This window comes from Gigantopelta aegis, chromosome 2 (genome assembly GCF_016097555.1).
Source record: "Gigantopelta aegis isolate Gae_Host chromosome 2, Gae_host_genome, whole genome shotgun sequence".
In the NCBI taxonomy this organism is placed as follows: Eukaryota; Metazoa; Mollusca; class Gastropoda; order Neomphalida; family Peltospiridae; genus Gigantopelta; species Gigantopelta aegis.
In genome coordinates, this window is record NC_054700.1 from 25,814,411 (window position 1) to 26,266,910 (window position 452,500).

Below are 452,500 nucleotides of genomic sequence, written 5' to 3' on the forward strand. Positions count from 1 at the left end.
AACAATTCTGAATCTTCACCCGATTCCATTATTGAAAAAAACATAGATTATATTACAGGTGCATACCATGTGCACTCCTTTATACTTGTATTGCATACAGATATAACAATAAATATTATATTAATATTATTTAAAAGACTAAACAAACCTAAAATATTTAATTTAAGACATTTAATTTATGTGTGCATTATTTGTATGTGTACAATATTTTCTGTTATTTGGAGTGCGATGTATTGATGAATTTTTGTTTAAGTGACTTCTTCATGTTCTATACATTAAGAAAATATTCAGGTACCTTTCAGAATTATAAATATCTCTGGATTTTCATATGCGCAGGTTATTAACTACAGCTTTATTAAATACCATTAAATGTTGAACTATCTGACGACATCAGTGAAATAATGGTGTTATCTTCGGTAAATTATTTTGAGTCGGACACGATCGTGAATCGAAAACAAATTGAAGCTGTATTTCTGATATGGATTAAAGAATACGTAAATTCTATATAATTAGCTATAGAACTACGATTTGGCATTGATTCCAAAGCAACTGCAGGAGGAGTTTTGAAAAAGAGAAAATATATATTTTTAAAGTTTTGTGTCTCTTATTTCGGTGGGGACGGGGCGTATCTCAGTGGTACAGTGCTCGCCTGATGCACGATCGATCTAGGATCGATTCCTGCCAGTGGGTCCATTGGGCTATTTCTCGTTCCATCCAGTGCTCCATAATTGGTGTAACAAAGATCGTGGTATGTACTATCCTGTCTGTGGGATGGTGCATATAAAAGATCTCTTGCTGCTAATCGAACAGAATAGCCCATGAAGTGGCGACAGCAGGTTTCCTCTCCCAATATCTGTGTGGTCTTTAACCATATGTCCGACGTCATATAATCGTAAATAAAATGAGTGCGTCATTAAATAAAACATTTCCTTCCTTATTTCGGCGATACTTAGGGAATGAGTTGAATGTTTTAAAAGCAACACGAGTAACACCACTAAATACATACACTAAATAATTCACTCAAGGATCTCATCTCATGAAATATGTAAATTGTATTTTGCGCTCGTCGCGCATGCGTGATATGATTACAGATTCTACTTGGTGAGATGAAAATATATACAATGAGGATCATTGGGATGTAAAAATAAATGTTCTAAAATATATATTTTATACTTTTAAAAAACAACAGAATTTCATTTCCAGTCATTTGCTTTATGGATATTATTATTACACTACACAATATGACAAACGGCGCATATCTTTAGTGAGCTTTGAACTCTTCCCTTGTGAATATAACATGATTAAAATCTAATGTAGCAAAAAGAAAATATATATACATTGCATATAATTTCTGATTGTATAAATTTTTTATGTATGTACCTGTAGATGCAAATAAAGTCTTCGATCTTTATGTGTAAATGTTAATGTAATAAACATAATGGTTCGTTTTGGCGGGGGGGGGGGGGGGGGGGGGGAGAAGTTAAAGAATATTGTTATCTTCATTCTTCCAATAACGATGATTAATAGATGTTTCCATATTGGCCTTGTTACAGGTTCATGAACATTTCTGTAATGGCGCCCTCATATATCGGCCTTGGTGTTGCCTGATGCCTAACAAGCTGCCTTCTGTCAGTACACCGTGTAGCCAGCTTTAGGTTTAGGTTTTTAACGACACCACTAGAGCACATTTATTTATTGATCATCGGCTATTGGATGTCAAACATTTGGTAATTTTGACGTATGATCTTAGAAAGGAAACCCGCTAAATGTTTCCATTAGTAGCAAGAGATCTTTCATATGCATCATAGTACAGATAGGATACCACATACAACGGCCTTTGATATACCAGTCGTGGTGCACTGTTTGGGACGAGAAATAGCACAATGGGCCCACTGACGGAGATCGATCGAAGACCAACCGCGCACCAGGCGAGCACTTTACTACTGGGCTACGCCCCGCCCCGTGTGTAGCCAGCGAGCCATACTTACAAATAATTTATTATATTCTAGAATGCTATTCGAAATTTGTCACTCGTTTTGGATTTGCATTATTTTGGCCCCGTTGGTGGGCCCAATGGGCTATTTCTCGTTCCAGCATATGCACCACGACTGGTATATCAAAGGCCATGGTATATACTATCCTGTCTATGGGATGCTACATATAAAAGATCCCTTGCTACTAATGAAAAAAAATATGGCGGGTTTCCTCGCTAAGACTAAATGTCAATATAATCAAATGTTTGGCATCCAATAGCCAATGATTAGTAAATCAAAGTGCTCTAGTGGTGTCGTTAAATAAACAAACTTTTTTTTGCATTATTTTGGTCGCAATTAGTTCGTGGAATAAAACATTTCACAAACTCGTTTATAAACTGCGTACACCACAAACTCGTTTATAAACTGCGTACATCACAAACTCGTTTATAAACTGCGTACACCACAAACTCGTTTATAAACTGCGTACACCACAAACTCGTTTATAAACTGCGTACACCACAAACTCGTTTATAAACTGCGTACACCACAAACTCGTTTATAAACTGCGTACATCACAAACTCGTTTATAAACTGCGTACACCACAAACTGGTTTATAAACTGCGTACACCACAAACTCGTTTATAAACTGCGTACATCACAAACTCGTTTATAAACTGCGTACACCACAAACTCGTTTATAAACTGCGTACACCACAAACTCGTTTATAAACTGCGTACACCACAAACTCGTTTATAAACTGCGTACACCACAAACTCGTTTATAAACTGCGTACATCACAAACTCGTTTATAAACTGCGTACACCACAAACTCGTTTATAAACTGCGTACACCACAAACTCGTTTATAAACTGCGTACAGCATTCACACTCATGTAATAATCTGCTATAGTATTAATTTCGCTACGTGAAGAGAATGCGTGCGGATTTCAAGCGTTTATGAATGAAAAAGACACCAAAGCAGACGGCGATCGTTCGCTCGCGCAGCCTCGCGGGCGCAGACGAGAGGTACAGAACATCGCGCGGCGCCAGAATCCTGTAGCGAAACAGAGCACACCGCCCCCATCTCTTGACGTGTTTGTAGCCTCACTTCTCAGACATCAGTCCATCTACAGTTTATTAGTTTAAATATATCAATAGAAAGAATATAATAACAAATAATTCACTACATCAAAGTGTTTGATGGTATTTTTTTTCTTTCGTCGCATGCATTTGTGTGTCGTTAAAAAAAAAAAAATTAACTCTTTTTTTTGTGTGAATAATATTTAAAGACGTTAAATGTTAATACTAGTTATTATTGAAAAACACAAAATGTACAAAACAAAATATGTGTATCTGAGTGAAAAACAGTTTTTTATTTGTCTTTCAGAAAATGAATGAATTATCAGCACGAAAGTATATTGGCTTAGGTAAATGGATAAAAAATGGATGATACGAATTCTAATATTATCAATAAAACAGTAAATGTTTATGTGAAGAGTTACACTGCGAAGACTGAAATAACGCATACCAACTTAAAATCATTTAAAAAAATCTATTTTACGAAAATAATAATGAAATTTTTTTTATGGTCGGACCATCAAAACACTATAAAACAATTATGGTAAATACAGTAAATAAATATAAAACACTACAAAAATACAAAAACCACATAACATCGAACTATCAATACAGTTTATAATAGACGAAATATTTTAAGAACAAAAAACACAATATACTTCAAAACATTATCACAGATATTATTTGTAGAAATGGCATTTTGTCACGCAACAACTTTTAAGTATTAGCTGTTTTGTAATATCATATCGTCATTCTGTTCCATTAGTAAAGATAGATCTGTTTTGTTGGGGGGGGGGGGGGGGGATCTTTTCTTTTTTTTGAGGGGGGGGGGGTGTCACGAAAAGCTTCCATTTAATAAAAAAAAGAAAAAAGAAGAATAACTGTGAAAGTATGGATCATAGAACACTGAAGAGTTGCCTAACACTAGCTTATTATGTTTTTTGTTTTATTATTAATGTTAATAGATGTATAATGTCAGATAGATAGTTTCGTTTTAATGCATACATGATACACATGTATTGTGAAAATATGCCATACCATTGAGAAGCTACTCAAATAAAGAATTAAAACAATGCTCGATTGGCCCACCTTCTTCTTGTTAGATTTTTTTCCATGATAAATTGCATTTCTTGGAGAGTTACTTTTTCCGCCAAATATTTCAAGATTTCTTCTTTTTTTAAAGTTTTATAACAAACTTGTTTGCACGATCGCTGGAGAGAGAGAGAGAGAGAGAGAGAGAGAGAGAGAGAGAGAGAGAGAGAGAGAGAGAGAGAGAGAGAGAGAGAGAGAGAGAGAGAGAGAGAGAGAGAGAGAGAGAGAGAGAGAGAGAGAGAGGTAGAGAGAGAAAACAGGGTTGCAATTTGGGGAAGGGGTAGAAAAGAAATCTTGAAATGTTTGGCAAAAGAATAACTCGAAGAAATGAGTAAATAAATATACTTCATCCTGAAATCAGACTATGTGTTGTGGTAGAAGATGTTTGCGGGCCAATCGACCATACTTTATAGTACAGTGGATACTGAATAGTTTTTCAATGGTATACCATCTGTTCACAATAAATGTTGGATCATACACAGTTTTAAAAGTTAACACTGTTTTAAATGACAACTTTGACCATTAATACGCAATGTGAGAACTGGTTGTAAAGTCTCAAAGTTCTGTATTGCATACTTTGCTATTCAGTTTCAAAATGTTTTTGTTTTGTTTTTTTTGTTTTTTGTTTTTTAGGAATCGGCCGATATATGATCTTACTGGTCTACCACTGAGCTTCATCCTCACATTGTGCATGCAATACAACGTCGGTGGTAACGGTGTTGTTTGTGGTTAATCAATGAATAATACAACATGTTATAGATTTTTTAGAATTTTACAATAAAAAGATCAAAAAGACTACTAACTATAATTTGGATTGTCTATATGTTTAGTTTATTAAACCACTTCAGACCGTCATCACATTTCAGCTGTTTCAACTTATGTTAAAATAATTACTAGACTGTCCATCAAGTATTGATACCACTCATAAACTTGCCAGCTCTGTGACCAAATCTTGACGACACGTTTTTGGATTAATATTTTTCAGACAGATGCAATGCCTGCTTCTTGACTTGAAAAAGTAATTACTATTTTCTCAATTCCGTCAGTGGAATATAACGTCTTTTACTTTTCTCTTGAGTACCTTTTTAAAAGGCGAATGTCATTCACCGCAATTGAATCTTCAAAGATTTAATCAAGTGAATGGACTCGTTTGCTAAAGGAATTGAAAACAACTCTGACATTTCGTCGAGTTCAAGGGGTTGTTTGTGGTTTATCTTTTCAAACAAAGACCCATTCTTCTACCTCAATCAATTTATCTTTTCTACTTTTTTCATTCCTCTTCAATTTGTATCCTTTCAGGGTGCGAACTTTGACCTGGTCACATTGTGACGTTTGACCATGCGTCGCACCGCCACGCGCTGCGCGTGTCTCCATAGAAATGGTTCTGTGCTGCAGACGCCGTGCATGTGCAGACTCGGACAGGTTGACTCGCTCGTGGAGACTTGCCACATCTGGACTTCCTGCATCGAGGAGTCGCGGCTGATAAGGATTTTAAAAATACCATCAAAATTTTATTTTCTCCTGGTTATGAAGCGCGACTGGAGACTTCCCGTGTTGCTATCTTTGACATGTAGATGTGTCTTAACGACAGTTTAATCATTACGTATACACGAAAACCTCGCTCACGCTGAAGGGGCAAGGAAGGATTGCAAACAGATCTCAAAGAAAATCAGTTCTTAATTTTGAATGTTTTAGATATGCTACAGATTTATACTTTAATTATTTTCTTTGACGGAGATGAGAGTTACGTTAATTTTAAAACTAATAAAATAATAAAATGTATTTTATTTAAAAATACGTTAAAAATAAAACAAGTGCTTGAGGTAGGGGTGGTGCAGAGATATTTGTGAGTGATACAGTTCTTAATTGTTAATGTCTTGATAACGCTTTAGTTATACCGACTTATATCTCGTGAGGGACATGCTTTACGTAAATAATTTTAAAGATTCTTTGCACTTGTTGAGCCAGATCTGTCTTGAAAAGAACTGCAAACGAAAGAGGATTTTTAAAACTTTTTTTTGTAATTTTGAAAGCACATTTCACAAAAATCTAAACTTTGTTTTAATTTTTTCTTTTCATTTTTTAATATAATTTTATCCATAACGTGGATATTTTTAACCCACTCAAATGCCTCAACAAAATCTCATGACCAAAGTCAAATTCAGTACAAACAACACATGTAAAACTACCTTCGTAGTGGTCATCTCGTTTGCATGCTTTTGTAAAGTTAAGTAGCCATGCCTCATTGAAAGACGTAGATCATAAGAAAACAACGTCAACGACGACGGTGTTTGATGGACACCAGCATATGTCAGAGCGACCACAACGTGATGATGATGGACACCAACAGCTATCTGGCGGATGGACAGTGTCGTGTTTCGTCTGGAGGGTTGTTTTCTCGCTAAATACGGGGTGTTTTCCAACCAAACACAGCCTTCAGGCCAAAAATGCTTTTAGTAGATCGCCAAAAAGAAGTTTTACTACAGTTTCATCCATTTGGAAGCACCGTCGAGATTTCTGCAAACGAAATCACTCTCGGCAGCTATCGGTATTGACAGATACTTCCATTATTTAACCTTACACGAACCATAATGCATCGTGCATGGCCCGGGGCCATCACGCGACGCGATGCGCTCACGGTAATACAACTGTATATCAATTTTATTGATACAGACAAAATAGATTCATATTCCATCTTTGAAAATTCATAACGAACTCCGCCACCGAGCGCTAGTGTAACTAATTTGATTAAAAGAGTTTCGATTCGGGGACGGTTAGAAATGCATTTTTGCATTTTAGCCATCGGTGGGTTCTCACGTGCCATAATAAGGCTTCTCAAAATTGTTTTATCGCTCAAGGAAGATGGACCGTGCATCGGAAGGCCATTAGCGTGACGTCACTGTGACAACCTCCTCCGCGGGAAGGCGCAGCGCGCGTGGCTGGTCTTCAAATAAGGCTTTCAGTCCATTTAGGTTCCGTCACATGTATCGATCCCGCTTTTCCCACAGATCACCGACCATTGATTGTGACGGCTATTTCGTCTTAGCGGACCGAGATTTCAAAGTTGAAATCTGCGTTTTTTCCCTCTCTCCGTAAAAGCCCAGCTTTGTGTGTCCCCGAGGGCGGTCCGCGTCCTGCCATTGAGGGGTTTAGTGCGGGGAGAGTGGAGGATGCTGCGCAAATACTCGACGAGGCGGGTCAATAAATCAAGACCTGCTAGAGAAATGTGAGCACATTTAGTTGTCACAGACGATCAATCAAGTTTTCTTTCCAGTTTTCACTCTGTGTTTGAAACAAGATTTCGTGTATTTGTCCGAGCACTCGTCGTCACAGCGGTAAGAGACAAGAAAACAGAGCACATCTTCAGCTTTCACTCGCTGTGGGAGACGGGAGTCGCGCTCCATCACAGACGTTTAGCATCTCTGACAATGAAATTCCCATTATCATCATCATTATTGTATCTCTTTATCTCTCTATTGTTACAATTCTTAACACTGTGGCTAAAACACTGGGTGGGAGGAAAATAACGTTTTGTTCTACTGGTTACCAATGTATTAACACATGCTTTCCTCAAATTTATTCTGGGACATCTTGATGATCATCACATGCCTTCGGTCTCCACCTGGGGGGGGGGGGGGAGGTGCGTTGAGCATGGGGAAGTTTTTTTTTTTTAGGGTTGTTTGTTTTGTTTTTATATTTCTGTTTTTTGTTTTGTTTTCAAATTCATTCAACATTAACATGAAATCAGGTAATGGGAAAGAAAAAAAGTAATTAATCTCGAACACGTACTAACACGTGCGCCAATCCATCAACGTGCAAAACGTGTTTGATTTACACAAGACAAAAACTTTAATAGGAAAACCGCACACTGAAATCACAGCAGTATGTTATGAGGATGGCCGTATGTATGTAAGTCACTCTATAAATCAAACGTTGAACAAACATGATTGTAGACTTTTAGTCTCCATCTACTGGCATGCTGTTCGTCTTTCAGTCGGAACGTCTCGGGTGAGTTCGTCGGTCCACGCCAATAATCGGGCAATTGGAAATGTATTAAAACTTGACGCAATCTCGAAAAATAATATCAAAGAATAACGAAATAAAAAAAATAAAAGTATTATATCTTTAAAAAATGTATTAGGGAAAGTAAATTCAAGTAATAGGAAAGGAAATTGCAATTTTGTTCGTGACATTTAAACCACACAGGGCGGTGGTGACTTTACGTAGTATCTAAATATAGTATTTAAATATAATATCTAAATTGCAGTGAGTGTAATCGGATTTTCCTGACTAGGTGAGTTGTTCGTGATACCCAGATCACAGCGACCGGAGGTGAACTATTCGAGATATCTAGACCACAGTTAGTAGATGTGAGTGTTTCGTGATTATACCCATATCACAGTGACTGGAGGTGAATCGTTCGATATATCCAGACCACAGTGAGTTGAGGTAAGTTTTTTGTGACACCCAGATCACAATGCTTGGATGTGAATTGTTCGTGATATCCAGGCCACAGTGAGTGGATTTGACTTTTACGTGCTATAGTCGACGCTGAGTTCTTCGTGATATCCAGATATTCCGATAAGCGACGAGCACAGACAGTTTTGTTCGACACAATCGGACATCGCGTCTGCTGTCGACTGGTATTTACACGTCCGCGGCTGAAGGCGCAACATGATCCCAGAGCCAGCTGGAGTCATCTGATGAGCAACTTTATTCGTCGAATTAAAAGAAAAATCTTTTTTTTTTTTTTTTTACTACATCTTGTTTGTGTGTGTGTGTGAGGGGAGAGAGAGAGAGAGAGAGAGAGAGAGAGAGAGAGAGAGAGAGAGAGAGAGAGAGAGAGAGAGAGAGAGAGAGAGGAGGAGGAGGAAAGGAAGGAAGGAAGGAAGGAAGGAATGTTTTATTTAACTTCGCGATCAACCCATTTTAATTACAGTTATATGTGTAACGGAAATGACATTGCCAATTGCGCAAATGACATTTTAATAAAGAGGGGTCTGCTAAGTTTGTTTTCTTTAGTTGTGAATAAAAAATTAACACAAAGATGAACTGGAAATTAATTTAATTATAACAGACTCCAGAAAATTACAGCAGAAAAAGATTTCAAGAATACATTCAACTGGAATCACACACACACGCACCCACACACGCACGCGCACTGAATGTATAAGAATTTTATCACATCGCAATGACTCAAATTTACAGATATTTCTTGCGACACTAAATGACAACCATGTTACGTATGCATTACCATAATTGTAGTTTTACGGTACATATTTTCACTTTTGTTTGTGATATTCTATACGCAATCAACCTAACACGAGAACCTCAATAACCCTTTGTGAAAATAGAAAGTACATGTAAAGAAACAAATCTCTTACATATTCATCAAAATGGTAACCAGTCCAATGACAAACAAAACACAATGTGGTGAGTGTTTGGAAATGATGTTATAAGAGGTTCATAACACTGGCGTGTTGCAAGTTTCTGGTGAAAATAAAGTGTTAGTGTCATTTCCGTAACGCAAATGCTATTACGGAAATGATTATTTCGGAAATGACAATTACACAAATATCATTTCATTTTATTTTATTTCAACTTATATCCAATTCAGGTTCAAACACGCTGTCGTGGGCACACACTCAGCTATCTGGGTTGTCTGTCCAGGACAGTGGTTAGTTGTTAGTGAGAGAGAAGAGGGTGTAGTAGCCTTACGCCTAAACATTGAACCCTTAAGAACTCGATCTGGGTTGGAGCCGGTACCGGGTTACGAAAACTGTACCTACCAGCCTGTAGTCTGATGGTTTAACCACTGCGCCACCGAGGCCAGTAAACGAATATTAATCATTAGCAATCTTAACAAGGGAGACTATTGTTCTGTAGGTCTGTTTTATAACACAATTACGGAAATGACACGATTTTGGATCTATTATTTAATTGTTTTTGGCAAACATAGGAACTAGATTTTTGTTTTCCTAAATATTTAACACAATATTAATGTAATATATTTTTCATCAATATTACATAGTTGTTTCATTAGTTAAAGATACGATTCATATTAATAACATTTATCGTTGATGCATTCATGCTTTACTATATAAGCAAAGCTATGTCAAATGTATTCAAATCAAATGGTCTATTAACTGAAACTGAAACTGAAATTACGAAGGAAGTAAAGCTATTTTATAAAAATCTTTATAAATCCAGACCTATTAAAGGGACATTCCTGAGTTTGCTGCAGTGTTTAAGATGTTATCGACTAAAAGAGACTTTTTAACGATTGTAATTAAATATCAAATATATTTTTCTGCATAAAATATTGGTGGCTGTATATTAAACATGTTTCTGATCGTTCTAATATTTATACTGGGTTAAATTTCGTTTTATTTCCTAAAATATATTTTTTCGTGGGCTTCTTACAAATATTAAGACGACCAGAAACACATTAAATATATAGACACTGACATTCTAAACAAGAAAATATATTTAATATGTAAGTTTAATCGTAGAAATATTTTATTAGTCGGAAACATCTTACAATGCAGCAAACTCAGGAATGTCCCTTTAATGATGTTAATTTAGAAAAAATATTGAACTTTCTACATATACCAAAACTTGCTTAAAGAAGATGAAATACTTGGACAGATATAGGCAGGTATCGTACTAAAGCAACAAATTATAGTTACCATCAACAAATAACTCTCATCAACCCAAAAAGAAGGCATTATAACATGTATTCCCCAAAAGGACAAAAATAAACAATATTTAAAAAGTTGGAGACCTATATCTCAGCTAAGTGTCTCATATAAAATTGCCACAGGTTGCATAACCAATAGAATTAAAACTTGATTTTTCTACTAATCAGACATATATGGTAACTGTTAATTACAATAAGAAAAATAAGAGAAATAAAACAAAATCTTATTGATACAGTGGTCTAAAAGACTATTAACTCCATTTGATAGAATAGTAGTTGTAAAAAACATTAGCAATGGCCAAAGTTGACCATTTAATTTTAACATTACCTAACCCGACAGACCAAACTATCAACGAATTAAACAATTTAATTTTAAAATTTATTTGGAGTGGTTCTATTGATAGAATAAAGCGTAACATAATAACTAAACAATATGAAGAAGGACTCAAGATGTTTAAAATACATTATATATGCATTAAAAGTGTCATGGTTTCAGAGATATATACATAAAGAATCAAAATGGACATATCTTCTAAAACTGACATATCCAAATTTGCATAACTTCGTTAATTTTGGAACGGAATTTGTAAAACAAAAATTAAGTATATTAGACAATAAATTTTGGCATGACACATTTCAGGCATGGGCTGTCTTTTTAAATAAAATACAAATAACGTCATGGATAGATATTTTACATCAACGTATATGGTATAACGAAGGTGTGAAGGTCAGAGGCAAACACATATTCTATAAATAAAAAAATGGTTTGTTAAAGGAATTGTCTTCATATATGATCTAACTGATAATGAAGGTAAGATGCAAAGGGCAGACTGCATACACAATATACTTCAGGACACAAATGTTATAGAAATACGAGAACTTTTAAATTATGTTGCAAGACAAGAAAGGTTGTCAGAGAATGTATAACATTATTAAAAAAAACACCTGCAAACCAATCTCACAAAAGAAATGGATTAATGAACTTTTTCTTACAAATTCGTTTAATTGGAAAAAATCGTATAGTCTTTACCATAAAATAACTAAGGACACGAATTTGAAGTGATTACAGTATAGACTAGAACACCGAATACTGTCTACAAACACATTTCTCTGTAAAATAAAAATTCAACAAGATGACAATGTTCATTCTGTAAATCTCTTCCAGAAACTCTTATTCATTTATTTTGGTTCTGTCCATTAATACAAACATTTTGGTAAAACCTACAGGGATTGCTAAAAAAAAGAATGTACTCATATTACACATCTCCATTTACTGTTACAGATCTAATATTTTAAATACATGATAATCATAGGGCAGATGATATATAAATTTCACTGTAATACTTGCACAGAATGTACCAAATGTATAATCGTTTTAATTTTTTTTTTTTTTTTTACAATACTAAAAGGTTTCTTGCATTTTGCAATTGTGAGTTGACCAAATTTGATTAACGGTGGTCGATCTACAAACATTCCATTAAATAGTTGTTGTTGGGGGTTAAAAAGACGAGACTGGGTTTATATTTTTTAATATATCAAACAAGAATCAACTTGCATTAATACAGAGAAAATGCTTTCATTATTTACAAATCTCTCTCTCTCTCTCTCTCTCTCTCTCTCTCTCTCTCTCTCTCTCTCTCTCTCTCTCTCTCTCTCTCTCTCTCTCTCTCTCTCTCTCTCTCCTTTCGTCAAATTCTTATACAAGTATATATTTATATACTATTTATTTTATTTTATTTTATCTATATTTTATTTATTTATTTTGTTGAAAATATTTTTGTCTTTTCTCTTCTTCTTCATTTTGTTGTTGTTTTTGTTTTTCTGGAATTCCAATGGTATATTATAAATCCAACTGTATTACTTGCTCCCAATATACATCTCACAATATATTTACAAAAATTAAGCTTAACATCTAATGACGTAATTGTACATGTTTTTATAGTAACAAATATTGTTTTCAACTTGTTGTACAGAATATTGTCTTTCTTATCTTTCTTAGTTAAAGTATTAGTATAGCTTTTGATCACTTATTTTGTAAGGTGGTGAATTAGGAGTCCCCAATCCTGACATTACCAATATATTTTGGGGCAATAATAATAATTTAAAAAAATATATAATAATTAAAAAAATTATCGCTGAAAAGGTTGCATTATCAAAATATGAACAAAATATATTATTTTAATTTTCAGTTTTATCTTTATTTGCGTCTATTTTATATCAAGGTCATGAAGGGACATATTATTATTCAGAATTTGTAGAATGGCCCAACTATGCTTATATATATATAAAAATAATACATGATTGGCCGTTAAATATTTATCCTAGAAAAAGCTGTGTTAACACGTAAGTAACGAGCGAAAGCAGCTTGAGAACGTTTTTAAACGACTTATACGACAAATACTATATCCAACAGACACGAGTGTAGTATTCTACTTCTTTTGAACCAGGTTTAAAAGACATTTAAAAGTCTTATGCAGCTAAAACTAATACATCATATATTAATACATTTACGTTACCGACATGATGACTTATCGGTATCCGTAACCGGAAATGTGTGGTTACGAAACCTCGCCGTAATGTACTACCCAGGACATGTAGGACCTAACCATGACGGCGAAGGGCAAAAGTAAAAGAAAACCCCTCAACCCCCCACCCCACCCCAACCCAGACCAAATCAAAAGCCATGAAAATAACAGATTAAGTACGTGTGTTTTAAATGGATTGTTGCTGAAGTAAAACCACAACTTGCAGTTGTAAAACCACAAAAGTAAAAGGAACCCCACCACCGCCACCACGTGTGTGTCTGAGGTGGACTTATGGTGAGGTCTTTATGGTAAGCTGTTGTAAAACCACAAAAGTAAAAGGGACTCCCCACCCCACCCCACTACACACACACACACCAAAAAAAGAAGAAGAAAGAAGCAACGCGTGTGTGTAACGAGGACTCGGTGAGGTGTTTATGGTAAGCTGTTGTAAAACCACAGTGGTGTTTGCAGTCAGTGTTTGAGTTTCTCGACAGGCGACATGCGTGCATGCGCTTCACAATACGGTGGCAAAACCTAAATTCTTGATTACCGACTACTGGTCGAGGACAGCAGTATTAATCTGACTTCTGTTAAGAGGTAGTGTCAACCTACAGTGTACAGGCGACATGTCTAGAGGGTGGAGGTGGGGGGGAGTATATGTACTACGTGCCAAAATTATGAAAATATGGTGACAATATTGTTAGTACAGGTGAAATCGCTCGTCTTCCCAGCAAGTGATAGAAAACTACCCCAGCTAATTGCTTAAGTACCGCTATATATTCTACAGAGTATTCTCCGAAAATACAACTAAGAAACGAGAATGTCACCGGCGTTCGCCATTTCCTTGGTAAATTGGTGCGTGGCTGTTTCAAACAATGATAATGTTGTGTACCCACCTGTATGACTTTCTTGTCCTATGAGGGGCGGTATTTAGCTCAGTCGGTTGAGCGCTCGACTGAGGTGCTTGCGTCGAAGGATCGAACCACCTCAGTGAATCCGTTTAACTGATTGGTTTTTTTCTCGTTCCAACCAGTGCACCACAACTGTGGGAAAGTGCATATAAAAGATCCCTTTCTGCATTAGGAAAATGTAGCGGCTTTCCTCTGTTGACTACGAGTCAGAATTATCAAATGTTTGACATTCAATAGCCAATGATTAATTAATCAATGTGCTCTAGTGGTGTCGTTAACCAAACCAAACTTCTTCTTGTCCTATGACGCTAATAAGGCGAGTCTGGCCCAAGACACTACCACACATCGTGTTAAGATGGTAAGGAAGCATAGTAGTAAGAAATTGTAAATACTTGAACAAGTACGATGAGAGAGAGAGAGAGAGAGAGAGAGAGAGAGAGAGAGAGAGAGAGAGAGAGAGAGAGAGAGAGAGAGAGAGAGAGACAGACAGAGACAGACAAAGACAGACAGACACAGACACAGACACAGACAGACAGACAGACAGACAGACAGACAGACAGACGAAGAAGTGTCATTTTTAGTTGGAGCCTACGACAGAAGCCAACGCGGAACGACAGCTGTATGGCCAGTACCTGTCGCGGTTGAGGTGTGGTTCTCAAGACACGAACTCGTATCCACTTCTCAGACGGTTTTCTACTGGTTCCAAACTGACAACAAAATAATCGTGCACCCTCCACTGGGTTTGGAAATATGATACTCACTTTAAAGGGACATGTTATCACTAACAGAGACTTTTTGACGACTGTAATTACATATCAAACATATTTTTTCTGCATAAAATATTAGGGGCTTTATATTAAACGTGTTTCTGATCGTTTTAATATTTGTACTAGGTTTAATTTCATTTTATTTCCAAAAAATATTTTAAATTATTTGAAGACAAAGTTTTGTTTGGTCTTCTTACAAATATTAAGACGACCAGAAACACACTGACTATACAGACAATGATATTCTAAACAAGAAAATATATTGAATATGTAAGTTTAATCGTAGAAATATTTTATTAGTCGGAAACATCTTACAATGCAGCAAACTCGGGAATGTCCCTTTAATATAAAAGTTGAAGCGCTCATTTTAGACTGAAACGTGTATTATAAATAGTATAAAGTACTTATTTGAGTTCAAATCCGGTCCGTTTGCAAACATATTTTATAAAAAAGAAATGAAAAGAAAAGGATGAAATCAGCTAAAAACCTGAATAAATCATAACACTGGATAAAAGAAAATTCCCACTTTGTATCCTTGTTACATCCAGTATAGAAATCTTCACTGACCTGCACAATACAAAAATGAAGAGAAAAGAATGGATTGCAAGAATGGCCAGTGCCATTTATAAACATGCCTGAATGGGAAAGAATAGGCATTTTGAAAACCTGGCAGAGCATGGGCGGATCCAGGAAATATTTTTAGGGGGGGGGACCAAAAAAGAAGGGCACATTGACTCGTCAAAAGGGCACCTTACTACAAGTTTTGATATTTACAATTAATATGAATTCCTACAGTTCTACGTCATAATATACTAGCAATAATGAAGTAAATTGGCGTCACTCGCGTTAGAACCTCAATGGGGCCCCATTGAGACTCAATAACACAGACACATATCTGCAAGCTTGCGCATGTACACGAAAATCTTGATTTCATTTATCTACAATATAATTATTGTTTACTTAAAAAAAAAAAAAATCTACAAACAAAAAGGGCACTTGAACATTTTGAGGGCACTTGAACAATTTTTGGGGGGGACGCGTCCCCCTGGTCCCCCCCCCCCCCTTGGATCCGCCCATGCAGAGGATGTATCTAATTGTCATGTACTATCAGTAGCCGCGGGTGTGACGCGGCACCTGTCTAAACCGTCCTCATCAATGTCTGGCAATATGCACATTCTGTATATCCCGTTCACGTCATAAAGCGAGCACGAGAGAGTCATCACAGAAATTACTTCCGACCATCATAACAATGTTTCGGTTATCTCTTTAATCCAGTGCGGTCGCGGAAATAGTTCTTTTTCAAAGAATACCATCGAATGAGATAGCGTTATTTTCACTTGGTTTGTTTTCCAACGACAGAAATAGAGGATGCCACGTTTCTCTCGTGATGACAAACATCTAAAATCCCCATGTTCGTCATACAATATAATTATACTAAGCTAGTCATATTCCCATGATCGAGTATTAAATATATTTTATTGTTTGAGCTTCACCGATGTGATAATCGATTATAAAAGTCAATAATCGACTGTGTTCAAATATTATAAAAGTCAATAATCGACTGTGTTCAAATATTATAAAAGTCAATAATCGACTGTGTTCAAATATTATAAAAGTCAATAATCGACTGTGTTCAAATATTATAAAAGTCAATAATCGACTGTGTTCAAATATTATAAAAGTCAATAATCGACTGTGTTCAAATATTATGTGTAATTGTTCCTCCAATTTAGATGATGGAATTGAAATAAATATCTTGGGGCTGGTGTTAGTTTTTGTCTATGGGAACCAAAACAAGAAAAATATGAAATAGCTGTTAAAGGTAAATTAGCGATTTATAGGGTCTTTCTCGGTGAACACGACTATAAGTGTATGGTGCTTATAATTCTCTTCTTCGTTCAAATTTGTGAAAATTGTCTCATACAGATATTCCGATCTAAGTGATGAATTGGGCAGTTGTTCGCAGGTCCTCCCTGGATTCACAGAGCTTCTGCTGTAGGTCTGTTCCATGCGGCCAGAAGTGGCTTCTCTCCGAGTTGTGTAGTGGACATTGTTGTAGGATAGCTTATAATTAAAATTCTTCTGTGTTATGTTCTTATAATTCTAACCGATTGTATAATCGAAAGAAGATCGGTTAGTGCAAACCGATTATAACTGATGATGAAATTCTAACCGATTCTTACCACTATAGTACTTATAACAGTAATTATTCTAAACACTTATTTAGAGTATTCTTGGTTATGTCTCACGTTCCACTGAAAGAAAGAAATGTTTTATTTAACGACGCACTCAACACATTTTATTTACGGTTATATGTCGTCAGACATATGGTTAAGGACCACACAGATTTTGACAGGAAACCCGCTGTCGCCACTACATGGGCTACTCTTTCCGATTAGCAGCAAGAGATCTTTTATTTGCGCTTCCCACAGGCAGGATAGCACAAACCATGGCCTTTGTTGAACCAGTTATGGATCACTGGTCGGTGCAAGTGGTTTACCCTACCCACTGAGCCTTGCGGAGCACTCACTCAGGGTTTGGAGTCGGTATCTGGATTATAAAATCCCATGCCTCGACTGGGATCCGAACCCAGTACCTACCAGCCTGTAGACCGATGGCCTAACCACGACGACACCGAGGCCAGTCACGTTCCACTGAATACAAAATGCTGGATTTGCCCTTCCTTACCTGTGGAACAGGATAGAAATTCCTATTCCCTTCAAGTTTGTATGTGCATGTACTCCAAACGGTCTGGGCGGGGTGTAGCCCAGTGGTAAAAGGCTCGCTTGATGCGCGGCTGGTTTGGATCGATCCCCGTCGGTGCTCTCATTGGGCTATTTCTTGTTCCAGACAGACTGGTATGTGCTATCCTGTCTGTGGGATGGTGTATATAAAACATCCCTTGCTATGGAAAAATATTGCGGGTTTCCTCTCTGAGACTAATGTCAGAATTACCAAATGTTTGACATCCAATAGCCTATGATGAATAAATAAATCAACGTGCTCTAATGGAAAGAAAGGCATGTTTTATTTAACAACGCACTCAACACATTTTATTTACAGTTATATGGCGTCAGACATATGGTTAAGAACCACACAGATACTGAGACAAAAAAACCGCTATAGCCACTTCATGGGCTACTGTTTCCGATTAGCAGCAAGGAATCTACCAGTTGTGGTGCACTGGCTGGAACCGACGTGTGCTCTAATTGTGTCATTAAACAAAACAAACTTTTTAAACGGACCGGACACTTGGCTTGCGAATAGTAATTCCCTTGGCTTTGTAAATGAATGTTTTTTTATTTGTGCCATAAAGGATGGCCTAATGATGTAGATGTTTTGCTGTACGCTGGAACTCATTTACAGACGTGGCGGCATCATTAGCTTGACGTGTCTGGGTATCAAAGTGTTGTTCGGAATGACGCAGATTAGGTCAAACTCTCACACCTGTTGGAAGTAGATAAAAAAAAAGGGGTGTTTTGTTTAACGACACCACTAGAGTATATTGATTTATTAAACATCGGCTATTAGATGTCAAACAAATTGTCATTTTGACAGTCATAGAGAGGAAACCCGCAACATTTTTAAAATTAGTAGCAAGGGATCTTTTATATGCACCATCCCACATACAGGATAGCACATACCTTTGATATACCAGTTGTGATGCACTAGCTGGAACTAGAAATAGCCAAATTGGCCCACAAACGAGGATCGATCTTAGACCGACCGCGTACGGAGCAAGCGCTTTACCACTGGGCTACGTCCCGCCCCTGGAAGTAGATAGTCTCAAACATAGTGGAATTTAGTGACAAACTTGCAGCATAATATATATAAATTTAGAGAAACTATTCTTAGATGAAGTTTCATTTAACAATTAAAAAAAAAAAAAAAAAGGTAAAATATTTGTCTTTAGAAATCTAGTGAGTAGAATGCGTCTATCCGCAAGTGTTCAAGACGTGGGGCGTGTGTGGAGGAGGACAACTGCTCCCCAACACTAGAGCAAATATTCGAATTCGGGCAAAAAGAGCTGGCCTGAAACCTTTTCACCATGTATATTAGTTGTAAACCATGTAGAAGTGTACAGTGATTGTTTGCAACTCTACATGGCTGTTTGGTAGTAATGCCAATATGAATAAACATTATTCAGATTCTGGCATTTTCTTTTAATTTGGGCAAAAAGCAGCCTAACCCTCCACCCGTTACAAAAATAGGGAGTCTGTACGCCTATTGTTCTATCCGTCATTAACTTAGTTTAGTCACAAGCTTTTTATTTGGCTGTTATGCAAATGTCCTGGACGCCGAATGGTTAACACCATTTCTGTTGAAGGCAATACACAGCTGTGCAATAACACCATTTCTGTTAAAGGCAATACACAGCTGTGCAATAACACCATTTCTGATAAAGGCAATACACAGCTGTGCAATAACACCATTTCTGATAAAGGCAATACACAGCTGTGCAATAACACCATTTCTGTTAAAGGCAATACACAGCTGTGCAATAACACCATTTCTGTTAAAGGCAATACACAGCTGTGCAATAACACCATTTCTGTTAAAGGCAATACACAGCTGTGCAATAACACCATTTCTGTTAAAGGCAATACACAGCTGTGCAATAGAATTAGTGTACTCCTTGGTTTTTATTGGTTCATAGTGAAAACCACAACAAAACACCCCAACCCAACAACCAACCAAGCACTGGAATTTGAAAAGCAAGATGTTTAACAGTTTACTGTTTATGATGACCATGTAAATTTACATACACATATATTATTAATCTGGTTATTCGCGTAATTTCGTCAAAACTATTAAAGAAATTCTCATACGAACATAGCCAATAGCCAATAGATATTTAATCGGACACAGATTTAATCTACAGTTATCTTCAAGTGCAACATTTTACTTCTAGGGTACAATTTTGTTCAGTTCAAACATAACATAACATTCAAATTTGTTCTTAACATTTTATTGACTTGATAAACACGTGGTACAATAATCACAACACACATAAACCAAAAACAAAACAAAACAGCAACCGCAATGATACACTAACATGAGAATGCAAGTAGAAAATCGTGGGACTAACGATAAGACATGAACTGTTCAGAATGACAAACAACTAAAAGAAATATGTATAAAGATGTTTTCATCACATATGATTAACATAAACTTGTCATCCATAGCTGATTTTCAGGGTAAGACGTTTCTTCCTACAGCCATAGATATGAGAACAGTAATAGTTTTATAAGACATGAACATAAACTAGACCCATCTCTTTATTCTCTTTGGTCATGAATTTTACATGAATCCATATTATATGCAGTGAAGTCAAAATTGTCATCATGATAACAGTTTAAAAAGTATCTACAATACACTAAAAAGTATACATGCATATACAAATACAATGACCAGTTTGAGAAATAATAATTTAAAACACCTTACAGTCCTATGGAAATGACGGCACTGTAAGAAGCATTTGGTGACTTGTTGCATATTACAGAGCATGCTTTAATACAATAGCATATCACAGATTTGAAAATATTGGATTATATATGGAGTACACGTGCATACGGTTATCATGTAGAAAAACGTGTATGCTTCTGGGATACACAGTGTCATAGACCGACAGTTCTAGTTCCAGCCTCTACATACTAAGCAATAAGTCTGTGTTGCTTCATAAAAGCTTTTATTACACAAGTACCAGTTGTTTTTCGGGTTTTTTGCTTTGATTAATCTATATACTGGAATAATTCAGTAACACATCCTGTCAAAAACATACAGGTAGATGCTACAAATGCTTAATAATGAAGACATGTAACAGTATTGTGTGACCCGTAAGTCATGTTGTACATAATCATAGTCATTGTGTTCTTTTTGCATCCTACTTATCTCATAAATCAACACTGTCGTCTTGAATATACCTCTGTTTTGTTGTGGTTAGGCCATTAGATATAAGGCTGGTAAGTACAGGGTTCGCAGCCCTGTACCGACTCCCACCCAGAGTGAGTTTTAATGACTCAATGACCACTACACTCTCTTCTCTCTCACTATCACTAACCAGCTAACAACTAACCCACTGTCCTCTGGACAGACATCCCAGATGGCTGAGGTGTGTGTCTAGGACAGTGTGCTTCAACCTTAATTGAATATAAGCACGAAAATAAGTTAAAATGAATGGATATACTTTTTGTTTCATACATTGTACACAAACTATTTTCTTTTTGACAGAATCAATTAATTTAACACATGCTTTGTTAATAATACCTCTTTATAGGTAATTGTTTTAAAAGCATTCTAATAAAAAAATAAAATTAATGAATCCTAATATCAAGTTATACATCTGTCACCAAGTCACTGGAAAAAACAACTCATCCCCTACCCCAAATCTTAGTTTTGTCCCATAGGAACAAATTTGTCTTATTATTCTGGTCAGTGTGTCAATCTGTTATGATTTAACAGATTTCTGATACAGAACAATTAAATTAGTAAGAAACATGCACATACAAATTGACAGAGATTTTTTCTCCAATCATATAAGTTGAAACAACAAATGAAATTCAATCGACAATTACACTCAAAAAACAGAATCCAAAGGATTGGGGACATTTTTCTGGAAATATATATACTCTTCAAAAACAGTAGGGGAACCTGAAATATTAATGTTAATACATGTATCAACTATTAGACCAAACATACGTTTTGACCACAGACATCCTAGTAAAGAACACTCAGGTCTGTTTATCCACACACCAAAACACATTCCACAGTTTGCACGTGCATCATGCAGTTGTCCCGTACATGTGCGTGGGGTGTCATTCTCGATTTTGACAATTTCCAGGAAGGTTGATTAATCACTGTGGAACATTATTTCTGTCAATCTTTTTCATTCTGTTGATCTGTTATTGAAAAAACCATCAACTTTCAAATTTCACTTAATAATTCTGACCCCAATCAAGATCGTTGGTGGTCATAAAACCTACTGTAATACTGAACTACCGGTTGTAATGTTTGCCCAATTAATTCCCTATTATCATATAACCATTCCCCACAGCTAATATACCTTACAATTTTGGCAATTGTAAATTCTTATTAGAGTTCTCCTACTTTTTTTGAAGAGTATATATAAATTGACAGACATTTTTTCTCCAATCATACAACTTGAAACAACAAATAAAAAGTACAAAATTCAATCCACAATTACACTCAAAAGACAGAATCCAAAGTATTGGGGACTTTTTTCATAACTATATTATCACAGACAAATACATGACATTTCTCTCTATTGGTGACAAAGCAAGACATGCATAATGATTATATTAAAATTACAGAAAAAGTCTGCAACTAAAAAAGAGAAGACTTTTGCAGTAGATTTTATTCATTTATTAAGACAACAATGTCTAGAATGATTAGTAAAACATGTAAAATTGATGAAAATATATTCCAGCTACCGTATAATTATAATTAGTATTTTTAATTTGCTTTTTCATTTTTAACACATTTTTAAAATATCTTCTTTTTCTTTTTTTACTTTTTAAAGATACTAGTAATTACTTTTTCTAAAGATGCTTTGCACCATGGTAACATTAATGGATATTAAAGTAAATATTAGCACTATTTACTTAAAATGAAGGAACCATTTGGAATAAAGGAATTAAAGGTACTTTGTGAGATTAATATAGGTGTATTTCTGACAACTAATGACAGCAAAAAGAAAAGAAAAAAGAAAAAAAGAAAAAAAAAAGAGAAGAAAGGTTAATAATCTCCTGTACTACACTGAAGTGATATGTTAAGTGCACCTCTGTACATAACCAAAAGTAACAGCATGTTAAGAACATTTTTGACATTTCCGTTCTACACATCAGTGTAGGTATATTCTAACCTACATGAAATGCTCACCATATTTTAAAGGCAACTTTCAAGGGCCATAACTCTGTTAAAAATGGGTAAATTGCCATGAAAGTCAAACTTGATCTATAACAGACATGATAAACTATACACAAATCCTGTCCTGGATGGAGGAGCTGGCCGAGGCCGGCACCTATGCCCAGGACAGGAGTGAGCTACAACAGCTTGTTCTGAATGTACACGTTAAACACTCTGACCTGACCTGACCTGACCTGACCTATACACAACAATTTCAACTCAATATCTTGAGACATACTGGAAAAAAAACAAGAAAAAAACAACCACAAACAACTAATTTCCGTATCTCCAGAATTTATGGGCAATAATTCAGTCAAAACTGATCTGTAACAATACATGATAAAACTACGGTTTCAACATTTCAGCTCATTATCTTGAGGCATTCCTAAAAAAAAAAAACTGTCCAGAAAACTCATTTTTGTATCTCCTAAATTCAAGGGCAATAAGCGCCGATAACTCTGTCAAAAATGTGTAAATCACCATGAAAGAAAAATTTCTTTGACAGTACATGATAGAGCTATACCCAAAATTCTGCTCAATATCTCGAGGCATTGTAAAAGTAAAGTCTGGAAACTATAAGTGGGACAGACAGAATGAAGCAGATGGAATCTATCGTCGCCTCCAGTCTGCTCTGTCTGGACCTGTACAGGACTGAAAACATAACTAGTGTTTGTAGACAATTGATAACTTCCATAACGACAAAAATAGGCTTTTGAACATCTACTATTACACATCAAATACATTTTGTTGTCCAGAATATCAGTCTGTACATTCAATGTGTTTTTGGTTGTTGTAATGTTTGTAGTAGGTAGGTCAAACAGATGTATATAGAGGACACAAAACAAAGTTGGAGTTACTACAAACACTAGGGTAGTCGGAAATACTGAATATTCAGACATTAGCACAGGTTCTGCCAGAGGGTACGAAGGGTAAAATTACAAACCTTAAAATCTTGTAAACCAATGAATAATTTTTTTTAATTTTTAGAAAGGCTGTTGTAAGAAAACTGCTGTTTATTAGTTGTCACAATACATGAAATGCAGTGTTCATTTTCAAAAGATTTCAAACCTATAACCAACTAATAGGGGCACTTATAATTTGTTTTGTTTTTATTAGGTATCCTCTGATTATTTTCTGGCAGAAAGTCTTACTAGCATTCTTTAATGACAAAAAAATTAATATACAATATTTTGTCATTAAAGCTCTGTTTGTCAGAATCACCTTAAAACTTGTATCAAACTGTACTGAGCGAAATATACTGAAATGGAGAGTTAAACTTGGTTAACGACTGAATGTAGTCCTAACCTGTATTCCAATGACTAGTCTTCAGATTTCTTGATCATAAAGTATGTCCACAGTTATCTTGGAACATTTTCAAGCTTGTGGAGACTTCAGCTCGACAGTTCTTTTCACATACATGGATTAAACATTCGGTGTAGGTTTAACAACATTTAGTTAACTAATCAAGTTTTTACTTTTACCATCATGGAAACTTCAGACATTATTATAGTCCGTCCCATCCTTCTACAAAAGTGTTTTTTATTAATAATTTCAGTTTGGTATCACATAAGAAGAAAAGTAAAAGTGTTTTGGAAATAACAAATACTATTTTTGTGTGCAATTTACAAATCAATCAGCTCAGAAATAAAGAACTTGTAGTAAATTCCATAGTTTGAAAAAAAAGGTATTCCTTGTGGGACGGACTATAGTTACATTCAATGTAGTTTAGTCATGTCTGTGATCTGTATAGTTCCCATTGTCTGATAAAAATAATTTAAATGTGTACATTAAACAATATATAATAATTATTCAAAGATGACAAATTATTTACTGGTGATATTTACTGATCATTGAGCAGGTATGACTAAGAGGCAACAGGTGCCACAAAAACTGTGAACACAATCGGTGTTGGAGGGGAAATGTGGTTTGTTAAGTGGGTGCGGTATTTCGAACTCTCAAAGTGGACTGATGGGTGTGCAGGGTACGGTTGCTCTACTTGAAAACGAAAGTCTAATGTTATGTGAAAAAACTTGCTATCACAGTGATTGTTGGGAAAGTGTTCTGCGATACACACACGTGTTGTGACTGTGTAGATGTAGAACGTCTCTGGTGTTGGGATACTGTTAAGACTTGCTATCACAGTGAGTCATTGAAAGGTGCTCTGTGATACGCACACACACACACATGCTGTGATTGTGTAGATGTAGAACGTCTCTGGTGTTGGGGTACTGCTATGACTTGCTATCACAGTGAGTCATTGAAAGGTGTTCTGTGATACACACACACATACACACATGCTGTGATTGTGTAGATGTAGAACGTCTCTGGTGTTGGGATACTGCTATGACTTGCTAGATGAATAGTCATCGTTCTGTGATACGGACACACACACGTTGTGATTGTGTAGATGTAGAACGTCTCTGGTGTTGGGATACTGTTAAGACTTGCTATCACAGTGAGTGTTGGAAAGATGTTCTGTAACACACACACACACGTTACAATTGTGTAGATGTAGAACGTCTCTGGTGTTGGGATACTGTTAAGACTTGCTATCACATTGAGTGTTGGAAAGGTGCTCTGTGATACGCACGCACACACACACGTATTGTGACTGTGTAGATGTAGAATGTCTCTGGTGTTGGGATATTGTTAAGACTTGCTATCACAGTGAGTCATTGAAAGGTGTTCTGTGATACACACACACACACACACACACACACACGTGTTGTGATTGTGTAGATGTCGAATGTCTCTGGTGTTGGGATACTGCTATGACTTGCTAGATGAATAGTCATCGTTCTGTGATACTGACACACACACGTGATTGTGTAGATGTAGAACGTCTCTGGTGTTGGGATACTGCTATGACTTGCTATCACAGTGAGTATTGGAAAGGTGTTCTGTGATACACACACACACACACACGCTGTGATTGTGTAGATGTAGAACGTCTCTGGTGTTGGGATACTGCTATGACTTGCTATCACAGTGAGTCATTGAAAGGTGTTCTGTGATACACACACACATACACACGTGTTATGATTGTGTAGATGTAGAACGTCTCTGGTGTTGGGATACTGCTATGACTTGCTATCACAGTGAGTGTTGGAAAGGTGTTCTGTGATACACACACGTGCTGTGATTATGTAGATGTCGAATGTCTCTGGTGCTGGGATACTGCTATGACTTGCTAGATGAACAGTCGTCGTCTTCCTTGAAATACTCCTGGGCCGCGGGCCACTGGTCTAGCGGGAATCGTGACACCAGGCTCATTCGGCTCTCAGTCTCACGGAATTCTTTTTCTGAAATACAAAACAACCACATCATTGTGTGTAAAATGAACACATTCGTACCAACATATTTAAAATATGATACACAGTCTATACCGGACTCTGGACAAACCGGAATCTTGTCAAAACTGAACCTGGATAAGTATTAGGTCCCTGGCATGATCTAGTTCAGACAGGTTTCACTGTACGTGGAAACAACATCGAAATTAGTCTAGACACAGTTTGAAGAATTCAAACATGATCTAGTTCAGACAGGTTTCACTGTACGTGGAAACAACATCGAAATTAGTCTAGACACAGTTTGAAGAATTCAAACATGATCTAGTTCAGACAGGTTTCACTGTACGTGGAAACAACATCGAAATTAGTCTAGACACAGTTTGAACAATTCAAACATGATCTAGTTCAGACAGCTTTCACTGTACGTGGAAACAACATCGAAATTAGTCTAGACACAGTTTGAACAATTCAAACATGATCTAGTTCAGACAGGTTTCACTGTACGTGGAAACAACATCGAAATTAGTCTAGACACAGTTTGAAGAATTCAAACATGATCTAGTTCAGACAGGTTTCACTGTACGTGGAAACAACATCGAAATTAGTCTAGACACAGTTTGAACAATTCAAACATGGTAAACACATTTTGGGGTCAGATATAGAACTGCTTATTCCAAAAAAAAAAAAGAGAGAGAAAAAAGTAGAGTATTTTTTTTTTATAACTCTTGATATGCCAGTCCAAGTTTTATGATGATTTTGGATGACAGATAGTTACTTTAGTGTCCTCTTAATTTATGACAGTCATCTGCACTATTAAAATGTGCATGCATTTATCTTTTCCAAAATGCTACATTGAGACAAACTAATGTTATTGCCACAAATACCTTAAGTTTAAGACCAACCAAGGTCTATCGATACTTTTTTATGTAATTTATTTACACACATACACAGAGGGCTTGAATTTAACAGCAGCCATGCAGTAATGCGGTAAATTGCCCCAGTGTGCTTCTATGCCCATAAAATTAAACTGGCCAGGCCTTGTTTTGCCTTAATTTGTCATCACATTTAAATACAACTCCTAGAAGTATTTTATTACAAAAGCAAGAAACCATTCACTTCTTTATGCTGTTGTGTTAAGACTACACGTGTTGCTCTGCCTTCTGGCAGTAATACCCTAAACAAATCTCCATAGGTCTAGGACAAATGTCCTTGCACTGTAATTTTTCAAATACATAAAAAATTTGTATTATGTAAGTAAAATTTAATGTATTTCAGCTCTCTCTCCTTGATGTGCAATGTTAACATTAACTCATCCAAATGGAGAGGAGAGAGAGAAATCCTGAAATGTGAGGAATTTTATGAAGTCGTCACTTTGTTTCTTTTAGAAAATTATATAAATAAGTAACTCTGGATGGCTTGCTGTGTAATGCCTCTCACTAGTTCACCCCACAGTGCTAATACCAATTAAACTTATCATGTCATAATAAACTGTGAACAAAAATAAACAACTGTATTGGCATATTTCTCTTGTTCACCTCGCATTCAGTGCTGTAAAATGTTCTAGGGCAGACAGTTTTACAGATTTTTGCAGTGCTCATAAATAGATAAACAGAACAACAAATGAAAAACATGTTTGCTTATTTTTGCCCATTAAGACGAGAAGGATTTGCCACATGTGATGAAATGGATCCCATCGAGGAATCACAGGCAGGCAAGAACACGTGTTCATCATTCAATATTCACACCAAATTAAAGAATTTTCACTCTTTTACCCTTCAAGAGGCCATCAGAGAAGATTTTTACTCAAAAAAACAACCAAATATGTTTGCTTTTATGAATATTGTACTCCTTAATTCAATCAATCAGTATAAAAAATATCTTACTGTATATAAAATTGCTAAGACTGGAATTCAATACCTGTTGATTAACTGTTTGGGCAGTTGGTTAAATGTGACAAGAAAAATCCTGCTACAATGCCTTAATCAGCCACTAAAATATATATATATATATATTTTTTTTTTTTTATCAAGCACACTGCTAAGGGTACACACCTCAACTATATTTGGGCATATCAAGCCATATTATCAAGTGAACACTTTACCACTGGGCTATCTCCAGCCCTCTCCTTTTGAAAAAGAAGAATGGTGCCTGAAAATCAAACTACAGCCAAATAAGGAAGAAACATGCCAGGAAGTGAAATTAAATATTCATTTTGACCAATGATACTCATAATTTATACATTATGCAATGCAATGAAATTCATCTTCGGTGATATGACACTCATCACATAACTGTGGAGTTTTAGACAAGCGGAGAACATTTTGTAAACTTTGTGTAAAGAAATGTTTGTTATGTCAGTTGAGTAACAGACTGTGTGCTGGGTTTAACTAATGACATGGAATTAAAAGAGAGGATCAGATCTGGGTGTTCTGCAGTGGTACAGGGCAGCAGGCAGTCCACGCAGAACTGACTTAATTCTATTAGTATTTACAAACAACTGCACTCGCCCCAATCGAACAGAGTGGGGTCTCCTAACAAGACATGTTGGGCTGGCCAGTAAACACGGCCTGGTGCATTAAGCATTACCCAACTGACACTAACAAGGTTACCTGGGCTAGCAACACTCAGTAGGTAGCGCAAAGTGAAAATACACACACTGCACTTAACCTGCTGGAGGTATATGCACAGCCACAGAGAGGTTACACAACACCAATAAACAGCCTTGTTTATTCCAATATATCTTAAGCTTCTGTCAGTGATCTGTAAAGTAATTTCATAAACACTGTCAAACCAATAATGAGGGGTGTTCTATAGAAATGTGTCAGAACTATGAAATTATAACTGATCATACAAACTAATTTGAAAAAAAGAGCTTCTTTTATTCTTTTATTTTATTTATTTTTCTTTTATCCATTATTTTTTTTTGCTGTGGACGTTTTCTTAATTGCAAAAAAAGCTTTTTTATTATTATTTTTTTTTTTTTTTTTTTGCGAGGAGTTGGTTATCTATGGCTTGCTTTGTTGCCATTGTTCAAACTTAAATTTATTTTGTTTAATGACACCACTAGAGCACATTGATTTATTAATCATCGGCAACTGGATGTCAAACATTTGGTAATTTTTACATAGTCTTATAGAAGAAACTGACTACAGAGCAAGAAATAGCCTACTTGGCCCACCGACAGGAATTGATCCTAGACTGACCACGTATCAAGTGAGCGTTTTACCACTGGGCTGCGAGCTGCTCTATGGCAATGCTTAAAAAGAGGTCACATTTACAAATGCAGAAATGTATTTTTACATTGTCTGTGCAAGTTTAGTGGTGTATCAGCTAAATGACATAGCTTCAACTACTGAAGTGATACTAATTTCATTTTTTTCCATAATATATTATGATTTAACTAGCTAATATACTGTTAAATTACAGTTTCATTATAACCACTGAAACATTATGTCTATATAGTAAAAAAATGAAGAAGTAGAAATGAGATTCATTATCGACTTATTCCTATAGATTTGTCTAATTACATCCTTTGCATGTTTTATCACATGCTTTTGTGCTGTTTCAATATGCAGCCATATTGCAACACTTCATGTTGTACAATTACACCCAAATACAAAAAATAAATAAAAATAAATAAATATATATATATATAATCTTGTTGAGTTGAACTTAGAAGGGTTGAATTACACCACAATGCTGGAACCAAAAACAAAGTCGTGAGTTACACTTACACAATGTTGACCGAATGGTTAGGCCAAACTACCCGATGGGTGAGCACTTTCTCAAGCACTGACGGGGTTTAAGCCAACGGGATTCAACTGTATATGTATATATAAAAAAAATCTAAGATATAAGTTTACTAATTGAAAACTACATGTACTGCATGTGTGGCTCATTGCTTGTAGTTGATATACGCACCTTGAGGCCTTGTTTTCTTCGCTGATGATGGAGTAGACTTGGCCTGCTGGGCTTCCAGTTGCTTCTCCTAGAACAACACAAACAGATTACAGATTACAGCATGTTCAAACATCAAGTACCAGTACCAAGGTAAGGTGCGTTGATTGTTCTGTTATTTTGTGTGTGTGTGTGTGGTTTTCTAGAGTTAATTTTCTTAAGCAGTCCATCTCAACTTGTCCAGTAGTGATGCTGAAGCGATGTTTTTAGTGTTTGCTTGTAAAGTCTCTGCCACCATCATTTCTCACAACAGTTTCCCTGGGACGAGGATCAGCAATTCATTAAATCATAAAGACAATTAATTGAAAATGATGAGAAATCAATAGTGAGAGGCAGGAAACTTGGTCTCTGGTGTCGCCTGCCTGGATCACTGGGGGCCAGAAAGCCCTCTAGTCTTACCCAGGACTGTCACTTCCAATTGGTTTCAAATACAAACAGTCCCTAATTGTATTAGCTGCTGCATAAACCAGAGCCAATTCAATTAAACTTGTGGTCCCAACCAAGAGGTGGTGCTGACTTCTAGTATTAAAGTTACCATGATGAAGTCAACTTAATGAAGTCTCTCAGTTCTGCTTGGGACACAAGACATCCAAGTCACATATATTGCAACAGACTGGATTAATGAGCTTGAACATTGGCATATTAGAGAAATACGGTCCCAAGAAAGATGGATGGATGGATGGATGAATGAATAAACAAAAATATGGATGAATCTCACAAACAAAAACCTTGCATTGGAAGGATGGACAGATAAAAGGACTGATGGATGAATAAATAATAATAAAATATTTTCAGAATACAATATCATAATTATGTATTTTGGAATTTCAGGCTATACTTGAATATAACAGCAAAGAGAATATAACAGCAAAGAAAATAACCATAACTAATCAGAATAAAAATGCAACAAACCGTTTTTCATTATTGACAAGTACATGTACATGTACCTCAAAAGTCAATTCAGTTTTAAAGGCGCTCAATCACGGATTCTGTGGGCCTTATTTCTCTAAATATGGATTATAAATGGAAATTACATTCATTTGGAATACCAAGCCTAATTATTGTATGATCCAAAACATTTTACTTTAACTACGATCGAGGGAATTCCATGACACGCTTCATTTTTAAAATTTGGAAGTCTTCTTATGAAAAGTCATGAAAAATATGGCAAAACGAACTCGTAGTGATGAGGCTATATATACGACAACCGTATAATGTATTTTAGAATTTTATATAAACGACCGCCATGTATAGAGACTTGGCAAATGAGGGCCGGCTATATACATGGCAAATAATAAAAAATATATTATTTCATGACGAAAATAACTGAATGCGCTGAAATAAAATAATAAACAGTCAAGTCAGAACATGAACTCACCATTTATTATTATTATTATTATTATTATTATTATCAGGCGTGTGTGCATGGAATTTAGCAGGGATAGAGTCTCGACGGTTACAACGCTATAGTGCTTGGTTCAAAAATGGATAACATGGAAACCATTCACAAAAGGGTCCGCTAGATTCATATACTGCCCCCTTCCCCTGTTCAGAAAACGTACTGTTCATACAGTACTTAGTATATATTCCTCCTGTTCCAGATGGTTTGGTAATATGGATCAGTCGAGTACTTATTTACCGCCTATATACATTTTTGTTGTGAATATAGCCAGCCCTCGTTCACGGTGGCTATATACACAGCCATCATATATATAGTCACATCATATATAAACACTGTCATGTTCAGAGTATTCTTTAAAAATGTACCAATTCCTATTCCAAGTCAGCTGTTATGGAATATTTTGCATATTAATGAATTTAATAAGGTGGAAAAATGAAGGTGTTTGTGATCTAGATGTTTAGATTTTTTTTGCGTACGACTAACGATAAATTTACCTGTAGATGCAAAGGTCTAACTAGTCTAACTAGTCGGGATTGTCGACGTTTAACATGCTTCTGTTAATAAAATAAATTAATATATAAGCTTATTATCATTCAGTACATGTTTTTATTGATTTTTAATAACATGTTTCATTGTTGTTTTCTATTTACCCTACGTCGCAGAGGATGGTCAAGCATTCTCGTTACACAAGCTTGGTAAGTGGTTTTGACACTGCGGTTATTCGGGGGTTGCCCATAACGTGACTACAAAAATAATACGTCACACCTCTTCGCTCCAAATAGCAGTTATTTTTTCCTGAATTATGGACCGTTGACCTAATTCAATTATTTTTACAAAATATCAGTAATAAGTGGGTTATGTTATTTATGTAGATGGTTAAATAAAGTACTTTTAGCGACAAATCAAATGTATATATTTTAAAATAATATTTTGTTAGGTCATTAATTAGGTTAACCATCCATGACAGGGCACCTTTAATAAGTGTTTTGTTTTTCTTATACAATTAAAACAATTAAAATCCAATAAAGATCAGATCAAATATGTGGATTATGTTTACTTTTAATACATATAGGGAAGGAAATATATATAAGAAAATAAAACAAGGAAATAAACTGATGACTAGTAGAAATTGTTGGAGATAAATAGAATTTAAATGACAGTTTCCCAGGCAAGTAAATAATATGTTCCAATGTTGATTTTATTTCTTCTAAATATTTCAAGGTTGGCATGTCTATAATCTCTGTAATAAAAAGGCCTGCACTGTAAGTTTTTTTTAAAGATAGTCAACAAAATGTATATACAGTGAAACCTCTCAAAACCAGACCCTCTGTAAACCGGAATTCCATCAAAACCGGAAGTTTCGCAGTCCCTTTTTAAATATATGTACAGAAGAGAACCTCTGTAAACCGGATACCTCTTAAAACTGGACTTTTCACTTGGTCTCAAAGGTGTCCGGTTTAGAGGAGTTCCACTGTATCTGTCAGGCTCATGGTTGTTACCAATAATGGAAGGACTAATAGATGTCGATGGGGTCTAGTGTCCATGGGGTCTAGTGTTTTTATAGGCTACTATAGTCCCCCAATCCAATGGAAATATTTCTGAATTCTACTTTGAAAAATCAGACAGCAGCAATAAACAGCAGATAGCAGAATGGGCCCTTTGCTCATTAGTTGTTGACAGTTATTAGGAAGGGTTTAGGATATTATCAGAGAGGCATGGTTGAGTCGGTCCTAACCTAGTGAAAGAGTTCTATGAAAACAAACAACTCCCAGCACCCTGTGTGGCGAGCGGGATACTGGCAGGGAAGGCAGGAACTGCCTGGCAGTGTGGCTCAACCGATATTAGAGTCTGTGCAACTTAATGCGCTAAGTAACAACTTAATCCTCAAAGTAACAAACAGGAGTATGTGCAGTATTTGAGAGATGCCGAGAGCAGGGTGGCCACCACTGAAGCCAGGCTGCCTGGCAGGTTCCGAGCTCAGCCACTGACATACTGACAAGTGATATGTTATGACAAGTGATATCGCATGGATTATCAGCTGACCAAAATAATGTACATCTACAAATGCTGTTTTTCCCCTCATTTGGTTTTTGTTTCTCTTTAACGATAAAAAAAAGTTGAACTTTCTTAAAAAAAAATATTTTTGTCATTCAAAAGTAAATAAAATAAAAATTACTTTGTAGTTCGCAATTTCTTGGAACCAACAATATACAATTCAACAGTTTAGTAGTCTCATGGAATATATTTCTTGCACATAATAACTACGGTACACAAAATAAATATTTAAATGAAAAAAAAAAAAAAAAAACCCCCACAAAATCTTCTGTTATTTAGTACATTTTCAATAAAATATTTCAATAACTTTCTTTTAGTTAAAATATTGAATGTTTAAAGCTATGTCCTTTGTGGGTAGATTAATACTTAATTTTTTTTTTTAAATTAATGTTAGATATTTGCAGATGTTTAAAAAAATAATTCATTTTACATTAACTTTTTGAATAAATCTTCCTTGGGGATGTTTCATAATAATTTTGTGCCTGCTAAATCTAGTTTTGGAGTGGGGGTTTTTTTTAATAGAAATATGCACGGTTTAAATAAAAAAAATATTTGTGGGTCATGGACATGTACCCCTGTATGTGTTTCCTGCATGTGATCAACGAACAATCCATAGAAGGTTTTTCGCTATTACAATGTCTTGAATGTCAAAAAAATATTACTTCTATGTCTGTGAAACTTATTTCTTAAGAAAAAGCAAGTGGAATAAAACAACTCTCTAATTATAATAAGAATGTAGATGACTGAAAAATAATAATAATAATAATAATAATAATCCTGCTGCTGCTGCTGCTGCTGCTGCTACTGCTACTGCTACTGCTACTGCTACTGCTACTGCTACTGCTACTGCTACTATTGCTGCTACTACTACTAATAATAATAAATAAATAAATAAAATGAAAATATTTTTCAGGTCATTAACTTTTTAGATTAGTTTTTAAATTTTACTTTTAAAACATAAAACTATAATCATTACATTTGTTTCAAGTATGTTGCCATCCTATAAAGTAAAAAAAAAACGAAGCAAAAAGAAAAGAAAATACATTTAGTGTCAGCCTTTATTTTGTGGCCAGCTAGGAACAATAAATTTAGTGTGACTGTTTCCCCTCTGATAATAACCTATCATCTTTGTGCTCGTCAGTGTGCACCCTGGTCAGGCGACTGTCAGTGTCAATTTACAACGTTATACATCATAATCTGACACCATCGACCCGCTCCTTCATTAACACACTACTCGATTCACACACTACTAGCATCATACTGTAAAAAGTACAGAATCTCACATTTTGCTTGAGATAATGTTGAACTGCTTTTTCTTCGGCTTCTTTTCTGGGACATTTTTAATGAAAAAAAAAAGAGGGGGGAAAAAACCAGAAAAAGAAATCCAACAGTTAAACAAGGACAAAAGAAAATTAAAAATTGTGAAGTGAATATTAAAGTACATTGTTCCACTACTATGTAATGTTGCCATGATGGCAATGCCATTTAATCTGAACAAAATTAATCTCATAAAAGTTTACCTATCTGAACATAGAAATAAGTAACAATTATATTTTTAATAATGCTCTATAATGTCTTTGAGAAACTTCTCACTGAACTTATTAAAGCTATACAATACCATTCATAGCTTCAAGAAAACAACACAACACACACACAAAATACTACTACTACTAAAGAACACACAATAATAATTTTAAAAATGAAAAAACCCAGTCTATTTGTATTCATTTGACAAACCATTTATACACTAAAGGTTACATGGGTACAGCCATACACACACACACAAGCTAAAACAAAAAATCACTTGTTATTGTTAGGATAAATAATGGTATAAATAGTTCCATGTAATAACAATTTTATTAAATACACTTCATTAAATACTGTTATTAGTTCATCCTTTCAAATGTTCCGTGTTATTTAATGTTTATGACCGATCTATAAACTTTCTCTGGACCAAATCAATTCCCAGTGCCAATAAGTTAAACATGTATACTGTGGTGAACGCCAAAACAATTTTCTTTTCTTTTTTGCATTATTAAAAAAATCAAGACACTGCTGGGACTTTTCTTAGGTAACTGTTTGTTAGAACCACATGCATTATTTATGATCTTAAATGGCAATAACACATGTGTGCTAGACATTTAAAGACATACAAGTGGGTTCTCCTGTAATGACCTGGGCTCATATTTTCAAAGCTATCTTAGCATTATGATATCATAAAAACCATTGTAGGCTATGATGTCACTACGGCGTGTGTTGTAGTGATGTCATAGCCTACAATGGATTTATGATATCGTAAGGCTAAGATAGTTTCTATTATCTGTAGCCTAGAAGGGCAGGATTTAGCTCAGTCAGTTGAGTGCTTACTTAAGTTGCTAAGGATCGAACCACTTGGGTGGATCCATTCAGCTGGGGTTTTTTTTTTTCTTGTTCCAAATACTGCACCACAACTGAACAAAGGCCGTGGTATGTGTTTTCCTGTCTGTGGGAAAGTGCATACAAAAGATCCCTTACTGCATTAAGAAAAATGAAGTGGGTTTCCTCTGATGACATCCAACAGACGATGATTCATTAATCAATGTGCTCCAGTGGTGTCGTTAAATTAATCATACTTTAACTGTAACCTGGTCACCACAGCTATCCCATCCAATGAAATAAGAACAATCCCATCCAATGAAATAAGAACAATAAATACTGATTGCTCTGTGAAGTATACATTGGCATGTGAAAGCATAAGTTAACTGCAAGTGTTGTAAATAAGTTTTTAATATTTTCAAAACATGTTTTAAACTTGTTTTAAACCTGGGTTTTGAGGATATGTAACAAAAGAATACAACATTCACGTCTGCTGGATACCATTTAACTGACAACTCTGTTTAAAAATGCTATATTATGTAAAATAAAACTGCACAATCGATGTAATTTGTGGAGGTCAGTATATTTATATTTATTTATTGGAAAGAACAGATGATATTTGCACGAAGAAGCACTTCATACATTATTATCAATCAGAGCTGCAGCTCAACTGCTGTTTTACTCTGTATATAATAATATGATGCATCTCAAACTTTCAAACGTAAGCCCCTAATTTGGTACAGTTCATCTTTTAACCAGTGTTTAACTGTCATTTGCAATATCACCAAAAGCAATTTTATTTCATTTGGTGAATACATTTCATTACTTATTTACCAAAAAGCTCATTAGAAAATTGCACGTTTTCTGTAGAACTACAGCTACTTTTGCTGTTTGACCAATTGAAACTTGAATCTGGCTATAAATTTACTGACCAAATTTGCCAAACTGATAAATGGTTGGATCCAGCTTAAAGCCTTTGTAATTGACTGTGGAGAAAAAGGGACAAAATTGAGCCTATCGCTGTGCACAGTGGAACTATGTTTCATATCGGTTTTCATTTTCTGTGTGCAAGACGAAGGCTGAAATTTCATGGTGATGTGCACATGACAAACGGCAACATTGATACAATAGATACTGATCTGCTGACGGGACAAAACGAAACTCAATCTTTTAAAACCTGACACACTTAATTATCAAGTTATCAATTATTCACACTTTAATAACATAATGGGTCCAGCCATGTTGGCGTTTGACAAAAAACAATGCACACATCAAGAATGACAGTCATAATCAATTAAGATTTCTCGATGACCTGGTGCTGGGTTTTCTCGCAGAATTAAGACAAAGAGCACATAACCACATGCAGTTAGCTACTAACAAAGAGAGACAATTAACCAATCCAGATTTAAAATGTTATTAGCTTTTACATTCTCCTCACAACATATTTATCTCAGAAATTTTCATAAAGACAAATAAGAAATATTAAAATAATTACTATTAAGATGGATACCGAGTAGATAATTAGGTAGAATTGGTTTAATGTGCTTACATCCAGTTAACATTTAAACAAAGTCACAATGGTAAAGGGTGTGCCAAATATTAAGTATGGCCATAAATGTGCCCAGAAAAACTAAACATATTAACTACTAAACAATTTCAACTAAAAAAACTACTGAAATATTAAGCCTAAATTAACTGCAAATAACTAAAAATGCATTTCTCAAAACCTATGTTTCCATATCATACCCTCAATTAATTAGATTAATGCTCATAACAATAAAAAAATTGTATGTTAGTGAGATCTAAAGCCTTAGTACCCAAAACGAGAAGGGGTTTTCACGCTAAAATATTACCCACACCCTACCCCACCCCCCCAAAAAAAAGACTACTCGGCCGAATATTTATATAATTTAGAGTATTTATGAAGAACAATTCAAGAGAAAGATGAAAGGATCAGACTATTTAACATACATGTAGTAGGGGAAAAAAAAGAATTTGACTTAACATTTTTAACGAAGGCAGAAAGGTCTGAAGTACATGTGTGCGTGCGCGTGCGTGTCTGTGCGTGTGTGCGTGTGTGTGTGTCTGTGTGTGTGTGTGTCTGTCTGTGTGTCTGTCTGTGCGTGTGTCTGTGTGTGTGTCTGTGTGTGTCTGTGTGTGTGTGTGTGTGTGTGTGTGTGTGTGTGTGTGTGTGTGTGTGGATCCGGACCCCTTGGAATCCCTACTAAATCTACACTTATAATGTCCTATGTCTGCATGAAGTAATAAACAGTAAATAAAATATGAAAAATACATTAAGTAAAAAGTGCTGAAGAGGCAAAAGAAATTTTTAAAAAAAAAGAAAAAGAAAAAAAGAAGAAAGAAATCCTCTTCTAGAAATGATAGTGGTTTGTGTTTATTACTGGATGCTATAATTTTTGTAAAACATTATTTCCGTAACAAAAGTTATCATGTCTGCTCACAACCAATTGTTTAAAAAGAAGTCGCCAGTACCTGATGCACTCATAAACTACGAGCAACATTTACAAGGCGGTAAGCCTCGTAGATAAATACACATGTCAGCTAGCGGGTATACTTGGCAGGCTAACAAATTTGTTCACACGTCTCCGTCTATTGTCACTAACAAATATCCCTCAACCATATATGGCTTATGAGTAAAACAATGTAAAATGTGTCCCTTGTTTGTGCTAGAATGATGCAGTTATAATCAGAGAAATAATATGAAAATGCACATGCATAATGATAAAAAGGGTATAACCAGTTAGCATAGCCCCTTTCCCCCCAACCACTCCCCGTTTTTTAATAGTTATTTGTAGGTGCTCTAAACCAATTGTCAAGCATTTGTATATCTTACTTTGTAACCCCTCTCTTAAAGCTTGCATCAGGCAGAGTAAAATATAGCTGATAAAGCAAATTGCATTCAGCAATGGTAACTCAAAATTTAAAAATTAATAAATTGTAACTAGATTTATGTTGTTTTATTCTTATAACATGAGCTATTTGCACATATTTTTAACGCATTTCTGTGGTCTTTGTTGAATGATATTTTCACCATTTCGAAAAATAAACAAACAAATACATGTAAATAGTTTTTAAATGTTTATTTCATGTGAAAAATGGGTTTGTAGCTCCACTATTAATATAGCCATTTTATTTGCTCCACCACCACTGCCGGGTCAGTCAGGTCGGGTACGTTTTGAACATGCTCATATACCACTAGAGCTTCGAGTATGTCTGTCCCGAGGCCGAGCTCTGGATAGCCATCACTGCCAGCATAATTGAATGATATTTGTAACATTCTGGCAAGTATTTCTATTTTATTTCTGTTTTATTTCTATTTTCACTAATGTTTTTATAAACTGCACATAAAAATGTTAAAAAGTTGTTATTTCCAAATTAAGTTTTTGTTTTTAGTAATTTTTTGTTTGTTTTGTTTAATGACACCTCTGGAGCACACTGATTTATTAATCGTCGGCTATTGGATGTCAGACATTTGGTAATTCTGACTCGTAGTCATTAGAGGAAACCCACTACATTTTTTCTAATGCAGCAAGGGATCTTTTATATGCACTTTGCCACAGACAGGAAAGCACATACCACGGCCTTTGTCCAGTTGTGGTGCTCTAGTTGGAATGAGAAAACCTCCAATACTGCGACGCAAGCACTTCAAGTAAGTACTCAGCTGACTGAGCTAAATCCTGCCCCTCGTTTTTACTGAAGCCAAACACTTAAAATGGAGGCCAATAAAGAGCATAACTGACCAAGTGAGGGTCTAATACTCAACTACCCGGGCCTTGTTCCACGCAGCGATCTCAGAACTAAAACCACCTTGGTATCATCATAAGGTGATCTTAGTGCTAAGATGGCTTCATGGACCGAGGCCCAGGACAGCCGATGACACAACAGCAATAAAGGGACAACACGGGGCAGAAGACATAGATCTAGCTTTGTCCCTCTGTCTGTCAACCCTGAATGGGCCATCATGGCCAGATTAAAATCACATTACCACAAGACATGCTGGCAACCCCGTCATGTACATGACAGAGACAGAGGTGAAGGTCATTTATTATATACCAATAACACTGTATAACACAAGCATCTTGCTGGAATGTAGGATGTGGAATACATGGTATATGTTTTAGTAAAATTTGATAGTAATAAGCCTGACATAAAAAGGTTAAATCAATAATCTATATATACCCCCCCCCCCCCACACACACACACACACACACACACACACACACACACACACACACACACACACACACCTTATTTCCTTTAAAGACACCAATTTTTAAACACTACAGTTTTTTCCCCAATGTTAAAGACATTTTTGATAATTGAAGATAAAAGTTATATTTTTGTACATCCAGAATGTTTCTGGTCAACTTGGTGTTTGTAATACCATAAAATATATTTTATTTTAATTCTAAAAACACATATACGTCTGAGAAGTAACTGTTAACAGATTTAAGTTTTAGTTTTTGGTAGGGGAGCATTTGTAGACCCTCCCTGGCCAACAGGTGACACTGCTGTCTTGGGTCTATATCTGAAAATGTTTGTAATGGTTAAAGTATATATGTTTCAAGGTTCATGCTTTAACAAAAAGTTACCAATTATTTTGTTAGCCACCCCACTAAAAGGGGGTGGGGGACATTTGTAGATCCTCCCTGGTCACAAGGGGGTGCTGTTAACTTGGGTCCATATCTAAAAATGTTTGTAATGGGTCAAGATATGTATGCATCTGTATGCAAGATATGATCCGGACAAGGATTTACTGTTATGTGTAGTAGACATTGAAAAGTAGGTCACAGTGACCTAGTAATAGTACATGACACACCGCCATCCCAAGTTGTTCCTACATGTAAGGTTTGATGGTCCTGTATGCAAGATATGGTCCAGACAAGAAAGGCTGTGGTATGTACTGTCCTGTTTATGGGGGACATTAATGCATAAGATCTATTGCAGCTCTATCAGTAGGACTAGCCTATGTGACAATAGCAAGTTTCCTCTCTCTTGAACATGTGTCAAAATAACCATAATATTTATGTTAGATACTAAATAGTCAGTTTAAAAATGTGCTAATGTATCATTAAACAAATATTCCTTTTCTTGCTAAATATAAAAATACAAAACACTGTTCACAGATTTTGTTTATGTGTCCCTGTTCATAAATAGTTTGTTTATGTGTGATACCCTGTTCAGAGAGTTTGTTTATGTGTGATACCCTGTTGATAGTTTATGTGTGATACCCAGTTCATAGAGAGTTTGTTAATGTGTGATACCCAGTTCATAGAGAGTTTATGTGTTATACCCTGTTCATAGAGTTAGCTTATGTGTGATACCCTGTTCATAGTTTATGTGTGATACCCTGTTCATAAAGAGTTTATGTGTGATACCCTGTTCATAGATATTTTGTTTATGTGTGATACCTTGTTCAGTGTTTATTTGTGTGATACCCTGTTCACAGAGTTTGTTTATGTGTGATACCCTGTTAACAGAGTTTGTTTATGTGTGATACCCTGTTCATAGTTTGTTTATGTGTGATACCTTGTTCATAGATAATAACTGTTATTACCTAGTTGTTCTGTTTCCAATCCACCGCATGATAGATGGAACATTGCTGTCGCTGTGTCAGCAAGATATTCGAGGGTTTGTCTGATAAGATATCAGTAATTAATGGCTGAAGAAAACAACCCTTACTGCAGCAAGAAGACTACATCAGACCACAGGGAAATTAATCTTCAGTCTAGTTAGTACAACAAGAAAATACCAAACTTACAAAACTATTTCTTTCTTTTTTTAACCCTAAATCTTGACACAAAACATGCTTTAAGAACTGCCAAAAATGCAATGTGTTGGTATGTTGTTGAAAATTTTCATAAAGTGTATAATATATATATATATGTAATTTTAAAAAAGAAGAAAAAGTAATAAAATAAAGCTAAATCATTCAAAGGTAGAAGAGAAAAGAAGTTTAACGACACCCCTGCATGAAAAATACATCGGCTATTGGGTGTCAAACTATGGTAAATGCAAACAAAAAAAGTGACACGCAAAATCAATATAAAAATTCAAGAGTCAAATAAAAACACAGTGTAAAGAACTGTGCAAAAATTACAAATATCACAGACCACCACCACCACAGGTAAGAACTTGCAAGTCCAATCTAACTGATCTCTTAGTCATATTGTACCCTAAAACAACTGACATATTTCTTAATTTCAACCCGTCAATGGAGGTAACATTTACAGAGTACAAAATATATATATATATATAATTAACTGTAAATTGTAAATAATTTTTATAAAAAAAAAATAATTAATGCGTAAATTGTCACTTTAAAACCTTCCACACCACTCCCAACAACTGATTAAAAATTTACTTTTCGTTAATATCCTTATTCACAAAATTATGAACAATTAAGACAATATTGTGGCTTAATAATAATGAGAGATATCAGTCTGCTAACAATAAGATTAAATGGATGGATACTTTGGTAGATGGATCATGGACAGACAATGAATGAATGAATATTTAATGACAACCCAGCACAAAAATACACATTGGCTATTGGGTAAATGCTAAATAACTGATTGGAAAATTATTGAACTGACTGCAATGCAAACTAAAATGGTCTGAAACACAAAAGAAAGGTATTTATCATCTGAACAACAAAACCATCAACATTTTAAAAACCATATCTCTGAACAAGGAAGAGTCAAAAGGATGTTTTGATGATACCATGACTGTTTCCACACTGTTAGATGTTTTGATGATACCATGACTGCTTCCACACTGTTAGATGTTTTGCCATTAGAACTGCCATTTTGTATTACATACTTTCTTCCTACTTCGTCTGTAGGAAGACTGCCACTTGCAATGACTAGTCAGACAAATCTATTCTACACAAGAAAGCTCACTGAAAACTGAAAACAGTGGTGTTGACATATACTCATGAATCACTGTATAAAGTAGGTTAACTTGTTTCACAATGGACACTGACTGAGGAATGCAAGATGATGTATTAACTTCTACAGAAAGTGTTCATCATTCTTCAAAATAGTGTTGAAAAATATGAAACAGCAGAAACTACCACTGTTCAACACAATCCTCCAATTCAAGCTAGATTTGTCAAAGAACCTACAATTTTTTTTTACTATCCAAGACAAATAAACTACTGACACAAAAATATTACTGAATGATCCATTGAAATGAGCATTCCCACACAAAATTCTAAATAACAAATCCAGCTTCTTGACACATACATGAAGTGAACAGCACACAAGCGGTTTGAGAAAATATCCAGCTCCTAGAATTATCAAACAGGGTGGCTAGAACAAATAGGTTTCCTCCACTAGACACAGGTGTGGGTGTAATTGGAACCCAGCGGCAGACCTGCTCCGTGAGCCCTGCACTCAAAACACAGTAAGACAATCTGTAGTGTATACAGGCTAGCTGATACAAAATGTTAGATCTGTGAAGAAAAAACACCGTTTGAGCCAAATGTTCCAAAAGACTTGGTGCCATTTGGTAGAACTAACCAGATACAATCGTGTTGTTGTTTGTCTGGTAACCCAATGTCGAGACTGTATCAGGGGACAAAAAACACCTTGTTACGTAGAGAATAACCAACTCGCTATGAGGAATTACAGATTATCTGTCTCAAGTGAATTAAGGCCATAATAAAATAAATGCTAGATCTTCATCCAATTTCTTTTTTTCAAATTGGGGGTGGGTGGTGTAAAATTTTATTTTTAATTTTTAGGACTATGAAGAGTTTGTTTTGTTTAACAACACCATTAGAGCAACTAATTATTACTCATCGACGATTGGATGTCATACATTTGGTAATTTGACATATAGTCTTAAAGAAGAAACCCGCTACATTTTTCCATTAGTAGCAAGGGATCTTTTATATGCACCATCCTACAGACAAGATAGCACATACCACGACCTTTGATACACCCCAGTTGTGGTGCACTGACTAAAGTGAGAAAGAGCCCAATGGGCCCACCGACAGAGGACAATGAAAATACCACACGTTGAGCATCATATATGTTTATAGGATAATTTTTTTTAATTTGGTGCCAAAAAAGAACAATGGGGGCTGATCTTTGGGGAATGATAATCTAGGATTTACTATATTAAAGACTCAGGTTTACAACATCAGTGTGACATATCCCTATATGCTGTATATACTTTACATAATACAAGTGATATAGTCAGCTAAGACAATTGGTGATGTCATGGTTCAACAGTGTTCTTTCTGCAACCTAACTTTTACAATGCAAAATTACATGACTGTAAATGCATTAAGAAGTAGGTGTTGTGTCAATATATAGTAACTGGGTGCTTTTAAGTCATCGTAGATCAAATTACCCCTTTTTGTGCGACACATCCACAACAGAAGGTTTCTTCTCAAATTATTAATTAACGCATGTAAAGTAATAGCCCGTTTGAAGAACTCTCAAAAACCACTTTCTACTCATTATAATAATTCATATTTTAATTTTAAAACTGCAATTGTTAATAATTATTAAAAAAATATATATAATATGAAAAAATTCTATCATTCAGTCTGTTTCAAAGAATATCTTCACAATATTGTTGCTTTTCCACATATCTTGGCTCTGACAGAAATAAAATAAAATAATTTAAAAACCAGTATTGGTGGCTTATACAATATTCTGAAGATAGAGCAACTACCTCATGTTTTGACAGGCAACTCATTATATTATCTTTAAAATGTGAAAGCACAATAAACATGAGATGCTTGGCCTAGATATACTGACTGACCCAACTGAGTGTTTACACCTGACACCACACACACCAAAACTGTACGTGACTGATAGCATCTTACATAAACTTTGATTTCATCCCTCCACACTCTCTTAACACAAACCTTCATAAGACTGACTTAAAAACTCCAGTGTTGACAGTGAAATGATAATTAGGTAAACACTTACATGAAGAAAATCATGTAAAACTAATCTGTTGGTTTTATGCCACACACGCACGTGCATGTGCACACACAAAGAGCGAGAGAGAAAGATATGTAGATTGAAAAAGTAAGAGAGAGAGAGAGAGAGAGAGAGAGAGAGAGAGAGAGAGAAAGAGAGACAGAGACAGTTTATTTTGTTTAACGACACCACTAGAGCACATTGATTAATTAATCATCACCTATTGGATGTCAAACATTTGGTAATTCTGACTCTTAGTCAACAGAGGAAACACACTACATTTTCCAAATGCAGCACGGAAAGGGGGGGGGGGGAGAGAAGAGAGAGAGGGAGAGATGGAGAGAGGGATGGAGGTAGGATGAGGTTTTGGAAGGAGATAAGGGTGTATATAAAAAGAGACACAGACAAACAGACACACACCAGTGACATATCACAGTACTATCAATAATAATTAATTCACCGAACTTCAAAGTTCAAGAGGCAGGACATAGCCCAGTGGTAAAGCGTTCGCTTGATGTGAGGTCGGTCTAGGATCTATCCCCGTCGGTGGACCCATTGGGATATTTCTTGTTCCAGCCAGTGCTCCACAACTGGTGTAACAAAAGCCATGGTATGTACTATCCTGTCTGTGGGATAGTGCATATAAACGATCCCTTGCTGCTAATCGAAAAGAGTAGCCCATGAAATGGCGACAGCGGATTTCCTCTTTCAATATCTGTGTGGTCCTTAACCATATGTCTGACGCCATATAACCGTCGTTAAATAAAGCATTTCCTTCCTTCAAAGTTCAATTTTCTGTGACTTTAAAAAAATTATTAATATAAATGTTGTGTGCCATTTTATTAGTTTTTTCTGCCCTAATTTAATTAAATAAAGTTGCTTCAATATCCAAAATGTTAATATAAAGGAGCAATTGACTTTCCATGAAGTATACCAAAAAGAAGGGGAAAAAAAGAAGACTACTGACCAGAAAAAAATTCAGCGCCTGAGCAATAACACAAGCTAGCCAAAAATAAAATAAATTTACTTTCCAAATAGAAGTTTGTTGTTTTAACGTAAAACCTACCAATTCTCTCAGTTTAAACAAATTAATGTTGTCCTCTGGAAATTTCAACTTTGAGTTCTAGTTTCTTTTTAAACAACATCTTGGTCTTATGTTACCAGACTGGGCAGTGTTAGGGAGGTGCCCTCCAGTGCCAGTAGCAGGGCTGATTGAGATGTCAAGATAGACAGGCAGACCTCACAGGCTGGGAGAAATCAGATCAGGTGGTCACCACTTTTTTAAGGATAATTCTTGCAGCCAGTTTGGGTCGGCCTGTAATATGACTTTTGTCACAGGCATCAACTGATATGTGGCAACATAGAGGAAAGTATATTACTGAAGTAAAAAGAGTGTTACCATCAAACCTGTGTTAAACACACACACACACACACACACACACACACCACATACACCACACACCACACACACGTACACCCACACGAATGCACATGCACACACGCACTCAGGCTAGCACTCAACTGACAGAGAGTGGGATGTAGCCCAGTGGTAAAGCGCTCGCTCGATGCACGGTCAGTCTGGGATTGATCCGTCAGTGAACCCTTTGCACTATTTCTCTTTCCAGCCAGTGCACCACAACTGGCATACCAAAGGTCGTGGTATGTACTACCCTGTCTGTGGGATTGTGCATATAAAAGATCCATTGCTGCTAATCAAAAAGAGTAGCCCACGAAGTGGTGACAGCAGGTTTCCTTTCTAAATAAAATGTGTTGTGTGTGTCATTAAATAAAACATTTCGTTCCTTCCTTCAAATGAATGAACTAAATCCCAGCCAAGTGAAAGAGAGAGGCAGACAAATAGGAGTGGGGAGGCAGCAGGCAAGGAGAATAAGGTTGGAGAGGGAGAGACAAAGAGGAGCAGAGAGGGAGCCAGGTAAGGAGAATAAGGGAGGGGAGGGAGAAACAAAGAGGAGAAGTGGGAAGGAAGCAGGCAAGGAGAAAGATGAAGGTGAGGGAGAGACAAAGAGGAGGAATGGGGAGACAGCAGGCAAGGAGAAACAGGAAGAGAGGGAGAGACAAAGAGGAGTGGGGAGGAAGCAGGCAAGGAGAAAGAGGGAGGGGAGGGTGAGACAAAGAGGAGAAGTGGGGAGGCAGTAGTCAAGGAGAAAGAGGGAGCAGAGGGAGAGACAGACATATTATAGTGGACTCTGTCCAAACTGGCACCTGTGTAATCTGCATTTCTGTGTAAACCAGCATAATAACAGAGTCCTAAAATGGATTTAATCCAGTATTCTGTGTATACCGATGCATTTTGTTTGTCCTCATTGAATTCAGGGCGGGTTGTAGCCCAGTGGTAAAGCATTCGCTTGATGTGCGGTCGGTCTGTGATGGATCCCAGTCGGTGGGCCCACTGGGCTATTTCTCACTCCAGCCAGTGCACCACAACTGGTATATCAAAGGCAGTGGTATGTGTTATCCTGTCTGTGGGATGGTGCATATAAAAGATCCCTTGCTGCTAATCGAAAAGAGTAAGTCCATGAAGTGGCGACAGTGTGTTTCCTCTCTCAATATCTGTGTGGTCCTTCACAATATGTCCGATGCCATATAACCGTAAATAAAATGTGTTGAGTGCATCGTTAAATAAAACATTTCCTTCCTTCCTTCCTTACATTGAATTCAGTTTAGACATTGTCCACTGTGCCACAATCAGATCTCCAATAATAATTAAAAGTATCAAAAAGTGCCTTCTTAGACAGTTATCCCCTCAATACATATAATATTAGATCAGTGTTCAAACTAAACACGTGTCCATTTGCCCCGACAAGTGAAAATCTGATCAGACAAGTACACTGTACCTCAATGGTTGCACAGTGGAGAAGTAAAAATGTTGAATGCAGTTTCATTTCGAACAATCAAAAACATCATCCTTGTACTTTAATATTAAAACAAACCATTTATTTGGACAAATGGAAATATTATTGGGGGTCATGTAGTTTTCTAGATGTACTTGTTTGGTGAACTAGTGAAATATTATGCTTATTTCTATTGCTATAGATGATTCAAATATGGTAAGTTAGCTAAGACAGTGCCACAAGAGAGGGTTTAACTATACTGTCAAAAATATTTATGGTCAAATTGTAATTTCTCCATCTGACTGCCAACAGCATTCACTGTGCCATCTTGTAACCTTTTACTGATAAATAATTTGCTATTTATTGATGACGAAGAGAACTGATCACATGGGCACATCAGGGTTCAAATTTACCACAGCACAGATGTCGTCCTTACTGGTCAACAGCAAGATAAATGCTGTGGTGCCAGACCAGGACGCATATTCACGAAAAGGTGTAAAGTTACGTCTACGACTAACATTTACGTCTGCTGTAGATTTACGTTTACATGCAAGAAGCACCTTATTCTCAAAGACAGTCGTACAAGTAAACGTAACTTAGTTGGATGTAAATCTACGATTTAACTCTCTCACCGGAGAAAAAAAAAAAAACCCCACATTAGAAACGATGGCTACTGGGTAAATAACAAATGTGCAAAATGCAATTTCATTTGTTGTCTGCTAACAATAACACGGCGAACCATGGCAATTTGGTATTGGTGAGGATCCGCGTTTTAGTACGAACTTTAAGACATTCTTAAAAGGGAAAAGATAACTCAGGAGAAATGTGGCCGAGCCAAATAGATCCGTTCGATCACACAAAAAAAGAGTACAATTCATGGGTGTTCACCATCACAAACTGCTTCAGTTATCGGAAATGCTGCCATTTTCCACAAATAATAGTACATAACGGCAATCGTGCTTGATTTATTATATGTACTCAGCTTACGTGCAGCGTTTGTTGTAACCGGAGGCACTCTTATATTTACATCCAACTTTACACATAACTTACATTACATTGTTTCGGGAATAGCACTTGAGTCATAGATTAATGTTTATGTATCAAACTAGGCTTATGATGTTTTGTGAATATGGGTCTTGGTTTCCCATTGTGCCTTTCCCATAAATCCCATCTTTATACATATCTTTAACTGACAAACATAATTAAAATTTGTGAACAAATTGGTGGTTTGGCAAAACAAGTTGAAATTTGTTTTGTTTAATGACTTCATTACAGCAAACAGTTTGTTTGGGTATGAGGTACATTAGCCATCTTTTATTAACATAAATTTTTTAATAAAATAAAAACTAAAATTTAATAAAATACATTTTAGTCACGGTCTTCAAAATCTGTAATGGTAATCACCAGTTCATGCTGAAAATAGCAGTTGCAAAACTGATTTGCAAGAATATTTCTATCATTAACGGTCTTATACTTTGTTATCATTTATGTCGAATTTCTGTCTCAAGATGATCCGTATTTCAAGGTCTTTGTCTCCATTAAATTACTCACCTCTATAAAATTGGCCAACAAAGCACAGCTAAGTTCTTGTTCGAGGATCTCCCGATTTAGGTGATTGTTGTAGCAGCATGAGACGAGCGTGGGGAACAGGACGTTGGTGAGACGTGGGTCGCTGAAGTACTGGAACGGCAGGGCACACAACTGTTGTAAGACGGTCGGGGGCTGTCCGGACTGAATTATCATCTGAAACAAAAACAACATTCTAATAAATGAATTTTGTTTTCATATACACTTTAACCTTCTGACTACTGCATGCGAGATATCTCGCCTGACGTCATGCCAGTGGACATACTGTACTCACCAAAAATGATATTAAAACACCAGAAATAGATTAAATGAGAGTATGTTTTTTGTTTTTAAATGGAAAATACCTGTTTTCGGCAAGTATTTTTGCTAGACAACACTGTCACGGTCAGTTCGAGGAATCAATAGCTGATTGTGATAGCTAATTTGATAATAAATTTGATCGTCTTACCAACAATGAAAATGATCAAAAATTGAGATATGAATCATAGTTCCGTTTACAAAAAACACAGTTATTGGGAATAATGGACAAAAATAATGGACATAAATGTATGGCCACAACTGGCCATAAGTAAGCGCAACTTTTTCTATTTTTTGCCTAATTTTAATCAACATTAACTGATCTGAAAAGTCATAAAAATTGGAAAACCCCACAAAAATAATACAGATTCAATACAAACTTTATTTTATGTATATATATATACTACTCCAAAGAATTTAAGGGTCAGACGATATTTTCGACATTATTTTCTGAATGTCAATTATATTAGCTAGACCATAATGTCACGCATGGTATTGTTCCATTTTGACGAAAGTGGGTCTAAGCAACCCATAAATGAATTAAAATCCACTGTCATTGACACTGTCGACTAGTTCTAATGGCCAAAACATGCTTACATTTGCACGTAAATTAGGGCGAAAGCGAAAGGTCTGCTAAGTGCCCATAACTTGCTTTTTCACAAAGCGCTTCATTTGCACGCTTTGCACGTGTATTCCATGTTCCCAATGCTGAATTTCCGTATAATTGGAGCTTGCGTTCGTGTACGGTGCACACTCCAAATTCGACAATGGTACAACTTCAACTGACTATCGAAGATCGAGGAAGGGCTATTGCTTGGCTTCAGAATGGCAATATGCAAAGAAATGTTGCTCTGAGACTTGATGTCAGTCAGAGTGTCGTTGGCCGACTGTGGCAACGGTACCAAGCAACGAATTGGCTCTACGTTAACGCACAACCACGGGAAGCCCAAGCACTACAAATGCAGGACCGCTACACACCAATGACTCTACGTCAACGCGGCACGCCGATGTGACTCTGCGACTGCGACTGGAACTCAAGTGTCTGATCAAACCATACGCAATCGTATGAGAGCCAATAATCTATGCTGCCGTCGCCAGGCTGTTCGACCACCACTCCTACCACGTCACAGAATGGCCAGACATCACTGGTGCACGCTTCATCTGCGGTGGCAACGTGTTCAGTGGGGTCGAGTGATGTTTACTGATGAGTCCAGGTTTAGTCTCCAGTTCAACGACGGTCGGGTTCGTGTCTACAGACGTCCTGGGGAGCGCTTCGCTGACGTTAACGTTAGACAACGTCACCGGTTCGGTGGTGGCAGCGTCATGGTGTGGGGCGGCATCTCTATCCACAACAGGACCCCCCTCTATGTGGTGGATGGCAATCTGAATGGAATCCGCTATTTGAATGAGATTATCCGGCCGTTGGTTCTCCCAGGCCTTCAGCAGATTGGCGGCGGGGCAGTTCTGCAGGATGACAATGCCCACCGCGCCAGGGTGGTAACGAACTTTCTCAGACAACAAGGTATCGCCAGGATGGATTGGCCAGCATATTCGCCTGACTTGGCCCCAATAGAGCATGCCTGGGACGAATTAGGCAGGAGAGTTCGGGATAACCATGCCCCTCCGGCCAACCTTCATGATCTGGGTCAACTTCTTATGGCAGAGTGGCAGGCCATTCCCCAAGAGTTCTTCAGACGTCTGATCAACAGCACGAGGCAACAATGTGTCGAGTGTATTCGCGCCAGGGGTGGATTCACACACTATTAAACGAATGTTCTAATGTGTAAAATCCATGTTTGACAACCTTCAACTTTGACAGCATGTCATGTGACTTTCTTGTATACAGTGACGTTTATTTGTGGTTTTTTGTAAATATGGAACAATAAATAAAAAAATTGGTGTAGTTTACATCATCAATCTAATACATTCTGAAAATTATTTGGTTATAAATTTTTGACCCTTAAATTCTTTTGAGTAGTATATATAAAACAATTAGTGAACATATGTGAGTAAAAGTTATAAACTTGTACCCACTGAACATGTTTTTTGTTAAAAATTAATTCAGTAGTCAGAAGGTTAAGACAACCTGTGCTTACTTGTGTTCATAAAATGATGGTTTAATTTACAGTTATTTTAAGGATGAAATCATTATTAAGGAATTAATACGGTAGTAAATCAACACCAGTCATGGCAATGAAATTTAAATAAATTATGAATTATAATACCAATTATCATATATAATTCCATATATTATTTCCGATACAAGGTAATCTAACACTGATCATAAAACAATGTAAAGTGACCTATAAACTAAAAGGAAATGTGTTCAATAATCCAACTAACAATTTATAACTATGTTTGTGATTTAACCATGACCCACTTAAAAAGCCATATGATAATTACTTGTAAAGGGTATTGGCAAAATATATGTATTGTGATATATTGCGATATAGGAACCTGAATTGTGATACATACTACGATATATTGCGAAGACCAATTCTCAATTATTAGAATTTATAAATGATTAATTCCTGTACATTTTATATAACTCGATTAATAAAATGATACACCAGTTAATCAAGATTTGTTCCTAACAAGTGAAGTCATTGTTTCCTTTCTTAAACTGGCAGTTTTTATTTTAAAATATAATACATGTGACTAAGACAGGCACAAAATACATAAGTGCAACATACTGGTATGCTAGAAAAATATTACCATATGTATTGTTCAAAATTCATCTTGCGGTATACTGGTTATACCGCATATCTAAGAATTACTGTTATATTTGATAATGTGCAAACAAATTTGCTGACTGTCAAAGTTGCAACGTCAGTGCATTATATGAGCAAATCTATTTCTCTTTATAATTATTCGTCTCTGTCAAAGCACTGTTTCGGTCTTTGACATATCTATTAATTTTCTTAGTTATTTTAAACTGAAATAACCAGGAACATCCTTAAACACTGTCAACACATATTTATTGTTGTGGTCTATTTTGAGACTGAATATCCATTCGTAGGAATCCCATCTTGCGACACCACAGTAATATTCATAAGGAAGTGTACCAGTGTTTGTAAACTGCCGCAACACGCTCCCCAGCGATATACATGCACACATTCAAGACTGGAGCTGCAGGAATGAATCATTGATGCGTCTCGGTAATGGAATCCCACATGAATTGAAATTTGTTAAAAGGTCAGTTGGAACAAGATCGGAGATCCTGCGGGACCAAGGCATTTGACACCTCTCTGTTTGTCCCATCAATAGGTGATGAGGGGCATTCATTGCAAATTGCTGTGTAATCAGATATTTTGATTAGCTGAAGAGAGACATTAAAATGATTGAGGCTACAATAGTACCTGCCGCCAACCTCTAGTGGTGTAGTGGTTAAGTCATTAGGCTGGTGGGCACAGTTCGTATACCGATATTAAGTCTGTTTTGTTTAACACCACCACTGGAGCACACTGATTAATTATTGGCTATTGGATGTCAAATATTTCATAATTCTGACACATGATCAACAGAGAAAACCTTCTACATTTTCTTAATGCAGCAAGGGATCTTTTACATGCACTTTCTCACAGATAGAAAAGCACATACCACAGCCTTTGACCAGTTGTGGTGCACTGGTTGGAACGAGAAACCCACCCACAATCATTTGAATGGATCCATTGAGGTGATTCAATCCTGTGACCAAGTACCTCAAGCGAGCACTCAACCGACTGAGCTAATTCCCACCCCTGTATCCTGGTATTGGCTGCCACCCAGTCTGAGTTTTTAACTGCTCAATAGGGTGCTTTAAGGCCACTACACTGACTTCTCTCTCACTAAACATCAACAACTAAACATTAACCTGCTGTCCTACACTGTTAGCCTCCAACTATACAATCAATTAAAATTATACTTAAAGGGACAGACCCTAGTTTTTAAACACTACAGCATATGTTTCACTATTAGAGCCATTTATGATCACTGAAATCAAACATTACTTATATTTTATTCTTTAGATTATCCATTTCCGTAGAACCAAAGTGTTTCTGGTCATCATGGTGTTTGTAGTACTATTTTTAAAAATGTACGTGCGTCTGAAAAGTAGCTGTTTATTGATTCAAGTTCTGGTCTATTGTTAAGGATATTTCATTTTAACATCACAGACTCTTCTTTCCCTCTATTGTAACTTTATCCAAATGAGTTACAGGTTTGTAAATTAACTAAACTTAGTGTCCATTTTTTACGGGTTAAAATTAGGGTTTGCGCCTTTAACAAGGATGGATAGGAACACTATTAGAAATTATAGCTGCAAGACTGGGAACAATAAGTGACAGATATACATGTACATGTAAAAAGCAAAAAAGCAGACTTCAAAATCCTTCCCTATCTTCAAACTCCAGTTTGTTTTTGCAATGGATTTGTGTGCATTTTGTATACCCACAAGGTATTAATGTATTTAAAAAGGACAGCAATACAGGGCTAAGTACTTGATATTTTAATATGAATATAATGGAAAAGAAAGGAAAAAATGCAAGGATTTTTTTTTATAAACGACACAGCATTAAATTTTACACATTGACACTAGGCACATGCACAGGCTGTGCAGCACACCCTTATGAAAAAGTAGGACTGAACAGTACGTAGCAACATTAACCATGCTCATACTGGGAAAACTAATGTGTTTAAATTCAAAAAGTGGTATTACTGAGAAAACACTTTAAAAAATGTTTATGTTGTGCTCAGTTGGTACCTATATTTTCAATTATATCAAAAATAACATGAATCTTATGTAACAGTCAGATTACAGTTATTTAAAATAGGACAAAGACCAAAAAGAAGGAAAAAGTAGGATTACTGGACAGCCTGTGTACAACATGCAATGGCCTTCAGACACCAGTAATGCAGTACTGGTTGCAACAGGTAGAAAAAACACCTGGTGATTGATCCTACAATCCATCGTACTCCACAGAATGCTTCAGCACGAAGCTACACCCACCTCTCATTGACACGGGTGTCAGCTACTACACCCACCTCTCATCGACACTGGTGTCAGCTACTACACCCACCTCTCATCAACACTGGTGTCAGCTACTACACCCACCTCTCATCGACACTGGTGTCACCTACTACATCCACCTCTCATTGACACTGGTGTCACCTACTACACCCACCTCTCATCGACACTGGTGTCACCTACTACACCCACCTCTCATCGACACTGGTGTCACCTACTACACCCACCTCTCATAGACACTGGTGTCAGCTACTACACCCACCTCTCATCGACACTGGTGTCAGCTACTACACCCACCTCTCATTAACACTGGTGTCACCTACTACATTCACCTCTCATTGACACTGGTGTCAGCTAACACTGGAAAGGGCAATAAATATTACAGCCACATGTATTTGGTGTATTTTGACAAGATAAGAGAGAAAACCAGGTGCTGCTACCACATTGGCTATTTCTACCAATAAAACACCAAAGAATCTTTTGCATGCACTTTTCCATAGGTAGGACAGTATATACCATGACCTTTATGTATCAAGTCTTGAAGCACTGGTTGGGAATGGAAAAAAAAACCCCGAATCCACTGATGGCAATTGATCTTGCGAACTACTGCACCTCAGGCGAGCAGTCTACCACAGAAAGCAGTGGAAGTGATAGTATACACGCACAGGGGGGTAAGATAAACAAGCCTGCTCATAAAGACATGTCCCGGCCTGAGCCTGTCAACGAGAACTACAAATCAGATGTTTTTAATTTCAGCAATTCTTTTTATTTCCTGTGTCTGTAAAAAGGTTATTTGGTCTTACACATCCAACATAGCAGAGGCATAACTCATTGCACCTTCACGTTGAGACGAGGTATTGAAATAATTATGTCCTGTTCCACCGCGGTGTTATGATTACTAGAAACGACTTGGAGCTTGGGATAAATCAGCCCTCTCATATACCACTGCCATAACTGTGGAATGAAACATGCGGCCTGATTCAATAATATGACAGTTTGGCAGACTCGAGTGCCAGACTAACTTGAAGGAAACAAAGTAATTTATGTTCATAGGAACCAAGTCAGACTTCCTCATAGACCCACATTTTTTAAAAGTTTGTGATCACTGAAAATTAGAAACTGATGCTACAATTAAACCAAAACATTTGAAATTATCACCATTGCATGTGACTGGTATTTCACAAACTGTATATGGACAGACTAATTATAAAACAAGTATGGCAGACAGCAACAATCAAATAATAAAGAATGAGTAACTTAGATTTTTAAATATATTTCTTTTAATAATGCTTTTTATTGAAAACAGAAATATTTTTTTACAATATGTATATGGTTTGTGCATGTTTGTGTGCATGTGTGTGTGCATGTGTGTGTGTGTGCGCGTATTCATGTGTATGTACAAGTGGGTGTGCAGAATATTAATTTTAAGCACCTTTTTGAAAATAGAGAACTGCCTAGATGTGTAACTATGGTATATAGACCACTTCAAATGACAACAAACATAAGCATTTAGCCCACTCTGGTCTGTAGAATGCTCCAGTCACCTCAAAATACTGTCTCAAGTGAGGTTCTCTGCCATCCAGTAGCAAAACCTAGTAGTTAATATTTTGGTCAGAACATAATAACTCTAAGTTTTGGTTAAAACCCAGTACCAGGTAGTTAATGATTTGATCAAAACCCAGTAGCTAAAGTTTTGGTTTATATCTAGTAACTTACATTTTGGTCAAAACATAGTAACTCATATTTTGGTTAAAACACAGTAGCTAATTGTTTTAGTCAAAACCTAGTAACTCACATTTTTGCTAAAACCTAGTAGTTAACATTTTGGTCAAACTTTATAAACTCACATTTTGGTCAAACTTTATAAAGTCATATTTTGGTCAAAACCTAGTAACTCATGTTTTGGTCAAAATCTAGTAGCTCACATTTTGGTCCAAACTAAGGAAATATAGTGTACGGAAATCCCAAAATGGGACAGCATGTTCAACACATATCTGATATTTTAACAGCTATTATTATTATTTATTATTATTATTATTATGTACTAAAAACATACAGCTTATGGGCATAAGATAGGCATGCACATACTTTATACAAACTATATAACAATCTTCACAGATGGGAAATGGTATATAAACAATACATAGGATAATGCATTGTACGTCAATAGCACTTACATAATTATGCTTCTACACACACACACTTTGTTTTCACAAGCGATTTGTTCTGAATCAGGTAGAATTAATCAGAAATGTACATAGTTTGTGGTGTTATCAATGTACTAAGCTGCAATCCTCTGGAGAACATGATCCTACTAAATCTATGTTATATCCATATTTCTAATTAAGGATAGTTGTTTAATATAAATATATTTATCTTTGCTGTCTATGCTGCTGCAATCAAATTCATTACTGGTGTGTAGCATGTCATGTGTTCAAAATCAGCTTAAATGTATTTTAGAAATATATGAACGCAGTTTAACACATAGATTTATGATTTAAGAGATATTTCTATTCTATATTAGAAATATGAATATAAAGATTATTGGTGGTTTATATATATTTATATTTGTGTGTGTGTGTGTGTGTGTGTGTGTGTGTGTGTGTGTGTGAGAGTGTGTGTGTGTGTGTATCTGTGTGTGTGTGTATCTGTGTGTGTATCTGTGTGTGTATCTGTGTGTGTGTGTGTGTGTGTGCGTGTGCATGTGCGAGTGCGTGAGTGTGAGTGTATGAGTGTGTGTGTGTGTGTGTGTGTGTGTGTGTGTGTGTGCGCGCGCGTGCGTGTGAGTGTGTGTGAGTGTGTGTGTGTATGTGTGTGTGTGTGTGTGGGTGTGTGTGTGCGTGTGTGTGTGTGAGTGTGTGTGTGTGTGAGAGTGTGTGTGAGTGTGCGTGTGTGTGAGTGTGAGAGTGTGTGTGTGTGTGTGCGTGTGTGTGTGAGATGTATGCGTGTGCGTGTGCGTGTGCGTGGGTCCGTCCCCACTTTTTGGCACCTTCCTACACCACTGATATAATATTTAACAGAATTATTTCAAACTGAACTGGTTTTATCAGTGGAATCTCGTTTCATAATAAACCTAGGTCAAGCACCTAGGGTGACAAAAAATTGTCAATTTTTCACTCAACAAAAAAGAAAGAAATTGCTTTTAATAAGTTACAAATGTCATTAGCACTTAAGCAATAATCTTGTTATGACAATTAGCTAGTTGTTAATCAACCAGGCACAATGTGACTATTTCTCATAGTAAAACATTTTACCACTTGGATAGCAGTTATAAATGTGTATATAAATATTAGAGTAATTATGAACTCTCCAGATGATCAATACAATCTGCACTAGGACCATGAACCTTTAACACGAGTGGCCGATCATTTCACCAGATTTGTCCAAACTACACAAATGCAAAAACAAAAACAACCAACACACTGTGGAATTTCTTGACCAAACAAATGCAGCAGGTAAGTGTGTAACCGATAATTGTATCAAAACTATAAAATGTGAAAACTCCAGTAAGTAAATACAGCAAACTGGTGTGAATGTTCTGGATCAAGTGCAGTTAGGAGAAAACAATCTGTGTCCCCAGTGACCACGGGTCAGTTCCCAGACACACGACACTGTTCCGATGTCCCCAAATCACCACCTGCTGGACCACAATAGCCCACAGCAGCTACTCATTTGTAGCCAAAATGAAATTATTCCTCTAAATGTAAAGATATTTCACCAATGTCCACCATTCCAGATGTCTGTACCGACTGGCTTGCTGTGAGACAATACATGGGAAGCAGAGAAACGCAAACAACTCTGATGAACACAGGCAGCAGGGTTAGTTCAGACTGTCATCAGATTACTAAAAACAAGATACCAGTCAAACACAAGTTTAACACAGACCAACACAAGTCTAACATGGTCCAACACAAGTCTAACATGGTCTAACAAACATCTAACATGGTCCAACACAAATCTAACATGGTCCAACACACGTCTAACATGATCTAACAAACATCTAACATGGTCCAACACACGTCTAACATGGTCCAACACAAGTCTAACATGGTCCAACACAAGCCAAACATGATCCAACACAAGGTCCAACACAAGTCTAACATGGTCTAACAAACATCTAACATGGTCCAACACACGTCTAACATGGTCTAACAAACATCTAACATGGTCCAACACATGTCTAACATGGTCTAACAAACATCTAACATGGTCCAACACACGTCTAACATGGTCTAACAAACATCTAACATGGTCCAACACATGTCTAACATGGTCTAACACAAGCCAAACATGGTCCAACACAAGGTCCAACACAAGCCAAACATGGTCCAACACAAGCCAAACATGGTCTAACAAACATCTAACATGGTCCAACACAAGGTCCAACACAAGTCTAACATGGTCTAACAAACATCTAACATGGTCCAACACATGTCTAACATGGTCTAACACAAGGTCCAACACAAGTCTAACATGGTCTAACAAACATCTAACATGGTCCAACACATGTCTAACATGGTCCAACACAAGGTCCAACACAAGTCTAACATGGTCCAACACAAGTCTAACATGGTCTAACAAACATCTAACATGGTCCAACACATGTCTAACATGGTCTAACACAAGCCAAACATGGTCCAACACAAGGTCCAACACAAGCCAAACATGGTCCAACACAAGCCAAACATGGTCTAACAAACATCTAACATGGTCCAACACAAGGTCCAACACAAGTCTAACATGGTCTAACACATGGTCCAACACATGTCTAACATGGTCCAACACAAGTCTAACATGGTCTAACACAAGGTCCAACACAAGTCTAACATGGTCTAACAAACATCTAACATGGTCCAACACATGTCTAACATGGTCCAACACAAGGTCCAACACAAGTCTAACATGGTCTAACAAACATCTAACATGGTCCAACACATGTCTAACATGGTCTAACACAAGCCAAACATGGTCCAACACAAGGTCCAACACAAGCCAAACATGGTCCAACACAAGCCAAACATGGTCTAACAAACATCTAACATGGTCCAACACAAGGTCCAACACAAGTCTAACATGGTCCAACACAAGTCTAACATGGTCTAACAAACATCTAACATGGTCCAACACAAGGTCCAACACAAGTCTAACATGGTCCAACACAAGTCTAACATGGTCTAACAAACATCTAACATGGTCCAATACAAGTCTAACATGGTCTAACACAAGTCTAACATGGTCCAACACAAGTCTAACATGGTCTAACACAAGCCAAACATGGTCCAATACAAGTCTAACATGGTCCAACACAAGTCTAACATGGTCCAATACAAGTCTAACATGGTCTAACACAAGCCAAACATGGTCCAACACAAGGTCCAACACAAGCCAAACATGGTCCAACACAAGCCAAACATGGTCCAACACAAGCCAAACATGGTCTAACAAACATCTAACATGGTCCAACACAAGGTCCAACACAAGTCTAACATGGTCCAACACAAGTCTAACATGGTCTAACAAACATCTAACATGGTCCAATACAAGTCTAACATGGTCTAACACAAGTCTAACATGGTCCAACACAAGTCTAACATGGTCCAATACAAGTCTAACATGGTCCAACACAAGTCTAACATGGTCTAACACAAGTCTAACATGGTCCAACACAAGTCTAACATGGTCCAATACAAGTCTAACATGGTCTAACACAAGCCAAACATGGTCCAACACAAGGTCCAACACAAGCCAAACATGGTCCAACACAAGCCAAACATGGTCCAACACAAGCCAAACATGGTCTAACAAACATCTAACATGGTCCAATACAAGTCTAACATGGTCTAACACAAGTCTAACATGGTCCAACACAAGTCTAACATGGTCCAATACAAGTCTAACATGGTCCAACACAAGTCTAACATGGTCTAACACAAGTCTAACATGGTCCAACACAAGTCTAACATGGTCCAATACAAGTCTAACATGGTCTAACACAAGCCAAACATGGTCCAACACAAGGTCCAACACAAGCCAAACATGGTCCAACACAAGCCAAACATGGTCCAACACAAGCCAAACATGGTCTAACAAACATCTAACATGGTCCAACACAAGGTCCAACACAAGTCTAACATGGTCCAACACAAGTCTAACATGGTCTAACAAACATCTAACATGGTCCAATACAAGTCTAACATGGTCTAACACAAGTCTAACATGGTCCAACACAAGTCTAACATGGTCTAACACAAGCCAAACATGGTCCAATACAAGTCTAACATGGTCCAACACAAGTCTAACATGGTCCAATACAAGTCTAACATGGTCTAACACAAGCCAAACATGGTCCAACACAAGGTCCAACACAAGCCAAACATGGTCCAACACAAGCCAAACATGGTCCAACACAAGCCAAACATGGTCTAACAAACATCTAACATGGTCCAACACAAGGTCCAACACAAGTCTAACATGGTCCAACACAAGTCTAACATGGTCCAACACAAGGTCCAACACAAATCTAACATGGTCCAACACACGTCTAACATGGTCCAACAAACATCTAACATGGTCCAACACACGTCTAACATGGTCCAACACAAGGTCCAACACAAGTCTAACATGGTCTAACAAACATCTAACATGGTCCAACACACGTCTAACATGGTCCAACACAAGTCTAACATGGTCCAACACAAGGTCCAACACAAGCCAAACATGGTCCAACAAACATCTAACATGGTCCAACACAAGTCTAACATGGTCCAACACAAGTCTAACATGGTCTAACAAACATCTAACATGGTCCAACACACGTCTAACATGGTCCAACACAAGGTCCAACACAAGCCAAACATGGTCCAACACAAGGTCCAACACAAGCCAAACATGGTCCAACACAAGTCTAACATGGTCTAACAAACATCTAACATGGTCTAACATGGTCCAACACAAGTCTAACATGGTCTAACAAACATCTAACATGGTCCAATACAAGTCTAACATGGTCTAACACAAGCCAAACATGATCCAACACAAGGTCCAACACAAGCCAAACATGATCCAACACAAGTCTAACATGGTCTAACAAACATCTAACATGGTCCAACACAAATCTAACATGGTCCAACACAAGTCTAACATGGTCCAACACAAGTCTAACATGGTCCAACACAAGTCTAACATGGTCCAACACAAGGTCCAACACAAGCCAAACATGGTCCAACACACGTCTAACATGGTCCAACACAAGCCAAACATGATCCAACACAAGGTCCAACACAAGCCAAACATGATCCAACACAAGTCTAACATGGTCTAACAAACATCTAACATGGTCCAACACACGTCTAACATGGTCCAACACAAGCCAAACATGATCCAACACAAGTCTAACATGGTCTAACAAACATCTAACATGGTCCAACACACGTCTAACATGGTCCAACACAAGTCTAACATGGTCCAACACAAGGTCCAACACAAGCCAAACATGGTCCAACACAAGCCAAACATGGTCCAACACAAGTCTAACATGGTCTAACAAACATCTAACATGGTCCAACACATGTCTAACATGGTCCAACACAAGTAACACAAATTAAAAACAATCAGGTCTCTAAAAAATTTAAGAAATAAGAACAAATTTCACTTGCCCAGCGCTTGTGGAAATCTAGTTTTGAAAAGCCCTTTTTTTTTTTAATAATTAAATTTAGGATGTTATAACCGTGTTTGTAACATGTTAAATCAAATGAAAAGAGTTACCTTTAACTGGTTTTGGGGTAACCCATAAATGGTTTATGCACATTTATATTCTAAGAGGCCTGACAATAATCATTCATATTCTGGTACCCAGTATAAAATTTTGTGCTTGGGAATATAGAGTTCTGTTTTAATTAATGCAAAATCCATGTGTGTATATCTTTATTAAAAAGAAAAAAAACGAAGAAAAAAAAGAATCAAACCACATGGTCTTTTCTGATGCCATTTAAAAAAAAAAAAATTTTGCTAGTAATTTGTTTTGGGAATAACAAATTCATATGTTTTGGTTCTGTCCAAGGAGATTAATTTTTCCCATTAGTTTGACATCTATTCAGGAAATATTTTAAATGGAATGGAACATAAATTACTGCCTAATTAATTGTGTATTGAACTGTCAAAGTGTCTGGGAATTAAAAAGGCACCATTTTCAAAGGACTCTATAAAAGGACTCATAAATTAATGGGCAGACAAAGGCTTTGGTAGTACAGTGAAACCTGTCAAAACCGGACACATTTTATGATCCCAAATGTTCTAAATTCTAAAACACGACCCTCCAAACTAGGGTCTCCATGAGTACTCAAGTACTCGGGCACGGGTCGAGTCCAGCAAGACTCGAGTCCGTTCACAGGACTCAAGTACCCGTATAAGGTAGAATACAATGAGCAACTATAATACAAAGGACAATGTAGGACAATAATTTCAGCAGTAGATAATCAACGATATAAGTGACACAAAATTATATGATCTGATCATGCACGTGTTTCTTTTTTTAAACTGACCGTCCGTCCGTCACAACACTTCTAAATGCAATATAATGGCATGATTTGGCATCCATGTTCAGCGCTGGAATTAAGATGCATAATGCTAGTATTTTACTTTATTCCTTATTCTCATCATCATCTAGTGTCGGGTACTTGAGTCCGGGTCGAGTTTGACCTTCGAGTACTCGAGTCCAATATTTGGGACTTATGGAGGCCCCACTGCAAACACCTGATCCCGTCTAAATTGGATAAATATTAGGTCCCCGGCATGATCTGGTTTAGACAGGTTTCACTGTGTAGTGTTTAAGACATCAGAATTCTTGGCTGGTGGGTACAGGCTCCCACCCAGAGCCAGTTTTAACAACCACATGGAGAGGTGTACCAACTTCTCTCTTAGGAACAACTGACTATAACTGAGATGTGTGCCTAGGACATCATGCTTGGGCCATAATTGGATATAAGCAAGAAAGAAATTAAAATTAAGTTAAATGGACAAAAATAACATAGCCATGTCACACTTTCAAATGAACAGTTCATTTGCATCAAACAAACAAAAAAATCATAATAAAAAAATATAACAAAGTTTAAATCACAGGTTAAAAAACAAACAAATCAGCATCTATAAGCTACTTTATCAAAAAAAAGAAAAAGAAAAAAAAAGTTAAATAATAATACTTCAGTTCTGGATGATTTTTTGTTGTCCTTTCTAGTATAGAGATAAATATATCTACATACACTTTTTTAATATGTTAAGCTATATTTCTGTCAACAAGACATCCTAGACAGCTATCTGATTCCAGAGTTTTTAATTAAATCTGAAGTTTTACAAAACCAAACTGCTTTCTTTAAGCCTTCCCAATAAGCTTATTGCTATTTCCATGCCGATTCATATTACTGGATTGTCGAGTTTCCTGTAACAATACAGTGCCTGCAGATGATGGATTCTGACAGGCAATCCACTGAAACGTACTGCACATTTAGCTTCGAATTCCTCCACTCCCATTCTTCACAGACTAATCCAAAGAAAACTCTATCAGTCTAACTACACTAACCCCAGAGTAATTTTCCAAACAGAAAAATCTGCAATTTTCTTTCGCAGGTATAGAAATACTAGTTGGCATATGAATTGATCGGCTAAGACATTTGATTGGGGTTGCCCTGAAATAACCTGATTGAACCAGTTTCAGAAGCCTAAGATAAATCCCCTCTTTAACCTTTCAGCTTGCCTTAACAGACATCAGAGGCCAGGCCTGGCTTAATACATCAGTATTTAATACATTGTCATTTAATACATCTAGCAGTTAATATGTTCGGAGGAAATGATAGAAGACTATTTTATACACAAGGCCACTAATTAAATGTGTTTTCAATGCACAAAAACTAATGATCCGAATGGAAAATCCTAATCCAGATTTTTTTCTTCCAGATTTTTCTTAAACCCATCAGAGCTGATATTAATAAATCTTTTAACCCACATGACCTATGGTAATTTAGGTTATTTACTTTTGCTTTCTTTTGTCGAGGATGAAATATTTTATTATTACCACCTGTGAGAAGAGTGGATAAAAATCTATACTTCATGACATTACATCAAAACGTTTTTCTGCATTTTATTTAGGAGGTAAAACCAAAATTTAAATTATGAAACAGAAATACATCAGAATACTAGTAGTTTGTATAAAATATTGTAGAGGCAAAAAAACTATAAAAAATTGTCATTTATTTTTGTACTTAAATTCCTCATACTTTAACAAATGAAAAAGCTAAATTCAGTTTTAGTTCATCACAAGAAATCTTTATATTGTGATCATTGCAATAGCTTTCGATTAGCATTGGTAAAGGCAAAATGGCCAAAACTAATTTGAAATTGAGCATAAGCTGTTATTTTATTGCATTATATTTGACTAATTAATTAATTAGGCATATTTATTTTCAAATAAATTGTGAAAACTGGTAACAGATAATTTTGCTCAGTTAAATAAGTGTAAGAAATAATGCTACGCTTTATTGCTTGTCAGATGAGATGTTTTTAAAGTTGTTTGTTTGTTTTGGGGTGGGTTTTGGGGTTGTTTTTTTAACCCATGTTCAATATTTTCAAAAATGATCAAAATATTTTTTTAAATAACTTTTGTATTGATTAAAACAGAGGTAACAGCTAACAACTTTAGGCTACAACCAGGAAAGACACATCTCAGTTTTACATACAAGTTTGTTTTGTATTGCTTAAAACAGAGGTAACAGCTAACAACTTTAGGCTACAACCAGGAAAGACACATCTCAGTTTTACATACAAGTTTGTTTTGTATTGATTAAAACAGAGGTAACAACTAACAACTTTAGGCTACAACCAGGAAAGACACATCTCAGTTTTACATACAAGTTTGTTTTGTATTGATTAAAACAGAGGTAACAACTAACAACTTTAGGCTACAACCAGGAAAGACACATCTCAGTTTTACATACAAGTTTGTTTTGTATTGCTTAAAACAGAGGTAACAGCTAACAACTTTAGGCTACAACCAGGAAAGACACATCTCAATTTTGCATACAAGTTTGTTTTGTATTGCTTAAAACAGAGGTAACAGCTAACAACTTTAGGCTACAACCAGGAAAGACACATCTCAGTTTTACATACAAGTTTGTTTTGTATTGATTAAAACAGAGGTAACAGCTAACAACTTTAGGCTACAACCAGGAAAGACACATCTCAGTTTTACATACAAGTTTGTTTTGTATTGATTAAAACAGAGGTAACAACTAACAACTTTAGGCTACAACCAGGAAAGACACATCTCAGTTTTACATACAAGTTTGTTTTGTATTGATTAAAACAGAGGTAACAACTAACAACTTTAGGCTACAACCAGGAAAGACACATCTCAGTTTTACATACAAGTTTGTTTTGTATTGATTAAAACAGAGGTAACAACTAACAACTTTAGGCTACAACCAGGAAAGACACATCTCAGTTTTACATACAAGTTTGTTTTGTTTGATTAAAACAGAGGTAACAACTAACACTTTAGGGCTTTTTTACATACAAGTTTGTTTTGTTTAACTACACCACAGGGCTTTAGATTGCATCAATGTCACAATGGTAAAGAGTGTGCCCAAACTAAGTATGCCACAAAAATGTGTCCAAAATAACTCAAACTTATCAACTACTAAACAAGAATTTTAGAAATAATTGGGGAATTTGTTTTTAATTTGGCGAAATAATTTTAAGTAATCATTGATATTTTGTTACAAAATAACTGGATATCTATTAGTAAGGGATATTTTATATGCAACATCCCAGACAGGGTAGCAAACATCATGGCCTTTGAAATACCAGTCATGGTGCACTAGCTGGAATGAGAAATAGCCCAATGGGCCCATTGACGAGGACCGATCCCAGACAGACTGTGCATCAGGCAAGCACTCTACCACTGGGATATGCCTGGCCCCTCTTTTGCATACACAGGCACGGTTTTAAGATCATGAACGTGTGCTATGTGCTTTATCCATCTAAGGTACAGGCACAACCATCATGGGCACAGACTTTGACTTGATTAGAAATACTGTCGAGGACAGATGGAAGATTTTCCTAGTTAAACCTATTACACTGTCTGTAACGAGACAATGTTGGGGGCTAATGTCTGAGCTGGGCTTGGTACAGGACTCTTGTGTGTCATGGTGAATTCTCCAAGGACCGCAGAACCTGGCTGAATGCGGTCCTTGAAAACAAGTGTAATCTTCCACACAAAGACAAACTAATCCAGCAATACCATTCCATTCAATCAGTGACACATAATTCTACACTGTAATGTTTAATACCATCCCCCTGGTCTTTATGATACTGATTACAAAGATACCTCTTGTTTGTGATTCAAAGAGTTTAACTTCATTAAACGTTGACTGTTTTGAACATCAATAATAATCCTAGAAATACAATGCCAGGCTTTACAAAAATTTATAGATTTTAGTGAAAAATAAATTACTTGTTTTGAAATTTACGTTATAGTCTAACACTGAGTCCCATCTGTAACAGGAGACCCGATGTAGAGGAGGATTTAATCAAAGGACACCTTATTGGTGAGGTGAGTTAGGTTACTATTTAACAAAACATGCATGACTGTCTGCATGTAGTTGGGTAGGAAAATTTAACTAGAATTCTGTTTATGTAGTTTTTTATTGTGTTTTCTGGCAAATTACTTCACAATTATAAAGCAATATTTTATTATTACTCATCTGTAGAATGATAACAAGAAATGCAGTATTTTACTTATAAAAACTGTTTTTAAGAACTTGATTGTACAGTCAAGTATTTGACTTCTCACACTCACCTGGTTGTCAGGATTGACTATGGTGAAGTGTATGACTTCACACACTCACCTGGTTGTCAGGATTGACTATGGTGAAGTGTATGACTTCACACACTCACCTGGTTGTCAGGATTGACTATGGTGAAATACATGACTTCACACTATCACCTGGTTGTCAGGGTTTAGTATGGTGAAGTGTATGACTTCACACACTCACCTGGTTGTCAGGGTTTAGTATGGTAAAGTACGTGACTTCACATACTCACCTGGTTGTCAGGATTGACTATGGTGAAATACAAGACTTCACTCTCACCTGGTTGTCAGGGTTTAGTATGGTGAAGTGGATGACTTACACACTCACCTGGTTGTCAGGGTTTAGTATGGTAAAGTTCGTGACTTCGCACACTCACCTGGTTGTCTGGGTTTAGTATGGTGAAGTGGATGACTTACACACTCACCTGGTTGTCAGGGTTTAGTATGGTAAAGTTCGTGACTTCACACACTCACCTGGTTGTCAGGGTTTAGTATGGTGAAGTTCGTGACTTCACACACTCACCTGGTTGTCAGGGTTTAGTATGGTGAAGTTCGTGACTTCACACACTCACCTGGTTGTCAGGGTTTAGTATGGTGAAGTGGATGACTTCACACACTCACCTGGTTGTCAGGGTTTAGTATGGTGAAGTTCGTGACTTCACACACTCACCTGGTTGTCAGGGTTTAGTATGGTGAAGTGCGTGACTTCACACACTCACCTGGTTGTCAGGGTTTAATATGGTGAAGAACGTGACTTCACACACTCACCTGGTTGTCAAGGTTTAGTATGGTGAAGTACATGACTTCACACTCAGTGACTCACCTGGTTGTCAGGGTTTAGTATGGTGAAGTGTATGACTTCACACACTCACCTGGTTGTCAGGGTTTAGTATGGTGAAGAACATGACTTGACACACTCACCTGGTTGTCAGGGTTTAGTATGGTGAAGTAGCCAACACAGAGGATGACTTCGTGTAGGAGTTCTTCCATGGCCATGTGATGGGAACAGTACCAGATGAGGTAGCTGGCGATGTGTCGGAACTCCAGGGACAGACCCTCCTCTCCCAGACTTCTCTGTAAGTTAACAAACAAAAATATCAGTGATTAGTACCCGGTATTTTAACATGCAGCCGTTCTTCTACAAAACCTCTGTAAATTAACAAAACAAAAATATCACAAGTGATTTGTGCCTAATATTTTAACATGCAGCTCTTCTTGTGCAAGACCTCTGTAAATTAACAAAAATATAACAAGTGATTTGTGCCTAATATTTTAACACACTCCACAGTCAGCCCTTCTTCTTCAAGACCTCTGTTAATTAATTAACAAAAATAGCATAGTGAATTTTGTCTGACATTTTAACAGACAGCCCTTCTTCTCCAATCCCTCTGTAAATTAACAAACAAAAATATTACAGTGATTTTGACTGGTATTTTAAACAAAAAATCCCAAATAAGACTGTTATTCAAGACTTCTTTGTAAATTAAATCTGCTGACTAAATTTGGAGATACATACTTTTTAAACTTTTTCACAAAATTAATTTTGAAGCTGGGGGGGGGGGGGTGGGCAAGGGGGCCATGTGCCCCCCACTTTTCAGATATTTTGCTTTATAATTGCTTTATAATAGTGTAAAAGTGTCTAAATATAAAAGTGTGCCCCCCACCCCCACACACTTTTTGGCACCTTCCTACCCCACGGATATTATTACTATAAACACAGGGATGATCACAAACACATTGCCTTTGTCAAAATTGATAGTTTAGCAAAGTGTAAGTAATATATAATTAATAGTAAAACACTGTAGCTGAAAATATTTTCCATACACAATAACTAAGGTCAGCTGAATTAACAAAACAAATATCAGGATCATTTGGCCTGACATTTATAATATTCATTAGTTGCAGTGTTGTAGTCATAAGTAAAAGCAGCAGCATACAGTACTAATGTCAGTAGAAATAGATAGATAGGAACAGACAATGAGGTTTAAACAGATACTAGAGACAGGTCATTTCCATTATATCTTTAGGAGGGAAAAAAGACAAACTTATCATGATAGACACTGCACTGATGACCCAGACTAAATAACCCAATAATACTAGTTTTTATTATAAATCAAGATGAGACTAAAAGTAAAAGTCAAATTTCCATATCTTCTTAAATCTGTTGTCTACAGACTCAAGGTAATCATTTTTTCTTGTTCTTTTGTTTCTCTCTCTCTATTTTTTTTTTTGTTGACTACGGTCTATCAGTATTTTGTTAATATTCAAGGCAATCACTTTCTTTTTCTTTTCTTCTTTTTTGTGGGATAAATCCAGAGAGACAGTCTAGCAATATGTATATGTACACCTAGAGAAAGAAATTTTAAACATTCTTGGAAAGGTGTTTTTACATCCATTACAAGGAAGTAAGCACTAATCTAGCTGCCGAAAGGGCATGTTTTTTCACTGAAAGTTAGCTCATCACCAAGTTGTTAACAGTAGAGAAGTTGGAAGTCTCTGTAATATTTTGGACCTCATCCAATTTCAAAAACTAAATCACACAACAGACATCAAGGCACTGGCTTGTTTAGTGTCACAGCTCATTTAGCACATTGTGGGCATCTTGTTTTACATTGGAGACAAGACTGGACTATGCAGTTGATCAGTCAAGTGTTTCTCAGTTCTAATTAGCCAGATTCATTTTAGTAATGCCAGAAAATACTAATTATTACTTTTATTTAATATAACAACACAATAATCATTAGTTACTTAATGGAAATATTAACTATTTTGCTTAATTTTATTACCAAAAGAAATATGTATGGTAGTATTTAATAACAAACTGAGCATATAATTTGGAAACTTTCTGAATGAATGAGCACTACAAAATGTACCAATAAATCTAAAATGTTCACTTCACCCATCTTTATTTAACTTTCCTCTTTCTTCAAATGGAAGTCAGTTCTACTTGTTCCATCCTCAATTAGTGCCTGCAGTAAAGGTCAATTGTTTCGTTTTTAAAAAACAACAACAAAACCCTTTTAATTCTGTTGGTTTGCACATCTTCACTACGGAACTGCCAATTGTACATGCTTGAAGGATTTGAAGTCTGTTTTGTATAACAACACCGCACACTGATTAATGAATCATCGGCTACTGGATGTCAAATATTGGATCATTTCTGACACACATTATTCAGAGGAAACCAATATACTGAAAAAAGCAAGGTGTCTTTATATGTATTCCCAACAAACAGGACAGCACATACAATGAACTATGATAATACAGTCATAGGGATTGAAGGATTTCACCAACATTGCATACTTCTGTAAATCTTACCCACTTTCTCAAATATATATTTATTGCACTACCCTTCTAAGAACTTTGTCTGCAATGACATCAATATAGGGCCAATATGACCGTACTCATACCTTGCAAATGTTTATATGTATAAGCTAATAATTACACTGAATGCCCTATTGAATGTGAGTGTTTAGAGGAGAGTTTGACTGGAGACCAGTGTGACAATTGCCAGATCCAGCCACTTAATCCGTGTAGTTCTGATCTCTCAATGATTGCAGCCAATCTCTCAGAGAATTCCCATAAACCAGTAAACAACAATTCCAAATTACATCACCTCGGCCCCAATAAATGTAACCAGACACCCACAGCAATTAAGTGTGGAGTCAAGCAGAAAATTGCTATTGAAAAACTTAAATATTTACCAAATTGACTCCTGCTCAATGAAATCTTGCAAGACAAACAGGGGCAAATGTAAACAGAGATGAACCAAGTTAGATGAAATCAGCTCAAGACGGGGCCCAATACAAACTACTGTGTATGGCTGTATATTCTATATTAAAGACAGCTACATATCTGAAAACTCACTGTAAACTGTTTGTCATGTTAAAACTCACTGTAAACTGTTTGTCATGTTAAAACTCACTGTAAACTGTTTGTCATGTTAAAACTCACTGTAAACTGTTTGTCATGTTAAAACTCACTGTAAACTGTTTGTCATGTTAAAACTCACTGTAAACTGTTTGTCATGTTAAAGGGGCTATATCCCAAGTTAGCTGCTATTCATGGTAAAATGGTTCAGGCGAACAGAGCCTTTTTATTAGCTAACCGGCCTCGGTGGTGTTGTGGTTAACCCATCAGACATAAGGCTGGTAGGTACAGGGTTCGCAGCCTGGTATCGGTTCCCACCCAGAGCAAGTTTTAACAACTCAGTGGGTAGGTGTAAGACCACTACACCCTCTTCTCTCTCTAACAACTAACTCACTGTCCTGGACAGACAGCCTAGATAGCTGAAGTGTGTACCCAGAACACCGTGCTTGAACCTTAATTGTATTAATAATCTTCAAACTTTATCTTACTTCCCAATAATTATATTTTTTTAATAAAAAAAAATTGTACCTATAGAACATACACATACATGTATATTAAAGGATATGAAACATGAATGTTTGAACTGCTATGTTCCGGTAAATGTTTCTTATGTTTAAAAAAAACCCAAACATATTCAATATAGCATTATTTCACAAACAGGAATTACAAAAAAATACAACAAATGAATACCAATTATTTCTCATGTAGTGACAAGTTATTAAAATAAATATGTCTTGGGGAAATTTGTAGCAGGTTTTCCCAAACGTGAAATGTTTTTTAAATGGGGAATGAAAGAGAAAGATAAACATAGGACCACAGCTACCAGTTGTGTGTCACTCAAAAGCTGGTCCTTATTAACAAGACTTAAGTTCTTCCTCGACAGAAATAGCACAAATAAATGCCACATGTAAACTGCGATATGTCAACAGAGCATGCACTTCCGAAATGGGTCACAAGCAGGACAATCGATTCCAAGCTATGTATACAGGAATGTAGTCAACAGACACCTACAACCAGAACCAAGGCCACTGCCAGTACTGGTAGATGTCACTGAGAGAACTAAATAAGTGTGCCAGTACCAGCCCATACAGTGGTGTAATGAACACACTGAGAGAACTAAGTAAGTGTGCCAGTACCAGCCCATACAGTGGTGTAATGAACACACTGAGAGAACTAAGTAAGTGTGCCAGTACCAGCCCATACAGTGGTGTAATGAACACACTGAGAGAACTAAGTAAGTGTGCCAGTACCAGCCCATACAGTGGTGTAATGAACACACTGAGAGAACTAAGTAAGTGTGCCAGTACCAGCCCATACAGTGGTGTAATGAGCACACTGAGAGAACTAAGTAAGTGTGCCAGTACCAGCCCATACAGTGGTGTAATGAGCACAGTGAGAGAACTAAGTAAGTGTGCCAGTACCAGCAGATACATCAGTGTAATGAGCACAGTGAGATAACTAAATAAGTGTGCCAGTACCAGCAGATACTCAGTGTAATGAGCACAGTGAGAGAACTAAATAAGTGTGCCAGTACCAGCAGATACATCAGTGTAATGAGCACAGTGAGAGAACCAAATAAGTGTGCCAGTACCAGCAGATACATCAGTGTAATGAGCACACCACCATTAATTACTCCACACAAATCTTCGATGTCAGAATGTATTCAATACCAAGTTTCATAACTATCCAGTTTAAACTCTATAACAAGACAGACATTTTCTTAATTTAAAATAACTAACAACCTGACTTTAAAAATCCTAGTGCATCAGACTTGAAGTTAAAATATATTCTGATATTTGTTGACACTGTACAAGTGGCATGGTCTGAACATGAGCCCTTTCCCAAAAGAAAGTGGTGCTGAAAATTATCTATTTAATTATGTCTGTTCTAATGAATTAATTTAACAGTGGTGTACTGCATCATTCAGTGGCCTGAAAAATATCCAAAGTATGATTTACTCGTGCTAGTTTTCCCAATCCCATCAGACAAGGGACCATAGCAAAAAATCCTTGATAAATCCCTGGTATTTTAGTGACACTTGGTTCACAGTGCTGGAGAAAAGTCCCAACTGCAGCCACATAGGCTAATCTATCTGATTACGAGGTTATTACTCTTGGCTACAGTTTTCTCTTTATGTAAGGCTTCTACTCTATTAAAGGAAAAGAATGTTTAATGACACCTCAGCACATTTTAAACTATGGCTATTTAATGTCTAACATATGGTTATTTCAACAACAAGACGAGAGAGGAAAGAAACCAGATGTCTGTACACAGGCTACTACAACAACAAAACCCCAGCAAGTGATCTTTTATATGCACCTTCCCACAGACAAGGCAGTACATAGCATAGTCAATGGTGGTCCAGTCATGAAGCACTGATTGGGGCATGACGTAACCCAGTGGTAACGTGCTCGCTGATGCAGTTGGTTTGGAATTGATCCCCGTCGGTGTGCCCATTGGGCTATTTCTCATTCCAGCCAGTGCACCATGACGGGTGTATCAAAGGCTGTGGTATGTATTATCCTGTTTGTGGGATGTGCATATAAAAGATCCCTTGCTACTAATGGAAAAATATAGCAGGTTTCCTCTAAGACTATTATGTCAAAATGACCACGTTTGACATCCAATAGCTGATGATTAATAAATCAATGTGCTCTAGTGATGTCAATAAACAAACTTCAATTTTTACAAGCAAAAATGACAAATGTTCAGGGCATTTGATTCTGTACTGGTAGATCTGTTGGCATACTATGAATGGGACAGAAACCACCTGTTGGGCCTCACCGTGGAGAAAATCAAAAACTTTGATTGGAGCAGAAAAAAAACCCCCTCAAGAACATCATTCAAGGGTGATTGATCCTCTGACCCATCATACCTCAAACAAGTGCTCTACAACTGATCAACATCCATGTCCCTCTATCAATAGAGTTAATGCAAATAGCAATGAAAAACACACTGAACAATGTATGTCAAAGTACATTCAAAGTAAAGTCAATGATCATTTTCGTATCAGCAAATTCTATACTCTAGATTCATCAGTTTTACAAGCTATGGGGCAGGATTTAGCTCAGTCGGTTGAGTGCTCGCTTGAGGTGCTAGTGTCGCAGGATCGAACCACCTCGGTGGATCCATTCAACTGATTGTTTTTTTTCTCATTCCAACCAGTACACCACTACTGGTCGAAGGCTGTGGTATGTGCTTTCCTGTGGGAAAATGCATATAACAGATTCACTGCTGCATTTGGAAAAATGTAGCAGGTTTCCTCTGATGACTATGTGTCATAATTACCAAATGTTTGACATCCAATAGCCGATGATTAATTAATCAATGTGCTCTAGTGGTGTCATTAAACAAACATCAACTTTTACAAGCACAAATGACAAATATCCAGGGTATATGTGAATGATGCATGTGTGATTCTGTAGATGTAGATCTGTTGGCATACTATGAATGGGACAGAAACCACCTGTTGGGCCTCACCGTGGAGAAAATCACCCCCACGTGTGGAGGCTCACGTTAGCTGCACTTCCTAGTGGTGTATGTCACGGGAGCAGCGGGTACAGTTCAGCCCCCAGTGCAATCACAGTGTGCCGGGCAACACTGGCAAAACAATAGCCTAACTTGTTTCTTTCCAATCCAGCAGCTGGGAGCAATATCTGGGATAAACAGTGAAAAATCATTACCAGCATGGGCTGAAGCAGTGTTACTGCTTACTACCCTTTGTTGTGGGTCTCAAGAGGGTGACCTTCAGGTCAACTAACGGGAGACCTGCTTCGAGGGTGGAGGTTTCGTGGCAGTATGTTTTCTTCTCAAACAAAACACCTTCAGTTGCCTTACCTGCTACTGCTGCAAGCCAACACATACCTTGGAGCTAGTTATCAGCAGTTGAAATCTGCAGAACTTTAGAATAACCTTTACAAGCACACTGTTCCCTCAAATAACAACCAACTGGGAACAAAGTTAGCTGTTGCTGTTCAATACTTAATGCAAGATATTGTTTCATAATATTTAAGAAAATAAAAGCCTTTCTCAAAAGTGACTATTATCATGCCTTAACAACACACTAGTTTTACATATCTTTGGAAATTAAAATTGCAGTCTCAGGTATATTTTTTTTACTTATCCATTTAGAATCAACAATAAAAATTAATTTTCTTAAAATCCAATTAATTCTTCAATATTGGTTGGCTCTATTCACTAACTACATTGCACAAACAAATGATTTATGCAAAAACTTACCAATACGTCACAACGACAATACTGAACAAAACTGTGTCTTGCCTATCTTAACATTGGTGGAACATTACTCTCCATTTTAAAACGGAGAGGCAGGCTGCAATGTCACTTGTAAGTATTACAAATTATTAAATCAGATCATGGAAACCAATTTGTATTTTGCATGAATGCACAATCGTCAATGAGTTTATTAATACTGTAGGTGTGTTTGGTTTTTGTATAAGTAAATAATGTTATAATGCAGGTTTTAGGCTGAATCCCATAAAATAGCAATTTGTCAAATTTGCTAAGCAAATCAGCTGCCAAATTAAAGTTTCATTTAGCCAAAGAGCAAAACATGGCAGTACTTCAATAGACAGACAATTTTTGAATTGGTGTTTTTGCGAATTAGTAATGAAACATATTTGTCAAATTCAACTTTAATTTGCATTTGGCGAGTGACAGGTTAAACCCTGATCATGTAGCAAAGGAAGCTGGTAACTTTGAAATCCTGATCATGTGGCGAGGGAAGCTGGTCACTTTGAAACCCTGATCATGTAGCAAGGGAAGCTGGTAACTTTGAAATCCTGATCATGTGGCGAGGGGAGCTGGTCACTTTGAAACCTTGATCATGTGGCAAGGGAAGCTGGTAACTTTGAAATCCTGATCATGTGGCGAGGGGAGCTGGTCACTTTGAAACCCTGATCATGTGGCAAGGGAAGCTGGTAACTTTGAAATCCTGATCATGTGGCGAGGGGAGCTGGTCACTTTGAAACCCTGATCATGTGGCAAGGGAAGCTGGTAACTTTGAAACCCTGATCATGTGGTGAGGGGAGCTGGTAATTTTGAAGACATACCTTATTTTCTACTCCAAATTAAAAACAAAGTTGATATAACTCTGGCACTAGGATATTTGTTTTCTGGTGTCAATACATTTTATTTTTAAAAACATTTTTAAAAAAGAATTGGGTGCCACAACCCGGATGCTATCGGTTTAATCTGCTATTGAAGTACGACGAAGCATGTACCTGAAGCATGCCGAGGTCCAACATGGCCATGTTGTTGAGCATGCGCAGTCCGGCCAGTGTCACCGACAAACTGTGCTGGGACAGCTCGGGTGGCACGACGTCCCCACGACTCGGAGCCCCGGAATGCAGCAACATCCCATACAGCAAGGACACGATTCCCACCAACTCGGTCACCTCAAACGTCTGGATGAGCTGAGTCGAGTCGTGATCCTTCTTGTTGTCAAACATGTTTGCATTTCTGAAAAAAAACAATAATATTCATATAATTCACTAATTACAGGGAATGTTTTGTTTACAAAATTTAATTAGCAACTACTACACTGTGTTGAGCATTTTAGAATCTGTCACATAAATAATGAACTGCAACTTCATACTGAATTTTAGATGATTTGTTTCTAATTTTCATTATTATTCATACTTAGCTATACTGCTAGCACAGTAAGTTGAGTAAGACTGTAATGTATATACAAAATATGTTATTTACGGAGAGGAATATGTGTTGTGACATCAGTTTCAGGAGAACATATGACGTCAACCTGGGGATGATGTCACTAACTTTTGGGGTTGACAGTTTGGAAAGTAAATAGAAAACAGCTGTTCATACTGGCGGGGTCGTGAATCAATTCATATGAAAGTAAAGTTTGTTTTATTAACGACGCCACTAGAGCACACTGATGTTTTATCTTATCATCGGCTATTGGACGTCAAACATATGGTCATTCTGACACTGTTTTTAAGATGAAATCCGATGTTGCCACATAGGCTACTCTTTTACGACAGGCAGCAATGGATCTTTTATTTCCGCTTCCCACAGGCAGGATAGCACAAACCATGGCCTTTGTAGAACCAGTTATGGATCACTGGTCGGTGCAAGTGGTTTACACCTACCCATTGAGCCTTGCGGAGCACTCATTCAGGGTTTGGAGTCGGTATCTGGATTAAAAATCTCATGCCTCGACTGGGATCCAAACCCAGTACCTACCAGCCTGTAGACCGATGGCCTAACCACAATGCCACCAAGGCCGGTCAATTCATATGAATGTATGCATTGATTTTATTAAAAAAACAATACAATGTCCAGGCAAAACCTGAGGAACTTAATTATTATCTCATTTACAATTTAGGCCTACAGTGGTTTATTTTTATTTCTCCACAGACTACATTTTTATACTAGTCTACGAGTTGCTTTATAATTCTACTGTAGAGATATTAATCATTATAACCAATAAATGTAATTTAATTATAAACAGCGAGTATGTTATTCTATCCACTCAGAATTATTGATAAACTGTGCTGGTGAGTGCTTTGACTGGGAGAGAAACCCACAACACTACCTGTAGATATTTATAACCTCCCTCATACACCTAAACTGTCATAAAAACTAATACACTAAAACCGCTGTAATTAATTATTTTCAGGGCCTGTATACTATACATTTAATTAACTTTATCCTGCAATTACTATATATATTGTTAAGATATGATGACCAGATACATTTCTTTATTTTCAGTCACTGACCAAAAATATAGCTTTTGGGACAGAACTACTTGTACACTAGTCATGATTAGCAAAGAAATGCTATATTATTCAAAGTTACTTATTCTTTTAAGTTTTAGATTCAGTTGATTATTTTGATTTTCAAAACTGTTTTGCAGACAATTTTTAATTTAAAAATAAGAAATAAATTGTTGTTATTTAAGAACTATTTTATTTTGGTGTATGGCTATTATAGGCGATAAGACATTCAACATGTGTGGACATACTACTCTGGAAAATGGTGAAGGTTTGTTTCATGTGGATATCAAGATAAATAAAATACACGTAACTGGTTACTGCCTTAAGATATTGGCTTTATCCAATATCATTGCAGCTTTCATCATTCTAATCTTCGCAGGATAAAGCCGATTTATTAAGACAGTAACCAGTTATTCTCTATTTTCATTTCATATTTTCAAATACATTTTTCTTCTCTGCAATTCTATGTAAATGTATGAGACTGAATGAATGAAGTAAGAATATACCAACCATTAAGTATCATCCAAAGGTAAGTATATCACAATGTGTAACTGTTTTTAACTTTCAAGTTACAGACATAATTAAAAAAAATTTAATTAATATTTCATCATATACAAACATGGCCAAGATGAACATCCAAGCTGAATTAACAGTAACCTGTCTTCTTGACAAGTCTAAACACTGATTCCTCACCAATCGTCTGAATTCTGCCATCTTTAAGGGTGGGATATAGCTCAGTGGAAAAATGTTCACCCAAGGTGCTCAGGTTGTAGGATCAAAACCATTTTTGGATACTTTAATTCCTTCCTCCATCTTAACCAAAGCCAAATGATTGGTATATCAAAAGCCATGGTACGTTCTATCTTGTCTGTGTTTAAACATGTATCTAGTGTGAGACACATTTATTCCCTAAATAGTTACTGCAAAGATCTTGCCAAAATCTTGCCAAATGTTTTATACTATCTTCATACTTGAAATGAAATACCTGAATTTTATATTCACTTATCAATGTTAAATATAGTACAGATCAAACACGATAAACATGCTTCTTTAGAAAACCAAAAATCTCCTAAGTAATACAGTTCTTAAATTAATCTCATCCATTAGAGGAAGCAAAGATCAAAATGTTTCAATATTCGAGAGTGTAGGCAAATTAATATATTAATCTCAAAGGTGAGGAATTTTTTTTTTTCTTAAGAGTTACTTCGTCAAAAAAAAATCATCTGTCATCATCAATAATGCTGTAATTTCCACCTCTTGTACTAATCAAGCTTTGAGCTGGTCGATCTTTGCGATGTTTGTTAAATGAAAAATCAATGCAGTACAGATGCTCCATAGTAAATGATGGGTATGTTGTCCTCATGCGAGACGACAAAAGCATCAAAGACACGAGCCATGTGGATTAGACGAGAACCTCTCAGGTAACTAACTGACAAAATCTCTGACAACGTTCAAGTCTCATTGATCTCACTCGCAACACGGCACGGCGCTTCACTTCATCAAAAGGAAAATCATCAAAGGACAGCACGTATGGACATTAGCAACAACTTTTAATCCACTGTTAATGCTAAAATTTAACATGTCACCTTCATAAACAATTTCACAACAAAATTAACAAACAAACAAACAAACAGTGGCTTCATGGAATGACTTTCAATTCTCATGCTGGAACTCTATTAGTCTACAAGTATACTGGTGACCGAAGGACAGCGTGTGTACATTAGTGACAACTTTTACTGCTTATTAGCACTTGACATGCTACTTTCATAGTCTTCATTAGTAAGCTACTTCTGCCGTCATCGTCATCTACTTTCCATGCTTATAATTATACACCTTATTTGACAGATATAGCTGTCTACTTTTCTCAAACAGCCTCCTACTTCTCTAAAACATTTTCCTACATGTCCTTCCAAAGATCATGGACATAAACAACTGGTAAACTAAATCTGGATTAGCAATTATACTTTTTTTTTTTTAATTTTAAAGGTTCTACAATTGCTCATTGTCCAGACCATTCTCCCATAGAAAATGCATGATCAATGGAACAATTTAACTTTATCTCTTACCACATCCTGATCAAATTACTTCAGATGTGGAACATTTTGCAAAAAATTACACAATATATTTATTGCCTGTTTGTAGGGTGGGGGTTTTCATCACAAAGAATATTTCAAATAAATTACTAAATTATATTCACTTGCAAGCACAACACAATTTACATACTTTAAACAATAATCAACCGGGCCTTGTTTTATAAAACAATTGTAGCTACAGTTAAACAAAGTGACTTAAGATCGATTTAGGCTACCAAAGTTAAAATTTACAACCATTTGACAAAGCAATTTTAATACAATTCTAAACCCAAAATACTAACATAAAGATCTCAGTTAAGATTAAAATAGTTTGTGATTTTAAATATTATTTTTATTTAGTAACAACATTCAGTTATTTCCCTTTGTAGGCTATGATTCTATTTAAAAGACCTTGGCATACCGTACTTTGTAAGTATTAACCTATGTTATTTTCCTTTGTTAGTTTGTTTAGCATACATATTTTTTATTATTATGTGGATCCTTAAACAATCTCAGAAGAGTAGGGACCTACAGGTAACTGGGAACAAAAACTTGGTATCACTAATGAGGTCAATGAACACCATCAAATTTTATTCACTTTAATCAACAGCAATATTACCAACAAAGAAAGAAAGAAAGAAATGTTTTATTTAACGATGCACTCAATACATTTTATTTATGGATATATGGTGTCAGACATATGGTTAAGGACCACACAGATATTGAGAGAGGAAACCTGCTGTCGCCACTTCATGGGCTACTCTTTTCGATTAGAAGCAAGGGATAAAAATATGCACCATCCCACAGACAGGGTAGTACATACCACTGCCTTTGATAAACCAGTCATGGTGCACTGGCTGGAATGAGAAATAGCCCAATGGGCCCACAGAGGGGGATCGATCCCATACCAACTACGCATCAAGCGAACACTGTACCACTGGGCTATGTCCCGCCCCATATTAAATTACCAACAAAGCAAACAATAAAATATATTGAAATTAACCATGTTGGTTTCTTTACATTAAAATAAAAACTTCTAGTCAAATAAGCTGTCCATCGAAGGTAAAATGTTATGGTTGCCACCATAGGCACTTCAGGTAATTTTAGCTCTCTAAGATAGCTTCATAAAGACATTTTTTGTTTTGTGGTGTGAACAACAGGAAGTGTCAGCCAGGAGAAAATGGACAGTGATTGTAGCTCAACTCAAAAGGTTTGGTTCTGTGTTACATTGGAATCACATACCAGGTACCCTAGGACACAATACTACAGAGAAAATGCAAGCATATACATACTTTATTTTAAATGAATGAATACTTAATAACATTAATTAACACTGAAAGCTAAGAAGGCATGAACATTTTTTAACAGATAAAAAACAAGGTCTTTGTTAATGATAATAAAAAAAGGATATACAGGCAGAGACGGATTTTCTAAATTGACAATGGTCTCGAGTGGGCTGCACCTACAGTTTGAAATGTTATTAAGTAGAGAAAAGTGAATCCAACATATGACAATGACCTTAGAAAAGAGCCACTCCAACGGAGATTGAGAAAAGACAAGCAGTGCCTGAGAAATCAATGTGCACACGTAGAACGGACAGAGTGTGGGAACCGGCCACCAACACACGCTCCATCAGTGCTTAGCATACGCCCAAACTCAACACTCGCAACCAATCAATGTACACCTCAAACAGCAGTTCACAAAGCTTTCAAACTATCTATAAGTCTGTCTGTTTGTCTGCCTGCGTGTGTGCATGTGTGTGCGTGAACTCAAGATTCATTAAAATTAGGTTTGCAAGTGTATGTGTAACTGTTAGTATTATTGTAGTTATTTTAAGTCCCTTGCAAAAGAAAAACTTCTGAATTTTGTAGGGTGGTTTTTGTTGTTGTTGGTGTTGTGGTCGATTTTGGGTTTTTTTAAAAACAATTTATTGATTACATTTTTATTAATTAATTTATTATTATTATTATTATTTTGTTGGTTTTTCTGAAGGGGAACAGTTGTTATGTGTTGTTGGTGTTTTTGTTTTGTTTTTTGGGAGGTTTATGGGTGGATAATACTGACTGATGCTCAATTGCTTTATAGATCTCAAGAAGTTTCTATAGGGTTGGGTTGGGTGTGTGTGTGTGTGTGTGTGTGCGTGTGTGCGCGTGTCTGTGTGTGTGTCTGTGAGTGTGTGTTGTGTGGGGTGTGTGTCTGTGTGTGTGTGTTGTGTGGGGGAGGTGTCTGTCTGTCTGTGTGTCTGTCAGTGGCAAATAGAGTACACATTTTCGTGCATGTTGTTAAAAATACTGAAGTAAGTGGGTATGGGTTATTGCTTTTATCTTGTACTGTTATGTTGATGTCTTTCACAGCTGCTGACACTGTGTTTTATTGATAATTGTAGAATTCTTGTACTGATGTAGAGCATCATATACTACTGTTTTACACCCAGTAACAACTGTAATTTTGTGCTGGGGTGTCATTAAATATTCATTCATTCATTCATTCATTCATTCATTCATTCATTCATTCATCCATCCATTTTCATTCTGCAACTGAAATGAAATGAAACCAATGTAAAAATAAGAGAGTATTTCTTGAAAGTTATATTTGAATTAAATGCATTTTTGGTTTATTATAAATTTACTGCTTAAAAATTGTTTTAATTCAAGAAATAACTACATTTTTCTTTTATTATATATTGTATTTACACATTTATGTTGAAATGGAAACATATTTTAACAAATGTAACAGTACGTGTATAACGACGACGTCAAAACTTATTTTGGTAGTTTATTACAAATGAACTTGCAGCACACAAATCGTTTCTTTTGTCTTACTCCTCGATGATGGGATAAATAGAAAAGAAAATTCGAACAGAGTGAAGACAAAAGCATTGCCAGATAATGACCAATTAAAAGGGACATGCTTGCATTCACTGTGACAATGTGGACCGGCAGAGACATACGGAATAAAAATACTGCCATCAATGTGGCTGAAACAGTGATGAAATGTGCTGCCTTTCATCTGTTGCCAATCCTTTCATGCTGACCTATGAGGTGGAAAAACATGACAATACAACACAATTATCTCTGGCCAACATAATGAAATCTCTCGCTGAGCATTAACTCACGAGCTTTCATGATTAGAGACAAAGGAAGTAGCACGAACAAAAATCTCATTCGTGAAGCGCAGAGTCGTTCTGCCCACCTGCACAACCATTGAGAGAAAGTAAAATAAAAACATCGAATAGCTAAACAAAATATCACTGATTTTCAAAAGGAAATTGAACGAAATCAAGTCCACAGCGGGACGAGATAAAATCTGACAAACTGATTACTTCTAAATATTTAGCTATAAAATAGTGTTGTCAAGACAGTGACGCCCAGTGCTACAAGCTGCATTGTTTAAACTTTACCTGTGCATGCATTGCTTGCAAATCAATTACATTCAATACCTGGCAAACACACCTCGGGGTGTTTGGGTAAACAAATCAATGGCCGGTTGACAAGGTTACCATTATGGTGGTGAAAATGTGCTCAAATCAGGCATAACTAGAAGCCTGTATTTAAGAAATGGTCTTTTACTACATCTACCTATCTTTAGGCATGGCTTTCTAAATTATCATCTTTTACCTCATCTTTCATCCCAGAGAAAAGTCAAAACTGTCGTTCAACTTAATTTAAAAATTAGATTGGCAAATTATCTCAAACACATATACAATTAATAAATTCAGGGTTTGAACTTAAATATTACCAAAGGCATTTTTTAAATTTTACAGCAGACAATTTCGAACCTGCTTGCAGCAATTTTAAATCAGTAACTCTTTCAATAAATAAACAAATAATTAAACCCCCAAAATTATCCCTTTAACCTATGGCAATAATGTTTACCCAACAGTAAAAATCTGCCATTGTAAAGCCACTAATCAAAAGCAATTCATATTGGAGCTCTGGCAACTGCCAATAGTGTCACCTTTAAGTTTGAGCCCTGTAAATTAACTAATGAGACCATAACAGTTTAACATAATCTACCCCTCTCTTTCCTTGAAAGGTAGCCCATTCACCTAAATTGAGTTTCTTGGACATTTGTTGGATATAAGCATGTAACTTATGTTGCATTATATCTACCTGTGAAAACTACTGTAAGTCTAATCCAAGGCAACAAAATTCAATGAGACACTATTAATGTAATTATTTTATTTTATTTTTTCATTTTTAAAAATGATTCATCATCAGGACAAAAAGTAAACTGTTAATCAAAGAACAAATACAATTAAGCCGCATGTTGTTTGAAAAGACCTGTTTGAATTTAATATATTATTTACTACTAATTAGTCCTGACAAGTGAAAGACAAAATGTACCTTGGTGGTTGTCTAGGGGACAAGTAAAAATGTCCAATAAAATTTTATTTTGAGCAATGAAAAACACCATCGTTTTACTTGAATAAAACAAACTATTTATTTGGACAAGTAAAAATACTGTCAGACAAGTCCATTTCTAGATGTGTTTGTCCGGTCACATGAAAGTTGTCAATAATTATTCTTTGATGGAAACAAAATGGTAATCATTAACTGCAGAAAATGTATACTGCCTTCTAAACAAAAACTAACATGTTGAGGTTCAGTAGTTAATAGGATCGATCCTCCTCAGTGGATCCACAACTAGTGTTGGGAATCGGCTTGAATTTTATCATCAATTGTCGATCAACTTTCGATTATACAATTTATTAAAATTATGTGAACATAAAAAGGATTTGAATTATAAGGACCATGATCCTTTTGCCTTGTTCATTAGGATAAACCCAACAAATCGGTAATTGTACATTTAATAACTATTTAATATCTTTCTCCTTATGTAGACATGAAAACAAACACCAATCCCAACATATTTAAATCAATTCCATCATCTAAGCTGGAGGAACAATCATACTTAACATTTTCCCATACAATTGATAATGGATTTTATAAAAAATCTTCACATCAATCAATTTCCCATTTTAATCGATCATTGAAACATCACTATCCACAACAATATTAAATTTAACTTTCTTTTTTTAATTTAATAAATTGTTTATTTGTTTAAACATGCATTGAGGTGAACATTAATACATGCCAGTATAAACCACATTTCATGGAAATTATAGTTTATGAGAAATGGACCTAACGTGAAAAAAACGTAAATAACATAAGTTGATACCTTTATCTCACCTTTTGAATTTGTCATGGCAAGACAAAAAGAACAAACTGTCATTAAATAAGCATTATTTACAAATGTGTAACAAACAAGGAATGAAATGAGACACACATGTAAACACAGAAAGGTACAATGTATGAGCCCAGAACAGTTTTATAAACATAAATATTGATTATAAATTCCAACTTTATTACCACTTTTTAATAGTTTAAGTGTTTAACATTTGAACCACCTGGGCCACTGTCAACTTTATTAATTTGTATTTTCATAAATACGAAACAAATTAAATATCAATTTTATTAACAAATCTGAATACCCATAAAAAAATATTTGAATATTTTTGCCATTAAATTCCCAACGACTGATGATGCATAATTATTATAGAATAAGATAATAAAGAGCGAGAAATTTTATATTCATTTACGATTAATGTTCTTCATGTATTGATGTGATGGAGGCCAGACCCGTGGTAGTCAGCCCTGCATTGACAGACATGAACTAACTCCACATAGTTATTCACCAGTCACATTCAATTCTCCTTAAGCTCATTGACAATTGTGTACGAATCATCTGATAGCAAATTACAGAAACGCATTCACTCGCCCATTTACTTTGGAAATAATTGCAGCAATGTCCGACAGGAAGTCAGTACAGCGATGCCATAATAATGAGGATATCAACTGAAACAACCATTATTATGAAACCTTTCTGCAGAGAAAATAAACCATTTACAATTTAAAATAGAAATCCTTCATATTTATTGCACCAATGCTTTTTCAATTTGTCGCCATAAATTTCCCATAAAAACATACTTTGCATAATCCTTCCAGAAATAGCTAATGATTTTGTTTTATTTTAATTTTTATGCACCATTAAATAGTGAAATCAGTTCATAAACAGAAAGGGTAAAAATAAAGAATTTAGTTGCTGTAAACATAATCTAGAATAATAAAAAGAAGTTAAAATCATGAACGCAAATTGAAACAGAACAAAAAGATTTATCATTTGTAAATTCATTTAATCGATCTTAAAATATTCAGACATACACTTGATCAAACATTTCATCATTCCATGATTTGATTTTATCTTTAGACTTCCTTCATCAAAAGTATACATACATATATTTTTTTAATTTGTTCTTGTAGACCTTGGCCATAGTAAGAAGCTTATATTTATTAGTTCTTACAGCAAGACAGGAAAGGAATGCTCAATGACACCTCATCACGTTTTAAACTATGACTATTTGGTGTCTAAACATGTAGTTACTTCAACATCTGGTTAATTAGAAAGAGAAGAAACTCATCACCACCATATAGACAGCAGGTGACTCCTAATGATAAAGCAGCATAGATATAAAAATACTAACTATGGACTTGGGTGTACCAGGCACGAGTCAATGAAAGAATGAATTAATGAATGTTTAACGACACCCCAGCACGAAAAATACATCAGCTATTGGGTGTCAAACTATGGTAATGCATATAAATAAAGTGATGATCAACATCAATATAAAAATTCAAGACGTAAACAAAAACAGTGTAAAGAACTGTGCAAAAACACAAATATCACAGAATTTTACGAATACTGAATTTTACTCAAAACTTCAATTTTGTGCTGTATTGGCCATTCTCAAAGAGAATGTTACACCCCTGCACCACGGTGAGGTTACAGCACACACAGGGGCAGGCATGAGTCAATGGATGGAATGTGAAAAACCCCAAGTCAACTGATGTCCGACATCCATCGCACCTATGACAAGTGTTCTATGATTAAGCTACATGTAGCTATGGTGATGTGACACATACTCTTACATGTATGTAGGTATTCCACATGACCTAATTCTCATTGCAAAATACCACACCAACTGACTCAGATTTATTCCCATCTATTCGTTTTACTGAAACAAGGTATTCTAGTTTAAAAAAGTAATATTAATTATTAGCTAATCACTAAATAGAACGAAGACACTGCCTGCACCTTAATAACGAAGAGGCGAGACATAGGCCAGTAGTAAAGCACTTGCTTGATGCACATTCAGTCTGTGATCGATCCACGTTGGTGGGTCCACTGGGCTATTTCTCGCTCCAGCCAGTGCACCACGACTGGCATATCAAAACCAAGGTATGTGCTATTCTGTCTATGGGATGGTACATATAAAAGATTCCTTGCTACTATGTAACAGGTTTCCTTTCTTAGACTATATGTATGACATCCAATAGCCCATGATTAACAAATTAATGTGCTCTAGTGGTGTTGTTAAACAAAACAAACTTTTAAACTTAATTAGGAATTTAGAATTACTCAAAACTATTTTGCATGCTGATTTTTACGGACATCATTATTGAACAGTTTTGGATGTAAAATACTTTCTATTCGTAGAATTTCATTTTTGTAATGATTTTGAAATAAGCTCTATTCTGAAAATACAATCAACAATACATTATTCAAACTGACAATACACAAACATATGAAGCAGAAAACAGGTGCTTATTGAATACGAGTTGTTATGGTAAAAACAAGGAATGAATTGATGTATTATTCAGGAGGCACTCAACACATTTTATGGTGAAAACAATGAATGACTTTAACGATTAATCATTAATTTAATAAGCTAGATAATCCAAGAATCTGCTCTTATCTGTTGGTCAATGTCAAGTTTGTATTGCAAAAGACACGCCGCCGTTCGCGACAATAATTTATTTATAATATATTACTGAGAGAACAATAGCAACTTCAAAGACAATTCGCCAGCTCATGATCAATCCTCATGGAAAAACCCAGGTTCAACATTCCCCCTTCACGGTCTGCAAGACCCATGGGCATCTAGCGGCTTGTGCAAATGGCTTTATAGTTTCCCAACCTATCATGCAGCAAAATCCGGCTAAACTACCAAAAAGCCCTACTTAATAATTGACTAAGCACCACCGCAGCTATTTCTACACAGCGTCCTTCTATTTAGCCAACGTTCCCTGGAGGCTACAAAATATTTTTCATACAATTATGTCAGAGCACAATGCATTACGGTCTGTTATGTTTCACGCCATGAAAGGGGCCCTGAACCGACTGGTGCACCAACAGTCTAGTGTAAGCAGCCAAGCGACATGTAACGACAGTTGTCCAGGGAATTGCCATCCAGTCACACTAGTTTCAGGTGACATAAAACAATCAGGTCCCGACTTAGGGGAGCCGAGGTGCCAGCTAAACGGTCCCCGCGGGCAGCACAAACATCCCACAATTAAAAAGGTGGCAATCCGTCTCTGCAAACCCACACAGACACAAACAATTAACACGTTGGCAAATGTCTCCTAGTACAAATGTGTTCATGCAAAACTGTAAAGGTGCAATAGTTTCATTTATTAGTCTGCTGGCCCAGCAACGAAGATGAATCATATCGTGTAATGAAATATGAACTGTTGTCTTTCCCGCCACACAAGCAACACTGCACATGATGTGACCGATCCACCTCAGTAACCCACACACAATTGAATTCAATTATTCTATCAGCAGTCTACAATTTCAAGCATATGATTTAGAAAAAGAACTGTATCCACGCGTAATAAAATTGCAATTACTCTAATCACAAGGCCCAGCATAAATCAAACAATGAGTGAAGGACCCCGTCTGCTATGCTATTGAGTTGTCTGTCGGACGCACCGACAACAATGGTAATCACTGTGTTTAATTACATTCAAGCAAAAAGGAATGAAATTACAACTTAACATATCAAAATACATTTCACTTGTACAGTTTTATTTGAGCAAGTTAATGAGATTTGATTATCTCAAATGAGTGTTGTATGGTTTGTCTTCACTACTGGACTGCACTGAACAAGTCAACTGCTCAATGAGATCAGGAGTACCCGAGAATGTGACTAGGTTCCTTTATTTGTCTACATATGCTACAGTTAATGTATGTCATGCCTAATACTGATTGTTAACAAAGAGTTGGTATGTAATTAAAAATTGCATCAATTATTTACTATAATAACAATTAAAATACATGTATTGTACTGTAATAAACTGAAGAAAAAAATACTGTTCAATAAAAAACTAAACAAAACCCCCAAATATAGAGAATATGTAAAAATTAAAGAAAAATAAACAAACATTCATTTAATTTATGACAAATCCTTTTGTACATACTAGAATGTAAAATACATTTAAAAATAAAGGCTGTGGTATGTACTATAAAATAAAATACATTTAAAAAACAAAAAAAAAAAACAACAACAACATATTTAAAACCTTATTATTACTTATATGGTGTCGGACTTATGGTTGACTGCAAACATATTTTATTGTACAAAGAACAAAAGAATTGGGCACAAGTTTAACAACTTACAAAGCCCTCTTCTATATTCATACAATATACGTGGTAAGCTATATTACAAGCTGTAAATATAAACTACATGTATACATTCAAGGATAACCAGTGGAAGAAAATGAATTGTATACAAAAGAATGTGAAGGGAAAAAAAAATGATGCAAAAGATTATACAAATAGTACATCACGTGCAGTTACTCGCTATCACATTTACAAATAATCCTTATGGTAATTTAAATAATACTTTATTAATCAAAATGATGAGGGTTTTTTAATATATATTTGAACATAAGTAAATATTTCTTTATCATTAGCATTGTTTAATGTGCTTCGACCATATAACAGTAATTGTAAATCTATTGGTTGAAAATGCTTTAAGAAATTACATAGAATCTGTGTCCATTGTTGATATTTTTTATATTGAAAGAAAAAATTGATATTGTTTTTATATGGTGTCTGACTTATGGTTAAGGACCACAGAGAATTAAATGAGGAAAGCCTCGAACACAACTCAATTGGCTACTCTTTTCGATTAGTCGCAACATGGGATCTTTTATATGTATCATCCCAGACAGGATAGTACATACCACAGCCTTTGTTACATCAGTAGTGGAGCCCTGGCTGAAATGGGAAATAGCCCAATAGGCTTACAAAGATCAATCCTAGGCTAACTGCACATCAGCCAAGGACTTTACCACTGAGCTACGTCCCACCATTATTTTACAATTATGTCATTTAACAGTCAATGCACGATAAAATAAACAAACTTGGTGTCACAAAATTTTTAAACAAAAATTTACTTATTTTATTATTTTACTGTGAAAATTAATTGATATTTTTAAAGATTTTAAATCTGTTCACTCATAAGAAGGATTAACAGAATATGAAAATATATATATATAAAATTTAATTTACCGGTATGAATATTATTCACAATAGATAAACCTTTCTGAATGAAATCACTCTGCCCATAGTGGAAATCCACAAAATTATGAACAAAGAGAGATAACCCATGCAGAGTGACCAAGATAAGAGGATGTCTGCGTGGAATGCATGCAGCGTGTATTTAACTGTTAATAGATTGATGGCTGTGTGAGTTTTACATGTGTTGTCACCCGATAACCTAACATGGTCTTCCTGGGTCTGCAGCCAACCTGAATGTCTCTTCAACAAATGTCAGACAGATAAAACAAGCAAATATCTACTTTATTTGATACTTGGTATTTCAGTGCAAACACAAATTAGCTCATTAACAGAGTAAATAAAACCCAGCTCATTATCACTTCAAAGCTCTTGTCATTTTATACCAAGGACTTATATACACTACCTAATGAACTATTCTGAATTACAAATGTGCTAATGAATTTTAACCAAAAATATTTTTGACACTTAAATAACTAAAAAAAGCCAGTCTTTAATTTTTGAGAGCCATGAGTGCAACAGAACCTTTAAATTGTCAATTCAATAGTATATGTGCTAAACCCTGCACTTCTCAATAAAAGAAACCACACTCCTATTGGTCAATTATGTTTTTAAACTTTTTAATGATTTACCAATTCTAATCCAGGATACAGTGTATACATCACAGGTAAGTTATAGCTTTTGTTTTTATTTGTTCAAATTTCTTTACATTACATTACACATTTAATCATGTTTAGGGGTGCAATTGTTTTCTATTCCACACTAATACCAATTATTTTGATGAATGTGATTTTCCCCTCCTCAACACTATCAGTGCAATTAAAAAAAGAATGAAGATGAAAAGAATGTACAGATGAAATATGCTGATGTCACATGCACACACAGTTGAGTGCATCAACACCACACAAACATACATCCAACACCACACACATCTTGTATATATTTTATTTTGTGTATCCATACCACACAAACATGCATCCAACACCACACACATCTTGTATATTTTTTTTTTTATGTATCCACACCACACAAACATACATCCAACACCACACAAACATACATCCAACACCACACACATCTTGTATATATTTTATTTTATGTATCCACACCAAACAAACATACATCCAACACCACACACATCTTGTATATATTTTATTTTGTGTATCCATACTGCACAAACATACATCCAACACCACACACATCTTGTATATATTTTATTTTGTGTATCCATACCACACAAACATACATCCAACACCACACATACATACATCCAACACCACACACATCTTGTATATATTTTATTTTATGTATCCACACCACACAAAAATACATCCAACACCACACAAACATACATCCAACACCACACACATCTTGTATATGTTTTATTTTATGTATCCACACCACACAAACATACATCCAATACCACACACATCTTGTATATATTTTATTTTATGTATCCATACTGCACAAACATACATCCAACAGGACACATCTTGTATATATTTTATTTTGTGTATCCATACTGCACAAACATACATCCAACACCACACACATCTTGTATACATTTCATTTTGTGTATCCATACCACACAAACATACATCCAACACCACACATCTTGTATATATTTTATTTTATGTATCCATACTGCACAAACATACATCCAACACCACACACATCTTGTATATATTTTATTTTGTGTATCCATACCACACAAACATACATCCAACACCACACAAACATACATCCAACACCACACACATCTTGTATATATTTTATTTTATGTATCCACACCACACAAACATATGTATCCACACCACACAAACATACATCCAACACCACACACATCTTGTATATATTTTATTTTATGTATCCACACCACACAAACATACATCCAACACCACACACATCTTGTATATATTTTATTTTATGTATCCACACCACACAAACATACATCCAACACCACACACATCTTGTATATATTTTATTTTATGTATCCACACCACACAAATATACATCCAACACCACACAAACATACATCCAACACCACACACATCTTGTATATATTTTATTTTATGTATCCACACCACACAAACATACATCCAACACCACACATCTTGTATATATTTTATTTTATGTATCCACACCACACAAACATACATCCAACACCACACACATCTTGTATATATTTTATTTTATGTATCCACACCACACAAACATACATCCAACACCACACACATCTTGTATATATTTTATTTTATGTATCCACACCACACAAACATACATCCAACACCACACAAACATACATCCAACACCACACACATCTTGTATATATTTTATTTTATGTATCCACACCACACAAACATACATCCAACACCACACACATCTTGTATATATTTTATTTTATGTATCCACACCACACAAACATACATCAACACCACACAAATCTTGTATATATTTTATTTTATGTATCCATACCACACACACATACATCCAACACCACACATACATACATCCAACACCACACACATCTTGTATATATTTTATTTTATGTATCCACACCACACAAACATACATCCAACACCACACACATCTTGTATATATTTTATTTTATGTATCCACACCACACAAACATACATCCAACACCACACACATCTTGTATATATTTTATTTTGTGTATCCACACCACACAAACATACATCCAACACAACACAAACATACATCCAACACCACACACATCTTGTATATATTTTATTTTATGTATCCACACCACACAAACATATATCCAACACCACACACATCTTGTATATATTTTATTTTGTGTATCCACACCACACAAACATACATCCAACACCACACACACATACATCCAACACCACACAAACATACATCCAACACCACACACATGTTGTATATATTTTATTTTGTGTATCCACACCACACAAACATACATCCAACACCACACACATCTTGTATATATTTTATTTTATGTATCTACACCACACAAACATCCATCCAACACCACACACATCTTGTATATATTTTATTTTATGTATCCACACCACACAAACATACATCCAACACCACACACATCTTGTATATATTTTATTTTATGTATCCACACCACACAAACATACATCCAACACCACACATCTTGTATATATTTTATTTTGTATATCCACACAACACAAACATACATCCAACACCACACAAACATACATCCAACACCACACACCACACACATCTTGTATATATTTTATTTTGTGTATCCATACTGCACAAACATACATCCAACACCACACACATCTTGTATATATTTTATTTTGTGTATCCATACCACACAAACATACATCCAACACCACACACATCTTGTATATATTTTATTTTATGTATCCATACTGCACAAACATACATCCAACACCACACACATCTTGTATATATTTTATTTGTGTATCCATACCACACAAACATACATCCAACACCACACAAACATACATCCAACACCACACACATCTTGTATATATTTTATTTTATGTATCCACACCACACAAACATACATCCAACACCACACACATCTTGTATATATTTTATTTTATGTATCCATACCACACAAACATACATCCAACACCACACATACATACATCCAACACCACACACATCTTGTATATATTTTATTTTATGTATCCACACCACACAAAAATACATCCAACACCACACAAACATACATCCAACACCACACACATCTTGTATATATTTTATTTTATGTATCCACACCACACAAACATACATCCAATACCACACACATCTTGTATATATTTTATTTTATGTATCCACACCACACAAACATACATCCAACACCACACACATCTTGTATATATTTTATTTTATGTATCCACACCACACAAACATACATCCAACACCACACAAACATACATCCAACACCACACACATCTTGTATATATTTTATTTTATGTATCCACACCACACAAACATACATCCAACACCACACACATCTTGTATATATTTTATTTTATGTATCCACACCACACAAACATACATCAACACCACACAAATCTTGTATATATTTTATTTTATGTATCCATACCACACACACATACATCCAACACCACACATACATACATCCAACACCACACACATCTTGTATATATTTTATTTTATGTATCCACACCACACAAACATACATCCAACACCACACACATCTTGTATATATTTTATTTTATGTATCCACACCACACAAACATACATCCAACACCACACACATCTTGTATATATTTTATTTTGTGTATCCACACCACACAAACATACATCCAACACAACACAAACATACATCCAACACCACACACATCTTGTATATATTTTATTTTATGTATCCACACCACACAAACATATATCCAACACCACACACATCTTGTATATATTTTATTTTGTGTATCCACACCACACAAACATACATCCAACACCACACACACATACATCCAACACCACACAAACATACATCCAACACCACACACATGTTGTATATATTTTATTTTGTGTATCCACACCACACAAACATACATCCAACACCACACACATCTTGTATATATTTTATTTTATGTATCTACACCACACAAACATCCATCCAACACCACACACATCTTGTATATATTTTATTTTATGTATCCACACCACACAAACATACATCCAACACCACACACATCTTGTATATATTTTATTTTATGTATCCACACCACACAAACATACATCCAACACCACACATCTTGTATATATTTTATTTTGTATATCCACACAACACAAACATACATCCAACACCACACAAACATACATCCAACACCACACACCACACACATCTTGTATATATTTTATTTTGTGTATCCATACTGCACAAACATACATCCAACACCACACACATCTTGTATATATTTTATTTTGTGTATCCATACCACACAAACATACATCCAACACCACACACATCTTGTATATATTTTATTTTATGTATCCATACTGCACAAACATACATCCAACACCACACACATCTTGTATATATTTTATTTGTGTATCCATACCACACAAACATACATCCAACACCACACAAACATACATCCAACACCACACACATCTTGTATATATTTTATTTTATGTATCCACACCACACAAACATACATCCAACACCACACACATCTTGTATATATTTTATTTTATGTATCCATACCACACAAACATACATCCAACACCACACATACATACATCCAACACCACACACATCTTGTATATATTTTATTTTATGTATCCACACCACACAAAAATACATCCAACACCACACAAACATACATCCAACACCACACACATCTTGTATATATTTTATTTTATGTATCCACACCACACAAACATACATCCAATACCACACACATCTTGTATATATTTTATTTTATGTATCCATACTGCACAAACATACATCCAACAGCACACATCTTGTATATATTTTATTTTATGTATCCATACTGCACAAACATACATCCAACACCACACACATCTTGTATATATTTTATTTTGTGTATCCATACTGCACAAACATACATCCAACACCACACACATCTTGTATATATTTTATTTTGTGTATCCATACCACACAAACATACATCCAACACCACACATCTTGTATATATTTTATTTTATGTATTCATACTGCACAAACATACATCCAACACCACACACATCTTGTATATATTTTATTTTGTGTATCCATACCACACATACATACATCCAACACCACATAAACATACATCCAACACCACACACATCTTGTATATATTTTATTTTATGTATCCACACCACAAACATATGTATCCACACCACACAAACATACATCCAACACAACACAAACATACATCCAACACCACACACATCTTGTATATATTTTATTTTATGTATCCACACCACACAAACATACATCCAACACCACACACATCTTGTATTTTATTTTATGTATCCACACCACACAAACATACATCCAACACCACACACATCTTGTATATATTTTATTTTATGTATCCACACCACACAAATATACATCCAACACCACACAAACATACATCCAACACCACACACATCTTGTATATATTTTATTTTATGTATCCACACCACACAAACATACATCCAACACCACACATCTTGTATATATTTTATTTTATGTATCCACACCACACAAACATACATCCAACACCACACACATCTTGTATATATTTTATTTTATGTATCCACACCACACAAACATACATCCAACACCACACAAACATACATCCAACACCACACACATCTTGTATATATTTTATTTTATGTATCCACACCACACAAACATACATCCAATACCGCACACATCTTGTATATATACTAGCCGTCATTAATAACACAATTTCCTTTTGTCAAAATAATATACGTTCCGGTTGGACTTCGTTGACGCTATTCGTCAATGTACATGGTACAGTGGTACACATAATTTCAGCAGCATGTAAAGGTCGACTTCCGGCCTGTTCCCAACATAAGGGGAACAACGCTAAAAACGCATTATCCGGTAATTCGCGCACACGCAACCACTTGGCGAAATAACACTTTGCACGTGCATTTCCTGATACCCGGGCACACTCAGAACACGCGGGTGGCAATGAGTATCTCACTCCTACGCGATGCCTCGGTTGAACAACGCCGATCGGAATCAAGCCATTGGCTTGTTGAATGCCGGAAACTCGCAATTGCGGGTAGCACAACGGTTCCACGTGCACCCGTCAACCATTAATCGGCTCCTCAACCGATATCAGACGACAGGGACCGTCAATGACCGCCGTCGTTCGGGCACACCACGCGTAACGACCAATAGACAGGACCGGAACATACGGTTGCGGCACCTGCGCAATCGGTTTTTGACAGCCGCAAACACTGCCAGGACTGAAGTGGGAACCAGGGGACGACTCATCAGCGCCCAAACTGTCCAGAGACGTCTTGCCGCAGCACGACTGCATTGCCACCGACCCTACCGTGGCCTTATCCTCCTGCACAGACATCGTCAAGCAAGACTCTTATGGGCCAGGAATGGTGGGCATTTGCGACCCAGGAGATGGCGAGATGTCATCTTCTCGGATGAATCGAGATTTAACTTGAGTGTCACGGACAGACGTCGTTGCATTTACCGCCGTCGTGGAGAACGTGTCGCGCAGGCCTGTGTTCTGGAGAGGGACCGCTACGGGGGCGGCGGAGTCATGGTTTGGGGTGCCATCAATGCTGACTTCCGGTCCGAACTCGTGGTGGTACAGGGAAACCTTAATGCGCAACACTACGTCGACAACATCCTGCGGCCGGTCCTCCTCCCATTGATGAGACGGCATGGCGGAAACAGGCTCGTCTTCCAGCAAGACAACGCTCGGCCGCACACTGCCAGGCATACACAGGCGTTTCTTCGTGCCCACCATGTCACTGTGTTGGACTGGCCAGCAGTTTCCCCGGACATGAACCCAATAGAGCACATGTGGGACGAGCTGGGACGTCGTGTTCAAAACCAACCGAATCCACCACAGAACTTCGCTGAGCTGCAGCAGGCATTGCAGCATCACTGGGCAGCCATCCCACGACGTGTGGTGAGGCGCCTGTGCATGTCCATGCCTAGGAGGCTGCAGGCGTGCATCGCAGCACATGGAGGTCACATAAAATACTGACCCCCATGACGTTGACATCGCCAGAGACGTTATGCGCGATTCACTGTTGGCGGCTGACAGTGCCAGTCAGATGGGCCAGTGGTTGGTCTCACTGGTGGTATCGGTTTCATTTTTGTGGGATCTCGCATAATAAAATAAACCATGATCATTTCCGAGATTGCGTTTTTATTGCCACCTAGTATATTTTATTTTATGTATTCATACTGCACAAACATACATCCAACAGCACACACGTTTTTTATATATTTTATTTTATGTCCACTGAAGGTTCAGGCATCTGAAAATTGCGACAACAATAGTTTCATTTGTGCATTGCTAGCGCATTGCTCTCACAAGACTAGTTTCACATAACACAATTTTCATTCACATGTTAAAATTTTAGACATCATTCACATGGTCTTAGTCAACTAAGCAAAAACAAAATGGATTACATCAGCTTGTTTTTGCAAAATCCATAAACAGTTCCCGCAAATGTTCAATTCTCAGAGGTCTACAGTTTAAGCATGATGACATTACAAACTCTTGACATCATTGCACACTTCTGTACTTGCGGAGTGGGACGTAGCCCAGTGGTAAAGCGCTTGTTTGATGCGTGGTCAGTCTGGGATCGATTCCAGTCAGTGGGCCCATTGGGCTATTTCTCCCTCCAGTTAGTGCACCATGGCTGGTATATCAAAGGCTGTGGTATGTGCTATCCTGTCTATGGGATAGTGTATATAAAAGATCCTTTGCTAGTAATGGAAAAATATAGTGGGTTTCCTCTCTAAGACTATATGTCAACATTACCACATGTCTGACATCCAATAGCCCATGATTAATAAATAAATGTTCTCTACTGGTATCTTTAAAAAAAATAAACTTCTTCTTCTGTCTTGGAGGATTGGAATCGACCACATACAATCCATACACACACATGGAGTAAACAAAGGTCTAGGAACTGATGGCTTCATAAAGAAACAGATCACTGGTTATCAGAATGATTGGTCAGCTCACAACCCAATGGCAATATTGGATGGATAATATTACCATATTAAGTAAAAACGTTTGCACTAATGATTTAAAGAAAGGCACTATAAAACACTTTGCATATCCTTAACTCACCTCAGTGTTGTGGTGGTTAAGCCATCAAATGTAAGACTGGTAGGTACTGGGTTCGAATCCCAATACTGGCTCCCAACAAAAATGTGTTTTAATGGATAAATGGGGGAGGTGTAATTAAGGCTATTGCACAACTTCTCTCTCACTAACCACAAACTATTATCCCACTGTATTGGACTAACAGCCCAGATAGTTAAGTGTATGGACATAATCACATAAATGTTTTAAAATAACTTTCCAGATGGAAACTGGCCTCGGTGGTGTTGTGGTTAAGTAATTGGATATAAGGCTGGTGGGTACTGGGTTCGCAGCCTGGTATCGGCTCCCACCCAGAGCGAGATTTAATGACCCAATGGGTAGTTGTACAACCACTACACCCTCTTCTCTCTCACTCAAAAACTAACAACTAACCCACTGTCCTGGACAGACAACTCAGTTAGCTCAGGTGTGTGCTCAGAACAGTGCTTGAACCTTAATTGAATATAAGCATGAAAATAAGTTGAAATGAAAGAATGAATCAAGATGTGAACAATGAAGATGCTAAGCAGGAGGTGACCTGCATGCTGTGTTGGGCCAAGCTTGGGATATGGAGATACTGGAAGCAATCTGATGGACAAATTATCACCACACAGCATCATTAGTGAAACAGATGTCAATTATTAGCAGCCAATGTTAATTGGTTTGGTGGCATTCACGATGACAGACTTCTTCCAGGTGCTTCAACAATAACATCAGGTACTTAAAAACATGCTGCAAGGTGCATTTTGCTCAGATTAACAAGATTTATCATGACTGGGGGGTTTTTTTTTACTGACCTTTAAAGAAACTGCTAATGAAAGGCTAAATGAATGATGAGCAAACTGTTCTCTTTATGCAGTCCTTTCAAAATTAAAGTTTATTTTGTTTAACAACACCACTAGAGCATTAATTAATCCTTGGCTATTGGATGTCAAACATTTAATAATTATGACATAAAGTATTCAGAGATCTTTTATACATATTTTCCTAGATAGAACAGCACATACCACAGCCTTTGGTATACCTGTCCTGGGACACTGACTGAGACAAGAAAAAAATTCCTCAATGGGTCCTACAAGGGGATTTGATCTTATGACCCCAGCACCTCAACTAGATCCTGCTTTGTGGTCTTTTAATGACTATCGATTACACTTGTAATATATTTTGTAGTTTGGGTACCATATCATTTCATGACAATAACAAATATCACTTATCTCACCTTTTCGACATGAACTTTGTCATGGAAACCAACAGACCAAGACTGTGTTGCAGGAACTCTGCTACATTTTTGTCAGTGTCGATGGGACCACGGACGTTGTTGAAGTAGTGCTGCAGTTTATCAATTATACCAATACAGATGATGTAGCTGAAATCAACAACAACAAACAAATAGTCAAACACAGCAAACAATTTTTAAGAAAGCCTAGGAGGCCAGTACTGAAAACAATTAAACTGGATTCTCTGATTTCCATAGCATTTATTGTCTAAAATATGCTTCATGGTAAAATACACTTGACAAACCAATATAATAGTGAATAAATAGAAAAACAAGTGCTGTGATAGAAATAAGCAGAATTGTTCACTTGTCCGCCACACATTTATCTAATGATGTACTAGTCTGCTGATTGTAGGATGATGAAAGTAGCTAAGCTTTTCCTTTCTCTCTTTATTAAAAATAAAAATCATTAGTTGCCATTAATTTCAGACTGCATATAATTTGTCAAAGTTGAAATTTTTGTGGGTCACGATGATTGCAACAAATTGTAGAGAGAAATCAAGACTGTTTTATTGAAGTATGAAGCAATTGCTCCAAACTATTATACTGCTCTGTAAAGTTATCCTTGTTCACCAGATAATCACTGAGGTACATTACGCTTGTCGGAGTACTGTCAATTTGCTTTTTTTTCGTAGGTTTAAAAAAAGTGATTTCACAATAGGTTTTCACTTGTCAGGACTAACAGACAAGTGCTTATTGAAGCAGACTTAGTTTCACGTTTCTGTCCTGCCCAAATAGTCTCTAATATTTCTTACAGAATGCTACAAAATGTTTATTCTGAACACTTGGCTAATTAAGAGTTAAAATGACCTTTTAGTGATAATTTGAGTCCACATTCAGCAAAATGTAATGGAAATACGTAATGATTACATTAAATCAGTTATGACAATAAAATAACAGGGTTTCTGCCAGAGGGTAAAATGGGTATGGCGCCATACCCAAATTTTATATTTTTTTAAGTTAACCATTTGACAAAATTAATGACTGTTATCATTACTGTATGATTTTCTTAACACTAACCCTAAATGTAACCCATTTTCTTTTTGGGGGAGGCCCCGCATACATTTCGGATTACCATTTGATAAGCAGCATTAAGTGTCAAAAGTATGTAGCTATGACACCCATGTTGGGTTCAGAAAAGAAATTACTGTCTGCAAAACATGCTTCTGTTTTCAGTTAGCAGTGCTTCAGGTTTATTTCAAATACATTTTCCCTCAAACAATATACCACACAATGAAATCAGATACATAACTAAGGTAAATTTAAAGAATATGATAATAAAACAAGGTCAGGGTGAAAAACAGAATACTGAACTATATTCAATAATTAAGTGTTAATGTTTGTTTTGTTTAATACCACCACTAAAAGTCACTTATTTAATTAATCATCAGCTAACAGATGTAAAACATTGGATCATTCTCAGTCTTCAGATGAAACCTGCTACGTTTTCTATCAGCAGCAAGGAATCTTTTATATTTCAATTAACAGTGCTCCAGGTTTATTTCATAAACAGAACCGCAAACCAACCTTCAGATAAATCAAACATTTAATTCATAGCCATTATTTTTTTTTATTTTTTTTCTCATTCTTTCGGGCAATAACAAAGTTTGTCAATTTTGTGAAAGCATAAGTTAATTTTTTTTTTTAAATAATTTTGTTCCCATGAATGATATTGTATGATAGGAAAACTCAAGATTCTGACCCAGTTTTCATGACGACAAAGTCAACACACTCTCATTGAGGTATCTAATGACGTGAGAATTTCTCCTGTGGAAGAGGAAACACTCAATTAAAAGGAAAAAATTACAGCAGCTCTGCTAGGAAATTAAGCAATTCTTTTCAAATTTGTTCTTTATTTGCGATGAGAACTGAGCTGGGGAGAGAAAGCGGGAGCAGAAGCGTGCCACTAGTCAAGTGTAAGACATTAATGATCTTCTGTCACAGCGGGACGGGCAGCCATGCCTTATTTCCCATAGATTCACTGTGTCACATCCTGCATGTGACGGCTTCTAAAGACCACAGCAGTGATCAATGCCATGTTACGCACTGCACTTCCTTCTTCGGGCTTGTCCCTTATATATTTCTCTCCATCACGGAATTCAAATGGACACAATGTGGCGAAATCCCTATTCAACAAATTTCTAGACTAGTGAATGAATGCAATCGACCACACGCTGGTGAAGACGTCTTAATTTGTGACCTTTTGAAGTGTGGGGAGAAGCAAACAGCCACCATCGTTTGGCTGACAGGAAATTAACTGGTCCGAGTATTGCAGGATGAATGTCGATGCATACAACAGCGGGTCTCTGCAGCGCTCCTATGCAGTCCCTAATTAAGTGCAGATCATCAACACTGTTTAAATGGCAGGCTTCGTAACTTCAGCTTTACATTCTTAACAAAACAGAGTCAAGTGTTCAAATGAGCCTGGAGCTTATAAGTTGTGCTCAGCACAATCATGGTCATCAAATTGTTAAGTCATTAAGTCACAGCATGAAAATGTAGGACCTTTTATTGTTAATTAAATTAATCAAGAGTATATGATATAGCAATCATCACGGAATTTATTCTTTAACATTTTATACTTTCGGTATACAGTTTCCCAGCTAAGACAACAAAGTTATTATGATGTATTGTTATATATGAACATGAAATTATAACCAGAAATAAAATTTCAATTCATTTCAAACACTAAATGGATACTGCACATACTGGTGGATGTACAGGATTTACAGTGCTGATACAACAAAGTACGTGAAACACATTTGTAAACATATATTCTATTTCTTGAAAATGCCAGGGAAAAAAACAAAACAAACCTCTCAAAGATCTATTTTTAAAAAATGGGGGAAAAAATAGACAAGAAAAAAACAATTTGTTATTTCACAATTTATATGTCTACAATTTTTTTTAATTCAAAATCATTTTTACAATGAGATTTTCAATAAAGAAATAAGTAAGACGTCAACAAAGCTGAGAAACACGGACAGAAATGTGTCAATAAATGAAATAGTTTGGCAAGATGTGTGGTGAAAGGCAACAAAAAGCTGAGCTCAGTGAGCCTTCATCATCTAATGCATGGATTAATCTTGTTTGTGTGGAGGTGAAGAGCCATGAATTATCTGGCCGGCCATACAGTTAGGAAGGCTGTCACTGCCGCTGGTTACCTGAAATGCGATATGGCAGAACGGCAGGGCCCCCTGGGTCCAGGAAACTAACTGCCATAAAACAGAGCCATCAAGCTTGCTGCATCAACAAGACTTTTAATTTTACATTTATTCCGGAAACGGCAAAACACAAATTTTCGTTGCTGCTGGCAAACTCTGAAGAACGGCCATGATATGCGGACTGGCATGCAATTTATCATCTGTAATTCACTGCAGACATTTGTGCCGAGAGGAGTAACTTGTCACCGGGTGTAAACAATAGATGACGGTGAAATCCAGCCTAATAATCCAAATCACGGCCTAGGCACAAGTCTGTCCACAGACACAATGCAGAGCTAGCTTTCCCCCGTGCTTTTGTTTCCATTTAAAATCGTGGTGAAAAATAATCAAAGCCACTGAAATGCGATACCTTCCTTCCGTTCTTAATAAGCTGGTAATATAAAATATGACCTGACCGTAAAATTAGCTACTCAAGGTGGCTATTAGTATATGTAAAGAGAAAAGGGTAATATTTCAGAGAAAAACTTCTAAGAAAACAATGTTTTGTTAATGAATAACAGGAAGCTACCTGGAGGGTGAATTATTAAGCTAAAAACTGTAGAAAAACAAAGAATTGAAATTTTTGTTTTTAAATTAGCAGATGTATCAAAGTGAAATTATCCCCAATAACACAAGTGACCATGTAAAAGTAGTTTAAAACTAATGTTATTAAGTAACAGACTCCTTAAAAGTAAATCAGCTTTGAAACCGTTATTATTTAATGACAGGTTTAGAGATGAAATGTACCTCAGTGGTCGAGTGCTCACCTGATGTACAAAGAATAATACGATCAATCCCTAATGGGTTCAACCCCTCCCTCCCCCCATCCCAATCTGTCAAAGTAAAAGAAAATATTATCATGATGCATAGAAAACAGATGTCTTCTAGACCAAATTGTGGTACATCATTAAAATGTACACAATAACTGCCTAGGCAAAATCAAAGAGCAAAGCTGAAGAAAATCCCCAACTATGAACTAACAGAAAGATATTACATGATCCATTCTCCATTGATATTGTTGACTGTGTGATTAAATAACTTGTTACTTACACTGAGACTGATGGACGGTTACCTGTGTTGGCACACATTTTATACAGTCTTTCAACAATGGAAATCTCATGTATCATAATAAACAAATTTCCTCTTTAAACAAAGAATACAACATAAAAGCCTTCTAGGACTAGTATGAAACTATTGGGACTGTTTTTACATCAAATACCTTTTATGAAGACCTACATTGTCCAGGCAGGGCTGTTGGTAAAAATAATAATAATAAAAGAGAATTTAAAAGAAAAGGGGAAAAAAGCCACAGTGAAATTCTGGTTTTGGTTTTCCAAAACTTTTATTCTACATAATGATTAAATGAAAATTTACTGAAGTAGCTTTTGTTTTCTGAAGTCTGTTGCATTTGTTCTTAACACTGAGACCATGATAGATATAGATCACAGAATCATTAACCGTGCCACTCATTTTATTGCGGATTTAATTTTATACCAATCGGTTACCAACTCTCTCTACCTCTAACAGATTGAGGCCAATTTGTTACTAATTTAATAATATATAGCTACTGTTCACGCACAATATATCAAGTTTTCTTTGTCTAGATGTTATTTCAAGTAAACTTAAAACTTGTCTTAAAGCTATTATAACTTTTCTGTTTTAAAACAATAAGTTTGTTTTGTTTAACAACACCATTGGAACACACTGATTAATTAATCATCGGCTATTGGATGTCAAACTTCTCTGTTTAAGAATTTGCTGTGGTTATAAAAGAAAAATCTATATTGTTTCATCTATTTTCTGAAAATAACTAACTACAGATAGCCACTGGAAAGTGAGACAGTTTGTAGATTCCATTTACATGGCATACCCCAGTGAAACACAGGTCTCCAAGAACACGCAGACTGGGAGATCGTGTAAAATAGTTGTGTGATGAATTCAGTAACTTGTCCCGACAGAAATCATTCCGTTACTGCACAGTTCATACAGCTTATAGAGCATAAAAACGTATCACAGCGGAGAAGAAGCTAATTGCCAGTGACAGCCCAGTAGCAAGGTGAGAGTTTGTCTGTCAGAGCCAGTAGCATGGAGGTAGTGTGAAGTCCACGCTGTCACATTACCAGACTGCCAGAGGTGGCAGGCGCAGTGATTGTGGCACACGCCATACATGATAACATTGGCTCTAACAACATCACCCGCTTGTTGTGACTACAGATGATGTGTGCAACATGGACCAGAAAAACAAAACAAATGCACACAACACACAACGGGCTATCGGGTTTCAAATAGCAAAGAGAAATGACGTTATCAGGTTACTCAGAAAGGTGGTAGACATCATATATGTTTACTACAGAGGAATGGGAATGTTAAATAAGAATTGTTTTTCGTAAGGAAGGAATCTATTGATGGGTAACAGACACAAATTGAATAAAATTGGGTTACATAGCAAAGCATTTTAACATCACAGTTATGATTGGTATGCATCAGTAAATTAAGAAAAAGATAACAAATTAGTAAAAAAACAACCAATACCTATTTAAAAAAAATATCACAAAAAAACCCCACATTTACAAGTCAGTTTCTTTCCTCCTTATTATCATCTATTTGTCATTTTCTGTGTGTGGGTTTTTTTAAAATTATTACTGAATGTTAACATTTTTAATGATATCCCCCTTAAATGAGTGAAATGTATGACAGTAGAAAGTTTGTAATTATATTTTGATGGATGACACTAGTTTTGAATTTCATCAAGGAACGTTAACAGTTAAGATATCAAAAGAACATGTTGCAATACACATGTCGCCAGTGATAGAATTATTCACTAGCCAGGCAGTATACCACAACTGGTATATCAAAGGCTGTGGTATGTGCTATCCTGTCTGTGGGATGGTGCATATTATAAAAGATCCTTTGCTGCTAATGGAAAAATGTAGTGGGTTTCCTCTCTAAGACTATGTGTCAAAATAACCAAATCTTTGACATCTAATAGCGGATGATTAATAAATCAATGTTCTCTAGTGGTGTCATTAAACAACAACAAAAACTTACATTTATTAACTAATCCACTGGACAGGCACATAAAAAGATTTACATACATGTATCTATCAGTATTTTTATTTATCCAAAAACATTTATCATTCCTTAAAATTAAACAATTTACCACTTTGCCATTGGGTTACATCCTCCCCCGACAAATGGACAAGTGCTTGTTTCGAACACAGGTTGCAGGGAACAGTTGTCATCTGTGTAATTGTCAAGGAATATAACAGTAGAAACATGAATTCCACAGAATTACATGTCTTGCTTACCATAACATATTTGATTATTTGATGTCACTGACAGTTGCATCCATAGATGCAGTCATGGATCTCAGTGCTTGTTAAAAATTAATAATAAAAATACTTTTAAAAATAATAATTTAATAACAATAATAATAATTTTCCATGTGCGTTGTGATGAACTTCCATGGGTGGAACTATAAACCAAGTTTCATTAATCTAGGATTATAGTTTGTGAAAAATACAGCTAAACATGAAACTTTAACATTAACCTACATGTATAGTCCATCCCAACCTACAAAAATTTTGTTGTAAATAATTTCAGCTTTGTCTGATGTAAGAAGAAAAGTAATTGTGTTTTGGAAATTAAAAAAAAAATTGTGTCCAATTTAAAAAACAATCTGCTCAGAAATAAATAACTTTTAGTAAATTCCATAGCATGAAAAAAGGTGTTCCTGTGGGAACGACTATAAATGCAAAAGATGATGTTGCTGCCACAATCTGAAAAGTAGTACCTCTATCTTGCTTTTTCACTTCGTAAAAAAACGACACAACAGGACATGTCAGATTGTTACTTGGTCCATAATCATCAATGTGTCTGACAGTTTCTAATAGTAAAAACATTCCAGTTTCAAATGTATGTCCATCAAGGGACCTAATAATAAAACAAACAGGAACTTTGAACTTGATATACGAGTTACTAGGTCCATCTAGGTCCAGGAATCTAATGATAAAATAACAGGAATTCTAAACCCGATAGGTGTAACTAGGTCCATTGTCAGTGTGTCTGTCAAAGGATCTAATCATAAAATAACAGGAATTTTAAACCCGATAGGTTTAACTAGGCCCATTGTCAGTGTGTCTGTCCAGGGATCTATTCATGATAAAATACAGGAATTCTAAACATCATAGGTGTAACTAGGTCCACTGTCAGTGTGTCTGTCCAGGGATCTAATGATAAAATACAGGAATTCTAAACCTGATAGGTGTAACTAGGTCCATTGTCAGTGTGTCTGTCAAGGGATCCAAGAATAAAAAAAACCTGATAGTTGGCTGCCAAAGGATCTAATAATAAAAATAACAGGAATGCTATCTTGATCGGTGAGTTCTTACGTCAGTCATCAGTTTATCAAGGGATCTACAACTAGTAAAAGTAAAAATAACAGGAATTCTAAACCTAATTGGTGTATGTTAAAAGATCTAATAATAAAAATAACATGAAAAGACATGATTCAAATATAATTAAAATGTTTTGTAAAAGGTGATGCTATATAATAATGAGAGCGCTGTATACTTTCTGAAATAGAAACGGGCGATGTATATAAATCTATCAAATTAAAGATAAGGTTTTAGGTGCAAAGTTAATGTGAAACACAGTAACTCAGTCTTTCATGGATTTTATATCTGTCACATTCTCATCTAATAAATGCTCAACTGATAATCTTTTAGCTATTACAACTGTTCTAGAAATGATTGTGGTAAGGGAGAGACATATTTTTGTTCACTCCAAGAATAAATACAAAATTCTAATACATCATATTCCAACAGAAGTCATGATACATCAAACATTAAACAGAAGATTTTGAGCATCACCAAGCGAAATTCAGCTGGAATAGGTCAGGTGTACCACTCGAGTGGACAAGCTTATTTTGGACACATGCGCAATGTGGCTGGTGATAATGGTAAAATTATGGAGAATGATATTCCAGGAGCCAAATTAATTCAGGAATCTGTAGAAAAGCACACGTTTTGAACTAAAGAAATAACTGAAGAGTCTTGGGTTGAACTCTACGGCAAACGGACCACATCCCCACCCCTTGTGCCCTGGACTTGGTCACTGGTGATGTCAGAGGCTGTGCCCAGGGTGGACGTGTCTGAACCGTAAATGGATGTGGACATGTAAATACAGTTTGGAGTTGGAGTTAATCAGTTTCTCTAACATTTATTTTTTTCGAAAAAAGATGGTATTATGTACAACCTGCCTGTATTGCCTGTATAAAAACCTGAAACTTACAGTAAGTGGTGGGTGGGTGCATGGAGGGTATACATTTTCATTATTATTTTATTTTCATATAGGGTCATATTCCATGTCAGATCACCCAATGGGTTAAACCCTACCCTCTCCAATTTCAATGAAATTTGGTATATAAGGTTATTTTGGCCCAAAAAACTGAAATTCCAAGTTTCAGTTTCCGAGTTGTGGCCTTTTCTTTTTTTTAAATTTTCTAAAAAAACGGCGTGGCCGCCCTTTTTTAAATTGCCATAACTCAGCAACCAATGGTCCAATTTTGAAAAATGAGGTATCATTGGAAAGGGGGAATTACAAGGAATACTTTTGGGCTGATGACCTTTTGACCTATATTTTGACCTTGAAATTGACCTTGTGGGACACGTGACCTTGAGATGACCTTTGATTAAAATTATAGCCCAACATGTTATCTACAACATATAAAAAAATTGGAGGTGGAAAATGTTTTATTAGTCAGCAATTTCAAATTGAAATATGTTTACCTGCTGTTGTTCTATGCTCTCTGTGTATAGACTGCATATGTATTTAAGCATTATTAAATGTACATGCATCAACACTGTAAATGTCAGGAATGTTCTAACAATATAGTCCAGCATCCAACAGATTTAAGATTAGTTTTTTGAAATACTGCCTAATTATCAAAAACATCTTGTGCCAACATCTCATATTGTTTTGAACAGGCTAAACTTTATTACCATGGGGACTACATTGAAAGGAAGTTATGGCCCCTTGAATGGACTTTGGACTCCATGTGGAGAAAAATGCAGCCCCCTAACCCCAATTCAGAGCATGCTGCATGAATATCTAAAATCGAAGAAATTTATGTTTATCCATTAGATCTCGGACTTCCCTCCATTTCCAAGATCCATTAAGATGTAAGTATCAGAAAATCTCCAGTAAGTAACTGACAAACAAAAGAACTAATTGATCCTTATTACTTATATATGTAATTAGTATTAATAATTATTTTTAATATTAATTACTATCTGGTCTGTAGGCCTACTGGCACACTTATGTGTTTACACTTACATCCTTATTGATGAAGTGAAGAATGTTTGTACTTTAAAATTTCGAGTCTATGTCATGTCATTGAGCAAGTCATTATGGTAAGATTGCTAAATAATAATTTGTTTATTCACCATAGGTACTGCATCACAATTTGACACTTATTTTCTAAGGTTTCAAGCATAGGCCTGTACCATAAGCAGCAGAGAATCCAACTGAAAAAAGTGACTTATAGCACTTAGTGATAGGCCTACAATGTAGTACAGGGTGTATACTACCAAATCAAATCCCATAGACGACAATAGTAACATATGTGGCTAAAACTCCTACCTGCAACGTATCAGCCGACATAAACGCCACGGATATAAATACTACCACCCCTTACACTTAAAGTGAATCAGAAAAAAATGGGGGTCAAGCTGCTCGTTTCTGAGATAACGGGTAGCGTCTATGACTACCCTAGTTTCGCACAAAATTCGAGTACTTTTTTTTACAGATACCCCATACATGTTTTAAGCACAAGGCTAATTGACACATTGGTACTAGATGAAATAAAATTGCAATTTTTTTACCAATCACAGGACTTGTGGTGTTCACTTCTCTATCAAAAGTTGGGTGCATCTCGAACTTTGACCCAGCCGGAAGTTATTTGGTTTAGTACTACCTATATGTATAAATAATGAATGGTAAAACAATTTTTTTTAATGGATAAAGAATTTAAAAAATGGAATTGTCACAATTCAGCAATAAATGGCAGAAAAATAGTCATATATATGGAACTTTTTTAAAATGCCAAACAAATGCTATTTCATTGTACATAGTTAAATAGATGGCAGGGGCGGTACGTAGCCCTGTGGTAAAGCACTCGCTTGGTGTGCTGACAGTCTGGGAATGATCCCTGTCAGTGGGCCCATTGGGCTATTTCTTGCTCCATCCAGTGCACCACAACTGGTATATCAAAGGCCATGGTATGTGCTATCCTGTCTCTGGGATGGTGCATATAAAAGATCCATTGCTACTAATTGAAAAATGTAACGCGTTTCTTCTGTAAGACTATATGTCAAAATTACAAAATGTTTGACGTCCAATTTCCATTTCTTTCACATGACACAAGAACAGGTTGCTGTCTATCGCAAAGAACTACAAACAAGATTTCATTTAGCAAAGACAGTTAAAGGAACCCTGTAGTACCATTGTTTTGTCCCATTATCCCATTGTCCCATTGTCTACAATGCAGATTTTCAAACTGAGTTCACAATCCAATCTCAAGATACTCACAAATTCAAGATACTAGCAATTTCGATGATAGTAATGAGTTCACAATCCAATCTACCCTAATTGGTACAAATTCAAGATACTAGCAATTTCGATGATAGTAATGACGATTCACAAATTCCACTAGAAATAAAGGTGCAGAACTTTGTCTGCAGCCTCTATGATGGTCTTCCTTGGATTGGTTTGGTGGATGAAGTTTCAGAGGAATTTGGAGACTATAACGTCAAGTTCATGCACCCTCATGGACCTTCAAGGCAGTTCCACTGGCCGTCAAAAGCAGACAGGTGTTGGATTCCAGAAAGGGATATACTTTGTGTTATAAACACCCCATCCTTGATATAATCTTCATCCAGGAATTACAGTATCTGCCAAAATGATCTCATCAGAATTTCCAAAGTCTGTTCAACATGGATAGTTAAAGACTAGAAAGCTTGTGACTTCAATCAAGTAGTCAGACTCCTCAAATAAACAGAAATACAATAATATATAAAATCAACAAAAGATGAAGGAAACTACCAGTAGCGATTTATATATTCTATTTTCCGTAATCAATTGGTTGCCTGGTTGCCGGTAGTACTAAACCAAATAACTTCCGGCTGGGTCAAAGTTCGAGGTGCACCCAACTTTTGATAGAGAAGTGAACACCACAAGTCCTGTGATTGGTTATAAATGTGAGTGTGTTGGTTGTAAAAAATAATAGTTTCATCTGGGTAAAAAAAAATATGCAATTTTATTTTATCTAGTACCAATGTGTCAAGTAGCCGTGTGCTTGAAACATGTATGGGGTACCTGTAAAAAAAAGTACTCGAATTTTGTGCGAAACTAGGGTAGTCATAGACGCTACCCGTTATCTCAGAAACAAGCAGCTTGACCCCCATTTCTTTCTGATTCACTTTAAGTGTAAGGGGTGGTAGTATTTATATCCGTGGCATTTATGTCGGTTGATACGTTGCAGGTAGGAGTTTTAGCCACATATGTTACTATTGTCGTCTATGGGATTTGATTTGGTAGTATACACCCTGCCACACTATACTGTATCATTAACATTCATGACATTTACAGTGTTGACGCATATACATTTAATAGTGAAATGAATGCAGTCTATACACAGAGAGCATAGAACAACAGCAGGTAAACATATTTCAATTTGAAACTGCTGACTAATGAAACATTTACCAACTCCAATTTTTTTATATGTTGTAGATAACATATTGGGCTATAATTTTAATCAAAGGTCATCTCAAGGTCACGTGTCCCACAAGGTCAATTTCAAGGTCAAAATATAGGTCAAAAGGTCATCAGCCCAAAAGTAACCCAAATGTCAGGATTCCTTGTAATTCCTCCTTTCCAATGATACCTCATTTGTCAAAATTGGACCATTGGTTGCTGAGTTATGGCAATTTAAAATTGGCAATTTAAAAAAGGGCGGCCACGCCCTTTTTTGAGAAAATTTAAAAAAAAGAAGGCCAAATTAACCTTATATACCAAATTTCATTGAAATTGGAGAGGGTAGGGTTTGACCCATTGGGTGATCTGACATGGAATGACCCTATATATCTAGGATTCGTCATGAGTGTTTTTTAATATGAAAAATATCAACCAAGTCTACGTTATCGGTATTTGGTTAGGTTGATATTTTACATATTAAAAAACACAAGTAGTGAATTCTATTTATCCTAAAATACTTCTAAAATAACATTTTCATTTAATATTTAGTAAATCACAGTACTAAAGTCACCTCCATCAATAATATGACGTCATCACAATTAGCACAAATTAGTTTGACATCCCACATTTTACCTTAATCTTATGAAAACATTACGCTCAGGTATATAGGCTTGTTGGCTTGTAAACAAATGACCCAATGACAGCAACACATCATTACCTAGAGACCTAATTTCCATATACAGTCAAACCTGTCTTAAGGGAGTAGATAAAAGTGGCCGCTTAAGACAGGTGGCCGCCGAGTATAGGCTGCCACATATATAGTCTTTAAAACATTTGTTGTTGTTTCTTGTTTTACCGTCTGAACTGCTAATCAACAGATGTGTGCTTCACAGTTGACTATAAATCAACTTTTGACATGCCGTCTCCTTCAGAAATAATGTAAATGGAATGTATTAAATTAACCGTTCTCAACAAGTTTATTTTCTTTTTCCATTTAATTATTTAATTCCTACTTCATGCGGTGTATTGTCATAGTAAGTGAATCTACAAATGTCAAGCATAGCCTGCCCAGAGGCAATTATATGCAGTCCAGAGTCATACTTTCTTAACTGATACACAGTCGAGATGTCGGGACTGAATAGATATTAATATTCCTGAAGGTGTGAAGATTGGTTATTTGCTGCACCTTCTCGCTGTTGTTAAAATATACCTTTTATATAACAGTAAAACTTTACTGTGGCCACTTAATACAGGTATTTTAGCGATTTAGGATCTGATTTAGGTGGCCGCTGGCCACGTTAAACAGGTGACTGCTTATTACAGGTGCATTTACATTATAAATCGTTTGGGAGGGAAAATGTTGGCCGCTTAAGGCAGGTGACTGCTGAGTACAGGTGGCCGCTAGGACAGGTTTGATTGTACCTTTAAATATGCATACCATTATTACATGGGTTAATACACTAAATTATCACATGGGTTTATGACATGAATATCATGGGTAATTTATAGGATAAATATATTTATTATATGTCAGTTTTTAATCCAGTCAACAATAAACAAAATTATTAAAATATATATTTTGTTAAATTATGCTGATAACATTAATTACAAGAATAAACAGTATTTTTCCGATTTAAAAATATGAACAAAAAGAAACACGCACAATTTTTACATGAAGATCTATGAGGAGTTGTACTGTGCGACACAGTTGATCACCTGATCAGAGGTCATGACCTCTGAAGTCATATTCCACAATGTGAAGAGAAAATAAAAATCACATGGGTATCTCTTCCACCGCAGTGTAATAATGAAAAAAACCCATCTGCCACAGTGATAAGAAAAAAAAAAAAAGGAAATGTTTTATTTAATAACACACTCAACCCATTTTATTTACGGTTATATGGCGTCGGACATATGGTTAAGGACCACACAGATATTGAGAGAGGAAACCTGCTGTCGCCACTTAAATGAGCTACTCTTTTCGATTGGCAGCAAAGGATCTTTTTATATGCACCATTTTACAGACACCACGGTCTTTGTTACACCAGTTGTGGAGCACTGGTTGGAACGAGAAATGGGCCCCACTGACAGGAATCAATCCTCAATCGATCGCGCATCAAGCGAGTGCTGTACCACTGAGCTACATCCCGCTCCCATGATAAGGGATCACCCAGCTATTTCAGCCAATCAGCGACGTGTAGCGGACAAATTTAGTTCTATGAAAAAGAGTACCACTTTTCTTTATTTTATTGTGTTGGTGTCTGAACAGACATGACAGTATGGTTATTGGTAGTACAATACCAAATAACTTCCGGCTGTGTCAAAGTTCGAGGTGCACCAAACTTTTGATAGAGAAGTGAACACCACAAGTCCTGTGATTGGTTATAAATGTGAGTGTGTTGGTTGTAAAAAATAATAGTTTCATCTTGGTAAAATAAATGTGCAATTTTATTTCATCTAGTACCAATGTGTCAAGTAGCCTTGTGCTTGAAACATGTATGGGGTACCTGTAAAAAAAAGTACTCAAATTTTGTGCGAAACTAGGGTAGTCATAGACGCTACCCGTTATCTCAGAAACGAGCAGCTTGACCCCCATTTTTTTCTGATTCACTTTAAGTGTAAGGGGTGGTAGTATTTATATCCGTGGCATTTATGTCGGTTGATACGTTGCAGGTAGGAGTTTTAGCCGTATATGTTACTATTGTCGTCTATGGGATTTGATTTGGTAGTGTACACCCTATAGCACATATTCAGTGCATAATAAAAAAATATTATGATTTTGTCATTTTATTTAATTAAACTATACTGGTTGATTAATTAGCCATCACTCGATCATGCAAGTTCACAATGACCTTGACCTTGACAATAATCTCTGTACATGGCTCTGAATGGAGTTTGAATCAAAGTTAGCACTGAAGAAAAGTTGGTTTTGGCCTATAATTCATACTGTAAAGATTTCAATAATTTCTTTTTACATGGTATTTGACTTGCCATATACAACTGCTCTTAAATATGGTATTATATATAGGCAACCTGAACTAAGATTTTAATAGCAATTTATTTTTATATTAAAAATAGCATGTGCCAATAGTGGGTTAATGTCTTTAGTTTCCATTAACATTGTTAATTTTTTATGTATGAAATTCTGAAAACTCAAATTTGTAAAGAAGTTGATTTTTATTGTCATTTTGACATATTTATAGGGTGCTAAGTTATATTTTAGACAAATTTGTAGTTTTATGCAAAATTTAAAGTAAATTTGAAGAAAAACTTTACCAAAAACATAATTAAATTTGTTGTCACTATTGTGCCTTCTGTTCTTATTTGTACATAACAATAAGGTTGTTAAACATATACTTAGATCTCCAGATCATTTTTGTTTCTTAATAATCACTTAGTTAGCTCTCATGAAAAGCATTTTGAGTTTATACTAGATTCAGAACCAATTTTTTCAGATTTGATTATCTGCCTTGGATTAAGTTGATAATTTATTTTATTGTTAAAGCTGTATTACCTAATGTTACTAGCTAAATAAAATGCTGGATTACAGATTGTAGGAATACATCTAATGTACATATTGTATTCATCCGGATTAGAAAATAATGCAAGCAAATAGATGTTGGGTAATTTTGTCATTTAAAAATAGTTTTTTTCAGTAATTAATCAAAAATAAATGTGTTAAAGCTGCATGATTATTCCAGATATCACAACTATTAAAACCTCCAACTACAGTAGGCTATAAATAAAATATAGTCAGGAATATTGGTGGCTGTCATTGGTTTTGATGGTTCATTATGAAAATCAGCATGGCCGATGGATTTGAAATTCCCACACCTGGTAACTTGAAGACACCCACACCCAGCATACAGGATTTCCTCCCAACACTAATGTTCAGGTCATTAAGTCATTACTTCATACAGGTACAGTCATGTTTGTGTTTCCTTCCTCAGACAGTGTATTTTTTTAATACTGATATTTCTTTGATGTGCCTGTTAAGGTCTTCATAATCTAGGGGTCAATCAAGTGCATGTGTTTTAATGGAATTCTTTAAAGGGGCAGAGGTACTCTGACTATCTTTGTTGTCTCTACATATATACCTGAGTACACACACCCAACTGAAAGTAAATATCTTCAGGAGTTTTATTTTAAAACATTTTGTTGTTTAATATGACATATTGCATTTGTACAAAACTATATGCAATATATATGCTTTTTGAGGGGTACATTATATTAGGTTGCACTGTAGAAACAACAGTTTCAGTGAGGTTGTCAGTTTATGTCAGAATACACCAGATCCTGGTTGTCATAAAGACACATAGCTGGACACTTTTTGAAAAATGTATGTTATCAGTATAGGTAGTACAATACCAAATAACTTCCGGCTGGGTCAAAGTTCGAGGTGCACCAAACTTTTGATAGAGAAGTGAACACCACAAGTCCTGTGATTGGTTATAAATGTGAGTGTGTTGGTTGTAAAAAATAATAGTTTCATCTGGGTAAAATAAATGTGCAATTTTATTTCATCTAGTACCAATGTGTCAAGTAGCCTAGTGCTTGAAACATGTATGGGGTACCTGTAAAAAAAAGTACTCAAATTTTGTGCGAAACTAGGGTAGTCATAGACGCTACCCGTTATCTCAGAAACGAGCAGCTTGACCCCCATTTTTTTCTGATTCACTTTAAGTGTAAGGGGTGGTAGTATTTATATCCGTGGCGTTTATGTCGGTTGATACGTTGCAGGTAGGAGTTTTAGCCGTATATGTTACTATTGTCGTCTATGGGATTTGATTTGGTAGTGTACACCCTATAGGAAGGGTATCATTGCCACTCGATTTTGGCATATCAAACTGACAGATGCATATCTGCTTAGCTACAGGCAAGACCATTGTTTACACTGCCTGTGTTACATATTTTTAACGAGAGTTGCTTCCCCTCAGTTACTCCATCTGTCAAGGAGGCTGGATAATTAAAGAAACATTTTATTTAACAACGCACTCAACACATTTTGTTTACGGTTATATGGCGTCAGACATATGGTTAAGGACCACACAGATTTTGAGAGGAAACCCGCTGTCGCCACATAGGCTACTCTTTTATGACAGGCAGCAAGGGATCTTTTATTTGCGCTTCCCACAGGCAGGATAGCACAAACCATGGCTTTTGTTGAACCAGTTATGGATCACTGGTCGGTGCATGTGGTTTACACCTACCCATTGAGCCTTGCGGAGAACTCACTCAGGGTTTGGAGTTGGTATCTGGATTAAAAAACCCATACCTCGACTGGGATCCGAACCCAGTACCTACCAGCCTGTAGACCGATGGCCTGCCACGATGACACCAAGGCCGGTATTGGATAATTAAAGTTGCAGGTGGCGAAGTATCAATTTTATTTGCTTAAATCCTGTCACAGAGGCTGTTCTCTTCGGGTCTGGTAGTATATAGCACCTACTGTTAATAATTTACCCAGTACTTGGCTTTCTGTTTGTATTGTCACTAATGTAAATAATCAATAGTGGTGAGATACCATAAGGCTGCCAGTCTCACCTGATGAAGTCGTTAGCACGACTAGCGAACGCGTCCCCACTGCTGCTCATGCGCTCCATGGAGGCCTCGCTTGAGTGTAGGGTGGGGTTGTTCTTGGCAAGGCACGTCAACACACACGTGATCACCTGCATCAGGCTGGCGGCTAGTGGGTCGTGTGACATCTTCATCTCGCGGTCCTTCGGGGTCACCTCGGGGATCAGCAACTACAGCACAAACAAAGAAAGGAATGTTTATTTAATAACACCTCAGTACAGGGACGAATTTAGCTCAGTCAGTTGAGTATTTGCCCGAGATTTAACCACCTCGGTGGATCCATTCAGCTAACTGGGTTTTATCTCGTTCCAACCAGTGCACCACAACTGGTCTAAGGCTGTGGTATGAGCTTTCCGGTGTGTGGGAACATATAAAAGATCCCATGCTACTATTGGAAAAATGTTGCGTGTTTCCTCTGACGACTACGTGTCAGAATTACTGTATGCTTCACATCCAATACCCAATGATTAATTAATCAATGTGTTCTAGTTGTGTCGTTAAACAAAACAAACATTACTTTACATACAGGATGTAAGATACTCTTATATACTACTCTTATGTCATGTGTTTTTGTAACACAAGTAGACTAGCCTATAAATGTATATACTATGACCGACAAAATTGTTTAGTACTAGTATACAATTCAAATGTCTTCAGTCATGTTGTACCCATGTATTGCGTGTCAGAAACAGTGTACTCGTAGGCAGCAGTGTTTGGAATGCCCTGTGTGTTTGCTATGGCAGCACCATAGATGCAACACAACTGTAACACAGGTTCCGATTTTGTCAAAACATTGAGGTGCAATTATAGCCAAATTGGTTCCGATTTCGCTTGATCCCTCTAAACTGACGGACACGTTTTCGCTTGATCCCCCTAGACTGACCGACATGGTTTTGCTTGATCCCCCTAGACTGACCGACATGTTTTCGCTTGATCCCCCTAGACTGACCGACACGTTTTCGCTTGATCCCCCTAGACTGACCGACACGTTTTTGTTAGTATCGTATTTCCGTACACGCCAATATTTTGTTGTATTTTCTTAGACATTTTTGTCGACTCCGTGTAGTAGCCAATCCCTCTTGTCTTAGAAGCTTAAAAAGTCAGCTAATACCCAGCTATATACGGTAAATAAATTTAGTCAGTCAGAAAAAAATGGATTGCTCATCGGATTCGTAGTTGCATTTTTTAACTCGTCCTTCAAATTTTTTACTCGCATTTAGTGAGCAGGCGAGTACTTTCTGCATCCCTGTTTAACACCCCCAGCACATTTTAAACTATAGCTATTTTGTGTCTAACATCTGGTACTTTTCAACTCTTCGTCTCACTGGCCTTTGAGGTCTGTTCCAGGGATCAACAACTTCAACAGATGTAATTTGTTTGGTGGAAGACATGTAGTGGAAAGTTGTAAATTCAACTCTGAATTAATTTTGGAGTTTTCTTAAGATACTTTTTAAGTCACATTGTTAAGATACTTAATTTAATTTTTTGGACAGAACTTTACAGGTTTTGGGGGAGGGGGGTGTTTGTTTGTTTGGGGATGGGGGGTTGGTGGGGGTCTACATAATTTTTATTTTAACATAAATAATTATTTTCATATTACTTACCTTTGACACCAAATGTTCCTTTTTGTTTTCATTCATTCCTATAGAGCACATTGCTTGTAATCATTGCTTATTGGATGTCAAACATTTGCTAATTCAGAGAAAATCCACTACATCGGGTTTTTTTTTAGGTATTTTCCCATAGACAGGACTGTGAATACCATGGCCTATGTTGTACCAATCAAGGGGCACTGGCTAGAATGGCAACCCTGTCACCTCCATCGCGTCTACTGAAAGCAACTAATCCATCCTCAGGGAATGATCTACCAGAGCTACATATCGCTCAACTTCGTTCTAGCCAGTGCACCACGACTAGTATATCAAAGGCCACGGTATGTGCTATCCCGTCTGTTGGGTGGTGTATGTAACAGATCCCTTGCTACTAATGGAAAAACTGTAGTGGTTGTCCTCTCTAAAACTATGTGTCAAAATTACCAAATGTTTGACATCCAATAGCCGATGATTAATAAATCAATGTGCTCTAGTGGTGTCATTAAACACAACAAATTTTAAGAAATTACAATTATTTTTTGGTTCCTGCAAGTATAGATGACAAAATAATGTGTACACCTTGAGCCGAATTTACAAAGCCTGTTTTTCTTAAACACAGGTGTTTAAGCATTGCAGATATATGTAGTTACACGTGTGCAAGTCATAAACAGGCTTTGTAAATTCGGCTGCATACGTTTCACAGCTTGCAAGTTGTACGTACCACCAGCTGATGTATAAGGTGATCTGCCACTTGTCCTAGTTTGTTGCTGAACAGCATGTAGTGACAGTTCTCAAAGTTTATCTTACATGCCAAGCGGTAAACATCACACACATGGCACAGGGATCTGAAAACACAATAAGATCTCTTACAATAACATCATGGATAAAAAGAGTATCAACCATCATTATTAAGTACTGTTATAACTACAATCACATACGGTTATAAGATTGATATAAATTATGAACGACTCACTAATAATATTCAGCATTTCAAATAACCTCTTTATGCTGTTATCCTTGTTTGGCTGGGTAACCATCTTGTTATAATGGCAGAACTGAAAATTTTACATTGGTTTTGCTGGTTTCTCAATGAAAATTTCAGCTAATTCATTTCATTTTGCATACCTGTTATACTTATGTATGTAGTACAATGTTCTAAAGTTAATATGAAAACCAAAAATGGGTTATGTAAAACAAGAATTGCGTGTGAGCGCCGGACAAATGAAGCTACCACTCTCAAAATTTTCAGATGCCTGAAATGGTAGCTCTATTCTATTTTTGGTATAGTTATACCCCTGGCTAAATATCCTACATATGACTGTAAGAACAAATAAACTCACTTCACAGGTATCACAGGAGGCAGAGTGCAAGTGGAGTCATCAATCACTTGAAGAATCCGGCTTAAACTGGTCAAACCACCAAGAATTCGGAAACTTACTTGATCGCTAGCAACCTGTAATAAAAACACAAACACAGTGTAAAGCCAGTCTATTAAAGTTTGTTCTGTTCAACGACACCACTAGAGCACATTGATTTATTAATCATCGGCTATTGTATGTAAAACATTTGGTAATTTTTACATAGTCATAGAGGAAACCTGCTACATTTTCCATTAGGAGCAAGGGATCTTTCATGTGCACCATACTATAGACAGGATAGCACATACCACAGCATTTGATATACTAGTCATGGTGCATTGGCTGGAATGAGAAATAGCTCACTGTGCCCACGGACGCGGATCAGGCAAATGCTTTACCACAGGGTTACGTCCCGCCCCCAATCTGGGTTCCCATACTGTCAAGACATAGGATTGGAGTCGATTATTTTGTTTACATATTTATTTCCATTCACTTGGATCAGGTAAGAGACAAAAGCTTACACTTAAGACTCACCTCTGCCACTCAGCAAATTCACCAATTGCTAATTTTTTTAGAAAGTGTTATAATTGATATTTTGTTGGAAAATAGCTATAGGTTTTATATTTTTGAGATAGTTTGATGAAATTTTTAACCCTGATTAGTTTAACCCATCAGTTTTATGTCAAGTTAACAAAATCAAGTTTTAATTAAGATGCCAGCAAGCAAACACAAGACTGTCTATTATATTATGTGGTGTTTTCCCTAGCTTGTTTTAGCATGGTGCAGCACCATGCCTCAATAGTCTAGCACCATCTTGCCTTAATCAGCACCATGCTGCCCTGAGATTAAACAAGCCTTTTTCACTAATTAATTCTAAAATTGCCTTTATAAAACACCCAAAAAGGTATTATTAATTAATAAAATATGCTTTTTATATCTTTTGTCATTCATTTATTAAAGCAAGCACATAAATTACATTAATGTTTATTTCAATTAATTTTTGTGTATTTTTAATGAAAAAAGTGCCCCGAAAATGGTGAAAATGCCACAAAAGTGTTTGGTCTACCATGCCTTGCCAAATTTCTAGGGAAATCACTATTATGTGAAAGTTTATCACTGTTTAAACACCATTATCCATATGACACTGTAAAGATAGTATTTGTTGCTTTTTATCAAATTCAAAACAAATAAGCTGGTACAAAAGCTTATTACATAAATTACAGGTAAATAGAATACCGTATTTGACAGGAAATAAGCCCATGTCTTTGAATAAGCCCAACTCCGTTTTGATAGCATTTAAGAAATTAGGCCCTCATTCGTAAATAAGCCCACCCCAACTTCGTCACCTTATAAATAACATGAAATTGCAAGTTTGCTCAAAGTTCATTTAAAAAGTCATACCTCCTGCAGATAATTAAACACAAATGTAACACAATATTTTACCACCAGTGAGATTTAGCAGTCTAACAATAACAGTGTGTAACATTGTTTTCACTTTCATGCCTGCAGCATTTCTCTGAAGTATCCAAGCCCAAGTATGAACTAAAAACCAATGTCTATTTTTACCACCACACTGGGTCCGCAGTTAATGCTAATTAAGCAAATACCTTATTCTGATTGGCTAAGAACAATGATCTTAGATTGACAATTCTTTGTAGTGTAAGCTGGCTGCCTGTGTCTGAAATGTGTGTATACGCTATTGAGTTTGTTGTTAATTGCTGTTGTTTTAAGTCTTCTCAGCATTAAATTTTGGATGTAAATAAACAGCACTGGTAAGTAATTGTAACATAGAAGGTGTGTTTCTGATAATTAGATACTAGTAAAAAAACCACAATTTAATTAATAAACAATTATTATTTATTAATAACAAATGGAACACTAATTAATAGATGTGCTACTGAACGTTTTTTGTTTTCTTCCTAGTTCATTTAAGTATTGTTATTTATTTTAATTATTATTATGAATTTTTTTTTCAACAAAACTGGCCCCTTGTCTGGGAATAAGCCCACCCCATGCTAAGCTCACAATGAGTTGTCTTGGCCCCCTGGGCTTATTTCCGGTCAAATACGGTAAGTGAAAAACTTATCCTATGGTTTAAGAGTTACTTAGAAAATCGTAAGCAATTAGCTATGATCAATTGGTGTACATCTAGTAATAAATCTGTATTGGCAGGAGTACCACAGGGATCAGTATTTGGTTCCAGTCCTGTTCTTGGTTTATATTAATGATATTGTTGACAATGTTAGTTGTAATATTAGATTATTTGCCGACGATACTTCTCTTTACATTACTTTAGATGATTATGCTTTGGGATATCGGACAAAAACTTAGATCTATGTTTGATATGACAATGGGCAGATAAATGGACAAATGGCAGGTTAAGTTCTTACTTGGTAAAACAAAATCTATTACCTTTTCAAGGAAAAATCATACTCAACCCAACCAGATTTGAATTTAGGTGATTCAAAAATAAACTAGGTTAAAAATCATAAACATCTTGGTCTAACATTTCAAAATGATGGACACTTCATTTATTTGAATTAAAAAAAAAAAAAAGTGTTTTATTTAACGACGCACTCAACACATTTTATTTACGGTTATATGGCGTCAGACATATGGTTAAGGACCACACAGATTTTTTTAGAGGAAACCCGCTGTCGCCATATAGGCTATTCTTTTACGACAGGCAGCAAGGGATCTTTTATTTGCGCTTCCCACAGGCAGGATAGCACAAACCATGGCCTTTGTTGAACCAGTTATGGATCACTGGTCGGTGCAAGTGGTTTACACCTACCCACTGAGCCTTGCGGAGCACTCACTCAGGGTTTGGAGTCGGTATCTGGATTAAAAATCCCATGCCTCACCTGGGATCCGAACCCAGCACCTACCAGCCTGTAGGCCGATGGCCTAAATACAACGCCACTGAGGCCGGTCTTATTTTAATAAATATTGTTTTTTAAAAAAAACTAAATGACACAGTGATTTCTTACTTGTCTTTTTAATCTTTAGACTACTGAATTAATTTTTGACAAAATCCACGTTGAGTGGGTACAAGTTTATAATTTTTGAATCGGTAAGTATTATTTTCGTGGGTTTTTCTAATTTTTATATTTTAGATCAGTTAAGTGTTGATTAAAATTAGGAAAAAAATAGAAAACATTGTGTTTACTTACGGGCATTTGTGGCCAGCTGTCCAGTATTTATGTCCATTATTACCAAAACCAGTAGTTTTCTGACCAGAATTTTTTTTTATATCAAAATATTTTGTGATTTTTGTTGTTAGTAAAACAATCAAATTAGCTGTCACAATCAGCTATTGATCACTGAAAAACAAAAAACTAAAGATACAGGAAAGTTGTGTGCAAAAAGGTGGGAAATATGAATTGGGGAATGCACTGTATACAGTCTACAGCATGACGTCGGGCGAGATATCTTGCCTTCAGCAGTCAGAAGGTTATACTATTTATTAATGATGGTTTAAAATAGTTAAACCATTATTAAAGTTACTGTGTGAAGAATTAGTAACTACTCTAAATGCAACTGCTTGAACATAAGGATAAACATTTACCTTTTTCTCCAAAATTCTGGAGAGTTCAACAACCGCTCGATCAAGGGCCGACACTCTGTTTTGCGGCCAAGGTCCTGTGTCCTGACTCTGTAAGTATTTACTCAAGTCTTTCACAATTTTTTGCAGCCTGAAGAGAAAAGCCAAAATTACTGGCCACATCAAAACTAATAATTTAAACCTACCAGTGCCATACATTGGTTATACAAATGGGTCTTACTGAATGAATCAAAACTGAAAATATACGAGTAAATTTTGTAATCATTAACATAGCATAACATTTTCTTCAAAAAAAGAGCATTTGCCATTCAACTTGAGCAGGATAAACCCAATTATTTTAACACATTAACTAGTTTTTAAACACTAATTCATTAAAATATATATATCTTAACTATATATATTTTAGCTTGACACAAAACTTTATTTGTAGATATTGTATTTAAATTGAAATTAACAACATAAAAAAATGCAATTGAAAATCTAGCCTGAAGTAAACCAGCTATGTCACGTGATCTCTATTTTAGTCATTGACCAAAAATATAAAAATATATTTAGTCATCGTATACTGCTAATATATAGTGAAACCATTTAAAACTGGAGACCCACAAGACCAAGTGAAAAGTTTGTACTGACATTTATAAAGGAATTATAAAAAACATCTGGGTTTGGCTTCTTTTTTCTTTTTTTAGAAATTGTGGTATATTTAGTCCAGTTTTGAGAGATTTTACCGTATGTAGTGATTGTATGATAAATGTAAAAAATAGTTTGACTTACTTGGCTTTGTGGTCTGATTCCGTTGTCTGTTGTTTATTAGCCAGTGATCCTTCATACTCCAAACCCCTGAAACAAACAAAGGAACAAAAATGGTGATGGTAAACTAATGTAAAAAGCTGTATTGAAATTGTAGTTGTCATGTTAGTCTGAGTTAATTTAATGGCATCAATGTCGATGTATTACCTTTGTAAACACAAGTGATTTTTAACAGCACAAATAATTGCTATTACGACACAAGTGTTATGTGCCCGAAACTGGCATTGGATTTTTTACAGCATTATCTGTCTGTTCTGTTCAACATATAGCAGCACTATAAATATACTCATACTGGTCAAATAGGGCACACCCACCACTATGAGATTATGTACTCATTGTGAAAATGACAAACCCAGAAATAACTGTTTTATGAAAATCGGTAAAATTTCCACCCACACTAATGACTTGTTTTACAGAAAGTTAACAAACCTTGATGTCATTCTCTGTCTGAGTTTCTTCCATCGTTTCTTGAGAGCCTTCTGTCGTTCTTTAACTGTCACTATTTTAGGATGATTGCTGTTATCAGGGGCATTCACAATGTGACTCAGGTTGAACATTTCCTAGTACAATATAGTTACATTGATACAATGTGTTAACAAACAAATAAATTCCATATACTCTATTACAGAGGATTCTGCTTTACACTAAATCTATTTAACCCATTTTGACAGAGTGCAAATGATAAAAGCTAGATAAGATGTAAAGTTAAATAAAGTTTGTTTTGTTTAACTACACCACTGGAGCACACTGATTAATTAATCATTGGCTATTGGATGTCAAACATTTCGTAATTCTGACTCGTAGTCATCAGAGGAATCCCGGTACATTTTTCCTAATGAAGCAAGGGATCTTTTATATGCACTTTCCCACAGACAGGAAAGCACATACCACGGCCTTTGTCCAGTTGTGGTGCACTGGTTGGAACAAGAAAAAATCCAATCAGCTGAATGGATCCACCGAGGTGGTTCAATCCTGCAACGCAAGCACCTCAAGCGAGCACTCAACTGACTGAGCTAAATCCCACCTCTAGATGTACAGTAAAAGACAATGTACAAACTAAAAGTGAAAACAGACTGCAATAATTCATACGATATATAAACATTAAAAAATATATGTGTGAGTAAGACATAACAAGAATCTGATTCAGAATCATGAAAATAGTAATGTCTGAACTCATCTATGGTATTCCATTTATTGTGCATTGTGAGAACTTGTGTAAATCATTAACAATTTTAAATCTATATGCAGCTTCGTTAATATGTTCTAATTTGATAAAGAATTCCATTTATTCTTAAAATGTGTACATAACATTGAATAATATTAAAGCAAAATGCAATTACAACCTAATTTGATGCACAGTAGCCTTCATTGTTAGAACATGTATAAATCATAGAACAATTAATTAAAAAATTAGGGAATCGAGTTTTCAATCATCCCAAGTTGCTTTATTTTAAGGCCTGCATCTTAGTCCTGAGAACAACATTTTGAATAGACATAGCTTACTGACTGTCTTCCTCTCTTAAGTGGTACTCTATGCAATATGCAGTTTTGTATTCAGATTAACTGTCAACATGTTACATTCTTGTTCAAGGCGTAGAGAAGTGACCAGTAGACTTACTATTTCCTGATTGGACATGGTTTTTCCTGAATTGTTATCTTTCAAGCCTTGCTGATGTTTCTTGCCTCTCAGATGACTGAGCAAATACACTTCCGAGGGAATCTAAAATGTAGTGAACAACAACAACATGTCACTAATGGTAAAACAGAGTTAAAAACTGTATGACATACACAAAGGAGAAGGAAGGAACCTGCTACATACAAAATTGGAAAACAAAACAAACAATATTAACAATTATTATAAAACTTAGTTTGTTACCAGACAGGATGATCTGTAAAAACCAATCTCCATGAAAGTCAACCTTGATCTGTAACTCTATATGATAATGATAAACACAAAATCTCAGCTCTATTATCTTGAGGTCTTGCAAAATAAAAGTCTGGAAACTATGGACATACAGACAAATAGACATAGAAACTATAGTCTCCTCAAGCTGGACTGGTTGGGGACTAATAAATACTACTTTAATCTCATTTTGTGTTTACAAAAAACATTTTTGTAGGAGGATGGATGGACTATAAGCTAAAATGATTGTTTGGTAACACATTACAAATTATTTAATTTCAGTTTTGTAAATAATTTCAGTATTTTTTTGTTTTGGAAAAAAACTAAAAAATACTATTTTTGTGTCCAGTTTAAAAAACAATTGGCTAAGAAATAAATAACTTATAGTAAATTCCATGGAATGAAAAAAGGCATTCCCTGTGGGACAGACTATAAGTAGTTAGCAAACAAGATGTACACCTATAAAAAGAAATTCTTAACAGGCCAAACAGATTAACATGTTTGACATTGAGAGAAAAGTGCTGAAAACCCACCAAATAGTTGCAGACTGTGCACAACTTCTGAACATCATACGGAGTGAGCTGGGGTGCGTCATTGTGATCTTCAGTAGAATGACGTAAAATGGTCATTTCAAACGCCTTCTCGCGGATCTGCTGAAGAATTTCCTCATGGCGCTGGGAGCTTTCATCTTGCTATAATGACAGACAGCATAAGAACTGAACAGTAGTTACAAAAATAACTTTGAAAGTCTAATGAAAATGATGGCAAGTTTATGAAGACACTGATCCAAATTTATTAGGCCTGTTTTCCAAAACACTCAGGTGTTTAAGCACTAAATATATGTAGTTACTGAAGTGCAAGACAAAATATTTAGCTCATCATGTTTAATCAATAACAAACAAGATTAAACAATTTTGATGATCATTTAAATAATTTTTAACATAGAGTTTACAGTGTTCTAAATATAAGTGCAAAGTTCAAATCATACTAAGGCCAAAAATATATATATAATACTCCTCTGGTCAGACCAAAGTTCCAGAATTGACATGGTGATGCATTGTTTTTTGTTTGTTTTGGGGGTTTTTTGGTGGGATGTATTGGGATTTTCTGTCCTCATCTACCTTTGTCCCTCCTCATTGGTGAAGGTGGCACCTCATTTGTCTTAGTACCCTAAATGCTTTCCTTCAGAGGTTCCATCAGTTTTCATATAGACAAGACAATTTTTTACAACTCGACTTTGTCTCCAAATGTTTTAAAAACAAGCCCTGCTACGCATTTAGAACAGATCCTGTTTTTAGAGAGACGATGAGTTACAGTATTATTATTTGAGAGTGTTTTGCATTATTTCTGGTATAGATGGCATTGTTATAGCTAGTGGGAAATTTGAAAACATATGTTGACACACAGGGTCAAAATCAATGCACAAGCTGACCAGAGACCAGTAATATATATATATATATATATATATATATATATATATATATATATATATATATATATATATATATTTCTTTGCTTAATATGTCACAATATATAATAAAATGCCAGTGTAAAGAGGTGTATGTTAAGACTTCACAGTACAAACCTTTTGCTGTATTTTCTTCTGCAGCTCCTGTATGTGAGTCTGCTGTTGAGCATTCAGTGTGGCCAGTCTCTCCTGCCTCTCTCTGACAACAACAAAAACAGAGGACCAGTCACAACACACACTATCATCTAATTTAAACAAAAACACTCACTCAAAACTGGGACTGAATGAATTTAACGTTATTATATCCCAGCACAAACAAAAAAATTAGGTGTCAAATACCCATGTTCACATAATAATTACAATAGTTATTCAATAACACAAAATACTTGAAATGATGCATCGTCTTGGATGCAAGGGATCTCAACAATTTTTTTTTTTTAATTCAAACTTTTGATCAGCAATAGTAAAAAAAATGTGTTTTGTTGAACACCACTGAAGTAAATTGATTACTATTGGATGTCAAACACTTTTAAAAATAATTTTTTCATATAGTCTCAGAGAGGAAACCCGCTACATTTTTCCATTAGTAGCTAGGGATCTTTTAAATGCACCATCCCACAGACAGGACAGCACATGCCATGGCCTTTGATAGACCAGTTGTGGTATACTGGCTGGAACGAGAAATAGCCCAATGGGCCCACCAATGGAAATAGTGTTAATAAATCTGAAAATTGATTAGCAACTACTATTTAACATTTCAGCAACCTCTGAAACTTGAACAGTAAATCACGATACTACACTGAACAACATGTTCCTTGCCAAATGTATTGTTACAAAATGTGATAAAACTGACGTCTATAATGCACACAGTATTCTACTTGTTAACGTATATAATCTCCAGAATACTGAAGATTAACTAACTTCTCTTTTGTCTTCAAGATTTCCGTTCTCTCCTTCTCTTTCTCTAGCTGCTGCTGCTCAATGCGAGCGTGTCGCTGTTTTCTCTTCTCCTGCATCTCCTCGAGGCGGGCTTTGCGTTCTGCTTCCAGAGCTTTCCGACGTTCTTCCACCGCGGCTTCTTTAGCTTGTTTTTCCTCCGTCCTTTTCTGTCTCTCCTCCTAATAACACAGCGATAATCCAGTGTTCATATACAAAACACAACCTTTCTTACAACTGTAGAAATGTTTTAAGAATCAGAAACACTGGTCTTGACATTTAATACAAATACTGTAAAATAAAATTACCTCCAATCACAAATGTAGGAGTTTTAGTAGGAGGGTCTAGACTCTGGCAAGCAAAATTATGAAGGGCATCGAGTCATGCTCTCCAGGAAAATATATTGAAAACAAATTGACTGAGATGGCAGGTTCAACTACAGAAACCATTAAGGGAACATTTTGTTTTCAAAATCTTGATTAGTGATATTTCTAGTCAATTGAAAATTGATTAGCAATTACTGTTTATTGTTTTAAAATTGTGTAGCGATCTCTGAAACTTGCATAGCAAATCACGATGCAATACTGAACAAAATATTCTCTGCCATCCCCGTGCACAGGCGCCTAATATAACATACAAGGTTTTTTTATTATAAAAGTGTATTCCATATCTACCATCAGATCCTGAAGTCTGGCTTCAGATTCCTTCTGTTTGGACAAAATATCATGTCTTTTGTTCTGTGCCTCCAGTGTGTTGATGAATGCAATTTCATTAGCCTGTAATAATAAAAAAAATAAAAATAATAATAACAAGTTTTAAAGAAAACAAGCATTCTGAGAATACTGCTAAAGAAATACATGTCCCCTAACATGCCCAACAAATTATCGTATCTCCTAAATTCAAGAACCATTACTCTGTGAAAAATTGGGTAAATTGCCATGAAAGACAAACTTGATCTGTAACAGAACATGATAAAGCTATACACAAAAGTTCAGCTCAATATCTCAAATTATTGTAAAAAAAAAAAAAAAACCATCCAGAAAATTAAATTTCTTATCGACTAAGTTCAAGGGCCATAACTCTGTCAAAAATGGGTAAATCGCCAAGAAAGTCAAACTTGATCTCTAACAGTACATGATAAAGCAAACCACAAATTTCAGCTCAATATCTCAAGGCATTATGGAAAAAAACATCCGAAAAACTCTATGTGGTAAGGACGGATGGGCAGGTGGACAGATGGAGATGAAACCTATAGTCCCCTCCGGTTGGACGGTAGGGCAGGCCATAGGCTTTCACATTTCATTAGAAACACTTTTTTGGTTTCCCTGATTTGTGATCACAGGATGGGAATGCACAAGAAAAGTAAGAAATATTTCAAATTCAAACCTTTGCCTCTTCTTCATGAGCTTTCTTTGACTTAATCTTCAGCTGACTTTGACGTTTCTCCTCAGCGCGATGCAGTTTGCGTTCAATCGTCGCCCATCGCTGACGCATCAGCTCTTCCTTCCACTGCTGTACCTCCTCAACCTGTCACAAAAAAAAAGTAAAAGGTTTTTTGTTTGTTTGAGCACATTGATTTGTTACTCACTGGCTATTAGACATGTAACATTTGATAATTCTGACAAAAACCGCTATATTTTCCATTAGTAGCAAGGAATCATTCATATGCACTTATTCAGACAGCACAACACATACCATGGCCTTTGATATACCAGTCATGGGACAGAAAAAAAAATCATCAAAGAATGGGTCCTTCAAAGGCGTTCAATCCTTTGACCAAACAAGCACCACAGGGGAGCACTGTACTATGGTTAAATACCATACAATATCACATACTGTGTTTTCTGCATCTCACCATCGGTGGTAAACAAATATAAATCATTCTTTGCTTTGTCCTAAAACAAATCTCTCTCTTTACAGGGCATGAAGGCAAAGGAATGAGTGTTTAACAACACTTCATCACATATATTGCAGCAAGGAAGGAAGGAAATGGTTTATTTAACGACACACTCAACACATTTTATTTACGGTTATATGGCATCAGACATATGGTTAAGGACCACATATATACTGAGGGAGGAAACCCGCTGTCGCCACTTCATGGGCTACTCTTTTCGATCAGCAGCAAGGGATCTTTTATATGTACCATCCCATAGACAAGATAGCATATACCACGGCCTTTGATGTACCAGTCGTGGTGCACTGGCTGGAGCAAGAAATAGCCTAATGGGCCCCCTAACGGTGAATTGATCCCAAAACGACCACACATCAAGCGAACGCTTTACCACTGGGCTACGTCTCGCCCCATATATTGCAGCAAGAACAGAAATGACTGCATGTTTAATAAAATCACAAAAAATGTTTCATCAGCTATTGGGCATAACAATGGCAATACTTGGTTTGTAGATGAAGTTTAAAAGTTTATTTTTGTTTAACACCACCACTAGAGCACATTGATTAATTAATCATTGGCTATTGGACGTCAAACATTTGGTCATTCTGACATTTTTCCTAATGCAGCAAGGGATCTTTTATATGCACATTACCACAGACAGGAAAGCACATACCATAATGACCTTTGACCAGTTGTGGTGTAGTGGTTGGAACAAGAAAAAACCCAATCAGTTAAATGGATCCACTGAGGTGGTTCAATCCTGTAACACAAGCACCTCAAGCGACTGAGCTAAATCCCGCACCTGGTTTGATCAGAGATAGACAGACTATTATTAATTAACAGCAGCACAGTCTGTTATAATTATGCCCCTTATTACATGATGACACAAGTTTGAATAGGGTATAACCATCAAGGCGGTTCAACCCAATGATCCACTTTACACCACTGAGCTACAAGCTACTCTCCTAACTGATAAAGATACGCAAGATAATACTTGATGGTAGACATTGTCACGGAAAAAGAAAGAAAGAAACGTTTTATTTAATGATGCACTCAACACATTTTATTTACAGTTATATGGGGTCAGACATATAGTTAAGGACCACACAGATTTTGAGAGGAAACCCAGTGTCGCCACTACATGGGCTACTCTTTCCGATTAGCAGCAAGGGATCTTTTATTTGCGTTTCCCACAGGCAGGATAGCACAAACCATGGCTTTTGTTGAACCAGTTATGGATCAATGGTCAGTGCAAGTCGGTATCTGGATTAAAAATCCCATGCCTCGACTGGGATCCGAACCCAGTACCTACCAGCCTGTAGATCGATGGCCTAACCATGACGCCACCAAGGCTGGTCACATTGTCACGGATGCTATTTCTAAACTAAAAACCGTATAACCTTTTTAGAAAGTTCTTTTAGACGGTCTGCCTTGTCCTGTAAGAACTTCTTTCTCAATTCCTGAGCCTTGGCCTGCTTCTCTTCATGTCGTCTCCGTGATTCTGTTGGTGATCTTTAAAACACAAAACAAAGCAATGCAAGAAAAAGCCACACTGGTGAAATAATTATTTTATTTTATTTTAGTGTGGAAATTATACACTTAAAATTCTGTAATTAAATATGTGTTCTTAATAGAAACAATTATTTTTCTTAATAATTTGAGGCAACTATTTACAATGTATTGATATTTAATTACAAACATCCCGCCGGTATACGATTTACTTTATTCTGAATGGACGAATTCAGTAAAATCTTAATGTTATCCTTCGATAAACCAATGAAAATTACATCATTATGTCATTATGTTAAACATGTCATGGAAAGGACGTTAGACTTAATATATGTATTTTAACTAAATAAGTTGTAAATTACTTGACATTTTTTGTGAACTTATCAATGTATAACAGTCACAAATTTTATATAAAATTATTTCACTATACTAAGTGATTTTACACAATTTGTGACTGTTGTACATTGTTAAATTCACAAATTACAAATAATTCTTATATATAAAGAATAATTAGTTAATGATGTAGGATATCTGCTTTATCCTGTGAAGGTAAGAATGGGAAATTTTCCCCTTTCGGCCTGAACAGGATAAAGCTGATATCCTAAGTCATTAATTAGTTATTATCTTTATCCTGCGGACCATAAAATTATGTGGAAAAGCTATCATTTCTGTTATTTTAGCCATGTTGTACAACGACCTAGAGGTCAAATGGGCGATTTTGTAATGTATCTATGCGTGTGACATCACAAGTCATATCCTGCTACTATGGATATGACTTTGCTTTATCCGTCATAATATTCTGTAAATGGAAATGGTCGTAAAACCCGATCTTCAAAAAATATGTTTATAACGTCATATATTACAAATGCACAGCACTTACTTTGTTTACTAGTATTGTTATGGCAGATGTTTGTAACTTACAACTACAGGTCAGCAAAGCTGTAGTTTATTTGGAGGCCATACATAATATCAACATTTCCATGTGTATAATGGCAGGAGAGCTTATTGCCAGGGTATGTTTTTAAAATGAAAACAAATGCTGACATAACTCTTACAAAATCAATATTTTTTATGGACACTTTTGGTAGTGGGTGTTACCAAAAAGAAAAAGTAAAGTACCAATAGTGAATGGTCCCTTGATTAAATCCTAGTTAATGTTAATCACCTCTTTCTCGATGGAGACGAGAGTTTCTCATGCATGTGAAAGCCATGGCCAGGAGTACGTGCCTCTGCTTCTTCCACTTGTTCTCCCCAAGACTTTTTAGCACTGTCCTTCTCTGAAAATAGTTATCAATATCAATCATCATTCAAAAGAACCACCAGGGTAAAACTGCAAAAGCTTTGGCATTACATAGATGAACATCTTTATATTGTTTTTCTTTTTTCCTTATCTTACAAATCAGAATGCTATGCATATTTTTAAGTCACACATTACATACTCCTTGATATCTCTGACATTATTTTGAATATAATGACTGCATTCATTCCCAATATTTGGTAACCATTAAGATAATAAAACAATCAATAAATGTTTTTATAAGTAAGTCAATGATTCATTAAATAATGTAGATTTGATTTTCCCTAGTTTCAAAACAGTCATGTTAAAAAATAGTCAAACATTTTCATCTTTTAAGATGAAAATGAAAACTATTTTAAGTAGTACAGACAGCAAAAGCATTGCTTTATAAAGACTGATATATAATATAGAGAGAACAGCACAAGTGAAACTAAAAATATAACATACCATCATACTGAGCCACCAGAGTATCCCAATCAAGAACCTGATTATCAGACGTCTCCAACGAGCTGGTAGTATTCTGCAAATAAACATGACACAACTTTCATTCACAGATGCTTGATGAATCAGCATACAAGTTGGCAAAGCCTATCATATGACATTTTCTGAAGTAGAAGTGGCGGCATACTATATATCAGACTCTGAAAATTGAGAGAATTGTTTACCTTGAATTCAAGATTTACATAACCCATTAAATTGAGGGCATCATATACATCATTGTAACAGGTTGCACAAAGTGAAGTGGGTTACCTGTAAATGTTTTTAATATAACCCATACATGGTGTATACCAACATGCAGTTATCGGAGGCCTGTATAGACGGTTTTAGATAAAGTTTATGTGCTATGCAAAATGTATGAATGAAATTGTGAAATGCTATATAATAGAGTAGTCAACATATTTTATCAATTTGTTTATAACAAAGCAATTATGATCATTCATTTATTATTAGAATTCAAATGTGACAAAAACTAACAAAAGAGCTGCCCACGTTCTTTTTTAATGTGTTATATACAATATTTCAAGGGCTGTCAATCCGAACTGGTTACATTCACTCTGTTAAAAGGATTAGAGCTTCTTTTATTGGGGGGGGGGGGGGGGGGGGGGAGGGGAGAGTCATGTATGTAATTGATAATGTAATCTGAGTGATACAAAGCTATGTAATTTTGTTTTTCTTCTTAAATGTCTTTCTTTTTTTATAATTTTTTCAGAATTTCTTGAATACTGAAACTTGTTTTTCTGAAGACTATGTGTAGTTATAGAAATTTAATGTGTACAATTGCAATTTTTTGTGTACAAAACAAATTTTATATGTATGCATACATATAGTATTAACCATCATACAATTATGCATATCCACAAATGTCGCAATTGTGGGGTGCTATCATTTTGTTGATACAGTTGTAAATGCATCTAAAAATACAATTTAATATTATAAAAGCATGGGGCTCTATAGGAGACAAAGTAAGTTGTTTTTGTTTGTTTGTTTTAACGTACTTTGAACTGTTCTGTGTTTGTGCTGCCTCCAAAATTGTCATACGTGATAAATGTATAACTGGGGGTTAATTTGCTGAGGTTTGGCACACAAGAATTAAATTTCCCCGAGTGACAAATGGAAATGTCAGTACGACAATACTTGCAATGCACCTATTCATCCCCAAGAGACGATCGCACAATGCCGACTGGTATGTTGCTTGCTTTGCACCATCAACGACTATACGCAATTGTAATTTGGAACCGCATACCAGTCTACACCATCGGAAGTATAGGCAATGCAAATACAAGAATATGTACACGGACCAAATTAAAAAGACCCAATTAATTTTGTGTATATATATTTAATTTAGCGTATTTCTATTCATCCATGTGTACAAAATACGCACAAATAGTACACATAAGCAGGTCTGGTTTGCACATCACCAGTTCTGTTGTGAGCCCTTGGAAGGTTTGACAGTATCATTTAATATGAAGTGCACGCTACTTACTGCCAGTTCACTGTCATCACCGTCAGCCCCTGGAAGGTTTGACAGTATCATTTAATATGAAGTGCACGCTACTTACTGCCAGTTCACCGTCATCACCGTCAGCCCCTGGAAGGTTTGACAGTATCATTTAATATGAAGCACACGCTACTTACTGCCAGTTCACTGTCATCACCGTCAGCCCCTGGAAGGTTTGACAGTATCATTTAATATGAAGCACACGCTACTTACTGCCAGTTCACCGTCATCACCGTCAGCCCTTGGAAGGTTTGACAGTATCATTTAATATGAAGAGCACGCTACTTACTGCCAGTTCACTGTCATCACCGTCAGCTCTTGGAAGGTTTGACAGTATCATTTAATATGAAGAGCATGCTACTTACTGCCAGTTCACTGTCATCACTTGGAAGGTTTGACAGTATCATTTAATATGAAGCGCACGCTACTTACTGCCAGTTCACCGTCATCACCGTCATCCCTTGGAAGGTTTGACAGTATCATTTAATATGAAGAGTACGCTACTTACTGCCAGTTCACCGTCATCCCTTGGAAGGTTTGACAGTATCATTTAATATGAAGAGCATGCTACTTACTGCCAGTTCACTGTCATCACCGTCAGCTCTTGGAAGGTTTGACAGTATCATTTAATATGAAGAGCACGCTACTTACTGCCAGTTCACCGTCATCCCTTGGAAGGTTTGACAGTATCATTTAATATGAAGAGCACGCTACTTACTGCCAGTTCACTGTCATCACCGTCAGCTCTTGGAAGGTTTGACAGTATCATTTAATATGAAGAGCATGCTACTTACTGCCAGTTCACTGTCATCACTTGGAAGGTTTGACAGTATCATTTAATATGAAGTGCACGCTACTTACTGCCAGTTCACTGTCATCATCGTCAGCCCTTGGAAGGTTTGACAGCATCATTTAATATGAAGCGCATGCTACTTACTGCCAGTTCACCGTCATCCCTTGGAAAGTCTGAAAGCACCATTTAATATGAAGCACACGCTACTTACTGCCAGTTCACGGTCATTTAATATGAAGCACACACTACTTACTGCCAGTTCACCGTCATTTAATATGAAGCACACACTACTTACTGCCAGTTCATGGTTATTTAATATGAAGCACACACTACTTACTGCCAGTTCACTGTCATTTAATATGAAGCACACGCTACTTACTGCCAGTTCACTGTCATTTAATATTAAGCACACACTACTTACTGCCAGTTCACTGTCATCACCGTCAGGTTCTATGTCAATCTCCAGGCTTTCTTCCTTAGCCATCTCTTTGAGGTAAGACTCTTCCACTTTAATAGCCGACTGAATGGCTCGTTCCTGTTCTTGTTCAAGTTGATATGACAAACTATCTTCTTCATCCAACATTGATGCCAGTTCCTGCAAGTTTATAATTTAATGTTACACATTTCCACCATATGAAATCTCAACTACAACTAATATGTGTTTACATGTGTGTGTTTTAATTTTAAACAGACATTGCTATGAGCATTGATTCAAGTCTTATCACTATTTTTTGACAAAGACAACTAAGTCACCACTAATCTATCTTGGTATGGCAACGACCTAATTTGAATATGATCTATAATCCATGTAACTGCAACCATGTACAAAACAAAGACACATCACAAGAAGGATACAAAAGTTGATGATGTATTTTTAATACTTAAAATATCAAAAATATATTCAGGATTGAGGCGTAAAATTAAATGGTAGGATTCTTGATAGGATCATGGTCCTCACTAACAAAGGTAACTCTAAAAGAATAATGTAATGATGTATGTGGTAACATGAATATTTTTCGTAAAGAGGGGCTGAACAGGCAACAAAAAACAAATACGTATAGGGTGCAAAATAAATCTATAGTTATATTTCTATTGCAGATAGTGTCGACACAATGACAGATAAAAAAGATGAACCAAGGGTTAGATGCTTAGATCTGCCTCATTAAAAAAACAATTGTTCATAAAAACATTAGTAAAAAAATATATCTTTAAATTAATAATCAGCATGTGGAATTCCTGCCAGTCATGGTTTTTTGGCATGTTATTTCGAACACTGAATTAAACTGTAGACCATAAGTCACTTCAACATTTTGAGCATCCTGATCCATCAGGCTTATGCAGAGAGAACAGTAAAATCTATTAAAGGAAATTACAAGCTATCCTAGTTGCTGACAGAAGAAAAATTAAAAAGCACCATTCTAAAAATATAATATTAAACTGGGAATTTTGTATTATTGTCATATACAATTGTAGGGTTGTTTTTTCTGTGGGTGTTTTCACTAGCCATCTGGCTTGACTGAAGTAATTAATTGATGGCCAGTCTTAAATATGCTGGTCTTGGGTCACTTCCGATTTAAGAAAGGCACAATATAGCCTTCATAAAAAGGTTGGTGGTAAGGAAAACTATATCCATAATATGAGCCAACAAAAACAGGCTTTACATACAGTTTATGTCACAGTGAAAATAACATCTTTAAACTAATGGTAGACAAAACATTTGAGTTTTGAGTGTGAAATATCATGGCAGCAAATGCAGTGAAGACAATGCTACTGCTTAACTAGTTACAAAAACCGTACAAAGAAAACCATAAACAAATTACAGCTGGGTCTGGGGATGTTATGAATGTTAATAAACTAAATAAATAAATAAAATTACATTGTCAACAAGAGCACTATCCTCATGCCCCTCATCGGAACTAAACGACTTTTCTACACACTTGTCCGTAATGGTCTCTGCCACTAGTTTATTCTTCTCTGGCTTACTGCTTGCTAGTTTATCCTTGTCCGGCTTACTGCTTGCTAGTTTATCTTTGTCTGGCTTACTGCTTGCTAGTTTATCCTTGTCCAGCTTACTGCATGCTAGTTTATCCTTGTCCGGCTTACTGCATGCTAGTTTATCTGTGTCCGGCTTACAAGGAGAATGGTTTACAAGATGTCCGTCACCAATCTTACTGCCGTTCTCAGAAATGTTTTTTTTCTCACTCTCCTTACTTCCTGTCCACTCCTTCAGACTATCAGTCATGTTTATGAACTTCTCTGACACAGACTTAGTTGCAGTGTTTTGCACAGACATCGCACTGTCATCTGTGGCATCGGGGACAGATTTCGATCTCTGGAGATTCTTCTTCTGACCCTCGTTACATTTAGAAAGGTTTTCCAGAGACTTCTGTGACGAGGGGTTCCGTGATCGCATGCGCCCACCTCGGTGCACGGTCTCCCACCCATCATCATCTTCACCTGAAACAAAATAACATTCTTTGGTCATAAATGAACACTTTATGAAAATTAACACTTATATGAATTTCTTATCTCCTTTCACGTGTTAAAAGCACATTCAGAACATCGTGTAAACTTAAACACCCAATATTATTATTATCTCGCCCCTTTTCCACTGCATCCTCAGGTTGGGGGGGGGGGGGGGGGGGGGGGGGAGAGAGAGGGGCAGGATTTAGCATAGTCAGTTGAGCACTCACCTGAGGTGCTTGTGTCGCAGGATCAAACCACCTCAGTGAATCCATTCCAACTGACTGGGGTTTTTCTCATTCCAACTAATGCACCACAACTGGTCAAAGGCCGTGGTATGTGCTTTCCTGTCTGTGGAAAAGTGCATATAAAAGATCCCTTTCTGCATTAGGAAAATGTAGCAGGTTTCCTCTGTTGACCATGAGCCAGAATTACCAAATGTTTGACATCCAATAGCCGATGAACAAAATAAACATCTTCTTCCTAAGGTTGACTAGTCACTTTTTGCATCCTTGTTATGGCTTCGGTAAGAGATGTTATATTTATTGTGAATGAAGCCAAAACAAGGGTGCAAAGAACGACTGTCATCAACCTTAATAAATATGTCAATCGACTTAAGTGTATGAAATACATTTCTCTAAGAATAGTAATTTTGCTAATTTAGTTTAAGCCAACTGAAACTAACATTTTGCTAAGAATTTTTTTTTTCTACCAAATTCATGACATATTACTGAACAGTTAAAAAACAAGCAAGTTTGTTATTAAAGTATTAGTTACCTTCATCAGACAGTGTCTGAAGATGTTGAACTGGCTGTGGGGGTGGCCGGAGGGTAGGAACGCCACGCACCTTGTCTGCCCAGCTGCCTACTTGAGGTGATCTGCAGGTATACAAGATACAGATAATTTACTTCATAAAATCATGTACATACATTCAAAGTTTAAACTTTTGTTAAAACATTGAAGTATGAGGGATAGAATTCAGCCCAGTTGGTAGAGGACTGGCTTGAGGTGTATGGGTTGTAAGATGAAACACCTCGGGAGACTCATGAAGTTGTCACAATGCCCCACAACTGATACTGTAAAACGGGTATTATTCGCGAATGTGTCATTTTCGCGTTTTTTAGCGTTTTTTAATTTAGGCGCGAAAATTACTTACGCAAATAATAAAAATCATTAGAACAAAAAAAAAACAGTTTAGCAATTTTGGCATGCTGTTCTGCATCATAGTCTATATTCACCATGTTTTTGTTTACAATTTGTAGAAGTGTTTAACTTATCAATGGCACCATTGGCGGCCTGTGTCGACTGAACTTCTTCGATCGTTAAACACACTGAAGGGTCAGGTAACCCAACAGTTTCAGGTTTGTCCGTGCTTTTTTTAACCACTGCAAAATTGAACCTGCCATAACACTGTTTTTGTGAAGAATGATAAATGTAGTTGATTTTTGGAACAGATATTTTTACTGGTATTGTTAAGCTGTGAATAAACATTTAGAAATTAGTATAATGAGCCATTTTTAATTGGCCAATCAAAATAAGAGACACAAATGGAACGTCATCGACAAGTGACAAAAACAAGAGGTAAGAACGTTTTTAACAACCGGTGTTTAAACATTAAAACAAGATTACTAGTACAAGTGTTTGTCTTTATTTCATACTTTCTGGAGAGTTGATTGAACCACATCCTGGATTAATTTCATTAATTGTACACACAGTGTGGTCGCCGCTGGACATGTGCTGCAGCACTTAGAGGAGTCGCTCAGAAAGGGATAATATTACGTATACCTCTGTTGACCACTCTAGTGTCGATTTAATGTTACGTACCAAAGTATAGTTTTGTATGTGTTAGTAATTTAAAAAACAAACAAAAAACTAAAACTATGACACCGCAAAAATTAAAAACTGCGAACTGGCTGCATTTCTGATATCGTGAAACTTTACTGCTGCGAATAATACCCGTTTTACAGTATATCAAAGGCTCCATATTCTGTCTGTGGGAAAATGCATATATAAAGTTTCTTGCTGCTGAGATTCTTCTGAAGGCTATGTGTTTGAATTATCAAGCTAAAAGTTAAAAGTTTGTTTTGTTTAATGACACCACTAGAGCACAATGATTTATTAATCATCTCCTGTTGAATATTAAACATTTGGTAATTTTGACAGTCTTAGTGAGGAACCTCACTATAATATTTTTCCATTAGTAGCATGGGATCTTTTATATGCACCAGCCCAAAGACAGGATAGCACATACCACAGCCTTGGTCGTGGTGCACTGTCTGAATCGAGAAATAGCTACATTATCAAGAGTTTGACATCCTATAGCCGATGATAAAATCATCAAATGAATGTTCTCTAGTAGTATCGTTCAATGAAACATATTTTAAAACAGACTTGACTGTGCATTTGCAGAATATTTTTTATCTCACATGTGTAGACACAAGTGAAAGGTTTGTAACAGCTTACTTGGCAGAACTCTGTGTCATTGTGTTGAAGGAAAGAGCTCGCTGGGCTGGACTTGGGGAGCACCGGCCATGTCCAGAACCAGGGGTTGAGGCGTTCTTTCCAGGAGACATCTTCCTCACTTCCCAGGCTATCGATACAGGTCTGCCAAAAACAAACAAATAATCTATTTTATATCACTGTCCACGATTCTTTTTCTTCTTTTATCCTTTCAAGGGGGTGGGGTTTCAATGATTGTCAATAATAATATTCCTACAGTTAACTTAACCTTCTGACTACTGGATTAATTTTTGACAAAAAACGTTTACTCATATATTTTTTTGATAAATAAATAAAATAAAGTATATATTCGAATAGGTAAGTATTGTTTTTGTGGTTTTTTAAACATTTTATTATATTATAGATCAGTTAATGTTGATTAAAATAAAATCGAAAAAGTTGTGTTTACCTACAGGCATTCATATTTTTAAACATATGGGTAATAAATATTTTAATGATTTTTTAAATCATATTTTACCTCTCACCATCCTTTGCTGCATCTTCATAAGCCTTGAGTAAATTAAGGCGTTCAATCAGGGACCGGAAATCCTTCGTACTCTGCTCCAACATCATTATCACCTCCTAAATAACAAATGTTGCACTCAGTTATTTCATTTTAACTAGCAAATATAAAGGAATATTTGTTTGATGATACCTCAGTCTATTTTAACCCTTTGAACCCTAATTTTTGTTTTTAATTTTCTCTTGGAAATAGTGGAAGTTAAACACTGCTCAATGATGTATAACTGTCAATAAAACCTGTAGTGTCCCTAGTCCACTGATATTGCTGATTATTTTCACTAATACCACTTCCCCTGCCTTGCCCTTGCCCACCACCATGCCAACGAACATGCACACTACCAAAATCACCTGTGCCAGAATCTTTAGTTACTGCTTTGGATTCAAGGTCATTTTCGTAATTGTTAACAGCCGACATTCACATCATCAATTTTATTATCACTTTAAGTTTCAAAGTCGCTTTCAGTGTCGTATGTGTCATTATCGAGCTCACCTTCATTGTCTGACATTATTAACTTTAGCACTTCTTCGGTGCTGACACACCCACGGTTCATATTTGTGGAAAAATACACTTAAAAATGCAAAAAAAACTTTACATTCACATAGGCAGACAACTTCTACTAATACCTATGCTGTAAAATGAATTCTGATTGGTCGAAAATAACACTGAACTTCTCGGGTTCATGGGGTTAAAACTACAGTCATGTCTATTTCAACACTTGGTTAACAGAGAAAAACCTGCTGTTGTTACAGCAAAAACAAACAAGGATACCAGTGAGGTACATGATACGCCCATCAGGAGTTTGATGGAAAACCATAGATATTAATGAATATGTTACAGGTATGATTCAATTCTAATTATGTAGTCTGGTCCCATTTCTCAGAAAGATGCTTATTTATCGATGTGCGAGCATTTTTTTAGGATTATATATATCCCACATACTTTTCTAACCTAATTTGGGTATGCTGAATCCGAAAAATTATGTTGGCCATCTCAAAAATGATGCTTTGAGGGTCAAAATGACCAAAACAAATTGACTATCTACGGAAATAGGATTGTATCAAAAATACATTGTAGCCAAGTATAATAATACACCAAAACACGTACCACAGCGTAACAAACACCAGTGTAGTTGCTAAAACTTCAATTAAATTATTAACATAATGTATTCTGAGAAAGGGCATTTGTCTTTTCTATTATAATAATGTACGTGAGACTTTTAGTACCAAAGATTAGAGCAACGAAAACGGCCAGTCTGCTCCGAAATTTCAAAGATGGAGGACACCTGCGAAATTTGAGAAATAAAATAAAAATAATTGTATAGAAATAGTTGGTATTGAGTTAATATTATTAATATAAACCGTATCTTTATTATATTAGAACATATTTTAAGCGAAGAATGCAGATAACTCGTCTCCGTTTGAGAAAAATTCTGTGTTTTCGTAGGGTGTGTTGAACAAGTGCTTGGGCCGTTCAGTGCGGCTGTTTTGGCTTTTGCGTTGTAAACTGTTCAACAGGTAAATGTTAAAGTAGCAAGATAATTCTGTTTTAAATTCATCAAACAATAATCTTATAGTAGAGCTTTATTAAAATATATTTGTTGTTTTTCTTGGTGTGTAACCTTTTAGGATGTGAGGGTGAAGAATAGGTGGGGTTAAGTTAGTTGCTACAGTCCTTTTTTTTTCTTTTTTTTTTAATTATCCACTATTGACATTGTGTACACTTTTCTTTCGATTAATATTATTTTTAATCTGAGTATGGAGTCCAGCAACAGTCTGAAACGACGTCACCAGGACAGCTCAGATATGTGTATTATTTGTCAAGAGACTAAAGCTGATGTCCTTGAAAGAAAAAAAGTTCAAAGTATTGATACTCTCAAAGAGCATGCTCGAATCAGAAAGAGTTTCAGAGATGTATCAAATTATGATGCAATAGATCGAATTGAGAAGCTCGAACCAGGAGTTAGTATTATGTGCCACAGAAAATGCTACTCTCTATTCACACACCCGAAATATATACGAACACTAGAATAAAAGTTTAAAACAGAAACCGAGCATTTGAGAAGCAATGTTCCTGTTTCAACATCACCTGCATCATCACTTCCATCAGCGCCAGAATGCACTGTAGGGCCATCACCATACTCTTCGAGGAAATCGACGAAGCTTGTCAACTGGGATTTATGTATGTTTTGCTAACAGAGTACCATGGGTAAACTATTTAACGTCGCAACATTTCAAGTTAGTGATAGGATTTTACATGATGCTAAATTTGACAACAAAATGCGTGTGCGACTATCAAGTGTAAATGATCTGATTGCAATTGAAGAAAAATACCATAAAAAATGTATAAACACATTTCAGTATGGAGCACAAAAATGCAAATCAGAAAGAAAAAGTACTGATCTTGCGATATTTCTGACCCGAGAACTGCAGTATGCAGCAACACAATTACAAATCCTGCAACTATCTGATGTATGACATCGGTACACTATACTCGTGGAAGAAACATCTTCTGTAATACCATCTTCATACTTGTCTAGAAAATCGTCATTCAAAGAAACCTTACAGAATAAACTTCATTATCACTTTCAGTTTGTCAGTCCTCTACACAGAGAAAATCCTGAAAGGGAGGTGCTTCTTGTTCCACATGCTTGTGTTCATAACATAATTGGTGATGTTCATCATGAAAGGAAATATGATCAAGACGAAGAGCTAACGATGCCAAAATATGAACCAATGGACAGTAATTTCATTTCCTTGGTACATGTAGCTCTCAAAATGCGAAAAGATTTGCTTTCAAAGAAAGGACATGCAGGCCTCAATATCAGCGAAGATGATGCGATACACTGTGCACCAGAGTCTTTATATGTTTCTGAACTTGCTGTATGGAAGTCAGTAACTACTAAATGTAGATGCTGAATGTGATTATGTTGAACCTGTGTGTGATAAACAATCCAAAATACTAAGCATTGCTCAGGACATTGTTTACGGTGTGAGTGATGGTAAAAATTGGACACCGAAACACATTGGGCTTGCTTGTACTTTGCACCAAGTAACCAGATCAAAACAGTTAGTAAATCTGTTTCACAGTGCTGGACACACATTGAGTTACAAGGACACATTGAAACTTGACACAGCACTGGTAGAAAAAAAACACTAGAATCGATGGATCCAATGATTGGATACTTTGCGCCAGCTAATCTATCCAAAAATACTTTTACACACTTCACAGCAGATAACATTGACATCAGTGATTCTATTCTAGATGGGTTGAACACGTTCCATGCCACACAAGTAGCTGCATGGCAGCGAGGACAAGATCACTGTTTGAAATTGGATGAAATCTCCGTTTACTGGGAGAGAAACTTTTAAAGTTCCAGACTTAATGGATAAAATAGTACCTGCTGGTATCATCGAAGGCAAAACAACACCCATTTTTCCAAACATTGTAGACGAAAATGTGTTTCTGTCTACTGAATCTGAAACAGATTCCGCAAGACATGCTAGAGCCACTGATCTGGCTTTTCACTTCAGTCGATGTGACAAAGATTGCCCGCCATCTTGGTCAGCTTTCAATCAGTCAATCAGTACAGCTGATCCCGAATTAACTAACGTCGGGTATATGCCCATTATTCAAGCTCCAGCTCATGATATTGATACATTGAACACTGTTGTGCAGAGGTGTATGCATATGTCTGAGAAGTTACAACAAAAATATACAGTCATTACTGTTGATCAGGCACTATACTTCAAACTTATGGATTTGAAATGGGCAGTACCTGAATACAAAGAGAACCTAATACCAGGAACGGGAGGGTTACACATCGCAATGAACTATTTGAAAGTTATTGGTGATCACATGAAAGGGTTGGGTTTACATGAAATATGGGTAGAATCTGATCTGCTTGGTCCTATAGCCGCTGATCAAGTATTGACAGGGAAAAACTACAGTAGAGGAATGAGAGCTCATAAATTAACATCTCAAGCTCTCAGGAGTTTTATCTTTCCGCAGTTAATGCATTTCATACAAGAGAAATACATTAAGCTTTACCAAACATTGATGGAAATAAAACATGATGACAATCATATGAATGCCCTTATTTCCACATTGCAGAATGATGCTTTCAGGGGTTACTTCAACGAGTTTGAGGTTAACCAGAATGCAAATTTCACATTTTGGTTGACATATCTTGATATGGTTTCAATACTTCTCATGTTTACAAGAGCAGAAAGGGATCTGTATCTGTATGCATTTCGGTGCATGTTGCCATGGTTTCATAGATACGATCACATCAACTACACCAGATGGGGTACTGTCTATCTTGCCGATGCTCATCAATTACCGCAGGAGATCCTTGAAGAATTCAAACGGGGTAATTTTGTTGTCAAAAGGTCCAAAGCAAAATTCAATCAAGTCGACCCAGACCAAAGCCAAAAATGGCTGAATGCAACAGGGAAGAAAGGTGGAGGCATCATTGGCATAACAAGAACTAACACTGCCCTGTGTAGATGGTCGTTATCTTACAACTTGCGATCGCACATTAGCCTTCTGACCAGGATTATGTACAATGTTAACCCAGATGATATTTTGACACACAAAGAAGTTACAAAAAGTCGACAGTGCATGGATTACAAATCGGAAACATCAATTGTCAAAGTTATGAAAAGGTATGAAGTGATGGGTCCAAACTCTCGGACAGATGTCTTGGTCAATCCTGTCACAAAGGATATAACAACTTGGACAGGATCAGTTGCAGCAATTTGTCAAAGACAGGCTACAAACAATTAATGAGAAAGTTCCAAAAGTTCCACTGCGTGAAAGTTTGAAGAAAAACAATCCTCCTACATTTGCTTCCCTGTAGTGCATCGAAAAACCAACAAAGTCTATAGTTGAAAAGAGCAAAATACTTCAGGCTGACAGAAACATACTAGTTTGATTGGTTACAGCCTACAAAGCGGGGCGGGAAGTGAACATTTCTTCCTGTACCAATGGCCATTTTCGAAACAAATGGGAGCATTAAAGCAGGAAACAAAGCAGTTTTGACTGATGAAGTGATAAAAGGCATGGACGTGGGTGTGCCTGTGAAATTACTTGGCAAGTCTGCTTTAATTGTAGATGGTCAGGCATTGGTGCAAAGTCTGAAAACTAAGGATATCAAAACATTTGGGGAATATGCCAACATGTTTGTTTCTGTTATTTTGCAAAAAGCACTCCGTTATGAAAGGGTAGATGTTGTTTTTGATCGTTACAGACCTCTGTCCATCAAATCAACTACAAGAACTAAACGCACGAAGACGCATCGTCCTGTAAGGAGAAGAATTGAAAACAGAGAAGTACCATTGCTACAGAACTTTTTTTAGCTTTAACAGAAAACAAATCTGATTTAGCAAACTTCCTCTCAGAAGAGTTGATCAGACTTTCACCCAAGGACAAAACAGTTGTAGTTGGCGGTGGTTTCACCGATGAAGATAAAGTGGTGACAAATAACAACGATTTGGATGTAGACCAATTAAAGGCTCAACATGAGGAAGCCGATACCCGAATAGTGCTTCACGCAATACACTGTTCGAAGACATCCAACTGCAATACTATTGTGATATCGGCAAGAGACACAGATGTCCTGTCGCTTCTGCTTTTTTCATTTGCCAAACATCAAAGCTATAATCTGGATGATTGCTGGAACAGGACAAAAGCCAAAGAATATTCTGGTAAACACAGTATTGCAAACAAACCTCACATCACCAGAATGTCGTCACAATTTGCTTGCTTTTCATGCTCTGACAGGAAGTGATACCACTTCATATTTCTATGGGATTTCAAAGAAATCTGCATTCAAAGTGTTTAAAGAGAATGCTGAGAGATTACTGAAGACACACAGAAAAATGCTGAGCAATTCATTTGTGAACTGTATGATCAGACTGTTGACACCGTTGACAAAGCACGAACAGTTCTGTTTGGGAAATTGAAAGGCCCTGAACATATGCCACCCACAAGTGATGCCTGTGTGTTTCATTTAACTACCAGGCAATTGTATGGATGCAAGCTCACAAGCCCATTCCAGATCTCCCAACACCTTTATCAATGGGATGGACTCTTGTGGATGACCAACTTAAGCCTGTTCTAATGAAAAATTATCCAATTCCTCAAGCTTGTCTTGAGATGATTTCCTGTCAATGTCACACAGGATGCAGAACATTGAAATGTAAGAAAGCACGATTGCCGTGTACAGAACTCTGCAGATGTGACAAAAGTATCATTTCAAGTTGCACGAATGCTCGCCAATAAAAATAAAATGCCGATAGATTTGCCCTTTACTTAGCATTCCAAAGCTGTCTGATTTTTCTTCCTGTTTCAGTTTTTCTTTGCATGTATTATTTGGTCACTGGTGATATATATAGAATGATTCCTCTCATCGTGTTTGCTATAATAAATTCAATGTAAAGTTGTTTTATTCATACCCATACAGACAATGTTTTGACAAATTAAATGTCTTTGATATTAACACTTATAAATCGGCGGCCATCTTGGTTTATCATCTCGCATACACAACTATTTTGTTCAGTTTATTTGAGTAGTATATGTTAACACTGGCTGGTGTTTATAACACTAAATAATGCCGTTAATAACACGTTGATGCCAAATTTTATAATTTTTAGAGACTATTTGGCGGCCATTTTGTTTTTGGCCATTTTGACCCATTAAACGTAATTTGTCAGAAGGCCAACATACTTTTTTGGATTCAGCACCCCCAAAGTATGCTAAAAATCTATGCTGGCCCAAATCCTAAATAAATGCTCGCACCTTCCGCATTTTGGGGAAATGGGACCTGACTAATGTGAAATTTTTGCAATGGGATGGATGAACAGTTTGTTTTGGACCAACCACATCCCAAGTTGTTCCTACATGTGAGGTTTGATGGTCCTATATGCATCTGTATGTAAAATATGATCTGGACAAGGCTTTACTGTTATGTGCAGTAGACACCATGAAAAGTAGGTCACAGTGACCTAGTAATAGTATGCGACACACCACCATCTCAAGTTATTTCTACATGTGAGGTTTGATAGATCTGTATGTAAAATAGGGTACAGACAATGATTTACTGTTATGTGCAGTAGACTGATAAGTAGATCACAGTGACCTAGTAATAGTATGCGACACACCGCCATCTCAAGTTATTCCTACATGTCAGGTTTGATGGATCTGTATGCAAGATAGGGTCCAGACAATGATTTACTGTTATGTGCAGTAGACTGATAAGTAGATCACAGTGACCAAGTAATAGTATGCGACACACCGCCATCTCAAGTTATTCCTACATGTGAGGTTTGATGGATCTGTATGCAAGATAGGGTCTAGACAATGATTTACTGTCATGTGCAGTAGACTGATAAGTAGATCACAGTGACCTAGTAATAGTACGCGACATACCACCATCCCAAGTTGTTCCTACATGTGAGGTTTGATGGTCCATGTGCATCTGTCTGCAAGATATGGTCCTAACAAGAAAACATTAACAGACGAACGGACAGACAACGCCATACCATAAAACAGCCCATCATAGACGGCGTATAAAAATACATTAATACTCTCTGATGTCAGTGTACTGAACGAACCCAACTGCTACTTTAGGGAAAGATAAAATAAAACCAAAACTGAACACCATTCTTTGAAAGAAATGACTGTTGTATGAATTCATGTAAGTATTAACCGGCTTCGGTGGCGTCGTGGTTAGGCCATCGGTCTACAGGCTGGTAGGTTATGAGTTCGGATCCCAGTCGAGGTATGGGATTTTTAATCCATATACCGACTCCAAACCCTGAGTGAGTGCTCCGCAAGGCTCAATGGGTAGTTGTAAAACTGGTTCAACAAAGGCCATGGTTTGTGCTATCCTGCCTGTGGGAAGCACAAATAAAAGATCCCTTGCTGCCTGTCATAAAAAGATTAGCCTATATGGCGACAGCGGGTTTCCTCTAAAAAAAACCAGTGTCAGAATGACCATATGTTTGACGTCCAATAGCCGATGATAAGATAAAAAATCAATGTGCTCTAGTAGCGTCGTTAAATAAAACAAACTTTACTTTTTTTTCATGTAAGTATTACAACAAATCACTAGTAAATAAAATGTCAAATAAAACATAACTTGCTGAATTGAAGAGAAGAACATAATAAGAGATTGCTATACAATTGTAAAACAGTAGATGTGACTAAGTTTTCAAATGATCACCAACTGTAGTTTATCCAAAAAACCTACAAAAAAAACTAAAACAATTCCATGGGTACACACAAAAAAATCTTACCTTGCATTCCACTTCACTCTCATCATTTTCACATGTTTCATAAATGGCGTCAACTGCTCTCTGTAAGTTGTCAAACAGAAACTTCCAGTACCGAGCTCTCGAGTCAGGCTTTTTCACATCGGACTTCGGGGATTTCGGAGCTAATTTGGCGTCAATGGGCGACCGCTTTCCTTGGGCATAACTATCTGATGAAATAGAGTTTGGTCGACTCTTGCGGGCACGCCTTGTTGCTGGTCGTCCTTTATCATAAATAAAGAATATGGTGAGAATTATTCATGTTAAATATAGACTAATAAGTAATCAACCACTGCAACTAAGAAAGAAAATGTCCACAGCAAAACAAAACATGCCATTGAAAAAAAAACTGAATATAGTCCAAAGCAAAAAAGTGCTTTAGAGAAATAAAAATTACTCAGCATTGCCGATTGTCGCAGACAATCGCAGGGGTTCAGTAATGGACATACACGTACAATGCTGGCAATTACTCAGCATTGCCGACTGTCGCAGACAATCGCAGGGGTTCAGTAATGGACATACACGTACAATGCTGGCAATTACTCAACATTGCCGACTGTCGCAGACAATCGCAGGGGTTCAGTAATGGACATACACGTACAATGCTGGCAATTACTCAGCATTGCCGACTGTCGCAGACAATCGCAGGGGTTCAGTAATGGACATACACGTACAATGCTGGCAATTACTCAGCATTGCCGACTGTCGCAGACAATCGCAGGGGTTCAGTAATGGACATACACGTACAATGCTGGCAATTACTCAGCATTGCCGACTGTCGCAGACAATCGCAGGGGTTCAGTAATGGACATACACGTACAATGCTGGCAATTACTCAGCATTGCCGACTGTCGCAGACAATCGCAGGGGTTCAGTAATGGACATACACGTACAGTGCTGGCAATTACTCAGCATTGCCGACTGTCGCAGACAATCGCAGGGGTTCAGTAATGGACATACACGTACAATGCTGGCAATTACTCAGCATTGCCGACTGTCGCAGGGGTTCAGTAATGGACATACACGTACAATGCTGGCAATTACTCAGCATTGCCAACTGTCGCAGACAATCGCAGGGGTTCAGTAATGGACATACACGTACAATGCTGGCAATTACACAGCATTGCCGATTGTCGCAGACAATCACAGGGGTTCAGTAATGGACATACACGTACAATGCTGGCAATTACTCAGCATTGCCGACTGTCGCAGGGGTTCAGTAATGGACATACACGTACAATGCTGGCAATTACTCAGCATTGCCGACTGTCGCAGGGGTTCAGTAATGGACATACACGTACAATGCTGGCAATTACTCAGCATTGCCGACTGTCGCAGGGGTTCAGTAATGGACATACACGTACAATGCTGGCAATTACTCAGCATTGCCAACTGTCGCAGACAATCGCAGGGGTTCAGTAATGGACATACACGTACAATGCTGGCAATTACTCAGCATTGCCGATTGTCGCAGACAATCGCAGGGGTTCAGTAATGGACATACAGGTACAATGCTGGCAATTAAGAAAATGTGCAAAAGAGGAGTTTAATTTGTTAGTATTAAAATAAATAATTAACTAAGAAAAGTGACAGAATTACAATGGCAAATGTTTTAAAGCAAAATTTTATTGAATAATTAAATCTATTTGCAGCATTAAAATGTGTTGGAATGCATTTAGTTTTACGTGCAAGTTGAAAATGTTTGATGGAATGCCAAAGTATTTTCAAACACTTGAATCCAATATTCTGACAAAGTTAAAACAGAAGCTGATTGGGTTACACTCACACACCTATAAGTTTAAGCCAGTGTTCCATGACTGGTATATCAGGCTATATATTTGTGGGATGTGCACATAAAATATTCCTTGCTACAACTGGAAAAATTTAGCGAGTTTCTTCCCTAAGAAGTACCAAATGTTTGACATGCAATAGCTGATGATCATTAAATCAATGTGCTCTGGTGATGCTGTTAAACAAAACAAACTTAATTTTAAACTATGGCTCTTTGATGTCAACAATGTAACATATGGTTAGAGAGAAAGGAAACAAGCCACACAGGCTACTCTTAATTACCAACAAGGTCAAGGATCTTTTCTCTGCACTGTTCCATAGGCAGAATAGTACATAACATGATCATGACCATTAATGTGGCAGTCATAAGAAACTAGTTGGAATGGCAAAAAAACACCGAGGGTGATCAATCCTGGGACTAATTGCACTTCAAACAAACAATTTACTAATATTAAGCTACATCCTGCCTCCACTCATATCAACAATGGAAGCAGATTTTAGTGTTTGAAAGTAACAACAGATTTTCAAAACATGCATGAATTTCTGGTACAGGAATGAAATAAGGTAAAAAAAAATTATCTGCACATCATTTTAGACAAATTTGATGTAAAAATGTAATCACCTGTTCTTTCTTGTCGAGTTTCAAGTGGAACGCTGTACTTTACAAGATTTCTTGCTGTTCGCCCTTCTTCTTGTACTATTTTCCTGACACTGTCAACTATGTTCATTTTCTGATTATAAGTCTGTGGGGGGAAAATACAACTAATTAAATAGAAAGAAGATGGGTATAGTTTTTACAATTACTAAGTGAAAGGCTGTCAGACACAAATTGTGAATTCATTTATTTATTTCAATTTATGTTGTCTATTATATCCAGTTGCAGTTGAAACTTTAACCTCACGCTAACTGTGAATTGGGTAAATAGTGCACTTATATTCTAGTAGGAGTGGGTAATATTACCAGTTTACCCAGTTACTGCAATAGACAAGTCCTAATACAATATATCAGGTATACTTTTTGAGAACCAATTCACACAATATTCTGGGGAGTTTCCGTCAGTCTGATCAGAAATGTTTCTGAATCAATTTCAATGCATAATTTTTTTGTTTTTATTTGTGACCAGTAAAACATGCTCAAATATTTGTATGTATTCCTGCAATATGTGTTCCAGCTGTAAAAGTTATTTCCATGGTTGGAGACATATTATTTCAGAGGGTTAGCCTAAAGTCCAAAAATGTTGACACATTCAACAATTAGTTTCAATTGTCTTATTTTATTGTTTATACAACACAGAGTTTTATTTCTTAAATTTGACTTGATGCCCATGGCTTTGACTTTGGGAATTTTAGCGTTGTTTTATAAAATATTGGGAAGGTTCAGTTTCATTTCAAAAACATCTCATTAAGCTAACTTAAAATGTAAAACAGTAATACTATACATGTACTTGTATTTATTCTATTTAATATATTTTTAATTTGCATTATGAAACATTATAGTGGAGGGTAGTTGTGTTTTTCAAGTGCATCGCTTTCAAAATCAATCTTTATATAACAATAAAAAAGGGAATTACATGTATTTACATTCAGATTGGGAATGTTTTACTCCAAAATTGGGAATAAGAAAAACTGACACAGCCTTTGGAGAATGGTGGGGTATGCTGTCAATTGTCAGGAGTCTGGAAACAGCTGAGAAAATCCTGCTACAACATTATTTTGTTGTACTTCAATAAAACTAATGAAATAAACGATACCTCATCACATAATACAATACAAATATCGGAGTAAACAAAACATAGTGTTGATCAAATAAGAAACCCAGCTCGTAATTATTCAGAATAAAAGGTTGTTCACAGTCCCAAATGCCCCACTCAGAATGCCTTGGCAGACATAAATAATATACTTGATTGGCAAATCATATTCGATATTCTGCACCATTTGCATTTAGAGCAACAACAAAAAAAAGGTTCCTTATATTGTTATTTGCTTTTAAAACAAAATGGTTGCCAGTTTTACCACAAACGTGAAAGCTAGTTTACCTTTGATTTTGGCAAGTAATGATTATGGTAATGTAATACAACGAAAACCTGTTGGACGATTAATCTAACTTTAAAACTTAATATTTTAAACAGGTGCATTTGCAAGAATTTTAGCAGGGTGGGGTCTAGACTATGGAAAGTGAAGTTTATAGGAATGGTCGACTTATGCTCTACTGGAAAATATATTGGAAAAGAATATATATACATATTGAAAAAAGAAAATAGGGTCCCATGGCTGATGAAATTAGGAAAATTATTGTGATGTTAGTTATAATTGACATTTTATTCAGGCCACTGAAGTTAAGAACCTGTAGTATTATTTGAAGAATATAAATAATTAGATTCCTGTAGTGTTAATACATTGTTATTAATTAAATAATAAAACAAAACAAAATGCACCTGTTTTTATTGTTTTTTATTTAATATAATGAAGACACCCGTTCTTAAATTTCTTTGATTCAACTCCCATGGTTCACCATGTGACTGCCAAATTAGCCTATTATTATACAAAGTGGCTACAAATTAACCACATTTTAATTGTGGAAATACTTTATACATGTGAAAATTGGCTAAACTAAAATTAGTTCCATTGTGAGTCCTGAATTGCACATCACTGTTTAAAAAAGTTATGCTTATTGAAATTTTCAGTTTGTACATATATTTGTTCACACATACTAGTTTAAAGTTTTAACTTATTAAATGGTTGTTAATAACATTTTACAATACCATAATGGCAATTACAGGTACTTGTGTTTCAGTGTTCAATGACATGTCAAACCCCCATATACATGTACATTAAAAAGAAAATGATCCAGACAAAAAATGTACATTAATGTTTGTTTTGTTTAACAACACCACTAGAGAACATTGATTTATTAATCATCAGCTACTGGATGTCAAACATTTGGTAATTTTTGGCACATAACATGGCCTTTGATATATACCAGTCGTGGTGCATTGGCTACAGTGAGAAATGGCCTACCAACGGGAATCAATCCTAGTCCAACTGTGCATCAAGCGAGCACTTACCACTGGGCTACGTCAATGTGGTTAGTTTAAAGGAAATTTTATTAGCCAAAGGGGCAACACATAGCCCAATGGTAAAGCGCCCACTTGATCCGTGGTCGGTCTGGGACTGATCCCCTTGACGGACCTATTGGGCTATTTCTGATTTCAGCCAGTGCACCATGACTGGTATATCAAACTTCAAAGGTATATCCTGTCTCAGAGATACAAATAAGTGATTTGTTTTACTCACGGGCAAGAACAATGTTTTTGATTGCTCAAAATGAAACTGTCTTGAACATTTTCACTTGTCCACTGGACCACCTGACGTATATTTTGCTTGTCCGAGCAGATTTTCACATGTCGGGACAAACGGACAAGTGCTTATTTCGAACCCTGTGTCTATGGGATAGTGCATATATAAAAGATTGCTTGCTACTAATAGAAAAATGTTACGGGTTTTCTTTCTAAGACTATATATGTCAAGATTTCCAAACGTGTGACATCCAATAGCTGATGATAATAAATCAATGTGCTCTAGTGGTGTTATTAAACAAAACAAAATTTAACTTTATTAGTCAGACTAAATGTAGCCACTTTGTATTTATACATTAGCAACACTGTCTAATCTGGCAATGTACAGAGTGCCACTGTAGATGTCCAGCGGCCTAAATCACAAAGGTCTCTTAGGTTCTGTTAGACAATAAAGCATCCTCTTTGCAAGTCTTTTAGCATTGCACTGCGAGATTGCAATATTGCGAGAGTTTAGTGAATTAGGCCCCCGTTATTTTAATAACATATCTGAAGTACATCTCTGTTATATTTTACGTTGTTAGCAACAATTATACTGTTTACTAATTACAGAAAATTTGTAGAGGTATTCAGAGACAATATGGTTTTATTACTTATTAATGTTAATGGAGATGTCCAAATCAAATTTTTATTCATACTTTACCTGTAGGTACTGTAGTTTTGCACTTTTGCACACACACTAACAAATTATCACTATTGCTGAATTAGTTATTATGGACTAGACATGCCTGTACAAGCAAAGAAACATGAAAGCTTAAACTAAAATAACCACCGCCGCCGGGCATTAGCATACAAACTAACCTCTTTAACAGGTGTCACAATTGCCATGTAAAACTAAAATAAGGCAGACGAAATTGGGTTTATACTTTGTTATTTAATATAAGACGAACTCCAACTTACACTGGAATGGCTACCTTTCGCACGATTCGCACCATTCAATGGAATTCGGTAAAAGTTTTCCGCGTTATCAGACCGAGTTTTGGGACCTGGACCATGCCTTTTCCTTCTACTATCACTCATGGTAGTGTGTACCGTAAATGCTTGCCAGATAATGCTCTCTAGAGTATGGTCGTTACTCAGACAAACCACAAATAAATATGATATCACTCAACGAGGTCAACATTTTCTTTTTTTATCGTTGCAGATGCAGACAACATCAAATGTCTGCGAACCTGTAAAATGTAGTTTCGCAGCAAATGCAGTATTTACAGGTAACAAAAACAATTCACAGTAAAATTAATAATCTAAATAAATCATATATAAAATATTGATTCTTATCTATAATTTTATTTTATGTTAAATAATTACTTGGAGACTTCTTTTTTATTTTTTTTTATTTTTTTTAAAGCTGCAATATCGCCTCAATCTATCATCACGTAACCTCATTAATGCAAAAGAAAGTCCTTCCCACAGAGAAAGCCTGTTTTCATACTTTGGAATTACTAAAAGTTATTTATTTCTGAGCCTATTGTTTTTGTTGTTGTTGTTTTTTGTGGGGTTTTTTTTTTTGGGGGGGGGGGGGGTTACTGTTTTTCTTATGTCAAAACCAAACTGAAATTATTTCCAAAAAAATCTTTATAGGAGGATAGGACGGACTATATGGGTTTTTTTTCCTTCATATTATGAAATTTACTACAAGTTATTTATTGCTGAGCCGACCGGCCTCGGTGGCGTCGTGGTTAGGCCATCGGTCTACAGGCTGGTAGGTTATGGGTTCGGATCCCATTCGAGGCATGGAATTTTTAATCCAGATACCGATTCCAAACCCTGAGTGAGTGCTCCGCAAAGCTCAATGGGTAGGTGTAAACCACTTGCACCGACCAGTGATCCATAACTGTTTCAACAAAGGCCATGGTTTGTGCTATCCTGCCTGTGGGTAGCGCAAATAAAAGATCCCTTGCTGCTAATCGGAAAGAGTAGCCCATGTAGTGGCGACAGCGGGTTTCCTCTCAAAATCTGTGTGGTCCTTAACCATATGTCTAACGCCATATAACCGTAAATAAAATGTGTTCAGTGCGTCGTTAAATAAAAACATTTCTTTCTTTCTTTATTGCTGAGCGACCGGCCTCGTTGGCGTCGTGGCAGGCCATCGGTCTACAGGCTGGTAGGTTATGAGTTCGGATCCCATTCGATGCATGGAATTTTTAATCCAGATACCGATTCCAAACCCTGAGTGAGTGTTCCGCAAGGCTCAATGGGTAGGTGTAAACCACTTGCACCGACCAGTGATCCATAACTGGTTCAACAAAGGCCATGGTTTGTGCTATCCTGCCTGTGGGAAGCGCAAATAAAAGATCCCTTGCTGCTAATCGGAAAGAGTAGCCCATGTAGTGGCGACAGCGGGTTTCCTCTCAAAATCTGTGTGGTCCTTGTAAATAAAATGTGTTGAGTGCGTCGTTAAATAAAAACATTTCTTTCTTTCTTTATTGCTGAGCCGATTGTTCTCTAAAGTGCACACAGAAATGATTTTGCTGGTTTTTGTTTGTTTTGTTTTATGTTTATTTATTTCCAAAGCACTTTTATTTTTCTTCTTTCGTATTACCAAATTGAAATTATTTACAGAAAATGTTTTTGTAGGAGGATGGGACGTAGGACCTACTATAGTAGGCTATAGTTTTACTTGTGTTATCGTCGGCGGCCCTCCTATATCGGAGCCGGGGCGAAGGTGGCTGGGACTCCAGCCCTCCACTTTTTTAAAGTACCCCCCCCCCCCCCCCCCCCATCGTATATACTATCAAATTCAAGCATAGACTACTTAACCTATAATGTCCACGAAGACACTAGGAACGAAATCAAACCTATTTAGAGCATAATCTTTAATTGTATTATCACTGTGTAGATTCCGATCTTTTTCACCACAACAGTGCCCCACGACTGATATATCAAAGTGCATATGATACAATTATCTTTGAGGCTTCTAACCATAATGTCCGATGTCAATATAACCATAATAAATTGTGTTGAGTGGTGCGTCATCAAACAAACAATTTCTTTTTCTTGGCCTAACCGTCGCAGGGGTGGGTCCAGAAAATCCATACATGGGGCCCCAATGGCATATATGGCAGAAGGTCACAATCGTTCCTGAAGGGATATTCCTCGGATTCTTCAACGTAAAAAAAAATGACCTTTTTTTTTTTAGATATATATGTCGCAAAAACAATTTGGGAAGCGGGTCCCTGGGACCCCCACTTAGATCCGCCACTGCGTCATTAGAACAATCGCGTAAAATATAGAACCGCAATGCTTAACGAACAAATGACACTCAGAATCTCATGCTCCTGGTGCAATATAGGCCTAGTCATGGGCGTCGATCGGTGGGGCAGGGGAGACGCATCACCCTCACTTTTCAAAGGCGGAGAACAATCTATATAAATGCCCCCCCCCCCCCCTCAACACTTTTTCGTTTAGCAAAAGCAACACCACCACCACCACCAACATCAACAACAAAACAATGTACACACACACACACACACTAACACTAACACGCCCCCCCCCCCCCCACACACACACTTTTAAAGCCGGATTGACGCCCATGGGCCTAGTGATCAAGTATACTGTCCCTGTTGAAAAATGTTGATGACAGGAGGTGTTTGATAACGGCATTTGATAGTACACAATAATATATAAGTACTTCAATGAGGGGAAGCTGAAGTTGGTTCGATATTCAACGTTCAACATTCAATATTCAATATTTTTCTCAATTATGTAACAATCTTTAAAATTTACGATACATTTAAGTGTATGTCCTATGATCGATACTATGGTGAATCTAGGGTGGCTTTGTGATATAAGATAGTGTATTGTGTGGTTCGGCAATAAAGCACAGAGCTAAGCATCGTCGAAATCTACAAAACACAATGATTATATAGCAAAATAATCAACATAGACACACATCTGAAACTAAACATAGAATGATTATGATATTCATGATAAACAGGTGTTCACTAGTGCACATTCCACCGATATATAACAAATACAGGGCGGCTCAGGGGAAACTTACACGGTAACGCCCCGTCAAAATATACGGTACACAGTATAACTATACCACCCTCGTTTACAGGCACAGAATTCTGAAACTAAACATAGAAAGTTTATGAAATTCTACAGATCCACCATCTGGTGCATGTTGTATGGAAATGCGAAGAATCTAGGTTAGTTCAAGGCTCTATCTGAATGTGACACCCCGTTAAAGGTCGACATTCGAATTTCAGCTCAGTATTCACATTAGACCTTCAATTCTGAAAATAAACACAGAATGTTTATCGTATGACAGAAATGTGTTCAGTAGTGCACATTCAACCTATAAATAACAAACACGTAGTGGCTTAGGGCAAAAGTCCAAGGTAACGCCCCGTCAAAGTATATGGTACACAGTATAACTACACCAGTCGTTTACAGGCACACAGTTCTGGAAGTAAACATAGAATTTTATGAAATTCTACAGATCCATCCTCTAGTGCTTGATCTATGGAAATGAGAAGAACCTAGACGAGCTCTATCTGAACGTGACGCCTCGTTAAAAGTCGAAATTCGGATTTCACGCTCAATATTCAAATTGGACCCACAGTTCTGAAACAAAAGATATAATGTTTATCATATGATAGAGATGTATTCATTAGCGCACATTCAACTCATAAATAACAAACACATGCTGGCTCAGGGGCAACTTCCAACGTTACGCAACATCCATGTATATAGTCTAAATTCGGATTTCAGCTCAATATTGAGATTCGACCCATAATTTTGAAACTAAACAGAATGTTTATTATTTGATAAACAAGTGTTCAGTGGTGCACATTCAACCTAGAAATAACAAACACAGGGTGGCTCGGGAGCAACTTCCCACGTAACGCCCCATCCATGTATAAGGTACACAGTGTAAAATGAATATACCCACAATTCTGAAACTAAACATAAATATTTATCATATGATAGACAGGTGTTCAGCAGTGTACACCCAACTCATAACTAACAAACGCAGGGTGGCTCAAAGGCAACTTCCATTGTAACGTCCCGTTAAACTATATTGGTACAGGCACACAATTCTGTAACTAAACATAGAAAGTTTATAAAATTCTACAGATTCATCATCTAGTGCTTATTCTATGGAAATGAACAGAACCTAGGGTGGCTAAAGGCTTTATCTTAGAACGTGACATCCCGTTAAAGTTCGAAATTCGGATTTCAGCTCAATATTCAGATTAGACCCACAATTCTGAAACTAAACATAGAATGTTTATCATATGATAGAGATATATTCAGAAGTGCATATTCAATCCATAAATAAGAAACACAGGGTGGCTCAGGGGTAACTTCCAACGTTACGCCCCATCCATGTATATAGTGTTCAGTGTAAAATCAATGTAGGCCTACCCACAATTCTGAAAGTAAACTAAATCTGTCGCGTCGCACGCGTGCGGTTAGAATGCGGCAATTGAAATCAATGAGTTCTAAAATAATCGCTCGCATCCGGTTAGGATACAGCTTTAATAGAGATTATTACATGAGTTAGTAGGCCTGTCGGAGAATTTTGTTTTAAATGGGGTGGGCTAATAATCAGGGTCGTTGTTAAGCATGGCACGATGTGCCTTACTAGAGAGTGCACAGCGCCTGAGATGTGTAGGGGGTCTGGGGGCATGTCCCACAGGGGAAATTTTTTAATTGGATGGCTTTAAACGCCTTTTCTTGGCATCTGAATCGCAAAATTAGCCATTTTTAAACAATAATTTTAAAACTATTTTAAGCATTATTTTGCATAGTATAATAATGTTCGTTTTTTCTTGGCATCTTGATAGCAAATTTACCTATTTTCAGACAGTGATCAGTTTCTCTTTTGGAGATTTATAACTCAAAAATTATTATTTAGAAAAGTTCACGTCAAAATGACCAGGGGCGGGAGAAGGGGAGAGGAGGACCGGAGGAAAAGGCATCTTTGCGTCGTATCATATATTTCATTGTAATTTGATATCACTTTTTTTAAAGCTGCAGTCCCTGGACATTTTTTTTATTATTTAAGCATTTAGAATAGATGATCCAGTTCTGTTTGGTACATAAAAGGTCCACCACATCCCTATAGTTTCGCAGTGCTCGCTTATCTACAGTATCTAGGTCAACTACAAACGCAATGGCCAGTAGAACTGGGACTTTTCGTGATTTGCGCAGGCGCTGAGCTTCTCACGTGATTTTGAACAAATTTAACTGTCTTGATTGAGGGGTCGTGTCATATCTCCAAAACATATTTATATCTATAGAGGTATGGTACAACACCTTTGCAGGGGTCAATTGTGGATTTGCCTTGAAATTTTGACAGTAACGGTTGGCATACGCGTTATATGTAACGGGATGTTAATAATTACGTAACGCTCTAGGGGTAGAGGAAGAGGGTGTTGTGTTCCATTTACGTAACATGTATCAAGACTATATGTTATTTCTATTCATTACTTAGATCTAAAAAGCTGTATTTTTAAAAATGCGCGGTCTGTCTAGGATCGATCCCCATCATCGGGCTCGTTTCAGCCAGTGCGCCATGACTGGTATATAAAAGGCCATGGTATGTGATATCCTGTCTGTGCGATGGTACATATAAACGATCCCTTGCTAAAAAAAAAAAAAATGGTGCGGGTTTCCAAGGCGCGTGTGTAGGGATTTCAGCTGGGTTGGCGGTTATAGACTGTGTTGAGTGAAGTTTATATGAGGCCATGCTCCCCCAAAAAATATATTTCAATTTGTTTTAGCTTGGGCAGGTAAGGGTTTTGACTTTCAATACACCCCCCCCCCCCCCCGCAGATACACCCGTTTCCTCTTAAATCAATATGCTCTAACATTGATGTTGTTAAACGAAAGAACATTTATTTGAATTTGTCGATTTTAACACACGTAAAAGTGAAAATGTTCATTGTCTACTTTAGTATATTTTATTAAAAAATATTATACATAATCAATGTGTTACTAGTATACAAACTAAACTTTGAAAGTTCTACTAACACTTCATAAAATATTAATTCCGAAATAGGAAGGTACTATTGTCGATAATACGTTGTCAAGAATAAACCGGTTTTAATGAAACTCTAGTACCGTATCCTCAACCGAACGTTCTTCGTACAGCGCAAGATTTCTCATTTCATTTTTTGAGACGAATCCTACAATTTCAAATCCGCAAACGCACGTGTCAACTGAAACTGACAACAGACTGTCGTTTGTGTTTTGCCGAGCAATGGCGGCACAGGCGACGAATCGAGCGTATGCTTTTGACGATCTCCGTTCATAGCGAACACACACGAGTTTTTTAAAAGTGCATTTGAGCTTGTATTTCATATTTGTACATGATGTTATAATATGGTAACCAGAGACTGTAACTTTAAAGGGCAGTATTCTAGGGACGGCTCTGTCTGGGTAGGACAGATATACATGAAAACGATACAAAGAGGCACTTGTAAACACTTGTAAATTAAAACTTTAAAGGGTACTATTCTAGGGACGGTTCGGTCTAGGTAGGACAGTTATACATAAAAAACGATACAAAGGGGCACTTGGAAATTATAGCTTTATAGGGCACTATTCTAGGGACGGCTCGGTCCAGGTAGGGCAGATATATATAAAAATTAGCCTAATGTTCATAAGTAATTTTGATGATCTATACAGTTTCAAAGCAAACTATTAGGCTATCATTATGTAACTTTGATCACGCAAAAGTAAGGCGCTCATTACTCGCGTTAAACAATGTGGTGAACACGTACTGAACTCCATTGGGAATCAGTAACACAGACACACATTTGCAAGCTTGCGCATGCAGGCACAACTTAACTTCATACAGCTAAAAATGCTTACGTGTAAAACAATTTTTATACTAACAAAAAGGGCACGTGAAAATTTTGAGGGTATTTGAAAACAACTGGGGGGGGGGGGACGCGTCCCTCTGGTCCCCTCTGGATCCGCCTCTGAGCATACACTACATACACTAATTATACACTATAAATATACAAAATACACATACGTATATACCACGTACAAGTATACATTAAGTATATGAAGTAAACATGTATAGAGTATGCTCTACGTACATCAAGTAAATACTACGTAAACACGGGACACACTACGTGTATAAAATATATATGAAATACACATAGTACACATTACGCACGTCTAAATGTACTACGTATTCACTAAGTAGGTCAAGTGTGCATAACTTAAATGAAAGATACCTTATGTACACAGCATGTACTGTACTTATCTCAAGTATACACGGTGTACATCAAGTATTCACTACGTACACCAAGTATATACACTACGTACGCAATATATATAAACGAAGGAAATGTTTTATTTAACGACGCACTCAACACATTTTATTTACGGTTATATGGTCTCGGACATATGGTTAAGGACCACACAAATATTGAGGGAGGAAACCCGCTATCGCCACTCCATGGGCTACTCTTTTCGATTAGCAGTAAGGGATCTGTTATATGCACCATCCCACAGAGTGGATAACACATACCACGGCCTTTGATATACCAGTCATGGTGCAATGGCTGGAGCGAGAAATCTCTCTATCTCTCTATCTATCTCTCTATATATACACACATGCACCCCCCCCCCCCCCCCCTCTCTCTCTCTCTCTCTCTCTCTCTCTCTCTCTCTCTCTCTCTCTCTCTCTCTCTCTCTCTCTCTCGCGGGACATAGCCCAGTGGTGAAAGCACTTGCGTAATATGCAGTCGGACTAAAATTGATTATCGGGCTATTACTCGTTCGAGCCAGTCTTCATCATATAGTGTAACAAATTCCGTGGTATATATTAACCTGTCTGTGGGACGATGCATATAATAGATCCCGTGTTACTAATCGAAGAGTAGCCCATAACATGGCGGCATCGAGTTTCCTCTCTGTGGTCTTTATCCATTTGTCCGACGCAGTATAATCGTAATTAACATGACTTTACTAAATAACTGGCAATGTAAAATGGCGTATGTCACAACTACTATTTTATCCTTTTTAATGGACTTTTTCGTAGACAATACCATTGAAAACGTGCTGACCACGAATGGCATCATTGTAATATACTGTTTATTACAATATATTGGACGGTGCATAGCTATAGCTTCCAATGTATGAAAGCAGACATTTCCGTGTCAAAGTTCGAGGCGCTCTTATTAGTAGTAATATATGTCAATAGTCATTTATGCAAATACTATTATCCATTCCAAATAAATAAATAAACACTTATTTAATATACTCTTGTTATCCAGTATATACTACATAATAAAACCAATAGAGGGTATCCCGTATTCTATATCTTCCTCTTTATCATATGATAAATATACTATGTTTAGTTTCAGAATTGTGGGTAGCTTGATTTTACACTGTGTACCATATATATTACTTAGGGATTGCCCCAGAGCCACCCTGTGTTTGTTATTTGTGGGTTGGATGTGCACTACTGAAAAATTGTTTATCATATGATAAACATTCTATGTTTAGTTTCAGAATTGTGGGTCTAATCTGAATATTGAGCTGATCTCCGAATTTCTACCATTAACGGTGCGTCATGTTCAGAAGTAACCTAGACACTTCACATTTCCATAGAACATGATGGAACTCCTAAAGCACAAACAAAATATGCACAAAAAGGATTTATTATTGACACGAGTGATTGGAAAAGGTACTATATATTACATTTTCAGTGCATGAACGATTCAACTTTATTATGGCTTCAATATAAAATAGTCCATAGAATTTTAACCACTTACACATGATTCGCTATGTTGATTAAAGTATGTGTAGCGTTTGTACCAATTACCCAGAAACCACACATCTATTCTTTGAGTGTAATAAGGTTAAACATTTATGGGAATCAGTACAAACCTGGACCCTGACTAAGTCTGGAGTTAGAATCAGTTTTAATTTTAAAAAATATGATTATGACTGGTATGATTAATGATGAAAATTATGTATTTTTAAACTGGCTAATTATTAACATAAGATACTACGTGCATGTTACAAAATTTCAGAATAAAGCTTTAGAAATCAAGAAAAAATATGAAATACAAAGATTTATCTAAATAAAAGTTATAATTTCGAAACATTATGGGCTCTGTGGTTTAATCTTTTCGATAATAATTAAAAGGCTTGCACACAATATACTTTAGCATAAATGTTCACATAATTATTATTTTAATGAATTACCCGTTTTGAGACAAGGAAAAAAAAAGGCACTCATGGACAACAATCATTAACAATAACGGTGATTTTTCTTCTCTTCTGCAGCATTATTATGTTGCTCTATCTTTTTCTCCTGCTTCCTCTTTTCTTTCACTCTTTTTCATTTAAAATCTCAGATCAGATAAATACCATGTCCGCATGTATATAAACTGTTGCTTTAATGTGTCATGTTATTTTGTAAGATGTATATGTACAGCAGTGAATCAGGGCCCTTACCCTGACACTGATATTGCGATAATAAATATTAAAAAAATTAATTAATTAAAACAAATATATATATATTTTTTAATCTGACATCACCATTAACGGCGTTGTGGACTACACCTTCGTATTAGACAGGCGAGCGCATATTATCCCTCAGAAAAATTAACTAAAAAAACCTACAACAGCTATCGAGGGCTGCATACAAAGATGTACAATAGTTTCTGCTTTTAAGCAGATTGCATTTCGAAATTCCATGGATGCTAGTCATTGTTTTTATTGTATAAACATACAAATTGCACCCTCCCTTTTTCCAAAGCGACATGGTCATTACCTAGTTCCATATGCGTACTATCATGTTCGTAGGAGAGCAGGTTATGCCAAAATTAAACGAACATGGCCGCATCTGGACAAGGCTTATTAGTCTATAGTTTTCATCTCCGTCCTGTCCGCCACATATATATACTACTCAAAAGAATTTAAGGGTCAAAAATTTATAACCAAATCAGTTTCAGAGTGTATTAGATTGATGATGTAAACTACACCAAATTTTTTATTTATTGTTCCATATTTACAAAAAACCACAAATAAACGTCACTGTATACAAGAAAGTCACAAGACATGCTGTCAAAGTTGAAGGTTGTCAAACATGGATTTTACACATTAGAACATTCGTTTAATAGTGTGTGAATCCACCCCTGGCGCGAATACACTCGACACATCGTTGCCTCGTGCTGTTGATCAGACGTCTGAAGAACTCTTGGTGAATGGCCTGCCACTCTGCCATAAGAAGTTGACCCAGATCATGAAGGTTGGCCGGAGGGGCATGGTTATCCTGAACTCTCCTGCCTAATTCGTCCCAGGCGTCCTCTATTGGGGCCAAGTCAGGCGAATATGCTGGCCAATCCATCCTGGCGATACCTTGTTGTCTGAGAAAGTCCGTTACCACCCTGGCGCGGTGGGCATTGTCATCCTGCAGAACTGCCCCGCCGCCAATCTGCTGAAGGCCTGGGAGAACCAACGGCCGGATAATCTCATTCAGATAGCGGATTCCATTCAGATTGCCATCCACCACATAGAGGGGGGTCGTGTGGTGGATAGAGATGCCGCCCCACACCATGACGCTGCCAGCACCGAACCGGTGACGTTGTCTAACGTTAACGTCAGCGAAGCGCTCCCCAGGACGTCTGTAGACACGAACCCGACCGTCGTTGAACTGGATACTAAACCTGAACTCATCAGTGAACATCACTCGACCCCACTGAACACGTTGCCACCGCAGATGAAGCGTGCACCAGTGACGTCTGGACGTTATGTGACGTGGTAGGAGTGGTGGTCGAACAGCCTGGCGACGGCAGCGTAGATTGTTGGCTCTCAGACGACTGCGTATGGCTTGATCAGACACTCGAGTTCCAGTCGCAGTCCGCAGATTGTCACGTAATCGGCGTGCAGTGGTTGTGCGTTGACGTAGTGCCATATTGGTGATGTAGCAGTCCTCTCTATTTGTAGTGCTTCGGGGTCTTCCCGAACGTGGACGATTTCGAACAGAATTCGTTGCTTGGTACCGTTGTCACAGTCGGCCAACGACACTATGACTGACACCAAGTCTCAGAGCAACGTTTCCAGCGTATTGCCATCCTGAAGCCAAGCAATAGCCCTTCCTCGATCTTCGATAGTCAGTTGAAGTCGTACCATTGTCGAATTTGGAGTGTGCACTGTACACGAACGCAAGCTCCAATTATACGGAAATTCAGCATTGGGAACATGGAATACACGTGCAAAGCGTGCAAATGAAGCGCTTTGTGAAAAAGCAAGTTATGGGCACTTAGCAGACCTTTCGCTTTCGCCCTAATTTACGTGCAAATGTAAGCATGTTTTGGCCATTAGAACTAGTCGACAGTGTCAATGACAGTGGATTTTAATTCATTTATGGGTTGCTTAGACCCACTTTCGTCAAAATCGAACAATACCATGCGTGACATTATGGTCTAGCTAATATAATTGACATTCAGAAAATAATGTCGAAAATATCGTCTGACCCTTAAATTCTTTTGAGTAGTATATATAGTTTTCCGAATGTTTTTTTTTTTTTTTTACTCAAGGACTCGAGTTATTGACCTGAAATTTTGTGTATAGCTTTATTCTATACTGTTACAGATCAAGTTGAACTTTCACGGCGATTTACCCATTGTTACAGTTATGGCCCTTGCACTTGGGAGATATGGAAATTTGTTTCTAAGACAAACGATTTACCAATTTTTCAGTTATGGCGCTTGACTTTAGAATATCCAGGCCCGTAGGAACGACTTTGGGAGTGTGGGGGGAGGGGCACTGACGGATCGGGTACAAACTCTTGTATCAGATTTTGCTTACAATGGCAAACATTAATGTGATAAATAAATAAAAGGCTTGAAAGGCCCTCCGCTCCCACCCCCACCCACCCCGGTTCCTACGGGCCTGATGTCTTCATGAGTTTGCCCGATTTCGATGATTCCGACCCCACATTTCGTACGTTTATTTCTAGTTCAAGATTCCTCTATCATACCTTGTTTATGTAGGGATAGTATAGAGCTTAGTGCTTTTAAAACTTAAGTTCCCACGACCCATTTTTTTTTTTTACGGTTTCTAAAAACTGTTCCATAAATCATAAACTGACCCTTTTTGAGTTCCCCATCGATGTCCCTACTTCTCGTTCCAGCCAATGCTCCACAACTGGTGTAACAGAGGCTATGGTATAGATTATCCTGTCTAAGCCGATTCCGTATGCCCGGCGCAGACGAGCGTTTTTTTAACGCATGCGTCTTGCGTTAAAAAACGCATCCGTACGAACGCAGTAAAAATGCACCGTGTGCGACCCCCCTCTGCGTTGCGTTTTTTTAGCGCTGCGTCGATTTTTCAAATATCAAACATTTTTGATTTTAGACGCACAAACGCATCCGTCTCATTAAGTGTGAATTCAGGGCATAATGCACAATAACCCAATTATTTGTACAACATCCATACAAATCCGCCCACTTATTTAGGAATTTTCCCACAATTTATGACCCGACGTTTCTTTTTCCTTTCAGTATATTTTTGTCCATCGATATTGGAATGAAATAATTCTTCCCATTTTGATTCAGCCGTTATGCTATTTTTATTTCTTAATATACAATAGTATTGTTTAAGAGTCCTTTTTAATTGAAAAGAGTTTCCTCATAACATTAGTGTCATCAAAGAAAGAGGTGTCTGGTTGTACAATTTTTAAACTTGAAAAATATTTTCTAATTGCTTGAACAACACCATAATAAGTCACAAACGATATTTCAGTGTCTTAAAATACCATTAAAGTACAAATGTTACCCTTTCTATTATAAAAGTCTGTAATTTGTGAGATAACTTTTTGATACCATTACCAGTTGGAGTTCATGTCCACCAATTAAAACCTTACTTGCAGAATCATGCCAGTGATTTAAAAATAATTTGAAAACATTCCGAATTATCCTGAGGGTATACATGTTTTATTTTATAAAATAAATAATTTGGAATGTAAAACTGAAGACTGATTTAGTCTTTTTTTATTATAAATAAATAAATAATTTTTAATGTAAAATTGAAGACTGATAACCCATTCCGTACGTATTGGTATGGTTCGCTGTACTGCGGCCACTAAAATAGACTCGCCCGATATTTTTAGAATTTGTATGCTCCCAAATAACGTTATAAAAGGCGAAGTGTGATTGGTTAATATTTAAATTATTTAGACGAAATGTTACCTGGACATTGGAGACTACGCAGTGTTGTTAGCAATCCGATTAAAATTAGTTCTACTGGTCTAAATAAGGCATTCGTAATTCACATGAAACATCGTATACCTCAGGATAATTCGGAATATTTTCAAATTTCAAATCACTGGCATGATTCTGCAAGTAAGGTTTTGATTGGTGGACATGAGCTCCAACTGGCTGCTGTTAGATCCACATGTAATAGTGGAGCTAATTTTAATTTTGTTTTTTACCCAGATGAAACTAGTATTTTTTTTTAACAACCAACACACTCACATTTATAACCAATCACAGGACTTGTGGTGTTCACTTCTCTATCAAAAGTTGCACCCCAACCGAAGTTATTTGATTTAGTACTACCTTTACATATGAATATATATCAACCATACCAAGTCCTCCGTCACGAACAGGACGGCAAGCTACTGTTCTTTTGATTCTATCAGGTTTATTATTTCAGACAAATTTAAATAGCATAGTTTAGTTCTTGAAGAAAATGGCCGTGTGTGTGTTTGGAAGAGTAAAAAAAAAGATAATTGAGTTTAGAAATAAGCAATGATTTAATTAGGCCTATAGCATTCTACATAGGGGGGGGTAATAAAACGTTTCATCTATTAATAATGTGTTTAATTTCAAATAATTTATTTTCAAAATTAATGTTGGTAATTTCTTTAATATTTGTTGTGAACTTTATTCCAAGAATCTTAAATATTTTTGGATTCCATTCAAGTTTTAGTTTTGGTAAATAGACATCTTTACAATTTGTTTTGGAACCTATCCATATAACTTGGGATTTATCATAGTTAATATTCAGGCCAGACATATTTGCAAAGTCATCGAGTACCATAACTATTGTTTCGAAAGATTTTTTACTCCCATCCAGGATGAATTCGGTGTCATCTGGGGAAAAAAAGAATACTCGTTTGTAATATACGATCCCAGTGTGGTCATTTTGACAAAAAGGTCCCACAGCTGACACTTGTGTAATCCCAAGAGATTTCGTTAAATTTAAAGTTTGTTTTGTTTAACGACACCACATCGACTTATTAATCATCGGCTATTGGTTGCCAAACATTCGGTAAATTTGACAGTCTTAGAGAGGAAACGCTCTACATTTTCCCATTAATAGCAAGAGATAATTTATCCCACAGGATAGTACATACCACGGCCTTTAAATATCAGTCGTGTCCAAGAGATTTAGTCCTCATCATGGGAATTCATTGGGAAAGTATTGCATTTGCTAATAAAATCTGCATAATTTACTTAATTAACTCTTAAAGCGGCAGTATCCGGAATATTTTTATTATTTAAGCATATAGAACAGAAAATCCAGTTACGTTTGGTGCATATATGACGCCGTACTCCGCATTGGTTTCACCACGCTGGCTTATCCAGGTCAAAAACAAAGCCAGTATTTCGAAAGTGGGACACTTTTGACGGGCTCCTACCGGTTCTCGGTTTTCACTGGCTTATCACAAGTGTGGAATTCCCCAACAAGAGATCACGTGAGATTTAGCAATTTTTGAACAAATTTAACTGTCATGAGTGAGGGGTCGTCTCATATCTCCAAAACATATTTATATCCATAGAGGTATGGTACGCCTTTCCAGGGGTCGGTGGGTGGGGGATTTGCATTGAAATTTTGAGTGGCCAGCTGTTGGTATACGCGTTACATGTAAGGGGGTGTTACTAATTACGTAACGCTCTAGGGGTAGAGGAAGAGGGTACTGTGTTCGATTTACGCAACATTTTTCAAGACTATATGTTATTTTTATTCATTACTTAGCCCTAAAAAGGTGGGGTTTTTTGGAAATGCGCGGTCAGTCTAGGATCGATTCCCATCGGCGGGTATATAAAAGACCATGGTATGTGATATCCTGTCTGTGGGATTGTACATATAAACGATCCCTTGCTAAAAGAAAATGTAGCGGGTTTCCAAGGCGCGTGTGCAGGGATTTCAGCGGGGTTGGGGTTATAGACTGTGTTGAGCGAAGTTTATAAATATGGGGCCATGCTCCCCTAGAAACATACATTTCAAAAAAAAATTAAGCTTCGGCAAGTAAGGGTTTCGACCTCCAATACCCTCCCCCTGCACATGCACCCGATTCCTCTCTAAGATTATATGTCAAAATTACCAAATGTTAAGACATCCAACAGCAGATGGACGGAAAAATAGGATGTTTTATTTAACGACACACTCAACACATTTTATTTACGGTTGTATGGCGTCGGATGATTATTAAATTAATATGCTCTAACTTTGATGTCGTTAAACAACCTCCCCCCCCCCCCCCCCCCCCCCTTTACCCTTTCCAAACGAAAGAATATTTATTTGAATTTGTCGATTTTAACACGTAAAATTAAGAAGTGAAAACGTTCATGGTCTACTTTAGTATATTTTATTTTTAAAATATATACATGATTAATGTGTTACTAGTAGTGATTTCCCTAGAAATTTGGCAAGGCATGGTAGACCAAACACCTTTGGGGCATTTTCACCATTTTGGGGGCACATGTATTTCATTAAAAATACACACAAAATTTAATTCAAATAAACATTAATGTAATTTTATGTGCTTGCCTTAATAAATGAATGGCAAAAGATATAAAAGGCATATTTTATTAATTAATAATACCCTTTTGGGTGTTTTATAAAGACAATTTTAGAATTAATTACTGAAAAAGACTCGTTTAATCTCAGGGCAGCATGGCGCCGATTAAGGCAAGATGGTGCTAGACTATTGAGGCATGGTGCCGTACCATGCTAAAACAAGCTAGGAAAAACACTATACTAGTATACAAACTAAACTTTGAAAGTTCTACCAACACTTTATAAAATATTAATTCTGAAATAGGAAGGTACGATTGTCGATAATACGTTGTCAAGATCAAACCGGTTTTAACGAAAGACTAGTACCGTATCTTCAACAGAACGTTCTTCGTACAGCGCAAGATTTCTCTTTTAATTTTTTGAGACGAACCCTACAATTTGAAATCGGCAAAGGCACGTGTTAACTGAAACTGACAATAGGCTGTCGTTTGTGCTTTGCGGAGCTATGGCGGCACAGGCGACGAATCAAGCGTATACTTTTGACGATCTCCGTTCATAGCGAACACACACACGAGTTTTTTTAGAAGTGCATTTGAGCTTGTATTTCATATTTGTACATGTTATAATACGGTAACCAGAGACTGTAACTTTAATCACTTTAAAGTTTTAGTTACAGCTGTTCTATTTCATAGAATTCGGGGAGAAAACAAAATCTGCTTGAATAATAAAAAAACACCTTTAATGTAGTTGTAAAATATGTTTAATATGATGTTGCTGCAATGGTATTAAATTTAAAAATAATGAGGTTATAAATTAAATCAAGTGTTCAATTTTGAACTTTTATGAAGCAGCATGTGAATGCGCTTGAAGGTCAAAGTTGGCAATACTTTCGTACAAATATCGCACCGAAGATTTAAGCTGCCTTCACCATTCACCCTCATGTCTTTCAGGCCCGCCTCATTGCAGATATCATCACCAGAACTGAGCTTGTTCGGAATATCCTCTGGTGCTATTTTTCTTATGCTACCCACCCTTCCATTTTCATTCTTTGACGTATTTACTATATCACTGACCCAATAACTATTATCGACATGTCCCTTGGTAGGACTGAGTTGCTCATCATTTTCTCTTAAAGAATTGTCATCCTTGATAATGTCAGAGGCTTCAGTATTGTAACTGTCATCAACTGGTAAGCCACTTCGAGTGTATACGTCTTCCTCGGACGGCTGGTCAGGTTCTTCTTTCATGGCCATCTCACATTCAATCCGTGTTAGAATGTCAACATTTTCAAAACGATCAGAAGATAAACTGAATGAATTGAAGATAATGAGCTCGGTTTCTACTCCAGGAACACCTATTTCTGGTTCATTACCATCTGTCATTTTACAAAGTTGTTTTTCATTATGACCCAGTTCAAAGTAATCAGCATCTTTTGAAGTGCAGTCTTCCTTGATAGGTAGTTGAACTGTACTCAATTCTGTCTGATTATCATCTACAACCAAATACTCTTCTTCAATAGCAGAAATTTCTGAACTGTTGACATCAGTTTCGTACTGTTGTTTCGTAGTACCTGTAATTTGTTTCTTTACAACCCCAGTTACAGTGTTTGTATCAGCTGCCATATAATCCATTTTATCTCCAATTTGGTGAACATATTTACGTTTGCACAGGGACACATTTTGACGTCTCATCTTAGTAGATTTGCTTCTTCCTTTTTTAAAACCATGACGTGCCATGTGTTGATTGTAGCCTGAATACGTTATGAACGTTTTTGAACAAATCAAACAAATTCTGCATTTGCTGTTTTTTACATCTCTGTTACATTTATTTGTTTTTGTGCATTTGCTCTCAGTGTGTTCCATATTTTGTCTGAGACTTTTGTGTTTTTGCAAGTCATATACCAAATTATCAGCAGTTGTCAACCAAAAATCAGATTCAGTGTAAAAAAGTTTGCCATGTGTTTGGACATGACAGCCATATTCTTTAGCTGAGGAACATCCTTTATCACATTTTGGACACAAATATTTAAAGATTTTCTTTCTGGCTGGGCCCAGTCCTTTTTGACACTGGGATCTATTCTTTGTTGTTTCTGGCAGAAGTTCATGAACTTTATTATGATGCAACAGTTGAACATAATTTGAAAATGATTTGTGACAAATTTTACATATGAATTCATTCATACTGGTTTCCAAACTACACACATTTTGATTGTGGTCATTTGGTGTCAAGTATATATCATCTAAAGGCTGATCTAATTCTATTTCAAATCCTCCCACTGTAACACTCACTCTGGAGTTCTCAGCGTCTGAAGCATCCACTACTTTTTCCATAACATTTTCTGTACTCAAGAGCTTGGAATGTGATGCACTATTTGGTTCTATCCTGACTACTCCAGCAGGCTCAGAAGCTGGAGTATTACTTATTCCTCCTTCAGCACCATTATATACTTTGGATTGCTCAAAACCTGTAACACGACAGTCCGTCTCTTCTTCATGTCTGTAATCACTGAAGACACTTTCCACTTCTTCTATTTCTAACAATTTACCTTTTGCTTTAGTCTGCGCTGTATCTGAAATCAATAAGTCTGTTCTGGACTTGAACCAATCACTTTCACCATTAAGTAATAAACCATTACTTGGTGCAACAGTAAGCTCATTCACACTAAGTGCTTTATCAACGAGCAAATTACTCAAATTCTTCCAGCCTTTAGATTGGGTGTTTTTAATTGCTTTTGATTGCCTCTGATGTTTATTATAGTGTTTCAAAAATGGGCCATGTTCTGAAAAAGGTTCATCACAAATACGACAGACATAGAATATTTTGTCAGAAGCAGATGGCAAATTGTATCCTTTGTTTTCATGGGTTCTACATAAGTCATATTTTGTTCTTGCTACTTCAGCAGACTCCTTGATGATATAGTCTGAACACGTTTCAAAATCTATATCAAGAAGATGCTCTATCCCGAGATGTCTTTTTAAACTGCTTATACTTGTGAATTCCTCTTTTGACTTGCACAGTGCACACCTAATACACACCACATTGGACAGATCATTCAGTGTGGATGTCACGTGATGAAATCTCATATGTTGCCTATAGGTTTCCACATTTTCAAATGGTTTAAGGTCAGGACAAATGGTACAATGAATATTAGTACTAGTTTCTGGAGGCCTTTGTCCATTTTTTATTATTTCTGAACACTGTTCACGATTATGCTCTTGCAACATATGCAATGTTGCAAAGCCTGTTTGGCATATGTGACACTTATAGGCAAATATGGTAACACAATATCTGTTATCACGTATACTCTGACTGTCAGGAAAATGGTTCCGATTATCAGCAACACAGAGCCTGATCTGCTCTGTTGAATTATCTTCAAGACATTCTTCATGTTTAACTTCAGGCCAGTAACCATCACTTGTTGGCGATTCCATTTTAACTTGGACATGTTCATCTTCGATCATTCTAGAACTTTCTTTACAAGAATGGTTTACACTTAGTTGCTTTGTGGAAAAACTTACATCAGTTTGCTCATCATCACAAACCTGTTTGTCTGTAGATGAACATACTTGAACTTCCTCCATGTAGGAAGACATTGGTACCACCGTTTCACCAATTTCATTAAATACTACAGCCTCGTCAGCTGGGTTACATTGTACAACATTCTGAATTTTATGAGAATGTTCCGATTTTATCTTAGCACATGAGAGAGACAAATATTCTGCATTGTTGGACTGTATGGCCATTACATCTTTTACAATTTTAGGCAGTTGTACTTTTTTCTTTGTCTTATATGCCAGATTTTTAACTCGATTGCACTGTGTAGTTAACCCATTTTTAACTTTTGTTGAGTGTACTGGTTTCTTCCTTCTTTTATCACATGAGACTAAAAGATCTTCATCAGACTTGCTATCGACAGGATCATCAAATGTACTGTTTAAAGCAGATAACTTCAGTTTTTTAGTTTTCTTTAACAAAGAATTCTTTGTTTTGCATGTTTTTCCTTGAAAAGAATCCTCATTAAAAGAATCCTCAAAATTCAACATCTTTTCTAAAAATAATAATTTAGATTTTCTTTCATACTGAGGACGTGCCGGAATATTGCCCACATGGCTTACATTATGTTGTTGGTGTTCATTTGCCATTACGGATGTATCTAAAACATTGTTATCCATATGAACCACATAGCAAAATGTTTGCAGTTCAACCACCACTGAAGAAAAAAAGGAAAGAGTGTCTACTCTTTTGAATCTGTAGTATTTGCCACATTGTATCTCAGATTAAGTAATATTTATCCACAAAGCCTTACATGTGACCTTCATTTTCTGCATCTGTAAACAGAAAATAATTTCATTATTACAATAGAATTATTATTATAAATGTAACAAGTAATACTTTTTCAGAAAGCAAACAGATATACAATAACACATCAAATAATACTTCAAAACTCATAAAAAAATTGAGAGGTGGAATGGTCAATGATAGATTGAAGTTTATACTTATTTTCTCTTTGAAATGAAGTTTTTAATAGAGATTATAATAACAGAGTTTTATTAATGGCCACATCTGGTCATCATCAGTCCATCTCAGGTTCATTTTCCAGTGTACATAATGATATATCATTCAGTATCAGGTAGTAGTTAGAATTTAAATACATAAAGTATGAAATCAGACTTTTCATACCGTAATCTATATATAAAGCTTCAAATCAATACTGTTTGCCAAACTACACTGTATGGCAAAGAGGATGGCTCAAGCTTGGCAATACTTCAGTTTTCCTTTATTTCACGCTATATTCCTTCTGCTCACGAATACTTTCAAAACATTTTGTAGTAGACATTTACAACCGATTTTAAAATTGTTATTTATCGACAATAAAACTCACTAAACCAGTTTTATAGTTAACCTAGCTTTGACAGCTGGTTTGGTTTTGGATTTTTTAATAGTTTTATAGTTAACCTAGCATGACAACTGTGCCATTTGAGAGCTATAAATAGTATAATTGCCCACTAAATTTAATAAACATAATATAGGAAGAAACCTGTCAGCACTAATGTATTTAACCAAAACATTGTTGAATCAATGGGATGCTGGCATGTTTCTTCCTGTAGTGTGTATTTTAGTTTATAATATGTAAATTATTTGTTATCAGGAAACTCGAAAATGATCAAAGTAAACATGTAATTTAACAAACCTTTTTCAATAATTATCTCTAAAATTGGCTTTAAAAGTCATGCAGAAAATGTATTATTAATTAATGAAATATTATGCATCTTATATATTTTTCCATTCATTTATTGAAGCAAGCACATTAATTACATATATTTTTATTTTAATTAAAGGTAGGGTCAACTCAAACAAGAGCCTTATGTGTTGGAAAGATGCATACCTGGACCACCAACACATACTGACACTTCAGCAAATGAAAAACGCGTGTAATTTTAGAGTTAATAAAAAACCATGATTATTCCTGCTAACTGGGGGCAGCTATTTTGTTTCGTTTTTGTGACGTCCAGTGGGATAGCTTGGGGCGAAGTGACGTCAGCTCCTGACCATCTCCTGTATGTACAATGTAAACAAAAGCAGTAATTTTCGACAAGGCGCTTCTCTTTGATCAACCTGACTTGTAAAACAGCATAAATGACGTAATAATATAATAAACTATTTAACTAAATATATTTCAAGTTGCATTAACGGAACAAAATGGGGTTATAGTATTTTTCTCTGTTAAATAATCCAAAGGAAAAAGGTACACTATTAGGCCTATTGATATGCTACTTTGGAGCAAAAACAACAATCCACGATACCCAAGTGATAATTTTCTTTTCTTTGGGACTATGTAATTGGTCAGTTCTGGGGGGTTTTTAGATGAAAAAGTCTACTTAATCAATAGTTTTACAGACTATTTACAGTAATAAACCATGTCCATTACCATTTTAGGGGCGACAGGTAATATTCCACAATACCGGTATGTATTTTTGTGTCTAGACAGCGTCAATTAATTGGCTCGTCTGGTTACCAATCAAATACACACCTGCCAATCAGGAATCAAAGGTAGAAGCAACTAACAGCATAGACCAATTAACTAAGAAAACACTCCGTGTATCATTTCAGTACGTAGGTTAATGCATGGGCAAAACATTGTTAATTGTTTCGACTTGTTGTGTAGCCACTTTGACAATGGTATTTTATTTTGTATTGAAAAATAATATATATAGTGCTGGATATACTTACTGTTGGCTTACTGGGATGTGTATTATTACAGAACATTGCAATGTATGACTATTTATCATCCCGCAAAAACCAGGTAGATTGTGTTTCTCTAGTTCTAAGGCTCATTCCTGACGTGACGCGTTAAGTATTACGTAACCACCAGCTCGCCAGAGGGCGTACTCACTGAGATGGTACAAAATGGCTGCGCCCATTAGATATAATAGTCGTCACATTTAACCGTTTTATTAATTAACTATACGATTATACGTGTTGATATTAAGCAATAATGTGCATTATATATCGTTGAATATGCATACCAGGCCAAATGCCTTAATTGTCCCTTTCTTTAATTGTTTTGTTATGTCTTTAATGAAAACAAAGTGCCCATATTTTGAAAATGGTGAAAACGCCCCAAAAAGGTTTAGTCTGCCATGCCGTGCCAAATTTGTAGGGAAAACACTAAAATGTATGTGCTAAAAATAATTAATTCATTTATAACTTAAACAGATTCTAGTGATGTGAAGAATAAAGACATATTTATGGTACGTCTTATGGTACAGTACTTAGCTCATAGTTAGCACATTTCAAAACTAAAATCCACAACCGTCACTCTTCACTCTTGTTTTGGCTTCATACACAATAAATATAACATATCTTACATTAATTTCACTTAAAATCCATGTTTTGTAAAAGGTACAATTTTTAATTCATGACATTTTCTTCAGACACATTCAGGTGTATTTTTAATGTTCAACAACAAAAGAATTCAATAACAATTTTGAATTGGATTTTGTCCAACGTTCTTAAAATGGAAACATCATGTATTTAGTTTAAGGTTATTGTAAGGAGATGCAAAGTGACGTCATTGGAATATTGACATCATTCAAATTCAAAATTAGCTCTATTACAAATTCAATGCTTCGCCACATTAAAATAAAAACTTGTCTACTAACCTTGACCCCTGTCAAAATTCCATAACAAGAAATCAACGTTGCTTACAAAGTTACATGGTATGTTTTTATTTTTCATAACTCCAGACAAAATATTAAGAATAGGTTTTAAAAGATGAAAGAAAAAAGTTCCTTTTTTCATATATATCACATTATGTACGAAACCAAAACAAGTTACAAGGGTGCGAAAAGTGCAATCTAATTAAAATTAGCTCCACTATTACACGTGGATCTAACAGCAGCCCATTGGAGCTCATGTCCAGTTGACCTTTTATTCAACCAATCAAAACCTTACTTGCAAAATCATGCCAGTGATTTGGAAAAAAAAAAAAAACATTCAGGATTATGCTGAGGGTATACGAAATGATTCGGGTGAATTATGAAGTATGCCGGAAACTAATTGCAATATAAAATGTTATATAAAATTTGTTTCAAGACAACAAAAAAAAACGTGATGGTATACCCAATGCCCATAAAATCTGTTTATACTAGTATACAATCCATAGTTTATTGATGCACTTCCCCCCCCCCCCCCCCCCCCCTGTTTTTTCAATGTTGGAACAGACCAACAAGTTCGCCTATTGCATAAATAGTCTCGCCCGATATTTTTAGAATTTATATGCTCCCGAATAACGCTATAAAAGGCGAAGTGTATTTGGTCGATATTTAAATTGTTATTTATAAATGAAATGTCACCTGGACATGGGAGTCCATGCAATGCTGTTAGATCTACTGGTAGACCCAGTAGAGCTAACTGTAATCAGATTGCGAAAAGTGACTCTCGAAATGGTTGCTAGTCACTTCGTACCATGGTCATTTCATACCAGTCATTTCGTACCTAATTTGGTCATTTCGTACCCGGGTCATTTCGTACCATTGCAAAAAGTCATTTCGTACCCTAGTCATTTCGTACCTTGGTTATTTCGTACCATAACTGAAAGTCATATCGTACCATGGTATAACAATTTATAACAATCACCCCGGTAAAGTCTTTTACAAAATAACATTAAATTACAAATTTGTGGTTAATTTAAGGTATATTTTATCAGCAAAAGACTAAAAATTATTGCCACTTTGTATAAACATTAGCAATTGGCTAATTAGGCAATCAGTAAGGTAGTTAATGTTTTAATGGCTGTTATTGTTTATTTCTTAAACAAATAAGATGCAAATAAGCAAGTTTGAAAAGAAGACCTAATAAATAAATAATATTTTGTTGGTCCATTATATTGTTTTGTTGTTTTTGACTAATTATCTGGAGCCATTTCACACCAAATCGAAGTTGGCAGTTAGTAGTAAATACCATATACGGCTCTTGTCAGGTAAAATGGAAATAACAGTTGACAGGTATTACTAGTATGGGTAACAATAACGTGTTCTGGTTTTCAAACTGTCAAAATAAAGTTTTAAAACAAAACCCACTGCTTTTATGCTATAGTCAATTCGTTTTCTATATACTGGTATGAAATGACTAGGGTACGAAATTACTGGGGTACGAAATGACTTTTCACAATGGTACGAAATGACTAGGGTACGAAATGACTTGGGTACAAAATGACTTTTTGCAATGGTACGAAATGACCAAGGTACGAAATGACTAGGGTTCGAAATGACCAGGCAGCATGGTACGAAATGGATGGTACGATATGACTTGGGTACGAAGTGACTATGATTCCTCGAAATACAAGCTTAAACCAAATTAGCTTGTATGCAATAAATGCACCCTAAAAATTGCTCATAATGATTGTTGTTCTGTATATCTGGAGAAAGTACATAATATCAGCGAATTGAATTACTAAAAAACGTTTTTGTTTTACACGAATTTAACGCGGAGCCAAAAAATGACCCAATTCTAGTGACAAGTAGTACGCCCACTTTTACCTAATTAATACTATATAAAATTGAATCAATATGTGATCACGTGAGTTATTAACAATATTTACAGTGAAATAAAGCAATGTGCACTCATGGATGCAGATAAGAGCGTTTATAACTCGTAATATTTACCTTTTCCCAACTTCAACTGTAAGCGCCATTTTAATTTCTTTCTATTTTATGTTTCCTCCAACAACAACGTTCACGGTGTTCCGAGACCTTATTACAAAGAGGGGCGGGATCTTCCTTAGTCGGTAGAGCGCTCGATTAAGGTGCTTGCGTCATAGGATCGAACCACAGCAGTTGACCTATTCTCCAATTTGTATTTTTTCCCATTCTAAGCATTACAGAACGACTGATTTGTATCCCGGTACCGGCTCATAATCTGGAGAAGTTTACGTACACACCACTATTCCGACTTTTCTCTCTAGGACAGCGAGCTTGTCTTTATTTCGCACGAAAACTTATGAAGTAAACATGGCATATGTAAGTCAGCGAGACGCTGACCTCAGTTATCTATCACAGGAGGGTGTTGAGAGTTACATTGTACATTTAATCGCTAATTTAAGTCGCACAAATTGAATGTATTGTTCTGATCTTTAACATTCAGAATTGAGACCCTTTCCCAGTTTTAAGTTACAGTGCTTGTTTGTTTAAATGTATAGTTATTTTCGTGCTTATATCCAATTAAGGTTCAAGCACGCTGTCCTTTGGCACACACCTCTGCTATGCCCAGGGCAGAGAGTTAATGGTTAGTGGTTAGTGAGAGAGAAGTCGGTGTAGTGAATTTACACCTACCCATTGCGCTGGGTGGGAGCCGGTACCAGGATGCGAACCCAGTCCGATCGCTTAACAACAACACAACCGAGGCCGGTAGTTACAGTCCATATAAAATATAGCGACAGACGTATACAGACCTATTCAAGAGTAATTACTGTGGACACACTTCACAAAGGAGGCACGGAGAAAAGGAAATAAAACGAAAATGGCGGGTGCTGAAGATGGACTTGTTATTTTCAATAGAAACCAGCAGGTTATTAACCATGTAAATGTGTTTGTGTCGTCCATTTAATATAGGCACATACATTAGTATTTAATCATTAATATTAACTGGGCAGAACCTAAAAGCGAGTGTAATCCCCACTAGAATAGCCCAAACTTTCAGCATAAAACATCGTACGACACACGTATTTTAATTTTTCTAGTCCGGAGGGACGTAGTTAGTGTGTGTTCTTACTACGTCCGGAACTTGTTACATACCCTATATATGGCTGGTATTCAAAATTTGTGGCACAGTGTTTAAACCGTTTCTCAACCGAAATAGCGCAACAAATGGACACGCAAACCAAAAATGTATAACCTACAATACTAACTAAGGCGTAGTAAAAAAAATTGTTTGGTTCCGGTTACCCGACCGTCCCTAAATTTTTGGTGCCGACCCTAAATTTTTTTTTAACCTTTTCCCCACCCTTTTTTTTCCCACCTGTTTTATTTAATAATCCATTAATATCAATCCAAATTTTCGTCGACTCTAAAAACAACAACTGCAGAGAGATGCCACGAGATCTGTCAGTCCAAGATCTCGTTACCAGAAGACCCGGAACACTTCGCGCAATTTTACTTCCGAAGAGTTCCAAATGAAAAGCTTCCGACAGCCATTCGGAACTCCTCGTACATTTCCACGAAATATAAGCGTAGCGGAATGTGACGAGGTGTTCCGATTCCTTGAATGTCGTTTCATTTGAAATTGATTTAAATACATGTGTAATATTATTTGATTTGAATGAGCACATTTTTGACATTCTACTCTGTAAATGGAAGACGCCATTGACACCACATGCTCTCGGACGTGTTCTCGTACTCATTCAGAACTACTCGGAACTTGTGAATCCAATCTTCAAAATGTTACGCTAGTTTACTGTTAAAAAGCAGAATGATACAAATTTCCAGTCTATTTTGGTAGGGGAATTACCTAAAACGTAATCGAACTTCTAGAAATACCGAGTTATGATTCAATGTTAAACATAAAGAGTAAACATGAAAATAGCCGATTATGCTGAAAAGATTACTTAAATTAAATATTTAGACATCAACTCTATCAATATTTTGCATTTGTTTGACAAATAACCCCTGTATTTATTATTAAATATGATGATATCCATGGCATTTGAAATGAACTGGTAGTACCCAAAACCTTAAGAAATTACAACTCTTTTCACATTTAATAGCGTCTGCAGTGCTGTAGTTGTGAGGAGATGTAACCATGTTGTGGATCAGACCTTTAAAAGCAAAAATACAAACCTGTTTTACCTCTTTGTCAACAGTGCAAAGATACTGTGCAGTGTCCTTATGGACGACCAAAAGGGAAACTGTTTTCCTGAAAATAGTTGTTTTCATTTGATATCTCTGCTATGAGGATAGTTAGTATGGAGATCTTTTTGTTAACTTATTTTGTTAATTTTTATTGACATCTTTGTTGTGTTCATGATGTACATTTTGTTACTGCAATACTGGCAATGAAATAGGCCGGGAAGATCAGTGTTGTTGCTGTAGTTGTGAGGGGGTGTAACCATGTTGTGGATCAGACCTTTGATATTAAAACTTTTTTCCAATGAACAAATTATAGTGTTATTTTAGTGTTATCGTAGTTTATAACCGTACCGTGTAGTATTATACTTGGGTGGTGTTTACATTTTAAATATACAGGCTGGTAGGTACTGGGTTCGGATCCCAGTCGAGGCATGGGATTTTTAATCGAGATACCGACTCCAAACCCTGAGTGAGTGCTCCGCAAGGCTCAGTGGGTAGGTGTAAACCACTTGCACCGACCAGTGATCCATAACTGGTTCAACAAAGGCCATGGTTTGTGCTATCCTGCCTGTGGGAAGCGCAAATAAAAGATCCCTTGCTGCCTGTCGTAAAAAGAGTAGCCTATGTGGCAACAGCGGGTTTCCTCTAAAAAAAAAAACAGTGTCAGAATGGCCATATGTTTGACATCCAATAGCCAATGATAAGATAAAAAATCAATGTGCTCTAGCGGCGTCGTTAAATAAGACAAACTTTACTTTACATTTTAAATAGTTTTTAGCTGAAACAAAGTTAAAACAAATACAAAAGAAAACAAATAAAAAAAAGAAAAGAAAATGTCTTTAATGCTTGCTAAAGTTAACAATATTATAAAAGAACTGAATATTAGCCCCAGTAATGAAACAAAATACAGGGGCGTAGCCAGAAATTTTCTTAGAATTACGCACGCCAAAGGCATGCCCGAGCGGGGGGGATTCGGGAGGCCTCCCTCTGTGAAAATTTTGAAACTCAGGACGCCTGTAGATGCATTTTTAAAAATCTTTTTTCGAATCAATTTTAAGAGGATATTTTATAGAACAATTACAGACAGCCTCGACCTATTCCCGGATTTAGTTTTTGCATTACATACTGTGCATAATGAGTGCTACGCCTTTGAAAAAAGATAAATACTCATTTGTAGGGATTCCTTTTTGCGATTTGCAGTGGCTATGCTACTTTCACTTCATCGATGGGACTTATATACTACAGTGACATTCCAAATGTGGGTTTTTTAAAGCTCATTATGCGAGGTTAGTATTGTTCAATTTTTGTGACACTTTTGGATTCCTGTTTACGTTAAAACTGTTTTTAACATATGTAAAATTATAGCCAATCCAATAGTATGTCTACAAGCGGTCCGAGCACATTTCTTAAAAAAAAAAATTAAAACTAGACTGGTCGCAAGTTACAACTGTTGCAATATAACGTTGTTTACTGGTTTGCTGCGCATCAAGTATCTAAAAATCAGTCTAAAACATTTGTCGGAATACCAGTAGTATGTCTGCATGAATAAACTTCCTGTAATCGTGAAGTTTGCAAGTTTTAATTTCTGAACGTTTACAGATCATGACGTAACCGATTTGCGGTTCGCGTAAATTTTATTTTGCGTAACCGACACGCGTTCACGTGAAATATTGTGCCCTGCCCTATGCAAGTAACAAACTTACTCAAAACAGTAAAAGCATTCTTGATTTAATATTTGTCTCTTGTCCATTATATGTTGAAACTGTTGAAGTTCTAACCCCATTCTATAGCGACCATTCCCCAGTTGCACTTTATATTGGTCCCAAATTACAAAAAAAGAAGAAGAAAGAAAGGCATTCCAGAGGACTTTATGGGATTACCCATCTGCCGATATTTGTGGTCTAAAAACATTTATTTTGGACTGAGTGGGATAATATTTTTGATTCGGAATTGATCGATACAATAATTTCAAATGTAACGAACATTCTACTGAATGCAACTAAAACGTTACAGTACGACCAAATGACAAACCCTTTATGAATGGAACCATTCGAAGATTAATCAGGCAAAGCCAAAAGCTATACCACAAAGCTAAAACTCTCAACACACCAGTAGCTTAGAAAAAGTAAGAAATCTTGTAATTAAGGAAGTACGTAGATTTAAATCCGATTATTTTAACACACTTGATAATAAAATTAATAACTTTTCTTCTTCTTCTTCTTTGCGTTCGCTGACTACACTTCTAAATTTGATCGTACAATGAAGAGCATCGTCCTCTCTAGGTCCTCCTTGTTGCCATAGAGCTTGGTAGCAAGAGATTCTTGATGAGGCTAGATTTTCTTCCTGGTTTTCTGCTGCTGCGGACATCTCTGGAGGATGTGCAATGTTGTCCGGTCTTCTTGACCGCATGTGCATATAGGCGAAGAGGCAAGGCGGAACTTCCTGTGCATGTGTGAGTTCAGCCTGTTATTAGTGTTATGTCCAGTGCGGAGACGAAAGAGTGTGACCTGCTGCTGTCTAGTTACGAGATCGTAGCTGTCTTTGTTTTTGGTGATCTCATGATTGCTTTTATGATGTTAATTTTCTCTTGGAATTCGATGTTGTTGCACTGCTGTTCTTTGCTTGCTCCTTTTTTTGCCAGTGTGTCCGCTTTCTCATTTCTTAGGATACCATAATGGGCTGTTATCCATTGAAGGATCACCTGTCTTTTTTTGGTGACTTGTTGGAGCTTTGTGGACAGCTTTGTGTCATTTTCGATGGCTTCCAAGACAGATAGTGCGTCAGTGAGGAATACAACTTGCTGGCAGTCATCTGAGTAATGCTGAATGATGGAGGCAGCTTGGATGAGCGCTTCAGTCTCTGCTCGATAGTTGGTGCAGTGCAATCCAGTGGCTACACTTGTGTCAAGGTTATCGCCGCATGGAAATTCCATGTGGATTTCATCACCTCCATTGGACATTGCATTGGTTGCTGATCCATCTGTGTACACATGTATCCATGCTTCTGATGGGTATTTCTCAGCTATTGTTGCAAGGGCAAGATATCTCTTTACAAGGTTGTCCTGCTCATCACCTGAGGTGAGACTTGGGATAGTTTTTTTGACCTGGATGTCTGGTGTCGCTATGGCCCATGGTTTAGCTGTGTCCTTCGTGTTAAAGGAGAGTGTTCCACTGGATAAGGTGGTTCTGTGTTGTCTGAGAAGCCTTCGGGTTAAAGGAGAGTGTTCCACTGGGTAAGGCGGTTCGGTGTTGTCTGAGAAGCTTTCTGTATTCATGCACAAAACTGCTGCGCTTGAGCTGGTTTGTTGTGTTGTTGTTTAGTCTTTATCTCATTGCATGGTCTGTCACACTAGTGAACTTTTCAGCTTGAATCATGATCTTCGCTTCTCGCCTTTTGTTGAGAGGCTGTATGAGTAAGCTTTTCCATGTCTTTGATTGGTGTCGACTTCGTTGCTCCTGTTATGATATGGAGAGCTTGGTTCTGGACTTTGTCAAGTGCCTGCTGGTTTGTTTTAGCTGTTGTTGACCATGCTGTGGAACTATTCGAGGTGAGGTCTTATTCCTCGGTATACTGTTTTTAGTATTTTTTTGTTGGCTCCCCATGTGGTTCCAGCAAGTTTTCTGAGAATAAGTTAATAACTGATGATACTGGATCAAAACACTGGTGGAAGCTTGTTAATACGTATTTAAAAAAAAAAAAAAATTGTGGATCTAGTAATTCTTTGATACCCTTGTTTGTTGATGGCACTGTCATTGAAGACCCCAAAGAATTAGCTAATGCATTCAATGAGGTTTTTTTTATAAAACAATCCACCGCAGATTCTCCACCAGTAGAACTTCCAATGCTAGTTAGTATGGTTAATGATTCACTTACGGATATTGTGCTAGAGCAAACTGAAGTGGAGGACATCCTAAATTCACTTGACGTATCCAAATCATTGGGTCCTGACCTTATTAGTAATAAATTACTGAAATTATTAGCTAAAGAACTCTCCTTTTTTCCATCTGTACGGAAACTTGCAAATGTAAATCTTATTCATAAGACCGGCCTCGGTGGCGTCGTGGTATGCCATCGGTCTACAGGCTGGTAGGTACTGGGTTCGGATCCCAGTCGAGGCATGGGATTTTTAATCCAGATACCAACTCCAAACCCTGAGTGAGTGCTTCGCAAGGCTCAATGGGTAGGTGTAAACCACTTGCACCAACCAGTGATCCATAACTGGTTCAACAAAGGCCATGGTTTGTGCTATCCTGCCTGTGGGAAGTCGAAATAAAAGATCCCTTGCTGCTAATCGGAAAGAGTAGCCCATGTAGTGGCGACAGCGGGTTTCCTCTCAAAATCTGTGTGGTCCTTAACCATATGTCTGACACCATATAACCGTAAATAAAATGTGTTGAGTGCGTCGTTAAATAAAACATTTCTTTCTTTCTTTCTTATTCATAAAAAAAGTAGTATTCACAAACTTTCAAATTATAGACCAATCTCATTAAGTAATATTTCTAAACTTTTTGAAAAATGCATTTTTAAACACATTTTTAACTTCTTTAGAACTAACAACATTATATCAAAATTTCAATCTGGATTTATTCCAGGTGATTCAACCGTAAACCAGCTTCTGGATTTGTATCACTTTATTTGTCAATCTATGGATGAAAGAAAGGAAGTTAGAGCAGTATTTTGTGATATAAGTAAAGCATTTGATAGAGTTTGGTACAAGGGTTTAATTCACAAATTGGAAAATGTTGGTGTAAAAAGAAAATTATTAACATGATTAACATCATGTAGTATTGCATAACCAGTTTTCTCATATCAAGACTGTCCCTGCAGGTGTCTCTCAAGGTTCCGTCCTTGGTCCTATTCTGTTTTTGATGTATATAAATAATATTGTAAGTGATATCACCTCAAATATACAACTGTTTGCTGATGATACTTCGCTGTATATAACTGTTGAAAATCTTAATGCATGTTGTAAAATCTTAAACACAGATTTAGAGAGTATTAATAGATGGGCAAAAAAATGGTTAGTAAAATTTAGTCCTAATAAAACTGAAACAATGACTTTCAGTCATAAAAATAAAAACACTAATAATCCTAGGTTATTCTTAGACAATGTTCAGATATCTGAGGTTGAGATTCATAAACATTTGGGTCTTAACGTTTCAAAAATCTGGAGAATGGGACTATCATATAAAAGATATTGTGGATAAGGCCAGTAAAATGATAAATTTTCTTCGTTCATCTAGATGGGCATAAGAAAAAAATATACAGATAATTTATTCTTCTCATATTTGACTATGCAGACATCATCTGGAACAACTGTACCCTCTATCAGGCAAATACCCTTGAAAATCTCCAATTAGATTCTCTCCATACAATTTGTGGTGCTAACAGAAATTATGCCGTCATTAAATAAAATTATTTAATTTATTTGATGTAATATAATTAAAATATAAAAATTAAACTGACATGTCACTGCAGACTGACTACGCTATATATGATAAATTGTCGTCCCCTTGCAACCCCATTGTTCTTGATCGTGCATGTGACATTCGCATGTTAACTGTTGTGTCACGTTTAGGCAATGGATACCGCCACTGGCATAAATAAATTATACGGCATATTGATAAACAAAACCAATAACAAACTCATCATTATTTGCCGTGGCAATTTTCTTAATTGCAGAGGTTGCTAAAGTGCACTAATATTTTTCTTACAATGTTAGTTTGTTACATTTATTTTTTTAACGTCCAAAGGGACGTAGAAAGTGGTTCTTTCTACACCCGAATATTTTTACATACCCTGTATATAGCTGGTATTCAAAACTTGTGGCACCATGTTTCTCAACTGAAATACATATAGTGCAACAAATGGACACACAAACCAAAAATGTATAATCTACCATACTCACTAATCTCGATTGAAGTACTTGCATCATTATTAACAAAATAAATCTTCCAATGACAACATAAAACATTTGCCCGCCATTTTAAATTTACTAAATAGAGGGAAGCAACTTGCCCTGCACATTAAGAAAAGTATTGACTTAATGTGCACCGTGGACTAGATGTAAAGGTATTTGATGTCAAACATAGGATTGTTGGGGTGTTAGAGCATAAATCTTTGACTACTCTTTGGTGGACAGCAATTGCGAAAACATTACATAGCTTGCTCGTATATATATATATATATGGTCTCTGACTGTAATGAGAGCCAAATGTCCGTCTAACGGACATAGCTCTCTTACAGTCAGAGTCCTCGGGCGATTTGAAAACGGGGTCAACCTATTTACAGTCCAGAGCCCGAAAGTATCCCAGAGACAAAAACAGAACCCGTATGTTAATGTCAAAGTGTATATTGTTCATATTTGGCACAAAGATACACCTCCGTATGATGTATTTAAATAATGTAAAACAAATAAATGTATTTAAATAAAATTCACCAATTGCTTTGAGTGCCAGAGCTAGCCCTGCATTTGATTATATATATATATATATATATATACATACAGTCAAACCTGTCTATGGTGGCCATCTGTGGGACATGACAAAAGTGGCCGTCATAGAGAGGTGGCCGCCGTATGCAGGTCATATATAAGTCCGAATTTTTAAAAACAATTACACGTATGTTGCAATATAACTATTAAGGAGGCATATACATGTGCAAAAACATAATTAAAAACAAGACAAAAAATTATCATCTATATGCGTGGTTTCTTGCACTTTCCTATGACTAGAGGAACACAGTTTTCTCCGGTCATACTTGCACATAGTGCCACGGTCAGTCTCTTCTTAGAGCGCTTACCTTTCACCTTTCACTTTAAGGGTTGCCTTTGTTGTATCCCTGTAAAACAGACCGGTCTCGTCCATATTGAAAATGTCCTTAGGAGCATACCCGTCACACACCACTGGCAACTTTGACTTCCAGTCCTCAACTGCAGTGTCACTTACGTCACCTCGCTCCCCACTTAGTGTACCTGTGACGATGTTGTGCCTATGCCTGAATGAATCCAGCCACCCATTTGACGCTTTGAAACTCGCTATTCCCAAATCTTCGGCAAATTTTAATGCCTTCTCCTTAATCAGTGGACCACTGACATTTATTCTACGAGCAGTGGCATTTTGGAACCATTTCCAAACCAACATGTTAATATCCTCATTGCCTGTAAGTTTTCTCTGCCTTTTTCTGTCAGAGGGCTGGTTGTTATCATAATCTGCCAACACCTCCGCTTTTCTCTTTAAAATGCCATCAATCTGAGTTCTACCCACCCCGAAATGTTCAGCAATTTTTCTAGCACTCAATTTGTCTTTCTCTGATTTTTTAATGACCTCTACTCTCTGTTCCAATGTTAACGCGATCGGCTTACTGGGTTTAGGTGGCATTTTGAAAATAAATATCAGAAATAAACTGCAGCAGTATTTAATTCCTTCTAGAGTTGACACGTTTAACTTCAGTTGTTTTAGGGTAGATACCCTCTTATCAACTGTGTTTAATGACCACCGCCGATGACTAGTACATCGCACCGTTAATCCAGATTAAAAACACTTGTTAATTAACGAACACAGCTAAGCGACCGACGACCTTTAAAGGACTGCTGTTTATCAAGCCAATTGGTTATATCAACAAAAACATCTTATGTTTTTTTTTACGATTGCCGACATTTTTTTATAACTTGCACTAAAAAGCAATTGTGGCCGCAATAGTAGGTTCATTTTCACTTTTTTATGACAAAAGTGTGGCCGCTGGCCCGTTGAGTACGTGGTTGCCATATAGAGGTAAAATAAATAGTAAAATTCATTGGGGGGACCTCAGGGTGGCCGCCATATGGAGATGGCCGCGAAGGCAGGTATATATATATATCAGTGGTGGGGAAAAGCCCCTTTTTCCCGTTCTGGGACCGATTCTCGATCTCTGAGACCGAAATTATTTTTTAAAAACGTGCGTTTGCCGGTCCCACTTTTGTCATTCTTGTCGGTCCGAAGCACCTGTCCATTTCTATTATTGAAACAAATTCCTATCCGTCAAATGGACCAGCTGGCCTCAGACCACAATTAATTTCACTATGTATTCTCATGTAGCCCCAGTGGCTGTAGCACTTTTATTAATTTCACCAGGCCATTAGCATTTCACGGGAAACATTACCTGCCTGGGCCCATTGAACACTCGAAAGGACGACATCTGTTGTCCAGCTCTTTTCCGCGTTATATCAATGTAAACAAACACACGTGGGCTAAGGGACCGAATCACACCCATTTCTCTGCATTTTACACAAATTTTGCATGACTTCAATGTGCTCTGGGGGACATTATGCAGTATCCAGTGTAAACCAAGTGCACATATTCACTAACTGCATCCTCTCACCTGTCAAACCCAGTGTAACAATCCAGTATACTAAGCAGCTCCCCAGCCATTAATCACATCACAAGAAAACTATATTTTCTCGCATTAACTTCCGTATTTTGGACAACCAAATGGGTGGATAACTCTAGTCTGAGGCCAGCTTGCCCAGACATCGGTATCTTGTGCATGATTTAAAATAATAAAAAAATAGTGGTCAATATGGCTGGTGTTTCAGACGTGATTGAATACTCATACTTTTTATACATATATGGGAATTAAAATTCATAACTTTTATTCATTTTTTATATTATTTATTCCATTATGTAAAATATATACAATTTGTGGGGGGTTTTCACTGATAAAAAAAAAAAAGTTTCATATTTTCATATTTATCGTTTCGCGTTAATGATTCAAGATAAAACTATACAAATGTCACTGATTTAAAAAAACTACTATTTGGCAAATATCGTCTTTTAAATGTTCTTCTCTTCTTTTTTTTAATTCCTTTCTTTTTCCCCCTCCACCTCCCCCCGATAGTGACGACATCAAGTGGGACCGATTGACAATTTAATTTTTCCCCACCCCTGATATATATATATATAATCCAATATCTTATATTATATACTGAGAGGCATAAATGATGGGTATTTTGCTGATATTTTCTTATACTGGTAACAACTATAACTGAAAGAAGATATTGTTCAAATCAGGATTTTAAGCAATAAAATGTGGTTTTAAACAAAAAACACAACTAGGTTTTTTGGCAATAAAACAGCAATTTTTTAACATTACTTACCATGGCATATTAAAAAAAGACAGAAAACATAAAAAAATGGGGAGACGAGCAGGCAATGCACATGCGAAAAGATTTTCATATGCAATGCTGTATTGTTGTAATAAACACCAGTTATGCTTTTTGCTAAAAACTTTTTTCTGATTTGAAAAAAAATCCTCTTTCACTTACAATTATTACCAATATGTTATTTGTCCACATACTTAACATATGTAATTTGACATTTCTATAATAGATTATTAAGTGAAATACCCATTGCGATATAGTGATTTCCCTAGAAATTTGGCAAGGCATGGTAGATCGAACACTTTTGGGGCATTTTCACCATTTTAGGGGCACTTGTTTTTCATTAAAAATACACAAAAATTGATTGAAATAAACATTAATGTAATTTATGTGCTTACTTTAATAAATGAATGGCAAAACATATAAAAGGCATATTTTATTAATTAAATAGTGAAAAAGGCTTGTTTAATCTCAGAGCAAGATGGTGCTGCACTATGCTAAAACAAGCTGGGGAAAACACTATGATATTTATGCCTCCGTATATAATTATATAATATAAAATATTAAATTTTCCGGAACTGAAGTCTCTTTGGGTGCTTCAGCTTGGTTGAACAACCTGGATAAAAAAAAATAATTAAGGGTGGGAAAAAACACCTATTTGGAACAAAACAAAATGACATTGTTTTGATGTATTCACCAGATCGGGAGGAAAAAAACTACGTGTACCTGCAAAGATTGCAAATATCAAATAACAACCTGCATTTTGGAATTTATATGTGCATTTTTGCATGTAAGCACACTGTATTTCAAACACTTTGCCTGCTTGAGGGCAACAAACTCTAAAAAACACAACCCATGTTTTCCAGCTCTTTCTCCCAGGATATTGGTTTAAACAAACACACCCACTAAATCTGGCCGGAGTACACCCATAGTTTGAAAAAAGGCATTCCCTGTGGGAAGGAGTATAAACATTTGTCACAATTTTGTGTTGTATTTTAAAGGCAAATCCACAATATAATGGAACAATAAACATGTTACTTCTGAGAGTTAAGAATTAAATTACTTTTTCAGACTCGAGCAATAAAATGCAAATATTAATGGCTACCACAACTCCCCCTATTTACTGGCCTGCATGACGGCACATAAGTCTGTACAGCAACCATTAAAACAATCGCTTCTCTCACTACTGTTCATATAAACATAAACAACTAATGGACATGACTTTTCATAAGTTTTAGGTAGACGACACATCCTATTATAGTTTGTTTCAGGTTAATATACATGCAAATAAGATAAATATAGATCATTTTTTAAAATGGTGTTCCATGTTACTTAGTTTTGGATAACACAAATTGATAAAATAACAAAGCCAATGTCACATGTCAAAATATATTATTATTATTATTTTATACATGTACAACAAAATCTGTTGGTTATTAACTATAAATGAGCACAAATAATGTTTTCATTTACCACATGGGAGAATGAAAATTGAGAAACAGACTATAGCTGAAATTAAGTCATGTGATCAGCTTTATATTATGGGGAGCCATTTTTGTTGTGTTCAGTGTTAATCTGGGTGAATTTCAAAGTGTGCTTGGTGTTTACATTTATTAATACATAACATAAAATATTTCATTTATGTATTCATAAATTACAAATCGGTCTTTATTGCAGCTTTTATACATATTAGTACAACTTTATGGAAGTTGATATTCCAGATTATTCATGACAGCAGTGACACAAAAATGTGTTCATAGGTGCTATGCTAAGAAAATACATTGAACAGTGCTGGCAGAAATGTGCCTAAAGTGCATTAATTCAGTTTTATTGAATCAAATTTTTATCTAGCAGGTTAATACATATTTTCACAATCAAGATGTGATGTTTTGACAATTGTTCTATTAATTAAATTAACATTGTTTGTTTGTTTGTTTACAAAACCCCATCACTTGTTTCCACTCTTTTTGACCATAATCTCTTCATGTGAAACTCATAAATGAGAAAATGTCAAGAAACTCCCATAACATTAATTTGACATAAAGAAGGAATCTTACCCTAACCCTAGCTGTTTAAAGGAGAGGACAATTAAGGCATTTGGCCTGGTATGCATATTCAACGATATATAATGCACATTATTGCTTAATATCAACACGTATAATCGTATAGTTAATTAATAAAACGGTTAAATGTGACGGCTATTATATATAAAGGGCGCAGCCATTTTGTACCATCTCAGTGAGTACGCCCTCTGTCGAGCTGGTGGTTACGTAATACTTAACGCGTAACGTCAGGAATGAGCCTTAGAACTAGAGAAACACAATCTGCCTGGTTTTTGCGGGATGATAAATAGTCATACATTGCAATGTTCTGTAATAATACACATCCCAGTAAGCCAGCAATAAGTATATCCAGCACTATATATATATTATTTTTCAATACAAAATAAAATACCATTGTCAAAGTGGCTACACAACAAGTCGAAACAATTAACAATGTTTTGCCCATGCATTAACCTATTTACTGAAATGATACACAGAGTGTTTTCTTAGTTAATTGGTCTATGCTGTTAGTTGCTTCTACCTGTGGTTCCTGATTGGCAGGTGTGTATTTGATTGATAACCAGATGAGCCAATTAATTGACGCTGTCTAGACACAAAAATACATACCGGTATTGTGGAATATTACCTGTCGCCCCTAAAATTGTAATGGACATGGTTTATTACTGTAAATAGTTCTGTAAAACTATTGATTAAGTAGACTATTCCATCTAAAACCACAGAACTGACCAATTACATAGTCCCAAAGAAAAGAAAATTATTACTTGGGTATCGTGGGTTGTCGTTTTTGCTCCAATTTAGCATATCAATAGGCCTAATAGTGTACATTTTTCCTTTGGATTATTTAACAGAGAAAAATACTATAACCCCATTTTGTTCCGTTAATGCAACTTGAAATATATTTAGTTAAATAGTTTATTATATTATTATGTCATTTATGCTGTTTTACAAGTGAGGTTGATCAAAGAGAAGCGCCGTGTCGAAACTTACTGCTTTTGTTTACACTGTACATACAGGAGATGGTCAGGAACTGACGTCACTTCGCCCCAAGCTATCCCACCGGACGTCACAAAAACGAAACAAAATAGCTGCCCCCAGTTAGCAGGAATAATCATGGTTTTTTATTAACTCTAAAATTACGCGTTTTTCATTTGCTAAAGTGTCGGTATGTGTTGGTGGTCCGGGTATGCATCTTTCCAACACATAAGGCTCTTGTTTGAGTTGACCCTACCTTTAAGCAAAAAAAATTTCAAACTATTTTAACTGGTTCCTGAAGTGGTAATTGTGTTTACTAAGTAGTGTAAAAAACAGTTTGTGACAAATAGCAGGCTGAACTTGCATGTACCCCTGGTAAAGTGCAACTTAATCACTTCATCTGTATACTTCATTATTTTCGACATGTTCCGAATTATACCAGAATCATAATTTGTGACTTGTCAAATATTTGTAACCTGTGGTTGAAACAAAAATAAAACTGAGACTCCTCGTACCAATACTAGAAACCAGTAAAATATAATAAGCATTCCATACTATAAAGCACACAGTCATTCACAATTCTGCACGCTATGTATAATACAAACTCGCAATTATCACTGACTTATCACATCTGCATACAGTACTCAATATAAGATACAATTAAAAATAGATATAAATGTGTAACCAGACATCTAAGTCTGTTTGCGTAGGCAAAAGTAATGCAGAAGTGTACATACTTCAAATATTTTCATAACACTTATTCTTCGCAGAATATTTAGTTATACCAAGAAAATAATTATGTCTGCTTTTGAGAAAGTAATCTGACTAAATTAGAAAATCTGGTTATAAAGGGTGTTGCATGCAGTCTTATTGTCGAGTTACGTGAAACTAGAACTACCTGAATTAAGAAATTAATATTTAATTGAAATCTTGGTGAATTAATAATTAACACCTTATTTCATACAGAAAGTGAACTTTAACAATTCATTTATTTTATTTAAAACAACAATCTTAATTTATTATGTTTACATTGAACTAAAATAAGATATTTCAAGAATAAAGTGACACTTGACTGGTGTAAACGGTGCAGTATGTGTTGATGTCTTGTTTCATACACAGCAAACGCGAATTCTGCAAAAGTTGCAATCATGGATGTGAAAGATTTCCAAATAAAAAATAGTCTGTCTTTTGATGGTTAGTATGTGCTGTTATTTTGGCAGTCCTAATTCAGTGACATAGAAGTAATTTGATATTAAAGTGACATACCCTGGTTTTTAATCACTGCTGCATATTTTTCATTATTGAAGCCATATTTGATAATTGATATCGGGCATTACTTACACCCAAAGTGTTTCTGGTTATTCTGTTATTTGTAATGCCACAAAATTAATGTTTGTGGAAACATACTTTAATCTTTTTTTTCTTTCTTTTGTTTTTTAGAGAATTTCCCTGTTTCAACTTCACAGACTTGTTTCACTTGTTGAATCTTTGTTCAGATTTGTTACAGGTTTGCAGATTAACCAAACTTACTGTTGTGTTTCCATGGTTTCAAACTAGGATCTGTGACTTTAAGTTGGTAATACTTTGCGATAAGAAAATGAGCTGGGTAAAGGGAGATGGCATTTGATTATTGAAACAATACCCCATTCCAGCCTGAACTAAAAGTGTTGGTTTTTTGTTGACATTTTGTCATTAATCTTGTTGGCTTGTTTATTATAGTCCAGTAAAATTTGTTGTATTTCTCTTTGTAGAGTGAGGAGGACAATGACATGTGGGATGATTCAGCTCTCATCTCGGCCTATGACAAGGCAGTTTCTGCCATGAAGGTACACACACGTATGCAGGATGCATGTGCACACACACACACACACACACACAATGCGCGCACACACACCACATATATAAAGTTAAAGTTTGTTTTGTTTAATGACACCACTAGAGCACATTGATTTATTAATCATCAGCTATTGGATGTCAATTGTTAATTTGTCATGTAGTCTGGTGTTAAGAAAATTAATCTTTGGACCTCGCTAAACTCGCTCCAAGGATGATTTTGTTGACTCTTGTCAGAAAAAACATCTACAACAGAACTTGTGCCAGAAACTATTATTTAGAAGCAACATGGTTTGTTTATGGTATTGATAAACTGTCAAAATTTTCTTAGTGTGCCACAATTTTTGCACTTACAATTTTTAACTATGCATAATAATAAAACCTATTGTAAAGCCACAAGATGTTTCTGATTTTCCTGATGTTTGTAATAGATCCCCGTCAGTGGACCCATTGGGCTATTCCTCATCTCAGACAGTGTACCACGACTGGTATATCAAAGGCCGTCACATATGCTATCCTGTATGTGGGTTGGTGCATATAAAAGATCCTTTGCTATTAATGGAAAAATATATTGGGTTTCCTCTCTAAGACTATACATGTATGTCAAAATTACAAATGTTTGACATCCAACAGCAGATGATTAATAAATTAATAATAGTGGTGTCGTTAAAGAAAACATTTGGTCATTTTGACATATACTGTCAGAGAAGAAACCCACTGCATTTTTCCATTAATAGTAATGGATCTTTTATATGCAACATACCAGACTGGATAGCACATACCACAGCCTTTGATATACCAGTTGTGGTGCACTGGCCAGAACTAGAAATAACTCAATAGACCCACCGATAGGGATCGATCCCAAACCGACCGCACATCAAGTGAGCGCTATGTCCCGCTCCTATTTTTGTAGGAGGATGGGATGGACTATAGTTTTACTCCTGCAATTTAGTTTCATGACAAACATTTGTTAACATTGTTTTGATGGCTAGTGCTATTTGAAGTCACTTTGTGGCGTCATAAAGATATGAAATTCATGACTACATGAAATTCACGACTAATACATTTTGGTCCACTAACTATTTCTGTTTTGGATGTTAATGATTCTGTTGGATGAGTATTGTTGTTTCAACCACAAAAATATTTTATTCGTAGGCAAAGTTGGCTGAAAGAAATGGAGATGAAATTGAAATCCCAGAAGCTCAGACTTTGACAGAGACAGAAAAGATGATGAAGAAGAAGAAGAAAAAGAAGAACAGACCAAAGAAAAAAAAGCAAAAGGTTCATGCACACATATATGATTTGCTGCTTTGTGTCTTAAATCAGTTCCATCCTAGTCTATAGTGCGGGAAGAAGCAAAGGTTAATTCACACATATATGATTTGCTGCTTTGTGTCTTAAATCAGTTCCATCCTAGTCTTTAGTGCGGGAAGAAGTAAAGGTTCATTCACACATATATGATTGGCTGCTTTGTGTCTTAAATCAGTTCCATTCTAGTCTATAGTGCGGGAAGAAGTAAAGGTTCATTCACACATATATGATTTGCTGCTTTGTGTCTTAAATCAGTTCCATTCTAGTCTATAGTGCGGGATGAAGTAAAGGTTCATTCACACATATATGATTTGCTGCTTTGTGTCTTAAATCAGTTCCATCCTAGTCTTTAGTGCTGGAAGAAGCAAAGGTTCATTCACACATATATGATTTGCTGCTTTGTGTCTTAAATCAGTTCCATCCTAGTCTATAGTGTGGGATATAGCTGTTTGTGGCATGCTCATCTGAGATCTTTGGGTCATAGGACTGAATCCTCTCGGCGGTCTCTTTGGGTTACTGTAAATCATAAAATATTAGCGATCTTAATATTTTGCAAAATACAAATAAGTGATATCAGAAACAAAAACAAAAGACTAAAGCTTAAGTTGTAGGATCAGTTTTGACATGCACCTTACAGATGCTTAAATGTAGTAGAAAATGTAACATAACAGCAATTGTGTGTTCTGTCAATCACCAACAAAACAGTCTGTTGTACATCATGTTAAATATAGCATCATGAAATATTAGCGTTTTTTATGCTAGTTAACATTTCCTGATTTACAGTATTTCCCACTCCAACCGATGGCCTATTACTGGTATGTCAAAGGCTGTCAAGTGTGGTACGTGTTCTGTTTGTGGAAAAGTGCATATTAAGTATTTGTTTGCTGCTAATGAAAAATGTAGCAGGTTTCCTGTGAAGACTGCTCTGAAGATATTGTATGTGTACTCGATATGTTCTAGGTTTTACCTCAGTGGTACCATAAAATGTTAGGACTATGCACATTTTCATTTGGGATATCAGAATTCTAGAGATTGAGACAAGAAAACTGCTACAAGGAACATGTTTACTACTCCTTCCAATAAGCTCATTCAAAACACCTCTGAAAACATTACATGTAGTTTTAGTTTAAATCCAATTGGTTAAACTTTTCGTCACACACAACTATTTTAAAACTGGTTTCAGTTTTTACTGATTTTAAAAAATAACCTAACCACCTTCAATGACAGTTTGATTGTATGTTATGATCAGCATGACAGAATTAAAATCTCTGATAAAAGTTTTCATTAACGTTAGAAGTCTTTTCCACTTTGACAGCCCTTGCAGCTGTTGCAGTATGAAATCCAAAATTTCTAAAAGGGAATGGTCCCAACCATAAATATGTTTAACAGAAATATATGGATTATAAGTGTATATTGTTAGGTTTGTGCATTTTTTATTTTATTGAGTTGTTAATTAGGAATAAACTATGTATAATTATGATTAATTTGTAGGGTTTTTTATATTATTTTGATCACAATTAAATGTAAAGATAGGAAAATAAATGTATGACACATACAAATAGGATAGATCTTTAATTCTAGTGTACATGTATTTTTAAAACCTGTCATAAATTTTCCTCTGTTTTAGCAGTAAATGTTATATAAAAATTGTAACCCAGGGGAGATTCCTATTAATAAATATCCGAAGTTAAGCCCACGTTATGTGGGTTTAAATATAGGAAATCCTGATACACGTCGTTTTAAATATAGGAAATCCTGATACATGTCGTTTTAAATATAGGAAATCCTGATACATGTCGTTTTAAATATAGGAAATCCTGATACATGTCATTTTAAATATAGGAAATCCTGATACATGTAGTTTTAAATATAGGAAATCCTGATACACGTCGTTTTAAATATAGGAAATCCTGATACATGTCGTTTTAAATATAGGAAATCCTGATACATGTCATTTTAAATATAGGAAATCCTGATACATGTAGTTTTAAATATAGGAAATCCTGATACACGTCGTTTTAAATATAGGAAATCCTGATACATGTCGTTTTAAATATAGGAAATCTTGATACATGTCATTTTAAAACCTATTTACAAAACCCAAACCAGTTTGTGTGATAAATTCCCCAGTAGTTAATGATTGATGTTTGATCTTTCAGTGGAATGTTGGTGATTTCTGTCGTGCAGTATTCAGTGAGGACGGGTTGATCTACACCGGTCAGATCACTGACATTGACTACGACAAGGGCACTTGTGTAGTGAAGTACAAAAACTACGGAAATGAAGAGGAGCACAAATTATCCGACATTTTGCTACCAAGTGTGAAGATCAAGAGAACTGGTATTGGGCATTCGTCAGCAAGTGAAGTACGTTGATATAATTCATTTGTGTATGTTTTTCAGGTAATGGAGGTACTGGAAAGTCATGGAATTTTGACGTGTGTCACAGAAACCGGGAACATTTTGTTCACTATTGTGTTGCGATTTGATACACAATTTTAAAACACTAAACAGTAGTTGCTGATCAATTTTATATTGACTGGAAATATCACTAATCAAGATTTTGAAAACAAAATGTTCTATGGGAAAGTCACGAAAAATGAAAATATTTCGTAATTTTCCCCCCCAATTAAGTCACCACAAAAAGAGTCAAATTGTAATTCACATCAAACCTAATAATATTAAATCGGAAAAATCTTGAAGAAAATCCGAATGATTATGGAAAATATCGTTTAAAAGTTATTGAGACTCTTTGAATTGAGTTGATAACAAAGTGTAAAGAAGCCTGTTATCACATGCTTTGTTCCTCTAGCAAAGTTTTTCTGTGACACATAACACTCAACTTTTTATTCTTATTAAGGCACAGTTGCATGGCAGTTAACTTACTACATGGTCCAATAAAATATTGCCTGAAAAATATATATTGGTACCTTTATTTTGTCCTAAAACGTATATATAGTAGCTATGTTCATATCCAACTTGTTATCGATAATTTTATTACATGATGCAACCATAAATCAGAAAAAACAATTTGATTAAGTTTTATACGCCCGTCTATGATGGGTCGTATTATGGTATGGCTTTGTCCGTCTGTCCATCTTTTAACTTTTGCTTGTCATGGACCATATCTTGCATACAGGACCATCAAACCTCACATGTAGGAACAACTTGGGATGGCGGTGTGTCGCGTACTATTACTAGGTCACTGTAACCTACTTTTCACGGTCTACTGCATATAACAGTAAATCCTTGTCCGGACCATATCTTGCATACAGGACCATCAAAGTGTTAACCTCACATGTAGGAACCTACTTTCCACGGTCTACTGCACATACCCGTAACATATTCATTAATATCTATGGTTTTCCATCAAACTCCTGATGGACGTATCATGTACATGTATGTATGCTTGGAACAACAGGGATCAAATTTCAAAATAAATACAGTTAAATAATTTCCTGTAAAATAAATATATTTGATTTTTTTTTCTTCTCCTTTTGAAAGTAATTTGCAAATTAATTTTCCAGTCCGATGTTCTTGGCCAATCAACTTCACAACCAGGCTCTGGTGCAGCCAATCACAACCCAGCTTGGCAAGGAACAGGCTTCTTGCCTCCACAACAACCATTTCAACAAATGCCACAGGTGATTTTTAAAAACATTTCTCAGGATACTCAAGTAAAAATAATCATTCAGCTTGTTTTGTCTATCAATCGGAAGATGTTAATTTTCTGGCAGTGGTGGCTGTTGTTGATCACATGAACTTGATGAGGCAACATTATTATTTTATGCCTGGTTCGTATTCTGCTGTTTTGTTCTGTGTGGATACATAGTTTAAATAACATATTATGTTGTGGGTAGTGAGTATATAACACATTTGCCTCCTGCTTTTCCTATGTAACCAAGTTTGAAGAAGATGAGGCATCATTATTCATGCCTAGTTCATATGCTGCTGTTTTGCAGTGTTCAACAAATGTTTGAGAAAGTCACTAGCCCTCCCAGAAACTTTGTCTAGTGCCCTATCTAATATAGTAACACAGTTGATAATTTCCACTAGCCCAGACCAAATATTCACGAGCCGGGGCCGGGGTCTAGTGGATTTTTTTAACCCTGCATTTTGTTCTCTATGGATAGGTAGTTTAAATAACATAATATGTTGTGGGTGGTGAGTATATAAAACGTTTGTCTCTGGTATGTGATCAAGTTTGAAGTAGATGAGGCAACATTATTGTTTTATGCCTGGTTTGTATTCTGCTGTTTTGTTCTCTGTGGATACATAGTTTAAATAACTTCTCATGTTGTGGGTAGTGAGTATTGCCTCCTGCCTCTCCTACATGTATGTGATGAAGTTTGAAGCAGACCATAGCCAGTGTGTTCATTTTGGCAGCAATTGCTGCTGCTGCTGCTATGTCTGCCTATTTTTCATGCTTACAGTTATAAACATCTTTAAATTCAGTAACTGTAGCCGCCTATTTTTCTCAAACTGCCGCCTATTTTTAAAGATAATGAACACCCCTAAAGCTTATGTTACATGTTTATGTATCTTCTCCTTTTTTTAAAGTGTATCGGAGCAGTTTTTGTAATCAAATAGGACTATTCAACGAAAATAATATATATATAATTATTTTTTAAAAACAGTTTCCGATGGGTTTCCACGATCACAAGGCACAAAACATGAAATTTAAAATCTCATGGCCTGCTACAGTTCTTATTTTATGTTCCCACTACACACAGTTTATTCCATTTTGCCTCCAATAGCTAACATACTTTAAATTTTTATTTACTTTTAGCCTCCATACAATATGCCACAAGCAACACCATTTCCAGGTTTTGGAGCATCTGTAAGTATATTCTTGTTTTAAACTGGGTCTATTTCAGGTGCAGTTAGAGAATAATAAAAAGTGCTCAATATTTACATACAGATTTTGGGAATTACTCAGTTTGAGAGTGAAATAATGGAAGTTCTGTTTTGGTCACATCCTGTTTTCGGTTTGTTAGAATTATTAAATCAAACTAACTGTTAGCAGTGGTAGAAATTAGGAACTATTTTCACTGGCCAGGGGGACTAGTAGCTGAGGAAAGTTATTAGTTCCCAGGAAAAATCACTAGCCCCCCACCCTAACTTTATTATTGAAGCAGTTTGAGAAGACAAAACCTATATGGGATCTAGCAAGTTGTTCAAGGATTGAACACACATTACTGTGTTGCTTGTATTTAATCTTCAATTGTGAAAATATAATGGACATGCATAATAAAATGAATAGAAGTGAAGTTTCAAATGTGTTGTCATTTGTGGTTAGTTTTCATATTTCTTTAATGGAGATTCCTTATATAGAAGCCATTGTCACAAGTTTCTGGCTAACAATACTTTTTAAAAGATCATAATTACACATGATAAACATTACAGTAAAGTACACCAACTTGGTCGTCATTCAGTAAAAGTTTTTTGTTTTTTTTAAATTATCCCCCCCACAAATGTGGCAGCAAAGGGTGGGGTGTTTACCACAAAAAATAGCAATTATAATATTAACTAAAGTCATACAACTCCGGAATTATCTTTACTGTTACTGAATTATTTTATTCTGTCCTAATACACTTGGATGTCCATTGGTAAACTGAAGACGTTTGAAAGCAGCTAGTTGAAATCGATCGATGTCAACATGATCTATTACAATGCGTTTATTTATTACTGACAAAACGAACACAAAGCACCAACACACACACGCACACACACACAAACACACACACATAAAAAATACATTTTCCCTTAGGAACATGCCTCATCTATAATCAAAATATTACGGCAATTTTCGGAATTCGGAAACAAAAACCAAAAAGTTCCGATTGTGTTTGCAGTACATATCCGGATTTATAAAAACCGCACAAAACTGCAATACCTTTTGACTTTATCAGTCTGTCATGGCAATTTATTTTGATGAAATACATTTACAGTTTGTATGTTTAACAGGTTCCATTGGCAAAATAGTTTGACTGTCCACATCATGAATCTGGGTCACAACTGCCCAGTATTACTTGCCCGGGGGACTAGCACCATTTAAATTGTACTCGCCCCCAGGGATTTCTACTCGCCTGGGGTGAGGGGGCGAGCCTTAGCTTCTACCCCTGGTTAGTCCATTTGATTGAATAACTACTGAAATGACAAAGGTTCAAATGCCGTGTTGATTACTTGAGACCTAGAAAACTACAAAAACAATTGCTTGGTTAATGCCTAACTTGCCCATTTGTCATTGAATTAAAGACACGATTTACATTTGGGGTGGACGTAGCCCAGTGGTAAAGCGTTTGCCTGATGCACAGTCTGTGTAGGATCGATTCCTGTCAGTGGGCCCATTGTTATTTCTTGTTCCAGCCAATACACCATAACTGGTATATATACAGCTGTGGTATGTGCTATCCTGTCTGTGTGATGGTGCATATAAAAGATCCCTTGCTACTAATAAAAAATATAGCAGGTTTTCTCTCCAAGACAAATGTTTGATATCCAATATAGCCAATGATTGTACTCATCTGAATTTGGTTTTGCATAACCCATCAATGGCGTATTGCAGTGTTTAACTCACAGAGGCCTGTTCTCGGGCAGCTCATTAGTAACACTACAGCGGAGGAAGTGGTAAAGAAGTAGTTTTGTGAATATGGGTCCTGTTCTCGGGCAGCTCATTAGTAACACTACAGCGGAGGAAGTGGTAAAGAAGTAGTTTTGTGCCAAGTAACAATACATTGAATACAATGTACCCCAAATAAAGGACGGGATGTGGCCCAGTGGTAAAATGGCTCGCTTGATGCGCGGTCGATCTGGGATTGATCCCCGTCAGTGGGCCTATTGGGCTATTTCTCGCTCCATCCAGTGCACCACGACTGGTATATCAAAGGCTGTGGTATGTGCTATCCTGTCTGTGGGATGGTGCATATAAAAGATCCCTTGCTGCTAATCGAAAAAGAGTAGCCCATGAAGTGGCAACAGTGGGTTTCCTCTCTCAATATCTGTGTGGTCCTTAACCATATGTCTGTTGCCATATAACCGTAAATAAAATGTGTTGAGTGCGTCGTTAAATAAACCATTTGCAATAAGACAACTTGCCCATATAAAATGACGTCATCAGATATGACGTTCCCTGGTGACGCAATGTTTACGTTCAGCGGAAAATGAACAAACTCCAGTTGCTACAGCTGGACCAATGGGATGACGTTACGTTGTACTGAATGTAACGGAAATTTAATTATAGATGCATGAAACTAATGTCATACTTTAATAAAATGTCACTGCACTGTCTGATACTGGCAAAGTTAGTTCTCACATTGTTTCCATCTTAAATCTGAAGCATACCTTTATGACCTGTTAAAAGATGGGCTGGGAACTTGCTTGGTTGTGTTTAATACCGGTACCCCTAATGCTTCCATCAGACTTCTTTTTAAACCATTAATCTTAACTAATAACATCAAATAGAAATGACATCATAATACGTATATATCATTACTATGTTAATTATTTCTCCAGCACCAGCTAGACTAGCAGAATCAACAAGTTAATAAACTTTGTCATAGACTTGTGTATTATGACCTCTTGACACAATGTAATATTATATTATACAGTTTTGCAGATTTGATTTTATATTTTATACTCTTATTATTATTATTATTATTTTTATTTTTTTGCTGTTAGTTTCAGCAGCGGATGCCAATGATGCCCCCGCCACCCCCACCACCTCAGATGATGGAGGATGTGTGTGATGATGAAAGTGAGGCTCTCAGTGGCATGTTGATAGCCTGGTACATGAGTGGCTATCACACTGGGTATTACCAGGTACGTTAACACACACAGTTTTCAAAAAAAAATTTCCATAAACTCGTGTAAAATTAACAAAATTCATTGTAAATAAAAAGTAGTTGCTTAGCAAATTACCATCAAATTGTATAGATTAAAACTTATTTTTAATACATTGATATAGGCAAATGCTGAAACAATCAATAGTCCTCTACCGGTCAAACCAGAGCTAACTGTAGCTTTGATCTTCTGCCATGTATCACACATATAGGTTTCCAGACAGGTTTTTTTGCAATGCCTCGAGATATTGAACTGAAATTTTGTGTATACAGGCATCAAAATAAGCATTGTGTCTGGTAACCCATTTACAGGTTACCACAAAATATAGCCTGGTAACCTATAGGTTACCACAACTATATGAAAGTTTGAATTGAATTCATGTTGCTACTACTTTTAACGTGGATGTTCTGAAATTGTATCGGTGCGCGCGAACAACGGTACGAGAAACGAAATCCGGAAGTGAATTTATCTGGTGGGCGCTGCTTAAATGCGGAATGACTATAATTGCTTGCAAATGCACAAGTGCGTGCGAACATCGATGCAATTCCTTACGAGAAAATGAAATGTGGAAGTCTGGAATGCATTTGTATTTGAATTTTTATCTAGAACAAACCACTGTTCTCGACTTTTCATACATGTGGTAACCTCCTGGTAACCTGAAAGACTGTTCTCGACTTTTCTTACATGTGGTAACCTCCCGGTAACCTGAACCACCGTTCTCGACTTTTCTTACATGTGGTAACCTCCCGGTAACCTGAACCACTGTTCTCGACTTTTCTTACATGTGGTAACCTCCCGGTAACCTGAACCACCGTTCTCGACTTTTTTGATGCCTGTGTATAGCATTATGATATAGTTACAGATCAAGAATGAGTTTTATGACGGTTTACCCATTTTTGAAAGAGTTATGGCCCTTCAAGGAGGTAGAATTGTTTAGGGTTTGTTTGGGGGGGGGGGGGGGGGGTCAGTAGAATAACACATTTGACCGAGGTGCAGTGGAGGGGGCGGGACGTAGCCCAGTGGTAAAACGTTTGCTTGATGTGCGGTCGGTCTGGGATCGATCCACATCAGTGGCCCCATTGGGCTATTTCTAGCTCCAGCCAGTGCACCACAACTGGTATATCAAAGGCAGTGGTATGTGTTATCCTGTCTGTGGGATGGTGTATATAAAAGATCCTTGCTGTTAATTGAAAAGAGTAGCCCTTGAAGTGGCGACAGCAAGTTTCCTCTCTCGATATCTGTGGTCATAACCATATGTCTGACGTCATATAACGTTAAATAAAACATTTCCTTCCTTCCATATGACCGTAAATAAAGTGTGTTGAGTGCGTTGTTAAATAAAACATTTCCTTCCTTCCAAGGTGCAGTGGGTTGCAGGATCGATTGCCATCTATGAATTCAGGTGTGTGGGAAATCCCTTGCTGTTTTATCAGTAGGAATAGCCTTTGTATTGGCCGTGGGTTTCCCCGTCTCTCAACCAAATGCTGAAATAACCAAACTTGGACACCAAATAGCTTCTCATCCTGTTACTACTGCATTAAAAAACTCTAATATCAAATATTCATATTTCTTTTGTTATTTGGTTCATATAAAACATACTCCTATAACTTTACACAAATTAAATTTATTGACTAGTATTGTCATGAAACAGTTTGTTCAGTATCACATCATGATTTAAAATGGAAGTTAAAATTAACAACTGTCACTGATCAACATTTTGAAAACATGTTCCATAATTATCCACAATTTTATAGTATTTATAACCAGTTTTAAAAATAACTGACTGGTATGTACACATAATACAAAATATTTAAAGTAAGCTGTGAAGGTATGTTCTGATGTTTATACAGTACAACAATCAAAATTTTCATAAAAATGTTATCTATGCCCATTGAACAAAATTTTTAAACTGCTACATATATATAAAGAATGCTAAGTGAGTTCCTGTCTGAAACTGTTTATATTGCAACTCGTGTATTTTAAAAGCGTGTGATGTACAATTAAAAACACACGAGTTGTAATATATTGTAATATAAATGGTCTCACACGTGAACGAGTATAGTATTTTATTTATTACACCACACACCAATTAACAAATTGCACAGAATGACTTCCAGAATGACTACACAAGACATGAAAATGCACAGATTAAAGACTGAGAAAATGTTGCATACCAAATGACGTCATCTTGTGGCTACTTCTTTTAGCTATTTATCAATGAAATTTTGCATTCCTATGCCACACATCTATCAATGAAGTTTACACAAACAATATTATAAACATATTCACGGCTAAACTAAATTATTAAAAAAACATATTTTGTTAAATTATGTTACTAACATTAATTATAAGAATTGACAGCAAGTATTTTCTTATTAAAAATATGAATCAAAAGAACCATGTGCACACTTTTTACATAACATCTATGCAGAGTTGTACTGTGACTGTTGCTCACATGATTGAAGGTCATGACCTCTAAAAAGACAATAAATAATAAATGCTACTTTGTATTGCAGCAAAATCATGTTTTTCTAAAAATGACAAATGGATATACATGTATGGCTTTTTTTTAAGTGACGTTTTCTCTCGCACACAATACACACACAATTACAATATTAATTATAGGTATTTATACACAATAAAACAATTACCTACTGATGTTTATATACAGTTAAAGTATTACCTACTGGTGTTTATACACAATTTATAAAGAAAAGAATGATATATACAATTAATTAGAAAATGTTTACATGATTAAAATTACAGATATGTATGTATACACAATTTTAAAAATTACTGTCTGGTATTTTTCGACACCCAAATAAAAATATAGAAGTATATTATATACAATTTCAAAATAAAGGGCTGTTAATAATTATTAATATTTTCATAAGCATATGAACCATGCATTATCAGGGAAACAAGCAGTATTGATAAATATATTCTAACCAAATAAATATTTTTGAAATACACTTTTAAGAGGTGGGGAAAAGTAGAGTTTGTACACTGGAGAAATGTTGATAATTCTTGACATCCCCAGACCAGTATTTATACTCGCACTGCCAACAAGTGGTATACATAAACAATTTAAAGAGTATTACTGGTATTCATTCAGTTAAACAATTACTGGTATTAATAGTGTTCACTTCCAGCATCTTCCATTCTTTTTTTTTCTTTCTTTTTTTTCTTAATTATTGATCGATAGGAACATATTTGAAATCTGTACTGTATCAGTTGGTTTAAACTGCACATTAAATCGGAATGTTGTATTTGTTTTTACAGGGTTTGCGGCAAGGAAGGTCTCAAAGTGGAGCTGCAGTGCCAGGTGTACCAAGATAGCAGTGTCCAGAGCAATAACAACGTGCTTTATATGAAACCTGCCTTGAGAAAATATCATTATCACCTACATCCATTGTACAAATGGTGAACAACACTTCCAACATAACATTGTACAAACTGACAATTTATCGTTTATATGGATTTGTGCAAGGGCATTTCTGATTCCATCAGACTTTATTTAAGCAGGTTGGAGTCACACTTGGAAGATGTGGAATCACAGTGAGCTGTAACGTTACCAGAACAGCTGGTTTTGTGCGACAGTGCTCAGAACTTTACATTATGTTCAGGGAGAATAATAAATGTTGAAATATTTTAAAAGCCTGTACAGTCCAATCAAATTATTTGTAATTATATTGAATTTTTTTCGGATTGTAATATACTCAAAAATTATAATTAAAAATAGAGCTTCTTCCATTGTGAAGTGTTACAGTTGTGACATATTATTAAAGTTAATGATTGAAAGAATTTAATGTGGACAAAATGACAAGTACTGTTATAAACCAATGTGTTATGAATCTTAGATGTACAAGCATTTCAGTACTTTTAATATGTGAACGATGTTTGTGTGTATTAGGAGTCCGATTTTACTGAAACAATATTTAGATGTCAGAGATCATAACTTTTAAAATAATATGACACTCACAAAGATTTATCAAAAGGTGTACTGGCACTTAATAATTTTGTTGAGTACATCTGATAGAGCCTGTGAAGATAACAACCCATTAGCCGAGCATTTGCATGAATACAGAGAGTTCCACATTATCAAACTAGTCATTTTTTGTAGTCATTATGTAGTAATTCTGGTGAGGAATTTCACAATCATGGGTTAATTGTTTATAAACTGGATGAAAGTATGTTATTAAATCATTTTCAAACTGTGGGTTTTACTTTCAGAAATAATGTCAACAGCCTCATATTTACATCAATATAAGTGACCATACATTTCTATAGACATTACCTGTCCTCAAACAAGTGCACCTCCCCCCCACGCAAGTGGTCTGGTCCGAACATCCCAACAGCCAATGGGATGGCCTAAATTCTTCTACTGCATACTGCTCTCTAGTTCCGGTCACATGACTAACTTCCTTCTTTTTCTCTTCGCTAAAGGGTCTGGACGTCCTTTTGCTTGGCTCTGTTTGGAGTCAACTTTTATAAGACCTTTGGTTTTGTATTAGTGTTTGGGTGAAATGTTTTTCACCTTCGTTTTCATTAGCTTTCGTATGTTCTTTTCGCGTATTTCACTTGACTTCCAAGCGTTTAATTACATGAAATGTTGTTTATATTGCCGGTTGTCGTGTCGGACGCCATTTGCAAAATGGCGTCTGTGTTGACTGGCTTTGTGTTTGGGTGAAATGTTTTTCACCTTAATTTTCGTTAGCTTTCGTTAGCTTTCATATGTCTTTCGCGTATTTCGCTTGACTTGCCAAGTGTTAATTACATGAAATGTTGTTATATCGCCGGTTGTCGTGTCGGACGCCATTTGCAAAATGGCGTCTTTATTTACCGGCTTTGTATTTGTGTTATGGTTGGTTTTTTCTTTCTTTTCACAGATTGAAAAATTACTATTATCATATCTGATAATGTTCAGGCGACTAGTTCGAGCGTGTTACGCTGGAAGAAGTTAGCCGGCGGCGACCCAGGTTGTCGTGTTCGTGTGGCCTCACTTCTAGATGCGACCTTTGTGCGGGCTTGTCTGATGTCGAGTTCGCGGCTTACCTGAAGGTGGTGTCAGCGAGGACCAAGAAGGTGGAATCTTCGAGGACCAAGAAGGTGGAATCTTCGCCTTCGATTGCTGACTCCGTGGCGGAAGAGTTACGTTCAATTCTACCGACCATGCTGGAAGAAACAATGGCGTCAATGGCGACCTTACCTAAATCGGCGAGTTCGGGGTCAGGTCCGGTTCCAGTCCCCTCTTCAGGGGGTGCGGCTTCTTCTTCAGCTCCACCGTTACTTAAGACTTCGGATGACAGGCCTGCGGTCTCTACGCAGCCCTCTAAGAAGCCGGCTCATTCAGATAGACGCTCCACGGATTCCAAGGCTCACCGATCTTCGGCGGGGAAGTCCCCTTCGGCGCATCGGAGCCGGGACCGTAGCCGTTCCACATGACCTGTATGGCTCCCTACGGGTTCCATAGATCGTCAGCGCCAACCTTCAGTTGATGTGGCTTCCAAGGCCTCCGAGGGCTAGACGGGACCATCCACGGTCCGGTTTAACCAGCGGCTTCCATTACGGTACATCGATTGGCCTGTGCTCGAGTTCTACGAGACTTTGGTGATGAAGCGCCTGCGGCATCTGTCATTGAAGAGCCCGACTCTACGGACCATATGACTATGAGGGATTGCTTGGCGGCTGTCTACGACATGTTGCCGTCCTTGCCACATCCAACGACGATGTGGTCATCCGTTCCTTGGTATCCACACGGGACCGCCCACGGTCCGGTTCTCCGGTATCTCCATCGGGCCATGACCAGAGCGACTGGCCTGTTCACGGGTGCTACGTGACTTTCTGATGATGTATCGGTTCATGCGGTGCTGGAAGATCTGGATGCGGCGGACCACTTGTCACTGAGGGATTGTCTGGCTGTCATATCTGATATGCTACCGCCGCTGGCCCATCCACCGGTTTCAGCCAAGAAGGGTCCGGGTTCGATGATCGCCACGGAGGTTCCACCGGCAGATATCGGCATTCGATCGTTGGCTGCCACAGGCCCCCGTCGGTTTACACGGCTACCAGTAACTGGCCCGTGCGTATCGTTGTTCCAGCAAGCAGACGGAGCCCTGTAACGAATTGGAAAATTGCGTCATCGGCTCACCGTTCGGTACCGTCGTCCCGTGATCGATCGAAGTGGTGCAGTGTCCAGGGTTCCACCGGCTCCTGCCGGTCCGTGTACATCGTACCGTCCACACCAGTCGGCAGCTGATTCGGCGTTCAGGGTTACACCGGCTCCTGACGGGACCGTCCACGGTCCGTGTTTCCGATGCAGCCAGTACATTGGATCGAAGTGCCTGTGCCAGGTTACTGACCGATTTTTCCAGATGATGCGTCGGCACCTTCCGTTATAGAAGATCCGGACGCAGTGACCCACATGGCTGTGACTGTTTGTCTCGCTGCGGTGTATATGCTTTCGTCACTTCACAGTCCACTCGCACCATTCTAGAAGGTTTCCGTTTGAGGACTGATCCGATGTCGGTTTACTTGAGTAGACTTCGTTTGTGCCGTTCCCCATTCGTCACAACGAACGTATCCCGTCTTCAACCTATCCTTCAACGGTGTGACGCCGGCCTTGGATGACGCTGTTTCCGGCGGGACCAGACGTCTTCCTAGAACTTACAGATTGGCACGTCCTGTCGATGGCTTCAGTTCAGCGTACATGTTGTACATGGCGACCATAACTCCTCATGTGCAGGATGCCAGAGGATATGCCTTGTTCTAGCCGTCGACTTTGATGTTGGTCTACCTTATATCTTCCGTGACGTCGATGTGCACTACGATTGCACACTATCGTCAACCGACTTGCCTGAAGCGATCCATTCTTGACTTTCAGCACAAGCCGGTAATCTTGGCAGACCTGTGGTCTACATACGGCTCTTTGCCGTGAAGGGGTCGACGTTACAAGCGTTCCGGGTTGGTGACGAAGAAAGTCTACTGGTCCGGTCACTTGTGTTGAGATCCCGTGCACCGATATTCTCTTGTTCGAGGAAGGTTCAGCGACATTCGGCAGATCGTTCTCTATATCCGGTGGCGATGCAAGACAGTCGCTACTTCCGCTGGTTCCGGAAGTTATCCAGTTGCCATCACGTGGTACGGGGGTTTTACCGTCACCGTTTTCCTATGGTTCATTGCGGCTTATCAACTCACTGACGTTTACTGTTGTTACCGCCAGAGTTCGTGACCGATGCTGTCTAGATGGTCTCTGCTGCTGTTTCGCACCGGGTGGTGTGACGGCCGTGGATTTTAGCCGGTTGCTGTTTTGCGTTGCTTCACTTCCAGGTATATCGGGCATGTAGCGTAGCGAGTTGCTACGCTGTCTTGGCTCTTGCCTGTATCACGGGGTCGCTGTTTCCGATGTCTTGATTCCTGAATCACTCTATTACTGTTTCATGAAGTATCATTGCAAGAGTAATTTTGACGTCGGCGCAACATTTTATGCTTAGAGGTCGCGGTATCCAGTTTGTTTCTGAATCCATGCATTCAGTACAATAACGCAGATTTGCTGATCCGGTTACCAGTCGCCTTGCAGTCCAGTCCCTGTTGGTGGCTGTGGTTTCCAGATGAAGCCGATCTACACATCAACCTGTTGGAGATGTTGTCAGTTACGTCATCTTTCATTGGCGAGAGATGCTGTCAGGCGCCTCTCTCATGGTAGCCACAGACAGTACTACCGCGGTGGCTTATATCAACCGTCAGGGCGGAACCCACTCCAGCAGTCTGCTGCAGTTGACTTATCGTCTCTACAAGCTGGTTGACGAGATTCCGTTGCAACTTCGGGCTCGCCATATTCCAGGGGTTTCCAATGTACTAGTCGACACACTGTCTCGGCCGTCGTCTCCACAGCCGACGGAATGGATGCTCCATCCCGAAGCGTTTCGATGGGTGTGCGACAGACTTTGGACACCAAACATCGATCTCTTCGCCACACGATTCAACCATCAGCTGAGGGTTTACGTGTCTCCGGTGCTGGATCCCGAAGCTCTGGATCTCGACGCCTTGGCCATCAGCTGGGAACAGATGGACGCGTACGCTTTTCCTCCACGAATCCTCCTTCCAAGGGTGCTTCAGAGGTTTCAGCTGTACCATTGTCGCCTGTTACTCATTGCTCCAATGTGGCCATCCAGGATGTGGTATCCAGATCTAATACGTCTTGCCGATCCACATCCTTTACCGCTGCCAGACTGGGATCATCTGTTGCTGCATCCCACGTCAAGACTATACCATCCACGTCCGCAGTTGTTCCAACTGCACGCGTGGACTTTATCGCCAAGAGTTTGAGAAAGAAAGGTTTTTCTTCACAGTCTACGGCGGCCATTTTGAAAGCGCACAGATCATCTACTACTAACGTCAGATGGCTTTGCTTTCACCGAGGGTGTTTCCGGCAAAACCTCAAACCTCAGACGATCCAGATACTTCGTCTTGCTGGGTTTTTTGGCTGTATCTGCGGACCACTTTACGATTAAAGGGGTCTACCATCGCTGGGTACGTTTCGGTCATCGCTACTGTTCGTGATGTCGCTACTGGAACGAAGTTATCGGGTATTCCTGAGATCCATAAGATGATCAAAGGGTTTCGCCTTGATGATCAAGTACACCGGTTTCGGCCACCAAGATGGGACCTGAATCTGGTGTTACGAGCGTTATCGACCGCACCTTATGAGCCGATCGAATCCTCTTCCCTGCAAGACTTGATGCGGAAGACGGTGTTTTTTTACTCGGTTTTGCCACGGCTGCCCGTGTCTCAGAACTCCATGCTCTTGATGTAGACTTGGTACGTTTTCACCAAGATCGGCGTGCAGTCAACTTGGGGTTACTCATGAACTTTGTTGCAAAGAATCAGTTACCAGACCAAGCGCCTCGTTCGTATGTTGTGCAGGCCCTCTCCTCTATCGTTGGTCCGGCGGACGTTGAGGACTTGGCGTTGTGCCCTGTCAGAGCCCTGCACCAGTACATCGAGAGGACCAGATCTTTTCGACAACATCGCAAAAGACTTTTCCTTTCCTGTAACCAGAGTCGGTTGAGGGACCTTACCAAGAACACGGTGGCCACCTGGATCCGGTCTTCTATCCTGACCGCCTATCAGAAGGAGGGTTTACCTGCTCCGTCTGCTTCTAATCCGCATGAACTCCGTGCCTTGGCTGCCACGATGTCCCTGCACTGCAACACACCCATTCAGCACATTATCACTGGTTGGTTCTGGGCTACGGACTCCATCTTCGCCAACTATTATCTGAGGGATGTCACCACAGAAGACGTTGAGGGGTTCCATCATCTGGGTCCGGTTGTTGCTGCACAGACTCTGTTGAATACAAGCCGTCCTCGTCGCCGTTGATGTCTGTCTGATTCTGGGCTGCATACCGAGATGTCCATCGAATAGACAGATGAGGATTGCTTAGACTTTTGTTCTTTTGCACAGTTCACGTACTGGTGCCGGAACTTTTGTCTCGATAACCTTTACCCTGCACTGCATGTGGTTATTGGTTGTCGTTATTGAACTAACAGATCTTTGGTGTACTAGACAGAAAACACTCGGGGGTCTTGTTTTGTTCAATGTTCTGACGGATGCACCTCATTAGGTTGTCGCTTGTTATTGAAAAACTATAACACTTCAATACGTGAGGGTTACCTAACACCTGCATCCCTGGTGGCTACGTCTTCCCACCCTGTCAGAACCAGCATGAGATGTGGCTTCCGCCTCCTGGTCCATGTGTTCTAGGAGCCGTACCTGCCACTGCTGACGGATGCCACCATTCTGGTTGTTGTTACTAACATCACCTGCATTGGTCTGTGACGGGCATCCCTAGGATGAGGGCTTACCAAGGTTGGCCTTATTCTTCCACTAGTCAGCCTCTTTCCGGTTGGGGAGTTATCACAAGCATCTACGGATCTCGGCACCCACCACCATCTGTTGAATGCTGCACTTGTTTGAGGACAGGTAATGTCTATAGAAATGGAGAAAACTTGAGTGTTTTCTCTTTTATAGATACATTACCTGTCCTCAAGATTCATCCCGCCCGGGCCTCCCCGCTTCCTGTTCTCCGTGCGATGCGCTCAGGGAAAAAGAAGGAAGTTAGTCATGTGACCGGAACTAGAAGGGATTTGGATAAAACTCATTTCTGGGAACAGTAACAACAGTTTTTATCCACTTTGACACTTGTCTGTTGTGAAATATTTCTATACAGTTATCTTTTCATGACACCTAATTGCCAATGTGTATTTTTGTGCTGAGGTGTCGTTAAACATTCTTTCATTCTTGTCTCTTGTGTTCTATGAAACTGATGTCTCTTGTCTGTGCATATTAAAATTAAAAATTAATTTGAATGAAACATTTTACTACAAATTTGAATAAAATTAAGTCATCACTGGTGCAGCTAATAATGAAAAATTGTTTTCTTCATACTAATGGTTTAGATACCTCATCACAAACAGTGTGGGCTGAATTTACAAAACCTGTTTATATCTTACACACCTGTAACTACATATATTTACAGTTCTTAAATACCTGCATTTAAGAAAAACAGACTTTGTAAATTCAGCCCTATGTCTTTGCAGTTGGCGTTTAAACTTGTGCATTTATTTAGCATATATTTCGCACAGTAAATGAGATTATATTGGAAGATCAGTCAAGGAAAGGAATATTGTTTTGTCTACATGGACCGTTTTAACCTAGAATAAACCTATGTTGCGTCTACACTGTATTAAAGTTGTCTGTCCTATGAAAAATGGAAGTAACCAAGCAATTACTGTGACCTATATAGCAAAGTCTAGACACTTTGATTTAACCGAGTCATCCATCTAGATGAGGTGTTTCTGCCAGAATGTCAACAGGGGTTATGGGGGGGCCTCCCCAGAAAGAAAAATGGGTTATGTTTAGGATTAGGGTAAGAAAATCATACAGTAATGATAAGAGTAATTAATTTAAAGAAGAAAAGTTGCCACAAAATTTGGAGATGCTGTCAGAAACCCTGAGATGGGAATGTAGAACTGGAGCTAAAGTTAAAGTGAAGTTCAAACAACCTGGCTTAAACTTTAACACTGCAATTTAGCTCAGTGTGTATACCTTTAATTCGGATTTAACAAAATGCTTGTTGATAGGTCTTATGTATATTTCAAACTGTTTACTAGCATGACTAGGCTTACAATATTTTATGAAACTGGTCCACGATTATATTAGATAAGCACAGATCAGCACATACAAAAAAGGTCTCACTTGTACCAGCCAAAGAACTTATTTGTTTGATATGGTATAAAAACTTCAATTGCTCTACTAGAAAAGTCCAGAGTGGTACATCTAGTATGGACAAATAGTGAATTACAGCTATCTACATTCTAACTTAATTCATAATGCATATGGCGGAAAAAACAACTAAAATGGCAAACAAAAATTGCTTCTATTTGAAATGTGTAATTGGTAGATTTTTAATATTAGACTATGGCCATCTTACTGCTGGTTAAACAATGTGTTGAGGTGTCATCACACGGTTGGTTGTTTCCTTTCTACATGTACAAGTCAATATTTTTTGTTTTGTACGCCAGTCTTGGACGACTCTTATTACAGTATAGCATTGTCTGTCTATTCAATTTTTGTTTCCAGAGCATATTTTTATCAATTCATATAGGATCATACGACCTAGCATGCAAGTACAACTTGTGATGTGGTGTGTTACGTACCATAACTAGGTCACTGCGACCTACTTTTTATGTATTACTGCATGTTAAAGGAATTCCTTGTCCGGGCCATATTTTTCTGTGTCAATTAATATAGGATCATCACACCTTGGGATGGGTGTGTGTTGCATTCCATAGCTTTTAATGGGATGGGATGTACCTAACCGGTACTCTTGCTTATTTACAGTTTTCACTACTATCCTTTCAGTCAGAAAGGTGGTGGGGGTTTCTAATCGGCTTGCTCTTCATCTGAAACGACTATTAAATCTTGATCACCAACAGTTGCGGATACTTTTTTAAAGTTCTATTTTCGCTTTGCTTTTTTAAATACAGAGGCTATTGTTGGTTGGCTGTCATCTACCTTCAACTTTCGTTTCTTTCCTGGAATGATAAAAAGAAACTATATATAATATATAGAGGATTCGTCACGAGTATTTTTTAATATGGAAACTATCAACCAAGTCTATGTTAATCGGTATTTGTCGAGGCTCTGCTGAGACCAATACTGATTAACTAGACGAGGTTGATATTTTACATATTAAAAAAACACGAGTAGCGAATTCTATTTATCCTATAACACTCTAATATAACATTTTAATTAATTGTTTATGATATCGATATCATGGGTAAGTTATAGGATAAATATATATACATATATTTATCCTATATGTGTGTGTGTGTGTGTCTATATAGATAGATAGATAGATATACAGATCTATGATATATGATAGAGATATAGATCTATGATATAGATATAGATATATATCTATATATCTCGAGATGGACAGAGAGAGATTGGGATTATGTTACTTGTATGTTTCCAGTGTTGTTAAAACATATTGCAACACTGTAAGAAACTATTTTAAACAAGTTTGTTCAGCATGAACACCTTTCATTTCTCAGAAACATGAAATAAACTAAAACTTTTTTGAGACTAATTTTTAAAAAACTTGAGAGAGTAAAAATCATACTCTACTAAATGCTGAGGAGGATAAGATCACTCTCTTCAAAATAACAGGTGTTGGAGGAAAGGTATGGTGTGCTCAAACAAGGGGATTGTTGTTTCAATCCCATCAAATTGAATTTATGGGCCTGCTAGAACACAATCACGTTTTCACTCCTCAAAAATAAAAGTCTGTTGTTTGAATTCCTAATTATTATTATCAGACCCATACTGGTCCAATTGAAGTTTTGTATATAGCTTTAACATGTACTATTACAGGTAATGTTTGACTTTAATGGTGATTTACCCATTTTTCACACAGTTATGGCCCTGGAACTTAGGAGATAAGAAAATGTGTTGGTCCTGGTAGGCAATACATATTGCTTTAGCAGTAAACTCTGCATGCTTGTTATTATTATTAAAACAGCAAAGTACAGCAAACCTGAACTGGAAGGGGTCCTCTGTGCGTGTAATGTTTCCAAATACTCTTGAGTCATTCTGCAATATTTGGTAGTAAACAGCTCTTCCTCCACCACAACTTCGAAACTATTTTCTTCACCATTTTTAGTTTCTGATAAAAAAGAATTAATTTTACCAGTTATTTGTCCACAGCATTTCACAGCAAAATGTTCACATATATTGTAGGTATTGAGGAATGAAAATCTGTTTAATAGCACCCTAGCACATTATAAATGACTATTATGTGGAATGTTGCATGTACTTGGTAACTGTGAAGGATGAGTTGGGCCACTCTTAGCAATTAGCAAGCATGGGGCCAAATTTACAGCGCTAGTTTTTCTTAAACACAGAGGTTTCATGAGTGCATGTCATAAACAGGCTTTGTAAATTTTGCCCATATGGTCTTTTATATGCACTTTCCAGCCTTTAATATACCACTAACTTTTGTAAAGCAACGCTTGAAAAAGGAGAAACCCCAATTGGGCCACAGAAGAGTGTTAACCCTATGACCCATCACTCTGAACTGCCTTATACCTCTATCTAAAGAGGAATACTTTTTTTACAGACACTCATGAATTTGCTGCTCAAGGAACCAGCTTTCATTTAATTTAATGACCAATGATTGTGTATGTATGAAAACATACAGTATTAGGATGTGACATGAAATTTGAGCTACTAAAACAATGGAGTTATCGGAAACACATACAACACCCAGTTACTAAACAAGAAAATTTAGTATGTAATTTTAATTGTTTAAAAAAAGGGGGAAAAAGAATGGGGGAAAAAAAAAGAAGACTTCATTAGTGAAAAACACCTTACAATTAAGAAAAACTCGGGGACAGTCTCCTTAACAAGAAAGATATGAGAGTCGTGGCCAGATCAACCATAGAAGTACCATATACGCAAATATGTTCGCTAATAAAATATACCACGAACACGTTGACAGCACTGCAAATTTAATTACGCATGAACTTGTTATTTGGTAAAATGTTCAGACTGACCATGGATGTGTGTATACATGTATATGTTAATGTTTGAAATATTTACACTATTTACCTTATAATATATAGTCTTATCTCTACAGGTACAACTCATATCAAAATCAAGCAGTCGGAGGTAGGCCTACCTGTTAAATTTATACCGAGTTTCGTATGCACTTTGTCTTTACTGCCAAATTATCTGCAAGGTCACGTGGTTCTGTAAACCTGCATGGTCACGTGGATTTTATCGAAGTGACACAGTTGGGTGTAAGTCTGTTGTTACGTAATCTCAGTTTTGTTTGTTTTATATGTAGGCCCTAACCTTGAATGGAAGTTTGTGAGTACCACCAATAATTAAAAGTTATTTCTTCTGATATTTGCATTTTCAATTTTCTGTATCACGTGCATATTCCATCAAAAACATGTCTTTATCAGATATACATACAACACTAATGTCTTGCTGACAGCATGGTAAACATGTCCAAGTGTGCGTGAAATCGTCATTGAAAGAGTTTGGCAAATGAAATGTGGGTAAAAAAAAATTATTATCGGGGGACATCATCGTGAAAATAATGTTTTGCGAAATGTAAAATGAAAGCCTGATGGCAAATTATTTTAGCCACGAAAATATTTGCATATACTGTAATACCATGTAAAGTAAGTTTCTACAAAAGCCATTCAATATTAAAAGAAACCTTTGTCTCAGTTAATGAAATCATGGTGGTGATATTGATTTCTGATGGACAACAGAAGTACATGCAGCAACATTTCATTGTGATCATTTAGTTATTTAATTATTAAATTCATGCAATAACTGTTCAAGGGGCCAGTTATATTAATTTGCCTTTCAACTAAAGGAGATGCACGTAATCTTCAGTGTTTGGGGGGGGGGGGGGGGGGGGGGGGGGGGGGGGGGGGGGGGGGGGGGGGGGGGAGGCAGAGCTTCTCATGTCTAAACAAGCAGCTATGTAGTGGTGTCATAAACACATTTATTCTACTGAAAGGTGACAACTCATACAAACCATTTGCTTTCCACCAGGTTTTATAACAGGGCTTGAAATGTTTCTTGCATGATTTTTCTATTCTGTGGAGAAAGATCATGGATTTGATTAATACTAGTCCTGTATGACTGAACATAGTTCATACTTCACTCAGCATTAAGTATGAAAAACAAACTATATAATAATCACACTGGAACATAATATCTATCTAACTGGCCTGGGCAACTGACGCCATTTAAACTGTACTTGTCACCAGCAAATATGACATGCCTGTTAGTTGTACCCATACAATTTACTTTCACAATTACCTGCTATGGGCTTTCAAACAAGTATCATGCAGCCTATGTTAAATAAAAGAAAGATATACAAAATCGTACATACCAGGTCATTTAAGTGTCCGAGTTGAACAAAACATTGGTGTCGGAAGAAAGGAAATATTTTATTTAATGATGCACTGAGCACATTTTATTTACTGTTAAATGGCATCAGACATATGGTTAAGGTCTACACAGATATTGAGAGAGGAAATCTTCTGTGACCACTTCATGGGCTACTCTTTTCAATTAGCAGCAAGGAATCTTTTATATGCACCATCCCATAGACAGGATAGCACATACCACGGCCTTTGATGTACCAGTCGTGGTGCACTGGCTGGAGCGAGAAATAGCCCAATGGGCCCACCGACGGGGATCGATCCCAAACCGACCGCATATCAAGTGAGCACTTTACCACTGGGCTACGTCTCGCCCCCTTAGTGTCGGAGGATTCCAGCAACTGTAGAGACCAGTTATATTAATTTGCTTATCAACTAAGGGGATGCATAGTCTTGAGAGAGGGGGGATGACAGCAGTGTTTCCGATGTGAAAACAAGTGGCCATATTGCATTTTTTATCGTTTATTATGAATGATCGGTCTCAAAAAAAAAAAATATATATTGATGAAGATAAATAGGAAAGCATCTTAAAACTCTTACACTAAACCTATCTTTAAAGCAGAAATATTTGGTTTTTGTTTCTAAATTGACTAATGGAGAGAACTGACCTGATTGGTTCAAATCTTAGTTTTCCCACAATTCCATGTAGCTGCATATGAACGAGTACTGGAAGTAGTTTTCTGTTAACTTCTGCAGGGTCCCACTTAAGGAATGTTTTAAGAATTGATTTAATATGTGTTAAACTTTGTGGCATTGTCCAATCAAGTTTCACTTTGGGCACTATATCATCTAAAAATTCATCAACTACCTGAAAACAAAATTTACAATGATCAGTTTTAATATGTTACTAAACAGTATGTGATATGAATATAGTATTCATGTACAGTATCTTGGTTTCTTCAACATAAGCTAAATTGTAAACCATCTCTATTCCTTCAATAGAACAAAAAAGCAGCATTGTTGAACAGCTAAAATATGTAACCTTAACATTGATTTACTAAAAACAGTCATAATTCTGATCTGAATGTCAACATTTTGATCTCATTATGACTTGACATTTCTCGAGTCCTAGAAGAAGGCTATATTAAGCCTAAATTTTGGAATACACTGTTTAGCTGCTGATTGAGTAGATTTGCTTACTTCTAATGATATCTATCACATTTTAAACTATGGCTATATGGTGTCTAACATGGTTATCTCAACATTTGGTCAAGAGGAAGAAAATGTTTTATTTAACAATGCACGCAGCATGTTATTTACGGTTATGTGGCATCAGACATATGGTTAAGGAGCACACAGATATTGAAAGAGGAAACCCGCTGTTGCCACTTCATGGGCTACTATTTTCAATTAGCAGCAAGGGATCTTTTATATGCATTATGCCATGGACAGGATAGCACATACCATAGCCTTTGATGTAACAGTTGTGGTGCACTGGCTGGAACGAGAAACAGCCCAATGGGCCCACTGAAGGGAATCCCAAACCGACTGCGCATTAAGTGAACGTTTTACCACTGGGCTACGTCTTGCCCCTTTGGTCAAGAGAGTAATAAAACAAAATGTACATAGGTTCTTCCTAAAGTAAAGGATGTCTTATATGCACCTTCCCATATGCAATACAGTCCATACCATGGTCTTTGATGTACCAGTCATGGGCCATCAGCTGTGTTCGGGGAAAAACCTCTGAATCCATTGAGGATAGTTGATCCCGTGACTCATCACACTCCAGGCAAGTACTCTACCATTTAGTTACATACCCCCCACCCCAATCAGAAAAACATGGTGGGTTGAGTAATAACCTCTTTTGGTGGGAAGTCTTTCATTTTTAACGCCTTCTCTCGGACACTAAGCTCCAGTAGATGTGGTTGGACTGTGGTTCGAACCTCGTGCCAGCTGCAGGGACAGGCAACAGATGATGATGACGTACAGTTTTTGTTTTTACCACAGACTCTACATCCTTTAGCTTTGTGCTGAGATAGAGACCCTGCAGAAAAACGTACCAACACATTTATAAATAATGAGAGATAAAAGTTTTACAGATTTATCAAGATTTATTCAGACCCAGAATTTATAGTGATAAACAAGGTTTAAATGAAACCGGCACAATAGCGAGAGACGTACCCAGATGAATGCACTGTGAACAGTGAGTTGGTTTTGATGTTTTCTGTAGTAACTCCAATTGTTTCGCAATCTGTTGCAATTCTGTATTCTCTTTCCATGAAAGAATCCTACAAAAGGTGATTATTAGACAATGAAACAGCTTCTAACCATTACTGTGACACTCATTTAGGTCTAAACAAACCACACTTTTAACTTTTATAGAAAGTCGACGATGATTAAAATTCGAAATTAGACATACATGTAATATAACATAGGGGAGATTCAGAAATTATATAATGTAAAAATGTATGTTCTTTTAACCCCTTCCCCCACACTATGTTCTGTAATGCTAAGACCACTCCCCATATCATAGTGTAACATCCACCCACTTTCTCTGTCATGTATATGTAATAACTACTTCTGAGCAAATCACTTATTCACAAGACAAACAGCAATGACTGACTGCATTTGACACTATAAATAAAAATCAATTGTTTTGAAAACATTACGTAACTCTTAATAAATACCCCTTCCCCCCACAATGTTTCTTAATGCATCTTGTGATACCCACTCCCCTACTAGAGCAAATACATAATTGTTGAATGCCCCCATACATTAAATCGTAATGTTATATTTGTGATACCTGACCATGTATGATTTTTTCATCCTCAACATTTTGAGGAGTGATATTGGTCACTTTTATGGGTTTTTTGTTTTAAAAAGAAAATTTGCTAGAAACATTCATATTTGAAATATTATAGCCAATGATTACTTAATGTGCTCCAGTGGTGTTAAACAAAAACAAATTTAATTTAATTTTTTCAAATGGTTCTGGAAAATATTTTGCAATCTCTCTCCTCGCCAGAAGTTAACCTTTTTATATTAGTTTATTATTACCCATGCACACACTGACAAAGGTGTCATCACATTGAATGGACTCAATCATTTCCTGTGTCTTGTTCACCTGACACCGTGAACTCCATCACCATATAACTCTTGTATATTATCAAACACACACTGACAAACCATTGTAAAACGTCATCACATTGGATGGACTCAATCAGTTCCTGTATTGTCTTCAACCAACACCATTATGCCTATCACCATATAACACTTGTATATTACCAAGCACACACTGACAAACCTTTGTAAAACATCATCACATTGAATGAACTCAATCAGTTCCTGTATCGTCTTCAACCAACACCATTACGCCTATCACCATATAACACTTGTATATTACCAAGCACACACTGACAAACCTTTGTAAAACGTCATCACATTGGATGGACTCAATCAGTACCTGTGTCTTCTTCAACCAACACCATTAAACCTATCACCATATAACTCTTGTATATTACCAAGCACACACTGACAAACCTTTGTAAAACGTCATCACATTGGATGGACTCAATCAGTTCCTGTATCGTCTTCAACCAACACCATTAAACCTATCACCATATAACTCTTGTATATTACTAAACACACACTGACAAACCTTTGTAAAACGTCATCACATTGGATGGACTCAATCAGTTCCTGTGTCTTCTTCACCCCGACACCTCGAAGTCCATCACCATAGTCTGAACCACTGAGAAGAGCAAACACAACCAGACTTCGTCGATCAAGTTTAAGTTTCTGCTTGATATCAGCCATCTTGTACCTTGTAACAGTGGTGTCCTAAATTAAACATACTCAAACAGTCATAATATTACATCAAGAGCTGACAACCAGAACTGTTTCTTTTTAATAACCATCCTGTTTCTCGTAATAGTTGTCATGGGACCTAATTCACTAAATTCTCACAACTTTGTGATAATGCAACAAGGCTCGAAAGGACAATTCGATGTTGCAACAAGACTGACAAGGACAATGCGATGTTGTAACAAGACTCACAAGGACAATTCAATGTTGCAACAAGACTCACAAGGACAATGCAATGTTGCAACAAGACTGACAAGGACAATGCAATGTTGTAACAAGACTGACAAGGACAATGCAATGTTGTAACAAGACTGACAAGGACAATGCGATGTTGTAACAAGACTCACAAGGACAATGCGATGTTGTAACAAGACTCACAAGGACAATGCGATGTTGTAACAAGACTTACAAGGACAATGAAATGTTGCAATAAGACTGACAAGGACAACGCGATGTTGTAACAAGACTCACAAGGACAATTTGATGTTGCAACAAGACTGACAAGGACAATGCGATGTTGTAACAAGACTGACAAGGACAATTCGATGTTGTAACAAGACTCACAAGGACAATGCGATGTTGTAACAAGACTCACAAAAACAATGCGATGTTGTAACAAGACTCACAAGGACAATGCGATGTTGTAACAAGACTGACAAGGACAATGAAATGTTGCAACAAGACTGACAAGGACAATGCGATGTTGTAACAAGACTCACAAGGACAATTTGATGTTGCAACAAGACTGACAAGTACAATGCGATGTTGTAACAAGACTCACAAGGACAATGCCATGTTGCAACAAGACTGACAAGGACAATGCGATGTTGTAACAAGACTCACAAGGACAATCCAATGTTGCAACAAGACTGACAAGGACAATGCAATGTTGTAACAAGACTCACAAGGACAATGATATGTTGCAACAAGACTGACAAGGACAATGATATGTTGCAACAAGACACACAAGGACAATATGTTGTAACAAGACTTGCAAGGACAATGATATGTTGCAACAAGACTCGCAAGGACAATGCGATGTTGCAACAAGACTGACAAGGACAATGATATGTTGCAACAAGACTGACAAGGACAATGATATGTTGCAACAAGACTCACAAGGACAATGATATGTTGCTTAAGCGTGCATTCACATATCAGCTCCTGATTAAATCAAATATGTTTAAACAGTCACGGTTTGTGAAATTGACATCATATGTATGAAAGTGTGTATCAAAGTTCTGACTTACATTTTGTTTAAAGTTGAAGTTTCTGTAAACTGTCTGAGCACCATAAAGAAAAATATCACTGTCGTCACAAAGACAGGCATCGACCAGCTGTGAAAAAATAGCAACACAACAAAGTTGAACATGTGTACATACATATTAAAATAATACCACAAAGTTGTACATTTTTATACACTTTAAAATAACAATACAACAAAGTTGGACATGTTTAAATACAGATATTATTAAAATAATAACAATGTTGTACACATTTGTTGTTATTTTAATAATATTTGTATTTAAACATGTCTAACTTTGTTGTATTGTTATTTTAAAGTGTATAAAAATGACAACCTGATTACTGTTGATATGCTTTAGAACCAAATGCTTATGCTCACCGAAACTGGTTCACCCATATATTAAATACTTTCCAAAGATGAAAATGACAACCTGATTACTGTTGACATGCTTTAGAACCAAATGCTTATGCTCACCAAAACTGGTTCACCCATGATATTAAATACTTTCCAAAGATGAAAATGACAACCTGATTACTGTTGACATGCTTTAGAACCAAATGCTTATGCTCACCGAAACTGGTTCACCCATGATATTAAATACTTTCCAAAGATGAAAATGACAACCTGATTACTGTTGACATGCTTTAGAACCAAATGCTTATGCTCACCGAAACTGGTTCACCCATGATATTAAATATTTTCCAAAGATGAAAATGACAACCTGATTACTGTTGAGACAGGCACACAGCTTCTCGGCCTCTCCGGGACTCTCTATGTAGGGAAGACCAAGGGCACGGAACAGTTCGCTACACTGTAAGAAAACATTAACTTTACTCAAAGGTCAACATTTATCAAAAATGCAATTCACTATTGTTTGGTATCTACGTATACCTTTTACAATATATATGAAGTATCAATAAAATAAATTTAAAAAAATGTACCCATTGTTAATATATTCGCAATAAAAAGTCGCGTTTTTCCCATTGCTTGCCAAAACGCCTGTCGACTCAAAGAGCCAAGTCACTTGACCCCGTGATGTGCTAACCAGCATGACATCAAAGCGTGATTCGCAGCCTTTCAAACATTTTACTGGGAAGGTGGAACACGTGTATTTTTAAAACGCGCAAATTTTATTACCGGTATACTGAATTGAGATAGTTTTCAAATGTAAAATGTGGTGAACCATTGTTTAGTGTTTGGATGTATCAAAGCAGCAGTTTTTCTGAACTGTAAACAAACTGACAATCACAGGATTTGCATGGAAGTGGTTCTTAAACAGAACCCATGCGTAATGGAAAGGACCATCACGATGGGATAGGATCTGCAGTGACCACTGGGATTACGACAATATTTAAGGTGGTCGATAAATATGACACCTATCTGTTATTATTATTGTTTTTTTTAAACATATTTGTTCCAAGCCTGTATCCCCACTGGCACATTTTCTACGATTGTGCATGATACAAACAAGAAACCACAACGATCACGAGCTAAACTAGAGTTCAACAGGGCGGGGGGGGGGGGGGGGGGGGGGGGGGGGGGGGGGGAGACGGGGCGGGTACCAGGGCAGGGGCGGCAGTGTAAAATATAGTGGTATGACTCTTCTTTCAAATTCAGATACAACAAATATAACCCACAAAAGTGAAGTGCTAGGCCATGCACCGTCCCTGCCATCCCATTAAACTTTTTTTTTAAATTATTAAATTTTATAAAATCATATATACACATGTATATACATAGTGTGGGTTGTTCCCCCCCTCCCCCCCCCCCCCCCCCCAAATTCCAATATAAAATCCTGCCTACGCCAGTGGAGGGTACCAAGCCTAGAACAATAAAAAAAATATGGGGCTTGTATTTCACAATTAAATACAAACATTTTGTGCGTGCGTGCGTGTGTTGTGTATATATATATATATATATATATATATATATATATATATATATATATATATATATATATATATATATATACACACACACACACACATATATATATATATATATATATATACATACATATATATATATATGCACACACACACAAAGTTCGTATACACATACACACACGCACACGCACACACACACAGAGTGGACTCTGTCAAAACCGGTATCTATCTAAACCGGCATTATATGTAAACAGGCACAGTTTTAAAGTCCCGTTCAGCTACCGTTAATTTATTAGGAAACAAAAAATCTGTTGACACTGGATGCCTTCTATTCCGGACTTTGGATGCAAATTCAAGAACAAAGGAACCTTTCACGTAGTAATTAGCTCTGTCTACACCGGCGCATTCTGATCTGAACACATATTTTTATTACAGTCAAATGTTAATATCCCACTTTCAAAAGTCCAGACTGAAATTGTGTCCTGCTTTTACAGGTAGGTAGGTAACTAGGTTAACATGCTTATATACCACTTCCTCACCAATCGAGGTACCATTAGAGTAAATGTACAAAATGTTCAAACTAGCGTCTGTTAAGAATCAGCTGTTTTTCAAACAATCATTCTGAGCAGAGAACGATTGGCATGTTGACCTATTAACAGAACGCCTGATGCTACGTCACAGGTCTGATGCGGGTCAAATCGACTGAGCATTTGGTTTTTTCCCCAAGCGTTTTACAAAAAGTAACTTTATTAATAACTGGGATGGTATTTTTGTTTTTTATTTTTAATACTGTAATTTTTATATATTTGTTTTATATACTGTGTATTAATAATGTGCCATGATTGTGGACCTTTAAGAAAATATATTATGTAAAAAACAAAAAGCGCAAAAAGTTTGTTTATCTTACTGACATGACTACAGCACACTGATTAATTAATCATCCGCTATTGGATGTCAAACTTTTGGTAATTGTGACACGTAGTCTTCAGAGGGAACCTGCTACATTTTTACAGGGATCTTTTATTTAGATATAACACATACCATAGTTTTTGAAATACCAGTTATGGTCAACTGTTTGGGTTCAGAGGAAACCTGCTACATTTTCCCATTAGCAGCAAGGGATCTTTTACCATGGTCTTTGATATAGCAGTCGTGGTGAACTGTTTGGGTTCAGAGGAAACCTGCTACATTTTTCCATTAGCAGCAAGAGATTGTTTACCATGGTCTTTGATATAGCAGTCGTGGTGAACTGTTTGGGTTCAGAGGAAACCTGCTACATTTTTCCATTAGCAGCAAGAGATTGTTTACCATGGTCTTTGATATAGCAGTCGTGGTGAACTGTTTGGGTTCAGAGGAAACCTGCTACATTTTTCCATTAGCAGCAAGAGATTGTTTACCATGGTCTTTGATATAGCAGTCGTGGTGAACTGTTTGGGTTCAGAGGAAACCTGCTACATTTTTCCATTAGCAGCAAGAGATTGTTTACCATGGTCTTTGATATAGCAGTCGTGGTAAACTGTTTGGGTTCAGAGGAAACCTGCTACATTTCCCCATTAACAGCAAGAGATTGTTTACCATGGTCTTTGATATAGCAGTCGTGGTGAACTGTTTGGGTTCAGAGAAAACCTGCTACATTTTCCCATTAACAGCAAGAGATTGTTTACCATGGTCTTTGATATAGCAGTCGTGGTGAACTGTTTGGGTTTTGAAAATAAAAACTAGTCAGAGAATGTGTCCAACAAAGAAGTTCAATCCTCTGACCCAAACACTTCAAACAAACACTCTACCCACTGAGCTACATATATATCTCAGGGCTCAAACTTAATGATGGCACAGACGGCAATTCCTGCCGTTGATATATAAATTGCTGTGGGTTGCGAGCATCACCAATGGCACAAAAGTACTGTTGATAAAACTCCTCAATGATAGCAAAATGTTTACGCCTGGTGTACATTATATTCCATTAATACCATTAGTACATTTAAAATATGTCTACATACAGCAATACAATATTTTAGTTGTGTTTATTTGATGTAAAATTAATTTTTGGACAGGCTTTAAATTGCCGTCCATGAGCCATTTCACCCACATGAATTTTGGTTTTAAATTGCTGTGGGAGACAAATACTTAAGTTTGAGTCCTGTATCCAATCCTTTGTAAAGTGAAAACTATGATGACCACCATTTTAGCAGTAATTCTTTAATGTACCTTGTTGGCCACTTCTCTGTATCGGTTCCTGTTTCTGTCACTGGAACTCGCACTGCCTCCAGCCGCTGTTTTTCTCCGCCCCAGAGTAACATTCTTCACCGCAGGAGCTTGTCCATCAAGAACAAACACTGGCTTTAGTCCTAGTCTCAATAAATGTATTGTGCGGAAAAACACAGCTCTAAAAGAAAGAGTACAGTGTCAAGATGCTGTTAATACAATAAAATCAACTGTTTTTCAATACCTGATTACCTGTAAATAAAATTACTTTTAAAAATCAAAATAATTTATTTGCCAAGTTTTATTGAACAAATGTTATTTATTTTTAAATAAAACAGATGTGGATCCAGGTGGGGGGGGGGAGGGGGGGTAGGAAGGTGAGGACATAAAGATGGAAAAAACACAAATCCACTTATTTTCAAGTGCATTCATCGCTTGTACACAACTACCACATTAAGCTGTCTTAAAATCCTGGATGGATGTTAGTACAATGAACAAAAGCTGATTAGAAAAGGCTGGTGTGCAGCACAAATGACATCACAAACAAGCACATGTCACGGTTTTGAGAAAAGAACTGGAATGTTGAGATGGAAAGCCCACGAAGTTGGAGAAGCTATCTGCCAAACTGGGAAGTAATGAGACAGAATTCAAATCATATAAACAGGGTTAAAAATTAACATGAAAACCATGGTCGCCAACAGGGCCAGTTGAAGAAAAATCTTACTGGTCCTTCTCATATTCAACTAGCCCTTTAAATATCACATTGGAATTTAACTGCACAGCCAAATTCAAAACTTGAATGTTCTTTGTTAATAATCATGTGCTGACCATATAATTGTTTGCGTCAAAAGGAAACCGATAATAAATAAATGAATACAGTTAAAATTCATATAAAAACATGTTATTAAGTTTTAAACCCATACCAACTAAAATAACATTTTTAAAAATAGAAATCCATTATAAATAAATTATATACATATTAAATTTAATTTTTCATACAAGGGGTGAAGACAAAATGCTAGAACAGCCAATATATGCAGCTTGATTTGCATCGTCTCGTAAGTAAAATATAATGCAGTACAAAGATACTAAAGGTGCTTTAGTACACTAATCTGGGAGTGGCAATCCTCTTTGTGGCAATGCAAGAGAGATGGAATTTCAAGTAAAGGATTTCCTCGGGAGTAGCCGACTTATAAACGAGACACTACAAATTAATCCACTATTTTACCAAATGCTCATTTGGCAAGATTTGCTTCAGTAGCATGCTACTAATAAAATAAATATCAAAAGCATAATAAATCTAAGAAAAACAAATCAAAAACAAACATTTTACTAAAATATACGATGTACTTTTTTTTATCATACGTGTATTACAAAGCATAAAAATGTACTTATTGTTTATACAGTAATCTTTGTATGGTTAAGTCATCGTGTAAGTCTGTGTCAAGACTTTAGATCTGATCTGTTCTTATTTCATGTTCTATGTTGTTTACTGCCAGATCTGTAGTTTGCACCAGCACAGACGCAGAGGTTTTGTCACATTCGATTCAGTTTCAGTGTGTTTCGTTTTTAATTAGCTGGCACCATACTCACCAGACCCTAAAATCAATGATCACCCAACGGACTAGCTTTATAAAATTCTTAGTCGCCCTCAGCCAATAAAGGTCGCCACGGGTGACTGCTAATTTTCAACTCTGTATAAAGGAATAGGGTAGTGGGATAATAAAAAATGTAATATATTAATATAAATAGTAAATGTAATCAAAATACATGTATGCTTAAACAGCGAATCTCATCTGTGATAATGTTACAGTGTTCAGTGATGTTTTACAGGTGTACCTGATAGTCATGTAGATCTCGTTGGCAAAATTGGTTTGTCTGGCTACTTTCATTCCTGGCACGATCCATGAGCCAAGATCAACAGCCACTCTGATTCCTGCATCATTAGAGAGAGAATGACTCTCTCCCACTGACTCTAACACAGTCCAAAGTGATGTCACACCCATTGCACATAAATTACTAGTCACAAGGTTGTTAATCTTGATTTCCAAATATGTTGTAGAGGTCAAAATACTGTCATTCTGTTAGGTGATTGTGACATACACATCATTTACAACAAAAAGTTTGTCAATGTCATATTAAGAACTGATGTCACTTCCATCACATATAAATATTAGTATGATGAGAAGGCTGTTAACGTTTATTCCTATGTCACATCATTACTGGTCAAAATGCTGTCATATTCCATCAGGCAGAGACATTAAACCCATCATGACCATATGATAAAATGCTGTCAGTGTTGTATTGAAGAAGTGATGTCACACTCATTGTCTATTTGTTTTTATATCAATGTTGTCAATCTCATATTTAGAATTATGTTACTCCCATCACGTCTGTATATATTCACAATGATGTCAGTCTATTTCAAAGAGATGTCATACCCATGACAAAAGACTTCTTTAGACATCTGCCCAGTGGTTATGTTATTCCATTGTTGTCAAACTGCATCTGAAAAACAAGATTTAGTTAACTCATTATTAGGCGTAAAAAAAAAAAATCATCTTCACAGTAGTAGTGACTGAAAGACTATTATTTCATAAACAAATTTTATTAAAATGCAAAATTACTAATAGACAACTATACTGCTAATTAAAAAAACAAATAGGGACAATACAGTCAAACCTGTTCCAGATGGCAGCCATCTGTGTTAGGAGACCACATTTTTATTCTCGCAAATCACCTGAGACCAGGTCAACCTGTATTTAGAAGCCACCTGTGACCTGTCTTAAAAGGACACTATTGACAAAAGTTTGATTGTAACCTTTAATATGTTCATGCATAGCTAAGTTTGCAATGTTTGTTTAGTGATTTCTTCTTAAATGAAATCACCAGTTATAACTAAGACATAAACAATGGAATATCTAGTTAAAGTTTAGTTTGTTTTGTTTAATGACACCACTAGAGCACATTGATTTATAAATCATCGGCTATTGGATGTCAAACATTTAGATCTGATATATAGGTAGTCTTTGACAGGAAACCCGGTATATATATATATATATATATATACATGTATATATATATATATATATATATATATATATATATATATATATATATTTCCATTAGTAGCAAGGGATCTTTTTTACACACCATCCCATAGACAGGATAGCACATACCAAGGCTTTTGATATATCACAGTGCACTAGCTTGAACGAGTACTAGCCCAGTGGAGCCACTGATGGGGATCGACCCTAGACCGACCACGCATTAGGCGAGTATTTACAGATTATCTAGTTAAGATTAATAAATTATAAAGTTTCAAGATGGCCACACAAACTTTAGTTTAGGGGAATCTCCCCAAACCGTTTGGTCTCCTTTTAATCAAACTTTAGACTATAGTTACAATAGTATGAGGTTAATAATAATAACAGTAATAAATGAGGCAGTTACATCAACGATCACGCTAATTTCGTTTCTGTTAATTATCGAAAGAAGTCTTCCCTTTTCACCTAGTTCACCAAGGTAAACATCTACGGTCCGTTTTTTAACATTTTGACATTTATTGGACCCGGCACAGCAATAAACATCACAATAATAAATATCGTGCCGGAGACGTTTATCTTGATGAACTACTTTTCACCAAGAATGACTATTATTAATCCAACTTCCAAGGCGGACCCAATAAATTGGGTAAATAAATAACACATTGCTACGTTGATTCGGACTAGATCAGAACTTGACCACTGATTGACCAAACAGTTTGCCAACAGAACATTTTATACAACACCACTACGACAATTATATTAAACATACCTGGAATTCCTATCAGTTTATGAATTAAAAATGTATTTCACTTTCATTATGCCTGTGCTGGTCCGATACGCCTGGGTAGGCCTACTAGCAGGTAACATTTTGATTATTGGTCCGATTTTAAGTTCAAGTCCTTCTTTAGCAGAAATCGCGCTCTTCAAAAGAAGATACATTTGGTACAGAAATGCCTGTTGGTTGCATTTGATATGTATGTATCCTGTTAGTTCATCAGAATAACGTTTATGTCTATTTAATTATTACGTTGACATTTATTGTGTGCCTAGCATTTATCAGGTGAACCGAATTTACAATACCTATGTACACTTTTGTTTTGATAAAACCAAGTACTTTCCATGTGGCATGGGATTTAAAAAAAAAAAGCCTCAACGATTGCTATTTCATAATTTTGTAATCATTAATGTGACCACCATCAAAAACCTTTTCATGAGGCAGACAAGAGAGTGTAGCTCTAACAGAAATGTGTCATCTGTAAAAAAAATTGTCAATAAATTACCTAGCAAAAAAAAAATAGAAAAAAAAATAGCGCAATGGGCCGAACCACTAGTTCATAATAATTCGACTCTGTATGTCTCGGGGCCCATGGCATAGTAGCCCTAGACTGTTCGTCCCATGGCCAGTCATCCTCTACAAAATATTATATTAATCGTTGTAGTTCCACCTATTTTTCTTGTATTATTTTTGTTTTCTACAAGTAATGACAATATGTATATAATGTAAAGACACGTATTTTATAAACTGAAACTACGATTTTAAGTGTTCGTCCACTTGTCTCTAACGTTGTATTTGTAGGCCTACGTGTAATTAGCCATTCGTACAAATACCAGCCGCAGTCATTCACAAATATGGCTAATATAAATCAAATGTAGTTTTTTAAAATTCCATTTTCGTTTAATTCGGGCAAAAATTAGTGTGCCCTGCCCCCTACAAAAATAGGAGCCCATATGACCTGTTACATCGCCAGTCTAGAATCGCTAAAATCGCTGCACACGTGTCTTGTATTTGCCCCATAAGACTATTTAGTAATGTTGCCCGCCCCCCTCAGTGTGAGAGCCGTCCACCCCATTGCTTGATTGATTGATTGAAAAAAAAGAAAAGTTTACTGTACAAACAAAAGAATCGGCACAAGTTTGACATGAGGACCTTTATAAAACCATGCCACCGCCAGTGGTCTGTTTCGCATGTGCCATTGCACGTGCTTTTCGCATACTCGACTGCTCGACTTTGGGGTCCTCTATTTGGTTTTGTCAACGAAGTGAAAATCTCTTATTCGGCTTAATTATAATTCGCATTTAAACAGTCTGTACCACTATAGGGTGGATTATTTTTTTCAGTGGAATTTTTGTTTTACACAATCGCATTCTGATGCAGGAGAGTCAGTCGGCCACTGATCTGTGTATTCACATGGTCAATCTGAGCTAGCCCTAGCCTTTAGACCGTCGTTGAAAATAATTCTGTTTTCAGGAGCAGATCCAGGAAGTATTTTGCGGGGGGGGGGGGGGGGGGGACTAACCAGAAAAGTGCAAATGGAACAACACGTCAAAAATAATAATTAATAATTCACTTTTGTGACTGTTTAGTGTGTGTCACTATATTAAAATGTATCATTATTAACAAGGGGTCTAACCGTCCTGCTTCAAAATTTATTTGTTTAATTTTAATATTTAAACAGGGGCGGATTAGCCTATATCCTGCTAAAAAAAACAAAAACACCCCCACCACGTAGATAACCTGTACAAATTATAATTTCAAATTATAAACATTTACATATTGTTTCGGACCCCTACCTAAAGCATAAGTCGCCCCTGTATTATGATAAATACTAAACAGTCCCAAAGTTGATATTTTGCTGATATGTCATTTCTTTCTATTTTCAAGCCTTTGTTCCTTGCAGTTTTAAAAGTCATCAATATAATAATAATAATAATAATTATTATTATTATTATTATTATTGATATATATGATAATAAATGAAAACAATTATTTATTATTAGTAATAATAATATTAATTATTATTAATATTATATACTAGAATGCCAGAAATCAAATATAATTCAACTTGTTGAAACAATGAAAGTACACAACGAAAATAATAAGGATCGCACACCTTTACTTTTGACACGCGCCCCGTATATCTGACGTCATGGGACGCCATTGTTGATTTTCAATCGATTTTAGAAATTGCTAATTAGGGGCGTAATCAGGCGGGTGGGAACCCTGTAGAGTTGCAAATGATCATAAAATATGTCCGGCAGGATCCACGAACGTGCTGAAAGTGCTAACATGTTGGAAATAGTGTTTTTGAAGGCGTAAGCCTCTAATTTTCGAAAGTGATCCGAAACTGGACAAAGTGATCGGCAACTGGCGTAAGTACGCCAGCTCGAACAACACTGTTTTTGGTGCCAAATGTTTACCTAAATTTACATTTTATATCACTGTTTATTTATATGGTTGATTAACTTTATTACCAAGAATTTCTTTTAAAGTCATACGCGCGCATTTTGACAGAATTCACAATTTTGTTTGAAGTGATCCGGAACTGGCGCATCACCTGTATTTGATCGCATAAAAAAGAATGGATTATTATAATTATGATTATAACATGTTTGTTGCCACTAGTTAATATTATAGTTCTTCTTACATACTTAATTACTGACGCTGTTAAACCTAAAATAGATCCAAGTTCTGTTTATGCATTATACCAGAATCAGGGGTGGGACGTAGCCCAGTGGTAAAGCGCTCGCTTGATGCATGGTAACTGTGATGGTTGTTTTGGCATCAATCTGGCATCAGTGGGCCATTGGGCTGTTTCCCGTTCCAGCCATTGCACCACAACTGGTATATAAAAGGCCTTGGTATGCGCTATCCTGTCTTTTGGATAGTGCATGTGAAAGATTCCTTGGCAGTTGCTACTAGTAATGAAAAAATGTAGCGGGTTTCCTTTTTAAGACTATATGTCAAAATTACCAAATGTTTGACATCCAATAGCCGATGATTAATAAATCAATGTGCTCTAGTGGTGTCATTAAACAAACAAAAAACAAACCCTGATCAGAGTATATTTGAATGACGCAATGAACAGTAAGAAGTTTTCAACCAGATAACCCAATATTTGACCATTTTGTAATTAACTAATAAAATTCAACTTTGAAGTGTATTTTATAGTGAATGCAACATATATCAAAAACTAAACTCAAAAAATGTTTTTAACAATTGTAAGACACACATGCACATGCTTGTATGTAGACATCCACCATGTACACATACTTTCTAATGAACTATCTTGTTAGTCCTCTCTCAAGTGACATTAAAATGAAACTAAAGTAAATTTAATTGGGTAAGTCCTGCAAAGAGCAACAAAAGTAGTACATTTCTGATTCTTTGGAGTTTCTTTTGGGAAGGTATCCTCATCATTATTTGACTACTTGGTTTGTTCAGACTGATGGTTGATCATATAATTTCATTCGATTCCCAACATGTTAAAATGTGTATTGTTTAATATTATAATACTTTGAATTACAGGTATAGGTTTGTTTTGTCTTGAATGAGGTCTGATGGTTGAGGATTGGTAGAGCGATTGAAACCATTTAAACATGGATTCCCTGGCAGCAGCATTCTCCAGTGGCTTTCAAGTGAGCCATGACCCAAACACCACCGCAGCCCAGCACCCCCGCTACTCGCAGTACAAGACAAAAGGAGACAACTTCATGCAGAAGAACAGAAGGCGGCGCCTCTTGGATATTCAAAAACAGTTAGTGTTACTTTTTTTTTACTTATTTAAAAAAAAAAAAATTCAGTTTGGTTGACGTAAAAAGAAAGTAAACTTTTTTTGGAAAGAACAAAAAAATACTGTTTCTGTGTGCAATTTAGAAAACAATCAGCTTAGAAATAAATAGCAGAGGCGGATCTAGGGGGGGGGATCAGGGACCCGCCCCCCCCCCCCCTAAATGTTGCGATAGTTATAATTTTATTATATATTAATTTTAATTTTTTTACGATCCCCCTCCATACTTCTCCCAAAGTTCCCGTGGCAGCATTCCACCTCATGTCACTGCCTGCCTGCCCCCCCCCCCCCACCCACCCACCCTAATGGATTTTCTGGATCCGCCACTGAATAGCTTGTAGTAAATTCCATAGTATGAAAAAAGGTGTTCTCTGTGGGATGGACTACATGCATGTTTTTTGTCTTTTTAGTAAGATATTCCAAAACAGTTAAATGGGTTTGAAATGTTTTGAAATTCAACACTGCACTTCATATACTTTGACAGACTTTAAACAGCAGTTCTCTTACTACCGATATAGTATGTCTAAAAATTATAAGAATGTATATACATTAATTTCCAAGATTGTAGGGTACGTAATTTTACCGTCTGAACCCTGTGGCAGGAATCCTGCTATATTTATTACCTTTAAGTCCTAAAGAACCGTTTTATACACAATAACTTGAATCATATGTCATATACTTTCACCTTCAGTGGTTACATCTTTAACCACTAAATGGAGGACTTTTCCATATTTGTTGTTTCATTTCTTTCTTACTGGAGATTATTTGAGAATAATGTATTTACTTCTGTCTAGGCACAGGTTTGATGCGGTGGCTCATTCGAGACGACTGGCCGATGATTACTGGAAAGGGATGGAGAAGGAAGAGGAGGAGGTGGAAGTAGAAGATATGGAAGTCCAAGTATCGGTCAGGAAACCTGGCAGATACTACAGAAATCAGGTGACTAGTCATACTTATTTAGTCCGGGGGAGGGGGGGGGGGGGGGGGGGGGGGACATATCCCAGTGGAGATAGAAGATATGGATGTCCAAGTATCGGTCAGGAAACCTGGCTGATACTACAGAAATCAGGTGACTAGTCATACTTATTTAGGGGGGGGGGGGGGGGGGGGGGGGGGGGGGGGGGGGGGGGGGGGGGGGGGGGGACATATCCCAGTGGAGATAGAAGATATGGATGTCCAAGTATCGGTCAGGAAACCTGGCAGATGCTACAGAAATCAGGTGACTAGTCATACTTATTTAGTCCGGGGGAGGGGGGGGGGGGGGGGGGGGGTGGTGCCAGGGGGGGGGGGGGGGGCGAGGGGACATATCCCAGTGGAGATAGAAGATATGGATGTCCAAGTATCGGTCAGGAAACCTGGCTGATACTACAGAAATCAGGTGACTAGTCATACTTATTTAGTCCAGGGGAGGGGGGGGGGGGGGGGGAGGGGACATATCCCAGTGGAGATAGAAGATATGGATGTCCAAGTATCGGTCAGGAAACCTGGCAGATGCTACAGAAATCAGGTGACTTTAGTCTGGTAACCTAATGTTGCTATGACACGACACGACACGACACAACACAACAACACAATATGTTCCCAATTCAGTACAGGGGCTTATACTTAAGAATTTGTTACCTATGGCAATTACGAAAAAAAAATTAAATTGGCAAAATGGTGACCTACAACAATTTTGAACGACTTTAAACCCGTAACCTTTTCAACAAGTAAACACAAAATTAGAAACCAAAACTTATTCCTTAAAAAGACGGTAACAGTTTCTGTCCAGCAGCAATTCATGTCACAGGCTAAGGCAATCATTAGGTTTGAGCAATGATTTCTAAAAAATATATGTTATAAGTGACACCAATGTGTTTTTTGATGTTACTTCAAATTTAATGGATTCAATTGAAATACTGTTAATTACACTGACTTTCCTCTGATGGGACTCACATAATTGTATAAAAGAAGGTTAGTATTCGATTTAAGTGTTGTCCAACCATTAAGACTTTTCTTAAACAAAAATGTAATTTCTTGCTCTTGATACGAGCTTAGTAGTATGTTCATTCATTCCATGTATTTATAGATACATGTATGTAAACTGATGAGCACTTGGTTGAGGTGCATGGGTCGTAGGATCAAGCCCTATAATTTATGGACCCATTCTCAGATTGGGTTTTCCCTCATCTCAACCTGTGAACGATGACTGGTAGATCAAAATCTGTGGGATGTGGCCTCCTGTTTGTGGGGAAAATACATAAAAGATCCCTTGCTGCTAATGGAAAAAAAAGTAGCAGGTTTCTTAAAGATCATATGTCAAAATCTATAGTGGTTACATTATAACTGACTGACATTTCTTTTAGCTGATGATGTCTGAATGGCTTGTGGAAGTTCCTGAAGAATTTGAAGAAGAATGGCTTATGGTTCTGTGTCCTGTTGCTAAGCGAACTCTTGTTGTTGCATCACATGTAAGTCAATTTTTTTTTTAAACTGCTTATTATTGATAATTGATGGCTGCAGAGTTATCCAAAAGACTATTTTTAATCTTTACAAATTTCATATGAGATCATAATAGTTTAACAACCAGGGGTCGAAATTTGCTGAAATTCCTGCCAGATATTTGGTCCAGCAAGCTACAAATTCTGTCAACCCAAAAGAAAACTTTCTGGACGAAACATGGTTGAGTCAATCTAATGTGTGAATATTAAGGTGAAATAATTGCCAGTCTGATGGGATGACAGGCCAGAAAATCTCCTTGCTCAAAGTGATGTTGACCGGCAAAAACTGGTTGGGGAGCAGTATTTCGACCCCTATAGCCATATTGTTAAATACAGTTCAGTCTCTTGAAAACTTTTATAGATCTCTAAAACTGATTCACTGGATCATGCTGAATTATTATTAAGTTATTAGTAATAAACTTCAAGAATCCCTAATCTAATATTTTGATTCAGTAATACTGTATACTGTATACAAATGAACTTGAAAAAGAAAAAAGTTTGTTTATTCTGTTGTACAGGGTAAAACAGTGGCATATAGCAAGGCAGGCTATCGAAACAACACGTTCCATTCATACCTGCCTGGAGGCAGTCGCCATCAATCAGGAAAATATAACGGTAATTTTGACGATGATCATAAAGAAAATCACCTAACAGTCTTGCTTAGCCCTTGAAACAAATTGCAAATGATTGTTCATGTTTCACTGCAGGCATTAATTCCTTTTCAAGGGTCAATTTTAAGGATTTTTGGAAATTGTCTAAAGTGCAGCCACAAGCTGATATTGAAATTGCATGTCAAAGAATTAAGTTGCCCAAAACAAAAACAAAAAAAGGGATAGCAATAAATTATATATCATGGTTCTTACACGTCCTGGAATTGAATGTCCCAGAATTTTGTGATTGTAAAATCCAGGCCTGGAATGTCCTGACATTTTTTTTATTTATTATTGTGTCAGACAACAATTTAAAATTTATAAAAACATTAATTGATTAAAATTTTATGTTTTGGAAAATGTTTTAAATGTCCTGGAAATGTCCTTGAATTTTATGTTTTTTTAAGTGTAAGAAGCCTGATTATTTATATGCAATAAATTCAGTGTGACATCTGTTTTGTTATTACTGATTATAATATTTATGATGTAGCTAAACCCACCGTGGACTCCCATATATACCGTATATTGCCGTGTATTAGCCGACTCCTTGTATACGCCGACCTCTTAGTTTGACCACCGGCCTCGGTGGCGTCGTGGCAGGCCATCGGTCTACAGGCTGGTAGGTACTGGGTTCGGATCCCAGTCGAGGCATGGAATTTTTAACTCAGATACCGACTCCAAACCCTGAGTGAGTGCTCCGCAAGGCTCAATGGGTAGGTGTAAACCACTTGCACCGACCAGTGATCCATAACTGGTTCAACAAAGGCCATGGTTTGTGCTATCCTGCCTGTGGGAAGCGCAAATAAAAGATCCCTTGCTGCTAATTGGAAGAGTAGCCCATGTAGTGGCAACAGCGGGTTTCCTCTTAGAATCTGTGTGGTCCTTAACCATATGTCTGACGCCATATAACCGTAAATAAAATGTGTTGAGTACGTCGTTAAATAAAACATAAGAGCTTACAAAATGATATAGACAGAGGTGTCAAACAAAGATGGTAGAACACGTTTTTTCACCATTGAAATGACAATAAAACAAGTAATTATTATTATTATTCATCAAACTATTAATGCATTCAAGAACAAAAAACTACATAATACTGCATGATGGGGTGTTTTATTTATACTGTGCACAAATTATTGTTACATAAGCTGTGAAAGGCTGTAAGGGTCTGATCAAAATCTGTAAGTCATATTCGGGAATGTTTTCGATCGGAATTTTATGAACATATTTGTTGATTCCGTGTATAAGCCGACTCTTTTCTTTTGAAAAGTATTTCTTGACTTCAAAAGTCGGCTAATACATGGCAATATACGGTACTAAAGAAACTATATGTCCCTGTGTAAAAGTTTTTTTCTGACAAACTTCTGTGATTTATCAGTTGTTTGTCAGGTGATAAAATATTAACTAAAGTGATTACATACAACTGGATGACCATTAAAACTGACCACTGTTTTTTACCTCAAAGCTAGAGAGTTTGGTTTGCACTAGATGTAATGGATTACTAAATAGGAAGTAGTTTTAGGTTCTCATGGATGAAGCTTCACAATATTTCATATCTCACATAGTACATTTCATTGCAGTACACATGTACTTTACAAATAATGATGCAATTTTGTATATGTGTAGGGCCTGTGATTTAGCAAGTTCCAATCCTCTTGGTGTACCCATTTTTAAAACAAGATTTTTATGTGAACAGTGCCTCATAACAGGTATATTACAGGACATGGTGTGTGCTAATGAGACTACATGTCAGAATTATCAAATGTTTAACTGATTATGTTCTAGTGGTATTTTAAAACAAATCACAATTTTCTTTATTGTAGGTGTGATTTGATGTTTTGTTGTCTTGCAGATTACACCATCATGGATTGCCTCTTCCACGAAGTGACGGGAACATACTGGATTCTAGACCTCATGTGCTGGAAGTCTATGCCCATCTATGAAACCGAGGTCTGTCTATCTACAGGAAATCCGTATTCTTAAAACCACCAACTCCTAGTAATTAAGCAGTATAAAATATTATCTTGTGGTTTTAAACAGAGACATTACTTTTATTACAATATTATCTTGTGGTTTTAAACAGAGACATTACTTTTATTACAGTATTATCTTGTGGTTTTAAACAGAGACATTACTTTTATTACAGTATTATCTTGTGGTTTTAAACAGAGACATTACTTTTATTACAGTATTATCTTAAACTATTACAGCTCTTTTTCCATTCACTTGAACATTATTTAAAACATTTTGCTTAAACTTTAATGATAAGTTTTTTGGTAAATCCAATCTTGATGGTTCTCGTTGTCATCGTCATCCTACTCCTAGTGTTTGTAGTAGCTCAAAATTAATTAATTATAACAAAACAGGTACATACCTCGGAAACTAGTCCATCCTCCTACAAAAGTGTTTTTGCAAATATTTTCAGTTTGGTTTGACATAAGAAGAAAAGTAAAAGTGTTTTGAAATAACAAAAACTTACTATTTTTGTGTGCAATTTAGAAAACAATTTCCATAGTATGAAAAAAGATGTTCCCTGTGGGAAGGACTATAGGTTCAACTGCTTTAAAGTTGTTAGTGTTGGTGCTGTTTAAACAACAACAAAAAACAGTCCAAAATGGCTTTTATTGTTAATTAGAGGTGTTAACTTAAACGTGCTCTGTCACGGATGGTTTACCTAATTATTGACCCAACAAAGTATTATATGACAATATATACATTTGATTTGTACCTAAAAGTACTTTATTGAATCATCTACGTAACCACCATATTACACTTATTATTGAAATTTTATAAAAATAATTGAATTATGGGTAGTCCATAATTCTGAGAGAAAAAACAGCTATTTGGAAAGCAGAGGTGTGACGTATTATTTTGAGTCACGTGACGGGCATTCCCCGAATAACCGCAGTGCCAAAACGATTTGCCAAGCTCGTGTAACGAGAACGCTTGACCGTCCTCTGCAACGTAGGGTAAATAGAAGAAAAAAAAACCCAATGAAAATAAGTTATTAAAAATTAATAAAAACATGTACTGAATGATATTAAGCGTATACATTAATTTATTTTAGTAACAGAAGCATGTTAAACATCGACAACCCCGACAAGTTATGCCTTTGCATCTATAGGTAAATTTATTGTTAGTCATACGCGAAAAACTCTAAACATCTGAATCACAAACACCGTCATTTTCCACCGTGTCAAATTCATTATTATACAAAATATGCCATAACAGCTGACTTGGGATAGGAATTGTTACATTTTTAAAGAATACTCTGAACTAGACGGTGTTTATATACGATGTGACTATATATATGAAGGCCGTGTCTATAGCCTCCACTAATGAGGGCTGGCTATATTTGAGTAAAAGTCAGTATCTATCTGTGATATTTGTATTTTTGCACAGTTCTTTACACTGTTTTTATTTAAATCTTGACTTTTTATATTGATGTTGATCATCACCTTATTTGTTTGCATTACCATAGTTTGACACCCAATAGCCAATGTATTTTTCGTGCTGGGGTGTCGTTAAACATTCATTCATTGATCCATATTACTGAACCATCTGGAACAGGAGGAATACATACTAAGTACTGTACGAACGGTGCATTTTCTGAACAGGGATGGAATGGGGAAGTATATGAATTTAGCGGACCCTTTTGTGTACGTTTTCCATAGATATATGAATAGTGTCATATTGTCCCTACAGTACTAACAAAAAATTAATTCTAATAAATAAATAAATAAATAAATAAAAATAACACTTACAAATTATCAGCGGCTGAGGTAGATTAACTGAAAGAGAAACTAACTACGGACAGTACACAAACTAACAACAGGGCTTGAACTTAATAATTTTTCACTGATTGCTGTTTTGAGGCTGCTTACATAAATTTTGTAAAAACAAGTTAATTTTACTGTAAATAAATATGACTAAAAGGTATTTAGTCACATTTCAAATGCTCAAAATTGCATGGGCCATTAAAACTCAAAATACATTTTTTTATAGGCTACTAGTAAAGCTTAGACCACTCCCGGGTCCCCCTCTAAATTTATGTAACGTTTCTGTAACAACCGCCCCCACCCACCCCACCCCACCGCGATGTGATTTTACCAACATTATAATACATGTAATAATAATAATAATACACAATTATTACTACTACTACTACTACTACTACTACTAATATTACTACTACTACTAATACTATTACTATTACTATTATTACTATTATTATTATTGTTAGCCTACTACTACCTTTTTGGAGTGAAGGGGCAGTGTTTTATCTGGAGGAGTTTTGGCTATAAAAATGCAAGATTAACCTGCATGCACACATGCAATGCAAGATTAACCTGCGTGCACACACGCACAAACGGAAGGCTGAACTTGTCCCTGCATGTAGAACTGGATTCAACTGGGTTAAGTAATAATTAGCCAACCTTTGGATGACAAAACATGCAACAGTACACTGTTTTTTATGCTATACATTAAAACCGAAATACCACTTTGTGAACCAGTCAAAATAATTTGCACACACGCATAATAATAATAATAATAATAATAATAATAATAAATGGTGAGTTCATGTTCCGACTGTTTATTATTTCATTTCAGCGTATTCGCGGTTATTTTCGTCATGAAATAATATATTTTTTATTATTTGCCATGTATATAGCCGGCCCTCATTTGCCAAGTCTCTATACATGGCGATTGTATATATAAAATCCACAAATACATTATACGGTTGTCGTATATATAGCCTCATCACTACGAGTCTGTTTTCCCGTATTTTTATGACTTTTTACAAGAAGACTTCCAAATTTTAAAAATGAAGCATGTCGTGGAATTCCCTCGATCATAGTTCAGTTAAAATGTTTTGGATCATACAGTAACTAGGTTTGGTATTCCAAATGAATGTAATTTTCATTTATAATGCATATTTAGAGGAACAAGGCCCACTAAAACTGTGATTGAGCTCCTTTAAGCTTCATTGTATTCAAGCTGACATTAAATATATTGATATCTTTTCAAGATATATTTTGAGGAATTAATTTAAACTTCACCATTTTCATACTAACATTGAATATAACATGATCATCATTTCATGAAGTATTTGTTTCTGGAGTGTATATATATTTAATTGAATGCTGAATCAATTGAAAGCAAACCCATGATCATATTTGAGAAGTGTGTGGGTGTACAGTAGAATCCCTCTTGCTTTAATTTTAAACTTGTTATAATTGGGATATGACTAGGACAATTTTTATCATCCAAGTTTAAAGTGTAAGCCTTCACTCACCAAATGCAAATTAAAGTTGGGATTTGGCAAACATATTTCATTGTAATTCGCCAAACAGCTAATTAAAAAATCGTCTGCCGTTTATAGATGTATCACCATTTTTGCTGTTTGGCTGAATGAACTTGAATTTGACAAGACATTTTTAAAATAAATTTGCCAAATTACTAATATTTTATGGGCTTCAGCATAAACTCTGCAAAATGTAAAACTTTCAGATGCTGTGTAATTATAGCCTAGCAATACCTAAAGTAAATGTATCTTTGTATTTTGTAGACTGAATTTCGATTTTACTGGCTCCACCAGAATCTCCAAGAGTTCCCGCAGCTTGGTGTCAAAAGCAGACAAAACCCGGTAAGTGTTGTATGGATTGTGTTATGTGATCTAGGATCAATCCCCAATGAGTATATCTTCCATACCAACCATGGCCCCATTCCACGAAAGAATCGTAGCCATGGTTAATTGTAGTGACTTTCGATACGGCTGTAACACATAAGCTTTATAGCCATTCCACAAAACAACCTTACGCCACAGTAGTCATAAGTGCCCATTTAATGATTACAATCTTTGCAAAGAAGTGTGAATTGGTTAAATAATACATTGGTAACAGACTATTTGGAACATCTGGGATGTATTGATGGGCATCGGACATCCATGTAGTAACTTTGTCAGTGTATTTGCTGAATGATAATTGCCAAATGCATAAGTCATGATAGTTATATCCCATATTTTCATGTGAAGGTAATATGGCCTAGAATGTTTTTCATTGAATGCAAGGTATTATGTGTATATTAGATCCATGTTTGCATCATTAGAAAATCATCATATCATCATCTAAGTGGCATTTGACATCATCATCTAGTGGAATTTGACATCATCATCTAAGTGGAATTTGACATCATCTAAGTGGAATTTGACATCATCATCTAGTGGAATTTGACACCATTAGAAAATCATCATATCATAATCTAAGTGGCATTTGACATCTACGTTAGTGGCTTACAACTACCTCGTACCAATTGGAATGGGCTGGTGATCATAGGAAAAAGTTATGATCGCGATCGAAGTTGTATATATGACAAAAGTAATGCTAAGATCGTTTCATGGAACTAAGCCCTGTTGTCCCAAGTTGGTATATTACCAGCTGTGGGATGTTTCAGTCCTGTTTATAGGCTAGATCATTTTCTGCTGTTAAGTTTATGTAAAATATATGGAAGGTATGTTTGGTCTTTGTTACAATTATTTCTTTGCTAGATAATTGTGTAAAAAGTTACATGAATTGTTGACATACTAACACAACATTGAAATAGCTGTGGTTTTTCTCTTACAGTTCAGCTTCCAGGCCTTGCCTCGTTTCCCCTGTACTCCACAGGCAATAGAGGAAGCTCTTGTAAATTCCACTTTTGAGGTAATCCACTTGTAGATACTCTTCAGTTACTTATATCACTAGTGACAATTGTTTATTTTGTAATATTCATCCAGACATTAGTGTCTTTGCTTTTGTTTGAGCTACATGCCTACACTGTTTTCCAGAGGTAGATAAATAAGTTAGCCTGACACACAAACCTAATGCTTTTTCAAGTCAGGACAGTAACAAATGGTCAGGATAGACCAAAACTTGAGGCAGATAAAAACATGTCTTCACTATTGAATAGTTAGACGTACAGCAATAATGTTAAACTTTCCTTTCCTTTTATTTGCAGATTGATGGGATCTTGTTCTTCCACAAACGAACCCACTACATGTTTGGCTCGACACCACTTGTGGTATGGCTCAAGCCGTACATGCTGCAGGACGTTCTCAATATTCCAGTGCCACAGCGGTACCTCCGACAAATGCCGTCCACGTACATAGACTACGCACACCACATCGCCGAGGTGAAGGCTGACAAATACGGCAACGTACACAGGCGACCACGCAACAAGAGCAAACCGTCAACGCCCGACAGCAAACACTCCGACAGTAACAAGTCCACTCCGGGTAAGACGGACGACAAAGCGGAAAGTATTGAGGAGAAGGTTCCACAAGAGAAGAAAGTTCTGGGGATGGATGTGAATCATGTGGGACAGGGAGATGGTGGCGCACTTACAGCTGGTACCAGTATGGAGACCACTGCTAGTGCCGAGGAAGTCAGTCAGAGTGAAGCACAGATCAAACTTTTAATTCAACCAACTAAGTTTAAGTTAGGAAACATGAAGATGTGTGATAGGGTACTTCCTCCTTCAACGGAGGGAACTTCTGCAAATGAACAATGTAAAGCCGATATACTGAGCCAGGCCGGGGGTGATGTTCTAACGTCATCCGACACAAGTCACATGGAAGAGGTGGTGGTTTCACCCAACGATTCAATGACTGGAGAGCAAAGTCAGTCTGGAGAAACTGGGAAGGAAGGCAAAACCAAACAATGAAATCATATTCATGGTTTAAAAACATTACTCTGATAGCCGACAACGACTATTCAAATTTTGGAGAAAAAGTCAATTGTTTTGGCTTTTTATACAATTTTAACTGTTATTTCTTCTAAGGTTTTTGGCATACATCTGTTTCACAAAGACTGGAATTGATCTCAAATGCTGACAAATTGATGTCTATGTGGCATAAAGATATTGGCTTTTATTTTTATTTGGGTATCACATCCCTGTTTAAAAACAGATTAAACTATGAAGGGTAAATTAAAACTGCAAACCATAGCTTCAAGGTATCTGTGAAGTATCTGTGGCGTATTCGTGTGTGTGCGAGTGAAACAAAAACGGAATTTGTTTAATACTGAAACGGAAAAAAACGGAATTTGTAATATTATAAAACGGAAAAGGGAAAAATCTGAAACGGAAAATCAGTGCCTCTACATCACACACATACAATTTGTATGGTGTTGTTATGACATTAGTGTCTCAGACTCTATTAGAGTCTCGACTCTTAAAAGTTTTATAAGCACCAAGCCTGGTGAAATTGTGTTTTTTATTCAGTACTTTAATTTTTTTATGGATTTTCTTAGGAACTCGTGAAGATTTCCTCAATCTCCAACAGGACGTTCTCTGTAGTTGGCATGGAATTTTCTTTTATTTCATTTCCCCCCCATTTTCCTCATTTTCTGGAAGCAGTCGGTGCAAGAACATGCACATAAATGTATTAAAGTGTTGAGTAAACCAGTCAGTGCAAGAACATGCACATACATGTATTATAGTATTGAGTAAACCAGTCAGTGCAAGAACATGCACATACATGTATTATAGTGTTGAGTAAACCAGTCAGTGCAAGAACATGCACATACATGTATTATAGTATTGAGTAAACCGTGAGTATGTGAGCTTTGTTGATATACACAATGAATAGTTTCTGTGCTGATTGAATGAAGATGACTGATGAAAATGTTATTAATTTGGTGCACTGTTGGGGGTGGGGATTATGTAGATTAGTGATAGTGCCCTTACTTGAGGTGTGATGGGTCAGAGAAGGTCCTTAATAGATTGGCTCTCCCCCCCCCCCCCCCCCATCACAATCAGTGCCCCACAACTAACTGGTATGTACTCTCCTACAGAAAGTGCTGTTGAAAAAATCTCTTGCAGTTGTTATATTAGGAATATGTAGCTTCATCAGATTTCCTCACCATTCTGTCAATGAAGTATTAAAATGATCATGTTAACATCAAATAGTATGGTTTAAATTGTGCTGTGGTGTCATTTAAATATCCTTTCTATTCGTTGTGTAGGGAAGTACTACAGGTGTCCATTATGTTAAACAAATCTAGATCATCTCAAGTAACAGACTGGCAGGCTATATCTAATCATTGGTGACATTGCACTTTTCACTTATCTAGATCCTGATGTATTCAATTTGAATCTGTGATGTCCACCTATAATTTCAAATCTGACTATAGCACAGGAGTGTAGAAATGAAAAATATTTCACTAGCCTGCCGGACCAGAACCAACTAAAATTTACTAGCACACCAGGATTTTGACTAGTGTCAAATTACTAGCCTATAGAACAATATATTAATGTTTAACAATATTATAATATACAGTCTTGACATCACTTTGTAAGTGATCAGCATCAAGTGGCAAAGGAAATAAAGCCCCAAATTCACAAATATTTTGAAATATTCTAATAAAGACAAAGTTTTTCAGTTCTTTCGTATAGATTTATAAAATTAAAAATATCTCTCCTCTCCCTCTCCCCCCCCCCCCCCAAATTGACAAATTGCCCATTCAGACCAGTAGTTGCATTTTTCAAAATGTTTACTTTCATTAGGCAAGTACTTTTTTCTGAAGTTTTAAACTGTTAAAACATGTTTTGTAAAAACCATGACATTGGACATCTTGGTTCTGGTTGTCAGTCGTTGATAGGATCATGTTCAGCATACATGCGAGTATTGTTTTGTTTATGTCACTTGGAATAATTCTTAATTGGAATGTTGATTTTCAAGTTTATGTTTTTTAATATGTAATCAAAAATAAAATGTAAAGACTACTTGATTAGTTACAACTTGTTTATAACACACATTGTATAAATGTCATAGTATTACAATAATATCAACATTATTCATACAATGTTGACCGTTTCCATTTTGTATCAGGTTTATATCACGAGTCTATGCTGATGTGATACGGACCCCAGAAATTTGTGACATCACCACGTTAATTACAGATCTGCAAAAATACTGAATTAAAACAATTTAAGAAAAACACTCAAATGACATCTCATAATTAGTTTTTTAGACTGATATCTGAATATCTTCATCCCTGGAACATATTCAACCTCAGAGTACTAGTTTTCAGTTATTACTTGTTTTCATGAAGTGGTACAACTTCAAGAAATCAGTTCACTCGGTCTGTGTCATGTCTACATGTTCATACAGAGTCGGCCATGAAAACAAACCAGGCAGATCATTCAGTGAGCCATGGCTTGGCCGATCAGGTGTGTCTTGTATCACAAACATGTACATGTAGCTGGGGCCGTGGCCATATTCAGGGAGTAGATGCCAAGTTATGCTGGTCGGCCTATAACATCTACACAATATATTGTTACTCTCCCGTAAAAATCTGTACTGCTGTTAAATACAATCTTCACGCACTCAATAGGGCTGGCGTCTTCTGGCATTCTGAAAATGTTACAAGTGTTAAGGAATGTCAACCTTTATTTTACATGCACAAAAAATTAAGAATAAAGTACTATTTTCAAAGTCAATTATAATTTTTATATACAACTTTGCTCTACAACTGGGCAGTAGCTGGGATTTTTATTTATTATTATTATTATTTTTTTTTTTTTTTCGAAGATGGGGAAGAGAAATACTTGTCATCCATTAAAGGCTTTTGTAGGAAATATCACTAGCATTATAATTTGCGATATTCTCCTAGGAGATATCACTTCTTTTGTTATGTCACTGTATGTTTCATCGCTAAACTTATCATTAGTGACATCACACCACTTTCATTCTGCTAGTTAACAAGTCTAACTTTAAAAAAAACAGTCATTATTTTCTATCACAGGTCCAGTTGAAATATTATTTTTAAACATCAGTAAGGGGGAAATGCACAGTCAGAATAGACTTTTTGATCTAGGTTGAGAGTAGTGTGAAAGGAAAGGAAATGTTTTATTTAACGACGCACTCAACACATTTTATTTATGGTTATATGGCATCAGACATGGTTAAGGAACACAGATATTGAGGGAGGAAACCCGCTGTCACTTCATGGGCTACTCTTTTTGATCAGCAGCAAGGGATCTTTTATATGCATCATCCCATAGACAGGATAGCACATACTGCAGCCTTTGATGTACCAGTCGTGGTGCACTGGCTGGAGCAAGAAATAATCGAATGGGCCCACCAACGGGGATCAATCCCAAACCGCTGGAGCAAGAAATAGTCCAATAGGCCCACCAACGGGGATCGATCCCAAACCGACCACGCATCAAGCGAGCGCTTTACCACTGGGCTAGGTCCCGCCCCTGAGAGTACATGTAGTGTGAAATCGCATAGATAACCAACAAGTCTATAGCTAGTACAGTGAAACCCCTCTAAAACAGACACCCTAAGGACCAATACAAATGTCCATTATTAAGAGGGATCCGGTTTAGAGAGGTTAAGTTCTGTACTGGTTTTTAAAAAGGGACTGTAAAATGTCCAGTTTTGGGGGAATTCCGGTTTACAGAGGGTCCGGTCTTGAGAGGTTTGACTGTACACTGCAACCTTTCAGTCAGCACATAACTACAAATATAAATGCTACAACACCTTGTCTTTAAGTTGCTAGTTTGGGCTATGTTTCATAAGTGTCGAGAACAAAACTGTCATACTGATTTTACTGGTACCTTGGACATTTCAACAACACCTACATAACAATAATAATTCAAATGACATTATAGGGCTGAATAAAAAATTAAAAAATCTTGCCACACATCTCATCAATGGCCGTGTTCAGTGTTCTATTAAATGTGTTGGGTTTTTGTTAACTGTTGGCGACACCTCAATCTGACCCAGTGATGAGATGTTATATGGTATAGTGCTATATCTTTTATCAACATTCCAGCCATTTTTGTCAAATTTTAGTTACAGGACCTGAAATTACAGACTCATTCCAGAAAAAAAAAAAAAAAAAAGTGATTTGTGATTGATTCTGTTGAACATTTTAACATTTTTAAAAAGAATTTCACCAAGATAATATTGGAATGGAGACTGATTTAATGATTTAGCACATGATAGCATTTTTAGTGTTGGTGAGCGAACACCCAAAATTAATTTGTAATGCATCTATGAGATGTTTTATTCTCCCATCAAATTACACACATTTTCTACAATGGATGACTGATGACCAGTGTTAGTTGAGCCCCTGTGACCGTTGAATATTTATAACCATTTCTGAAAAGGATATCTGCTTTGAGTTGATATCTTCTGGATATATGCTGGTTATTTTCTTGAAATTTGAATCTGAAGTGCTGCCCTCTACCCAACATTCCTTGCCAGCAAAGCCACCTTGGAACTGAATGTGTATCTCGGTGATGTGAAGTGTTTTTCCTAAGTCGAGAATAATCCACTGTGGAGAACCCTGTAAGAAAAACAGATATCTCAACTGCAGGGCTTGAAACTAGCACTTGCCCTGTCCCAGGTGAGTAGAACTTGTTTGGTGATGAGAACAATATAAATAAAACCAGTTCGAGATCAGCGCTAGCTCTGGCATTCACCAAATGCAAATTTGTAAAACAACTGGCAATTTTTATTTCAATTTGGCCAAATATTTTCATGCAATAATTGATATATTGATACAAAATAAATGTTTCTGCAATTTTTTAAGTTGAAGAGAATTTGGCAAAAGTTTCTTCTCGCCCAGAGCTAGCCCTTCTCCAATGTTCCAATGTGATTATTATGCAGTCATACTCAGTATAGTTTTAACCATCTACCTCTGCAGAGATAAATACTATTAATTTAGTTTAAATTAATAAAGACGTAAACACTTTATACACTCTTGTCAGTAGTTTGATAAAAATACAGCTGTATGGGAATAACACAGAGTTAATAACTAATCACAAAAAACCCACTAATAACAGGATCGTACACAGGGCTTGATGGGTGCATACGCACTTACCAAATTACCAAAGGTCCACATCTTTTCTATCAAATCTGAATGTTTTTTTATTTATTTTTATTTGCCATTGTTGATCCCATTACAAGGAATTTGCACCTCCCATTAAAACTGCGTATGGGTCTGAATCATTTTCAAGATATCAAATACAAGAACAGCCAATAACAAACGGAGTGAAACATACATCAACAGCTTAGTTTTTATGGAACTGAATGAATAAGCACTCACTGTAGTTTAGTTACTGAATAACCAACTGCCTGCCATTGTCCAGCAAGTCGCCAAATACCTGCACAGTTTGGCAACAGGTCAGGTCAGGTCAAAGGTTTTAACGTGCACATTCAGAGCAAGCTGTTGTAGCAGACACCTCTCATGGGTGCAGGTGTTGACTTATGCCGGCTCCTCCGTCCGACAGGAAAGGGTTGGGGTGGGTGGGAGAAGGGACCGTCCATGTTTGGCAAGTGCAAGAGAGAACATGTCGCAGCCCAACCAGGGTCAGTAGTGGGCAGGGGGTGATTTGGCAACACTAAAACACATGCCTATGTAGACAGAGCCAATTACTATAAAAAAACACATCATAAATTAATTGTCAGTAGGTGGGACTTTGAGAGGTTCCAGTTTACACAGATGCCAGTTTACACAAATACCAGTTTGGACAGAGTTCGATGTACTTAAAGCCTGCTGTATCAAGGTTGATACACCCACCTCGGTGGTGTAGTGGTTAAGTTATCGGACATTACAGAAGGTGTAAGGCCACTGCACAAGACTTCTCTATCTAACAACTAACAACCAATACACTGTCCTTCGACAGATGCCCTGATAGCTGAGGTGTGTGCCCTGGATAATGTGCTTGAACCTTGCTTGGATATAAGGGCAAAAGTAGGTTTAAATGAAACAAAGGTTGATATTAATTGTCTATCTTAATGTTTCAGCTAGTATTCTGAAAATGTAGATCTACATGTGCATGTCAGTAAATATTTTCTACAAAAATACCTGATCGGAGTTCCAACATGTGTCCTCAATGTGATCTAGTAGATGTTTTTTTCCAAACTGTTTAGTGTCACGGTTTAACACTGAGCTTACTCTGCAAAAAAAAAACCAGTCATGTTTTTAAGCACTGGGTAGTACTAGTATTAAAGCATGTTTCTTCATTGAAGATTCAAGAATTGAAATTGGGTCATTTTCCTAACTGACATAATGTAACTTAAAATTTGAATTTTTATATTAATGTTGATCATTAATTAATTCATATATTTACTTTAGTTTGACACCCAATAGCCGATGTATTTTTTATGCCCGGATGTCATTAAACATTCATTCATTTACAGGGCAGGATTTAGCTCAGTCAGTTGAGCGTTTGCCTGAGGTTCTTGCATCGCAGGATCATTGACAGGGCTCAACCTGTACATGGCCAAATTAGCCAATTGCTAATTTTTTAATTAAAAGTGGCTACAACATTTGGTATTTGGCTAATTAAATATTCCTTAACTTAACCACATTTTAATAATTTTCAAGGAAATACTCAAAATACATGTACATATCTAAAAATTGGCTAAACAAAAGTTTGTTCCAGTGTGAGCCCTGGATCAAACCACCTCTGTGGATCCGTTCAACTGATTGTGTTTTTTTCTTGTTCCAACCAGTGCATCACAACTGGTTAAAGGCTGTGGTATGTGCTTTCCTGTCTATGTGCATATAAAAGATCCCTTGCTGCATTAGGAAAAATGTAGCAGGTTTCCTTTGATATCTAATGGCCAATGATTAATTAATCAATGTGCTCCAATGGTGTCATTAAACAAAACAAACAAACTTTTCATTTACATAAATTTTTAAGTTAAAGTTTGTGTTGGTTAAAGAACACTGACTTTGGCAAGTCAACATTTGAAAATTTACACATACATACATGTATGTATTTTTCATTAGCAGCAAGGGATCTTTTCTATGTACATTCTCACAGACAGGGCAGCACATACCTTCGATAAACCAACTGTGGAGCACTGGTTGGGTTTGAGGGGCATTGATCCTATGAACCATGCACCTCCTGTAAACACTCCAACCCATCTGAGAAAAATGTGAACAGTACAACAATTTAAACATGAGTGTGTTTTTATTAAACACACATGTAATTAGGCCTTAGTAATTGTAACAGTTAAAAGAAACTTTTACAGAACCCCAATATGCCACCACCTTTTTACTAAACATTTTAGTAGCAGCAGGACAATTCAAATGGAATTATAATTAACGGAATAAACCATATTTGAATAACTATATGTACAAATTAAATATATGACTCACAAATTGATTGGACCTGTCACTAGGAGTAAACAGTGGCTTCCACAAAAAATTGAGGTACAAGAAAAAGTTTACCAAAAAATTCTATATATGCAGACCTGTGAAAACTTTGAAATCACATAATTAACTTGTCAGCCTCTCTGCAAACATTATCCTGACATTATTTACTGGTATTTTTTAATGGGCATCTTAAGTGTAACTTCAGTGTAAAACAAAAATTAATTAATGATTTTGGTCAATGTGAAATTTTTATACAGCCCTAGTATAAGAAATTGTTCTACAAACAGCTTTACATTTTTATAGTTAGACTGTGAGTACACCCATTTCACGTTTTTATTTTAACATTTCAGTGTTTAATCATTATAATTCATGTTATCATGAATGTAAATTTATCATAACTATAGACTAATTCATCAATTTTGACCAGTTATTTATTATTGTGATGCATGTCTGTCTCTCTCTCTCTCTCTCTCTCTCTCTCTCTCTCTCTCATCTCTATATCACATTCACACACCATATTTTATATTTATCTTTGGCCACATAACACATCTCATAGACAGTGTTTGCCTCCCATGCAAAATCCTGGCTACGCCAATGTATATTACATAGGCTAAGTAATACAGAAAAGTTTGGTAAATTGTCCGCCTCCAGCCGTCTGAATCATCAATGATCAAATAGTAACTAGTACACTACGCCTACGGTTATGTTCGAATAGACCAACTACATGTAGTTCATGCCCGAGTATTCATTATGATTAACGGACCGCTGGATTAACTTTCGTAGACTTCTACGGTGACCAGGTACTTGACGATTTACATTCAAGTAAGAAATTCAGATATACATTATGATTTTGCATGTGTACCTTACCGTATTTTCGTGTGTTCTGAAATGATGGAGGCTGCCATGACATATTGTCGTAAAATTATAAAATACTAGCAAATTCTAATTTGTTACATTATTGGTTGTACTGAATTTGTTTAGGAAGAGCTTTCCTTGTTTGACAATGCCAACGAAATATCCTCCTTTGTTTTTACCTTTAAAATGTTATTTTGGATGGGAAATATTTTACGACATAAGGTGAGAAACTTTGCTTGTCGGCCCTTGTTTACAGGTCTAAAAGTAAAACTAAAAGTAAAAGTTGAGTGTAAACATCACCACAGAGGTGTCTGCTTGTGTCCGATCTGTTGTTGAAATACTTACACTTACAAATAAAATAATTGTGTATGTGAACTTATTTTTGTAGAAGTTGTGGGTTTCAGGTACACTAAATGACTTTCCTTTGTCACTGTCAGTAACCCACGTTACTCAGTAACTGATAATCATAATCATGATAATGTTCATTATACGTGACAGTGCCAAAGGAAAGTCCTACCCCACTATGTATGTATGGTTTTATAAAATTTGATACATGGGTCGAATTTCAATTTTTGGGAGGCATGGCAAGTGTTGCCTTCGGTTTGCTAACAAAAATTAGGGCACCAAGGCAAGATGGAGGAGTATGATGGCAAAGGAATGCCAGACAACTCGGACCCGTGGACAACTCGGCCCATACAACTCGGCCCACGTCGAGACAGCTCGGCCCATAGTTCTGAGACAACTCGGCCCACCTCAAGACAACTCGGCCCGGAGTCCAGAGACGACTCGGCACATGCACAATATTGTATATTGTTGAAAAATATTGTTGAACAAGTGTTGTTTTTTAAATGAAAGTATTCTCACAGAAATAAAATGCCGACATATCCGTGTTCCTTTTGTTCCAATGAAGTTCGACCCAGACAACATGCATTACGCTGCGACGTTTGTTCACGATGGCAACACCGCACCTGTAATTCTGTCGTAATTTTACTGCTTTGGCATATGAATACTGTATTGATTGAGAAATACTAGGATAAACTGTTCAATTCTGCTACTTGAAAATCTGATTTCGACATATAGCCGCTTTCCACAAGTATCAATGAACCCGTATCAATAACTCGGGGCCGAGTTGTCTCGGACAGCTCGGCCCCGAGGCCAAGTTGTCCATGGGTCCGAGTTGTCTGGTCCCCATGGCAAAGTATGTATACTCTTCAAAAAAAGAAACACAAATGGGTTATAACTCCGATTTTATGTTTCCTACCGGTTTATGCTTTGTGAATATAAGGTCATTGCATGTCCCAAACACATTCCCACGGTTACATTCGATAAAACGCAGCTACTGTACAATAAAGTTCCAAAATGTGAATATTCGCAAAAACGCAGCCACGTGCAAACCATGTCACCACTGCACGTGCGTTGTCTGCACGTGCAACATGAACACCGACAGTATAAAAGTGCAGGGTGTTCGCTTGCCTGGCCTCTGTATCTGGCCGACAGTTGACAATCCAGGACATGCCACGTCTCAGTGAACCGCAGAGAAACAATGCCATCGGCCGACTAGACGCAGGCGAATCCAGAACGACCGTTGCCAGGGCATTCCATGTGTCCCCAAGCACCATCTCCAGACTGTGGGACCGTTACCAGCAACATGGATCAACACGTGACCTCCCTAGATCCGGTCGACCACAGGTCACTACCCCCGGGCAGGACCGCTACATCTGGGTACGCCACCTTCGGGAACGATTGACTACTGCCACCTCCACAGCCGCAGCAATACCAGGTTTGCGCAGGATATCCGACCAGACCGTACGGAACCGCCTACGTGAGGTAGGAATTCGTGCCAGACGTCCAGTTCGAGGTGTCATCTTAACACCACAACACCGTCGACTCCGACTGCAGTGGTGCCAGATTCATTGACAATGGCCTCAACTGCGATGGAGACAGGTGTGGTTCAGTGACGAGTCCCGATTTCTGCTCCGACGTCATGATGGAAGATGTCGCGTGTATAGGCGTCGTGGTGAACGTTATGCGGCAAACTGCGTGCAGGAAGTGGACAGATTCGGCGGGGGTAGTGTCATGGTGTGGGCAGCCATCTCACACACTGGCAGAACTAACCTGGTCCACGTGCAGGGCAACCTGAATGCACAGGGCTACATTGACCAGATCCTACGGCCACACATCGTTCCAGTTATGGCCAATGCCAACGCAGTGTTCCAACATGACAACGCCAGGCCTCCCACAGCACGTCTCACAACGGCTTTCCTACAGAACAACAACATTAATGTCCTTCCTTGGCCATCGATATCACCGGATTTGAACCCAATTGAGCATCTATGGGACGAGTTGGACCGACGCCTCCGACAGCGACAACCACAGCCCCAGACCCTGCCCGAGCTGGCAGCAGCCTTGCAGGCCGAGTGGGCCACCATCCCCCGGGACGTCATCCGTACTCTGGTTGCTTCAATGGGCAGGCGGTGCCAGGCAGTTGTCAACACACGCGGAGGCCACACCCGGTATTGACTCCAGATGACCTTGACCTTGGTGGTGTGTCCTATCACTTACTCACAATGGACTAGAGTGAATTGTGAACAATCCTGCAACATTTGGTAATTATCGGACTCACCATTCAATAATTAAATCAATTCTCCAAATGTTACGACAATGTGGTTTTGCGTTTCTTCTTTTGAAGAGTATATGTTACTATGTATGGTTTTATCAAATTTAATACAGGGGTCGAATTTAAATTTCTGGGAGGCAAGTGTTGTCTTTGGTTTAATAACAAAAATTAGAGCACCAATACAAGTTGGAGGGGCATGGAAATGTTCAATGTACACTTAAGACATGTAAGTTGAATGGATGTGATAATTTTTGAGTACTTTGGCACTAGAGGGTTAAAATAGATGAATGTCAGCACAAATACATGGGCCCGGCACAAGACTACTTCATCCTTCCTGCATCACCTGTAGGAGGACTGCCACTCAGGACTAGCTTGCCAGAATGAAGTTTGTTCATGACCGCAACGTCCCAATCATCATGCCAAGTCGAAAAGATATATTAGTTAATATATTTAAAATCACTAATGTGTAAGTCACAAAGAATATATTTGGAGTATTGGGCCGAAAAAAGAAAGAAATTTGTCTCGGGTCAGACCAAAGTTCCAGAATTTATGTTGTGATGTGGCTTTTTTTCTTGCTTTTTTTAAGCATGGATTGCACAGAAAAGGAAGGCATATTAAGTTTTTTATGTCTTTCTCATCTGCTGCTCAATGGCCATTATGGCCCATCCTTTGCCTAAACAGTAGCATGGGGGGTTCTGTACAACCCATAGGTTACTCCTACAAAAGTCAACATCATACCGGGATTGGGGGGGGGGGGGGGGGGGGGGGGGGAATTGAGGCATACGGTCAAAATCGATGCACATGCCGACCAGAGACCAGAAGTTTATTTTGTTCGGCCGTATAAACTTATTGTGTTTGATACTGTGGAAATATATATTTGTTCACAAATTGTGCATTTAAAATGTAACCTGTGACAGTATTGCTGACTACTAGTTTTGAGTACTAGTGTTTTTGTTTTAATGAATGGGAATTTTAACAGCAGCATATAATATGCATGTATATGTTTTTATCTCCAGATGACTTGATAATGCTCACTGATGGTTACACGAGTAATTTCGAGATTCCAGCAGGCAACACAATGTTCTTACTTCCTGCCCAGTAGCAGAACTTTACACAACATGCCTAAACCCAAAAAGCAAAATGCTTCTGAAAAGGTACTTAACTGTGTAAGACATGTGGCTTAAAGTTTTTTTTATTGGATGGTACTAAAGTCCTTCCACTAAGCCACGTTTTAAAATATAGATAAACACAAAGTAGAACTCTTTATTTCAAATCCTGGGAATCCTAGGCTATTCATCTGTGCATGTACTTAAAAACAAGCTACATGTATTCAGCATTTATCAATAAAATGTTCTGTATCATTTAGTATGTGAATACCACAGGCTTTATGTGTAATGCATTAGAGATTTGATTTGATATCAATTTGTGTCTCTAAACAAGTAATTAATGGCACTGAATTTGGTCAGAGGGCGAGATTTAGCTTGGGTGTTGGAGCTCTTGCCTGAGGTGTTGGGAGTCATAGTATGCACTGGGTTTTACCCATCCAACCAGTACCCCTCGATGTGTATTAAAGGCTGTGGTATGCAGGCACTAGGTTTTACCCATCCAACCAGTACCCCACAATGTGTATTAAAGGCTGTGGTACTCAGGCACTGGGTTTTCCCATTCCAACCAGTATCCCACAATGTGTATTAAAGAAAGAAATGTTTTAACGATGCACTGAACACATTTTATTTACGGTTGTATGGCGTCAGACATGGTTAAGGACCACACAGATTTTGAGAGGAAACCCGCTGTCGCCACTACATGGGCTACTCTTCCGATTAGCAGCAAGGGATCTTTTATTTGCACTTCCCACAGGCAGGATAGCACAAACCATGGCCTTTGTTGAACCAGTTATGGATCACTGGTCGGTGCAAGTGGTTTACACCTACCCATTGAGCCTTGCGGAGCACTCACTCGGGGTTTGGAGTCGGTATCTGGATTAAAAATCCCATGCCTCGATGTGGATCCTAACCCAGTACTTACCAGCCTATAGACCGATGGCCTACCACGACGCCACCGAGGCCGGTCACGATGTGTATTAAAGGCTGTGCTACGCAGGCACTGGATTTTCCCCCATTCCAACCAGTACCCCACAATGTGTATTAAAGGCTGTGGTACGCAGGCACTGGATTTTCCCATCCCAACCATTACCTCATGATGTGTATTAAAGGCTGTGGTACGCATGCACTGGGTTTTTCCCATTCCAACGAGTACCCCACGATGTGTATTAAATAAAGACTGGTATGCAGGCACTGGGTTTTCCCATTCCAACCAGTACCCCACGATGTGTATTAAAGGCTATGGTACACAGGCACTGGGCTTTCCCATTCTAACCAGTACCCCCACGATGTGTATTAAAGGCTGTGGTACGTAGGGCTCACACTGTAACACTTTGTTTTAGCCAGTTATCATTCCTTGAAAATTATACAAAAGTGGTTATTACTCAAGATTGAATTATATATGTTGTAGCCATTTTGTATAAAAATAGCAACAGATAGGGTGAGCCCTGGGTATGTGGGATGATGGGATGATGTTTTTGATTGCTCAAAATCAAACTGCACTGAACATTTTTACTTGTCCACTGGACAACCACCAAGACACATTTTGCTTGTCTGAATAGATTTTTACTTGTCGGGACAAACAAACAAGTGCTTATTTTGAACACTGATGACTGAATAATCATTAGTGGGGTTGTTAAACATAACATACTTTAAAATTTGAATTTGATCATTGCAGTTTCTATAAAATTTTGTCTCCCATTTTTAATAATCATTAACAGAGTGGAAAACTGTATTACAATTAGCTGTTCTTAGGGCATCTTGTTAATATTTTTGAGATGAAAATTGCTGTGACCCACTGTGATATGAATATGGTTGTAAGGTAAAAGTGTTGTGACCTCCAGTGATCTGAATATGAGTGCAAGATTACACAGCCAGAAACAATGATGGTGAAGATAGTTCTGTCTACACTATTACATGCTGTTATTTTGTAGAGGACACCAGTCTTATGTTTTCAGAGATATTTATATTGTTTCTTTTTTGTCTTTTTTTTTTACATAGAAAATCGTCCACAGCAGATGATTCCTCCAAGGCTGCTGTGTTTTCGGATGCTAAGAAGAATGTGGTAACCATTAAGGTGTTGGCCAAACCAGGTTCAAAATGTAATGGAATCACTGGTTAGTAGTCAATGAGTTAAGTTAGTTTTGGTTGTGAGAGTATTTAGAAGGCAGGGATAGAAATTAATTAAGACAAAAATTCATTGGCCTTGAAGGACTAGTAGCCTAGAAAAGTTACTAGTCTTTTTGAAACATAACATGTCATCCCATTTTTTGTTGGAACATTTGACAAATATCCAACATTTGTAGACAATTTGAATTTGAAAAAAAAAGTAATAAAACACCTCTTTCTGACTACTTTGATAATCACATTAGAATATATATTATGGTCTGGGTCATTTAAATTCTACTCATTCCCTGGGCCGTTTTCATAAAAAATTGGGGTTTTAGTCAGAAAATGGTGGGATGTAGCTCAGTGGTAGAGTACTTGCTTCAGGTGCGGTTGGTCATAGGATCAATCTCTGTTGACGGACTCAAGTTTTTTCTCTCTTACCCACGACTGATATATCATAGACCTCGTCTTTTGGAAAATGCATATAAAAGATCCCTTGCTGTATTTGTGGGTTTTTTTATCAAGTGTCGAAATAACAATATTAAAATGTGCTGATTTGTGTGTCGTTAAACAATATTCCTTTCTTTCAGACTCCAATATATTTGTGTGTTTTTCAGATATTGGCCCTGATGGTGTAGGTGTTCAGATTGCTGCACCACCTGTTGATGGTGAAGCTAACACAGAACTCATCAAATACCTTTCAAAAATCCTTGGACTGCGCAAATCAGATTTGAGCTTGGACAGGGTTAGTAAAATTAATTTTAGAATCATTTGTAATTATAACTGTAAAATATTCATAACCAAATATACTAAAACGCAAAAGAAACGCAGGTCCTGAAAATGCGAAAGAATTGCACTTTGTAAAGCAGTATCTTTGGTGGAATTGAACCTCAACTGTTTTAAAGGACATGGCACACACCCACACCGCAGTCCCACCTGCGTGTCAATTTCATTACCTGTGTGACGTCACGAATTCTCAAAACACGTTGTTTGCACGTGCTGGATCATCCGTATCATGAATCCAGTGCAAACACACTCATTGAAATGGTTATAAAGCCTACACACCTGGATTTAATCGCATAAATTCAATTTGAGTAGTGACAGACAACAGAATCACATTTTAAAAATGCCGCGACTGACGCAACTCCAGCGAGGGATGGCCATCGGGATGTTGCAAGCCGGACAGACCCGTACTGCTGTAGCCAGACAATTGGGATGTCATGTTTCGACAATCGCACGCCTTTCTCAACGTCACCAAATCACTGGATCTGTGAACGATCGACCACGCACCGGCCGCCCGAGGGTGACAACCGCAGCCCTAGACCGGTACATCCGGGTGACCCACCTTAGGAATCGGATGCTGCCAGCAGCTAACACCGCTCACCAGGTGTGTGGTCCACGTGGTCCAGTGTCCGCCGATACCGTCCGACGCCGTCTGAGGGCAGCAGGACTCCGTAACCGCCGTCCTTATGTGGGACCAATATTGACCCCTCGGCACCGCCAACAACGTCAACAGTGGGCGCAACAACATCAAAGATGGCAACGTGGCCAGTGGCAACAAGTTCTGTTTACTGATGAGAGCCGTTACAATCTTTCCAACGCTGATGGCCGAATCCGAGTATGGCGACGTCGACATGAACGTTACTCCGACTGCTGCGTTCTGCAGGCCGACCGATGGGGCGGGGGTAGTGTGATGGTGTGGGGTGGGTTCTCATTCAACCACAGAACACAACTTCATGTGTTCAGACAACGCGTTAATGCCGCCGTGTACCAAAATGACGTCATCAACAATCACATCGTTCCCTTCTTTGCCGCTCACCCACGTGTGCGCTTGCTACAGCAAGACAATGCCAGGCCGCACACTGCCAGGGCAACACAGGCGTTGCTGGCTCAGCACAACATCCCAACGTTGCCGTGGCCAGCCTTATCACCGGACATGGCGCCTATCGAACACGTCTGGGATGAAATCGGACGTCGCCTTCAGGCTCGCGGACAACCTCAGAATATGCAGGCGCTGGAGGCAGCATTGGTCCATGAATGGAACTCACTCCCTCAGGCATTCTTTCAACGGCTTGTCAACTCAATGAGGAGACGTTGCACTGCCTGTTTGAATGCCCAGGGTGGTCACACGCGATACTGACTTTGACAATGCTACAGGTCGTCTCTTTCACATTTTTAACATGGACCCCCACCCTACTTTATGACATGAAACAATAGCCAAAAAGGAATTCAATCAAAAATTTCCAACACCAATGTGTGCCGAATTGGTGTAGCTCCAAAATAAATGTTGAAATCTTCATTTCGTTTTGTTTTTTTAATATTTTATATCCAATTTAATGAGAACCTGCGTTTCTTTTGCGTTTTAGTATATAAACCTTGTCACTTTAAAAAAAAAAAAAAACTTTGGCGAGCATAATACATTATTTTTATTTATTATATATGATATTGACGATACCAAAACACATGAGGGCATAATAACCTCTTTATCATATAATCTCAAGCTTAATACAATATGTTTTTGTAAACTGTATATGCAACTTTAATTCCAGTCAGCCATTACTTGATATTCAAATTACGAAAGAATATGTGACACAGTGTCTTTTTGAAAAGAAATGACGTCAAACTTGAATGATGTCATTTTGGATATCCTTACATAAAAATAAACTAGATTTTAACGTACAGCTTTCAGTATAAAGTTGCTATTGAAATGTTTTTCTTTGATGACTATGAATGTATACATCAATTATGGAGTGTCACTGTGGTATGTTTGTAAACATGGTACGTCAATAAACGTAGTGCCGTGACCTTGATTAATTTAAATCTAATTTGCAAAGTTATCAAATTCAGAAAATATGTGATCTGAAAAATATTACATGCTTTGATTACACTGGATATGCTAGCTATTATATCATAAAATGATGTATTTGCACTCTGGGTATGGGACATAAATTTAAAAACAATATCATGAACCTTGATAACTTAATGAAGAATCAGAAGTACAAATATATGTTCATATTATTCTAGCAACAAATACCTTAAAGGGACATTCCTGAGTTTGCTACAATTTTTAAGATGTTATCGACTAACAGAGACTTTTTAACAATTGTAATTACATATCAAATTAATTTTTCTGCATAAAATATTAGTGGCTGTATATTAAACGTGTTTCTGATCGTTCTAATTTTGTACTAGATTAAATTTCATTTTATTTCCTAAAATATAATTTTTTCTTATGTACGAAATTATTTGAAGACAAAATCCAGTTTGGGCTTCTTAAAATATTAAAACGACCGGAAACACATTGAATATACAGACATTGATATTCTAAACAAGAAAATATATTTAATATGCAAGTTTAATCGTAGAAATATTTTATTAGTCGGAAACATCTTACAATGCAGAAAACTCTGGAATGTCCCTTTAAACTGTCAGTTTATGTTCAGTTTTAATGGTCATATTTCTTATTTGTTTCAGTTTGTGTTTGAAAGTGTGGCTCAATTATATATATGGTGGCAATTTAAAAATTTACCTTTGTTTGACACCCAATAGCCACTGTGTTTTTCTGCTGAGGTGTCATTCATTCATTCATTCCATTTGAAAATGATGTCTTAATTCCATATGAAACACAAAATACTAATTGTATGCATGTGGTACCATTTGAGTTATTGCCTTTCTTACATAACCTCAGTAATTCTATATTAGAAAAAAGTGACAGCAAAAGCTTTTAGTGTTACAATTTACATGCTTCATAATGTTATTAGTCAAATTAGACAATTAAAAACATTTTGCTACAGAGAATATTCCCATTTTTTATGTACCCATCTTTGACGGGTCGTATTACGGTATATGTGTATTCCATCTGTACGTCCGTCTCCTAAATGTTTCATATCCGAAAGCATATCTTTCTTATCTATTCATGTAGGGGGCGGGACATAGCCCATTGGTAAAGCATTCACTTGATGCACTGTCGGTCTGGGATCGATCCCCGTTGGTGGACCCATTGGGCTATTTCTCGTTCCAGCCAGTGCTCCACAACTGGTGTAACAAAGGCCATGCTATGTACTACCCTGTCTGTGGGATAGTGCATATAAAAGATCCTTTGCTGCTAATCGAAGAGTAGCCCATGAAGTGGCAACAGTGGGTTTTCTCTCTCAATATCTGTGTGGTCCTTAACCATATGTCTGACGCCATATAACCGTAAATAAAATGTGTTAAGTGCGTCGTTAAATAAAACATTTCCTTCTTATTGCTATAGTCATCAAACCTTACATGCATGTACAACTTGGGATGTCAATGTGTTGTGTACCATAACTAGGTCACCATAACTTACTTTTGACTGATGTTTCAGGTACCTTACTGATACTCTTGTTTAAATTTGATAAAAGCAGAATCATTTCCAGTGTGAATTGTGCATGCAGTGAATATTGTCCATAATTTAATATATTTATATGGTTTCAATAGCACTGGGATTCTTGGCCTTATAGTTTTTAATGAGTTTTGTCTTTTTCTTTCAGGGATCCAAATCGAAAAATAAAACTGTGGTTGTGCATGCTTCAGTCGCAGTTGAAGATATTCTCTCTAAGCTGCAGTCTGAAATAGACAATGGTTGACTGGACTAATACCTGAGGAGAACATGGACATGATGTTAAGCTAGGATTCCATGTGTACCACAAACTAATGCATTTTGCTGGTTAGGGAAAATAGATAAAATAGATATGTATGATTTCATATCTATAAAGGGCGGGACATAGCCCAGTGGTAAAGCACCCACTTGATACGTGGTCGGTTTGGGATCGATCCCCATTGGTGGGCCCATTGGACTATTTTTCGTTCCAACCAGTGCACTACGACTGGTATATCAAAGGCCGTGGTATGTGCTTTCCGGTCTATGGGATGGTGCATATAAAAGATCCCTTGCTACTAATGGAAAAATGTGGTGGGTTTCGACTAAGACTATGTCGAAATATTTGACATCCAGTAGCCGATGATTAATAAATCAATGTGCTCCAGTGGTGTTGTTAAAGAAAACAGTTTTTTTTTCATATCTATAAAATGCTTATGCTTTTTTAATGCCACAAGCCCAATCACACCCTAGAGATATTTCTGCTGGATATTGGTAAGCAATGAATGACTTTGTAACCTCATCAAGTGATGTTATATAGGAAAGGAAAAAGAACTTAGTAAGAAATGCATTGCTTACGTATATATGGAATCCTAGAGATGGAAATTGTAGAAATAATTCATGGCAATATAAAAGAGTCCAGTATTTGGAACAATCTTTCCACAGATTAATAAGGCTTCATAAATCTTGTAATACTGAGACAAGTTTTGGATAAAGCATCAGCAAAATATCTTACTTTGGCAAGTAATCGAGTCTCGGTAGTACATACATGTATGTGTAGGTAAAAACTAACATTGGACATGATGTCTAGACTTGTTCGTGGAAAAAACATATTTTGCTCTTAATTGAAACAAGCAATAGGTGCAAATGACTGAAAAGTGAAAGATGTGTGGAATACTGTTAAACTTTACCACTTAGTTCCTGTAGTAATTACACATGTCATTATGGTATAAAATAATTGTTTTTAAATGTTTTAATACAGAGTATATAAAATATATAATATATTGAGTGTTTTGTTATTATTTTGCATTATATCAAATGGAAATTGATACACCACATGTCATACAAAACAATTATGAGGTGAGTTGTACAATTATGAGGTGAGTTCTAGTTGACAAAAGATAGTCACTGGCAATTAGAGTTAGCATTGTTTCAACATTGCTCATGAAACGTATACCCACCACACAAATATATATATTTGTTTTAAACCAAGAATGCGTAGTAGAATATTGTAGCAGACTCACTGGGTGTAAAACCAATATGGTACCTCCCATGTGATCATTCACCAGATGCGCAGTTGGTCTACGATAGAAACCCATCAGTGGGTCCATCAGGCTATTTATCATTCCTGCCAGTCCTCCACAACTGACCTAACAAAGGCCATGGTATATACCATGCGGGATGCTGCATATAATTGGAATGGGAAATGATTAAGCAGCAGGTTTCCTTTCTCATCTGTGCAGTCCTTCACAATATTTCTGATGCCATGTAACCGTAATTAAAATGTGTTGATGGTGTCGTTAAATAAACATTCCTTCATTCATTCTTTCCAGGTGATCAATTCTGGGACAACCTTAATTTGATACCTGGAAGTCATGGAAAAAAAGTATCAACAATATCTACAATTTGGGACATTGAACCATAAATTTATAATATGTGTTCTGAACACAGTTCTTATCCCAGCCATCTGCTGTTGCCCTATTCAGTGGTGAAATCAGATTTTGTGTGCGTGTTGGGGCCTGGGGGTGAAGGTGCAAAGTTTAAAAAGGCATCAAAATTATTCAGGAAGCATGCAATACTTGAACATGACACCTCAGTGCACAATATTCAAAAGAATGCAGACATGCATTACACATACAGTAATCTCCAGAAACATTAAGCCAGCCAAGGCATTGCATCTCCCTTTAAAAACAAATAAATTCATTGTATTATTTTACATTTTACTTAGAAATTCTGAAACGAAAACTCCCAGTACTATCCACCTGAACCTCGCTCGAGTACCTAGTAACTGTTCTTTTTTTTAAACACCTACCAGTATACAAGTTATGATAAACAAAATTTCAAGTCCTGATTACATCTACAGACAGGCGCGTCTGCAAGAATTTTAGCGTCGGAGGATGATCTAGACAGACTGGCGAACGATGCTATCCCGGAAAATATATTTGAGAGACGGAGAGACAGAGACAGAAACACATCACACACACACAGTGAGAGAGACAGTATTTTAGCAGGGTAGATGGTTTGACCAGTTACAGAAACGCAATTTAGGGCCAATCCGTACTAAGAACAAACGTTTTTATATCTCCAGATCTCGCATCCGATTAATCTACAGACTAAATCAAGCGCGTGTACAGGAAAGGGTTTAGCCCCCCCCCCCCCCCCCCCCCATTTAAAGACCTTTTCTTTTTTCACCCAATATTTTTTTCCGGAGGACCATATGATTCCCCTACAAATAAGGATCCCTGTTATATATACAATAATTATATGGTCCGATTCGGCACACATAAACATATATACATACGCTTTCTTAAGAGAATCCGACCACGCCCTGCGTGCACGGACTTTTAGCCGAACCACGTTGCACGTGCTGAGATCTAGTTGAGCGGAAGCTGTCATCCAGCGATAGGTGATCATTATGACTGACTGACTGACTGACATATAACATAGGTTTGTATGGATTATTATACGGCATTTATCCATGATGATTTTATTTACTGTAGTAATACTTGGATGGAAACCATTTATTTGGTGGTTATCTAGCTAAGCATAACCTCTTCGATGTAAATAATCTACGTCCCTAAACTGTAACTGATTTACATGTCTTTAAGTTGATTAAGTTGACCTCCATTACTTGAAAGGTAAATTAATATGTACTCCCGTTGTTGGTATCTTTTGATGGCTATGTTGCCTGACGACTATTGATGTCCTTCTCCCACTTGGTTGAAAGGAAAAGTAATGTATAGTCCCCCCGCCCCCAATTTAGTTTTTATTGTCATAAAAATACAAAACCTGTAGATTTCTTTGATATATAGGCCCCTAGCTATATTAAAAGTGTACCTTGGTAGCAAGGATGTGCATTCTTCCAATATTCAATGGGTAGGTGTAAACCACTTGCACCGACCAGTGATCCATAACTGGTTCAACAAAGGCCATGGTTTGTGCTATCCTGCCTGTGGGAAGCGCAAATAAAAGATCCCTTGCTGCCTGTCGTAAAAGAGTAGCCTATGTGGCAACAGCGGGTTTCCTCTAAAAACAGTGTCAGAATGACCATATGTTTGACATTCAATAGCCGATAAGATAAAAAATCAATGTGCTCTAGTGGCGTCGTTAAATAAAACAAACTTTACTCTTTTTTTCCCCCCCCCCCCTATATTCCTCCAAAGCAGCATTTGAAATAAGCACTGTCCGCTTGTCCTGACAAGTAGAAAAGTAATAATGTATAATGCAGTTTCATTTTGAGCAACCAAAAACATTGTCCTTGCACTTAAATAAAACTAACAACTCATTTGGACAGGTGAAACTATTGGTAGACAAGTAGATTTCTATATGTACTTGTTCAGTGGACTAGTGACAAATTCTACTTAATTCTATCACTGAAAAGTGCCCCCATAATTTAGTGTAATTGTACATAATCAATAAAAACTATTTTAGTCGAGTCATTAATAGCTTAGTTAACTAAATGTTTTTCATGAAGATTTTCATATAAGGGCCATTCGGTGTCAAATCAATCAGTTTTAGGACACACCGTTTTAGATTTTAATGAAATTTGGTACACTTATAGTAGTCAATGAGAAAACGTCTGAACAAAATTTTTAGACTTCTAACTCAATAGACCTCTTTCACATTCCACTGCACATGTGCCCATTGTGGGGTAACAGTAACTCGAGGACACAAACCGCGAGATCTCGCAAAAATAGACCTGTGGAAAAGTTGGGAGCATAGACAATGGGAGGCCACACAATAGGAATGTGAATATCTCCATGATTAATTATTCTATCAGTAGGGAACCCGAAAATTCTGTCGACATCCCACAAGACTTATTGGAGACATATGTGAATTATTGCTTATCACGAAATAAAAAATATTTTGTTGTTAACGCCCGACAAACCATCGGTTCGAATTTGTACGCAGTAAATATCAGATATGGGCTTAAATAATATTAATGTGTGCGCGCGTGTATGTATACAGATATTTATTGTATTTAACATAATTTAAATATTTATTTTAAGAAATACTTTTTAAAGTCAATAGAGTATACAATCATATATAATAATTGTCAATTATTTTAACAATGATCTGTTTTTAAAAAGGATGTTTAAAATGTCTGTGTTAAAATTATGTTGAGGAAGATGACAATTTGTTTAATATTTTATGTATCTAAAACAATGCAATATATAATAAAATACATTAGAAACCTACACAACATATATGTGCTATACATGAACTGCATGATTTTTCATTCATTCATTCATTTATATTTATTTTTGTGCTTATATTCAATTAAAGTTCAAGCACACTGTCCTGGGCACACATCTCATCTATGTGGGTTGTCTGTAGTGGTTAGTTGTTTGTTAATGAAAGAGAAGTGTGTGGGTAGAAGCCGATACTGGGATGTGAATCGAGTATCTACTAGCCTCAAGTACACGATTAGCATCTTGTGCTGTCTTTATATACACAAGGGCCAGATGTTACCATGTAGCTCAGTCGTAGAGCACTTGCAGGATCGATCAAATCAGGGTTTTTCCCTTCCAAGCAAGTTCCCCCTGACTGAAATTCAAGCTGTGGTATGTACTGTCCTGTTTGTGGGAAAGGGCATTTAAATTTTGGTTTAGATGTTTTTTCATTGACTACTTATACATTAAAATCTGAGACTGTGCATCTTAAAAGTGATTAATTTGACATGGAATGCCCCATAATTATTATTGTATTAAAATGCTTGTTAGTTTATGGTGAAATACTGCACTTGTTATTTATCAAGCTGCACTTGCTATATAGAAAAATCCTGCACACTGTACTGATCACATGGGTAGGAGTTTCCTATGGCACTGTCACATTTAAGTAGCATATGTAAAAGCATGTGTATGTAAATCATCGGGTTATTTTTTAATGAAAGTTAAATAATGTTTGTTTGTTCCATTAGTTATAATATAGGCTGCTGCCATTGACATAGCCAGGATTTCATATTGGGGACCAACCATATTGTGCATATGCAATCCTTGCAATGCACACAGCAAAAAAATGTGCCTTGAACATTTTATCTAATATAGTCCAAGCAAAAAAAAGTGCTGTGGAGAATGAAAAACTCCATGGCAATCTCCACTGCATTGCCAATTGTCATGGGAAATTGCAGGGGATGATATGAGTCTGTTTATTTCCATGTTTACATGTGGTATGGGACAGTAAGCAAATTTTATATAAAAGTTGATTTGTGGAAAATTGAGGTGTGATTGGGTGTTAGGCTGCTGCATGTTCAGAAATAGCTTCAAATATTATTTTACTCTAATTCTATTTCTTAAACTAATTTTTAATATTCCCCAAATATGATGAGGTTATTGTTTAACAATCGAAAACGTGATCAGATGAATCTAGTTTCTAGTTGCAGATGTTTGAGTTCTGATCCTGGATCAAGTTCATTGCTTTACATTTAAGCAGAATGGGCAACTGTGTCTTGTAAACCAATACTAGATTACGTCACCATGGTTGGAAACGTGAAAGCTTTTGTTTCTGGCATGGCCTGCCGCTTTCCCAAGTCTGCAAACGTGAATGTAAGTAACAATTTGATGCTATGAATATAATTAGGGATACTAAAATTATTTTTCCATTGAATATGTTGTAACTTTGTTTTACTAGATGGGGTGAGAAAGAAGAATCTAATGTGATTTTCTTCAGTCATGGAAAATTGTGCAATGCCAGAATTTTGTTATTATTTGGATTAACAAAAATACATGAATGTGCTACTTCTTGCTTTTAAATATAAAAAAATAGATAGATTTGGAAATAAATTAAGCACTGTCATCTAGTTTTGACCATATGACTTGTACTTCGCAAGTAATTGTGACCATTTCCTGGATACAAAACACTGAACTTAATGTTGAAAAATATTGATAGCCAGTAAGAGCATCATTAAATCAATATTTAATGTATTTTAGGGAAAAATACAAAAAACTGTAAATATGTATGCACTTGTGTAGAAAATGAGGGTGGGGGGGGAGGGGTAAGGGGGCATGTGGCCCCCACCTTTTTTGATCCAGTAGCAGCAGCGATGGTTTATATATATTTATATATCTATGCCCCCACTCCCCCAAGTTTTGGCACCTTCCTTCTCCACTGGTATATTAATTAACTAAGGGACTGGAATCAAATTAAAGTGCTTCTCACTAAGTAATTTAGTAGATATAGAATATGTAAGAACTCAGAATATCTGGCTTAAACCTCATTGGCATGGACAACAACTTCTAGAAGCCTTTTTGACTGTCATACAATTCAGGTGGTGTTCAGTTAATTTCCATATACATGTATATGTATATATATATATATATATATATATATATATATATATATATATATATATATATATATATATATATATATATATATACACATGTATATAATTAATATTTATAATTCTGAACTTAAGACATTTTGATACTGCAATTGTTCATTCCTGTATGTCATATTTCAGTTGCCAAAGATACATTAAATACATCAGATTTTGAAAGTATGCATGGTCTTTGTTAATTATCTTGGAGACGGGAAATAGCTCAGTCATAAAGCGCTCGCTTGACGCGTGGTCAGTTTGGGATCGATCCCCATTGGTGGACTCACTGGGCTATTTCTCGTTCCAGCCATGTGCACCACGACTGGTATATCAAAGGCTGTGGTATGTGCTGTCCTGTCTGAGATAGTGCATATAAAAGAACCCTACCTGCTGTTTGAAAAAAGTAGCGTGTTTTCTCCGATGACTGAGGTGTCAGAATAACTACATATTTGACATCCAACAGCCAATGATTAATAAATCAATGTGCTCTAGTGGTGTTGTTAAACAAAACAAACGTTTAACTGTTGATTTTCTTTGAGGAATTCTGGGAGAACCTGCTAAATGGTGTGGACATGCTGGACAGTAATGTTTGGCCTGATGGTCTGTATGGTCTGCCACCAAGAACTGGACACATCCCCGACACTGATAAATTTGATGCCAAGTTCTTCAACATCCCTGAAAGTGAGGTAAACATTTGTCTGTTATTACCAGCAACATGGCAGAATCCTTTTGATGCAAAGCACTCATTTGTATTAACCTAAAATCCTTCTTGTAACCCTCGCTACAATTCGGCAAACTAAATCAAAATGACTCTAATAGTTCCAAATTATGTGCCAAATTATTTATATTTTGGACTTTATCCTGTGGGACATTAAAGCCGCACACCCTAGTTCCATCCAGCGAAAATAAATTATAATTTGGTTAATCGACAAACCTGTAATACACTTAGATCACGTTTTTATAAAATGGAGTGAAAAAGCAGGTTTTATATCGATAAATACCATGGGAATCCCCATGTCCCAATTGCTTAAAATAATTTTGAAAGTTAGTATTTTGATGTCACCGGTAGATGTCGCTCGAAGCACAACAATGCCTACGTCACGACAAATTTCACAGACTTGGGGTGCGTTCTTTTCACCTCTCCTGGACATGTTCCAACTGTTCTGTCCTGGTTGTATCCCCTCTCCAGATATCGTAAGACTTAGCAAAATTATTGGTTTTAAGGGTTTGTAACGGTTAGTACTGAGACACTTACTTGTCTGAACTTTATTGTTACTGAAAATGTTCACGAACTGTGAAGAAAAATCTCACAAATGAACAACAACAAATCGGATGTTGATTGCGCGAACCGTGCACGAGAAAACAAACCGAACCAAAATGATAACGGTCACGTGATATACCAACGTCTGTGACATTAAAAATAGATTGGACATCGCTTGCTTAACGGTTTTTTCTCGACAGAACGTCTTGTGAAAAAATGCAAAAAATGCATTTCGTGGTTTTACAAACATCAGGATTACCAAAAAGCACTTCAGGTGAATGGAAATGTGTATTCTAAATAATAAAATGTAAGTAAAGTGCAATTTTATTTGTGAAAAATGGGTTTAATAGCGAAAAACAACGCCGTAATGGTTAACAAATAAACGTAACTAGGGTGTGTCCCTTTAAAAATTCAATAGCACCACAAATGCCCCCACCTGCTACTGACCCTGGGGCTCCTGGTTCTCTCTTTCACTTTTCAGTGTGGGCGGTCCCTCCTCCCACTCCAGACCATTTATTGTCCTGGATAGAGGAGCCAGCATGGTTTGACACTAGCATCCATGACATGCGTGCAGTACAACAGGTTGCTCTGGATGTGCACATTAAGCCGTTTGACCTGACATGACCTGTGACTATCATAGGCATATAGACTCACATTTGTTTAGGGGGACAGCCCCAAATTAAACGAAAATGCCTAAATCTGGATAACAGCATGCATTCATTATCTAGCTTTACAACCAATCAGCTATATATAGGGTTGCAAATGAATTGCTAAGCATTTTTATATGGATTACAACTAATATTATGAGTAGAGTGATGGAAATAAATGGTGAAAAGGCTTCAGGCTGGCTCATTTTGCCAGAATATTTGTATCGTTTTGAGGATTTGATCCAGCACTAATGAGTGCGGGGGTGCAGTTGGCAAAGTGGGTAGAAATAGCCAGTGTGGTAAAAGTAGGTTTCTTCTCTGTATCTCTCACCCAAGTGTCAAAGTAGCTATATTAGAAACCAAATAGCCATAGTTTAAAATGTGTTTAGATGTCATGTTCTTTGACATTGCATACATATATTGTTGTGATTCAATAAAAACGTTTGCTAATCTTGATATAGATATCTACAGATGTGTTGTGTGTGTTAATTAGTCACCTGGGTGATATCTTGATATAGATATCTACAGATGTGTTATGTCTGTTAATTAGGCTCAACACCTGAGTGTAGTCTGCCGTCTGCTTCTAGAGGTCATTCATGAGTGCATTGTGGACTCGGGCTTGACCTTCAGTGATATTGAGGCAGCGAAGACTGGATTCTACCTAGCTTGTACATTCTCTGATGTCGATGAAGTCACAACTTCTCTGATGGCCGATTCCTGCTGGTGTAAGTGGAGCTGGTTTACTCACCAGATTCAGGTTTCTTTACTGGCAGTTAATCTTGGTTCCTAGTGTTACAACTTGAACATGTTTAGTTCTCCTTTGTCCCCTATGTACATAAAAACCAAGTTAATAGGCATACTGTGTGGTGAACATATCACAAGCAGTTTATTCCATGAAAAACATCACATTTCAAAACTCAAAGAAAAAATGTCCATACACCTTGCAATGTAAACCTCAAATGAATTATAATGAACCATCACCTCTCCATAAGCTTTCACCTCAAACAGCATGCATATTCTCATGGCTTGCCAACCTATAAAATACAAAACAACTAATATTACATAAACATTTAAAAACCAAATGTCCGAACTGTACGCTACAACCGGAATTATAATACAATGTATACAACACATTGTCACTACCTTACGTAGTGCTCTAACTGAACAATGTGGCAAATAGAGTAACTTATTTACTTTGACTAAAGAAAAAGTTTCTTTCTAATTTATCCCTCAAATAGAAGAAACACTACAGGGTAGCACCTACCTCTGTGAAAAATTGAAAAATGTACTGGGTATCCTCTGAAGACCGTATGAATGATCAAATGTTGACATCCAGTAGCCTATAATTCATTACTTCATTTGAAGGAAATGGACCATCACAAGGACAAAAAACTTGATTTATGTGTATTTTGAGTGAGGAGTTGTTTAATGTTTGTAAAATAAGAATGTTTTTTTGTTCACAAATTTTGCATAAAATCGTTTTATCCTGTCTGTGGAATGGTGCATATAAAAGATCCCTTGCTATTAATGGAAAAATATAGTGGGTTTCCTCACTAAAACTGTTAAAATTACCAAATGTTTGACATCCAATGGCCATTTATCAATAAATCAATGTGATATAGTGGTGTTATTAAATAAAAACACTTTTAAAATCCTTTTACTTCGTTACATAATTGTATACATTGATAAATTTATAAAAAAAATGTTTTACAATTGTGTTGCAGTGAATGTCAAGAAATGTTTTACAATTGTGTTGCAGTGAATGTCAAGAAATGTTTTACATTTGTGTTGCAGTGAATGTCAAGAAATGTTTTACAATTGTGTTGCAGTGAATGTCAAGAAATGTTTTACAATTGTGTTGCAGTGAATGTCAAGAAATGTTTTACAATTGTGTTGCAGTGAATGTCAAGTCTGAGATTGTAAGTCAGCTGAGTCAGATGTTTGGTTTTGACGGGCCGGTGATCAGTGTGGATACAGCATGTAGTTCAGCATTCGCTGCCATTGACGTAGCCATCGGTGATCTCATCACAGGAAGATGTAAATATGCCATCGTTGCAGGTAAGAGTGCTTAAAATGTGAGAGTGAATTTAAAATACAATTTGCAAAATTAACATATATCTGTATGATGAAGGTAGTACTAAACCAAATAACTTCTGGCTGGGTCAAACTTTTGATAGAGAAGTGAACACCACAAGTCCTGTGATTGGTTATAAATGTGAGTGTGTTGGTTGTAAAAAATAATAGTTTCATCTGGGTAAAAAAAAATATGCAGTTTTATTTCATCTAGTACCAATGTGTCAAGTAGCCTTGTGCTTGAAACATGTATGGGGTACCTGTAAAAAAAAGTACTCGAATTTTGTGCGGAACTAGGATAATCATAGACGCTACCCATTATCTCAGAAACAAGCAGCTTGACCCCCAATTTTTTCTAATTCACTTTAAGGGTGAGGTGTGGTAGTATTTATATCCGTGGTGTTTATGTCGATTGATACGCTGCAGGTAGGAGTTTTAACCACATATGTTACTATTGTCGTCTATGGGATTTGATTTGGTAGTATACACCCTGAAAGAACTATGTAGTATAAATACTACTTGTTTTCTCTCTTTCTTTCTGTTTTGTTTAAAATCTAAAATTTCTTAAATTACAACCAGGATATACTTTAAAATAATTTCTTATATAGCTGAACAGATGTTATGATGCCAGACTTAAATGTTTAGTATCACTGTTATGTCATTGTTATATAATAAATAACTAGAGATTAATTCATTCATCAAATTATTTTGTTATAATTAACTTTTGAATATCAAAATTACAGTGTGTTGTCACTTGGCATAATTTATAGCTTTTCCAAGATCTTTCTAAAAGCTAAAAATAGAAGGGAGATGTACATAGAAAATCTACACCATGTATCCGTCAAAAGATGCAATTCAAATTCAAACTGATGCATGTAACTGAAGTCATATAATCTTTAATCTCAAATAAAAAATTAATAAATAGTTTTGGTCATGATGCAGCTTAATAGGTTTACAACCAAGTAAAAGAGAAGAATAAATGTGCAGATTGTTGATCAGTATTGTTCTTTAACAAATGTTTATAGAATCCATGCATAATTAAGTGGTGCTCGACATTAAAGAAAAACTAAAAGTTCACTTCCATACCTAAAAGGATATTTTTAGAGCAATGCTTGTCTGACCAAGGTAATGTAGCCATCATGAATTTCACATAAACTGTTATGACTTCAAGAAACATCTTCAAAATAGCTTTTCTTGGTTTACACATGGCTGTTAGTAAAAAGAAACTATTATCATGGTTATCATTGAATTTTCTCACTGCAATTTAACTTTGTTTAGGAATCAACCTTGTTATTAGTCCTAATGTTTCACTGAGATTTCACCGTCTGGGCATGCTCAGTCCAACTGGAGACAGCCACGTTTATGATCAAAGTGCCGATGGCTATGTGAGGTCAGATGGAGTAGCAGTCATTTTCCTTTCACAGTAAGAATTTTCTCTTGATTCAGCATCTAATATTAATTTATCATTTAAACGGATGCAGGGTTCCTCTAGGTTGGGGACTGCAACATTTAAAAATGATGCTTACAGTACTAGGAGAGGGGGTGCAAGGTTTTAAAATGACACCTACAATATTCAGTTGTACACTAGCATGCATTGTATGTACAGCAATCATCCTCTGTAACACTTAGCTGACCTTTGTTTATATTATATATATGTCCCCCACTAAAAACAAATGAATGCATTGTATTTCTCTGCTAAACTCTGCATTTTTTTAGGCACTAAAAAGTTCAATGCACACCCTCCTGCTATAAGTTGGTTAAAACTATTAAAATGAATGTTTCATTTACACCATCACAGCACACTTTAAACTAAAGTCAGTTCGTATATAACGTGTGGTTATTTCAACCTGCTGCACCACACAGGCTATTCCTACTAATAAAGCAGCACGGGATCTTTTATATGCACTTTCCCATAGACATAGAAAATACTATTGCCATGGCTTGGGACAGGAAAACATTGAGTCCATAGTAGGCAGTCGGTCCTGTGGCCCACACACTGATTATTATTTCAAGCCTGATTGTTTTGTCTATCTATGATTACCGGTACCAATAAAATAAAATATTTTGTGATGTGGATGTTATACAAAAAAATTGCCTGCTGCCTCTCGCATGTAATCAGTTCTGGTGACTAGTTAAAACATAACGGACCTCTTGGGATTTAAAAAGAAAAATCCCACCAAAACTAAATTTGACATATATTACCACAAATTTTAAATTGTTAATTGTTATTTCTTAAGTATAAAATTGATTTTGCATTGATTGTAAAAATGTCTATGAAACGGATTCTGTGTGGCAAAAAATAACAGAAATCTCTTGTTTTATGTAGCCTATGTTGATAACAAATAGTATTCTGTCACTTTGTGTCCTGTTGTACTAAGTACTCTATTTTTATTACTATTATAGTAATTGTTCTAAAACTTTCAGGGCTGAGTCTGCCTGCAAAAGAATCTATGCATCATTGATTGACATTGCTATCAGCTGTGATGGTTACAAAGAAGAAGGTAATTTCTAGATAAATATATTTATTCATATGTTCACTCAAATGGAGTACATTTTAAAACTGAATTGGTGGCAGTTAGTAGCAATTCCAATAGTTATAAAAACATTTAAAAAGAGTATTGAAAAGAAATATATGGCTGTTAAGTATTGCAGTGTTTCCCCAAAAATGTGCTTTAGACTGGTATTTAATAATATACTCTTCAAAAGAAGGAACGCAAAACCACATTGTCGTAACATTTGGAGAATTGATTTAATTATTGAATGGTGAGTCCGATAATTACCAAATGTTGCAGGATTGTTCACAATTCACTCTAGTCCATTGTGAGTAAGTGATAGGACACACCACCAAGGTCAAGGTCATCTGGAGTCAATACCGGGTGTGGCCTCCGCGTGTGTTGAGAACTGCCTGGCACCGCCTGCCCATTGAAGCAACCAGAGTACGGATGACGTCCCGGGGGATGGTGGCCCACTCGGCCTGCAAGGCTGCTGCCAGCTCGGGCAGGGTCTGGGGCTGTGGTTGTCGCTGTCGGAGGCGTCGGTCCAACTCGTCCCATAGATGCTCAATTGGGTTCAAATCCGGTGATATCGATGGCCCAGGAAGGACATTAATGTTGTTGTTCTGTAGGAAAGCCGTTGTGAGACGTGCTGTGTGAGGCCTGGCGTTGTCATGTTGGAACACTGCGTTGGCGTTGGCCATAACTGGAACGATGTGTGGCCGGAGGATCTGGTCAATGTAGCCCTGTGCATTCAGGTTGCCCTGCACGTGGACCAGGTCAGTTCTGCCAGTGTGTGAGATGGCTGCCCACACCATGACACTACCCCCGCCGAATCTGTCCACTTCCTGCACGCAGTTTGCCGCATAACGTTCACCACGACGCCTATACACGTGACATCTTCCATCATGACGTCGGAGCAGAAATCGGGACTCGTCACTGAACCACACCTGTCTCCATCGCAGTTGAGGCCATTGTCGATGAATCTGGCACCACTGCAGTCGGAGTCGACGGTGTTGTGGTGTTAAGATGACACCTCGAACTGGACGTCTGGCACGAATTCCTACCTCACGTAGGCAGTTCCGTACGGTCTGGTCGGATATCCTGCGCAAACCTGGTATTGCTGCGGCTGTGGAGGTGGCAGTAGTCAATCGTTCCCGAAGGTGGCGTACCCGGATGTAGCGGTCTTGCCCGGGAGTAGTGACCCGTGGTCGACCGGATCTAGGGAGGTCACGTGTTGATCCATGTTGCTGGTAACGGTCCCACAGTCTGGAGATGGTGTTTGGGGACACATGGAATGCCCTGGCAACGGCCGTTCTGGATTCGCCTGCGTCTAGTCGGCCGATGGCATTGTTTCTCTGCGGTTCACTGAGACGTGGCATGTCCTGGATTGTCAACTGTTGGCCAGATACAGAGGCCAGGCAAGCGAACACCCTGCACTTTTATACTGTCGGTGTTCATGTTGCACATGCAGACAACGCACGTGCAGTGGTGATATGGTTTGCACGTGGCTGCGGTTTTGCGAATATTCACATTTTGGAACTTTATTGTACAGTAGCTGCGTTTTATCGAATGTAACCGTGGGAATGTGTTTGGGACATGCAATGACCTTATATTCACAAAGCATGAACCGGTAGGAAACATAAAATCGGAGTTATAACCCATTTGTACCCTTTTGCATTTCTTTTTTTGAAGAGTATAGTATGCTTCATTGTCTTTTGGGGGGCGAGACGTAGCCCAGTGGCAAAGCGCTTGCTTGATGCGCAGTTGGTTTGGGATCGATCCCTGTCAGTGGGCCCATTAGGCTATTTCTCACTCCAGCCAGTGCACCATGACTGGTACATCAAAGGCCGTGGTATGTCTATGGGATGGTGTGCATAATAATAAAAGATTCCTTGCTGCTAATCGAAAAGAGTAGCCCATGAAGTGGTGATAGCGAGTTTCCTCCCTCAATATCTGTGTGGTCTTTAACCTTATGTCTGATGCCATATAACTGTAAATAAAATGTGTTGAGTGCATCATTAAATAAAACATTTCCTTCCTTCCTTCATTGTGTCTTTTAGAAATGTGATTCTTTCACTGATGACTATACTATTTTTGTTAGTAATTTTAGTTTTACATTGATGTTGATTATCACATAACTTAGCTTCACACGTCCAATAGCTAATGTGTGTCATTCTTTTATTCAAAAAATGTGAAAATAATAATAAAGAAAACAAAGCAGTGTGGTGTTTTTTCAAGTTATGTATAACTTTGCATCACTTCTATTACATATGTACACCCCAAAAACAAAGAAAAAACTATTGCAAAGTTTTAAAATATGAACGATTTATAGGATATTAAACGAACTTCTGTTTCGTATCATGTTTATGTCCCAAGTGAAATAATTCTCAATTGTCACAAACTTTAATGAATGACAATGAAAATTATTTCCCAAGGGACATAAACATGATACGAAATGGTAGCGAGTTTAATATCCTATTTATTACCCATAATTGATCTTAATTTATATCACAAAACTTGTTTGGTTGACGTTCCTGTAAGGTTGTAGTGTGCCAATCGATAACGTCATCGTGTGACATCAAAGTCGAAATGTTACGTCCCACTTGGCGTTCTAGTGGGACGTATCACTTGGCGTTCTAGTGGGACATATCACTTTGATATGTAGCAAGATATTTTAAACCATATACATGTAGGTAATAATAGGCTATTCTCATTTTTGTAAAAAATTAACGTAATCAATTGTGGTTATCAGCCCTTGTCATATCATCTGCCATGAACGTTGTTTTATTTGTAGGTGTTTTGTATCCCAGTCATTTTGCACAAAGCTCTCTGCTGAAATTAATTTATTCAAGAAACGGGGTCAAGAACAAGGACATTTCCTACATTGAGATGCATGGCACTGGAACACAGGTTATAGAATCTTCTGTAACATGTGCATGTACACACACACACACACACACACACATGCACCCCCCCCCCCCCCCACACACACACACATGCACACACATGCACACACACCACTGGCATAGGAAGCGGGGGCAAACGGGCATGTGCCCCCCACTTTTCAGATATTTTGCTTTATATTTGCTTTATAATAGTGTAAAAGTGTGTAAATATAAAAGTGTGCCCCCCACCTTTTGGCACCTTCCTACGCCAGTGCACACACATGCACACACTCCCACACCCACAACACACACACACACTCACAGGCATACACACACACTCACAGGCATACACACACACACACACGTGTTTTACTTGTTCTACAGTAAAACAAACCGACAATTTGATTCTAAAGGGATCACACCACTATTAAAGTCTGACATTCATTTCTAATACACATGGTATTTTGTTTCTAATTGGGAATTGATAAAATTTGACTATACATGAGTTACAAACTGGTCTGCCTTCTTCAGTTTGCACTAAAAGGTGTGAGAATGTTTTTTACAGGCTGGAGATCTGATTGAAACATCTGCTTTGGCTGATGTCTTATGTCAGGAACGTGATGAGCCGCTGTTTGTGGGATCTGTGAAGAGCAACATGGGTCACTGTGAGGCTACTTCAGGTGAGGTCATGAACTAAGAGGCTACTTCAGGTGATGTCATGAACTAAGAGGCTACTTCAGGTGATGTCATGAACTGAGCAGCTGCTTCAGGTGAGGTCAGGAATTAAGAAGCTACTTCAGGTGAGGTCAGGAATTAAGAGGCTACTTCAGGTGAGGTCAGGAATTAAGAATCTACTTCAGGTGAGGTCAGGAATTAAGAGGCTACTTCAGGTGAGGTCAGGAATTGAGAGGATACTTCAGGTGAGGTCAGGAATTAAGAGGCTACTTCAGGTGAGGTCAGGAATTGAGAGGCTACTTCAGGTGAGGTCAGGAATTGAGAGGCTACTTCAGGTGAGGTCAGGAATTAAGAAGCTACTTCAGGTGAGGTCAGGAATTAAGAAACTACTTCAGGTGAGGTCAGGAATTAAGAGGCTACTTCAGTTGAGGTCATGAATTAAGAGGCTACTTCAGGTGAGGTCAGGAATTAAGAGGCTACTTCAGGTGAGGTAAGGAATTGAGAGGATACTTCAGGTGAGGTCAGGAATTAAGAAGCTACTTCAGGTGAGGTCAGGAATTAAGAGGCTACTTCAGGTGAGGAGGTCATTAAGAATCTACTTCAGGTGAGGTCAGGAATTAAGAATCTACTTCAGGTGAGGTCAGGAATTAAGAGGCTACTTCAGGTGAGGTCAGGAATTGAGAGGATACTTCAGGTGAGGTCAGGAATTGAGAGGATACTTCAGGTGAGGTCAGGAATTAAGAGGCTACTTCAGGTGAGGTCAGGAATTGAGAGGCTACTTCAGGTGAGGTCAGGAATTAAGAAGCTACTTCAGGTGAGGTCAGGAATTAAGAAGCTACTTCAGGTGAGGTCAGGAATTAAGAGGCTACTTCAGTTGAGGTCATGAATTAAGAGGCTACTTCAGGTGAGGTCAGGAATTAAGAGGCTACTTCAGGTGAGGTCAGGAATTGAGAGGATACTTCAGGTGAGGTCAGGAATTAAGAAGCTACTTCAGGTGAGGTCAGGAATTAAGAGGCTACTTCAGGTGAGGTCAGGAATTAAGAGGCTACTTCAGGTGAGGTCAGGAATTAAGAGGATACTTCAGGTGAGGAGGTCATTAAGAATCTACTTCAGGTGAGGTCAGGAATTAAGAATCTACTTCAGGTGAGGTCAGGAATTAAGAGGCTACTTCAGGTGAGGTCAGGAATTGAGAGGATACTTCAGGTGAGGTCAGGAATTAAGAGGCTACTTCAGGTGAGGTCAGGAATTAAGAGGCTACTTCAGGTGAGGTCAGGAATTAAGAGGCTACTTCAGGTGAGGTCAGGAATTGAGAGGCTACTTCAGGTGAGGTCAGGAATTGAGAGGATACTTCAGGTGAGGTCAGGAATTGAGAGGCTACTTCAGGTGAGGTCAGGAATTAAGAGGCTACTTCAGGTGAGGTCAGGAATTAAGAGGCTACTTCAGGTGAGGTCAGGAATTGAGAGGATACTTCAGGTGAGGTCAGGAATTAAGAATCTACTTCAGGTGATGTCAGGAATTAAGAATCTACTTCAGGTGAGGTCAGGAATTAAGAGGCTACTTCAGGTGAGGTCAGGAATTGAGAGGATACTTCAGGTGAGGAGGTCATTAAGAGGCTACTTCAGGTGAGGTCATTAAGAGGCTACTTCAGGTGAGGTCATGAATTGAGAGGCGACTTCAGGTGAGGTCATGATTTAGAGGCTACTAAAGATGAGATCCTGTCTTTTATATGAAGCTACTTAAGGTGAGGTCATGTCTCTTATAAGAGGCTACCTCAGGAGATGTTATGTCTTCTACTAGAGGCTACTTCAGGTGAAGTCATGTCTCTCATACTACATATTGATTTAATCTTATTGCTGTAATAAGACCATTCTTACCCATTCAATAAAAGAAATCAGATAAAAAGCATGAATTCTTTTTGTTTGGCTTGCTTAAACATAAGTAATTATTTTTATTTGTTTTCTTCATATTTTAAAATGTTATGCAGTCTTATTAAATAAAAAATAGGAAGCAAAAAACCCCAGCGTATGTAAAGTTTTGTATATTTTACTTTTCCATCATCTGCCCTACAACAGACATCGAAGTCTATAGTATGTGCTTCCCAATCTGTGGTGAAAAACACGTCTTGCAGTTGATGGAAATTAGTCAGTGACATTTGACCAGTAACATATAAATGGGGGGGGGTGGGGGGGTGGGGGGGGAGATCTAGTTCAGTTGGTAGAGTGCTCATCTAATGTGGTTTGGTAGTAGGGTTGAACCGTCTTTAACTTATAAATGGAGGGGGGGGGGGGAGGAGATCTAGTTCATGTTGGTAGAGTGCTCATCTAATGTGGTTTGGTAGTAGGGTTGAACCGTCTTTAACTTATAAATGGAGGGGGGGGGGGAGGAGATCTAGTTCATGTTGGTAGAGTGCTCATCTGATGTGGTTTGGTAGTAGGGTTGAACCGTCTTTAACTTATAAATGGAGGTGGGGGGAGGAGATCTAGTTCAGTTGGTAGAGTGCTCATCTGATGTGGTTTGGTAGTAGGGTTGAACCGTCTTTAACTTATAAATGGAGGGGGGGGGGGAGGAGATCTAGTTCAGTTGGTAGAGTGCTCATCTGATGTGGTTTGGTAGTAGGGTTGAACCGTCTTTAACTTATAAATGGAGGTGGGGGGGGAGGAGATCTAGTTCAGTTGGTAGAGTGCTCATCTGATGTGGTTTGGTAGTAGGGTTGAACCGTCTTTAACTTATAAATGGAGGGGGTGGGGGGAGGAGATCTAGTTCATTTGGTAGAGTGCTCATCTGATGTGGTTTGGTAGTAGGGTTGAACGCTTTAACATATAAATGGAGGGGGGGGGGAGATCTAGTTCAGTTGGTAGAGTGCTCATCTGATGTGGTTTGGTAGTAGGGTTGAACCGTCTTTAACTTATAAATGGAGGGGGTGGGGGGAGGAGATCTAGTTCAGTTGGTAGAGTGCTCATCTGATGTGGTTTGGTAGTAGGGTTGAACCGTCTTTAACTTATAAATGGAGGGGGTGGGGGGAGGAGATCTAGTTCATTTGGTAGAGTGCTCATCTGATGTGGTTTGGTAGTAGGGTTGAACCGTCTTTAACTTATAAATGGAGGGGGGGGGGGAGGAGATCTAGTTCAGTTGGTAGAGTGCTCATCTGATGTGGTTTGGTAGTAGGGTTGAACCGTCTTTAACTTATAAATGGAGGGGGTGGGGGGAGGAGATCTAGTTCATTTGGTAGAGTGCTCATCTGATGTGGTTTGGTAGTAGGGTTGAACCGTCTTTAACTTATAAATGGAGGGGGTGGGGGGAGGAGATCTAGTTCAGTTGGTAGAGTGCTCATCTGATGTGGTTTGGTAGTAGGGTTGAACCGTCTTTAACTTATAAATGGAGGGGGTGGGGGGAGGAGATCTAGTTCATTTGGTAGAGTGCTCATCTGATGTGGTTTGGTAGTAGGGTTGAACCGTCTTTAACTTATAAATGGAGGGGGGGGGGAGGAGATCTAGTTCATTTGGTAGAGTGCTCATCTGATGTGGTTTGGTAGTAGGGTTGAACCGTCTTTAACTTATAAATGGAGGGGGTGGGTGGAGGAGATCTAGTTCATTTGGTAGAGTGCTCATCTGATGTGGTTTGGTAGTAGGGTTGAACCGTCTTTAACTTATAAATGGAGGGGGGGGGGGAGATCTAGTTCATTTGGTAGAGTGCTCATCTGATGTGGTTTGGTAGTAGGGTTGAACCGTCTTTAACTTATAAATGGAGGGGGTGGGTGGAGGAGATCTAGTTCATTTGGTAGAGTGCTCATCTGATGTGGTTTGGTAGTAGGGTTGAACGCTTTAACTTTCAGGGCGGGAAGTAGCCCAGTGGTACAGTGCTCGCTCGATGTGCAGTCGGTGTGGGATCGTTCTCGTTCCAACCAGTGCACCACGACTGGTATATTAAAGGCCGTGATATGTACTACCCTGTCTGTGGGTGCATATAAAAGATCCCTTGCTGCTGATCGAAAAGAGTAGCCCATGAAGTGGCAACAGTGGGTTTCCTCTCTCAATATCTGTGTGGTCCTTAACCATATGTCTAACATCATATAACCATAAATAAAATGTTTTGAGTACATCATTAAATAAAACATTTCTTTCTTTTTTCTTTCTTTAACTTTCTTATTGATAATATAAAAGTGCTCTTTTTCCAATTTTTCTGATTAGGCAGCTGTCAGTTAGTCCTAAGTTTGTATCATTTCAGGTCTCGCTGGGTTAATCAAATGTATTCTGTCCATGCACCATGGGGTAGTGCCTGCCTGTCTTCACTACAAGACTGCCAACCCAAACATTGAAGCCATCTGCAGTGGACAAGTGTGTGTGGTCACTGAACCCCTCAGTCTCACAGGTGGTAAAGTTGTAATACACTCATTGACAATTAACATTCTGTGTGGTCACAGGTCAAGTGTGCTATATACTCATAGACAATTAACAATTATGTGTGGTCACAGGTCAAGTGTGCTATATACTCATAGACAATTAACAATTATGTGTGATCACTGATCCAGTTTGTCATATACTTATAGACAATTAACATTTCTGTGTGGCCACTGAATCCCTTAGTCTCACTAGTGATCAAGTTTGCAATACACTCGTAGACAATTAACATTTCTGTGTGGTCACTGAATCCCTCAGTCTCTTCATCCCAACAGATGCCTAATGAACTGGTACCACCCCCGCCTGCTACCGACCTTGGTCGGGCTGCTGGTGCTCCCTTGCACCTGCCAGTGCAGGCGGTCCCTCCTCTCCCCCCCTCCCCCTTTCCTGTCCTGGACTGGACGCTACAACAGCTTGTTCTGAATGTGCATGTATGACCTGACCTGACATGAACTGGTATGGTGTTTAAGCATTTAAAGTCTGGGGTATGAGATGTCTTGTCTGTAAGAAAGTGTATATTATCTATTACTGCTAATGAAACATATAGCAAGATTCCAGTGAAAATTATATGTCCGATTTATCAAATATTTGACATCAAATATGTTGTGATTAATCAATGTGCTCTAATGATGTCATTAAATATGTAACCTTCAGGGGCGGCGCCATGGCCGTACCACTCACTGTTCAAAGAGGTGTGTGTGTGTGTATGTATGTGTGTGTGTGTGTGTGTGTGTGTGTGTGTGTGTGTGTGTGTGTGTGTGTGTGTGTGTGTGTGTGTGTGTGTGTGTGTGTGTGTGTGTGTGTGTGTGTGTGTGTTTTTTTGAAAGGATAGTCTGACAACATTGAGCGTACCACTGTATTTTAAACTGAGCTGCCCCTGACTTTTCACTTGTATTTTATTTCATTAAGAAAAACTAATTTTTACCTCTCGAATAAAAATGCCAAATTTATTGCCAATATTTTTTATGAAGCTTCAACATTACAATGCATTTGTACTGTACCTCAGTGGAAAGTAGCATCTTTTTATGTATGTGGAACCAAGGTCCTAATGTTGTCACCTTCAACCTTTATCTTTGAGACTCATAATCAGTGGTGGATCTAAGGGGGCCCCAAGGGCCCAACCCCCCTAAATTTTATGCCAGTTATATTTTTATTTAATTTGTTAATTTTTACATCAGAGAATCCGAGGGACAACTAATAAAAATGTCTGGCTTTATACCATACATGTCACTGGGGCACCCCGAAATAGATTTTCTGGATCCGCCACTGATAATCCCATTTTTAAGTGCACTCCTAGCAGATGCATTTATTAAAAGTTTATTTTACATGTAGTATTCCAGATGCATTTTTCCAGCATGGATGTACCATATAAACCCTGTTGCTAAATAGTAGTAAAATACACAGGATATTTTATGTTGTTTCGTCAAATATGATTTCTATCTTTGTTTTCATATTTGTTATTGTCATTCCAGGTGGATTGATTGGGGTGAGTTGCTTTGGTTTTGGTGGAGTCAATGGCCATGCATTGTTACAGCCGTACAGACACAATGTGCCTGGTAAACAGTCATTTTGACAATTGTTCAATAATTGAGAGAGTACACGTATTGCTTTGTTTTCAAAATATTTTGTGTGCATTACAGTTAACATTAATGTCTTTGAATACTTTAATGTCTTTGAATACTGTTTTGTGCTCTCAAACCCTTTCACTTTTGACCAAATGCCAAATGCCAAAATAACCACTGTAACCTGTTAATAGCTCTACATCTAAGCATCATTTGTAAATGTGCAATATTACACATTTTGATGATAATGTGCACAATGGTTTAATTATTTAAAAAAGGTCATTATTAATACACTATTACAACATACAATTAGAGATAATATATGTTACAAAATGAAAAATTGTTTAAAACCACCCCCAAAACAATGTGTGGCATTGTATAACAAACTTTATTTTGTTGAATTATTATCATTTTAATTATTACTTTTATGTATCGGTTAGAAGGCATTAAGAAGTTTCTTCAGAAATAAGAACGGGCTCTACTTCAGTATGCCCCTTCTTATTTCTGACGAAATCTCTTGAGTCTTCTAACCGATTTAGACAGTATTTCATAGGTTCATTACTTGATATGGGTGGGGCAGGCGTCATTGCATGTTCGCGCCAGTTGTTTTGACGTCATTCATATAGCTCTTGGCGATGATGTCTGGCCAATTGTGTCAAAGTAATTTTGGTCATGTGACTTGTTATTAAGATGGCTTTTTGGTGTGTTTTCACGATTAAGTTGATTGGAATGCTGATATCCGACTGGTTGAATTGGAGAGAAACCAAGGAAATGCCATCTAAGAGTAGAATTGAAATTATTGTGTATTTGTTTATATTTATTAAATTAATGTGATATATTTTTTATTTTACAAACTTTTTATCGTCAGATCCCCTGTTTACAAGATCTCACACTCCCAGGGAAGTGTTAGATGGTGTACAAAATAGAAACCCTGATAAGTTGATCAGGACATTAATATGTATTAAAGTTTGATGAAAATAAAGAGCTTGAAAGGTAGACCTTAAATATTAGCAGAAAAGCAAAAAAAAGTTTAAAAAGGAATACAGCAAAATTAATGTTTTTAATACTTCATTTTCTCAGACAACAAAGTCATTGATCAACTGTTGATTCCTGTGACTGCAAGAAATGAGATAAATTTCAACTCAAGTAAGTGTATCATTGTTGTGGTGTACCCAGACACACACAACTCAAGTAAGTGTATCATTGTCGTGGTGTACCCAGACACACACAAGTCAGTGTATCATTGTGTGGTGTATCTCAAGTAAGTGTATCATTGTCGTGGTGTACCCAGACACACACAACTCAAGTAAGTGTATCTCAAGTGTAAGTGTATCATTGTCGTGGTGTACCCAGACACACACAACTCAAGTAAGTGTATCATTGTTGTGGTGTACCCAGACACACACAACTCAAGTAAGTGTATCATTGTTGTGGTGTATCCAGACACACACATCTCAAGTAAGTGGATCATTGTTGTGGTGTACCCAGACACACATCTCAAGTAAGTATCTTGTTGTGGTGTACAAGTAAGTGTGTATCATTGTTGTGGTGTACCCAGACACACACATCTCAAGTAAGTGTATCATTGTTGTGGTGTATCCAGACACACACAACTCAAGTAAGTGTATCATTGTTGTGGTGTATCCAGACACACACATCTCAAGTAAGTGTATCATTGTTGTGGTGTATCCAGACACGCACAACTCAAGTAAGTGTATCAAGTAAGTGTATCATTGTTGTGGTGTATCCAGACACACATTGTTGTGGTGTATCCAGACTCAAGTAAGTGTATCATTGTTGTGGTGTATCCAGACACACACAACTCAAGTAAGTGTATCATTGTTGTGGTGTATCCAGACACGCACAACTCAAGTAAGTGTATCATTGTTGTGGTGTATCCAGACACGCACAGACACTCTCAAGTAAGTGTATCATTGTTGTGGTGTATCCAGACACGCACAACTCAAGTAAGTGTATCATTGTTGTGGTGTATCCAGACACGCACAACTCAAGTAAGTGTATCATTGTTGTGGTGTACCCAGACACGCACATCTCAAGTAAGTGTATCATTGTTGTGGTGTACCCAGACACACACATCTCAAGTAAGTGTATCATTGTTGTGGTGTATCCAGACATGCACAACTCAAGTAAGTGTATCATTGTTGTGGTGTATCCAGACACGCACATCTCAAGTAAGTGTATCATTGTTGTGGTGTACCCAGACACGCACATCTCAAGTAAGTGTATCATTGTTGTGGTGTACCCAGACACGCACAACTCAAGTAAGTGTATCATTGTTGTGGTGTACCCAGACACGCACAACTCAAGTAAGTGTATCATTGTTGTGGTGTATCCCAGACACGCACACACTCAAGTAAGTGTATCATTGTTGTGGTGTACCCAGACACGCACAACTCAAGTAAGTGTATCATTGTTGTGGTGTACCCAGACACGCACAACTCAAGTAAGTGTATCATTGTTGTGGTGTACCCAGACACGCACATCTCAAGTAAGTGTATCATTGTTGTGGTGTACCCAGACACGCACATCTCAAGTAAGTGTATCATTGTTGTGGTGTACCCAGACACACACAACTCAAGTAAGTGTATCATTGTTGTGGTGTACCCAGACACGCACAACTCAAGTAAGTGTATCATTGTTGTGGTGTACCCAGACACGCACATCTCAAGTAAGTGTATCTCAAGTAAGTGTATCATTGTTGTGGTGTACCCAGACACGCACATCTCAAGTAAGTGGATCATTGTTGTGGTGTACCCAGACACGCACATCTCAAGTAAGTGTATCATTGTTGTGGTGTACCCAGACACGCACATCTCAAGTAAGTGTATCATTGTTGTGGTGTACCCAGACACGCACATCTCAAGTAAGTGTATCATTGTTGTGGTGTATCCAGACACGCACATCTCAAGTAAGTGTATCATTGTTGTGGTGTACCCAGACACGCACATCTCAAGTAAGTGTATCATTGTTGTGGTGTACCCAGACACACACATCTCAAGTAAGTGTATCATTGTTGTGGTGTATCCAGACACACACAACTCAAGTAAGTGTATCATTGTTGTGGTGTATCCAGACACACACAACTCAAGTAAGTGTATCATTGTTGTGGTGTATCCAGACACACAACTCAAGTAAGTGTATCATTGTTGTGGTGTATCCAGACACGCACAACTCAAGTAAGTGTATCATTGTTGTGGTGTATCCCAGACACGCACATCTCAAGTAAGTGTATCATTGTTGTGGTGTACCCAGACACGCACATCTCAAGTAAGTGTATCATTGTTGTGGTGTACCCAGACACGCACATCTCAAGTAAGTGTATCATTGTTGTGGTGTATCCAGACACGCACAACTCAAGTAAGTGTATCATTGTTGTGGTGTACCCAGACACGCACAACTCAAGTAAGTGTATCATTGTTGTGGTGTATCCAGACACGCACAACTCAAGTAAGTGTATCATTGTTGTGGTGTATCCAGACACGCACATCTCAAGTAAGTGTATCATTGTTGTGGTGTACCCAGACACACACAACTCAAGTAAGTGTATCATTGTTGTGGTGTACCCAGACACACACAACTCAAGTAAGTGTATCATTGTTGTGGTGTATCCAGACACACACAACTCAAGTAAGTGTATCATTGTTGTGGTGTATCCAGACACACACAACTCAAGTAAGTGTATCATTGTTGTGGTGTATCCAGACACACACAATTCAAGTAAGTGGGGCATTTCATACTTGTCTACACGATGACAAAAACATTTGAGAAATTTGGTAAATGTGCTTAAATCTAAGAAAACTTGTGACTAATTTCAAAGTGAAACCAGATACTGGATTTAACTGACGTTTCACGTGTCTGTATCGTCATAAGTAACACATGATTTTATATACAAAATGAAATGTGCAACTGCTACATCATTGAATGTAGTTTATTTTTAAAGTACAATGTACAGTGGTCAAATGGTACCAATTTGTTAAACTTTTTTTTATCTTAACCAGGGCTTACAAAATGCACTAGCCATGGGATCAGTGATTTTAAAAATGTTATGGCCATGATTAAACATTCACTAGCCCTAGCTACTTTACTTAATACAATTTTACTAATAGTAATAATCGGATATGTTACCGAAAGACATTAAAAACACCAAGATTGGGGGGGGGGGGCAGTGTGTGTGTGGGGCAGCATATTCATATTTACAAAATACTTAAATGTAGCATTTGACAACTTTTTTCACTAGCCTTTGGGCATGGCAATAGTAGTTATTTACTAGCCCATCATTGAATATCACTAGTCATGGGATTGGGGCTACCATAATCTAGAAGCCTTAACCCTTATGTAATACGATGGCACGCAGCGCACTGCTAATTAAATAAATAACATCATGGACATGTTGACGTGCCGCTATTACTATGCCTATTATAGCTGCCACAGTCTGTTGAATAAACACCCCCACAAGTATAATGTGGGGGTGACATAATTAGTTTATGTATGACTTATTTATACATATACTTCTGTTATAAGTAATTTACCGCAAAAAATAGCAATGGGGTCCTTTACATGTAGACAGTTTCAATGACCAAGGTGTCAGTACTGTGTCTAAAATACACACAGTATCCTAACTCTGATGCCATATACCTTTACATGTAGACCGTTTCAACGACCAAGGTGTCCGTACTGTGTCTAAAATACACACAGTATCCTAACTCTGATGCCATATACCTTTTACGTGTAGACCGTTTCAATGACCAAGGTGTCAGTACTGTGTCTAAAATACACACAGTATCCTAACTCTGATGCCATATACCTTTACGTGTAGACCGTTTCAATGACCAAGGTGTCAGTACTGTGTCTAAAATACACACAGTATCCTAACTCTGATGCCATATACCTTTACGTGTAGACCGTTTCAATGACCAAGGTGTCCGTACTGTGTCTAAAATACACACAGTATCCTAACTCTGATGCCATATACCTTTACGTGTAGACCGTTTCAATGACCAAGGTGTCAGTACTGTGTCTAAAATACACACAGTATCCTAACTCTGATGCCATATACCTTTGCGTGTAGACCGTTTCAATGACCAAGGTGTCAGTACTGTGTCTAAAATACACACAGTATCCTAACTCTGATGCCATATACCTTTACGTGTAGACCGTTTCAATGACCAAGGTGTCCGTACTGTGTCTAAAATACACACAGTATCCTAACTCTGATGCCATATACCTTTACGTGTAGACCGTTTCAATGACCAAGGTGTCCGTACTGTGTCTAAAATACACACAGTATCCTAACTCTGATGCCATATACCTTTACGTGTAGACCGTTTCAATGACCAAGGTGTCAGTACTGTGTCTAAAATACACACAGTATCCTAACTCTGATGCCATATACCTTAAGTGGCCCACAATTTAGAGCACTTAGGATATTAAACTTACATGATGTTGACTAGTACAGATGCTACAAGAAGAAACCTGATCCCCCTTGTAATGTTGGTTCCCACTTCCAGTGACTGTTTAACTTGCTATATAATGTAGATTACCTAAATATCTTTTTTAATTTTTTTCACATTTCAGCAACATCTAAATTCTGCCTTGTAAGTGAAGCACCTCAGAAACTGTGGGTGATCTTGAACGATGTAGCTTGGTCGTCTGGACATATCAACAAAGATGTGCTTTCTCTGTCTGTTTTTGCTCAATCGCTGGCCAAATCCGACAAGGTGCATTTCTTTATTGTTTCACCATAACAAAATAAAATGACAAGATATAGGTATTGCTTTTCTGATTACAGCAGTGATGGCATCAACTTATTCATTTAGCTTTATTCAGTTCTCACTTTTAACTTCGAAAAGTTTTCTGGTAAAACAAGAAGGTTGTTTTCATGTAAGCTATATAAACAAAATCTTGTTGGGGTGGGGGCAATAAATAGAGGATTTGTCACAAGTATTTTTTAATATGGGAAAATATCAACCGAGTCTATGTTAATTGGTATTTGTCCAGGCTCTACAGATTAACTTGACGAGATTGATATTTTACATATTAAAAAAACATGAGTAGTGAATTCTATTTATTCTATAACACTTCTAAAATAACATTTTAATTAAATTTTTAGTAAATCACAGTACTAAAGTCGCCGCCATCGGTAATATGACGTAATCGCAATTAGCACAAATTAGTTTGACGTCACACATTTTAACTCAATCTTTGAAAATGTTGCACTCAGGTACACAGGTCTTGTTGGCTTGTAAGCAAATGACCCATCTACAGCAAAACATTACCTAGAAACCTTTTAAATTGCATACCATTATTAACCAGGTTAATACACTAAAATTATCACATGGGTTTATGACATGGATATCATGGGTAAGTTACAGGATAAATGCATGTAAGATCTTTTTTGACAACATGTACATGAATGCAAAATCTCATTTATATGCTGGTTATCATTTTTCTTGTAATAAGTGAATCAAATCTTGTTTATTAGCAGGTGAAAAACTTTTCTTATAATAATTATATGGATAGAAGCTCTTCTTTACTTGCAGGTTATAAAAGAGTTTTCTGGTGGTTTGTCTGTTTTGGAGAACTTGGATGTTGAGAAAACACCGCTGTCTAAACTTAGTTTACTGACACACACTGTGTGTCTCATCGGTTAGTTAACTTGTTAACAGTTAAGACATATATGTTAGTTAACCTATTGGTAAGATTTAGTTTAATAGTTAGCTTATTGGTGACAACTATGGGAGGTTGTAGTTACCTTATTTTTTTTACAATTGATTTTCCTGCTTATATCCAATTAAGATTCAAGCATGCTATCCTGGATATAGATTAATGGATAGTAAGAAAACAAGAAAATCTCAGTATGAGCTCCATTTCATGTCGACTATAAAAGTGTAAAATCTTCATTTTTATGCAGGTTGTCATTTTTAAAGTCTTGTTTTCGTGCAAGATATAAAAGTTTTGTTGACAAGACAATGCATGAATGTAAAATCTTGTTTTTATGTAGATTGTAAAAGTTTTTGACAATACAGGAATGTAAACTCATGTTACAGGGATGATGGATGTCTATCTGGTGTCTGATGTCTCACAGGAATGTAAAATCTTGTTTTCAGGAATGACGGATGTCTGATGTCTCACAGGAATGTAAAATCTTGTTTTCAGGAATGACGGATGTCTGATGTCTCACAGGAATGTAAAATCTTGTTTCAGGGATGATGGATGTCTGTCTGATGTCTCACAGGAATGTAAAATCTTGTTTCAGGGATGATGGATGTCTGTCTGATGTCTCACAGGAATGTAAAATCTTGTTTCAGGGATGATGGATGTCTGTCTGATGTCTCACAGGAATGTAAAATCTTGTTTCAGGGATGATGGATGTCTGTCTGATGTCTCACAGGAATGTAAAATCTTGTTTCAGGGATGATGGATGTCTGTCTGATGTCTCACAGGAATGTAAAATCTTGTTTTCAGGAATGATGGATGTCTGATGTCTCACAGGAATGTAAAATCTTGTTTTCAGGAATGACGGATGTCTGATGTCTCACAGGAATGTAAAATCTTGTTTTCAGGAATGACGGATGTCTGATGTCTCACAGGAATGTAAAATCTTGTTTCAGGGATGATGGATGTCTGTCTGATGTCTCACAGGAATGTAAAATCTTGTTTCAGGGATGATGGATGTCTGTCTGATGTCTCACAGGAATGTAAAATCTTGTTTTCAGGAATGACGGATGTCTGATGTCTCACAGGAATGTAAAATCTTGTTTCAGGGATGATGGATGTCTGTCTGATGTCTCACAGGAATGTAAAATCTTGTTTTCAGGAATGACGGATGTCTGATGTCTCACAGGAATGTAAAATCTTGTTTTCAGGAATGACGGATGTCTGATGTCTCACAGGAATGTAAAATCTTGTTTTCAGGAATGACGGATGTCTGATGTCTCACAGGAATGTAAAATCTTGTTTCAGGGATGATGGATGTCTGTCTGTCTGATGTCTCACAGGAATGTAAAATCTTGTTTCAGGAATGATGGATGTCTGTCTGATGTCTCACAGGAATGTAAAATCTTGTTTTCAGGAATGACGGATGTCTGATGTCTCACAGGAATGTAAAATCTTGTTTCAGGGATGATGGATGTCTGTCTGATGTCTCACAGGAATGTAAAATCTTGTTTTCAGGAATGACGGATGTCTGATGTCTCACAGGAATGTAAAATCTTGTTTTCAGGAATGACGGATGTCTGATGTCTCACAGGAATGTAAAATCTTGTTTCAGGGATGATGGATGTCTGTCTGATGTCTCACAGGAATGTAAAATCTTGTTTTCAGGAATGACGGATGTCTGATGTCTCACAGGAATGTAAAATCTTGTTTCAGGGATGATGGATGTCTATCTGGTGTCTGATGTCTCACAGGAATGTAAAATCTTGTTTTCAGGAATGACGGATGTCTGATGTCTCACAGGAATGTAAAATCTTGTTTCAGGGATGATGGATGTCTATCTGGCGTCCGATGTTCAGATACTTGGCATCACTGGCTGCGGTTTGTCTGAGATTGCCTCAGCCTACATGACGGGATGTCTGACACTCGCTCAGTGTCTGCAGGTCGCTGCAGCTATAGGAGAATACCTCGAGACGTTTGCCACGGAGTGCAAGAAAACCTCAGGTGAAGGTCATACTGAATATTATGGATTTTTGAAGACATCATTTGACATACAGTGATATTGATCATTAATATATTGAGTTCATACTGAAAAGGTCATTTGACATACAGTGATTGTGATCATTAATATATTACGGTTATACTGAAGACATCATATGACATTCATTGATATTGATCATTAATATATTGAGGTCATACTGAAGAGGTCATTTGACATAGTGATTGTGGTCATTAATATTTGACATACAGTGATAAGACATATGACTGGCTGCTCCTAGGTTATGACCAGGTTGCCAATGCCATTCCACTCAATAAAAAGACCAAAAACATGATCTGAATCAACCACTCTGTAACATATAAGTTAACCAGAAATTGATTTGTCTATGATCCCTATGTTAACTACAAGTGCTAGGGCTGTAAATAGGTTTTAGTTGGAAAAGATGTTTAAATTTACATTAAAACTTTTTTTTCAGGATATGTAAGAAATATTATACTATATTCGTGTCCATTAGATATCGTTTATCTTTCGCTCATTAGATACAGTTTAAAACAACTTGTAAGATAAGTGATATTAACAGCCACTGGTCTGTATCTATTATACAATTTATATATTTTGTTTTTCAGAAGATTGTTTAGTAAACACATACTTGGTGAACATGTCTGCTAATCAAGCCTATACACTAAGCCCTCAGGTCAAGGTCACTGCTATCCTGCAGTCATCGGTGGTGTTGGCTTTTCAGATGAAATACAGTACACGCATCTTGACAATCCTTAGGAAAAAAGGTAATGTCATTGTCAGCTGTTAAATATATTCAAATATATTCACAATTTGGTCTTAAAACAATTTTGTGCTAAGTGCTTGGTTGATTGCTTTTCAATATCGCGCATGCTATCAGTGGTAAATTAGTGTCGCTCAAATGAATTAGAAAACGCTATGACAGATTTGGAATCGGTCTTGTTCATGTCACATAAAAGTTGCCATTCAGAAGTTTGTTCTGTTTAATGACACCACTAAAACACATTGATTTATTAATCGGCTATTGGATGTCAAACATTTAGTCATTTTGGCATTTAGATGGGCGTCGATCGGTGGGGGATGGGGGATAAGTCCCCCTCACTTTTCAACGGCGGGGGACAATCTATATGTGTCCCCCTCCCCCCCCACGTTTTTGTTTAGCAAAAGCAACAACAAGAACACCACCAACAAACACAATTAAAAACAAACAAAATTTAAAAGTTTAACCACTAATGTGTAGCTTTATGATTTTCATTGACATTCCTTTATCACACACACACACACACACACACACACACACACGTCCCCCCCCACTTTTAAAGCCGGATTGATGCCCATGACACACACACACGTCCCTCCACTTTTAAAGCCGGATTGACACCCATGACACACACACACACACGTCCCCCCGCCCCTACTTTTAAAGCCAGATTGACGCCCATGCATGGGAGACCAGCCTATATTTGTGTTGAATGTGTTTTTTACCTTCTATAGACCGTCGTTTTAATAATTAATCAATGTGCTGTTACATTGTCTGCTGGTTTTGATGTCTGATTAATTACAGGTTTCTCGGTGACCGATCTCAACTGTGTGGTTCCTCTATACAGTACACTGATGGGAAACCTCGACAGCTTGAAACACACACTGAAGAACATTATAAAGTCTCCAAGAAAAATGTAATAACAACTACATATTATTTTCACTGATAACATATCACAATTATTAGTTTATGATTTATAATGCACCAAAGGTATGATTGTTATGAAACTTCAGATGGTGACTTGATTATCGAATGTAGTTGGTGATAACAGAGTAGCTTGAGTGGTCAGTGTATCTTGGGTTCATTGATCCCCTACCGGGCCAATTTGAGGGGACTACAGGTTTCATATTTGTCCTGTCCTGTCTCTCTGTTTGTCTGTCGCTGTCTGTCTCTGTCTGTCTGTCTGTCTGTCTGTCTTTCCCATGTAGTATTCTGGACTTTATGTTGTATCTTTATCATGTATTGTAATAGATCAAGTGTAACTTCTATGGCGATTTACCCAGTTTCTTTACAGAGTTATGGCCAAGAATTTAGGAAGGAAGGAAATGTTTTATTTAACGACGCACTCAACACATTTTATTTATGGTTATATGGCATCGGACATATTGTTAAGGACCACACATATATTGAGGGAGGAAACCCGCTGTCGCCACTTCATGAGTTATCTTTTTGATTAGCAGCAAGGGATCTTTTATATGCACCACCACACAGACAGGATAGCACATACCACGGCCTTTGATGTATCAGTCGTGGTGCACTGGCTGGAGCGAGAAATGGCCCAATGGGTCCACTGACGGGGATCGATCTCAAACCAACTGCGCATCAAGCGAGTGCTTTACCACTGGGCTACATGTCGCCCCTAGAATTTAGGGTTTTGGCTATTTCTCATTCTAGCCAGTGCACCACAACTGGTATTTCAAAGGCTGTGGTTTGTACTATTCTGTCTGTGTGATAGTGCATTGCTACTAATGGAAAAATGTAGTGGATTTCCTAAGACTTATAGGATATTAAACAAGCTTTCATCTATGGTAGTAGTATCTCCGAAGATCAATATGCACTTTTCATTCCATTGTTCCTACTAGTCCTGCCATTGGTGATAAATGTGAGAGTGTTTGTTGTCTTAAAATGGTGGTTCATCTGGCTAGTAAATTCCTGTATTTTAATTTGCACTAGTTTAGGTGTACCAGCTACTATTATGCATGAAATGTGCTGGGTGCTACTAAAATAGGATGACAGTTTTTGTGCGGAGTTAGGGGAGTCATAGATGCTTTTCATTATCTCTGAAATGAGTAGCTTAACCTCAGCTTTTCATTATCTCTGAAATGAGTAGCTTAACCTCTTCTTTTCATTATCTCTGAAATGAGTAGCTTAACCTTGCTTTTCATTATTTCTGAAATGAGTAGCTTAACCTCTGCTTTTCATTATCTCTGAAATGAGTAGCTTAACCTCTGCTTTTCATTATGTCTGAAATGAGTAGCTTAACCTCTGCTTTTCATTATGTCTGAAATGAGTAGCTTAACCTCTGCTTTTCATTATTTCTGAAATGAGTAGCTTAACCTCTGCTTTTCATTATGTCTGAAATGAGTAGCTTAACCTCTGCTTTTCATTATGTCTGAAATGAGTAGCTTAACCTCTGCTTTTCATTGTCTGAAATGAGTAGCTTAACCTCTGCTTTTCATTATGTCTGAAATGAGTAGCTAAACCTCTGCTTTTCATTATCTCTGAAATGAGTAGCTTAACCTCTGCTTTTCATTATGTCTGAAATGAGTAGCTTAACCTCTGCTTTTCATTATGTCTGAAATGAGTAGCTTAACCTCAGCTTTTTTTCCTGATTTTGGGGGTGGGACATAGCCCAGTGATAAAGTGTGTAGTCGGTCTAGGGTTCAATTCCCATTGGTGGACTATTTCTCATTCCAGCCAGTGCACCATGTCTGGCATATCAAAAGGCTGTAGTATGTGCTATCCTGGTTGTCGGATGGTGCATATAAAAGATCCATTGCTATGAATGAAATTTTTTTGCGGGTTTCCTCTCTAAAACTGTATGTCAGAATTACGAAATGTTTAACATGCAATAGGTGATGATTAATAAATCAGTGTGCTCTAGTGGTGTCTTAAACAAAACAAACTTTAATTTTTAACTTTTCCTGATTTGCTGTAAGGGTGAGGGATGGTATTATTTATATCCATGCTGTAAGGGTGAGGGATGGTATTATTTATATCCATGGTGTAAGGGTGAGGGATGGTATTATTTATATCCATGCTGTAAGGGTGAGGGATGGTATTATTTATATCCATGCTGTAAGGGTGAGGGATGGTATTATTTATATCCATGCTGTAAGGGTGAGGGATGGTATTATTTATATCCATGCTGTAAGGGTGAGGGATGGTATTATTTATATCCATGCTGTAAGGGTGAGGGATGGTATTATTTATATCCATGGTGTAAGGGTGAGGGATGGTATTATTTATATCCATGCTGTAAGGGTGAGGAATGGTATTATTTATATCCATGGTGTAAGGGTGAGGGATGGTATTATTTATATCCATGGTGTAAGGGTGAGGGATGGTATTATTTATATCCATGGTGTAAGGGTGAGGGATGGTATTATTTATATCCATGGTGTAAGGGTGAGGGATGGTATTATTTATATCCATGCTGTAAGGGTGAGGGATGGTATTATTTATATCCATGCTGTAAGGGTGAGGGATGGTATTATTTATATCCATGGTGTATATGTCGTCTACATGTATATGATTTGATTTGGTGGTATACACCCTTAACAAACGGGCAGATCCAGGAAATGTTTTGCTGGGGGCAGGGAACTAATGAGGAAAGGACACATGGTATACACCCTGGGGGCAGGGAACTAATGAGGAAAGGACACATGGTATACACCCTGGGGGCAGGGAACTAATGAGGAAAGGACACATAGTATACACCCTGGGGGCAAGGAACTAGTGAGGAAAGGACACATGGTATACACCCTGGGGGCAAGGAACTAATGATGAAAGGACACATGGTATACACCCTGGGGGCAGGGAACTAATGAGGAAAGGACACATGGTATACACCCTGGGGGCATGGAACTAATGAGGAAAGGACACATGGTATACACCCTGGGGGCAGGGAACTAATGAGGAAAGGACACATGGTATACACCCTGGTGGCAGGGAACTAGTGAGAAAAGGACACATGGTATACACCCTGGGGGCAAGGAACTAATGAGGAAAGGACACATGGTATACACCCTGGGGGCAGGGAACTAGTGAGGAAAGGACACATGGTATACACCCTGGGGGCAAGGAACTAATGAGGAAAGGACACATGGTATACACCCTGGGGGCAGGGAACTAGTGAGGAAAGGACACATGGTATACACCCTGGGGGCAGGAACTAATGAGGAAAGGACACATGGGGGAATAAATTAAGAGAGGAAAGGGCCACTTGAATATTTCTAAGGAAGATGGGGGTGCCAGGTTCCCATTCAGTCTGCACCTGTCAAAGATAGTAGCTTTTGCTGTCGTTACTTTGAACAAGTTCATATTAAAGGCTACTACGGTCGACACCAGTCACTTTTTGGACCCTTGTTTTGGCTTCGTACACAATAAATAAAACATATCTAACGGTAACAAATTTTTTATATGATATATTTGACAAAAGGTACTGTTTATTTATTTCATCTTTTAAAACTTAAAATTAATATTTTGTCTAGAATTGTGAAAAACAAAAAAATACCGACCTGTAAAGAGCATTGTCTGCTTGTCTTAGAAATTTGACAGGGTTAGTAGACCAGTTGTTATTTTAATGTGGCGAAGCATTGTAATAATGTAACTAATTTTGAATTGAATGATGTCAGTATTCCAATGATGTCACTTTGCATCTCCTTACAATAACCATAGACTGGATACATGACGTTTCTGTTTTAGGAATGCTGGAAAAATTCCAATGCAAAATTGCTATTGAAATTTTTTAGTTTGAACATTACTAAGACACCTGATTGTGTTTGAAGAAAATCTTGTGATTAAAAAATTGTGCCTTTTACGAAATATAGATTTCAAGGGAAACTATGGTAGGATATGATATATTTATTGTGTATGAAGCCAAAACAAGGATCCGAAGAGTGGCTGTCATAGACCTTAGTATTACTGCTGCTAATTATTGACAAAGTTATTTATTTTATTGACAAAGTGACTGACAAAATTAGTTATTTTGTTGACTGTTATTTATTTTATGTTCAGATCACCACAGTTTATGAGTGCCTCTTCGTACATCGTGCAGCCGAGGGTTTCTGTTCGAGATGATCAGTCTGACGCCGAGTACTTCTGTCGTCTTCTCCAACACAGCTACAACTGGAAGAAACACGCTTCCTGTCTGCCCAACAACTTGGTGCTGCTCACACTGAACATGGACGAATCATGGATGTCTGGTAAAGTGAAGTACCATCCTCAAACAGCCACTTCTCAGTCTTCTGGTGACCAGTTCAGCCAAGCCTCCTCGTCATCAGCCTCACTGGAGAAGCAGTGTCACGGGAGACAGAGCAGGCTGATGTCTGATGAACTGGCTGACAGGAGGGGAAGCAAGGTGTTGAAGCTGAATGACCGGCGAGGGAGCCAGGTGTTGAAGCAGAATGACCGGCGAGGCAGCCAGGTTGGGAGTCTGCTGGGGGAGTCACGACACAGACGGCCCAGTCAGGTATGGCCCATAGACCGGCTGTCCGAGAGGAGGCTGGACCAGCTGCTGTATGAGACTGGCTATGTTGCCGATGTCGGGCACGAAGCCATCCTTCACTCCAGTCCTGACAGACGCTCAGTGCTGGGAGTGCTCGCTCAGCTACATCTTCGAGGTAAGGCCAGGCTAGGCACTTTCAAACATATCTTAGCTTACGATGATTTTGAGACTTCCTAGAGCTAAGATGGCTTCTAGAATGTGGGTCCATGTGTAGAAAATTCCACTACATCTGTATGGTTCAGTGCTGGAAGTGTTCCGGGTTAAGGCCAGGCTAGGCACTTTCAAACATATCTTAGCTTACGATGATTTTGAGACTTCCTAGAGCTAAGATGGTTTCTAGAATGTGGGTCCATGTGTAGAAAATTCCACTACATCTGTATGGTTCAGTGCTGGAAGTGTTCCGGGTTAAGGCCAGGCTAGGCACTTTCAAAGATATCTTAGCTTATGATGCTTTTAAGATTTTGTAGAGCTAAGACTGCTTTTAGAGTATGGTTTAGAAAACACCACTACATCTACTAGGTTCAGTGCTTGAAGTGCTTGCTTGGCTACATGTGCTTTTGAATTTTAATATTGATGTTGATCATCACTTCATTTATTCATTTACCTTAGGCTACATAAAACAAATACTTGTTTAATGTCCACCCATTTAATTTTTTCCAGGTAGGGAGGGAGGTTTTTATTTTTATTTATTTTGTATGTAGAATTGCGGAGTGCATGAAGAAGATATCTAACTCTGGTATTCATGGTCAGAAGGCATGATAGTGTAACAGAATAAATCAGCCTCCGCTTGTCAACAACTGCTGTAAATGTGTCTTCACTTCATCGAACATTGTTAGTGGAATGCGACTATGGCATTGTTTGAATGGGATCTCATCGATCAATTCTATCTTATGTTTCACAAAATCAACAAGATCAATATCCTCATCATTCTTTGAGAAAATATCTTGATACTTGTTGATAAGTTCAACACCTTTTCCCAACTGTTCTGGATCCAAATTAGTAGAGGACAAATCAATACTGCTAAGTATGAAATCTGCTCCCTATACAGTTTCATGGTTGTAGGAAGGCATAGTTCGACCAGCAGATGCAGAAGATGTCCTGGAGTTTGGCATGAAAGGTTGATGATTATCCTTGAACGATGTTTGATGCTGTGCAGTGAAACAAGACTGTTCCTGCTTCCTCCTCAGATCTGATACTTCAGAAGAAAGTGATCTGATCATATCTTTGATTTGTTGCAGTTCAGATGTCTGTATTTACTGAAGCTTGTTTTTGCAGGATGTGGTGTTTTTGGTGTTTGCTTTCCAGATTGTTGCATTTGATCATTTTCCATAACCCTCAAGGCAACTCTCAATTCATCAAAATCACCCATGCTATCATACTTGTGACCAGAAATATCACAAAGTTCTTTTCGTAGTCCCCTCCAGAAAACGGATCGAAGCATCTCATTAGTATCTGAATGATGAACATCTCCTTGCCTTACAACTTTTGTAAGAAGATCCTCAATTCTATACCCTCAAGAAGAAACATCTTCATTTTCTTCTTGTCTGACACCGTAAAACTGATGGTTCGACTGTACCACAAACACTGAAACTTTCTCAAAATAATTCTAAGATCAGCATCAGCATCTAACCTCTTAGCTATTCCTGCAGCATCACCTTAAGTGATCACCTAACAGCTTGATTAATTGCAAACTGAGAATATATGCCCTAGCTATTGTAACAAACAAGAAACTTCATGTTCCATTTATCCGAAAGCGTGTGTTTACCTTCAAACACCAATCTCTTAACCATCACCTGTTCAGCTCCAGTTGATTTCTGGTCATACACCTTCTTTTGTCTTGCTTTCGCTGATTGTGCTGAAGTAGAGCCCAGTTCATAAGATTTCTTCAATCTTATCGCGAAGAGATTCAACATAAGATGTTAACCTTTAGACTACTGGATTAATTTTTAACAAAAACCACGTGGAGTGGGTACAAGTTTATAATTTTTACTCACATATATTCACTCAAATGTTTCATAAATACATGAAATAAAGTTCATATATGAATCGGTAAGTATTATTTTCGTGTCTTTTTTTGTAATTTTTATTGTTTTAGATCGGCTAATGGTGGTTAAAATTAGGCAAAAAATCTAAAAAGTTGCGTTTACTTACGGGCATTTGTGGCCAGCTGTCCAGTATTTATGTCCATTATTCCCGATAACAGTGGTTTTCTGACCAGAATTTTTTTTAAAACACGAACTACGATTCATATTGCAATATTTGGTAATTTTCGTTGTTGGTAAAACGATCAAATTTATTATTAAATTAGCTGTTACAATCAGCTATCGATCCCTGAAAATTACCGCGACGTGCCGCCATTGTTGTCAAGCGAAAATACTTGCCGAAAACCACTTTTTGAACTCAAAATTTCAAGGTATTTTCAATTGAAAAAATCAAAACAAAAACCACCATTTTGAAAAAAAATCTTTTTTCTTTAATTATATTTCCGTTTCCGGTGAGTGTCGTGTGCAAAACGGCGGGAAATATGAATTGGGGAATGCACTGTATACAGTGTACAGTATATCGACTGACGTGACGTCGGGCGAGATATCTCGCCTGCAGTAGTCAGAAGGTTAAATTATATCTTGGAGTGCTACCTGAAAGACCAAATGCTACATCAATGGGCAGATTTAGTTCTCTGCAAAACATTAAGAAGAAAGGTGTTTGTTGTGTAGAATCATGACGAGTGCTATTTAAGCGTGAACTAATGGTGCAACATGAGATTTCCAATCCTTCTTCTGGTCAGCATCAAGTGTTCCAAGCTTTCCAAAATGTGCGATTAAATCTCTCAGTTAAACTATTCCCCCATGGGATGGTAGGGAGTAGTCCTGGATTTCTGTATTCCTGCTATCTCACAAAGATCCTTCATCAGCTTACTTTCAAAATTCGCTACTTGGTCACTGTGGATCCTCTTTGGAAATTCACAGTGTACCACAACATTATGAAAGAAAATGTCATCTGTTGTCCTGGCAGTTTGGTTACGAGTTGGAAAAATGTGTGCGTAATGTGTAAAATGGTCTGTTAGAACCAAAATGTTTTGGTATCCACCCTTGGATGTCTCTAAGGTCAGATATTCCATACAGCGATCACAGGCCTTTATCCACTCATCCACTGCCTTAGTCATTCCTGGCCAAAAGAGTCTATCCCTTACCAAAGATAAGGTTTTATCTCTACCTAGATATCCAGAATCATTATGTAAAATCTGCAGTACCTTTGACACAAAAGACAGTGGCAAAACCAACTGTTCACAATAATTTTTATCTAACTTTACTTCATGATACAAGACCCCATTCTTCAATTTTAAAGTATAAAAAATCTTGAACATGGAATTGTTAGAAGTTGGTTTCAAGGTATTCCACCTAGATTTCTTCCCCTCTCTCACTATCTGTATCCAGGGATGTAATTCCTGATCCACCGACTGAGCGTGCTGCCAATGGAAAAACCATCAATATGAAAACTGGAAATTTATATAAACCTGTGTTGAATGGAGCACGTCACTTGAGCAACAAAGAGTCTCAACATGGATACCGCTATTTATAGACAGACAAAAGCATGTTTTAACCTTCTATTCACTTACAACATGGATACCGCTATTTATAAACAGACAAAGGCATGTTTTAACCTTCTATTCACTTACTACATAGATACCGCTATTTATAGACAGACAAAGGCATGTTTTAACCTTCTATTCACTTACAACATGGATACCGCTATTTATAGACAGACAAAGGCATGTTTTAACCTTCTATTCACTTACAACATGGATACCGCTATTTATAGACAGACAAAGGCATGTTTTAACCTTCTATTCACTTACAACATGGATACCACTATTTATAGACAGACAAAGGCATGTTTTAACCTTCTATTCACTTACAACATGGATACCGCTATTTATAGACAGACAAAGGCATGTTTTAACCTTCTATTCACTTACAACATGGATACCGCTATTTATAGACAGACAAAGGCATGTTTTAACCTTCCATTCACTTACAACATGGATACTGCTATTTATAGACAGACAAAGGCATGTTTTAACCTTCCATTCACTTACAACATGGATACTGCTATTTATAGACAGACAAAGGCATGTTTTAACCTTCCATTCACTTACAACATGGATACCGCTATTTATAGACAGACAAAGGCATGTTTTAACCTTCCATTCACTTACAACATGGATACTGCTATTTATAGACAGACAAAGGCATGTTTTAACCTTCCATTCACTTACTACATGGATACTGCTATTTATAGACAGACAAAGGCATGTTTTAACCTTCCATTCACTTACAACATGGATACTGCTATTTATAGACAGACAAAGGCATGTTTTAACCTTCTATTCACTTACAACATGGATACCGCTATTTATAGACAGACAAAGGCATGTTTTAACCTTCCATTCACTTACAACATGGATACCGCTATTTATAGACAGACAAAGGCATGTTTTAACCTTCTATTCACTTACAACATGGATACCGCTATTTATAGACAGACAAAGGCATGTTTTAACCTTCCATTCACTTACAACATGGATACTGCTATTTATAGACAGACAAAGGCATGTTTTAACCTTCCATTCACTTACAACATGGATACCGCTATTTATAAACAGACAAAGGCATGTTTTAACCTTCCATTCACTTACAACATGGATACCGCTATTTATAGACAGACAAAGGCATGTTTTAACCTTCCATTCACTTACAACATGGATACCGCTATTTATAGACAGACAAAGGCATGTTTTAACCTTCTATTCACTTACAACATGGATACCGCTATTTATAGACAGACAAAGGCATGTTTTAACCTTCCATTCACTTACTACATGGATACCGCTATTTATAGACAGACAAAGGCATGTTTTAACCTTCTATTCACTTACTTCATTGCATGATTGTTGTATTTACATGATAATGATTGAACAGAAAACAAAACAAATGGCGTCGATGTTAATGCACAGACGCAAGTGGTACATCCTTTGTCCGATAAAAAATGACGTCATGATGAAGTTTGTCAGTGATTGCGCAATATCTATAATAAGCGGGAAATTGTTGTTTTGAAAGTTTTTACTCATTATTTGAAGTGTCAGGTAGAGCGGAGACGCTAAACAAGTAAAAAAAATTATGTGGTCTTTTTTTTGATACCCAATAACTTAGTGTGTATTTTTCATGCTAAGGTGTTGTTAAACATTCATTCATTCATGCTTTCATGCATTTATTTATTCGTTTAGCAGTTGCAATTTTATTGTATAAATTTGTGATATGTAAGCTTTAACTAAAAGATTTGTTTTAAGTTCTTACATGTGATTTATTGAAAGAATTGAATCTTGAAACAAAATGTATATTAAATTTGAGAACAGACCTGTCTGTGAAAAAGTTCATGTAAAAAGTCTCGATCTTGCTGTTAATGGAATAAAATGTAGCAAGATTCATCTAAAGACTCATGTGACAGAATTATCCAATGTTTAACATCCAATAGTTGATGATTAATTAATCAATATGGTTTAGTGGTGGTGTTAACCTTTAGACTACTGGATTAATTTTTAACAAAAACCACGTTGAGTGGGTACAAGTTTATAATTTTTACTCACATATATTCACTCAAATGTTTCATAAATACATGAAATAAAGTTCATATATGAATCGGTAAGTATTATTTTCGTGTCTTTTTTTTGTAATTTTTATTGTTTTAGATCGTCTAATGGTGGTTAAAATTAGGCAAAAAATCGAAAAAGTTGCGTTTACTTACGGGCATTTGTGGCCAGCTGTCCAGTATTTATGTCCATTATTCCCGATAACAGTGGTTTTCTGACCAGAATTTTTTTTAAAACCCGAACTACGATTCATATTGCAATATTTGGTAATTTTCGTTGTTGGTAAAACGATCAAATTTATTATTAAATTAGCTGTTACAATCAGCTATCGATCCCTGAAAATTACCGCGACGTGCCGCCATTGTTGTCAAGCGAAAATACTTGCCGAAAACCACTTTTTGAACTCAAAATTTCAAGGTATTTTCAGTTGAAAAAATCAAAACAAAAACCACCATTATGAAAAAAAATCTTTTTTCTTTAATTATATTTCCGTTTCCGGTGAGTGTCGTGTGCAAAACGGCGGGAAATATGAATTGGGGAATGCACTGTATACAGTGTACAGTATATCGACTGACGTGACGTCGGGCGAGATATCTCGCCTGCAGTAGTCAGAAGGTTAAACAAAACAAACGTTATATTTTGCTGTATGTTTTATGTCACAAGTTGTAGTTGTTGTAGTCATTGCCTGGTCAGCAGTAAAAAGAAACTTATGGTTTGCAGGACATAAAATCAGCGTGGGTCACCTCTTGAAGATGTCAGCCATCTTGGACTGCTCTGCACCACCTCTCAGCCCATTGGTTGGTTGGGATCATAGTATCAGTTACCCAGTTGTTGATTGGACATACTTCTGTTGTCAAGGTAACACAAGTCATTTAGCTGTAAGTTTGAATTTTGTGATGTAACACTAATTGATGTACAAGATGGGTAGCAGGGCAATGTGAAAAATAGTTGGGATTTGTGAAATTGAGAATATTTCAAGGTTTTTAAATGAGCTGTCTCCCCTTTACAGACAAGCAGAGTATGCCTATGACTGTGTGTAGGCCTCTGAGATTGACAGAATAATCATTTAGTGTGCCAATTACTCGTGCAAATCTAGGTTGGCAAAGACCATTTTTTGTATGCCCCTCTTTGATGGGTTGTATTATGGTATGGTATTGTCCATCCATCGTCTGCAGTTGTAACCATCCTCCGGTGGCTATATTGGCCCTTGGCATTGCCGTGGGCCAGTTTAGCCGCCGGATGGCTGTTACAACTGCCCTTGGATCTATAACAAGGCCAGTATAAAAAAACCTATTTCATAACATAATAACACTCACCTGGTGACTGTATGGGTGTGTGGTACAAATTCTGTATAGCCCAAGTTGTGTATTAATTGCTAAATGGCGTCATTTCGGTAAGTGATGTTACCTTTCCTGGTCATTGTCTGATTCTACAATATTTAATTGTGGGTAATAAATTAAATACTACATTTAAACAGAATACTGTGAGTTTTCGCATGATATCTGACCTCACTTTCATTCTGTCAGATATGAAGAGTTCACTAATTTCGTTAAAATAATATCTAGCTAAAACTTGTATAGTATTCTGTATAAATGATACACTAAATAGCAGTAGTTTAAAAATGTGCTGAGGTGTTGCTAACTAAACATTGTTTTTGTTTTCCTGTAGCGAAAGATGACAATGACGACGTGTACCGGGTGCCTGCTGTTGATAATGGTGACCTGTGGGATCCACTGAGCATGGCGTTGTACCACACCTGTTCTGCAATCAGTTATAAATTGGTATGTGTACCCTCTACATTGTGATCATTTTACCAAAACTTATGGTCGCATGTTGTATGCTGGTCACAACTGCAACAATATATAAACACTGATATTCTAAACAGGAAAATGTATTTAACCTCTAACTTTAGTCATTTATTGGGCTGTCAGTCAGAAATGTATTTAACCTCTAACTTTAGTCATTTATTGGGCTGTCAGTCAGAAATGTATTTAACGTATAACTTTAGTCATTTATTGGCTGTCAGTCAGAAATGTATTTAACGTATAACTTTAGTAATTTATTGGGCTATCAGTCAGAAATATATTTAACGTGTAACTTTAGTAATTTATTGGGCTGTCAATCAGAAATGTATTTAACGTGTAACTTTAGTCATTTATTGGGCTGTCAATCAGAAATGTATTTAATGTGTAACTTTAGACATTTATTGGGCTGTCAGCAATGTCACCATGACAAGCAAACTCTAGTCAGGTGAATCTGATCATGTCACATAATTATATGAAAACATTCTGCAATGGACTTAATAGGTCATTTATTTGATTGGGTGTGTGTGTGGTGGTGGGGAGTTCAGAGTATATTTTGATTAGCGACTGTGGCTAATCAGTTAAATTGATTAGCACCTACTATTTAACATTTTAGAAATGTGTAGTGATCTCAGAAACTTGCATTATTAACTGTAGCACAAGGACAAAAAATGTTCCCTGTGTTGTAATTACATTCCCATTTGTTTCGGCAGACTGGCAAGGAGGAAAGCCTGATGGCCATTTCACTGAACAACCTGTGTGTGAACTCTGACGTCTTGACCCAGGAGGCGGTGCAGGATGCGCTCGTTGAAGTCCATGTTGGAAGAAGACAGTTCTGTGTCTCGTCTGATGGTAGGGGGAATCTAGCTCAGTTGGTAAATCATTACAGTGTTCACCTGATGTGCTTAGGTCGTTACAGTGTACCTGATGACTTATAGTGTTCACCTGATGTGCTTAGATCATTACAGTCAGATGTGCTTAGGTCATTACAGTGTTCACCTGATGTGCTTAGATCATTACAGTGTTCACCTGATGTGCTTAGGTCATTACAGTGTTCACCTGATGTGCTTAGGTCATTACAGTGTTCACCTGATGTGCTTAGATCATTACAGTGTTCACCTGATGTGCTTAGGTCATTACAGTGTTAGTGCTTAGGTCATTACAGTGTTCACCTGATGTGCTTAGGTCATCAGTGTACAGTGTGTGCAGATCATTACAGTGTTCATCTGATGTGCTTAGTGCTGATAAGTTCACCTGATGTGCATTACAGTGTTCACCTGATGTGCTTAGATCATTACAGTGTTCACCAGATGTGCTTAGGTCACCTTAGATCAGTGTTCACCTGATGTGCTTAGGTCATTACAGTGTTCACCTGATGTGCTTAGATCATTACAGTGTTCACCTGATGTGCTTAGATCATTACAGTGTTCACCTGATGTGCTTAGGTCATTACAGTGTTCACCTGATGTGCTTAGGTCATTACAGTGTTCACCTGATGTGCTTAGGTCATTACAGTGTTCACCTGATGTGCTTAGGTCATTACAGTGTTCACCTGATGTGCTTAGATCATTACAGTGTTCACCTGATGTGCTTAGGTCATTACAGTGTTCACCTGATGTGCTTAGATCATTATACCTGATGTGCTTAGATCTGATGTGCTTAGGTCATTACAGTGTTCACCTGATGTGCTTAGATCATTACAGTGTTCACCTGATGTGCTTAGGTCATTACAGTGTTCACCTGATGTGCTTAGGTCATTATAGTGTTCACCTGATGTGCTTAGGTCATTATAGTGTTCACCTGATGTGCTTAGGTCATTATAGTGTGTGCTTACATTACAGTGTTCACCTGATGTGCTTAGGTCATTATAGTGTTCACCTGATGTGCTTAGGTCATTATAGTGTTCACCTGATGCGTTTAGGTCATTATAGTGTTCACCTGATGCGTTTAGGTCATTATAGTGTTCACCTGATGCGTTTAGGTCATTATAGGTCATTACAGTGTTCACCTGATGTGCTTAGGTCATTACAGTGTTCACCTGATGTGCTTAGATCATTACAGTGTTCACCTGATGTGCTTAGATCATTACAGTGTTCATCTGATGTGCTTAGGTCATTATAGTGTTCACCTGATGTGCTTAGGTCATTATAGTGTTCACCTGATGCGTTTAGGTCATTATAGTGTTCACCTGATGTGCTTAGGTCATTATAGTGTTCACCTGATGTGCTTAGGTCATTACAGTGTTCACCTGATGTGCTTAGATCATTACAGTGTTCACCTGATGTGCTTAGATCATTACAGTGTTCATCTGATGTGCTTAGGTCATTACTAGTTGTTAATTGCTGATTGACCAGAGTGGAATGCCTTGTGTGAGATTCCCACCAAGAACAAAGAACGTAGGCCCTTTTCCACATATGGTCATGTCACATGACCATGAAAGTTGTCCCCTCTGGCACCAGCCTTCCAAACATAGTAATGTAAGCCCTTAGAGAGTGGTTGGTTGTGTTCTTTTTATATAATGGGAGGAAATATACATGCAGTAAATGAAACAATCATAGTGCATTTCCACCACGATATGAAGCAGGCAAATCCTAACCTTCAAGATAAAAGAAATTATACACTATATATATTTCACTATCCTACACAATATAGACAAGTGTTGCAATAACCATCTGTATGGCACCAGTAACCATCTGTATGGCACCAGTAACCATCTGTATGGCACCAATAATGATCTCTATGGCACCAAAGAGGTCTGCAGACGTGTTATATGTAATAAACTATTTTGTGATTGTGTTATAAATCAACCTACTTTTAAAGTCGCAGCCCTTCCCTACTTTCAGCCAGTGAAAATGGACACTCAGTTTAGTTAAATATACAAAACTGTGATACATCTGGATAAGGTTACAACAGTGAAACGAGACTGATGATGAACCATGAAATACCCTTAAGCCCACGCTAGAATTAAGACTCCATAACTGTTTCTTCTCAGATACGCGTGCATTTTTAAAAATATGAAAATTGCATTTTGTAATATTAAAAACACTAGGATGACCTGAAACAATTTGGATATACAGAAAAATGTATAATTTAAACAATAAAATCTTAGTAATGGCTTATTTCAGTTGTCAGAAACAGCCCCAATAGTGAAAAATATGTCTTTAATTTAGTTGGTTTTTAAGAACTAGAGTCTGTCACTTTAAATGTGAAGAGGGCAGTGTTGTTTTTTAAATTATTGTTAGTTTTTTTTATGAATATGACTTGCTGGAAAACTGTTGCCCAGAGATGGTCGATAGATTAAGAAAGACAATTAATTGTTTGATGTTTCTACAGATGGAATAATTCTCAGTGGAACCTATGAAATACCACCAGCCGGGATAACATTACCCACAATCCCTGGATATGATGTGGATATCAATGAGAACATTCAAAACAGGTTTGTGAAACATAGGTCAAACTACATATAATATAATTGATTGGAAAAGAACCACGAATACCCGAATCTGTTAATACATAAGGTTTTCTTTCAGTAGCCTAAATTAAAGGCTAGTCTTCGGGTTTTTTTATAGTTTTTTAAAAAAAAAAATTTCATTATGGGGCTTAGAAATTAATCTTTTGCATATTAAAAAGGTGAAAATGAAAGCATTAACTTAAGAAATGCTAGTTCTTAAGATGCCCAGTAGGCTAGGGATGCTACAGACTCATGAGTGTGGCAACCACTGGAATTACAATTTCATACACAAACATAAACATTGTGGCTCACAAAATTTTGAATGACATTTTGAAATCCTAATTCGCCACGTCATTTCTAGTCATGGCAAAATGTCTTTTAGGATGCTAACAGCTTTATGATCCAACAAATGTGATTACCTACAAAACAATTTCTTTTCAACTGAGCCAGGCCTCATTGGCTGTTGAGATGTTTGGACCTGTCTATTTACACAGGGAAGTATGCCATTGGCTTGAGGTCAGGTTAAGTGTTCATGAAATGAGAAAATGATCCAAGTTTCCTATAATCATCAGGTTTCTGACAGAATGTTGTTATTGAAATCAGGGGTGGGATTTAGCTCAGTTGGTTGAGTGCTCACTTGAAGTGCTTGTATTACAGGACCGAACCACCTCGGTGGATCCATTCATCTGATTGGGGGTTTCTTGTTCCAACCAGTGCACCACAACTGGTCAAAAGCTGTGATATGTGTTTTCCTGTCTGTAGAAAAGTGCATATAAAAGGTCCCTTGCTGCATTAAGAAAAATGTAGCGGGTTTCTTCTGATGACTACATGTCAGAATTGCCTAATGTTTGGCATCTAATAGCCGATGATTAATTAATCAATGTGCTCTAGTGGTGTTGTTAAACAAAACACATTTTACATTGGGGAAAATGCCATTTGTTTCAAGTCGGGTTAAGTATTCATGAATTGAGAAAACAATCCTAACTGAAATCACAGAGTTTATTTTGATTTATTTTTTTTATCAAATTGACTAAGTCTTTTAACCTTCTGAATACTGTTGGCAGGATACAAGTGGATACAGCACCATGCTGACACAATACCTGCAATTAAGAAAATGTCCATGGCATAAAAACATCATTGAAAAAACCCCTAAATATAGTCCAAAACAAAAACATGCTGTGGTGAATGAAAAACTCCACGGGATTGCTGATTGCCATGGGCAATTGCGGGGGGTTGTGGCAACCACATAAATGGACACAAAATGTGTCCTGGTCTGAGTCTGCACCGCATACACACAAGTGGCCATGCAATTTCACAGATTGTGTTTAAATATTTCAGTAGTGTGGCATCCGAGATTGAGACTACGGAGATCCTATGGGAGGGCAGTTGGTTGGAATTTCTTATCGCCACTCTTGAGTTTGCTGGACAACACATAAAATGGCCACTGGTCAAGGTGATGGTGGACCCCAAGCAGCATCTAAAGATAGCTAAAACATGTGCCAATATTCTCACCACGGTAGACCTGATTGCAGGTATTGTATGTTGTCGTGTTTCATTATAAACTTAGTTGTAGCTTGTATTAATTAATAGGTTCAAATGTTTCCTTGTAGATTGAAATATTTAAAATCTTAAGTGTTTCATTGTGGACATTAAGATATTTGTGTTTTTTTGCATTTTTTTTGGCACTGTCATATACAACATGTATTTAAGTTACTGTACTCGTGTTTAATTGTAGTCACAAGTCTCAAAATTCAGTTTATGGACTGGGAAGAAATCTATGCTTTAAAAAAAGAAAATGGAACATTTGAGAAACGGTTCTAACAATCAGTCTCAAAAGTAGACTAGAAGTTGAATATCTTAAACAACAAAGCAGAACACAAACATTAAGAAAACATTTTATTTACATGCATTCAGCGTCTTTAACAAATGGCTAGAGGCGGTGGATTAATACCATGTAGGTCCAGCTTTATTGACCGGTGCTACATACAACTGACGTCCCAGACTGCATTCGGCTAATGACAAAAACGCTTCCGTATGCAAAAAATATTCTATATTTTTCAGTTACGGTGCATGAAATAAAATACATTACAATAAGTTAACGAAATCAACAACATGGATGTAAAACAAATCCATTTTAGTAAACAAAAGTGTAACACCATACAGTAAACAGAAAAGGGTTTGTTGAATTTTGTTTTTAAAGGAAAAATTCAGCTTGTCAAGCATTCTGGTCTGGTCCGCTATTAATAACACCCATCGCTAACACTTGATGTCAATACAGATAGGCATTACATTCATACCAGTGAATAGTATTTAAAATATCAGTTTTCTAATGAATTGATTCTTAATTAACACAATTTATATACTGACAATTATTTATAATTGTTATGAATGGATTATGTCTACTATTCACTACAGTAGAGCCACAAAAATGTAGCATACCTTTTGCAGATAGAATATAATAATTAAAAAGAAATTCTAACAATATGGGGCTTAAAAATAATAAAAATTAAATGATTGTTGATCTGGCACATGTGAGTTCATGTGACATGCAGCGAACGTTAATTCATCTTCCTCCATTTTAAGTTAATTTCTATGAGTTAGTGGACCCGATACCAGTAATTTTAAGGAATAAACAAAAATGACATACATGTAGTAAAAAATTAATGGTTTTAGGGGTTTGTAGTCTTATATTTAGATACTTATGTGTTTGAACTTTATTCTTAATGAAAACTGTGAAGAAAAACCTAACAAATGAATGCAAAGCAGACAACAACAAATCGATGTTCATTGCGCGAACTGTGCCCAATGAAATGAACTGAATGGAGTTGGAAGCATAATGCAATTAGGGATGTTGACTATACTTGTGGCAGACTTTAAAATTACAGACGTCTGAAACATAAGCCATATTGACCACTATTTATTTATTTATTATTATTTTAAATCATACACAATCTTGGAAGATGGTCTACTTGATGGATAGGAATTTGTTAAAATAATAGAAATGAACAGGTGCTTCGGACCGACAAGAATAATAACACATGTTTTTTAAAAATAAATTTTGTTCCAGAGATCGAGAATTGGTCCCATACCGGGTAAAAAGGACTTTTTCCCACCTCTGATGGTATCCACCTTATGGGATACCTATAAAGAAAAAGTACTCAAATTTTGTGTGGCACTTGGGTACTCATAAATGCTACCCATCATCTCTGAAATTAGCAGCTTCACCCCCAATTTTTTCTGATTCACATTAAGGGTGAGGGGTGGTAGCATTTATATCCATGGTGTATATGTCCATTGATATGCTGCAGTCACATGTTACTATTGTCATCTGTGGGATTTAATTTGGTGGTATACACCCTGAAGAACAGACACGAAAAGGTTAATACTGAGGTCAGGCAAACAGGAATAGTTTAGGCCCTCTGCTCACCATTTCCAATGATGTTAATGCTTATCAGTTTGAGCTGAAATCTTCTCTCTTTAAAACAGGTCTCTGTAAGGCAGGATGTCTTGTTCTCCAGTTCAAGTCTGACATCCCTACAAGTTTAAATGTCTCGGCATCGCAGCTCGATATCTCCTCGGCCAGTTACAGTGATGATGTGGTGGTGTCTATGATCGTGACCGGATCTCTGAATCCGCTCTCCAGTTCACAGAGTCGGCTGATGCTGTACTCTGGGTCCACGTTGGCTCACCCGGAGGAGAGGATTACTGGCATTCTCACCGTTATTGGTAAACAAAACATATACCATACCATACAATACAACAATACCATACCATACCATACAATGTTTATTGTATACAGTGGCAGGACATAACCCAGTGGTAAAGCGTCTGCTTGATGTGCAGTCAGTTTGGGATCTATCTCTGTTGGTGGGCCCATTGGGCTATTTCTTGTTCCAGTCAGTGCGCCACGACTGGTATACCAAATGCTGTGGTATGTGGTATCCTGTCTATGGGATGGTGCATATAAAAGATCCCTTCCTACTAATGAATTTTTGTTGTTGTATGTATGTATACATTGGTATATTGGTCAATATTTCCTAGAAAAACAATCATACTATTAAGAATAGTTACAATAACACATTTAACACACATTATCTGTATTCCTATATTCATAATACTACATTGTACACAGCCTGTGTTGGTATTAAAAGTGCATTTGATATCTACAGGGAGAGATCACACTGGCCTGAGGTGCTTGCATCATAGGATTGAACCACCCCAGTGAACCCATTCTCTGATTGGGTTTTCCCCATCCTAACCATTGCACCACGGCTGGTATATCGAAGGCTGTGGTATGTGCTGTCCTCTATGGGAAAGTGCATATAAAAGATCCCATACTGCTAATGAAAAAATGTAGTGAGTTTCAGCTAAGACTACAAGTAAAACATTTGACATCCAATAGCCAATGATTAATAATTGAATGTACTCTAGTGGTTTTGTTAAACAAAATGAACTTTAACTTTGATATCTACATTATAGATAACAGCTTCTCATTGTGTGACATTCCCTTCGATTCTCCATGGCAACTCTCGGATCTACAGATGATGGTTCCTTATATCTTAGCAGCATACATTGTACTGGATGTTGCCAAGGCAACAGAGAAGAGTTCAGTAATTGTTTTACCACCATTAGGTTAGTTTTAGGTACTAATACTTACGTTGTCTATCTGTTTTAATTCTTTTTGTTTTAACATGAACACAATTTGAAGCTAAGACATTATTGATCTTACTAGATGTTTCAAAATGTGTCTAATAATCAAACGCTGGAGTTTAATGCCAGCTTATGTTTTTAAAACTAAAACTATTAAATATTCAGTCCAAATGCATGTTTTTGATGATCGCTTTTAGGAGGAAGGTACGAAGAAAGAGAATAGTTTGTATAACATATTTTTGAGAACAAAACCTTTTTATTTAAAAAAAAAAAAGTCTTATTGACTGGTATATCAACGGCTGTGGTATGTGCTGTCTTGTCAGAATTAACAAATGTTTTACATCTAATAGCAGATGATTAGTTAGTTGATGTGCTCTGGTTGTGTTGTTAAACAAAACAAAGATTAACTTTAACTTTTCATAAGAAAGAGCCATCTGCTTTAATTCTCAAACAGGCTCCTGTTTTCCTAGATCATAGACACCCTGTATGTGGTGCTTAACTAAATGATGCATATTAACATGTTGAATGATGTTATAATTAACATCTTGCTAGTGACTTGGACTTAGAACTGTATTTATGTGAACATTTACCACAAAAGTTTCAGGCACGCCAATCCCAGGCTTAACCTGACTTCTTCAGTGACTAAGTTTGAGACAAGAGGTACGTGGGAGGCAAAGTTTGAGGTGGGCGGAATTTGGAATACCAAGTTAGAAGTTAGGTCTGGAACCTAAAACCAAAATAGAATCTGCATTCTACTAAAGTCTGGAAAAATTAGAACCAAAAGTAAACTTACTTCTCGGCCGAAAATACTTCAGTTGATTTGAGCAATTTTGACGGGCTACCAAAATAAAGTGCGTCAGACTGTTTACAAAAAACTAAATAAGAATTTTGGTCACAGGCCAAAAATGTTTAAAGTCCGGCAAAGCTCCAAGTCCAAAAAGGTTGGTTTCAAGGGTGACTGGATCAGACTCTCGAAGCTGTAGTTTGCAAGCTGGCTGTTGAAAGTATCACAATATACAGATCTGTTCTTGGGGAACTGGGAAACTCTTTTTACGTGCCCCTATCCACAAAGGTTCAGGCACGCCCACCCCGGATTTAGCCTCTGACTTCGCCAGTGACTAACTCCGGAGCAGGAGGGGGGGGGTAAGTTTGAGGTGGGCGGAATTTGGAATAAAGCCATTTAGTAAGGTCGACGCGAGCGCGGACCAAATAGCAGACACTTCGTAAACTTGAAGTACACCGAGTGGGAGCCGTGCTCTGACTGGCTGAATTTCGATTCCTCGGTGAAGCCTGTATTTTACCTAAGTCTACAAAGAGTAACTGCATCCAAAACATGTCCGGACTCTAAAATTTAACCAAAAATAGTTAAGACTGCTCAGCCAAAAGGTTTTTAAGGTGATTTTGAGCAATTGAACGGGCGCCAAAATAAAATGCGTTAGACTACTTATAAAAAAATAAACATAAGAATTTTGAACTGCTTCCAAAACGTTTAAAGTCTAACTAGCCCAAAAAAGAGATTGGTACTCACGGAGGTAAAGGTTGTTATCTAGGGGGTTCCGATGTAGTCTTGGATGTCAAGGTGCGGGAGGAACTGCCGGTAATCGGAGTCTGCTAGCGACCTGGTGATTGGACGGTAGTGTGGACCCGCGACGGTTTTCAGGACACGATGTAATGTCGGGTTGTCCATCTCCTGTAGTAGCAGACCTTGATTAAATTTCCCGTTCCGGCGGATGGTTACGCACACTGCGTTCTGTCCCTCCCGCATCTTGAGCCGGTGCACCGCGAATTCCCCCTCGTTGAGTCCGTCGGGTAGTGGTTGATAAGCCTGCTCCTTGGGGCGGCTAATCAGATGGCGTACATCGGAGAGGTTCGTCTTCACCAGCTGCTGGTAACGCTGTTGGAGACGCCGGCCTGCAGTGACCACCATCCCTCTGGTTCTGTCCTCGGCTGCGGCGGTTTGGAGGGGCGAGTTGGCTTGGGTGGTGTTGAACTCGGGGGAGTGTTCGCCTTCCTCCTCTTCACAACTGGCTCCTTCCGGGCCTGCGCCTCAACGGGTGTCGTCGGTAGGGTCGGCGATACGTCCGGAGGCGCTTGAGTAGGAGTAGGTGTCGGAGGCCGATTGGACGGGGTGACACAGATGGCTGTGTCAGGCTCGTCCAATTCGTCGTCTTCCAGTGGGACGGTAGCCGAGACAGCCGGGGCCGGAACCTCTTCCATCTGGGTCATCTTCTTCTGGTGAGCGGTGTTTGGCGGTCTAACAGAAGGAGTCGCCGCCGGCGGTTTAGCCACCGGTTTTGACCCCCCCTGCGCCGCCGCTGGCACACGTCTTCTCTTCCTCCACCTTCCTTTCTTCTGAATCCGGTCTCCGTACACCAAGGTCACGGTTGCCCGTGACCCGGTGTACGAGACCCGGTATTCAATCAGCATTCCATAGGTATTCATCAGTCCCCCCAGGTGGGGGGGGCAGATCGAGAGAGCAAGGGCTAACGTCCGTCGTCATCGAGATATTAGATTGGAATGAAGATCTGTTGTTTGTTGTTTTCCAGACACAGTGGCTATTTATGTGATAGCTCTGGCAGATCAACTTGGTTGTGGGGTCTACACTGCTAGCTGGGACTCGGAAATACGGGCCGACTTGGACACCATGTTTCCCAACGTCCGCAATTTATCAGCTAAAAACCTTGTTGCCAAACTGCGCCGCCTAACTCTGGGGCTTGGGTGTGATATCTGTATTAAGAATTCTGCAACTGGTAAGAAATATATTTATTGTCTGGTTACAGTATTTATCCCCCTTGGTGATATCAGGTTCTTTCCCCATTTCAAAAGTGCTTAGTGTTTGCCCCCCAGTGGGATCAGATGTTTTCTACATATCAAGAATGCTTAATGATTAATCCCTGTTGGTGGTATCAGGTTCCCCATGCCCCCCCCCCCCCCCCCCCCATGTTAACAATGTTTTGTGATCACACCCCTTCCCCAATGGTATCAGGTTGGTTTTTTTTTCATATCAGTAATGTTTAATTATTAATCCTCGTCGGTTCATTATATTCATCACTATATTTTATGGGGTATTTCAAAAGTTGGGTGGGGTGTATGTGTGTGTTTATTTTAGTTTTGAACAGTATCTGAAGCTGATATATTTTGACCTAGTATAAGATGTGAGATGTTGACTTTCAGACATGAATGTTGTCATTGACCTGGTTGCTGATGACGGACTGATCATCCAGACCGTTCCCCCCAGCAAGATGGATGAGTTCGGGATGAAAGTTTTCCTCAGGAACGTCTCCGTAGTTGCTGTTGACCCAGCAGAGGCCTTCGTCTCCTTCATGGAGAAGTCAACGGATGACATTAAGGCCATTCTCTGTGTGATGTCAGACTCCATAAAACGGGTAGCTATAAGTCATTCAAGATTATCAGAGGGTTTTCTCTGAAGACTGTGTATTATAGTTAACAAATATCCAACAGCTGATGATTAATTAATTAATTAATGTGCTCTGGTGGTTTCATTAATTAAAAAACAAATTTTGTTACACACCCTTGTAGGAAATGACTCGTAAATTGATATCGTCTTCAACATAATTATGTTAAAGAAAGAAAGAAATGTTTTATTTAAGGATGCACTCGACACATTTTATTTACGATTATATGGCGTCAGACATATGGTTAAGGACCACACAGATTTTGAGAGAAAACCTGCTGTCACCATTACATGGGCTACTCTTTCCGATTAGCAGCAAGGGATCTTTATTTGCGCTGTGATGTGTAATTAACCTCAAACTGATTGCCTTGTGACATACAAGTTAACTGTTGTAGGAGTGTGTTGAACACATTTTAAACATTATTCTAAACCTTGTTTTGATTGATTGATTTCAACTTATTTTCGTGCTTATATCCAATTAAGGTTCAAGCATGCTGTCCTGGGCACACACCTCAGCTATCTGGGCTGCCTGTCCAGGACAGTGGGTTAGTTGTTAGTTTGTTAGTGGTTAGTGAGAGAAAAGAGGGTGTAGTGGCCTTACACCTACCCATTGAGCCCTTAAGAACTCGCTCTGGGTTGAAGCCGGTACCGGGCTGTGAACCCTGTACCTACCAGCTTGTAGTCCGATGGCTTAACCACTGCGCCACTGCGGCCGGTCTTGTTTTGAGGATATGTAAGAAACATAAGGGTGTGAGTGGGATTTAGCTCAGTTAGTTGAGTGCTCGATTGAGGTGCTTGCCTCACAGGATCGAACTACCAAGGTGGATCCATTCAACTTATTGGTGTTTTTTTCCGCTCTAACCAGTATACCACAACTGGTCAAAGGCTGTGGTATGTGCTTTCCTGTCTGGGAAAGTGTATATAAAAGATCTCTTGCTGCATTAGGAAAATTGTAGCGGGTTTCTTCTTATGACTACGAGTCAGAATTACCAAATGTTTGACATCCAATAGCCGATGATTAATTAATCAATGGACTCTAGTGGTGTCATTAAACAAAACCAACTTTTCCATCTTGTATGGGTACTTGAGTCCACAAGAGTCTTTGTAGACTCGCCCGTGCCTGATTACTCATGGATACCCTACTTCTCATCTAATAATGCAAACTATTTTTCACTATGCCAGTAGAATTTTACTTTCTCTCTGATCTGGTTTTTACACAAATTAATAATTTTTAACCAATCCAGTTGGCTAGTCCACTGAATGTCTTTTAATATTGAGATTGTTTTTAAAATGTATTGAGTATTAATTTTCCAGCTGCTCCATGAAGGCTATCCAGAAAAGAAAGGTTTTCTCTACAGTTTGACTGAATCGTGGAGTTCAAGCCAACCAATCAAACTGTGCAGTCTGCTGAACGTCCTCGACAAACCGGGACTAAATGTCTGTGATGTCCTGGAGGGAATAGCGGAGTCGGATATCATTGCTCTTCAGAGAATACAAGAAAGTTTTCTACCAACTCCACAGGTTTGAAGATGATGTTTTTCAGATGATGAAATCAGTTTGGTATAGAATCAGAATCTTTCATTCTGTTCAAGTCACTGTTGCTTAACCTTTAGACTACTGGATTAATTTTTAACAAAAACCATGTTGAGTGAGTACAAGTTTATAATTTTTACTCACATATATTAACTTAAATGTTTTATAAATACATGAAATAAAGTTCACATATGAAGTAATATTTTCGTGGGTTTTTTTAATTTTTATTATTTTTAGATCAGCTAATGGTGATTAAAATTAGGCAAAAAATCGAAAAAGTTGCCTTTACTTACGGGCATTTGTGACCAGCTGTCCAGTATTTATGTCCATTATTCCCGATAACAGTGGTTTTCTGACCAGAATTTTTTTTTAAACCCGAACTATGATTCATATTGCAATATTTGGTGATTTTCGTTGTTGATGAAATTTATTATAAAATTAGCTGTCACAATTAGCTATCGATCCCTGAAAATTACCTCGACGTGCCGCCATTGTTGTCAAGCAAAAATACTTGCCAAAAACCGCGTTTTGAACTCAAAATGTCAAGGTATTTTTAATTGAAAAAATCAAAACAAAAGCCACCATTTTGAAAAGAATTTATTTTTATTTTTTATATTTCTGTTTCCGGTGAGTGTCGTGTGCAAAACGGCGGGAAATATGAATTGGGGAATGCACTGTATACAGTATACAGTATGTCGACTCAGAAGGTTAAATAAATTTAATGGAGCCGAATTTATGAAGCTTGTTTTTGACTTACATGTGTGTAACTATATACAGTAGAATCTCGTTGGCTTGACCTCGGAAGGGTCGTACACACCGCAACGCTCGAACCAAAAAAAGAAGTCTCGAATTTTTCGTTCGGTAAACCCTTATATTAACTGATGATGGTTCAAATATGCCCAGGGATGACTGTCAGCCTTCGCTCGAACTAAATTATTGGTCCCGACTGTGTTATTAGCTATATTTCCCTCAGTCTGGTGATCTATCAAATATCAAGTGGAAAACCACCGAAAAGGACCAACAATTGCTGCGCTTGCGCAGTTGGTTATTACAACTTTCAAATTAATTATTTAGGTGGAATGAGCTATAGATGAATTGGAGAATCGCAACAATAGCCATGCGATTTCTTTACCATACTTGTTATGGTGTTTGTTAATCAGCTATCTGTAATGATCTTTCAAGTACAGCTAGTGTTACGGTACCTGTTAGATGAACTGTGATACCAATCAAACAATTAGTGCACAAAATAACCCCGGCGTGAAGCATTACTTTGAACACATTCTGCATCACACAATTGAAGTAATTTCTAATAAATTCTTTCACTCTGATATTTTCCTATATAGCACTTTGATGAAATGTTTAAGTTTGCAGTTAACAAAATAATATGTATCTAATTCAACTTTCTAACTGATGTTACGGAAATATCTGATGTTGACCGAATGGTTCGGTCGAACTACCCAATAGGTCGAACACGTTTTTTATGGATTCTTATGGAAAGATGAGCAGTGAGAAAACATTTCTTCTATTAAAACTGAAACTTAAACCAGTGAACTTGCACACCACGATGATTTAAAAAACAAAGTTTAAAAAGGAACGTCTTAGTAGTAAAATCTCTTCCCCAAATGAGTTTGGTATTTTTAGTCCCCTACTGGTCCACCCAGAGGGGACTACAGGTTTCATCTCTGTCCATCTGGGTGTGGGATGTAGCACAGTGGTAAAGCGCTCGCTTGATGTGTTTGGTGTTTTTAGTCCCCTACTGGTCCACCCAGAGGGGACTACAGGTTTCATCTCTGTCCATCTGGGTGTGGGATGTAGCACAGTGGTAAAGCGCTCGCTTGATGTGTTTGGTGTTTTTAGTCCCCTACTGGTCCACCCAGAGGGGACTACAGGTTTCATCTCTGTCCATCTGGGTGTGGGATGTAGCACAGTGGTAAAGCGCTCGCTTGATGTGTTTGGTGTTTTTAGTCCCCTACTGGTCCACCCAGAGGGGACTACAGGTTTCATCTCTGTCCATCTGGGTGTGGGATGTAGCACAGTGGTAAAGCGCTCGCTTGATGTGTTTGGTGTTTTTAGCCCCCTACTGGTCCACCCAGAGGGGACTACAGGTTTCATCTCTGTCCATCTGGGTGTGGGATGTAGCACAGTGGTAAAGCGCTCGCTTGATGTGTTTGGTGTTTTTAGTCCCCTACTGGTCCACCCAGAGGGGACTACAGGTTTCATCTCTGTCCATCTGGGTGTGGGATGTAGCACAGTGGTAAAGCGCTCGCTTGATGTGTTTGGTGTTTTTTAGTCCCCTACTGGTCCACCCAGAGGGGACTACAGGTTTCATCTCTGTCCATCTGGGTGTGGGATGTAGCACAGTGGTAAAGCGCTCGCTTGATGTGTTTGGTGTTTTTAGTCCCCTACTGGTCCACCCAGAGGGGACTACAGGTTTCATCTCTGTCCATCTGGGTGTGGGATGTAGCACAGTGGTAAAGCGCTCGCTTGATGTGTTTGGTGTTTTTAGTCCCCTACTGGTCCACCCAGAGGGGACTACAGGTTTCATCTCTATCCATCTGGGTGTGGGATGTAGCCCAGTGGTAAAGCGCTCGCTTGATGTGTTTGGTGTTTTTAGTCCCCTACTGGTCCACCCAGAGGGGACTACAGGTTTCATCTCTGTCCATCTGGGTGTGGGATGTAGCACAGTGGTAAAGCGCTCGCTTGATGTGTTTGGTGTTTTTAGTCCCCTACTGGTCCACCCAGAGGGGACTACAGGTTTCATCTCTGTCCATCTGGGTGTGGGATGTAGCCCAGTGGTAAAGCGCTCGCTTGATGTGTGGTTTGGGATCGATCCCCTTTGGTGGGCCCATTGGGCTATTTCTCATTCCAACCAGTGCACCACGACTGGTATATCAGAGGCTGTGGTATGTGCTGTCCTGTCTGGGATGGTGCATATGAAAGATCTAATGTGGCGGGTTTCTTCTAAGACTATATAATAAATCAATGTGCTCTAGTGGTGTCGTTAAACCAAACAAACTTTTAACTGTCCATTTGTCCCACAATGCCTCAAGATATTAAGCTGACATTTTGTATATAGCTTTATCAAGTACTGTTACTGATCAAGTTTGACTTTCATTGCGATTTACCCATTTTTGGCAAAGTCATGACCCTTGAACTTTCGAAATATGAAAATGTTTTGGGCCCGATAGAAGACATGTATTGCTTTATCAGTACTCTCAGGATGTTTGTTTTCATATAGCTATAACCATGCCCAAGTTTAAAATGAAATAAACATAGTGGCATGTTTAGCGTATATTGTAATGCATTAATATGATTAATACAGTGATGCATTAGTAAACAGTTTCATTTATACCTGAAAGGCCATGATATGTGCTATCCTGTCTGGGATGGTGCATCCCTGGCTAGTAATGGAAAAATATAGCGAGTTTCCTCTCTAAAGACTAAATGTCAAAGTTACCAAATGTTTGATATCCAATAAATCATTGTGCTCTAGTGGTGTCATTAGACAAAACAAACTTTTTTTTTATACTTCACCAGCATACACTTAATAAAGGCAAGCTGTTTTAAACAGATCTGGGAGTTGATTCTCTTTGTCTTTACAGGGGTCATCCATTTTACAGGAATCGTCCATTTCACAAGTGGTTCCAGTTGATGAGATGGACACGTTTTCTGTTCATCCCCTGTACAGCAATATGAATCTGCCTCTGTTCTACCCTTCATCCAAAGACTTACCCCCACTAGAACACTTGCTGAGTGTGAGCGCACAGAGTGCATTGTCAACTCCCGTTATTACCTTGATCATTCCTGGTGGGGAGCACAAGCAACACAAAACAACACCAAGTTTGTAAGTTTTCCAGCATTGCGTAAGTTTCCCAGCATTGCAAATGTCTTCTTTTTTCATCTGCTACCAGTCCAACCAGTTGGGGCTATGGGTTTTGTTTCTGTTTTTCTGCCTGTCTGTCCATCTGTTCCACATATAGTTTTTCCCGACTTTTTATTTGTTTTAATACTTCAAGATTGAGTTGAAATTTGGTATATAGCTTTATCATGTACTTTTACAGATCAAGTTAGACTTTCATGGCAATTTACCTATTTCTGACAGTTATGATCCTTGAAGTTTAGGAAATAAAAAAAATAGTTTTCTGAACTTTTTGACTGCCACATATAGTTTTACAGACTTTTTATTTTTTTAATGCCTTGAGATATTAAGTTGACATTTTGTATATAGCTTTACCATGTATTGTTACAGATCAAGTTGTGACTCATTTTTTACAAGGGCGGGACGTAACCCAGTGGTAAAGTGCTCACTTGATGCGTGGTCGGTTTAAGATCGATCCCCGTCGGTGGCCCCATTGGGCTATTTCTCATTCCAGCCAGTGCTCCACAACTGGTGTAACAAAGGTCGTGGTATGTACTATCATGTCTGTGTGATGATGCATATAAAAGATCCCTTGCTGCTAATTGAAAAAAGTAGCCCATGAAGTGGCGACAGTGGGTTTACTTTATATATCTGTGTGGTCCTTAACCATATGTCTGATGCCATATAACCATAAATAAAACATTTCATTCCTTCATTTTTTACGGCCTTTGAACTTAAAGAGATATGAAAAATGTGTTGGTCCTGGTAGGGGATACGTATTGCTCTAGCAGTAAACTCAGCATGCTTGTTTAAATTCTTCAAGCTTTTTGTCAATCTAGCTCAGTTGTTAGCATGCTCACGTGAGGTGGTTGGCTCGTGAAATTAAACTTTCTCAGTGGACCCATTCTCTGATTTCTTTCTTTTTCTGTCCCAACCAGTGCACTACAGCTGCTATATGAAATGTCATGGTAAGTGCTGTCCTGTCTTTGGGAAAGTACATATAAAAGATCACTAGCTGATAATGGAAACATGTTGCAGGTTTCCTCAGAAGACTGGGGCAGGACATAGCCCAGTGGTAAAGCGTTCGCTCGATGCGTGGTCGGTCTAGGATCGATCCCCATTGGTGGCCCATTGGGCTATTTCTCATTCCAGCCAGTGCTCCACAATTGGTGTAACAAAGGTACTATCCTGTCTGTGGGATGGTGCATATAAAAGATCCCTTTCTGTTAATTGGAAAGAGTAGCCCATGAAGTGGCAACAGCGGGTTTCCTCTCTCAATATCTGTGTGGTCCTTAACCATATGTCTCAAACCATATAACCGTAAATAAAATGTGTTGAGTGTGTTGTTAAATAAAACATTTCTTTCTTTTTCTTTTTCCTCTGAAGACTATAATATCAGAATTTATGTTTGCCATCAATATCTGTTGTATAGTTAATCAGTTTGCTCTAGTGATGTCTTGAAACAAAATACACTGGATGACTATGGAGAGATGGCTAAAGCATGACAGAGAAATATAGAACTCTTGTGAAAAAAAAGAGAAGAAATGAACACAATTGTAGCAAGCTATTTTATGCCCAGGTAGTTATGTAGCTGTAACATTATACAGTACTTAGCTTTAAATTAAAGTAATTTTACACCAGTTGCCTATTACTATTTCATCTGGTTTATGCACTAGAAATGACATTTTACTTTGTGTAGAATACCTCCACCAACGATTGAACGTGATCCGAGTTACAGGAGTGTTGTAGCACATAAAGCTAAACCTGCAATTGATGCTGACCAGCTGTCAGATCTGTAAGTACTCGCATAAATGTGTTAGTTAATTACATATTGTGGGCAAAACTTTAATAAAATTGATCTCAATTTTGCCCAACTTTTTAGTCTATTTAGATGTGCCAAAAGGATTGAATGTTAATTAGAGGATACTAAATTAGTAGCCGTTTGATATCATTTATCTTACAAGTTGCTTTGAAAACGTATGTAACAAGATAATATATACATTTGGATACATTTTTAATCAACAAGTTGTAAGATAAATGGTATCAAACATCCATGAATTTAGTATTCTATTTATCACCCACCTACAATTACGATGACATTTGTTGTATCTCCTGAAAATGTGAACACTTCCGACACCATGACCTCATTTTACCAGCATATGAATACATCAACTGGAGGTTAATGTAGTAGGCCTATCAATTTTACATAGAAGTCCTCAAACTTATAAATAACTTGTAATGGTAACTAAATTCAAAAACAAAATGTAATTTTATTTAACAAAATGCATTTAATAAATTATTTTGAAATATTTAAAATCCACCGATTGCTTAAAAAAAAAACCTAATGCTAATAACGATGTCAACAGGCACCACAGTTCGATTGTATCATTCATTAAAAAAATACAAAATAAATATAACATATCTTACCGTAATTTCACTTCAAATATATATTCGTGTAAACTACAATTTTTTTATTAAAAGATTTTCTTCAAACAGTCGGGTGTTTTTAGTAATTCTCAAACAAGAACATTTCAATAGCAATTTTGCATCAGAATTTTCTGAAGTGTTCTGAAAACGGAAATTTCATGTACCCAGTTTATTTTTATTGTAAAAAAACTTGTGATGCATAGTTAGGTCATATGAAAACTGACGTCATTCAAAATCAAAATTAGCTTTATAGAATTATTCACCACATTAAAATAAAACTGGTCTTCTTTCCTTGACCCCTGTCAAAATAATTCCATGTTCTGTATTGAACAGACTGATGTGCTTGTGCAATGTGCGTTCTATCTACTTGGGCCAGCTGGGGTCAGTGACATTGTCAAGGATTGGATCTTTCACTGCACACAAGCAAAGTGCTGATTTCATGATGGTGTGTTTGGAAATCTGTGAATAGCTGTTGATGCTCTGCAATTTTCAATGGCCACTTGTTTGGATAATTTTGTTTGGAGAAAAATGATTGTCAGATAATTTTTGAATTACATATTTCCAAGCAGAATGATTTGTGAAATGCCCACGCTGAAAACCAACACAACAAGACTTTCATTTCATAATGGATGGAAATTTGTTGACACCAACTAAACAGGCTGTTTAAACCAGGTGTGGTTGCCGAGTGGTGTCGTTTTAGAATTCATCGCCAGATAAAAGGTCCCTATCTGGGGATGAAAAGTTGCTTGGTCGATGCTTAGAATAGTTTTAAACAGTTTATGGGCCAGCGTTCATCATTTGTAGCCCAAGCTTTTGGAGTTAGGCCTATAGTAAATGGACACTCCGAGTTTTTTCACCAGTAGGCCTACAGACTTTTGTTTGTTGTTATGTTATGAATGAACAAGTAGTTCCAGAGAATTATGTTAACCCCAATCTGTGGACCAGTCACATTACAGGTTTGTCAGTGAAAAACTCTTCGTCACAAGGTAACGAATGGATATGTTGTTACACTGTGATCTCTCACAGGTGGGTGATAAATGTCTGTATCCTATACCGTAACTTACCCATGATATCCATTTCATAAACCCATGTGATAATTTAGTGTATTAACCCTTGTAAATTTAAAGGTCTCTAGGTAATAATGTGTTGCTGTCAGTGGGTTTACAAGCTAACAAGAACGTAACGTTTTCATAACATTTAGTCAGACTTATTTGTGCTAATCGTGATGATGACATCTTACCAATGGAGATGACTTTGGTACTGTGATTTGCTAAATACCAAATGAAAATGTTTTTAGAAGTCTTATAGGATAAATAGAATTAACTGCTCGTGTTTTTTAATATGTAAAATATTAACCTTGACAAATACCGATTAACATAGACATGGTTGATATTTTCCTTATTAAAAATCTTGTGGTGAATCCTCTATGATCACATCCAGCACATGTTTTAAAAATTGATGTTTGTGTTAAAATGTCCTACAATTACACTAGAGCCCTACGTTGTTAAAATTCTTATTAGAATAATGGTTATTGCATTCTTTGTTATTATCAATTCAAGAAGATGACATCATCTTCATCATCAGGATCTGTTTCATGAATATAAACCTAAAATATATTGACAGAAAACAGAAACAGTATATGTTGATGTTGCATAAATTAATTTAATTTACATACTATGTGTATTAATTTAATTCACATAAATTAATTTCATTTACATAAATTAATTTCGTTTACATAAATTAATTTAACTTACATTAATTAATTTCATTTGGTCTAAAACTAACCTAGTACAATAACATTGAAATTATAACAAAATATTGTTGTACACCATATTTTGTGTAATTGATTATATATTTTTGGTTTATAATGTACAATGTATTTGTTGGCCATGTGTGATTTGTTTTATTGAAGGGACTTGCTTGATGAGAGGGTAGATGGTGAAGGAGATGAGAGCAGCAGACAGACTCTGTGTTCCTCCGGCTCCTCGAGTTCTACTGTCACGCCGTAACTGTTAACCATAAGTCTTATTCTACTTACATATGCAGATTATTACAAAATGACCCTGATACCTTTTATTTCAGGTGGGAAATAGAGAGATTGGGCCCCTGGCTTATAAAACTCTTTAGAGTCTAGAATCAAGACTCTCACAGACTTTAATGTCATGGCAACGCTATAGGGCCTACAAGTTGTATGTGTGTAGCATCATTAGAGATTGGAGTCTACAGTCACCATATATGATGTTTGGTTTAAACAATATTTAGAGGGAGTGGGGCAGGACGTAGCCCAGTGGTAAAGCACTCACTTGATGCGCGGTCGGTTTAGGATCGTTCCAGCCAGTGCACCATGCCTGGTATATCAAAGGTCGTGGTATGTGCTATCCTGTCTGTAAGATGGTGCATATAAAAGATACCAGAGGGAAAATGTAGCAGGTTTCTCTCTAAGACTATATGCCAAAATTACCAAATGTTTGACATCCAATAGCAGATGATTAATAAATCAATGTGCTCTAGTGGTGTTGTTAAACAAAACAAACTTTTATTTTTTAAATAATATTTATTTCTGTTTTTATATTAACAAATGGGATTGGTCAACAGGCATAGCCTATATAAAGACTTTTCCCTATATTATACAATTGAAGTATTAACTGGTCAACATGGACATATTGAGAAAAATACAAGATGTGCATTTAGTCTTGAAAAAAGTAAAACTATTGTGTTTTGAACCTGCCAAAATATAAATATTTGTATATAAATTAGAACCAGAGAAACAAGAAGAATAAAGGAGATGGTGAATGGTTTTATATTATGTTTGAAGCCTACATGTATCTTGATCATTAGACACACTTTAAAGTTGTATATAATTGGAGAATATTGCGCTACATTTTTACTGACTTTTGTTTACCAAGATATAACCTTGGCATCCTTTCTTGATGTTTTGGCAATATGTCTTGATTAAAATTATGAATACATTGAAATCTACATAATTATTGCTACATGATATGCTAAACATCTTAAACGGTATGTAAAAAATACATTAATTATACATTAACCATAATATATATATATATATTTCAGTGACTGTAGTCGCCAGAGTCAACTTGACCTTCTGTTTGTGGGGACCCCGCGGACCCCAATGACACCAGCATTGAGAAGAGTGATGATGCCATCAAAAAGACAGCCAACTCTCGTCAGACTAAATAATGTGCTTAAGGGCACCCCCCTGTATATGATACACCCTGTTACAGGTATCACAGACTGAACAGTGTATTTATAGGCACCCCCCTCTATATGATACACCCTGTTACAGGTATCACAGACTGGAGAGTATTTACAGGCACCCCCCTTTATATGATACACCCTGTTACAAATATCACAGACTGAACAGTGTATTTACAGGCACCCCCCTCTATACGATACACCCTGTTACAAATATCACAGACTGAACAGTGTATTTATAGGCACCCCCTCTATATGATACACCCTGTTACAAGTATCAGACTGAACAGTGTATTTACAGGCACCCCCTTCTATATGATACACCCTGTTACAAGTATCACGGACTGAACAGTGTATTTACAGGCACCCCTTTATTTGATACACCCTGTTACAGGTATCACAGACTGATCAGTGTATTTATAGCCCCCCCCCCCCCCCCCCCCCCCCATATGATACACCCTGTTACAGGTATCACAAACTGAACAGTGTATTTACAGGCACCCCCTGTTACAGGTATCACAGACTGAACAGTATTTACAGGCACCCCTCTGTATGATACACCCTGTTACAGGTATCACAGACTGAACAGTGTATTTACAGGCACCCCTCTATATGATACACCCTGTTACAGGTATCACAGACTGAACAGTGTATTTACAGGCACCCCCCTCTATATGATACACCCTGTTAAAGGTATCACAGACTGAACAGTGTATTTACAGGCACCCCTCTGTATGATACACTGTTACAGGTATCAGACTGATCAGTGTATTTATAGGCCCCCCTCCATATGATACACCCTGTTACAGGTATCACAGACTGAACAGTGTATTTATAGGCCCCCCTCTGTATGATACACTGTACAGGTATCATAGACTGATCAGTGTATTTATAGGCCCCCCCCCCCCCCCCTCTATATGATACACCCTGTTACAGGTATCACAGACTGAACAGTTTATTTATAGGCCCCCCTCCATATGATACACCGTTACAGGTATCACGGACTGATCAGTGTATTTATAGCCCCCCCCCCCATATGATACACCGTTACAGGTATCCGACTGAACAGTTTATTTTTAGCCCCCCCCCCATATGATACACTGTTACAGGTATCACAGACTGATCAGTGTATTTATAGCCCCCCCTATATGATACACCCTGTTACAGGTATCACAGACTGAACAGTGTATTTACAGGCACCCCCTGTTACAGGTATCACAGACTGAACAGTGTATTTACAGGCACCCCCCTCTATAATGATACACCCTGTTACAGGTATCACAGACTGAACAGTGTATTTACAGGCACCCCCTTTATATGATACACCCTGTTACAGGTATCACAGACTGAACAGTGTATTTACAGGCACCCCCTGTTACAGGTATCACAGACTGAACAGTGTATTTACAGGCACCCCCCTCTATATGATACACCCTGTTACAGGTATCACAGACTGAACAGTGTATTTACAGGCACCCCCTGTTACAGGTATCACAGACTGAACAGTGTATTTACAGGCACCCCCCTCTATATGATACACCCTGTTACAGGTATCACAGACTGAACAGTGTATTTACAGGCACCCCTCTGTATGATACACCCTGTTACAGGTATCACAGACTGGAGAGTCTAATTTCAGGCATCGCTGTGTAATTCACCGTTTATTTATAGACCCCCTCTCTATATATTAAAGATTGTTACAGATGTTACTTCAGTTATATTTATTAGAGCTTGAAAACATTATTTACACTGTATTCAACATTTCAAACTAATATCTGAGGTAGAGGAGAATGTTTTAATAAGGGAGTGGGCTGTAACATAATGCAATTTAGTTCAATAGCATTGATAAACAAGACTTGTCGCCTTATACAAAGACAAAGTTAATTACTTTGAGCACCTAAATCTGCATCTGAATATTTAGAGAACATTCCTGATAGTCCCAGACATGTTTATTATATTGTAATTACAAACTACCCCTGCCATTATATGATTTCATTTATTCTGACTGGACGACATCGCAGAAAAACTGAATATTGTCCTTCAATAAACCTCAGAAAATGACATTATGTCAACTGGGACGTCATTGAAAGGAATTTAGAAACTGATTTATGTGTATTTTAAACTAAATATGTCATCCCATTTGTAATTATTATAAAAATTGTTTGTGATTTTGTTGTGAATTTATCAATGTATGACAGTAACAAATTTAGTATAAAATCGATTCACTAAGCTACACAATTTTATACAATTTGCTACTGTTATACGTTAGTAAATTCAAAAAGCCTGGCAAACAATTCTTATGTAATACTAAAAAGTGATAAATCAAGCAATGTGTACATTTAGGTGTTCTCACCCTGCTGCGACCAATTGGAGCTCAGCTGAACTCGCCGTGTGTAGGAATACAGATGACAGCGAACGCACCTCGGACGTCGGTCAAGGATATTGCCAGGTATGTGACTGACCACTTGTGTCGTGTTTAAGGGCAGGCCCAGGACATATTATATATTTTTTTAGGGAGCTAGGGACTAACGGTAAAAGGGCACATAGCCAATCCAATAAAATAACATGATGGTAACTTGTCAGTGAAATTACATGTGTTCTGATTTTACCTCGAGGAAGTCATCAGCTGTATATAACTGTAGCCCAGTGGCAAAGCGCTCGCTCAATGCACATTTGTCGTGGGATCGATCCCTGTTGGTGGGCCCATTGGGCTATTTCTCGCTTCAGCCAGTACACCACGACTAGTATATTAAAGGCTGTGGTATGTGTTATCCTGTCATTGGGATGGTGCATATAAAAGATCCCTTGCTACTAATAAAAAAGAGTAGCCCATGAAGTGGCGACAGCAGGTTTCCCCTCTCAATATCTGTGGTCCTTAACTATATGTCCGACGCCATATAATCGTAAATAAAATGTGTTGTGCATCGTTAAATGAAACATTTCCTACCTTCCAATAGCCAATGAATAAATTAATGTGCTCTAGTGGTATTGTTAAACAAAACAAACTTAAAAACTAGTTTGGGATCTGGTTAGAGCATCTGAACCAGACTGAATGCAATTTCTGTGAGATCAGAATGGTGTACACATCTGAACCAGAATAAAACTTGGATAATTACAAACTTTTTATGTTACACAATTTACTCAATTAAAACAATGTTATTCTTCAATAAAATGTAGAAAATAACATTAAAAAAAGTTTATGATTACAGAAAATGAATAACGGCAGGGACCAAAGAAACTGACACTGACGTTCCGTATTTTAAAGTATAATATTTGAGTTATGTAGTTTATCATTATAAGAAAAGAAAAAAATTGTCAGTGTTTCTGAATTTATTGATGTACATGTATATAGCAGTAAAAAATTGTCACACATCAATAAAATCTTTAGAGCTATGTGGAAGTGATCTGTTTGAGACGAGGGTTGTGTTTTTAGTTTCTACAGAAGCTGCATAGAAGTGGAGAACCCTTGTGGACCGTATCGGATTCTTGGTTACTCCCTTGGAGGCATGATTGCCTTCGAACTGGCCCAGCAGCTGCAAGAGGCTAACAAGATTGTAAGAGCTTTAACATTTTATGAACTGTTCCAGAAAGCCTATCGCAATAAATGTTAAAGTGAAAACAGTTGGTGGGTTAATACAGTCCAAACTAGAATCTGTAATCTAGATTTCTATGTGAGCCAGTCATGATCAGTCAGTCGGTGATAACCAGCCATTTGACACCTGCTTTCATCCATTGAAGGTTCAAACAAGTCAGTTTTAGGAACATTCTCCGAATTGCATGGCGGATTCAGTGACAATCTTTCTTGGGTGAAATATGTCGAGTCTGAATCAAGACTCTCACAGACTTTAATGTCATGGCAACGCTATAGGGCCTACAAGTTATGTGTGTAGCATCATTAGAAATTGGAGTCTACAGTCGCCATATATGATGTTTGGTTTAAACAATATTTAGAGGGAGGGGGGCAGGACGTAGCCCAGTGGTAAAGCACTCACTTGATGCGCGGTCGGTTTAGGATCGTTCCAGCCAGTGCACCATGCCTGGTATATCAAAGGTCGTGGTATGTGCTATCCTGTGTGTGAGATGGTGCATATAAAAGATACCAGAGGTAAAATGTAGCAGGTTTCTCTCTAAGACTATATGCCAAAATTACCAAATGTTTGACATCCAATAGCAGATGATTAATAAATCAATGTGCTCTAGTGGTGTCGTTAAACAAAACAAACTTTTATTTTTTAAATAATATTTATTTCTGTTTTTATATTAACAAATGGGATTGGTCAACAGGCATAGCCTATATAAAGACTTCCCTATATTATACAGTCAGTCGGTTCAAGCACATCAGTTTTAGGAACATTCTCCGAATTGCATGGCGGATTCAGTGACAATCTTTCTTGGGTGAAATATGTCTAGTCTGACACAATGTATACAGTGACATATTGCGACAATCCACTCTATTTTAATGGTTATTGCTAGTGACAATAACCCTCCCCCCCCCCCCTCCCCTAAAAAAAAAATCCAATATGTATATATATATAAACACTCACACAAACTAGGCCTACCGTTTGTAGTCTGAAGCTTTGTTTTCATATGTACTGTTTTCTGTGTATGTATTGCGTGAAGTCATGAATCCGTGTTGATCAATTCCATACCTGTGAAGGTACACTGACAGTAATGAAGTAATTTTGGAGGGTGAGGTGGGCGCTTAACATTACATGCTATTTTAAAGGATTAAAAAAATATATATATACAGTCAAACCCGCTTATTTGCATACCCTCGGTGCTGCTCGATTTTGTGCAATTAACCGGGTTAGTCGATTAACCGATAGAGTACCGACTTTCACTTTGTAACAGCCATCCAACTACAAAGTGGCATGGGAGACAGTCTAGCATAATGCGGTACTTCATACCGGAACTATTACAGTTAACACATGTCACATGCAGTTGGATATATATAAATGTAAAAATATATATCTATTGATATACATATAATTAGCATGACGTTTTTGTTTTAATCCAGAAATCATTTTAAAAAAACAAAAAAACAACAACGTCCGTTTTCTAAAAACACAAACTTTGTGCATTAAAAAAAACACTGACCATCCACTAGTGTAAACAAAGTGTATTAGCCATTTAGTTAATGAGATAAACTTGAAACAACAGAACCATCAAAAAGTTCACGTTTCATCGGTGCAAGTGTTTACAAAATGACGTCAGTTTCCGGAATTACCGGGCTGTTGATTGACCGAATGCGCCGTACCATAGAATTACGTGAACTTGTATGAATTTGCTGGTATGGTGTTCTTTCCATCCCAAAAGATATGGCAAGCTTTGGTATTATTTGTGATCCCCAAATAATGACTTTGCTATTGTTAAGTAATTAAAGTTAAGCTCGGCTAGTGAGTCGTTATCAGTTCCAGCAGCCTGCATTGCATGCATGACCAGTCTAACACAATTGACTGACCTTCATGGTGCGGTCTGACTGATTGGTGTAACAATATAGCAGAAACTTAGGGATGATCCATAAATAACGGTCTTTGTTATGTTTGTTTTTTGACGACCTCCCCCACCAGTCTTTTTTTTTTCCGCTACATTTTTTTGGGAAGCAAGTGATAAATCGTTTCTTTTGCGTTTAACAGATATAGCGTACACTGCATCTAATGAATAAGTGAAAAACAACCCTTTCTCGGTCACATTTATTAAAAACATAACCGCCTAGGACGATTGATCTGTAATCTTTTAATTACTAACAAGGCTTCTCAACATAACGTAATTGATACAGAACAATGATTGCCCTGAACACGTCAATCGAATAGGGCCTCAATAGTTGAGTGCGCATGCGTACAAGCGCACAGGCGGTACTTCTAAAAATAATAGTCAGAGAGTTACCTGTTATTGAGATGGCCTCTGATTAACAGCAATATATTGCAAACAAAACATTAGGTCTTAGGTTTATTCAACTTAATTATGTCATTCTTAAATCTTGTAGTCAGGTATTGTGATTCACCAGTAGTAACGTGCACACCATCTCATTTGCATGCCACACGTCGACTCTGTAAACCGCGATTACAGTCGGCTTGCCACACAGTGAGCTCAAACAAAACAGTTTAATCGGTGATTTATTTGAGTTTTTTTGCCAAAGTTTGATAGACTTTCTCAGTCATTTGTGACATTAATTTAGCACAAAAAAATAATAATTGTTATTTATATGTGCAAATAACCGATATATAGCCTGTAGTCTGTGCAATTAACCGGATGTTTTGTAGTGTTATAAGGGCAAATGGTTCAGTGTTGGGTGAAAATAGTCGATTAACCGAATTATGCTATAAACCGATGTGCAAATAAGTGGAGTTGACTGTATATATATAAAAAGATAACAACCTTGATTTTCCATTACGGAATTGTTGAATGACCATCACCTGAGACAAAGCTGGCATGTACCTCATGACTGACACATTCAGCGAATGAGTGATTGGCAGACTAAACCCAAGTTCAGCCAGCTAATGTTTCGCTAACATTTGCTAATTATTTTAATTGGTTTCCAAAGTGGTAATTTGGTTTACTGTGTAGCGTAAAAAAAACCCAGTCTATCAAGCGTTAGTGAAAAGTGGTTGACTGAACATGACCTGCGTGTGTACGTGCACATGTACACACATGGTCAGGTATTTGTCACAAACTAGTAGATGGTACACTAGATCATCTGATATATATATCGAGGTGTTTTACTGTGCTTTTGTATAGGAATGTGTCGCCCAATGCGTTAGCGGATGATGGATAGCGTTGGGTGGTAAAACGGGGTAAATTTATGTAAATTTAAATACAGATGATCTGTGCTCAAAATTTTTTAGGCGATAACTGGGGATGGCGGTATACCAGAGGGCGGTATGATGAAGTTTGACTGTAGCTAGATTGTGTTTGCAGTCTAGTGCATCAGTTTATTTGCAGGTGGACTGCCTAATAATGTTGGATGGATCCCCAGACTGGGCCCATGGACAAACCAACCGGATCCGAGAGATGCATGTTCCACCAGGAACACCAGACCACCTGGTGAGTACGTTTAACCAACCAGTGCATTATCCATGCTGTACATCGTTTACAACTCACCTGGTGAGTACGTTTTAACCAACCAGTGCATTATCCATGCTCTCCATTCTTTACAACTCACCTGGAGTGTAGCTTGCCACCTGAGGAGCTCATTACATGCAGGGTTAAAACTAGTCCCCCCAAAATATTAGCAATTTGAAAAAAAGAGGCACTTGAATATACTTAGTGGGGTACGCATCACCTGGATCGACCTTTGAAGTTTCAATTAGCGAAACAGCCACAATGCTGAACGATTTACAGATGAACTGCATTTTTTGACAAGTTTAACAGCTACTGCATATTTGACAAATTCAACTTCAATTCGCATTTGACAGCTTAAATTGTACACATGAGGAAACTGATGGCAAAATGTGACTAGAATGCTATCACCCTGGCACATTGTTTATTACCGGTCCAACTGCAGAGGACTTGGGTTTGGTCACTGTCCTGTCTGTCTGTCTGTCCCAAACACTGTTTTTCCAGGCTTTATTTCAGCAAAGCCTCAAGATATTGACCTGCAATGTTTTGTTTTGCTTTATTGTGTATTGTTACAGATCAAGTTTGACTTTCATGGCAATTTATCCATTTTCACAGAGTTATGGCCCTTGAAGTTGGGCGTTATGAAAATTGGTTGCTCCCGCTAGGGGACATATACTGCCTGAGCTTTACTCTCAGAATGATTGTTGAACAACCAACCGGCTTCGGTGGTGGTGTGGTTAGGCCATCGGACATAAGGCTGGTAGGTACAGTGTTCTCAGCCCAGCCAGTACTGGCTCCCACCCAGAGTGAGTTTTAACAACTCAATGGGTAGGTGTAAGACATAAGAGACTGATCTGGAGAACTGTTGGGAGAAACCCACAAGCTGTTCTACAGTTTCAAAATGAACATTACCTATAAAATATTCATTTGTTTGTACCAGGGGTTGAAGTTAAGTTTCTTGAGGTTCTGTATACATATTTATAAATATTGTAGTCCCCAATGTACTAGAGGTGGATCATGTAAACATGTTTATAAATATTGTAGTCCCCATTGTATTAGCGGTGGATCATGTAAACATGTTTATAAATATTGTAGTCCCCATTGTACTAGCGGTGGATCATGTAAACATATTTATAAATATTGTAGTCCCCAATGTAGGCCTACTAGAGGTGGATCATGTAAACATGTTTATAAATATTGTAGTCCCCAATGTACTAGAGGTGGATCATGTAAACATGTTTATAAATATTGTAGTCCCCATTGTACTAGAGGTGGATCATGTAAACATGTTTATAAATATTGTAGTCCCCATTGTACTAGCTGTGGATCATGTAAACATGTTTATAAATATTGTAGTCCCCATTGTATTAGTGGTGGATCATGTAAACATGTTTATAAATATTGTAGTCCCCATTGTACTAGCGGTGGATCATGTAAACATATTTATAAATATTGTAGTCCCCAATGTAGGCCTACTAGAGGTGGATCATGTAAACATGTTTATAAATATTGTAGTCCCCAATGTACTAGAGGTGGATCATGTAAACATGTTTATAAATATTGTAGTCCCCATTGTACTAGAGGTGGATCATGTAAACATGTTTATAAATATTGTAGTCCCCAGTGTAGGCCTACTAGAGGTGGATCATGTAAACATGTTTATAAATATTGTAGTCCCCAATGTACTAGAGGTGGATCATGTAAACATGTTTATAAATACTGTAGTCCCCATTGTACTAGAGGTAGATCATGTAAACAAACATGTTTATAAATATTGTAGTCCCCATTGTACTAGAGGTGGATCATGTAAACATGTTTATAAATACTGTAGTCCCCATTGTACTAGAGGTGGATCATGTAAACATGTTTATAAATACTGTAGTCCCCAATGTACTAGAGGTGGATCATGTAAACATGTTTATAAATACTGTAGTCCCCAATGTACTAGAGGTGGATCATGTAAACATGTTTATAAATACTGTAGTCCCCAATGTACTAGAGGTGGATCATGTAAACATGTTTATAAATACTGTAGTCCCCATTGTACTAGAGGTGGATCATGTAAACATGTTTATAAATACTGTAGCCCCCATTGTACTAGAGGTGGATCATGTAAACATGTTTATAAATACTGTAGCCCCCATTGTACTAGAGGTGGATCATGTAAACATGTTTATAAATACTGTAGTCCCCAATGTACTAGAGGTGGATCATGTAAACATGTTTATAAATACTGTAGTCCCCATTGTACTAGAGGTGGATCATGTAAACATGTTTATAAATACTGTAGTCCCCATTGTACTAGAGGTGGATCATGTAAACATGTTTATAAATACTGTAGTCCCCATTGTACTAGAGGTGCATAACAAGGTAGGACAATGTCAAAACGTTTCAAACATAACTAAAAAGAGATGACGAAACGACATCATTTTGATAAGCGTTTACACTGGGGAAGCCGCATTAAGTTATGACATCACTTCATTCTTTGTGCATATGAAATTATTATTACACAAGTGGGTCATACTGGTTATATTCCCACCAGTGTGAGATATTGCTCATGTCATAACAATCACTCGATATCTAACTAGTGTAATATTGGAGTGACGTGAGCATGACACTTGCTGGCCCAATTCGTAGAAAGATAATGTGTCGCAGGTCTCGACATCTGCTTACTTCTGCGTTGCAGCTTGTTTGCAGTTGGCTTGTAATAAATAAAATACTAAACTAGCTTGCCTGTCGTACCATTTTTATGAAACTCGTGAACTGCGTTGGTATCTGACTCGCTTTCGCTCATCAGATACCAAAACTGTTAACTCATTTCATAAAAATGGTATGACAGGCAAGCTCGTTTATTGTTCTACATGTATATTTATCAATGTTTTAGTGGATTCCATAATGTCACTTTATGAATATTTTAGATTCCTTATCTGCTTGAAGGTTCTAATAGACCAAATCAATTCCTATTGCCGATAATGTTAACGTTTACTAATAAAACTGATATAAGCAGCGTTTCAAAACACCCAGTAAATACAGCAATAGAAAGTGTGGCACCTCACATCTAATCTACCTGCAAGAAAATGGGGGGTCACATATCATTTAAGAGATTTAATGAATGTTTTTAATAGCAACCATTTATTGTCAATGGATAATAGTATTTGCACAAATAATCAGTGTCACATATTACTACCAATCACACCCACAGCTGCTTTTACTCCGTAAATATTTGACGGTGCACATCGAACTTTGACACGGAACTCTCTTCTTTGGTACTATGCAACCTGAAGTGGGTTCTATAACATGTTACAAATGTTGCAGGTCCCTAATTTGCTGGAGGTGGGTGCAGACCTGTCAACCCTCCCGGATTCTGCGGGAGTCTCCCGGTATTTGATCAAATCTCCTTTCACCTGTGCGGGAGACAGTTTCTCCTGTTAAATGACATTTTTGTAAGCATAAAAAAAAATCAATCCTCTTTTGTCAAAATAACAGAAGGGAAGTAACTCTGCCTTTTTTTTCTCATTCGGAAAATGTCGACTACTTTCGGTTTCCGAGAATGTAACAGGCCGAATTGTCCCGACTGTTTAACCTTTGCCGAAGTGAGAATTGTGGGATAGCCTATTTATATTGTTAAAAAAGCACATGGAGTTTATAAAATGACATGTTATTATAATGTTTGTTGTCATCCTAATGGCTACGAAGTGTGTGTCGCTAATTCAACAGGCTGTGTATTGACATTCAGTGTTGCCATATAATAGAAGAAAAAAACTATCCAATTTAGTTCTAATAACACCTCTGAATTGTAAAATGTCTTCCCACTGGATTACATAATGATAATGCAACTATGACGAATCTGAACTGCCAGACTCCCGAGTTGACAGCGATACACATGCATGTTAAAATCACATGTCACAGCAAGACAACGAAAAGACCAATTAGCTGTATAAACAAACTTGTGTCAGTTAATTTTGTATGTTTGTGCGGTAAAATGTTGGTTATAAGGGTACACTTCAAGAAATTATTTTTGTACAATTAAAAAATGTTGTGTTTGACTTTGATATAAAGTTACTCACGGAAATTGGTATAATTCCAGTATATTTCACACGATGTCCGTAATGAGGTTTTACTTATGATTAATGAAAATACAATGTTTATTGCATCATTATAATGATTTTAAATAAGTACCACGCCACCGTTCCTCATTATAGTAAAAACGGAATATTAATTTATAAGATTTATATAAATTTGTCTTTGGTACTTAGGTACACTAACCACAAATGATAATGTAACGCAACCTGTAAAGCTGTAAGTGTAATACCGTAAATGTACTAATTAAATTTTTTATTTCTTGTTCATGTTCTTAACATTTTTGGATAAAATATATATATTTTTTTAAATATGTATTAAATCATAATAATATTTAAACTTAAAAAAAAAGAAAAAAAAAAAAGTTTTAATAATTTTTTATTTTTTTTAATGCCAAGATCTAAGGTTAAGAAGTATATTTGACATTATAAAGTATTCATATAACTTATTGAATAATGTTTTTTTCAAATCTTGCGATTTTGGGTTAAATTGTGTGAATTTAAAAAATCTCCTGCTTTTTCAACACACACCTCCTGCTTTCTCTTGACTAAAGGTTGACAGGTCTGGGTGGGTGTTGTATAATTATTTAATATTTAGGTCCCAGATTTGCTGGTGAATTTTATATACTTGTTTAATATTTAGGTCACAGATTTGCTGAAGGTGGGTTTTATATACGTTTATAAATATTTTAGGTCCCAGATTTGCTGAAGGTGGGTTTTATATACGTTTATTAATATTTTAGGTCCCAGATTTGCTGAAGGTGGGTTTTATATACGTTTATTAATATTTTAGGTCCCAGATTTGCTGAAGGTGAGTTTTATATATGTTTGTTAATATTTAGGTCCCCGATTTGCTGGAGGTGGGTTCTATATATGTTTGTTAATATTTAGGTCCCCGATTTGCTAAGGTGGGTTCTATATACATGTTTATTAATATTTTAGGTCCCTGATTTGCTGGAGGTAGGTTCTATCATGTGGTATATGGAGATGCTTGGGCCGATTCCCCAGAGAGAGATGGTACAACAGGCTCTAGAGCAAATGCCGAACCTGCGAGCCCGAGCAGCTATGGCTGTCGACTTCATGATGGGCAACATCCTCGTCAGGTTAGAACGTATGGAAATAAAGTTGGATGTTGTTTTAAGGACCGGGACGCAGCCAAGTGCTCGCTATTTTTTGTTCCAGCCAGTGCATCACGACTGGTATATCAAAGGTGGTGGTATGTGCCATCCTGTCTGGGATGGTGCATATATAAGATCCCTTGCTAATGGAACAATGTAGGGGATTTCCTCTCTAAGACTGTCGGAATGACCAATGTTTGACATCCAATAGCCGATGATTATTAAATCAATGTTGTCTAGTGGTGGGGGTAAACAAAACAAAACTTCCATCAGAACATTGATATCAGATGTCAGACATAATTCTGATGCACTCTCTTCAATTTGTTTTGCTTAACACCAGCACTTGAGAACATTGATTTTAGTTTGTCTGGAGGTAGAAGAGCTGCTGGTTTTTTTTATTTAAACAATATTTATTGACATTTGTGTTTACGTTTGGGATTGACCAATGGGTGATGCCTATATTAAGGTCTCTCCCTACATTTGACAATTTCAAATTTTACATGGCAAACAAAATAATACAATTGATTTATGTATTGATTTGTTTTCAGTCCAGCTTAACCGGCCTCGGTGGCATCGTGGTTAGGCAGTCGGTCTACAGGCTGGTAGGTACTGGGTTTGGATCCCAGTCGAGGCATGGGATTTTTAATCCAGATACCGACTCCAAACCCTGAGTGAGTGCTCCACAAGGCTCAATGGGTAGGTGTAAACCACTTGCACCGACCAGTGATCCATAACTGGTCCAACAAAGGCCATGGTTTGTGCTATCCTGCCTGTGGGAAGCGCAAATAAAAGATCCCTTGCTGCTAATTGGAAAGAGTAGCCCATGTAGTGGCGACAGCGGGTTTCCTCTCAAATCTGTGTGATCCGTAACCATATGTCTGACGCCATATAACCGTAAATAAAATGTGTTGAGTGCGTCGTTAAATAAAACCTTTCTTTCTTTCAGTCCAGCTTAAACCCTGCTTATGTATTGATTTGTTTTCAGTCCAGCTTAAAACCCTGCTTATGTCTTGATTTTCAGTCCAGCTTAAAACCCTGCTTATATATTGATCTGTTTTCAGTCCAGCTTAAACACTGCTTATGTATTGATTGGTTTTCAGCCCGAGTCCACAGAAAACGAAATGGCTGGCTGCGAAGAGCAGACTGCAGCAGAAGAAGAGTGAATTCCGTGTTTCCAGTAATGCCGTTTTCAACTCGGTCAAAGAAATTATGCGGCTGTCGCGAGAGAAAAAGGCTTTGGAGACGGTTGACATAAGACAGATGATCGACACCTATCATGTAGAACACAAGTTTAATGGCAAGTCATTATTTTCTGACTACATGCATGATTTTCAGGCTAGCTCTGGGTCTGCAGAACATTTCACCAAATCATCTATTAAACTTTAAAAATGACAAAAACCCAGTTCTTTTGTAACAAAATATCAATTATTTCATAAACTCGTCAATTGTTTTTCAAATTTGTAGTTGACAAATTTGGTGAGTGCCAGAGCTTGCCCTGATTTAAAAATAAATTACATTAAAATCTTAGAAATTGCAAATGTAGGGCCATAAATCAAAATAATCCGAGACATTTAAACATGATAAAGGGTGCAAGTCCTCCCTACTTTTGCCATAAGGAGTGCAATATTGCATCTAGCACAAGTGTGACAAACACCAATATACATTGATTAACCTTCTTGATACAGCAGGCGTGATATCTCGACTGACATCATGCCAGTTTACATACTGGACACTGTATACAATGCATTCCCCAATTCATATTTCATGCCATTTTGCACACTGCACTGACTGGAAATAGAACAGGGAATAGATTAATCAAGACTCGTTGATTTAATAAAAAAAATACCTGGTAATTTTGACTTGGAAAAAGTGGTTTTCGGCATAAGCGTACAAGACGGGGTTCAAGTGGGGCAAAAGCTCTCCCCCCCCCCCCCCACACCCAGTGCTGTAGCAAAACTTCAAATTTGGGCAAAAATGATAATAATATTCAGGCAAAACATTAACCTGAGACCGTTTTACCATGTATTTCCATCATTCTACCCTCAAAATTAGCTGTAATACATGTAAAAATGTGTATTCATTCATTTGCAACTCTGTATAGCTGTTTGGTAATCATGCTAATATGAATAAATGTTATGCAGATTCAGGCATTTTCGTTTAATTCAGGCAGAAGCCAGCCTCCCCCCCCCCCCCCCCCCAAACAAAAATGAGGGACATATGCTTATGGTTTTTGGCTAGTATTTCAGAAATCGATTGCTGATTGTGACAGCTAATTTAATAATAAATAATAAATTTGATTGTTTTACCAACAACAAAATTAATAAAATATTGGAATATGAATCGTAGTTCATTTCCAAAAACAGATTGGGAATAATGGCCATAAATACTGGACAGCTAACCCCAACTGCATAATTTTAAACTAAATTAACTGATCTAAAATATTAAAATCAGAAGAAAAACAAGAAAATAGTACTTACCTTTTAACATATGAACATTATTTTATGTATTTATAAAAAACATTTACGTGAAAATATGTGAGTAAAGTTATAAACTTGTAGCCACTCAATGTTGTTTTTGTCCCCCCCCCCCCCTTTAATTTTTATTTAATTTTCATGCTTATATCCAATTGCAATTCAAGCGTGCTGTACACACCTCAGTACAGTACAGTACAGTACAGTACAAACGTTAATGGTTAGTTGTCGGTGCTCGAAAAAGTATTTGACCCAACGATTCTGTCAATGTGTTCATTTTTAGTTCGAGTGTGGTGGTGTATTCGACCCTTCAGAGTTTGACATGAGATTCTACTGTGTGTATATATATTTATTTATTTTCTTTCTTTCTCTGGTTTATTGTAGGGGACATTCATCTGCTACGCTTGAAATGTGAGCCTGTCAACTCGACCCCACTTCCTGTTGATTATGGACTAGGACCACAGTGCAATGGAAAAGTACACATTTCCTATTTCAGTGGCGATCATGAAACATTTGTGTGTGGAGAAAATGGCAAGGCAGTGATTCATGAACTCAATAAGATTCTGTGTCCCAGTGTGAATTAACCTGCAAGTTTGACCCACAGTAGTTCAAAATACATAATGGAACGGTGAATGTTCAGTTGGTTAATGTATTAAATGTACACAATGATTTTTGTATTTATGCTTTTCTTGGTATTTTGTAATTTCAGTGCAATAATAACCAGCGTAAATTGGCAGGTTTAGCAAGGTAAAAATACCCACCTGACTGTTTCTTGTGTTGGAGTAAAGACAAAAGCTTTATGTGAAATGTCAGAGAAATATCTTAAGAGCATTTCGCACAACTAATAAATGTTTGACAAATCGGCCTCCCTTTGTAAAGACATTATTCAGCATGTTTAAATACTCAGAATTTTGTTTGCATTATAAATTATAATTATATTGTGCTACTTATGAGTTTTGGATGTATATATTTGTAAAGAGTGTTTATAGAATAATACACCAGTATTAATGTGCTGTCTATAAACTAATATGTTTTGGTGCTAGGACATATTTTTGGATTGCTCGTTGATAAATCGTCGTCATGACGTTTGAAAGATAATCTATGTATATACACCTTTATAACTGTTACTTTCAAATTCTTTGGTAATAAAATTATTTCCACAAACCTTGCTTTTTTATGATATAGTCTCAAAACCGTGTTTAACACAAAATGTGATTTACAATTACGAACCCATTTCTAAAACCATAAACTATGGAGAGTGCTTGATGCCAGGCTATGCTTCTAAAGAAAACAGGCTGGCAAATCAGTATTTGTTATATACACCTTGAAATTAACACACACACACACAAAAACAACACGTTTTTTGTTTAACGACACCACTAGAGCACTGATTTATTAATCATCGGCTATTGGATGTCAAACATTTGGTAATTTTGACAATTAGTCAAGAGGAAACCATTAGCAGCAAGGTATTTTTTATATGCACCATACCACAGACAGGATAGCACAAACCACAGCCTTTGATATACCAGTCGTGATGCACTGGCTGGAACGAGAAATAGCCTAATGGGCTCACCAACGGGGATCGATCCCAAACCAACTTCATATCAAGTGGGAACTTTAGCACTGGGCTACATCCTGCCCCAAGGAAATTAACTAAGCACCACCTAGTTTTAACTAGTTTATACACCACCTAGTTTTAACTAGTTTATACTCCACCTAGTTTTAACTAGTTTATACTCCACCTAGTTTTAACTAGTGTATACACCACCTAGTTTTAACTAGTTTATACACCACCTAGTTTATACACCACCTAGTTTATACTCCACCTAGTTTTAACTAGTTTATACACCACCTAGTTTTAACTAGTTTATACACCACCTAGTTTTAACTAGTTTATACTCCACCTAGTTTTAACTAGTTTATACTCCACCTAGTTTTAACTAGTGTATACACCACCTAGTTTTAACTAGTTTATACACCACCTAGTTTATACTCCACCTAGTTTTAACTAGTTTATACTCCACCTAGTTTTAACTAGTTTATACACCACCTAGTTTTAACTAGTTTATACTCCACCTAGTTTATACACCACCTAGTTTTAACTAGTTTATACACCACCTAGTTTTAACTAGTTTATACTCCACCTAGTTTATACACCACCTAGTTTATACTCCACCTAGTTTATACTCCACCTAGTTTTAACTAGTTTATACACCACCTAGTTTTAACTAGTTTATACTCCACCTAGTTTTAACTAGTTTATACACCACCTAGTTTTAACTAGTTTATACTCCACCTAGTTTATACACCACCTAGTTTTAACTAGTTTATACACCACCTAGTTTTAACTAGTTTATACTCCACCTAGTTTTAACTAGTTTATACACCACCTAGTTTTAACTAGTGTATACTCCACCTAGTTTATACTCCACCTAGTTTTAACTAGTTTATACTCCACCTAGTTTATACTCCACCTAGTTTTAACTAGTTTATACACCACCTAGTTTTAACTAGTGTATACTCCACCTAGTTTATACACCACCTAGTTTTAACTAGTTTATACTCCACCTAGTTTATACTCCACCTAGTTTTAACTAGTTTATACACCACCTAGTTTATACACCACCTAGTTTATACTCCACCTAGTTTTAACTAGTTTATACACCACCTAGTTTTAACTAGTTTATACACCACCTAGTTTTAACTAGTTTATACTCCACCTAGTTTTAACTAGTTTATACTCCACCTAGTTTTAACTAGTGTATACACCACCTAGTTTTAACTAGTTTATACACCACCTAGTTTATACTCCACCTAGTTTTAACTAGTTTATACTCCAACTAGTTTTAACTAGTTTATACACCACCTAGTTTTAACTAGTTTATACTCCACCTAGTTTATACACCACCTAGTTTTAACTAGTTTATACACCACCTAGTTTTAACTAGTTTATACTCCACCTAGTTTATACACCACCTAGTTTATACTCCACCTAGTTTATACTCCACCTAGTTTTAACTAGTTTATACACCACCTAGTTTTAACTAGTTTATACTCCACCTAGTTTTAACTAGTTTATACACCACCTAGTTTTAACTAGTTTATACTCCACCTAGTTTATACACCACCTAGTTTTAACTAGTTTATACACCACCTAGTTTTAACTAGTTTATACTCCACCTAGTTTTAACTAGTTTATACACCACCTAGTTTTAACTAGTGTATACTCCACCTAGTTTATACTCCACCTAGTTTTAACTAGTTTATACTCCACCTAGTTTATACTCCACCTAGTTTTAACTAGTTTATACACCACCTAGTTTTAACTAGTGTATACTCCACCTAGTTTATACACCACCTAGTTTTAACTAGTTTATACTCCACCTAGTTTATACTCCACCTAGTTTTAACTAGTTTATACACCACCTAGTTTTAACTAGTGTATACTCCACCTAGTTTTAACTAGTTTATACACCACCTAGTTTTAACTAGTTTATACACCACCTAGTTTTAACTAGTTTATACTCCACCTAGTTTTAACTAGTTTATACTCCACCTAGTTTTAACTAGTTTATACTCCAACTAGTTTTAACTAGTTTATACTCCACCTAGTTTTAACTAGTTTATACTCCACCTAGTTTTAACTAGTTTATACTCCACCTAGTTTTAACTAGTTTATACTCCAACTAGTTTTAACTAGTTTATACACCACCTAGTTTTAACTAGTTTATACTCCACCTAGTTTTAACTAGTTTATACTCCACCTAGTTTTAACTAGTTTATACTCCACCTAGTTTTAACTAGTTTATACTCCACCTAGTTTTAACTAGTTTATACTCCCAACTAGTTTTAACTAGTTTATACTCCACCTAGTTTTAACTAGTTTATACACCACCTAGTTTTAACTAGTGTATACTCCAACTAGTTTTAACTAGTTTATACACCACCTAGTTTTAACTAGTGTATACTCCAACTAGTTTTAACTAGTTTATACTCCACCTAGTTTTAACTAGTTTATACACCACCTAGTTTTAACTAGTTTATACACCACCTAGTTTTAACTAGTTTATACTCCACAAATAATTATGAACATTCCATGCAAAAAAACATTGAAATTTATGTTCTGTGTACACAGGTATATTGAAACCGAACGATTGACAGTAAGTGACAGTTGTTAAATCAACATTTAGTGTAGTCCAGAGAAAATGACAGAAAACGTAAATATGCATGAAAATGAATGGCAATTAACTATATAGCTGGAATCACACTGGTGTACTTTTAATATTCATGCCATCTCAATATAGAATATATAGTAATTCTCAATATCAGGTTTTAAGTCTTGTCAGCATGGACAATTACTTGTAAATGACTTTGTGGCTGCAATACAATTCAGGTGATGCTTCATCAATATCCAGGTGAATATATGCCTTTCCGGGGTTGGGGGTAGCAAAACAGCATGCCCTTTGTATGAATTTGAAAATGTTGATTATTGTGAGAAAAATAGTCTCATTTTTCTTAATTGGCTAAATGTAAACTAACTGTAAATGAAGAGATTTCATTAATTAAGACATTCCAAATAAATCACTTTTAGAATGCACCTTTTCAGATCGCAATAATTTTGTTTACACTTTTAGTAGTCAATGGGGAAAACATGTAAACAAAATCCAGTTTTTGTATCAACTAAATTTCAAGAAATTTTTTTGATAAACTTTGACCTGGTTATGGATACTAAAGTCCGAACCAGGTAACCAAGTGGTAGAGCTCGCTTGATGATAGGTCAGTGTGGGATCGATCCCAGTCAGTGGGCCCCATCGAGCTACAATGTGTCGCCCAAGCCTTTTGGCTATTTCTTGTTCCAGCCAGTGCACCACAACTGGTATATCAAAGACCACGGTATGTGCTATCCTGTCTGTGGGATAGTTCATATAAAAGAGCCCTTGCTACGAATGGGAAAAACGGTAGCAGAACTATGATAAATTAGTCTCCCTTAAATTACCGACAGATTTTACCAACATTTTGTTCAGACAGACGTGAAAAAAACCCCATTACAACACAACAAATTCCACATACTATATGATAAACATGTCACTTATCTTAACTTGGCTAACTTGACGCCATCACAAGTGCTTTTAAATCTTTTGGAAAGTATTCCATGACAAGAAAAAATGGCAGTTGGCACAAAATTACACGCTTTTTGCCCTAGGCAATCTAGGCAGTTGATATAGGTGACAAGGTTATCCCTAGGCAATCTAGGCGAAGTTGATATAGGTAACAAGGTTATCCCTAGGCAAGGGATCTTTATGTGGTGGAATCTGTCATTGTAATGGTTTTTTTTACAATGTGTCTGGACAAAATCTAACTGTATTTAAAGGGAGGAGAGAAATTTATCATTGTTAACAATGTAGTTTGGATTTTAATAATTTTAAGGCCAACTATTGTGGAGCAGGAAAAAGCAAATGGATGACCGACGAGGTTCAATCCCAAGGCTCGAGCACCTAGGTGAGTGCTCAGACTGAACTAAATCCCTCCCCAGAGTCTGGAGGTTTAGGATAGTATTTTAAGCAAATTTAAACATTTACCATGCATTATGTCATGCTGTATCTGTATTCTTTCAAAGATGTCACCTGTGCAGTGTACTGTAAAATATTAACATTTTAAACTAGACAATCCATAAAATCCTGAGTTCATTATCTGTTACAATTAATGTTGTACAATATACGCATGTGTACAAGAACAACAAAATCCACATAGCTGGTGTACTTGTTTCACTTTTATTCCCATCCCACAGGCAGATACAAGTGACATTGTCCTCACCTCCAAATAACTGGAATTTTGGGAGTCATATGTACCATTCAATGGAATGTTCTTTGGACTTTTTTTGTGTTCATATTCACTCTCTTTTGACATAACTTTATGAATTAAGAGTTTAAAAACACTTTATTGATATCATGTACAATGTTTGATTTTCCAAGTATTTTTGGGGGAATTGCATGATAAAAGAACTGGTTAATGGTTTAAAGAATTGGCTTTATCTTGCACAGGTGGCTTCGTGAACGATGCCTAATGGAACCATATGGCATTAGTCTTTGAAGGATAAAGCCAATATCTTAAGGCAACCAGTTATTCTCTATATACAAAATTAATGTTTTCGGTAAGCACAAATTACATTCTAAACACACCTAACTGTTAGTGTTAAAAAACCCAAATGAAAAATGTAAAAGAAAACATGATCTCACAAACTTTACTTCCAAGTAAATGTGATTTAGCATAGTAAAGGATCACTTGTGTAGATTTGTGTATGTCCAGATAATCTTTGATTTATAAGCTTGAAACCAGGAATGCCCATACAATACATGATTTGACTACGTGAAACACGTCACATCTGGTTTACTGCATGGCAGTACAAGCAATCGTTCACCCTTTAATACACGTTTCAGTTAAGAGTCATCAAGAGGGTTTCTTTGTTGTGTCATCTGACTTGATGTTGTGATGTGCATCGCTCTTTTCCGAGTCCCTTTTGTCAATTTCATCAAATAAGGGTGAGGAGAACTCTTCCATTTTCTCGAACTCTGACAAAGTGAAATCTGTCGACGTCTTACTGCCAGCTTCTGTGACTTTATCGTCTCCACCGTCATCCTGATGATCGCCATCATCGTGGTGTCCGCCATCATCGTCCGATTTCGAAAGTCTGCTGTTGCCTGCCAGGTTCTTGTAGATTGTCATTGCCTGAAATTGAGAACATTGATTACATCATAAAACTGAAAAGAAACCTGCTCCTGTCACAGATTAACCGTACAAATCAGCAGAAGTTAAATGGGTAGGGTTGTCTTTAATATTACCAATATGGCTAAAAATATCTTGGTAAAGTGATATGTCCCACTTGAATGTCAAGTCTACAATCTTACAGGAATGTCAACTAAATTAGTTGAGTGGTATAAATTAAAATCGATTATGGACAATAAATAGGATATTAAACTCGCTACATTTAGTATCATGTTTATGTCCCTAGTGAAATAATTTTCATTGTCACTCGCTAAAGCTCGCTATAATTGAAAATTATTTTACTTGGGACATAAACATGATACGAAACGGAAGCTTGTTTAAATATCCTATAAATATGCATCTACTAATACTGTTGACGCAGCAAACATGTGAAGTACTTAGATGTGTATCATTGCACATTAATATGGTTACTTGCACTCATTGCTACATTTTTGGGGGGCGTCAATGACAGAATGCGGTTTTCTTCGGTTCCAGTTAGACCACCACCATAGGAAAGGACTAGACGGTATTTGTAGTTTGTGTGTGATGGCTAAAATGATATTTTGTAATGTTATGTTTTATGTCATTCACTGAAATTTATACAGCATTTCGTGCAGAGGCATTTATATAGGCTTATCACCTGTTTGCCGATCCACTTCATTTATTTGAATAAATATTGTTCCAAAAAAGAGAGACACAGGTGTGCACGTCTTACAGAGTATCAGTTTCCACAGAGAAAGCTACTTACCATCTGCAGTAGTCAACACAATTTTGATGGCCTCACTGATCAGAACAGGTTCAAATTAATTGTGTCTTCATAACGTGCGTCTGTGTGATGCAGGCTGATTTTACAACCAATTACACCTTATTAGACTGCATTTAAAGACTGGCGAATGCCTGGTTATCTCCCTTCCCCCACACATTTAAGACAATATTTTCTGTGCTGAATGACATACCTCCATAATAACTCACTTTCTCATTAATATTACCACTCTGTTGATTTTATATCTAATAATGGCTTTTCTTAGTACCGTCAAGGAAGACCAATCAAATATTTCAAAACCGATTACGAAGGAATGAATAATGCTTACTATTAAACACAATGCTGTATGATACGGAATTCATTTTAATTTCAACTTATTTTCGTGCTTATATTCAATTAAGGTTCCAGCACGCTGTCCTGGGCACACACCTCAGTTATCTGGGCTGTCTGTCCAGGACAGTGGGTTAGATGTTAGTTGGTTAGTGGTTAGTGAGAGAGAAGAGGGTGTTGTGGCCTTACACCTATCCATTGAGCACTTAAGAACTCGCTCTGGGTTGGAGCCGGAACTGGGCTGCAAACCCTGTACCTACCAGCCTATAGTCCGACGGCTTAATCACTGCTCCACCGAGGCTGGTACAGAATTAAAAAAGTTCTCTGCATCAGGTCAAATTGATCACAGTACACAGACAATATACGTCAGATGTGATATAGTATACACAAGTCCTAGCCAAAATAATATCCAACCAATTTTAAATTTGTTTATCGCATATGATTCGTGAAAATTCCTGGAATGAAAAGGTTGATGTATTATTATTCGACGTGGCTGTTCTAATCACACCTATCAGGTGTAATGATGCCACGTCAGGGCTATGGTCTGTTCTTAACTTTCTGTAATTTTATTACAATCAAATGCTTTCAGCTACAAAAAGCAATTTCTTGATGTTTACTTCATATTTTTTTTGTATATGGCAATAGGATTAATAGGATTTTGTATATAGTAATAAGATTAATTCAGTTTTTCACTACAGGTTGTTTCATGAATGCAATAACCACAAATATGGCTAGACCTAATTTTGATTAGGCCTTTTCTTTACTTGTGTAACAGTGATAGAGATAAGCAGAATTTTTCATTAGTCCACCGGACAAGTACATCTAGAAATTTACTTGTCCACCAACAGTTTCACTTGTCCAAATGAGTTGTTAGTTTTTATTCAAGTGCAAGGACAATGTTTTTGATTGCTCAAAATGAAACTGGACAACCATTGAAGTACATTTTGCTTGTTCCAGCAGATTATTACTTGTCAAGACAAATGGACAAGTGCTTATTTCGAACACTGGTGTAATATTTAACTAGAGGTAATGTTTACCTGAGCTACTATACTGGAAACATCCCCCGTGTTGGCAGGTAGAATCAGTGTGTTGGCCGTCTTTGCCAAGTTACCGAACGCTTTCACATACTGCTCTGCTACATTGAATGAAACTGCATCAATACCATTCTGAAAACAGAGAACATAGTTATAATCATAATACTTCTGCCCCCTACCCCACCCAAACAAAAATACATAACAGTTTAATTCATGTTATTTCACTTAGTTCAACTTTTAAACATTTTTTACTGTTAGGTTCACATCAGATGACATCAGTCACGACCAGTTAAGTGGCCATTACAATTTGTTTTTCTTTTTTATATTCACAGAAACCCTGTTAAAGTAAGAATTAATAAATAATGCATATAATAAGTAATGTAATTATTTCCCGAATCTTTGGTAAAGTACTGGACATAAAAAATCTGTCAATCCACTAAAATAGCAACAAGTTCTTTTCAATATTGAGATACAATTCAAATTTATTTATTTTTCTTACCGACAAACACCATCATCAACATCGTTTGACTATATTTGCCCCACGAAAACAGTAGGAAAGTAAAAACTGAGAGGAAAACAGGTATTTGTTTTACAAAGTCTTAAAAACCCCATAGTGATAGACTTGGTTGATGTATGATGGTCAAAGCCAACAATTGTGTTTGTATTTAGCTATGATAACTGATGCTATAAGACAAAGACCACCCACCTTGTGCGACAACGCCTGAGCAACGATGTTCACTGATCTGGCCTTTGCTTTCGCCTTAGCCACCAAGGCTTCAGCTTCACCTGGAAACATCACAGAGAAACGCTCTGACATACAATTCAAAATGGATGCCATCTACAATCTCTAGCATTTTGCATTCTCCATCTAACAGTCTACATAATGTCATCATTGCTCCTATATATTGCATTTAGTTCCCAAGTCCAAATTCTAACTAAGAGTCAAGACTGGTTTTGAAAACAATTATTTGTCATTGTTGTGAATTTATAAATATATAACAGTCACAATTTGAACAAACATTTTCAGAGTACTGCTAAAGCTATACATGTACCTTACCAGGCCCAACAAATGTTTGTATATCCTAAGTTCAAGGGTCATGCAGTCAAACTTGATCTGTCACAGTACTTGATAAAGCTAGACTTGATCTGTCACAGTACTTGTTAAAGCTAGACTTGATCTGTCACAGTACTTGATAAAGCTAGACTTGATCTGTCACAGTACTTGATAAAGCTAGACTTGATCTGTCACAGTACTTGATAAAGCTATACACAAAATTTCAGCTCAGTATCTTGGGGCATTGACACCCCCCCCCCCCCCCCCCAAAGTTTCCTATTTAAAAAACAAAAGAGAAAAGTAAACATCTGAAGTAGTTATAAGAACAGTAAACAACAGAGATTAAATACACAAAATACTAAATCCAACCAATCAGATACAAGTAATTAGTACAGCAGCTAAAATACTGTATTATTTTAATTGGATAAATATAAATGGAATAAAGTTTTTTTGACATGATGGAATTGTGGACAATGAATGCTTGCCAATAGCCTAGACTAATGCGTGGTACGTACCAACTGCTTGATTTATCTGTTCAGTTTTATTAGCTTCAGAATTCAGAATCCTCGCCTGCTTTTTGCCCTCTGCCACATTAATTTCCGCTTCCCGGATACCTGAAAATAACAGTGTCATTATTGAAGGCCTACAACTGCTGGAAATGGTTAACACTGGTGAATATCTCACACTGTCTGCAAAGACAGCTAGAAAATGTCTGAATAAAAACTGTATTCAATGAGAAGGAAAAGAAAGGAATGTGTGTTTAACGACACCTCAGCACATTTTAAACTACAGTGTTATTTTGACATTTAATCGATAGAGAGAAAACCTGCTTCTTCCACTTGGGGTAATCCTCCCAATACAGCAGCAAGGCTTCTTTTATAAGCACTTCCCATGGAAGTAAAAAGTTTGTTTTGTTTAACAACACCACTAGAGCACAATGATTCATTAATCATCGGCTATTGGATGTCATACATTTGGTAATTTTTGACATATAGTTTTAGAGAGGAAACCCGCTACATTTTCCAATTAGTAGCAAGGGATCTTTTATATGCATCATCCCATAGACAGGATAGCACATACCACAGCCTTTTGTATACCAGTTGTGGTGCACTGGCTAGAACGAGAAATAGCCCAACGGGCCCACCAACTATCGGTAGGGAGAATTCATGGAACTGTTATCCAACTGCGCTAAGCAGGTGAGTTGATGATAAGTGTTCAAAACTTTTAGTCATTTGTCGTCTTGTTGTTTATTACAACAACTGTGTTATTATTTATATTATTAAGTATAATATTGATTTGTGACCACATTATACTTATATTTATCATTGTGTGATGTCTAAATGTGGAAATAAAGCATTTTATTATAAAGTTTATTTTTAAGTTAGCGGAAATTTACGGAATTTGACGAACAAACAGATCATTCTATTCCGTGTATATAATACTTTCTACAAGTGGTAAAAAAATGACGACTATACCAACCTGAAATTGATGTACGAGTTCATAGGTCATAACGTGTGAAATACATCGCAATTCCGAACTGCACGTGCTATATTAATAGTACAATGAGTGATTGAGGATAAAGCTTGTATCACATGCACCACGAGATACATGTTGTTAAATAAAGATAAATGTGACTGGGTTTTTTCAACTTTGCTACATTTGTAGAAGTGAGTAAAAGATGTTCTGTAGATGAAAATTTAGTTTCTGAAAATATTAAGAAAACTCGGAAAGAGTATATAAGTTTAAGTCTTTTCAGTAGTGACAGTTCATCTATTGACGATCCTTTAACCTCAGGCCAAACAAAATTCCGAAATAGTGATTTGTCTACAGATAAAAGTGTTAGTCTGTTTTCGTCTTCATCAAGCAGTGACGATGACGATGTGGTGATTCCATGTGGACAAAGTGTGTCACTTTCACAGCCGACGTGTAATGTGAATGAAATAAACAACAATATTTTGGAGGAACCCAGTACTAGTACAGAAACTAACATCACTGAAGTGAACCCTTCTGTTAACAAATTTTACAATTTATATACTTTATCTTTGAATATTTCTACTGAAATTAAAGCTATAGAATTTTCGCAAATATTAGGTTTACTTCCAACTAAAGTTAAATGTCCTAACTGTAAAAATTAGTTAACAAAATTATTGTCTATAAAGCAGAAAAATCATAATTACCCAATGTACCGATTCCAATGTAATCGCAAAATATGCAAGAACATGGGTAAGAATCAAGTGCAACTGAGAAAAGGCACGTGGTTTCAGGCGTCTAATATCTCCATTAGACGCAGTCTATTAATTCTGTATTGTTTTGCCAAGAAAGAATCCATTGAGGACACTCAGATAGAAACAACTATTCCTGAGGAAGAGTTAAAAGGGAAACATAAAACTACTTCATGTGAAACTGTGGTGGATTATTTCAATTACTGTCGAGAACTTATTGCTAAACAGTTGGAATCTAATGCTCACGATATAATTGGAGGAGACGGATGCACCGCCGAGATAGACGAGTGTAAATTTGGTAAACAAAAATACCACCGTGGGAGATGTGTTGATGGGCAGTGGGTATTTGGCGGCATTTGTCGTGAGACTCGAAAATTCTTTCTTGTGCCTGTTGCCAAACGAGATGCAAATACCTTATTGCCACTAATAAAAAAACATATAAAGCCAAATACTCGAATAATTTCGGACTTATGGGCTGCCTATAACAGAATCAGTGAGCTTGGACTTGGATATATACACGAGACGGTAAACCATTCTGAGAATTTTGTGGATCCCACATCTAACGCATGTACAAATCTCATCAAGAATAGATGATGGTGTGTTAAATGCCAGTTACCAAGTATGCACAGCACTCGTGGCAATTTTGCGCTTCATTTGTGCGAATATATGTGGAGATCACAGTTCTCAAAGAAAGAAATATTTGTGGAGCTCTTAAAATCCATCACCAAAGAATACACATTTTAATCGTGAGTATGCTTGTAGAATATAGTATTTTAAATTTTGACAGCAATGGCCGAAATACTTGTGCTGGTCCGTTACTTCGCTTGATTTTTTCCATTCATAACACACAATTTGTTTGTAAGATGTTTGTTATCATACTTACCTAATATAGTTAGTTTATTACATTCAAATACTTGAAAATAAAGCTATTAACATATATAGGGGGGTAACGGGAGGAAATATTACCCAGGAATTGATCCTAAACTGACTGCGCATCAAGCAAGCATTTTACCACTGGGCTACGCCCTGCCCTTCCCATGAAAGTAAATAGCACAGCCTTTGATGTACCAGTCAATTGATCCTGTGACCCACAGCATTATTTTCTGAACATTTATACTATATAGTCAAATTAACACCAAAATTCAAACATTTTAATCTAAGTAAAAGAAAACAGCAGGTCTTCGCATTTCATGGAAATGATCGTTTCCGCTACTGTGTCGGTAAAATCAAGAAACTGAATTTTCATTTCCCATGATTACTTTATAGGAGTACGACTATTCAACAGAAATAATATACATTTAATTTTTTAAAAACAGTTTCCAATGGGTTCCCATGATCACAAAGCACGGTCTTGAAAAAGTGTTTCCACTGAAATTTGAAATCCTATGGCCTGAAATAGTACTTCTTAAAAAGAAGACTTCTGGTTTAGTGTTATGGCCGTGTGCAGCTAAACGTTGAGAGCCCTCAAAAAATGTACTACAAAAGGTAGACGTTTATCCATAGTGCAAAATATTCAACAATTTTGTAATGAACATTCAACAGGCTCCAGTGACAGCGCAAAAATCTTGGGCGAGATGGACTTGTTAAAAACGTTTGTGCAGGAAGCCATTGACAAGAAAACCGACAAATTGTTCGGATCCATGAACGATTTGAAGGCTGACGTTAACTAGCTTTGTAACAGCGTGACAACAGCAGAAGAGGGCATTGTGAACAACACTAAAGAAATGGTTTTAATGGAACAGAGCTTGAACATTTGGAAAAATTATTTCTGGAAAATGAAGTGTATTCTCGAGAAATAAACCTGTTATTGTATGGTACTGCTGGTGGTGACGAACTAGAACGGATCATCAGCTTGATGTTCAAAATTAACAGTGCAAATGACATTCTAACTGCTAACATCCGCTGGATTCCAAGAAAAAAGACACGGGCACTTTTGGACCCCAACAAGGGCCGGACCCAGTCATTGTTCGGTTTGTGAGTACAGTCGATCGTGAACTGGTACTGCGAGCTTCATGGGACAAATGGAAGGATTTGTAGGAAAAAAAGATCACCATAAGCACAGATCTACATCCACAACTCATGGAACTCTGAGCTAAACTTGCCAAAAAGGCGTACATGATCCGAAAATGCAAACCAGGATCATGAAGAAGGGGGCAGACATCAGTCTACTTTACCACAAGTCGGCTACTCAACCCTGGAAGCGCATCCATCTCCATCAAGATCCGTGTTCATTGTGTTGGACTCATACCTTGAACCTAAATTCTGTTTAATTTTATATGCTGTAGATAAATTCATGTCGGACAATGCAGAACAGGACCTACATCCGTATTTATTTTTTATAACTAATTTCTGTGTACCGTATTTAGTACCTTGTTGTAGAACAATGATGGACAGTACTTATCATGCTTGCTGACTTTGAAAAGTGCATTATAGTAATTGACTCTGTTTTGGATTTATATGTATGCATCTGTATGTAAGATATGGTCCAGACAAGAGAAAGTTAACAGACGGACGTATGTATGGATGGACAATGCTATACCATAATAAGACCCATAGATGGGCGTATAAATAAAACGAATGTCAAAAAAGAAAAAAGGATCTTGAAAAGGAGACTGAACAATTGGAATTTACTTTTGATAATAAAACTATTGAAGAATTAGGATTCATCCCCTCAGTGGGCCCATTGGGCTATTTCTCGTTCCAACCAGTGCACCACGACTGGTATATCAAAGGCTGTGATATGTGCTAACCTGTCTGTGGGATGATGCTACTAATGAAAATACATAGTGGGTTTCCTTTCTAAGACTATATATATCAAAATTATCAAATGTTTGACATCCATTAGCAGATGATTAATAAATCAATGTGCTCTAGTGGTGTCGTTAATCAAAATAAACTTTAACTTTAAAATATATCATCTTCAGCTTCAATTTAAAGTTGGCAAACAAGTGATTAAACCCTGGGAAAACAGATTTAAAAAACTCCCAAAAACCTTCTGATTCCAAGATGGCCGCCCGCTTCTTTCTCTCTGCCTCCACCTGCATCTGCATGGCTTCCTGCACTCGCTGTGGTAGCTTTATGTCTCCTGCAAAACACACGACATTCATATGGGCTTAGAAACCTTTATGTCTCCTGAAAAACACAGGACATTCATATGGGCTTAGAAACCTTTATGTCTCCTGAAAAACACAGGACATTCATATGGGCTTAGAAACCTTCATCTACTGCAAAACACAGGACATTCATATGGACCTAAAAACCTTTATGTCTCCTGCAACCGGCCTTGGTGGCACAGTGGTTAAGCCATCAGACTATAGGCTGGTAGGTACAGGGTTCGCAGCCCGGTACCGGCTCCAACCCAGAGCAAGTTCTTAAGGCCACTACACCCTCTTCTCTCTCACTAACCACTAACTAACTAACCCACTGTCCTGGACAGACATCCCAGATAGCTGAGGTGTGTGCCCAGGACAGCATGCTTGAACCTTAATTGGCATGAAAATAAGTTGAAATGAAATGTTTCCTGAAAAACACAGAACATTCATATAGAGCTAGAAATGAAATGAATATTTGACACTTGGGTCGAGTGAGAAATGGTTTTAAAATAACAACAATGTGTCAAAACATCACAGACCAGCTGTATACGAATAGCTTCCATGGAGACAAATCTTGTCATACAAATCAAAATATACTTCTATTAGAATACAAAAATACATCAGCTATTGGGTGTGTATTAATTAATGAACACAAGCATAAAATACTTTCACTATAATTAAGTATAATATATTGACGCTATTTGAACAATTTTAATTACATCTATTACTTTTATTTAATTATATTAGTTCTCACATCATTTTCCTCATACAAAAAATATAATTATATTTAATAAAATAATCAATAAAAAATAGAAGATCAAGCAATATAAAATTGGTTTGCATAAGGAAAAGTGGCTATTAGAATATTAATAAATTCACAGCTTTTTAAAAAGAATATTGACATGTTTACAGTTGAAAATTTCTTTCATTCTAATCACACTAGGTCTGACAAAGTGATATTGTTTTAGCAGTGTCATTGGTGCTTCCAAGAGTTTATTGGACAACAAACTTGTTTCCGATATCGCCTATATTACATAACATGCATGTCTTTTGATCTGTTGGTATACTCAACCATCTACCTTTCTCAATTGTTAAGAAATGACACGATAGACGAAATGGTAGATAGGTGATGTAATGTTTCCTATTTAAGATGTAAAATAACTTTCAATACAACCTACTGATTTCATATCTCATACATTTCACTCCCCAGGCCTCAGACGCTTTGTTAATAGCATCTGAAAAACAAAAACATTTAACAAATTAGGAAATATCAACATTCATTCAACTGTCCACATAAATATAACTCATAGGAAATTGTCTGTCTTTCAAACAAACATTTTGAGAGTAGTTAATTAAAAAAGACCAAACATATTTTCGCATCTCCTAAGTTCAAAGGCCATAACTCTGTGAAAAATGGGTAAATCGCAATGAAAGTCAAACGTTATCTGTAACAGTATATGGTATAGTTATACAAAACACATCATTTCAATATGTTAAGACATTGCAGAAGAAAGTCCTAAAACCTATATGTGGGACAGACAGACAAAAGGACAGAGACAAAACCTATATTCTCCTCTGGTTGGACTGGTAGAGGACTAATAACATGTAATGACTGACATTACCGTACGTAATTATTCACTCTGTCAAAAAACCCCAAAAGAAAACAAAAGAACAAAACAGTTTTCAACTAAGAACATGAATTAAACATGCATCAAAATCACACCAGTACAATACAATACAGGTCTGAAGACATTACATAGGAGTAAATACAACGTAGATGATATTCAGTCAGTGAAAAACGAATATTATCCCAGCTATAACATATAATATATATTACTATAGAATCAAGTGCCTCTGAGGCAGGCAGCATAATGCCACTAGCTAAATTCACTAATTGTGACTTTTAAAAAACAATTGGTGAATAATATTTTACTTTTGCGAAAATGAATGATTTTTTTAAAGCAAAATAACTGTTTTCGCTACTTTTTTAAACTTTAATAAATAAGTTGGAGAAATGTTTTGCTTACTCAGAGTTAGCCCTGATGATGGCTACTAAAATGTGTAATTATTGCAATATACAGAGATAAATAATTAACATCCCACTAGAAGTATTTATAAATCTAGATCTGTCAAATCTTTATTTTAAGGTGATAACCATAAATAAATTGACAAATTTAGCTGGTCTCCATCTCTTTAAATAATGAGAAATAAAATGCAACCTTGACCTTACCGACAATGTTATAGTTGAGTGATTCCCTCTCTCTGAACACCTTGTCCAGATACATTTTACCGATCTCCGACCTCATCGTGGTCTGTGCCAATTGTGTAATGGCATACTCTGGGTCCTCTACACCGTAACATGCCTACAACACACATTGTAAAAGTCTGTTCTGTTTAACGAAACCACTAGAGCACATTATTTTATATGCATTTTTCCACAAAAAGGAAAGCACATACCATGGCCTTTGACCAGTTGTAGTGCACGGGTTGGAATGAGACCCCCCCCCCCCCCCCCACACAGTAAGTAAAGTTACAAGTTTGTTTTGTTTAATGACACCACTAGAGCACACTGATTAACTGACTAGGGAATGGTCTGTTCAATACTGTATCACGATTTGCCATGCAAGCTTCAGAGATCACTAACCTATTCTAAAACATAAAATAGTAATTAAAATGGTTCAAGTAAATGTTTTATTTAATGACACTCAACACATTTTATTTACAGTTATATGGCATCGGAAAAAAAATGGTTCAACAACTGTTGATAATTCTGACACATAATCTTCAAGCTGTTGTAATCTGTCCTGGACAGTTTATATAGCCGAGGTGTGTGCCCTGTACAAAGTGCTTGAATTTTAAATGGATATAAGCACGAAAATAATTTGAAATGAATGATCAATATGAAAGATAAATTATAAAGTGGCTACACAGTAGCTGAGTGTTTTCCCCTCTCACTAACCCATTAAGGTGATCGTATCCTAGAGTTGTTATCATTAACACTTACTTTGTATGGTTCAACAACTCTGAGGTACAGAACAGCATCCATCGTCAAGGTAACATTATCTGAAATAAACACAGTACATGTATATCAAATTACTCAACAGACATTCCACAATAAAGAAATATTAAAAAGTTTGTTTTAAATGATCAAGTCCTAGATAAAACAAATCAAGAGAGAATCTTTGGTTAAACAGTGAGACATAACTAAATCAAGACAGGGGTGTTTTTTCAGGTTAGCTGGTGATTTTATCTTCCTATATTTAAAATAACTCCTCCACCCAAAACAATTTGATTAAAAAACTAAAATATTTATAGCACTATTTTTATTTTAAAAGACTTTTCATGACTAAAATAAAAATTCCATGACTTTCCAGGACCAGAAAAAAGGCATTTGCAATTTCCATGACTTTCCATAACCCATATGAAGCCTGATGTATAAAGACAATTTAGTAGTTTTGTTGTTATAACACAACTGTTGTTAAATTAATTGTTACAATGTTAGCCAGAGTGATTTTTTTCCAAATTCTCTGTACATATATTGGAGTGCTTTTCTGAATAGTTTCAAGATATATAAACATGCATTTATACAGAAATATTTTTGTTTAGTGTGGGAAAGAAATGTACATAAATTTATTCAGTCCATAGACTGCACAGATGATATATAGAGGATATTTCATGTTTTTTTTTAAAATATGATTTATATCTCATCAAGTGAAGTTTGCAATCATATCTCAGGAGTCGCATGAATGATCACTTACCGAGGGTGATGGCAGCTTGGTGAGGAACATTTAAAGCTATCTCTTTAAGACTCTGGACATATTTGACAGAATCCACTACTGGCAGAATTACATTTAATCCCTGAAAAAAAACATGATTTAAAAAACATTTAATTATTTCAAAACAGTAAGACAAAATACAAATCAGTGTGCTTTACACCTTTCATTTCAACTGACTGATGATATAAACAACAAATAAAACACTATTCAGTGTAACATCAGAAAGGACTTTCCACACTGTTATATAATAATATTTACAGGCATCAAAATTGTAAGTCAAGAATTGTTCTTCAGGTTACCAGGAGATAATAACATGTCAACAGCAGTTGACAGGGGGATGGAGTCCTCCCCCAGAAAGAAAATGGGTATGTTTAGGGTTAGACTAACAAGTGTATGTTAAGAAAGGCTATTCACTAAAAGCCGACTTTAATAGTAAGTTTTTGTGAAAATGAAGGGTTAAATCTAGTATTCAGCAGCGCCACATCACTGATGTGTTCTAAAATGTTAAAATATTAATGCATGTATGCAATGGACTAATAACTTGGCTGTTATTATAACCACACAACCTACATATACATTTTGTACACAAGTTCTAATTGTTAAAGTTTGATTTGTTTAATGACACCACTAGATCACATCGATTTATTAATCATCGGCTACTGGATGTCAAATATTTGGTAATTTTGATATATAGTCTCAGAGAGGAAAGCATGAGATCCACAGACAGGATGCCCAATGGACTTACTCAGTCACTGATGGGTATCGACCCTAGACTGACCACACATCAAGCAAGCGCTTTACCAGTGGAATGCGACACCCCCTTCTAACTGTTACAGTAACACTTACAGGATCCAGTATTCTGTTGTATTTACCAAACTGCTACACCACCCAGGCTTCTAACTGTTACAGTAACACTTACAGGATCCAGTATTCTGTTGTATTTACCAAACCTCTCCACCACCCAGATTTCTAACTGTTACAGTAACACTTACAGGATCCAGTATGCTGTTGTATTTACCAAAACGCTCCACCACCCAGACTTCTAACTGTTACAGTAACACTTACAGGATCCAGTATTCTGTTGTATTTACCAAACCGCTCCACCACCCAGACTTCTAACTGTTACAGTAGCAGTAACACTTACAGGATCCAGTATTCTGTTGTATTTACCAAACCTCTCCACCACCCAGACTTCTAACTGTTACAGTAACACTTACAGGATCCAGTATTCTGTTGTATTTACCAAACCGCTACACCACCCAGGCTTCTAACTGTTACAGTAACACTTACAGGATCCAGTATTCTGTTGTATTTACCAAACCTCTCCACCACCCAGACTTCTAACTGTTACAGTAACACTTACAGGATCCAGTATTCTGTTGTATTTACCAAACCTCTCCACCACCCAGACTTCTAACTGTTACAGTAGCAGTAACACTTACAGGATCCAGTATTCTGTTGTATTTACCAAACCTCTCCACCACCCAGACTTCTAACTGTTACAGTAACACTTACAGGATCCAGTATTCTGTTGTATTTACCAAACCGCTACACCACCCAGTTGTATTTACTTCTAACTGTTACAGTAACTGTTACAGTAACACTTACAGGATCCAGTATTCTGTTGTATTTACCAAACCTCTCCACCACCCAGACTTCTAACTGTTACAGTAGCAGTAACACTTACAGGATCCAGTATTCTGTTGTATTTACCAAACCTCTCCACCACCCAGACTTCTAACTGTTACAGTAGCAGTAACACTTACAGGATCCAGTATGCTGTTGTATTTACCAAACCTCTCCACCACCCAGACTTCTAACTGTTACAGTAACACTTACAGGATCCAGTATTCTGTTGTATTTACCAAACCTCTCCACCACCCAGACTTCTAACTGTTACAGTAGCAGTAACACTTACAGGATCCAGTATTCTGTTGTATTTACCAAACCGCTACACCACACAGGCTTCTAACTGTTACAGTAGCAGTAACACTTACAGGATCCAGTATTCTGTTGTATTTACCAAACCTCTCCACCACCCAGACTTCTAACTGTTACAGTAACACTTACAGGATCCAGTATTCTGTTGTATTTACCAAACCGCTACACCACCCAGGCTTCTAACTGTTACAGTAACACTTACAGGATCCAGTATTCTGTTGTATTTACCAAACCTCTCCACCACCCAGACTTCTAACTGTTACAGTAACACTTACAGGATCCAGTATTCTGTTGTATTTACCAAACCTCTCCACCACCCAGACTTCTAACTGTTACAGTAGCAGTAACACTTACAGGATCCAGTATTCTGTTGTATTTACCAAACCTCTCCACCACCCAGACTTCTAACTGTTACAGTAACACTTACAGGATCCAGTATTCTGTTGTATTTACCAAACCTCTCCACCACCCAGATTTCTAACTGTTACAGTAACACTTACAGGATCCAGTATTCTGTTGTATTTACCAAAACGCTCCACCACCCAGACTTCTAACTGTTACAGTAGCAGTAACACTTACAGGATCCAGTATTCTGTTGTATTTACCAAAACGCTCCACCACCAAGACTTCTAACTGTTACAGTAGCAGTAACACTTATAGGATCCAGTATTCTGTTGTATTTACCAAACCTCTCCACCACCCAGATTTCTAACTGTTACAGTAACACTTACAGGATCCAGTATTCTGTTGTATTTACCAAACCGCTCCACCACCCAGACTTCTAACTGTTACAGTAGCAGTAACACTTATAGGATCCAGTATTCTGTTGTATTTACCAAACCTCTCCACCACCCAGACTTCTAACTGTTACAGTAACACTTACAGGATCCAGTATTCTGTTGTATTTACCAAACCTCTCCACCACCCAGACTTCTAACTGTTACAGTAGCAGTAACACTTATAGGATCCAGTATTCTGTTGTATTTACCAAACCTCTCCACCACCCAGACTTCTAACTGTTACAGTAGCAGTAACACTTATAGGATCCAGTATTCTGTTGTATTTACCAAACCTCTCCACCACCCAGACTTCTAACTGTTACAGTAACACTTACAGGATCCAGTATTCTGTTGTATTTACCAAACCTCTCCACCACCCAGACTTCTAACTGTTACAGTAGCAGTAACACTTACAGGATCCAGTATTCTGTTGTATTTACCAAACCGCTACACCACACAGGCTTCTAACTGTTACAGTAGCAGTAACACTTACAGGATCCAGTATTCTGTTGTATTTACCAAACCTCTCCACCACCCAGACTTCTAACTGTTACAGTAACACTTACAGGATCCAGTATTCTGTTGTATTTACCAAACCTCTCCACCACCCAGGCTTCTAACTGTTACAGTAACACTTACAGGATCCAGTATTCTGTTGTATTTACCAAACCTCTCCACCACCCAGACTTCTAACTGTTACAGTAACACTTACAGGATCCAGTATTCTGTTGTATTTACCAAACCTCTCCACCACCCAGACTTCTAACTGTTACAGTAGCAGTAACACTTACAGGATCCAGTATTCTGTTGTATTTACCAAACCTCTCCACCACCCAGACTTCTAACTGTTACAGTAACACTTACAGGATCCAGTATTCTGTTGTATTTACCAAACCTCTCCACCACCCAGATTTCTAACTGTTACAGTAACACTTACAGGATCCAGTATTCTGTTGTATTTACCAAAACGCTCCACCACCCAGACTTCTAACTGTTACAGTAGCAGTAACACTTACAGGATCCAGTATTCTGTTGTATTTACCAAACCTCTCCACCACCCAGATTTCTAACTGTTACAGTAACACTTACAGGATCCAGTATTCTGTTGTATTTACCAAAACGCTCCACCACCCAGACTTCTAACTGTTACAGTAGCAGTAACACTTATAGGATCCAGTATTCTGTTGTATTTACCAAACCTCTCCACCACCCAGACTTCTAACTGTTACAGTAACACTTACAGGATCCAGTATTCTGTTGTATTTACCAAACCTCTCCACCACCCAGACTTCTAACTGTTACAGTAGCAGTAACACTTATAGGATCCAGTATTCTGTTGTATTTACCAAACCTCTCCACCACCCAGACTTCTAACTGTTACAGTAGCAGTAACACTTATAGGATCCAGTATGCTGTTGTATTTACCAAACCTCTCCACCACCCAGACTTCTAACTGTTACAGTAACACTTACAGGATCCAGTATTCTGTTGTATTTACCAAACCTCTCCACCACCCAGACTTCTAACTGTTACAGTAGCAGTAACACTTATAGGATCCAGTATTCTGTTGTATTTACCAAACCTCTCCACCACCCAGACTTCTAACTGTTACAGTAGCAGTAACACTTATAGGATCCAGTATGCTGTTGTATTTACCAAACCTCTCCACCACCCAGACTTCTAACTGTTACAGTAACACTTACAGGATCCAGTATGCTGTTGTATTTACCAAACCTCTCCACCACCCAGACTTCTAACTGTTACAGTAACACTTACAGGATCCAGTATGCTGTTGTATTTACCAAACCTCTCCACCACCCAGACTTCTAACTGTTACAGTAACAGTAACACTTACAGGCTCCAGTATTCTGTTGTATTTACCAAACCGCTCCACCACCCAGGCTTCCTGCTGTGGGACAAACAGCACCACAGTGTTAAATGGCAGGTGTGACCGATAGCGCACTTGGTGCTCCGTCTGTCGTATGGCATGCTAAAAAAAAGAAGAAAAAAAAGAAGAAGAAAACCATCAAGGTTCTCATACTTAAAAAACAAAACAGATGATCATGAAACACAACATATAATATGGATTTAATTAGCAATCAGTTGCGAAGAGCTGATAAAGCAGGGTTCTTACACTTGAAAAAACATAACATGGAAACAACATTTCCAGGAAAACGTTTTTTCTCTAGGACATTAAATGTTCAATCAATGAATGTTTTTATAACAATTTGTTGTCTGAATTTAGACAGGTTATGAGGAAAACAAAAGTAAAGATTAAGATGTAAAAAAGTTAAACTACTGAATTTTTGGCCTAATTTCCAGGACAATAAAATGTAATGCTTTTTTCAGGACATTCCAGGCCTGGATTATAAAATCACAAATTTCAAGGTCATTCCAGGATTTGCAAGATGCAAAGAACCCTGTAAAGTTCTACTGGTAACTAAATGAATGAATGAATGAATGAACAAATGAATGAATGCAGGGCTCACCCTGTCCATTGCCAAATTAACCAATTGCTAATTTTTATACAAAGTGGTTATGTACAACATTTAGTGTTTGGCTAATAAAAGTGTGAGCCCAGCAGCAAAATATTGTTCACGTCTGCTATTGGGTCTCAGAAAAGCTTTCAACACATTTCAGCGCTGGTGCATATTTGGCCCCTGTCAATTTTGGCCCCATAACCCTAGTAGTTTCGGCCCTGGTCACAATTTTAATTTGCTTTTGTGGACAACAGAGGAATATTACACCTCTAGTTCTGTTATATTTTGTAGAAAACATGTTTGGCTAGAATACTGACCAATTTTCAGTTCAAGGTCATGAAGGCAACAAGGTCATCACACTTTAACTTACATTAGATAAAAACTAATGTCATTTGGAATCCTTGGGTAATTTCCATTCCAGAGATGCCATTCTCAAGACTGGACCAGTGGTTACTTATTTATGGACGTCCAAATATAGGGCCTCTGCCCATTTTTCATGAATTTTGCCAAAATGTGCAGACCATAGCACCCAAACCGCTGGTCCGATGGAGCTCATTTTTGAAAATTAAGCTTTTTCAGCCAAAATCTGTCTAGAAACCAAATCAGAGTGGATGGGGTTAAACCCATTGGGTGATTTGACACGGAATGACCTGAATATGCAGTATAAGAAATAAGATGGTGTGGTGTACAGCTACTGTGATGCAGTGAGGAGACCAGTATCACAAGGAGGTGCAGTATAAGAAACCAGACGGTGTGGTGTACGGCTACTGTGATGCAGCGAGGGGACCTGTATCACAGGGAGGTGCAGTATAAGAAACCAGACGGTGTGGTGTACGGCTACTGTGATGCAGCGAGGAGACCAATATCACAGGGAGGTGCAGTATAAGAAACCAGACGGTGTGGTGTACGGCTACTGTGATGCAGCGAGGAGACTGGTATCACAGGGAGATGCAGTATAAGAAATAAGACAGTGTGGTGTACGGCTACTGTGATGCAGTGAGGGGACCAGTATCACATGGAGGTGCAGTATAAGAAATAAGACGGTGTGGAGTACGACTACTGTGATGCAGTGAGGGGACCAGTATCACATGGAAGTGCAGTATAAGAAATAAGACAGTGTGGTGTACGACTACTGTGATGCAGTGAGGGGACCAGTATCACAGGGAGGTGTAGTATAAGAAATAAGATGGTGTGGTGAACGACTACTGTGATGCAGCGAGGTGACCAGTATCACAGGGAGGTGACCAGTATCACAGGGAGGTGCAGTATAAGAAATAAGACGGTGTGGTGTACGGCTACTGTGTGATGCAGTGAGGGGACCAGTATCACAGGGAGGTGCAGTATAAGAAACCAGACGGTGTGGTGTACGGCTACTGTGATGCAGTGAGGAGACCAGTATCACAGGGAGATGCAGTATAAGAAATAAGACAGTGTGGTGTACGGCTACTGTGATGCAGTGAGGGGACCAGTATCACATGGAGGTGCAGTATAAGAAATAAGACGGTGTGGAGTACGACTACTGTGATGCAGTGAGGGGACCAGTATCACATGGAGGTGCAGTATAAGAAATAAGACGGTGTGGTGTACGACTACTGTGATGCAGTGAGGGGACCAGTATCACAGGGAGGTGCAGTATAAGAAATAAGACGGTGTGGTGTACGGCTACTGTGTGATGCAGTGAGGGGACCAGTATCACAGGGAGGTGCAGTATAAGAAACCAGACGGTGTGGTGTACGGCTACTGTGATGCAGTGAGGAGACCAGTATCACAGGGAGATGCAGTATAAGAAATAAGACAGTGTGGTGTACGGCTACTGTGATGCAGTGAGGGGACCAGTATCACATGGAGGTGCAGTATAAGAAATAAGACGGTGTGGAGTACGACTACTGTGATGCAGTGAGGGGACCAGTATCACAGGGAGGTGCAGTATAAGAAATAAGACGGTGTGGAGTACGACTACTGTGTGATGCAGTGAGGGGACCAGTATCACAGGGAGGTGCAGTATAAGAAACCAGACGGTGTGGTGTACGGCTACTGTGAAATAAGACGGTGTGGTGTACGACTACTGTGATGCAGCGAGGGGACCAGTATCACATGGAGGTGCAGTATAAGAAATAAGACGGTGTGGAGTACGACTACTGTGATGCAGCGAGGGGACCAGTATCACATGGAGGTGCAGTATAAGAAATAAGACGGTGTGGAGTACGACTACTGTGATGCAGCGAGGGGACCAGTATCACATGGAGGTGCAGTATAAGAAATAAGACGGTGTGGAGTACGACTACTGTGATGCAGCGAGGGGACCAGTATCACATGGAGGTGCAGTATAAGAAATAAGACGGTGTGGAGTACGACTACTGTGATGCAGCGAGGGGACCAGTATCACATGGAGGTGCAGTATAAGAAATAAGATGGTGTGGAGTACGACTACTGTGAGATGCAGCGAGGGGACCAGTATCACATGGAGGTGCAGTATAAGAAATAGGACGGTGTAGAGTACGACTACTCTGTGATGCAGCAAGGGGACCAGTATCACAGGGAGGTGCAGTATAAGAAATAGGACGGTGTGGTGTACGACTACTGTGATGCAGTGAGGGGACCAGTATCACAGGGAGGTGCAGTATAAGAAACCAGACAGTGTGGTGTACGGCTACTGTGATGCAGTGAGGGGACCAGTATCACAGGGAGGTGCAGTATAAGAAATAAGACGTGTCACGTCGTGTGGTGTAAGGCTACCATGATGCAGCGTGGGGACCAGTATCACAGGGAGGTGCAGTATAAGAAACCAGACGGTGTGGTGTACGGCTACCGTGATGCAGCGTGGGGACCAGTATCACATAGAGGTGCACTATAAGAAATAATATTACAAGACTCAACTGTACCTCTAATTCAGTTACATCAGTAGGCTACCCCAAACGGGAGGAATAGGAGTGTAATCATCATCATCATGGCAAATTATTTCATCATTTTGTCAATTTTAAAACTTTGATTTACATAAATATCTCTTACCTGTAACAATCTTACACTTTTTTTCCCAATAAAAGTGCGAATCATATCAGCAACAATTTACAAAATCGTGTAAACTTTATATTTAATTAACTTTGATACAACACGTTCCTGGCGCTCGTGTTTCGCTAGACGACCGGAAATGAACTTGATACTAACTTCCGGGTTTATTCCTCGTTTACTATTGAACCTTGTACGATGTAGCACCATACCACTCGCTTTGAAGGCAAGGTTAATTGTTCATAGCAAATTTGAAACAATATGCTCCAAATTTTTATAATAATATATAATATAATAACCAGAATTGGGATAAATATCTGCATAAGTTTTGTCGGCGATATATGTATTAAAATAGAGTATTAAAATATCAGTGCCCATCTTTTTTCTCTGCTGCTTGCGTCTAAAATCGAGAATGGCATTCAAATTACAGAGAAACATACATTTTATATCATTATCTGGTGCATACAAAAAGTAAAACAATAGACCCGTGGAATGCCTTGCCATTAAAAATTCGAAACAGTCAAAGAATTTTCACTTTCAAAAAAGCAGTAGCACCCCAGAGCTGCAAGGCAATTTCATTATATTCATATGGAAATCGAAAGGAAAATATCTCCCACACTAGATTAAGACATAGTTGCAGTACTTTAAATGCCGACTTATATTGTTGTGGACTTATACCAGATCCCTCTTGTAATTGTGGGTAGCACTCTGAAAACTGCTATCATTATATTTCTTTGAATGTAATCTGTTTACCATACAAAGACAACTTCTTTTAGATTCTTTGAAAACATTTGCACTGGTTAATCTGCAATTAGTATTGTATGGCAGTACTGTTGTAAATGGTACTATTAACAAACAAATATTCTATATTGTACATAAATATATTAAACAAGCACAGCGTTTTGAATACTAATACTAATACTAATACTAATACTAATAATAATAATATAATAATAATAATAATAATAATGTGTAATTAATTCTAAATCAGTTACGCAGGAACCTGTCTGCTAAGAATGTTTTATAAAGTGGGTTGTCTGATTGGAAAATGAATCACCTTCGTTTGCTGTCCTTAATTTTTTCATTAATTAATTAATTAATTAATTAATTTATTATTTTGTATTTTTTCTGTGTTTTGTTTTTCTCTCATGTGTATACTTCTCTTTGAATATTTATTTTATTGTATATTCTTGTAATCGTTGTAGTCGCCGTTATTGTCATATTGTCATTATTGTATGTTATTAGGAGAGGGCCTCGTAAGTTGGATAACTTGTGCCCAATCCATTTGTACCTTATATGCAATAAAATATGTTTCAATCAATCAACAGGCGCTGCCCATCAACGGGGATTGACCCTAGACTGACGGCACATCAGACGAGCGCTTTACCACTGGACTACGGCCAGCCCTAGACATCAGCAGCATTAAATTTCCACTATTTGATTAATAAAAAATAGATCCCCTAAAACAATGTCATACAAGACGTAAACTGAATAATAAGTACATTTTAGCATATGTACTCTATTATTATAAAGAACGAGATTAAAACCAAAATATTTTGACTGAAATTCCAAAATGTAATTGGCGAAGACATAATTATTTAGATTGGCGAAATAATTTTTGGGCGAACAAAATTAGCAACCCAGGGCTAGCCCTGACATTGTGTTCCTATGGACCATGACGTGCAAGTTCTTCATCTTCAAACATCAACAGCTCAACTGCATGATAGTTTTATGTTGTTTAAAATTATAATAAATACTGAAAGCTTAAAAACTATAGTTGCTACATGACCTGGGCCCCGTTTCATGAAACAAAAATTAAAGTTTGTTTTGTTTAAAGGCACACACCCTAGTTACGGCTAGTTGTTAACCATTACGGCGTTGTTTTTCGCTATTAAAACCCATTTTTTCACAAATAAAATTGCACTTTACTTACCGTTTATTATTTAGAATATACATTTCCATTCACCTGAAGTGTTTTTTGGTAATCCTGGTAATCCTGGTGTTTGTAATACCACAAAATGCATTTTTCGTATTTGTGAAAAACGGGCACACGTTTGAGAAAAAACCGTTTAGCAGACAAGGTCTAATCTATTTTTAGACGGGATATTTCCATTTCAATGTCACAGACGTTGGTATATCACGTGACCGTTATCATTTTGGTTCGGTTTGTTTTCTCGTACACGGTTCGCGCAATCAACATCCGATTTGTTGTTGTTCATTTGTGAGATTTTTCTTCCCAGTTCGTGAACATTTTCAGTAACAATAAAGTTCAGACAAGTAAGTATCTCAATACAAAACGTTACAAACCCTTAAAACCAAAAATGCTATGTCTACGATATCTGGAGAGGGGATACAACCAGGACAGAACAGTTGGAACATGTCCAGGAGAGGTGAAAAGAACGCACCCCAAGTCTTTGAAATTTGTCGTGACGTAGGCATTGTTGTGCTTCGAGCGACATCTACCGGTGACATCAGAATACTAACTTTCAAAATTATTTAAAGCAATTGGGGCATGGGGATTCCCATGGTATTTATCGATATAAAACCTGCTTTTTCACTCCATTTGATAAAAACGTGATCTAAGTGTGTTACAGGTTTGTAGATTAACCAAATTATAATTTATTTTCGCTGGATGGAACTAGGGTGTGCGGGTTTAACAACACCACTATGTACAACATTTTGTCCATGAATCAATATTACCGTAACTTTTAAAACTGCATAACTAAGGTGTTCTTAGCGCTAAGATCGCTTCGTGGAACGGGGACCTGAACTGAAGACCACTGTCAGGAGTGGTTTAAGAATCAATCAATCAATCAATGTGTGTTTAATGACACGCCAGTACACACCAATTAAAAGAAAAAAAATCTGCTATTCGGTGTCGCACAACTGTCCAAATGTTCGTCTAGCTCTCTTATCATCAGAGCATTCGGGCTAGACCTGGCTATCATCACTACATATGTGATTCTCCTGGAAAGGTCCTTGTTTTTTTAGGTGTTGGCATTTATGTTAATATTGTAGATAATGTATTAATATTTACTTCCTTGCTACCTGAACTGATCTGAAACAGAACGATAGTTAAATTAACGAAGTTATCTCCCTTTAATTGTATGCCCTTAAATAGCCGCAGCAAACGAACCAATTACTAGTATTACCGAAAAGATAAACATTTTTCGCGCTAGTTCATGGGAAATAAATTCATACTACAACCAGCAGAAAAAAAATGTGTGTGTGTTAGAGAGAGAGAGAGAGAGAGAGAGAGAGAGAGAGAGAGAGAGAGAGAGAGAGAGAGAGAGAGAGAGAGAGAGAGGGGGGGGATAGAAAGATGAGAGAGAAAGACAGAAGCTTCTTTTGTTTAACGACACCACTAGAACACATTGCTTTTTTGTGAATCATTGGCTATTGAATGTCAATTTTTTTTTACATATAGTCATAATGAGAAAACCCGCTATAGTTTTCAACTAGTAGCAAGGGATCTTTTATATGCACCATCCCACAGACAGGATAGCACATACCACGGCCTTTGATATACTAGTCGTGGTGCACTGGCTGGAACGAGAAATAGCCCAATGGGCCCAACGACAGGAATCGATCCCAAACCGACCGAGCATCAAGCGAGCGCTTTACCACTGGGCTACGTCAGGACAGGCGTGCTTGAACCTTCAGTCAAATGTTTGACTCATTGATTACGCCTGGAAGAAATAGCTTTGGTCTGTATGTATGTATGTATGTATGTATGTATGTATGTATGTATTTATGTATGTGTATATATATAATATTACATAAAATACCACCACCAACAGTTCAGTAATTTAATGACATGTTTCGTCATTTTTGCTTGCCTGTTTCAAATTAACAATCTATGTATAAACTCCAACACACCCCCACCCCCCCAAAAAAAAGCCCAACAACAACAAAAACCAAAAACAACACACAACACACAACCACACGCGCACATTTTAGAAAGAGTCAATCCCCCACAAGCCTGGAACATCAAAAATCGTGGTATGTGCTGTCCTACATGTGAAAATGTACATATAAGAGATTAGCCAAGTGTCTCATATCCGTTTTCAGTTTATATGTTAGAATACACCTGCACTGCGCTTTCGCTTGAAGTGCTTGCGTCGCAGGATCGAACCACCTTTATGGATACATTCAACTGATTTTGTTTTTTTCTTATTCCAAACGGTGCACCACAACTGGTCAAAGGCTGTGGTTTGTGTTTTCCAGTCTGTGGGAAAGTGCATGTAAAAGATACATTGATACATTAGGAAAAATGTAGCGGGTTTCCTCTAATGACTGCGAGTTAGATTTTACCAAATGTTTGACATCCAATAGCTGATGCTTAATTAATCAATGTGCTCTAGTGGTGTCGTTAAACAAAACAAACTTGTTTGGACTGCGCTTAGTTTTAAAAATTGTCAATTTGCAAATTTCAGACGACCAAAGGGTCGTTAAGTACTGAGTCTAAATTAAAAATGTTTTCTTAAATCTGATCTTTAGATTGATCATTTTGGAGTTCATCCGTAATATTAAACTTAAATATGTGCCCAACTAGTACAACGCTGCAAGAAGAAACCCAACTCCTGTATCCGAAACACAGACTTTTGGTTTCGGATATGGGTTTCAGATTTCTTCGTGTAGCGTCTGTGCTAGTCACTAACATCCTATTAGTAAAGTCGGAAAGGATAAAACCTCGGTGGTGTCGTGGTTAAACCATCGGAAATAAGGCTGGTAGGTACAGGGTACCAGCTCCCACACAGAGCGAGTTTTAACGACTCTGTGGGTAGGTGTAAGGCCACTACACCCTCTTCTCTCTCACTAACCATTAACCACTAACAACTAGCCCACTGTCTTGGACAGGCCAAATAGCTGAGGTGTGTGCCCAGGAGAGCGTCTTGAACATTAATTTGATATAGACACGAAAATAAGTTGAAATGAAAGGATCAAACTAAAGGTTGCACAGCACCAATTACATCTGCATGCATTTCAAATCAACTTTTATGTCAGAGTACATTATGAGAAAAATACAATAATGTCGAGATAGCTACGTCACTGCTATTTTCAGTAGTAGTGTTGGTAAAAAGTGTTCGTACTGGCAGTAGCTAGTGGGAATTTCCCTATTAGCTCAAATGATAAAGCACTGGACTCTCAGACTGAGTGTCTGTCGTTCGAATCTCCTCAGTAGAGGTTTATTTTTCTATTACACCATTCCCCAACTACCCTGCAAACATCAACATAGGTTGACATGGAACATGTTCTGTTATCTACCGCTTCATTTTGCTGTTATATCATTGGCAGCATACCACATATGCAGGCGCGGTATTGGTGTCCAATCAACACTCGGTATAGAAAGAACAGCCGCTATAGTGATCACGTGACAGAGGGGTGCATTAGATTCAGTATTTCAATCGCGGATTGTTACGTCGGGTCTTTGAAGTGCTGGCAGCAGCGACTCAAGTTTAATTAATAAACAAACTTTAGGTAAGTTTCATTATGCTCAAGCATATTTCGACCATGACCTCATGTTAAGTTGCTATTTAGCTTTGGCATAAATACGACGACACCGGTAATGCATTTTATTACAGCAGTCATTCTATACTTTTGACTTTCAGTTATGAAGCCAATGCAACAAGACGTTGTTGACTGCTCTGTGCAATTCACAAAGTCAGGATGCAGGAGGGACACGAAGCGATTGTCATCACCGTTCGCCATGCGGGTCGCTACCAATAAGGACTGCTCATGAAAGAGATGGACAACCCGACTATACATCGCACCATGAAGACAGTCGCGGGGGCAGACTACCGTCCACTCACCAGACAACTAGCGTCCGACCCGTACCGGAAGTACCTCCCGCAACTTGACAGCGCCAAATTTCATCGGGACTCCTTAGACGACAACCTCCTACCAACCTCCTTTGCCTCCGTGAGTATGGACTTATTCAGACTTTAACTTTTAGGCCGCCATTTCAAAAACGTTGTTTATTTTTTTGTAAACAGTCTGTAACCTTTTATTTTTGGCAGTCCGTCTAAATTGCTCAAATCACCTTAAAACCCTTTAGGCCGAGCAGTCAAAACTACTTTTGGATTAATTTCAGAGTCCAGACATGTTTGGATGCAGTTATTCTATGTAGACTTAGGTTTTTAACAGGTTTAACCTAGGAATCGAACTTCAGCCAATTACAGCTTGGCCTCCACTTGGTGTCTACTAGTCGGTCCGCGCTCTCGCTGGACTTTACTAAATGGTTTATTCCAAATTCTGCCCACCTCAAACTTACCGATTTCCAGTCTGGAGCTCCACGCGGTAAGACGTGTTTGTTTCGCTTGGGCACACTGCACGTGCTTTCGTGTGCTCGACTTAGGGGTCCTTCATTTCGTTGTTTTTGTCTGCGAAATTAAGTTTTCTACTGGGATGTATGCGGCCATTGGAACTGATTGAACGCTGGGACGCTTCTCGTTTCGACAGCCTGTACCACCAGGTTGGATTCTTTTTTAGCGAGATTCCTTGCCTCCACGTCATTTCTCCGTCTGACTGTCGACTTGTGTTTTTTTCGTGACTCGTATGACGGCCATTCTGCAGAACGCCACGGTTGTTCGCGTTTAGTCTCTACATGTCCGAGCCTGTCCTAGCAGCACTGGAAGATTGACCGCCCCACTCTAAGAAGAAATAGGAAGCGGGGTCGGCCCCTACTACTCTTTTTCTAGACTTTACCTTGCTTTATAGTGATGCCATCTCGTATCCTCCGGAGTCGGACCCGTCCACACCACTATACCAACCCATGACGACTGGACTATACCCTAGTCTGATACTCTCTCTCGTTCAGACGGATCCGGCTTCTCAAGATCTGTATTTCAGCACAGCACTACACCTTCAACGTCTATCGACTGTCAATCTAGGGGTTTTCTTGACGGGATGCAAGCCATCTCGTCCCTTTAAGCCGTGCACCCAAACGGCCTTAACGAGGCCAATCGCGTGGACATATCGATCGGACTTTAAATTTTTAGATCTGCGTTCAAAATTTTATGTCGAAATTACTTTTAAAAAAAATATATTATTAAATAGTCCGATCCTCTCTTCTTTCTCTTATTTAATTTTGGACTGTCCTTCTAAAATGCTCCAAACTATATAAATATTCGGCCGAGCAGTCAATTCTTTTTTATTTTTGGCTTGTAACCTTTTAATTTTTTTTATTTAATCTATTAACTTCTTTACTAATTGCTATTTTCAAAATTCTGCCCATTTCCCCCCCCCCCCCCCCTTCATCCCGAGTCAGGCCACCGATCTTATCGGAGTTCAGACTCGGGATGGGCGTGTTCGAAACCCTAGTGGTATATGGGCACGTTAAACTAGTTATCATTATCATCAAACTTACCCCCCCCCCCCCTCCTGTCCCGGAATTTGTCACTGGCGAAGTCAGAGGCTAAGTCCGGGGTGGGCGTGCCTGAACCTTGATTGGATAGGGGCACGTAAATAAAGTTCCACATCCACATTACAGCAGAATGGATTTAAAACGAAAACGTATCGTATTAGACGCGGTTAAAAAAAGAGAAATTGTTCAGTACTCGAAGATAAATTCAACTAAAAGTCAACAAGACATAGCCAATCACTTTTCAGCTAATGGACGAACCGAGGCCAGTGACATTTATCAAGAATTACGCCTTAAAAGATGTGTACAACACTGATGAAACGGGTCTGTTTTATCGCATGTTACCTGATCGATCCCTCTCAACGACGACCGACAACAAGGGGACCAAAAAATCCAAGGACAGGATAACGATAGACAAATAAAATAATAATGTTGTTACCTGGTTGTTGTTACTTTTGTTACTGTTATTTACATTTAAAACATATGTCATATTCTTGACATTCAGCAACTTAAAACAAATTTAAGTTTGGTAGTAAACCCAAGGCACCCTCATTATACCGCCAACTCAATATAATGCCAAAATTATTTTGGAACATTGGTTGGCTTTAAATCGAGGTTATACTGTATATAAAACTGTAAATAATGTGAGACAGTGAGCTCAGGGCACCCCAACCCTGACACTGCCGTTTTATATTCTGTGGACAGAAAAAGAGAGAGATAGAGAGAGAGAGAGAGAGAGAGAGAGAGAGAGAGAGAGAGAGAGAGAGAGAGAGAGAGAGAGAGAGAGAGAGAGAGAAATATATATTGTTGTTCACGACTGACAAAAACATGGAGTTGTTGTGTGAGGCTGATGTGGTATTTTCAGATGGGGCATTTTCCTCAACACCCAAACTTTTTGATCATTTATATACTATCCATGCCAAATCTCAAAGGCATATGTCCCCTCCCCCCCTTGTTTATTCTCATCTCCCCAACCGTAAAATAAATAAAATCGCCCACAAGAGTCATACGAACATATTTGAGGTGGTAGGTCTACCTGAACCGTGAGCAGTCTACAGTGGAAGTTAAACTACAGCAGTTAGATGGTCACGAAAACGAAAATACCGCACTATGGATGCCAGAATCCGGTCTCTGAAAGACGAGTTGATCAGCCACAACATCACAGACATGGAGTACACTGATCACATTGGAGAACGTTTGCATTTCAACTGAAAGCTGCGAGAATGAACGGAAAATGTTTTGCGTTCAAAATGAATCACGGAACTGAATTATGGAAACAATTAATGTGTTACTGAAGTTTGAATAAAAATGTTACGCTGCTTTTAAATTGGATAGTTTGTTGTATTAACATATACAAATTAACAAACAGACAAACATAGATACAGAGAGACAGACACACAGACAGACGACAGACGGACGGACGGACAGACAGACACATCTACACCAGAGCCGTTAAAACATAGGTTGGAGCCGATATTATTGTATATCATTTAAAAAATTTTTATTTAATTTTATATATTTGTAATAACCACAACATAACCAGTAAAACGAATTAGAACTTAGCGCTAATAACTACACTGTGGTACAGAATTAGTTCGTTGTTACCTTTTGACTGCACACACCATCAACCAGGTAAAAGGGCAATTAACGAGAACCGGGACGTAGATAGATCCTAATTAGTACACATCAACAAGTCCCGCGACGTAGAATTAATTTTAGGACCATTTATACAAGTTTATCTACTTCCCGGGCGTCAGATATAGGAAAATGTGCATATTTAAATACAGGCTCCGGAGACAAAAACGGTTAATTTGTTAGTGATACATAAAACGTACTCTAGTCATATTTTCACACATAAACAGAATACAGTTAGAGGATTTTTGAGCTAATAGAAGACTCATTACTGCTAATAGGAAAATACAGCGAGTTCCATCTAAAGACTGACGGAATTATCAAATTGTTAACATGCAATAAATCAGTGTGATCCAGTGATGTCGTTAAACGTTTCGTTTTCAGAATAAATTCCAAGTGGTCTTTGTACCATTCTTTGAACAAACCCTTCCCTAGATCCAGTCTGTCCACGTGTTCATATAGAAATCATACAATTAGTAGGGTCCAGAACCTCAATTCCATGACCATTCTCTGGCTAAGATGTTTTGATGATTAATTTGACTCTTTTGACCTTTTATAAAAAAAATTAACCCCTATGTCCCTCCCCAAAATCCCGGCATTTTCCGCCAGAGGGCAAAATCCAATATATCTTGAAAAATTAACTTTTGAATCAAAGCACCTAGAATCATGTATAAAGACACTTTTCCGGGTAAGTCGACAAACTAGGATTCCGATTCTGACGTCAGTTAAATACTACGTTTTGGACACACGACGATATTTACTACGTGAAATGCACGTAATTGTCATTATAGCGGTTTTTTATATATATTTTTTTAACAACTGTAATGGTACTTTATGCAACAGCTAAGACAATCACTATGAATTTTATTATTATGAACTGTAGGATTACAGCGTAGAGAAGAACTGACATACAGTTAACTTTAGGCTAATTTCCTTGTTGACTGTCCGAGTACCCGGAAAATCAATGAACATTTTCTTCTTCATTCTTGAATGCTCAGTTGAGTAATGAAAAACATTCTCGTGGATCTAGCCGGCGCTCACCTGGCGTCGCTCACCTGGCGTCGCTCACCTGGCGTGTCTTTGTTCCTGTTTATTTCACCACCGCCGTGTGGTCAGTCACGGTAAATCGTACACCTAATAAACCAGCAGCGCCTAGAAAACATGAGCCACTTATTTCAGAAATGAGTCTAGTGTTGCCAAGGGAACAAAACCGATGAAAAACAAGGCGCGTTTACTGAGGAAATACGACCGCGTAGTTAATGCCAGACGGTATATATGCAAAAGAGATATTTAAGCCATTTGTATTGTGACTTGAAAAGTCGAGTGAAATATTCCAGATACCACTGGTGCAATGCAAGAGTATATATATCTACACTAAATAGCCTATGTATAAAAAGGATTACTATATCGCACAAATACATCAAGAATAGCTCAAATCTTCAAATCAAAGTCAAGTTTCATCTAAACATATTTCAAAGATCCACTCAAAAAAATAAAAAATACAAAAATACAAAAAAGAAAGAAAGAAAAGCCAAACCTACAATCAGTTGGCATAGGACCCATTAAAAACCTATCTCTCCGCCACTCTCTTGAATAAATAAATAAATAAATAAATAAATAAGTTAATAAATAAGTTAATAATTATAAGTAAGTCAGTAAGTAAGTAAATACACATATAAATTAATAAAAAAATTTTTTTTAGTAATTTGAGTACTAGTAAATTTAAGATATAATCCAATAAATATGTTCTGTTGTATTTAGCGTATTCTTTCTTTTTAGCTGTTCATTCAGTATCAACAGCAGAATACTGTTGAATGTTATATTTTTGCAAAACACATAAAAGTTCAACCATATGAATGTAACTTGCTGAAAAAAGGGACAAAATATGATCAATATTTTTACACGAAGCGATCTGACAGCTATTTCGTCAGCGTGTGAAACGTTTGCATATTTTCATTCGAGTGCAAATTCATCGGCTTAACGCGTTATAAATTCACCCAAAAAAAGCCCAAAGATTAACTCGAACAACTTTACAAGTTTTGGCGACTTTAAATCAATCCTGAAGTCCAGTAATGCTAATGCAAGTAATGAGTCAGACATTTTGGCAAACAGATTTTCACAAAAATACCGATAAAAAACGGCACGCATTTTAATATCATATTTTTGTTTTGTGGTTATTACAGTGGATTCAAATTTGAAAATTATTTTAGGAAAATATTTGTTGACCTTGTCCCGCGTGATTTTTGTTTTTTATACGCCTGTCAACATTATCATATGGAACTAATCCAGTATTCGTTTAGTTCTACAATTAACTGGTGCAAATGTGGATTTATATGCTGCTCAAAATAAAATGTGACTCTTAAAAAGTCAAAGAAACACGTGCTTGCTAATTTCATGCGTTATTGAATAATGGTTCAAATGCACTAGCAGAAGGAGTTTGGCACAATGTTAACGAAGTGACTGCCTAGTAAAAAACCAAACAAAAAACCCAAACAAATCCTTCATGTTTATTTTAGGTCATGTATCTTAGACTATCTATCTATCTTACTCTCTCTCTCTCTCTCTCTCTCTCTCTCTCTCTCTCTCTCTCTCTCTCTCTCTCTCTCTCTCTCTCTCTCTCTCTCTCTCTCTCCCTCCCTCCCTCTATCTATCTATCCGTCTATCCGTCCATCTATCCATGACTATCTTTCTCTCTCTCTCTCTCTCTCTCTCTCTCTCTCTCTCTCTATCTCTCTCTCTATCCATCCATCTATCCATCCATCCATCCATCCATCCATCCATCCATCCATCCATCCATCCATCCATCCATCCATCCATCCATCCATCCATCCATCCATCCATCCATCCATCCATCCATCCATCCATCCATCCATCCATCCATCTATGACTATCTTTCTATCTATATAATTATATGAAATCTTGCCGAGGGTACAGGACATTTCGATGAGCGTTGGGTACACACTGGCTATGTTAGAGTTCGTACCCACAACAAACGTGTTTGAACCTTAATTGAATGTAAGCAGTTGATTGATTGATTGATTGATTGATTGATTGATGAGCGTGGAATGTAATTGGTGTAACGATGAACAAGTGGCTTATTAATGTTTTGATCTTCACATTTCAGTAATAGCAAGACGATAATCTTTAAAGTCCAATTGATGGAATATATCAGTAACAAAGCCGGATTAATTAATGTCACTCATTTAATTATATTTGTACTACAAAGAGATGAAATTAATCATTGATCTTGTTCTGGTATTCGTTTGTTATAAAAGTGCATAAACTATTCAGTGTGTACTTGCTAGTCTGACTCCCGCCCCGGAAGTGGTCACTGGCGGAGTCAGAGGCTAGATCCGGGGCGGGCGTGCCTGAACCCTTGTGGATAGGGTCACATTAATAGAGTTGCCCGTTGCCCCCGTTGCTAGTCTGTTATAGCAATAGTTTTCAGAAAAAAGATGATGAAAAATATTCAAGCCATATTTCTATTAGCTTAAACATGTAAATTATTATAATCATCTAACCAACGTCCGACATTTTTATTATTTATTCACAAAATTGTGATACCAGCTTAAATTACCACTTTAATATCTGATAATAAAAAAAACACAACCCCAAAACAAATCTATTTTTACATTTTGTATTCCATTGAAATATTTACTTTCAAGTTAGAAACATAAACATTAAAAAAAAAAAAAATTATTTGTTACAGTTATATAAAATTGTCAATGATTTAACATTTCGCTCATGACAAATGTTGAAAGTCGTATTGCAGTTAACATGTTCAAGCGTTTCATGCTATAATTCATTGACATTCAACCAAGGGCAAGGTTATATGATAATGAATTCTTCAGCTTTATTTTTGAAACAAGAATGAAGATGGTATTTTTCGTATGATCGACACATTTCTCATCGAAAAGAGTGAAATTTCAGATGTCGTCAAACACTTTGGTGAAAGCCAAATTTATGTCGTCAGACACTTTGGAAACAATCTGATTTTCTTTTAGTAAACTATAATACTGGGATCGACGATTTGTGATTTTAAAAACGTATTTCATTTCAGAGAATGGGACAATTATTCAGGTAAAAATATACTATTGATTACACTATTGATTATTACCATATATAGTACAACACAATTAAACTGACCCAGTTTGGTACATACATATATAATTAAATGTTCTTTTCATCTATAATTAAATTGTATTTACACCTATACCCTTCACAGCAATCTGACTGGTCGAGCGGTGCTTACTATTTGGCGTTCACATCTCGCCTACTCCCGTCCCGACGGGCACTACTGTCCATAGTGGGTTAGTCGTTAGTGGCCTTGCACCTACTTTCGAGTCGTTAAACTCGCTCTGGGGAGGAGCCTGTACCAGGATGCGAACTTCAACCCAGCACCTACCAGCCGTATGTCCGATGGTTTAACCATTAAGTTAGATTTAAACTTCACCGCCGACTCTTGTCGACGAGTAGTTGACTCGCCCTATTCAAACCTAATCCTCACTCCTGCCCCGGAATCCACCCACTGGCTATGTCAGAGGCTGGATCCGTGGTCGGCGTGCCTGAACCTTCATTGGATATGGGCACGTAAATAGCGTTCCCATTCCATTCCTAATCCTCATTTCTCAGTCAATTCAGTATGATATTTACAAAGTTCATTTTAAATTTTAGTTCAACACTTTTTAGTTTACCTAATAATGTTTTGTTTTTTTAGTTGCACATGAGGTCGGCAATTAAAGTATGAATTGACCTTTACCGGTACACCATCGAGACGGTTATTACTGGTGAGTCGGGTTGCCTTCATTCAGCAGGAGTAGCCTGTGTGGCGACAGTGGGGCTCTGTCTCTCTGTGTCATCTCTCTATTGCCCCCTCTCTCTGTGTCTCTCTCTTTCTCTATTGCCCCCTATCTGTCTCTCTGTCTCTGTCTCTGTCTCTGTCTCTCTCTCTCTCTCTCTCTCTCTCTCTCTCTCTCTCTCTCTCTCTCTCTCTCTCTCTCTCTCTCTCTCTCTCTCTCTCTCTCTCTCTCTCTCTCTCTCTCTCTCTCGACCAATATAACTGTATGTTAGACACGGAACAGTCGTAGTTTAAAATGTGCTGAGATGCGATGAAACAAATATTCCTTTCTGGCATCCAGTTACATAATACATTTACCATAGTTTGACACCCAAAAGCCGATGTATTTCTCGTGCTGGGGTGTCGTTAAACATTGATTGATTGATTGATTGATTGATTCATTCATTCATTCATTGATTGACTGATTCATTCATTCATTCATTCATTCATTCATTCCAGTTACATAATATTTACGTTTCATTAATACACGCGTACATGTGTCAGTTTAAAAAAGAAAGAAAAAAGAAGACAAATACGTTCATTTAAATTCTCCTGTTCAGCTGAATGAAACGTTTCGCTGAGCCCATCCAAACACATTTTGAATACTATAGTCTCATTTTGTAGCACGGTTTTAACTGAAGAGGCGCATTCTTCAGTTTGTCTGTTTGCCGAACCAATAAAAGCTCATTGTTTCCCGGCTCTTCCTTTGATCACTGGCTAGGTTTGGAAGTTAGTCCACTGGTCACGGTTCGCCTTTCTCTCGAGCACGTGGTCTCGGTGATGAAATGTGTCAGGTGAGTGTCAAGTAACTCATCAACAGTCACGAAGGGCAGTTGACATCACTATCAGGATAAACCATACGACGTCCTCTTCACGAGACAAATACATCCGCGAGATTAACCAATCAGAAAACGTTTACACGGGATCTATTTGCCGCTGTATTTATCTTTATTACACGGTGTGGGCAAGATTACAGTTGCTAATTTTGCCGAATTTAATTCTAAGGAACGGAATTTAAAATAAATAATTTTAAGCTGATCTCAATTTTTGTTTTGTTCAAGGCCAAAAAATTAAATGTGTGTTTCAGGTTTCATCCTTGAACAAAAAAGGGTACTTAGTAGGGTAAGTAGGTAAAATCCTTTTTTTTTTCTAATCGAATCAAACCAAGAAACCGTAATCGGCCGAAGTGTTCCGAATCTAGTTTGCTGATTGAAAAAAAAAAATCAGAGATCTTTAAAGTTCAGTTTTCCAGAATGGATGGGACAGTTACTCCTGGTGGTAGTGTTTCATTGTTCCGCCAGGATCTTTAAAGACACTAATAATATAAGATTCATAGTAAATACATGTTTCTTGTTTAAAATATCCAATGTGTTTGTAGTCGTCATAAGGTTTAAGTTGCTCAAACTTTGGTTTACGTCCTTATATCAGTTGGTTTGTTTCGTGTGTACAAATTAGTGGGAGGAAAAATAAGATTTAAACTAGTATATAGAAGGTTAGGACGATAAGAAAGACAGTTACATATACAAACACTGGTATTGTGAACTACAAAATACTTTAATTAGAGCGACGCGTCGTTACGATACAACACCAAAGACTCCTAACTGAATGCGCATTTGGATAATGTTCATTAGCCCGAGTACTCTGACTGTAAGAGAGCTAGACGGACATTTGTACATGAACGTATTTATATTACTCTGACTGTAAGAGAGCTAGACGGACATTTGGACATAGACGTATTTATATTACTCTGACTGTAAGAGAGCTAGACGGACATTTGGACATGGACGTATTTATATTACTCTGACTGTAAGAGAGCTAGACGGACATTTGTACATGGACGTATTTATATTACTCTGACTGTAAGAGAGCTAGACGGACATTTGGACATGAACGTATTTATATTACTCTGACTGTAAGAGAGCTAGACGGACATTTGGACATGAACGTATTTATATTACTCTGACTGTAAGAGAGCTAGACGGACATTTGGACATGAACGTATTTATATTACTCTGACTGTAAGAGAGCTAGACGGACATTTGGACATGAACGTATTTATATTACTCTGACTGTAAGAGAGCTAGACGGACATTTGGACATGAACGTATTTATATTACTCTGACTGTAAGAGAGCTAGACGGACATTTGGACATGAACGTATTTATATTACTCTGACTGTAAGAGAGCTAGACGGACATTTGGACATGGACGTATTTATATTACTCTGACTGTAAGAGAGCTAGACGGACATTTGGACATGGACGTATTTATATTACTCTGACTGTAAGAGAGCTAGACGGACATTTGGACATGGACGTATTTATATTACTCTGACTGTAAGAGAGCTAGACGGACATTTGGACATGGACGTATTTATATTACTCTGACTGTAAGAGAGCTAGACGGACATTTGGACATGAACGTATTTATATTACTCTGACTGTAAGAGAGCTAGACGGACATTTGTACATGGACGTATTTATATTACTCTGACTGTAAGAGAGCTAGACGGACATTTGGACATGGACGTATTTATATTACTCTGACTGTAAGAGAGCTAGACGGACATTTGGACATGGACGTATTTATATTACTCTGACTGTAAGAGAGCTAGACGGACATTTGGACATAGACGTATTTATATTACTCTGACTGTAAGAGAGCTAGACGGACATTTGGACATGGACGTATTTATATTACTCTGACTGTAAGAGAGCTAGACGGACATTTGTACATGGACGTATTTATATTACTCTGACTGTAAGAGAGCTAGACGGACATTTGGACATGAACGTATTTATATCCAAATGTCCGTCTAGCTCTCTTACAGTCAGAGTACTCGGGCTAAATGTTCATAAACACCGACCATGTTCAAAATGTTTACGTATTTCACAGTTCAAATTTTACTGAAACAATGCTTTGAATTCACGTTCAAAACTTGCCAATATAATATGACCAAAAGTCTAGTGGCCTTTAATAATTTTTTTTTACGTTTTATTGGGTTAAAGTTAAAGGTTATTTTTTGCTTAACGACACCACTAAAGCACATTGATTTATTAATCATCGGCTATTGGGTGTCAAACATTTGATAATTTTGACATATAGTCTCAGAGAGGAATGCCGTTAAATTTTTTCCATCAGTAGAAAGGGATATTTTATATGCATCATTCCGCACCCTTTGATATACCAGTCGTGGTGCACTGGCTAGAACGAGAATAGACCAATGGGTCCACTGACAGGGATCGATCCTAAATCAAACGCACACTTTACCACTGAGATACGTTCCGCCCTTTGACATGTATATATAATTGTATTTTTAGTCGTTAAGTAGACTCCATTAGTCGAAACATCTTAAAGAAACAGACACTAGTTTCTAAACACTACAAGGTATTTTTCACTATTAAAGCCGTTTTTGATCATTTAAATTAGAAGTATTTACATTTTGTTATTTAGAATATTAATTTTCGTACACTCGAAGTAGTTCTGGTCATCCAGGTTTTTGTAATACCCCAAACTGCACTTTTCATAATTCTAAAACGCACGTTCGTCTGAGAAGTAATGGTTATCGAGACAAGCTCTAGTCATTTTCAGACGGTATTTTCCTGGTTAAACATCACAGAGTTTAGGAAAAGAAAGGAAATGTTTCATTTAACGACGCACTCAACACATTTTTATTTACGGTTATATGGCGTCGGACATATGGTGAAGGACCACACAGATATTGAGAGGAAACCCGCTGTCGCCACTTCATGGGCTACTCTTTTCGATTAGCAGCAAGGGAATCTTTTATATGCACCATCCCACAGACAGGTTAGCACATACCACGGCCTTTGATAAACCAGTCGTGGTGCACTGGCTGGAACGAGAAATAGCTCAATGGGCCCACCGACGGGGATCGATCCCAGACCGACCGCACAGCAAGCGAGCGCTGTACTACTGAGCTACGTCCCGCCCCTCACAGAGTTTAGCTGCTCTCTGTTATAACCTTATCCAAATGTGGGTTGCAGATTTGTAGATGAATTAAACTCAGTGTCCAATTTCACAGATTGAAACCAGGGTCTGCGACATTAACTGTCATATACCTGCAGGACAGTCTTTTTAACACGATGACAATTTATGTTGAAATAAGAAGAAGAGAAAAAAAAAAAAAAAAAAAAAAAAAAAAAAAAAAAAAAAAAAAAAGAAAGAAAAGAAATGGAAAAAAAGAAGAAGCACGGACTGTGGAACCAGAAGTGGAATTTGTCAAGTATAGAAAGACGCGCGCGCAATTCACACAACAGGTTGTCACAATTAACACCGATCTCGCGTTGAGATCCCGAGCTGGTGCTTCCTATTTGTTGTGGGGAGTTAATAAGTGCAGAGACACTACAGGTCGCTCTCCACATACAAAACAATGGTGCAGTGTGGACAACCTCCTCGCAAACACGTCACTTCCGTGTTGGGATTGCTGCACTATTTTCATTAATGAGCCACGTGAAGGCGCCGAATTTAGTTCTTTAGATCGTGCCTCCCCACACCCCTTACCTGTGTTATGATGGTGGGCACCCATTTTGTTGATAACAGTATCAACGAAGACTTGCATTACATCAGTCGGTCAACCATTTTGTCTCGTCTTCTACTCATTTACCTTTGTTTGACACTCAATAGCCCGAGTACGCTGACTGTAAGACGGGACATTTGAACAGTTATAGAGCATTATAACTACCCAAATGTACCGTCTTGCTCTCTTACGGCCAGAGTACTCGGGTTGGACACCCAATAGCCAATGTATTATTGGTGCTGGGGTGTCGTTAAACATTCATTCATTCATTCATTCATCAACCATTTGCTTACATCCTTGAACGTTTAAGCATGTCAGTCTTAAGCACACTCTACGAGTTCTATGGGAAATGTGTCCAAATCTGTCCTTGCATTAAGTTCGTTATCTGATTTACGTTATTACTGATAGGCAGGGAACAATTTCACAAAACAACGTACATTTACGACTAAACTACAATTCTTATTACTATCATAGTGCAATCAATATAAACTTACCACGTTTTGTGAAATTGGCCCCAGGCCCGTAGGAACTGGTGGTGGGTGGGGTGTTAGGGTGTTAGGTGTGTGTAGGGTGGTGGTGATGGTGGTCTATACAATTTGAGGCAGAAAACCGTTGTTCTTCAGCTATATCGTATAAATATATACACAACCCCAGTAATGCCATGCAGTTTTTAATTCTCTTCGGTATTGTTTTTGCTATGTATTATATTCGATTTTTTTTCTACAGCATTTGTTTTGTTTCTGTTTTGCCGTAGACATTTTCTTAAAGGGACATTCCCGAGTTTGCTGCACATTTTAAGATGTTATCGACTAACAAAGACTTTTTAACGATTGTAATTACATATCAAATATATTTTTCTTCATAAAATATTAGTGGCTGTATATTAAACGTGTTTCTGATCGTTCTAATATTTGTACTAGGTTAAATTTCATTTTATTTCCAAAAATATAATTTATTTCGTACGTACGAAATTATTTGAAGACAAAATCCAGTTTGGGCTTCTTACAAATATCAAGACGGCCAGAAACACATTGAATATACAGACACTGACATTCTAAACCAGAAAATATATTTAATATGTAAGTTTAATCGTAGAAATATTTTATTAGTCGGAAACATCTTACAATGCAGCAAACTCAGGAATGTCCCTTTAATTGGGTTGTATACGGGCCTGATTGGTAATAATATTACTACTAACCAAATCAGTTAATTAAAACGTAGTCCATCGGTTCAGGAGAATGGTTTGGAAAGCACTAAGAGTAGATGTTTTAACAAAGCTTTTATATCTTCTATTTTTAAAGGTGATATCCCAAAACTTTAAAAAGACAAAAATAATTCTACTGACACACCACAGAATACAGTCATCTTCCTATTTGGAAATTTAATTTTTCTGGCTGTCTTCCAAAGAACCCGCTACATATTTCCATTGCAGATTCAACGTTAACGAGCATACAAACGAATTAAGTTGTCTACTATGTGATAACGTCTGGACAAGTGGTAGCATTCCAAGCTCATTGCTTATGGGAAAACAAAATATTAATCTATGTAAATATACAGTAAACCGGCAGAGAACACACGCCCGTAAGATGGTTAATTCGGTGCGCATCGCACTTGAGGAAAATACACCGGATAGTTGTGTGGTGACAGCGTTCACTGCCGTCACGTCACATGTTTGCAAGCAGGTAATATTTGGTTTCGTTGATGAATAAACCATTAACCTCTGCCTGCGAGAGTAAATACGTATTTAAACAGACAGTAGGATAAACACGCTACAGATAAGCCTGCAATTACATGCACTTTGAGGTGTACGGTTCCTCAAATAAATGAAAATAATGAGTTGGCATTCACGTTTATCTAATACTCTGTATATCTATCAAATAAATGAAAATAATGAGTTAGCATTCACGTTTATCTAATAATCTGTATATCTATCAAATAAATGAAAATAAACTATAGATTATTTCACTGCTATATTAATGGCCACAGACTATACATTATTTCACTGCTATTTTAATGGCCACAAACTATAAATTAATTCACTGCTATTTTAATGGCCACAAACTATAGATTAATTCACTGCTATTTTAATGGCTACAAACTATATTTTAATGGCCACAAACTATAGATTAATTCACTGCTATTTTAATGGCTACAAACTATAGATTAATTCACTGCTATTTTAATGACTACAAACTATAGATTAATTCACTGCTATATTAATGGCGACAAACTATAGATTAATTCGCTGCTATTTTAATGGCTACAAACTATAGATTAATTCGCTGCTATTTTAATGGCCACAAACTATAAATTACTTCACTGCTATATTAATGGCTACAAACTATAGATTAATTCACTGCTATATTAATGGCTACAAACTATAAATTAATTCACTGCTGTTTTAATGGCCACAAACTATAGATTAATTCGCTGCTATTTTAATGGCTACAAACTATAAATTACTTCACTGCTATTTTAATGGCCACAAACTATAAATAAACTCACTGCTATTTTAATGGATACAAACTATAAATTAATTCACTGCTATTTTAATGGCCACAAACTATAAATTAACTCTGCTATTTTAATGGATACAAACTATAAATTAATTCACTGCTATATTAATGGCCACAAACTATATATTAACACACTGCTATTTTAATGGCTACAAACTATATATTAATTCACTGCTATTTTAATGGCTACAAACTATATATATTACTTCACTGCTATATTAATGGCCACAAACTATAGATTACTTCACTGCTATTTTAATGGCTACAAACTATATATTAATTCACTGCTATTTTAATGGCTACAAACTATAAACCAATTCACTGCTATATTAATGTGGCTAGAAACTATATATTAACTCACTGCTATTTTAATGGCTACAAACTATATATTAATTCGCTGTTATATTAATGGCTACAAACTCCAGAGAGTTTCTATAGTGGTGATATAATATATTTGTGTCATCGCTACAAATATTAATTTCTTTTACGTGTTTTATAATTACACATATATATCTTGATATAGTGTTACATTGCAATAACTATTTCAACATATTCCGGCCGTAACATTATGAAATTGAGCAATAATTACATAAGTAAAAAAAAAAAAATCAAATATAAAAATAATTTGAAAAAAGATGAAGTAAAAATAACACTGATCAAGGCGTAATAAAGTTTTAAAAAATCTAACACCATCTCAAAGAACAGTCAAAAAGCGAATATAGGAAATACGAATAGAATGCCCATTACCAGATGTGGTAACGTTTCTGCGGATGTGTTTCACCAGTATACTCACCACATAGCAGAGAAACAAGGTTTGTGATTGGTGGAAACAACAACATAAATATTTAAATGGACGACAACCCAAGGCATTGTGGATTTATCGTTTTTGCTGCTCTGTATCTAAAGGACATTGCCAGTACTTCCTAATGGGAAATGTATGTTTATTGGGCATTTGCCTAAACTCGGGACAAGTACACTAAAAACAGTGTAACAAATACGTCCTTATAAAACTAGATATATATGCCTCAAGTCGCAGTGACAGTGTTGTTGACAGAAAAATCATTCCATAATCTCAACGATTTTGTACAAACTTCTAATTTTGTTTATTAGTTTGGCTGAATTGAGCTATAAAATGATATTGTAATATCGTACTGAAATGATAGTGTGTTAATAATCGATTTTCCATTCCAAGATTTAATTTTTCATGTTTCTTTGTTAAAATTGATGGCAACAATCTGCAAACTTAAATGTCAGGAGATGCATTTTGGTGCTAATAAGGTAGAATAATCTTATGTTGCAAATTTTAAACATTCTTTAAAATATAATACCTAATTTTTCAGGGTCAGTACTTCCGTTTGATACTGTTCACAAGTTTTATGGCATTTTCATTATGTTAGTAGTTTATTGAATATGAACTTCGATATTAGGTAGATTTTTTTTTTTACACAGTTAAAGTTTTGAAAATAAAATAAAATCAATGGATACTGTTTTGGGTCTACGTAACACACACACACACACACACACACACACACACACACACACACACACATATATATTCCTTTCTGAAGATAAGATTGAAACTTGTAAAAGGATAGTTATTTCTTTAAATTGTTTTTTAAAATACATATATACTGTACACTTGTTTTCTTTTATCATATATATATATATATATATATATATATATATATATATATATATATATATATATATATATATATGAAGAGTTTAGGCGCAAAACGCGATATATCCATTTTCAATTTCAGTAATTTCAGTAAAAGTGATATTTTTTAATTGGCGTATATCGCGTTTTGATTTTAAAAAACGGGATTTACCCAATACAATTTCATAAGGATCAATCGCGTTTTGCGGCAAATCAGCGGGCCTACGATTAGCCCTTACTGACATACAATAATGGATTTAAATAAAAACAAGAAAGAAAATGGTTTATATCACGTTTTGCGCCTGAACTCTTCATACACACACACACACACACACACACACACACCCCCCCCCCCCCACACACACACACATTATAATTCTTGTTTACTTATTTTTACTTGAATATTTTTGTCTAAGTCGGGATATCTGGTACATGTTGGTCAATTCCAAAATGGAGTAATAATTTTAAATATTACAAATTTATTTGAACAATATAACTGAAAAAGAAACAATAGACTTCACTTACTCAGAGTTGTGAATATTCCGAAACATAACATGGTTTAAAATTGTATGTAACAAATACTACTACTACTACTACTACTACTACTACTACTACTACTACTACTACTACTACTACTACTACTACTACTACTACTACTACTACTACTACTACTACAAAATAATAAAATAATGATTATGATAATGATGACAATAATAATAATAATATAACTACTACTGCTGCTACTACTGCTGCTACTACTACTACTACTACTACTACTACTACTACTACTACTACTACTACTACTACTACTACTACTACTACTACTACTACTACTACTACTACTACTACTACTACTTTTACTACTACTACTACTACTACTACTACTTTTACTACTACTACTTTTACTACTACTACTACTACTACTACTACTACTACTAAAAATAATAAAATAATGATTATGATAACAATAATAATAACTTAAGATACTTTGCATGGGGATTGCCATTTTATACCGTTGTGGAACCCTAACATTAGGGTCAGTCTCATTACCCGACCACCCATATATAAATTCCGGATACTACTACTACTACTACTACTACTACTACCAATACTACTACCAATACTACTACTACTACTACTACTACTACTACCAATACTACTACCAATACTACTACTACTACTACTACTACTACTACCAATACTACTACCAATACTACTACTACTACTACTACTACTACTACTACTACTACTACTACAATTTGAGTATTACAGTGAGAACAAAAATACAATTTTGACAGACATCGAAACAACAATATGGCCACAGGCCATAATTAGTTAGGCTATATGTTTCTATATAGCGTTAGTGGCTATAACAGTTTTATTAATATCAGCAGACCCATGGATTTTGGTATGTACATTTCTTTGCCTGCCTGGGGGAAACATACACTGAAAAGGACAATCCCTGTTGTCCAGTTCTTTCTCCCAGGATATTGGTTTGAAAAAACACACCCACTAAACCTAGCCGGAGTACACCCATTTTACACAAAACGCACTACTTTTTCATGGGCCGGAATATTACCATAAACAAGTCTTCAATGTCAACAAATTACACTTGTTTACAAACTACATGCTCTCCCCTGTCAGATAGTTGCCACTTCAAAGCTGTCTGCCATGAAATAATCACAGTCAAACAGCAGACTACATGCGCGGACAAATTTCTGGATTTTCGACAACCAAATGGGAAGATAACTGTGATCTGTGGCCATAATACAATTATGGCAATACCGAACAATAATAATAATGTTTCGGCAGCCATTGTAACACAAATATAATAATGATACAATGTGGGCCATCATGACTTAAGGTAGAGGCGCAAGTGTAGGAATCTAAGTTCGGGAGGGTCTAGACTGTGGCGATCAAAGTTTATAGGGGGGAGGGATGTCGAGTTTTGCTCCCCGGAAAATGTATTTAAAAGTGAGGGGGTGGGGTTCGACCCCCAAAGCCCAACCCCTGCTCACGCGTCTGAGATAGTATATTTATTGAAGGCTGACAACCACCACGGCCATATACAATGTCATGGTTCAAAGAAACACAACATTTAACTTTTAACCCTCCCCCGAATAAGCCGAAACGAAAGCATTTTCAAAATACATGTAGGGCCTATATAGCTTCGCATTGTTCCTATTACATGTACGTGCACCCATGATAAAAACATCATTATCATTATCACCATCATCATCACCCCCCCCCCCCCAAAAAAAAACCCAACAAAACCCCCCACAACAAATCATCAACAAAAAAAAATCCAAGCATATAAACAACCACCTCCCCACAAAACCCCCAAACATATAAACAACCACCTCCCCTAAAAAATAAAAAAATAAAAAAATAAAAAACAACTCCACAAAGAAATACCCCCCCCCCCCACAAAAAAAAAAAAAAAAGAAGAAGAAAAAAGGCCATCACGAAGTTAGTGAACAACTCTCATTTGTCAGTCTTTAATTATTATAATTGTTATTGTTCAGGCAGATTTAGCATTTCTTATTTACTACATTAATTCCCCCCCCCCCCCCCCCGCCCCCCCCGCCCCGACTTAAAAAAGGCAAATTGTTTCAGAGGGAAAATGTAGGTAGGGCAGTTTGACAAAAGAGACATTTTCATTTATAATTGTTCTTTCACTTTCACAGTAAAGACATAGCGGAAGTGCTGAATGAACATTTTCGAAATGTACATGTGCCATCGTGTATTAAATTCAATTACTACAGCGAACCCAGTTACTTCTAATATCGTGTTTGTCTCGCAGATACAAATACGAAATAATGACATTCATTCAGGTAAACCACCAGTACGAAAAAACCTTTTGTTTAAAAAGACAATATACGAAACGTGATTTGTTGTGTGTGCTTTTCACGTGATTAATCAATGTTCAGATACCAAGATAGCCTTATAGCTGGAGACACTTGCTGTCGTCTGCATCGGTTACGTCCATGTCTCAGCTCCGGTTTGTTTTCTCTTTGCGGTAAATATGAAACTCCCACTGAAACGTACAGAATGTATAGTCCTGTCACGTGTACATATTCGGAGTGAAATGAAAAAAAAAGGGAAGCCATTTCTTGTTTTTTTCATTTATACTTATTTTCGTACTTATATCCAATTAAGGTTCAGCCACTCAGTCTGGGTATACACCTCAGCTATTAGCTTGAGTTGCCTCTAGCCCTCCCCTTATTCATATGTTGTAGGGAAGGGCTAGAGAGGACTGTGTGTAATACTTCGGAAATCGTCGACGACCAAATGGTAGCCAGCTACTGTTTAAATTACACATTTGTTTTTTATATCTGGTGCCACAGAGCTTTAGTTTGATTATTCTCGAGTCCAGTCATGGCACTAAAGTTACATGTTTTTAACCAGTACCAACGTGTCACGTGGGCGCACACTTTGCTCTACTTCACCACAAGAAAGTACAGCGCAGGTTCGTTACGCATAGAGGCGTTGGGTTTCTTTGTGTAACGTTGGTACTGGTTAACAACATGTACGTTTAATGCCCTAAAAAGCAGAGTTTATACTTCGGTTGCGGCAAACGTTGCGTTGAAATCTTTGTCATTGGCACTAACGCGCGTCACGCTGAGTATTATCGCTCGTCGCCACCGCTGACGCAGCCCAAATGCTGAAGTTGAAAATATTTTGACTTTCACCGTTACTGCTCCGGTTTGATAGAGTGTGCTAGTGCTGCCAGCCAATCAAATTTCATAACGTCTGATAGTGAGTATGTTACATACGGTAAAAGGAGCAACTCTGTATGAAAACCCATTTGACATCTGCGTGTCCCCCGAAGCCAGATATCTGAAACTAAATACTATGTATGTAGTCTTGGTGTTATCTATAGTTAACTACCTGGTAACCAAATCAAATCCCATAAACGACAATAGTAACATGTGGCTAAAACCCCTATCTGCAGCGTATCAATCGATATAAACACCACCCCTCACTCTTAAAGTGAATCGGAAAACATTAGGGGTCAAGCTCCTCATTTCAGAGATAAGAGGTAGCGTCTATGACTACCCTAGTTCCTACGTCTCCACGAGTACTCGGGCACGGGCAGAGTCTAGCACTACTTGAGTCCGTTCATAGGACTTGAGTACCCGTGCAAGGTAGAGCACTCTCATTTAATTATATTTTGTTTACGTCATTTTGCCATATGCTTTCCGCCGGTTACATTATAAGGCTATGAAATATGAAGTAAAAACTAAAGTTGAATGTGTGGAATGCAATAATAATGGCATGATTTGGCATTCATGTTCAGCGCTGGAAATAAGATGCATAATCTCATTTTCATCTAGTGTAAGTGTCGGGTACTCGAGTCCGAGTCGAGTTTGACCCTCGAGTACCCGATTCCAATATTTTCGACTTGTTGAGGCCCTACTAGTTTCGCACAAAATTTTAGTACTTTTTTTTTTACAGATACCCCAAACACAAGAATACTTGACACAGTGGTACTAGATGAAATAAAATTGCATAAATTTGTTTACCGAGATGAAAGTATTTTTATTTTTTTTACAACCGACACACTCACATTTATTACCAATCACAGGACTTGTGGTGTTAACTTCTCTATCAAAAGTTTGGTGCACCTTGAACTTTGATCCAACCGGAAGTAATTTGGTTTAGTACTACCATAAACTGGGTTGATTTTTGTTTTTGTTTTTTTCTTTGGCTGTTTTAAGGTTTTATTATGTGGTGTGTTTTTTGTTGGTTTTATTTTTAGGGGGTTGAGGTGTGTGTGTGTGTGTGTGTGTGTGTGTGTGTGTGTGTGTGTGTTTGGATAGCGTGTGTGTTTCATTTTATGTTCATGTCTATGCCAGAAATACAGAAATTGTTTCTCCTATGTTCATAAGTAATGAGTTATTTAGTTTGAATGGTTTAGATTGTGACTACATCTTTAGTGACATTCATATAACATGTTATGTGCCTAAAGAAATTAGATATATGCAAATTCTTAAATTTTACAATATGATGTCTCTATGTTTTCACTTATTCATATTTGTGTAGGGGGACAGGCTGGTTTTTGCTCGAATTAAACAAAAACGCCCGAATCTGGATAACAACATTTATTCATATTTGCATTTCTACGAAACAGCTATAGAGGGTTGCAAACTAATCACTACGCATTTTCTTTTTTTACATGGATTACAATTAAAGGGACATTCCTGAGTTTGCTCCAATGTTTAAGATGTTATCGACTAACAGACTTTTTAACGATTGTAATTACATATCAAATATATTTTTCTGCATAAAATATTAGCGGCTGTATATTAAGCGTGTTTTTGATCGTTCTAATATTTGTACTAGGTTAAATTTCATTTTATTTCCTAAAATATTTTGTTCGTACGTACGAAATTATTTGAAGACAAAATCCAGTTTGGGCTTCTTACAAATATTAAAATGACCAGAAACACATTGAATATACAGACACTGATATTCTAAACAGCAAAATATATTTAATATGTAAGTTTAATCGTAGAAATATTTTATTAGTCGGAAACATCTTACAATGTAGCAAACTCAGGAATGTCCCTTTAATTCTGAGGGGAGACTGATGGAAATACATGGTAAAAAGGTCTCAGTTTAGCACATTTTGCTCGAATGCCCGAATTAGAGGTTTTGCTCGAGCACTGGGGGGGGGGGGGGATAGTTGCCCCCCTGCAGCCCCCCCCCCCCCCGTCTCGTACACTTATGGATTTGATCACTCTTAAATAGAGTTCAGTTTGTTTTACAAAATATTGCAGAATTATAGAATAGTAAGCAATATCCGACAGGTACCATTAAACACAGGATAATGGTGTGTCGGTTTCCTAGCTATGAGCGAACCCACTTCAAATACTAAATCTCCAAACACGGCCGTGGTCATCCTCAAGCGGCAAAAATGGTACTGTGGATCAAGCCTCAATTTCTGCACCAAATGACGGAATTCTCCACAAACGTCCACTCTGAAAAATATGGTACGCACATATGATCTGCGCTATCTGAGTCGTAGTTTAATTTTGGTAATTAACCAAATACTCATTATATAATGAATTTTGGAATAAACTGTTTGTACTGATGGAGCCATTTTGCAGCAGTGGAGGTTTGTCGCAAGAAGTATAAATTGGTCTTGCGTTGGCGTTAACGCTGCTCATCAACGCTGGCGGCGACGCTTCTCATCGCAACGCTGCTGACGCTGCCGCTGCCGCTGCCGCAACCGAAGTATAATCTCGGCTTAACGCTGAAAGTTAATATTTTTCAACTTCAACGTTTGGGCTGCGTTAGCGGTGGCGACAAACGATAACGCAAGGCGTTGACGCTGTCCGGTGCTCAGCGACAAAGATTTTAAACGCAACGCTTGCCGTAACCGAAGTATAAACTGAACCAAAATAAATGCTGCTACTCATCAGCGTCAAGTTGTGCGACAGGTTTTTCTTCTTCTTGTGTTGCAAGACAAAGAAACGCGTGACGTAACAGGCCCGTCGGAGAGGGTGTTTTTTTTTTTTAAAGTGTGTAGGTGTGTGGGGGGAGGCAATGATCAGGGCCGTTACCTAGTCAGGAAGCGCCCGTGAGGTCTAGGAGGTCCGCGGGCATGCTCCCCCGTGAACATTTTAAATTTAGTTTTGGGCAATGATCAGCGTACTTGATCACTCACATTATTGTTCTGGCCGGATTAAATACTCCAAGGCTTTAAATATAACTACTTACCTAATTGGTTTGGTACCTCTCGCCCCCAACAAACCAAATTAGTTTGTTTTGTTTAACCACTAGAGCACACTGATTTATTAATCATCGGCTATTAAAGGTCAAACATTTGGTAATTTTGACTCATTTGACCCGCTTCATTTTTAAATTAGTAGCCAGTTATGGTGCACTGGATGGAACGAGAAAAACCCAATCAGTTGAATGGATCCACCGAGGTGGTTCGATCCTGCGACGCAAACAAGCACCTCAGGCGAGCACTCAACCGACTGAGAATCCCGCCCCAACAAAAAAACCCAACAACAACAAAAATCCCCACAACAACAACAACCTCACTGCAACAACAACAACAGCATACACCCTACTGAATATAGTGCTTTTTGGCACTAGTAGCATCAGATTCTGTGTGTCATTTGTTCGTTAAGTACTGCGGTTCAATATTTTGCGCGGTATTTCTGACGACGGTTACAACAATGGTTTATTTCACGATGCACCACTCAACACAATTTATTATGGTCATACTGACATCGAACATTATGGTTAAGAGCCACAAAAATAAGGAAAGAGGAAACCCGTTGCCGCTATACCATGGAATACTACTACAAACCCCAACAAAACATTCAGAGGTCTTTTATATGCATTTTGATATATCAGTCGAGGGACACTGGCTGTGACGACACAAAGATCGGAATCTACACACTGGTACGGATAGAGATTGTGTTCTAATAGGTTTGATTCTGTTCCCAGTGTCGACCGGCCTCGGTGGCGTCGTGGTTAGGCCATCGGTCTACGGGCTGGTAGGTACTGGGTTCGGATCTCAGTCGAGGCATGGGATTTTTAATCCAGATACCGACTCCAAACCCTGAGTGAGTACTCCGCAAGGCTCAATGGGTAGGTGTAAACCACTTGCACCGACCAGTGATCCATAACTGGTTCAACAAAGGCCATGGTTTGTGCTATCCTGCCTGTGGGAAGCGCAAATAAAAGATCCCTTGCTGCTAATCGGAAAGAGTAGCCCATGTAGTGGCGACAGCGGGTTTCCTCTCAAAATCTGTGTGGTCCTTAACCATATGTTTGACGCCATATAACCGTAAATAAAATGTGTTGAGTGCGTCGTTAAATAAAACATTTCTTTCTTCTTTGTTCCCAGTGTCTTCATGAACAATTATATGCTAAGTATCCATCAATTTGATAGTATATAGTAAAATGTGTATGTGAGGATGCATATACCCCCCCCCCCCCCCCCCACACACACACACACGGCCTTGCGTAACAATCATATAGCGTCACTCCTGTTCCAAAGGTTTAACCACGTAAAATATTTCACGCGTTTTCAAATAGATTTAGATCATCATCTATACCGAACAATGTCGAGAATACGTAGAGGCTATTTCATGGCGAAGGTAAAATTGTTTAAATTACTTTTCTTTTTTTCAAATATGATCATATGCATTAGTAATTAACAAACTAAAAAACGACAAAACCACACTGACCTCAATAATTAAAACATAATCATTTACAATATCACTATTATGGTTTCTGTAGATAGAGAATATTTCATGTTTTTGTCAAATATGATTTATATCTCAATTTAGATGTGTTGTGTGAACAATAAAACTTGTGATTGTTGAGCAAAATATCAGTCATTTGTATGTGAAATAAAGTACTTTTTAATGGCTTCTGTCGCTCTTAATGTCCTAAATATTTTTCAAGTGCAGGTGGTGATAAGTTTGAAAAAACACTGGTCTGACTGCCATATATGCATGTATGGCAGTTGGTCAAGATAGCACCCACCATATAATATTTCACCACTGGCTGAAGGAGGAAGACCTTTAAATTCTTTTTAAAGTCCAAGAACTTTTCCAAACTGCCATTCCACACACTCGCGTACTCTCGACATCTTTTTATTGAAGAGTTCCTCATCCGCTCGCAGGTTTGCTCCTTTGAATGGACAAATGAGGTAGTCCCTTAACGCAGGATCGCCATACTAGTTTATTAAATCAAAACTAGCACCGGACAGAGCTCATTGGAACAAGTACAGTTGTGATGACGTGCACTCATGAATCACTGTTATAAAACGTTTCTTGAAAACAAAACAAAAATATTTAATTTGAAAGATGAGTGGGAACATTAGGTCAGGTCGGTCAAAGTTTTTAACGTGCACATTTAGAGCAAGTTTTTAACGTGCACATTTAGAGCAAGTTTTTAACGTGCACATTTAGAGCACGTTTTTAACGTGCATATTTAGAGCAAGTTTTTAACGTGCATATTTAGAGCAAGATTTTAACGTGCATATTTAGAGCACGTTTTTAACGTGCACATTTAGAGCACGTTTTTAACGTGCACATTTAGAGCAAGTTTTTAACGTGCACATTTAGAGCACGTTTTTAACGTGCACATTTAGAGCAAGATTTTAACGTGCACATTTAGAGCAAGTTTTTAACGTGCACATTTAGAGCACGTTTTTAACGTGCACATTTAGAGCAAGTTTTTAACGTGCACATTTAGAGCAAGCGGTAACATGTAATGAATGGAAACATTTATTGTTTGATTTTTCACTAAAAACTAATGATTATTTTGTTATTTTTTCATTGTTTATACAGGTTCTTCTTCATGTAAACTCGACTTTAATTTACCCAAACGCACATGTATGCTGTTTCAATAGCAGAATGTGCTGTCACGCGCACGATGCTGTTTGTTGTTCAATTACTAGTAATTACATTCTTATATGTAAAAGTATGTTGTGTGCTAAAGTTAAAGCGTGTTTTGTTTATCAAAACACCATTTAGACTAGAGCACATTGATTTATTAATCATCGGCTACTGGATGTCAAATATTTTGATGTAGTCTTGGTGAGGAAACCCGCAATATTTTTTCATTAGTAGCAAGTGATCTTTTATATGCCCCTCCCACAGACAGAATATTACATACCACAGCCTTTGTGGTGCACTGACTTGAATGAGAAGTAGCCCAATGGGCCCACAGACAGTGCGTCAGACGAGCGCTTTACGACTGGACAGTAAAATTCACAACGGACTGCAAATTTGCCCAAACTGTTGTTAATGACAGAGGTACAGCGTGTTGTCACCTGCTCCACGGAGTAATCAAAACTAAAATTCTCAACGATTTGACACAGGTGTCGCGCTCTGATCACGGGCGGTCAAAGAGGACGATTTTTTCATTCCCGCGTCACAATACAAAGCTGAGAGTGTACTTCTTTGCCAGACTAAACTGGCGCTCTTCCGGGAGAAGCAAACAGCTTCTCGGGGCATTACCCCCGGCCCTCGCTGGTACTCTGCGGGTCGCTGGCGGCCAGTCAGTGGCATAGTAGACACCACAATTATTTACACTATATGTTTCTATTTAGCATTATGTATATTGGCTATAGCCACTAGCATAGCCAGAATTTGTGATTGGGAGATGGGGTGGGATGGAGGCAACCCACACTATGTATATATGATTTTATAAAATTTAATACACAAGAAAAAGGTTCCGGGGAGTGGGGTGGGGGACATGGCCTCAGTGACTCCCTCCCTCGCTATACCACTAGCTATGGCACTTTTATTAATATCAGTAGGTCCATGGATTTTTGTTTAATGCACCTTTGCCTGCCTTGGGGCAACATACCCTGAAAAGGACAACTCCTGTCATGTCATCGGGTATATAGTTAAGGACTACACAGAGGAAACCCGTTGCTGTCAATTGATGGGTTACTCTTTCGAATATTTTATATGCACCGTCCCAATGACAGGATAATACATACCATGGCCTTTGTTATTGCAGTTGTGGAGTACGTACTGGAACGAAAAAGGCACCTTGGGCTCTTCGACGAGATCGGTCGCGCATCAGGCGAGCGCTTTACCGCTGGGCACCGTCCCGCCGCTTTATAATAGGAAGCCAAGCACAGTTTGAGCTGATACAAACAACCCATCAGTAAAGCGCTTGATTAATGCGCGGTCGGTGTGGGGTCGATCCTCGTCGGTGGGACCATTGGGCTATTTCTCGTCCCAGATATTGCACCACGACTTGTGTACCAAAGGCCGTGATATGTGCTATCCTGTCTGTGGGATGGTGCATATAAAAGATCCCTTGCTACTAATGAAAAAAAAGTAGCGGGTTTAATCTCTAAAACTATATGTCAAAATTACCAAACGTTTGACATCCAATAGCCGATGATTAATAAATCAATGTGCTCTAGTGGTGTCATTAAGCAAAACAAACTAACTTTTTTTAAAATATACAAACAGGATGACCAGTAACATTTAAAATATACAGATACTGATATGGTGGGGAAAAAAAAGTATTTAATATTAAACGTGATCGTTAAAAGAGTCTCGAGAGCGTAAAGCGCTCGCCTGATGCGTGGTAGGGCTAGGATCGATCCCCGTCGGTCGGCCCATTAAACTATTTCTCGTTCCAGCCAGTGCACCACGACTGGTATGTCAAAGGCTGTGGTATGTGCTATCCTGTCTGGGATGGGGCTTTCTTTATATGTCACTTAGTACCAAATGTTTGACATCCAATAGCCGGGGAGTAATAAATCAATGTACTCTAGTGGTATCGTTAAACTAAACACATTTTATTTTTTAAAGAGGCTGTCAGTCGGAAAAGAGAATTTTGTTATAAATAGTCCACTCCAACACGCTGACAAATAGTCCACGCCAACACGCTGACAAATAGTCCACGCCAACACGCTGATAAATACTCCACGCCAACACGCTGACAAATGGACGTAGATCAGAGTTTAGGGAAACGAGTATTCGTGTTTGCATACCTCTTTCAAATCTTCATGATCAGCGCAAACAAAAAACCCACAGATTAATACAGTGCCCAGTTGTAAAATACCAACATCGATAGACTAGGGTTTAAGCCATCACATTTAATTAAAGTTTGTTTTGTTTAAACAACAGCACTAGAGCATATTTACACCACCGTTCCCTCCCCCACACATTATATAATTATTATATCAGTAAATGTGTGGTAGATGTACATTTCTCTGGTTGAATACATAAAGAAAATATTTAAATTTAAAATCAGTTTACAACGAATTTCTTCACGGTCTTCGCTATGTTTTCACACGAATGTAGATTGCTTTCAAACTGGAAAATGGCAAAAGCGTTGTTGTGTCTCTTTACCCGTTGTCCTGATCGCCATTCGGCATATTTCTCATTCCACCGCTACGGTCGGTGTTTATCGTTGCATTCCGTGGAATTCCGTTAGCTTTCGTATGTAAAATTTGCGAGTTTGATCCATTGGTGATACGCCACCTTCCCCATCGTTTAGGGCTGACCCAGAAATGATAACACGAGAGTGGTTCAAACCACCGATAATATTTTCGATGCTTGATTGATAGAATGTGGAATACTGTTAATTTATGCAAAGGCAAATTGTTTAAACTTTCAAAACATGTTGTTTTTAATATAGGCCTATATAACCACCAACAATTCATTTGTTTAATTATATTGCGCTTTAGGATGGTGGCATATATGTAAACAAAATTCTAGTCCAGTCACTTGAACAGAAGGCAATACATTTAAACTATTAAAACTACTAGGCTACTAGTATATGGACCTATACCGTACAAATATATTTCCTTTGGGTTGGGTCACTGAATGGCAGATCGGGCCACTGACCTGGCCCAAACTACTTCACACATGATGCTTGCAAATAAAACAAAATCTAAAATTGTGCATTACTTCTCTGTCTAAAATTACCTGTGCAAATAACTTTATTAGCGTTCATAAATGAATTCCGTTTCAATATCTTCATGATATTAATGTAGTATTTAATATTAATTGTCATCCAAATTTATAATCGTGACCATTTCAGTGTCATTTATCCTAAAGATAACTACATTGTATTATTGCACTTTATGTATTACGGATTTTAATAAAAATATAAGTTTGCTGGTAATAAAATACCCAACACTTGCCTCACATTATTTACATGCTCATCATTTTTGTGAAACATTTCTAAATGTATTTAAAAGCTTTTATTTTATTTAATAATAAAATACATGTTGAGAAAAGCCTAATATAATATGCAATTACGACCATGACCGGCATTTTTCCATAATACAATGTCATACAAAATATTCGTTGTGGTGCGTAATGTTTTGACCGCGGAACCAACACAAATACAATGTACACGGTACATATTCTTCTGACGTCATAACGACAATAGCAAAACGATACGGAAACTTTAAAGATAAGTAAAATAAAATATGATTTCATTCCTAAACATCTTTTAATATTTGAAAAGATAGCGTCTTACACACACTGGGTTATAAACATATACAATAAAGTGTAGGCACAAACAACATTGGGTCAACTTGGCGTTCCGACGAATCAACATTATGTATACACAAGATAGAGTTTTGCTTAACCGGCTTGAAAGATGTAGAGTTCTTCAGCTTTAGAATATAGATACGACAAGGTCAGCATATAAGACCAAAAGCTACATTAATCAGGTTTTATCATATGTGTCAATTCACCTGACAAGAATGAGGATTTCAGAGGATTAACTACATGCATGTTGAAATGTGAATATAAACCCACTTACGAAAGAGATACGTGATATACTTGTGAAAATAGAAAAAACAAAACAAACAAAAAAACAAACAAAAAAACACAAAAAACAACAACAAACAAACAGAGAAAAGAAAAGAACGAAAATGACAGAAAAGAAAAAGAAATACTCCCTAAATTGAACACAATCCCTAAAACAAAACCAATAAAAAATAAAATATAAAAAGTAAACAAAATTCTAATAGCCAATTAATCCAATTTTTGTGTGTACTAACATGTTAGATGTCAAAACTGACATTGATTTGTGTAAATTTAGGCTATTTGTTGAATATCAGCAGCAGACGTAATTGAGAGAGACTAAACACATTGACGACAAAGCTGAATCTGCACTAGACCTAATGCAAGAGCGGAGCTTTCGTAAACAACTTCCTGTAAAAATGGATATACACACAGACGGTGCGCTAATTGTGGGAGGACATACAACAAACAAACATTGGGTCACTGCGTTTGAATCTGGGCACGGTGATACGCTGGTAGACATCCATGCATTATGTTCAGTTAAAGGGACATTCCTGAGTTTGCTGCATTGTAAGATTGTTCCGACTGATAAAATATTTCTACGATTAAACTTACATGTTAAATATATTTTCTTGTTTAAAATATCAGTGTGTATATTCAATGTGTTTCTGGTCGTCTTAATATTTGTAAGAAGCCCAAACTGGATTTCGTCTTCAAATAATTTCGTACGTACGAAAAAATATATTTTAGGAAATAAAACGAAATTTAACCCAGTACAAATATTAAAACGATCAGAAACATGTTTAATATACAGCCACTAATATTTTATGCAGAAAAATATATTTGATATGTAATTACAATCGTTAAAATGTCTCTGTTAGTCGATAACATCTTAAACATTGCAGCAAACTCAGGAATGCCCCTTTAAAAAGTCTCTGTTAGTCGATAACATCTTAAACATTGCAGCAAACTCAGGAATGTCCCTTTAAGGTTTGTTTTGTTTAACGACACCACGAGAGCACATTGATTTATTAATAATCTGCTATTGGATGTGAAACATTTGGTAATTTTCACATATAATCTGAGAGAGGAAACCCGCTACATTTTTTCATTAGTAGCGAGGGATCTTTTATATGCACCATCCCACAGACAGGATAGCACATACCACGACCTTTGATATACCAGTTGTGGTGTACTTGCTGGAACGAGAAATAGCATTTATCCAGACTAAGATCACCCTAAAACAGGCGGGGAAAAGTGGTAATGAGTTATTGCGGTCCACTAGTTTTCCCGTCCTTATTTGTTATGTTTTTCGTCTTTCTTTTTCTGACCACGACTTATATATCTGAACTGAACTGAACATTTATTTCTCTCAGGCCGTAATCCACGGCATATGAGGAACAATATATAATACAACAATTCACACTTTTTAACAAGATGACAGAGTAAAACTATTCACATAAGTATATCTACATAAAACGAACATGGGAATATAATTATAAATAATTGGTTTGGGTTTGCATACACAATAATAATACAATAAAGCTATGAGCCGGAGGGCTTGAAAGTATTCATAATATGTTTACAAAATATTGCAAGTTTTCGGAGGACACCAGTTTTTTTACAATTAAATAATTCGTGAAATTTATATGTGTTTGGTTTGGATCGATAATATTTCGGTATATATTGAAGTCTGAATTGGTTGAAATATGGGCATGTAAAAATATAATGGAATTCATCTCCGATGTCGTTAGTGTTGCATAAAAAACACAATCTATCATGTAATGGTTTACGTATCCATCTACCTGTCTCTATTGGAAGATTGTGGTTTGATACTCTAAAACGTAACAATGGGCACCAATGTTTTTTTTCTAATAAATTTAAATAATTTTCGAATGCTATACTGCTTTTAAATATTTTGTAACAAGATGCTTTCGATGAAGTGTCAATATGACTGTACCATGTTTGCAAAAATTGATCTATGAGTTTTGTTGAAATAAACATTTTCAACAATGAAGCACTATTAATACGCTCACAATGTGACCACCATATGTATGTGCAACCAATATTATCTAAAATTGATTTTATAAAAGCTATCCATTTGTGATCATAAAAATGTGTATTATAATCATTCAATAACATTCTGTACACTAATAATGATAGCTTGGACTGCTTCCCAGTAATCATCCTAAACCAAAATCCTATCATTCTTATTTTTACTGTTATATCTACCGGGAAGCATCCAAGTTCTCCATACAACATATATAATGGGGTGGATTTTCTAACAGGCAATAATAACTTTAAATATTTGCTATACAATTTTTCTATGCAGGACAGACTTTCAAAACCCCAAATTTCACATCCGTATAAAGCAATAGGTAAAACCATACAATCGAATAATTTAAGTTGGCATTGAATGGAAAGATGGCAACGTTTTCCTTGTCTAAGTGTAAAATACATAGCTTTTTGAGCTTGATCATATTGATGTTTTCGAGCATTAGTGAATTTATTGGATTTATGAAATATAATTCCAAGATATTTGTATATTTCTACATTATCTAGATTTGTGTTTCCTAAATGGAACCTTTTGGAATAATCTTTTTTATTACCACTGAAAATTAGCACTTTAGTTTTTTTACAATTTACATTTAGTTTCCATTTTGTACAATAAGAGTCGAAAATATTTAATAAATTCTGCATGTCGTCATAATTTTCGGCAAAGAGCGCTGTGTCATCAGCATATAGTAACACAAAAAGAACAATATTTGTATACAAAGTGGAATCTGTGAATAAGTTATCTATGCGGATGCCATTACAATCATTAGTTTTAAACGTATCCTCTAAATCATTGAGAAACATGGAGAATAATAGGGGCGATAAATTTTCTCCCTGTCTAACACCCATGGAACATTGAAAATAATCCGACATTGTGTTATGTGCACTAATGCATGACTTAATGTTCTGATACATGCTATATATTACTTTAAAACATTTACCATTAATACCATTTTGTATTAGTTTTCCCCAAAGTCCTGTTCTCCATACTGAGTCGAATGCCTTGCTAAAATCTATAAAAGTACAATACAGTTTTTTCTTCCGTGCTTTTAGCAATTCGATGAGTCCATATAATGTAAAAATATGATCGTTCGTCGAGTACTCCTTCCTGAATCCGGCTTGAACTTCAGATAACAAATCATTAGTTTCTAAATATAATTTTCAGTCTATTATTTAAAACAGCTGTAAACAGTTTCCCGAGACAACTAAGTAAAGTAATAGGTCTATAATTTTCTGGAACAGTTCTATCGCCACATTTATAGATCGGTTTGATTATGCCAACTAGCCACGAATCAGGAAAGATGCCATGTTCAAACACTAAATTAAAGAGCTTAACATAGACAGGGACCATACAGCCGATAGTTTGCTTAATATACTCGTTGATTATTTGGTCTATTCCGCAGGCTTTATTGTTTTTTAGATTTTTAACAACGGCGAGTATTTCTTCTTGTAATATTGATTCATTTAGCATGGTAGTGTCCTCAAAATCTATATTAAAACTTGGATCTTTTTCTTCTGTTGTGTTGTCATCACTGCTGTTTATATTTTTAAAGTAATCGTACAGAGTGTCTAAAGGGGGGAGAGTAGGGTCTTGTTTTTCTTTTAACAGTTTCCAAAAGGCGTGGGTATCATGTTGACTAAGTTCTGTGAGTCTTTGTTCTGTCTTCCAATTGTGTTTGTTAACATATTTCCGTATTACATTTCTGTAGCTTTTACTGGCATTCAAAAGTCGTTGCTTATTATCAGGTGTTTTTCGTTGTTTGTATGCTGATCTCGCTTCTGTATACTTTCTTCTTAGTGTTCTGCAATGATTGCCAAACCATGCTTTGTTACGGGTATTTTCACGCTTGTGTCTGGCTCTGACGCGGGCTTGCGTGTAACCGAAAGTGTCGGCTGCGGTGTCAACAAATAGGGTCCCAATACGCTCCACTGCACCATTCAGCTTTTCTTTCGAGAAGTGTTCACACACAGTTCATTTAATATTACGTTTATGTCGTTGACTGTTTCTTTTGTGTTTATATTTTCACTATAGTGTTTAGCCTCTTTAGTATTCCATTTCCTTGGGGTGAGTTCATTATTAATGACGGCGTGGTGTTTACCACTAGCTGTATGGATATTCAGTCGCATTGTTAATGGATTGTGAATGTCCGAGAATAGTGGTTCGAATTCGTTGACCTTGAATTTAAGAATTATTTCCAAAACTGTGAATGAGGCTATGGCATAATCTATTACACTCGATCCTTTGCAAGTAGGTTGTCCTATACCCCGATCTTCGCCGACTCTTCCGTTCACTAAATACAAATTACTATTTTTACAAAGATCAATTAGTTTATATCCGTGACCGTTAGGTCTACTGGTATCTTGACTCGCTCTTTGTAATGGAATGCCAATATTTAATAAGTTGTTAGGTTCATTCATAAAATCGGAGATATCAGAAATGAGTGTGTTATTAGTATGTTCACCATCACAACTCACATAATCTACAAGCAAACTCGTTTTAGCATTAAAATCGCCGATCAAAAGAACATTATTTCCACTTAAGAGTTTCTCGTTCACTTCGTCTTGTATTGTGTTAAACGTATCATGGTTAAAATAGGGCGAGCCTACTGGGGGTATATATACAATTCCAATAACAGTGCTTAATACATCTCCCTGTGAAATAGCGTTAGAAAGAGTAAACCATAATACATATTGGGATACAGTTTTATGAATATGTACTTGATCTGTGAGCTTATTTTTAATTGCCAGGCATATGCCCCCTGATCTTACATTGGATTCAATATTTCTATTATTAGTAAAAATTGTATAACCTGGTATTTCTACGTGATCAATATCGTTAAGTTTAGTTTCAACTAAACATATTAAATCATACTGATTGATAAAATCTATAAATTCTGGAATATCCAGTCTGCTGTTGAGACCACACACATTTAAATATACAATATCTACATAGTCACATACGCTTATTCCCTCTGAATAAGAATGTACACGGGGAATATTTACAGTTTCGTATTCACTTGGTGTTGACAAGTCCTGACCGGTGTCTCTCCTCCGGCGTCCCTATGGTCGATATTCCCTTGGTGAGAAATTACGTGCACGTTTGTTTGGGTTTTCATTCGGAGGACTGTACGGATGCGCATCGTTGGGCCTATCGTGGGGTGCACTATCGGGAAACCAGCGTTTACCGTCAATAAAAAGTTTATCAACGACAAGTGAGGCACGGAGTCCACGACGCTGCGCTTCTTTGTACTTCGGCCATAACTCCTTTCTGCGTTGAACGATCTCGTAAGGGAATTGTTCGCTTACACCAAAGTTTGTTCCCTTGAGCACTTTTGAGCTTCTTCTGATGTTTTCACGATCTTTATATCGTTCGAATTTTGCTACGATTGGCCGCGGTCTTGTTGGATTAGTACTCTTTCTACCAAGTCTGTGTACACGGTCAAAGTTAATACAGCTTTCTATTTTCATTTTATCTTTCAAAAATGTTTGTAAAATCGCTTCTGTTTCTTCATCGTCTTTTTCCTCAATACCGTTAAAAATAAGATTGTCTCTCATTGATCTGGTTTGAAGGTCTAACACACAGTCATGCAACTCGTTATAATCACCGCGTAAGCTGTTGACTTCATCAAAACCATTACGCACTTCTCTCACCTCAGTTTTTATTTTGTCGACAACATCCGCCATTTTCTTTCTATCTGAACGGGCTTCTTCGAAGCTTTCGTTTACAAAGTTTATAGACTTTTCCATTTCAATAATTTTCTCATTGCTTTCAGATAACTGTGTTTTTAAATGCATTAACATTAAGTTCAATAGTCTGTAATCGCTTTTCGATTCCTTCAATCTTATCAGTCTTTTGCGAAATTACAATGAGCGTGTTGGAAATTTCAGTAAATTTTTGGAACACTTGGTTCGCCCATGGCGGTATAGATAATTGTTGGGTCAGCTGACCTGGAAAAACTGGCTGAATTTGCAAGGCGGGGTTACCGAATTCAGGCTGTTGAATCATTATCGCATCATATGAGACTTGGGGTGGTTTTGGCGATTGTTGATGACAATTACTCGTTGAGGGATCTATGGCCGCCATCTTGTCAGTTGGGCTAAGTGACTTACCAACCTTCTCCTTCTGTTTTCCATCCTTCTTCTTGTTCGCTGGTTCTCTTTTCGGCATGGAGCATTTCGATCGCATGTAATGAACTCTACAAACCACTTTCTAGCATGTGTTTAGGTTAAAAGAAGACATTATTTTAAACAATATCAGAGCAAATTTCTCTATGTCAACCTCTCCGCCATCTTGTCACGTGACCAAAAAAAAAAGGCCGTGGTATGTGCAATCCTGTCTGTGGGATGGTGCATATAAAAAAATCCTTGGCTACTACTGGAAAAGTGTAGCGGGTTTCCTCTCTTAAACTATATGTCAACATTATCAAATGTTTGACATCCAATAGCCGATAATTAATAAATCATTGTGCTCTAGTGGTATGATAATCGTTAAACAAAAGAAACTTCTTTCTTTTTCAGTGTAATATAAAAATTCATTAGCCAGAGACAATTAAATGCCCAACAACACAAAACGTTCTGTTTTAAAGGCGACATAATTCCTGCTCTAGGCGCTTAAAGTTGACACTGAAATAATCCTCGTGCACGAATGATCCCGAGAACGGGAGGGTTGTCGGAAACTATGGGTCAAATATGCCAGAAGCCGTAAGAGGAAATCAGCGTGGATCCGGGGATTTCCAGGAGTGAATTCCCGCAAAGAGCCAGCCGTCTGCTCCTCGTAGGCCAACGATCCACTACAGTTGTCCCGGTCTGGACACTGACAATGTGGCTTTCCGAGCACCAACAAAAAGCTCTTCTCAGATCAAATGACAACCTTGAACTTGAAATAGTTCTGAAAAGTAAATAGAAGTATTCTGTATATTGGACAACGAATTAACAAACAAAACTCCAATAAAAACACAAAACTCTCAAACATACAAAAAAATACAACCGCCCCCCCCCCGAAAAAACAAAAAACCCAACAAGAAACCCCAACCCCATCCCACAGAGTTGTTTGATTTAAATCATTAATTTAAATCATGATTTAAATCACTGCAAAAAGTTTTAAAAAATCATGCATTTCGATTTTTAAATTTTTTATTATGTTTCATTTGATTTTTATGATTATTGCATTTATTTTTATGATTATTTTGTAAACATGTGATTTATCAATTAACTTGCAGTACAAAAAATGAAGTGTTATTTAAAATCAATTGTTACTTACGCTAGATAATTATTTTTACATATATTTATAACTGACTTGCAATTAGATTTCAACACCATGTAGTCTAACAAGTCATACTGATCAGTGACAATTCCCCCAAATCTATGGTTGGGATGATACTGGGAGATGAACACAATAGAAGGTGTCAAGTGAAGCCACTCTGCTTCAATGTGGTAAATTGGACGAATTTGGGGATGCTCTAGAGTCAGATCTAACAGATGTGACTTGAAGTCACTGACACAGAACACATTGTTTTTGTTCAATAAAAGTATTAAAATACTATTTTGTTGCCTCATTTCTAGATGTTCGAGGTATTTCCTTTCAGAATGCAGTGAAGCTTCCAAATCGTGTATTTAATAGGGAGCAAGTATTCAATTCAGAAGCTCCAAATTAAAGTAAAAAAAAACAAAAAAAAACAAATCTGATTTAAATTTTAAAAATCCGATTTAAAAAAAAAAAAAATCCGATTTAAAAAATAAATAAATTTAAATCATGATTTTTTTTCAACCCTGCCACCCCATCAACAACAAAAAACATAAGCAAAATAAGAACCAAAAACAAAATGTTCTTTAATATAATGTCACTTTTGATCTAGTTTTCATGCACACGACTATGCAAACCATACTGTTACATGATAAAGCGTGTTTTACACATCATGCAAATTAATATCGCTTGTACAATATATTTTCGTGTACTAAATATTGAAGTAAATTATGCATATTAATGTAATTAATATAAAAATCTCAAGTGTTTGGGTGGGGGTGAGTCTGGAGAGACCTGTATGTACTCCGGGAACATGCAACAATTAGAATCAAAGATCAGACACTTAGTCATTCATTCCAACAAGAGATTGTCTGCCACGGTTCCAGAGAATCGAAATTCGGTGGGCATATAAAAATGTGGATGGATGGTTAAGCTAAATTCTGAATGGGCGATATTTAGCGCACTCGTTAGATCGCTCGTCTACTACCAGTGCACCACGACAATGACCAATGCATGTGCTGTCCTCTTTGTGGAAAAGCACACACAAACGATCGCTGATGGAAAGGTGTAGCGGAATTCTTTTGAATACTTCGAGTTAAAATTAACAAATGTTTGACTTCCAATAGCTGATGATTAATTAATCAATTGCTCTAGTAGTATTGTTAAACAAAGCAGACTTTTAGTGAAATCAGACCAGAATATTGTCATGTGAATGTCAAGTGTTTTAAAGGGACATTCCCGAGTTTTCTGCATTGTAAGATGTTTCCGACTAATAAAATAGTTCTACGATTAAAAGTTACATATTAAATATATTTTCTTGTTTAGAATATCAGTTTCTGTATATTCAATGCGTTTCTGGTCATGTTAATATTTATGAGAAGCCCAAACTGGATTTTGTCTTCAAATAATTTCGTACGAAAAAATATTTTTTAGGAAATAAAGTGAAAATTAACCTAGTACAAATATTAGAACGATTAGAAATACGTTTAATATATAGCCACTAATATTGTAAACAAGAAAACATATTTAATATGGAAGTTTAATCGTAGAAACATTTTATTAGTCGATAACATCTTTAAAACTCAGCAATGTCCCCTTTAACGCGCACATTCAGAACAAACTGTTATAGCGCAGCCAGCTCGTTCGTCCAAGACGAGGAAGGTTTTTGAATTGCGTAAGTGTATTGTTATGACTTAATTAAGTTTGTAAACTATAACACTGTCCTGAGTTCGCTGTCGCTGTCATATACTCCGGGTCAACAGAATGATTGAATGAATGAATGAATGAATGTTTAACGACACCCCAGCACGAAAAATACATCGGCTATTGGGTGTCACACTATGGTAATGCAAACAAATAAGGTGAAAATCAACATCAATATAAAAATTCAAGATTTAAATAAAAACAGTGTAAAGAACTGTGCAAAAATACAAATATCACAGATAGATATTGACTTTTACTCAAAATTTCAATTTATGCTGTATTGGCCATTCTCAAAGAGAATGTTACACCCCTGCACCACGGTGAGGATACAGCACGCGCAGGGGCCGGGTCAACAGAGCCTAGTTAAAGACTAACAGTAATATAAAAATACGTTTATGTTTAGAATATTAGTATTATTATAATCAATATGTTTCTGGGGCGGGACGTAGCACAGTGGTAAAGCGTTCGCTTGATGCGAGGTCGGTCTAAGATCGATCCCCGTTGGTGGGCCCTTTGGACTATTTTTCGTTCCAGCCATATGTAGCCTACGTGCTATCCTTATCCTGTCTGTGGGATGGTGCATATAAAAGATATCTTGCTACTAATGGTAAAATGTAGTGGGGTTCCTCTCTAAGACTATATGTCAGAAACTTTACCGAATCTTTGACTTCCAATAGCCGATGATTAATAAATCAGTGTGCTCTAGTGATGTCATTAAACAAACCAAACAAACAAATAAACAATATGTTTCTGGTTTGTCCGACGGTTATAGTAGCTCAAACTGGATTTACCTTCCATTAACTTGGAATGTATAACACATTAGGAAGTAAAACGAAGTGTGAGCTATTACTGACACTAGGGCGATCAGAAACACACTGAATACACAGGCACTGATAGTCAATCTAAACAACAAAATGTCTTTCATATGCAATTTTAGTCATTAAAAGGAGTTCATTGACTCAGAATGGCAGCAAACTGAGGTGAGTCTTTATAACAAAGACTAGCACGTATTAAAATCTCTTCTCCATCGAGATCAATTCCTCCAAACAAGGAACCTGCCCGCTCTTCTGCTCTCTGTCAACAGTTCCTCCAGGCCGGTTCCGTTATTTGCTTGGAAGTTTCTCCTCTCCAGACACTCGTCCATCCACAGAGCGAGTCTTTGGTGTGTGTAAACCTGGCGTCCAGTTCAAACAGCCGCGTGTATGTATATTACTTTATAATGTGTGGACAGCTTCCTACAGCACCAGGGAAGCGATACAGTTATTGATGAAAAAACGCACGTGTCTCTTTTATTTATAGTTATCAACAATCGTGGTAAAAACACTGCACTCTGGCCAGGAAATGGACCTGCTCTGTATTACACCTGTTTGTCGTAGTTTCGCTGGTGAGCTATTTCCGTGCTGTATGTTCTACCTGATTAAATGTGAAATATTAAAGATACACTGCTTGAAGAACATCAACACTGTTCACGTGTAACGGCTTGTGGTTTCACTGAACAATGTCGAAGTTGTGTTAGCATCTAGAATCTGTCGCCAGTAAGTGCATTAAATATAACTATACATGGCACACCGGAATAGTTGAAGAATACCAAATAACATGGCTCGCAGATCCACACATTAACTATTAAATGCACGCACATTTAATGACACAGTTGAGGACACAGCGTTACACAGCTGGCTAACATCGAAGACATCCGAAATGCACTGAAGGGAAATGACGATAAGGATGTAACATATTTTAACCTATCGAACTTGGGTTCAAGCACGCTTTCCTAGACATAACACTTACAGGTGTTTTGACCCTCTATCCAGAGTGCGTGTGCGTGTGCGTGTGACAGAAACTCGTTGCCGTCACGTGGTCTGCTCCTACTAATCAACAACAAGACATGCTTACAATTATTCCTCTACCGCCACTTTGTCTACTCCTATATCAAATGACGTGGTGTATGCTGCCCTGTCTCTAGGAAAGTGCATATATAAGATCCCTTGCTAATAACACAAATGTAGTGGGTTTTCTGATGATTAACGAATCAATAAGCTTTAGTGACCTACTATTAAACGCACAGGAGTTGTAATATAAACAGTCTCACACAGGAACGAGTATAGTATTTTATTTATTACACTGCACATCAGTGAACAAAAATCGCATAGAACGACTTCCAAAATAACAAAACAAGACAGAAACTGCACAGATTAGTCTGGGAAAATGACGTCGCTTTCTTCATATAGCTATTTATCAATGCATTTGCATTTCTACACCGCACATCTGTTAATGAACTTTACACAAACAATATTAAAAACATATTCAAGGCTAAACACAATGATTAATATATATATTTTGGTAAATTATGCTACTTAACATTAATTACAAGAATTGACAGCAAGTATTTTTCCGATTTTAAAATATGAATCAAAAGAACCATGCGCACACTTTTTTGTATGAACATCTATGTGGAGTTGTACTGTATGACATAGTCGATCACCTGATCAGAGGTCATGACCTCTCAAAATGCATATCCTACAATGTGAAGAGACGATAAATATCACATGGGTATCTCTTCCACCGGCGAGTAATAAAACTGAAAAGTCCGTGTTATGTAGGAATGTTTGGCGGAGTAAGGTTAATAACTCCTTTGAAACAAGCTTAGGTCCTACAAAGAATGTAAGGAACATTTCTCCCATGAAAACTACCTTGATATACCCAACGCTATCCATAGGAAGACACTATCTAATACGCGAATCAGCACTCATCAGTTCCATATTGAAACTGGTAAACACACCAGACCTATGACTCCCACAAATGAAAGATATTAAATGGAAATTATACTACTGCACGCAGCGCCACTATATTTGGCAGCGGTAGACTCGTTAACTAGCAGAACGACAGTGGCGTGACGTAACTAATGATAGGTTTAGCGCTGAAACATATGCAATGACGTAACAAAATACCGCCTGTCTATATAGGCTAATAGCCATAGTCTGCTTTTAGTTTTCAAAACATATTTTCTCATGTATTATTTTTGTTTGTGTCAACGTAGGAAAAAAAGAAAACAGTCTAGGCAAAAACAGATTATGTTCTGTAAAATTAAATAAAATTCTACAAAAAATTGTATGATTTAAGCATACTGTGGTGTACTTCCATGTTAGTCCTAAAATGGATGGCAATCACAGGACTCATATTGTCTTCTTATTCAATAACATATCACATATCTTAGTGTAATTTATTTGACTAGTTCGTCACGTTTGACAGGCAGGTCATTTTATGGCATCAGTTTCAGTAGATACAGATATGTGGGATTAATTCCCCGACCCCCCCCCCCCCCTCCATTCTCCACCCGACCCCCCCCCATTCTCCACCCCGACCCCCCCCCCCCATTCTCCACCCCGACACCAGTCCCACCCAAACCCACAATGGATTTTTTTTAATGGAACATAATGTTATTTGTACTGTTTGTGTTTTTAAGAACATAGTTGATCACTCCAATGAAACTGTTTCTAAAATAAAAGTGCTCAAACGATTGATGGTGGACGTTTTATGAATTTGTATCTATGTATAGAGTATTTCAAGCTATGACTGTAAAAAGGTTTTATCAGTGACAGTACATTTTTATTATCTTATATTGATTTACTCATCCAGCATTACTATATGTGCAAAAAAAAAAAAGGTGTAATGACTTTTAGATTATGTATACAATTGTAAAGTCTCTTTTTCCTATAGGTCCAATGTATTTAAAACTCTGTTTTAGTAGTGAAGATATGTACAAGTTTGTGTGTCTGCTGGATGTCATTTTAAGCAACACAACTACTGTTCTCTTTGTTGCATTACAAAATTTTAAAATCAAATATGGTTAATGGATATAAAACATGATTAATTAGAAAAAAGGAAACGTCATAGTGATTCATACACCTGTTCACTTTATGGTCTGTGGATCAAAATAGTATCGTTTCCTCTTAATTGCTTAAACTACTAGGATTGAGGATGAACTGCACTTTATAACAACCTGTCCAATATATAATTATATGAGATTCACGCTCTAAAGGTTTTAATTCGATCTCTGATAAAAATACATTTTATATTTAATGAGTAGTGCAGTGTCTGGAATATTTTTATTATTTAAGTATTTAGAATAGATGATCCAGTTCTGTTTGGTACATAAAAAGTCCACTACATCGCTATAGTTTCGCAATGCTCGCTTATCTACATTATCTAGGTCAACTGCAAACGCAATGGTCAACTTGTGTTTTCTTCAATTAGCGGAACGCCAGTAGAACTGGGAATTTACGTGATTTGCGCAGGCGCTGAGCTTCTCACGTGATTTTGAACAAATTTAACTGACTTGATTGAGGGATCGTCTCATATCTCCAAAATATATTTATATCCATAGAGGTATGGTACAATACCTTTCCAGGGGTCGATGAGGGATTTGCCTTGAAATTTCGACAGTGGCCAGCGGTTGGCATACGCGTTACGTGTAAGGGGGTGTTAATAATTACGTAACGCTGTAGGAGTAGGAGAAGAGGGAGGTGTGTTCGATATACGTAACATTTATGAAAGTAAAAAGTTTGTTTTGTTTAACGACACCACTAGAATAGCACATTGATTTATTAATCATCGGCTATTGGATGTCAAACATATGGTCATTTTGACACAGTCGTAGAGATGAAACCCGCTACGTTTTTCCATTAGTAGCAAGGGATCTTTTATATGCACTATCCCACAGATAAGATAGTACATACCACGGCCTTTGATATACCAGTCGTGGTACATTGGCTAGAGGGAGAAATAGACCCAATAGGCCCACCGACGGAGATTGACCCTAAACCGACCGCGCTTCAAGCGAGCGTTTTAACACTGGGCTACGTCCAGCCCTTAACATTTATGAAGACTATATGTTATTTCTATTCATTACTTAGACCTAAAAAAGTGGGGTTTTTTTTTTAATGCGCGGTCGGTCTAGGATCGATTCCCATCGGCGGGCTTGTTCCAGCCAGTGCGCCATGACTGGTATATAAAAGGCCATGGTATGTCATATCCTGTCTGGGATGGTACATATAAATGATCCCTTGCTAAATATATATATATATATATATATATATATATATATATATATATATATATATATATATATATATATATAGTTCTTCATTTTAAGAACAATCTAAAATACTGCAATCCCGTTTCAAATATTATTTCAAACGGGATTTCAGTAAATGTTTTACTTGTTAAACTTGTTTTACTTGTTAAACTTGTTTTACTTGTTAAAATGAAGAACTATTTTCTAAACCGGACTATGGTACACAGATGACTAAATTACACAGATGATCTTTCATTGCATTTACCCACCAGTTAGAAATAAAGGAAAATACTAAAAGTATAAAATCGGTTTTATACCTTGTATGTATGTATGGATGGATGGATGGATGGATGGATGGATGGATGGATGGATGGATGGATAGATAGATAGATAGATAGCATTATGTGAATGTGTGTCTTCATCCCCTGGGTAACATTCATTTGATAATCCAGACGTTATGATCCCCTGTTTCTCAAGGCAAATAATAGTTCTACTATGAGAGCAGTAGACAATGGGGGATCAGTTCTACTGACTGGCCAGTACTGCTTCTAACTATAGGCACTGTTACTGGAGTTGATGCTAAACACATCTAAGTTTAGTAACTAATTATGAGTAATCATGAAAGTAATCGCTGATTACGATTACATTAGCAATGTAATCGATTACGATTGCGATTACATGACATTCTCAAACAATGTAATCGATTACGATTACATAAAAACATGTAATCGATTACTGATTACGATTGATTGATTGAATGTTTGTTTAACGACACCCCAGCACAAAAATACATATCGGCTATTGGGTGTCACAAATGGTAAGTATATGAACATATTTATATACACTCATGTAAAACCACAGTGTAAGGAGCTGTGGGGGGGGGGGGGGAAGTATAATACAATATATAAAATCAAGTTAAGTATATCTTAAAATTTTGTATAGAAGTCAAAGTGTTTTAAAAACTTTACAATTAACATTGGATGGAATTTAAATGATTCCAAAACATTTCTGTTGCCAAATATATCATTTCTTGTCGGCTTGAGATGATCACACTCCCCCAAAATGTGCCGCACAGTCAGTGTACACTGACAGTGTTCACACTGAGGAGGAGGGTCCTTCTTTAAAATAAATGAATGCGTCAAATATGTATGGCCGATGCGGGCACGGCATAAGACTACTTCATCCTTCCTGCATCGCCTGTAGGATGACTGCCACTCTCCCAGGACTGCCTTGACAGAATGAAGCTTATTCGCAACCGCACCGTCCCAATCATCTTGCCAAGTCGAAAAGATATATTGGTTAATATGAAATTTAAAATCACTGTAGCGGACACCAACATGGACACGGGGCAAGTTCAAAGCAGACTTGGCAGCAACATCTGCCTTTTCGTTACCCCTAATGCCAACATGGCTGGGTACCCAACACAGTATAACATCTTTATTGGCAATTGATAAAAAGACACACTTTCGTATCACCATCCCAACTAAGGGGTGCTCCAATTTCATGTACTGTAGAGCTTGAAGACAGGAAAGTGAGTCTGTAAAAATAATATACTTGGATGCATATGAATCCTTAATCTGTTCCAGGGCTTTAATGATTGCCCAAATTTCAGCAGTAAAGATTGATGCTGAATCGGGCAATCTCATGGAAATTATTGTGTCTGATGGAAACACTGTAGCACAAGCCACCGAATTCCCATCCCGTGATCCGTCTGTGTAAACAGGAATGTAATCACAGTACCGCTCTTGGATTTCCATGAAATGTTGTTTATAAATAACTGCATCTGTGCGATCTTTTTTTAGATGCACAAGATCGAATACAATTTTTGGTGGTTTGATACACCAAGGTGGCAAAATAAAATATGAAGGCGTTTCCAAAATGTCTGTTAAATCAATGTTGGAAACTGATAAAAACTGCTTAATGCGAAGACCAAATGTTCGAATCGCATTCGGTTTCGCATCAAATAACTTCATATATTTATTATCAAACACCGCATTGTGTGCAGGATGTTTTGGCATTGATTTAATCTTTGTAGCATACTGCAGAGAAAGCTTTGCACGTCTAGCACCCAAACTAGGTTCGTGTGCATCGACGTACAAGCTCTCCACAGGAGATGTTTTGAAAGCACCAAGACAAAGCCTAAGTCCCTGGTTGTGTATAGGATCTAGCATTTGCAAGTAAGACTTACGTGCTGACCCATACACAATGCACCCATAATCAAGTTTAGATCGAACTAAAGATCTATAAAGTCGGAGCGTAACCTTTCGATCTGCTCCCCATTCAGTCTTGCCAATAACCTTTAAGATATTGAGGGCCTTTAAGCCCTTCTTTTTTACATACTGTAAATGAGGAACAAAAGATAGCCTCCTGTCAAAAATAACCCCCAGAAATTTGGTCTCCTCCACAACTGGAACCGGAGTTTTGTCCAGAAACAGCTGTGGATCTAAATGGTGACCTCTTTTCTGGCAGATATGCATACAGACTGTTTTTGACTTTGAGAATCGAAATCCATTGTCAGTTGCCCATTGTTGAAGTTTATTCAAACAAAGCTGCAACTGACGTTCAATGATACTCATACTGATTACGATTACCCCATCTCTGATATATATATATATATATATATATATATATATATATATATATATATATATATATATATATATATATATACTCATCATAAATTGCTTGATCTTTTCTATCCAGTCCTGTGTATTTACTAAATTGTTATTTTCTTTTGCTGCTCGTCATACCCGTTTAATCCAGCAACTTATTATTGCTCGCATAGCACATGCATTAAGTCCTTCCATCTTGAATGTATTGGTCATATGCTCCAGACTAAGCTGTCACGTAGATTATAGGTTGAAACATGAACACTGAACAAGCCGAACCCTATTTCATTACATGACATATATGTACTGACATAGAAAATGAATATAATTTTGCACTTGTCTGTCCATTGTATGATAGCATACGAAAAACGTATATTCCTCAATATTTGAGAAAATACCCTAGTATGTCCAAAATGATTCTGTTGTGTAACTCTATGCTGTTTTAAAGCATTTCAACTGAGGAATAATATATTATATTATACTCTTCAAAAAAAAAAAAAAAAAAAAATAAGAAGAAAAAAAAAGAAGAAACTTGACAATGGTAAAAATAATGCTATCGGATTATTTTTCAGAATCAAAGACATCGTAAAGACAATCAAGTAAGTAAGTAAGCGAAGTTTCTTTTTTTTTTAAAAGAGTATACATCTAAAGCTTCTCCGTAACAGGACACTATTTAGGTATGTTAAATTAATTACTTGTTCATGTAACAGACGTCTTTTTATGGCTTATATTTTAAATATCAGGTCACACTTACTATATGTCTTTTTTATGATTACTAATCTTTATATGATTGTGTGTTCATATACCACTGCCTTTCATTTTATTTTATTTGTATGTATATTGTGAATGCTCAAAGGCCAGTAGGCCCATTACAATAAACTGTTAACTATTTGTATGTTCATGGATTTATTCTAGTAATATATTTCTGATGAAGATATTTCATCACAGCTCTCAATTCAGCAACCGAAACGTCCAAAAAGTATGATCCTTTGAAGTGACTATAAGAATGGAAGCGCAATAGACTTTTGAAATTACGCTCGTATGTGTCTATATATATTTAAAACATAATACGAATAATGTTGCAATTTTATTTTTATGATGCAGTGGTTTTGTATAATAGTATAATAGACATTAATGTGGTGATAATTAGGAGAAAACCCCCAAAACCTACACAACCAAAGACGCAAATAAATGTTGATTTACTATCTCCCTGCTTCAAGGTTGACGTTGTGTTTGCCACAGGAGCTATTAAACACTAATGAGTGATTAATCCATCGTCCTGGCTGACGGGCTGTCTGTGTGGCAGAGACGGGCAGACTGGCCGCGCCATTACTGGCTATTTAACACACCGCCGTGTAACATCTTCCCAACCAACGTCATCACCAGTCGATTCCTTGTGGGCACAAGGTGTTGATTTTTCATTCCTTTTTTTATCCTCTGTCATTATTCCCCCTTTTTTCTCCTCTGTCATTATTCCTCCTTTTTTGTCCTCTGTCATTATTCCTCCTTTTTGGTCCTCTGTCATTATTCCCCTTTTTTATCCTCTGTCATTATTCCTCCTTTGTTGTCCTCTGTCATTATTCCTCCTTTTTTCATTCCTCTATCATTTTCCATCCTTTTTTGTCCTCTGTCATTATTCCTCCTTTTTTTGTCCTCTGTTATTATTCCTTCTTTTTTGTCCTCTGTCATTATTCCTCGTTTTTTTCCTCCTCAATCATTATTCATCCTTTTTTGTCCTCTGTCATTATTCATTCTTTTTTTGTCCTGTCATTATTCCTTCGTTTTTGTCCTCTGTCATTATTCCTCCTTTTTTCTCCTCTGTCATTATTCATCCTTTTTTCTCCTTTGTCATTATTCCTCCTTTTGTGTCCTCTGTCATTATTCATCCTTTTTTCTCATGTCATTATTCCTCCTTTTGTGTCCTCTGTCATTATTCCCCTTTTTTATCCTCTGTCATTATTCATTCTTTTTTCTCCTCTGTCATTATTCCTCCTTTTTTGTCCTCTGTCATTATTCCTCCTTTTTTGTCCTCTGTCATTATTCATCCTTTTTTGTCCTCTGTCATTATTCCTCCTTTTTTGTCCTCTAACATTATTCCTCCTTTTTTGTCCTCTGTCATTATTCCTCCTTTTTGGTCCTCTGTCATTATTCCCCTTTTTTATCCTCTGTCATTATTCCTCCTTTGTTGTCCTCTGTCATTATTCCTCCTTTTTTCATTCCTCTATCATTTTCCATCCTTTTTTGTCCTCTGTCATTATTCCTCCTTTTTTTGTCCTCTGTTATTATTCCTTCTTTTTTGTCCTCTGTCATTATTCCTCGTTTTTTTCCTCCTCAATCATTATTCATCCTTTTTTGTCCTGTCATTATTCCTTCGTTTTTGTCCTCTGTCATTATTCCTCCTTTTTTCTCCTCTGTCATTATTCATCCTTTTTTCTCCTTTGTCATTATTCCTCCTTTTGTGTCCTCTGTCATTATTCATCCTTTTTTCTCATGTCATTATTCCTCCTTTTGTGTCCTCTGTCATTATTCCTCCTTTTTTTGTCCTCTGTCATTATTCCCCTTTTTTATCCTCTGTCATTATTCATTCTTTTTTCTCCTCTGTCATTATTCCTCCTTTTTTGTCCTCTGTCATTATTCCTCCTTTTTTGTCCTCTGTCATTATTCCTCCTTTTTTGTCCTCTGTCATTATTCCTCCTTTTTTATCCTCTGTTATTATTCATTCTTTTTTCTCCTCTGTCATTATTCCTCCTTTTTTGTCCTCTGTCATTATTCATCCTTTTTTGTCCTCTGTCATTATTCCTCCTTTTTTGTCCTATGTCATTATTCCTCCTTTTTTGTCCTCTGTTATTATTCCTTCTTTTTTCTCTTCTGTTCATTACTGGCTATTTAACACACCGCCGTGTAACATCTTCCCAACCAACGTCATCACCAGTCGATTCCTTGTGGGCACAAGGTGTTCATTTTTCATTCCTTTTTTTGTCCTCTTTCATTATTCCCCCTTTTTTTTATCCTCTGTTATTATACCCCCTTTTTTCTCCTCTGTCATTATTCCTCCTTTTTGGTCCTCTGTCATTATTCCCCTTTTTTATCCTCTGTCATTATTCCTCCTTTGTTGTCCTCTGTCATTATTCCTCCTTTTTTCATTCCTCTATCATTTTCCATCCTTTTTTGTCCTCTGTCATTATTCCTCCTTTTTTTGTCCTCTGTTATTATTCCTTCTTTTTTGTCCTCTGTCATTATTCCTCGTTTTTTTCCTCCTCAATCATTATTCATCCTTTTTTGTCCTCTGTCATTATTCATTCTTTTTTTGTCCTGTCATTATTCCTTCGTTTTTGTCCTCTGTCATTATTCCTCCTTTTTTCTCCTCTGTCATTATTCATCCTTTTTTCTCCTTTGTCATTATTCCTCCTTTTGTGTCCTCTGTCATTATTCATCCTTTTTTCTCATGTCATTATTCCTCCTTTTGTGTCCTCTGTCATTATTCCCCTTTTTTATCCTCTGTCATTATTCATTCTTTTTTCTCCTCTGTCATTATTCCTCCTTTTTTGTCCTCTGTCATTATTCCTCCTTTTTTGTCCTCTGTCATTATTCATCCTTTTTTGTCCTCTGTCATTATTCCTCCTTTTTTGTCCTCTAACATTATTCCTCCTTTTTTGTCCTCTGTCATTATTCCTCCTTTTTGGTCCTCTGTCATTATTCCCCTTTTTTATCCTCTGTCATTATTCCTCCTTTGTTGTCCTCTGTCATTATTCCTCCTTTTTTCATTCCTCTATCATTTTCCATCCTTTTTTGTCCTCTGTCATTATTCCTCCTTTTTTTGTCCTCTGTTATTATTCCTTCTTTTTTGTCCTCTGTCATTATTCCTCGTTTTTTTCCTCCTCAATCATTATTCATCCTTTTTTGTCCTGTCATTATTCCTTCGTTTTTGTCCTCTGTCATTATTCCTCCTTTTTTCTCCTCTGTCATTATTCATCCTTTTTTCTCCTTTGTCATTATTCCTCCTTTTGTGTCCTCTGTCATTATTCATCCTTTTTTCTCATGTCATTATTCCTCCTTTTGTGTCCTCTGTCATTATTCCTCCTTTTTTTGTCCTCTGTCATTATTCCCCTTTTTTATCCTCTGTCATTATTCATTCTTTTTTCTCCTCTGTCATTATTCCTCCTTTTTTGTCCTCTGTCATTATTCCTCCTTTTTTGTCCTCTGTCATTATTCCTCCTTTTTTGTCCTCTGTCATTATTCCTCCTTTTTTATCCTCTGTTATTATTCATTCTTTTTTCTCCTCTGTCATTATTCCTCCTTTTTGTCCTCTGTCATTATTCATCCTTTTTTGTCCTCTGTCATTATTCCTCCTTTTTTGTCCTCTGTCATTATTCCTCCTTTTTTGTCCTCTGTTATTATTCCTTCTTTTTTCTCTTCTGTTCATTACTGGCTATTTAACACACCGCCGTGTAACATCTTCCCAACCAACGTCATCACCAGTCGATTCCTTGTGGGCACAAGGTGTTCATTTTTCATTCCTTTTTTTGTCCTCTTTCATTATTCCCCCTTTTTTTTATCCTCTGTTATTATACCCCCTTTTTTCTCCTCTGTCATTATTCCTCCTTTTTGGTCCTCTGTCATTATTCCCCTTTTTTATCCTCTGTCATTATTCCTCCTTTGTTGTCCTCTGTCATTATTCCTCCTTTTTTCATTCCTCTATCATTTTCCATCCTTTTTTGTCCTCTGTCATTATTCCTCCTTTTTTTGTCCTCTGTTATTATTCCTTCTTTTTTTGTCCTCTGTCATTATTCCTCGTTTTTTTCCTCCTCAATCATTATTCATCCTTTTTTGTCCTCTGTCATTATTCATCCTTTTTTTGTCCTGTCATTATTCCTTCGTTTTTGTCCTCTGTCATTATTCCTCCTTTTTTCTCCTCTGTCATTATTCATCCTTTTTTCTCCTTTGTCATTATTCCTCCTTTTGTGTCCTCTGTCATTATTCATCCTTTTTTCTCATGTCATTATTCCTCCTTTTGTGTCCTCTGTCATTATTCCCCTTTTTTATCCTCTGTCATTATTCATTCTTTTTTCTCCTCTGTCATTATTCCTCCTTTTTTGTCCTCTGTCATTATTCCTCCTTTTTTGTCCTCTGTCATTATTCATCCTTTTTTGTCCTCTGTCATTATTCCTCCTTTTTTGTCCTCTAACATTATTCCTCCTTTTTTGTCCTCTGTCATTATTCCTCCTTTTTGGTCCTCTGTCATTATTCCCCTTTTTTATCCTCTGTCATTATTCCTCCTTTGTTGTCCTCTGTCATTATTCCTCCTTTTTGTCATTATTCCTCCTTTTTTCATTCCTCTATCATTTTCCATCCTTTTTTGTCCTCTGTCATTATTCCTCCTTTTTTTGTCCTCTGTTATTATTCCTTCTTTTTTTGTCCTCTGTCATTATTCCTCGTTTTTTTCCTCCTCAATCATTATTCATCCTTTTTTGTCCTCTGTCATTATTCATCCTTTTTTTGTCCTGTCATTATTCCTTCGTTTTTGTCCTCTGTCATTATTCCTCCTTTTTTCTCCTCTGTCATTATTCATCCTTTTTTCTCCTTTGTCATTATTCCTCCTTTTGTGTCCTCTGTCATTATTCATCCTTTTTTCTCATGTCATTATTCCTCCTTTTGTGTCCTCTGTCATTATTCCTCCTTTTTTTGTCCTCTGTCATTATTCCCCTTTTTTATCCTCTGTCATTATTCATTCTTTTTTCTCCTCTGTCATTATTCCTCCTTTTTTGTCCTCTGTCATTATTCCTCCTTTTTTGTCCTCTGTCATTATTCCTCCTTTTTTATCCTCTGTTATTATTCATTCTTTTTTCTCCTCTGTCATTATTCCTCCTTTTTTGTCCTCTGTCATTATTCATCCTTTTTTTGTCCTGTCATTATTCCTTCTTTTTTGTCCTCTGTCATTATTCATCCTTTTTTCTCCTCTGTCATTATTCATCCTTTTTTCTCCTCTGTCATTATTCATCCTTTTTTCTCCTGTGTTATTATCCCTCCTTTGTTGTCCTCTGTCATTATTCCCCTTTTTCTCCTCTGTCATTATTCATTCTTTTTTCTCCACTGTCATTATTCCTCCTTTTTGGTCCTCTGTCATTATTCCTCCTTTTGTGTCCTCTGTTATTATTCATTCTTTTTTGTCCTCTGTCATTATTCCTTCTTTTTTCTCCTCTTTCATTATTCCTTCTTTTTTCTCCTCTGTCATTATTCCTTCTTTTTTCTCCTCTTTCATTATCCCTTCTTTTTTCTCCTCTGTCATTATCCCTTCTTTTTTCTCCTCTGTCATTATTCCTTCTTTTTTCTCCTCTGTCATTATCCCTTCTTTTCTCTCCTCTGTCATTATTCCTTCTTTTTTCTCCTCTTTTATTATTCCTTCTTTTCTCTCCTCTGTCATTATTCCTTCTTTTTTCTCCTCTGTCATTATCCCTTCTTTTCTCTCCTCTGTCATTATTCCTTCTTTTTTCTCCTCTTTTATTATCCCTTCTTTTTTCTCCTCTGTCATTATTCCTTCTTTTTTCTCCTCTGTCATTATTCCTTCTTTTTTCTCCTCTTTTATTATCCCTTCTTTTTTCTCCTCTGTCATTATTCCTTCTTTTTTCTCCTCTGTCATTATTCCTTCTTTTTTCTCCTCTGTCATTATTCCTCCTTTTTTATCCTCTGTTATTATTCATTCTTTTTTCTCCTCTGTCATTATTCCTCCTTTTTTGTCCTCTGTCATTATTCATCCTTTTTTTGTCCTGTCATTATTCCTTCTTTTTTGTCCTCTGTCATTATTCATCCTTTTTTCTCCTCTGTCATTATTCATCCTTTTTTCTCCTCTGTCATTATTCATCCTTTTTTCTCCTGTGTTATTATCCCTCCTTTGTTGTCCTCTGTCATTATTCCCCTTTTTCTCCTCTGTCATTATTCATTCTTTTTTCTCCACTGTCATTATTCCTCCTTTTTGGTCCTCTGTCATTATTCCTCCTTTTGTGTCCTCTGTTATTATTCATTCTTTTTTGTCCTCTGTCATTATTCCTTCTTTTTTCTCCTCTTTCATTATTCCTTCTTTTTTCTCCTCTGTCATTATTCCTTCTTTTTTCTCCTCTTTCATTATCCCTTCTTTTTTCTCCTCTGTCATTATCCCTTCTTTTTTCTCCTCTGTCATTATTCCTTCTTTTTTCTCCTCTGTCATTATCCCTTCTTTTCTCTCCTCTGTCATTATTCCTTCTTTTTTCTCCTCTTTTATTATTCCTTCTTTTCTCTCCTCTGTCATTATTCCTTCTTTTTTCTCCTCTGTCATTATCCCTTCTTTTCTCTCCTCTGTCATTATTCCTTCTTTTTTCTCCTCTTTTATTATCCCTTCTTTTTTCTCCTCTGTCATTATTCCTTCTTTTTTCTCCTCTGTCATTATTCCTTCTTTTTTCTCCTCTTTTATTATCCCTTCTTTTTTCTCCTCTGTCATTATTCCTTCTTTTTTCTCCTCTGTCATTATTCCTTCTTTTTTCTCCTCTGTCATTATTCCTTCTTTTTTCTCCTCTGTCATTATCCTTTCTTTTTTCTCCTCTGTCATTATTCCTTCTTTTTTCTCCTCTGTCATTATTCCTTCTTTTTTCTCCTCTTTCATTATTCCTTCCTAGGCGGGACGTCTCTCTCTCTCTCTCTCTCTCTCTCTCTCGATATATATATATATATATATATGTGTGTGTGTGTGTGTGTGTGTGTGTGTATTGTGCTGTGTTGTGCTGTGCTGTGCTGTGTATATGTGAGTGTGAGTGTTTGTATGTATGTTACGTGTGTGCACGTGTTAATAACTTCATGCCTGTGTATGTTGTATGGGATGGTAATGATGGTATCTAACACGGGAGTATGAGTGACTCGATTCAACTCGAGTTTTACGGCGGGACCTAGCCCAGTGGTAAAGCGCTCGCCTGATGCGCGGTTGGTCTAAGATCGGTGGGCTATTTCTCGTTCCAGTGAATGCACAGCGACTAGTATATCAAAGACTGTGGTACGTGTTATCCTGTATGTGGGATGGTGCATATTATAAAAGATCCCTTGCTACTAATGGAAAAATGTAGCGGGTTTCCTTTCTAAGACTTGGTCAAAATTACCACATGTTTGACATCCAATAGTCGATTATTAATAAAGTAATGTGCTCTAGTGATGTCGTTAAACAAACTTTAAAACAGACTTTGAACAGGAGATTCAGTGTTATGAATGGAACACTGGAATAACCTGGACCAAACTGGGAAGATAAACTGTCTAGATCGGTTTCTGCCCACCCTCGTTTTCAGCCATCACAAGGCAACAAAAACACGTCGGCTTTGCCAAAGTTGATACAAACACTGTAATAACCAAACATTTTAAATTTTACACTGGCTAATAATTCAGGTGCGCGGATGTTACACATTAACAGCGTAACATACAGAAACTAAAGCTCTCTGTGTGTTACGTTGATTGCGTGGTGCTGTAAACCTCGTTAATCTACCAGTGTCCGCGGCAAACACGTGATTCATATTTACATGCCAGTCTTCCACGGTTATGAAAATCAGATTGACGCCTTCTAACCTAACTGATTTTTATAACAAACCAGTGAAACCACGTCGTCCTTTCGTAGCAGACCTAACCACGTTTTCTTAACGCTTATGTTGATACACAAGTTATATAACATGTAGGTTAAAGGGACATTCCTGAGTTTGCTGCATTGTAAAATGTTTCCGACTAATAAAATAATTCTACGATTAAACTTATATAGTAAATATATTTTCTTGTTTAAGATATCAGTGTCTGTATATTCAGTGTGTTTCTGGTCGTCCTAATATTTGTAAGAAGCCCAAACTGGAGTTGTCTTGAACTAATTTCGTACGTACGAAAACAAATATTTTAGGAAATAAAATGAAATTTACGCTAGTACAAACATTAGAACGATCATATTTGATATGTAATTACAATCGTTAAAAATCTCTGTTAATTGCAGCAAACTCAGGAAGGTCCCTTTAATGTTATATTGTGTATTAGGACTTTATTCATATGACCGGCCTCGGTGGCGTCGTGGCAGGCTATCGGTCTACAGGCTGGTAGGTACTGGGTTCGGATCCCAGTCGAGGCATGGGATTTTTAATCCAGATACCGACTCCAAACCCTGAGTGAGTGCTCCGCAAGGCTCAGTGGGTAGATGTAAACCACTTGCACCGACCAGTGATCCATAACTCGTTCAACAAAGGCCATGGTTTGTGCTATCCTGCCTGTGGGAAGGCAAATAAAAGATCCCTTGCTGCCTGTCGTAAAAAGAGTAGCCTATGTGGCGACAGCGGGTTTCCTCTAAAAAACAGTGTCAGAATGACCATATGTTTGACGTCCAATAGCCGATGATAAGATAAAAAATCAATGTGCTCTAGTGGCGTCGTTAAATAAAACAAACTTTACTTTTTATTCATATGATATGATATGTTATGTAATTAAACCTACATGCTTCTACTGAAATATGTCATGTGTAAAAATTCTACTGTGTTATTTAAAGCCAAAGGACACTAAGTGACAATCGGTTATAAAATGTGGTATTTTAAAGGAAGAACCACAGTAATATAGCATGATACCAGGGAACTATATCCCTCAAATTCTAACCTCAAGAAACAAAGCCACCCATCTACGTCTTAAAACCTTTACTACATTAATATAAGGTACATTTTTCTTACAATCGTTTATTCACTACTTACTTCCCTTTTCCTTACCAGAGCAGTAGTGATCTATCGTGCTCTTTAATTTAGTTGTGTTATCAAATGTTAGAAAGGTTAAAAAACACAAATTTCAACCACAGTACCCACCAAGCCAAATACAATTGATATTACAAAAAACCCACACACCCACCTATGAATCTTCCTAAACAGATAATCCAGTAAAACAATTCTTCTAATAAAACAACACAATCCCAACCATGCTAACCCCAACCATCAAAACAAAAAGTCTGTTTTGTTTAAGGATACTACTAGAGCACATTGATTTATTAATCATCAAACATTTGGTAATTGTTAACATATAGCCTTAGAGAGGAAACCTGCTACATTTTTCCATTAGTAGCAAAGGAATCTTTTATATGCACCATCCCACAGACAGGATAGCACATACCACGACCTTTGATATACCAGTCCTGGTGTACTGGCTGGAACGAGAAATAGCCCAATGGGCCCACCGACGGGAATCGATCCCAAACCGGCCGCACATCAAGCGAGCGCTTTACCACTGGGCTACATCCTACCCCCATCAAAACAACGAAATCCACTGAACATTAGTTCCCACTGGTTCCACTAGCTTCCGCCCTCGGGGGTTCAGCAATACGCCGGTTTCGTTAAATACACATTACTTTCCTTTTCAGTTGTCGAGGAGCTACAGAAAATGTCCGAGTTGTGGCGTGCCAAACGGCATCCTCATGGAGGTACAAAACACTGAGATAGAACACTCTTAAAGAGACTGTTCTGACGTGGCTGTGTTTTAAGATGTTTCCGACTACCAACTGGTCAAAGGCCGTGATATGTTCTTTCCTGTCTGTGGAAAAGTGCATATAAAAGATCCCTTGCTGCGTTAGGAAAAATGTAGCGGGTTTCCTTCTGATGACTACGAGTGAGAATTACCAAATGTTTGACATCCAAGAAACGATGATTAATTAATCAATGTGCTCTAGTGGTGTCGTTAAACAAAAACAAACTTTAACCAGGCTCTTTAACGACTAGAATTACATATTAGTTACTTTTTCTTCCTTATACTGTCTGTCTATTATTAATATGATTTTGATAGCCCTAATGTTTGCAGGGGCTCATACGTATTTTATTTCCGTATGTATTTTTTGTTGTCGCACGTACGAAATTATTGGGCAGTACCTTCCAGTTTGGACTACTACAGACATTAAGACGACCATATTAAAACACTATAATATTCAGTTTTTACTGGGGAACCTCTTACAATGGCATAAAACCCAGGGCGGTCTCTTTAAGTAAAATATATTTATATAGCAAGGACAAAAGAGAGAAAGGTAGAGAAAGGAGCGTAGGAAGCTACAGAAGAAAACTACCAATGTCAAACTGTGGAGATGAGTAGATTAACAATTGTATTTGTTGTAGACGTTTGCCTTTGCTTGGATGATGTGATTAAGTTAGAGGTGTCACTGGTGCCCTTGCAGTAATACCCAAAATCCCAGAGTCTGTGTTTCACAGATTTCGGATGTCGGTAAAAAAAGAACCCTGGATGAATAGAAAAAATCGAAACTGCATTCTTAAGATTGTAATGGAGTCAAGGGCAAATGAAGGAAGCAGAAGATATCGACAGACGACAATATGGTTACGAGTACTATAGTACTCCACACTGGGGTTGGCAGACCAAGGGGCGCTTGACGTTATAGTGACCTAGTCACGATAGCCTTTAGATTACGTTTAATGATCTATGATCAATAACAAGTTTGTAAAAGAAATCAACGCGCGCGCGCACGCGCGCGCGCGTGTGTGTGTGTGTGTGGATAATGTTTGGCATACTTCCATTGGAGCTTTTGAGTGTTCTGTCAATACAATACAATCTTTATTGTAACATTTACATGTATACATTATATTGGTTAAGGGGACATTTCCCCATTAAAACAAACATATGAACTAGTTATAATATTAGCAACAGAAATTTAATGCACATATCTGCATCTATATGCCACGCCGACATAAATACAATAAGTATATGGTCTAGACCCCCCACATCTGCAAAATTCCCTGCACACGCACACGCGTTGTCCATTTAATCAAATTTCAAAAACTAATTTGGCCTAACATGTTACATCTGAACAAGAAAACCGTAATACACGACGAGGGTTGTATCGCTGCATGTCGAACTTGGGTTCTGTGGTCTCTAAGTTCGAACCCACCGTATCATCAAGTAACATTACTTCCATATGATAAACATTATTCTAACAGGTTTTCGTACCTGAAGTTAGAAGCTTAACCACAGTATCAGCTTTTTTTTTCTGTTAAGGATTATACAGGTTCTGTCTACATCTGTTCTGCAATGGAAAGAAAGAAAGAAATGTTTTATTTAACGACGCACTTAACACATTTTATTTACGGTTATATGGCGTCAGACATATGGTTAAGGACCACACAGATTTTGAGAGGAAACCCGCTGTCGCCAGTACATGGGCTACTCTTTCAATTAGCAGCAAGGGATCTTTTATTTGCGCTTCCCACAGGCAGGATAGCACAAACCATGGCCTTTGTTGAACCAGTTATGGATCACTGGTCGGTGCAAGTGGTTTACACCTACCCATTGAGCCTTGCGGAGCACTCACTCAGGGTTTGGAGTCGGTCTCTGGATTAAAAATCCCATGCCTCGACTGGGATCCGAACCCAGTACCTACCAGCCTGTAGACCGATGGCCTAACCACGACGCCACCGAGGCAGGTCGTGCTGCAATGGTGCGACTTTGTTGTCCGTGATCAATTAATAAAAATATCAGTGACTAAAAGTGGGTTTGAACAGTTCAACAGGCCACTACACCGACTAAAACGAAGCATTAACCCTGGCATAGATTGGCATTACAGATTCTTTATAGCTGAAAATGTATGCCCAGAACAGCGTTCTTGAATCTTAAATCGATTTAAGTGCTAAAATCAAGTTAAATTGAAATAACAAATATTTGACTTGTTAAAAAAGAAAAAAAAGAGAAAAAACCTCCACCCCAGTATAATCAGGAGATCACCTGTTTCCACTTTTGTTTCGAGAGGTGATATCGTCTAATTGACTTTCCACCGTCAATTAGACGATATCACCTCGAGAAGAAAAAACAATGGAAACTGGTGATCTCCATTGTAAAATACCTTTCACATTCTTTTATTTTATTTTCTGTAAATTATATATGTTTTATTTTTAATGTAATATAAATAGCGAACTATTTTCATTCACGAAATTCTCCGATGTTACTCTTCCACATTTTGTCAAATGTGTCTGTAGCTGAATGACATCAATCGATAAGAAGAGTCCATCATGGGGGAATATATTCGTTTTTATTTATTGTGCTACGTTGCTAATTCATATTTGTTGTGTGATAATGGTTGTGAATTTTAACTCTATAGGTTTTCATGTTAAAGGTAGATGTAATTTGAGTAATTTTGTTGATGTTGGGAGCTGTGTTTGTTGTAATATTCGTGTTTTGCAAGTTTGTTTGAAAACTTTGAGAGGTCATGATCGGGTAAACGGGGTCACTTGTCGCGTTTTTAATTTGGGGTTTACACGATGATATTTCACTGCTAGGTGCACTTAAGAGATCAATATTTTCATCAATTTGTTGTAGAATTTTTGAATATTTGCGTTTTTGTTGGCAAAGCGTGAGTTATTGGTGTCGTCTGCTATCAGTGACTATAGGCGCCTACATAGTCGATCAGCTGATTTCACTCAACAGGACGATTGTTAGTTGAAAATTCTGCTTCAAGAGGCCGATGCAGCAAGCGTTGCTATATCGTCTGGAGAGTATTCTTCAGGGTCATTTTCTGGTCCGAATATTTCTTCCAATTCACCCAAATTAAACGACTCGGCGTCTTCATCGTGTATGTCATCAATATTTACAAACCGTGACACTTCACCGCGTATGAATACACGTAAACAACGTTACAGTAGGTACATTGACTTTCGGAGATGGTATATCGTAGAATGAACCACTTGTAATCAGCCAATCAAAATGCTTGATTTCTTACAGATATTTTACAATGGTTAATATACATGCATCTCTATAATACTGTTATGTATGACCGATTTGGTCTATTATACATTAATAATAAAGTTCACACGAATACTATTATCCTGTTCAATTATTTAGACCCAAAGTTTTTTGCAAATGTTACGTTTATTTCCTATTCGATATTTGTTTTCTTTGCATTTACATGAAAAAAACCCCAAATCCCGACAGGTTTTATATACAAATCATCATATAAAATGCACGAAGTTGACTTAATTCCACTTTTTAAAAATCTCTGTGTCGTTTGAATGCACGTTATTTCTCCTATAAATAACTAAGGTAATTTGCATATCAAAACATTGGGATCTGAGGCTACGTGAAGGCCATTATAGCTTGTTTCACTAAATCAAGGTTATTATTGTTTTGCAGTGTGTAACAGCATTGTCTAATCTTTCCGTTAAACATAGATGTAAACAAACAGAACATGTAACCTTTTCTTGTAGGTGCATTATATTTAATAAATTTAGCTAATGTAAACACAACTGAGGTGTAGCACAGTAATAAACACAAATCACCTCACACAACGCAGGAATGTGCTTTCCAAATTTATAAATAAATTTAATGCAGGGCCGGTCCCAGAAGACCAGGGGGGGGGGATAAAATGTCAAAGGCCACCAACATCAAATAATAATAAAAATGTTATTTAATTTGCCTCTAAATTGGGAACTCATACGTATATATATATATATATATATATATATATATATATATATATATATATATATATATATATATATATATATATATATATATATATATATATATATATATATAGTATTTAGGGTGGTGCTAGGGGCTGGGGTTTGGGGGTGGGGTGTTACATTTGTAATGCGAAAAACCAAAGGGCTATTGTTCGGACTCGTATGGGTTCAACCACTTTTTCATCCCGCAGACACAGCCCTGAATGTTCAAAATACGATAGGATTGCTTGGTCAATAACATCATTATTTCGATCGGTGACTGCACGTGCTATTGTAGCAATGTGTAAACCACGTAAAATACAAGTTAGGTAGGGTATATAAATTCATTGAAAATGTATAGTCGACATTCTTGTTATTGTTATTTGAGGAAAAATATGGGTAAATCGAAAAACACTTCAGTTGATGTAAAATTGTGTATTAAGAACGTTTTCGATTATTTTGAAGATGAATATCAGCGCGGTAGACCTAGGTATGCTTCTTATCGAATTGTCGATCGAGTTGCCGCTGCACTTAAAGTTTCGGTTTCAACAGTAAAAAGAACTGTGAAAAATCTAAGCTAAACGAATCCAAGCACAGAAATCACTGTTAAAAAATGCGACCGAAAACTCATCGATTTATTTGATAAAGATGTTATTAGACGACGAATATACAGATTTTATAGAGAGGGCGAATTACCTACATTACATAAGATTAACGTGGCTTTAAGGGAGGAATGTGGAATCGACATATCCATATCAACTTTACGAAGAACACTCCATGACCTCGATTTTAAATACCAACATATGTCTACAACCGGAAAAGTGATTTTTGAGGACGCCAATATATCACACAGGAGACTGTCCTATCTCCATGAAATATCCAGTTTACGAGAACAGGGGTATTTAATAGTGTATCAAGATGAGACCTGGGTGAATGTCAACCACACAACATCCCACCACTGGACAGATATCCATCCGGGCACAAGTACTGCCAATCACTTGCCGAAATCAGATGCTGCTGATCGAGTTCCTAAACTTTGTTCGGTGACTGGGAAGGGAAAAAGACTTATTATTTGTCATGCTGGCTGTGATAAATATGGATTGATAGATGGCTGTGAATTGCTCTTTGAGGCTAAAAAACCCAGACGGAGACTATCATGGTGAGATGAATCATGACAATTTCATCAAATGGTTTGAAGAACAACTTATGCCTTCTCTACCAGAACTTTCTGTTATCGTCATGGATAACGCAAGCTACCACAACAAATTAACTGAGATTACACGATGTCCTGCACTCAACGCTAAAAAGGAAGAAATTCAGTCGTGGCTACGAAACAAAAATATACCTTTTGAGAGGAACATGACAAAGCCAGTTCTTTATGAACTTGTGAAAAGTAACAAATGTGCAAAGCAATTTGTTACTGATGGTATTGCTGAACGCCATGGGCACTTGTGTCTAAGATTGCCGCCAAGACATTCTGAACTCAATCCGATAGAACTGATCTGGAGTCAAGTCAAAGGGCACATAGCTCGTCATAATGATGGTAAAATGACCACGGTGCGGAGAGAACTTGCACATGCATTGAACTCTGTCACACCTACACACTTCTCTGACGCAGTTAAACATGTAATAAAGATCGAAGAAGATTTTAGAAAACAAAATAGTTTTATAAGAAATAAAATACCCCCTGTGATAGTCCCCCTTAACGAAGATAGTGATGAAGAAATGAGTTCGTCGACTGATTAAGTTATTTCTCCATACCCATCAGGAGTATTACTTTAATGTATGCATGAACTCTTTAACGCCAAAAACAATTTATTTCCATATCATTCATTATCAAACAACCTAACAACCTATAAACTAATCGACTAGAAATGCATATAGACTACACATACATACGAGAGAAATGTTTATTTAACGACACACTCAACGCATTTGATATACGTTTATGTGGCGTCAGACAAAACGGTTAAGGAGCATTATGACAGTGAGAAAGAAACTCGCTACCGCCACATGGGCCACTGTTTCCGATAAGCAATTTTGATAAGCAATAAGGGACGTTTTATATGCACCATCCCATAGACAGGATAGCACATACCACAGCCTTTATACATCATTTGTGGTGCACAGGCTGGAACTAGACACAACCCAATGGGTCCACCATGTGGGATCGATCAGTCGACCTACCATGAGCGAACGCTTTACCTCTGAGCTACGTCCCGCTCCATATACAAAAGAAGCCTTAAGTGGGGTTGGGGTTGTGCAGAGGGTCACACCTCCACCAATCGCATGCATACCATATTCTTCTCTCTCTCTCTCCCTATAACCATATAACGATAGATTAAAATATGTTGAGTGCGTCGTTACATAAATGACGTCTCTCTCTCTCTTTCTTTCTCTCTCTCTCTCTAAAAAGTGGAATTAAGTCAACTTCATGCATTTTATATGATGATTTGTATATAACATCTGTCGGGGTTTGGGTTTGTTTTCATGTAAATGCGAAAAAAACAAATATCGAATAGGAAATAAACGTAACATTTGCAAAAAACTTTAGGTCTAAATAATTGAACAGGATAATAGTATTATTATCATTACTATAGTTTTTATTTTATCCCAGTGCCCCCTTTCCTTGCTCTCCTTTGAATTCCATCTTATTTCTTCTCGATCTGGCAACTCCTCCTATCTTTCAACTTCTTTCGCTGTCCACCTCCACATCCCAGTCCTTGTCTCTCCAACCGCGACAGGTGCTTGTCTCTTGTGGCTATCTGTGCCACACACCTGTTCCCCATCAGCATTTACCTGTGGGCTTAGTCTGACCACTTCGGGGAGTGTTCAGTAGTTACTTCTGGCATTGTTAAGAGGCACTTATAACCACCTACTATGCACCCCTACTACCGGCGGTCGTTAGTTAGTGCCGTGGGTCAGACCAGCTTTATTAGCGGCAGAGGACGAGGATGCCAGGTGGGTGCAGGAATATACACAGAGACTGCACCCGTGGAGGAAGTTGAGACAGGTAGGCGATGGTGTGGACAGCTCAGAAGACAGAGTTGGAGGAAATTGACAGAAAGGGTCGAAACAGATTGAAATCGTGGGAGAAATTGGAAAGTTTTTTATATTAAGATAATGAGAATGATAGGCAGAGGGTGATAGATGAGAAAGACTATAGTTAGTCTACCATTTCTATACTGATTGTGTATTGTATTTTGTTATGTGTTCTTTGGGAGTGTGTGTATGTGTGTGTGTGTGGGGTGGGGGGGGGGGGGGGGGGGGGGAGGGGGTCGTGGTTCAGTTTGTTTCACTTCATTTGAGACTTGCCGTGATTCGTGAAGCGAGACGGAAAAAACCCCTATTTATTTATATAGATACAATGTCCACATACAGTCCTGTTTTGTAAATATGTCTAAAGACAATTGTTTTAAATATAAATATCTTTTGACAATTTTATCATATTTTATATAAGAGTAAGTTAATCCAGTCATGATGTTTGTATATTGGTTATATTAAGCACAAATATATGTCTTGATATATAGAGGATATTTCATGTTTTTTGTCAAATATGATTTATATCTTATCGAGTGAAGTTTGCAATATCTCACGAGACGCGCTTGCGCGACGAGTGTGATATGATTGCAAACTTCACGACTTAAAACTTAAAATGTGTTATCGTCGCTGAGTGACTGATAACACTTTCATTTCACTGATAATTTAAGATATTTCACTAAATGTTATATAATAAATACTGATATTGTATATGGCAAGTTATACATAAGACTTTAAAAGATAGGTCGTTTTTGCAGATGTATTGTATTGCAATTTACTTGTGCCGCTATTTACACGTGTCCTATATTTCTTTAGCAATTGGATATTTCTTTCTATGTAACAACGGTTTGTGTATCTGGATGGAACTGGTTGTTATACTACTACAGAAACACTTCATTGTGCTTATATCCAATTAGGCTATCTATTATATAACGTACGTATTTGTGACCGTTCAAATCCCCAGTACTCAAGCGGAGTAGGCAGTGTAATATTCGTTGCCCACTTTTCTTCAATTTGATTGTTATTAAAATACATTTGTATACAAATTTTTATATGTATACATTACTGTTATATTATAATTATGTAATTGTTGCCATTATATTGTATGGTATATAGGATAGGAGAGGGCCTGATAAGTTGGCAAACTTGTGCCCAATCCTTTTGTTGGTTATGCAATAAAATGTTTTCAATCAATCCATCCGTTGCCGTCTATCACCTTCACAGAAATATGATGCATGTTAGCGGTAGTTTAAAAAGATGCTTCTGGGGTGTCGCAAAAACAAGCACTCCTTCTTTTTCGTCACCTTGTTAATAACATGACGTCATTGTCGTCTTGAACATTTCGTTTTCAGATTACCATGGGACGAAAAATGCTGATGTTGACGTAGACTCGACAATCTTTAGAGGAAATTTCGACTTAACAAGAAGACACCAGAGGAGAGTGGTAAGCTGTCCAGTTTCCAGATGACACGGCCGAGACTGATTAGTCAACAATGTAGTTTGAAACTTGGCCATATTCCTAGAGACTATCAAGAATATTGCTGCCATGGAAACATGCGCGTCCGACTATTAGATCCTTTATAACAACTAAAATTATATATTAAATACATTTTCGTATTTAGAATATCAGTTCAAACGTTTATATATATATATATTTTTTTATTTTTTATTTTTTTATTTTTTTTGTCATGTAGTACAAAATTACTGTGAAGTAAAATACAGTCTGAACTACCACAAACATTAGAACCACATTATATACACATACATTGATATTCAAGAAATGTATTTATTATAAAATTTAGTGTCTTCAAGATCGAAAAACAAAGGAACACTGCTATGAAATGTTAAATACTCCAAGGCTTCAACAGTCCTTACTGACATTAAAGTCAAATACAATTTCCAATATATTTCTTCTACATCTTCAATTATTTTTAATCCACACTTGTGACTTGTGATAATGGACCTTTAACAATTGGTTTTTGTCATTCACTGTATGAGTGATGATGGGTTAGGGTGGGTGGATGTAAAATACCACTTAACAATAACAACAATGCCACATGTACCAAGAGGCCTTATTAAAAAAATCTGCTAACGTACAACAAAGCTCGGCAAATTGCCAAGGAAGTCCTAAAGTTTTTACATCTACAAAAGTAACAACTGAACTTTGAGAGTTAAAGTCCTGGCCACGTTACGCCGATGGTCACTTCGGTTGCTTACGTCAGATTTGTGACACGAACGTTTTTTTTTGTTTTTTTTTTTTTGTCTTTCAGATATCCGTAAATCGATGTTGGAGATCGTACACTGTTGAGTTGACAAGATCTCGAAGGAACAACAAAAAATTCGTCAGTGACAGTTTGAGTGTGACATCACATCCCGAGGGTCGAGACGGGATGTCTCAGAACGTGTGAGAACTGTCCCGTGGGATCCTTGAACCCCGGCCAGACAGACAGCTCACCCACGGGCAATGACAGGAATGTCGACCAGTCGAAATCTACCTACGTAGACACCATCCTTGGACAGTTCAGTTCAAATTGCACTTCTTATCCAAACATCCACTGTTTAATGAAGTTTGTTTTGCTTAACGACATCAATTGGACACATTGATTAATTAACCATCAGCTATCAGACGTCAAACATTTGGCAGTTCTGACATACAAGTTTACAGGGAAAATCTGTTATATGTTTTCATTAGCAGCAAGTGATCTTTCAACATCAGAGACATAACTTCACATACCATGAGAACAGTTGTGTGGCTCTGACAGGGACGTGAAACCCAATATGTCCGCCAAGATGATTCGATACTATGACCCAAGCACCTCAGTCGATTGCTCAACAGACTGAACCAGACCCCTCCCTGAATAGTACAGAGTACGGCCAGTTACATAATTACACTACTATTATAGAGAAAATAAAATAACTATGATCTGTCATAGTGTGAGAATGAATGAATATTTAAAGGGACATTCCTGAGTTTGCTGCAATTTTTAAGATGTTATCGACTAACAGAGACTTTTTAACGATTGTAATTACATATAACGTTCTGCGTAAAATATTAGTGGCTGTATATTAAACGTGTTTCTGATCGTTCTAATATTTGTACTACGTTACATTTAATTTTATTTCCCAAAATATACTTTTGTCGTACGTACAAAATTATTTGAAGACAAAATCCAGTTTGGGCTTCTTACTAATATTAAGACGACCAGAAGCACATTGAATATAACAGACACTGATACTCTAAACAATAAAATATATTTAATATGTAAGTTTAATCGTAGAAATATTTTATTAGTCGGAAACATCTGACAATGCATCAAACTCAAGATTTTTTTTTTAACAACGTCCCAGCAAGAAAAATAAATCGGTTATTGGGTGTTAACCTCGTAGTTTGAGACGTATTCTGATTTGCCTTTGTATGGAGCTAACATAGAAGTACCGTATTAATAGGAAACACATACCAGTCTTCAAAGTCGTCAAATTGTTATAAATAACGTATGACGT

At 37.1% G+C, this 452,500-nt stretch overlaps 10 protein-coding genes across 16 annotated transcripts; 4 read left to right on the plus strand and 6 right to left on the minus strand.

Annotated features, from left to right (window-relative positions):
• Positions 1 to 23,131: 23,131 nt before the first annotated feature.
• LOC121383184 (S phase cyclin A-associated protein in the endoplasmic reticulum-like) lies at positions 23,132 to 157,950 on the minus strand. The gene is made up of 29 exons (XM_041513037.1): positions 157,334 to 157,950; positions 153,704 to 153,824; positions 151,276 to 151,514; positions 142,934 to 143,037; positions 142,420 to 142,560; positions 140,734 to 140,834; positions 139,370 to 139,950; positions 137,915 to 138,088; positions 135,149 to 135,221; positions 134,570 to 134,681; positions 133,296 to 133,407; positions 131,388 to 131,528; positions 130,676 to 130,777; positions 129,987 to 130,183; positions 129,183 to 129,264; positions 128,131 to 128,289; positions 127,313 to 127,414; positions 126,124 to 126,254; positions 125,659 to 125,724; positions 124,888 to 125,014; positions 121,302 to 121,414; positions 120,683 to 120,806; positions 118,337 to 118,539; positions 100,779 to 100,925; positions 76,711 to 76,948; positions 68,519 to 68,671; positions 49,401 to 49,592; positions 30,187 to 30,253; positions 23,132 to 26,277 (listed from the first exon to the last, which is right to left on the minus strand). Exons 1-29 carry the CDS (start codon positions 157,451 to 157,453, stop codon positions 26,156 to 26,158), a joined length of 4,344 nt encoding a protein of 1,447 aa, XP_041368971.1. The 5' UTR covers positions 157,454 to 157,950; the 3' UTR covers positions 23,132 to 26,155.
• A 15,956-nt stretch (positions 157,951 to 173,906) lies between these two features.
• LOC121383191 lies at positions 173,907 to 182,402 on the minus strand. Its single transcript, XM_041513049.1, has 2 exons — positions 182,332 to 182,402; positions 173,907 to 177,492 (listed from the first exon to the last, which is right to left on the minus strand). The coding sequence occupies exon 2, from the start codon at positions 177,334 to 177,336 to the stop codon at positions 173,983 to 173,985; it is 3,354 nt and encodes a 1,117-aa protein (XP_041368983.1). The 5' UTR covers positions 177,337 to 177,492; positions 182,332 to 182,402; the 3' UTR covers positions 173,907 to 173,982.
• Positions 182,403 to 183,164: 762 nt separating this feature from the next.
• On the plus strand, positions 183,165 to 212,008 carry LOC121383196 (survival motor neuron protein-like). The gene is made up of 8 exons (XM_041513065.1): positions 183,165 to 183,232; positions 198,432 to 198,506; positions 199,669 to 199,794; positions 201,984 to 202,190; positions 203,351 to 203,467; positions 204,613 to 204,663; positions 207,504 to 207,644; positions 210,948 to 212,008. Exons 1-8 carry the CDS (start codon positions 183,185 to 183,187, stop codon positions 211,002 to 211,004), a joined length of 822 nt encoding a protein of 273 aa, XP_041368999.1. The 5' UTR covers positions 183,165 to 183,184; the 3' UTR covers positions 211,005 to 212,008.
• Positions 212,009 to 219,103: 7,095 nt separating this feature from the next.
• Positions 219,104 to 236,257, minus strand: LOC121383201 (flap endonuclease GEN homolog 1-like). 3 transcript variants are annotated; one of them, XM_041513095.1, is made up of 12 exons: positions 235,793 to 236,014; positions 234,179 to 234,847; positions 232,343 to 232,520; positions 228,970 to 229,059; positions 228,253 to 228,339; positions 226,797 to 226,978; positions 225,320 to 225,426; positions 224,998 to 225,182; positions 223,807 to 224,006; positions 222,787 to 222,848; positions 220,768 to 220,896; positions 219,104 to 219,763 (listed from the first exon to the last, which is right to left on the minus strand). In XM_041513095.1, the coding sequence occupies exons 2-12, from the start codon at positions 234,343 to 234,345 to the stop codon at positions 219,687 to 219,689; spliced, it is 1,464 nt and encodes a 487-aa protein (XP_041369029.1). In that variant the 5' UTR covers positions 234,346 to 234,847; positions 235,793 to 236,014; the 3' UTR covers positions 219,104 to 219,686. The 3 variants fall into 3 exon arrangements, with proteins under 3 accessions (XP_041369029.1, XP_041369021.1, XP_041369012.1); XM_041513087.1 differs by lacking the exons at positions 219,104 to 219,763; positions 235,793 to 236,014 and adding an exon at positions 236,156 to 236,257 and having other exon boundaries at positions 220,150 to 220,896; XM_041513078.1 differs by lacking the exon at positions 219,104 to 219,763 and having other exon boundaries at positions 220,150 to 220,896.
• Positions 236,258 to 236,272: 15 nt separating this feature from the next.
• Positions 236,273 to 252,846, plus strand: LOC121383218 (snurportin-1-like). Of its 2 annotated transcripts, none has more exons than XM_041513107.1 (9): positions 236,273 to 236,446; positions 239,693 to 239,921; positions 240,749 to 240,893; positions 242,300 to 242,404; positions 242,953 to 243,049; positions 244,937 to 245,034; positions 248,654 to 248,731; positions 249,708 to 249,785; positions 250,081 to 252,846. In XM_041513107.1, the coding sequence occupies exons 2-9, from the start codon at positions 239,764 to 239,766 to the stop codon at positions 250,783 to 250,785; spliced, it is 1,464 nt and encodes a 487-aa protein (XP_041369041.1). In that variant the 5' UTR covers positions 236,273 to 236,446; positions 239,693 to 239,763; the 3' UTR covers positions 250,786 to 252,846. The 2 variants fall into 2 exon arrangements, with proteins under 2 accessions (XP_041369041.1, XP_041369050.1); XM_041513116.1 differs by having other exon boundaries at positions 236,314 to 236,360.
• A 5-nt stretch (positions 252,847 to 252,851) lies between these two features.
• Positions 252,852 to 259,172, minus strand: LOC121383232 (nuclear receptor 2C2-associated protein-like). Its single transcript, XM_041513128.1, has 4 exons — positions 259,113 to 259,172; positions 256,947 to 257,037; positions 255,249 to 255,422; positions 252,852 to 253,485 (listed from the first exon to the last, which is right to left on the minus strand). Exons 1-4 carry the CDS (start codon positions 259,148 to 259,150, stop codon positions 253,363 to 253,365), a joined length of 426 nt encoding a protein of 141 aa, XP_041369062.1. The 5' UTR covers positions 259,151 to 259,172; the 3' UTR covers positions 252,852 to 253,362.
• Positions 258,959 to 269,791, plus strand: LOC121383243 (UPF0235 protein C15orf40 homolog). Of its 4 annotated transcripts, none has more exons than XM_041513158.1 (5): positions 258,959 to 259,067; positions 262,734 to 262,871; positions 264,822 to 264,937; positions 265,547 to 265,674; positions 269,444 to 269,791. In XM_041513158.1, exons 2-5 carry the CDS (start codon positions 262,858 to 262,860, stop codon positions 269,537 to 269,539), a joined length of 354 nt encoding a protein of 117 aa, XP_041369092.1. In that variant the 5' UTR covers positions 258,959 to 259,067; positions 262,734 to 262,857; the 3' UTR covers positions 269,540 to 269,791. The 4 variants fall into 4 exon arrangements, with proteins under 4 accessions (XP_041369092.1, XP_041369099.1, XP_041369074.1 ...); XM_041513165.1 differs by having other exon boundaries at positions 258,978 to 259,045; XM_041513140.1 differs by lacking the exon at positions 258,959 to 259,067 and adding an exon at positions 259,309 to 259,466.
• A 2,361-nt stretch (positions 269,792 to 272,152) lies between these two features.
• Positions 272,153 to 352,935, plus strand: LOC121387861 (fatty acid synthase-like). The gene is made up of 38 exons (XM_041519093.1): positions 272,153 to 272,217; positions 275,147 to 275,315; positions 276,628 to 276,774; positions 278,547 to 278,721; positions 279,896 to 280,054; positions 281,348 to 281,492; positions 282,494 to 282,570; positions 285,359 to 285,474; positions 286,015 to 286,129; positions 290,349 to 290,492; positions 291,994 to 292,077; positions 293,164 to 293,274; positions 297,679 to 297,821; positions 298,644 to 298,749; positions 300,583 to 300,762; positions 301,384 to 301,542; positions 302,340 to 302,451; positions 306,555 to 307,159; positions 313,412 to 313,549; positions 314,360 to 314,472; positions 315,207 to 315,345; positions 317,827 to 317,929; positions 319,283 to 319,476; positions 321,431 to 321,670; positions 322,424 to 322,576; positions 325,141 to 325,344; positions 325,769 to 325,980; positions 327,324 to 327,530; positions 331,145 to 331,386; positions 333,101 to 333,196; positions 335,741 to 335,833; positions 336,904 to 337,073; positions 339,388 to 339,493; positions 340,478 to 340,598; positions 343,987 to 344,088; positions 349,125 to 349,285; positions 350,401 to 350,597; positions 352,156 to 352,935. The coding sequence occupies exons 2-38, from the start codon at positions 275,247 to 275,249 to the stop codon at positions 352,353 to 352,355; spliced, it is 5,838 nt and encodes a 1,945-aa protein (XP_041375027.1). The 5' UTR covers positions 272,153 to 272,217; positions 275,147 to 275,246; the 3' UTR covers positions 352,356 to 352,935.
• Positions 352,936 to 357,524: 4,589 nt separating this feature from the next.
• On the minus strand, positions 357,525 to 379,171 carry LOC121383263 (stomatin-like protein 2, mitochondrial). The gene is made up of 11 exons (XM_041513178.1): positions 379,017 to 379,171; positions 375,383 to 375,517; positions 370,790 to 370,889; positions 370,036 to 370,094; positions 369,262 to 369,394; positions 368,210 to 368,266; positions 366,932 to 367,024; positions 362,233 to 362,331; positions 361,370 to 361,449; positions 360,667 to 360,795; positions 357,525 to 358,500 (listed from the first exon to the last, which is right to left on the minus strand). The coding sequence occupies exons 1-11, from the start codon at positions 379,059 to 379,061 to the stop codon at positions 358,222 to 358,224; spliced, it is 1,209 nt and encodes a 402-aa protein (XP_041369112.1). The 5' UTR covers positions 379,062 to 379,171; the 3' UTR covers positions 357,525 to 358,221.
• A 40,770-nt stretch (positions 379,172 to 419,941) lies between these two features.
• Positions 419,942 to 421,049, minus strand: LOC121387872. The gene is made up of 2 exons (XM_041519105.1): positions 420,996 to 421,049; positions 419,942 to 420,658 (listed from the first exon to the last, which is right to left on the minus strand). Exons 1-2 carry the CDS (start codon positions 421,047 to 421,049, stop codon positions 419,942 to 419,944), a joined length of 771 nt encoding a protein of 256 aa, XP_041375039.1.
• Between the last annotated feature and the right edge of the window lie 31,451 nt (positions 421,050 to 452,500).

Bases quoted from the DNA above. Each gene is read 5' to 3' on its own strand.
- LOC121383184 (XM_041513037.1), bottom strand. From the start codon at position 157,453: ATGAGTGATAGTAGAAGGAAAAGGCATGGTCCAGGTCCCAAAACTCGG. The intron at 131,529-133,295 runs GTTATACGGTTT...TTTTTGTGACAG, and splicing joins TAAAAGAACTTTCTAAAAAG to GTTGAGGAGGTACAGCAGTG. The intron at 125,015-125,658 runs GTAAGTCAAACT...TTTTCTCTTCAG, and splicing joins GAATCAGACCACAAAGCCAA to GCTGCAAAAAATTGTGAAAG.
- LOC121383191 (XM_041513049.1), bottom strand. From the start codon at position 177,336: ATGGATAACAATGTTTTAGATACATCCGTAATGGCAAATGAACACCAA.
- LOC121383196 (XM_041513065.1), top strand. From the start codon at position 183,185: ATGGCGGGTGCTGAAGATGGACTTGTTATTTTCAATAGAAACCAGCAG. The intron at 202,191-203,350 runs GTACGTTGATAT...TTAATTTTCCAG, and splicing joins GGCATTCGTCAGCAAGTGAA to TCCGATGTTCTTGGCCAATC. The intron at 207,645-210,947 runs GTACGTTAACAC...TTGTTTTTACAG, and splicing joins ATCACACTGGGTATTACCAG to GGTTTGCGGCAAGGAAGGTC.
- LOC121383201 (XM_041513087.1), bottom strand. From the start codon at position 234,345: ATGGGTGTGACATCACTTTGGACTGTGTTAGAGTCAGTGGGAGAGAGT. The intron at 229,060-232,342 runs GTACATTAAAGA...GTTTTCTTACAG, and splicing joins ACAGAGAAGTGGCCAACAAG to TGTAGCGAACTGTTCCGTGC. The intron at 224,007-224,997 runs GTTATTACTCAA...TTTTGTTTTCAG, and splicing joins AAGACTTCCCACCAAAAGAG to GTAGTTGATGAATTTTTAGA.
- LOC121383218 (XM_041513107.1), top strand. From the start codon at position 239,764: ATGGATTCCCTGGCAGCAGCATTCTCCAGTGGCTTTCAAGTGAGCCAT. The intron at 240,894-242,299 runs GTGACTAGTCAT...CATTTCTTTTAG, and splicing joins GCAGATACTACAGAAATCAG to CTGATGATGTCTGAATGGCT. The intron at 245,035-248,653 runs GTCTGTCTATCT...TGTATTTTGTAG, and splicing joins TGCCCATCTATGAAACCGAG to ACTGAATTTCGATTTTACTG.
- LOC121383232 (XM_041513128.1), bottom strand. From the start codon at position 259,150: ATGGCAGCCTCCATCATTTCAGAACACACGAAAATACG. The intron at 255,423-256,946 runs GTATTTTTGTAG...TTTTTCTTACAG, and splicing joins CATGTTGGAACTCCGATCAG to GGTTCTCCACAGTGGATTAT. The intron at 253,486-255,248 runs ATATCCTTTTCA...AACACTTGTAAC, and splicing joins AAGATATCAACTCAAAGCAG to ATTTTCAGAATGCCAGAAGA.
- LOC121383243 (XM_041513158.1), top strand. The intron at 264,938-265,546 runs GTTAGTAGTCAA...TGTGTTTTTCAG, and splicing joins AAAATGTAATGGAATCACTG to ATATTGGCCCTGATGGTGTA. The intron at 265,675-269,443 runs GTTAGTAAAATT...TTTTTCTTTCAG, and splicing joins CAGATTTGAGCTTGGACAGG to GGATCCAAATCGAAAAATAA.
- LOC121387861 (XM_041519093.1), top strand. From the start codon at position 275,247: ATGGTTGGAAACGTGAAAGCTTTTGTTTCTGGCATGGCCTGCCGCTTT. The intron at 298,750-300,582 runs GTTAGTTAACTT...ATCTTGTTTCAG, and splicing joins ACACACTGTGTGTCTCATCG to GGATGATGGATGTCTATCTG. The intron at 319,477-321,430 runs GTATTGTATGTT...TCTTTAAAACAG, and splicing joins CACGGTAGACCTGATTGCAG to GTCTCTGTAAGGCAGGATGT.
- LOC121383263 (XM_041513178.1), bottom strand. From the start codon at position 379,061: ATGATTCGCACTTTTATTGGGAAAAAAAGTGTAAGATTGTTACAG. The intron at 370,095-370,789 runs GTAAGTGATCAT...TGTTTATTTCAG, and splicing joins CCAAGCTGCCATCACCCTCG to ATAATGTTACCTTGACGATG. The intron at 369,395-370,035 runs GTAAGTGTTAAT...TGTGTGTTGTAG, and splicing joins GAGTTGTTGAACCATACAAA to GCATGTTACGGTGTAGAGGA.
- LOC121387872 (XM_041519105.1), bottom strand. From the start codon at position 421,049: ATGCCGAAAAGAGAACCAGCGAACAAGAAGAAGGATGGAAAACAGAAG. The intron at 420,659-420,995 runs GTTGGTAAGTCA...TTAAAAACACAG, and splicing joins ATGGAAAACAGAAGGAGAAG to TTATCTGAAAGCAATGAGAA.